At 35.6% G+C, this 576,716-nt stretch overlaps 2 protein-coding genes across 3 annotated transcripts; one reads left to right on the top strand and one right to left on the bottom strand.

Annotated features, from left to right (window-relative positions):
- Window positions 1–164,421: 164,421 nt before the first annotated feature.
- On the top strand, window positions 164,422–498,531 carry RST1 (ARM repeat superfamily protein). Of its 2 annotated transcripts, none has more exons than XM_089823823.1 (25): window positions 164,422–165,356; window positions 167,280–167,561; window positions 169,106–169,183; window positions 178,839–179,112; window positions 179,339–179,592; window positions 182,063–182,237; window positions 182,378–182,565; window positions 182,747–182,847; window positions 225,102–225,177; window positions 263,371–263,502; window positions 263,598–263,679; window positions 269,745–269,817; window positions 310,674–310,842; window positions 329,364–329,494; window positions 329,603–329,694; window positions 350,758–350,855; window positions 351,058–351,276; window positions 376,409–376,486; window positions 409,501–409,683; window positions 474,686–475,573; window positions 475,710–476,018; window positions 496,262–496,960; window positions 497,035–497,185; window positions 497,332–497,450; window positions 498,090–498,531. In XM_089823823.1, exons 1-25 carry the CDS (start codon window positions 164,970–164,972, stop codon window positions 498,438–498,440), a joined length of 5,589 nt encoding a protein of 1,862 aa, XP_089679949.1. In that variant the 5' UTR covers window positions 164,422–164,969; the 3' UTR covers window positions 498,441–498,531. The 2 variants fall into 2 exon arrangements, with proteins under 2 accessions (XP_089679949.1, XP_089679951.1); XM_089823825.1 differs by lacking the exon at window positions 164,422–165,356 and adding an exon at window positions 166,428–166,978.
- On the bottom strand, window positions 201,098–201,632 carry LOC149577433 (uncharacterized). The gene is made up of 2 exons (XM_089823832.1): window positions 201,453–201,632; window positions 201,098–201,348 (listed from the first exon to the last, which is right to left on the bottom strand). Exons 1-2 carry the CDS (start codon window positions 201,570–201,572, stop codon window positions 201,166–201,168), a joined length of 303 nt encoding a protein of 100 aa, XP_089679958.1. The 5' UTR covers window positions 201,573–201,632; the 3' UTR covers window positions 201,098–201,165.
- Window positions 498,532–576,716: the final 78,185 nt, after the last annotated feature.

The following is a 576,716-nucleotide window of genomic DNA, read 5'->3' as shown; positions in this document are numbered from 1 at the left end:
AGTTTGAGTCAAGCCAAATATTTCATCCATCATTGATATGTTTCCAGTTTAATTTGCATAAGGGGGTTAATTATCTTTACTCAACATGCAATTATTTACCATAGGAGTACTAATAGGTTTTGAATCTTCCATACCAAATTTCTCCAACAATACTCTAACATACTTGGAATGTGTAATAAAAATCCTTTGTTTAACTCTGTATTTTGAAATCCAAGAAAATAATTCATCTCAAGTATCCTATACATCTCAAATTATTTTTGCATTTCATCAAAAAAATATTTACTAGAATCATTATCACCACCAAATATGATATCATCAATAAAAAAGCCAACATTCAAGATATTATCATCAATTACTTTCAACAACATACGATTCATTTAAATCAACTTGAAATCTAGCCATAATACCAACAAAATATATAATATTAGGTCTAGTTTGAGTCAAGCCAAATATTTCATCCATCATTGATATGTTTCCAGTTTAATTTGCATAAGGGGATTAAGTATCTTTACTCAATATGCAATTATTTACCATAGGATTACTAATAGGTTTTGAATCTTTCGTACCAAATTTCTCCAACAATTCTCTAACATAATTGGAATGTGTAATAAAAATCCTTTGTTTGATATTGTATTTTGAAATCTAAGAAAATAATTCATCTCAAGTATCCTATACATCTCAAATTCTTTTTGCATTTCATCAGAAAAATATTTACTCAAATCATTATCACCACCAAATATTATATCATCAATAAAAAATTCAACATTCAAGATATTATCATCAATTAATTTCAAATACAAAATACTATACCATTATTGAATCCAAATACCAAACTCTAGGTGCATAAGGGGATTAATTATCTTTACTCAACATGCAATTATTTACCATAGGAGTAGTAATAGGTTTTGAATCTTCCCTACCAAATTTCTCCAACGATTCTCTAACATACTTAGAATGTGTAATAAAAATCCTTTGTTTGACTCTATATTTTGAAATCCAAGAAAATAATTCATCTCAAGTATCCTATACATCTCAAATTCTTTTTGCATTTCATCAGAATAATATTTACTCAAATCATTATCACCACCAAATATGATATCATCAATAAAAAATTCAACATTCAAGATATTATCATCAATTACTTTCAAATACAAAGCACTATACTATTACTAAATCCAAATACCAAACTCTAGGTTCTTTTTTTAATCCATATAAATATTTTTATGGTTAACAAACTATATCTTTTTCATCAATTAGGGAAAACCATTAGGTTGTTCAATGTACATATCTTCCTCTAACTTACCATTTAAAAATGTATACTTAACATCCATTTATTATACCTTAAAATATTTGTGAGATTTGTAATCAAGAAGTAATATAATTTCTTAGATCCTAGAAAAATAGGCAAAAGTCTCATTAAAACCAATACCTTCCTTCTATGAATAACCTTTGCATACCAATCTTTCTTTTCTAAGGCCTACATTACTATCTTCATGTAACTTATTTCTAAATGTCCATTTCTTTGTAACCATATTCTTGTTCCTTGTTTTGGTAACAATAATCTAGGTCTTTTTCTTTCAGTTAGATCAAGCTCCTCTTTTATTGCTTTCATCATTAAATGCTTATTTTATATCTTTATGGTCAAATTTAAATAACCGACATGTTTTCTCTTTATCAATCCTTCCTCTAGTTTGAACACCTCTATTTTTATCATTAATAATATCATCATCAAAATGATTAATATTTACATTTCATGGAGTCTTTAGAGTAGGATTTGTAGAAAAACCTTTGGTATCAATTTATTTCTCACCAGCCACATGTTCAACTTTCTCTTTCAAACCACAATAGTTTTGAATTTGATTCAACATTTCACAATCTATTTTTCTCTTCTTTAGCTATATCATACCTCTAAGATATCTCTATTCTCTACACATTCTCATCTACTCTCACATTTTCAATTTCAACAATCCTCCTCAATCTATAGTTATAATTTTTTTATGTTATGCTCTTTCTAGAATATTTGAGAAATATACCTTTATTACTTCTACGATCAAACTTACCAATTCTCTCATCTCTCTCACTATAAAATTTTCTTCTTAAGATTATAAAATACTTCACTATAGGAATATGACCATGCCAGAATTCATAAGGAGTCTTACTAGTTCCTTGATTTATCTGTACTATATTGAGGGTATAGACTATAGCACTTAGTATTTCTCTCTAGTAGATTTATGGAATATTTCTGTAATGTCCCCTTTCTAGCATTCATAGCATGATGTTTTTGTTAGCCTATTTCCCCATAGTCCCGTAGGCTAACTAGGACATTAAAGGGGCTTAGAGGCCATTTGGCCTAGACAGTTTCAGTTGTAGGTCTTTCTAAGAGGTTTTGAGGCAACTTTGGGCATACTTACTATTTATAGTAAGTCATCTTGGACATGGCCGGACATTCAGTCATAGTGGTATGTCGATGATAATTATTTAAAATTGACAAGAAAACTTATTTATCATTGATAAGATTTGTTATGCATTGATAAAGCCATTTTATAAAGTTAAATTTAAATATTTAACTTTATTAATGCATAGACTATAGTTTGTGGGAAATATTTAAATTAAAAGAGTTCCCTTTATTTTTATAACACATTGGAGACATAAGGTACATAAAGGGAGTTATGTTTTATCCCACATTGAGAAAATGAAGGATTGAGCTCTTGTGAGAACACTATAAAAGAAATGGAAGAGCTTTTTTTTGTATGCTTGGATGAAGATTAATGTTATGTTGCTGGATATCTGATTATCGGGCTTGGAGGATGGAATCCCTCTTTGCTAGCATTCTCTTCGCTGTTGGAAGACACAGTCAAGAGGATCAATGGTGTTCTCACTTCAAAAAACACACTGGGTTTCATTTGGGGCGTTCGCATAAAGAAATTTACAAGGGTTTGAGGTGCAGATATGAAGTTAGTTATTGCTATAGTGCTGCATGAACAGTATTTTTCTACAGTCGGCATGAACAATATTTTGCTACAGTACGGTGTGAACAGTGTTGGTATCAAGTTTACTTGTTTTTTCGACTGATTAGAAGTTTGGAAGGCTACCGACTACATCTGAAAAATACTACGACAACTAATTCCAGGTTTCTTCTGTCAAATTTTGATACTTTGCATAATAATTGTTGAATACAAGTCTGAATAGTTGTTGCAGCCTTTAAGGAAGCTGTAAGTGCACATCTACATTTAAAAATCACCCTTTATCAGCAGATTGAAAGAGTTTCCAGATTTTTCATATATTGTTGAATGTGTGCCAAGTGTTTGTGAAAATGTTACGATGTGTATTATGCATTTTAATGTCACTTCATAGTTGTTCATAAATCTACTCATTGGAAAGCAATTTATTGAGGAAATTAGCTTTATGAGTTTGCATACAAAGTGTTTGACAATATTCCTTAAGTTAAATTTCTACAAGTCAAAGTTCAAATCAGGGGAGGATATTATAGTGGTATCAGAGCTATAAGTCCTGCCATTCTGTAGAGGTCTTATAGAAAATTTGGAACTGGCGGATAGAGGGGAAAGTGTTTGATGAAATGTCAAAACACTAAAATCAGAGCATTTATGTTTAAGCATGTGACAGGGGCCTTATAATTTCCGCAATACCAGAGCAAGACAAAATAGGAGTTCAGACCTGCAAAGCAAACAGTCTAGTTCATCTGTACAGGGGGGTATAGAATCTAGTCATACAGACACAGCGGAGGTATTCTTTGATCAAGACAATATGGGTGACCGAGATGATAGGAATACAAGATTAGGTGGAGGTGGGAATGTCGGTCCAGAGCCTGGAGAGGAAAGATTCTTATAGTAATTAGAGACCTTGGTACAGGGTCAACGAGTAGCAGAACAAAGGGCACAGGAACAGAATCAGAGATTGGATCTTATGATGCAGATGATGGCTCGTCAAATGGGGTTGAATGCTAACATGGGTGGAGGAAATAATCAGAATGGTAACAATTAGAATGGAAATGATCAGGATGGGACACATAATGGAGATGAACAAGTTGGGAACAATTTCGGTCATGCACCCCAGCGAGCTAGGACAGTGAATTCAAGGCCCATGATTCCTACATTTCCTCCTAGAGCTCCAGAGCAGCTCGTACCAGAGCCCTAGATTACTGATATACAGGACCAGTTGAGGAGAGATTGGGAAGCCGGAGGGCCAGATTTTACTGCTACAATTACCTTTAGGGAGTATATGGATGTGCGAATGAAACATATGCCACGTGGACATGACAGGAACCAGAGCTATGAGCTACGAAAGAAAGTAGGGAGACTTGAGTTACCATATTATGATGGCTCAGGAAAGTCTACAGCAAGAGCTTGGGTTCAAAAGCTTGACACATACTTTCAATTGAACCCTATGCCCAAGGAAGAAGCTATTAAGTACGCAACAATTCATCTGGATGGGTTAGCACACGAGTGGTGGCATCATGGTATGGTCACTATGGGACATGCACACATTACCTCATATGTGGAGTTTATAGAGAGGCTGATTGAATGTTTTGATAGGAAGGATCCAGAACTCCATTTCAAGGAGTTAGCTCAGCTTAAACAGTGGGGATCATTGGAAACATACATTTCAGAGTTTCAAAAACTTGCAGTGTTAGTAACAGATGTATCTGAACGGAGGATACTAGTTCTATTTATGGATGGGTTAGCTGATCCGTTGAGAGGGTGGATTAAAGCTCTCAACCCTCCCACTTTGCAGGAAGCCATTAAGAAAGCTCATGACATGGATTCCTCTTCATCTTCAAAAAATAAATTCCAGGCAAAGAGTTTCCCTTCAAGGAAAGATAAGGACAGGAAACCTTTTCATAAAGAGGTTCAGCCAGCTAAGGAGGAAAGTAAGAGGTTGGAAAATGAGACACTTAATGATCTCAGGAAGAAGAAGCTTTGTTTTCATTGCAGGGAGCCTTGGGATTTGTCATATAAGTTTCCATTGAAAGAAAAAGATAAGCAGATGGAGTACTTTTCAGCCGAAGAGTCAGTAGATGGAGATTCAGAGCAGTCATCCGAATCAGATGGAGATGATGATAGTTCTTCACAGGAGGGAGCACACGGTGATAGCACGATAGCTCAGTTGTTAAGTATACAGGAGGTTGTCACTTTCAAAGTTAGGGGAACCTTGGATGGACAGAGAGTTGTGGCACTCATTGATATAGGGGCGACACATAACTTCATTGATGAGAAGTTTGTGACACGCAGAGGGCTACATACAGAGGAGCATAGGGGATTTAAGGTGATGGTTGCCGATGGCTTCAAAATTGAATGACCAAGAAAATCTCCAACTTGCAGCTTCGTTTGGGAGATTATGACATGATAGGAGATTTCTTTGTGGTTAACATTGGTGATTAGGATATGGTGCTTGGGATGAACTGGATGAAGTCTTTGGTAGAGTTTACATTTAACCTTGAGAAAATGGAAATGAGGTTTGAGGCAAATGGTAAGAAGATAGTGCTTAGAGGTTTGTCAGATGGGAGACTTTGAGTGGTGTCACTCAAGCGGATGCAGAGTTTCTTTAGACATGATCAGGTGCAGTGGGCAGCAGAGTTTAGAGTAATGCCTGAGATGACAAAGCAACATAAACAAGAGTATCCACCTGATGTACAAAAAATAATAACCAAACATACTAAGGTGTTTGGTGAGATACCTCCAGGGAGACCCCCGAATAGGGGAATTGAGCATGTTATTGAATTAGAGGAAGGGGCTAAGCCAGTTATCATCACACCTTACCACCATCTGAAGAGATGTAAGGATGAAATAGAAAAGGCAATTAAGGAGTTGATTGACATGGGGCACATATGGCCAAGAAAAAGTCATTTCACTTCTTCAGTAGTATTGGTGAAGAAGAAGGATGGTACAATGAGGATGTGCATTGATTATAGGGAGCTAAACAAGAAGACAATCAAGAACTGATACCCTATCCCGTGCATCGATGAGCTTATTGATGAATTGCATGGTGCATGCTACTTCTCCAAGATTGATTTGAGATCTGGCTACCATCAGATACGGGTTAGAGAGGTGGATGTGGAGAAGACAACTTTTAGATGCCACTATGAACATTTTGAGTTCTTAGTCATGCCCTTTGAGTTGACAAATGCCCCTGCCACTTTCCAGTCCTGTATGAATAGAGTGTTTAGAGATCAGTTGAGGAAGTTTGTGTTGATATTTCTTGATGATATACTGATATACAACCGTACTTGGGAGGAACATTTGAAGCATATTGATACAGTGCTCAGTATTCTAGAGAGGGAGTCATTATATGCCAAAATGAGTAAATGTGAGTTTGGGATGACAGAGTTGCTCTATCTAGGACATATTATTAGTGCAAGAAGTGTTCAGGTTGACCCAGACAAGATTAGGGCCATTCTGGATTGGCCACCACCGAGGAACACTTCACAACTCAAGGGATTTCTCAGGATTTGTGGGTTCTACCACAAATTTGTGAAGGGATTTTCACAGATAGCAGCACCACTTACAGATTTGACACGGAAAGATAGTTTCAAGTGGTCAGAGAGGGCTCAGGATTGTTTTGACAGGTTTAAGGAGCTGATGAGTACATGTCCTCTTTTAGCCATTCCAGATTTCACTAGGCCCTTTGAGCTGCAGTGTGATGCCTCGAGAGAGGGCATAGGAGCTGTTCTCATGCAAGAAAAATATCCCATCGCATATGAGAGTAGAAAATTAGGAGGTGTGGAGAGAACCTACAACATCTACGACAAAGAGATGCTAGCAATCATGCACGCGCTAGCTAAGTTCAGGCAGTACTTAGTGGGAAGCCAGTTCACAGTAAAAATAGATCATAATAGCTTGAAACATTTCCTTGGATAGAAGGACCTTAATGACAGGCAATAGAAATGGGTGAGTAAATTACAAGGCTATGATTTCGACATAGCCTATGTCAAAGGGAAGAAAAATATTGTTGCAGATGCTTTATCTAGAAGGCCTCATTTGCTTACTGTTGGGATAGTCATGGATGATTAGAGAGAGATGATCTTGGCAGAATATGTTAAGGATAGTTGGGCATCTAGCATTATTGAGGGAGCTATTCAAGATAGTCGATACACTGTCGTAAATGATCTGATCATCTACAAGGAAAGGATTTATTTAGTACCCGGGTCTGCTATGAAGCAGAAGATTTTGAGGGCATTTCATGATTCACCAATGGCAGGACATCCCAGATTCTTTAAGACATATCGACAGGTGAGAGAGCGCTTCACTTGGAAAGGACTCAAATCAGAGGTGCATCAATTTGTTAAGGAATGCCCTATGCGTCAGCAGAACAAATAGGAACATTCTTTTCCAGGTGGTTTACTACAGCCCCTACCCATACCAGAGAAGAAGTGGGATAACATTTCCATGGATTTTATCACAGGCCTCCCTAAGGCACAAGGTCGGGATTGTATCTTTGTTGTGGTAGACAGATTGACAAAATTTGCACATTTCTTTGCAATTTCGTCTACATATTCAGTAGCACAAATAGCAAAACTATTTTTTTGAGAGATATTCAGACTACATGGGATACCACGGAGCATAGTCAGTGACAGAGACAACAGATTTATGAGCCACTTTTGGCAGGAGTTGTTCAGGTTATGTGGAACAAAGCTCACTCTGAGTACCAGCTACCACCCCCAAACTGATGGGCAGATAGAGATAGTGAACAAATGGGTTGAGGGGTACCTTCGAAACTACATTGAAGGAGAGCAGAAGGCTTGGGTGAAGTGGCTACATCTAGGGGAGTACTACTATAATACCTCTTTCCATATGTCTATTCAAATGTCCCCTTTGATGGCACTATACGGGTATGATGCTCCTAATTTTTTGGATTTGTTATTTGGGGACAACAGGGTGCCTAAGGCCAAGGATACTTTCCAGGAGTGTTAGGACATTATGCAATCCTTGAAGGAAAATTTGCAAAAAGCACAAAATCAGCAGAAGCAATATGTTGATCAACACAGGGTTGAGAGGTCTTTTGAGGTGGGAGATATGGTGTACCTCATGTTACAGTCGTATAGATAGTCCTCTCTCAAGAAGAGTGGAGCAGAGAAATTGAAACCACGCTACTATGGGTCGTTCAAAGTAATCAGGAGAGTGGGCGAAGTAGCTTATGAGTCAGAATTTCCTGTAGATAGTAAAGTGCATAATGTGTTCCATGTGTCACGCCTTAAGAAGGCATTGGGTCACAATGTGATGCCTTCAGTAGTATTGCCACCTCTTGATGATGAGGGAAAGCTTATCTTGGTTCCCGAGGCCATACTTGACTCCAGGGAGAGGGTGCTTCACAGGAGGACTATCAGGGAGTATCTAGTGAAGTGGAGGAACCTACCTGTTGAGGATACTACTTGGGAAAATGAGCAGATATTGCAGCATCCAGAGCTAAAATTGCTTGAGGACAAGCAATTTTGGGAAGGGCGGACTGTAATGTCCCCTTTCTAGCATTCATAGAATGATGTTGTCTTTAGCCTATTTTCCCACAGCCTGTATGCTAACTAGGACATTAAAGGGGCTTAGAGGCCATTTGGCCTAGACAGTTTCAGTTACAGGTCTTTCTGAGGGGTTCTGAGGCAACTTTGGGCATACTTACTATTTATAGTAAGTCATCTTGGACATGGCCGGACATTCAGTCACAGTGGTATGTCGATGATAATTGTTTAATATCGATAGGAAGACTTATTTATCATTGATAAGATTTGTTATGCATTGATAAAGCCATTTTATAAAGTTAAATTTAAATATTTAACTTTATTAATGCATAGACTATAGTTTGTGGGAAATATTTAAATTAAAAGAGTTCCCTTTATTTTTATAACACATTGGAGACATAAGGTACATAAAGGGAGTTATGTTTTATCCCACATTGAGAAAATGAAGGATTGAGCTCTTGTGAGAACACTATAAAAGAAATGGAAGAGCTTTTTTTTGTATGCTTGGATGAAGATTAATGTTATGTTGTTGGATATCTGATTATCGGGCTTGGAGGACAGAATCCCTCTTTGCTAGCATTCTCTTCGCTGTTGGAAGACACAGTCAGGAGGATCAATGGTGTTTTCACTTCAGGAAATACACTGGGTTTCATTTGGGGCGTTCGCATAAAGAAATTTACAAGGGTTTGAGGTGCAGATCTGAAGTTAGTTATTGCTATAGTGCCGCATGAACAGTATTTTGCTACAGTTGGCAGGAATAGTATTTTGCTACAGTACGGCGTGAACAGTGTTGGTATCAAGTTTACTTGTTTTTTTGGCTGATTAGAAGTTTGGAAGGCTGCCGACTACATCTGCAAAATACTACGGCAACTAATTCCAGGTTTCTTCTGTCAAATTTTGATACTTTGCATAATAATTGTTGAATACAAGTCTGAATAGTTGTTGCAGCCTTTAAGGTAGCTGTAAGTGCACATCTACATTTAAAAATCACCCTTTATCAGCAGATTGAAAGAGTTTCCAGATTTTTCATATATTGTTGAATGTGTGCCAAGTGTTTGTGAAAATGTTATGATGTGTATTATGCATTTTAATGTCACTTCATAGTTGTTCGTAAATCTACTCATTGGAAAGCAATTTATTGAGGAAATCAGCTTTATGAGTTTGCATACAAAGTGTTTGACAATATTCCTTAAGTTAAATTTCTACAAGTCAAAGTTCAAATCAGGGGAGGATATTACAATTTCCTTTAGTTGTCATGTTTATAGTTGCATCTAGAAAAGAAAAATGTTCCTTTTTTTTGCAACATTATTCAAATTTGGAATTTTTAGAGAAAAATTCTACCTCTTTATCCCATGTTCTTCACAAAAAAAATAAAATCCACCAATTGTGAATTCTCCTCCTTTATCCATTTTAAAACATTATAGTTTTTGTTAGATTATATCTCTATCATTACCTTGAATATCTAAAAATTTATGAAAGGCTTATGATTTCTCTCTCAAAAATGTAACCCACATCATCCTTGGATAGTCATTAATGAATAACATAAAGTATATGTTACCATAATAGCTTCTTGTTCTAGTAGAATCACACAAATAAATATGCACCAAATCTATCAAAACATTTGAGTATTTGTCTTATTCTCAAAGGTAGATCTATTCATCTTTCCCAATTGACATTATTTACAATCTTATAATATTAGTAGTGCTATTTTTCATCATTTTATCAAAGTTTATATAGAAATTTTTTTTTATGCCACAACAAACTATCATCAATCTTAGCAATCAAGCATTTACTTTCAAATTTTTTCAAATTAAATATTATATATGTAGTCTATTTACTATATCAAATTAGTTCTCTGCTACTTCCAAGAAATTTGTGCATTCCTTCCATGAATTCCACTCTAGGACCTTTATCAAATAGTTGTCAAACACTTAACAAATTATGTTTTAATCCTTCCACATATATAGAATCATCAATATTAGTCTTACTGGTATACAATAACCTTTCAAATTTTGTGTTTTTTTTTTTTTGGTGTAAATAGGAGTGTTGGAATGTAATAAGACTCTTAGACAACTAAACTAGTCAATTTTAGCCTTAGGAAGTCTAATTTGGTGATTTATTTCTGAAAGTTGCACTTGAGTAACTTTTCGGTCTAGAGGCCTAAAAAGTTGATTTTTAATAATTTAGAGTTATAGGAGTCATTTTGAGTGGTAATGTGACTTTGGTTCCAAGTAGGATAGTTGGGAATTTATTGGTAAAGTTTGGAGTCAAATTACATAACAAAAATACAAAAGTTGCAAAGTCACAACTTTGCAACATTTTGTGCAATTTTACATGAAATGGAGGATGAACTCAAAAATCATTTGGAAAACTGATTCAAAAAAACCAATAACATACATAATCCTCAGAAAACCAAATTGTGAAGGTTGGTTGAGAAAAGAAGAAAAGTTTTGGTTTTGTGTGAATTAATTTGCTTATTTTTGTTGTTGAATTATGTAGATTGTAAGTTGGAACAAGTTTGATGATTGTAGGTGAAAAATAAGTTTTTTATAGTTATTTTCCATTTGGTTTCAGTTCTTTACTTTCTCTAGATTGAGAGAGTCGTAGTTTTGAAGTTAAAATCCTCATAAATCCTTAAAATTAGGGCTTTGACTAAAAAATATGAAAATGGCCACCATTCCATAGTTAGAAAAACTCATGGCTTTATGTAATGTTAGGGCCCTACACATAGTTTATTTTTCCAAAATTTTTTGGTTGTCACAAATGGTTTTCTATTTAAATGGTGATTCTCTAGACTGATCATAGTGGGTGTTGAGTTAGGAAGCAAGCCAAAAATCTATTGCTAGCAACTCACAAGGGAGTTTAAAGTTGAGAACTTTTATTTGGAGAGGTTCTTTGATCTATCTAGGATCTCATCCAAGTTTTTTTAAGTCATCAAGTATCAAGGATTGAAGGGAGAAGAACATTTTTCAAATTTTGTCTAGATTAGGCCTAAAACTAGGAAAGTTTCTCAAATTGGGTTTCATAGGTTGGAAACAAAACCTAGATCCAAATCTTGGATTAATTTAGAGGATTGAAATGGGTGCTCAAAACTGCCATTAGTTCCTAGGGTTTTTCAAAAGCAATCAAACTTATACCTAGTTTAGGCCTAATTTTACTAGCCCTTTCTAGGCCTTTTGTTGCGGGAAGTAACTCTAATCTTTAAGGTTGAAACCCATTATTAGTGGAATGAATTGGTATGTGTAAAGTAATTCTAGATGTATGAGAAGTAAAGTAGAATCCTATTGGTAAAGGTCTTGGTGGATAGGTGAACTGTGGAAAAGGATCATTGGGTTTGATCCGAGTAGAAATTAGTTTGGGGAAGAATTTAGGACTCTCTTCAACTACTCGAGGAAGGTAAAGGAAGGTCCAAGAAGCATATTTGGAAGGCTCTAAATCCCTAATTGATGTTGGGTTGGGAATCCTCTAGTGGTGATAAGTGATAAAGCAATAAATCCATAAAGGCCTCTGCATCAATTTGGTATCAAAGCAGGTAGTTGAAGTGAAACTCTAGTGTATGTCAAACACTAAAGAATTAGTTTTCCCTAGGGAATCATAGGTTGGCACAATTCCTCCCAAAGAATTTGATGCTAAATTTGTGAAGCAACTAGTTCAAGATATGTTAGAAGCACAAAAAGAAGAAGTTAAGGTAGAAAAGAATAAGGAAAAGGGAAAACTAACAGAATGGGGAAATATGATTGACAAAGAGGAGGAGGAAGAAGAAAAGTCATCAGTACAAGTCATTATGTCACTTGAATTGGATAAATAACAAAAGGTATTCTTGTATGCTTTTAACACAATCAATAAGGATCATTTTGATAGCCAACTCATCTTTCATGATAGTCTCAATGGGGAGGAGTTGTTAGACTAGATTGATGCATTGAACAATCATTTTGACCATAAAGAGGTATCTGAAGATAAAAATGTGAGTGTGGCCAAAGAAAGGATAAAAGGATCATCCTTAGTATGGTGGAATGTTATGGAGGAGAAGAGAGTGAATGTTGGGAAGAAGAAAATCACTTATTGGAAAGGATGCAAATTTGACAACCGAATTTCTTGTTGATGACTATGAGGTAAAATTGTATAAGATGTTATAAAAATTCAAGAAAAGGTATTTAGATATCAATTATTACACACAGGAATTTCACAAACTCAGTTTGACTTCAAAGACAAAAGAAGGTGGATCAAAGAAATTGCCTAGGTATCTCAATGTGTTCAGACAAAATATCTAAGACAAAATCAGTATCTTGGCACATGACATAGTGCACAAATGTTTCCAACTAGCCTTGAGAGTAGAGGATAAACTCAAGAGAAGAGGTGAGAAAAATTAGAGATGTAGAGGTAACAAAGGATATAGAGAAAGAAGTTCTTTTTGGTAGGAATCAATCTTTTGGAAAAAGTGGAGATATTTCCTTAGAAAAAGGTAATATGGAAAGTAATGGAAGAGGAACCTCTGATAGGAAGGTTATAGAGGAAGGGGCAACTTCATAGGTAGATTTAGAGAGAAGAACAAAAATACCACAATGTTTACTAGAAAGTGTTACCTTATTGGGCATGTTGGCCATACTATGGACAAATGTTTAGAGAAGTGTTCCAGTTCACATATGGGAGAAAGAAGGACTTAGTTGGTGCAAGAGGATGACCCTAGTTGCGTTAACTCACTTGTTGGAAAAGAAGGACAAGTTCTTGTTGGAGAAAATTTCATGATAAGAAGGACTGTGTTAAAGATTCCCCAACACAAGGAGCCACCCTGAAGGAAGACCCTATTTAGAACAACATGTAAGTCACTTGGCAATGTATGTAAAGTTATTGAGGATTCAAGTTCTATTGAAAATAATGTGTCTTTGGAAATGGTAGAGAAATTACAATTGAAATGACTACCTCATGTTAACCCCTATAAGGTGTCTTGGTTAAATAAGGGACATGTCTTAGTTGATGAACAAGCCTATATAAAGTTTGCGATAGGTAAATATAAGGATAAATTACTTTGTGGTATACTTCCTATGGAATCATACCACTTTTTATTAGGATACTCATATAAATATTATGTCAAAGATATACATGATGGGGAAAAGAATTCTTATAAGATCACTAAGGTGGGTAAAAGGTTTCAAATGGATTCCTTACTTGATCAAAGTGAAGACAAGTTAGTAGGGTCTAGTGTGATGATGTTGTATGGGATAGAATTCCTAAAAGTCTTAAACATAGAAGGAAAACAAGGATATGCCATCATGGTCAAACCTAAGGAAGAATTCACAATTAATTAAATGCATGAGGTTCCTATAGAAGTACAATATTTTATAGATTAGTATAAGGATATAGTGGTTAAGAAAATACCATATTCCCTACCAACTATGAGAGATGTAAGTCATCAAATTGATTTGATTCCAAGATCCACCCTACCTAATGAGGCTACCTATAAGATGTTGCCTACACCGAATGAGGTGATAACTACAAGTGCAAATGCTCTTAGATAAGGGCCTAACAAGGAAAAGTTTAAGCTTATGTGTAGTCCCAATAATGTTAGTGTGAAAGAAAGATGGTAAGTAGATGATGTTCACTGATTCAAGGGCCATAAATAAAATCACTATAGGATACAGATTTCATATGCCTAGGATTAAGAATTTAATGGAATATCTAGGAGGTACATGTGTTCACACAATTGTCTCGAACATTGAAGACTGACTGGTAAACTTAGTTACGAAGATGTTATAATTCATGTCAATGCATAAGAAGGATCTAAGACTAGTAAGGAGAACTGATTAGCAAGGTACATTAATCTTAAACGTTTGACTCTAGATCACAAGGGTGATTGACAAAATATGAAGTACAAGCCCAAGAGAAGTGATGACAAAGAAGATCCACTTAGATGAAAGTATGTTAAGGGAAGATACAATGTGCAAAATGATGTTAAGAAGAAATGAAACCTATTCAATTGGTCACCATACAAGAGGGTTTGGCTGAGTCACCAAGGATAGCATGAAGCAAGATACCCATGACTACCACATTATGAAGTGGGTAGAAGTTCACTCATTGTTGCACTTAATGGTGATGGGTTAAAAAATTAAGGAATAGTTGAGAGAATTCAAATTTGAATTCTTTCTAACAAGAGTAAGTCATTTAGGACACAAGTCACATGTGACTCCTATAAAAAAAACACATCTAACAAGAGAGGTGCACCACTGCAATGAGAGGTTAAGCTAGAAGAAAGGGTGACAATTTAAAATTTGAATTTGTTGACTAGGGTTTCAAAGACAAGAAAGAGGAGAAGTATACAACTAGATAGAGTAAAAAGAGAAAAGGTTAGATTATTAAGTGATTAGCTAGAGAGCCAAGAGATCCAAGATAAGTGTAATCTCATAGTGACAGAAGGAGTGTGCATGGAGAGTCCTAACCCAACATGTAGAATTAACTAAATTTACAACCTTCCACCCATGCTTAGAGTTACACATAGAAGCTATACATTGATCTAATGCTAGGTTAGTTTGCCTCTTTAGTCCTTACTTCCTCAAGGAATTTTGCAGGCTTTCTCTTAGCCTATTTGGATTCCTTTTATGACCTAACCTCTAGATTATTTCTACCCTATCCTCTAACTACTTACTACCTAGTTACACCAATGGTTTTAGTTCCTTCTTTCTCCAATTGTCTCTTCAAGCTAACTTGTTGGCTTCCTTCCTTAGTATTTCTTGGAAATTTTTCTCAACCTTATGGATTGAGGGATCTTACAAGTGATTTAGACTTCCCTTAGACTTCTAGACATCAATTTCACAAGCTATGTTCAAGTTCTTTACTCCTACTCCAAAATTGCCACAAACAAGGCTACTAGGATTAGCCCTCCAACTTGAATTTTTGGGTTTTAACGTTACTTTTCTCTGAATGAGGTGGAAAAAAAATTTAGATTAGAGTACCCTTTTTGAGACCCTAATGGACTTTGAGGGTCTTAGGTTTTCAAATTATTTGTACACTAGAAAGCAACTTTTAAGCCTATATTTAAGGGTTTCCTAATATGAACAATATGACTAACTAGGCTCTAACCATTCCCTTATCAAAACTTGTCATAAAGCCTTCTCCTTTGGAATATACTAACATTACTCACCCATCCTCATTCTAAAACACATGGTTTGAAGTATTCCTCACATTCAAACCCCAAATCCTTCCTTTCTCTGATGAGATCGCCTAACCAAGTATCAAATACCTACCTAGGGCATCACATTTAAAATGCTTGCCACAATTTCTAGGGCCCAAAAACTTATGTACTTTATGTACACTTTCTCTACTCCCATGTCCAGTAATCCATTAAAAACTCATGGCAGGAACTCATGGGGAGAGCCAAAACTGGACCAACACATAGGGTATCTACAAATGAATTTTAAAACCTATTCAAATTGTAAGAATTTGCCTTAGGGTAGAATTCACCCAAGACCAAGGAACTCAAACACAAGCACAATTGTAGATTAGAGAGAGTATGATCAGAATGACAATAATGTCTATATATAAAGGCCTTTGGAGAGCTTCTAGAATGCATAAAAGTCAACAACATGATAAGTCATACAACCAGGCACATGTCCACCAGATATGGGTTATCCTCCATTAAGCACAGAAGTAAGTGTGATGATGTGAGGATAAGCCTACAATGGTGTAGCATGCAAATTAATGTTGTAGACAACATGTGCTAAAATAGGAGTGTGAATAAATATGTTGTCTACATGACAACTCAGTGAATGATGCAAACTCCAGTGTTGTAGACACCATGTGTTGAATTAGAGTTGCATACTTCTGTGTTGTAAAAATGACAACTCATGAGAGTACACAAACTCCTAAGTGTCTCACCTAAATAAATAATAAAATAATGATTTAACCTAAGTAAACTTAAGTAAGGTGTAAATAGTAAATATTTATTTACACCAACATCACCCCTTAAGGGAAACTTAGGGGAATGCACTTAAGCTCATAAAATCTAGGATGAAATGCATGATGGGTCCTAGCTACTACACTAGTACATTCAGGCTCATTTTTTGACCATTATTGGTCAAAATTTTGACCTAAGTTGGTCAAAATTTGGACCAATCAATTGGTCAAAAATTTTATTGTCAAAATTTCAACCAACTTACTAGTTAGTCAAAATTTTGACCAATACGTTGGTAAAAAACTTTCAAAATTGGTGGCACAATTTCTATCAAGCATTGGTCAAAAATTCAACCAATGCTGGTAGAAAATTGCACAACATTGGTCAAAATTTTGACCAATGCTTGGTGGAAAACTGCCAAGCAATGGTCAAAATTTTGACCAAAGCTTGGTAGAAAATTGCCCAGCATTAGTCAAAATTTTGACCAATGCTTGGTCAGTTTTTTTTTGAGGCATTCCATAAAATAGTTCACATGCCTTGCCTATGGTTTGACATTTTGCATGCATCCTGCACTCTCTCATCTGGCTAATGGATTATAGAGAGTGATCTAAAATGATGATGCTAAAAAATACACACAATCAAATTCAAAACGAACTTGCATTACAAATGGATCATGGAAATCTGATATTGTAATGCAAGTTCATTTTGTATTTGATTGTGTGTGTTTTTTAGCATCATTGTTTCATATCATTCTCTATAATCCATCAACCGGATGAGAGAGTGCAGGATGCATGTGAAGTGTTTTATGGAATGCCTCAAAGAAATGTCATAAACTATATATAGAATTCACTCTGATTATAGTCATAAACTATATTGAGAAAATCAAAATAAATAGAATAAATGCATCATGTGAATTATGAATAGGAAAGGAAATGAATTTGTTTAGATACTATCAAATTTCATAGCCTAAGTAAGGATTCATAAAAGAAATCCTTACTTGACTTAGGAGCACTATGCCAGGCGTACGTTTGAATTATGGCTATTTCTATGGTGGAAAAAAACAAAAAAGCTAGATCAATCTAAACTTGAAACAAATCTTATATACAAATTTGAAATTTAGCATTAGCTTTGGGGGGGAAATATCTCAAAATTGATCATAAAATAAACCTTGATAAGACCCCCAAAAAAGTCTATGCATTAATATTTAAAAATTAAATTCCTAAACAATGAGACTATTTTAATATGACATAGAAGAAATGTTTAACTTTAAGTGCAAAATTCCTCCAATGACATTGCTAAATGGAATGGACAGTTAACAACTATTTAACAAGAAAGGGTTTATGTTAAAATAGTGCACAATGAAACACAACAAAACATGATTTACAAATATACTACTCACATTTTGCATTGTTATAGTGCTCGCACTCCTTGTCATCACCAGCCTCATTGATCTTGTGTGAAATGATGAATGAGGAAAAATGCAATGTAAATATGAACCCATACCCCAAACTGGTCATACAGAGCTTAAACCTAAAACAAGGCAATACAAAGATCAAGCTTTGTATTTCTCTTTAAAGGTGTAGATATCAAAATCCTAGTAATGTCAACACTGGAGCTGAGGATGGAGAATGTAGCTATAACATCATGAAAAGTAAGGGCATTCCATCTAGTGGTCTAAAGTACACAAGAATACAGTAAATTTATGTGAATTTTTTTTTTGATGTACTTCAATATAACAGATGAACCACTTTCTTTTCATAGATAAAGGCACCTCAGAAAATTTTATTTAGAGGGTAAAAGAAGCTGTGAAAACAAAGTATGACTCATCCCAAAAAGTGAATAGCTCATTACATCAATGAGAAAAGTTTCTTCATGAGGTAACCTACAAAATATGATTAAGGTGTTAGACTCACTTTGACGATGTCAAAATAAATCTTCTAGAGAAACCATTGAATGGAGAATTCAAATGAGGAAGTCCCTTCTTGCAGAGAAACTAACTCAAGAGAAGAATAGGTATATATGTTGTAGTCTTATAGATAATAGAACAATAGACATCTATTTTGTTTTGACATTTTAACAGAATTGAGAAAATAATGATACAAGAACATGAATCTCAACAGATCTCAGTAAGCTAGTAGTGCCATGCCTAACTAATACCACATGGCATGATGCAATTAAAAGCTAATATGCACTTCAAATCTAATCCAGACGACATAAGCTACAGCAAAAAAATTATCACATTAAAAAACTTATGATATATGTAAGTTAGTTGTTTATTAAATGCTTCATTTGTTTTTATTACCATAGATATGTTTCTTTTATGCTTTACGTATTTCATTAGCCTAGATATTCTATTTTATGCAAATATTTTATTTTCCCTTACAAAGAAATTCACATACATGTCAAAATGAATGTGTGTGTGTAATTGTAAGGATGAAAATTAAATACTTTTGCATCTCCATTTTGGCCTCAATTTGATTGTGTGTCTCTGCTTAGTGTAAATGTGAGTGTATATGCTTGCAAAATAGAAGCATAGATAAGTCATGTGAACTGTTTGATAGGATGTCGAAATGTAATGTGGTAATTAAAAGCCATGGTTGCTAGATATGCACAAAATAGATATATTGAGAGAATATATTTGTTTAAGTTGCAACTGCCCTGATAGACATGCATGCAAAATGTGGAACATTGGTGAGGAATTTGAATTGTTTTATTGACTGCCTCCATGAAATGTCATCTAATGGCAAGCCAATATTGTAGGATATGCATATTGATTTGTTGAACATATCTACACACACACACACACACACACACACACACACACACACACACACACACACACACACACACACACACACACACACACACACACACACACACACACACACACACACACACACATGTATGCACATATGCGTGTGCATATTTATATCAGAGAAAATGAGTTAAATATATGTGCTTTGCCAACATCTCTTGTCTGTGCCAAAATGGAATCTTTGAAATGGGTTATAGACATCTCTTAAAGCATAAATGATAGAGAACTATTGTTGGATGTTGTTTCCATTAGCTTGGTAGACATGCATGCAAAATGTGGAATCATAGTCTACCTCTGCATAGCATAGCATGGTATAGTTAGTACTATTACTACTACTGACTGACCTAGCCTCCTGCTGCTCCTGCTAGCAACTAAAGTATTGCATGTAAGCCACTTCTACTACATAGTGTATACAAGACCCTTCCTTTTCCTTTTCCCTTTCTTCCTTCTCCACTGAAAAAGATCGTTGCAGAAACATAGATCACAAGGGTGCAACAAAAAACAAAATATATATCCACTCTTGAATCATAAATGAATGAATGAAGGAAAAAACTAGGTGGCGGCATAAGTTATAACACAATCAATCAAAATTTAATGACTTTTAATTCCTGTTCCATTCCCCCAACTCAAAAAAAGCTTCCATTGTGTAGCCCCCTAGTTTCTCTTTATCATTGATTTGTGTGTATGTAAAAAGGAGAGATAGAAGAGCCTGTAGTCAGAACAACACATCAAATCCATGTACAACAACGAACTGCACTATTTAGTGCCTAGTCATTCATCAAATCCCACCTAGCTTTATACATCAAAACCTCACAAACTAGGAAAACAAAAACCATAATCAGTGTCAGTAGATATACTAAATGAATATATGAATGCTATGGGAATATTGTACAGTTGGGGTAGGGGGTTGCAATTGTGCTACAACTTAGTGCTAACATGAAGTCAATACCAAAAAGATTGGTACCACAAATTATGCTGCTCAAATGTGACAAGGGTTACAGTTTTCTTAGGGTGTAATTGATGGTGTTTTTGCACAGATTTTTAATGGTTTCAAGCAATTTCATTTTAAAATAAAATCAAGTAATCAGTTTGAAACTTTAATACAATACTGATTAACAGAAAAGTCTACCACTTGTAGAACTTGTAGAGTGCAAGTACCCAAGTATCCATACACAAGTACTAGGTACAAGTACCCCAAGTATGAAGTACTCATAGGAGAGTATCATATCTAAGGACCTTGATTAAGATTTTTGATTTTGTTTTCACATCAGCTTGTTGTTTATCAAGCTTAATTGAATATGTAATCAGTTTGAAACATTGATACGATACTAATTAACAGTAAACTTTATCACTTATAGAACTCATAGAGTGCAAGGTGGTCTACAAGTGTCATTTTAAAACATTAAATGTTCATCCCATTTTCATGAATGCATGTTTGCCCATATTGACAATCCAAACAATTTCCTAGGGATCTACAAGGTAAAATTTAAGGAAAGATAGCATATTTCCACTATGAACTCTGACAAGCACAACAATATAAGAAAAATTGAATACCTCTTCTTGGCACTCCTCCATGATAGCTTTTCTAGCTTCTACTTCTAGCTCACAGGCCTTCCTCCATCTAGTTATGTCTTCCTCTACCACTGTAATATCCTTCATGAGACTTTCAACCTTTCAAGATGACAAAGTGGATCAATTAATCATTTGTTCATAACGAAACCTATCCCTACAAACTTCATAAATAAAAATCTGCTAATTACCACCATATAAATTGAAGATTAAAATGAAAACATTGATATTTTTTCATTTCTTTTAAAACTAGCATATGAATACATAGAGAATCCAAAAGTGTTATTACATTTCCTATTAGTGCAATTTCCCTCTCTTCAAGTTCTTTAACACGTAACTTAATTTTTGCTAGATCTTGAGCTTAGCTTGCTAAAAGTTCTCTTAAATGGTCGACTTCTTCTCTGAAATATGATAAGGACATCTTACATGTCCTTTAGACAATCAAGGGACATCTTAGACGTCACCGAATATCTCAAGGATGAACAAACTATTATATGAAATTGATAGATTTAGTGCGATTATACTACTATAATTATTGTTGCTACCACTACCGTCATGACTAATTTAGTTGTTGTTCTATTGCTACCATAATATATTTATCGCTGATGCTATGATGCTATCATTTTATGCTACTATTATTGTGCTATCATGTTATACAACTCTTATGATGCTGCAATGATATATTTAACAATCTTTTTTTGATGTTAATGAACATTTTTCTTTCTAGACATTAAGGACATTGATCTGTCCCTAGGAAAATCAAGGGAGATCTTAGACATCATTGGCCATCTCTAGGATGAAGTGATAATGATATATTTAGTGTTGCTAAACTACAAACAATTTTTTTCAATATTATAAACAAAAAAATTTCAAACATTATAAACAACTCGTTTTGCTATTAGGGACATCTCGTTGTCTCCAAAACAATCAAGGGACATCTCAGACATCAATGGCTCTTGGGGATGAACAAACTGTCCACTACTACCCCACTATACCCACAATTCCATTGGGGATGGGTATAGAGGTTTGAAAGCCAGGGACATGTCCAAATGGAACATACACAAAATAGTTCAAAATTTTCAGCTATGACCCCCTTTTATTCCAAAAATGCGTACTTCATCTCTCTTCTAAAGGCTCTTCTAAGAGATTAGAAAATTTTCAAGCATAGGAACTTAAAAGACCCAAATTAATGAAGTGTTGAAGTGGGAGTGGATTTTGTCTTAGCAAGAGTGCCTATCAACCTAAAATCAGAGAGAGAGATGGTGAATATTACTTAGTTATAATAACTAAGACTGTTACAAGAAAGCAAGCTCATAGCCTCAAAATTTAAAATGTGGCAATAGACTTTTTACCTAATAATTATAATAACTAAAAGATATACAAACAAATTGATAGTGTGCCATTTGAGTAGATTTCCAACATTCCTCTAGTAAGAGGCATGTGATAAAGTTGTGCACTACCAAGAAAAGGTCTTGTCTACAAAAATATTTGCATTTGAGGGGATATATTTGATTTGTTCACATAAGTAAGAAATTATTCACATGTACATTACAAAATTAATGAGTCCATACAAATTTGAAAAAAGAATAATTTGAAGGCCATGACTCATATTTTTTCTAAGAATAGAGTCCATTAAATGAACAAACCTTTGGCTTTTCCAGCCCTCGCCTGAATATGCATCAATAAGGGTTTGCTCTAGTTTCAATTTGATGAAGAGATATTTGATCCTTTGATTTAAACATAACACTATTTAAGACTTGAATACAAGGAAAAACACTATTTAAGAAGAGTTTGTGAGACTTATGGTGTTGGAAATCTTAGTAGAATAAAACACGCACATCTCTACTAAATTGTGATATTGCTATTAGGATTCAACAATGTAGTTTTTAAGTCAAACTCATTGACTCAATAATCCCTACTTATCTCTGTTAAACTTGTAGCAATAATCCAAAGGAATCATACTATAATGAGTAAATGAAAACTCCTTGAGCGTAATCTGTAAAAGTTACTAATTTATTGAAAACTCAAAATTTCTCAATGTTTTGCACCTGTAGCTTGTCCTTAATGGCAGTGGCTCCAATAAGAGTCAAATTTCTTTCAATTTCTTTAGCTAACTATTCCTGACTTTGACTTTGTTCATCAGAATTAATAATATCCTATTTTTCTTTGATCCATCTCTTCTGTACATGTTAAAAATGATTACGATTAAATGAAACAAAAATAGATCTCAATGAATGAATTCACATTTTCATCTCTATTACTTGAATTCAGCGTACAAGAATATGCCAACAGAAAACAAGACCTACATCTAAATGCACTTGCCTCCTAATCCAAGTAGGATTCTTCATTAAGTTTTGAATATGCCAAAGCCAGCATTCTAAGGCCTGCTTCTCCATACTCCTTCAAATTCTCTAGTGTTTTGTATCTCCACTCCTCTACTTTTGAAGTAAGTCTCTTGAAAATGACATTATTAGCACCTTTGCATTAAAGTAAAATCTCACCATGTGGATCATGGACAATCACAGACATACACTTCCTGAAACCCAATTGAGAAAAATAAGTATATGCTATTAATCTTTGAGTAAATTTCACTCAAAACCTGCTACATGTATATTGTAAACAAATGAACTATGACACATAATTGATATCAATAAACTGTGTTACCTTGTACTACTAAAACCAATTGTGTTTAGCACCTCATATTCAATTTCACGAGCACAAGATGTTTCACAAACATGTGGCTCAATAGCGTGGGTGTTGCCAATGACACATTTGATATCAGGCAATTTTTTATAGTGTTGTAACCAAACTTACAATATTAGTGATGCATAAATATTTCTTAAGAAACCATTTGACATAAGGAAAAATGGAGTAAACCTAAAAAAGATTTCCACAAAAATTCATATAGACAATATTTCATACAAAATATTCAATCTATATTAAAGCTCAAGTGTACTCCCAACGAATCACCTACCTAAAGTGCGCGCATATATAAACCAGCTTTCTCACACAATTGTGCTATACGAGGATGGTCATAGTGACTGAAAATTCCATTTGCCAAGACAACATTAGCAACATTAGAGAAAGTGACCAAATTAATCTCAAGAACTTGCAAGGAAAATAAAATTAGAAAAGACAAAACCATAGTAATTTCTACAATCAACAATTTATAAATAGTTATATTTTCATTCTTTCCAGACTTTGCACATTAGTGTACTTTTAAACTAGGTTTAAAATCTAGTTGATTCATGATCATATTAACAACTTGCCTTAGTTTGAAGATGTGCATGTTCTGGAAAATTAGGCTTCAAAACATCCAACAAAAATGATGTTGCTTCATGGATCATATTATGCTGCATATAGATTTAAATTGGAAACAAAAGTATAGTAAGTTACAAAGAAGTTTCCTTATGGTCTCCACAGTTTACCAAACCTTTTAAACATTTTTGATCTATCTTGTAAGATACTATCACTTTCCACTCTATTTACCAGTTTCATACATAACAACAATACAAGTCCACTTTAGCTCAAACTACAATAGCATTAATTTCATACCTCATGGATATTCCAAAGAGCACCATGCCAAAAATTTTGATGAACCCAATGAGCCCAATGCTCCATTCCAACCTATATACACAAAAATGAACTTAACATAAATCATGTCAAAGCCAACCACTATCGTGGGAAGAGATTTTTGGATTCATATTAGATAATCTTGTTGGAAAATGCGGTCTTGTTTGAAACAAAGATTAAGTGGTGGAATTCTTGTATTTGTATTTAATACAAACTAAGGTATATAGGACTAGGAATGACAAAACTAGTCTTTGTTTGAAGCCTTGAAAGCATTTTGCCTAATTTTCCATATTTGGCCTAATTGAGGGCTACTGTCCCTAAAGCCTTAATTTGACCCAAGTTTGCTAAGAGCCCTAGAAAGGGGGTAAGAGCTTAGAGAAGTGGAGTCCACTTGGAGAGATAGAGGTCAGTATTGCGTAAAGGCTAGTAACCTTGCTTGGCATCTTATAGTGGGTTGGGTGTTACTAGGCACTTAAGAAGATTTTGGTGGATTAAGGCTATAGACTTTGAATCAATTGAGGTGAGATATGAGCACATATTTTGGGCAGCTTACAAGTTACACTACCTCAACTTGGTGATGCAAGCAATTGGCATCCAAATAAAGTGGGTGAAAGAAATAGTGTACATTATTCAAGCACATCATTCTTTTCTTTGGAGCATTATGATTTTAGGATATGCAGATGATGAATTGATTAGGCTTTAGACCCTTCCGAATAAAAGTGGTAGAAAAGATGACTTATTGGGATGAGAAGATGAGAGGCAGATGGATTTGGGTTTTGTGATTCCTTGGTATGTTAGTTTTAGCTTCACTTGGTTTCAAGAATACTATAATATTCTCTACTTAACAAGGCCAACCACGTGAAGGTGGAAATTCATCTGGCCTCACTCCCTCCCCCTAACATCAATCTAAATTCCCCATTAACATCTAATTACATACTTCATTCATTTCATTCATCCATTTATGAACTATAGCATTCAATCAATACAATCACATAACATTCATTAATATGATATAGCGAGCCCAATGCTCCATTCCAACCTGTATACACAAAAATGAACTTAGTAGAAATCATGTCAAAGCCAACCACTATTGTGGGAAGAGATTTTAGGATTCATATTAGATAATCTTGTTGGAAAATGGGGTCATATTTGAATCAAAGGTTAAGTGGTGGAATTCTTGTATTTGTATTTAATAAAAACTAAGGTATATAGGACTAGGAATGGCAAAACTAGTCTTTGTTTGAAGCCTTGAAAGCATTTTCCCTAATTTTCCATATTTGGCCTAATTGAGGGCTATTGTCCCTAAAGCCTTAATTTGACCCAAGTTTTCTAAGAGCCCTAGAAAGGGGGTAAGAGCTTAGAGAAGTGGAGTCCACTTGGAGAGATAGAGGTCAGCATTGGACAAAGGCTAGTAACCTTGCTTGGCATCTTGCAGTGGGTTGGGTGCTACTAGGCACTTAAGAAGATTTTGGTGGATTAAGGCTGTAGACTCTGCATAAGTTGAGGTGAGATATAAGCACATATTTTGGGTAGCTTACAAGTTACACTACCTCAACTTGGTGATGCAAGCAATTGGCATCCAAATAAAGTGGGTGAAATAAATAGTGTGCATATTCAAGCACATCATTCTTTTCTTTGGAGCGTTATGATTTTAGGATATGCAGATGATGAATTGATCAGGCTTTAGACCCTTCCAAATAAAAGTGGCAAAAATGATGACTTATTGGGATGAGAAGATGAGAGGTAGATGGATTTGGGTTTTGTGATTCCTTGGTATGTTAGTTTGAGCTTCACTTGGTTTCAAGAATACTATAATATTCTCTACTTAACAAGGCCAACCACATGAAAGTGGAAACTCATCTGGCTTCACCCCCCTCCCCCTAACATCAATCTAAATTCCCCATTAACATCTAATTACATACTTCATTCATTTCATTCATCCATTTATGAACTATAACATTCAATCAATACAATCACATAACATTCATTAATATGATATAAAATTCATTAATAGGCAGTAGTAATCAAGACTTTATATTATATTATTAGAAGATTTTACAAAAGTTTTTCCCTATTCAGCTGTAGGCACCAAGGGAAAAGGGACCGGAGTCTCGTATACATTACATATGCCCTTTATAAGGGTCTTTAAGAAGACATACCTCCTTTTATACAAGGGGAGGATTTCTAATAGAAGAACCTCCAAAAAAAATACAAGGTTGGATCAAAATCCATCTCAGCTATATTCTCTTCCCAACATATTGGGGATTACAAATAACAATGACTGAGAGGGTTACAAATATTAATGTTGGAGGAAATTGGAGTGAAAAAATTTTGAGATCTCTGGTCTGGTTAAAGAAATGGTGGACACTGGAGGTAAATGTTACAATCCTTGAATAAACTGCAATAAAAAAACAATATTCCATGGCAATGAAAAGAAGGGGGGTAAGGGGTTAATAGGTCTTACCCCCCTAAAAAAAATTTGACAAGTCACCTATTCTCAAAATAGGAATCTGTAAAACTATTTAGCACCTTATACTTCCCATAGAAAAGGACAAACAAATTAGCTTCAAGAAAGGCTATAAAGTAGTGGTTTCCCGCCGCAACATAGATTCCAGTGGCCAAAGAAATGTAGAATATTTTGGTGCATTGGTTCACACAAAGGTAAATAGGCCTAATCAATAATAACTAAAATTGAGAACTTCATGAGAAATAATCTATTTGATGTTAATTTTGAACAATGATAACAATGTGCATGACATTTCACTACATCCATCTACTCCCAGCATAGATCCTACTCATGATTATGAAGGCTAATAGGCACATCGTGACTATCTTCAGCATAAAGGCCACATCATCTACCATATTTTGTTCAGTCCCAACCTCAACATGCTCAACACTAACATCATGCTCGACTCCATTACCATGATGTTCTCCATACTCAAAAATTATCACATGAAGGTTACACCAATTGCAATTTAAGATGCCAAATTTTATTAATAATTACATAATTGATTTTCAATAAAAATTGAATATGTACCTCTATCACTGTGATGCACATCAGGGTCTTCATCATGTGTAGGATATGTGCCTTCATAATCATGAGTAGGATATGCCAGGAGATTTGCATATTGGGCATGCCTTGAACAAGATACTGAAAGATTTTATCAACATATATATGCTACTTGAAGGGTATAAGGTGCACTATGTGCCTGGTTGGGATTGCCATGGGCTACCCATTGAGCTCAAAGTTTTGCAGTCCATAGACCAAGAGGCAAAGAAAGAGCTCGCACCATTGAAACTAAGAAAGAAAGTTGCTCAATTTTCCAAGAAAACTATTTGTTTATATATGTTTAAACACATATATAACATGTGTGTTTATATTCAAGAAAATGCAATTGGCAGGTATAAAGCTAAATCACACAACCTTTGCTAGCATTATTGATGCCTGTGCCAAAACAAGAGCTTTGGAATAAGCTATGGACATGCATTAAATCATAAAGAATTTTTGTTAGATGTTGTAGTCACAATTGCCATGGTAAACATGTTTAAAAATGGAAGCATAGACAAGGCATGTGAATTTTTTGACAGAATTCACAAACAAAGTGTGGTCATGGTATAACACTATTAGTTTTTTGTGTTGTTAAACTCCTTTACCCAACCCTTAGTTTTTTTTTTTGGGTGCTTAAAATGGATAGTATAGATATAAGAATTGTAGAGATTAAGCCCTAAAAACCATGAAACATATTAGGTGACCCAAGGATGGTGCCTTGGAGGACACACAATAAAACAGTTTAATTGCCTAATGTTATCACCTTGTTATCAAATTTGATCAATATAAAAAAAAGTCTATCGAGACTCAACAAAATTTATCTTAATTACTTGATGTCAATGATTGAGAATTTCAAATTATTCATAAATGAAAAAAAATTGTTTCTCTGATGTTCAGATCATAATCCAAAAATCAAGTTGATGTTTTTCAAGTAAACATTTAACATCAAGCATCTATGACCTCCTCACTTCTATCAATCATTGGTATTGATTTTTTTCTAATGTCACATTCTAGAACACTTATGAAATTCATCTCTACAGCTAATTATAGGCTATCATAACTTTTTTTTTTGATGAATAGTCCTTTTCAATTAATAAAATTTACTAAGATTACAATTCACAAAAAAGGGTCAGGGGATACAAGATCACCCCGCGAATGAGTTCAATCGGCCGAAGCCGGAGTAAACAGCATGGCCGCATCCAGCAACTATAAACTATTCATGAAAAAAACATTTAAAACAACCTCATGCTGCCAAGGCAGTACCAGAAGAGGGAGGAGGATCATCTTTATCAGGAAATCCCCATGCATCAGTGGGATTGTGAGGCGGGCTAGGAACAGTCCAGCCGTCAGCAGCATCTGCAGGATCTGGGGTAGTTGCAGTCTCTGCATCCTTCTTGTTTGGCCGCGAAGGAGAAATAGCCAAGGCCAGCCGGGAAAACTTGCCAGAGTGTGCCTGTCTAGGGGGAGGAGTCGGAGACCAGCCAAAAGCCCACCCAGGGGGGGAGTCGGGGACCAGCCAGAACCACTACGTGGTGGGGAAGCAGAGCGATGCCTCCAACCGCCATGACCATTGCTGGGAGAGTGGTGGCGGGGACCCTAGGAGCACAGCGTGTGTGAATGGCAACTAGAGGACTAGCATTTGGAATGGTGACCGCGAGACGAGGAGGCATCAGCCGAGGCATCTGGAAGCACTCTGGCAATGGTACAAGGAGCATTGCCCCAGTGGTTTAACAATTCCTGTAAGTGGGCAACCTCCAGGGCAACTTTATTAGCTTGCACCTGTATCTGCATAATGAAATTGTTACAAATGCATGCCTTACTGTACATTGCAATGTTAACATCCAAAAAACTATGAGTGAATAAAACTACATTCCTATCTTTCCATAGAGAAAACAAAATTTCCATCCTGAAGGTATGCCAAATCTAGGAAAACTTTCAAGGAAATCTGGGGGAATCACCCAGCAGGATCATGTGCCATGAAAAAGGTTCGGGCCTAAAAGGCTTGAAAAAATCATGGATCTAGTGCCAATAATTCTGAGCACGCTTGCAAAACCAAAAAATATGCAAAAAGGACTCAGGTTGGCCATAGAAGGGGCATCTGGGATCAGGAACCCCAATGTGCTTGAGCCGAGGCCCCAGGGGAAGACCTTGGAAAGCAAGGTACCAAGCAAAGTGAGCAATCTTAGGTTCTATAATGGCACTCCAAATGGTGTTGAACCGTTTTCTCCATTGAGAAAGAGAAGAAAGCAAATGCTACCATTGATTAAGCGTGTCCACCATCGGAAGGTGGGGCGAAAGCCATTTGTATCCCATATTGGGCTTATAATTGGTAAATGGAGTGGTAGGAAACCACTTCCAATCATACCACCAAGGTCGAACAGACTGAATCCCCACTTTATGAAGTAAGCGCACAGGGATGGAAGACAATAGAAGCTCATAAGTCTGGCGATCGGCATGTACAAGGCGGTATTGAACTTGCATATCCTCCCAAGACCTAAAATTCATGGTGACTCTTGAAAAAATGTCCTTGGTAGTGTGAATGCCATGTTTATAGAAACGCAAAGCACTAGCACCTTGAGTCTTGGCAAGAGGAATACCCTGGAAGGAAAACAAGGGAGACCACCAAATGTTCTGTTGATTTAAGGACAGCCCATTTCGAAACTCATCACCAGCCCAATGAAGCCAAGGTTTAATAGCTTCCCAAGCTTTCTAGATGCTCTTTATAACGAAAGAGCCCTGTATGACCACTGGTTCACGCATAGTGAGAAGGGTCTGAAAACCAATTCCCTTCCATGCTGGTCTGTTAGCAGGGAAGCCGGAAGAGATGCAATGCCTGACAAGAATTTTCCAGGCTTCATCTCAAGAAATAGCTCTAATAATCCATTTAGCACAGAGGGCAAGGCCCTGCTTTTGAGTGGAAAGCAGGCCAAGACCCCCAGATTCCCTTGGGAGACAATAGAAATCCCAAGCAACTCTGTGAAAACCATGATGGTCAGAACCAGAGGCCCAAAGAAACTCTTTGAGAAAACATTCTAATTTGAGATATGAAGCTTTGGAGGGAGCCCAACAAGAAGAATAAAACACATGGGTGGTAGCCAAAATCTTAGAACAAATCTAGAATTTACCAGCCAGAGAAAGCGGCTTAGTGATCCAATAATCAAGCTTTTTGGTAATCTTTGTAAGCACAACATTCCAAAGTTCCACAGGGGAAGCCTGGAAAGCAAAGGGAATGCCAAGAAAGTGAAAAATTTCTCCATGAGTAACCCATTTCCACTAGAATTGGCTGAGCCAAGGTGGAGCTGGCAAAAAAGACTATCGATAACAGAGCATTTTATGCCATTGAATGGCAAAGCCAGAGGCTTGACAAAAAGTGTCAAGACAATTTAAAGAATTTTTTATGTTTTCTTCATCTTCAAGAAGAGTAAGAAAAGAATCATCAGAAAAATGACCATTGACTAACTGGGAGGAATAATCAGGCAAGGAAATGCCACGGACCAGCCCTGAAGACACAGAGTGAGCAAGTAAATAACCAAAACCTTCAGCAGAAAGGATATAAAGCACTAGAGCTAACAGACAACCTTTTCTGATGGAATGAAAAAGTCCAAAAGCTTTAGATTGTGAACTATTGATGGTGATGTAAGAATTAGCATCACCAAAGAGCATCTCCACAGACTGAAGGAAATTGGGGCCAAAACCCAGAGCCTGAAGCATAGCCAAAATGAAAGGCCATTCAATGCGATCATAGGCTTTAGCAAAATCTATCTTTAAAAAGATAGCCTGCTACTTGGACTTATGGGCCCATTCCATACCTTCCCAGACAAAAATGATGTTGTCAAGAATATACCTGGATTTGATGAAGCCAGTTTGTTCAAGCCGCACAATTAGAGGAAGCATATGGCAGATTTTGAGAGAGAGCGCCTTAGCAATGATCTTATAAGACACATTCAGGAGGGTGATGGGCCTCCAGTTGTAGATGTCCTCAAGATCACCAGCTTTAGGTATGAATTTAATATTTCCTTTATTTATGATCGCTCCTAAGCTTTTAGAATGGTATGCTTCAAGATAGACTTTGTGCAGATCAGGACCAATTTGCTCCCAAAGATGTTTGTAAAATTCACAGGGAAATCCATCACACCCAGGGGATTTGTCATCCGCCATGGAGTACACTGCCTCTTTAAGGTCTTAAAGGGAAAGAAGTTGCTCACAGAAAGCATGTTGCTCAACCGCGAGGCAGTTTGGAGTAACAGTAATACACTTTCTGAGAGCCTCCTCCTGAACAACCGAATGGCCCTGCGAAGCAAAAACGTTCTCATAGTGAAGAACAAAAGCTTGTAGGATGTCTGGCAGATTGGAAAGAACATCAGTTCCCTGTTTTATTGGATGTTGGCGACAAAGCCTCAAAGGAGTTCTTCCAGGCTCATACCAATATTGGCTATCATAACTTTGAAATACAAAGAAATTTATTTTTTGCACAGAAGCATATTGGGACATTCACAACATGATAACTGCTTAAATAGAAATATCATATTAATTTAACACCACAAATTAAATCGAATATGATTACAGGTATCAATATAAGAAATAAAAAGTTGAACTTACTCCTTAATCCTATGTATCCTCAAAAATCTATAGACAATAAGATTAATGTAAGAGAGATACAAAGATATCATTCCTACCCTACACAGTTCAATGATCTGACAAACACCCCTTTAAATTCCCACTAATCAGTGGTTCCCAGCCGCACATCATGTTGCTTATGAAAATCAAATGTTCCACAACTATGTATAGTCTCTCTAAATATACATCTACCTAGGTGGAGAATAGGCCACCAAAGATGCTTAAACTTGAGTCTCAAGTTTCTGCTCTAATTTTTTGGCTTTGAAGTACATCCAATTTTGAGTGCTATAAAGCACATCCAATGTCAAATCTATTTCCAATGCTGAAACACTAGTCAACTAGTTCTCATCTAGATCACCCCACATAAAATCAAGGGAAGCAGGCCAAGTATGGACTTGAAGATATTGAGGCTCACTATTCACAACCTCCTCACATCTAGATTCTACATGACCAGACAACATTGGATTGGCTTCATATGTAGAGACACTTCTTGAATTGTTGAGGCAAAAAATTGGAATTCTTACGAGAAGTCTATTGAGAAATTATACCCAATCCATATAATAGGAGGAATTTGAAACAATCAAGGACTTTAGGACCAAAAGAGAAAAACATATTTTTAAAAAAACCAAAAATATCAATTGATCCTCACTTTCAAATAACTTTCTATAGAATAAAACCCAAGAATTCCAAAATAACATCCAAAGATTATATGCTTTGCAAGATTCAAACTCTGAACATCCCAAAAACTATCAAACTATCTTGGAAACATATGAATCTTTTGAGATGACAAATTTTTTGTGGGGTGGCACATTCTAGTTCAACACTCTACCTATACATAGATGAACATTGGCCAATTATAATTATATGTAACCAAAACTAAATATGTTACACATTCACAAAGACAACAAGATAATGGTGCTTATATTTTCCATGAACATGAATTATAGGTATAGGTATATAGAGGAGAGCATATGAATGATTCAGATCTACATATGTATACATATACAGGTATATATACTTATGGGAGATAGTTTGTATATATATATATATATATATATATATATATATATATATATATACATATATGGAAACATACATTCAAACATATATATCTACATATATACATACATACATACATACATACATATATATATATATATATACATATATGGAAACATACATTCAAACATATATATCTACATATATACATACATACATACATACATACATATATATATATATATATATATATATATATATATATATATATATATATATATATATATATATATATATATATATATATATATATATATATGAGATTAACTTGCACCAATGATTAATAGTGATTAACTTGCACCACAGACTGACGATCTTCATCTTTGTTGTGGGCTATGGACTGGGTAATTCTTCATTTGGAGAGAAGTTTTTTGTCATGGCAATAGCGCATAAAATATCTCAAGGTAAAACTAATATAAGCTGCTTGAGCTCAAAGTTCTGTAGTCCATAAACCAAGAGGCAAGAAAAAGCTCACACCATTGAAACCAAGAAAGAAAGATGCTCAATTTGCCAAGAAAATTTTTTATGCTCAAAGGAAATCATTTAGGAGATACAAAATATGGTGAGAGTGGGAAAATCCCTATCCGACACTTGCTCCAGAGTATGAAGCTGCACAAATTGAAGTATTTGGGCAAATGTTTTTTTAGGGAAAATTTAGACCAACATGGTAAATTTTGATGGCACTCAAAGCACCAAGGAGGTCTATCACACCCATGAGAAGAAGACCTTGCAAAAGAAATTAAGGGTCTTGCCATCCATTAGAAAATCTTGATCATGAAACCAAATGGAGAAGATGTCAAGGGAGAAACACAAGCTTCACACAAAAGCACATGAAAAAACAAGATCCAAGACACACACACACACAACCTAGAGCTCCCAAATGTTGCAACATATATTAAATGGAAAGCATCTACAAAAGAAACCCTCAAGAAAAAAACCACACAGCTGGCAAAATATGCTCAGGATTGAAGTAGAGACTTTGAGTAGCATAACAACTATAAGGAATTCAGTCTTAACATGAAACTTAGTAAATTAGTTGCAAATTTATCCAGCTAACTATCCAGGAGAATGAGAGAAAATTGAAAATTAACTCTAATTTGTAATAGTAGGCTAAGCATCTGAGAGAACTAAAGAGAGACTTGCAATTTAATTTAAGTTATAGTATTTAGCATTCCAACTAATAGATTGTATTTGTGAAGATATACTAGTAATATGATCCAAGGTATCTAATGTTTCAAATATTTTTTTATAAAACTTGACTGAACACTTTGATTTAAGCTTGACCTATCATCTCTAGTGGGCATTTTTTCAATGGGATTTCAAGTGGTGGAGTAGTGGCAGATGAAGATCCAGATCTACAAGTAATTATCTTGCAGTCAGTGGCTTGGGTATCAATCCCAATGAATATAATCAACATTCTTACATTCATCAATCTCTCATCATTTTGATGCATCCTGTAGTCAAATATAGAGATCAAAACTATTCCCAGTACTATAACAATAGAAATTCAATGTCTATACTTAAACACATAAACACATAATACTTATCTCTTTTGAGTTTATGCAATGATTGCCATATATAGAATCATAAAATTTTTATCATATACAGAGCTTCCAACACAAACATGCATAAAAATCCTAATATTCAAGAAAGTATCTCTCACTACTCACCAACACTAGCAACAATCAAGCAAGTGGCTCTGTCAACCATGTCTTGTTGCCATTCCAAAATAGCAATGCCAGAAATAATATATGTGAGTACTTTTTCCAACTACAAGCTCCTTTCAAACACAAAAAACAATATATGTGTTTTTATTAGTACATTTGACCTCATTTTTTGACCAAATTTTTTGACCATCTATTAAAATGTTTTAGATTGGTCAGAATATGGAAGGAAAAATATCTTCTTTTTTTTAAATCCATGCCCGTGTTGGTCAAAATTTGCCAATTTTTTTATGGTGTTGCACTCAATTCCATGGACAATTCCTAGAAACACTATTGTTGCAGTCAATGGTCAGCTTCTTTATGTAGTGGTCCAGGTAAAATGAAAAAAGTTTTCTATTTCATTGTTTCATTTTCACAAAGCACACGAAGGAGCTGGAGGATGCGATTTTGTTGTTGTTGAATTTTAGCATCTGTCAAAGTAATTATGTAACTCACATATACATACCTACGTATATATATGTATGCATATATGTATATGCATACATATATACACACAGATATGTATACAGATCAATTGAGTATATTTGATACCTCTGATTATAGTAGGCTTTTTAAAGACACTTTCTATACTATCAATCTGCATATGTATACATATATAGGTATATATACTTATGGGAGATAATTTGTATATATATATATAGACATACATACATATATAAATATATGGAAATATACATATATATATATATATATATATATATATATATATATATATATATATATATATATATATATATATATATATATATATATATATATATATATATATATACATACATATCTATATATATATATACACATAGATATATATATATACATACATATATGTATGTATATATATATATATGTATATATGTATGTATTATATATAATTGATTGGGTTTCTAATCTTGACTTGGTCAACATTGTTGATTTAAGGTTGCTTCTTCTAGCCTTGCACTTTCTTTGCAGATTTTTCTTAAACACAACTCTACATACATCCCTAGTTTCAAGCGATTTGGCAATGCATCTATTTGCTGCAAAAAACAATACTTGTTTCTTGTTTTAGTTTCTAATAGGTCTTGCTCAACTCTTTCATTTGGAGAGAAAATTTTTGTCATGGCAGTAGCGCATAAAACATCTCAAGGTATATATATATGCATTCATACATATATACATACATACATATGTAGATATGTACATATAAGTATATATGTTTAAACACATATATAACATGTGTGTTTATATTCAAGAAAATGCAATTGGCAGGTATAAAGCTAAGTCACACAACTTTGCCAACACTATTGCTGCCTGTGCCAAAATAAGAGCTTTGGATGGTGTGGATGCTATCGATATGCCCATGATACTTAGTTTGGATTTTTTAATTATGCAGATTGTATTTGTTGAAAATAATCTAGTTTGTCATTTCTAGGATACTTCTCTTGCTAAACCTTTAATTGTTCTTGATGTGCTCACCTTGGAGAATTTTTTAAATCTTTGAGTTGTAATTTGGGGACTCTAATGGCAGGAATAATTCTTTAGAGTTTTCAAAATATATACCAAACCTAAGCCATTGGTAGTAAACAAACCCTCATCAATTTTGCAAATTGCTTCTTAGAGTTCAATTAAAGTGCTTCTCTCATCCATAAAGAAAGTTCACTCCATAAAGCCCAACACAACTCATTGAACCAATAAATCCTGAGTCAGTACCATCTTTCCCTAAACAAGAAGGCTTAAAGTGAGTCTAACAATGAACCTATAGAAATCTCACATCAATCCAAACCTGTCTACATTTTTTTGATAATAACAAACTAGATGTCAATGGAAGCTTTGATACCATTGACATTTTTCAAAATACCATTGAAAATTTAAGGAACCCAACCTAGAATAGAATATTGTACCACAAATTCTTAGCTTGTGTAATCTTAGGGTGGGAAGCAAAGGATTTATCATTTACCTTGAGACATTCTCTGGCCATGTTTGAAGAACTTACACTAAAACAGGGTGGCTACCAAATTTTAGATGCATAATAGGGCCATAGATCGATGAAAGTGAGTGTAGAATCTGATGAATTGGCCTACTTTTATCTTTGAGAAGATGAAGGTTTCCAATCATAGGAATAGCTCTAGGGCTAGGGGGGAGATGGCTCCTATAATTTCCAAGGCTTTTCAGTAGAATTGTGGTACATCAATTTTTACAATTGCTACTTTATGCTCATTCTCTCCCTTAGAGAATGAAAAAACACCCATGCAAACCTATTTTAGCATTTCCTCATCATCTTATATTTCAAGAATGGGTCTTAGGCTTTCAAGAAACTTAATTGTCTTGTAAATGGCTCCTGCCGTGAAATTTAACATTAGAAACATGACATTTAAAAGGAGGGAAATTGACCTTTTTGGTGATGCTAGCAGTAAATTTGTGGATTGGTGGTTGCATTTCATTGAAAAAGATTTCATCTGAGTACAACACTTTAGCATCTACAAGATGGGGTAATGCCCAAATTGCCTACTATTGCAGATATTCATAGGGAGATTCCAAATGCTTCACAAACTCAGGGGTTACTTCACATTCAATCAAAATGAATATCTTTTTCTTTCTTAGATATCTTAATATGGGAGCAACATGAGTTTGAATTTGGGGTTGATCTATAGCCAATAGTGGCATGTTGTGATGGTTAAGTTGTTGAGTTGTTATGCTTGCCATCAAGGTTCAAATCTAATGGGGATGAGGTCCCCCGTTTGTGGCCTCACTGATTCATAGCTCCAGATCAAAATGTTTACCCCTCTTTAAAAGTTAAAAGTTGGGGTTGATCTATTCTACTAAGATGATCAACCAAATTAGGTACAATTTATTTGTTGATATCTTCATTTTTAAAGTTTTACAGTTTTGGGAGCTAAATCAAAGTTGTAAATTGTCTTTCTAGGTCACAATTGAAAATTTCATATATAGTTGATAGCAAATGAAGATGCAATTCAGCCACCCTATTGTAAACTTCTCAATGATTGAAATGAGTTCATAGATCAAATTCTACCTCATTTTATTCTTCCATGAATCAAGAACTTCTATTTGAAATATGAAATTCTTGCACATGGTTATCTATCCTCGTACTCATCATATTTGCTGAATGATGCTTGGAGATTTTTAATTTCTATAGCTCATCATGGTGTGATCAGATTAGATCTAAAAAATCACTCATCTAATTAAAAAATAAAAATAGAGGATAAGATTGAAAAAATCACTTATCCCTACACATGCCCAAGATTTACCCACCATTCAAAATATAGTCTAGATACTTAGCCTCTGCAGTATTGCAAAAAAAAAAGGATAGTAGAATAATGACTATGTTACCAAAGAGGAGATATTCTTACAACATCATCTCATTGCAAATCATCACTGTTGCCTTCCTCCTTTTCCTACAGAGAGAATAAGATACCATGAAAGACATCCTAGTGAAGAGGACACCCAAATAAGAAAGTACAGACACAAGATAGTTTATTTGGAGTCTAATGAATCTACTATGGCTTCTATAGAATGGATCCATGCCAAAAATGTTCAGTGAGTTTAGGAGCTCCTTTATATTCTCATGATGGTCAATACCCACATTGCTCATCTAAGATTTACCCACTTAAAGATTGAGGGGTTTTAATTCTAAATTTAGGGCAAAGGAATACAATGGCATTGACAAACATGGAAATTGTTATGAAGATAATGGTAGAAACAAAGGCTATGATAATTATAGCAAGATTTACAAGCATTTTGGCTCTCCTAAAATCAAGTGTGGGGATGCCCAGTTGGACACTGTCATCTTTGTATTCATGGCTGCTTGGAAAAAGTGTAATTATTGACAACATTTTGTTATTTCACTACAGAATACATCACTAAGCATTAGTCACAAATCATTTCTTGCAAGTATCATTACCATGTGCAGAAAGTGGGATTGAACAAAATGTTGTTTTCCCATCTGAAATTTGTGAGATTTAAAGTTCTAAAATAGCTTTAGCTCCTATGCTCCAAATGGAATGCCTATATAGCTCTCACACTCCAAATGGAATGCCTATACAACTCCCACACATGTTTCGTGAAACATAAAAATAAACCCTAACCTGCCCCCTTTTTTTAAGATGTTAAGCTTGTGTTGGTCACAATTTCAACCAACACGGGCATGGATTTTTAAAAAAAGATATTTTTCCTTCCATATTATGACCAATCTAAAATATTTTAATAGATGGTCAAAAAAATTGGTCTAAAAATGAGGTCAAATGTACTAGTGATGGGCCATGTTAGGTACCCATGTACATAATGAAATGCAATCTCTCATAAAGCAGAGAAAGAGGGAAAACCTCATGGGAAAAACCCTCCCCCAAAAAGAGAGATGAAAAACACATGATGAATGGATGGATGGAGTAATCAAGAACCCCCTGCCCCCCCATTACGATATACATCCAGTATATACAATAGAGAAATGTGAGAAGAACATTATCCCAAAAGAGGAAAAGGTCCGCCCCACAAGAAAGAAGAAGAGAGACAAGGTAGTCTCCCCCCCCAAATGAAGAGTGTCGATCAGTGATAGTCACCCCAATGTAGAAGCTGATCTAAGACTGCAAAATAGTTTTCCTCCCCTTTGGAAGAAAAAATACCATAGGTACAAGTGAGATGCTTCTACTGTGTGGTGAAATAACCCCAATGATCACTGATGTCTCTGAAACCTATTCAGCTATCCTTGTGAAGGATGCATGTAGAACCTGTCCCAAAGAATGTATTGTCTCCTCAACTAATAAAGAGACCTCTTGCAACTGTTGTACATAATTATCTACAATCACATCAACCTATGTAGATCAATCACGTAGAGAATGGACATAAGGGTTAGAGTGAGCCCTCACAACAACTGTAGGAGGATCTTCTCCATCAAAGAGAAGATGTACATCATCAATGATATCCCCCAAATCCACTATTATGACTCCACAAAAAAACTTGAAATATTTTCTATTTAGTCATCCTCTGTTGCTGGAGTTGGAAGACTGGGTGTACCCTACTATGCTAGGCCTATCATTGTGGCAATATATTCATGTGGACTATACTAATGCCATGACCTCTCACTGTAACTATCAATAGAACCCCACATGTTTGAATCTATTAAAGTACTATCACTAGCGTCACTATCAATTTCCACACTATATGATTTGTAGAGAGGATTAGAGGATAAGCTGGGTGAACTTTCCTCAAAGTGTGCATCCTTCTCTACAAAGATCTCATGTGTCTCAAGATCCATGAGTTTGTATGCCTTCTCCCCATCTTCATATCTAATGAAATTACAAGGCCTAGGTGGTGGTACCTTGCATCCCCTGGAAGATATGTTTTCCCATATAGGACAACCAAAGACTTTGAAGTGTGTCACAATTGGTTTTCTACTGCACTATGCCTCAAAAGGAGTCTTGCCATCTAAGTCTAGATGAGGAGACCTGTTAAGTATGTGATTGGCACTACTAATTGCTTCAACTTCAAGTGATGGATCTAGAGACTTGGCTTGTATCATGCAACTTGCCATGGACTTAAGAGTTCTAATCCTAAATGCTGCAACATTTGTCTTGTGTAGAAAGAATGTTGGTGGATTCTGAAGACCAATTCCCTCAAGTTTGCAAATTTTTTTAAGTCTTTTGTTCAAATATCTACTTTCATTGGCCATCCTTAGAACTTTGATGGCTTTCCTTGATTTTTGTTCAATATGAGTCTTGAAATCTAGAACTTTTTCCAACACTTCATTCTTGTTATGTAGAAAGTAGACCCAAGTGTATCTTGAAAAGTCATCAACCAAAGTAAGTATGTAGCGAACCTTGCTAACTGATGTCACTGCAAAAGGACCTGCTAGTACCATGTGAACCATCTAAAGAACAATTGGTGCCCTTGAAGACTTCCCTTTATGCAACTTCTCCTCTAAATGCATATCCACTGAACATGTTGAAAAATCACCTTTGGAAAAGTTGATTGTAGTTAGATCTTTGACCATTTTGTTTGAGAAAAGTTGTTGAAGATAGAGGAAGGCAAGATGACAAAACCACTCATGCCATAATTGGATTTGTGAATTTGATTGAGTCAAAAAGGCATGAGAAGGATACTTGGGCACAAAGTGGGAGGAAGAATACAACTTTTTGTCATGATTAACTTTCCCCACTACAACCATTAAATCATCTTTTAGACTATGCATCTTCACTGAGTCAGGAAGGAACTCAACTTTATGACCACCTCCAAGGTGAGTGATTTGGTAAATTGAAAGGAGATTAGAACTTAGGTTTGGAACATAGAGAATATCTTTGAACTCTCCATTTTCCATCTCCACATTTCCTTTCCCTTCAACTTCCATTTTTGTATCATCTCCCACAAAGATGTGTAGTACCTTTGATTGCTTCCTTGAAGAAAAATCTCTCTTTGAAGAACCCATATGATATGAGACACCAGAGCCAAAAATCCATTCCATTGAAGAATTTGAATTTTCCATGAGTGCTTGTCCTTTGCCCTTTGAATTTGAAGAAGATCCTTTCTCCTTGTAAGCATTAGGCAATGGAACATTATGTTTCTTCATGATGGTTGTCAACTCATCAATCTTCTTATGATAACACTCATGTTCTCCATGAACCAATTTCTTGCAATAATCACACTTTTTGTTGTCCTCATTATTGTCTCCCTTCTTATTTGGAGACTTGACTTGTTGATTTGATTGTGGTGTTGCCTTTTTTGCATCCTCTGGTTTGTTCTTCCACTTCTTATTCTTGCCCTTTCCTTTATTTGAAGATTGACCAACTGAATGTTGGAAACCCTCATTATTGACCACCAATGCCTTAGACTTAGGTGAATTGAGAATCCCCATTGATTTCAACTTCTTTTTTTCTTTATCCAATAGATCGGCATAATCATCAAAAGAGACTTTCTAATAGGTAGACCCTAATGTAGTCTTGGAGGTGTTATAAGTAGAAACAAATGAGGAGTACTTAGATGGAAGCTTGTTATGAATGAGATAGATCAATCTGTCATCTTTGATAGGACTTCCATGATAAGTAAGCTTTGTCCTTAGTTCATTCACCTTAATGATGAAATCCTGTATAGAATCAAATGCCTTAGGATCTAAGGAGACAAGCTCATTTTCAATTTTGAAAACATCCTCTTTAGACATTTTACCATATAGGTTTTGGATAGCTTCCTTAGATGTACGAGACTTCTGAATATGATACATGATCTTGTCATCAACCCCCAAACAACTATCACCTAGGGCTTTTCTATCCATTACTTACCAATTAGTGATTTCACTGGCAAATACTTGATCACCTGTTGGTTTAGGAAGGGTACCATCTACATATTGAGAAACTCCTTTCTGCATTAAATGACACCACATTTTAATGGACCATGTAGCATAGTTATGTGGAGTTAATTTTGGAAATTTAAAATTTCTCATGATGCAAAAAATGAAAGAAAACTATAGAAAAAGAGGAAGACAACACCAAGAATACCCCCCCTTCTCACTAAATCAAGAACCCCCCCAAAAAAAGATGCTTTGGGCACTTTATATGTAGTGTGATTACAGTGGCCTTAGTGGACTTCTAATTTTTCCTTTTACAACCTCCTTATGGAGTTCAAAACTAGAACATTACAATGTATCTCAGACATAAAACATTTCAGAAGATATATCAAAGTATTACAATGTAGAAAAGGACCTAATTCTAAAAGTGACACTTTTGTCCACACAACCCTATAATCTGATTGCAGATCTAGAAAATAGAAAAAAAATAATGCACTTTCAAAAAAATGAAACCTATTTTCATGCATAGATGAGCTCATACGTAGCATTTGAAGTTGCAAAATGTAGGATTAGACAGGTACAATCACCACAAGATGTAATTTCTGACAAATCCTTGCACCAAAACTAGAAAAAGAGCTACACCATTGAAATGTTTAGAAATTCTACCCAATTTCAAAAAAAATTGCACCTAATTTGGAGTCTAGATGACTTAGATATGGCCTCCCAAAGTTGGACTGCAAAATCAAAAATCAATCTGGAGAGGGGTTGCATCAATAAAAGATGGGGTTAAATTTGACGGTCATACGACCGTCACAGTAGTTCAAATTTGAATTGGGCTGATAATTAGACAACTATCAAATTTAGGCCAATAGATTAATGATGTCATCAATTTTTAGCCCTTTGATGACATCACCATGATGTCATGATGATGTCACCTTGTACGAATGGTGCTGACTAGGATGACGTGTTTAGATGCACTAGTGTACCGATGCTAATTAGGCATAACATGGCATACAGAGGTCCATATAGTCTACTGAGTAGATGTAGGTACAGATCTGACTAGGACTGTACGATGTGTCCTACATGGAGGACAGCTAGCAATCTATAGGGATGCTGGGTCAGATTGATGTGGATGTACCTAATTCTATAGGGGGCTAACTATATGGGTATGGATTGGGCCATGTGTCCCAAGGTATTTCACCACGTGGTGGGTCTGTATTTCATCGTGGTCCATGCACAGTGATGTGTGGCATGCTCTACGAAAGGTGCATTCGTCGGAGACGAAAAATGAAAAATGGTGGTCAGAAGATATTTGCAGTAGTTGACAAAGATTTAATAGTCCCACATTGGATGTGAGGGGATATTTTTAATAGTGTAAAAGACTGAACTTGCAACCCTTGAACAAAAGGTAACCAAGAGATTGAAAACTCGGCTAGTGGGAGGTGGGGCCGGTGTGAGTTGAATGCACCAGATTTGTTTAGTCCGGTGCTAGATTTAATTGCAATCATCAAAAGTGTATGTAGATTTTCCCACTGAATAAATAATAAAGAATATGCATGCGATTAAACAAAATATTCTTCCCAAATTACAAGATCGGGGTATGACTGCCTGGTTCTGCAAAAAAAAATTCTCTACTAGCCCAACTGGGCAAATTTTTTTCTTTCAAAAATAATAATTCAAAAAAATATAGAGATTAAATTAATTCAAATATGAAACAATTGAAATATTTAGATCAAATAGATCATACCCATTTGCAAATTGATGCCTCCTGGTATCAGTTTGTAAAACAAAATGCCTCACGATCAACTTTAGCCTACTCAAGGAAAATTTATACTTGATATTCATCGAATCGAGATTTCAGATGTAATGGAAAGGTTAGATTTGGCTCTAGATGCTCCCAATTTCTGTAGATTCTCTAGATTTGAGTTAAGGTGTTGAAGCATGAATGGTCTCAAATGGCTATGTGAAGAGAATCTCCTCGAGCTCTGATACCATGTAAGAATTCACCTAACACTAAGGAACTCAAACACAAGCACAATTGTAGACTAGAGAGAGTATGATCAAAATGATGATATATTCATTCATTATTCCATTTCAAAGTACCTTAGGAGTGCCTATATATAAAGGCCTCTGGAGAGCTTCTAGAATGCATAGAAGTCAACAACATGATAATTCATACAACCAGGCACGTCCACCAGATATGGGTTATCCTCCATTAAGCACGAGAGTAAGTGCGATGATGTGAGGATAAGCCTACAATGATGTAGCATGCAAATTAATGTTGTAGACAACATGTGCTAAAATAGGAGTGCGAATAACTATGTTGTCTACATGACAACTCAGTAAATGATACAAACTCCAATGTTGTAGACACCATGTGCTGAATTAGAGTTTATTTCATAGTTTTATAAGTCCTCAAATAGGTTTTAGGTAGTTTGAGTAACCATTAACCACTTTCTTTCATTTTGCAACTTTTTTGCCAAAAAGTTGTCAAACAACTTTTCCAAAAATTGCACAACTTTTGGCAACTTTTTGCATCTTTGAGAAACTTTGCATTTCTTCCCTTGGGAGCTTCCAAACCTATCTAATTTGATCCATTAAAGATTTCTAAGAATGATTTAGCCTCAAAGACATCAATTTGTAAGATTTATGCCATTTTTTCCCTCTTGAAAACTTTTGCACATTTGTTGCATCATTGACATCTTCTCCCTTTCTTTCTCCAATCCATACAATAGGATAAAAAAATTAAGGAGGAAAATATGGTTCACAAACCATACCTTTCTCATACTTTCATGGTTCTAGACTTATGCCCTCTAACACAAGCTACACTCACAAACACACCAAAATCTCTTAGGAGGAAACTTCACCTAGGAACAACTACAAAAAAAGAGATTACATTGAAAAGGTCCACCCCTGACTTGGCTAGAGTTGGTACATGCCAAAAATCTAATCCAACTAGAAAGAAAAATGAGGGCTTTGACTAGGTGCCCCTGCACAATACATTTTATAAATGAAACCATAGAGAACACAAGGACAAATGCAACATATTAGTCGGTGTAATAATTCAACTTCACATAGAGAAAAACCAAAACATGTCTAACTCTTAGGCCTTCTAGGTTGTGGCCTTATAAAAAATAAGAATTTCTCAATCTCAGAGCCTCATCTTGCACATTCTAACTTCTACACTATGAATATGCTACTTTTGTACATCTAACCAAGCTTCCTTTATAGCCAGCTAAGACACAAGTTGGCTAGTCAAATAATAATTATAATTTAGGAGCATAATTGGAAGAGTAAACAAAAAAACCCACACAAATGGTCATATAAGCCACACACACTTGAAGGTAGGTCTACATGTGTTAGGAGTTGGCTCCTAACTGTCAAAGATACCATGTAAGAAATTGAAACCATACTAATTGGATCAATATGTTACGCGAGGTGGAAACAACAAGAAAATAGGACTACAAAGTTTAGCACAAAACTCAAGAAATTTACAACATAAGAATTTGTACACTTAAGACAAGGATCTAGGATAGGTCCTCCACATGATGACAACTATCCATAACATGAAAATAAAAGTAGCAATGACTACTTTGTGAACAATAGACTGATATAGAAAATTGTAAATATTTTTGGTTGATGCAAGATTTCTCAAAGATCCAAGATGCTCCTACATCACAAAGTATGAAGAAAAGTGGTAGAGAGAAGTCACAACTAAGGAATTAGAAAATGTGTTGAGGAGAAGCTAATGAGCCAAACAACACAAGTGTGATCATGTGCAAGAGAAAGCACATCCAAGTGCACAAGTGATAATGTCTAAAGTTACAGATCCAAGAGAATGTAGATCATAGTTCCAGACAGGTCGAAATAGCTGAGGAAGGGTATATTTTCAAGCTAAGTGTAGTAGCTACTTTGGTAAATCATTCCATGTCATTTATCAATCTCTATAATAGTAAATCTCATCAATCATGGACCCTAATTGGTTCTTTGTATTAAATCCCCTAACAGGGTGACACATTAACTTGTGTTTAGAAGTCCTTTAACCAAGCTTCTCCTAACTAGGAAAGACTTTCATAGGTCTCATCCAAATCCCTTAATAGGGTGGTGTTGTGGTTTCACAACACATGCCTCATTTTTCCTAGAAATGGGGACCCCCTACTTTATTTTTGGCTTTTTGGATCCCTAGTCTGGGGTCCAAGTCTTTTTCTAGTTTTTTTTTAAACCTAATCTAGGTCCTAGTTTGAAAACCCAATCTTCGAAAGTCAAGTTTCTAAGCGACAAAGTTTTTTTTTTGCAAAATAAAAAGGTGCACCAGTGCACCTAAATAGATGTGCTAGTGTGCCAAAGTAAGAAGAAAAGGACATTCACCTTTTTTGATGTCTAGATGCGTATCTACACACTTGCACAACACCATGAGGTGCACCTTATCACCCACAGACCAACATTAAACACATCAGCACACCTCCTTCTCTATGAAATCCTAAGTAACAAAAAACTAAAAAAACTAAAAAACATAACAAAATCACAAATCTTAGGTGCACATCAGGGCACCTAATTAGGTGCACTATTGTGCACCTTAATTTGTTTCATCCTTTGCGCTAAGTATGATATAGGGTGCACATCAGCGCACCCCATGAGGTGCACCAAGTGCTCATTTTTTCTATATTCTAGGGTCAAATTGGATTTATTTGGGTGTTTTAAACAGTTAGGGTTTTCTTGTGTTTTGTGTCATCATTATGGTTTTTCTTAATTAAGCATTTTCATCTCTTCAGACTAATCTTTGCTTCTTTTTGTAGGTAAAAAAGGCATCCTTAACTTGTCGAGGTCATAACTTTTGACCTAGAGCTCGAAAATCAAAACCGTTTACATCATTGGAAAGAAGAACTAAAGATCTAATTTCAATCCCTAAAATAGGAGCCTTTGGCTACCTAGTTTTAGGGACTGATGAAAGTTTCAACTTGAAATTTTGAGTAGAAGACCTCTAAAAAGCCATATAAAAATGCCTAGAAAATCTTGTGAAAAAGTTTCAAACATTTGATCATTTTGGATAATTTGGATCATGTGGTCTCTCATCGGGAAGGATAGGGTAGTTGGAGAGAAGAAAAGATCAAAGATACAGAGGTTGGACACATGAACCAGAACATGTTCCCCATCTTATGCAATGACAAGATTCAACACAGGTGCCTCAAAATTTCAAGTAGAAGAAGCAGAAGGAGTTCAAATGTATGCAAGTTTTATGGCTATAAAGAGGGTATGAATCATCAAAGGAATCTAAGTGTACTTTTTTAAAGGTTCAAAAATATTTTTGAAGAAGTTTCTATTAATGAAGACATCCAGTAGGCCTTCAAGACAGAAGAAGCTTTTCTAGAACTCGATGCCAAGCTCGGGGATTTTGCTGAAACCTATATAGAGGTAGATAATTACAGGAAAAAGGTCAAAGATAAATGTAATGCCTTGGCTTTATAATATGTGGTTAAGGTCACTAAGATTATTGAGAAATTCAAGGGCAAACACTTAGACATAGCTCTGGTATGAAGGGGAACAAAACCCAGAAGCCAAAATTTCATTTTTGGCACTAAGTAAAATTTTGCATTTTTGGACCTTCGAGGTGCATAGGTGTGTAGGAGCACATTTTGTGCAGGTGTGCATTTTCAGTAGGTGTTCATTTTTAGCAAGTGCACATTTTCATGTAGGTGCACTTTTCTAGAGGTGCGCCAACAATTAACTACCGATTTCAAAAATAGATCTTTCCATGCATCGAAAATGCATTCTGACAGTAGTTTAACTTTGACGGATGCCCAGTGAAGGATGAGCTTCTATTTTTCATACTTCCAAACACTTCTACATCAATTGAAGGCTTTCTCATTCTTTTTTCTCTCATAAATTCTTTTTTTTTTACATGTAAAGGCTCATGCATCCAATTAATGAATATAAAATGGATGGAGTCCTACTAAGCACTAGTTAGATAGTTAGTTTGTATATAATTAGTTTGTTTTATTAATTTTAAAAGCATATTATTTCAGAGAGATCTCTCACTCTCAACACAACTTGAGGAGATGATTTCTTATAAATACCATATTGTAATATGTAATGAAGGTCACCGTTATTTTGCAATAAAATTATGCTTTTGGTGTTCGCATTTGGAGTGTAGTAATTCTTGCCTGAATGTGTCATATTTTTTTGAATTTTGTTCATGGAAATGTGATTCAGTCAAAGGTTTATTTCTTTGTTTCTGTTTGTGTGATCTTTTAGTTTTGGTGTTTGCTATGGTATTAACGAATTCCATTAATGTAACTAGCTTGAGAAGAAATCATCGAATTGTGCTTGCATAATTCTCTGTCTCGCATGAGTGCACTTTTTGTGGCCTTGTGATTTGATGAAGAGTGAAATATCATATGATTACTAACTTTCTCACCGATGATTACATCAATGGAATTGAGGAAGTGTTGCTACTACTTTCATTTGTTACCTATCGATCTCTTCGAAAGCTTAACTCACAGACATGTTCTTTTTTGTAGCTTATGTCCATTAGGATTTCAATTTCACATTATTTATTTTAAATTTCATGTTATTTTCTTTAAAGTTTTTTTTAGTTGCTTTATTAACCCCCCTGTTAGAATAGGATTTCATACTAGTTGCACTGTTAGACTGCATTCATAAAAAACATAAAATCACAAAAACATTGTTCTTTTAGTGTTATCTTTGAAACAGTGTGCAGATTCTTCATTTCATTCGAAATCAAAATGAACCATCAAAGGCCTCCTCATGAACATTCACATTTATCTTCAAGTAAGTAGATTCCAATAGGTCACATGATTGCCTAGAACCTTGGAGTTGATTCACAAAATCAACTTTTCAAGAGAGCAAGAATTCCTACTGTTAAGCATCATGCAAAACAATAACTCAACAGTAAGCATCTACAAAATCTTTATCATCTTCAGATAATCCCTTAAATACTTCCATCCCTTTAATTTGCAACTATATCTTTTGTATGGCCAACGCTCTCCTACTCAAAGCATCTGCTACCTTGTTCGTAGCACCCTTCTTATGATTAATGGTGAAAGCGTATGATTTTAGATATTCTATGCATTTAAGGTGTTTTTCACTCAACTTATCCCACTTGTTAAGGAAACTATGGGCATGGTTGTTAGTGTACACTATTAATTCTTTAGGCAAGAGATAGTGCCTCCATTTCTTTAGAGCTTGAACCATTGCATACAAATCCAAGTCATAATTTGAATACTTTTGCTTGGCTTTATTCAACTTCTTAGAAAAGAAGGCCATGGGGTAATCTTCTTGGCTTAACATAACCCTTATTGCCAACTTACAAGCATCACACTCTAGTATAAACATTTTTGTTAAAATTGAGAAATCTTAGGGAAGGAAACTCTACTACCTTTTTCTTTAACTATTCAAAACCCTCATCATCTTTCCTAGTCCATGGAAACTGATATTTTATGCCACCGTTAATGATATTCAAAATAGGAACATAAATGTGACTAAAACTCCTTATAAACTTCCTATAGATGGAGGCTAACCCATGGAAACTCATGACATCTTCCATTATCCTAGAAGTAAGCCAACTAATTATAGGCTCTACCTTAGCAAGATCCATTTTTAAATACCCTTGAGACAGTAAAACACCAAGATAAACTTATTTAGTTTTAAGGAAATCACTCCTCTCCAAGTTGATCATTAGGTTCTCTTAGTGAAACTTCTTTAAAACAATGTCCAAATGCTTCAAATGCTCTTCTTTTGTCCTACTAAAAATTAGCATGTCATCAAGATAAAAAATTATAAATTTCCTAATAAATTAAACCAAGATCTCATTCATTAGCCTCATAAAAGTACTAGGTGCATTTGTGAGACCAAAAGGCATGATCAATCATTCATACAATCCCTCATTGTTCTTAAAAATTAATTTCCATTCATCCCCTTATTTAACCCTTATTTGATGATGTCCTAATTATAAATCCACTTTGGAGAAGTAACATGATGCTGGTCCAAACATAGCTCAATATACTTGGGGAGGGGGGTGTGGTGGTGAATCAATATACTCACTAGACTCAAATTTTTACCTTATGTCACACTTCACACTAGTCTATAGGTTTTTGCCAGCTATAACTTAACCAATCAAGATTAAGTAAAAAAAAAGAGCATGAACATAGAAACACATATATAATATTTATCTCATGGAAAACCAACTAGGGAAAAAACCATGGTGTGTGAGTTGATCCTCAAAAAGATTGTACAATCCTAAAGTGTGCCCAGTCAAGAGCTTATCTTTGTTAAAATATTTACAAAGATACTATTAGGTGCCACCTGTTGAATTGTCATTTTACATGATGCTTAATGGTAGGAATCCTTTTGAGCTCCTCTCTTGAAAAGCTAATTCGAGGATCAACTCCAAGGTTTCGGGCGATCTTACGACCTACTAGAATCTGCTCAGTTTAAGATAAATGTGAATGTTCATGAGGAGGCCTTTTCTAGTTCGATCCAATCTTAGATCAAATGAAAAATCTGCTTGTTGTTTCAAAATTAACCACAAAAAAAAGATATATTTTTGGTATTTTCTATTTTTAAATGAATGCAATCTAACAATGCAACTAAAATGAATTGCTAAATTAACAAGGGGTTAATAAAGAAAATAACATGAAATTGAAATCCTAATGGACACAAGCTATAGGAAACAACATGTTTGTGAGTTAAGCTTTCAAAGAAATCGATATGTAACCAATGAAAATAGGAGCAACACTTCCTCAATTCCACTGATGCAATCATTGGTGAGAAACTTAGTAATTGCATGATATTTTACCGAGGTAGATACATTAGCAAAATTCGTCAAAATCGTAGCAAACACCAAAACTAATCAATCGCACAACCAAAAATAAAGCAATAAACCTTTGGCTCAATCACAATTCCATGAACAAAATTCACAAAAATATGACACATTTAGGCAAGAATGACTACAATTCAAATGCGAGCACAAAAAGAATAATTTTATTGCAAAATAATGGTGGCCTTGAATACATATTACAATGGAGTATTTATAAGAAATCATCTCCTCAATTTGTGTTGAGAGTGAGAGATATCTTCATGCAATAATATGGTTTTAATTTAATAAAACAAACTAATTATAAACAAACTGACAATCTAACTGATGCTAAGCAAGACTCCATCCATTTTATATTCATTAATTGGATGCATGAGTCTTTACAAGTCAAAAAAAAAAGAAATTATGAGAGAAGAAAGAATGAGAAAGCTCCAAGTCGAAGTGAAAGTGTCTAAGAGTGCTAAAAATGGAAGTTGATCCATCATAGGGTGTCTGTAGGAGTTAAACTATTGTCAAAATACGTTTTCGATGCATGGAAAGATCTATTTTTGAAATTGGTAGTTAATGATCTGTGAAACTTTATCAAAAATGTGCATCTGTAGAGTTACGGACCTATGGAGTTGTGCACCTCAAAATGGTCCAAAATCCCAAAATTTTATTTAGTGTCAAAATTGAAATTTGTGCATCTGGGTTTCGTTCTTCTTCGTTCCAAAGCTATGTTTGGATGTTTTCCTTTGAATTTCTCTATAATTTGAATAATTTTAGTCACATCCAGTCAATCCAAAGCCTCATATTTGTCCTTGACCTTTTTTCTAAAATTGCCTACCTCAATTTAGGTTTCAACAAAATCCTCGAGTTTGGTATCCAATTCTAACAAAGCTTCTTTAATTCTGAAGGCTTGTTGGATGTCTTTGTCATCAACAACTTCCACAAAAATCCTCCTAAAATTGTCTACCATTGTCTCTTCAGGTAATAACTTTTCTCATTCCTCATCTTCAAAAATATCCAAGCATGCATCGCTATAGTGTCTCTTTGCTTCCAAAATTGGCTCTTGGGCTTGGTCCTTGAGCCGATGAATCTCCTCATGTAATGTTTCCATTACTTTATTGCTATTGGCTATTTTCTCTATCCAATCATCAATCATATCCAACTCTTCCCCTATATATACATCAATCAAAATATGGTACCTTTGCCCCTTTATGTCTTGCAAAGTTTGTAAATCCTTACTCTCGGCCCTTACTTCATCCATAATGTTGAAGTCTTGCTTCAAAATTGCTACAATTTTATTCACTTTCTCCTATGTAGGATGCAGTAACCTCAAATTTCCTATAATAATCAAAATACATTTCTCCTCAAAACTTTCCCACCACTGCTAATAGGCTTTCAAAAATGAATCCATATGCATAGCTCCCCCTTCTCTAAGAAAAATATTCAATGTTTCCTTAGGGTGCTCAGGATCAACAGGACCAACCACTTCGGCTAAATATCCCTTCAAAATCTTGATCTGCCTTTGAAGTATTCAAAGTTCAACCTCTTCTTGCTCCATACTCTTGAGGATTTCTTTGACTCCCATTGTGACCATCAATCAGGTTGTATCCCATGTAGGTCTCCCAAGCATGGTCTCCTTCAATTGATAATCTTGGGGACCAAGGCTTTCTACATTTGTGTCCTTAGGAGGAATGACCACTTTCACGAATAACTCCTGGTTCTGTGTATTGGTGACAAATGCCAATGGTCTTGCCTCATGTGATAGGGACTCAAGTTTATTCAAAATCTCTACTATCTCAAAAATGTCTTCCTTCAATTCCTCATTATTTCCTTTTGGAGCCATCTTGGGATGTGCTCGATTGAAGACCTTCTTCTCGAGGATGAAGGGGTGTGTTCTACTACCTCATTCCCCTTATTACTCCTCCTCAGAGTTGTTTCCCTCTATGAGGGTTCTTCTTCTACGGTCTCAATCTTAGTTGACCCTACAACTTGCACCTCAGTTTCTTGGGAAGGTGGTTGAGAATATTCCACCATTTGTCCCTCCTTTGACACTTCAATTATTATTTTTTGTTGAGCTTCCTCACTTATGATGGTTCCTTCTGAATCTATTCCTATTCTGAACTAAACCCTTATCTACCACCATGACTTGTGGTGGAGATGGGGGAGTAAGATCAGGACCCTATGAATTTGGTTGCATCTATGTCTAGTCTTCCTATTGAAGTTCACCTGTAGGGGTATCCCTGATCTTATCCCCAACTAGTTAAGTACCGATGGGCATAAAATCAAAATCTAATATTTCAAAAATGTCATCACCTTCTTCACTCTGCTCATCCACTCATTATTGCACTTCATCTTTCAAAGAAGAGACTTCCAAGGGTCCTACTGGGGTGGATGGAAATATGCCTGTGGTACTTTTTCTCCCTTCTTGCTTAGTGGCTTTGGCTAGCCAGGTTCTTTTCTGCAAGGGTAGCTGCTCTTCTTCATTAGTCTCCTCTTCTTCTTCCTCTTCACCTTCTGGAATGGTCTCAGGAACAGACAAAAAAGGCACCATTCTCCTAGTTACCCTTTTCCTTTTCTTCATTCATATTTTGATCCTCTTTTGTTTTGTGGAGGCAAAAGAGGATGTTGGCTCTTCTTGTGAAGGAGGAATGGAAACTTGTTGACTCTCTCCCTCTTCTAATTAGATAGGCACAAAGGGAGGTAATTGAGGGTCATCTTGGACTTGGGAAGCACTAGTATCCTTAGACCCTTGTACACTCTCTTCTTGTTGTTGGGGAGATACTTGCACTTCATCATGTTCTATTTGAATCCTTTGAGGGGAGGTCCTCTTCCTTTTATTCTTTCCCTTCCTCTCTAGAGGATGATAGTATCCAACTAGGTGATCAAGTTGGTATACTATCTCTAGCCTGATGGGAGACTGGGTTGCAAAGGTAGGAATTTTAACTTTCCTCCCTCTACCTTTCTCAAGGCAGGCTTGAGCGTGGAAGATCATAGTGTTAGGAATTGGATCAAGTTGAAAAGGTTTTTTGATCCAATCCTTCATCATTCTAACGACATGCCTTGCCTAATGATTAATATCATCACCCTCCTCCTTGTCAACCTTGGCATTCATGATGGGCCTCTCTCCTATTTTGTTCGAGTTGAACAGGGAGTGTAGGAGCTCCCATGAATCATGTTGCCTTATTTCCTCTGGGATGTCCAACTTGAGAGCCTTCTCTACTAGATACAAAGTCATTCTAGAATAGTCCCTTATGTGGACATCATAGTCATTTGTGGCATTCATCCAATAATCTTCTATGGCATCTTCATGATGGAACTCCTCGCCGAAAAAACTCTCCACTCTCCCAATATTATCAAAATAGAGCCTAGGGGAATTGTACTCCTTGAGGGGATAATTCTCCCATTCCCACTCAAAGGATGGAATATCTTGCTTCCATTTGACCTAATATGGTCCAATGATTAGGAGCCATGCCCAATAGGGTCTCCTTTTTCTTTTCACCCTCTCATATGTAGATTCAATTTGCCGAGCAATTTCCACTAACACTAATTTTTTGCTTGGGGGAGCTTCTTGGGGTTGACAGTGGCACCAGCTACTCGCAAATATGTGAATGTCTTGAATTAGATGAAGTAGGTCCTGAGAGCTATTATCTATGCTTTTTCCTTATTGGATAACCTCTTTGCATAATCTCCTTCAATGAATCGAATGACCACAAAGATGAATGCGTCATTCATGATTCTATATTCCTTGCTTTGTGTTGAGCGCTTCTTCCTTACCAATTGAGGGTAGACAATGTAAGGCCAAGCATTAGGATCTTGCATACTGCCTCTCTTGTACAAACCAAGGTAGTTTTTCACCCTTTTTGTAAGTAGATATATCATGTAATAAGTCATATGGAACTTCTTCTTCTCCTTAGCTGCTCCCAATTGCTCACACAAGTTCTCACTTAGTGTGGTGGCCTAGTCTAGTGGCATCCTTGCCATCTTGATCATCTCAATGAAGTTCACCATGAAAGCACTGAGGTGGCCAACTACTAGTAAACCCATGACTCTGCTCAAAAGGATGATGGAATATCAAATGTTGTCTTTCATGTATTCCCTAGTCATGTTCACTTTTCCTGTGACCCTGCCCAAAGAAGTTTTATCAATGAGATATGAGGACTGGATAATTTCTGTCACCTCTTTTTGGTGTTCCCTTTACCATCTCTCTGCCGCTTCATAGGAGAGTCTGATGAATTGATCCACCCTTGGGAGATGGAAGACCCTTTCAATGTTATCGAGTTGTAGGTCCAGTACCACTTCTCTAGTTACACTTTTGACCACTCTCTCTTTAGGAACAAAATGTTGCAAAAATGTCATGATCAATTCTATTGATTGCATTGATATGAGATGTGAAGCTATGCTTACCAACCCAAAATGGATCAAGGTGGATACCAGAGCTAACCTTTCAGTAGGTTTATTGTAGATTCTAAGGAACTCTCCCAAGTTTGTATGCCCCAAATCAGTATCTTTGTTCTTTGCATGATCATCATGGAACCTCGATTTTGATGGTACGCCTTGGAACTTGAATACAATGGGCTTTGGTGCCATTTTCTCTCTAGATGTGGATGCCATAATATCTACACGACATGAGAAAAAAATAATTATTAGTTTGAAATAATGAAAACTTAGAAAAAAATACAAAAGCATTAAATTTCCTTAATTAATTATTGAAAAAAATAAATAAATAAGGTGCATTTTACTAAGGCATGGATGTGTGTGTACAAGATGAGGGTGTGCGAGCATGATGCACACATGGTAGACAGCACGATGCATGGACGCACACATGGGCGTGTGGCACTTTGTGGTGCAATGGCACAAAACACACAATGTTTTGTGTTTGGCACTGTGCGAAATGCACAATTATGGGCACATGTGCATGAAGGAGTTTAGGCGTGTGTGCGTAGGGTAAAGTCTATGGTGTAAAGCACATGACATGAGTGCAATACCAAGTGTGGGCATGAGCATGGTGCAGAGCGCGCGTAAGCACAACACCAAGCTTGTTCAACAAACTACGCTCACCTCTTTTGTTGATCTACTTCGGTTAGGAAGGTGAGCGGAAAGAATACCAAAAAAATTGCAAGGTGGGGGCTTTATAGCCATGCCCACTAATGTGGGGCACAACACGTGCCTAGCACAAGCACACAGGTGTGCGTCGTGCACCACGTGGGTGGGGCGCAGTGCAAGCCTAGCGTAGGTGCATGGGTTTGCGAGTATATTTTTATTTTTATTATTTTTATTTTTTTTTGACCTTTTTGATTTTATAACTTTTTGGTTTTTTTATTTTTGACCTTTTTGATTTTTTAACTTTTTGGTTTTTTTATTTTTATGATTTTTAAATTTTGACTCTCTAACATTCCTTTGGATCCTCGAATTGTGAGTTCGAGGACTTGAAAAAAGTAGGGGGTCTCCATTCCCTGAGGGAATGGGGCATGTGTTGTGAAACCACAATAAATAACCCTAAAAAAAGGAAGAAATGACTAAGGCATTTCTTCATTAACAAACATCCTTTCAATGTGTGTCAAACACCAACCAAACTTTGGACACCTCGAGCATATTTTGGATGACTTTACAATCAAGACTCCAAAATTCAAAACCTTCAAGATCAATGTCTGATTCATGTGTTCCTCCCTTTGACATCTTAGGATGCAATCTATCAAAGTTTTCTAACAACTCAGAAACAATCTTCCACTCATCCTAACTCATTTGTTAAGATACTTTATGAAGGCTATTCGTTGATCATTTGCTTGACCAGATGAGAGAATCAATTTGAGGGCTCTTAGCGGGCTGCCACATTCTTTTAACTTTCTAGAAAATTTGAATAATCACTCCATGTAGTTCATAATGTTGCTTTTTTGATGAAGCAATGTTTTGGATACAAGATACTTTGTTTTGAAAACATATCTTTTGCCATTTTAGATCTTTAGAATCCTTCAGTCTTAACACCATACTTTTCTTTTCTTTTCTTTTTTCTTTTTTTTTTTTCTCTTTTGTATCCTAACTATGCTTAGGCTGTGGAGCCAGGACATCAATGTTGTTTCTTGGATTTGATCTTTAGTGAACATCCCTTGCATTTCTCTTTTAGAACTCTTAGAAATTCTCATGCCAAACAATGATCTTAGCAACCTTTTGAGAAGACCCCTCCTATTTGAACCAATTGAAGTTTGAATTGTCCTTTACTGTGTTTGACCCTAATTCAACAACACCTAAGATGGTCAATTTTTAAGTTTGCAAAGTGATGAGAGCTTGTTGGTTCAGAACCCCAAACTTAGGACTCAAATTCTCCCTATTTCTATAGGCAACATCCATCATTCAGTTTGTATAAAACACACAGTTGTCCAGATATTTTGACAAAGAAATACCTCTCCCTAAAATCACCAAAGAGTGGTTAGTGAAATATCTCAAGATAAAATCTCAAGTGTACCTTACCCCCTGGGACTAACACAACTTTGAAAGTAAACATGTGACTAAAAGAAAACACACAACTAAAAGCCAACACACTTGCAAAAATAAAAATCTAAACTACATGTAGAAATAAAATCTAATTAATCTTGTGTTTCTTCTAGGCTTCAAAAATTAGTTTCAAAAATTGCCCATTTATGGGCAAGGGAAGAAATTCCCCTTGTAAGGAACTAAGCCTAAAAGTGTTTACTCTGATTGTAAGGAACTGAGCTTAAAAGTGTTTACTTTGAGAATTTTTGTTACCTGATGAGGACTCGTCCACAAGCATTGAAACTTGGTATGACTGCCCAGCTTTTCTTTCACCTTATCCCATAATAAAACAAGGTCAGAAATCCTAAATGATTTTATGGTGGCTCTCTTGTTGAACCATATTTTCACAACAGCTTGATGTTTAGCCATGTGTTCCAATGCAACTATCCATTTCTCATCCATCTCTAAAAGATTCATCAATCTAATTTGTACTTTGTCAACATCTTCAGCGTACCCACTCATGAACTTCAGAATGGGAATCCTAAGATTAAGCAAGAACATTGGTTCTTGTCCATAAACAAGCAAGTATGGAGATGTCCCCAAAGTATTTTTGACTCTTACTCTATCTATCCATAGGGCATAGTTGAGTTGCATATGCCAATCCCTAGGATTCTCCTTGAACAATTATCTTATTACTGTGATCAAGTTCTTATTTGTAGATTCTGCTACTCCATTTCTTTGCGGGTAATAATTTGAGGAGAACTTGATGATGACTTTATTTTCAAATGGCCATTGGGTCAAGAATGTGGATGCAAAAGTAGACCTATTATCACATACAAGGGCAAAAGGCATTTTGAATCTGGTAACAATGTGTTCTTCCAAAAAGTCTGTTACCACCTTAGCAGTGCAATTTATGAATGTTTCTACTTCTATCCATGGTGTATAGTAATTTGTAGCTATGAGAATAAATGTGTGTCTAGTTAAATATGGTGGATTAACCAGACTGATGAAATCTAGTCTCCACTTTGTGAAGGGGTGCACCTTGTACACTGGTTGTAATGGCATCGTCGGGTTCCTTTCTCTATTGGCACTAGTTTGATAGATATGGCAAGAACACACATGTTTGAAAATGTCTTTGAATGTTGAGGGCCAAAAATAACCTGATCTTAAAATCATGTGAGTCATTTCTTTTGTTGAACCATGTCTTGTACCATACTTGTCATGAAAATGTTCTAAGACTTCCTTTTCTTCTTCACGTCCTAAGCATTTCAAATAAATCCCTTCATAGTTCCTCTTATATAACTTGTTGTCATGTAGCATGTAGGATTGACACTTCATTTTAAGTCCCCTATGTTGTGAACTATTCATCCAACTTGGACATTGGTCCTGTAGAAGATAATAAACAATGTCTTGATACCAAACATCTAACACGTCACCTTGGCCAATATCAACTTGAGATACAATCATTTTATTCTGACGATCCTCATTTGTTTCACTATCAAACTTGAATTCCTTTTCACTTTTGTCCTAGTTATTAGCTATCATCTTTGATAACCCTTGACCTCTTACTAATTTCATGGGTTGAATTTCCAAATCAAATTCTTGAAGTATGGCCATCCATTTACCTCTCCTTTCACTGAGTTCATTCTACATCAAAAGTGTCTTTACTATTGGATTAGGTACAATAGCATACACCTTACTTCTTAGTATGTAATGATAGAACTTCTTCATAGCCTTGATTAATGCAAAGGATTTTTTATCGAGGTTTGAGTACTTCAACTTGGCATTCTTCAAAGGGAAACTCATAAAAGTGCTTGGTCTTTCATCTTCCCTTTCCTTTTTCTATGTCTGGATTCCAGCACAAGAATGTTCTGAAGTAAAGGAATATATCTTAAAAGGTAACTCGTAATCAGGACTTACTAAAACCAGAGCCATAGAAATGACCACTTTGATATCTTCAAGAAATTCCTTAATCTCGAGAACCCATTCCATCTTAGCCCCCTTTTTGAGTAAATCATTAAGGGGACAAACTATTTCTGCAAATCCACTTATGAATTTCTACATGAAATTGATCTTCCCGAAGAAAGACTTTAGTTCTTTTTTACTATGGGGAGGTGACAACTTTAGAATAGCTTCAATTTTATTAGGATCGATGGAGATCCTTGATTTAGAAATGATATGACCTAGGAGCTTTCCTTTAGTAACCCCAAGCAAACATTTCGTGGGATTGAGGGATATGCCATACCTATGACATCTATTGAATACCCACCTTACATTAGTAATGTGAGTGCTTCAATCTTTTGAAAAGATGGTTAAATCATCCATGTAGATGACTATAAACTTATTTACTAATCCCTTAAAAGCTTCATCCATGGCTCACTGAAATGTAGCCCCTGCGTTAATCAATCTGAAAGGCATTCCCCTGCAGGAAAAAGTTCCTCATTTAGTTGTGAAAGATGTCTTTAGTCGATCTCCTTCATCCACCATCACTTGATTATATCTTGAATATCCATCTAAGAAAGACATCATTTTTGAACCATTTACAATTTGTAGAACCTCATCGAGTGAGGGTAGATGATAATTGTCTTTTTGAGATGCCAGGTTCAAGTTATGAAAATTGACACAAAGGTGAATCTCTCCAATCTTCTTCCACACGGGAACCAAATTAGCCACCCATGTAGAATGGTAGATGGGGAATATGATCTTGGCATCTAGTAACTTCTTAACTTCTTTCATTATTAGTGGTTCAATGATAGGATTAATAGGCCTTTGTCTTTGCCGAAAAGGCTTGGCATCTGGTTTCAATGGGATGTCATGAGTTATAATCTCAAGGTCATATGTCTTTAATTCTTCATAGCTCCAAGCGATAACATCTTTATACTCAGTAAGTAAGTTGAGCATTTCTTCCCTTTCTTGTGTATTGCATGCTTTCCCTATTTCGAGCATCCTTGGATCTTCTTTAGTTCCTAAGTTGTATTCATCACACTCCTCTATCCCCTTTTCTTGGATCGTTCTTTTATTAAGTGTTGATTCATCATGATAAAAAATGCATTCTAACTCAACCATCCCCTTCGGGATAGTGTTAGTCTTTAAATTTAGGATCCCATTTTTATCTTCAAGTTCATCATCCTTAGGCTTATCATCCGGATTATCATTAATTTCTTGCACTTTAAAGTGACCATTGCACATGATAAATTCAAGTATGTGTCAATCGTCCTGAAAGACTTGAAAGTTTGTAATATTGTCCAAAATAGATGGGGCAGCAACCAACTCTACTGAAAATCTTTTCAACTTCATTCTTTCAACTAGTTCTAATGCACTTGCTGAAATATTGAGAGCATCTACCACCATGTTCTTCCTCCTTGGAATGGACCTTATGTTTAAAGCTTTAAAATCATCCAGTAAATCCCATACTCTTTTCCCATAAGAAAGTAACCTTTTGTCGTTGCAAGAGTATAATGATTTTACTTTCCAAATAACCAACTAAGAATCTCCTTTGATTATGAGAATTGTGACTCCTTTCTCGAGTGCAAAGAGAAGTCCTTGGATCAACGCTTCATATTTTGAAATGTTATTTACGCATTTGAACTGTAATCAATATGCTACGTAAAAAGACTTACCTTTTGGGCTAACCAATTCTATATCCACACCAGCCCCTAATTTGCATCTAGAACTGTCAAAGTGAAGTGTCCAAATTGGATCTTCTCGCTTTCTAAGATGGTGTTTGTTCATTCTTAACTTCTCTTTCACCTAAGAGTTAAAAGATTGTTTCTTGAGAACCCATTGAAACTTTTCATGGGGTGGACTTGATGATTCCCCTTTGTAACATGTTGATAGAGGAAACATATATTTTTCTTGTTTGTCTTGAATTTCTTCTATCAATTCCTTAATTTCATCTATTTTGGGTTTAGGATGAATGAAAACCAAAGTCCACCCTTGGCCTTTCACATATTATCTTCTTCTCTAAATCTTGATCATTCTTGGGGGAGGAGAAGACAAACCTCCACCATCTAAAGAGGTATCACTATATGATAAATTTAGATATTTGATTTCTTCTTCGACTTGCTCTACCGACTCAGTTGAGTTTACATGACCTTGATCTCCCACGGGTCCCTTTTCTGGAATGTGGTTATCCATGCCTTGCATCATATGTGTTAGCACCTTTACGACCACTTCTTGGCATGATGAGCATTCAAATTCAGAGTTGCTAACTTTGTGTAATCGTAAAAATCCTAGGAGTAAGATACTAGGATCAACTTCTTCTCCCAAGCATTGCAAATTAGTCACTAGGTTGTCTATGAATTGTGTCATGATCTCACCCTTTAGGATTGATATATTGAGTTCTTTATCTTGATTGCTTGATGTTTTGGTGAAAATCATATCAAATTCCATCACCTTTTATGAGCCTAAATCAGACTGGAAAAATGCCACCTCATTCAGAGCATTGTATTCTGTGACCATCATTTTCAATTTGGGTTCAGCATCTATCTTGATTTGATTGTTCAATCCCTTCCATGGTAACCATAACTGAGTGAAATCCATAGAAAAACATCCTCTTAGGCATTTCATCCATTCTCTACTCAAGAGCAACCCATACATCTTTGGAATGTCCACCACATGTATATCAATGACATCTTGAATCTAGGGATTGACTATCAACTATATTCAAACATCTTTTAACACGCTAATGACTTTCACCTCTATTTTTTCAACCTGTATCACTATCCAATTGGAAGGTTGAGGAGTTACCCCTAACCTTTGCACTATTGATAATGGCATGACATTACATGAGGCTCCTGAATCAATCAAGCAATTGTGGAGATTCTTTCCATATATCCTAATGCTGAGCAAAAATGGGGGTACATTAACCTTGTCTTTAAACATAGTAAGCATCACTTCTGTAGCATTAACTTGTTGAGATATTGTCTTTTGATGGACTGTATTCGTATTATGGGGTACCTTTGTATGATCCAGAGTCTTCATGAGCACTTCTCGCTATTGTGGACAATTTTGCAACATGTCAAACATGGACATATTTTCTTTGGTTTGTTTTGTCTTTGACAAAACTATACTTTTCAGTAGACCAAGCAAGATTTTTCAATATCATTGGTACATTCGCTTGATTTTGATTTTTTTGTCCTCCATATGGTGGTCTAATTGGTACCAGATTGTTACTCACTATCAGATTGGGAGGAGTTGGTTGTAAAGCCGGACGAATTCCATCCATCAAAGGTTCCTTTCTTTTTCTCAGATTATATGTATTTCGATTGTCATTGCAAAAATCAAACACCTCATCATGTTGAAGGTCGGGTTTTTGAATGAATGGAAAAGAGAACTATTTACTAGTTGGTTGTTCTACCTACACATTCTATGTAGAATTGTAGGATTCTAGTAGCATAGCATTAAATTGTGCAAGAGGCACATTGTTAGTTGCTTGCGAGCTTTGATTCATCTCTTGATTCCCATTATAATATGAGCCATCATTGTTAAGTGCATTTTGACTATCGTCATACTGATTAACATCTGCATACTAAACATTGTTATTGTTGTTGTCAACAAGAATGCTTCCATTATTCGACCAAGTGTTCCATTATGAGTTATATCATTGGAAGCTATTATTATGATCAGGAGGATTGAAATTATTTCATTATTGTTGTTGTTTCCATTGAAGTTCCTATTATAATTTTGGCCATAACTGTTGTTGTAAGGACTAGTGTTGTTTCTTTGGAAGTTGTTATGTCCTTGTGACAACCTTAGACGAGTTAGTTCATTATTCATTTGGGACATAGTCTTTTTCAACTGACCAAATTTGGAAACAAAGCCATTGTCTACTTCAGCAGGTGTTGCTACCTTTTGCTCAAAGAAGGTTACTTTTGGAGGTTCAAACCTTCGACATGTTAGAGCGCAATTTTGCAGAGTGGGTGCCTATTGTAATGGAATTGGGTTCATAGGTATGAACTGACTAGGCATTGTGGGTACTCTAGCAGGGCATGTTGGCATCGTTGTGATAGCTGGAGCTGGAAGCATTAATCCTCCTCTGTTAGGATTAGCTTTCTTAGTGAAGGTAATTGCCTCTGTGAAGACTTTATCCAATGTGTCAATATTTGCTATAGGAAGTCTTCTCGGGAAAATAGGAGTAAGATGATCCATAGCATTCAGATAAATCTAAATAGCAGCTTCAACTAGTATAGTATATGGTGTTTCCAGCTTGTGATATTCCATATGAAAGCAATGGTTGAAGCGAGAAATTATCTCAACTGGGTCTCTTTTGATTGATATGAATTGTTGATGTATCACAGCTGGGTTGATGAATGTTTTGAATTATTCTAGGAACAATTTTTCGAAAGTATCCCAATCTCCAATACATATGGGTAGCAAATTAACATACCAATTAAAGGCAATCTCCCCCAAAGAGTAGGAGAATTGAAGAACCACGTCCTCATTAGCAACTTTCTTGCGGTTGCAAATTTCTTTGAATACTTTGATGTGACCTTCGGCAGTTCATGTCTCACCATAGATGAATCTTGGGCAAAACTTCTTAGGATTCTTAAGGAGGTCATGGAGTGCACCTCTCAAGTTTATTGGTGAGTCTACAACATTTGTGAAAAAGGCTATCGAAGGATTTGGCGGACCTAAAGGTGGTTGTTGAGGTGTAGCTATTGGAATATGTGGTGGTCCACCAAGTGGTTGGAGTGGAGGTGGAGTTCAAGAAGATGATGAAAGTGGTTGAATTCACGGTATTCCCTTGTCACTACGTGGTTTGCAGAAGTGGGTAAGCTCAAGAAACTCATGTGCACTTGGCAAAGACCTCAATGCTCGCTAAAATGGGGATTTTGGATCAGAACCCTCCAGTTTGCATCAATTTTGGAAAAAATGCACCTTTGCAGAAGTACACTTTCTCACCTCACTAAATTTTGTGCACCACGGAGTCTTGCACACCTACAAACTTGCATAGCTTTGGATCTGCGGACCTGCGTACCTATGGACCTGCGAAGCTGTGCACCTGCACACTTATGCTCTTGAATTTCTCAAAACTCAAAAAAAAAAAATTGAACTTGTGTGAAGTGTAGATTTTTGCAAAAAAGTGCAGAATTTTGAAACTTTGGCAAATTTTCATTCCTTTTCTTAGAATCAAAAGTACGCCCTCCTTCTAGCATGACTTCTTCGAGCTATAATTTTGCACGATGCTTAACAACAAGAATCCTTTTGAACTCCTCTCTTGAAAAGCTAATCCGAAGATCAACTCCAAGGTTCTGGACAATCTTGCGACCTATTGGAATTTGCTCAGTTGAAGATAAATGTGAACGTCCATGAGGAGACCTTTGCTAGTTCAAACCAATCTCGGATCAAATGACCAATCTACTTGTTGTTTCAAAATTAATGACAAAAAAAGGATATGTTTTTGGTATTTTATGTTTTTCAATGAATGCAATCTAACAATGCAACTAAAATGAATTACTAAATTAACAAGGGGTTAATAAAGGAAATAACAAGAACTTTAAAGAAAATAACATGAAATTGAAATCCTAACAGATATAAGCTACAGAAAACAACATGTTTGTGAGTTAAGCTTTCAAAGAAATTGGTAGGTAACTAATGAAAGTAGGAGTAGCGCTTCCTCAATTCCACTAATCCAATCATCAATGAGAAACTTAGTAATCATATGATATCTCACTCTTCATCAAATCACAAGGCCACAAAAAGTGTGCTCATGCAAGATAGAGAGTTATGCAATCACAATTCGATGATTTCTTCTTGAGCTAGATATGTCAATGGAATTCGTCAAAATCGTAGCAAACACTATAACTAATCAATCGCACAACTACAAACAAAGCAATAAACCTTGGGCTCAATCACAATTCCATGAACAAAATTCACAAAAATATGACACATTTAGGCAAGAATGACTATACTACAAATGCAAGTACCAAAAGCATAATTTTATTGCAAAATAATGGTGGCCCCGAATACATATTACGATGGAGTATTTATAAGAAATCATCTCCTCAATTTGTGTTGAGAGTGAGAGATATCTTCATGCAATAATATGCTTTTAATTTAATAAAATGAACTAATTATAAAGAAACTAACAATCTAACTGGTGCTAAGCAGGACTCCATCCATTTTATATTCATTAATTGGATGCATGAGTCTTTACATGTCAAAAACAAAGAAATTAGGAGAGAAGAAAGAATGAGAAAGCTCTGAGTCGAAGTGAAAATATCTAAGAGTGCCAAAAATGGAAGTTGATCCTTCATAAGGCATTTGTAGGAGTTAAATTGCTGTCAGAATACATTTTTGATGCATGGAAAGCTCTATTTTTGAAACTGGCAATTAACAGTCGGCAGAACTTTCCAAAAATGCGCACCTCAAAATGGTCCAAAGTCTAGAAATTTTACTAAGTGAAAAAATTGAAATTCTAGCATCTAGGTTTTGTTCTTCTTCATCCCAAACCTATGTTTGGATGTTTTCCCTTGAATTTCTCTATAATCTTAGTAATTTTAGCCACATCTGGTAAATCCAAAGCCTGGTATTTGTCCTTGACCTTTTGTCTGTAATTGTCTAGCTCAATTTGGGTGTTAGCAAAATCCCTGAGTTTGGTATCCAATTCTAAGAAAGCTTCTTCAATTTTGAAGGCTTGTCGGATGTCTTCGTCATCAACAGCTTCCACAAAAATCTTCCTAAAATTATCTACCATTGTCTCTATAGCTAATAACTTTTCTCGTTCCTCATCTTCAAAAATATCAAAGCATGCATTGCTATAGTGTCTCTCTGCTTCCAAAATTTGCTCTTGGGCTTGGTCCTTGAGGGGATGAATCTCCTCATGTGATGTTTTCATTACTTTATTGCTATTTGCTATTTTCTCTATCCAATCATCAATCATATCCAACTCTTCCCCTATATATACATCAATCAAAATCTGGTACCTTTGCCCCTTTATGGCTTGCAGAGTTTGTAAATCCTTACTTCATCTATAATGCTGAAGTCCTACTTCAAAATCGTTATGATTTTAATCACGTTTTCCTGCAGAGCATGTAGTAACTTCAAATTTCTCATGATAATCAAAATACCTTTCTCCTCAAAACTTTCCTACCACTACTGATAGGATTTCAAAAATGGATCCATATGCATAGCTCCCCATTCTCTAAGAACGGTATTCAATGTGTCCTCAGGGTGCTTAGGATCAAGAGGACCAACCACTTCGGCCAAATATCCCTTTAGAATCTTGATCTACCTTCAAAGTGTTTGAAGTTCAACCTCTTCCTACTCCATGCTCTTGAGGATTTCTTTGACTCCCATGGTGACTATCAATTAGGTTGTATCTCGTGTAGGTCTCCTAAGCATGGTCTCTTTCAATTGATAATCTTAGGGACCAAGGCTTTCTTCATTTTTGTCCTCAGGAGGAACGACCACTTGCGCAAACAACTCCTAGTTTTGTACACTAGCGACAAATGCCAATAGTCTTGCCTCATGTGATAGGGACTCAAGTTTATTCAAAATCTCTACAATCTTAAAAATGTCTTCCTTTGAAGCACATAATTGAGGTCTAGTACTCCTCATTATTTCCTTTTGGAGCCATCTTGGGATGTGCTTAGCTAAAGACCTTCTTCTCAAGGATGAAGGGGTGTGTTCTACTACCTCTTTTCCCTTATCACTCCTCCTCAGAGTTGTTTCCCTCTATGAGGTTTCTTCTTTTGCGATCTCAATCTTAGTGAACCCTGCAGCTTGCATCTTAGTTTCTTGGGAAGGTGGTTGAGAATATTGCACCATTTATCCCTCCTTTGACACTTCATTAGTTGTTGTTTGTTCAGGTTCCTCCACCTGTGATGGTTCTTTTTGAATCTATTCCTCTTCTAAACTTTGGGGTGGAGGAGTAACCGAGCCCTTATCTACCACCATGACTTGTGGTGGAGATGGGGGATTAAGATCAAGACCTTGTGAATCTAGCGACATCTGCATCTAGTCTTCTTGTTGAGGTTCACCTGTAGGGGTATCCCTAATCTTATCCCCAACTAGTTTTGTACTGATGGGCATAAAATCAAAATCTAACATTTTGAAAATGTCATCACCTTCTTCACTTTTCTCATCCACTCATTGTTGTACTTCATCTTCTGAAGAAGAGACTTCCAATGGTCCTGTTGGGGTGGATGGCAATACGCTCATGGTACTTCTTCTCCTTTCTTTCTTGGTGGCTTTGGCTACCTGGGTTCTTTTCTGCAAATGTAGCTACTCTTCTTCATTAGTCTCCTCTTCTTCTTCCTCTTCACCTTCTAGAATGGTCTCAGGAAGAGATGGAAAAGGCACCATTCTCCTAGTTACACTTTGCCTTTTCTTCATTCAGATTTTGATCCTCTTTTGTTTTGTGGAGGAAAAAGGGGATGCTAGCTCTTCTTGTGAAGGAAGAATGGAAACTTTCTGAATCTCTCCCTCTTCTAATTGGATAGGCACAAAGGGAGGCAATTGAGGGTCATCTTGGACTTGGGAAGCACCAGTATCCTCAGACCCTTGTACATTATCTTCCTATTGCTGGGGAGGTACTTGCACTTCACCCTATTCTATTTGAATCCTTTGAGGGGAGGTCCTCTTCCTTTTGTTCTTTCCCTTCCTCTTTGGAGGATGATATTATCCAATTGAGTGATCAAGTTGGTATACTGTCTCTAGCTTGATGGGAGACTAGGTGGCAAAGGTAGGAATTCTAACTTTCCTCCCTCTACCTTTCTCAGGGCAAGCTTGAGCATGGAAGATCATGGTGTCAAGAATTGGATCAAGTTGAAAAGGCTTCTTGATCTAATCCTTCATCATTCTAATGGCATGCCTTGCCCAATGATTAATATCATCACCCTCTTTCCTATCAACTTCGGCATTCATGATGGGCCTCTCTCCTATTTTGTCTGAGTTGAATAGCGGGTGTAGCAACTTCTGTGAATCTTGTTGCCTTATTTCCTCTAGGATGCCTAGCTTGAGAGCCTTCTCTACTAGATACAAATTCATTCTATAGTAGTCCCTTATGCAAACGTTGTAGTCATTTGTGATATTCATCCAATGATCTTCTATGGTATCTTCATGATGGAACTACTTGTAAGCCAAACTCTCCACTCTCCTGATATTATCAAAATAGAGCCTAAGGGAATTGTACTTCTTGAGGGGATAATTCTCCCATTTGTACTCAAAGGAAAAAATATCTTGCATTGATACAGGATTAGAAACTTCACTTACCAACCTAGAATGGATCAAGGTAGATACCAAAGCTGACCTTTCAGTAGGTTTATTGCAAATTCTAAGGAACTCTCCCAAGTCCATATGCACCAAATCAGTATCTTTGATCTCTGCATGATCATCATGGAACCTTGATTTTGATGGTATGCCTAGGAACTTGAATACATTAGGCTTTGGTGCCATTTTCTCTCTGGATGTGGATGCCATAATATTTGCACAACACAAGAAAAAAATGTTTATTAGTTTGAAATAATGAAAACTTAGAAAAAAAAGAAAAACCATTAAATTTCTTTAATTAATTATTGATGAAAAAAAAAATGAAAATAAGTTGTGTTTTACAGAGGTGTGGATGTGTGTGCACAAGATGAGGGCACGTGAGTTTGATGCACATGTGGTAGGTGTTGCGATGCAGAATGCACTAAGTGTGGGTGCATGTGTGCGAAGGAGTTTGGGCGTGTGTGTGCAAGGTAAAGTTTATGGCACAAAGCATTGTACCATGCTTGCATAGTGCCAAGTGTGGGTGCGATTGCAATGCCAAGCGCATGCATGAGCACAAAGTGTGCATGTGAGCACAGTGCACAACACACGAGCATGTTCAACAAACTGGCACTCACCTCTTTTGTTGATCTTCTTCGATTAGGAAGGTGGGCAGAAAGAATACAAAAAAAATTGGAGGGTGGGGGTTTTATAGCCGTGCCCACTCATGTTGGGTGTAGCACATGCCTAGCGCAAGTGTGTAGGTGCGCGTCACGCACCACGTGGGTGGGGTACAACATGCGCAGTTGTACGAGTATATTTTTATTTATTTATTATTTTAATTTTTTTTTTTTAAAATCTATTTTTTGGTTTTTTATGATTTTTATGATTTCTAAATTTTGACTCTCTAACATTCCTTCGAATCCTCAAATTGTGAGTTTGTGGACTCGAAAAAAGTAGGGGGCCCCCATTCCCTGAGGGAATGGGGCATGTGTTGTGGAACCACAACACTTAAAATACATGTTCAAATTTTTGCTAACAATTTTTATGTTGCTTATTTTGATTACATTTTGTGGGATGGATTGTTGTTTAAGGGTCATTTGTTATGAATTCCACATGGATCTATGAGGGAAAAAATAATCAAGGAAAAACACTAGGGGAGTCTTAAAGGAAATTTTGGCTTTGACAAGACCTTAGAAAAAGTGGCTAGGTATTATTATTGGCCTAAGTTGCAAAATGATGTCAGACAATTAGCAGAGAAATGTGTAGCATGCTAAAGAGTCAAAGGTAATTCTTCCAATGCAGGTTTATATCAACCCTTATCCATACCAACTCGGCCTTGAGAATGCCTAAGTATAGAATTTGTTTCAAGGTTACCAACAATAATTAGAGGATATGACAATGTGTATGTAGTAGTGGATAGATTTAGCAAGATGGCACATTTCATACCATGCAATAGTACCAATGATGTCTCTTACATATTTGGATTCTTCTTTAAGGATATAGTAAGAATATATGGACTCCTAGTCAATTTAGTGAATGACATGGATAACAAATTTGTGGGACATTTTTTGAAAACTCTTTGGAAAAAGTTAGGAACAGTTTTGTCATTTTCCTTTGCCTATCATCCACAGTCTGATGGTTAAACATAAGTTTTTAATATGTCACTTGGGAATTCTCTGAGGAGCTTAACCAAATATCATGGGAAAGCTTGGGATTTGATAATAGGACAAAAAGAGTATGCCTATAATGACTTAGTCAATAGGAGTATTGGGAAGAGTACCTTTGAAATTGTTTATGGCAATGATGCAAGAGGTGTCCTAGAACTTAGATATTTATGTGTTATAAATAAAAGAAGTGCTTTTGGGAATAATTTTATAGAGATTGTGAAGGACATCCATGAGTAAGTTAGGAATACCTTTCAATGTAGTGCAAATGAATATAAACTTTATGCAGATAAAATTAGAAGAGAATTGAAATTCAAGGTGGGATATTTAGTCATAGCATATCTAAATAAGGAAAGGTTTCCTAAGGGATAACCCACTAAAAAATCATGAAAAAAGATTGGAACCCTAAATATAGTACTCAAAGTTGGAGATAATGTATATGAGGTAGGACTACCTCCTGACTTGGGAATATCACCCATCTTCAATGTGGAGGATGTGTATGCCTACAAGGGTATGGTAGTTGATGTTGGACAAGCAGATTGACATAATGTCATACAACTAGATTGTGTCACTAATCTACCACCTAGTCAACTTATGCAACTAGAATGCATCCTAGATAATAAAGTGCTTAAAAGGACTGTAAGCAACTTGGAAGGCCAAAGTTGATATCCTAAAATAGTGTAAGACCATCCAAGAATTAGCAAGTCAAGAGACTTCAGTTCTTTTTGTACCCTAGGAGTATTGTGTAGGAAAACCTTTTCAATTTTCTGGTTTTTTGTGTAAATAAGAGTGTTGTCATGTAATAAGACTCCTATGTAAAGAAAAACCTATTAGTTTGAGCCTTAGGAAGTCCAATTTGGTGATCTATTGCTCAAAGTTACACTTGAGAAAATTTTAGGTCTAGAGGCCTAAAAAGTTGATTTTTGACAATTTAGAGTTAGAGGACTCATTTTGAGTGGGAAATTTACTTGGATGTCAAATGGGATGGTTTGGAGTACATTGGAAAATTTTGGAGTTAGATTACATAGAAAAATGCAAGAGTAGCAAAAGTTGCAAAGTTATAGCTTTGCATCTTTGCAACATTTTGTGCAATTTTGCAAGAAATTAAGGATGAACTCAAAAATAAATAGAAAAAAAAATTCAACCAAAAAAAGAGCATTCAAAATCATTTGAAAATCCAATTGTAAAGGTTGGTTGATAAAAGAAGAAAACTTTTGGTTTTGTGGAAATTAATTTTCTTATTTTTGTCATTGAATTGTATAGGTTTTAGTTGTGAGTGCATAGTAAATTGTAAGTTGGAGAAAGTTTGATAATACTAGGTTGAAAAGGGATGTTTTACAATTCTTTTTAATTTGGTTTCAGTTCTTTACATTTTTTGGATTGAGAGAGTTGCATTTTTCAAGTTAAAACCCTCATAGACCCTTAAAATCAGAATTTTGACTGCAAAATGTGAAAATGCCCAATGTTTCAAGGTTACAAAATATCATGGCTTCATGGAATTTTAGGGCCTTGTACATAGTTTCTTTTTTGTTTTTGTTTTTGTTTCTATTGTACCCTCTTAAAATTGATACACTTTTATTTTTAAGATGCTTTAGCACTCATTACATTATGACTTCTTTGACCATGATGGACCTATGCATAGCACTTTGTCTTCGCTATTTCCTCATGCCTTCTTCCTAGGATCTTCTACCCTCTACTTGAGCTTTATAAGGTTCCCATGTCTCGTCCTCTAGGACCAAGTCAACCTAGATTAGTGAAGATTGACCTCAAGTTAGGTCAACCACATCAACCTTGACCCTAGGGGTTATGGGGCCTAGTGCCCAAAAAGCCTTAGGGGTTTAATTAGTTAAGTTAACTCTCACTCTTGATTCAGCATGTATTATTTTCCTGCCCGAAAACTAGTATAAAAGGAGGCTTCATTTTCACATCAAGAATTTTACAACACATTCACAAGGTAATCGAGATAGCAAGGCAAGAAGTTCAAGCAACCAAATTTTCTTCAAATCTTCAAGGATCCTTTGTGAGCATATCTTCTTCAAGATCTAGCATTATTGTTGGCCATCAAGGGAGGAGATCTACATTGAGGATTTCATCACCTTCTTTGTTGATGTAAATTTATATCCATGGATCCATGATGTGGTTCCATCAAGGGAGGGGATCTAAATTGAGTATTTCATCATCTTCTTTGTCAATGTACATTTATATCCATGGCTCCATGATGTTGTTGTGGTAGATCCATTGTAATTATAGAGATGTCTGACATCCTTTTTAGTGAATTCAACATCTATAATGTACAACAAGGAAAACTATTTATTGACAAGGTTTTTACAAGCAAGGTGAATACTTAAAATTATTTTGTTTCCTTTACATATATTTACATTTCAATTTCAAGGTTGATTCCTTAATCTAGGGCTTGATCAAGGCAAGACAAACCAAGTTTTTATGTGTGTAGGAGTAGGATAGTGGAATTACAATTATGGATATGGAAATAAATCCCTAAGAGATTTCTAGAGAAGTTAGTTTGACTTTATTATAGTACATATAGTACATAGTGACCTTGCAAAAACCTAACCGACCAAGTTACAACTAGGTCAACCTAGACCTTGTTACTTTTCTAGAAAATCTATTTCTGAGTTTAGTTTGATTTGTCATTTTATTCAGGAACCCACAGTCAAATATTTGGTAATAGGCCCAAATATGCACTTTTTGGAGCTAAAATACATTGTCTAATATGCATTTCAAGGTGATCATTTTATACTTTATTTTATTTCATATCTTTATCTTAGATTTATATTTTAATTGGGCTAATTGTGTACACTTAGCACCAAGATTTACATCATTCAATAAATTAGTTCAATTATTCATACACATTATCACACATGGTCTTAGAGTTAATTTCCTTATATTGTATTTCTTCCTACAATTTTTGTTAAGTATTAGCATCATTTCTCTCATGGGCCTTGCTAATTTAACTTGGGTTTAAAAGGAATCATACTTCGGACATTCCCTCTTTCTCTCACTTACACAATTCAATATTTTAGTAGAGTGAAGTGGAATCCTAGGACCTATTTTACCCTCTTCCATTTAACCTCTAAAAAACCTCAAACATTTTGGTATTTAAATGGTGATGCCCTAGGTTGGTCATTGCAAATGGTGAGCTAGGAAGTAGGCCAAAAAATTTTTGCTAGAAACTCACAAGGGAGAGTAAAGTTGATAAATTTGATTTGGAGAGGTACTTTAATCGATATAGGATCTCATCCAAGTTATTAGAAGTCATAAAGCATCAAGGATTGAAGGGAGCAGAGCATTTTGCAAACTATGCCTAGAATAGGCCTAGAGCTAGAAAAGTTACTCAACTTGGATTTGATAGCTTTAAAATAAAATAAAAATAAAAATATTGGATACTATTTAGAGGATCCAAATGGGTACTCAAAACTACCATTGATTCCTAGGGTTTTTTAGAAGCAATGAAAGTTACACCTGATTTAGCCAAAACATAGGTCTAATTCTACTAGCCCTTTCTAGGCCTTATGTTGTAGGAAGTAAATCTATTCTTTAAGGTTGAAACCCATTGCTATTGGAATGAATTGGTACATGTAAAAGGAATTCTAGAGACATGAGAAGTGAAATAGATTATTGTTAATAGAGGGCTGGGTGGATAGGTGAATTGTGGAAAAGGATCATTGGGTTTGATCCTAGGAGCAATTGGTTTGGGGAAGAAGTTATGACTATCTTCAACTACCTTGTGAAGGTAAAGGTGGGTCCAATAAGGGTCTTTGGAAGGCTCTAAGTCCCTGATTTATATTGGGTTGGGAACCCTCTAGTGGTCATAAGTGATAAAGGACAAAATCCATAAAGGACTCTACAACACTTACTATCAAGTGTAATAGATATTTTCCCTTAATTAAACAAGGACTATTTGATGCAAGCAAGGGACAAATAACTAGGGCCAAAGGTTCACCCAGCTATCCAAACCACCTTGCAAGAGTTAACACAATGGAAGCAAACAAAAGGAACAGTAACCAAAGGAGGAAGAAGAGTGAAATACTTTCATTGATTCATGAAGACATCTTCATACATGCCTAATTGTAAGGCCTTCTGGGTTACAGCCAAATATAAATACATTCACATTCAAAGATCCAACAACAAATTCACACTTTTAGTTCTACTCTCCAAAATACCTCTTCCCAAAAATTCCCCCAAAACTTACCTAACTCTAAGCCTAAACACTCTATATATACTTGCTAAAATAGCTTACAAATTATTCTAGAACATTACATCAGAGGAAGGCTGACCTAATAATGGTCTAGACACATCCCAAAAAGATCTTAACATAAATGTCATGATTGAAATAAATCCTACAAGTTGGCTCATAGAAATCACATCCAAATACTAGCACTCGACATACAATGGGTAACTCAGCACATGAAGAGTCACTTGGCATACACTAGGTAACTCGATACATGAAGGGTCACTCGACATACACTGGGTAACTCGGCACATGAAGGGTAACTTGGCACACATTGGATCTTGGCACACGCTGGATAAATTTGCACACACTGGACAACTCAACACACACTAGAAAGTGGCACTTGACAGTAACTGGAAACTCGGCAACAACTAGCAGAATGAACAAAAAGGTGTAGGATTACAAGGAAACCCAAGATTCTCCTACATGCAAGGCAAGAGTATCCCCAGAGGAGATGTCCTAGCCCCTAGCTATACAACCACACAATGAAAACACAGCAACAAGAAACAATAATGCAAGATCTGATACCAAATTACAATAATATATTCATAAAATATAATTGATTACATGCAATGTGTCGGGCTGTAAGGCCTTCCTGGTTACAACCAAATACAAAGCAAGTAATATTTCACAAGATCCCTCAAGACCCAATTGAAACACTAGCTAGTCCAGATCCACACTTTGGTAGAAACCCCCAAGGAAGATCTCATCTTGTGCTCGCAAGCCCACCAAGCAATCCCCTTTTTTTCCAAGCTGCAGCTACTAGCTCTTCTCCAAATTTGCTCTTCCAAGCTCCTCCGCTTCTCCATGATGGATTAATCAATGACTAAAGACTTCCCCACAACCCTACTTATACCAATCCAAGTCCTTTTAATAAAGGCTTTAAGTTGGACCTTAATCTTTCTTTTGTCTTCCATGATCTCTTCTAATTGCTTGGTATAGTGATGTCTTTCGATAGTCTAGAAGTAGTCTCTTCCTAATCATGATTGAATACACTAGCTTTGAATGCAATTTTGACCTTCAATAATTCATTGCTAATATTATTCATCTCATAGACATAAATTCTTCCATCCAAATATTCTCTTTAAATATATCTTATACTTCTCAATTCCTCGATAGCTAGAAATTTCTCATCATATCACATGTGCAAAGAATTGTCACATATGATTAAACACACCAAATCATTTACACTTTGTATAAAATATGAAACATTTTTTCTTTCACTCCTATTAATGTCTTCATACCTCATTTTCAGACCTTACAACTGATCTTGCTTAATATACTTTTCACCTTCATAAATAGTTTCTAGTTTTTTCCATACCTCATGTGATGTCCTTAATACATAATTGTATGAATACTTCATATTTAATAAAGCACTAATTAGTTCTTTCCTTTCTAACATATTCTCATTTAATTTATTCTCTTAATTGATAGTAGATTTTATTATGTCATTCATAATGGCATAAGGCTTCTTACTAAGCTCCTAATATTCATCTCCCATGCATATCAGATAAGTAGTCATATGATCCTTCCAAATGAGGTTGATTCTTCCATCAAAATTTCAACTATATTTTCTTACACTTTCCATATTGAATCTCCTTTAAGTGATCAAGATTCTTAAAAATGACTTAGCTCTAATAGAAAGTTTTATCCCAGAAGATGACAAGTACAATCAAGAGAGGTGTTAATTATTTGTGTGCATATAGTTAAAACATTAAACCAATAATACCAATCTTTCATCTAAATGAAAAATAGTATAGTAATATCTATAGAACATAATACATAATATGAGATTGTTCTCAAGGAAACCATGTTAAGGAAAAAATTATGGTAATCAAACCCACAAGATGAATGTACTCTTCTAAAAGTATTTCCTGGTTAAGATCAAATAGAGAATAAAGGATGAAATTGTAACCACAAGTTTACAACCAAATCTATAGGATCATTTCTAAGATCTCGCTACTCATAATAAATCATATAAATGGCCCTTAATCAGGTTCATCTATAATATTTGATCACAGTAGAGTGGAAAAATCATCCATTACAATCAATATAACAAACAACATCTCTAATTTCAATAGAATTCTAATAAAGTTCAAATTTCTACCTCAAATGTATAATACTAACATCTCTTACTTAATCCATCACATATGCTCTAATACCCTCATACTTACACCCACACAATGAAAGAATGACCTACCATTTATGTACATTACTTCTTGACTAGGTAGAGGAGTTAACATGGTACAATAAAATATATAATCGTCATAATCAATACATAATGAAATCAAAATCAAGTTGATAAATATTTAGATAGGACCCAAATCATTGATCAATTACATGCAATAGCATTTCCAAATAGTCACAAAGAATCACATGTTACTCCCTCAAGATGGCTAACACCCAAATAAGGAAACACCAACATGCCACTAAACTAACAAATATGTTATCTTAAATAAGCGTAGACAAAAAAAATGATCATCACATGATCCATGACCACCAAAAAAGGAATATGAATAGCATTTAGAACCTTAACATCACCTCTAACTCAAATTCTAAACTCTTCTCTTTATTGGTCAATAACAACACTAAAATACCAAACTGCCATGCTAAAAGATATATTATTGTACTTAGAATCATGAATAATACTAGCTAAGGACACAATGATAAGTCCCAATATAGATACCAACATTTCAACGTAGGAAACAAACAATATGATCCATACTGAAGAAAATAATCATCTAATTAACACAAGAACACTAAAACACTAGCGACCAAAAAATCAAACATAGCTCTCTCAAATAATCATGTGAAACTTTGCAAGTTGACTAGAATCAACTACAAGCATATCAAAAACTCCAACATGAATCACGTCATAAGATATTCATAAATTTTCTAAACATCACATTTCATCCGTATTGAACAAAAAAATTGACTATCTGCAACAGCAAAAGTATATTAACATCAATGATAAAAAAAATTAATGTTAACACACATATGAATCTCTAACATGCTCAATACACTTCCAATAATCTTCCCAATTAGATATCCAATAGATGATTCCAGTATAAATGATCTCATCAAAAGGAGGTCTAAGAACAACCTAAAAATATATCTTGAAAGTACATTTCAAGATTACTAGAAATACACATGTATGAGGGTAGTAACAATCACAAAGTGAAGTAATTCACAAATTTGGAACATGATATTTTATAATCATAAAAGAGGGGTTACATAATAATAATATATCGATGAATTGTTGGTCAACAACCAAACAAGTTCTTCCTATATTAGAGGCATGCATATCATATAGCAAGTAACCAAAATTGGTGGAAATAATACAACAAAACCATCTCAAAACATTATGGAAATAGCCTTAAGATCACATTAATAATAATTACTCTTTATTGACACTGTGGTCTTATTTCATTTAATGCAAGGTTCCAAAGAACAAGATGCTAATTACACATTTTTCTCTACAAGTTGGGGACACAAGTCATTAACTCAAATGATTTATTACAATTAAAATTTTCACTTATCATTACCAATGCATGCCTATTTTTATAACCATTTTGATGTCTAGCAATCAATGTGCCATAAAAATGAATTTCAATGCAAGGAATATTATGCTAGCACATACAAAACATAAATCATTCCATTTACTTTCAAATTAATGTGATAATCACTAAAATATAATGTACACACTCCACTAGAGATCAAAAAATATGAAATTAAGGACATGAATGGAAACAAAAACTCTACCAAGGAAGGTCACACAAGAAAAAAATCACTCTAGGGAAAGCTAGCATCTAAATTAATCAACAACAATACAAATATATTATCTGTCATTCTCTACCAAATGAAACACAACTACAATTACCAAGTCATCCATACAATTAGATCATGCAAGGGTAAGAAAATAATAAAAACCAAGAGAAACACATTGAGCATATAGTATTAAGTTCTCTAAAGAGGTTATTACATAGATGCATCATATCCATACCTCACAAATGAAAATATATAGGATATATTATTCCTCCAGTAGATGATACTTGGGTAAGTTCTTCTAGGACACTTAAGAAATTGTTAGAAATGTTTAGAATAACTAACAAGGGGGTGACTCAGTTACTCAAGGTCAATAAGTACCATTTGAACTATCAAACATATAACATTCACTATTCTTATGTTGTTGTAACTCGATCTCTACTATATATTGATCAACAAAATTGCAAGTAGTTCACTATCCTGTTATAACAGACTCTTTGAATGTAAACATGTTAATTTAAAACATCATGCAACATGCAACATAAGTTTGACTCTAGTATTTTACGTAGAAACCCAATTTGGGAAAAACCACCAGCAACATGTTACCACTTTTTCATTCTTTTGAAGTGAGCTTTGTTAAGAGCTAATCTTGTTAAAGGTTACAATACACACTATTAAATGTGACCTGGTTAGAGGATTTAATCACCCTGTTTGGAGTGGCCTTATTAGAGGACTTTGATCATTCCATTTATTATGTCACCTTGCTAAAGGATTTACATAGACTATTAAGTCCTTCAAATGACTTTTAGGTCAACCTATGTTAAGAGGATTTCAATATAAATTATTCACAATTATCAAAAAGAAAATAGTAGGGTTTTGATCTATATTTTTATAGGTCACTTTTGCATGTTCAGATTATTGTTTAGTTCATGTGTTAATTCACTAATGAGTTCCCCATTTTCATCTATGTTCTTGATTTTCTTGGCAAACCTTCAAGTAGTCAATCTTCTCATTTAAAACTTAAACCTTCTTCTCAAATTCACTTATCAACTTCAGCAGCATCTGCATAAGCATTTCCTTTTTCTTGCTTCCCATTCACTATGTTTTGTAACTCTATACCTTCTTAAATAGGCAATTCTTTCTTTTTCATTTTCCATGATCACCATAGATCTTAGGGTTTACGATCTTGTTCATCAAGTTCATTGTATCTGTTCATCTTCCTTCTGTTCTAGAAACTTCTCATCCAAAAAATTTGATCTTAGGTATTATTACTAATACTCACCTGGAATTAAAAGATCCAACTCATCAATCTTATCTTCAATGCAGTTTCCATATCCCAAGAAATCAACTAAGTCGGTTGGAAATCATGATTCCTCAAATATATTCAAAACACTATTACTTGGAAATTACTAAGTTCTAACACTCAGTCATTGTAAGACTTTTTTCTCAGCATCAACTAACTTGCTTGGTTGAAATTGAGGCTCGAAAATACTAGATTTTCTTGGCTTACACTAGAACTCAGTTGACACTAGCATCACTCGACATACCTTAATCTTTTGCACTATTTCTTGGTTAAGCTTTACATCTATGATATAAACAATCACTTTATCTTATCAAAGGCATACCTCTCTCTCTCTCTCTCTCTCTCTCTCTCTCTCTCTCTCTCTCTCTCTCTCTCTCTCTCTCTCTCTCTCTCTCTTTGTAGTACATCTCTCCCTATTTAGTATATCTCTCCCTTTTAGTACATCTTTCTCTTTTAGTATATCTCTCCCTCTTTGACAATAATGCCAAAGACACTTAGCTTTCTTGAGTTCAATCACTTCATAAATCTGAAGTATGTAGGCATTTGCATATCTAACTAATTTCTATCATGTGTCTATGAGTGATCTGTTATGTTGTTATTGATTGTCTACCTTTGGCATCTCCCAAAGTAGAATTTTTTGCTTCTAATTAGCACATTTGATGTAATACACCTTTTCTCCTTAAGTTTATTTGGTTAGTGGAATCACCCCTAATTTACCTCTAAGATATTCATGAGAATCTTTAGGTAAGGATAGAGTGAATATGTCAGCAATTTGTTCTTTGGTGTTCACATATTCTAAATTCACTTCTTTGTCTTGAACTAGTTCCCTCAAGTACTAATACTTGATAGCAATGTGCTTTGTTTTTGTGTGCATCCCTAAATTTTTTGAAATTTCAATAGCACTTGTGTTATCACAATAGATAACCACTGCATCTATAATTTCTTCTTTTATTCCCTTTAGTAATTGCATGATCCACATAATGTTTTAGCAATTCACTACAACTCCCACATACTCGGCTTCAGCTTTTGATTGGGAAATATAATTTTGTTTCTTGCTTGTCCATGACACCAATCTCTTTCATAGAAAGAATGCACCTCCACTAGTGCTTTTTTTGTCATAAATATTTCCTGCCCAATTAGAGTCAGTGAATACCTTTAGTTCAAATCTACCACTTCTCTTGTAATAAAATCCATAATCTTTTGTACGTTCATATATCTCAATATCCTTTTCACTACCATCGTGTGATTCTCTTTAGGATTTTATAAAAATACAATAACTATCCCAACAACTAATGCAATATTAGGTCTATTGTGAACAATATATTACAATTATCCAATCATGGATCTATATAGTGTCTAGTTCACATCAACAAATTCATCATTCTTAGATAACTTATATCCTATCAACATAGGTGTGCTCACCGGTCTTGATTCTTCCATCCCAAAAGTCTTTAGTATCTCCTTGATGTATTTGGACTAAGTAATGAAAATACCAAACTTCATTTGACATAGTTGCAATCTCACAAAGAATTTGATTTCACCAAACATAGACATTTCAAATTTCTTTTTCATTTCATTGGCAAATGATTTTCATAATGCTTCTCTTCCTCCAAATATAATGTCATCAACAAAAAAAGTAGATAGCAATACTTCATTGTTCTTATCATTCTTCAAATATAGATTACTGTTATCATTTTTCCTCTCAAAACCAATCTTCACCAAATAATTATGCAGTCTTTCATACCATGCTCTTGGGGCTTGTTTCAATCCATTAAGAGCTTTGTTCAGTTTACATACCATATTCTTCTTGTTTGGATCTATAGATCCTTCAAGTTGTTCTATGTACACTTTGTCCTTAAGTATACCATTAAGAAATGTAGAACTAACATCCATTTGATATACCTTGAAATTCTTGTAGGTTGACTATGCAAGTAGAGTTCTAAATCCTTCAAGTCTTGCCATAGGATAAAAAGTTTCTCCATAGTCAACTCCTTGAGCATATACTTTGCATACCAGTCTTGCTTTGTTCCTTGTAAATTTTCATTGAATTTGTTCCTAAAAACCCATTTTTTTCCAATAATTTGTTTTCTTTTGGTCTTGGTACTAAGGTCCAAGTATTGTTCTCAATCTGTTCAATTTCCTCATTCATTGCCTGAATCTAGTCTTCATTGTCTAGAGCATCCTTCATTGATTTAGGCTCAAATTCACAAAGTAAACATGTATCATATTTTATTCTTTTTATTGTCATAACACTTGATTTAGAATCACCAATGATTTGTTTAGGTTTATGATGTCTTCTTACAAAATTGGCCAACATAGGTGGTTTCCTTCTCTGTTCTTCAACAAGTTAATCTTGAAAAATAATCTCAAGCTCATTTCCTCTTTCTTATTTAGGTTCTGGTCTAGAATTTGTATGCTTGTTATTGTAACTTTGATGTTCAACATTTCATATCTATGGCTTAGCATCTTCAATTTGTTGCCTGACATCCACTATATGCAGCTAAGTAATTTGTTGTTGCACTTCATCATTTCCTGTCTGATGGGAAACTGTAGCTTGGTTTGCTTGTTCATTTGGAGTGTTGGGAGAGCCATCATCCACATAGATGAATGTACTATAATCTTCAAGTTCTTAATTACATGTAAGGTCACTTCTTTGTACAAATTCATCAACTTTCACATTTGCACTTTCCACAACTTTGTTAGTGTTAGATTTAAAACACTTATAAGCTTTACTCTTAGTGGAATATCCTAGGAATATACCTTCATCACTCTTTGCATCGAGTTTTATGTTCTTGTAATATTTTAATATATAGCATTTACTTCCAAATATTTTTAAATAATTCACATTATAAGCATATCCATACCATTGTTCAAAAGGTGTAGCATTTGTACCTTTCTTGACTTGTACTCTATTCAGGGTATAGACAATAGTGCTAATAGCTTCTCTCCAATAATTTTTTGATACATTTTTCTCCATCATCAATGTTCTTCAGTAGTCCATTATTGGTCTATTTCTCCTTTCATATATCCCATTTTGAGGAGGGGTCCTTGGTACTGACATCTATCCTTGGTACTGGCATCTATCTTTTGATTCCTCTGTCATTGTAGGATATATTAAACTCATTGGAAATGAATTCACCACCTTTTTAGATCTCAAACACTTCAGACTCTTCCCTATTTCTTTTTCAACTCTAACTAAATACCACTTAAATAACTGAAAATTATCATATTTAGCTTTGAGAAACATCACAGTCATCATTTTAGAATAATCATCAACAAATAGAATGAAATATGTATCTCCACAATAGATTTGAACATCACTAGGTCCACATAAGTCAATATGAACCAATTCCAAAATATCACTTGATGTATGCATTTTGCTCTTGAACTAGACTTGGTCATTTTTCCCAATTGACATTGTTTACACTTAGCATTGTCAAGCTTCTTTAGTTCTAGAAATCCTCTTACTTTCTTCATTTTACTAATGTTCACCAAGTTGTCAAGGTTCACATGACATAACCTCTTGTGCCATAACCAAACCTGTTCTTGTTGTGCAAACAAACATGTTGTGCCATAACCAAACATGTTCTTGTTGTGCAAACAAACATGTCTCATTAGATAAATTTAGGTAGAACAAGTTACCTCTTGTTTGATAGCCACTTCCAATTAGCTTTCCATCAACAACATATATCTTGGCCTTTCTGTGATGGAATTCAACTTTGTAACTTGATTTTTTTAGCTATGAAACACTCAACATATTATAGTTAATTCCTTCAACCCAGTAAACATTATCAAATTTGATCTTGTTAGTCAATTGAATTGAACCTTTCCCTTTTACAACACATGAAATATCATTACCAAATTTAATAGATCCACCTTTGTATGATCCAATATCATCTAATTTATCTCTATCACCAATCATATGATTGGAGCATCCACTATCATTTATCCTTCTATCACTTTTGTTTACATATGAAATTAATGTAGTTTTCTCATCTTCGTCAATATCTTCTTTCATAGCAACATAGACAACTTCATCATCATTACTTTTAGATTCATTGTCACTTTATTCTTCAGTAATATAACAAGATTTCATACCTTTTTCATCCTTGTTTTCCTTGTAGTCTCAGTCATCTCTTCTTCCTTTGTAGTTGCTTTCCTTTATTTCATCATTATCTTCTCTTTCATGACACCTAGCAGCAATATAACCAACCTTGTTGCATGAAGAAGGAATAATAGGTATTTTACCTTTGCATTTACCTCTGCCTCTTCCAAATATTTTTGCAATAAGGGCTTCAAGCTCATCAAGCTCATCATCGAAATTGTCACTATCACCATTCACATATTTTCCTTTCTTTTTGTTAATAATTGGTTCTGACTTAAAAGCATATTCAATAGTAGTAGGTGTGTAGTTATCAGAGTTATACATCTCAAAAGTAGTAATTCTATCAATTACAACTTCAAAAGTCAAAGTGTTATCTGAAGTACATATCAGTTCTCATATTGTAGGGACTCTAATGACATATATAGGAATTAGAGTCCTCAATACCTTGCTTATCATTATTTCATCTTTGATTTCTCCATTTGTACCATGAATAAAATTGAAAACTTCTTTAACTCTTGTACAGTATTGTACGAGGTTCTCACCTTCCATCATTCTCATGTCATCAAATTTACCCCTTAGGCTCTCTGATTTGGCTCTCAAGACATTGTCATCACCTCCATCTATGGTCTTTGGTTTGTCCCACATTTTCTTTTTGCTATCACATTCTTTTATATCATCAACTTGGCATGGCTTAGGACTAAGGCAATCTCTAGCAATGCTTGATTGTGTTCTTGATTTTGCTTCAATTGATCAGTTGTCAGAGGAGTAGTTGTTATCTTCACATACTCATTGTCCATAAAGTTTATAGAAGAATCACCTATACTGGATATATCCAACCTCATCAAAGTTTTTCATGCAAGAAATTTCTGCTTGTATAGCTCTGGTACCTCTCTTTTGTGAGTCATGATCTTTAGCTTTAAGTACCTTCAAACTTCTGTCTATAAGAACTGGGGCTTTGATACCAATTGTTAGAAATATTTAGAATAACTGGCAGGGTGAATTAGTTACTCAAGGTCCATAAGTACCATTTGAACAATCAAACATATAACATTAATTATTCTTCTTATCCTCATGTAACTCAATCTCTATTGTATACTAATAAACAAAATTACAAGTAGTTCATCATCCTATTATAATAGACTTGTTGAATGTGAGCATGTAAATGTAAAACATCATAAATCATTCAACACAAGTTTTACATTAGGATTTTATGTGGAAACCCAATTTGGGAAAAACCACAGCAACATGTCACCACTTTTTCACTCTTTTAAAGTGAGCTATGTTAGGAGCCAACTCTGTTAAAGGTTACAATACACACTGTTAAATGTGACCTAGTTAGAGGATTTCATCACCTTGTTTGGAGTGGCCTTGTTAGAGGACATTGATAATTCCATTTAGAATGTCACCTTGCTAAAGGATTTACATAGACTATTAAGTCCTTCAAATATTCTTAGGTCAACCTCTGTTAAGAGGATTTCAATATAAATTATTCACAATTATGAGAAAGAAAATAGTAAGATTTTGATCTGTATGTTAACAACTCACTTTTATAGGTTCAGATCATTGTTTGGTTCATGTGTGGATTCACTAATAAGTTCTCCATTGTCATCTTTGTTATTGATTTTCTTGGCAACCCTTCAATCAGTGAATCTTCTCCTTTGAAACTTAAGCCTTATGTTCAGATTCACTTATCAACTTCAGTAGCATCTGCGTAAGAAAGTCCTTTATCTTGCTTCACACTCACCATGTTTCTTTTAACTCTATACCTCCTTAAATAGGTAATTCTTGTTTTGCCATTTTCCATGATCATCGTAGATCTTAGGATTTACGATCTTGTTCATCGAGTTCATTGTATATGTTCATCTTCCTTCTTTTCTAGAAACTTCTCATCCAAAAAATTTGATATTTGGTATTATACCTAATACTCACCTTGAATTAAAAGATCCAACTCATAAATCTTATCTTCAACATGATTTCCATATCCACATAAATCAACTTAGTTGGTTGGAATTCAAGATTCCTCAAATATATTCAAAATATTATTACTCAGCAATCACTATGTTTTGACACTTGGTCATCACTCAATTACTTGATCATTGTAAGACTCTTTTCTCAGTATCAACTAACTTGCTCGAACAAAACTAAGGCTCGGTCAACACTAGATTTTCTTAACTTGCACTAGAACTTAGTTGACACTAGCATCACTCAACATACCTTAATCTTTTATTCTATTGGTCAGTTAAGCTTTACATCTATGATATAAACAAACACTTTGACTTATCAAAGTCTAGCTAATCAAATGTCCATTGTAGCTTCCTTTTCATAACTCAACCTTTCCTCTAGGTGATATTGTTATGAGTAACTTCTCAAATCCTCTTCATAAATTAAAATAGATATGGCATTTAGATCAGATAGCAAGATGTCTTATAAGTAGATTTGGCATCAATGACAAAACAACAATTGTTCCAATTGTAGTTTCTAACATACCACACATTGGCACCCATGCAATAGCCTCCCACTAGCTCACAACACTACACACATGTTCTCACATGTACCACTATATAGGAAGCATATGCCAAGAGATCATAATGTATGAACATGGGCTTTGATATCAAATTTTATGCCCTACTAAGGAGACCTTAGAAAAAGGGTTAAATATGCACTTAATAATTTTTGTTTGAAACATAGGATAAACACCATATAGTGTATGTATGACAAAACTATAATTATAAGAAAGATACAACATGAAAGAGAATATGTGACAATAATCACATGATAAAATGTGTTAAGACTTCACAAATACTTCCAAATTTTCTAATATAACCAAACTCACATAATCAAAATGGAAAATTTACATTTAAGAGACTACCCAACAAGGATTGAAACAATGTCCATGGATTATCAGACACTAAGTTGAAAAGAACTCATGAGAAAAAGAGAGGAGACTAATTCATCCCATAATTCCCCCTAACTTATGTTCCTTTTTATAACCAACATAAATGTTCCTAACATGATTATACATATATGTTAATTTCTAATTAATCATAAGCATAAACAATAAGACAATAAGTGGTCCTCAAATGATCATGCACAAGTTATAAACTTAATATTATAATAAAGGGTCCAAAGATGAATCCAATTACTCATCAAGAATGGAAAGACACATTGAATTCACCACATAAGAGTCATGCTATCAAGAACATGTTTATTCCAATAAATTTGACTAAGCTTAAAATTTTGTTGAAAGTCTCAAATTGCAAATTATTTATCACAACTCGTAGGAATCTTAAACCACTCTCAAACATCCTAAAATCATTAAATAACATGTAACTTAAAGTATAATAAATAAATAAATATGTAGTTTATACTTGAATATTACATTTTATGTATTTCTTTGAGGCTAAAATCAAAGAGTGAATAAGTGGAAGATATCTTGGGGGGAAAGGGTATCCAGATATGTAATTCATTTTTGATAGATCCTTACGAAGCACCCATAGTTTTATATGCACTAAACCAAATGTTCTACTTTATGAGGCACATGTGCAAATTTATGAATCAAATGTAGTTGAAACTATATGCACTAATTTATGGTTCATATGCTCTAAAATATGAATCATATGCACTAAAATATGATTCATTTGTGTTAAAATATTATTCATATTTGTTAATATGCATATCAAAGTCCAAATTAAGTTTTAATGAAAAATTTGAAGGTTAATAGGGTTTTTAGAAATGGTTGGGCATAAACACAAACATAAATCAGAGTATAAGATTAAGGAAATACATTGCGACCTCTCTTCTCAAAATATCTATCTTTGGAAGAGTTTTCCATCTATACAAAAATTAGCAATGAAAAAGTGAAATTCCACCCTAGTATGTAGAAAACTCAGGCCTACCATACAATGCTCATGAAGAGAGTAACCCCCTCAAAAACAAAAGGAAAGTACATAATTAAGGATTTGTAATACACACACCACAAAAATGCATAATCTTCTAAGAAGGTGCTATGCAATGCAATACACATAGATATATAATACACAAATACACGAAGAACACACAAAATGTGGACCAATGTCTAAAGTACATACTAGGAAACACTAATGGTATACTAGGGTCGCTAATTAGTACTAAAAAGGGATTTTTATAGTGACTTAAGAGTATAAGTGTTATCACATTTCATGTATGGTGACACAACTAGCTCTGAACAATCCTTCTCTCAACAAGGAAGATCTACCGAGTCATAATAACATTTGAAGATGACAATGATATTTATGCCATATAAAAATCCATATATGAAAATGTAATATGTCCTTTAAACATCCTCAAATGATGGAAAGGAAAAGAAAAAACATATCAACATCCTAAAATGATGACAAGGTAGTCACATTGGTTCTTATTATTATGTTTTGATTCCAATTATTCGTTTAATTATCACTTATGAGGAACTCAACCAAGGGATACCCTAGAACCCCTTTGTATCCTAGACTACCTTGAAGATCTATTCAACTCCACTACTCAAACATGATAGAATCTCATCTCATTACAAGAATAAGGCACAAAGAACAAACAATAAAAGAAGGAAAACATGGGAAAACCCACAAAACCCCAAAAAATAAAATGAGACTCAGTTGATCTCAAACCAAGAGTGTAGGCATGTTGAGGTTGCAAAATTACACACTCAATGTTCTTACATTTTTTTCTAAAGACCATCATCATGTATTGAATATGTCATCTCAAATCAAGCATTGACTAAAATCTACATGAAGGAAAAGTATAGTTACAAATCCTCACAAAACACTCAATTGGGCACTTTGCCAAGTGTATAAAATTTTCCATGAATCTAAAAGTAAAAACTTAAAATCATCAGATGGTTGAAAATGTAGAGGACAATGTAATATAATGTTTTAAATGTGTTGAACATGCCAAATGAAAAATTTAGGCAATCAATAATATGAGGCGAAAATAAAATGCCAAATAAAATCACAAAATTAAAACCTATTTTCCCTTAGGCACCCAACAATTTTAGGTTGAATAGGCATTGAGAGGTGGGGAAGGAGGGATGGGGGTGAATTAATGTAGCAACAAAGCTTATAACTAAACTTAAGAACTTCTTAAATAACCTACATGCAAAACTAAAGATTGTATCGTCTACAAATGGACACACTTTCCTTTTAAGAACTTTTAGCACACATCCTTTACTAACTTCCTCGACCATGGATGGATCTCTATTCAATTTTCTTTTTCTCCTATTTTGTACCATATCTTCCAGTTTCATCTATGTATCCTTTTGGGCCTTCTTGGGGCCTATTTTCTCCATTTTCTAGGTCTAGGTTGACCTAGGTCAACCTAGTCCTTTTTGAGGCCAATTTCCTCCATCTTTTGGGCCAAGGTTGACCCAGGTCAATCTAGTCTAGGACTATGTCGACCCAAGTCAACCTTGTCCCTAATGATTGTGATTTGTGGGGCCTAAAAGGTATTGGGTTTACCAATTGATTTAGTTCGCTCCCCATTTGACCTATATTTAACTCTCTACTTAATAGTCAACATGCAATTAACTCTCCACTTAACAGTTGGTCGATAGTTAACTCTCTTCTTAATAGTCAGTTTGCAGTTAAATCTCTATTTAAAAGTAAACCTTAAGTTGGCCTTTAATTGTTTTCTCACTAGAAAACTAGTATTAAAGGAGTCTTGGGGGCTTCATTATTATATCTTTTCTCAATACATCTCATCTCATCAAATCATCAAGCTTTCAAGGCAAGGAGTTTAAGCATTTGAGCAGGCAAGCAAGTTTTCTTCAAGTATTCAAGGATTCTTTGTGGGAATTTCATCTTTAGCATCTAACTTATTGTTGACCATCAAGGGAGGAAATCTACATTGAAGAATTAATTATCTTATACATTGAAGCATATTTACATCCATGATGTGGTTATGGTAGATCCATTACGATTATGGAGATATCTTGCATCCTTCATACAAAATTCAAGATCTACAATGCACTGAAACTAGACAAGGTCCTTATTGACAATAAGTTTTGTAAACAAGGTGAATATATGCATTTATATTGTTTCATTTACATAAATTTACATTTACATTTCAAGGTTGATTCCTCAATCTAAGGCTTTACTAATGCAAGCCCTCCCCCAACAAAATCCCAAAACCAAGTTTTTATGTGGGTAGGAACAAGATAGCAAAATTCCACATGCACATCTAGAAATAACTCCTTGAAACATTTCTTGAGAAGTTGCTTTTGTTTTGTTAAAATTCCATCAAACTTCATTAACTTGCAAGAATATGATCTATTTCAGGTCGACCTAATCTTTTCTGCTTTCTTGACAAACAATTTCTGGGTTTTGTTCATTTCATTGATTCATTTAGGAATCCACAATTAGATATTCAAAAATTAGCTCGGATCCATGATGTTTTGAGCTAAAATACATCTTCCTTTACTTATTTTAAGTTGAGTCTTTTATATTTCATTTCCTTTCATAGCTTTATCTTAGATCTATATGTATATTGGGTTGAGTATATACACATAGCATCTAGATTTACATTATTCAATTAATTAGTTCAATTTTGCATACAAACTATCACACATGGTACAAAGTTTATTTCCTTATACCGCATTCCTTTCTATGATTTTAATTGACTATTGGTGTTCCTTCCTTCATTTGGGTAGTGCTAATCTAATTTGGATCCAAAAAGGAATAATATTTGGAAATTCCCTTTATCCCAATACGCATATCCTATCTATTTGAATGGTTGAGTGACATAAAGTTGAGGTCTAAATCTCATTAAAGTGTTTCTATTTTTTCCGTAAACATTTTCGTGAACTTGGCCTCCTTACCCTCTTTCTTGGAGTTAGATCTTTCTTTCTCGATCTCTCTTATTTGACATCAGCTTTACCTAAACATTTTCACGAACCCATCTTCTTTCCCTCTTTCTTGGAGTTAGATCTCTCTTATTTCCCTCTTTTCATTAAGTGGATTGGGTTTTTACCTTATTTTGGGTGAACCCGACATCCTTTCCTCTATTTTATTTCGGAGTTATATTTGGCTATTTTATTAAGATGTATTGTTTTTGGTCTTCTTTTGCATTGCATGTTTAGGTATAGTTTATATGCATTTCACTCATGTTGAAAAAGTTGTTTAAATCATTTTTCAACCATTCCTTTATCCCCTTTTCCATAAAAAAAATCCTCTTTTAAAATGTGTTTCTCCTAAAAGTAATCAGTTTAGAGTATGAGATGTTGCCTTCTCCTCTATTACATCACCTTATAAGGAATCATTAGAGAAAGATTATGATTTTAACCTCTCTCTTAGTGTTCTTTCTCTTTGTTAGGGAGATTTGAGGTTTGATGTTAAAATTTCTCCTAATATAGATCTTATCTATGAGGAAACTTTTACTAAGGGTGATTTTATACCTTCTTTCAATTCCTTTCCTTTCTCTTCCATGATATGCTTTCTTTATAGAGATATTCTTATCTATGGTGATTCTCCTATTTGGGACGAACCCTTGGATGATGACATGGACTACTCTCTTCCTCATGAAAGAGCCTTACTTCCAAACAATGATATCATAGATGAAACCTCTTCTATCTCATTGCCACATGACATAGTTGATATTTCTCCTTCTCCTAAAACATACCTTTCTCATAGAGATATTTTAGTGCAAGAAGAGAACATTATAAATACTATCATCAATGTGACCTTACCTTCATTCAATGGTCATAATAGATATGAATCATTAATGGATTTATAGAATCACTATTCTAAAGATTCTTTAGGAAAAGAGGATATTGACAATCACCTTAATAATTTATCTTCTAGTGATGTTTCCGTGGAGAAGAAATCTCTTAATCAAGTTAAAGTTTCTCAACCTACTCTAACTCTCAAGAGTTACCCTTCATCAAATAAAGCTCTTATCACCCTTAAGGGTTATCCTCCCATAACTCTTCAATGGTAATATAGCGATTCTAAGGATTATGATATGGTGTCTCACACCTATCATACAACAAATATTCCTCAACCTACTACTTCTCTTCCACATTCTCAACCTATTCTTCCCCTTCCACCTCATCTTTCTAAAAATCTTGGGTTGGATTATGATTTGGTATCATAGTTACATAATGCCCTTGCTAATATTTCTCTTTGGGAACTTCTTCAAACATATCCTACATGTCATGAAGCCCTGAAAAAAAAATTATACACTCTTCCAACTCTATCTACTAATCAAGATAACATCAATGCCTTTTTACAAGGCATAAATGTGTTGAAAACAATTATTCAATTGTATATTGTCTTTGATGTTACACAAAATGTCAAGTCTTTACTGAGCTGTTAGTGATAGTTGAGCTCACTCAGGCATCAAAGATAGTTTCCTATACATGTGGAGCATTTAGTTATAACCAAGTTCAAAGACAATATTAACTGAGCTCAGTCAGTTAATAAAGTAGAGTCTAAATTGACTGAGTTCAATCGGTTAACAAAGGAAAGTCAACATGAAGTCAATATTGACCCAGTTGGGTTAGTTAACATTAGAACTCTTGTTCTAACCGAGTTGGCTCAATTAACAAAGGGATCCTCTGTGTTGACTGAGTACTCAATTTTGTATTAGCTAGTTGTCAGCATATTAAGTCTGATAAATTTATTGGTCAATACAAGCTAACTTAAGGGATGAAAAATGTTTGATTAAAAGAGTATTCAAGCCAACTTGACAAGGTGAATCATATATATGAAAGGTCAAGTTGAGGTTTGAAATGTGGAATTGAAGAAGATGAATTAAGGAAATGAATTTGAAGGATATCTGTAAAGGGTAGAGTATCCGAGTTGACCAAGCTGCAAAGAACATTATGATCAAGGAGGATCAAGTAATTAAGCCATAACTAAGATCTAAATCAACAAAGTCAATTGCATTAGCAATCAGGTCAAGTCATTGTTACTCTCTAATAATTGTAGTAGTGAATCAAATCTCCTAACAGAGTTAGCCTAACAGTTATTTAGCAAATCCTCTAAAAAGGTGGCATTTCTAGGGTGAAGTGTCTAAAGACCTCTAACAAGGCCACTCCAAAAAGGTGAATTAAATCCTCTAATAGGGTCACACCTAATAATGTGTATTGTAACCTTTAATAGGGTTGGCTCCTAATAGGACTCGCTTCAAAAGAGTGAAAATTAGTAAATAGTTGCAATTGGTGGTTTTCCCAAATTGGATTTCCATGTTAAATCTCAGTGTCTCTTGTCTTCATGTTATTTCCTTATGTTTTTGCAAATAAGTAAATATGTTGATGATTGACATTGCCTCTACTCTCAATTATGTTAAATTTGATGAAGTCAGAGATTATCCTATTGCTCATGAAATGTGGACCAAGCTAAAAGATATCTATGGAGGAGATGACAATGCGAGGAGAGCTAATGCATAAAGTCTAAGAGGTCAATTTGATCATATGAAGATGAGAAAAGATGAAAACATTGCACAATATAGTGAAAGAATCAAAGCAAGTGTGAGTGCAATTACAGCCTCAGGAGGGAAAATAGATGATGTTACAGTGGTCAGCAAGGTGCTTAGAACTCTTCTTCCTATTTATGCAATTATAGTTTCATCTATTTAAGAAATGAGATGTGATCCCAAAAATGATATAACTTTGGATGCACTAGTGGGAAATTTGACAGCCTTTGAGTTAGATAACTTTGATAACAATGTTCCTAACTATGGTAGCATTGAGTTTGCATTTCAAGTCTAAACTATCACTCAAGAAAAAAGGTGAAAAATCTAAAAGAAAAAAGTTTGATAGTGAAGATTAAGACAATTATGATGAAGACCTTGAATTCATTGAAGCCTTGCTTGCAAGAAGATTCTCCAAAGGCAAAGGAAAAGTAAAATGTCCCTAATCTATTTTTCCTGTGAAGAAGTTGGTCGCATTGCTACAAGGTGTCCAAACAAAGAAGTAAAAGAAGAAAAGAAGCATGACAATTACAAAGGCAATAAAGATTTCAAAAACTACAAAGAATACAAGGATAAAAGTAAGAAATCCTATTAAATGGCTAAAGACTCTGATAGTAATGATAAAGATGAAATGATTTCATTTTCTATTAAAGATGAATCAGATGATGAAAATGATAAGATGGCCCTCATTTATCATATGAGCAAGAATGGCACATGGATTATTGATAGTGGTTGTTCTCACGACATGATTGGTTATTACTTAAAATTTGAGCACTTGGAACACTATGATGGTGGGAGTGTCAAATTTGGAAATGATGAACCTTGTTATGTAAAGGAAAAGGTTGCATTACATTGACTAGTGAATGCAGATGTGACAATGCTTACTAGGTTGAAGGAATTAAACACAATCTACTGGCACAATTGAACAACATTAGATTCAAGGTAGAATTCATGAATGGAAAGGCCAAGTTGTTGGATGGGAAAGGAAACCTAGTTGGAACTGGCAATCAGATAAAAAGTAATTTTTTTACCTAGACATCACTAAAACTACATGTTTGTTAGCTCAAATAGAGGAACCTGAATCACAAACTATGGGAACAGAGTCTCAGTCAAAAGAAGCCAAGTTGCAGATAGAGGATATATTGAAGAAATTTGGAATGGAGGATTCTAGACCAGTTGGAACACCTATGTCTACTAGACATAAGCTTTCCAAAAATGATGATTCTAAAAAGGTAGATCAGACTACATATAGATCAATGGTTGGAAAACTTCAATATGTGGTACAAAAAAGACCTGATATTGCACTAGTATTTGGTATGGTGGCAAGATTTTTTTCCAATCCAAAGAAAAATTATATAATGGAAATAAAAAGAGTATCTAAAAGGTACTAAAGATTATGGTTTGTGGTATAAGAAAGGAGGCAACTTTGAATTGAAAGCCTTCAATAGTGTTGATTGGGCAAGAAGTATTGATGATAGGAAAAGCACTAGTGGTGGAGCATTCTTTCTTGGAAAGAGGCTAGTGTCTTGGACAAGAAAGAAATATAATTGCATCTCTCAGTCTACAAAAGAAGAAGAATATGTTGCAACAACAATTAATTGTTCCGACATCATTTGGTTCAAACAATTTTTGTTAGGTATGAAGGAAGAAATCAAGGATCTAATAGCTATCCTATATGATAACATCAGTGCAATTAACATATTCAAGAACCTAGTGATGCATACCAAGACAAATTACATTGCAATAAAGTATCATTTTCTGAGAGAATTAGTGCAAGACAAAGAAGTTAGATTGGAATGTGTGAATACAAAGAAACAAATTGTAGACATATTCACCAAGACATTACCTAAGGATGCATTTTTGTATCTAAGAGGTAAGCTAAGGGTCATTCCCCTATGCAAAGCTCACTAAACAAAGTTTATTGATGCATCAACCAAGCTTTTTAAAGATTAGTCAAGTTGATGGAGTATTGTCATAGCAGATTGCATATGAATTAGTACATTAGGTACATGGAAAATACATTGATTGTTTTCCTTGGCATGAGATATCAAAGAGGGAGAGTTTGTTGTTATATCAAAGAAAATTTGTATCAACAGGTTCATTTTGCATACGAAGAGATCAGTAAGTTAGAGGGAGAGATTTCAGTCAAAGAAAACGATTCAAGAGGAAGAGATTAATTTCAGAGGGAGTTCTCACTGATAGAAGGAGTTCTCATGGATATGAATCAGAATAAAACTAAGGATATTATCCTTGCTTCTATTTTTCCCTAAAATTTCTTAATATTATGACATATTGTGTTGTCATCAATTCTGAAGAGGGAGATTGTTGAAAATAATTATTCAATTGTATGTTGTCTTTGATGTTACACAAAATGTCAAGTCTTTACCGAGTAATTAGTGATAGCTGAGCTCACCCAAGCATCAAAGCAAGTTTTGTGTATATGCTAAGCGTTCAGTTATAACCAAGTTTAGAGATAGTATTAACCAACCTTAGTGAATTAATGAAGTAGAGTCTGAATTGACCAAGTTCAGTCAATTAACAAAGGAAAGTCAACATGAAGTTAGTTTTGACCCAATTGGGTTAGTTAAAATTAGAACTCATGTTCTAACTGAGTTGGGTTGATTAAAAAAGGGATCCTTTGTGTTGACCGAGTACTCAATTTTGTATTAGCTAACTATTAGCATATTAAGTTTGATAAATTTATTTGTCAATACAAAACAACTTAAGGGGTGAAAATTGTTTGATTAAAAGAGTATTCAATCTGACTTGACAAGGTGAATCATATGTATGAAAGGTCAAGTTGATGATTGAAATGTGGAATTGAAGAAGATGAATTAAGGAGCAAATTTGAAGGATATCGATAAAGGGTAGAGTATCTAAGTTGACAAAGTTGCAAAGAACATTCTGATCAAGGAGGATCAAGTAATCAAGCCAAAACTAAGATCTAAATCAGCAAATTCAATTGCATCAGCACTCAATTCAAGTCATTGTTACTCTCTAATAATTGTAGCAGTGAATCAAATCTCCTAACAAAGTTAGCCTAACAACTATTCAAAAAATCCTCTAACAAGGTGGCATTTCTACATTGAAGTGTTTGAAGACCTCTAACAAGGCCACTCCTAACAGGGTGAATTAAATCCTCTAACAGGGTCACACCTAACAGTGTGTTTTGTAAACTTTAATAGGTCTGGCTCCTAATAGGGCTCACTTAAGAAGAGTGAAAAATAGTAACTAGTTGCAATTTGATGGTTTTCCCAAATTGTGTATCCACGTTAAATCTTGGTGTCTCTTGTGTCCATGTTATTTCCTTATGTTTCTGAAACTAAGTTAATAAAGGCTAATCACATTAATATCTTAAGATCTAATTATCTATGTGCTAACCAAGTGACAGTAATATATTCAGTGTTAACTGAGTTACATTGGAATATTAAGTGTTAACTGAGTTACAACAGGATTTGGTTTTATATTGTGTTGACATCTTAAAAGGGACTTAGATTTTTTTTTGTAGTAACTAATTCACCCCTCCCCTCTTAGTTACTCCTTTCCATTGCCAACAGAATGTTACATTGATCCCACATCAAATTATTTTAACTCATGATGATTTACCTCCTAAAGAGATTCAATATCATTATGATGTTCTTATGGTAGTTGCCCTATTCAATGGTAACCTCATTTGTATAACCTTAGTTGATAATGGATCTGGGATTAATATTAGTATTATGGATATTCTCAAAAAAATTAAAATTGATCTTTCACATATTAAACATGATAGTAATCCTATTTGTAGCTTTGATAGTGTTTGTAAGAAAACTTTAGGCGCTATCACTTTACCTATCAAAGTAGGTCTAGTTATTTTGGATACTCATATTAATGTTATGCCTGGACCTCTTATTTATAATTTTATTTTGGGTAGACATCGGTTACATGCTACACATGTTGTTCCTTCAACTCTCCATCAAAAAGTCAAGTTTTTCTATAATAATGCGATGTACACTCTTCATCTAGATACTAAACCAAATAGTTGTCTAAATGTTGAGGAATAACAAAATCTAGAAGCTAATGATGATCCTCCTTCTACAAGTATTCTTTAAGAGGATGATTGGGGTACATTATAGTTTAATCCAACTTTCATTGGTGAGTATGGAGTTAATGATCTTTCATTCATGAAACCTAAAACAACTCCTCTTTCTAATAACTTTTTTACTACTTCCCCTCATATCAAATATCTCAAAACTAATGATATAGATTCTTTTTTTCATAGATTCATTAATACTCACTTTGGTAAAAAAAACAACACAAAAATCATATGCCCTTAGGTAATGGGGGGCATAAGCATTCTTTTAACACCATTGTCAACCATACACTAGGATGTGCTCAATAAATTGTTGAATCTCATTCTTTTTCTATGTCCTCTTACATATCTTCTCCTATTAATCAAAAAATAATTTTACTTAAACTCCTTTCCACTAAGGTGATTACTAGGCCTAAATGTCGAAAGAAATATAGTAAAAGACTCATGAATCTTTTGTTTTACATGTATCACCATTACCATGATTACTCTACTAATGATTGAAAATATTTACACTACAAGATACAACAACTCATTAATAATGAGGTTATTCACATATCTCCTTATAATGAGTTCTCTTTTACTTCTAATTTATTTAACTAACATTTAAGTCCCTATTATGTTTCTCCACGCCATGTAACATTGTTGGTCATCTTCTTGGGGGCTCATTTCCATACATGGTTTTATTTGTGAGTAGCATAATAATTGTTATGTTGCCTTTTTTCTCTTCTCTTGTTCCTATACTTTGGGGGACACATAATCATATCTATCTTTCTTAGTTTCTCATGGATCCACTATTTCTTTTTATTGAGTGTTATTTCTTTATCATGTGACATGCATTCTTGCATTATTTGAAATTGAATTTTCATGGTAGATAGATCATTTAACTTGGAGCTTCATAATAGTGCATTCTCTTTTTCAAAGATTTCCTTTTTCACCTCTTGCATGGTGTCTCACTTCATTCTACTCTTCCATGAACTTATAGGAGTTGTGACTTCTATGGTTTGGACTAGGTGTTGCATGTGGATACTATCTTGATGTTGAAATTTCTCTATCCTCCTTGTTCACTTCCTTAAAATGGTAAAATAAGAAACTATTTTTCTATCTTAAGGGGGGGGGGGGGGGGTAGATAGTCCCCTTATTTTTTTATTTTTTATTTTTTCAAAGACATCATATAGAATATACTAACATGAAACAACTTTCTAGGGCCATCTACTCTCTCTTTTAACATGTCTTGTATTGGTTGACTACAATGCCACATACACTGGATAGACTATTTAATCTATCCTAGCACATACACAAACCATTTTCTTGATATACGAGTACTATATCATGAGAGATTAAAGCTTTTGCAAGGTGAAAATTTGTGGGATTGACTATCAGGCACACAAACCCGCTAGACCATTCAATCCTCCCCTTTTCATTTTTTTATGAGATTGACTACCGGGAACACAAACCCATTAGACTATTTGATCTTACCCCTTTTTTATTTTCATGGGATTGACTATCAAGAACAAAAACCCATTAGACCATTCAATTCTATCCCCTTTTGTGTGACTCACAATAAGGAACACAAACCTCATTGGTCAAATTCGTCACACCCCCTTCTCTCACTTTCTTTCTTTTTAGTAACATCTCTCTTATAATTATTTTGGGATATGATGAAGACACAAGTTCCTTAGGAGAAAATATGGATTCTAAGTATGGCTTAGAGTACTTTAGCCTTTCTAGCTTGGTATGATTTTTGGGTTATCTTTAAATCTATGCATTTTTATTAGCTCGATGATTTCTTTGTCTCCTAAGTTGTGATAAGATCATATTTTTCTTTTGATATACTTTACCATGATTTTGAGGAAACTCATACTCTTGCTAAAGTTGAGGCTAAATATCCTATCTTAAAATGGACACACTTAGCTTTTAAGCAGATTTTGTTGGAGTTATGCTTTTCATGGTTAGGGATGTGTTGGAGACACATTGTAGAACCTTTCCTCATGATTTCATAGAGATTGGATGGATTGAGTTGAAATTTGAGTTGTTTTACCTTACTACTAGAACTGTGTTTTTTTGGTTTATGGGTGCCTATTGTAAGAGGTGTAACTAATTATCCTTAATGAATGAGAGCCTATACACTTCAAGGATTGAAGAGGGTCTATATTACTTCCTTTTATAAAGAGTTCAAGTCATAATTCATTATAGGTTGGTAGATATGGCAATTCTCCCATAGTATCGATTTCTGATAAACTGCGCAATGAGTTTATGTGCATAACTTTTGGGATGGATGTGCACTTTTCCTTGGGTAATCAGAATTTTCACAATTAAGGGGTTGTAGAGAACCTAAATTACTACCTATGGTTTAAAGAAAGAGTTCTAATTCAATAGGAGCTAGGAGATATCATGATTTTATTCAGATATCAATTTTGGGCATTTAATTTCTATTAGAGGCCAACTTATGGCATTTAATTTATGTATGGGCATTTAATTGGTGTTATAGGATGACTTGTGGCTTAGTTTTGTATAAGTAGGGGCCTTTTGGATTCTTTATTGATTCATTTAGAGGAGGAGTGAATGTGGGAGCAGCTGAAGAGTGAGTTTTCCTAAGTCTGAGGACAGAAAGCAAATTTGAGGCAATTTACAGTAGGATTGTGATGAAGTTGTGAGTGTGTGAATAGAGTGCTGAATGTGAGGTATTTTATACTTGGATCTTAGAGAAGAGCTAGGGCTATCGCTAGAAAATAAGGAGTTTTCTTGGTGGGCTTTCCAACACAAGTTTAGATTTCCTTGGTGTTTTCTTCTAGATTGTTGTTATGTTACAGATCTAGACTAGCTAAGATTAGTGTTGTAAGTTGGATCTTGCAAAACTAATATTGTAATTGCTTTTGTATTTTTCCCTAACCCAAAAGGCTTTAAAACTAGGCATATTTCATGAAATTAGTTATCTTTTATGACTAAATTATTGTAATGGTTATATTGTTGGGGGCTAGGATATCTCCTTTAGGGATACACCTGCCTTGCACTGCATCAGATGGTATTAGAGTGAAGGTTTTCTTGAGTGTGTAGATAGATCCTTGAATTCAAGGCAATTTACACTAGGACTTGGGTGGAGAAGTAGATCTGATTTGATCTTTGATATAATGGTGGATCTTCTTTTTGGAGTCCTAGATCTCTTAGCTGTGAGGTGGTAGACCGTGGTTCTGACCTGCAATTATAGAGGGCTTGCAGATGGGTCAATGGATGCGAAGATGAAAGTTTGATCTAGTAGAGGCATGATCATAGAGAGTTTTTGGATTGTAGATCTCTGGTCCTGGACTTGTGATGTGGTTCTTGATTGTTCATGTGAGGTGGCAAGTTGTGATCTGACTTCCAAAAAATTTGAGGTGGTCACAAGGAGCGTGGGAAGGATTTATTGTAGAGGGTTTATGAAGATCTTGGGAGATGGCTCCAAGAGGATTAGACCCTGAGATGATTGCAAATCTCCATGATGTTGTGGAGAGGAATTTTTCTAAGATGTCTACTTAGTTTGAAGCTAGTTTGGCTGATCGAACTAAGAACATGGTTTCTCAGTTTGAAACTAGTTTAGTTGATCAAGTTAAGGATAGGATGAGGAAGGCATTCTATATATATTTGTGGAGTTGGATTCTATTGATCTGGAAGAGATTTCTTTGGCTGGTTAAGAGATTTTTTTGTGAAAGAAGATGGCATAGCAAGGTTGAGGTGGAAGAGGTTGGTTTTGTTGATCAGTTTATGGAGTTTGATATAGAACCTGTAGAGCAGCTGGAGATTGTTGCTTAGGATATTCCTAACCTTGTTGATGTTGTGATAGAAATTGGTTTTCATGATCAATTGGTTGGATCTAACATGGAAATTGTAGAGCGCTTGGTCATGGATGATCTAGTTGCTATTGGTGATGAGTTGTGTGTTGTAGAGCATCTTGTTGTGAGCAATGAGGTTGTTGTTGGTGATGAGTTGTGTTTTGCAGAGCATCTTGTTGCGAGAAATGAGGTTGTTGGTGTTGGGAGTTTGGCATGTGTTGATGGATATTTACATGCTACTACTAATATGGAGTTTGTTGCTACTGGTGTGGATTCACTAGTTGCTAAGGTGGATGAGGGTTTGCTGATGAAGCATTATGTTCAGTTTGTTCTTGGGTGTGAGCATGTTGATTAGGTTGCTAATATGTATTTGATTCTAATGTTTCAGTGGATGAAGGATAGATTGTGGATTTTAGATTTTTTTTGTTGACTTTGATGAAGTGGAAACTTTTGGTAAAGATGAAGTTGGTTCCAGATCTTTCTTTGAACATCAAAGTATGGGACATACTTTTCTATTTACTTGGGGAGTCTGATGCAGGAGCATCAAGATTGGATTTTGGTGGAGTTATGATTTTCATGGTTAGGGATGTGTTGGAGACTCATTGGAGAATCTTTCCTCATGATTACATAGAGATTGGATGGATTGAGTTGAAATTTGAACTATTTTTACCTTACTGTTGGAACTGTGTTTTTCTAGTTTTTGGGTGCCTATTGTGAGAGGTGTAAGTAATTATCCTTAAGGAATGAGAGGCTCTTCACTTCAAGGATTAAAGAGGTGCTAGATTACTTCCTTTTTTCAAGAGTACATGTCCTAATTCATTATAGGTTGGGAGATATGGAAATTCTCTCAGAGTATCATTTTTGATAGACTGCATGACAAGTTTCTGTGCATGACTTTCGGGATGGATGCACACTTTTCCTTGGGGAATAAGCCTTTGTTCACTACCTATAGTTTGAAGTGCAAGTTCTAATTCAATAGGAGCTAGGAGATATTTTGATTTTACTCGAATATCGATTTTGGGTATTTATTTTTTGTTGGAGGCCAACTTATGGCATTTAATTTATGTATGGGCATTTAATTTTTGTTCTAGGCTGACTTGTGGATTAGTTGGGTATAAGTAGGGGGTCTTTTGGAGTCTTTATTGATTCATTTGGAGGAGGAGTGAATGTGGGAGCAGTTTAAGGGCAAGTTTTCCTAAGTCTGTGGATAGAACACCGAATGTGAGGTAGTTTACAGTAGGATTGTGATGAAGTTGTGAGTGTGTGGACAAAGCACTGAATGTGAGGCAATTTACTCTTGGATCTTGGAGAAGAACTAGGGCTACGATTGGAAAACAAGGAGGTTTCTTAGTGGGCTTGCAAGCACAAGTTTATATTTCCTTGGTTGTTTCTTCCAGATTATTGTTATGTTATAGATCTAGACTAGCTAGGATTAGTGTTGTGAGTTGGATCTTGAGGAATCTTGCAAAATTGATATTGTAATTGATTTTGTATTTGGCCCTAACCTGGAAGGCCTTACAGCCAGGCATATTGCATATAATCAGTTATGTTTTATCACTAAATTATTGCAATGTAGTATCAGATCTTGTATTGCTACTTCTTGTTGTTGTGTTTTCGATGCGTGGTTATATTTTTGGGGGCTAGGATGTCTCCTTTGGGGATACACCTACCTTGCACTGCATCAGATCTCTATACAATGTTCTTTTTCTCCTATTTTGCACCATATCTTCTATATCATATGTGCATCCTTTTGGGCCTTCTTGTGGCCTATATTCTCCATTCTCTAGGTCTAGGTTGACCTACGTCAACTCGGTCTAGGACAAGGAAGCCTAGGTTGACCTGGTTCTTTATGAGGCCATTTTCCTTCATCTTTTGGGTCAAGATTGACCCAGGTCAACCTAGTCTAGGACTATGTCAACCCAAGTTAACCTTATTCCTGATGATAATGAGTTTAGAGGCCCAAAAGGTATCGAGTTTACCAATTTATTCATTATACTCCCTAGTCGGCCTATAGTTAAGTCTCTAATTAACATTTAGCCTGTGGTTAACTCTCCACTTAATAGTCAGCCTGTAGTTAACTCTCTTCTTAATTGTCGGCCTACAATTAACTCTATGTTTAAGATTCAACCTTAAGTTGACCTCTAACTATTTTCCCACCAGAAAAATAGTATAAAAGGAGGGTTGAGGGATTCATTTTCATATGTCATTCTTAAGACATGTCATCTGATCAAATCATAAATCACTCAAGGCAAGAGTTCAAGCATTCAAGCGAGTAAATTTTCTTCAAGTATTTAAGGATTCTTTGTGGGTATTTCCTCTTCAAGATCTAGCTTATTGTTGGATATCAAGGGAGGAGATCTACATTGAAGCATTCATTATCTTCTACATTTATACATATTTACATCCATGGCGCCATTATGTGGTTATGGTAGATTCATTTGCGATTGTGGAGATATATTACATCCTTCATACTGAATTCAAGACCTACAACACAGTACAACAAGGAAAAATCCTTATTGACAAGCATTTTTACAAGCAAGGTGAATATTTACATTTATGTGTGTAGGAAAAGGATAGAAGAATTCCACATGTACATCTGGAAATAACTCAGAAGATTTATGAAGAAGTTGATTCAATTTTTTGGCACTGTCATTAGACTACGTCACCTTATGGGAAGATGTCCTTCTTTAGGTCAACCTAGTCCTTTTTGTTTTCTCGATGAATAATTTATGGGTTTTGTTCCTTTTGTCAATTCTTTCACGAATTTGCAATCAGATATCCAAATATAGGCTCAGATCCAGACTTTCAAATCTAATATACATCAACCTTTACATATTTCCAGGTAAGCCTTTTATATTTAATTTCCTTTCATATCTTTATCTTAGATATATATCTATATTGGGCTGATTGTGTACACATAGCATCTAGATATATATCTATATTGGGTTGATTGTGTACACATAACCTCTAGATTTATATTATTCACTCAATTAGTTCAATTTTTCATATACACTATCGCACACAAGCAAAGTTTATTTCCTTATATCTTATTCCTTTCTATGATTCAAATTGATTATTGGCATTCCTTCCTTCATTTCAGTCTTGCTAATCTTAGATATAAATATCTATATTGGGCTGATTGTGTACACATAGCATCTAGATATATATCTATATTGGGTTGATTGTGTACACATAACATCTAGATTTATATTAGTCACTCAATTAGTTCAATTTTGCATATACACTATCACACACAAGAAAAGTTTATTTCCTTATATCTTATTCCTTTAAATGATTCAAATTGATTATTGGCATTCCTTCCTTCATTTGGGTCTTGCCAATCTAATTTGTATCAAAAAAGGAAACATATTTGGAAATCTCCTTTATACCCACACACATATCCTATCTATTTGAATGGCTTAGTGGTGTAGAGTGGAGGTATGCATCTCATTAAGTGTTTCCATTTTTCCCCTAAACAAAGATAATTTAGAGTAGTACAACATCCAATATCCACATAGTTTGACTCAAAACACCAATATTTTGGTATTGTGGAAACCCTAGTTAGAGGGAAAAAAAACACGGTGGGGATGGAACCCATAATATCTCCCTGAGTTCAATGAAATATGGTCTATTAGGACCATTTATAATCACCTTGTTAAAGACATGCCCTATTAGGAGAATCTTAGCCCTGTTAGGAACTAGAAAATTCCCAATAAAGATTACTTTGCTAAGAGATTTACAACACAAGTATGGCCATGTTAAGGGATTTGGTTGGTTAAGTATGACCTTGCTAAGGGAATTGGTCTACTGCAATTGTTAAGATACAACAAGTAAAGTGATTTGACAAATAACACCCCTATTTTTCTCAAAATGACTCCAATTAGGATCACACTTCCTCTTCACATTCAAAATGACTATTATCATGAATTACACTCTTCAATTCTCAATATGTCACCACCACACAAAATAATTCTCCATTTTCTTCTACTACTTGTCACACCCCTTTTATGCAATTTTTTTGTTTATATATTCCTCTTAATTATGGTTTTCCACCACCTTGAAAATTCATAATAAATTCAAATTTCCCTCCTCACAAGTACTCTAAACAAGTTTTATTCAATCTTCAATTAGCACTGACATAAGGATCTAATCATACAATGATTTGATAATAAAGTCAAAATATATTACATTTCCCTAAATTCATGCACCTCTTCTTAAATCTTAGAATAGCTTGAACAAAACAAGTGATACCAAACTTTCTATGTCACCATTTACTTTCAATATTGATCATCCAAGATTAAACTTCATATCACCGATTAATAATCTAAAAATTATTCTCCATTGTTCTTTATTGCTTCCTCTATCAATCATCAAAATCTAATAAACTCCTTTATCAATTTCCTATAAGTATATGGTTATAGTATATACTCATAAATATCAATAATATTTAACATCTTCAATCACACAACCTTATTATATCAAAGTAGGGTACACTATTCAATTAGATTCTTTATTCTTTCTCTTATGCCTACATTATAATTCTTCTACCTCCGTTCACTAAAATAAGCATAACTTATATCATTATTAAAAATAGGATATAAAATTATAGAGTTAGAATACAAGACATGTCTAATCATCATTACTTTGATTTCACACCATAATTTACAAACGTATGTAAATATCATGTTATATCATGACTTTTTGTCCTAAGGACTTAGTCACTTATCTTGATCATTATCCTTTCATTTGGCCTTGTTGTAATCTCACACATGTTGTTTAACCTTATTATGCAACCTTCTATCAAGAAAAGACAACACTAGGCCATGCTAAAGTCTCATTATTTTCATCAAATTCCAAGAAACAATACATTTCTAGTATAAAACCTCATTATTAAGCTCACACAAAATTTTGAATAATTTAACAACTCAAAACACCCATTTTCTCAACATGAAAACATATATAGATTCATTACAACTTAACCAAATAAGGAAATGAAGTAAGGACATATTATAATACTAGTTATCATCCCACTTAACTAATGGAGGTAAGTTCAAGAATTTATGTTGGCAAGTAAGATGTTTTGTCATTGGTGTCAACACATATTTTTATTCAGTTTGGCTAGTGGTGTAATATGTTCATAGTTTCAATTAGTATTGGTTGTTGACAATGAGAAGTCACACATAGAAGGGGATGTTTTAGAGAGTTTATATTTGGTCTGTGAAAATTTTTAGGGCTAGAAGTGATTATTTAGATATGTTACAAGGTCAGAGATTGTGACTGGCTATTTCATTATCTACTAGTATTGATAGAGTCACAAATATTTGTTTGTTGTGTACTTCTAAATTAATATTTTTGGTTGCATGGTTGGTAATATTTTTGGGACATTTTGATGTGTGTTCAATTAAAAGTGTTCATAATGTAGAGGGCCTAGAAGGCATTTTCAAGTTTATTAGTTGAAGGTGATAATATTCTTGATGTTTGGCATGAGTTATAATGATAGATATAATGATGCAGATGGGTGATATGTTGGTGTGTTATCAATAACACCTATAGATGTTATGGGATTGTGTTATGATTCTTGGCAATCTACATTAATCATGGTGATTGAATTTGGAATATTTCTTAATTATAGGTGGTTTCTTTTATGTTATTGGCCTACATAAATGTAAAACATTTTATGATTGACCGTTAAAATATTATGTGCACAAGTTACAAACTCAAGGTTATTCATAAGGATTTTTTATACGTTTTGGTAGTTGAACATGTTTAAATGCATATCCTTCAAGAATGAACTTGAAGTGTAAAATTAGGGTTGGGAAAGACCCTAAATATTTTTCAAGGTTGATGAATTATATTAAGAATTTATGGAAATATTTTAAGTTATGATGATTAGATGAAGATGAATCAATAGTTGTAGAAGTGTTGGTGATTAGAGTGTTTTTCTAAAGGTGACTAAGAAGGATTGATCATATATTTGTATTCAACTTTATTGGAATTTACCTATACATGTGTTAAATTTCATTGTTTAGTTTACAATATTACTTTGATCATTGTAGTTATATTGTAAAGTAGTCAACCTTCTATAGGGTTTTAGCCCTCTTGCAATTGATTAACAAGCTCTAGGCAATGTGATTGAATGAAAATGTATTTTCCATCATAATAAGTTATACTTCTAACAAGGTATATTCTATAAAGTGGTTTTTCCCTTAGCAAGGTTTCCTTGCTAAAAATCCTTAATGTTATGTATTATGAACATGTTTATGATTTTTTATGCATGGCTAAATCATTTGGATAAAAAAAAAATAGTTTTATGTTTGGAGCAACTTATTTAGCTCCCCCTTTAATTTCTTGTTGTCTTATTTCCCATAGTTGGTATCAAATCTTGGTCCCTCGAAGGAAGCTTAACAACTTGAAGGTGACCAAAGATCAAAATTATAAGAAATACAGTCCAAGGTTTGATGGATCCAACTACACCTTTGGTAAGAGTCACATGATAGTTATTTAAGGATCATTCAATACTAATAGGTCTTTTAGTATTACGACACTTTTACACCAATCAATTTTTGGCATAACTGATTTGGTAATGAAATTATTAGTAATTGTGATGATATTTTTGGCATATCTATTGAAGATATTTTTTTAGATATGTTATATGATGAGTTGACGATGAATTGGTACATATTTGATAACAAGTGAATTGGTTATTTGGTTGTCATTGATGTCAACTATTTGACTAAGTGTTTTTAGTATGCTACCAAATATAAATTGAGTAAAATATGAGTTACAATATGAATTAGGTATTGCTTGTTAGTGTAGTTTTTTATTTTTCCTATTTTGCTAGGGTTTTCCTACACTTTTAATAATCTCGCTTAGGTTAATAAAGCATGTCTTATTAGGTGAATGGTTGTGAGGTGTCACCTTCCTACATGTGAGCATCCATTAGCTATCTTGGGAAGATACTTTGCTATCTTTAGTCTGATAGATGGTTGCTCCTCATTGGTTGGTGTTGCCACCTCCTCCCTCTTCCTAGCCTATATAAGCATACTACCTGGCTTGTATTTGCATCGCTTAGTTTTTGCATCCTCTTAATGTTATTTTGCTTCCGGCATTTGCATTACTCTCTTGGAGCCTAACTCTATGTTGCTATTTTGATTTTGTATCATTTGCATTCATAGTTTAGATATTTATTCTTTGCACTAGTTTTCTGGGTTATTAATCTTTTCAGATTCTAACATGGTATCAGAGCTTTTCTATGTGTAAGAGTAGATTTTAGTTTCCTTATTTGGGAGATTCGGGGGGGGGGCTAATAAACTTTATTGTAGTTTTTTGGAAAATGAAGTATGCTCTTCTCTTGCATCTTTGGATGATCTTGAGAATCAGAAAAGTTTTGACAAAAATGATTTTTCTCTGGGGTTTCAATCTCAAATCTGACAACCAACTTGCATATTTGGAGTTTTCAATCAGTATTGCAGGTTCCAGCATGCCATTGATGGACTTAGAAAGCTGATCCAGTATTTGCATGTCATATTTTGGTTGATGGGGTCGTTTCTTAATTTTTGGAGCCATTTTTTACTGTTAAAAGCGTTTGATTTACACTACAGCAACATCTTCTGTACATCAGCAAGAAAAACGTTTTCTGGGTTTTGTTCGCAGCACCAAAAAACCATCTAGGTGTCTTTTAGTTTTTGCATGCAAGCTGTATATTTTGCAAAATTGAGCCTGAAAAGTTACAGCCATACCCCTCTCCATTGGTAGTTGCAGATTTGAACGCAGTTTTCAAATGTCTCGTTCTTGCTCATATGGACTCTAATTTTGATGATTCTTGTTATGAACTTGGCTATTTTTTTGTTCTCTATCCACTAGTGGAGTTTTTATTTTATTTTCATGCATGAATTCTTCATAAATTGCAGATAATCGACCGTGACTGTGCACAGTTCTCATTTTGGAAACTTTAGAGGATCATAACTTTCTCATACGACCTTGTATCAGGGCGATTCTTTTTTTTAAAGTGCATAATTTTTCGAGTAGATCGTAGTGGTGCTATTTGTTTCCTTGATTATTGTGCCCAAGTTTCACTTTTAGCATATGCTCTTCATGAGGGTTTGTAATGCATTGAAATCAAGAACACTAAGTATTTCTTTCTAGTGGTAGTTGTAAACGCACTAAAATAAAGTGCCAAATCATATTTATTTTGGGGGGGGGGGGAGGTTTGATTGAGTAAAAAGGGGGGGCTTTGTCATGGCTGGATTCTCTTTTTTTGGCATTTCTTCATCATGGATCAAACAAATATGCCCATCCTAACTCCATACAATCACTTTGAGTGGAAATCACGCATGACAATTCACTTAAGGAAAGCTGGATTAAATAGGATAACTATGGGACTTGAAACTGAACCTGCTAAAGATGAGGACAACCCTAAGTGGTTTAACAAATGTGATGAGGCATATGGAACATTGTGTTTGTCTGTTTCTCCTGACTTGCTATTTCACATTGAGTCTTTGGATACACCAAATGAAGTATAGACAAAGCTAGAAACACTATTTGGCACACAAGATTCAATGATGGGTCATATGTTGGAAAATGAATTAATTAGTTTAAGTCCAAGCAATTTCAGCACAATCTAATATTTTTTCACCAAATTGAAATCACTAAGGCTGTAGTTAAAACAATGTGGAATTGAAAAGAAAGATGAACAACTGATTCTTAGTATTCTCTCTAAGCTAAGTTCAGAATATTCTGTGTTTGTCTCTACCTTCTATGCTACTAAAGGTGCACTTGGTACTCAATTCACCATGCCATCTCTAGATGATTTTGCTGTCAATCTCACTCGAGAACAGGACAAGCTAATCCAAATGGGCACTCTTAAGTCCTCTAAGTCACATGCCTTAGCAGCCAACCAAGGCACAAAAGAACAAAAAGGACAAAGTAGTAACAACAATAGTAAGGATGAGAAACAAAATAATAGTGAGGAAAAGAAGGATCAGATACCAATTGCTTCAAAAGCAACTATTGATACCTCATCCTCTAAGGGTGATAAGCCTAAGAAAGAAAAAGGTTAAATGTGCCTATTGTAAAAGACCCGGTCATGGTGAACATAAATGTTTGAAGAAACAAATTGATCACTTGACATACATTCTTGAGAAGAATAATATTAGTGTTCCTGAGTCTATCAAACAAAGTTCTAATGAAGAGTCTAACAAGGCAAAAGAAAAAAAACAAAGGGAAAGGAAAGGGCAAGGCTCTTGTTGCAGTTGCTTCCTCACCATCCACTTGGGTTCTTGATTTGGGTGCTTCGCACCACATGGCTTCATCTAAGGAAGAACTTGCATCTTTGGAGCCATGTATTATGCCTTCTATTTTGATGGGTGATGACACACTTATTGAGGTGTGTGGGAGAGGGTCTGTTGATGTGGGGGATGGCACATTCCATGATGTTCTTTGTGTACCTTCATTATCAACCAATCTTCTATCAATATACCAAATCACTCACATAGGTTCGAGCAAGCGGGTTGAGTTCACTCCTGATTCAGTAGAGATACGTGAGTTGCATAGTGATTCTATAGTTGCAGTTGGGAGAGTAGATCATCAGTCACGACTCTATCTGTTTTCTCACCTTGTTCTTGATCCTCCTTCATCAGTTTTTCTCACTCTCTCTAATGATGTGAGTACATTATGGCATGAGCAGTTTGGCCATCTTAACTTCCACTATTTGCATCAGCTCAACCAGCAGAGCATGGTCACAGGGTTGCCTTCGGTTCAATTCTCAGGAGGTGTTTGCCAAGGTTGCATTCTTGGTAAGCATCCTAAGGAAAAGTTTTAAAAAAGTAAGGCATGGAGAGCTTCACGGATACTAGAGTTAGTTCACAGTGATTTGGTTGGTCCATTTCAACATCCTTCTTTCAGCAGGGCCCAATATGTCCTCACATTCATTGATGACCTTTCTTGATATACATGGGCATACTTTCTCAAACAGAAGTCAGAGGTATTTGATCATTTTCAATACTTCAAAAATTTTGTAGAAAAGCAATCTGGGAAAGCCATCAAGGTTTTGTGCACAGACAATGGTGGTGAGTATGTCAACCATCGGTTTGAAAGATTTTGCACTTCAGAGGGGATTGATTTACAACATTCAGTTCCATACAATCCTCAACAAAATGGTGTTGCATAACAAAAAAATAGATCCTTGAAGGAAATGGCAAACTGTATGATTCACTCTAGATCTCTTGCACCATAGTATTGGGCAGAAGCCATTAACTATGCTTGTTATATCCAGAATCATGTTCCTCACTGAGCCTTCAAGGGAGTTACTCCTTTTGAAGCTTGGAGTAGTCAAAAACCATCAGTTAAGCACTTTCAAGTTTTTGGCTCCCCTGCATGGGCCCACATTCCTACAGAGAAATGTAAGGCCTTGGATCCGCAAAGTAGACCTTGCATATTTGTAGGTTATCCTGATGGTGTGAAGGGTTATCGATTGCTCCACCCTACTACACATGAGTTATTCATTGAGAGGAGTGTTCAATTTGAGGAAGGATCTTCAAGCTCGCTTTCTGTCACTTCTCCAACTCCTTCTACCTTGACATTAGAGTCACTTGGAATACATGACAGATCTTCTGATGAGTCAGATTCACCTAGACAGTCTTCTACCTCTACTTCTGATGCAGAAAGTGATTCAGAGAACTCACCTCCTTCCTCTCCTAGTCATCATTCTGAGGTTAATGATTCCCCTCGAGATTCTCCATCTTCCTGTCCACTTTGGGCTAGACAAACCTTGCAGTCTGTAGGTGATTGGGTTGGGGATCCATCAGACACCAGGCGAACTCGTTCACAATTCCAGGATGCTCCACATGTCTTCATTGCTACTGCCTCAAATCCACAGTCCTTTCATGAGGCTTATGGTATTTCTGAGTGGGATACAGCTATGCAGGAAGAGTATAGTTCCTTGATGAGGAACCACACTTGGGATCTTGTCCCTCTTCCTAAAGGAAGAAAACTTGTTCGATGTAAGTGGATCTATCAAACAAAATTTGTAGCAAATGGGTCAGTTGATAAACACAAGGCTCGCTTGGTTGCCAAAGCATTCTCCCAGGTTCCTGGGATTGACTACTCTAAGACTTTTACGCCAGTTGCTTGAATTCCATTCAAATTGTTCTTGCCATTGCTACAGCTAATCGTTGGGAAGTACATCAGATGGATGTGAAGAGTGCTTTTCTTCATGGTGACCTTCATGAGGAGATCTACATGGAGCAGCCACAGGGCTTCCTTAAAGATTCTTCACTTGTGTGATGTCTTCAAAAGTCTCTCTATGGCCTCAAATAGGCTCCTTGGACCTGGTATGCCAAGATGGACTCCTTCCTTCTATCAGTTGGGTTCATTTGGTGCCATTCTGATCCTAATGTCTACATTTTGCAACAAGGTGATTCACTTCTATTTTTGGTTTTGTATGTTGATGACTTGCTGATCACAAGAAGTTCTTCACCCACCATTAAGGTTGTCAAAGTGGCCCTTCAAGACAGTTTTTTGATGACTGACTTGGGCTTGTTGCATTACTTTCTCAGGATTGAGATCCTTCAGTCTCCTTCTGGGATCACCATCACACAGTCCAAGTATGCTCTAGATTTACTCTTGAGGTTTCATATGGCTAACTATAAGCCTACTCCAACTCCCTTCCTTTCTAGAGTCAAACTTGAGGCTCAATGTTCTTCTCCACTTGTTGATGGCACTTTGTACCGCCAACTTGTTGGGAGTCTCATTTATCTGACTCATATGAGACCTGACATCTCCTATGATGTAGGCATGGTCTCTCGATTCATGCAGGAGCCCCATGAGCTGTACTGGAAAGTAGCTAAGTGGATCCTTCACTACATTCAGGGTTCCCATAGGTGTGGGATTCACTACGCAGCAGGTATTGAGCTTGATTTGGTGGGCTACACAAATTCAGATTGGGCAGGTGATTCTGAGGATTGCAAGTCTACTTTAGGGTATAGCTTCTCACTTGGGTCAGGTCATGTTTGTTGGTCGAGCAAAAAGCAATCTGCTATTGCTCTATCTTCTGCTGAGGCTGAGTATCAAGGGGCTGTAAATGCTACCACTAAGGCCATTTAGCTTCAACATCTTCTCACTGAGTTTGGTATCCAGATTAGATGGCCATCAGTCATATTTTGTGACAACCAGAGTGTCATTCAGATCTCACAGAATCTGGTTCATCATTAGCGGACCAAACACATAGAGGTCCACATGCACTACATCCGAGAGCTCATCCATGGTCATGTCATTGACCTTCGCTATTGTCTGACTTCCGAGCAAGTTGCTGATATCTTCACCAAACCCTTCACTGAGAGCAAGTTCCTTCATTTGCGAGCTTTGTTGGGGGTGCAAGATGCTTCATCTTTTGGGGGGGCCTCTTCCTCTCACTCGGAGTCCTGACCTTTTTTTGGGGGGTCTCTTTTCTCTCTCTTTTGGGAAATCTTATGTACATGGGTAACTCATCAGGCTTGACTTGTCGGGACCCATTTCTACATCCACCTAAGCTTCGCTTATGGGGGGGTGTTAGTGTAGTTTTTTATTTTTCCTATTTTGCTAGGTTTTTCCTACACTTTTAATAATCTCGCTTAGGTTAATAAAGCATGTCTTATTAGGTGAATGGTTGTGAGGTGTCACCTTCCTACATGTGAGCATCCATTAGCTACCTTGGGAAGATACTTTGCTATCTTTAGTCCGATAGATGGTTGCTCCTCATTGGTTGGTGTTGCCACCTCCTCCCTCTTCCTAGCCTATATAAGCATACTACCTGGCTTGTATTTGCATCGCTTAGTTTTTGCAGCCTCTTAATGCTATTTTGCTTCCAGCATTTCCATTACTCTCTTGGAGACTAACTCTATGTTGCTATTTTGATTTTGTATCATTTGCATTCATAGTTTAGATATTTATTCTTTGCACTAATTTTCTGGGTTATTAATCTTTTCAGATTATAACATTGCTATCCTACAAGAAGGTTACATTATGTGTCATGATGCTATATTTATGATAACACCTATCAATGTAAATATTTGAGTCACTTATGGCTGGTGTGATCAAATTAGGTAATTACTAAAACAATCAGTGATAAACAATCAATTCATTTGAATGTTAATTCAAATCAGTGATATATTTGTTGGATCGATCATATAATATAATTGGTGATGATATCTAGAAGTTGAGGTTAATAAAACAACTTATATTATACACATGTAAACACAATTTAGCGATCTAGAAGTGATACAAACAAGAATACGTGAATTGGTAAATTGGACAAATAGGTAAATTGGTTAAACAAGTAAATAGGACAAACATGTAAGCACGTAAATAGATGAACTAGTGAAGGATGACCATGTAAACTTGTAAACTAGCAAAGGATTAACAAGTGAACTTGAATAATTGATGAGATTTGTGAAGTAGACATGAAATTGAAATTGTTGTTAGGTCAATGATGATATTTAAGATGTAGGAAAGTCTTTTAATGATTTGTGTAAAAGAATTGACTTCACATTGATAGAGGTATGCATTCAAAGAGGATCATTCAAGAAGTTTCTTTTAGGTCAAAATGGCTTATGAGATGGATCAATTTCCAAGGTGAATTTCAATTGATTCAGTCATAGTAAAATAATTAATGGATGGATACATGTGTTTCACCGTATCAAATTTAATTTGGATAATTGGCGTTAGATTTTGTTAAGGCAGTGGAAGAAATTCTACTTAAAGGTAAAACAATAAAATAGAAATCAAGATTTGTGAACTTGTCAATTAAATGATTCAAACTAAAAAGTTGTAAATTTACAGAAAATGGAACCTTCTAATGAGTAAGTCATGGTTTCACCTAATTCTCCCTAAATTGACATCTTCTAATAATAAAGGTATAGAAAAATCAAAATGGTCCCTTCTCCGATTTGATTATCTCAAAATGAATTTTGATGGTGTCTCAAGAAACAATCTTGAGCTATCTACTGTGGGATTTGTAATATAGGATGAATGTAATGATCTTCCTTGGGGTAGCTCTATTAAAATATTAGACCAAATTAATAACAATGTTGGATATGTAGTAGTGTAACATAGTTTAAAATGTTACTGAGATAAACATTTGTTTGCAATGGACATTGAAGGTGACTTTAAATATGGTGAAAACTATCACTATGAAAAGCCCCCAACTAGAAATCTAAAATGTGGATGGATGACATTCAAGAATTGTTGTGTGGAATGAATATCTCTATTAGACACATTTTCTCTAAGAGAAATACAATTGTTGGGTGTCTCATTAATTGTTCCATTTATCAAGACATTCACATGATCATATTAAGTTATACCAAAGGTTGGGGCAACTCTCACAAAGAGATCCTTATCTAGGACAAAGTTGATAGGGGGATTCAACTTGATAAGAAAATATTGAAACAAATGCAAATATCTCTCATGTTTACTATGTAAGTATCAAAGTTTTTTTTATCTTATGTGGTTGAGCAATATTGCATCCATCTGGAGACCTTTTTTGGATCCATACAATGCAGCAAATGTCTTAAATTGATTGTATGATCTCTTTTTTCTATGAGTACAAAGGAAACTAGCCTAGGTAGCAAGTTTTCTTTTTTTTTTAAAGTAAGATATTAGATCCACATGATCTAGAGAAAAAACTAGATCAATAACAAAGAGCAATTTTATGTATCTACACTTTATCTCTTGAAGTATTATGATTTAAACTTTTCTTGAAAAAATGAAACACTTAACCCAAGATTGTTTGTCAGGGGCATCCATGCTCCTAAAAATCCATGTTAGGAGTGTCATCACTCCCAAGGAAGGGTTTTCCCCTTTGTTACATTCGATAAATAATTTATAGTGATTTGTTCTTTTGTAGTTCCATCCTTCAATATTAGATTAACCAAGGATTTCCTTCCTCTCTTTTCCTTGATGATTTTCCATAACTTGGTTTTCTTTACTAGGATAATTCACACAATTCCTAAGAAAATATTCATTACTTACCTTCTCCTCTTTTACATAGTGCTTTGTATCTCCAAATAAAATTTATGTTTAGCCTCTTATGCTTCATCAAATTTAACTTATAGAAATTATTTCTTGATCACAATTTCTTCATTTTCCTCTTCTTGTGGTGAAAAATACCTATTAGATCATGATTTCTTCTAATTTCAGAGGGATTGATGTCTCTTCAATTACACAGTCCCTTATTATTTCTATAGTTTATTGCTCTTCTTCATTTGGTTTGGGCAATTCTTTCTAAGTTTTGAGTCCTTAATGTGGCTTTTATTGCTTGTGTCACTAATTTTAATTTCAAGGATTAAGGACTCCCCTCTTTTCTCTTTTTTAACTAATGGGTTCACTATTGCTAGATGTATTTTTTACTTCTTTCTAGAAAACCTTAGAATCCTTCAATAGTTGATATGAAGCTTCTTGTTTGATGTGGGAGCATCTTGGCTATCTTGCATCAATAAAAAAGATTTCCTTTTATTGTACATGCTTACTATTTGAAGAATGGTCATTGTAGTTCATGTTTTCTCTTTCTGTGTAGTTGGCTCTCTAATGTGGGCCTATCATGGATCCTATACCTAAGCTCACAAAATCTAATTCCATCCTTTGTGGGAGTTATCCTTCTCTTTGTTTGAGGCATGTTAGTTTCTTGGTAGCTCAAGTAATGGGTAGGTTTGGGTTTGGTAAGGTTTTGTCTGGCATCATGACATTCCATGCACTTAGGAACCTCTTCTTGGATCATGTGTGGACCTATATATTTCGCTAAAAAAAATTATTTGCTTATTTGTAAGGTCATTGGATTCTCATTTGGGGTAATACCTATAATTTGTAATAAGTTGCCTGATAGGCCAACTTGTGGTCTTTCTCACTATACAATTAAATATATAGGATTAAGAGGAAGTTAGATAGAAGGAAATTGCTAAGATTTGGATATTTAAGCCTAAGCTCTCAAGCTCACAAATTGTAATTGTAATGCATATGGTTACAAGTAGGTAGGCCTTATGCCTAGCATGTTGAATGAAGATTGTCCTATCATTTCTACATTAATATCTCTATAATTTCTTGTGGTTTCTCTTGTTGGTTGGCTTCCATGTGTAACTCTTAGGGAGGGCAGCCAGGAGGTGAATTATATCCCTTATTTTCCTTGCATTAGGTGGTATCAGAGTGAAGGTTTTTTTCTTGGTGAAGTTTAGGATCATGTAGAAACTTGGGGAAGATTGGTTGTAGGGTGACAGATTTAGTTTCTAGCTTATAACTTATAGAAGGTTATGATTCTTGCAAGAAATATTGTAAAGATGGTTTGAGGTAGAGGAAATTTAGACAATGTTATTATGTAAATGTTGAGATAGATTATAGCTAGACTTGAAGGTGTTGAAATAGCCTAGAGTAGAGGAGTGCATCTTGAAGCTGTTGGTGATGAAGAAGAAGCATTAGCACCCAATCTTGAACCTAGAATGGAAAAAGATGAAGAGAGACTTCAGAGAGCTTTGAATAGAGAAAATTAAATACCTACTTTTGAACTTTCTACTTATAGTGGAAGACCTGATATTGATCCTTTGTTGGATTGGATATTTGAGATTGAAAAGTATTTTGACTATGAAAGTATTTCTTGATGATGAGAAGGTAAGGAAGGAAGCTACCAATTTGAAAGGACGTGCATCTCTTTGGTGGGAACAGTTGCAAACTAATAGAAAAGAAGGAGAAAAGAAAAGATCAAGACTTGGGTAAAGATGGTTGGTAAGTTCAAAAATAAATTCCTTCCTACTGATTATCAAGTTAATTTTTTGAGAAGAGTGCAAAATTTGAGATAGAAAGATATGATTGTGAAATATTATACTAAATAATTCTATAAGTTGGACATTAGACATGTACATATTGACAATGAAGTTGAGAAAGTTGCTAAATATTTGAATGGTTTGAGGACTTCTACACAAGATGAAATTGGTTTTATAAAGATGGAAAGTGTGGAAGAAGGTTATTTGTATGCCTTGAAGGCTGAAGAACAGTTGGCAAATAAACAAGAGCATAGATAGAGAGTGAGAGGTGGAATATTTCAGCGAAGTAGAGGAGGATCTTATGGAGAAAGTAGCAAATCTGGTAGCATATTTAACAACATTGTCAAATCTAGATGGAAAGAAGACAATGGAAGAAGTAACTACACTAGAGGTAATTATACTGGTTTATCATCTTAAATTGGAATCACTCCTATTTAATGAAGGTTTAGCACCTATTTAATGCAAGATCTCTAGTCTCCTTTCACTTCTCCTTCTTTCTTCCCTTTTTTATTGTTTCTCCTAGGTGGAATCGGGGTAAAACCTAATAGGTCCTCTTTAAAATATCCTAATTTCATGGCATTAAGCTCAAGGTAGGATATATCCTCCTAGGTCTTTCCTTATCCTCATTTAACTAGTTGAAATCTATTGTCCACATCAAAATGGCTATATTTTAGACTCAATGCCTGATTTTTGGGATCTGAGACATATTTTGGGATTTCAAAAGGATCCTAGAGGTTATGGGCCCAGGTTGTCAAAGATGCAGTGCACCCCTAACCAATTAGGGATGCACTATGTCCTTGATGGGCCAATCAAGGATGTAGTATGTCCTAGATTGAGCTATATTTTGGGTCCTTTATTTGGGTCTTGTGTTTGGATAGCCTTGGGGTGTTAATTTCAAAGCAGGTTAGCCTATGAGAGTTAGTCTATTTCAAACCCTATATAAGTCCTTCCATTTCCTCCATTTGGCATATATCTCTCACACACATCCAAGCATTCTACTTCAAGCACTCTAACTCTCAAGTATTCAATCATTCGAATCTTCAAGTCTATAAGAATCTCTCAAGCATTCCTCCATTGGAGATCAAGATTTTGAGCATTCAATTATGGGAACCACCTTCAAGATCTCCTTCAATTCTTTCAAGATCCTTTGTTTCATCTTCTACATCTATTCATCTTCATCTTCTTGATCTAAATCAACTGATGAAGCAAGCACATTGCATTTGATTCAAGAGATCCTACTATTATAAGGTTGACTCATACATTTTATTTACATTTCTTACTATTTCAATAATTTCAATTCAAGGTTAAATCCTAAACTGGGGTCTAACTAAGGAAAACCCCCCCATCAACAACAAAAACCCTTCTTTATTAGAGGTTGTGAATATTAGATTGATGAACAAATTGCAAATCTAAGTACCATTTTTGGCTTTCTTCATAACTATGAAATAAGAATCAACAACAGACTCATTTCTTCAAAGATGACCAGGTCACACTTGATGCTTCAATGGTGACTGGGTCACCCTTGATTGCTCTAGTTTGGCCCTGACATATCATCAAAAAAATTATGGGTTTTGTCTACCTTAAAGCCCTAATCTGATGATTCTCATCAATTTTGACCAATATAGAAAGAATAAATCAAGCTTTAAGAGGTGTTTCTTCTACTTTCCTTATTCTTTTAGCATATTTACTTATATTTAGCTCTAGCTTACTATCTCATCTATAGTTTTCATTAATTTGGTTATCTTTTTCCCTCTTCTTTCTAGACCTAGTTCACATTAGTGCTTCTTTCCTATTTGGGTTAGCACTAATCTCCCTGTATCTAATTCTTTTGAATTAGGAGTGAAAGGAATTATCTCCTTGATTTCCCCTCTCTTTGTATATGTATGTGTGGTTATGTGATGAACTTAGGTTTTATGCCCTTGATTCACATTTCCAACCTCAAATTAATTGGTGAACCCGATTGTCAACATTTTCAATTCTGATTTGCTATTAAATTATTTGTTAAAAGTTAGATCTTTGTATTATATTTTTATTTATCTTTGCATTATTTATATCTTTCTTAGATTATATTGTGTGATTTTTAATTTAGTTCATTATATCATAAGGTCAGATTTCTTTTGTATCTTCTTGCCTTGTTTGGTGTATGAGCTTTACTATTTTCAGTCCTACTTATAGTATTCCTCTTAGGATAAATTGTAGACTCATGGCTCTTTTTGATCTAGATTCCTCTTCTCCTTTCCATAGGAACCTTACAACCCTATGGTTTCTCATGATCCTAATCCTTCTATGGAGAATGACTCTTCCCACTCATCTCATGATGAGGATGAGGCTTTAAGGGTTCCTCCTGAACAAGTTGATAAACTTGATATTGAGATTGATAAAGTGCACAATTGGTTTCTTCAAGAGAATTAAAATAATGATAATATCATTGTTTTTTATGCTCTTAATAAAGTGATCCATGATGATGAACATGGTGTTAATATTTTGTGTGGTCTTACTCACCCTATCCATACTCATCGTAGGCCTTTAACTTAAGTTGCCTCTGAAATAGGAATGACTTTGCTTGTTTCTACCTTGAACCTATCTGGCCTATTTTAGCACCTGTCTCTAGCATTTCTACTCATGTTGCTCCTATTCTGACTACCTATGTTATGTCATCTAATCCTCTTAGTAGTCTTCCTATTCCTTCTTTGTCTATGAGTGTTCTACCTATTTCAATACCCACTTCACAACCTTAATATAATATTGTTCCTTTCACTTATCCTAATCCTCTTACTGTGGTTCCTAGTGTTCCACTTATAGTTTCTTCTATTCCAGCTAATTCATGCACCCTTCTTAGTGTATTTAATATTTCTATGCCACCCATTTCTGGTACAGGAGCACCCTAACCATATCCATGGAATTTTGAGTAAAAATTACCATTTTTTTGAGTCTTGATGGATTAGGGAATTAGTTGTTTCAATTCATATTTTTAGATTAAGGTCATGTTGACCAAGTTCTTGTTTTAAGCAATATGGGTCAAAGTGAGTCAAAAGTGGTAAAATGCCATGCAAGGTCATAAATAGAGTATAATGAAGTGTTAAAATGTCATGTTGAGATGTTGGACCTATTTGGGGTGTCTAGAAAGCATGAGAAACCATAAATCGCAAAAATGTGGAAAAAATGTAAAAATTGTCAAAAAGTTGTTGTTAGCAATTTATTGCAAAATTACAAGTTTTAGGAGACGGGGAGTCATCCATCTTGGAAAAACTCTTAGAGGAGGTGAAAGGTCAATTTTGTGTATAAAACAATGCAATCTCATGTGGACAAATAGAGAGGAGAGGTGGAGAAGAAAAGTGCAGAGCATGATGTATAAATGTGTATAATAAATCTATCATTTCTTGTGAGATTCTATTGATATATTGTCATTTGATTATAGTACTTGTTCTTCTCTAATATCTCATTGTTTGGTGACTCTTAAACTCCCTTGTATATGATAACGAAGTTGAGTATCAATATTAATGCAACATATATACCTAATATCATAGGTTATTGATATAGTTCTCTATATTCTCTGGTTGAATAACAAACTAATTATAGTTTTGGGTTAAGTGATCACAATTACTGCATACCTTCATTATATAAAGATTGAGAAGACTTAAAGGTTCCCTTGGGTGTTCTAGTTTGCCACCTTATAAAGTTGAGCCCCTCTCTTTGTTTCTTGTAATGGAGATACCCAAGAATCAACAACTACTTGCTATTGCAATGAAAACACAGTGAATCAACAATTTAGGAAAGTGGCAAAAGTTTGTGTATGATCTACACAAATGGTAGGAAGGTTTCCTACATTCTTAGGATGTTAAAGAACCATTTTGAAGAGCGGAATTTATAAGATATTGGATTTAGTGAGGAAGTTGTCATATGCAGTAGGAAACCCTCATAATAGCAAGGGTTTGGTGGGTCTGCCATCTACTCAATGACTAGGAGCCCGAAAGTTAGTAGTTGGAGATTTTTTTGATAAGGTAATGGTATTTTCAAAGTTATTTGTTCAAGTTCTTGAGGATTTTTAGAAGTTATAGTTGAGTATGCTCTTTAGGCCTATTAGCCTAGAATAGCGCCTATGGGTTATATGCCTCATTGAATAGTTGGAAATCTATGATTTTGGAATCTAATAGAATTCTAGTAAAGGGTGTTAAAATCTACCTTTAGTTTTGAGAGATGTTTAGAAGAGTTTCATTTCTTAGCTAAATTTCAAGGTAGGACTACAAGGGAGAGTCTCATAGGGAGAGTTTTTATTGGTTTTTTGAAGCCCACCAAGGTGTCTAGAACAAGGTTAAAGTTGTTGATGAAGCCATCATTTTTGGAAAATAACATGATGAGTAATCACTATTTTGTAGTTGTGTCACCAAGGAAAAGAAAACCTTGGGTGAAGATGAAATTTATTGGTTCATATGGAGCCAAGGTACCTCAAATAAAGAAGCCACCAAATATTGGCACAATGCTGATCATTCTTTTAGTCCAACGTAGAGTTGAAGAATTGAATATCACAATTAGGCCTCCTAGAAAGATAGCAGAGTTTGGTATCATTTGGAAGAATATGAAGATGTAGAAGGCAAAGGATAATGATTGCACAAGGTAATGCCTTATGCTTTAGGATTTGATTGATTCTAATGCCCTATGTTGATAGCCATGATAATGGGAATAAATTTGTAACACCTCCTAATTAAAATATTCAAATTTATATTAATCCTTAACCTTAACATACTACTAATACTATTGTTCATCCTCCTTGTTCTTCTCCAATTGTAAATGTTTCTTATGATACCTTACAATGAGAGAATGATAATATTGTTCATGTTGTGGAATGTGTAGTTCCACCTCCTCCTCCACCTAATAAAGAAATTCCCTCCACATCTAGTGCTCAACCTAAGCCTAAACCTAATCGTAAGCATACTAGACCCCTTGTTATCTCATTTAGCAATATTGATATGTTTAAGGCTCTTGATGGTCCTCTTTACATTACTACTCAAATTTCTAAATATCCTTCTTATGGGTGTCTTGTTGATCCTACTTCCATGGTTAATGTTATTGTTACTAAAATTTTGCACATGTGTAAAATTTTAAGTATACATGCAGTGAAAATACAAAAATGCTTTTCATTTCATTCAAGAAATAGAAATGTCTTTTATATATTGATGCTCTCAAACAATGAAATGAAATGATATATTGAACAGGAAAAATTCTCACACAAGCCATGAGCATAGCTCACTGTATTAAATTTCTTTCATAACGAAATACATGAACGGATACATATGAATGAAAGAAATAAAGAGTAGAGATAACCAGTCATTGCCTGTTGCTTTGACTAGTTATGCACCCTCTATCTAGCGAACTCATACAGCTCCAAGCTCCGTGATCTCAAGCAACTACAAAAAACATGAAAACAACTGATGTTGGATCCCGAAGGATCTAAGCAATGATTTCCTATTTCTATAACATATACTCTACCTGTTGATTCATTTCATTACAAGAGTAAACAAACCGAAAGAAAGAAATAAAGGTTATTTGTGAGTGTCACGAGCCTGTGCTCAAACCTCACAGAATAGTATGCTGCAGGATTTCAATGAATAAATAATGATTAAACATCATAGATTGCAAGAATGTACTTGCTACAAGAAAGCATGAGAGAAAAGTAACGAAAAATATTTCAATCAATGCTAAGAAGCAAGGAGTTTTTATTGCAAAGCTAAACATGCCACTGGAAAGTATGTTGACAAAATCTCAGAAGGCAGACACAGGATGAACAAGGTTATGTTGTAACAAATTATCATGTGACTGGAATTCTTTTTTAAAGAAATCCCAACAGCAACTAAGTTATAGCCCAAGTGAATATTCTTGCATCTGATGGGGTTCAGAAAAGTTTTGAGGGTACAATGGTTAGTGAAAACTATATAAAGGATTTTGTTGTCTTGAAGATGGATGCCTCTGATACGCTTTTACAGTCAGTCAAGGTTGGGAAACTATATACAGAGATCACATATTGATTGATGGAGTTCTCAGTGAATTGAACCGGGTTTTTGTTAAAAATGAAAAACATAATTGCAAAATTTTTTTCAAATTGATCACTTGCTGCATTTACAAAAATGCCTCAATTGGCTTATGGCATGGTAATATGAAGCTTTTAGTGGAGGATGAATAAAAAAATATCATCCGGTGGAACCATAAAAAGATGTTATTTGATTGTGGATATAACTTTAAACTGAGCAACCTGCAAAAGGGTTTGAAACATAATGAAGCTGCTGATTCATTCTACACAAGAAGGTTAGCAATAATGTTTTCTCAAAGTTAAAATCATGCTCTACACTTGAAGATAAGATGGCATGTGCCATCAAATAAACATCTCCAGCAAATGTTCTAGTAACCACGTCACAGAGTTGTCATTGTTTGTATCCTCAAAGACTACATACAGTAAATATCATCGTGGCAGTTAAACAAACTAGTAAGATTCAGCAATAGCAACATGTATTTCAAATTCATTGATGACAATAAAGATTGGCTAAAAGGTTACAAGAGAAATTATCAGGTTTTGTTAAAAATGAAATGTAATTGCCAGAACTTGTTTTTAACAAAACCCATATGCAAAAATGTAGATTGGAATGTATCATACAGCAAATCAATATCAGCAAGCTGGCATTCACCTCTGACTATTGCAGATTTTTTGATTTAAAATGTTTATTGTTGGGTTATGCAATGATTAACGAAGGAAATGGATCCTGACTACAAAGTTGTCACACAAGAGGGTCTTCATTATCTGAAGCAGCAAGTCATGTATATGGGAACATCGAAGTAGAAACTATTCAAGTCACCAGAGCTTGTTTCCAACTTATAACAGCAGCAAATCAATATCAGCAAATACCCACAATTAAAAAACAAAAAAGAAATCGAGCTCTATCTCAGCAATAAAAAAAATCAAAGCTCGAGGTCAACATGGCGGAAAAATGAGAGATTTTCAACAGTATTTTCTATTACAACATCCAAATACAAATAGGAGCCCATGCAATAAGATTCAACAGAGATAAAATGTCCATAGTCAACAGACAAAGATTTTACATCTTCATTTCCAGCTAGGGAAATACCAAAAACAAAAACCTTAATCTGTCAAAGCAAGGAGAAGATCAGCTACATTAGAGAAACTACATTTTCAGCAGTTACAAATTTCATTATCATTCATGACAATATTAGATTCAGCAAATCTAAATTCTTACCTCTGCGGGTACAATGGAAGGTGCACAGTCATGGGAAAATGAAAATAATTCAAAGACCAAGCAATAAGCAGGGAAAAAATCCAGATAAAATGACCTCTTCAGACTTGAAACCCTCATCCTGTAGCTTCCAGAACTTCAAAACAAACAAGATAAAATGAACTCATTTTAGGGTAATCAAAATATTCATACCCTCTTTCAAAATGAATTTCCATTTGGAGTCCGTGATTTTTTTTCATGGGATTTTACATCCTTTTAAAAAAATTTGTATTTGCGATGAGTGAGGTTGCAAGTTTTATTAATGTCTTAGAGGCTTTGTAAAGTTAATAATGTTACTTGTTATTTTGCATAGTTATAATAAAGAAAATAGTATTTAAATAATTAATTCTAATCATTTAATATTATTTTATTCAAAATGCAAGAACATTATTTTAAATCATTTCTTTTGCATAATTATTACTGTAAAAGAGAAATATTTTAATGACGTAATTATAAGTCATTAGATATTTTTCTATGTTTAATGCAAAAGATGAGTCATTTTATATTCATGTCATGGTCTTTAAGATTGAAAATAGTTAGGAAACATATGCATGGAATATAGGAGGTCAGATTTTGACTTTGCTAAGTCAGTTTGGGGGTCTTTATGACCAGTTTGAGCATTTTGTGGACAATGGAAGGTGAGTCATAGTGTTCTTTATGACTAAGTGGAGCTTTTTGAGCGAAAGATCATTATTTTAGAAGTTTCCAGTGCCTCTTTTCCAGGCTATCTTTCTGCATGCAACCCAAACAATTGGGCATTGTACTTAATGAGTTTTCTAACTCATTGATAAGGGAGTTCTGATTTTATGACTGAGTTGGAAGACATCTTGGGAGTCTTGAGCTTTGTTCTAGAGTCTGTAATTCAACATTTTGAAGAAATAATGCTAGTGACAGCAGTGTGATTATGCCCTATGAAGTAAATTGTCAAGTTCTTTTTCCTTTCTACAAATTTTGTGTGTGTTTTAAATGATTTGATAAGTTAACCTGTGAATGTTTACATTATTCCTTGATTTCTGTCTCATTCCAGCACCTTTTTGTGGAAAAGTAAGTCTGCTTGCAAGTTATGATATGTGTTTATAGGTGAAATTAGTCAAAGTGAGATAGTAATTTATCCTCTTTTTGTAGTTTTAGTTTTGAAACCTTATCATAAATCACTTGTGCAAGCCTTTACAGGAAAATGTGCTTCATTTGTATTTCATATAACTATAATCCTCTTTGTTACATGTGTGTTGCATCTTCATAGTAACTTTTGGTGTATCACCTCTTTTCTTAGTTTAAGTTTTAGGTTTTAGGTTTATTTTCTGCACTTTCTTACCTTTTCCCTCTAAGTTTTCATTAAGTTTTAGAGTGTTTCACTGAAAGATATAATAGGAGCCGGCCTAGAATCCAGAGGTTTCATTTCATTATCCAATCTCACGTAATGAAATGACTCCCATGTTAAGTAAGGATTACTGAACATTGCCAGTTCAGTAGGGTGCAAATCTTGAAACTTAACAGTTATTACTAAGGAACACTTATATGCCAAGAAAAATCATCATTAGTTTGATGACTCATGTGATACTTGGATTCAAACTTGTAATGGTTTCTTGTATCCTCCTCAAGGCTCTATTTCTTTTCATGTTGAGATCTTTGGTAAAGTGGTGAATAGTACCTTTTTTTGTCATTCCTACTTCTCACAAGTTCCAAGTGAAGCTTGGTTTACCTTGGTTGACTTTCATGTAGGCCATTTCTTCCCCTATTCATCAATGTATTAAATTTCCTTATGATGGTGAGATTAAGACAATCAATCCTTCTCGACCTCAACATTGTGCTACTCTTGATTTATTTTGGTATTATATTCCTACTACACCTCTTACTCATTTAGATTATATTTTTCTAACTTACCAAGCTCATAAATGTTGAAAGATTACTGGGTTGAGTATTCCTAGGAATATATATCATAGTATTTTTCCTACACCTTCTATGCCTATTTCTTCTAGTTCTTCTATTTCTACTTGTCAACCACCTCTTGCATCTATTGATCCTCCTAATGTGGCTCCTTCTTCTAGTATGGTTCCTTCTTCTAGTGGGGATCCTCCTTCCAGTGTGGTGTCTCTTTCCATTGTGGTTCCTCCTCCTAGTATGGTTCCTCCTTCTAGTTCTCAACCTTCTTTTGTTCCTCATGTTAATCTTGGTAAGGAACCTATGGATGTTTATTCATATTTTCAATGAATTTATAGAAAAACTAATTATTATCAACAATCTCATGAACATCGAAAGAATCACCAAGCTCATGCTAAAGCTCGTATGAATGCTTCTAATCAACCCATGTATGTAGAAGTTAATTGTACTAATGAGATGGACATAATAAATTTTTTTTTATTCTATTGCTATTAATCTAGATGAAGAGGATACTTTAGATGATGATGAACATGAGATTATTGATCTTCATGTTAATTAACCTAACATGCTTTCTATGCAGCTTACATTTACATTTACTACTCAACATAATGATTCTCATGAGGGTTCTTCTTTAGATTTAGCTATTGTTCCTACTATGTTGGATATGGCTCCTACTACAATTTGTCCACCTTCTCTTATTACTACTAACTGAGATAGGGAGGATGGAAACATGCTTAAAGAAAGTGCTCTAGGATAGTGGACTTTTTTGTATTTTCATGTTGTTATGTGCTTCCCCTGTATGATGTTTTCTTAATGTTTGTTTAGATTTATCTAAACTACCCTTATTGCTTTGAATGAATAAGGTGATAAAGGAATAAAAATATCATATCAATCTTCTATTTGTATCTCATTTATTCTATATGTTGTTATATTTTATGTTGTTCATACATGTATCCTTGTGTTCTCTATTTGGATTTGCAACCTAATAGCACCAAATCATTTTAGTGTCCTTGGTGGTAGTCCAAAAAGACTCTTCTTTGTAACTCTTATGTGTCTTTCTTCCATTCTGTTGCAGTTCTACTTCCTTTGGGGATGATAATATGTTATATTCAATATTTAATATTTGCATGTTATCATATGATCACACTGACCCCAAAAATAGTAGATCTCTTTGTCCTCTTCATATGTTATTGTTGGAAATTTTGCTAGGTTAGATATTTTGATGGCAACAAATAAGTCATGTGAAGTCTGTTAACAGATCACAAGAATGAAGTTTTGGAATGCATACTTAGAAAATTGTCTAAGTGTTATGCAGTTCACCTATCAGACCAATAAGTGTCTTGATTAGTGAGGTTCACAGAAATCATATTGGCATGTGCACACTTGAGGATGGATAATATAGAGTATGAGGACACTACATCTAAGAGCATAGACTTGTACAGTCAATACGAACAAAGTTATGATGAATTTACTAGCTACAACAGTATACAAGTAGAATAAAGCATGATAAGGAAATGGGTATTTTGGGTTAAGGATTTATTTTGTTTACAAAATAATTACTTAACTAATTAGGGACAACATCCTAGATATTAACCCGAAGTTAGAAAAAAGTTAATTTTTCATTTTGATAAATGTTCAAAGGCATGAAGGTCGACAAAGAAAATATTTGTTAATTAGAAAGGTATAAAGGAAGATTGCTAAATGTGTAAGTTATGTGATATTGATGTAATATTTTGAGATGCGAATTCTAATTTATGATCAAAGGAATGTGAATTATGATAAAAAAATTAAGAGAAGCAAAGACAATATTAGATATTGAAGATATCAGCAATAGTACAAAGGGTTTTTTTTGTATCTGTCCCTTTGTATTGAAGAACTTTATTGTATATTGCTTGTTTAGGTAGTAGGCTCATCCTACATAAATTTTTAATTGTATATAACAACTTATAATAGGGTTGAGCCTTCTAATAAGGGTTGAGACACTATGTAGATGTAATAGACTCCTAACAAGGTCAATATCTTTAACCGGATACTTTTAACTTCTAACAGGGTTGATGCTTCTAAGAAGGACCAAGACACTATACAGATGCAATAGACTCCTAACGGGGTCAATATCTTTACCCAGATACTTTTGATTAGTGGATCATTTCGTGGGTACCATCCCTACTAGGGCTTTCCCTTGGCCAGGGTTTTCCTAATTAGAAAAATATGGTGTTATGAGTAATCATATTGCATGATTATGTTTACTAATCAACATAGTTAGTTTACTTTCTTATGCAAGCTATAAAGTTATTTAAGATATCCAATATTGAGAAAAAGCTTATGAAATATCGATCCCCCCCTCTCAATATTATCTATTTATAACAATTGGTATTAGAGCACAGTTACTTAAAGAAGGCTTAACAACTTGAGTAAGATCCTTATGGATATGGAATAGTTATAGAAGAACCTAGAAGAAGCTCTTGAGCATATTGATATTCTTACTAAAGAAAGAGATACTCTAAAGGAAAGATATGAAGATGTTAAAGACTACATTGGAAAATTGAAAGATAAGATAGATCATCTTAAGTTCAAGAAAGAGCCTAAAGATTAGATCAAGGATAGTGGTGAAGTTTCAAGATTGAAGAAAGAAAATGAGATCTTGCTGAAATTGATCTTGAAGGATGATACCAATAAAGTTGAATCATATTTGAAGTTAGAGAATGCAGATTTAAGATCCAACCTTACCAAAGTGGCATCTGAGCTTCAGTCTACCAAGTTGCAGTATGTAGAACTTGAGAAGTAAAACACTATTGTGAGAGGAGAGTTAATTCAATCTAAGCAACAACTTGATAAATTATATTCTAGCAGTGAGAAGCTTGAAGAAAAAATATTTATACATAGACCTTCTTATGATAAGACTGGTCTTGGATATTTTATTGGAGAAAATTTAGCCAAGAAGTTTGTAGCAAGAAAGGAACCAAAATTTGAAAATCATCAATTTATGCAAGAAACAGTTAATCTGAACAAGATTCAGTCAAATCAATCTAATAATGTACCTAATGAGATTGAGCAAGATAAACAAGTTGAACAAGTTGAATCTCCTAAAGAAGTGAGATGTGAATTTAAAGGTAGATGTTATGCATGCAATGAAATTGGTGATATGTAAATGGACTATACAGGTAAGTCATTTAAACCTGTTACTAATTTTTGTTGTTACAATTGTCATGGTTTTGGTCATGGAGCAGTTAATTGTAAGTAGACTAAATTCAATAATAATAATAGCAATAGTAGAATGTTTAGAGGTACTAACCCTGTAGGAAGAAGATCTAATGAAGAAAATAGTGGAAAGAGAAGGAACATTGTGTGTTATAAGTGCAATAACTTTGGACATATTGCCAAAGATTGTAGAGCACCTGTTAACCAGCTTGGACCTAGATTTGGAAATAATGCACCGGTATGCCAGTTGTGTACCAATTTTGGTTACATATCAAGATTCTGTAGAATGGACATGAGGAATCCAAACTTCAAAAGAAACATGAACAAGAATACCTGAAGTAATGACAACAACAATGACAGGTAGAAAGACAACATGAAAGAACATGTAGAAGAATTTAAAGTATTTTTCAAAGCAAAGATCCATCAAGTTCACATGTGGTGTTGGAAGAATAGTCGAGTGTGTTAAGATTATGTGTGTTGCATACATTGCATAATCTAGTTTATATTGTATTATTTTATTTTATTGGTAGTTTTATATCTAGGAGCACCTAGATGGACATGCAACATGGAAAGATTCCTATAGGATATACTTATGATTTGTATTATAACATTGTGATAATATATGTTGTAATTATTTAATATTAGAGAAAAAGAATTAAATACTTAATATTAATTTTGAAATTAATGGGTTAGGTAGCACATGTTTTATGTAATACCACTTGGTGGTTTTATGGGACTTGCTACTATATAAGCAACCACAAGGGTAGTTGTAGATACAAGACAGAAGGGCAAAAAGGAAAAAAGGAAAAGTCAAGCAAGACAAGGCTTGACAGGTTAACCAAGGGAGCATTTGTGAAGGTTGGAAGCATGGCATGAGATGTGTGGATTCATGCTTTTTCACATGGATTTATTAGTTGTGGCTATGGCTTTGAAGGCTTCCATAGTTGTATTGCAATGGTGTTTTGCTAAATAATACATGGTGATAGATTCTTTTGGAGGTTGGGTTTTTCTCTTAATGAGGGTTTCCTAGGTTATATCTTGTATCATATTTTTGTAGATGTGTTGTCTATTCTCCTACATGTGGATTTTAATTTCATATTTATTTTAGATCTATTATGAGTTATGTGGAAACGATAATATTTTTGTTGTAATTTACCTTACAAGTGGTATCGAAGCTATGGTTTATTGTTGTAACCTTAGATTGAATTCATAGGAATGGATGAGAGAATGAGAGAAAGGGCATGACATGTGGATTTCATAGGTTGTTTATTACAAATCTAATGGTTTTAGATTTGTTGTTATGATAGGATGTTGATAGATTTGGTGTTGAAAACAAATTGATACAAGTATGAGAATATGTTTCAATCATTGTTTTGTCACTGATGTCAAACCTGCTACTTGCTGGTAAGACAATTGCTTAGATGATTTGAGTATTATCATTTGTTTGATTGATGAAGAAGATTTGATCAAATGAGGTAAAAATAGCACCTAGAGAAAAGGTTGAGCTATGATAGGAAAATGAGTACAAGGATCAATTAAGACAATGATGTTATAGTGAATTAATTATCTACTTAAAATTTGCAAAGGATGGATGCACTGATTAAGTTCAAAAGAACAAGTAAAAAGAATTAAGTCTTCCAAGCTTAACAATCTGCATAGTAGGTGTTGAGCAATGTTAGTGCAAGCCGATTAGAAAATTAGTTAGACTTGAGTAAAGTTTAGTTTGTGTCGAGTGATTTGATAGTGGATTTTGAGCAACAGAGTTTATGTTGAGCATCAGAAGCAAGTTAATGTCGAGTGTCAGCATTATGAGAAAGATCGTGAATTCAATGAGTCTAAGTTGACAAGTTTGATTTCTTGGATTGTGTGAACCATGTGGAAGATAAGCTTGATGAGTTGGTGGCACAGAATTCAAGATAAATTGTTTTGAGGCAAATTCAAAAAGAATTGAAGGAGAAGTTTCTAGAAGGGAATGAAATGAAATATGGGTGGATTCATTAAATCCTACCTAACCCAAAAATGGATGATAGAGAATGAACAACAAAATATCTTAATTTTCTATTTATAGAGATGGTTGGTCAGAAGCAAAGGTTGTCATGTGTGAGAACTTAAGAAAGACAAGGATTCTAAGGTATTGCTTCATTTTGTGACCAAAGAGAAGAGACTGCTATTGGAAAGCAAAGCAAGAAGGCTTAAGGGTATGGATGCTTGAAGGGTGAACAAGCTATTAGAGCTAAAGTGTGTGAAAGCCAAGTATAATGGAGGATTGAAACATAGATCTATAATCTGCAAGTGTGTTGTAATTTGTTATCAGATTAAGCCTTACTAGTACTTTCTTATCATTATACCAGTCTGGGGTAAATCCTTTAGATTAAAGTTGACATAGCACTCATTTATAAATCCTTTAACCAGGTGACATTCTAAGTGAATGATCTAAAGTCCTCTAACAAGGCTCACTCCTATCAAAGTGATTGAAATCCTCTAACTAGGTCACATTTAATAGTGTGCAATGTAACCTTTAACAAGGTTGGCCTTTCACAGTGCATCACTTCAGAAGAGTGAGAATGAGTAGCATGTTACTGGTGATTTTTTTCAAATTGAGTTTCCACGTAAAATGATTGTGTCAAATGTGTTATTGAATCTATTATGTTTCATGCTTACATTTCTGCAAAGTTGATTTGATAGTAATCTACAAGTTTAAGTAATTGTATGATCTAATGGATGCATGTATGGTGAATATATTTTATAGATATGGATTCACTAAGTTGTGAAAAGTTTTATTTGTACGTTTGGACCTTGGATAACTAATTCGCCCCCCTCTTAGTTATTCTAAAGAATTCCAATATTTGGGGCATGAGAAATTTGTGGTCAAAAGGATTTTTTCTATGTTTCACTTAAATGAGGGTTTTAGGGGGCAACTTGCAACAAATGACCTCCTAGGCAAAACTCGACCTCACCATTGGGTCTAGGTTGCCTTTTCCATAAATTTTGATATATAATATGCCCTAATTTGGTCATGTCGATAGAAAATGCAAAGGTTTTTTAGTTTCAATCCATGACGACCATCAAATTTAATCTTGTCAAAATTTTTGTCAAAAAAAATCATTGTGAAAATGGTAAAAAGACTACTATGGTAAAATAACCATAACATTTTCTCAAGATATCATATTTTGCATTTCTTATAGTCATTGGAGAGATAATTGAAAGCACTACAACTTGTTGTAGGTTTGATTCTATGAGTTTGACATTTTGTTAGGTTTTAAGAGCCCAAAATTTAGATGTTATTAATTTTGAGCATAGATTTGAGCATAACTTGGGCATACAGAGTCAGATTTTGGACTTCAAATAGTCAACGAAAAGCTCTTGGAGAGCTCTACACATTGGTTCAGATTTGGTGCAAGATTGACATGATTTGTTTGGAGATGTATAGATTTACATTTTTTATGATATATATTGGCTATGGTATCATTGTGAGTTTATGGCATTATATGTTTTGGATATTTGAGATTTGATGTCATTGTATACTCATCTTATATTTCAGATTGGTCTGATGATGATATGGTTATCAATGTTTAGTTTGGATATTATTGATGACTTGTTAGATCTACAAGTTGTGCAGTATTGTAAGTGGTCTATACTTACAGGTTGCATTTATGGCTTGGATATGGGTTGGCTTTTCCCATTGATATATCATTATTGATGCATATTCAAATTGGTGGCTTGGATTTGGGTTGTCTATGCCCTTAGTCACATGATTTGCTGATTTATCTTCATATAGATGGGATGAGATATTGTTACTAGATACAATCATGGTGGAGAATTATGGTTGACTATTTTATGTTCACAGGTTGGAAACTTTGAGAGTTAGTTTCTTAGTTCATGGATGTGATCATGGTGCCATGGATTTTGGCATGACATGATTGGATATATAGGTACATCCATGAAATTCATTGGTTTGGATTCCTAATTTGGTTATGGTGGTATATCTTCTTTGGTTTGAGGATCATGGCTATTTGGTTTCTTTTGAGGAGCTCATGATGTGCACTTTGAGTTCTTTGATGGTTTGATGCCTTTTTGATTCTCGTGGTTAGATGATTGGTTTTTCATCATGATGTCATGGGTAGCTTGGATACATGGTTTAGTGGGATCTTGTGATAGTGATGAGGTGGTAGTGCATGATTGGGTCCTGGTTTGGTTTATATATTCTTAGTCTGGAGATACTGGTTTCACTTAATACTATCATTTTGGTTATGTGTGTAGACTTGGAGGATCTTCATGTAAGAGATAGATGTTATGATTCTATGGGTGATTCAGTACCATGATTAAGTGGGAGTTGTTGGCATTGATATATTTATTGACTATATGCAGATGTTGGGGGATGTCCTAGATATTGTTGCTGCAGAAGTATCTTTGACATTTGCATGTTGCACTTGGTTCTTCATGGTGTGTGGAGATGGTTGCATCTAGAGGACACATGGAGTTCTTGGTATAGGTGTGGTTAATACTTTCATTTAACATATTATCCTTGGTGTTAGGATGGTTTCTTTATTATGTCATGGTATACTCTTGATACTTGTTTAGAGTTTTGACATGTTATGGTGTGCTTATATGGAGCATGTTATCTATTTTGTTGAGATGGTTTAGATCATGTTGTCATTTTTTATGTTCTTGAGGCCATGGTTGGAACGTTGACATTGATCTTGGTTTAGATTCTTTGTATTGAGTACATTGATCATTTGTTAGATACTTCATGATATTGCTATGTTGGATTTGAAGTTGGCATGGACTGATTGGTTATAGGTGCTCATGGATACTTAAAGACAGTGGTGATGTTGATTTCTCTTGGATTAGAGAAGTATTTGTTAGGACAGTTGATAGTTTTAGTAGGAAGTCTGAGGGGCATTCACCTTATATGAATTGAGAGGAGATTGTTCTTAATTGAGTCTTGGTTGGAGACTTGGATATCTTGATAAACAATCTCATTCGTCACTCTTGTTCTACTCAACAGTTTACTACTTGAGAGGTATAGCCCAATGCTTCTCTCAAGTGTATTATGTTTATGCTTGTCTTTCATTGATATGGATCTTGAGATTTGGTACATGAGTTAGTTCTAGAGGGTTCATTTGAGAGATGGTTTATCATTGTTTATCTCTGTGTGCATATGTTGTTATGTTGGTTGAGATTGGGAGATGACTTATATTGGGCATATTCCTTGGATTGTGAATGGTTACTCCTTGGTTTAGGAATTGTTTATGAGTTTGATCTTCTTATGAGAGGCTTACATACATGATTAGTTATATGAAATGGTTTGGGTGTTCTCGTGGCTGCTTGATTGGGGTTTTATGGAGGAGATCATGCTTGCATATTTTACATCTAGAGTTGTATGTAAAACAATATGATATAGGTTATGATTGACATGTTTTCTCTTTAGTCTCGATTATCTTCCTAAATGTTTGGTTTGACTTACATTGGATTTGAGATTGGTTGGAGATTGTGATCACTATTTTATGCTCATGTATGTCATCTAAGAGATAACATGGTTTATCATTTATCTCTTTTCATTATTAGTTGTGGAGAACTTGGGAGAGCATTGGAGACTTGTTATTAGAGTTGTTCTTGCAACTAATTGGTATATGTATTGTGGATGTCCTTGATACTACATGGATTCACTTCTTTGAGATGTTGTGAGTGAATTGGTTACAGATTTGATATCATCTTTTGCAGTGGGAGATTCTTGGTGTATATGTGGTAGGTATTTCTCTTGAGGCTTGTGATTGTAGATTATAGATTGGATATGTTGATTATGTGAGATTCACTTGGTATACCTTTTGAGGTATGTATAGTTGGATGAGTTTGGCACTTGTTCAAGTATTTGAGCTTGACATTTCATTTGGTACAAGATTTTATGATTCTTATGTGACAAGTTGGATGGCTTTCTCATTGGATGACTTCTATGTATGTTTGATGATAGTGGAATAATAGGAGGTGGGATCATTCATGTTTGAGAAGTTGGGTACTTTGATTTTGCGGTGGGTACCATGATAGAGAAAATGGTGTAATTTGATCCATGATGGTGGATGTGCTCGAAGGGATTGTTTCCTTGTTCCTTTATGTGGCTACAGGTTGACTTTATGCTATGTATACAACAAGTGAGAGATTGTTGAGATTATGTGTATTGCAAACATTGGATAATATTGTTTATATTGTATTATTAAGTTTAATTAAGTAGTGTTATATCTAGGAGCACCTAGATAGGTGTGCAACATGGAAAGATTCCCATGGGATATACCTGATGAGTTGTATTGTAATATTGTGATAATATTTGATGTAATTATTTAATATTGGGGGAAAATAATTAAATGCCCAAATATTAAATGTGGGATCAATAGGTTAGGTAGCACATAGTTTATGTAATACCACTTGGTGGTTTTGTGGAACTTGCTACTATATAAGAAGCCACAAGGGTAGTTTTAGATATAGGATAGAAGGACAAAAAGGAAAAAAGGAAAGTCAAGCAAGACAAGGCTTGAGGGTTAGCCAAGGGAACATTTGTGAATGTTGGAAGCATGGCATGGGATGTGTGGGTTCATGCTTGTTTGAATGGATTGCTTGGTAGTGGCTATGGCTTTGAAGGCTTTCATGGTTGTATTGAAATGGTATTTTGTTGAATAATACATGGCAATGGATGTTTTTGGAGATTGGGTTTTTCCCTCAATGAGGGTTTTCTAGGGTATATCTTGTATCACATTTTTTTGGGTATGTTGTCTATTCTCCTGCATGTGGATTTTAATTCCTTATTTGTTTTAGATCTATTATGGGTCATCTTGAAATGGTAATATTTTTGTTGCATGTTTCCTTACAAAGTGAAGCACTTGAAGGCATATTGAAGTTAGTTGTAGTGATTGATATATCATACTTAAATTGAGCATTTCATAAAGAATTAGCATTAGAAAGGTAAAAGAAGTGTCAAAGGAAGAATTAAGGTATGTGCGGTTAATATGAGGTAGAACATGATTAGTTGAAGCTATGGTTAAGTGTGTAGAATATTTGGAGTTTGTATGTAAGTGCACGAAAGAAAACAAGTCTCGTGGTAATTAGAAACAACTTTTGTTGATTGTGTAACTCCGCAATTAATGTAAAATTGAATTGGATATGATTTAAGGGTAAAAATCAAGTTATTGAATAACATTCAATCATCCAAGATTTAAAGGAGATATTTGGAGAAAATTTAAGGTGAATTCAAAGTGTTTTGAAAAAGTGAATTGAAGCAAGCCCTAGTTTCACAAAATCAAGGTATTTATCATTTGCACAATCATAATTTGAGTTTTTAAATTAAAGAAATGGAAAATACTATAGTATGTGATGTGAGTGAGAGACCTAAGTACAAGTTTAAGAAGCACCCATATATTCTATAACGATGATCCCCTAGGAGCATTTTCACAAGTACCACATAATGTTTTATATGTCAAGGATGTTAGGGCATACATTCACATTAAATTTGAAAGCATTGGTGATAGTGATATCCACAAAGTCTAGATTTAGTGTACAACAATGATCTATCAGTAAAGAAAGGGTTTGAGCACTTGAATGAGTTAAACATTATTAGGCACATGTATTACACTGAGTTTGATAACCATGAATGGACCAAAATTATACTAAGCAAAATTCATGAGGACATGCTTTTGGTTGGTGACATACCAGTAATGATAGATAATGAATTAATCCATAAGATTATTGGATTAAGTAATGAGGATAGCAATCCAGCAAATGAGATAAATGTGAAGAAGCTAGTTAAGACAAACTTGAAAATGAAGTATGATGAGAGAAAAATGAGACTGGACATGATAGTTGAGACTAAAGTGAGATTGATAAGTAAGATCATTGGTTACAAAATTAAGTATAGTTCTAGATTGAACTCAATACCTATTGATTTATCCATGAAACCTACCTAATGAAAGTAAAGGAGGAGAAAGTGAATATGTGTGAATCCTGAGACAACAATTATTGGACAATATTGACTGAACTAAGAAAACCAAGAACGTAATATTCAGATCTATATCCTTGATAACACATTTGTTTTTTTGAGTAATGAAAAGATTTCACAAAATGCTTGTTCATGAATGGGATACTAGCAGTTGTATAACGAGCATGATCATCTTTTACTATATAAAGTAATTAGAGGATAAAATAATAGAGGACATTTCTAGAATGGTGAAGAATTTCCAAGCAATAATGAAGCAAAGATATAAAATCCCTCCATATTTGGTAAAGAAGTATAAACAAGGCCTCTATTTCATGGTTGAAACTAATGTGATATGCATGGAAGAAAAGGAACCAAGGGTCAAATTCATTGATCCTATGAGATATGAGATGACAGAATAGTTAATAGAGGGTTATGAAAAGATAATCCTTAAGTCAGATAAAATTATGGATATGAGGTAAAAGTAAAGGAAGTTCACATTGAACTTCATAGAAAAGGCATTAAGAAGAGAGTAGATAAGAAGATTGAGACCATATTGAATGAAACAGGGATGAGTAGAGAAGAGTACAAGGAATTTGTGGGAATTACTCTAGAAATGAAAGCAAGCGAAAAATCTAAAATTTTAATGACAAAAACTTTAGCAATGGATATTGGAAAAACATAAGGAGTCATAGTAGTTAGACCTTCAGTGAGTGAACCTTATGTTGCATTTTCACAAGTTGTACCACTAGCTCAAAAGAAAAAGGATAAAGAAGATGTGAGCATTATCATAGAGCAAATAGTTACCCCACCCAACACTAGAAGGTCTGTGACATTAATTGAAGTAAAATAGGAGCAAATAGAATCTCTTACACACAAGACAACTAAGAAAATGGCAAGTGGGTTTGGGAAGAAGAGTAAAACTATCCATGGCACACAAAGAAGAAAGACTTTAGTAGTTGAGTTTGAATCCAAAGAATCAAATGAGAAGGAAATATAGGTAAAATAAGTAGAAAAAGTGAAGATAGAAGTGAAGGTACGTACTGGAACGAAGCCTTGGAAGCTTAAAGTAGAGACACTCAAGAACACAATCATTAACAATGGTAATTTTATTTAGCTAAACAACTTTTATAATTTATATGGTAATATGGACATATTATAGTGAGACACATGATTTTGTCAAATAAGAGATTTGAAGACATACATAAACAAATACCTAAATATATATATGATAGATTAATAAATAGAAAAAGGAGAGTAGTTGATGAGGATAGGAAAATAAGAGAAAATCAAATTAAAAAATTATGTGAAGTTAGGAATGATGAACAACTTGAGAACATCATGAAATATTGAGCCCTTATTGAGGCATAAAAGAAGAACAATTTTAATAATGGGAGGAAACTATGGAGATAATAATGAGGAAACCAAAAAGGAAATTGTGAAATAAATTGCCTTAGTACCCAACCAAGAAGAAGAAATCAAGGGCTTAGGGGGAGAAATCCCTATAGTCATAGCACAAACAAAGAAAAAGGATAAAATGACACCATCTACAACACTAGCATCTGTGGCAGAAGTTTTTAAAGACACAGTTATGAGAGAGGCTACTCTGCATGTAACTATGGTTACTAATACCATGCAAGTGGACAGTACAAGAATTATCTTAGATACAAAAAAGGATCCATTCAAGGATTATGGACCATCCATTGTTGAAAATTTTCTAGGTTATACTGTTCTAAGGACGAGGAAGATGAAAGGAGGAAGAAAGAAGAGGAAGAAGAAGAGGTTAGAAGAAAGAAAGAATAGAGAAGAAGAAAATAAAATAAAAAGAGGAGAAGAGGAAAAAAGAATAAGAGAAGAGAAGAGGAATATATTAAGAGAGAAGAGTGGAAGAGGAAAAGAGGAAAGAAGAAGAGAAGAAGAGAAAAATGGTGCAAGAGCACCTAGGGGTAAGGTAAAACCTTGACTCAAATTTTGGTTTGTAAATGGTCTAACCAAACATTTAGTGAATAAGGACTAAATTTAAATTCCCAAGTTAAGTTTTAGATGTGTGGTTAGGTGAGATTCTAGGTTGAGTCAAGTTGTAAGCAATTAGGTGTTGTTAAGCTTAAAAATTGCTCAAAGTTGCTTTATAAGACAAAACTTGAAAAAATGTCTTAAATGGGGAAAGAAGTGTTCAGAGGAGGTCCTTATATTTCCTAGTTTCATTTTATTGAGGTGGAAACCAAACTGGTCAAGTTTGGAGGCTCAGATTGCAAAACTGCAAAAGTTGTCAAAATTGCTCATTGACAACTTTGTAAATTTTGTACAGTTTGAAAAAAGGGGCAACATGAGTATTTATGGATAAAAAAAAGGATAAATTGGTTAAGATATCCAATATGAACACCTTCCAACTCATTTCCAAGGGTTAGACATGCATTTTTACAGACATCACATGTGTGGAGGAGAGTTTTGTAGTTAGAAATCGTAGTTTGAAGGACAAACAAAAAAAAACTTGATTGAATAGCTTATTGTTTTGATTGGAGTAGTGACTTGAGATCATGTATTAACTCTTTGCATTCTTTTTCTAATCTTAAGCATTCATTTTATAAGGTTTACAAAATTAGTTAGCTTTTGCTCTCCTACTATCCAATTTTGAGCAACCAACTTTCAAATGGCTATAGCTCGAGTTTCCATGGTCAAATCACTATGGACTTTAGTAATTAAGTCATATCCCCTATATATTATGTAAATAATGATTTTGGGATTTGTGGAAGTTAGGTAGATATTTTTACAAGTGAGCCCTAGGCAAGCAAGAAAGGCTTGGAAGGGTGTAATGAAAGCTTGTAATTGAATTTTGGTGAGAATAGAGGATTGGAACATGAAAAAATTGCATAGGAAATGATGGAGTATGATACTATGGGTCCATAACCCAAAGGAGAAGGTTGGATATAGAGTTTGGAACAATTGGAGAGAGTTTTATTGTCATTGCCTTTGAAACCCTTAAAATAAGGGTTTTTTGGAACTGTTTGTACGGACACCATGGAGGTCTAAGACCTGGAAATCATTCAAGCTTAGGTCATTGTTAAAAAAAAGTATAGAAGGAATCAATGGCCCTTGTTAAGGAATTTTTGGATTTATTGCAAGTTCCTTGTTTCTAGGAGGGCTAATAGGTGCTCTTGGGGCTACAAGGGCAAACAAGGCAAATTGGAGTTGTGGGTAAGATAGATCTAACCAAAAGATGTAGAATGAAGTGAAAAGCATCAAGAACCATAGAAATATGGCATAAACTTGATTTTGACCCTTTGAATGCATTTGGTGGATTTTTGGCTCACTAGGCCCAAAGATGCATAGTTAGAGTTATGGAGTGAGAAGGAGTGAAACCAAGTTGAGTGGTGAGTTTCTTGGAGAGAGGGGATTGGAAGAGTGTGCTCTAGGTTAGGGTTGGAATATTAATCCTAAGTAGGCTAGGAGTAGCCTTGGTAAAGCAAAAAAGCTCTAAGTGAAGAAGCTCCCCATCAAAGTGGTATCAAAGCCATAACATTGTGGCTTGTGGTGGTATGTTGTATTCTACTAAATCAAGTGGATCTTCAAAGATGGTTATCAATGCAAAATTGGTTAAGGAGGTAGATGAGTAGAAGAATCTCATGGAGGAGAAAACTATGTTTCTTGATGAGGCCATAAAAGATATGAAAGATAAGTTGAAAGAGATTTTAGATGCAACCCAAGCAAAAGAAGATGAAGACATCAATAAGGGTAAAGAGAAGGTGAACTTGGAGGATGAAATACCTAAACTTGATCCTCCATTTGGTGAACAAGAACCTTTCCTCAAAAACCTCAAGTCATTTGGAGGAAAGAGTCTTGAGAATTTTTTATTGTTTCATGGGAAGATGGATTCAAATGTGGTCCTAGAATGGATTGAGAGTATTGAGAATTACTTTGAATGTGAAGGGACAAAAAAGGTTCAAGAAGTGAGATTTGCAAAGTCAAGATTGAAAGGACAGGCACAGACTTGGTGGAAGTTTGTGCAAGAGGAAAAAAAGATTGAAGGGAAGAAATCGATAGCCAATTGGAAGGCTATGGTATCAAAGATAAAGGAGACCTATTTGCCAAAAAAATATGAGATTCAGATTCATAAGCAGAGGCATAATCTCAAGCAGAAGGATCTTGATGTAGCTATCTACACTGAAGAATTCCAAAAACTTTCTCTAAGGTCAAGGGTACAAGAGGCAGAGAGCATCAAGGTGTCAAGGTACTTAAAATGGCCTCAAGTGGTCTATTCAGGATGAAATGAGCTTGTTCATTCTCACCACATTGCAAAGTTATTTCCAAATGGCTAGGAAGGTGGAAGACAAGTTGAGGAAGAAAGATTACTCAAGTTCTAATGGCAGAGATAGAGGTAGATATTTTAAAGGTAATTCTAGAGGAGGTTCTAGTGGTAGAACCAATGATCAAAGAGGCTATGGGGACTCCAAGTGGACTAAAAAATCTAGTGAGACCAGCGAAAGGGGAGGCTTTGGTAGAAGCAGAAGTAGATATGGGAATAGTAGCAGAGGTTCACACTTCAAATAACATGAAATGTTACAACTGTGGTAAGTTGGGGCATCCTACCTACAAATGTCCAAAGAAGGCATCAACATCTTATGGAGAGAAGAAAATAACTTATGTCAAAGAGGAAGATAGTCAAAAATAGGGGAATTGGACTTGATATAGACAAGGGTGAGAACCTCATGTTGAGGAGAGTCTTCATTAAGGAGCTAGCAAAGGAGGAACCTAAGTAGAGAAGAGCACTTTTCAAAACTACATGCAAGATACTAGGTAAGGTATGCAAAGTGATCATAGAATCAGGATCTACTGATAATGTATTGTCAGAGGAGGTAGTACAAAAGCTTGGCCTAACAAAGATCCCCCATGTGTGTCCTTATAGGGTGACTTGGTTGAACAAGGGGCATAATATATTGGTGAATGAACAAGTATGGGTAGACATCTACTGTTAGGAAGGCCTTGGTAGTATGACACGGAGGTAGTACATAATGGGAAGGAAAATAAATACTCTTTCAAGAAGGATGGAGTCACCTATAGGATACAATCAATAGTGAAAGAAGATAAGGTAGAGAAGGCTACTAGTAAGACATTTTTGATGAGTGGGAAAGAATTCCTCAAAGACTTGAAGGAAGGTAAAAAGGAGTAGGGTATGCCATCATGATCAAGTCCAAGGAGGAGAAGTCATATTTATAAGCACCTATACCTACAAAAGTTCAAGAACTACTAGATCAGTTCAAGGATATAATTTGTGATGGAGCACCACCAAAATTACCTCCAAAGAGAGCCATAAGTCATCAAGTTGACTTCATACCAGGAGTAGCATTGCTAAACTTTATGTAGGAGGTTGTTGAAAGTCTAAGAAGTCAAGTTGTAGAGCATAGGACCAAGAGGATTCAAGGACATGTATGGTATGGATATAATATTTTCAGAGGCTTGTAAGGTATTTACTAACTTTGAAAATCATTTCCATGGTGACTTTTCTCAATATACCTTGCAAAATGGGTTATTGTTTAAGGGTCAACAATTGTGTATCCCAAGGGGATCTATGAGGGAAAATCTCATACAAAGAGAAGCACAATGGAAGAATGAGTGGGCATTTTGGCCTTAACAAGACCCTAGACCTTGTGGAAAGGTTTTACTATTGGCCCAAGATGTAAAGGGATCTAAGCAGGTATGTGGAACAATGTGTTCTATGTCAAAAGGAAAAGGGCACTTCCTCCAATGCAGGACTCTACCAACCTCTACCTATTCCTAATAGGCATTGGGAATGCATCAACATGGATTTCATAGTGGGACTACCAAGGACTGGGACAGGGTTAGATAATGTGTTTGTGGTGGTAGATAGGTTCAACAAGATGAGCCATTTCATCCCATGTAAAACAACACATGATGCAAGCAATATAACCAATCTTTGCTTTAAGGAGGTGGTCAGAAAACATGGTTTACAAAGGCGCATAGTTGCTGACAGAGATGTCAAATTTATGGGGCATCTTTGGAAAACCCTATGGAAGAGGTTGTGTACAAAGAAATTGTATTACTAGATTTAGTAGTATTTCTGACCTTTCCATCACGATATCCTCCAATAGTAAATAATTTTCATATATTAGATATTCCAACCATTGTTGGTGGTAGTCTCACCCATTTCAATAAAATATGTTTTGTTATGTATAAGGCAATGTAATGAATAAATAATTCTTGTATAGTTGTAAGGGACCGATAATTGGCACTCTTAGGCTGGGTTCCATGGAGAGGGCTTCCTTCAAAATAGAGAGGGTGGCCACTAAGAATTTTTAGGAATATTTAATGGTAAGCGGTCCCATAAATTTATAAAAAAAATTCAGCTTAAAAAATTTAGCTCCTAAATTTAAGTAAGGTCCATGAGTTTTAAAGTGAAAATAGCATGAGATTTTAAATTTATTAATTAGCTTTGATTGAAAAATAAAGGAATTGTTGACATGTGGCAATAAATTCCCTAAGCTTGTAGGGTTATTTCCAACCCCACCCCATTTCCACCTGCTTAAATTGAGCAGGTTATAAAGTTAGAGCTCCTATTTTGTAGGAAAAGGTTTTGGAGCCCTATCCCCCCCCCCCCCCCCCCCCACAAAAAAAAAAATCATGGGGTCACCCACTCCACAAAAATAGAGCCCATGCCCCCTTCATGGGATGCCTGCCTTAACCAATCATCAAGTGCTTTACATTGGTAGTTGGTATCAAGAACTAGATAGCACTGTATAGTAATATATGCATTATAGGGAATGAAAAGTTATATCTTTCTATAAGTTTATTGTGTTATTTGTTCTATTAGAATTGCTATATTCTTTATAGTATATTTCTATTTCTATTTGCTTTGAGTAATGAACACATACCCCAAAAGGAGAAAACATTTTGACATTGCTTCCTAATCAAATATTAAGAACTAAAGGAAGGCCAACATGCAGGATGACAAAATAATGGACCGCATTTTTGGCCAAGTACTAGTGATTGACATTAAAATTGAGGACAATAGGGAAGTGACCATAGAAGGTTGGTTAATGAAGAACTTAGTGCATGCATGGAAAGTTTTATTTAATCAATACGTACGACGAGAGGCTAGGAAGAGAGTGATCCTTGCAAGCATGCTACTTGCAAAACTCACAATGCAAATGATAATCTATGATTTTTTGGAAAGCCCTCTACGATTGTTGGCTGATAATTTGATTGACTAACAAAAATAACATGAGAAGAAGAAACAACAACAATGCCAACAAAATATACTACAATGGTATGAGGAAAAGAACCATAGGAAGGAGGAAGAGTGTGACAAAAACAAATGCCATACCTTCAACAATTCCACTTATTAGTCCCCTTCTACTAAACAAAGAGAAAGAAGACATACCAGAGAGAAGAAGAAGCATTGGTGAGAAGACCTCTTCAAATTAAAACCGTTTTGTAAATTTTGAAGTTTTTTATGGAAGTCTTGGTTTGGGACTTAGCCAATTTTCCCATATGTTGCCATTAATTCCAAAGGGGGAGATTGTTGGTGATTTGGCTAGGTTAGATATTTGATCTTGTCATTTATGGAAACATATTAGTCATTTGAATTCAACATATTACAAGGATGAAGTTTTGGAATGCATACTTAAAAAATTGTCCAAGTGTTATGTAGTTCACCTATCATAACAGTTAGAGTCTTAATCAACGCGGTTCACATAAACCATATTGGTGTGTGCACACTTAAGGATGAATAGTATAGAGTATGAGGACTCTACATCTGAGAGTGTAGACTTGTATGGTCAGTACACACAAGGTTATGATGAATTTACCAGTTACAATAGTGTACAAGCATAACAAAGCATGATAAGGAAATGGGTGGTTTGGGTTAAGGAATTATTATTTTTACAAAATAATTACGTAACTAATTAGGAATGACATCCTAGATGTTAACCCTAAGTCAACAAGAAGCTAATTTTGCATTTTGATAAATGTTTAAAGGCATGAAGGTCAACAAAGCATATATTTGTTAATTAGCAAGGTGTAAAGGAAGATTGTTAAATACAGATTAAAATGTGTAGTTATGCAATATTGATGTAATGTTTTAAAATGCAATGATCAAAGGAATGTGAAGTCTGATAAAGTTTTAAAGAGTAGAAAAAGCAATATCAGATATTGAAGATATTAGCAGCAGTACAAAGGTTTTATTTTTGTATCTATCTCTTTGTATTGAAGAACTTTATTGTATCTTTCTTTTTTGGGTAGTGCGCTCATCTTGCACACATTTTTAATTGTATATAAAAACTTCTAGCAAGGTTGAGGCTTCTAATAATTCCTAAGTCCTCTAACAAGGACTGAGACACTATACAGACCTAATAGACTCCTAACAAGGTCAATATCTTAAACCATATACTTTTGATTAGTGGATCATTTTGTGGGTGCCATCCCCATCAAGGTTTCCCTAGTTTACAAAATATGGTGTTATGAGTCATCTTATTACATTGTTATGTTTATTTTTCAACATAGTTAATTTGCTTTCTTATGCAAGTTATAAAGTTATTGGAGATATCCAATTTTAGTTAAAAGTTTTTGAAATACTGATTCACAATCCCCCACCCAATACTTCCTATTTCTAACAGCTATGTGCTCATTTCCCTTGATTTGTCTTCTCCTTGGGCAATTTCATGGTGGAAATGTCTCTTAGTGGATGTGTGTATACTTTGTTAAAGACATTTCTTCTGTTAAAGTGTTAGTAATGACTTTAGCATGGGGGCATACACTCTGCTCATTTTGCATTCCAATCATGGGGTAGTAAAAACATATTTTGAGTATGGATTGGGGTACTTTAGCCCTGGATGCTTAGAATGCTTCCTAAATTATCCTCAATTCTATGCATTGCTACTTCATCCCTTTTTCTTTGCACACATCTTGTGAATTCCTTTGCGGATTATGCACAAATTTAAAGAATGGATTCTTTATGCACACCTTCAATACAGGGAGTAAAGATCCTTAACAATGAGTCTCTCTTTCCTTTACATATACATATGCTAAATCTTGTCTATGGATGATGCATAACAATTTGTTAAGTCCCATGCATGGGTAATGCAGTCTTATTGGACCATGTCGTGATGATACAAAGAATGTTGATCTACGGATAGGCACTATGATGGGTTGACTAGTGGGTTACCACCCTGTTAGACCATTCAACTCCATCCTTTGCAACAACTATTTTAGTGATTCATAGTAGGGTGGGCAATCTACTAGTTGAGACAATCACTCTTCCCTTCTCTCTCTTTACTTCTCTTTAGTTAGTAATTTCTCTCTTATTATGATTTGGGAGTTAGAAAAAACTCAATCACTTGCGGGTTTTATGGATTTTGTGTCTCCTTTATTACAATGATAGTATCTTATGCTTTGTGTTACAAAGAGTTTGGATTGAGTTCATATTCTCATTAAACTAAGGGCTAAATGTATCACCTTAAATTAGAAGCACTCCAATTTAATGAAGGTTTAGAATCTATTTAATTCAAGATCACCAATCTCCTCGCACCTCTCCATCTTTCTTCTCTTTTTAGTCCTTTCTCCTAACTGGAATTGGGATAAAACCTAATAGTTCCCTTTTAAAACCTCATATTTTCATGGCATGAAGCTTGAGGTAGGATCTATCCTCCTAGGTCTTCCCATCCCCTCATCTAACTACTTGGAATCTACTCTCTACACTAAAATGACTATATCTCAAACATTGTGCTTGATTTCTAGGATCTAGGACTTGTTTTGGAATCCAGAATGTTTTGGGCCCTAATTGTAAGGGACACATGTTAGAAAGTAAAGTCTTCCAAGGTAACTGGGAGGGGGGTGAATTAGCTATCTGATCAATAGAATGTTTATTAACCTTATTAATTTTGAAACATGTGATCAATATAAACAACGATAAGAAGATAATTATACACAATAACATTGGATATGTTAACTGGGGAAACCCTTGATGAGAGGGAAAACCCCAGGTGGAGTGGTACCTAAAAAATGATACTAATATATAGAAATTCCTTGTAAGATGATGGAATTTTTTAGGAGCCAATGAAATACATTCAATGTGTATCAATCCTTGTTACAAGACTTTGAATCCCTATGAGGAGATTCCAACCCTATTAAGAGTTGTGCCAACCCTGTTAGGAGTTGTAGAAGGTAGAAGGACCCACTGTCTAAATAGCTATAGGGGTAAGACCACTGAACTCACTATCCAATTGGTCTCTATATTATCCCTTGCAAAATAATATCAAATACAATTGATCTTAGCAACTCATACTCCATCTCTTTCCTCTTACCATGCCTCTTCTACACCAAATACTTCTTAGATCTCAATACCATATATACAAACTTGTATCACAAATCCCTTTGATCACTTACTCTCATTATACTTTGTATATCATTCAACAAAATCACATACACATTATCATTACAACCAGGAAACAAATAAGAAAACAAACTTTTATTTATACTAAGTCCTCAAAATAATATATTGAGTTGGCCTTGAGGTTTTTCCAATTTACAATTATAATAAGACCTCATTAAGATAAAACAATACATGTTACATTACATCTTTCCATAATTACATAACATTGTCAGCTCACATATGCAACCTCAAACTTTGTGCATTCACTGACATCATGATGATGATGTCTTCTACCTCTATCTAACTTTGCTCAACTAGATTATATCCCTATTAGGAGATATAATCCAATTACCAGAAACCACTTCTTAGGAAATTTGTATGTGAACTATCCTCTGTAAATTTTGAATTTAATTGTTACTAGTTTTGGACTTTCGACATGTGAACTCAATCACATCATCAAGACACTCTATAGAACATGTCCCCAACTATGCTTGACCTCATCTTTACTTTGTGAACCGTACAGTCTCAATCAATGTCTGCTACTTTACCAGTCTTTAGTATGTTGACATCAATGATAAATATGGCCATGAATGCAACATGTTATCACTAAAACAATCTCTTAAGTACTCAAAAAATACTAGGATACTCCCCCATGGGAATATCATCAACATTCATACTAACAATCTCGCCCTTTGGTATTGATGACAACATAAATGAAAAAAATCTAAGTTCCAAGAATACCAAATACAACTCAATTGCTGCTGCTGCTCTCATATTTTCAATCCTCTTCATTAATCAAATCAATCTCTCATAGAAACATATCTCCACCATCGATAGACTTACCCCATTGACATCAATGACAAAGTCATCATAATGTCAATTTGCTGCAAAGATATCTTCATCAAGCTCAAGTGTCCAAAAACATTATTCAATACCAACTACTAAGAGTCCTTCATGACTTGGCTCAAATGAAGATACTCTCCCATAGAGGAAGCCTTGACATCTAGTCCAAATAAATAATAGTTCTTTGTACCACTAGATTGATGCAATCTTTGCATCATCTACTCTAAATTAGGAAGGAGCGTAACCCCAAGCATACCTCTCAAATAATCAAATGTATCTTTAGGTAAAGGTTTTGTAAATATATATGCAATCTTCTATTTTTTGCTTACATATTCCAGTGTGATTTCTTTCTTTGTAACTTTCTCTCTCAAAACATGATACTTAATAGATATGTGCTTTTTCTTAGAATGTAACCTAATATTTTTAGACATACTCACTGTACTTGTGTTATCACAATGTATGATAGTGGGTTTTGAAAACTCAACTCCAATATCCTTCATCTATTTCATCCACGTAATCTTATTGCAATTATTTATTGCTGCTACATATTTTGCTTTTGTTGTGCTATGTGAGATACAATCTTATTTCTTACTTAGCCAAGAAACCAATCTTCCTTCTTAGAAAAATACCTCTTCACTTGTACTCTTTATTTCATCCATACTTCTTGCCCAATCTATATCAGTATATGAATACAAAGTAAAGTCATTTGATATGTCATACAACAGTCCAAAATTAGGTGTACCCTTCAAATATTTGAAAATTCTTTTGACTGTTGTATAATGTGCTTCTTTAGGATCAGCTTGAAATCTTGTAACAATGCCAACTACATTAGCTATATATGGTCTTGTGCGAGTCAAATATTGTAGACCTCCAATCATAGATCTATACTTCTTTTGCTCAACTGTAGGTGTCTCATTTTTGCTAGAAACTTGTGACCAGTTACCATATGTGTAGCAACAAGCTTACAACTTTCTAAACCAAATGTTTTCAACAAGTCTTTTAAATACTTAGTTTGAGAAATGAAAATACCTTCATCATTCTACACAATTTGCAAACCCACAAAATATTTTATTTCACCAATAATGCACATCTCAAACTCCTTCATTTCATTAGAAAACTTATCACTTGCTTTATCATCACCTTTAAAGATTATATCATCCACAAATATCACAATAATCAATAAACAATACTCAATATCTTTTAGGTACAGGTTATTATCTACAATACCTTTAGAAAATCCCAATTTTTCCAAATGCTTGTCCAACCTTGCATACCAGGTTCTAGGTGCTTGCTTTAAACCATACAATGCTTTCTTCAACTTGCATACAATATCTCTTTGTTTTGTCAAAAGAAATCCTTCAGGTTGCTCAATGTAGAATTCTTTGTCAAGTTCTCTATTCAGAATTGTTCACTTTGAATTTTTTATTATCTATATAAGCCAAGAACATTCTTACTTCTTCAATTCTAGTAATAGGTGCAAATGTATCCTCATAATATATACCTTCTTGATGTGAATATCCTTTGCATACCAGTCTTGCTTTGTTTCTTACAACTTCACCTTGTCTATTAATCTTGTTTCTAAAAACTCATTTAGTTCTAATAATATTCTTATCTTTAGGTCTTGGAACAAGTTCCGAAGCATTATTCTTCTCAATCTACTCCAATTCTTCCTTCATTTCTTGAATCTAATGCTCATCCTTCCAGGCTTCATCATCACTTTTAGGTTCAACTTAAAAATCAAACACAACTCTTTATGTACCTTCATTTTTTGTAGAGCTCTTAAACTAGTGTGCAAAGAACATTAAAAATTACCTGACATTCAAAAACTAAGTAAATTAACACTACTTATGATAAGAAGAAGGAAACGCCATTGAGGAAAGTAAACCAAGAATAGTAAGCTCCCCAAGTGTGACCTTGATGATATCAATGTGTTGGAGCATGGATGGATGTGTGCTCAAGTGTGCTGCAAACCTTTAATGGGTAAGAGTCTTTGAATGGATGAAATATGGTGTATGGGGTGAGTGAGGATTCTTGCATGGCAATGGTGTGGTTTAGTGGTTTGTTTTCCAAAGGGACATTATAAGTTTGCATGGAAGTTTGAATTATTTATGAGAGGGGAAGGATTCAATTTATAGGCTAATGGGTCATGAGATGGAGGGTCAGGATGTGAGGATGGAGAAAGGGAGAGGAAGGGCTAGGATACAAGGAGGGGGAAGCACATGGATTGTGCTTCTTTAAAGCTCTATCCTTGTGACAAGTTTCACAAGGGGATTGGAGGGTCAAAGTGGAGGGTCAAAAGGATTAATGAGAGAGAAGAAGTATGGAAGAGGGGTGTAAGAGGAATTTAAGGGTATTTATGGCACGTAAGATCCATTAATCCTTTTGGATAGGAATGTGAGAGGATAGGGGAGACTTTTGACTCTGGCTTGGGTTAGAAAGTCTTAACCCATGCTCAAAATTGTGTACATGTTTAGGAGGGGGATTAGGCTTGGTTTAGGATGGGATTAGGGGGTAAGTGGGTTTGGGTTTAAGGAGGTATGATAATTAGCTATCTAAGTGGGGTCAATATGGGTGAATGGGTTGGATTAGGGTAATGATAGGGTTTAGGGATGGTTAGGGGTTTATGAATGATTTATTAAATGCTATATTTAATAAAGGGAGGATGTGATTAAATTAAATCGATTTATTTATTTATTTATTTTATTATAGGAATATGGATTTAATTGATAAATTGATTTTGGGTTATCATTCAATTTTATCAATTAGACTATGCTTAATTAAATCAATGATGATTAATTAATCAAAAATAAAATATTTAATCAATAAAGTCCTAGAAGATGATTAAATAAGATCATTTAGTGGTGTAATCAGATTTAGGTGGCTACAGTTTCTTGTCATAACTCCTCTATCTTTGATTCCAATAATATGTTCAATTGGTTATTCTTTGTCAAACACTTGTTTGGTGTTATTGTCTCAACTCTTGCTTACGCTTTAGGTTTAGTTCTTTGCCAAACTCTTGTTTGGTGTTATTGTTTCAACTCTTGCTTATGCTCTAGGTATAGTTCTTGGTTCCTCTTTCTATTCCACAACTTGAATATCATTTTGTAAATCATTGTTAGTTTCTTAAAATGATTCAACATTTTATTGATTAGTCTTAGGATTAGCTTCTTCATAAGAATTGTAATCAAGTATTCTTTATTTAACTCCAAAATTTTCATCCACTTTAACATTTATGCTCTCAATAATAGTCTTAATCCTCTGATTAAAACATCTATAAGGTTTTCTTTTTAATGAATAACCAAGGAAAATACCTTCATCGCTTATTGAATAAAACTGACTAATATCATCATCTCTCTTAATGTAACACGTACTTACAAATAATCTAAAATACTTCACTAATGGTGCATGTCCAAACCATAATTCATTAGGAGTCTTGTTTGTACCTTTTCTAATATGTACTTTGTTCATTGTATATAATGCTATATTTATTGCTTCTCTCTAGGATGTCTTTGATACATCATTTTCAAACATCATAACTCTTATTTCTTCTATTACATACATGTTTCTTCTCTCAACTATACCATTCTGCTAAGGTGTTTTAGGGGCTAAAAGTTGTCTCTTAATACCATTCACTTCACAAAAGGTGTTAAACTCATTTGAAGTAAATTCTCCACCTCTATCAAATCTTAGACATTTAATATTCAATCCAAATTCATTCTCAACTCTATCCTTGAATAACTTAAACTTCTCAAATGCTTCAAACTTTTCTTTAAGGAATGCTACCCACATCGTTCTAGTAAAATTATTAACAAGAATCATGAAATATCTTTCACCATAGAATCCTCTTGTCTTTGTAGGATCAATCAAATATGTATGAACAATCTCCAACTTTGTTGTTGTAGTGAACTTCTTGCTAGGGAAAGAACTTTTCTTTTATTTAGCCATAACACATTCCTTGCATACAACGTAAGTAGGAGTCACAATTTTAGGCAAATCTCTTGCTGCAAATATAGTGCTTGCTTTCACAGTATTATCAAAGTTTATTTGACAAAGCCTTCTATTCCATAACCAACCGTTGTCAACCTTGGCAAATAAGCATGTCATCTCGGTAGGATTCAACTGAAAAATATTACCTGTGAATTTTGTACTAGAACTAATCATTTTACCATCCTTATTCTTGATAATATATATATTTTCTATGAACTGCAATTGATATCCCTTGTCAACTAGTTGTCCAACACTCAAAAGATTATGTTTCAATCCATCAATAAAATAAACATCATCAATGTTAGTCTTTCCATCAAGATTAATGGATCCTATTCCCTTTATGTGACAAGCTGCATTTTTTTCAACTCTGACAATTCCTCCATCATAACTATTGAACTCAACAAATTTATTCATATCACTAGTCATATAATGTGAACAACCACTATATAAGATCTAATCAATTTTATTCTCAACTTGGAACACTAATGTTCTTTCTTCTCTAACTTCTTTTTCATGACTTTCTTCTTTTATAGCAACAAATCCTAACTCATCATCACTTTCGCTCAAAAAAATTTCATCCAGTTCATTATCTTCATTTGCATATAAACATTCTCTAGGATTTTTAGACTTGAAATTCTTTCTGTACTTCTTTACTCTTTTATGGCATTTAGAAGAATAATGACCAAATTCATCACAAGTCCAACATTTAGATATTTTCTTACCATCCAGTTCTCTTATTATGAGTAGGGAAATTCCTTCTTGAATCTTTATGTTTTTTTCAAATCTCAATCTACTACTGCTAGCATAGTCTCCATTAGTACCTGCACTCCTAGATAGAGTAAGTCAAACACTTAGTGCACTAAAGATAGTCTCCACTCTAGGAAAATCTCCAAACTATTTGAAACTTATTTTTTTTGCTTCCGATCTTCGAAGAAGAGTCTCTCTAGAGAACTTCTTAGTGTAAGGTATCACTTTCTCAATCATCTGCATTGTCTGCTTGAATGGTGGTGTCAAAATTTTCAAGATTTTCCATATGATCTCATTTTCTTCTTTACTTCCTTCGCAAGCCTTGATTCTTGCAACAATTTATGATATTGTTCCAATATAACTTATGATAGATTCATCTTCCATCATTTTGGCTTCTTGAAATAAACACATCCAATTATGTAGTCTAGTCCTTTTAGCATGTTTATCACCTTCAAAAGTAGATTCCAAAGCTTTCCAAATTTCACAAGATAACATCAAAGATTTTACTTGTTTGTATTCAATTTTAGGATTGAGCTAACAAAAGTTCTTCTCTGGTAGGCATGTTTCATATGAACAAATCTCTTTCAGCTTCACTACATTCTTCAAGCTTGTTTTCTTCAACTGTAGCCTTGACATTCTTAGTGATCATCAAATATCCTAGACCCATGCATAACATATGTGTCTTCATCTTCTCTTTATAGCTATCATAGTTGACTCCACCAAACTTAGTACTTTCTTTTCTAAAATGACCTGCCATTGACCTCCTTAAGTTGTTAAGCTTTTCCTTCAAGGACCTGAGGCGTTGATACTGTAGACACCTAAAAAACCTTTAGAAAATAAAGTATTTTTATTTTCTAAAAAATTCCTGATGACATCATCATTAATTAATTAATTAATTAATTAATTAATTAATTAATTAATTAATTTATTTATTTTTATGCCATTAAATCCCTTTATCTTAATTAAAAATATTTAATTAAGGAATCCCTCCCAAAAATGTTTAAATCTTATTTAAACATTATTTCCTTATTTAATAATTATTTAATTAATAAATTGACCAAAAAACCCAAAATAAATAAATAAATAAAATTTTGTCCAAAACTTGGCCAATTTCCTTAAGACCACTAACCTCTTCCAAAATCTTCTAATCCTTCTTTAATTTTGATTAAAGGCTAATCCCATCATTTCCTACCCCTAATCCCAACTCAACATATTTAATCAAGATTAAATATTAATCCTCATGTTTATTAAAAATGTTTTAATAAATATCTCCTCAACCCAAACCCTTGAAATAAATAAAACTTTATTTATTTCTTAAAAATCTAATTTATCCTCATCCTAAGAAGTTCTAGACTCTTCTAGAAAGTCTTCATCCTCATCCTAGGAAATTCTAGACTATTCTAGAAAGTCTTTATCCTCATCCAAAGTCTAGACTCTTCTAGAAGATTTCTTTAAACCTAATCCTAATCCCCTCCTAACCTTGCCACATTCCCTAAAAATGGGTTAAGACTTACTAACCCAAGCCAAAGTTAACAAATATCTCCTCCTTCACCCACCCTCATTAAATGCCATCCACTTGCCTATCCCTAAGCTAATCCTAAACCATCCTAATCCATCCTCTAATTATTTGCACAAGGCTAAGCAAGCTTAAAACCCTCCTAATCAAGCCCAAGTCGAAATTGCTCTCATCTCCCTCAAAATATCTCAACCATAAAACTTTATGAAGTCCACTAGGCCATAAATGACTCTTCCAAGCCCTTTTATTGCTCTTACAAGCCATTATGAGGGTCTTTATGAAGATTTTATCCCTTGAGCCTCCTTTGTTGACTCATCCTTCCCCTTTCCTCCATCCTCTCACCATGTGACATGTGTCACTCCTTGATTGGCTATAAGGAAGCACAATCCATGTGCTCTCCTCTCATGCAATCTGAGCCCTCCATGAGCTTTTTTCCATCCTTGCATCTTAGCCCTCAATCCCTCAAGCCTCTTGCCTATAAATTGGATCCTTTCCCTTTGCAAAAGAACACAATCCATGAAGTAAAGTTATAATGCTATTTTGAGAGCCAAATCCATACTAAAGCCATCTATCCACACCAAAAATCCACAATCATCCATTGAAGCCTTTGGAAGCATATTGAGCATACATCCTATCCATTTAGATAAAGCCACTCAACAAGAGAGCTCCTTATTGAGAGAGTCCATTAATGGCTCATATTCTCAATTGAGAGCTCATCTTAGTCTATCTTGAAGTTTATGAATTTTTTTTAGTTTGTAGAAGCTTTATTTAAATTTGGTTTCTATTAGCATACTAACATTGCTCATATACAGATACCAATTGTTAGAAAGTTAAGTCCACCAAGATAACTAATGAGTGGGGGGAGGGGCGGGGGGGGGGGGGGGGTGAATCAATTATTTGATCAAATACAACTTTTATTAAACTTATTCATTCTCAAACACATGCTCAATATAAACAACAACCATATGTTAACTAGGGAAACCCTTGATTTGAGGGAAAACCTCAGTGGGAATGGCACCCATAAAATAATGTAATAATACATAAGTTATTTGTAAGAGGACGAAATATGTTAGGAGTCAATGAAATACATTTAGTACATACCAGTCCCTGTTATGAGACTTTGAATCCCTGTGAGGAGATTCCAACCATGTTGGGAGTTGTAGAAGGCAGAAGGACCCACTGTCCAAATAACTTTAGGGGAAAGACCACTGAACTCACTGTCCAACTATTGTATTATCCCTTGCAGAATAATACCAAATACAATTGATCTCAACAAATCATGTTCCTTCTCTGTCCTCTTACTATGTGTCTTCTGCACCAAATACTTCTTATATCTCAATAACAAATCCTCAAACTAACATCACAAATCCCTTAGATTGCTTACTCACATTATACTTTGAATATCATTCGACAATATCACAGACACATTTGCATTACAACCAAGGAAACAAAATTTCCTTTATACTAATTCCTCAAAATAATTTATTTAGTTGGCATTGATGCTTTCCCAATTTACAATTATAATAGGATCTCATTAAGATAAAACAATACACATTATATTACATCTTTCCATAATTACATAACACCATCGACTCATAGTATTTACAAATATTTCACACATGCAACCTTAGACTTCATGCACTCATTGATATAATCATTAGGATGTCTTCTACCTCTATCTAACTTCACTCAACCAGATTCTATTCCTGTTAGGAGATATAACCCAATTACTAGAAACTACTTCTTAGGAACTTTGTCTCTAAACTATATTTTGTAAATCTTGAATAACTATTACTAGTTCTTGACTTTTTGCATGTGCACTTAACCATGTCATCAAGACACTCTATAGAATATGTCTCCAACTATTCTTGACCTCATCTTTACTCTGCAAACCATATGGTCTCAATCACTGTCTGCTACTTTGCCAATCTTCAATATGTTGACATCAATGACAAATATTGCCACGAATGCAACATGTAATCACTAAAACAATCTCTCAAGTGCTCCAACAATGCTAGGATACTTCCCCATAGGAATATCATCAAAATTCATGCTAAAAACATAGTGCACCCCTTATTAATGAAAGACACAATATGCCCTAGTGAGCTAATCAAGGACATAATGCATCCCTGGTTGAGCCCTATTTTGGGTCCTACTTTTTGGGTCTCGTGTTCAGACAGCCTCAAGTTGTTAATTTCTAGGGAGGCTGGCATATTGGAGTAAGTCAAAATTTAAATTCTATATAAGTCCTTCCATTTACTCCATTTGGCATATATCTCACACAAATATCCAAGCATTCTAATTCAAGCACTCTAACTCTCAAATATTCAAGCCTTCAAGTCTACAAAAATCTCATGCATTCCTCTATAAGAGATCAAGGATCTGAGCATTCAATTGTGGGATTCATCTTCAAGATCTCCTTCAATCCTTTCAAGATCCTTCCTTGCATCTTTTACATCTATTCATCTTCAACTTCTTGATCTAAATAAACTATTGAAGTAAGCACATTAATTTGATTCAAGAGATCCTACTATTATAAAGTCAATTCATACATTTGCTTTACATTTCATTCTATTTCAATAATTTCAATTCAAGGTTAAATCCTAAACTGGGGTTTGACCAAGCCAAACCTCTCATCAACAACAAAAATCCTTCTTTATTGTAGGTTGCAACTATCGTATTGAGGAACATGTTGTAGATCCAAGTACCCTTTTCAACCCTCTTTGGAACTGCAAAATTAGAATCACCATCGCACTCATTCCTTCAAGGTTGACCAGGTCATCCCTAATGCTTCAATGGTGATTGGGTCACCCCTGATGCTTCAATGGTGACCAGGTCACATCGAGCTCTAGTTTGGCCCTAACAGATTGTTAAATGATTTCTAGATTTTGTTTGCGGTGTAGTTTAAGGCATATATTTGATGACTCTCATCTATTATGATCAATACAACAAGAATAAATTAGGCTTTAATAGGAGTGTCTTCTACTTTCTTTATTCTTTCAACATATTTACTTATATTTAGCTCTAGCTTACTATCTCATCTAGGGATTTCAAGGATTTGGTTATCGTTTCCCCTATTCTTCCTACACCTAGTTCATGTTAGTGTTCCTTTCTTATTTGTGTTAGCACTAATCTTCCTAGATATAGTTCTTTTGAATTGGGAGTTGATTTTCCCTTTCTGTGTATATGTATATGTGGTTATGTAATAAACTTAGGCTTTATACCCTTGGTTCACATGTCCAACCTCACAACCAGTTACTCTAGGAATAACAATAATGGAAAAAGATAAGATAGGTCTTGGTTTAAGGGTACTTGTTTTAAGTGTGGGGAAGAAAGACATGAAGCTTTTGAATGTAACTTTTTCGGTAAGAAAGTAGATATAGTAGTAGAAATGCTTTGAACTAGGAAGAATCCATTGATGCACCTAATGAAACAGAGAAAGGAGAGAACATGATGATGAGAAGAACTCTATGGAATGACTTGTTGGATAATGAATGTGTTTTGAGAAAATTTCTCTTTAACACCAAATGTAATATTGAAGATAAATGTTGCAAAGTGATTATCAATAGTGGTAATTTTAATTTGGCATATGAAGATTTGGTGTCAAAGTTGAAATTGCAAATATTGGAGCACCCTAACCCTTATCCTATTGCTAAGATCAAGGATGAACATAAGTTACTTGTAAGTGAATATGCCTTGTGAAGTTTAGGATTGGTAACTACTTTGATGAAGTTTTATGTGATATTATGCCTATAAATTATCCTCATATACTTTTGGGAAGACCTTGGAAGTATTATAGAAAATCATCACATGATGGTATATTGAATCAATTTACTATTTGGGCTAATGAAAAGAAACAATTATTACCGACTATGATTAAGATGCCTAAGAGAAATCATTGTATTACTATTGAGAATTTTAAAATATTATTTCTAATAATGTTCTTGATGGATTACCTCCTGTGAGAAGTATAAGTCATTGTATGGATCTGATACCTTGAACTAGTTCTCCTAATGAAGCACCACATAGACGAACACTTGTAGATAATGAAGAATTGAATAGAAAAGTGCAAGAATTGCTTGAGAAAGGTTTGATCAGAGAAAGCTTGAGTCCTCGTGCAATACCTACTATAGTGGCACCTAAGAAGAATGGAGAATGGAGAATGTGCATTATTTCTAGAGCTATAAACAAGATAATAGTGACAAATAAATTTCCTTTGCCTAGGATGGATAATATTATGGATATATCGAGTGGAGAAAATTATTTTACAAAGATTTATTTGAAAAGTGGCAATCATCAAATTAGGATCAAAGAAGGAGATGAATGGAAGACTGCTTTTAAGACTAATGAAGGTTTGTATGTGTGGTTGGTTATACCTTTGATTTAACTAATGCAACTAGTACTTTTACGAGGATGAGAAATGAAGTTTTGAAGAAAATTTTGGGTAAGTTTGTGATTGTATATCTTGATGGCATACTAATCTACAAGAAGACTAAAGAGGAATACCTTGAACATGCGAGAAAAGTTTTGCAAAGGCCGAAAGATGAGAAATTGTTGATAAATTTAAAATAATGTTATTTTATGAAGGCAGAGCTTGTGTATCTTGGTTTTGTGATTTTTGTTGATGGTTTGAAGATGGATGATAAAAAGGAAAAATATATTCTTGATTGGCCTACACTTGAGAATGTCAGGGAAGTTAGATAGTTTCATGGATTGGCAAGTTTTTACAAAAAAATAATAAAAAATTCCAATTCAATTTGTAATGTTATGACAAAGACTATGAGAGGTGATAAAAGAGATTTCAAATGGATACATGGAGTAGATAAAAGCTTTGAAATATTGAAGGAAAAGTTCATAGAATTACTTGTGCTTACTTTAAATAATTAAAAAAAAGTTTTTCAAGTTGACCATGATGCAAATGGTAATGTCGTTCACACTATTTTCAGTCAAGAAGGTAAGCCTATAACTTTCTACAGTGAGAAATTGAATGATGCTAAGAGGAAATATTTTGTCCATGATCAAGATTTCTATGCAATTTTTCGAGCTTTGAAGAAATGGAGACATTATTTGATGCCTAAAGAATTTGTGTTTTAACTAATCATAAAGCTTTATAGTATTTGGGAAGTCATAATAAGTTGAATTAGAGATGTATGAAATGGGTTGAGAACATGTAGAACTTTTCTTTTGTGTTGAAGCACAAGATTGGACAGTCTAATAAGGTAGTAGATGTATAGAGTAGAAGAAGACATTTGTTGAAAAAGATGAGAGTTGACATAATTGGATTTGAGGATTTGAAGAACTTGCATGAATTTAACCCTGATTTTGTAGAACTTTGGAAAGTTTGTAATAATCTGGTGATAGACGAGCAAGATGAATGAGTTTATTATGTTATTATGAATGACATATTATTTAAGGGAATTCAATTATGTATAACTAGAGGATCTATGAGAAAAAAAACACCATTAAAGAGAAAAATAGTGGAGGACTTGCATGATATTTTGGGATTGATAAGATAGTAAAGATGATTTTGAAGAGATACTTTTGGCCACAAATATATAAGTATGTTCAGAAGGTGGTGAAGAGTTGTAGAATATGTCAAGTTGCTAAAGGAAGTAGTTAGAATGTTGAATTGTATACACCTTTGTCTATTCCTTACAGACCTTGGGAAGATATCAATATGGATTTTGTTTTGGGATTACCTTGAACTCAGAGAGGAATGATTCTATCTTTGTAGTGGTTGACAAATTTTCTAAAATGGCACATTTCATACCTTGTAAGAAGATATCAGATGCAGTACACATAGTAGACTTATTTTTTAGAGAGATTATGAGATTATATGGATTACCTAAAACTATTGTTTCAGACAAAAATACCAAGTTTACTAGTTATTTTTGGAGACGCTCTGGAAGAAGTTAAATACTAATCTTAAGTTTAGTTCTACATTTGATCCACAAACTAATGGACAAAAAAAAGTTGTGAACAAAAGTTTGGTTAACCTTTTGAGATGTTTGATTGGAGATAAAACTTTTAATTAGGATTTGATTTTGGCACAAGCTGAGTTTACATATAACAATTCAATGAATCGAAGTACTAAGAGGACTCCTTTCGAGGTTGTAAATGGCATGAGTCCTAGAGGAACTATTGAGTTGAGGAAATTGGATGCTAAAGTGAAGAATATTGTTGAAGCTAAAGAATTTGTGGACTTTATGAAGAATCTGCATGAAGAAGTGAAGAACAATCTACAAGTCAGTAATCAAGGATATAAAGATAAAGTAGATAAGAAGAGGAGACATAAGACTTTTGAAGCTGGAGATGAGGTAATGATACATTTGAAGAATAATATATTTTCAATTGGCTCTTATAGTAAGTTGAAGATGAAGAAGTTTGGGCCTTGTAAAATCTTGAAGCATGACAATGGTAATGCTTTTGAAGTTCAATTACCTGAGGATATGGATATTCCACCTATGTTCAATATTTCATACGTCTTTTGAGTATCATGAATCTAATGAAGAGATAATTGATAAACCTAATCATTCCAAGAATAAGATAGAATGAATTGACAAGATTTTAGATATTAGAATTAGTAAAAGCACCCTAGGAAAGGATTATAAAGAGTACTTGGTTCAGTGGTTGAATAAACCTATTGAAGACAATTCTTTGATATTAGAAGTTGAGTTGGACCTTTATGATATTTCTCAGAGCATTAGGGCTTTCTAATGTGGACATCAATTCTTTATTTACCCTAGGTGTCTGATGCAGGAGCATCTTGGGTACTTTGGCAATCTTGCATCAACCAAAAAGATCTCTTTTTTTGCCCCTATTTGTTGTTTGAAGAATGGTCATTATTTTTTGTGTTTTCTATTTTTGTACAATTAACTCCTTAACGTGGACCTATCATGGATCCTATTCATAAGCTTGCAAAATCTAATTCCATCATGTACGAGAGTTATCCTTCTCTTTGTTTGAGGCATATTGGTTCTGTGGGAGCTTGAGTAACACACACATTTGGTTTTGATGAGATTTTTTTTGGCATTATGACATTTCACACACTTGGAAACCTCTTCTTGGATAGCGTGTGGACCCATATTTGTCCCTACAAAAGTTTATTTACTTGTTTGTACGATCGTAGGATTCTCCATTGGGGCAGGACCTATAATTTGTAATAAGTTGCCCGACAAGCCAACTTGTGGTCTTGCTAGCTATATAATTAGAGATCTAGGATTAGGAAAATTGGAAATAAGTTAGATAGAAGCAAATTACTAAGATTTGGCTTTGTAAGCCCTAGCTCTCAAGCTCACAGATTGTTATTTGAATGTATAAGGCTACAACCGGGTATACCTAATTCCAAGCATGTTGAATGAAGACTATCTCATCATTTTTGTATTGATATCTATATAATTTCTTACGGCTTCTCCTATTGGTTGGATTCTGTGTATAACTCTTAGTGAGGGTAGCTAGGAAGTGAATTCTATCCCCTCCTACCTTACGTCACTGTTTAAGGCCAATACTTCTCTAAATTACTCTTAAGATCTTTTAGGAATATAATCTTGATCAGATATCAAGATATTAGCATTTGCTTGCATTGAGATTTCTTCATTGTTTAATGATTTTTCTTTTGGGTTGTCAACCACAAGTCCTCCTTCCTTTTTCGTGTTTGTCTGATGAATCACACTCTACTTGATTCATTATATTAGAGTTATCAATCATCAATATTCTTTTTAATTTTTCTTTAATTCTAACATTGATTATTTTCTTATTAATCTCATCTATTGATTTAAAATTGCTCTTGGTTTTCAATCAAATGAACTTCCCACTATTTTTTCCTTTTAAGAACTCTAGCTTTTGAAATCAATACACTTTTTAAATATTATCTTGAGATTTTGTTTTTATATCTACATTGACTAATATTGTTGCCTCAACTCCTTGTTTCTTGGTGAAAAAATCTTCTTCTCCACATATAAAAGAGGCCAAAGCATTCCCTATGATTTCTACAGTTTTAAGGTGCCAATATTCTAATGGATGATTTTCTATTTGTAGCAATGAGGGGATTGTTTTGGGTTTATGCTTGCAATGATCAAAATGGGGTTCCCAATTGATACAATAAAAACTAAATCCCCTATAAAATAAATGCTTCTTGCTTAAAATTTGATTAAATCATTGTAGTCAATTAAAACATATGTTTCAAAAGGGTTCTCACACTCACTAGGCCATGGAAGCTTTCCAAATTACAATTTCCTATGATTGACCTCTTAACTCCTCCATCTTGTGAAAAGGATTATGCAATGCTTCCATATTGGATTAAGACTTTTGGTGGGCATGATGAATGCTTTGCCCTCCTTTTTTGTTAATTCTTTCCAATTCCTCCTTTTTGTCCATGCCCTAATATTTTGTTGGGGTCACCTACAATTTGTCAAATTGGGTCTCAGGGTTGTGATTGTTCTCTTTGCATAATTTCTCTTCCTCTATTTTGCCATTCATCTACCATTGTGGACCGACACTCTGCTCACCTTGATGACAAAGACTAAGATATTTTCAGTTGTGAAATGTCAATTCCCCTTTTTACTTTGAAATCATGTTCACAATAGATTTGAAGAGATATCACAATTTTTGTTTTTATAATTAAAAAAGATGAATGAATTACAAATAAGAGAGCAACAAATATGCTCCTAGAGAAGAAAGACAATCACTCTACCAATTCATTAGTAGAAAGCAACAAAATGCTTCCCTTGCAAAATGAAACTAAAACACTACGATGATGCAAAACATATATCACAATTGACCAACACAAAATTCAAATTTCAATTCTACCCTTTCCTCAATTTTTTCTTTTTCAGTTTTTATTCTCTCAATATTTATGACTTCAATACTATCAAGAGTTCAAAATTAGTTTGATTCAATATCTTTAATAATAATTATTAAAAAATTAATTGGAACCGATTGCTAGTTATAAAGATCAGCTTAGTAAAAATGGCTCCTGAAATTGGCTGTGGCCCATAAAAGTTAAATTTCGATTGTTCGTTTCTTCATCGGCGTTGAGAGCAGCGCCAGGCAGCTGAGAAGCCGAACAGTGTTATAGCACCCATCAGTGTTACCTTAGGAAGGGGGAGTGCGGGTTACTCTTTGGGGTCCAGAGTTGGAAAGTGGGCATTATCTCACACAAAGACTTCTGAAGATTGTCTTTCTTAGGAAGAACACGTTAATCCCAATCAGCCAACGGCTTGGCATGACTGGTGCTCTTTACCGCTTTTAGCTCAGTGTTTCTTTTCTCTCATTTCTCCGGCGATGTGCAGTCTTTTGATGACTTAATCTTGTTGTTTCTAGTGGATATGCCGAGGCCTGGATTGCATTTATCTTCAAAATGTCAGTTATTACCCTGTTTTCCTACACACAGCGTAATCGGAACTGTGCGAATGTTCTTATAGCCTGCTCTTGAACAGACAGCGTGAAGAAGAGATTATAAGCGAAGGTAAAAGGGGCAAAATGGGGGAGGGGAGCTCGTACGAGTCGCTGACGGAAAAATTGAAGAGTGGTCAGGCGGGGATACAACGCTTTGCAGTGATTGGAATCGCGGAGAAGGTAAGGAAGGGTGAGCTGGGCGGGGAGGCTATCTTTCTATGCCTCCGCTCTTCAGAGGCGCCAGTGATAGAACAGACAGTGCGCGAACTCATGTGTCTCGTAGAAGAAGAGAAAGACAAGGTGGCGCCTCCTGAGGCTTTCCGCGAGCTTCAGGCGGCGCTCGAGGGCTCGCCTTCTCATTCCGTCGAGACTATCACTAAAGCAATTGGATATCTCTCTCGACTTCTTTTTAAACGAACTTCTCCACATATATCTACTATATTTTCACCTCACAACAATCCCTTCATCAAGGTAACCTATTCTCGAAACCGGAAGGCCGCAAGGCTAAGCCTGATATTTCTGAATCAGGATTTTTTTTTGTTGGAAATACTTCATAATCATAAATATTAATGAAAGGAAAAGGGGAAAAAAAAAATGGTACACCTGAAACATATCTTTTTGAAATCTAAGTTTGTGATAAGCTCCGAAGCCTATGAAACAAAATAGAGCAAATTCTGACATTCATAGTGCCGGGAATCCCAAGCATGAGTGTGACTAAGCGGAACCGTTAAATTTTGGACAAGGAAAATGTCATTTGGGGGCAGTATTCTTATCAATGATTGGTTGAATTCAGTAAAGCCATTTTCTGGAAGAAAACGCACGAAAATATATAATATATATTCCAAAATCTCCTATGCTATCTTGCCTTTGAACAGCTAATCGTTTTATAACTATATTACAGCACATGATTACAAGAATGCAAGAAAATTACAGAAGAAGCATATAAAACTGTATCAATAGAACTTCATCTCCCATCACCTAGGTCGCGTTAACTATTTCAAACGTTTTGGAACTTTCTTTGATAGTTGTGTATTATAAAGAGTTATGTCTACAGTGATTGCCACCTCCAGTATTATCAATTGTCTCCTTCCAGTGGATAGAGAGTTTATTTGCCAACGTGCTGCGGGAAATATGTTGTTTGGATGGTACACTGCTTATTATGAACGGGCTTCTGGGTGATCGAACTCTATGTAGCAAATGAGGCGAAATCAGATCTTCGGAAAACATGACAGAGCAACCACACTAGAGTAAAGTAATCTTAATTTCTTAAAGCAGATGAAGTCCATGCTATGCAACCATTGTGCCAAAGCATGTTATCATCACGCTAAACAATCTTTGTTTGGATGAGAATGATATAATCACTACGATCTCTATGCAAGTCTATTTAACACTTCGAATGGATAATGTTTGCCAAATTGATTCAGAGAGTTCAAGCATATAACAAGTCACAAGATCTGGTTTTAATGGTAATTGCTGCAATAGAACTTTTAGTGTTGGAAAATGCAAAATGGACAATTAAAATATGATGTGTATTTACATCTGGATATAATTTTCATCTACTAACTTTGATGGCTAAAAAGGGTTACAATCGATATTTTAGAAACACTATCCTTGTATAAGGAAAGATGGGATGCAATTGGGTAGGGTATTCAAGAAAAAGGATTTCACAAATTTAAATTTTGTATGATACAGCTAATATGGTCCTTTGATCTACGCAAAACTTGTATTTTATAGCAAACTAAATTTGTTGCACTAAACCTTTGGCAACTAGTTTTTTTTAAAAAGCATGTTCACTTGAGAGGATGTTCACAGCAACTTGTGGTTGACCATTTTGAATAACTTCACTTGAATGGGCTAAGTATATCATTTTATTTGTCGATAATATATGGAGAGAGATAAACAGAAGAAATTAAAATTTGAAACGATGAGAAGTGACAGTGATAGTCAATTAATGTCCAACAAATCTATCAAACAATACAAAGGCATTTGACATTAGAAGTCTTCTATACACAGCTTTTAAAACCATAGCTAAGGACTTGGACATTTCTATTGCTGCAAGAAATGGAGAAAAACAGAAAGTTGAAGGCTTGAAGGTTTATTTTTAACTCTAATCTTTTAAATATGTGAATGTACAGTGTCTCACTAACCTTATTTAGGGGCAAGAGCAAGTGATTTAGATAAAGGAACACATCCTTTTAATCTGAAAGTAAGCTTACAAAATAGGGCAACAGTGGAAGCTGAAGAAGGAAGTGAGCATTATATGAAAATACTCATTATTTCTTTTTAACTTGTTTTTGGATATAAGTTAATTTTGTGTCACTTGTTTTCATACTAAGCATTGGGTCTTTTGCTACATTCTGACATTTTTTTTGTTGAATTCCATCCTGAAAACAGGTCTTTGTGTCCCGGGTTGAAGCTCATGCAGAGCTTTTGCAGCAGGTGATCATATTTGTGGCAGAGGTCACATTCTCAAGCTATGCTGATATTGCCCTTTTTTTAAGGCCTCTGCTGACTTATACCGTAATGCAAATCACAACATCGACTCGTCATACTTTCTTTTTCCAATGCCTTCATTCTCACTTGGCATCATTATCCTGTGCCCATCTATCTCAAGGACTGTCTGTTTTTAGGATTCTGGTAGAGTGTATACAGTATTATCCCCGAGAAAGCACAGAAGTAAGTGATAATAAGTTTCATTGTAGTTATTGTCATCCGATGCTATTTTTTATGCACTTTTTTTTATTTTTAATGTGATGAATTACTAATGAACTTTGGGTTGGATTTTATGTGTTTTGAGCGAAGCTTCATTTTGTTCTGTGTAGAAAAGATTTTCCATATCTAGTGTTTAAAGCAGTGTATTCATCTAAAATAAGGAGATATGCTTAGACATGACACCAACTTTTGATATCTAGGCAACACTGTTGCTACCATTTGAAGCATATCAATAAAAATTTTAAAACATGGAATTGCCATTGATTCAAAAAAAAATGGATTGTTGCTTTTCTATTGATCATTGCAGCTATTAATATATTCCATTAAAAGCGACAAGCTGTATCATCATCTTTGATTATTTGTTTCTAATGTTTTACTTTGGTTGGCAATATTTTACTTATCATCTTAGCTCTCACTTTCAGTTCATTAGGTTTGATCAAATGTGTCCAGACCATATCAACTATAAATTTTGTATCAAGCAAAGTTGGAAATAGAGGAACTGAAATGCAAGATATAGCACTAAGAGGAATCTTGTAGATGCTATTGACATGGTCATCATTATTAGCAGAATCATGAAACAGAGAATTCTGTGAGGAAAAGAGGAAATCCGATAGATATATGAAACAAAACATGCATCTCCTGTATACAACCAGAAATGACAAATGTTCAAACCAATTTTTTGCCTCTGTAAGATGAAGTAAATGAAAAGAATGTTCAAATTTGAAAGAGTAACGATTAGGACATCTTGAATATAATTGAGCAATTTATGAGAGCCATATGTGACTGTTTTTAATAGAAGGAAATTCTCTGGAGCTTTTTTCAGGGACTTAAATACTCAAGAAGCTACTGACGATTGTTTTACATCATAAGATCACAAAATAAGAAAGCTTCATCCATTTACTGTGAAGTATTAATTACTGGAAAAGATGATCTGCTCTTGCTTCAGTTTGGTAGCTTTGATGGATGCTACACCATAATTAATTTCTTGCATGTAATTACAGATTTCAAAGTAAAGAAAACTATCTTATGAGTTACCAAAACCTAAATTCGCTGGGAAACTTATTAAGATGCTTCTTGGAAGAGAATGGGTTCATTTGCTATTCCTTGAGTCCTTTTGCTACGCTATCTTGCTTTTTTAAAATGTACATTCAACTTTAACATCGCTTTTCAAAAGTAGTAATTGTCTTTTGAGTTACCAAAAATGCAAATTGGATATTAAACTCATGAAATTTACTTTTTGGAAGAGAGTGGATTCATTTACTACTCCTTGAGTCCTTCCTATGCTGTCTTGCTTTTATAAAGAGTACATTTAGTATAACACTACAGCATAATTGATTTCTTGCATATACTTATATATTTCAAAGTAAATTATAAACTAGCTTTTGAGTTTCCAAAAAAGCAAATTGACTAGACAACTCATTAGAGATACTAATTATTTTTTTCTCAAAGTAAAGTGTGTACTTATACTCTTACCATTTCTTTAACTTTACTTATTCAATTGTTTATAGGAAATTTGGGTAACTACAGCTTTGGCTGAAGAACTTGTGGATGCACTTAAAATCATCATGAATAAGTCTACTGGAAAGGTATGGCATCCAAGATTGCACTGATTTTTATGCCAATTGCTGTCATAGCCTTGCACAAGAAAATGTTTTTAAAACACTGATACTTAAGACAGTTGTGTTTCATAGTGATAATTAAATGAGTTAGTAGAAGGCACAATGAATTGATATTTTCCAGTTTTCGTTTCAGAAATGACTAAATGAAATAGTTGAGTTGAGTGTAATAACCCCGACAGGTTATTGCTTTCTCCAGCACCAAAAATAACTCTTTATTCTTCAGCTCTGATACCACTGAAATGACCCTAGCTATAAAGGTCACTAAATCCCAACATTGTACTGTGGCAATTCGTCAAATAGTTGGCAAACAGGCTCTGATACCACTGAGATATCCCCGTGCTGTCTTTAGCAATTCGTCAAATACTTATCATATAACCAAATATGTAGGCAAGTATAATGTTTGAGCAATTTCCCAAATGTTTCAGAATAACATCGCCTAACACCTACGGACCTTCCAATTACAAGTACTATATTTTATTTGTAATCCAAAAGAGTAATTGAGTCTGAAAATTACAACTGGACAGCTGGGAGAGGAACCTGGTAAATTCTGGCAATAGGATCAGTCAGGGGAACCTGAAATTAGCTTCCAAGATGAGGGCATTCGTTTTGATGGTAATCTTGCCAACAAATCTCGATCCTATGATTTACATCTTTTCTTTCCACTATTACTCCAGTAGATCTGCACTTTATCCAGCTGCCAAGCATGAATCAGAATGATTGTCGTCTTCCTATTATTACTCCGGGTGCAGGGACAAGCGTAGAACACAGACATTTAGAAAGCCATAAGGTTTTGCCGCTCCAATAGACTTCGCTAGACCTTCACTGCTCCTTGTTACCGCTGGATATCAACAACGAAATTCGCAACCTGTACTATCGAGAGTTAAAACCGTAGATGATAATGCTCGCTGTTTGTACTATCTAAACCGCAGGTTATAATGCTCGTTGTTCCTCCTGTTTCGATCTCCTCTGCGTGCTCCTCTTCAATCTTAGGCGGAAAGTCAGTGCTGGCATTTGCGATCGCTCTACCTTTCGATACTCACCGGCCATGTTTCCTTGAAGTCAATCATCTTGATTGGTAGACAGCTCACGGTAATAGGCATCACCGGCTGTCCAAGGTGAATGAATCTGGCTTGATCAATATACAGAGGTGCTGGATGGTGACCCACGAACTCTTTAACTAATCCTCCATGCTCTTTGAAATGACCTCAATGGTGTTCGGCAGCGCTGCTAGATGGAAAGATAACTCTAGTAATTCACTCTTCTGCCCTGGGTCGATTCACTGCTGCAGAAGATGTCCCTTACTCTTCGAGCTACTTATGAAACTTATCACAATACCAACTCCTCCATTCGGCCCTCAATCCTGATAATGAATATTTTATAATTTTATGACCACAAATGATTGCTCCGATGAAATGACTGGATGTCACCTCCAATCTGCAATAATTCGGATGATATTTCACACCCTCAAAATTGCGTACCAATTGAGAGTTATCGTTCTCAATGGCCAACTGTGACAATTGCAGAAACCCTAGGTTCCACAATGCACCTGTGATGGAATCACAATCTGAAAATCAAAGAGAGATAATCAACTGCTTGATTCGAATGGAGCCCCGGGGTGCCTATTTATTCTTTTCTCTCCACCTCCAGAGACTTCTAGAACATTTTTGATCTTATCCCTCAAGTGACTTTATTAAATATTTTCCAAGTCACTTTATTAAATATAAAGTTATCTTTTAATAACTATTTATTTAATTAAAATAATTAATTAGTCGTCCTTGGACAACCATTAATTAAATTAATTAAATCGAACTGTCACCTAAAAATTGGGGACATGACAGTCCGCCCTTCCTGAAATTGCTTGTCCCCAAGCAATGGCTGAACCATGAACCAATCAATCTGCCTGGATCCCAAATGTAAACCTGTGTATCATCCCAATCCGCATCATACTCCCGTGGAGAAATCATCAATACCAGTAGCTGAGAAACTGTACTCAACATCCAAACAACTGACACTTCTGATGAAATCATCTGAAAACCAACTGTAGATGTCAGTAGAAGAAACCATTCTGCGGAACTCAAGTCAACTGAAACATCAACTCTATCAAAACTCAAGCCCCCGTCAGAATGACACTTGTACCCAACTACACTGTAGATATGACAACAGCTATAGGTACCTGAATTACTGCCATCAAATTCAATCTCTGAAAAACTGCTCCAGGTGTGTTGATGCTGCAGGCTGAGTAACTTGCTACTACCAATTTTATTTTCAAAAGATGGTGCCAATCTATCCCCTAATGGATGATAAGAAACTGGAGCCAATCTACATCTGCGTGAAATAAAATCTTCTACCTCTGTGTCAAAAGAGAAATGATGAGCGTACCCTACCGTATAATGCCGGTAAGAACCTCCAAATTCTGCTGCTAGCTCATCATCACTGAACTGGTAATCAACATATGGCTCCAATCTCTGACTCCGAGTGACTGTAGGTCGGATAGGTCCCTGTGCATTCTGCTCAACAAACCCCTCCTCGAGACCCCTGTGAGGTAGCATAGTAGAAAGGACCCCTATAATCTTCTCAACCAATCTGCAAATAACACTAGTATCATGGATGAGAACACCTTCTGTCACTTTATGCGAGTCCAAATGAACACATGCACTATCCAGCAAATACTCCATGAACGGTTCAGTGCAGTAAAAATTATATGAGGAAACATTAACATACTCTCCTTTACACCACAACTGGTCCTCCTGTAAGGGTGGCGTACTCAACTGTACCACACTATCAACTAACTGAGAAGAATCAATTTGGAAACTAGACTCTACCGGTATCCCGAACTCATTAGAACCAGCTACTACCAAATCCTGAATATGTGTGTCAGCCTCAACAATATGCTCCTTAGTAGTAACTACGGAAGTGTACTTACCATCATCCACCTCAGTAGTCAAATGAACTAGGTCTGGGGCTAGTTTTGTCCGCAAATGCTCCAACTCCACGGTCACCTCCTTCAACTGAAACTGCGACTTCTGTAGATCTCGCTGTGTGTCTTCTAACGCCTCAGTAGTCGCTATGAGCTCTTGGGAAAGCTCACTCACCTCCTCTTCACGATCCAAGAGTGCCTCATATGCTGTACTTCCCCACTCAACCAAGTGATCACGGTCGGCTACCAATCGTAAATAATCTTGCTTCAAAATCCGAACAGCTTCACGCAAGGCATGAATCTCTGCCAAAGAAAAGTAACCATCGCTGGACTCATCTGTCATAGAAGAACCCCAACCAGTAACAGCCAACAACTGACGAGCAGTATCAAAGTGCTCACAAGCGATAGCGATGTCTCACTCACTAACTTTCAACTGGCTAACCACATGATGGCTCTGGCTGAACTGTCTCCAACAAGCTTCTTCTGGAGCTCTTAAAGGAGTATCCTCAATATTAACATCCATATCTCGCGAATCATCTCCAAGGTCCATATCAATATCCAAATTGTCAAAAATTGTAGTACTGCTGTCAAGCTCTTCTGTACCCAAAGAAACTGTCAAAGAAGTTGTGTCTTCAAAACTGTCCATTTCATCCTCCTGGATGTCATTAAGGCCAAAATGATCCTGGGACTTATCCGTACACACTGGCAAATATGAAAAATCTTCAACACCTTTCAGCAAGAATGGTCGTCTACATATATAAACCAAACCTAACACCGGTGTATAAAAACTAATACCAACTTCGGATGTTCTGCTGGCACAAGGAAAGACAACACCGTGTATTCTGCTAATCAAATCCATGATAGCACTCAAACAAACATTGCTACTATTAAGTGTTAAAGATCTCCAGTTAACTGAACCCCAAATGCTGCTGAAACATTCTTGAGTCCATATTCGTAAACAAGGAACAGCTGGTAACTCAAGCAAACTCCTTACCTCAATACCAATTAACTTCACATACCTGTCTGCCATTGTCCTTGTATCCTGGATGTGAATGCAAGATGAACTCGTAACATTATCAGCTACCATATATGATCCTTCTGCTGCAGGAAGCTGAATGTCAGGCATGTAAGATGAAACTAAGCCCAGCTCCATGCCATGCTCATGCCTCTCCCAGTCCTGTAATGCCAAAGTTGCTCGAGTGTCCTCAAGCTCACAAGAAAGCTTGACAACTTCCTCCTCCTTCCTCCTCAAGGCATCTGAATAATCTTTGGTAAGGCTAAGAAGATGGTCACGGTCTGATAGAAGATGTAAATAGTTCAACTTCGTCTTTCCCATTCCTTCACCAATTGCGTGTAAGTCACAGCAAGAAGAATTTGCCTGAACTCCCTTATGTCTTCCTTGTAACTGAATCATCTGGATGTGCTCTTCTATCATCTCCCGCATCCTGTCATGATGAGATAAAGAAGCCACAATACTATCTTTGCTTACCTTCAGCTGGCTGGACAAATCATGTGAAGTACTGCCATTCTCATCCTCATGTGACGAAGCATCTAACTGAGCCTGGTACTCTCTCTCAGTAAAATCATGAATACGCAGGGTTTGCTCATCTCTACCTGGTACCTCACCATCAACATCCTTATCATCATCTGAACTCACTTCACTGTAAACATTGACTGTCGGAACCAAACCACTTTGAGTATCTGAGACATCACCCTTGGGAACCCTGTATACAACTGTCTCAATCGAAGTATCAAGTTGACAGTAACTATCCATCAGCGTAATATCCTTCACCACTTCTTCCTGTGACCGAACTGAAGTCTCTGACTGGTTGCACACTTGTTTCTCGAACTCCTCATTTAGGTTCCTAGTAGCATCTCTCATTGTATCAGTCAACGCTTTGTGAGAAGATTTGTCAAAACGAAATCCAGTTGATTTATTCACCTTAGCTGGGACAGACAGCCTGTCAAGCATATGGTGGTGCTTAACCAACAGTTCAGACATGTTATGTTTGATTTTTCTGAGCTCGTCCTGAATACCTGAATAGTCCTCCTTTCCACAATTCCGACTCTGAATACTCTGTCTATTACTTGTCCGAGATTGTGTCCTTGGAGACTTTGTGCTGTACCTGTCCATCTTGGTTGAAGTAGAGTGCTGATTACTCATGTAATTCGGTTCTCACCCCACAGGATGGCAAGAAAACCGCTCTGATACCACTGTAATAACCCCGACAGGTTATTGCTTTCTCCAGCACCAAAAATAACTCTTTATTCTTCAGCTCTGATACCACTGAAATGACCCTAGCTATAAAGGTCACTAAATCCCAACATTGTACTGTGGCAATTCGTCAAATAGTTGGCAAACAGGCTCTAATACCACTGAGATATCCCCGTGCTGTCTTTAGCAATTCGTCAAATACTTATCATATAACCAAATATGTAGGCAAGTATAATGTTTGAGCAATTTCCCAAATGTTTCAGAATAACATCGCCTAACACCTACGGACCTTCCAATTACAAGTACTATATTTTATTTGTAATCCAAAAGAGTAATTGAGTCTGAAAATTACAACTGGACAGCTGGGAGAGGAACCTGGTAAATTCTGGCAATAGGATCAGTCAGGGGAACCTGAAATTAGCTTCCAAGATGAGGGCATTCGTTTTGATGGTAATCTTGCCAACAAATCTCGATCCTATGATTTACATCTTTTCTTTCTGCTATTACTCCAGTAGATCTGCACTTTATCCAGCTGCCAAGCATGAATCAGAATGATTGTCGTCTTCCTATTATTACTCCGGGTGCAGGGACAAGCGTAGAACACAGACATTTAGAAAGCCATAAGGTTTTGCCGCTCCAATAGACTTCGCTAGACCTTCACTGCTCCTTGTTACCGCTGGATATCAACAACGAAATTCGCAACCTGTACTATCGAGAGTTAAAACCGTAGATGATAATGCTCGCTGTTTGTACTATCTAAACCGCAGGTTATAATGCTCGTTGTTCCTCCTGTTTCGATCTCCTCTGCGTGCTCCTCTTCAATCTTAGGCGGAAAGTCAGTGCTGGCATTTGCGATCGCTCTACCTTTCGATACTCACCGGCCATGTTTCCTTGAAGTCAATCATCTTGATTGGTAGACAGCTCACGGTAATAGGCATCACCGGCTGTCCAAGGTGAATGAATCTGGCTTGATCAATATACAGAGGTGCTGGATGGTGACCCACGAACTCTTTAACTAATCCTCCATGCTCTTTGAAATGACCTCAATGGTGTTCGGCAGCGCTGCTAGATGGAAAGATAACTCTAGTAATTCACTCTTCTGCCCTGGGTCGATTCACTGCTGCAGAAGATGTCCCTTACTCTTCGAGCTACTTATGAAACTTATCACAATACCAACTCCTCCATTCGGCCCTCAATCCTGATAATGAATATTTTATAATTTTATGACCACAAATGATTGCTCCGATGAAATGACTGGATGTCACCTCCAATCTGCAATAATTCGGATGATATTTCACACCCTCAAAATTGCGTACCAATTGAGAGTTATCGTTCTCAATGGCCAATTGTGACAATTGTAGAAACCCTAGGTTCCACAATGCACCTGTGATGGAATCACAATCTGAAAATCAAAGAGAGATAATCAACTGCCTGATTCGAATGGAGCCCCGGGGTGCCTATTTATTCTTTTCTCTCCACCTTCTCCAGAGACTTCTAGAACATTTTTGATCTTATCCCTCAAGTGACTTTATTAAATATTTTCCAAGTCACTTTATTAAATATAAAGTTATCTTTTAATAACTATTTATTTAATTAAAATAATTAATTAGTCGTCCTTGGACAACCATTAATTAAATTAATTAAATCGAACTGTCACCTAAAAATTGGGGACATGACATTGAGACTTTGATTTTATTAACATATTCTGATTTTCTGGACTGCTCAGTGTGTATATTACCATATGATATATGGACAGTAAATTGTTTATATTACCATATGATATATGGACAGTAAATTGTGTAAATTGTGTATATATGGACAAATCCAACTTAGCAATAAAAGAAAAAGACGAGTTAGTTGTAGCCTTTTATCCTAGCTTAAGAAAACAAATGGACAATGGAGATTGCCATTGTGCAAATTTGATTAATTACCAGAAATATCATTTGGAATATGTTTAATTTTCTGCAAATATATTATTCTATAGAAATAAAAAATAAACCTCATTAGTACTATGAAATATTCTCCTAATGTTATTAAAATTTATACAAGAGATATTACAATGAAGGAGGTCAAAATATGGAAACTTCATTGGCTCCCATTAGGCTTTGATAGAAGCATAAAGGGCTTTGCATCATTTTTAGTGAATGGAAGGATGCTACAGATTGGTTGTGGAACAATGTAATTTTGGTGTGCCATAAAGGGGCAATTTTTTTGTAAGTTCTGGATTATGAGAAATAGGTGAAGGATGCATATGCATTGTTGACATCATTTTATAGTGCATTGAGGAAATAGGTTCTCAAAATCTTATCCAAGTCAAAATGAACAAAACATTCCAGAGCAACTAAAGTTTTTTTTGAATTGGTTATTGATATCCAATTTGTCCACATCAAAAGTGTCTTGAGATGACTTGTAAAGATGCGGGAGGTGCTTTCTAGCATAGTTTGAGAAGTCAAAATTAGACCTGACTTGGCAGCCCAAAATGTTGACTTGGACTTAAGACTTGGCATGGACTTAGCATAGAAAATCTCATAACTACACATAAAAAAGAAATTGATGCATTTAGATCATAGATGCACTAGTAGCATAGTACTTGTCGGGTTTTCTTGCTTGGTGAGTTTTTACATTTCATTGGCACCAAAAACTCGCCAATTTTTTGGCAAAATCATGCTGAGTACTTGCTGATTTTTTGTCAAAAACTCGGGGAGTTTTTATTAAGAACTTGGTCGTAGTTTTATAACAATACTTAAAGGCGAAAAATGCCCGAAATTAATTTCATTTTTCATTTCTTCACTTGTATTTTGCTGAGAGGGGGAAGTAGTCTTCCAATCACTTGTATTCCAAACTCTTGCAAACTGATTTCTATTGATTTGAGGTGAATTTGAAGTGGATTTGAGGTGGTTTTTGAAGAGGATGACAATAATGATTTGGAGAGGTGGGCTATGGAGGAAGGGGGTGGATTTGGTTTCACACTGGATGACATTGAGTTGATTGAGTAGTCATTGTTAGTTCCAGGAGAAGCTAGAGGCAAAGCTATATCTATGATGGAGGACAAGCCACAGACTGGGTCACACATACCAAGCGAGAAGGCATAGTCATTTTTGGGACTAGACCCTCTAGTTCTACATCTCACTTAGTTTTTACTAGAGCTAGGAAGTTGAAGATGTAATTGTAACGATGTATTTACTTGTAGTTTTACATACATTATTTACTATTTTGCTTCTAGTCATCAACATTCCTCACGAGAATGCGATTTTGTAAACACTTCGTATTGCTTTTCAAAGTGATTTATTGCAAGTGGGCAATCTTACCTTCTATGTGTGTGATGTATATTTTGTGACACTTGCCAACTTAGCATAAAATACCAAGTATTCTAACCTCTCTTGAACAAGGAAACTTTAAATGCTAAAAAAGGTGACTTTGTGTGATCAAGCAAAGCAACCTCAAGGTTGACATGGCTAACTAGTGATTTTCTGTTGGATATATTGCAGTGAATTGATGTGGTATTGCTGGTTCTCACAAAAGGACTTATGCTATCATTTCTTGGACTTAGTCAACTCTTTCCCTTCAAAGTGGCTAGAACTTGAATACTAACTCAAACTTCAAATAAAAGATATAAAAGGATAAGGGCTTAGGGATCCTAGTCTACTTTCAATAACTAAAGGCAACAATGATAATGGATAACACTTCGGTAAATGGATTTCTTAGACCAAGTTTCACTTGGCCACTAGGAGAAAACTACATACAACTTGATGCAATCTCCAAAGGTAACAAAGGAATTTTTGTATTGTAACATTCATCTTACTACCTAATACTATTGCAATCCAAATGAACATCCACAATTGAACCAGTGCTTAAGTAGGTTCAGCCTAACCACACACTGTAATTTGCAATCAACCAACTACAAATGGTATGAACCAAGGAATTCATCACATATTTCCACATTTCTCCATTAAAATCAATGGACTTCAACTGGAACTTTAAACTGTATAAAGAATTTTAGTTTCAAACATTCAAACTGTATAAAGATTGCAGTAGTTGTCACTTTTGGACTTTAAGGTCCAAATATTTGAAATCCAATTGTGATTTGCAACTCATAAGTGCTTGGATTATAGTACTACATTAGGCAACAAGTGCACAATTAAGTTGATCACTTGGGACTGTATGAGGGTGATCCTCTCTAGAATTTTTAGTGTTGAATGCACTATACTAAATATTTTGTGTAACCATTTCATAGATTTCTTGGCGCTTTTGTATATTTATATTATTTCATTTGGTATACAACTTTAAATTTTAAAGTCTGATAGCTTTCCTTTCCTGCAGTTTCTTACTTTTCTCGGATCATTCTCATTTTGAATGCCTCAATTTATTGAATATCTCACAGGATTGTTGTTAAAATTTAGCCTGTGAGATTGGGAAAACAAAATTTCTTATTGACATAATTGCATCTAAACTAACACTGAAATAAATAGGTTACTCATAACTGTATGCAGGCAAAGGAAGAAAGATTATGTGGCTTAGAGCTCTCAAAGTATCTTGTTTCACTTTGTAATGATCTCAGAAAACGTGGTCTTGGTAGTTCATCTGTACTTGTGCTCTTAAAACATTCATTAGAGGTGCAGATGGATATAGAGCATGAATATTTTTGTGATTTCGATTCTATACTGATTAGCTTGGCACATATGCTGGCTACCATGCAATATGAACACGAGCAACTTCTACTACTCAACTTGGCCATTGCTTCGCTTGAATGGAAACGAGAAAGTGGTAAGTTGTTGCTTCTTGTTAGTAGTTGGTTTTGATACAAACATTTATTAACTACTTGTGTTATTTAAATATTTGATTGGTATGTTCAATTAGTTATTCAGTTGATAATGGGAGATTTATTAAGTAGTCACTGGGAAATATAGTTATGTGCCACTATGTGTCCAGGACTAGCATCCCTAGTTGATTGACATAGATATCCGGTTAATAATTGTCTTACTCCTTCCAGGTTTGCGATTATCTAAAGCAACTGTGGTAGATTTTCCAGTGGAAGTGCTCTTCATTTTTCCTGTCATTCATGTTATGTCATCTCCATCAAAAACTATTAAAAAGACTGCAATAAGTTTGCTACAGGTCTTACAAAGGAAACTACATGAATTACAGCTCACCCCTTCGTTGCTTAATATTTCTGAAAGTGCATTGTCTGCTGGGGAGAAATTTGGAATGTTTGTGCACCGTCTTGTAAAACGTATATGGTCCCAGGTATCACTGAGTTTTGTGCTTTGTCTTTATTATCATATATGTTTTTTTCCTGTTCTATTAGTTTCAGCTTTGAAAGGGTGGATACAGTTCAATTTGCTTGCCTTTAATTGTAAGGATTTTCCGTTCTCTTCATTTCATCTTATCAACCATCTGTTTTCATGTATCTGAGATGAAGCTATGTATGCATAAAGTAAATAAAAAGCTCCAGTATAAGGCATGCACCCAAATGATAATGATGCAATTCTAGATCTGCACATTTAATTGCAGAAGGTTAGTAGTATTTGATAAACAAGCACATAATTAGATTATCCAGGTATGGTCATTTTTCGACCAAGCCCTCATCAGACTCTAAATAAACCTTTAGTATGTGTTGCCTAGAGTGCACAGTGCCCAGACATAACCAAATATTATTTGGTCCTGGTTTAGATCCCAGGCAAGGTCAGGCCTGCTTACAGCTAGGTTACATCTCATGCATCTTCTTTCGGCTGAGATTTAAGTCAGATATACATGGGCAAAATGGACTGTGGGCCTGAGTATGTTCCATGGTGAACTAGGGAACAATCTGAGAAAATTTGAGAGAACCCTGCAATTTAAAAAAAAATGTTAACAAACCTTAATTTTAGCTAACTTTAAAATTAACTTTCATGTCTCTAACAAAACAGGTTGAAAGTACCTGAATGCTGCTACTTTATCTACCTAGTTAAGTGCAATTATTTTGTGGCAAAAAATGCTGAGTTTTTGTATATGCATTCCAAGTTGCGCCTTCTGTAACATAAAGAAGTTGAGTACAAGGAGGTGGCAATGAGGCATTGAGACTATAAAGGAATAATTTAAGATGAATAGCCAGATTTTATGAAGAAATTTGAAGTACAATTACCTTTAGAATATATATGATAACCTAGTATAAGAGAGATATAACAGGAACAAAAGAAAGTATATCAGGCTATGTGAACTTTGAAGATTATGTACTCAATTTATAAGTCATGAACATGCACACAAAAGATAATAGAATTTGGATTCAACAGACATCATTAAAGAATGTGAACATGCACAGAAAGGATAATAAAATTTAGACTCAACAGACATCATTAAAGAATGTATCAGGGGGAAAATGGATGAGGAGCTCAATCAGGGTTCAGAATCTAATCAGGGTTCAGGATCTCATAGTTCTACTCTAGATAAGTGCTTGAGGACCAAGGCTGATTTAAAAAATATGGTGAGAAAACTGCTTGGTATGAAGAAACTAGTAGAATTTTTAGGAGAGTCTGAATATTATAAATTTAGGCCGAGTTGGTTAGATATACCTGAAGGGAACCAGTTTGAATAAGTGCCCAACAATGTTATTCGATGACGAGCAAAGATACAATGTGAAAGGTCAACCAGCTGCCTACTTTTTGAAATAAAAAGCACTCTTTCTATTTTTAACAAAATAATCACGTATCTCTTTAATTGTTATTTTTCAGAATTTTATAATTTTGTTTTAGGGTTTCTTTGAAGTTTTTAGTTATTAGCCAGACAGAAAATTCTGAAAGAGAGGACCAAGTTCAAATGTAGCCCTCTCAATAGAATTGTAACAAATCTTTTTAGATCAATGAAATCAAACTAGCTTTCTTTTCCTTTTTTGCATGCTGATTATTTGATGAAACATTGTTGAATGCTTACTAATAAATTTTATATGAATAAGTAGTGGAAGTAATGCATAGAACTTGCATGTAAGTACAAAATTTTTGTGTCTTTATTTTTGTTTATCATCTAAATTTGCTTGCAATCTTTTAACTATAGTAGGAATGAAAGGGTTAAACTGATCATATGATGGATATATGGGAAATCTAATTAACCTGCAATATCATGATCACTTTAATGATACCTTTCAAGGGAATGAGTTGTGGAAGTAATATATAGAATTTGCTTGGGAAATAAGTAGTTTTATATATTTATTTCTGTTTTTTGTTAACAATCCCTTATAATCTTGCATCTGTAGTGTCAATTTTAAAGTTAAATTGACCATAACAATACAAATTAATTAATTTCTTGGATTATTGTTGTAAGGAATTGAAATTGGAAATGACAAGCAATTGATTTGCTATGAAGCCTGGAATTTCATTAAATGCAAAAGAATAATAATGGTACAATATGCAATAAGAAATCCTTGTTATACAGACAAGGATGAAACCCTCGTATACAATTAGATCATAAATATATTTCCTAATTGTATGACACGAGGCAAAAAGCACCTGACCTGGATAAGCTTAACTATACTAGTGTGAATAGGACCTAAAAATGAGCTAGTTAGGAAAACTAGCTTTTTCAGACCAACAACTCGAGGAATCCAAGTTTGCAGTTCAATTAATATATTAGATCTATAGATGCAACCATATTTGTTATCAGTGTTTTCTGTTCATTTTTCGATGCTGCTTAGATTTTATTATTTATGAATTTTTCTTACTATCTTTGATCTCTGCTTTTACAGGACCAAGGCTTAATAACTTGGAATTGGGATTCTGGTTTAGCAAATATATGGTTGTCCAAGCTACTAGGTAGCAAAGATAAGGCAAAAGTTTGGCTTGAAAATATCCAATTGACATCTGCAAAAGGTGGCGGAGGATCAAAAAGAACAATGAATTCTCAGGAAAAACCCAGCAAAGGTTGATTGACTTGCCATCCAACTTTTTCAGTCGCTATTTTCTATTTGGGTCTCAAGTAAATGATGACTCTGTAATATTTCTTGAGACTGTTGTCATGTGTGGAAAGCGACTGTGAAGTCTCTGATGGCTTTCTTTTGCAGATGTAGTGTTGTTATTATGTATGGTGCTAAGTGGACTAGTTTTGCACCCAACACTTGGGAGCTGCGCTATTGAGGCATTGACCACAATGTGTAGAATTGAACAGTCAATAGGTGTTTCTTATTTGCTGGTTGTGCTCTTCTATTTGAATTTCTCTCGTAAATATGGATGCAAATCACAAGCGCTAGTGGTAAGATTGTTTTCCTCAACTGACTTATATTTGTCATACTTGTTTTACGCTGCATATCTATCAGCTAGGATATCTTGTGTACAGGTATGATATCAGAAAGGCATAAAATTGGCAGAATGAATTTTTAGCCAGGTTACAGTCCGATTCTCAGTTTTTTATTTATATTTTCTGATGTGCACAGTTGGAACTATTAGGGGTGCTTCCAAATCTGGCCTGCTATTCTGTGACTGTACCTCTTATCCTTCAGACAGTTCAGCAAATGCTCTATGAGGATTCACCAATGTATGTGTTTTTAATGATCACTGAGTTTTTATATTGTATGCTTTTTGGACACACTGAATGATCCATTTTTAGCTTTGGTTCATGGTTGCAAGGATTATTCTTTAGGCATATTAGAATTGTTAATTTGTTACTTTTTCTCTTTGTTATTAAAAAATATTATTATTACTGGATCATTTCATTCCCATGTTTAGCAAATAGTGTTAAAGGGGATTCAATATGTGTGGCTTCTTCTTGGCAAAAACCAGTGTGAAAGTGAATTTGTGCAAGTGTCAAAAGTTGGAAATTTATTATATTTTTTTGGGAGGCTACTACAGATTTTTAATAACCAACTTTTTAAAATAAGAAAGTCTACTTTCATCTGGTTGAGACATAGTCGAACCCTCTCCTTGTTGCAGCTTTGTCTCAGGATAAAAAAAACCGATTTGGAGCCTAATTTCCACCATTAATCCGACCTAGACTATACTTATTGCTATGACCTGTGACAGACTTAAGGTCTGCAATGTCACAAAATGACACCTTAGTAAGAACAAAAATGTCACAGTTAAGCTTGAATCCCTACAGCTATAAAAATGTGAATATCCTCCAAAGAGAGAGCATATTGTGGAGAAGGAAAAGTTTACCGACTTTGAGATCGGTTAAAGTCTCAAGGGATGAACTATCCTTTGTGCCACCTTACTTCTACTATTGGTCTCGTGAGCTAGGGGATCAAGACATTAAATGTGATAAGGAGATTTTAATAAACTATACTAGATGGGAATGGATTAGGATAGCTAAATGATTTAAGATGATAAACATAAGTAACTAAAGGAAATCAACAGATAAAAATATTCTGATTACCAAGACCAAAACAGCAGGTTATAGAGATGAAACACTGAACTCTGCAAGCTCACTGCGCTCTAGATGCTAGTGCGGGTCAAGGACGATAGTGCCGATATGAGACAAATGTGCGATAGGTGTCTTGATCATTGGTCCTTTAGACTTTATCCTACACCCTCATGAGCTTGATTGGCACAAACTATTCCATTAACTCCTCCATCAAAACTCTGCAACTGTCAAGACACTTAGCCGGCCATCCCAGGACTCGCCTAGGGCTTGACATTTGAAATAGCAAAACCTATATTTATGGGCCCCAAATTGCATATGTACAACGTATATAGTATATAGTATATACAATGCCCTAACTGATTCCAAAAAGCCATAGCGATCCAACTAGTAGAATTCAAGTTAAAGCCATTTCTAAACTATCTACTTTGTACAGGCCAGTGAACTGGTCTCAGAAGAAAAGATTTTTTTACACCTATCAAAACAAAAGAACTAAAAACCAAAATGTGCTTAAAGTAAGTGTTTGAGATGCCTTATCTAAACCTGCATTCCATTTACTGAAGTAAATCCATTAAGGTGTAGATGACTGAGTTGCATAGTGACTGTGATAAAAGTCGCAGTATAACAATTACTTCATTAACCAAAAATACATACAATAGTACCTCTAACCCTTCAATATGATATAGAATGAACTTATATAGCTCAGGTGCTCGTTTTCCAACTGCTAGAACTATCCTCCAACTGATTCTTGATTGGTTCCTCCAAATGTTGTCAATGTTGTCATGACAACTTCGCAAAGTTGTCATTGACAACTTTTGCAATTTTTGCATTTTGATGATTTTAGCACTCATGACCACTTCCAATGAACCAAGAATGGTCTCAATAACATATTTAGTTACTCTAAGCAGCTTTTCACCCATTTTGGAATCAAAGTCAATGTTTGACCCATTTTGACCTAATCAAGCAACTTTTGCTACTATAAGGTTAACTTGAACTGATGAGAAACCAAAAAAGAGTAGGAAGCAAAGATGGCCTATTAAGGCCATTGCTGGTAGTTGTGGTGTTGTATAGAGAAAAATATGATCATGCAATGAAATAAAAAGGAAAGCAAAGAATCTAGGATGGATTTGACAATTGATAAGGTTAATATTCCACGTGTACTTCTTCGCTAACCTGCAAACATGAAACATAAGGAAATGTTGGGGGTGGCCATTTGGAGATGTGCCTTAGTCAAATCCCTGCATTGGTGTTTCCACCTCTACAACAATTGAGACATGCTAAAGGCAGTGATAAATAATTGTACAGAGATAACAAATAACGATAATGCAAATAAGAATAGATAACAAACACAATTTTCTAACAAAGACACAATAGGAAAGCGTAGACAACTCCCCTTCACCAGAACAAAGACAAGCTCCACAAGATGAAAGTGAGAGCAGTTCATGAGAACCAAGTGTATATTAAAAAATGAGAGCCTCCAAGTATGAGAGACCTATCCAAAATGTGTCTAGAAAGCTTGAAGAGTGAAGAAGGGACCAAATGAAGCTAAAAATCGAGATGATAATGGAGAAATTTGAACTTGGGCATTGATGGGCGATACATTTGGGCATTAAAATTGCAGGGTGGAAATTTGTAATGTGCCAATGATAGTCTACACGCATGCAAATTCACTGATGAGTGCGTACCATGCAAATTTTGGCGTGTACGTTGTTTATGTCTTTTAGACCGCATAGCCGAGATTCTGAATTGGTGATGATAGAGTGGGACGAGTGAGTGCGGATGAGTGATGTGGAATTTTATGTCTTAGGCTAAGGTAGGAGCATTGTGCAATGATGTAGTGCTCTCATTTTGTGAGCATGAATGTTTGATGGATCGGCCTATCACTGGCCCTCGCCGACTAAGGTAGGAGCATTGTGTAATGATGTAGTGCTCCCATTTTTTGTGAGCATGAATGTTTGAGGGATCAACCTATCATTGGCCCTCGCCAGCTAAGGTAGTTAGATAGAGGTGATGAGAAATTGTCATTGATACAAAATTGGATATATATATATATATATATCTATGTATGTATGTATGTATATATGTATGTATGTATGTATATATGTGTATATGTATGTATATATACATATACATATATATATGTTGATATACTTGGATATATATTTGAATCAAACAACAGAGATAAACAATATGCAATATTGCAGGAGTCAATCAAAGAATATTTAATACTGAGTCTAAAGATGATAGTCAATGCTGAAGAATATTCAACAATATGTTTGAAGGACTAAGGTTTACGACAATTACACAATATTCAAAATGATATCAAAGACAACATTTTCAGTGAGTATGGATTCAAATTAGTGACACCATAAATGATAGAGGGACATGGTTATCATCAAATCTATGGTTGTCTTCAGAGTATCAAGGCCAATATTTGACACAACAGTGATAACAATACATATGGCAATAGTGATTAAATGCGTTCAAATTGAAGAAGTAAATTTTATGTAGAAGTGATATGATATGCATCGACAACAAGAATAGAAGATTGCCATGTGTTATGCAGTGACGGTGAAGGAATATGGCAGCAATATCCTCACTCAAAATTATCAAATTCCATCTGAAAGAATCACCGGGAGTGTGCAAAATGGGAAGGTTAAGAATGGAGACATCATCGCTGATAAGAAGAGATTGGTCCCGATGGAGCATATTGCTTCAAAGATATTATCGATGATTGGTTGAGTGCAATACTCAGGATAGGAGTGTGACACACAAGGGCAATCGAGTAATGATAAGATAACAAACAACAATCAATTATTAATGCAGTGGTGACATTAGAAGATATCATTAGGTATGATGGTGAAGATTAATGATAGTGACACTCCTATATATGCCGTGATATTAAAACATCACCGTCAATCTCAAAGATAAAGTGCGACATACTAATGATGAAAATTATTAAAGGCTCCTATTTTAAAAATTATTTAAAATTGAAAAGGTGCTTTTTAATTGTGTTATGAACAAGCAAGGGAAATAATGTTTCATTTTTAAAAAGTTACAACCACTCATAAGATATAAAAAGAAAGTATGTCATTTGAGGAAAGATAAGTCAGTAGAGTGTGTGAGAAGAGTAATACGGAATTAAAAGAATATGTCTATATATATATTCAGATTTTTAGTCAGATTTCTAGTCCGATATATATATATATTTATATATTCATTCTCATATCAAAGATAAAAGTGTGAAGTTTGAAAAAGCGAATAAATACTAAGTAGAAGATTGATTGGCTTCAGACTAGAAAGTAAATTTTGCATCCATCATCAAGTTGAGTAAGCAACTATATAAAGGTGGAATTTAGACTTCTATATTTAGAAGTGAAGTAGGTGCTTTGCGTCAAGGTTGGTGCCTTCAAATATGGGGAGTTGTAACTTCCAGTGAGTTGGTGCTCATAAAATTATAGGTTGGAGCCTCTAGTAGGTTGGTGCCTACAAAACGTTGTAAAAGAAAATAATAATATAAAAACATTTATTTGTCTTGTTTTTCTCCCACGATGGGTTTCCATGTAAAATTGTGTTTTACCATGTTCATAATCATTTATTTCAGCATTTGAAGTTATTGTGTGGATAAATTTTTTAAAATCATTACTATACTGATTCACCGCTGCCCTCAATATATTGTGTGCTCTTCAAGTGGTAAGAGTCGGTTCCTTAAATAAAGTTTAACCGCTTCAAGGTAGACCTAAAGAGCACTAATGACTGAAAGTTTTCAAAATAAGACACCAACTTTTGATGGGGCAAATTATACATTTTGGAGTATAAAGACAGAAGCCTATTTAAATGCTAGTAGATTTGATGTTTGACAATTAGTATTAGATGGTTATACACCTCCAACAACACTGCCAATAGATGTAATCGAAAAGAGGATAAGTGAAAAATAATGCCAAAGGAAAACACATCATTTTATGCAATCTTGCCGACTCAGAGTTCACAAAAGTTATGCATTGTAAATATGCTAAGGAGATATGGGACAAGTTGAAAAATATTTATGAAGGAGCCAAAAATGTGAAGAGAGCTAAACTCCAAACTCATCAAAGGGTATTCGAAAGCCTTAAAATGAAGGATGATGAAGTTATACCCTCTTTTCTTGCTTGTATAAATGATGTAGTTAATTCAATGAAAGCTCTTGGCGAAGAAGTGGAAGAACACCTTGTAGTGAAAAAGATTGTAAGATCATTACTTATGTGATTTGATTCTAAGGTATCTGCAATCGAAGAAAGAAAAGATCTAGACATGCTGACAAAAGATGAATTCCATGGGATTCTTATTGCTTATGAAATGAGAATTGGAGACAATGTGTCGAAAAAGGAAATACCATTCAATGAGTCTAAAAAGGGTAAAAGCAATGTTAGCCCCCATATAGACCCCATTAAAAAACTTCAAACCAGACTCCCCCATGGATATGCCTTGCTTTGATGAATTGTCTATCTCTGATTTTCATGTTAAATATTGATAAGTTAAAAAACAGATCTTGAACCACTTTGAAATAGTTCAAACTAGTTCAACGGCTAAAAACTGGTTCATGACATTCAAAATGGTTCAAAATGGTTCGACAAGCTTATAGCAGGTTCAAACTAGTTCGATGCATTTCAGAAGGGTTCAAGGAGGTTCACATGTACATGCAGGTGCATTTGAGTTCAATATGGTTTGTGGTGATTCAGAACAGATCAGGGTTCAAGCCTAAAGCCCAAGCTCAAAGGTTCAAAATGCAAGTTTATCAGTGCAGAAGCTCAGAGGTTCAGATTTTAGGTTCGACGCTTAAGTTTACTTTGTTGGACCACTTTGAACAAAGTTCAAAATGGTTCAACTGGTTCAAACTGGTTAAATGCAGATCAATATGGTTCAACAGGGTTTAAGGTGGCTCATTCTGGATTAGTTGGTTCAATTGGTACCATTGGGTTTATACAAGCATGAACCAATTTAAAATGTTTCAACTGGTTCAAATGGCTCAATTGGTATAGCAGGTTCAAGCAATCTACCCAGTTCAATGGTTTAAATGGTTGTAACAGTAAGATTGAAATTATTTAAGGTTTACAATTTCATACCTTTAAAATCTGATAGTTTCCAAGCATAAGGGATATGAAATGTTGTTGATATAGTTCACAAAAGATCATATGCATTTAGAGATCAACAGGTGTTTTTAGAAAGGACTTTACTACACTCATTGATTGATACGTTATGGAGCTTCAAGTTTAAATCAATGGACCAATATAGATGGAATTGTATGTTACATTTTTTATTTAGATCAAAATAAGGATTGGGTGAGTGTACTCCAATTACTATGATCAAGATCTCTCAACATCAGCTAATAAAGGTGGTGATAGTAAGAGCAACAAATACTAATCTCAATATTGCCAGCAACAACAAAATTATGCACAACTAGGCTGATGAGTAACTGATTTCTGTGTGGAAAATATTATGAAGCTGTACCTTCTTAGAGAATTATTAAATGTTTATGGAATTAAACCAAATTTTCCTCTTAAGAGTAGCTCTAAATACTGATCTAAATGCAAGTATGGGCACATATAATGTTCATGGCTTTCAATGCAACAAACAGCCACAAATTTGCTGATAACAGAAATCAGTCTCAGTGTGGGTGCCATAACTTGCAATTCCACCACTTGATCGAGCTGATTTTCGGATATGTTTTAGTAATCTTCATTCTCCAGATTCTCACTTAAGCGATTTTTAAAATTATTTTTGGTGTGCAGTTATGGATAACTGATTACGACACTGTCTATGACAGTCACAAATGCTGACAACACTTCATCACCAGCAAAGTGCCATTTGTCCATAATGCAATTACACCTGTCCAAGAGCTCATGTGTATGTCTTTGACATGGAAGATGAGTCTTAAGCTATTCTTAATTCTAATGTTTGTAATGTTAATTCCTTGTAACTTTGACAAGACAAGTGTTCTGATTTTCAGATCAGTCTGATCTGGATGCATGAGTTCCCTTAAGTATTGGTCACTAGAACATATTGTCCCCTCTAGATAGATCGACATCTTCCTTGTGGCTTTTATAAGCCTTCTTATTTACTAGTGTGGTTAGTTAGTTACTAACCATTAGTAACTCTTGGAATGGGCACCAATCTTGAGGAAACAATCATGTTTTGAAGTAGGCCGACCTAGAGAGGGACATGCTCAAATAGGATCATCTATAGGAGTGTAAACATTTGCAGAAGATCCATGACCTTAACATGGTATCAGAGCCTAGTTGCAAATGTGAGAAGGAAAAGAAAATGGAGATTTATCCTGTATATAATCACTAGCAATAGTGATTTGTCATATCACAGGTTTAGTAATATGACTTTGTATCATGTGTTCTTCAATCTGCAATACTAACCTTCCTATATACCTAACTAAAGGTCATAACACTCCAATGGACATGTCTCTTACCTAGGTCGATACATATGCCTCTTCCTTAAATCGTTGACTTACAAGTTTTAGTTATAATTAAATACTAACTAATACATAGTGATTAGATTAGTTTTAATGTCACATAACTGAGTTCCCATAAGATTGGAGATTGGCAACGTCTAGAGAAATTTCATTGAGTAGATAACGGGGGAGTAATCAATAACGATTATTGAAGGCTCTATTCTACTTAAGTCAGCATCGATGTAAGAATACTGTCATAACGGTGACATCTTTATCATATCACAATCCATTAAATACAGCGAAGGAAATAAGGGGAATGCTTGCAGATGGAAATATTTGCTTTGTGGATGTAAAGATTCTATTCTAATATAAGATTTAAATTGAGTTCTGAGAGTGACTCAGCAAGACTCGGGTTAAGATATGAATAATAATAAGAAATATTTTGTTCATAAGTCCATTGGTGACGATTCTCTAAAACATAGTATGATTCTTACTAATGTGAAATGTTGGGAAATTAAGTGAATGTACTTCCACCCGCCACGTCAAATTTGACTTCCTAATTGCTCGCAGACCAATAGAATTAGATTCTTCTGTTCAACAAGTGCTCATTCTTCTCCTTAAATCGGTACAAAACCCGCTGAAAATGCCCCAAGAAAGCATGGTTTTATTATGTGTGTAAGAATTTGCCTAAGGAAAAAATTCACCCAAGAACTAAGAACTCAAACACAAGCACACAATAGACCAAAGAGAGAGAGCATGATCAGAATAACAATGTATTCAATAATTGGTTCATTAGAGTACACTAGGAGTGCCTGAATATAAAGGCCTCAGGAGAGCTTCTAGAATGCATAAAGTTAGCATCATGATATGTCATACAACCAAGCACATGTCCACTAGATATGGGTTATCCTCCATTAAGCACGGAAGTAAGTACGGTGATGAGAGGATAAGCCTACAAGGGTGTGACACGCAAAACAGTGTTGTAGACACCATGTGCTAAAATAGAGTTGCGTACTCCTGTGTTGTCTACATGACAACTCAAAAGGTGTGCAAACTCCTAAGTGTCTCACAAATAAAAATAATAAACTAATGCAAAATAATTAAATAATGCATTAACCTAAGTAAACTTAAGTAAGTGTAATAAGTAAATACTTATTTACACCAACACCCCCCCTTAAGTGCAACTGAGGGGAATGCCCTTAAGCTTACGAACCAGGATGAAGAGCAAAATGAGTCTCGGCTTCTAGGCCATGTTAGGTACCCAAGTACATAATGAAATGCAATCTCCCATAAAGCGGGGAAAGAGGGAAAACCTCATGGGAAAAACCCTCCCCCAAAAAGAGAGATAAATAAGGATGCATTGATGGATGGAGTAATCAAGACCCCCCCCATTATGACATACATCCAATATATACATAAGAGAATGAGAGAAGGAAGAGAGACAAAATAGGGCCCCCCCCCCCCCCAAAAGAAGAATGCCAACAAGTGAAAGCCGCTTCGATGAAGAAGCTGGTCCAAGAATGCAGAATGGTGTTCCTCCCCTTAGGAAGAAACAATGGCAAAGGTACAGTCCTGAAGATGTATGGTGGCCCTGAAACCTGCTCAAGTATTCCTGTGCTGATGTTGAAGTTCACCCCTTCCAACTGTGCTGAAAAGAATGAATGCAGATCTAGCAAGGATGTCTGTTGAACCTGTTCCATTGAACCATCTGTCTCCTCAATTGACAAAGAGCCCTCCACTAATTGCTGTTCATAAGGATCCACAATCACACCAACCTGTTCAGATTGATCATGTTGAGAATGGACATGAGGGTTAGAGTGAGCCCTCGCAACAACTGTAGAAGAATCATCATCAATGAGAAGATTTAAGTCCTCAAGTCTGTCTCCCAAGGCAAGTGAAGCTGGAGCTGGAAGACGAGATGTACCATGTTGTGTTGGACCTTTCACTATGGCAATGTAAGCATGTGGACTCGACTGATGTGACCTCTCACTGCAACTGTCGATAGAACCCCACGTGTCTGAACCTGTTGAAGCACTATCGCTGGTGTCACTATCAGTTTCCACTGTGTATGAAGTGCAAAGAGGAGTAGAGGACAAGCTGGGAGAACTTTCCTCAAAGTGAACATCCTTCTCCACAAAGATCTCATGTGTCTCTAGATCCAGGAGTCTGTAAGCCTTCACAGTGTCTTCATAGCCAATAAAGGTACAAGGCTTGTGATCTCCGGCGCCGCTATTTTTCAAACTTCAGCCCGCGCTGACGAAGAAGAGTTTTTCCAGTAGTTGTTTTGGATCCTGTTTTCCCGGTTCTCGGCCTGCCTCAAACTCCCGCGCTCGGACTATTCAGATTGTCACGTGGACTCGGTGACTCAGCAAGTTACACGTGTACAAACACGTCAACATTTTTGCCACGGAGGATCCGGGACTGCCACGTCACTGGTGGAACCCGACAGTGACACGTCATCGGTACGGATTTGATACGCGCTAGTCCGTATAGTACGGATAGGTGACTCAGCTTGCCACGTCATCCTGGGCATTCATTTTTGCTGACGTCATCTTTTGCTTGTGTTTGCAGTGACGGCCGTTTGACTGTCATTTCCAAGTGTTTTATAACTGTAGTGACGGTCGTTTGACCATCAAATTTAGCATCGCAGTTTTCCTTCTAGACCCCTCTTCAAATTGCTTTTTAGTTTGGCAGCCTGACTTTGCGAGTCCATATCTCGGACATCCGGACTCCGATTCAGGTGCAATTTTTTTTGAAATCAGGTAAAATTTCCTGAATTTTCCAGTAGTGGTGTTGTTTTCTGGTTTTGGTGCATAGATTTTGCAAAAATTGCATTTTTTGGCGATTGTACCTGCATAATCTTGTGTTTTGCAACTTTAGAAGCTCCGTACGGGCACATCTGGTCACTTTTTTAGGTTCTGTTTTTTTTGTCTACTTTCCAGATTTGAAGTCAGATTCTAGTGTTGTGTGGACCAATTTCTCACTTTCATAATTAGGCCTTCTTTGGCATTGTAAAGCTTTCATTCTTTTTTAGAATTGTTGTAAAACTAAGCTACAGTGCTTAAGTGACAGATTTCAGCCTCATAAGGCAGTTGTAAAAGCAAAATCAGAAAGTCCACTTTGTTCATTTTGACAAGTGGCTCATTGTAAATGCACTACTTATAAAGTGCCAAAGCATTTTTTTTTGGGGGGTCTTTTGATTGAGTGAAAAGGGGGGGTGTGTACTGTGTTCTTGTGTCTCTATTTTGTGCTCTTTTCATTTCAGCATCATGGGTTTTAAATGTCCTCTAACTTCATGCAACTATTCTACATGGAAAGATATTGCATGGAGTAGATTAATGGAAAAAGGATATAGTTTGTATGTTGATGGTACAATTACCAAACCTATTGATGCTAAAGAACTCATTGATTGGCAAAGACAAGATCGACAAGCTTTAGGTGTAATTAGGAGTTGTGTACATGGGGATCTTCTCTTTCACATTAAAAATTGTTCAGAATCTAAGGAAGCTTGGGATAAACTTGAACAGTTGTATGGTAAATTAGATGAAGAAAAGGGATTTCGGATTGAGGATGATCTACTTCTCTTGGATCCTAAGAATTATGACACAATTCAGGATTATATCATTAAAGTCAATGAGTATAGGGCACTTCTAAAAGATTGTGGAAATCCCATGAAGGATGACAGTTTGATTCATCACATCCTAAAGAAGCTACCTTCTGAGTACGCTAACTTTGTTTTGAGTTTTAATACTCACAGGTTAACCATGGGATCTGCTTACCAGAAGCCTTCCTTTGATGGATTTGCAGACATGTTGATTGTTGAACAATCTCACTTGGTGGATTTTGGACTTCTCAAGTCATTTAAAACCAAAGCCTTAGTGGCTAGTGATGATCACAAATCTAGTCAAGGGGGAAAAGCAACAACAAGAAAAAGCAGTGGAAGCAGAAAACACAATCTGAGACACAACATGACTCCTCTCAACAAGGCGGTTCTTCTTTCAACAAGAAGGGAAGTAATGAAAAGAAGGACAAACTCTTTTGTGCATATTGCAAAAAGCCAAATCATGACGAGCATCATTGCAAGACAAAAAGAATCGATGAGTTAGAAAATCTACTCAAGAAGAACAAGATTCAAGTGCCAGGTACTTCCAAGGATTCTACTCCTACCTCTTCGAAAGGTAAAGGTCAAGCACTTATGGCAAACACAAGTTCTTCTTCGAAATGGATACTTGACTCAGGTGCCTCTTACCATATGGGTTCTTCAAAGGGAGACTTTTCTTCATTGAAGCAGTCAAAGGTGCCACACATCTTCGTGGGAGATGAGACTAAAATGGAAGTTGAAGGGAAAGGACATGTCGAAATGGAAGATGGGGAATTCAAAGATGTTATCTACGTTCCAAATCTAAGCTCCAATCTCCTATCAGTTTACCAAATTACTCACCTTGGAGATGGCCATAAGGTTGAGTTCCTTCCCGATTCTGTGATGGTGCGAAGTCTCAAAGATGATTCATTGGTAGCAGTGGGGCAAGTCAATGATGACAAGAGGCTTTATTCCTTCTCCCACTTTGTGCCTAAGAGTCCTTCTCAAGCCTTGTTAACTCACTCTACTTCAAACATCAACTTATGGCATGAGCGGTTTGGTCACCTTGACTTCCGCTCTCTTCAACAACTTTGCTCAAAACACATGGTCAAAGGTCTACCTAATATCAGCTTTTCTAAGGGAGAGTGTTCATCTTGTTCAGTGGATATGAATCTCAAGGAGAAGTATGATAAAAAGAAGTCTTCTCGAGCTCCAGTTGTTCTTCAGCTAGTTCACATGGTGTTAGCAAGTCCCTTTGCAGTGACTTCAGTCAGCCAAGGCCGCTACATACTCACATTTGTTGATGTTTTTTCAAGATTCACTTGGGTCTTCTTCCTTCATCATAAAAATGAAGTGGTTCATAAGTTTCAAGACTTCAAGACTCATGCTGAACACAAGTCAAGGAAAGCCATCCAAGTACTAAGGCTGGACAATGAGAACAGATATGTTGACAAAAGACTTAAGAACTTTTGCAGAATTGAGGGGATTGATCTTCAGAACTCACCAGCATTCAGTCCGCACAAGACAGATGTTGCAGCTATGAGGATTAGGACTCTCAAGATCATGGCAAGTTGCATGATTAAGGCCAAGTCTCTCGATCCTACACTTGAAGTTGAAGCCATTAGCAGTGCTACTCACATACTTAACAGGTCTCCTCATCCAGCCTTAGATGGCAAGACTCCTTTTGAGGCATGGTGCGGTAGAAAACCAGTTGATACCATGTAAGAATTTGCCTAAGGGAAAAATTCACCCAAGAACTAAGAACTCAAACACAAGCACACAGTAGACCAAAGAGAGAGAGTATGATCAGAATAACAATGTATTCAATAATTGGTTCATCAGAGTACACTAGGAGCGCCTGAATATAAAGGCCTGAGGAGAGCTTCTAGAATGCATAGAAGTTAGCATCATGATATGTCATACAACCAAGCACATGTCCACCAAATATGGGTTATCCTCCACTAAGCATGGAAGTAAGTGCGGTGATGAGAGGATAAGCCTACAAGGGTGTGCCACGCAAAACAGTGTTGTAGACACCATGTGCTAAAATAGAGTTGCGTACTCCTGTGTTGTCTACATGACAACTCAAAAGGTGTGCAAACTCCTAAGTGTCTCACAAATAAAAATAATAAACTAATGCAAAATAATTAAATAATACATTAACCTAAGTAAACTTAAGTAAGTGTAATAAGTAAATACTTATTTACACCAACAATGTGAAATGTTTGTAGATGTGCGTATAGAATGGAGCAGTGAGAAGGGTTAGAAACCTTCATATAAATGCAAGCAGTTGTTAACTTTGAAACAGTGAGCACTTCATTATTCAATTGCATGGTTCTTCATTCTGGAGCGATGAGTTGGTATTAGTTGAAAGTCATGAGACCTGGATATATTCCCGTTGTGTAAGAATACAATATGCATGCCTCTTAATGAAATTAACGCAGCTAAGATCCGGCTGAATAATGTTTTGCCAACAGAGACGACAACGATCATGTCCAGATATATATATAAAAGGTGATCACAAATGCATCTCAGACTAGGCATGTCAGTAAATTAAAATGATTCGATATGCATGTATACTGGTTGAATGGCTATTCGACTTGTAATAACATTTGGGAAAATTTGAAGTATCAATGTGCATAGTGGGTTTGACTTTTGTCCTACCTGTAGATTGCCTTTATACAAATTTCTTGAAAACGATAATATCTCCATTATCAATATTGGCTGTAGACAGATTTGAGATGATCATCGACAAGTGTAAAACAAAATAAGTAGTTTATTAAGGCACCATATAATTTTCAAAAGTATCATATGGGTCTTACATGAAATGGTGAAAAGTTGTTCAAAAGTAAATAGTATTATGAAAAATATTGAATGCTATATGTCGGGCTAAACTAGCAAAGAGGAGAACCACTTTTGATATGTGAAACGGTGAGACTTGTGGGATTGGTCTTATTTAATCGACACCCATAGCAAAACCAACAAAACATAACTAAATTAAGAGGATGATTGAAGATAAGTGGTAATGCGAATGATTAATTGACGTACTAGGTTGATTGATGAATTCCATTTTGTGATCAGTAGTATATGGAATTGTTTATCAGTTCCTGGTAATTGCTTACGCGTTCTTCTAGAAGGGGAGATGACATCAAGTTAGAAAGTTTTCTTGGCACCCGTCAAGACTCAGAATTAGAGAGAGTCTGATATATATATATTTTAAATCATAGGATATGGAGACATTTGGAGAATTCACAGTGAGTAAGCCGAATGCCGCTCTACTGAAAGGAAACTCCCATTCATAATAAGTATGATCCACTATAAAAGGGAACCTTGGAATAAGAACAAATGATTCTATCATCTTAGACAAACTTGATTGTTTTGTTTGAGAGGGAGTTCATCAATGAAGATAACTCGTGGATAGAACCACTAATGAGATGCACAAGGATAAAGATTACATCATGAGACTACAGATCATTAAGATAAACATTTTACTCGAGGCATTTCTGATCTTCCCTCAAGTCCAAGAGGGAGTGTTAATGATTGTGGACTTAGAAAAGATGCATTCTATATAACTTTATGACTATTCAAATTATTAGTATTGGTTCTCTTAGAAAGGAGGGAATAAAGTGACATCATGCTGTGACACTAAGATCATGGATATTAGCTTGGTATGCCTTCCTGACAAAATGAGAAGCTAAATGATTGGCAATGGTGAATCTTGACTTAGAGGGAGTAGACCATGCGTTATTGATTCCTGAGCAATAAAGAATTTGTAGCAAAGAATCATAAGTATCATCTTATAAGAAGGTTATATGTTAGAGAGAGTACCTAGAAGATCAAGTTGACTTGCCATGATCTAGGTTATACAAACTTAGACCGAGTGTACCATGTCAAGATGGTGTATATTCATAAAGTACAAAAGCTTTCATCAAGGTTATGATGGAAAGATAAGTATCTATTGTACTTGAGCTCTTCTTTTTCCTTATGTCTATAATATCTTTCATTTGTATTTTTTATAAAAAGAGTATATGCCTTGATTTTTTTTGCTGAAGAATGTTCATGTAGGAAAGAATTTTGGATTCAGAGGGAGTCTGGCATCTCATCAAGGCAACCTTGAATAAGGAGCTCGGAAGATTTGATATCCAGTAGGAGTCTGGAAAATCTAAAGTGAGCAACCATTTGATGGGCCTACCTTTATAAACATCATGGTGTGGAAGCATATCTTAGCAAACAGTCTTGCAACATGAGTTTGCAGTAATAGAAAACAATCCTCCAGCATGAATTTGTAGTGATAGCAAATAATCTTATGGTGTTTTAAATCAGTAGAGGACTACTAGCAAATCTTGAATAGATTCAAGATTGTGTTGTGAAAGAGACATTTTGATGTCTATGAATCACAACTTGGATAAAGAGAGAATTTAATTATTCTCTAGACTTTATCCTTAAGTACTGGAAATTAGAAAGTAGGTATTCTTATCAAACCTCTTGAGAGTGATCATCTCAGGTAAGATCCAGATATGATTGAATTGTTTTGTATTCTTACGATAATTTATATTATTGTCAGGATATTGACTGTTATGGGGCTTCACCATTTGTGTTTGTTATTTAAGAGGTGACGATCTTTGAAATAATGAACACTTGTATAAAGACATTATAAGAGGTCACGATCTTTGAGATAATGTTTTGACCATTAGAGAACTACTGGTAGATTTGGATGAATTCAAGATCATGTTGTGATGGAGGCATTTCTATGTCTATGAATCACAACTTGGGTAAAGGAAGAATTTAATTATTCTTCGGATTTTATCCAGTGTGCTGGCATATCTTAATTCAGGATCATGTTGTGTGCCTATGAGTCACAACTTGGATAAAGGAAAAATTTAATTATGCTCCGGATTTTATCCTGTGTAAGGCATTCTAGTAATGGATTGTTGGTAGAATCTAGATCTTGGACGAAATCAAGATCATGTTGTGACAGTGACATTTCTAAAACTCTAGATGTCACAACTTCGGTAAAGGGAGAATTTAATTATTCTCTAGTCTTTATCCTGAGCATTGCATTCTATGCAATACTATTATCACAAGCTTAGGTAATACTTCATATCACAACCCTTGTTAAACACCTTGTGTTACAAGCCTATGTGATTGGATAGTTTGTATTACGAACGATGCTTAATGACTTGATCATAAGCTCCAGTGATAACTCATAATACAAGATTTGTAATATGATGTGTTTTCAGGTATCATTTGTATAATGATACATCATGCTTGAAATTCAAAAAGGTATAGAGTGTATATCTATGCTTAGTCATCTCTATTGATGTTGCTAGATATGTTTCTATCACTTATCTTATCAAGTAAAGAGGGAGTGTTAATTCCTTGTAACTTTGACAAGACAAGTGTTCCGATTTTCAAATCAGTCTGATCTGGATGCATGAGTTCCCTTAAGTATTGGTCACTAGAACATATTGTCCCCTCTAGATAGATCGGCATCTTCCTTGTGGCTTTTATAAGCCTTCTTATTTACTAGTGTGGTTAGTTAGTTACTAACCATTAGTAACTCTTGGAATGGGCACCAATCTTGAGGAAACAATCATGTTTTGAAGTAGGCCGACCTAGAGAGGGACATGTCCATTCAATGAACATGCCCCTTGAGTTAGGTATAAGGGAGGGCTAGATTGTAGATTAGAAGACACACCGAAATCCATAAGTCTGCTCTTCTAGCAATCTGCCCAAATAGGATCATCAATAGAAGTGTAAACATTTGCAGAAGATCCATGACCTTAACATGTAAAACATTAAGTCTGAGAAGAAGATAAAAAGGATAACTTAACATGAATTAGTTATCAAAACTAACAAAGCTCACCAAAGGCAAAATAAGATAAATATGTGATAGAAAGATAGTAAAAAGGTTCTGCTTCTTTTTCAGAGGCTAGTGGGTCATAGGAAAAGGGGAGGTCCTTGTTCAATTTTGCAATAATGTTAGAGGGGAAAATATAAACTTTCTTTTTATTTTCAGGTTGCATTCTCTATATGGATGAGAATAATAGTTTTTAGACTATTATATTTTATCCAAAGTAACAAGAATCGGAATCGGATCGGAATCGGAAAGGCCGAATTGAATCGTGAATCGGCAATGAATTGGCGATGAATCGGCAAATTTGAAAAAACCCTTTAAATTTAAAGATTTTAACAATTTAAAACTTATTTCATGCACCTTTTATTGAATATAACTTAAACACACTATAACATCATCAAATAGAAGTTAAAACTTAACATACATAAACATGGAACATAAAATTCATCACATATGTAACTATGTTATCTAAAATGTAAATTGTAGGCTAGCTGAAGTAAATAGAAATCAAATGATCATAATGATTTAAATCATAGAATGTATGTAAGATGATCCATAAGACATCAAATCATAAATGTATGTAAGAATCTAAGATGAAGATCTATGAAAGTTTGAAACATATGTCTATCAATGATTCAGTATCAATATCTGTAAACAAAATATAAAAACAAGGCTCCAGCTCAAGCCTCAGACTCATAGTCATCATCATCATCTTCAACATCATCCTGAAGCTCGGCTACAGCCTCAACCTCAACCTCTGAGTATCCAGTCTGCCTAGTAGCAAGGCGTCTAATGTAGGTCCTAGAGGACTGCCGAGCCATATCTCCCGCATGTAAGATGGGCTCATGAACGTCGCTAGGGCCTGTGCCTGTGCGTGCACGTGTACGTCTACCAATGCCTGAAGAACGTGCTCTACCTGCCTCAACCTCTATATCCACCTGGTCAACCCACACACGGTCTTCCTCAGTGAAGACTGGATCCACAACCTCTGTGAGCCACTCTGATTCTGGATCAATCCTCCAGAATGATCGGAGAGGAGTCAGTGCCCAAAATCTGTTTGATCCTAAGATGGAGGTTGTAATGAACAAAGACAATATCATTCAACTTCTGCATTGTCAACCTGTTTCTCCTCTTCGAATGGATGTGCTCGAACATGGACCAACTGTGCTCACATCCAGAAGCGCTGCTTGGCTGACTCAGAATACGAATGGCAATTTTTTGAAGTTTTGGGGTTGTGGCCCCAAACATTTGCCACCATCTATCTGCAATAAGGGAAAAATTGAAAATAGAAACAATTAGTCTCATTTACAAATTACAAGTTAACTCTAAAATTACATAATCAACTTTAAGATTAGAATCTAGATTCATGAACATTGAATATATTATTTAATTTTTACCTGGCTGTAGTGTTGTCTGAGCATTTATGGCCATCCTGCCAGAGAAAAGTGGCCCCTCTTTATTGTTGAACTGGTCTAGCTCAACAATCGCAGCAGCGCTATCTTCATCGCTACTCAACCTCTGAATCACTGTGTATAAGCCAGTGAGAACCTCCGCATCCACCTTGAACTCAGGACGGAAACGATATGTCGGATTTAGAAAGTAAGCTGCTGCATGGATGGGTCAATGGAGCTGATTTTGCCATCTCCTATCGATGATGTCCCAAATAGGGCCATACCTCTCCTGCACTCCTGCATATTGGGCTCTGATGGCCTCCTTGGCCCTATCCATGCCCTCATAAATGTAGCCCATAGAGGGCTTCTCCCCATCAGCAGTTCGTAGCAAAGCTACAAGGGGCTCAGTGACCTACATATAAAGTAAAACAAAAAACTTGAGTCAAAACTTAAATATAAAATAATATAACTTAAAGTAAAAGTAAAATACTAAATGTTAAATTGCAATAAATTTACCTGCAGGATTTCTCTAGCGGGTTTCCAAAAACCATCCTCATCAAATATGCAATCCGCTACATCTATCCCTACAGTGGTCGTAGCATAGGAAGAGGAAATCCACTCCCGCCCAACAAACATGCTCCTCAATTCATCCCTTGATGTCAACAAGGACTGCAAGGTGATGAAATTCAAGGCAAACCTCGTGATACCTAGGCGAGCTAACTCCTTGCCTTCTATGTACTTCCTCATTGTGCTAAGGACAAATGAATGATTATAAATGAATTTGCATATGTTTTTTGCCCTTTCCACACATGACTTTTGATTTTAAAGAGGGGTAAACGCTTTGACCTGGAGCTATGAACCAGTGAGGCCACAAACGGGGGACCTCATCCCCATGAGATTTGAACCTTGATGGCAAGGATAACAACATAACAACTTAACCATCACAACATGCCACTATTGGCTTTCCACACATGACTTGACAAACTCAAGTTTGCCAATTTCCTCCAACATGAGGTCAATGCAATGTGCCGCACAAGGGGACCAAAATATGGTGGGGTGCCTCTCCATCTAAAGTTTACCTACAACAATTTTAAGTCAATTAGAAATTCAAATTTCAAAATTCAAATAAATTTATTTTCAAAACTTGAAAAGTTAAAAGTTTACTTGCAACAACATAACTTGCTGCATTATCCGTCACCACCTGGATCACATTTTGTTCTCCCACCTCTGCTATGACTTCCTCAATAGCCTCACATAAGTATGTGACATTTTTTACATGTGCGAAAGCATCAATGGATTTGATGAACATGGTATATCCTACAAGTAACAAAACAACGAATTAGAATATTAAAATTAAATGGATCATCAACAAATTAGCATTCAACAAATCAAAATTTACAATTATGTATGTAGGAAAGTAGAATGATCAATTACCTCCACAGGATACAAGAAAATTGAGGAGTGTTCTATTCCTCCTATTTGTCCAACCATCAGTCATGATGGTGCAACCCTTTGCAATCCACTCCTTTCGGTTCTCCTCGAGCTCAGCCCTCATGTCCTCTACCATCTCATCCAAGAGGTATCCGCTCAACTCAGCCTCAGTTGGGGCTTTAAACCCCGGACTACAAATAGCAACTGCATCTATCATGTTCTGCCAATAAGGAGCCCTGTCACAAATAAAAATTTAGATGTCAAAGACTCAAATTATAAAACAAGTAAATATAATTAAAGTTTTACTTTTACTTTTAATTTTAACTTTAAAGAAAACAACGAAAAAAGAATCAATTACCTGGTTGCAATAAATGGAATGTTGCACAAGTACCAAAATTTGCATATCTCCTTTCTGGCAGCATCATGAATCTCCTTGTTCAAACCCATGCCCTCAAGCGTGGGTTGGGAACCAGGAGTAGTGCGGGGCACAAAGTAACTATCCATTCTGTTTTTTCGCACTCTAGGCTGCAATAGGTTGGTGTGGGACTCTATCTCAGTATGTGACCGACTAGCACTAGCACGAGCAAAAGAACTAGGATAAAAAGGAGGCCTAGAAGAACCCTCTCCAACACAACCTACAGATGCAGAAGCTGATGCAGATGCAGATGTGGATGTGGATGCGGCTACGGATGCGGATGTGGGAACATGGGAGCCAATACCCCTTAACCCTTCAAGTTGCATTTTCCTATTGGCTTTGTCTTTTTCAATTTTTTCTAATGCCATTAAGCAAGTGCGTTTTGCCTTAGGAGTTTGGTGAGTGCAAATTGTAACATCGTGTCCAGGTATAGCAGCAATGTGGTATTTCAATCTATAAATATCCCCAGAAGTTATTTTTTCTTTACAAAAAATACATTTTGTTTGATATTTGGTTCTTCCAGGAAACTCTTCGTTATATTTCCAACATTCATCTTTTCTACCCATTGCGAATTTGCGAAAAATGAAAGCAAAGGCTGCTGCAATAAAAATTTATATGTAAAATATCAAAGTTTGAAGCTAATAAAAGCTACAAAACAACAAACTCTAGTTTGCAACTTAGTAAAAATAAAGAACATTCAAGATCTAAACTAAAAATCTTGAAAACTATAAAAATTTAACAAAAAATGTATAATACACTAACATGCAAAAAAAAAAAGAGCACTTACCTCTTGCAAATGAGTTGAGGAGTGTTGAGATTGGCTCCTTAATGCTCCCAATGCAATTGATGGCCTCCCCAAATGGATTGCTGATCTCTTTTGTGCTCTTTCTTCTTGCCGGTTAGAAACCTATGGCTTTTCTTTTCTCATCTTCTCTCTCACTTTTCCTCTCTTCTACTCATGTTAAACAAATAGAAGGCCCTTTAGGGTTATAACAAAGAGAATAGGTCAAAAACAAAGTAAAAAAACAAGCAATTTTTTTAAATTTTACGAGTCTATACTTTATTGGCCGTGGGCGATTCATGCCGATTTTTTCAGGCGATTCATGCGATTTTTTGGATGAATCTCTTGAATCGCCAATTCAGGCGATTCACCTTATGAAATCGGCAATGGCAATTTCCGACTCCAAAAAAATTGCCATTGCTCAATCTAATCGCTGAATCGCCGATTCAGGCGATTTTATGGCGATTCTCGTTACTCTGATTTTATTAGAGGACATATGCAATATATCATATATCTTTGTGTCTTTGAATATATTCATTTGAAATATTGTTGATCCTGTGTCATTTCGATTATCTCTGATAAACTCCTCCATTCATGAATTTGTGTTAGCGTATGCAAGGAGAACTTTGAGTTTCGTGTATTACACAGTTTGAAATAGATTATTTTAACCTTCCGCCAGCTAGGTTTCACGAGATTTCTGTTTCCAAAATATTTCTTCTTTTGATAGGATATATTGATGTTTGGCTAATAACACTCTTTCTTTATAATAACTGTCAGCTTTCATACCTTCCTTGATTACTACTTTCTTTAGGTCTTTGAGTTCTTGTTCTATATTTCTCTTAAATTTTTTAACCAAACGTTTCTTTATTCCACTTTATAATTTTATGTTGATCCATAAACATTAGTCAATATAAAAGTTAGATTGGAATTAATAATTTTAACTCTCCTTGATACCCAATTATTATGTTTGGCTAGAGGTTTGAAGGAGACTTTCCTAGGATTCCAAATTATCGCTAAGCCTCCTAACACTCCAAAAGACTCTACCCATACTGCCTGCCATACTACTAGTTTTTTCCCAAATTTGTTTGCTTCTCCTGTACTTAGTTTAGTTTCTTGAACTAAAATTATATCTGAGTTAAAAAAGTTTTAGATATCTTTTAATTAATCTTTGTTTGTTAGTTTCATTCCAAGTTGTGAGTTTCATTGGGCATTGGGAAGGAACTTCCCCTTCCCTACATGAAATAATTCAGTCAACTTAGCTTGATTTTCATCATTTCCAGGCTTGCATCTAAGTTCCACAAGTGATTTTCTGCCCCTTCTCATCTGATTTTTGATCACCCTTGCATTTGCCAACCCATCTTTTATTGCAGCCAAGCCAAGTATACATGCTGGACTAGCCTTCTGTGTAGCAATAAGAACATCTTCCTCCAGGATCTCCTCATCTTCCACTTCCTCCCTCAGAGCTTTTTCGATTAGTCTATTGAAGGTTTATGTCTTCTGTATCATTATCCGAGTCTTCTTCATTCCTCACGTCCTCGTTAGTATGTCTTGGTGGTTGGTATTGTTATCTTCTAACCCTGTGTAGTGATGGCCATTTTCTGTTTGAATTCCTGATCCATTCTCCATTATCTTGTCTCCCTCCTTGTAGCTTCTGATTTTGTTATACATAATAGAATTTCTTTGTAGCCGCTCTACTAAGATTTGTTCAGGTAGCTCTAAATTTGCATCTTCCTTCCTTAAAAACATATTTGGATCCTTATCTATCTATTCATCTTCATCTGGAATGGAGGTATTCTTATTTAGATCGCTGTCTTCTACTAGGAATTGGTAGTTCGCAGATGAGTTTTGCCGAGCCTTCAAAAATGATTTCCTGTTTTTCTTTTTTGATCTTTTTGTCCCTTCAACCTTTCCAAGTTCAACGGTTTCAGTCTGCTTTCCAAATGTCCTTGTAGATGTGGCTCTGCATGATCCAAAATCTGTGTTGACCTAAGTTAACTTGTCTGTCCTAGAAGTTTTTTCCCTGTTGTTGGTGAAATTTAGAGTGTAATTTTATTCCTTATCTGAATCTGAAAGTTCCCTTCCTTCTTCCTTATCATACTGTATAAAGTCCTGGTTGGGTTGAAATGAGTTCATCAGAATCTTATCCATCTCTATATCTCTTGGATTTATCATCCCTGTAGTTTCTGCTATTCTTATGTTTGAATTGATTTTCCCAGTTCCTTCATTTTGTAGATCAACGTTGTAATGCTGCACATCTATTTCTGTTTCTGAGTTAATATTGGAGGGATCCATCATTATGTGATCCAAACTTGATTCTGTGGTGTTAGGCTGATTTTCTGATTGCAAGTGATCATTGTGAGTGATTTGTTGAATTGTTAATTGATCACTTATATCATTATGTATTAAAATGATATCCTTAATCAGATTACTCTAATTTCTTATATTCCCTTTGATCTCTTCGATGAACATGTTCTGTTTACATAATTTACATTGATCCAATTTAATAATTTATTGATGGTCTTTTCCAAATTATTGCAATCTTTCTCAAAGCCTGAATCTTTAGCTGAATTAATTATATTAATACCCTCCTCAATTGTGATTGTTAGTTGTCCCCTCTCTTCTTTCTCTGTACTGAAAAATGGAAAATTTGCTCCACGGTTCTGCTCTAATGCTTCCTCCACAATCTCCCCTTCTTCTATTTCCATATTTGGAATGCAAATAATACTGACCATTCTGGGTTTTGGTCCACTTTCCTTGCTTATTTCTAAGATTCCCATAGATTTGATATTCTGTAGAGTCGGTTGCTTCCCTGAATGATCTTCCCAATCCACACAGCGCTTAGTTGCTAGGGGAAATAGCTTAGAAAGGTTTGAAGTTCTGTGAGCGTACGCAATACAATCTAGATTGTAATCATCCCTAGATTTAGAGTCAAAAAGGTCTATGTTGTGGATATGACCACTAAATCTTGTGATATGTAGATTATAAACTGATATATTAGTGATGACTTTGATTGGTTTGAATACCTGAGTATCTGACCTAATTTTTACTAAGATCTCGACTTCATTGGATCTCTTAGAGAAAGACTCAAATCCTTAGAATTTCCCTATTGAGTTGCCATGCATTTTAATATTTGAGTCTGTGCTAATTCAACTCGAAAGGGCTTAATTGCTATCCATGTTGGGAGGCATAACTGCTTAACATTATCTTCACAGAAATTCGGGATTCATTTAATAAAATTAACGCTATATTCTTTGTAAAAACATAAATGTCCATCAACTATTTCATCTCTAATTGCTCTATTTTACATTGAAGAAATAACAAAGAATCATATAGGTTGGGGATACTTACCTGTTATTCGCAAGCCGTTCTAAGCCAATTTGCCGTGTTTGATAACTTTGCTCTAGGGCCATTCTAGAAGGCAAAGAGGCCGTGTGCTTTGTTAAGTTTGTAGCTTCAGTTGGATGGATTCGATCATGAGATACATTGTTGATGGTAAATCATCATTTAGACAAATATTCTTTTATATATAATATTATATATATATTATATTATATATTATATTATATTATATATATAATATATATTATAGACATATATATGGCTATTTATATTATTATTATCTAATGATGATTAACCAAAGAGACATGTCTCCTCTCATATTTATAAATCTTCAAATCTGCATTTGGAACACACCAATAACAATGACAGTGTTATTGCTTTTGTAGAAAACGATCCTAGAGACGTCAACACGCTTTACATTCAAACTAATGGTCTTCATTGTGTGCATTACTAATGATTAAAATGTCTTCATTGGATTTATGATTATTATTTGCCTGCTTATCTTCTTTGCCCTCTATATTAATATTTCCAGTTGAGTATCCATTAGGTTGTGTCGTAGCTTTATCATCCTCAATGGATTTTGCATTCTTTGGTGCTTGAGAGTCTCAGATGTTGTAAGACTTTGTCCATTCCTAGGTAGGGTTTTATGATTCTTATTATTGCTAGTTTGCTTGCCTAATGGAATCTTGTTGGCTTCCGAAACGCTATATGGCTGGTTGAAAGGGGATAGTTTATTAGATGTAGCAATGGGTATTGTCCTTGTTCAATGCTACTTGTTAGTTGTCGTTTTCCATTAGTGAAATAGGATTGATTAACATATTTTGTAACTTGTAATAGCACTTCTAGATATTTTATGTGTTTTCCAAGTTACTATATGAATGAATATATATGTGATATAAAGAGGCATGCCTCTTAAAGAGACATGTCTCTATAATATATTAACTTACATTAGTTATAGTTATAACACAATTAATATACCCTCAATATGTTATAATGATTATATATATATATATATATATATATATATAAGACATATATATATATCACTCTTAATATAAGTTAATTATTCCATATATAATATTTGTCATGTATTATATATCTCATAAAATAATTTACCCAATAGAATTATAACATTAACACTCCCTCTTAATGAAGAAGGATAAAACACATAGATATTACACCATAGGTAATATTTCAAAAATAATACATATAGAAAATCTTTGATCAAAAGATTTCTAGTATATGATATCATATAGTATTAGCCTATTAGAATATCAACATATGATATTCACCAATTACTATTTGATATCATATTAGGTAACATGAGCATTGGCCTATTAGAATATCAATCAAATGATATTCACCAAGTACTCTGAGTAATGGCCTATCAGAACATCAACTAAATGATATTTACCAAGTACTCAATGTGGTAATGGCCTATCAGAATATCAAGGCAAGATATACACCAAGTATCTAAAATATATGTATACAAACAACTTGTAGATAGTTAAATTGATAACATCTAACGCCTAGTTGTTGATTTATAAGATAAAACCTTTCATGATTTATTTCAACATTTACACAAAATGTATATCATGATATAAGTTATTGTAAGGTCGTCACCTTTCAATAACTTCTCCTAATACAAGTGATAATCATTTAGAAGTCATCACTTTTTCATGATGTACACAGGGGACAGACTCATACATGTATGACATCAAAAGTTCACATGAAGTCTCCATGAATACTGTCATGTGGTGTTGTCACAACATTCACCATATAACATATCAAAGAATAAGGTTTCTCCCTCCTAGTTTGATATCAACTTTTCTGACCTCTTAGCACAAGGTTCTCTTCGATGAAGTGTTAGACTTCCTTTGAATCTGTTATCATCCTTCTAACCTTTTGGTAGCAAGTCATGTCATGCTTCCCTAGTTCAATGAGTATCTTGATAGCATAAAGCCTTCCAATCTACATACATGAGACTTTATCCCATGAATCATAGTCCTTTAGCTGTTATAATTTCTGACTAGTGTTGAATCCATCAACAAGGTCTACTCCTTTTGAACCAAGATCATCAAAAGTATGATTGAAGCATTTTTATTTTCTGCTCCCTCTCTTTCACCAAGGTTGCCTTTAATGAACTGTTAGACTCCCTCTCATAATGTCAATCATCAAGGATATTCGCTTGAAGAAACTCACATTATCCAACCTAGTCATCAGATGATTAATGAATCCTAAATCACAGCTTCTTTGGAGCTACTATCATAAGATTGAGTCTGCACAATATTTGGTAGCATGCCTAATGTTCCAATCTTCTTTCCTGCATGAACATTCTTAGGGACAAAGGAAAATATTAAGGCAAATGACTCTTTATAGCAAATATAGAAGTACAAATAAGAGAGGGACTACAATGAGTATATAAGTGTAATATTAAAAGATGAGAAATACTTATCTGCACATGAAGGTCCATAAACATTTGAGAATGAAACATCTCTTCTCTAAATATGGTTCAAGTGTGAATGGAACATTGTTTATTATTTCCTCCTACAATGTAAAATTCCCATCTTTATATTGTTCGAACAATTTAAGCATGACGTGAAATATGACAAACTTCTTACATTCATTCTCATGAGAGTTCATAAATGTGAGGTGCACACACAATGATCAACACTTTAGAATCAATGATCAGCCATGTATTACTGAGCTCTTTTGTTTCAACTTTCAAATTATAGCTTATAATTTAAACATGGCATTTTCGTGCATGTAGTTGTGTCCCACAATTTTGTTTAATGCCAATTATTTCAAATGGCTTCGTTGTATAGGATAGGATCCATTGAAGCTTACCTTTATTTTGAGTTCTTGCTTGGTTTTAATGCTAAGCCTTCATCATGAACCTAAATAAGACTCCATTCAGAGGGATCTTTATAACATTTGTCTCTTGTCAAATCTTCATCATATTCATTATTGCAACTGCATAGTCATTACTTCTGACTCCAGTTGGTTTATGATGTCCCGGATATCTAATGAGTAGCTAGATCATAAAATCAAGTTGTTTAATCCAAGTCCAATTCATTCCAAAATGAAACTCTAAGTTACCGATTCGGATGTGGATTCCGAAGCAGATTCCGGAAGCGGATACGAGATGCGGGGATTTTTTTTTTGGATGTGGATGCGTGAGGAAACGTATATATATATATATATATTATAATATATGCAAAGAAATGCAAGAAATATCAAATATACTTATATATGCAAAGAAATGCAAGAAATGCAAGAAATATACAAAAATAAATCATTTGATAATATGATTGAATCTATGATACTTAACCCTTTATCTAAATTCAAGATATTTCAAAATTCATATGATATATCAATATCAATATGTACTTGTCCAACGTTAGCGTTTAGTCTTAATTTTTAAACAATAAGTTCAAATAGGTCATGTTCAAGATTCCAACAAAATAAAAGCATAGTTAATGATTGAAGTCTAAAGATTCAATCAATCAAAGTCTGGCTTTGAATCATAGGGATTCGCAAGAAAATCCACATTCTCATCATCATCTCCAACTGCTGAAAGATTATTTGAACCAAGCATGGTTCCACTTATGCTAGATGCACCACGTGCCATGTTATCATCATCACTGTCTCCAACCGTAATAAGATCATGAAGTGTTGCATCCAAATTTGCACACTCAGGGGTTACATCCCAAAGCTTTGTTGCCCCTTCCTTGTAATGATCATTCTTACATGACGAAAGACGCAAGTTGGTGTGGACAAAGACCAAGTCCTCAGCTTTCTTAGAGCCCAACTGGTTGCTCTTCACTGAATGGATAAAGGAGTATGTACTCCAATTCCTTTCAGCAGTAGAAGAACTAGCAACCTATATAGTTGTCACAAAACATACAAATGAAAAGCAAATTAATTTTAAAGAATGTGTGAAACACTAAATTCTAAAATGCAAGTGTAAACATAAAAGTTTAAAACAAATTTACAAAAAAAAATAAAAAACTTACTTGTGATAGGACCTTGATTGCAAGAGATTGAAGATGCTTGAAAGGTTGACCATACATGTACCACCATGTGATAGCTCCCATTCTATTTTGGTCCTTTAGTGCAAATGGAGAATGCCTTAACCCCGAAGCAAACAACCCAAATTCTTCCCTCACTTTTTCATGCATTTCTTCCAATGGGAAGAATCTTGTAAGAGCTTTGTGGCACCCCTCAGCAACCTCCTCATTTGCAAATGGTGCAACTCTACCTGGCATACCAACTACCTCCTCACTATAGTACCTAGGAGATAAGGCATATGCAAGAAGGTGCAATGGGGTAGTCATCTTATTCCAGCGATGGTGGATAATTGCTTGTACTTGGGTGCATAAGGCTTCACATTGTGTGGGGTTACTCTCATGTGCTTGTATAGAATGTTTTACCTTCTCAACCATGGTGTCCATGCCATCATACACATCCCCCAAGCAAGGTGTATCTGTATCAGCAAAACGGAGCATAGTCATGATGGGCTTGGTGAAATCCAATACATATGCCACATTAGCCCACAAACTCTCACTCAAGATCAAATCCCTTATCCTTTGTGCTCTTTTTGAATTTAAGATCTTCCATACACACCATTGATTATCGATGACCATTTGGCCCAATGCATCTTTTACCTTGAGGAGTCGTCTCATAACAATTGTATGAGATGCAAAACGGGTCTCAACAACCTAAGCAAGTTAACAATACGTCAATTGACAATATAATTATAAATTTTAATTTTTAACTAAATTACAAAACCATGAAACTTAGTAATTTAAAAAAATTAATTTACCTTCAGCAACTCCAATTTGTAGTATGTTCTAAAAATGGATTGTGATATGTGGTGGTTGGTCACAAACATCTGTATGTCCTCCCTCTCTTTATATATTTTCTTCACCCAATCTACTTCAGAGCCAGTCCTCTGCATGATCAAGTTAAGGGAGTGAACAGTGCATGGGGTCCAAAAAATATGCTCATACCGACTCTCAACTAAAGCACCTGCACCCTTGCAATTTTTGGCATTGTCTGTCACCACCTGTACCACATTCTCACTACCCACCATCTCGATGGCCTCGATAAGAATTCTAGAAATGAATACGGAATCCTTCACTTGCCCCTCACAATCAATAGCCCTCAAAAACATTACCCCTTTGGAGGAAATTGCAATCACATTAATCAGTGGCCGGTTTCTTGTATCCTTCCAACCATCTGACACAATAGTTAGACTTGAAGTTTTCCAAGATTTTCTGATTGGTTGAAGGTCTTTCTCTATTTGTGCCTTCTCTTGTTGCAATAGAGTTATATGCACCTTTTCATACCTTGGGCTTGTGTAGTCAGCTGGTGATTCTTTGATTGCTGCCACCATTTCCTTCCAATATGGCGATCTCACCAAGTTGAAAGGAAGCCCATTCGCATAGAGGCAACGTGCAATAGCTTCATCAGTGCGGTCTCTTGCCTCCATTTTAAATGCGGTGTGAAATGGGCCTCTTTTGCGGGTTGAAATTTGCACTTCTTCCTCATCCTCTTCTAGCACAGGTACTTGCAAGAATGGGTGTTGGGAGGATGCAATTGGTTCAATGGGTGTTTGTAGCTTGCTCTTTGAGGAAGGACCTTGATAGTAGCTTTTTTTTTGATCTATTGATCAATGCATCAACAGCTTCTTGTTCTCTTACAAATGAAAGTATTTCCACACTAGTCATCCCAGTACCATTTTTGCCTTTGCACATTCCAAATCCAGCAGGGCCCATAAAACGAAGCTTCACTCGGGAATATGAGCTATTGAAAGGTTTTCCTTTGTTACTTTGACAATAATTGCACTTCCAATAGTATGAGCCACCTCCTAAAACTTGTGATATTCGTGTTGTATGTCTCCACAAAGGAGAACCTACATCAATTTTGAAATTATCAGTCCCTTCCCCTCCTTGGCCCCCCATTGAACTTTGACTAGCACTACCACTGGTATGCATTCTTGCCTAGTTTTTTGCAACCTATTTTATAAGAAAATAAATAAATTTTAATTAGTTCCTAACAACTATGAACATCAATGATCATGCATACAAGTGGAAAGAAGTGAGAAAAACTACTTAAATAGATACCTAAAGTTGCTTCTACATATCTTTCAAAAAAAAAAAAATTGAAAAAAAACTTAAAAAAAATCTTCAAGAACTTGAAAAAAATCATCAAAAACTCAAAAAAATTCATCTAAATACTCAAGAAAAGGATTGATCACTTACCTTGAATGGAAAAAACTTATGAGAAAGCTATCTCTCCCTCTTCGATCGATCCTCTTCGAAAATGCTAAACTTAGCTTCACAATGAAGGAGTAATTGTAGGTGCAAACAAAGTTCTAAAATGACTCTTGTGAATGCTTTTATATTGACTTCTAGGGTCGTTTTAGGGTTTCATAGTGAAAAAACACTTTAAAAATGCTTTCCATCACATGTCTTAATGCAAGTTTAAGTGAAAAAATATTATTTTTTATTGTTTTTATGGGCTTAGTCGGCGTTGGGCCCGCGGATGTGCTCGGATGCCCTGCGGTGCTGGTCGGAAGCCAGTTGTAGGCAACTAGATGCGCGGGGAAGCTGAGTATCAGCTTCCATGCACATCCGGCTGGCTTCTGGCCAACACCCGCAGTGCATTTGGGCGCATCCGGCATCCGTCTGCCTCGAATGCGGAAGCCACCCCTGATGCCCACGAATCGGTATCTGAGATGAAACTTGTTATTTCATATTCCATCTGATAATAGATGATCTTTAATTTTGCACCCCTTGGCCCAAAGACATCACACAATCTCTAATTTCTTACATTTCTTAAGTGTTACTGTATGTCGAGAGAAACAAGATGTTGTGCCAACATTCATGATATTAACCACAAACCAATATAACAGCTTTCGTCAACAAAGATAATTTTCACAATAGCCATAATAAGTTTGACTTGAGAAAACATAATTATTATCAGTCATGGCTTTTATATAGACTCCATATTCGTGGCACCTGCCCTGAACTTCACTTGGTATTCGTAATCTATATCAGTTGACATCTGTGATTTAATTCTTCTGTATCGAGGTACTAAAAACTGTCTATATGAACCATAAATGCCTTCATGCTATGAAACAAAGTTCGTGGAGTTCAACTTCACAAACACTGATTGCAATCATTTGAAGGTCCTCGAATCTCCCTAAATAAATAATTTTTTCTTGCAATTTTATTTTCATAAGCTTGCGTCAATATTTATATTTAGATTGAATTTATAAGTCCATAGTTGATACACAAGAGTGATTCACAGATTATTACAACAATCATTGGAGATGAAATGATTTGCATATACTGTCCTTTTCATAGTCACAGCATGCCTTTTCTTTCTCCTTAATCATTGTTTCAATGGTAATATTTATTGTCTAGTGTTATCTGATATTACTGTCGATAGATGGTGTCAGACAATAAGGGGTCAGACCAATCAAGATAGTTCCCTTTTAAATGTCATTTGCTCATATATCGCCTTAGGTTTCTTCCAAGTTCACCAATCATTTTCTTTTCCCTATGTCAAACAATGTTAGAACCTCCGATACATATCTAATAGAAAAGACTTGCTCAAACTATGGTTAGCAATTATGTGTACCCCTTTTTTGGCATACAATTGCCTTCTTCATCACATCATTCATCTCAATGCTAACAAATGAAGCCACATCCTTAGAAAATAGAGAAGCTGCAGCATTATACATGGTTGTCTAAAGACTACTCTGATTTAAGACATCTTTCAGCAATGGAGAGCTCTCAATAGGCAAGCTCTTTCAAGATCCTAAATCGTAAGAAATATACCCACATCTAGTGGAGTGAGAAGATAAGGACCAAACTAGAATAAGCAATGTCCATGCAAAAACTGAATCTTCTAATACTTGGTTCTTGGAATGAAGATAGCACTCAACCGTAGTTGCAACATGATGCCTCCTAAGTCACATACAAGTTCTAAGCCGAGTAATAAGTATACGATGTCCTATCCTTCACCAAGATTAATGGAGCTATCCTCGTCTGCTATTACTCTTGTGCACTCAATTTACTTGGCTTAAATTCGTAACTCGGATTTCAACGAGAGCCCATGCCAATATTAATTGAACTTGATAATTCCTATAGTAAAAATTGTCTTCTAAAAGAAAATTTGCAATAGAAATTCCAGACTAGAATCCTCTCCACTTCTTCTCCATCTCATGACGACACAGGAATTATGATCACGACCACAAATTTGGCGGTAATGGTGGCAATCAAATATTGTGAACTTGGGAATTAAATTAGTAGCAAGCCTTGCAACTATGATCAGGCATTCAAAAGTCCCATGAGATCTTAGATGGATTGGCACTTGGTAGTATCCATGCTCTCACTCTCTCGACAAAGTCTAATAGGGTAGTTCCACAAATGACTGCAAAAAAAAAATCTTTTATTATTCTTCATATCCATTTCCTATTTTCAAAGAGAATATGATCCATACATCGTTCAATCTTAGGCCCTGCTCTTTTGATTCGAGATGATATTCCTCTCGTCCCAAATACACTTATTTCCACTTTGCCTAAACAGACCCTCACTCGACTTCAAAAAATTGGGCGAATATTGAATCGATGGAGTGAATGCATGAACCCTTGTCTCTTGATCTAAGCAGAAAATATGGTTTATCTCTTATGCAAAGGTAAGAACATGCACAATAGGGAGGGAGTAGTTTAATGACTCATTACACAGATAGAACCCCTTATGCGACTTCCGAATGACTCCTTATGTGACTAGTGTATTCAAAACAACACACGCACCTTTTGTATTCAGATCTATATGGACTGATTCTTCTTTCTGTGCTCACACCTTACACTAAGTTTGATATTCAAAATATCAACTAGGCTCGTAAACATTGCTCTAATACCATGTTAGTGAAATAGGATCGATTAATATATTTTGTAACTTGTAATAGCACTTCTGGATATTTTGTGTTTTCCAAGTTACTATACGAATGAATATATATGTGATATAAAGAAGCATGCCTCTTAAAGAGACATGTCTCTTTAATATATTAACTTACATTAGTTATAACACTATTAATATACCCTCAATATATTATAATGATTATATATATATATATATATATCACTCTTAATATAAGTTAAATATTCCATATATAATATTTGTCATATATTATATTTCTCATAAATATAATATAATTTATCCGACAGAATTATACCATTAATAATTTGCTATCTCAATAGTTGTCCCTAACTGTTGAAGGTTTAGGGTTTCTGATTTGATTACCGTTTTTTACTTTGTGATGAGCATAAACAAGCTTTCGCTGATCGTGAGGTTGATGGATCTAATGTGGAGCCAAAATCATTGATTCTCCATATTAATTACTCACAAAATTACCCGTTGCATACTTGGTCTTCTTGCAAAGGGTTGTTTGTTTTTCAATGCTAACAACTGATTTTGTTTTTGGATCTTCACATTTCCTAGTTACTCTAGAGGAGGTGGTTTTGGAAGTAAAATTTTTGGAAAGGTCGCTTAGAATCTCAAATTTGTTTGTAGTGGGTAACGCTTGAATCCTGCGAGAGTATTTTGTTCTACTGTAGAAAGATGCTTGATCTCCAATCACATGCGAATTCACCAATTTCGAGAGTAGAGTCATTTTTCAGGGATGTTATGCAAGAATGTAAAAATGACAAATGCTATATTGAATATCAAAGAAATATTGAAAAAGTTTGGGATGGAAAATTATAGTCCAATCAACACTCCCATGATTATAGGATGCAAGCTTAGCAAAAATGATGAATCCCTTGATATAAATCAAGTTGAATACAAATCTATGATGGAAGTTTGTTGTACCTAACAGCTACAAGATCTGACATCTTACAAAGTTGTAGTTGTAACCCATTTTCAAGCTATGCCAAAAGAATCTCATGTTTTATCAGTCAATATTATTTAAATACCTAAAAGATAGATCTTGGTTTATGGTATCGAAGAGGAAAAGACTTATCATGCACAACTTATACAGATGCAGATTTGGGAGGCAATATTGATGATAGGAGAAGTAAATGCAGAGGAGCATTCTTCCTTGGTAATAGTCTAGTATCATGCTTAAGCAAGAAACAAGGATCAATAACTTTATCTTCCGTAGAATCCAAGTACGTTGCAATAGTAGCAAGTTGTACACAAGTACTTTAGATAAAGTGAACTCTAAGAGATATCAAGATAGAATTTGAGCATCCTATTTTCTATCATTTCTGATGATGCAAGTGCAATAACGTATTAAAGAATCGAGTCATGCGCTCCAAAACAAAACATATATCAATCAAATACCACTTCCTAGGAGAACAAGTACTTGAGAAGCAAGTCAAGTTAGAGTATATTAGTACAAAGGAGCAAATAGTGGATATCTTCACAAAACCCCTTCCAAAGGAGACTTTTGAGTACCTAAGGGGGAAATGGGAAGATATCCAAACAACCATTATAAAATGCACTAAGGTGCTACATATTTATAGAGCTCAACACAAGTGGATAGAGCCCATGGTTTCCAAAACCATATCCAATACCAAAGAGGTATGTGGTGTCAACTTGCTAAACCAATGACACGTTGCACATCAAAACTTCCAAAATATCTCAACCATAATGGTCACTATTCCATATGCAACACCTACCTCACACTACTTGTCAATAATTAACTCCACCATAAATATAAACTGCCAAATATTAACTCTCCATGACTCTTCCACCGAACTAGTAACTACCATAATCATTACATAGATTCAACATAGCAACTTATGACACCAACTCCTTAACTTTAGGACTTCTAAAATGGGCTACAGGAAATAAATAATATAAATTACTTGTTTGGACTCAAAGGTTGAGACACCTTTATCTTAGCATTCTCCCACTTCTCGAAGACCTGTCAAGAGTCAAGAACTCTGTCACCTACTTAGGGCCCCAAGGCCCATAGAGAACCAACACATCATCTAAACTTCTCAGTGCTCATTGGCTTTGTCAATGCATTTGCAACATTATCCAAATTACCAACCTTTTCCAAATTCACCTTTCCTTCTTCCACCATATTGCAAACAAAATGATACTATACATCAATGTGCTTTGTTCTGGCTTGTAAAGTAGCATTCTTTGCTAAACATATAGCACTTTGGCTCTTATGACAAATAGTAATTTGTCTTGCATCAAAATCAATATCAGAACACAATCTCTTAAGCCAAATGACCTCTTTAGAAGCATGAGTAGCTTCCATATACCCTGCTTCCGTAGTGGACAAAGCAGCTACAGCCTGCCGCTTAGTTATCCAACTAATTGCACCACCAAACATCGTGAAAACATATCCACTGGTGGATCTTTTGCTGTCAATGTCACTTGACCTATCTGAATCCACTTATCTATGAATGGAAATAAAATGTCAAGATACAATAGGATTACCATGAAAACATAAGCAATACTTAGACGTGCCCCTTAGATGCTAGAATACTCTCTTAATTGCATCCCAATGCACCCTTCCAGGATTAGCCATATATCAACTAAGGACTCCCATTGCTTGGGCAATGTCTGGCTTGTACAAACCATAGCATACATCAAGCTGCCAACAACACTTGCATAAGGTACTCTAGACATGTCCTCCATCTCAGTAGGAGATTTTGGACAATCCTCCATATAAAGCTTCCTTCCTTGTATTACGCGAACAACTCATTGCCTAGAAGTTGTCATGCTGAATTTCTTCAACAGAGTTAACATACTTCCTCTGGCTCATCCAAAGCTTTCTGCTAGCTCTATCTCTAATGATCTCAATTCAAAGAATATATCAGCTACACCTAGATCTTTAATTTCAAATTGTGCTGCTAACTGAGACTTCAGATCTGAAATCATTCTTTTACCATTCCCAATAAACAACATACCATCCACATATAGGACTATGATAAGAATGTGACAATTTTCAGATTTATAGTATACACAATGTTTAGATTTAGATCTTAGAAATCCCAAGGACAAACATAGGTGTCAAACTTTTGATACCACATTCTAGGAGTCTGCTTCAAACCATACAAAGACTTCTTCAACTTACAAACAATATTTTTTGTACCTTTTCCAACGAAATGCATTGGCTGCAACATGTAAATTTCCTCCTCCAAATCATCATGAAGGAATGCTGTCTTCACATCCATTTGCTCAACTTCAAAATCATAATCTGCACAATCGGATGGATGTCAACTTTGCTATAGGAGAGAGTATTTCACCATAATCAATTCCCTCCACCTGTGAATACCTCTTCGCAACCAACTGTGCTTTATACTTCTCAACACTGCCCTCTGGATCCAATTTGCTTCTTAAACACCCATTTACATCCAACAGGTTTACGTCCTTCAGGCAAAGGTACTAGATCCCATGTAGCATTCTTCTTCAATGCTTCGATCTCTTCATTCATGGCTTCCATCCAGGAATCTGCATTATTCATACCCATAGCCTCTCTAACAGTCCTAGGCTCATTAGTGTCAATCAAAGCAAATATACAATTGGAATCCAACAAAGAATATCCAAACCTTTTAGGTGAATAACCATATCCATCAGGTCGCTTCCTATCATGAGTACACCTCAAAGTTTGAGGTTGAGGTTCTTGGTCTTCTTCAAAACTTTTAGAGCTACTTAAGGTCTCCTCATTATCAGGTCCATTAGGAGCTCATAGTTCTTCCTCCTTAGGGGTACAAGGAATATGAACTACTTCTTTTTTCTGTTTCTCTTCCTTCTCTGGTTGCAAATCAACTGTGGAAGGTTTCAACTCACGAAATATCACACTTCTATTGTAGAGCACCTTCTCTGCAACTGGATCCCAAAGCTTGTAACCTTTCACACCGACACCATAGCCAATGAAGATACACTTGATTGCCTTGTTCTCCAATTTTGATCTTTTCTCATTTGTGACATGAGCACATGCCTCACAACCAAAGACTCTGCGATGTCTCAATGAGGGCTTCTTGCCAAACCAAGCCTCCATGGGTGTCTTCTCAACAAGTGCTGAAGTAGGAGATCTGTTAAATAAATAATATGCAGTGGCTACAACTTCAGCCTAGAACTTTTGTACAAGCCCAACACTACTCAACATACTCCTAGCCCTCTCCATCGACATTCTATTAATCTTCTCTGCAACTCCATTTTGTTGTGGAGTGTATGGAGTTGTCTTATGTCTCTAAATTCCATGATCCTTACAGAACTTGTCAAATTCTGCTGAATAGAACTCACCACCATTGTTAGTTCTCAAACACTTAAATTTTCTACCAGTCTAATTTTCAACCAAGGACTTAAATTCCTTAAACCGACTAAAAACTTCAGATTTACTTCTGAGGAAATACACAAATGTCCTACTATAATCATCTACGAATAAGACAAAGTACATAGATCTAGATACCAAAGGAACATTAACTCGACCAAACACATCCAAATGAATATAATCCAAAACCCCAGAAGACTTATGAGAACTAGAATAAACAGAAACACAGTGTTGTTTACCATAAACAAAATGCTCATAGAAGTCAAACTCCATATTACAATCATCAAGGCCTTCAACAAGGCTCTTATTTTTTAGAGCTCTAAGACCGTTCTCACCAATGTGACCATGCCTTTGGAGCTTGTCTTCTCAACTGGGAGCTTCATCTCCAAAGCTTTTGCACCCTTAGGTACTCAGAAAGCACGACCATTAGATGTAGAAACAACATTCTTCTTTTCTTGATCTGATGGTGAGGATGAAGAATCCAAAGCCCTTTTCTTGGACTTCACAAAAGCACTATTGCACTGAATTGTGCATGCATCTAGCCTATACAAGATGTCAATCCTAACAGCCTTAGCAAGCACCATAAAGCCTCTTGTCATCTTGCATCCACTACTCGAGAAAACAACTTGCACACCCGCATCACCAAGCTTGCTGATTGAAAGTAGGTTTTGTGCCCAACCAGGGGTATGTAGTACACTATCAATCCCCTTCACTCTGCCATTAGGGAATCTGATCTTGACTCTACCATGACCAACAATATTCAGGTGTGAATAATCACCTGGAGACACCTTCCCACCATCAAACTCTTCATACTTTGAAAATCAATCTCTGTGAGATATCATGTGGAAAGAAGCACTTGAATCTATCAACCACACATCTTTTGATGCATGTGTTGCCAAGGCTGCGACAAAAGGATCTACATCATTATGAGAGGATTTTTTAGAGTCAAAATCAGAGCAATTCTTTTTCCTTCCTTTTTCTTCTCCTTGCACTCTTTTTGGAGATGACCAGGTTTGCCACAATTCCAACATTTCGCCTTGGACATTTTACCAAGAGATCTGGATCTCCCAAGAGACATGACTTTTCCCTTCTTGTCCTTCTTGCCTTTCTCTAGTATTCTACCATGAGCAACTAGGGCCTCCTTAGCCATCTCAAAAGATTTTCTTCGTATATTGTGCTTCCAATAGCCATAACCAGGTGTTCCCATTAGTTTGGCAAAGAACATAACATAAGCATGCATTTATCTTGATCATCAATCTTATCACCAACAAAATTCATCTCGCCAACTAGCATCTTAAATGCTTTCAAGTGATCCGCAACTGAGCCTTCTTCCTCCATCCTCAGAGAATACAACTTCTTTCTCAGGAACAACTTATTTACCAAGGATTTACCCTGATAAATATTGCCAAGCTTCTTCCAAAGATCAGCTGCAGTCTTCTCTTTGTGGACATTCAGGAGCACTGAATCAGCCAAACAGAGTCTTATCAAACCCTTGGCTTTTCAATCCATCTTATCCCAATCATTTTGTGATGTAGTTTGAGGTTTCGTTGAAGGGACCACATCCCATAGATCTCTATCTACAAGCATGTCCTCCATTTTGAGTTTCCACAACTCAAATTTGCTGTCATTAAATTTATCCATCTCTAGTCTGCTGGATGTGCTTGCCATATCTAATCTACAATAAGATTATGAAAAAACTCCTTTACAAAAATCCCACTAAAACTAGATCAGCACAAAAAACCCGTCTACCCAACAACAATAACAAAGTTGACCAAGTTCTGATACCAATTGAAAGGAAACCAAAGTGTGGAAACGTTTCCAAATGCTAAATCTAATAGGAGAGATGATGCTGAAAAAATCTTACAAACCCTTAAGCTATTGCAAACTAGATAAACACATGTGCAAATAGATTTCAGCAAATAAACTCACAACACAAGATATACGTGGGAAAACCCTTGCGGGAAAAAACCTACCCTTCAAAAGCCACTCGATTGTATTATCAGCAACAACTACAGTTACAATACAATCCTTGAGCCAATGCTCATCAAGAGAAATTACAGCAGTAGAGAGAAATTACAGCAGTAGAGAATTCTAGAGAATATCTGGCACATAAACGTTCCTTAGAAGATATCCAAACAACCATTACAAAATGCACTAAGGGGCTACATATTTATAGAGCTCAACACAAGTGGATAGAGCCCATGGTTTCCAAAACCATCTCCAGTACCAAAGTGGTATGTGTTGTCAACTTGCTAAACCAATGACACATTGCACGTAGAAACTTCCAGAATATCTCAACCATAACGATCACCATTCCATATGCAACACCTACCTCACACCACTTGTCAATAGTTAACTCCACCATAAATATAAACTGCCAAATATTAACTCTCCATGACTCTCCCACCGAATTAGTAACTATCATAATCATTACATAGATTCAACATAGCAACTTATGACTCTAGCTCCTTAACTTTAGGACTTTTGAAATGGTCTACAGGAAATAAATAAAATAAATAACATGTTTGGATTCAAAGGTTGAGACACCTTTTTCCTAACAATTTTACCAACATTCTGACCTGCTTCTCCAAGAGATGCGTCTGTTAACATGGTAAAGGATTATGGTTACAAGAACATGTTTTTGGCATATGCAGCATAAATGCTCATTTCTATGCAGATTGCTAAAGAACTTGATGTACAATTTTTTTTCTGAGAAGAATTCAAGATGAATTCTTTAAGTGAGTTTCTCCATTTTCGTTTTTTGTACTTGCAAATTTAGGTACCTGGCAATATGGAAAAGTAATTACTTTTCCAAGCTTTATTACTAACTTGAAAATTCACCCGTCCAAGAGATTTGTTACAACCTAAATTATGGTTTCTAAGTTATTGTAATGTCGCTTTCTAAGATGACAGACATTTGTTCATGGATTGCCCTACTACTGGAGTTTCCATGGGCCAATAGAGTGTGGAGAGGACTCATATAGGGCATATAGACCTAGACATGAGCTTTTTAGGCTGGTCTGGGCAGTCAACAACAGGTTTCTAAAATTTAGGATGGATCTCTAATTTTAGGGGACTCATTGGGAGTTGTCTAGGAGGCTTCCAGAGACCACTGGGGACATTCTGGAGACATTGGACGCATCTCTTAATTTTTAGGAAGAACTCCCACTTCAGTGACACACTTTGAAGATGCACACAGTAGAGGAGATTCATTAGTACTAAATTTCAGAGTGACAGACTCAATCTCCTACTTTTTAGGAGGCAGTTCCTTGATTGTAGGAGGAGATTCCTACCTTTTAGGAGTTTGTGACATTTTCTAGAGTTGAGGTTCTATGAGATCACCCCCTGGTCTCAATTTCAGGAGATTTGGGTGTGTTACCTATTTTTTAAGAGTGTCCCTAGATTTGAGGGTGAGATTGCTAGTTGGCCCAGGTTGTCTAGCACCAGTCACAGGCATGTGACACTTAGTTTCATGTTTTGGAGGTGTTTGGGTTGCTCTTTGGCTACCTGGGAAATATTTTAATATATTTAAATATTCTCCTAAGTTTGCATTTTAATAATTTAAATAAGGCCAAGTGTTTAGCCATTTTGGAGTAATAAGGAGTTTTCTGGCTCCATCTGGATCGATTTGCCTATGTGTGATAGCTCGTTGGCAAGAGCTCAGTCTCTATTATTTGATTATCACTTAGTGTGACTTATTTGATGCTTGGAGCTATTTGACATTAATAAAGTAATGATTTCTTTCTATTTGGACTACTTTATTGAGGAAAATAATGTTATAGTATAAAGTTCAAATGAGTTCCACTTTAGGGTTATTTTAGGGTTCAAATTGTCTTGGAGAGGGGATATAAGGAGAAGGCAACCTAAACGTGAGTATCTTATATGATTTTGTCAACCCATTTTGGACATCGTTGCTCTGGAAGAGCATTTCTCACCTAGGACGCAAACCCTAGTGCTGAAAGCAGATTTGTTGGGATGTAGCCCTCAACAAGATCAGATTCGAAGTTCTTATGCATATAGTTCGATCAAGGCAGAGGATCAATTTCTAGTATTGCAATCACACTTTGTAGGCAGTGGAATTTTAGGGAAGGCGGCCACTTTGGTTCAGCTTGGTGTTTCCTTATAGAAGCTCACCTGAGGAATTCTGGGGTGTTTATTTGCAATAGATTGAAGTTGTTTTATTGCAGCAGTTTGGGCTTTATCATTTGAACTTGTTTGACTATAGCTGGTTCCCATCTTCGACTAGCGTCAACCTTGTTTGAAGTACATTTGTATTGGTACTATCTAAAATAAATCACTTTGTTGGTATGGTTTTAGAATCATTTCCAGATTAGTATGTATTGCTGCATATGATTTCTATCACTTCTATTTTATCAGTTACTGTTATTTAATCATTGTAATACCTATATTCTGGAAAATGCAAAAAGAAGCAACATTCTTCTGCAACTTCTGTCTAGCTCTATAAGATCAAAGAAAAATCTACTGGAAAATATAATTTATATAATTAAACATTATAGCAGCAGTAGAGCAAATATCCTTTTGGAATATTTCAGTTATGTACATGATTGTCATGTTATGCTTACAAAAACTTATTGTAACTTTAAAATGTTGACTACTCAAGCTTAAAAATAGCCCTCTCCTATGCAATCAGTATTGTCAGTATAATAAGTGTATGTTTAATAGAGGTTGAGCTTTTGCTGTCTTCAACAATTACTTGAAAGATTCAATGATGCAGATTGTGTATCTTGAAACCATTCAAACTGTATTCTTAACTTACATCATTATGTTTTTGTAGTGAAGGGAGAACTTTCTAGAGGATTAGTTAGATCATTATTTATGAATATTGGCACATAATATTTTTAACATAACTTGAGTAATGTGTTGTCAGGGAACTTCGTGCAACAGCTTTGCGTTTACTTTGTAAAACTTGGGAGTCTAGTGATCATGTTTTTGTGCATCTACAGGTAATGAAATAGTGATTTTTTTAGTTCTTTGCAATTCACATCTTTAGTGATCATGTTTTTGTGCATATAAATGTGATGAAATGTCTATTTCTCTACAACTCACATCTATGCAGTGAAACTTGATGTGTTGTAGATGCAAGTACTATTATCTTTTTCCCCCTTCTGAATTTGCACATTTCGTTTAGTTTTATGCTTATTTAGAAGATGTAAATTGATTTTTATTAATCAACATGCTTGAAGATGCTAGCTTAAATCATAATACTTCCCAAACTTCTTTGTTAGGATTAACAAGACAAAAATAACAATTACATTCAAATATAACCATTATCTGAAAATAATAAATCGCACAGAAGAGAGCACAAGATAGAGATCTAACGTGGTTCACCCAATCCTTGGGCCACGTCCACCAACTAACGAGTCCAATATTTTCATTATCCACTGATTACATCCACAATACCTTACAGCTCAATACCGCCACAAGAACCTACAATCTCATCATACATTATGAAATCCCTAACCCTAAGCCATTTTATACAAAATTTTTGCCGCTTACAAAATTAGGGCTAGAATAAGTCGTACGATAGAAAAATAGAAGTTGACACCATTTACAATAACAAAGTCAGTTGAGCCTTCTGGTCGCTGCCCCCAAAAACCCTGCGAGGGCATTGCCCCACGACTCCACCTTGTATTGCAAGGGGCGTTGCCTCTTGACCCCGTCATGGGGGTGTTGTGCCCAAAACCCCATAGTAAATTTTGGGGGGAAAGTGCGCCGAATAAAATGGGGAAAAATTAACCTCCGAGTATGATTAGGCTCCACATCACAACAATCTCCCACTTGGAGACTGATCAAACTCCACAACAATAACCTCACACTTGGAGATTGATCATATTACCACTAAACCTATAGCTCTCACTATAATGTTAAACCACCCGGACTACGCTGTTCTTCTATTCTATTTAGTCTAGAAGACCAACCGAAGCTGAAGAGGAGTTCAACTTCTCCCTTGTTACATATTTGCTTGATTATCGTTTGTATGTATCTTCTCCAACTTTAACTATCTATCATCCAAAACTGATTGAATGAAATGCTACTACAATTGTATGTGTTTGGCCTTTGAATGTATAGTAGAATTCTTCGCAAGATGAATAACACTTTGAGTATTTGTAAACAAATAATTGTCCATCTGAGGGTGCCCCAACTGTTCCATGAAGAATTGAAGCCATATCATCTCCTTGACTGCCTCTGTAGCAACAACATACTTTGCCTTTGTAGTGGATAATGCATTTAACTTCTACAACTGAGAAATCCAACTCACTGCCGTAACACCAAGAGTAAAAACATATCCTGTAATACTCTGCCTGGTATCTAGATCCCTTGCCAAATCCGAGTCAAAATAGCCTTGTAAATCAATAGTAGAGCCCCCAAAATGTAAACATTTATTAGATGTTACTCTCAAATACCTGATAATCCATTTGACTGCATTCCAATGCTCAATCCTAGGATGACTCATATACCTGCTAACTACTCCAACTACATGTGCAATATTTGGCCTAGTACATACCATGACATACATTAAGCTCCCTACAATTGAAGCATAAAGTACTTTGGACATCTTATCCTCCTTTTCTTGTGTCTTTGGACACATCTCCTTAGTCAATTTCAAATGATCGGGCAAAGGTGTGTTGACAGATTTGGCATTCTCCATAGAGAAACATTGCAACATCTTCTCAATATAATCAACTTGAGATAATGTCAGTTTTCTGTTCTTCCTATGTCTACAAATTTTTATACCAAGGATTTGTTTTTCTGCCCCCAAATCTTTTATAGCGAATGAATGTGCTAATTGTTGTTTCAACCCCTTTATGTGATCCGTGTTAGACCCAACTACAAGCATATCATAAACATATAAACATGAAATAATGCACCAAGGGCTCTACTCTAGAACCCTGCAATGGGCATTGCCCCTTGACCCCCGTAGTAAAATCTAGGGGGAAACCACGCAGAATAAAGGTGGGAAAAACTATCCTTTGAGTCTGATTATGCTCAACGTTATCTTTTTCCCCTTTCTAAATTTGCACATTTCATTTAGTTTTATGCTTATTTAGAAGATGTAAATTGGTTTTTATTAATCAACATGCTTGAAGATGCTAGCTTAAATCATAATACTTCCCAATTTTCTTTGTTTTTCATATCTTAGACTGTTCGTGAAGAATTTACATACTAGGAATGGAAGATAAGATTAAGATAAATTTTAATTAAGTCCAAGATAAGATTCTAAGAATGATTATCCAAATGCTTGTGGATGATCTTAAGGATTCTTTAACACAAGGCATTGAGGTGATTTTTGCGAGAGGATCTCCACAATGCAAACCTCTTTTAGAATGGAAAATGGTAGGGGAGGAACTGTTTACAATCACATAAAAAGTAGAGATGCAAGAAGCTATGACCTATTGAATCTAACTAACATTAAAACTAAAGGTGCTTAAGGTCAAGATTTACCTTGGAAACCTTAGAAAGATCAAAATTCACGAACATGGAACTTTTTCTTTTAGCATGCATAAAGTGAATAACTTTATTGATAATAAAGATATCATTTACGGTTTGATGTCCTTGAACAAAGCCCATCCTAATCTAGGAAATGATAAAGAAACAAACTGATTTAATTGCATAGGAATAGCTATGGAAAATTTCTTATGGATTATATGCCAAAGAGATTTGGTTCTGATATCAGAAAAAAATCAAAATGTGACCTTTCTTAGGAAGCAGGGGAAGAAAGCAATCATTAAGAGATTTTAACTTTTGTTTTGATTAATGTAGCTCTTTGCAAGCCTCCAACCTGCCATCTTTGACAAAAACCTTGGAAGATTGAAAAAAACCCTATAGGAATTCTATTTGGACCAATGGTTTTATTGTTTTTTATGATAAAGATTATTTGCTCTGGCTCTTTCATTGAAATAATGCCATTAGGAAATCTGTTATCATGAAGGTGATGTATTTAGAAATAAAGTTCAAATGATGCATATATTAGCAATAAAGAAATCAAAAGGGTGATGAATAGCTGTAAAATTGAATGTGCTAAGTAGTTTCCCCATGGCGATGTTTCCTTGCGCTTTGCATCATGACCTTGTGGCTTCACGACTATGCTTTTCTTCTTTGCTGTTTTCATTGTCTTACTTCTTCGTTGTTAGGTTTTCATGATAATCTTTGGTTTACTGGTTTATTGGTTCACGAGTTAGGATTTCACGATGATGGTACTGGTTAGATTTTGACAATAAAGGATCACAACGAATGTTCTAGTTTTGTTTCCCAACAGTTAGTTTGTTCCTTCTTACTCTATGTGATCTCTCGTTACTTTGTCTCCAGGGTCCATGGTCTTTGGTTTCTGTCAATTAGAAATTGGCTTTATGGTTGTGTTGCCTCCGGGGTTTATGGTGTTTACTTTCTGGTTTCTTGCAACTGGCTCTCTACCTATTTGCTTCATTTTTCTCTGTTTCATGCTTTGGTCAAGGTGGGTGTGTGGTTTTGTTGGTAGTTGCTCTAACTTCTTTGGGCTTGATCTGACATCTAAACTCTCGATTCTTTTGGCTTTGATTGCGTATGTTTGTCGTTCCACCTGCTATGGACAGTGAGGCTTCAAAACTTGTAGATAAGTATTCTTCTGCATTACCTCCCCTCCTTCCCAGTTGTTGTTGCTTATACCTAGATAATATAGAGGAAAAAAATTGATAGTGTTGCGGTGACATATTTGATTGAGCAGATGGGGAAATTTGAAGTTGAGAACTTGGGGCTAAAGCTTTTTGTGCATGATTTATTTGTCAAACTTACTATAGTCATCAATATTGCAGACTTGAGGAACCTTCTGAGCACAAACACAGAGCATGTTACATGCAAAGAAATTTCAGAGTTAAAAGCTATGCAATCTGAAATTGTTTGTATGCAAGAATCCTTCTAGTTAGAAACAACAAAATGGTTAAAGTCTTGGATATTGATTTGTAACGATAGTATACCCTGCATTTGGCTGGCGTGGGGGAACTTGTTCACTCCAAGTTGGTTGAAGAAAGGAGTAGGAGGACGCGTGAGATGAACCTGAATGTCTGTGGGCTCTTCTCTCTCTGTCTACTGACGCCATTACTGCTTGTTACTCTTTCCTCAACAAACAATTTGGTATTTGCGACATCATTCTTGACCATGTATAGATTGAGTACGAATCCTCTTTTTTCTTGTGCTTTCTCTCTACAGCTGATTTCTCCTGTGCTCTCAAAGGGCAGAGGAAACACTTCTAGCTTCCGACCAAAATCTTCTTGGATGAAAATTTGTCAAAAGAACAGGTGGCTGAATGAAAACAATCGAGGGCTCTAGTTACTATCATGAGGTGAGAGGGCAAGTGGGCTGTAACCAAAAATTTGAGAGCGGTCATTAGGGACACGTCCCTCCCTAGATGGGATACTAGGGCTGCGGCCTTTCCTACTGACGCTTTCAGAATCAATTGTTGGAGGTTGAAGGGGAAAAGTAATGCTTTGCAAGTCAATTGCTAGAACACTAATGTGATCTTTTGGTCTTCTTTGGGAGTTCTCCATGATGCTTTGAAATCTATTGATGACTTTATTCTCACAAAAACACATGAAAGTCCCGCCCTTTATCTCCTAGGTATCACGCGATATCATTGGATGTCTTCTTCTAGGCGTGAGATTGGGAGCTTCGATGGGGTCCACATATCTGGTGGGGTTGCTTGTCTTGCCCAAGACCATTATTAGAGCAAGGTTTCAGTTGTTTTGTGGGATGACTCTCCTAGATTCCTTTAGGCCTACATTTGTCGTGCTGCTCCCTATCTCAGAGACATGTACATCGAAGTTTGTTACTTCTCTCCTGCCTCCTTGATGTATGTTGTACATATTGGTACCTATGGTGACCCCTATATCAAACTATATGATAGCATTTCCTAGTTCTCTGTAGTTGGTGACGTTCTTTTTCTCTAGGACTTTAATGCTCAGATTTGTGTTGCTCAGACCTCCCGTCATGATACATCTTTGGATGCTACGTGCATCAAGGACATGGATCCTTTTGCATTGGTACTTTGGAGATCGTTTGATGATGCCTTAGATTCCTTCACGAAGTATGGTTGTCATCTCATTTACATGTGCGTGTCCTCTAATCTAGTGGTTCTGAATGGTCTTCCTTACTTTTCAGACTCCAGTTTATTCACTTTTAGACCTCACTATGGTAGTGCAAGAATGGTGGATTATGTTCTCTAGCCAAATGTTCATACCTTCTATGCACCACTTCTCTGTTATCCCCATCCCCTTGATTGATCGTGCTCTCCTTTGTCTTTCCATCTTATCCACCTCCCCCATGCTCTCGCCCTTGTCTATACCCCCCCTCCCCCTTGCACTATTTTCAATTTTTATGATGGGGATTGTGCCCTTTTTTCCTGCCACCTCAGGCGAAATCTCCCCCTTATCTGCCTTCTTGAGTATGACACTACCAAGTTTAATGTCCTCTTCGCTTCCATTTGAGATGTTGCCTCTCTCTCCTTCCACCATACAACCACCCCCTATTCCCTCTTCCCTAGTCCAGGAACACTTGTCCTATGAACAAATGGTCCAATCAGGATTGCAAATCCCACCATCAGACCTTGTGTTCTGCCTTCATTCAACACTGGTCCTTGTTTGTTGACACAAAAGTTTCCTACTATCATCTCCTCTGCCTAAAAAAGTGTCTCTTCATCTCCCAACATAGAAGGGCCCTTTGTGTTTTTATCATCCATTCTTTTAAGCTCTTCTAGCACACCCTTTTCCCCTGTAATTCGACCCTTATGACTGATCTAATTCATGTCTACTTGGCTGTCCATATCTCTTCACTTTATGACATCCTCAACTAACTATTCATTCAGTCTAACCCCCCTCTAATAGCCACCTCTTCTCCCACATGAACATTAGAGATGTAGTTAGATTGCTTAACAACAATAGGGCTAGTGATGAGGAGGCATCCAGGCAGAGTTCTTCAAAAATAGATTCACCATCATTGGCACCTACCTATCCAACCTTTTCAACCTTGTGGTCCGCACAAGGTTTCCCCCCACCCAGTCACACCACATTATTCATCTGATTCATAAGTCGTGTTCGCCCAGGTCCTTAGGTGCCTCTAAAAAACCTATCAAAGTTTCATGATGACACTAATAAGAGTCTTAAATATACCAATGTCACAAAGTCTCTGAAACAAGCCCGTCCTTGAAATGGAATCAAGCACTTTGAGGAAATCTACAAAGCAGCAATAGACCTTTGAGGAGCGATTCCTAGACTCTTCAATAATAGCCCAAAGAGTTAGAATGTGGTTGGTGGTCTAGTAATCTGACTTGAAAGCAACTTGCCCTTTATCACAAATGTAGCACTGGTTCTACATTCTCAAAAGAATGTTGTTTTTGATTGTAGTGAAGAATTGTGGCATAGAGTTTGGAGAAGATGTGGCCAACCATGATGGTTTTGAGATTGTGATCTTTGGTTGTCTTTCCAACTTCATGAGGAGCACCATCGGTGTTAAATAAGGGTGCCCTTTGTTTCCCACTTTAATTGATATCTACATTGATGAGTTGGAGGGGTTTATGTGTGAGCATGGTCATGTTGAGGATTGTTGCCTGCTTCATTAGGGTTTGGTCTCTATTGTTCTTTATGCCCATGATGTGGTTTTGTAGAGGCAACTTGATGGCCTTGTGACTTTTTGTGATCTTCATCATTTAATTGTTAATTTCGGGAATAAGGTGATGGTCTTCAATTGTCTCAAGACTTCCACTTGCACTTTTTCTTTACAAGGGGCATGGAAATCTACCCAGCTTTAACTTACCTGGGTGTTAAGTTCTCTAACCCTTGTTTTAGGTTGAGACCAACCCTCTTGTTGCTCATCAACAAGGGTTACACTTCTTTGGTCCTCCTGTAGAGACAGTGCTTCTAAAATCACTTCCAGGACACCTCGTCTAAGTTGACATTAATGGACACTTTGATGAGACCTACTGTTCTTTATGGCTTTGGGGTTTGGAGGCCTTCTATATTGGATTCCAATTAGGCTTCAATAGAGCGGGTTTAGGCTCTCCTTTGCCGGTGGATTACTAGACGCAAGCAATCCATTCCTCATTATATTATCCTGGCTGAGTTCGAGACTCACCCCTTTAGGCATGGAGCCATCTTTGAAGTTGTTTGGTTCTTGCATCGCCTACATGTATATGCTGACTCGTAAGGGGCGTCACATATACCCCTACCTCGCTGAGCTCACTACGGCTTATGCTCTTTCTAGATAGGCCTGCTATTGGTTTGTTGGGCCCTCGACCCTCCTTATAAGTACTCTCTTGACACTTGCCACTTTCTTCTCTCATCTAGAAGGAGCTGAACAAGTGTATGAAGATGAATATTTACACGTAGTTTATCCATAGTATTTCAGTTAACCCCCATGGGGGTCTTCGCCCAAAGATGGTGTTCTATGTTGAGCACTATCTATATTGATTCTTGAAGGACAACCAAAGGTAATAAAAGTCGGGAAACTTCCTTTGGGATTATTACTTTCAATATTCTTTAGTGATTGATCAAGTTTGGAGAGAGAGAACTAGGGTTTTATGATCTTTTTTCACCATCACCTCAATGCAAATTGGGATAGTCTGTTTTAGCTCATAGTCATTAGGTTGGTTAGGTTTTTGCAGTAAATTTGGTAGTTCGGTGCTTTAAAAGATTAGTGGGAGGTAAAGAATTTAAGTGGCTAAGTTGCAATCTTAAGTGGGAATGTTAAAAGTCTTTTGGGTCAAGTTGTAGTTGGTTGAATGTAAAATCCAAAGTATATTTAAATTTTGACATGCCAATTAGTACAAAATTCCATATTAAGTCATATTCCATTGTCAAGGGCCTAAAAATCCTTGTAGAAATTGATTTTTGATACTTAAAATTGCCAAAATCTTAAGCAAAATCACCTTTTCTTTATTAAAATACACACAATCCGCACTTATAATGAATTTCTCCACTTTGGATGACAATTGCTTGAAATTTTGCGAAGTGTGGAAATTATCCAAACATGGATTGATTTTCCCCCAATTGGAATCTAGAGAAAAAAAAGAAAATGAAGAGTGAAGAGATAGGGTGAATTTCCCTTTGATTTTGTACTTTAGCCAAATTTTGAAAGGTGAAGTTGGAACTATCTAGACCCATGTCGTTTTCCCCTTGGGAGTAACTTGGAATGTGAATTTTTGCCTAGTGTGGAATTCATCCATCCACACGATTCATTTTTCTATTAAGAATTTCTGGAAATTGATTTTTTTTTTCAGGTATGGAAGACAATTATCTGGACGCGGGTAAAATTCCCCTTTCAGAGCAAACAAAATGAATTTTTTCTAAGTGTGGAAATAGAATACTAGCCTTATGGATCGATTTCCCTACTTGGGATAAGTGGAAATAATGTGTGGATGTCATCCTTTTGATCCATGGATGACAAGTTTGGAAAGATAACACTCACTTAGCCATTTTTTTGAGAGATCCTTACATGGATCGATTTCCCCATGATGGCCTCTTTTTATTAATAAATAATTTAAAGATGGGAAATCAATTAAATAAAAGGGAAGCTTCTAGAAGGTGGGAGGTTTCATTAATTCTACATTGCTTTGTGAGAGGTGTATGTGAGGCCAAATTACCTTTAAAAAGACAATGGCAGCTGCAGAGAAATACAAGAAAGAGCTGGCAGCTTGCTTGAATGATCAAAGTGAAGAAATTAGAAGGCTGGATATTGAAAGAGGAAGAAAAATTCACCATTGGAGGAAGATTTGAAGCTGAAATTAGAGTGTTGGAGGTTCAAGTGTGACGTTTTTTTGAGATTTTGGAAGCCATTAGAGGGCTGAGACATAAGTGTTAGCAGATCCAAGTCTGCAGATTTTCAGAATTGTGCAACTTCCTTGAAAATTAAAATAAAATTTTCATGTGACCAAGACCTCCCAAACTTGTTTGCAAGTTGCTCTCCACTTAGAATTTACCTCTTTCAGGCATTAATGGACTGAAGAAAAGGGATTTGTAGACCCAACTCTGCAGACTCATTAGGCAGGGGTGATTTTTTCAAAAAATCAGAGGAAATAAATTGAAACCTAAAGCAGCACAAACTTGTTTGCTGAGTCTTCATTGGTCATTTGCAACCAATTTCAGTCATTGGGAGGACAAGGTAAGTGAGTTATGAACAAACAGACTACCTCTGAAAATCAATTTTTTATTGTTGAAATCTAGGTTTGTGCTTTGACCATAATCTGATCCTAAATGTATTGCAGACTTTTGGGAATTGTTTTAAGCATCATTTGACCATTTTAATGCCTGAAAACACAAGTTGCAGAGCTAGGGTCCGCAGACTCAAGTAACAGGGACAATTTTGAAATAATTTACTAGTAAGAGTCAAGACACAACTTTACCAATTCAAAGGTTTGATAGTGCTGAGTCTTTGTGGGGTTCTCGGGCATCCAAATTAACAATTTTTCCATTCGAGCTCATTCAAAAAATGCAGGTTGCAGGTATGTCTTCAGACCTAACATAGATAGCGAATGTGATTTTGAAGCTTGATAATGTCATAATTTTAATTCCCAATTCACGCACTAACTCATGGATTTGATAAGGGGCGATATCACAAGTTTTAGGATTCAATTATAGGGCTTATCTTCAGAATTATTCATCTTTTCCTTAGAAATCAGATTCTAATGAAAATTCAAGTTTCTCATTTTTTTGCTAAGTATTGATCAACTATTAATACTTAAGGATTCTTATTTATATGCTCCTGTCTGTCATTACTTTCTTTGGATTAGCTTACTAAGTTAAAGTATCGAATTCATTAATTAGTACAAGGAATGATTGATAAGTAGGAATGGTTCAAAGGGTACAACACTTGGTGAAGGTTTTGCAAATGGGGTAGCAAGCTTTGGGTTTAACCATGGAGGAAACTCTGTAGTTAAACGCACTCAGGCTGGAGTAGTACTGGGATAGGTGACCTCCCGGGAAGTCCCGGTGCTTAACCCCTGTGAGCATCACCTAGATCCAATGAGTGCTAAGTGTTCCATTTATTCTCATGAGAGATGGATTCATGTTGAATCGCTACTCATGAAACATGGGTCAATGAGTTTGACTCAAAATCACATAGTTAAATTCTGATAGCAATATCACAACAAGGAATGATGTAAGGATTTTAAGTTTGAAATTTTCTATTCTTTAAAATCCTTAAATCCTCATTAATTTCGAGCTTTGAATAGGAAAGTGGCAGATCCTAAGGGGATTGCAGCAAGAACAGTGTTGATTAAGAGGCTATCCAAGGGATTCTATCCGGAATCTTTATTGGCATCTCGATGGGGAAAAGTTGCATACACAAACATGGAACACATTGACATGAAGAAACTAAGGAGGAAAACATATGGATATAGGGATTGTTTGCCATCCAAGATTGTAGCTATCACAATAAAGAGTGGACTTTACCTGGGAACAAGATTCCCTTCAGCCATTCAGTGTAATGAACTCATGGTCGAATGTGGAAGTGTAATGCCCCTTTTTTGGAACATTAGGAGATTTGAAAAGTCCACTTCATTAAATATTTAAAAAGTGACTTTTGGAGTTGAGTGCAAATTATTTAAAAGGGTCACATTAATTTAAAAAGGGAAAAAGGTGACAAAAGCAGAAGAGGGTGGAAGAGAGAGAAGTAGAAATTGAATACTCACAACTTGATGCATTAAAAGAAGGAAGGGAGACTCATCTTGGTTAGGCTTGGATATTGATTTGGTTTTGAGATTTCTCTTGGAGAAATTGGGGAAGCTTCAGCTTTTATTTGGGATCTTGTGGACAGAAACCTTTAGGCTCTTCTTGGTGAATCAGATGCAAACCTGGTTCAACTTTGTGGTGGATTTGAGACAGTTCACATTGCGTACATAAATTCTTTCTTAATATTTTCCAATTTGACTGTATTACTATATTTAAGATCAGATTTGTTATTGTATTGCTGGTTTTATAATGCAACAACATTTCTGGTGCTGTTTATTGGACCATTTGCTGGTTTATTTGTTGAATACTTGTAAAACTGTTGCTTGCAATTGTTGTTTAAATATTCTGAGATGCATTTGAGGAACTTTGGGAACAATATCCATTCGGGATATTACAGTGGTCTCAGAGCTGGCTTTCCTACCAGCTTGTGAGGTTTTATCAGAGAAACATTTTTAGAAAGGTTCATGAGAGAAAAAAATCCCAAGGTATTTTAATTGTTCTGGAGAAACAAAGAATTATTTTAGTTCTGAATACTTGGTGTCTGGGTTGAAAACAATTAACGTGCCTTCTAGAGCGAGTATGTATCAGCAAAGAATAATATTTGGACTTCAAATTTTTATTGGGAAAGACTGTTGAAATACAAGTTCAATATATCGGGCTTCTGAAGGTAGATATTAATAAATTTTCGTCCCTATAGTGTTGTGAGAAATACTGGAGGACTATAGCAGAAAAAATTAATTAAATATATTATGATATAAGCTATAGCCAGCCTCATTAAAGTTGTGGGAGGAAATATTGTGACGTGCTTAAGTCTGAACTTAAAAAAAAAAATGTAATTGTTTTGTCATTCCCAATGATTAATATTACAAGTTCTGAGCTATAATCAATGGTAGGCCTGATACATATGTGTAGTATGGTATCTTTACTATTATCCTGGACTAAAGAAATTGAAATATTTTGGGTTCTTTGTTGATTGAAATTGTGGTGAAAATATTAAGTGATGATTTTAATTTCTTGAATAAACATTTCATATATTCGTCGCATGTTTTTGGGGATATTGCAATGCTCAAAGGCCAGGAATTGACACTTCGTTATGTTTATTAAAACCCTCAACTTTATATTAGATTTTAAAGTCAAAAGTGGCAGTCTAATACTATGGCAAAGTATAAATAATTTAATATTCAATTATTAGCTGGGTGCGCGTTGTGGGAATTTTAATAATTTTGGGTGTCTTCTCATTATCAGGAATATCTTGAAATATATTAGCTGATATGTATAAAGCTATTGATAGCTACTGTTTCTAATGTGGAATATTAAATTAAAGTTCCCGTGTGAACCGACATTTGCATTTTAATGTTTCTAAATAACATTGCTGCTACAATTGTAGTGGAGTCAGAATAAAGTTTTGAACTTCAAATTTTAATTCATGACTATTGCAAACACACAGACAGACAATTGTTTACGAGGTTCAAATTGAGTGTGAGGAAGGATTTACAGGAATTATTGTATGGAATTTATTCTGGAGTCCAAATTGACAAGTGTATGGAACTACCAGGGCAGGGAGCTGGCTGGGTGAGTCTATAACCATTGCACATTCCTAACTGGTTCTTTCTGAGAATCATAGTGTTGTGTACTTGGTCAGAAATAAACGTAAGATGCCTGATGTATAGACTATTTAGTGGGATACTATGTTGATACTCCGAGCGCTTGACAGGAGTCTTATAGATACTAGTGAAGACTTAAGAAAACTGAATTCCTCTATTTCAACTCCAGAGAACATAGTTGCTTTGACATTTAGTCTACAGTCTACTAACAACCCTGAAGAATATTGCGAGTATCAGTAGAGATATATCTAGTCACACAAGGGATGCAATTACGAGACATAACTTGTAGCAACTAATTGTTGATTAGAGTCAATACATCAAGGGATGCAATTACGAGACATAACTTGTAGCAACTAATTGTTGATTAGAGTCAATACATTATTTTTTTGGTGGCTTTGGCTTTTTTTTCTTTTTCGCTGTTTGGGTTGCAGTCCTTGAGGAGGTGTGAAATTCCTGACCAAAGCAAGAAAACATAGAGATTTACAGACATCCATAAGGAAATCCTGGATGATTGTCCTTCCTATAGAAGGAAACAAGGATTGCACAATCAAGACAAGAAGTAACCTATTCTTCTGCAATAACTTGTGTTCCTGAACAATGTCATATTCTAGATTTGATTGAAGAGAAGAAAACCAATGGGGTTGTTCTGGAATGCACTGCCTCTTTGTCGGGAATATGGATCAGAACTGTACATAATTTGGAAATCGGAGAACAACTGGGAAGTTGCAAATTGTTGAGAGCAAATTTCTAACTGTTGTATTATTGTTTCATTCTGTTACTTTAAAATGTTAAGTTTTAGCCCAGAAATCAATGGTGATAAACAACAATTAGAGGGAGCAAAAACTGAACCAATAAACACCATAAATATCCTGGGAAAACCCTTTGAGAATGAAGGGAAAAACCCAACCACACAATAGAAATATATCTTTATTGTTAATGAAGTATTTGAGAGTGCAATATCCTTTGCTTGATGCGAATATATAACAATCGGATAGATTTTTCATATTATAACCAAAGGTCTCTTGAGATTCTCATAACTCCTATAATTAATTATAACTCTTCGAATATTCATGCCTCAATGCATGTGAATGACACGTCATTTACATTTAATATTACAAATTAAACTTAAGTGTCCTTTTCAGCTGAAGATGACAATAACGGTAATAATGTCCAGATTTGGAGAGATAAAGATCTCTATCGCAGCTACACACTTTAACAGAAGAAAGGTCTCATATGAAGTGTTTGTCTAAATCCCTGAGGAGCACAAGTTGCAAAACCATGCTAAACTTTGACAAAATCAGTGAGCAAATATTTCAGAGTAATAAGGAAAACAGGGGTGGATGACTTTTCTTCATAGTTAAAAACTATACAAGTCAGATCAATAAAGATTTCTTATTTCTGTGTTGCATTGCGGTTATCTATTGTGCTTTTGTTAGAATATTAAGGCAAATCCTATCGAAATACAATTGCTGAGTCTGAATGGTTAATGTTACTCGTATATTCTTTATTATGATGTCCATAAACATGTTCTTGCAAGTATATTCCTTTTGAGACTGAAATCATATTAACACCTTCATGATAAGTGTTTGACGAAATGCTTCAAAGAGAAATGGTATTGCAGTCAACTATTGCGTTATTAGATTAACAGTCAGGTCAGTCTTTAGTTAATAAAGAAATGGGACAGACTTGGGCATCCTTTTCAGCTCTTGAAAAAACAATGTTGAGAGTTAATTGTTCAGTCAGTGAAAAATCACAGTATTAATAAGAGAATCTTTCACTGATTTTCGGGTAACATTACAAGCTTATAGTGAGGTTATCAGCTTCAAAAAGTTAATCCCTGAACTCCATAGGCGACAATTTATTCAAGGGATAGGACACTAGAGTAGTAGCCAATAGCATACAAACAAAATAGAACAATGAAAAATCTGATTTTCTCAAAGGAATTTGACGACACTTTTAATGGTGAACAACTACGGGACTTGTAGAAAGAACAGGCGATAGGGAATGGATTGTACATCATTGGTTTGCAATTGGAACCTATAAGAGTTAGGGATGGTCTTCTTTCTAAATTGGAGGAATTGGATTCATGTTTATAAAAAATATATCAGTATGATTGGAGGTTAGCGAATTGGGCCTTGTAGCCCTCAATGACTGTCTTAGTCCAACACATGTTAATGGAGCATCCGTGTGAAGATGTGAGACTAACATTTGCTTCTTGTCTCAATGAAATTATCAGAATAACAACTCTTGTTGCACCTTATGCTAAGAGCATCTTGAAGAAGGTTCTACAATTGATAGCGGATAGCTTGCATGTATTAGAGGATGTCAAAAGCGCTACTTTTGGTAAGAAGATTAAAAACTGGGAACTTATGTTTAAATCCACATTATATATTATCACGTTGGATCACAGCTGTGAGAGTATGATTCTACAATTGTTTCAATGTTGCTTAAGAGAATTTTGGAAACATCATCCTAGTATTGTGAGATCTTGCTTAAAAATAATCATGTCATAATATTAGGTGAGGATAATGACATATGTAAGCAATTGCAATCAGATTTGTTAGTCATTTGGAGAAGTGAGCATAGGATCCCTCCTATGGTTTATGAGGTCACAGAGGATTTGATTGATCATAAGATTGATAAGTTCATCATATGACTTAAAATGAGATAATTTCAGTAGGCATACAGGTTGTAGGATCTCAAAAAATGAGCAAGAAGCTTTGTTTCAAATGCCAATGTACTTGGTCAATTGAACACAACTGTGGGGACTACAACGAAGAAGAGGCGGCCCAAGAAATTCAAAATAGTGTTGAAAAGGATAAGAATCCAATAGTGTGGCTCCAACTTAATGATACCCAAGTTTGCAAAGAGATGGAATCAGCTATGGTTAATGGTAAGGAACATACAAGTCTCTTATTTGGTGCCTTGGAGGTTGTTTTTGACAAGCTTTTTGATGTTAATAAGGAAGCATATGAATCCTCCGATGATGCCCAATCATTTAAAAATTGATGACATAATAGAAGATGAAGCCTTGCATATTGAGATGGAGGACAATTCTGAAAATAGTGCAGCAGATAATATAACCTCTTCCAACTAAGGTGTTGTTCAAAATTGTGTACATGAACTAGACCACGACAACGACATTAAATGGGTTGAATTGAATGACCAACCAAATGTTTTCATTCTAGATGAGGAATGGGAGCATATAATTTGGAGGACAAACTTAAAGTCTCAGATGATATGGTTGTCACAGCCTTAGTGCATTTTGATAACACTCATAAAAGTGTTGAAGAAGTCTTCTGGGAAGTTCAAATTGAGGAAAAGGAATAGGGGATAGTAAGTGGGTTTAATAGTGCATACCTACGCATACTTGAAAGGGCATTGGAAAAGATGAAATCGGATCATTCGAAGTTAAAGCTATAATATTTCCACAATCCATTAGATTTCTACTGAATTTCTGGGTATGATCGTCTAAAGATTTTTCCATCAACATTTCGAATCACTCTACGTGATCCATCATTAGGATGCTCTCTTTTCTTTGGCTCTCTTGCGTTCTAATGATGGATCATGTAGAGTGATTGAAAATGTTGATGGAGAAATCTGTACACAATCATGTGCAAAAATTCAGTAGAAATCATTTGACGTTGCTCAAAGATAGAGATATGACCATCAAACATGCAAAAGAAAAAAGAAGGTAGACGAGCTATGTTTTCTATTAAGTATGACACACCCCTCATTGTATTAGGCTCAAAATCCAGTGTTCCACAAGGACACGTCCCCTATGATTTTGGGGTCGTACTCATCCCAGGGATGAAACGAGGATGCAGGGACATATTTTTGCCTTCCCTAGAGCCGTCCTCTTTTTACCAAATTTGAAAATGTCTCCGAAATGACAATTATTTTTCGAAGGAAACTGTGGGACAACTAGTAGTATCGAGGACAACTTTGCCATCTCCCAGCCATCCCTGAAACTTCTAGTCATCCCCTCCAGCCATCCCCACAATTGCTGGCCATCCCCTTTTTTCCAGCCAGTTGGGTAAAGGCAAAACACCCCCAATTTTTTTTTATAAATTTTCTTTTTTTGTTTGTGCAGGCCCCTAGTTGTCTTAAAGACAAAATAAAAATATGCAAACCATATTTTGTCCATTAAAACACTCAAACACTAACTCTTCAACTCATTTTTAGATTTGACATACTTGCTAAGAGCAAGAAAGAAAAAACATAGAGCAACAATAGTGAGGAAAGATTGCATTTAGTATTTACTACTTACTATTTTGGTTGGACTTCTCTTTATTTGATTATGATTTCAGGCATGATACTTGGAGCCTTTAGGCATTTTGATTTTTTCTATCTATGTATGTGATATTGTTATAATTGAAGTACTTGGTAATTGTCATTTGATAATTTTCCATGTATTGATCTTCTAAAATGTCTATGGCGAATGGTTTATCGATATTATGATATGCATAATTCAATTTTGTCTCGATATATAAAAAATACCTTATGTTTTTAATCGCCATCCTTTGAGGTCCTGTCCCCTAAATTTTGGCTTTGACCCGTCTCCGTCCCCTAAAATGTCCCTGTCTCGAACACTCCATGGAGCATAGTGAAAATTAAATTTCTATAATGGCTACTACTACTATTGAAGACGATCTTAGTTCTAAAATCAAGGAGATCATTCAAATTGTAGGAAGGGATCCGTACCCTAGGTGAGAATGAAGGTGGATATGCTATTTCCATTTTTCCCTATCCAAATGAGACACTCTATGCTAAAGAAGGCCTAAAGGACCAGCAGGCAGTCAACCACAAAAATACTGATTTTTTCAGCAGTTATATGCCTTCATAATGTAATGAGGATAAAGATGAATCAAGTGATACTAGTTCAGAAACTTCGTGTGATGGTGATTATTTCATTGATGGAGGTGTAGGTTTGACTAATAACACTTATGGTAAATCAGAAATAGAGTTGTCTTCAATGCATATTGAAGGCTTCTATAGGCCAGCTTGAGATTTGACACCAAGTTCTTATGATACGGAAGGTATCTATTTTGATTGGTGATTTTATATTTATGCCTACTCTAGTTATTAGTGTTTGTCCTATTTGGTCTGTCATTACTTTTTCAGATTTGGCCTAGACTATTGGAGATATTGAGTTGCATGAGTATTTGCGGAGTCATGACTTTGGGTCAGTTTTTGCACATGGATTGGATTTCTTCCCTATACATGGGAATAATGAATCCTACAATATCATTCTTAATGGCATTATATCCTATAGCAATGACATTTGGTGGCTTAATGTGCTGATCTTCATGCCAATTGGGGGTATTTGTGGCGTTGGTGGAGTTATCTACTTGGTTAGTTGGTTGACTTAGGAGGATGGTGGATTGATGGACATCTATTTCTACTCCCAAGACTGGGTTTATAGGCTCGTTTGAGATCCTGGAGTTGACAAGATGTATGCTCTGCATTTTTTGTATTATGACAAGTCGCCTCACTATTTGAAACTAGATACAATTATGTTTAGAGTAACACAATAGATAGATGCAACATTAATTTTCAGGTTGACTTGGGATCTAGGGATCTTATGAATGGATGAATTGCACTTGGACTTCTTGCTTCACAATCTAACAAGATTTTGTCTTGTGTTCCAGATTGGGCTATAGAGCTACTAGTAGATTTATATGGGATCTAGGTATAGTTACAAGATTCATGATTGCTTGACAAACAATCTTGAGGAGGGAGGACTGTAATGTGCCTTTTTTGGGAATTAGGAAATTTCAAAAGTCCACTTCATCAAATATTTAAAATGTGACTTTTGGAGTAGAGCGCAATAATTGAAGATTATTGGTAAAAAATCTAATGGATGAAGAGTCTGTGAGGAGGAAAATGATGTCTAAGATGACAGTGGATTTAATTGGGAAGAGGTGGAGTCTTCCCTATAGTCAACAAGGTTAAGGATGATGGGCACACAATGCTTTAGTTATGAGTGTGAGAAGGACAAGTTAATTGAGCCATCCAATTGGTCACAAAAGGATGTTCTTTCAGATATGGGAATCTTGATGTGAGTGGTAGTGGACAAATCAAGGGCATGGATTGATAAACAAATGAAGAGATTAATAAATATGGCATTACCTTCATCCAACAAAAATGCAAAATGAGGGCTCCTCTTCCAAGGGAAATGAAGGAATTATTAGCATTTCCGTGTCGCACATTTAAGATGTAGGACAAGCTTGAGAGTAAGGGGGATGTGGCATGAACATCGCAAGCATTAGGTGACATGATTATCAATAGAGAAATTGGGAGCCAAAGACACAAGTCTACCACACCTACTCCTATATGTAGTTCTTCATCAACCAGGGAGATAGAGACACAAACTATGGAGAATGATTCAATGCAGGGTGGAGATACAAAGATTCTACCTTAGGACAGTTAGTAGGCAACTTCATACATGCATTCAGTATAGCAAGATACATATATGTTGCCATCCCCACCTAAAATACAATTGGTAATCGATTTGGGTGATGACATGAGATGATATGATCCTAGAACTCAAGAGATGGAAGAAGAGCTCATTTCAGCATTAAAGAGGTTTGATGAAATGAACGATGATATGGATTTATTCGAGATTCTTGAATGGGTAAGAGAAAACATGAAGAAAAGGAGTAGAAGAGGTTCTCTCTATAGATGTCATTGATACATTTTGAGTAGGATTGGCAGAGAAAAGGAACCGAGGCTAGCTAAGAAGGTTCATAGGATTACCAGGGATTAGTCAGGGTCTCACGGTGTGCATTTGGCTATTCCCATCGGTGACAAGAATGAAGATGAGATTATCGCCAACAATTATCATTTATCCTCATTTGATATAGGGTTGACAACTAAGGAGCAAGGAGAAAAAATTTCAAGAATGGAGACACTTTGGATACTCTTTAAGGAATGGTAAAGAATCTAACAAAGGAAAAAGACGAGTTAGAAGTGGAGAATTTGATGATCTAGGAGATCATAAACAAATATGTGAATCCATTAAGGCATGGTGACATTTTGCTTGCTCGATATTTCCCCACTTCTTAGAAATCACATTTTTCTTTTGGTGTGGTGAAGGAATAGGCAAAGGATATCAGTGGTCAAGCTGAGGCTTTTCTTACTAAGATGGTGCAAGCACATAAAGGGATGCCAATACTTAATAGATAAAATGTAGGAACTGGATGAGATATGGAAGTAAGTTTAGCTCATCAAATATAAGATTATTCCTCGTCTCAAGGCATTAAGGACTATCCCCACATTGATCCTGACTCAGGTGGGAGTTATTGATAGAGGGAGTGCATATGACTTTGGTCATTGGTATCTCTCATTGTTATCAAGAGGACTACATATGAGCATGCACACACACAATGTTAAGATATTGATGGTCTATCTTGGGGATGCATTTGAGGGTCCTTGTTGCAATCAAGGAGTTGCTTGATCTTGATATTGATGCCCCTTGTGAGTTAGATTTAGATGAGTTTAAGGCTAGATTGGAATCGATTTATTTTAGAGATACATACTCTCTTGAGAAGAGTCACATGAATGGATTTCTCTCACTCGTGATTCCTATCAGTGATTTACAGTGCACACTTTAGATTGGGATAGTAGATTGGACACTTGCATGGAGAACTTGAAAGTTATGGAGATATGGAAACCTTCCTAGTATTGATATGGAGGAACTTAGAGCAATTTTACTTAAGCTCATTAATTTTGCTAATAGGGAGGAGAGTAAAGAGTGTAATGTTGGATGATGAACTATATGATGACTAAGTGGTTTCCTTACTTCCGATTGATCCTCAAGCCATTGAATTTTCTCATTGGCTCATTTTGTGGTGCTTGATTGCTATTGGCTACTTTTGGTTTCCCTTATTGGGGTTTGTAATAGTTTAATTTGGGCCATCGATTTTAATCAATCTCGGCCATTCATTGTAATTGGGACTCTATAAATCCCCACCCCTCTCATTTGTAAGCGAGGTTGTTCGAGAATTGTTTCTAATATAATGCAAAATTCCCCTACCCTTACCATTTTAAGAGGTCGTTTGAGAATTGTTGCTAATATAATGCCAAATTTGCTATACTTTTCATTGTTATGTGTTGCATGGAAAATTGTTGTGATCATGTTTGCATTATTGCATGGTGATCTACATTCCTCATTTAGATTAGATTTCATTTCAAGTTGTTAGAATAGAATGTGCTTAAAGTAATTTATTTTAGTTGAATGAAAGGAATTGTGGACGTTCACTTGCTTGACTTGAACGAATCCAGGCCACTAGCCTCTTACTGATTGTGAGTGTGCCTTGTGTGGTTAAGTGATGATTGAGCGCATTTAATTTCAATTGGCATTGAATCTTTAGTTTGCATCCATTTGATGAGATTAAAGAGGAGATACTGATTTGAAAACCATTTGTATCTACCATAGAAGCTTGGACTAGGTACGTGGAGTTGCTAACAAGATTACACCTGGTATAGTCCAAGTCCATCAATACTTCCTTCCATTCATAAGTAGAAGTAAATGTAGGAGTAGCAAGAGTTAGAAGTTCAGGTTAAAGTGGAAAAGTTGAATCCAAAAGTATATTTTCGTTGCACATTGCCACATTGTAAAACCAGATCATCAGAATTATGTTGACAAGTCTTGAATGAACTAGCATAAGTTCTCATGGTGATCCAGCAAATCGTTTTATTTTACTGAGCAAGTATTGACGGTTGGAGGAACCTTGAAGTCATCTTGTTATCTTACTTTGCAAGCTTAGCCTAAGGAGTGCCCTTGGAGGATTGAATATTTGATGTTTTGCTCTGAAACATTGGGTGTCCGATTCTGCATGTTGTAGTAGACTAAAACTCATGTCAACAAGTTGCAGCCTTGTTTTCAGACTTTTGAGAACAAAAACTCTCTCGAGGATTAATGTTTGTAGGTGTGCAAGACCATCCAAGTGCATATTGCAGATTTTAGGGGTGGTAGGAGAGCTTTAATATTCTGGATCTAAAGTAGAATTGAAAGGTAAAATAAATGTATTTTTGGTAGGAAGATTGAAAGGAACATATAGCATTCCTTTGCTGGCTGTACCATTTCTAGGGCTGGTTAATTTATCTCAAGGATCCAGTGTAGGGTTTCTAGGAATAAATTCTGGATCAGTATTGTCAGCAGACCCGAGGGCAACAGAAATGCAGATTTTTAGTTTTAAGATGCATAGATTTTCTATCATTACTAATTGTTGGCTGAAGTTCAACTAATTTCAATAGTGTCATTCCTTGCTAATCCTTTATACCAGACATGGCACCCATGCTAGGTATGTAATCATTCCTGATTTAAAAAAAATATCTAGTTGTTATTTGTGGGGTGATTATTTATGAAAAGGTCCAGGAGTTGTAATTTCAACATTTTCTTTCATTATTTCTTGTTTTTGCATTTCTTGCAAAAATATTATACAGAAATCAGAAAACACATAAAAGCACCAAAATTTGGAAAACCAGAAAAAAGATCTCAAGAAATTACAGTTACAGAACAAGGCGGGATATTTTAATGGTACCAGAGCACAAGCTTTTTCTGCCAGCCTGTTGGGTAGTGGATATTGATTGCATAATATAGTTGGAAAGATGTCTGCAATTGAAGTCTATTTGAGTAAATGCAAGAACTTTCTATTTTAATGAAGGACCCATACATTAAAAACTAAGTTGCCTCCTTGGGTGCAGTGCGCAATTTTCTTTTAGGGGGGCTTTGGATGTGTACACACACACACACACACAGAGTATGATACTTCACCATTGATCAAGATATCTAATAGTTCATAAATATTCAAATTGAAATAACTAATAACTTAAGAAGCCATATCATATGCGTCTAAGGTCACAATTCCAATGCAAATGAGAAAATCATTACAATTACAAAACTAAAATTTAGCTCATGATTCAATGTTTATCAATCAAGACTCATTATATAGTAATCCGAACCATAATCAAAAATGTTATTAGGCACATGTTTTAATGTACTATAAGTTGTTTTTCATCCAAAAAAGTGTTTTTTTTTTAATGCTGACCCATGGAGGTGTTTGGAAGCTAATAGAGGCCTTGTGGGTGTGCACATGAAATGCATCCTGGGCATTTGGATGCTTAGTGGATGCGTAACTACGCATCCATTGAGCATCCGGATGCCTAGGATGCGCTTCCTCTGAGCATCCATGGGGCATCCATCTGCGCATCTGCATCAGCACGCCTCCGAATCCAGGCTAGGGTGCAACCAATTGGCAACTAAGGTTAAAGAGTATCTGAAGGCAGTGACTAGACCCTAGCATGAGAAGATCTATCAAAGTGATAACATTTGGATTGTTGTGCATATTTCTCCATGGATTTGGATAGGAAGAGAAAATTTAACAGCTATTGAGGCTAAGACTATGTAAGTAGACTCTAGCATTGAAGTCGATTGTGGTAATGTAATACAAATCAGTCTTAGGTTTTTGGTGCTGCAGTATTATGCCTCTTCATTCTCTAGAAATTACAGTACCTATGCAAACTTTTGGCTCTGCGCTTGTATGAGTCCATGAAGACATGGAAAAGAGCACTGTCCATGTACTAGATGATAGCATGATGGGATATGGCAGTAGGACCATTAGTGTGATTTATGGCAGTAGTTCTATCCCTTCATTTGTAGCAACAATTGCATATGAGGAAAAGATAGAGAAACCCTACAAGTTTGGCATTTAGGGTTTGGAATCATCATAGATCGATGAGACTTCTTCCGTTGTTGATATTCTATTCAAAGAGAGGAATGAGACCTTGATTCTATATCGAGCGCATAGAAGGAATTATTGTAATAATAGATAAGTTGTCTATTATTAGTTAATGGTTATCTTGTAAATATCTTAAGCTTTAGTTTGCTTTCGTTTTTTGCTTTCTCTAGAATAGAATGTTTCTATTCTTTACGGTCATTCTTTTGTATAAATTGACCTCTCGGTCTCTGTTAAATAACAAGCAAGTATTTACCAATTACCTCGTAATATGGTATTAGAGTGAATACTTAAATTTTTTGGGAAAAATTTATAATTTCTTCTGGAAATTATTTGTTTAAATTTTTTGCAAATTTTTTTCAGTTGAATTTCTAAAAAACCCGCCTAGGGTTTTTTGCTTGGAGAAATTCGGATTAGACTAAGCTTGGAGAAATTCAAGCTAGGGTTTGAACTCGCGGTAAAAAAAAAAGCGTGTTCTTTGCAAATCATGGCTCTCCAACTGGACCATCTGCGTTATTTCTCTTGGTCGCCGTTCTGCCTGGTTCGTGGTTTAAATGTGCCAACTTTCGGCCACTACTACCCAAGATTGAACACACAAGCATTTTTATACATCCCAACAAGCTCGCGCAGTCTACAAGGTTTGAAGTCGTGCATTTTTTGGCTGTTTTTTACTGCTGCTTTTTTGTAGCCGGTCTTTAGCTTTTTCACGCGCTTGTTACAGCGAAATGGTGTTTTTTTTGGCTTAGACTCCCTCTTATGCAATCGTCTGTGGTTGAGGGACTCATTCTGAAACAAAAATCGAACATTTTTTTATCAAAATCTGCCATTTTTGCTGCACATTTGACCTTCAATCCGACGGCTAGGGTTTTGCGCAAAACCCTAATTTTTGGGGTCGGAATTTTTTTTTCTTGCAAATTCTTGGTGGGTTTTTCAAGAGCTCAATTGGGTTGTCTGTTTTTTCTGGGTGCCTCGATTTTCGAGGCAGTAGATCTAGAAAACACTAGCTAATTCCTTCTGTGTTTTTCGAGCTGTCTTCTAGGTTACTCCCTGATTCTTCTGAGTCTTATATATTTTTGCCTCGAAGAATGTGCCTTCACAGATTTTCATAGTTTTTCTTTGAAAAATGTGCCATGGCATCTTTGACAAATATTCTGCTCGAGCATAATTCCAAGTTCAATGGTTGCAATTATGGAACCTGGAAGTAGTGCATCATTGCAATTTTTGAATATCGGAACACCGATCAACTTGTTCTGGGTGTTACGCAGCGTCCGACTTCTCTGGGTGCTGATCAAGATACATGGGATTTGAATAATTGAGAGGCAATGATGCTTCTCAAATTATTTGTAGTTGATGATCAGCTTTCTTAGATTCCATCTGGCAAGACAACTGCTGAAATCTGGACACATCTGAAAGGTCTTCATGAGACTTCCGACAAGAGCAGAGCCTTCTTTATGAAAAACACTTTGTTTTCTATTGTCATGGATGAGCGCACTACGCTTCAAGCACACTTGAATCGGATTCAGGAAATCTGTGATCAGCTACTTGCCATCAGTCGCAAGATGGAGGAAGAGGATATTGTGGTAATCACTCTTCGGAGTTTACCAAAATCCTATGAGCATTTTATCGAGACTCTCAAAATTACATCTACTGGTGTTGATTTGAAGTTCACTGATCTCTGCACCATGCTGCTTCAGCAAGATCAGTGGAAACAACAGTTCGGTAGTAGCTCTAGTTCCACCTCCATCGAGCAAGCCTTTGCTACAAAATCCTTTCAGAAGGATAAGGGCAAGTTTCAACAACCATCTCAGTAGAAGTCTTCTGCTCAACATCCGATAGTTCTAGAAAGAAGAACATTCAATGCAACTACTGCCACAAGTATAGTCACATGAAGGTTGAATGTTGGAAACGTTTAGCTGCCCAGTCTAAGCAATTAGGTTCGCAACCCAAAGCGAACAATGCAGAGCACACTGAGCAGGCGAAATTTGCTTTTTACAGCTTTATGGCTAAAAGGCCTGCAGATCATGTGAAGTCACCTGCCTGGTACATTGATTCAGGTGCCTCTTGACATTTCACTCACCGCAGAGACTAGTTTACTGACTACCAGCCTTATTCAGATTCTATTATTTTTGGTGGCGGTGAAGAGTACATGGTTGTTGGTAAAGGCAACATTCAGATTCAGTCTATTGGGAGGAATCTCATATTCCTTGATGTGTACTACATTCTAGGGATGGAACTAAATATACTCTCAGTCAGTCAGTTGCTGCGACATTCTCCACACTTGGTAGTCACCTTCAGTTCACATCAGTGCACCATCACTAATTGGGCGACTAAGTCTACTGTTGCAGTAGGTCTTAAGGATCATGGTCTTTTCAGACTTACTGATTTTGGTGATTCTCAGGACTTAGCTATGGCTGCTCGGCGATCTTCTGGCAGCACACTTTGGCATCAACGATATGGGCACTTAAATGTACATTATCTCTCACAGCTTGCTCAAGATGAGCTTATTCTTGGTTTGCCAGAGATTCAGACTCAACTCCTTGGAGATTGTGACGCATGTCAGGCTGGGAAGCAACATTGCACACCTTTCACTAGTGGTGATTCTTGGCGAGCTTCTCAGGTACTTCAGCTTGTTCATGCTGATATCTATGGCGCTATGGCCACTTCTTCTGTTCTTGGGTCCAGGTATTTTCTGTTGTTTGTAGATGATTTCAGTAGAAAAATGTGGGTGTATATCCTTAAAAAGAAATTAGATGCATTTACTGTATTTCAAAAGTTTAAACCCTTAGTTGAAAAAGAGTCTGAGAAATCTATTATTAGTCTTAGATCAGACAATGGAGGGGAATTTTGTTCTAATGCTTTCTCTAGCTTCTTGGATACACATGGCATCCAACGCCAGTTCACCACACCCCACACGCCACAACAGAACAGTGTAGTTGAACCTCGGAACAGGACAATCATCGAGATGGCTCATTCCATGCTTGAACACAGACATGTTCCGAAGCAGTTTTGGGTAGAAGCAGTTAACACTACAGTTTATCTTTCGAATCGGTCACCCACAGTGGCGGTCAAAGGTAAAACTCCGGAAGCGGCCTGGTCAAGTCGCAAGCCCAGAATCAGTCACCTGAAGATTTTTGGCTCTCTTGCTTTTGTTTGGATCCCTGATGTTTCACGCACCAAGTTGGATGCCAAGAGTTAGAAACTGATGCTTGCTGGATATAGTAGTCTTCACAAAGCCTGTCGCTTGATTGATGTTGAGACATCTTGTCTCATATACAGCCGAGATGTAGTCATTGATGAGCAGCGAGGACCATTCATGCCTATTTCTCTTGTTCTTGATCTAGCAGACTAGTCTATGCAGGCTCATGATTTGGGATTTCGGCTTCCATTAGGTATACCTGATGGGAGGGCTCCAGTAGCTCCAGTTATTCCAGTGATACCTGTACAGACACCTCTAGCTTCTCTTGCAGGATCACCTCGCTTTGTAGATGCTTCACTTGAGTTTGATCCAGCTTCTTCTGATGAGGATCCTGCTGATCAAGCATCTCCTAGTACTACTGTTGGTCATTCTCCTATCCGGCCTAAGTGGTGGGCTAAGACACTTGCTGATCTTTGTGATGATGAGCTCATTGATGGGAGAACTGCTCAGAAAAAGAGCAAAACTACAGATTCTGTTAACTTTGCTCCTATGGCCAACATTCACAGTGTGTTTGAACCTCAAGCATATTTCGAGGCTAAAGGAATTCAAGAGTGGGAACAGGGCATGACAACTGAGTATCAGAGCCTGCTGAAGAACAACACCTGGGTCCTTTCGTATCTTTCACCAGGGAAGAAACCCATTGGTTGCAAATGGGTCTACAAAATCAAATACAAATTAGATGGTACTTTGGATAAGTATAAAGCTCGTTTAGTGGCGAAGGGCTTTTCTCAGCGTCAGGGCATTGATTACGAGGAGACCTTTGCTCCTACTGCAAAGATGAGCACCATTAGATTAGTCCTAGCCATGGCAACATAGTTTGGTTGGAAGGTCCATCAGATGGACGTAAAGAGTGCTTTCCTGAATGATCTCCATGAAGAGGTCTACATGACGCAGCCTCCTAGTTTCAAGGTTGTTGGTAAAGACCATCAGGTTCTCAGATTGGTAAAAGCTCTCTATGGTTTGAAGCAAGCCCCTCGGGCATGGTACATCAAGATTGATAAGTACCTCAGTGATCAAGGCTTCAACAGGCGTTCTTCAGACTCAAATTTGTGCATCAAGACTACTGACAGTGACATCATTCTTCTAGTTATCTATGTAGATGATTTGATCATGACTGGCAGTTCGGCATGTTTGATTCAGGGAATCAAATTGAACTTATGCCAGTCTTTTGATATGACTAACCTTGGGCTCATGCATTATTGCTTAGGTGTTGAAGTTTGGCAATAGTCTTCTGGTATATTCATCTCTGAGTCCAAGTTTGCCCGGGCCCTGTTAAACAAATTCCGAATGCAGGATTGCAAACCTGCATCTACACCTATGGAGAAAGGTGTCAAGTTATTAGCAAAGTCTGATTCTCCTTCCGTTGATGATACTACATACAGGCAACTAATAGGCAACATCATCTACCTCTCTGCTACTAGGCTTGATATCAACTTCGCAGTCAGTTATATTTCACACTTTATGACAGCTCCTAAGGCTGATCATTGGATGGCAACAAAGTGTGTGCTTCGGTATGTGAAGGGCACTTCAGATTATGGACTTCTGTATTGTTGGAGTTCTAATCCTAAACTCAGTGGGTTCACAGATTCAGATTTGGTAGGCTCTGTTGATGATAAAAAGTCAACATCTGGATATGTGTTTAGTTTGGGATCTGGTGCAGTCACATGGACTAGCAAGAAGTAATAGGCAGTTTCTCTCTCTTCTACAGAGGTTGAATATAGAGGGACTGTTAAGGCAGGATGTGAAGCTGTTTGGCTTCGTCGGATGCTTGGGGATATGCAGATTTCACCAGCAGGACCGTTTAATCTGTTTGTTGATAACGAAGGCGTTATCAAGTTAGCACGGAATCTAGTCTTCCATGAACGAACCAAGCATGTGGATGTTCATTGTCATTACATACGACAACTGGTTGAAGACGGGACTATAGATATGTAGTATGTTCCTACCTCAGATCAAACTGCAGACATTCTTACCAATCCTCTTGGTCCTAATAAGTTTGTCAAATTTAGAGGACAACTTGGTGTGTTCGATAGATTAACCATTAAGGGAGTGTAATGACCCTACTCAAATCTGATCCCAAAATGTTGATAAAGGTTCAAGAAGACACTTTGCATACAAGGGTCATATGATTGATATAAAATTTCAGTTTGCTTTATGGCTCTTTTCTTCACTTAGCATCAATAAGAATGCTTGCAAGAAGACTCTGAATTGACTAAACAATGACCTAACATGAATGTGCAACTTATTTTGAAATATTCAATGCATATATGTGACTGAAACTACTTGCAATATGCAGCAACAGCAACTAGTAATTTTGACAAACATTTGGGATGCAACCTGTGATGCACTTATAGACAAGTGGCATTAATACAAACACTTGGTATGCATAATTATAACATTATTTATGCCAAAAAGAGAACCTACAGCCAATTCACATTTTGTCAAACAATTGGCATGCAAACTAATAAGCTGATCATGAATGATAAATACATATTCAATTACACTATATCAGACCAGCAAATTATGTCTCCTTTATTGCACATAAAATGTTAACTACAATGCTAGTATGAAATTGCCAAGACTCTTGGCTTACATCCGCAAGAATAATGCTTAAATCTGTCACAACTTTCACCTACAACCTTACCTTCTAATATGCATCTAAATGATAAGAACAATGCGTGTAATATCCAAAGGAACCTGATTGTAGATGGCTGTAATAATTTTCTCCAATGCTGCCTTTCTGCTTTGCTTTTCCCGATCTGCTTTTTCACCTTCTTTTTTCGGATCTGCTTTTTCGCTTTTCTTTTTCGAACTGCTTTTTGGGATCTGCTTTTTCGCTTTGCTTTTTCGGATCTGCTTTTTGGACTGCTTTTTTGGATTTGCTTTCAAAAATGACGAGTCAGAATGATGTACATAGAGGGACTCCAAATATGCTTCCAGTCTGATCTTCGAAAATGACCAGTTCTACATCAAATTTGTGCATAAATATTGCCCCACTCTTTGCAAAACCCTTCTAACAAATATGATGCAATCTTTTCACCAAAATGACTCCAGAAATGTTCACTTTCAACCCTAGTCTGAAAACTCAATGAAGTTCAACATAAAATGGTTGAATACCACTTCCAATGTGCAACCCTTGAGAAGATCTTTCCCTTCCTTAGTTATGCGATTTGTTGGGAGGTATCATTCCCAAAGACCAATAGACTATCTGAAAGCCTTGGCTTCACAATAGACCATGTTATTGTATTCACGATCTGGTGTCAAGAGAAATGATAAAAACTGGATGATGAGAATGAAGCCCAGGATGCCTATTTATTCTTTTTCTTCACTTTCTCTAGAAACTTCTAGAACATTATTTTTATTTTATTTATTAAGTGACTTTATAAAATATTTTTCAAGTCACTTTATTAAATTAATTAAATATAAAGTTACCTTTTTAATATTTATTTATTTGATAACATTATAGATAATTAACTTGATACCACTTATTTATTTAATTAAAATAATTAATTAGTCATCCTCATAAAATATTCATTATTTTGGACAACTTAATTAATTAAATTAATTAAATCAAATAACTGCCAAAACGGGGACATTATAGGGAGGGTATTACAATAATAGATAAGTCGTCTATTATTAGTGAATGGTTATCTTGTAAATATCTTAAGCTTTAGTTTGCTTTCGTTTTTTGCTTTCTCTAGAATAGAATGTTTCTATTCTTTACGGTCATTCTTTTGTATAAATTGACCTCTCGGTCTCTGTTAAATAACAAGCAAGTATTTACCAATTACCTTGTAATAGGAATTAGTTAGTGCAGTAGTGACTTGTTGGAAATGTAAGAGGAGTAACTAAGAGAGGAGGGGTGAATCAATTACCACAAAAACAAATCCTTGTCCCTTAGATGTCAATACAAACTTCCACTTATCATGCAATACTGGATAGCTTGGTTAACACTAGAATATTACTTTCACCCGGTTAACAAAGCAATCATAAGATTATTAAATTGTTTTATCCTTTAGTAACTTAGTTGCAGAAATGTAAAGCAGAAGCAAATAACATTAACATAGATGACACCAAGATTTAATGTGGAAAACCAATTTGGGAAAACTACCTTGCAACTAGTCATAATAATTTTCACTCTTTTGAAGTGAGCCTTGTTAGGAGCCAACTCTGTTAAAGGTTACAAAACATACGGTTAAGTATGACCTTGTTAGAGGATTTAGATCCCCTGTTAGGAGTGGCCTAGTTAAAGGTCTTCAAACACTTAAATCTTGAAAAGTCACCTTGTTAGAGGATTTACAAAATGACTGTTAAGTCAACTTTGTTAAGAGATTTCATTATTGCTACAATGGTTAGAAAGGAACAATAATTTGACCTGATTTATGAAGCAGCTTTCTTTGCAGATTCAGATCTCTGTTTTGGCTTCACCTCTTGATCCTTCCTGATTATATTGTTTACAGTTTATCTTCCACACTTTCTTGCTTTTCCTTTTGCCTTCGCTTACATATCTATCTTTTTCATATTCACTTCTTTCCACTTGTCTTCTCAACTTGACCTTTCTTATATATCATAAGCTAGGAAAAGTCGGCTTGAATACCCTTTCAAAACATTAATAAACATTCAAATAGTTGGCCTCCATTAATAAAATATTTGACAATTACATTCTATTGTCACTTGGTCAACACTAGAACTGAACACTCGGTTGACATTGTGAGTTCTTCAATGCCCGACCACTCGGTCAATACTGCATGCCTTTGATGCTTGACCACTCGGTCAATATTGCAAGCATAAATCCTTTTATTAACTAACTTCTCGGTTACTACTGGAAAGTCTTCATTACCTGACTACTTGGTTGATACTGAGATATACAAGGTTAATATTGCAAACTCAACATTGCTCGGTTAATATTGACATTTGTGTAAACATCAATGACAATATACAATTAAAGAATTGTTTCTAACAAACTCCCTCTTTGGAATTGATGGTAACACATGTTAACATAAGCTGATAAAAATATGAGCAATTAGATAATATCCTTAGTTTCATTCTGATTCTCATCCATACCAACTCCCTTGGAGATTCAGCTTGGATTTGTCTTTGCTGCTTTCCTAGCTGTGCTCTTCTGTAATATTCTCCCTCTTAGTTGTACATTCCATTATCTAAATATCAAGACTCTCCCTCTATCTCATTGATATTGATCTTTTCACAATATTTCATGTTAACACTAACTTCTCCCTCTTTGACATCAATTGCCAAAGGATATAGACTCTGAAATTATAATGTGCCTTTTGTACAGATTCATATGCAATATGCTTTGGATTACATTGCATTAACTTGATTGATCTTCAATGGATCTTGGTTGACGCTTCACTGTCTTTTGCATTAGGGAGCATCAGATAGGGGAATAACCCCTAGTTTACCTCTTAGATACATAAATGCATCCTTAGGTAAAGCTTTAGTAAATATATCTACTATTTGCTCCTTGGTGTTCACATATTCCAATCTCACCTCTTTGTCTTGAATTAGTTCCCTTTGGAAATGATATTTGATTGCAATGTGTTTTTTCTTTTAGTGCATCATAGGATTTTTGGATATATTAATTGCACTTGTGTTGTTACAATCAATAACCACTGGGTCCTTGATTTCTTCTTTCATTCCTGACATTAATTGCTTGATCCACATTATGTTAGAACAATTAACTGTTGCAACAACATACTCTGATTGTGCTGTGGATTGAGAAATACAATTCTGCCTCTTGCTTGTCTAAGACATTAGCATCTGTCCAAGAAAGAATGCTCCTCCACTAGTCCTTTTTTTGTCATCAATGCTTCCTGCCCAATTTGCATAAGTAAAGGCTCTTAACTCAAGCTTTCCTCCTTTCTTGTACCATAACCCATAATCTTCAGTTCCTTTTAGATATCTCAAAATTTTTGTGACTGCCATTATGTGATTTTCTTTAGGATTAGCATAAAATCTTGAAAAATGCCAATTGCCAATGCAATATTAGGTCTGGCATGAACCACATATTGAAGTTTCCCAATCATTGATCTATAAGTGGTCTGGTTTACCTCTTTTGAATCATCATTTATTGAGAGTTTATGTCTAGTAGACATAGGTGTTCCAACTGGTTTGGAATCTTCCATTCCAAATACTTTCAATGTTTCCTTGATGTATTTTGATTGAGTGATGTATATGTTATCCTTCATTTGATGAACTAGTAGACCCACAAAGAATTTAATCTCCCCAAACATAGACATTACAAATTCTTTCCTCATTTCTTCAGCAAATGATTTGCATAACATCTCATATCCTCCAAATATGATATCATCTACAAATATTTTTGCAACAATATCTTGTCTTATGGTCCTTCTTGGATATACAAATTGCTATTATCATTTGTCTTTTGAAAACCAAGTTTTACTAGATATCCATTTAGTCTTTCATACCATGTTCTAGGAGCTTGTTTTAATCCATATAAGGTTTTATGAAGTTTACATACTATGTTTCTTTGGCTTGGATCAATGAAACCTTCAGGCTGTTCAATGTAGACTTCTTCTTCTGGGACTCCATTCAAGAAAGCTGATTTAACATCAATCTGATATACTTTGAATCTTTTTTGTGCTGCATAAGCTAGAAGTGTTTTGACTCCTTCAAGTCTTGCAACAGGGGCAAATGTTTCCACATAATCAATACCTTCTTCTTGAGCATAATCTTTGCATACAAGTCTTGCCTTGTTTCTTGTTACTTCTCCTTTCTCATTCATCCTATTTTTGAATATCCATTTTGTACCAATGACATTTTTATCCTTGGGTATAGGAACAAGAGACCAAGTTTTATTCTTTTCTATTTGCTCAATCTTTTCATTCATTGCCTCTATCCAATTTTCATTTTCTAAAGCATCTTTTACAGATCTAGGCTCAAATTCACTAAGCAAGCATGTACCTTTTAATTTGTTCCTTGTCAATATATCTTCTATGTCTCCAATTATTTGTTCAGGTGCATGATGCCTTTTGACATATTTTGCAAGCCTTGGATCTTTCTTACTTTATTTTGAATTTGCTTCACTTGGTTCTCCAAGATCTTCATCCTTTTGCTTGGGCACCTCTAGCTGATCTGGTTGTAACTCGGGTTGCATTGCTTGTGACTCGGGTTGCACTGTCTGCGGCTGCAACTCGAGTTGAACTAACTGTGACTTGGGCTGAACTGCTAGAGAATTGCTGGGTGCACTTAGTTGCTGATTGGCTTCAACCTTCTGAGGTAAAGTCTTAGGTTCCTCTTCATAATAGACAAACTTTCTGTAATCTTTAGGTTCTTTGCTGCTCTGTTCTTCACTTCTTTCTGCAAACTCATCAATCTTTACATGCGCACTTTCTATGACTTTGTGAGTTGTAAGATTCAAACATTTGTATGCCTTGCTTTAAATTGAGTACCCTAGGAATATTCCTTCATCACTTTTTGCATCAAGCTTTCCTTTTCGTACATCTTTTAAGATATAACATTTGCTTCTAAATACTCCGAGATAACAAACATTTGGCTTGTAACCATACCATAATTTATAAGGTATTTTGTTTGTACCTTTCTTCAATCGAACTCAGTTCAGTGTATGAACTGCTGTGCTTATTGCTTCTTTCTAGTATTTTGGTGGAACATTCTTCTCTGTCAATAGTGTCCTTGCACATTTTATGATGGATCTGTTTTTTCTTTTTGCTATTCCATTTTGTTCTGGAGTTCTATGTGCTGATACCTGTCTTTTGATTCCTCTTTCATTGCGAAACTCATTGAATTCTTTTGAGATGAATTCTCCTCCTCTATCTGATCTTAGGTCTTTCAGATTCTTCCTTGTTTCCTTCTCAACTCTAGCCAAATACCATTTGAACTTTTGAAAAGGATTAAACTTATCCTTAAAAAACATTATAGTCATCATTCTAGAATAATCATCAACAAACATAATGATCTCTATCTCCACAATAGCTTTCCACACCTATTGGCTCACAAAGATCTTTGTGAACTAGTTCCAAAACTTCTTCAGAATTGTATGACTTACTCTTGAAACTTCTTTTACTCATTTTACCAATTTGACATTGTTTGCACATGCCCACCTTAGGTTTCTTTAGATAAGGTACGCCTCTTACTCTGTTGTTTAGATAAGGTACGCCTCTTACTCTGTTGTTTTTGCTTATGGTGATTAGGTTATCAAAGTTAACATGACACATTCTTTTATGCCATAGCCAACTTTCCTCTATTTGAGCTAATAAACAAGAACTTTCATTGAGATCTAGATAAAACAAATTTCCTTTTGTTTAATTTCCAGTTCCAACTAGTTTTCCTTTTCCATCCAATAGTTTAGCTTTGCCATTGATGAATTCAACTTTGTATTCTATATTGTTCAATTGTGCTACACTGAGTAGATTATGTCTTTATCCTTCAACCCAATAGGCATTCTCACATTTGGTTCCATAAGTTAATGCTATGATTCCTTTTCCCTTTACATAACATAGTTCATTGTTTCTAAATCTAACACTTCCACCATCATAGTGTTCCAAATGTTCAAATTTAGTTTTATCAGCAGTCATGTGATGAGAACAAGCACTATCTATAATCCATGTGTCATTTTTGCTAACATGAGAGATAAGTGCCATCTTTTCATTTTCCTCATCATCAGATTCATTTTTAACAACAATATAAACTACCTCATCTTCGCCATTATCACTATCAAAATCTTTTGCAATGTAACATGATTTCTTACCTTTGCCTTTGTAGTCCTTGTAGCTTTTGAAGTCTTTCTTGCCTTTGAACTTGTTGAGCTTCTTTTCATCTTTATCTTCCTTGTTTGGATACCTTGCAGCAATGTGGCCAACTTCTTCACATGAAAAACATATTAATGAAATCTTTCTTCAGAATTTTCCTTTTCCTCTTGCTGCTCTTTTTGCTAGAAGAGCTGCAATGAATTCAAGATCATCATCTGGATCATCTTCCACTTCACTATCAACTTGTTTTCCTTTTGAGTTTCTTCCTTTTCTACCAAGGGTTAGTTTTGCTTTGAATGCAGATTCAAGATTGTTAGAAGAAGGAGCATAGTTATCAAAGTTATCCAACTCAAAAGCAGTCAAGCTTCCCACAAGAGTATCTAGGGTTAGATCATGTGCTGGATTGGATCTCATCTCTTGAATAGCTGAAACTCTAATTGCATAAATAGGAAGAAGAGTTCTTAGTACCTTGCTGATTACTATTTCATCATCAATTATGCCTCCTGTAGCTCTGATTGCACTTACACTTTCTTTAACCCTTTCATTGTATTGGGTAATGTTCTCACCTTCTTTAATTTTCAATCGATCAAACTTACCTCTTAAACTTTCTGCCTTAGCTCTTTGCACATTTTGATCACCTTCAAAGACTTTCTCCAACTTTTCTCACATGTCAAATGCAATAGGACAATCTTTGACTTCATCAAATTCAGAATAGTTCAAACAAGATGCAATATCAATCATCATAATATTGTGTTCCTTTGCTTCTTTTATTTGGTCTATAGTTATAGGCTTGGGTGGTAGCACTTATTTATTCTCCAATTAGAACACACCAACATCATTGATGCTTGATATACATGGCTTCATAAACTCCTTCCATGCTGAAACGTTTTCTTTGTTAAGCTTAGGGATCTCCCTTTTGTAAGACATCTTGAACTTTAGCTTAGGTCCTTAAAACCTTTTCCTGCAAGCACCAACCTGACTCTAATACCAATTGCTGGAAATGTAAGAGGAGTAATTGAGAGGGGAGGGGTGAATTGGTTACCACAAAAACAAATCCTCGTCCCTTACATGTCGATACAAACTTCCACTTATCATGCAATACTAGATAACTCAGTTAACACTAGAATATTACTCTCATGTGGTTAACAAAGCAATCATAAGATTATTAAACTGTTTTATCCTTTAGTAACTTAGTTGCAGAAATGTATATCATAAGAAAATAACATGAACATAGATGACACCAAGATTTAACATGGAAACCCAATTTGGGTAAAACCACCTCGCAACTAGTCACAATAATTTTCACTTTTCTAAAGTGAGCCTTGTTAGGAGCCAACCTTGTTAAAGGTTACAAAACATACTGTTGTGTATGACCCTGTTAGAGGATTTGGATCACCCTGTTAGGAGTGGCCTTGTTAGAGGTCTTCAAACACTTCAATTTTGAAATGTCACCTTGTTAGAGGATTTACAAAATTACTATTAAGTCAACTCTGTTAAGAGATTTCTTTACTGCTACAATGGCTAGAAAGCAATAGTAATTTGACTTGATTTATGAACCAACTTTCTTTGCAGATTCAGATCTTTCTTCTGGCTTCACCTTTTGATCCTTCTTGATTATGTTGTTTACAATTTATCTTCCACACTTTCTTGCGCTTCCTTTTGCCTTTGTTCACATATCTATCTTTTTCATATTCACTTCTTCCCACTTGTCTTCTCAACTTGACCTTTCTTATTTATCATAAGCTAGGAAAAGTTGGCTTGAATACCCTTTCAAAACATTAGTAAACGTTCAAATAGTTGGCCTCTATTAATGAAATATTTGACAATTACATTCTGTTGTCACTTGGTCAACATTAGAACTGAACACTTGGTTGACACTGTGAGTTCTTCAATGCTTGACCACTCGATCAATACTGCATGCCTTTGATGCCCGACCACTCGGTCAATACTTCAAGCATGAATCCTTTCATTAACCGATTGTTTGGTTACTACTAGAAAGTCTTCATTACTCGACTGCTCGGTTAATATTGAGATATACAAGGTTAATATTGCAGACTCTACATTGCTTGGTTAATACTGACATTTGTGTAAACATCAATGACTTCTTCCATTGTTGATATTCTATTCAAAGATAGGAATGAGACCTTGATTCGATATCAAGCGTATAGAAGGAATGAGTTAGTGCAGTAGTGACCAAGCAGGCAAAGCACTCTGATTTGGGGTATAATTTATAATTCTTTTGGGGTTTGCATAACTCTTTGTTTGTGGTTTTGGTCTCATCTTCAGCGGAGAGATTTTTTACAAGTATACTACATGGATTTTTGAGAGTATTTAATGACCATATCATGCCCTGTACTCTCTAACATTGAAGGCTTCCGAGGCAACGAATAGAATTGTACAGCCGGTCCTAAATCCCTGATTTATGGCAGCATCAATATACCTCTCGATATGCATGGGTTTGCTGCTTGAACTTATGAGAAAATAAATAATATTGCTTCCGTATTTGATGGTGTATAAGAAGTCAGGTTTGAACATAATGTTTTGGATAATGCTTCTTGTGAGAAGACTGAATTTGTTTAACTTGGGACAGCAGCATCAGATCAGATTCAAAGAATGAATGAGAGTGTGCTTGTGAAGGTTAGTGTTCCCCCGTTGTTGGCTCAACAAAGACAAACTCTTTTTTCGGTACATTCATGGTATTCATCACTATATAGCTTATGATATGCAAGAAATGACCAACTCTGGAAATTTAATAGGTTTTGATCATTTTCTAGATGGTTGTACTGATTTGTTTGATTACAGTCATAGTGGACCAGCGACTCAAGAGTTGCCCTTGATGGGTGTTACATGCTACCATAAATCATTTTTTGGGGTGATCACTGACTTCTTAGAGTCTTATGATATAGAAGCTACTTATTTGTTAGTTGGAAGTTTCATCTTCATTTCTGTCATCTTCTAAATCTCTTCAATACTCTATAAAATACATCTTAAAATTAAAAAGCTGCCAAAAGAAAAAAGTAAATGAACTCAAAAAGCCAAGCACGGGTAACTTAATAGATGTTTTCTAATACTTGTTTAAATGCTTTATAGAGGATTACAGAAATCAAGCTCTTCCATTGTATTTTTTTAATGTCTTTTATGTTTTATATTTGCAGAAACTTCTGGATCCTAAAATCCTTTCATCTTCTACATTGGACATGGACCTTGTCATAAGTATGGCAGCTTGTGTTCGAGATGTGTGCAAAAGGGATCCCGACAGGGGTGTTGATCTCATATTGTCAGTACAGGTACCGGGCGAGGATTATACATGTCTAGTCATTACTATTTGTATAAAGTTTCAGTATGGTTGTTTGTTCATCATTTGTTTTGCTCGAGTTTGTAGGCGTGCATTGAGAGCAAAAAAGTAACTGTTCAAGCACTTGGCCTTGAGAGTTTGGCACATCTGTGTGAATGTGATGTTGTAGGTGAGTACTTGAATTTCACAGCAAAGCTACTCAATATCTATCTGGGACTGTATGATTTGAGGTGTTTGGCTCAGATGTTAGTTTATGAACAATTTTTTTAACGGAGAAATAGCCAAACTACTTAATTTGCTCCTGTTTATTTTGGATTTATGCAATTTATCACAATGAAATATATGTGCAGTTCGGTAGCTGAACTTGGCACAACCTTCTTATTAATAACAAAAATAAAACTTTTATCTTATGTAGAAAATTATTTATTGCTTTGGAGTCAAGTCAATTAATGATCTAGACCATAGAGATGGAACAAGAGTCTTGTGCAATAGAAACAAATTTGGAGAAACTTACTTACACATCTAGGTCGACCTTTATGAATAAACCAGAAATTGTTGCATAAATAATAATACTACACAGACCATAAGAAATAGGAAATGAAGTCTTCTACAGTAATCATATAGTGGACAATTGTGATGTCCCATTTTGATAGGTTTGGAAATTAAATATTTATTTAATTTTCTAAAGTTTAAATTATGTCAAAAAGGGATTTTGAACATGAGTTATTTATTATTGCCAGGATGGTTCTAGTTTTTGCTAGCAGGGGCACTGTTCACCCACCCATTCTTCCTTCCTTGATCGAACTACTAATGGTAGGTGAGATCGAGATTCCGTGCCTATATGATGAGATCCAATTTGCAATTCAGTCCCGGAACTCTTCCCTATAAATTGATTTGAAAGTAGATTTTCTTGACCTCCAACTATCCCTTGCTATCAATAACTTCTCTCTCTCTCGATCTCGATATATATGTGTGTGTGTGTGTGTGTATGTGTATAGATGTATATGTTTCCACACACAAAATTTTTGCAGATAGTAGATATCCCCCTATTACCCCAAAATTTTGGTTGTCCTTGGAAATTTGTGTTAAGAGTGGGGTTGCCGTTGCACCAATAGATCGATTTGTCAATGCTTGATACAACCTTTCGACTTATAGTACACAGGAGGCAATTAAGCCTTTGTCACGATTCCCGAGGGGAGCGCTGACCAAATTTCAACAATCTCCCCCTTAGCGTTACTCGAGGGTCTGAGGATTCAAACGTTTGACCAAGCTTTGATACTGCTTGTTAGAGTGGGGTTGCCGTTGCACCAAAAGACCAAACTTCAATGCTCGATGCAACCACTCAACTTATAGTACACAGGAGGTGGTTAAGCCCTTGTCACGAATTCTGAGGGAGCGCTGACTAAATTTGCAACAATTTGTTCCCCATCCTCGAAACTCAGACAAAAGTTAGATGTAATGTCTCGTGTTCGCTCCTTTAAAAATCAGAACAGACTTGTCTATAACTTGTATACAACTGATATGTTTTGTATGTATTATAATGTAATGGATTGCAGATGTACAAAATGGGTCCAGTTATTATATATATTGTACTCTTCCTCATGCTAAGTGTTGTCTTGTTTGATGTTAACCTTTTCTAGAAGGATTCTCAAATATATAATCCTTCCTTAAATCCCTTATCCATATGGTCGTTCTTATGATTCAAGAAATCAACTTGTGAATTTCTCAGATTAGTGTTTTCTTTAGAAATGTCTTTTAGCCACTCATTATAATATGAATAAATTCTCATGATTGTTTATGAGTATCCGAATATTTTTGTTATTCCTTACACGTTTTTTAATACTCTTCGTGAGCATTCCTCTATTGATGTCGACGTGCTGATTGGATTCCTATGAATGGGCATTTTATTGCTCGGTATGTATGCTAGCTTTTGTGCTGACTGTATCGCATCCACATATATCATCCTTATGTGTTAGCTAGTGATGATTTGAAACTCATAGAAGCTCCTATTCGAAGATTTATTACAGAAGTAACTCTAGTCTACCTTGTATACAAGTGATTGGGATTTTTCCTTATCATGCAAGCTATATAAACTGGAATTACAATAATGGGCAGCGACTCAAATAAAAAAAAAAAAAAACCAGAGACGGGAATGTGAAGTCAGCAGTGATTCACATATGCTCCCTTTGATTACACTATTAACATCTTTTCCTTTGACGAGAATCATTTCCAACAGATCGATGTACAACTATAATTATAATTCAACCTCCATATATTTGACTATATATTAACTCCTTCCTTTATGAAAGTCTGCATTGTCCATTCTGAGTGGTCTGCATTCCTACTCTTTTTAACATATTCCTTGCTAAGTTGACACAGCTCTAAAATGATTTTAAATATTATTTCCCATTCTTCTGCCATTCTGAGAATCATTCTCCTTGCCTGAATATCTCCAGAGTATGCGGGTCTGATCGCTTCTTGTCAATATATTCTTTTTTAATTTATTTGTGTAGATGAAATACTGGATGACTTGATATTTTGTGGATGGTCAAGTTGCCAGATGTATCTGTGGTGACTGTATAAATGTCTACATGTTCTCTTGGGAGATGTAATATGAGTTATGAATGCTTGGTTACTCACCAATAATTTTAAGTCCTTTGAGTTTTTGGATTTTTTTCCAACTGCATAGCTTCTTTTATCCTCTGATTTCCATTGAATAAACTCTTCTTCTCCTGTTCCGTGATAGTTTTTCCTATTCACTATGCATACCTATCTTATATCTCTTTCATGGTCTATTGTTGAATGGTCACATCCTTAGAATTTAATAGATATGTTTTAATTAAGTAAGTTTACATCTAAAACTTATCTAGTTATAATATATATTACATTTAATTGTAATTTATCTAATTTCATATTTACTTTTACAGTTATTATTTATATTAATATTCTGCTATGGTTATTTATTATCTGTTTTCATAGATGAGATATTACATTAGATAATATTAACAATGTTTTCTTTCATCATCATAATAATTTGGATAATAATATATTATAGGGTATTATTATTATTATTATTATATAATATAATAATATATAATAATATTTGATTTCTCAAAGTAAAACATTCTTTATCCATTTTATTATTAAATTCTTTTAGAGGAAAATAGGGGACATTACATTAGAAGTTTGTTACACAACTAGCTATGCTTATTAGCGATTTTAGGAGTTAATTGAATTTGATGATTACTAGGTGCAAGGATAGATTGACTTCCCCGTATTGATGTTCTGTTTAGGTGTTGGGAATATAAGGTATTGTGAGGGTAATTGTGTAACATATGCAGTTGTCAGTATTATGCACTCGATCAAGCTCTTCTGAAAGCATTCTATATATATAACATTTTATGCTAAATGGAGATGTAAGTTTAAATTCCTTGTAATGTCCCCTCCTAGGGCCTACCTATTTAACATGATCTTTGTACATTATTATGCATTGTTTAATTAAGTGATAGTTTGTTCGTAATACAATCCATAATTCCTATTTTAACCTCGACCCTTACTTTTTGTCTAATCCTAAAGGAGGATGGGTAATTATTGTCATAGGGCACTTGAAACCATTGCCGCAATTAAGGCTGATGGTTTCATAAACACTCGTCAATACCACCGCTCGGCCCAAGGGTTTCATGAATACTTGTCAATACCACCACTTTAGAGTTGCTTTATTTGGGATGAAATTACTTGCCTCTCCGTACACAAACCAACCTATTCTTTCAAAGGCATTAAATAAGATGATATCAATTTATTAATGTCTAACAAATGACCACATAATGGATCAAAGCGTTTAATGTTCCCTTTTTTTGGGACATTATAATTTTGTGTGCTGGCTTGCTTCGTCTAGGTTTCAGGGGCAGAAAGGTTCTTTACAGAGTTCAGTTTGAGGTTTGGCCTAGGCATTTCCAGCTTTAGACCCATCGGAGCAGTTTTGGCAGGTTGTCTGGACACTTACTATTTTTAGTAAGTAAACAGAGCACAATATTTTTGGTACCTCAGTGTTGGTTTGGAAGCGTCTCGCTGAGAGCTTTCCAACGAGCTATTGCATGTGATTATCTAAGTTCATTTAGTTAGCTATTTTAATGCCTGATGATTATATGGTTTCCTGACGAAGTGACTATTAAAGTCATTTAACTTGTCACTTTATTTTAAAAAGTTACTATGTTCACTTAAGTGATTAAAGGACAAAAAAGGTGCTTTATCCCACATTGCTTAAGAGAGCGTGCATCACATTGGGAAAAGTAATAAAGGTACAACAGACTTCACATGGGAGGATATATGAAGATTATAATATTGAAGACAAATATTAATCTGGGAGTTGGAAACAGTTGCTGGATATTTCTTTTAGGACGCAAACCCTTGAAGAAGCATTTGAAGGTTGGACACAAACCTAGCCTTCTTACAGGTTTAATCTATATTGCCAATTTGACTGTTATTTCTGTTTATAAGATTGGATTACTTGGATTGTTGCATGTTATTGTATTGTTGTTATATAATATAGTAACATATTTTGGCAAATTGTCATGTCAATTCTTGGTGCATATATGTATTTCTGAATATTGGAAGAAATAAATGAACTTTCTGAGTTTTCTTGTATTCAAATCTGCTGGGTATAAATTGATTAAAGTTCTGGAAATTGTTTTAAGTATTGGTTTTCTGTTTGCTTTTGAAAATTGCACATTTATATCAAGGGTCTTTGGTAAAATATCCGGAAAGGGATATTACAAAGGGACTGCCAAGGTTACAACAAGGGACCAGCCCACAACAAGGGCACCAAACGGTGCCCGAGGAAACAAGAAGAAGAAGAGATGAGAAACAAACTATAAACCGAACCGAACAAGCAAGGTGAATGAAAACAATGGGAGCGGGGTGGGGCATAATAGAGAGACCACATATAACGCATATATTCACATATAAAATATAACATATATATATTTCTCAATATTATTATTTATGTTTAATATATATAAATATATTTTATATATATAAATATATATTATTAACCACCTCTACAATCTCTCTCTCTCTCTCTCTCTCTCTCTCTCTCTCTCTCTCTCTCTATATATATATATATATATATATATATATATATATATATATATATATATATATATATATATGTATACGTTAATTTACTATATTTATATTTATTACAATATTATAGTCTCTTGTTCCATTCTTATATATATATATATATATATATATATATATATATATGTGTGTGTGTGTGTGTGTGTGTGTGTGTGTGTGTGTTAATTTATTATATTTATATTTATTATAATATTATAGTCTCTTGTTCCATTCTTATCTATTAATTGTGTTGAAATATATTCTTCTTCTATTCCATGCTTTTTGGAGTTATTTCAATCCTTAGAAATATCCTTGTTATTGAATGGTGGCATCTTATTCAGAAGAGGCACATCTGTTTGCCAATAACTAATTAATCTTTGTTTATATGCTACTCTCTCTCTCTCTCTCTCTCTCTCTCTCTCTCTCTCTCCCTATCTCTGTGTATGTGCTTTTTCTTCTTTTGCTCCCCCCTTCCAAATGAAATTCTCTTATCTCTTTTATATCTCATGTATGCGGGAGTTGTATCTTTTCATTTTATGTCTTTTGATCATTCTTTAAACTTAATTATATTTTAATTTAAGTTTTTTATACTTCAATTTAGATTAATTTATATTCTTTTTATATATTAATATTTTTGTTTATAATTAAGTTCTATTTTAGAAAGGGAATGTACTTTTTACAATTTTGTCCCTTGTAATTTATTTAATTACTTTAATTATTTCATGTTATAATATTTATTTATTAAATTCTCTTTCAGAAAGCAGACATCACAACATTTCAAAACAATGAATTAAGAACCAGTGCCCCAGATAATATAAGATCAAAACCTGCAGATAAAGTTATGTAGCTTTGTTAGAAATCAGTAGAAGGAAATGTGTAGAGTCCCAACATAGTATGTTTTGTCTTCTCTGTATTCTAACTCATTATGTTTGTGTGAGGATGCATGCATTAGTGTGTGCATGTTTGTGTCTTGGTCAATGGTTCTTGTAAAATTTTCTCCTGCAATGTATGTAATCTTATCTGTATGTATTTCGGGAGGGGAATTTTTCCCGTAATTATCTATCTTTGTTTGGAATTGAATGATGAGCTGATACTTTGTCTATTGGTGTATTCCAGACTTTTACACAGCATGGGCATTTATTTCAAAATTTATAGACGACCCTCTGTCCAATCCTGTTGTTTCCCACAGGTATCAAGCACTTCTGAATTTTAGTTTTTGGTTAGATTTCATATTGAAAAGAAAAAAGGGTCTTTTTCTTGCAGCAAACACAATGCTTTCAAAATTTCATTTTCCCTGTCCTTTTCTGCTTTCTCTTTTTTTTCCACTTTTATCTCATCTGGTTGTCAAAAGATCTTACACTACCCCAGTCAAGATGTGTACTCCCTACATAAAGATTTCAAATTTTGCTAGCTGTTATATTATGTATAAAAAAATACTATTAATTATTTTTATTGCTGCTTCTGGATTAGATTGCGTGAACTTTTTTGCATCAACATTTTGGAACACACTTTGGGATCCATTACCAGGATGCTAGAGAGCATAAAGACATTGAAAAATTCACATCCTGGTGATTGCTGCTTCTGGGTTAGATTGTGTGAATGTTTTCAATCTTCTTATGCTTTCTAACATCTTGGTGATGGATTGCCAAGCTTGACTTGATGCCAAAAAATCCATGCAATCTAATCGAAAAGCTGTAATAGAAATTTCATGGATTATGGAAGTATCAAATATATTAACTATTTGTTTTGTAGTATAGTTCCCAAGATTAGTTTGATAATTAAGCTTACCTGTCAATCAAATAATTGTAATTTGTGGTCAATTTTATACCTCTTCTCTTAATAAGTTCTTTAACCTAGTGAAAAAGAAAGGAAATTTGGTATTAAATAACAATATTAATGGGGGATATGGAAAACTGTCATGTTATTGCATGTTATTGATTTTCTAAATGCATTTTAAAGACATGGAATTGGACATACTCGATGACTGCATTATTGAATTGGCTTATGCTGTGATATAAAAATAGTAGATTCTCAGACTTGAATTATTTTATGGTCAGAGAACAAATGGAATTTTGGAGCAGAGTAGATGCACAGTAAACTGATGATGGATGCCATTTTACAAGTTGCTAGATTATAAGTCACTTTCATCATTTTTTTTTTTTAATGGTGTGTCATGGAACACTTACAGTATATGCACAGATATTATACCAAAAATTGTAAAATCTTTCCCCTGTTCAAACATAACAAAAATTGACTCTGTTGTATATGTAATGTCCCCAATTGAGGACCTCAGAGATATAGGATTAAATAATTTCTAATTAAAGATTGAAACTTATTATTAAGCAATGATAATTTATTAGGCATCAAACAATATCAATGCTATTCCAAAAAGCAATCAGTGTCGACACAAGGAGATTATACCAGGAACCAGAGATTAATGAATTACAATTATGATTTGTGCTACGTGGTGATTATGATTATTGACAAGCAGAGTAATAAAAAATACTATCAATGATTGTCAAAGTAGTGTCTTCCATAAAGAACCGCCAAGATATAGCAAGTAGAGTAATTGATTATGCCTCATCTCATCTTTCATAATATATGCGTACATTTGGCAGAAGGTGTTTAGGCAATACGAAGACCATGTTTTCAAAGATATACAATGATATCTGTAGAATGAGAAGCAGTTATCAAAGTCATTGCCATATGAAGACATATTCATATCGATTGAAGGGCACTATAATATTGATCAAGGAGATTGACTTATGAATTAAGGTTGAGGCATTTAGAATACAATTAATGATACCAAACCACCTTGTTATGCATAATTGTCATTCACTGAAGAGGTGCAATTGGTATGGTAAACCAATTTGCATATAATTTTTAAGGGATACGATTTGCTCTGCTTATTATCATTGCATATATTTATTGAAAGATTAGACACAACAAATAATATCCGAAATTATGTATATCAGAGACAGCAACCCAGATCGATTCCGGTGATAAGTCTATATCACTGCATGTGATATCTTAATATATCAGAAATAACAGCATCACGTGTAAATTGCATTTTTTTACTGCAAAGCTGAGACAGCATTATGTATCTTTTACTATCAGTATTAGAATACAAATTCATATTTGTATAAATACACCGCCTTTATCATACTCTGGAATTTATAATATATCAGTTCAGTCATTATTAGAGCACTGTTATTGCATATATTATCTGAGAAATGCATAGTGTTTCCCTTACCTTCCATTACTTCATATATTATCAATTGAACTAGTTAAGAAAGACATGTGGGAGTAACAGTCCCGGTACTATCATCACAACCAAAAAGGGTAATTACAAGTGGTATTGGAGCTAAGGAGCCTGCTAGCCTGTGGGAAAATTTCAGAATTGTAAAAGATGAGGACTATTGTGGAACTAGTGTTAACATCAGGTGGAAAAAAGAGGTGGTGACAAAAAATGCTTCATCAAAGAAGAAGAAACAAGTATGGGAGCAATAAAGAACTCAACAATCGCTTGGATCAGTTCATTAAAGAACTGTTGAAATGGTAGCTTCGGTTAGATGACTATGAATGATAATTATCAATAGATTGATATATTTAAATATACATTGTGTATATTGATAATATTAAATACTTGATCATATATCATTATATTGATCATATTTGTAAAACCAATTATCATCCATAATGATATGATTATCACTAACATTGTTCCAAGTATAATCTGAATTATTGACCTGCATTTGATCGATATTGATTAGCATCATCTATTCCACTTATAAGTATCTATAATTAATTGATAAAGAGAAAAAAACATTGATCATGAATCAGATCTGAATCTGATTAAGACTTGTTATATTGCCGATAACCATTGGGTACGAGATAATGTATATTGTTTGTTTGAAACGGTGTGCATAACACATAACATTTATTAGTCACCGATAATGAAGAGATATAATAATCGGTGGAGAGACATGTCTGTCCACCGATATGTCTTACCAAAACATATATATATATATATATCACCAAGCATATCAAAACATGACAAGTACAAAAATTCACGAGATATATTCAAAAATTTGTGTTCCATAGTCTTGAGATAATTGAAGGATTATCATTATCAGAAATATTCATGTTGTGAAATATCAATCCATCACCATTCTGATTGTAATCTGCAAAGAATCATAAGTCAGTAAGGACATTATTCAAGAGAGAATTTAAAAGATACCTATATTTTAAATTACAATAAATTTAATTAACTTCAACATGGTATCAGAGCCTTGCTAATGAAGATCTGATTAGATTTAAGATTGCAGATTAGCTAGAATATAAATTTGCTCTCAAAAGAGAGATCACATTCCATTCTTCATAATGACATGTGTAATCAAATTCGAGGATTCTCTTGAAGGAGCATCTAGCTTTGTATCATGGAAGTTTAGAGTTATTCTAATATTGAAAGCAAATGAACTAGATTCATTTGTGAAAACAAACACATCTGAACCAGAGAATGATCTTGAGAAAACTCAATGGATCAAGAGCAACAAAAAGGCTATGAAATCGATTGTGGATGCAGTTTGGGACCATATAATTCCAATTATATCAAAATGAGATACTGCATACCACATGTTCAAATTACTTGAAAATACATATGAAATAAACAACACCAATAGAACTCTCACATTGAAAAGACAACTCCATCATGTGAAGATGAATAAGGGAGAAACTGTTACAACATACTTTATGAGGATCACATTAAGAGATCAACTTTCGACAATTGGTCATTAGATTGTCAATAAGGAGTTCAAATTGATGGTTCTAGGTAGATTACCAACAGCATGCTAATCATTTATTTAAGGAATAAGTGCATGGTCAAAACTCTGTAAATTTGATCGGTTAAAACAGATTGCTTACAGGAAGAATCCAAATTGATCACCAAGGGTATCAACCAAAATGCCATTAATGAAGATATTCATGCATTAAACACTAAACTCATTAGAAAGGAAAGAAGAAGAATTTCAAAAGGAAGAAAAATACCTATGGAAAAGGCTCTTCCAAGAAGAGGAAGGACATCTCAAGTACAATGTTTCAGATGTGCTAAGTAATGGCATTATGCCATAAAGTATCCTAATAGGACAAAACAACAAGCCTCCTTTGCTGAAGTTGGAAAAGCTAGCATAGAAAATGATTAAGAGAAACTTGTCTTCTATTGAACCTTATCAAGACAAGCTTTAATTAAAATCAACACTTGGGTGATTGATAATGGGTCCTCACACCATATTACACGATTCAAACAACATTTGGACACTTTGATGGAATATTTTGACGAGGACGTAACTATTGACGACGATTCTAACTACCCAGTAAGAGGAATTGGAACCTGTACCATAAACTTGAAATCAAACATATCTCTTCAAATCATAGGAGTATTATTTGTGGCAGGAATAAAAATAAAACTAATTTCTATTTCTGCACTTGGAGACAAAGGGTATAAAATAACCTTTATAGATGGTAAAGTTCTGGCATGGCCAAAGAATTCCACTATCAAAAAAGCACATACTATAGGAATAAGACATGGATGTCTTTACAAACTTTGCACAAATTCAAATCAAGCTCTAATTCATGAGACTTCTAACTCAAATGAGATTTGGCACAAAAGACTAGGGATTCACTTTTACGACCTATATTCAATAGAAAAAATGGTGATTGGGTTGCCCAAACTAAATCAAACTCACAAAGGAGCATGCAAAGGTTGTGCTCTAGGACAGAATATAAAGGAAACTTTTCAAAATAATGTTAGTAAAACTAAAACTATACTAGTAACTAGTTCATTCTGATTTATGTGGACCCATGTCTGTAACTTCCATGGGAGGATTCTTATGCTATATAATATTTTAAGATGATTTCTTTAGGAAAGCTGGACATACTTTTTTAAATGTAAAGAGTCTGAAGAAATCCTTAAGAGGTTCATAGAATTCAAAGCCCTTGCAGAAAACATGTCTGGGAAGATAATCAAAACATTAAGAATAGATAATGGGAGGGAATACACTTCAGACATTCTTAAAGAGTTATGTGTAAATGCTGGGATTAAGAGGGAGTTTACTATACCTTATAATCCACAGCAAAATTGAGTAGCTGAAAGAAAGAATATGACCAGTGTAGAAGCTGCTAGAACTATGTTGTATGATCAAAACATCTAAACTTCTTTTTGGGCTGAAGCCTCTAGGACAAGTGTCTACATCCAAAATAGATATCCTCATTTACTCCTAGATAATAAAACCCCTGAAGAAGCATTCACTGACATCAAACCTGATATAAGTCATTAAGAATCTTTGAGTGTCCTATCTACATTCATGTGCCTAAAGAAAAGAGGTCTAAATTAGAACCCTCAGGCAAGAAAGGAGTATTTGTGGGCTACAATGAAACAACTAAAGCCTAGAAGATATACTTACCTAGACAAAAATTAATTGAACTTTGCAGAGACGTCATCTTTGAGGAAGACATTGCTTTCAGGAGATCCGAGAACTCTCATAAAATAGAAGGTCAAGGTCCTCCTAAAGACATGGAAGAGGATCATATTCTTGAGGTTCAAAGGGAGTCTCCTGAAGAGATTGTAAATAAAAATTAGACTGCTCCATTAGATGAACCCAAAAATTATCGAAAAAACCATATTGGGCTAGAAAAATAATTCAGGAAGTAGAGGAGTATGCAACACCAAAGGGAACTTTCAGAGAGAACAAGAGACCTCATAGATTCTCTAGTTATGTTGTCTTGATGAGTGAGATCATAAAATTGGAACCATCATATGTTGAAGATCTCAAACATCCAATATGGAAAGTTGCTATGTTAGAAGAGTATCAATCTATTGTATAAAATGATGGGTGGGACATAGTCCCAAGACTGAAAGGGGAATTTGTTGTTTCATCAAAATGGCTCTTTGTAATGTCCCCGTTTTCCAATTAAGTGCAAAGCTGTAACCTGCAACCATTTGTCAGACAATATCAAAAATTGTATGTGAAACATATTAGCAACCTTAGATTTAGGTAAATACTACCAAGCTACCCTTCCTAATCCTTTGGAAGAGATCCTTTCTCCAATCACCTAACCCTTTGGTGAGAACTACGTCTCGACTATGTAATTGTCATAGAAAGAAATTCTCCCTTAGGCCTCTTTGGGATCTCTAATAACACTACTTGGTAGAGATCCCACCTCTACCAAGTCTCTGTCTCTGACATATGCATATTTTTGACCACTACAATATATATTTCCTCTAAGAGATTCTCGATAAATCTCTCTCTGGATTCCAATTAGGAAACTTGACATTCACAAAGAATGCCCTCTAATATTTGTGAGTTCTCTTAAGAGAATCACGACATTCTTATTGAATGCCCTCTACCAAGATCTCGTTGGTCTCTATTGAAATAATAAACTCTTCTCTTATTTATTGACTATTAATTCTTTATTAGTAGTCTCTCTATATAATTTCCATTCCTTGTGATGTAATTATCAAAAGATACATCTCACTATTAAATTTTCAACTCTTTTGTCTTCTCAATATCCTTGCTTAATTCTCTATATCCTCTTATAAAATAACTTTGCAACAGTAGTTTGTCGTGTTCATACAACTACCCAACATTCACTTGATGATTGTGATCTTTCTCATTTACTTTATTTTCTATTGTGGGACTCCTGTGTTGTGTTCTACATTCTCTGTTTATATATTCCCCTCATTTCCATATATGGAAAGGGAGAAAAGAACCATAACACAGACAATACAGTAATGAAAGAAGACAAACTATAATATAGTTTGTCTTCTTTCATTACTGTATTGTCTGTGTTATGGTTCTTTTCTCCCTTTCCATATACGGTAATGCTGCCTTGATTGCCTTTAGTTCTTATTTACTATTTTCTATCATATTGTCATGGAATTTCTTTAATTCCATCCCCCCTTCCTAGTTTCGCCTCATTTCACCACTCATTATCTGTTGCATATAATAGTATTTGACTCCTTACTAACTTCTCTTTATGCTGATGTTTGTCCACACTATTAGGTTTATTAGTAGTGGTATTTTTTGGCTATGCTGATGTTTTATCCATATGGCCTGCTTCCTCCGATCATCATTTAGTTTGAATTGGATTTGTATTTGGTAGTGGCTTGGCATTGATAGCTTCTTGTCTTTACTCACTCTGACGGTAATTCTATCCTTAACGTCAACCAAGAAAGTCTTTGGCATCTTATCCAATCCTTAGCACTTACTATTATCCATGTTCGTTGCTTCTATTTTCCCCTAACCTAATAACCTCCATGTTTGTCCTTCATGGCACTTGGCAGGTTCATATAATTAGTGGGCTAAAGCGGATCAAGCAACCCGCATATAATTCTTTATTATTTCCAGTCTTCTATCTATCATGTCTTTCGTGCCAGCTACTGCCGAAACAATGACCCTTGTCTGATTGCTCCTCATTCACGATGTGCATTTTATGCGGGGTTCTTGTCCTACTTCTCCATTTGTTCGCTTCTTATCTGCAGGTATGATCTGATCTCCGATTGTTCTTCCTCCTTCTCTTATACACATGTATCTCTTATTCTTTTTCCATCCCTGTTGTATGCTTCTCTATGTTTTCGGTTTCAAGAGAAACTCAATTAGATCCTTAACTCTTGTTCGATGGTTTTCCTTCTATATCCTTTCCTATTGTATGTGCGACTAATTTAAAAATCATTCCTCTGCCTTGCTCGATATTATTTTGATTTCTTTTATATTGGATTATTATGCTTTTCCCGTACCTCTCTGATATCTCTCATTTTCCATGAATTCTTCCTCTTATATGATGTATCTAGAATGGTGAGTCTTTTGAAAGAGACGTGACCCATGCTCCTTAACTCTTCTCTGATTATGGTAACTTATTGGCTCTTTACTAATTTAATAGTTATCGTTCCTCTTCTCAACGTTAGAGAGTTGAGTTATTTCAAGCAATATCATATCTACCCGGTCACCATCTTATCATATATGCAATCTAATTGTTTACCAATTGCCTTAATATTTTGTATGTTGATTAAAGATTTTGATATATTAGTCTCAACTTCAGTGTCTCTTCTCTATATGAGATTATATAGGCCAATGATCATAGCTTCACAATATTTTATGACTCCAAAATGGATTGCTTTCCCATCACTTATATTTGATATAAATTGATCATATCTACCATTGCTATTTTATCAATGATTAGGAATCAAGATAACTAAGAATTGATTTTATTTTATTTCTATTGATACTTAAAATATCATCTTATTATTACAAAATACTATAATTAGGGTTTCATATACGGGACATGACACTCTTCAAGATAAAACATGTTGTAGATGGTAGCATTGAGAAACACAAAGCCCGATTTGTTGCCAGAGGTTTCTCTCAGAAAGAGTGTATTGATTATGAAGAGACTTTTGCCCCTCATTGCCCAATAGACTTTAGTCAAAGCAGTAATTGTTGTTGCAGTAACTAAAGGATGGAAGATCTATCAAATGGATGTGGAGACTACATTCCTGAATGACACAATTGAAGAGGAAGTCTATTTAGAGCAAAGTAACGAGACTTGGACCTGACTTTGACTCGACAAGGGCAATTCGACTCGTGACCCAGCTTGGACTTGGTCATGACTCGACAAGCCAGTGTATATTAATAGAAATACCTTACAGAAATTTAAGATATTTGATGAGTTGGTGGGTCAGGGTAAGGGATCATTTTGACTTGAGAAGGGTGGCCCGACCCAGGTGACTCGATCACTCGCAGCGAGTCACGTTACTATGATTTAGAGAAACCTGAAGGTTCTGTCATACACGATGCTGAATCACATGTATGAATATTAAAGAAGGCTTTATATGGACCAAAATAGGTCCGCAAAGCTTGGTATGGATGGATTGATCACTATCTTGTGGACTAGGTTTAGCCAAATCTCTATTTTAAGGTAATTGATGGTGGTATGTTAATTCTTATTGTATATATTGATGACCTGTTAATCACAGGAGAAGATCACCTAATCTTTCAATGTAAAAGGGATCTAGCTTCAAAATTTGACATGAAGGATTTGGGCATTTTACATTATTTCCTTGGATTAAAGTTTGGCAAAAGTGAAATGACATCACTCTTAATCAAGGGAAGTATACTATCGATATTCTAAAGAGGTTTGGAATTTAGATCGATGTCTACATCCATGGAAACTAATTTGCACAAATAGAAGGAAGCAACAACATACTTAGAATTTGCACATCCCACTCTCTACTGACAAATAGTTGAATCTTTGATGTATTTGGTCAACACAAGACCAAGTATATATTATGTAGTGAATGCACTTAACCAGTTTATATGTGAACCAAAGGAGATACATCTCGTTGCTGCAAAACATATTTTGAGACATCGTCAAGGTACAATTGTATATGGTCTTAAAAAATAAAATATAAATCTAGATCTACATGGATACTCTGACTTATATTGGGCTGGAAGTGTAACTAATTGAAAAAGCACATCAGGATTTTACTTCAGTTTAGGATCAGCAATGATCTCATGGATTAACAAGAAACAATCCTTAGTTGCATAAAGTTCTACAAAAGTTGAGTACATTGTAACCTCTATGAGAGCAAGAGAAGCAGTGTGGCTTAGGAAATTGCTTGTGGCTTTATTTGGTGAGCCCTTGAATCCTACTATTATCCACTATGATAATCAGAGTTGCATCAAGCTTTCAGTGAATCCAGCATTCCATGATAGACCAAAACACATTGAGAATCCTTATCACTATGTTAGAGACATGATAGAAAGGAATGTGATTTAGTTGGAGTATATTAGTACAAGTGATCAGACAAGAAACTTTTCCACCAAACCTCTCTCTAGCGTAAAAGTTGAACACTTTCGGAATAAACTTGGTATGGTTGAAAATGTAAGTCAAACTTTAGATTGAGCTTCAATTATTCTTTATTTTGTACTAATATATAAAGATTTTAAATGTGTAAACTCTTTTTTATTGTCTTGAATGCGACTCCATGATTTTATGGGCCCTTGTGAACATTATTGAAAGGTAATGACTTTTCAAATAATGAAGACTTGTATTTGACATTGTAAGATGATGACTTTATAATGATTTGTTTCACTATCATGATAGATATCATGTGACTTGATATTCGTGGACATGCTATGATAACTAATATCTCTTAGACATTTTGATGGATATTATGAGACGTGATATTATTTGATAGATCATAATGATCTTTAAGAGATAATCATTGTGCATAATGTATCCATGGATATACCATGATTTATCATCCATATGTTAGACATCATGAGACTTAATGTTAGTGCACATACCGTAAATGGATATTTGAGTTAGGAAGAATGTCATGTCACTTGATATTCTTAAGTATATCTTATCTCTTGATATCAGGAGTAAGGTGATATCTCTCCTCATGATAAATGAATTTATTGTGATATATACATGGATGGATTTTATGTTCCCTAGCTAAGAGGGAGTGTTGAAATGATAGCTTCGGTCAGATAGCTATGAATGATAATTATAAATACAATGATCTATGATTATATGCATGTGTCTATATCAATATACATTGTGTATATTGTTATATATGCATAGATATTAAATACTAAACTATTTATCATTATATTGATCATGTTTGTAAAACCAATTATCATCCATAATGATTTGATTATCATTAATATTGTTCCAAGTATAATCTGAATTATCGATCTGCATTTGATCGAAATTGATTAGCATTATCTTTGACATTTATAAGTATCAATATTTAATTGATTAAGAGAAAATAGCATTGGTCATGAATCAGATTGGAATCTGATTAAGACTTGTTATATTGCCAATAACCATCGGGTATGAGATAATGTATATTGTTTGTTTGAAATGGTGCACATAACTTATATTAGTCACCGATAATGAAGAGATATAAGAATTGGTGGAGAGACATGTCTCTCCACATGAGAGATATGTCTATCCACCAATATGTCTTACCAAAACATATATATCTCCAAGCAGATCGAAACATGACAAGGACAGGAATTCACAAGTGCAAGCCATTGGTATTTGAATTATCTATTCAGAAATTTGTGTTCCATAGTTTGAGATAATTGAAGCATTATCATATCAGAAATATTCATGTTGTGAAATATCAATGCATCACCATTCTGATTATAATCTGCAAAGAATCATAAGTTGGTAAGGACATTATTTAAGAGATATAAAATTTAAAACATCTCTATATTCTGAAATGCAATAAATGTAATCAACATTAACAAGAACAAAGAAACACCCAAGAAAATTTGGCTCAATTGTTGGGGTTACTAACTGGAACAGTGATGATCATAGCAAAAAAGGATGAAAAAGGCAAAATAATGTATGTTCAAAACATCATACCCCTAAATATAGATCAATGTTCTTTGTTTTCTTGTCCAAAGGTAGAACGGCAAGTGAGCACTGAACCTACATTAGTCAATCTGAAAGATCAATGGCGATATTATTGGATGAAAGCACTACAACATGATATAAGTATAGAAAACTATATGGAGTTACAGGAGAAATATTAACGTAAGGAGTATAAATATAATCAAATTGGCTGAAGGAAACAAAGTGGACACATGTGTAGTGTCCCCTTTTTGGGAGATTAGAAAAATTAAAGTTCAATTTATAAGATATTTAATTTGGCTTATGAGAGCTTAATGCAGATTAATAAAAGGGTTAGTTAAATACTAAAGGGGCATTAATAAGAGACATAATATAAAGAAGGCAAAGAGATAGGGTAGGGGAAGCCGAAGAGTCACGACATTGGACATTAAAAGGAGGAGAGATGGTTTCATTTGGACATGCTTGGATATTGATTTGATTTGAGATTTTGCTTGGAGAAATTACGGAAGCTCCAACTTCTATTCAGGATTTGAGGATGGAAACCCTTAGTTTCTTCTTGGGTGGATTGGATGTAGCCCCATTTCATCATCTGTGGTGGATTCACATCATGATTCATATATGAGATTTAATCACTTTTAATAGTTTCTTTTCAGTGCTGTTGGCACTATGTTTAAGATTGGATTGGATGTTATTCATGTTATTGTATTGCTGGTTTATAATACAATAATGGATTCTGGAGTATTTGAATGAGTATTTGCTGGTTATTATTGCATTAATTCTCTCTTATATTTCTGAATTTTTTTGTTGAATATTGGAAAAGAATACCCGGGTAGGATATTATAGTGTTATTAGAGCATCGAACCTGCCGGCCTATGGTACATATATAAAAAAAGGGAATATCTGAGTTTTATTATCTACAGAATCTTTTGAAGTATTAACGGAACCGGTACAATGAAATAGAGTGTGCAAGATAAATAATAGCCGGTCCATATTTTATTATTTAAATGCTATCACATATCATGCAACAAAAACATATGTGTAGTTTCAGACAAATGATGAATGCCAATAAATCAGAAATCTTTTTCCTTTACACTAACCTAGAAACAAAATGAAATATATAATATTTTAGGTTTTAAAAGGGGAAATTTTCCTTGTAAATACTTAGGAATTCAAATCAATAAAGGAGTTAAAAACTTAAAAGTAATAATTTGTGGCCACCAGTAATAAACAAGGTTCATAAGAAAATGGATAATTGGAAAAGTAAATGGCTTTCTAACGTAGGTAGAACCATGATGATCAAACAAGTTCTAGCGTCAGTTCTCATTTATCAAATGTCCATTTTACCCTTGCCAATGAGCATATGTAAGAAAATTGAATCAGATATTAGGAACTTAAATTGGCAAAGAACATCAAAATAAAATAAAATACCATTGCTAATATCAGAAAACATCTGTAAACCCAAAGAACTAGAGGGTCTAGGCATCAAAAAATTAGTTGCAAAATTTAGCTTTAGGAGCCAAACTATGTTGGAATATGTTGAAGGAACCACATAGGAAATGGACTCATTCTTCTAGACAAATATGTGTTAAATGTAGACCTCGCCAATATCTTTTGATGCAGAAACCATCTCAAAGGATCAAGGATTTGGAATTTCATATTATCGTGTAAAGAAATTATCACCAATAAATTAACTTGGGACATTGGAGATGGAAAATATGCTCAATTTTGGGAAGATTCATGGGGAGGTTATGCCCCTCTAAATTCAGATCAATTGGCCCTTGTATTTAGGACATATTAAAACAAGCTCGGGGAAATGAATTAATACATTATACAGAAAATGATGAAAATTCCCCATCATTAGGATGGAATTGGAGATCAGTGGATGATATCAATTTGACTAATGAAGAAAAAAGGAAATAACATGATTATATCAACAACACTTCTGTCACCTCTTCAAGCTCTATTTGGACCTACCTTCGCATTTTTGCTCATATCTTGGGCTTATGGACTCCATTTTTCGAAAAGAGATATCGCTGGAAAGCTAGTTTTGAGGCCATCATAGTGGTACAATTAGTTTTCGGTTTTGATGCTTTTTTAATGGCTTTTTCCATTGCCAAAGTCAGGGGTACAATTTTGTACTTTTGGAGACATACCTTGAGCATCTGATCTCGGATTTGGGAATTGTTTATATTGTTGGAAAGATCTTTCCGAGGATGCTGGTTGTTTTCCCAGATTCTTCTCTAGGCACATTCTATTCAGTCTTTTGCATTTTTGCATTTTGATGGATATCTTGGTAGTTTCAGGTCCGAGGATCGATTTCATTGCTTCAGATGATTCGTCATGGCTTGTACTATCTATTGTATTTAGTTTTATGTCTCTTCTGGTCTATTTACTATTTAGACATCATTTGTATGCATTCTTGCAAACACATTGTGATAAAGTGCCATACTACATCTATATTTTTCGTTTTAGTAGTTTTGCCTTGTTTTGCCTTCTGATTCAAGTAGTGTCATCTGAGGACACTCGTACAGATTATTGTATTCTTGGGATTCACTCTATCTTGTGCCTTATTGTACATACACTACTCTAATTAAAATCCCATGGGGGGTTGATGTTTTGCTTTTGTTTGCTATCTTCCTTTGTTTAGTGAGCTTCCCTTCTGTGACATTAACCTCATGACGTGTCTGAGATTGATCACCTCAATACACACATATGTACTCTTTTGTACATTTTGATCGTGGTTCCTTGACATGCAGTTCTTTTGACCGACTTTTCCAGTTGCCTTTCACCTCACCCTTGTCTGCGTTAGGGGGAGTTCTTCTGTTGTTTCTTATGCTTCTTTGGTTCGATGGAGTGAGCGATGTATTTAGTATTTGTTTCTATGTACTAGGCGGATGCAATGGCTGGGTACCTATGCATTTCAGTAAGATGGATCATGTACCATATAGACACTTTTCTTTTTGTTCCTACTTTGGTTGCACCCTTCCATGTTTGATTGATCAACTCTTTAGGCTTTGGTGTTTCATGCCATCTGTATCTTCGAGTTTAGTTGTTTGCCTTTGTGTGCCTCTTGATTCGATGCAGATTATAGTCTTCTCTACTTGGTCAGATTCTATTTTAGTGGAGGTTCTTCAGATCAGAAGTTACTTTTGATAGAACTTTGCAGCTTTTACATGCTTCAGTTATGTTCTTCATGATCATCTTTTGTTCCTATCTTTTGGGACATTCCCTAGTTTGGAGGCTTCTTCAGTCCTTCACTAGTTTCTTTCAACATGTTTCTATCTCTTTTTGGAGTAGGGTTTTTCCCATGTGGTTTTCTCTGTTTCCCCTCTTTTCAAAGATTTGGTTGTGCTTGGGTACCTCATTAGGTCTTGTTGCCGGGACCCAATTCTACTTTCTGTAGTAGTTTCTAGGTTTTTAGCTACTCCCTGACTTTATTTTAAGGGGGGGGGGTGTTAGAGTAATTAGATATTTCCTAATTAACTCTAGTTTGCTTAAGCTAAACTTTCGACATCTAATAATTAATTCTTTTATTAATTATTATGATGCAACCTAGGTTAGACCTTTTTAGTGTTTCGATCTCCTTTATAAGGACGATCTCTCTTGGTAATTATTATCTGAATCAGTTTTTGATAATAGTAATTTTTCTATTTTGCTCATCAAAAATGTCTCATCTATGGATCTGGCAATTCCAACCTCCATAGCTTTTGCTTCTCTCTTTCTGTGCCAGGTGTTTGTATGCAGATGATTCTTGGGAGCTGTGGGTTGACCTTTCATCAACTTCAATAGAAACAACATTATTAATCTGTTACTATTAGTAATAGAAATCAAATTCATAATATTTAAATTCATAGTTATTATCATACTGTGGGCGTTATAGCATATCAGTTCAGTTATTATTAGATCACTGATATTGCATATAATATCAAAGAAATATAGTGTTCACCTTATCTTCTATTACTTGCTCTATATATTATCAATTGACATAGCAAGGGAAGACAAATGGGAGTAACAGTCCCGGTATTATCATTATAGCTGAAAAGTGACCTTACAGTAGACACATCTATTCACAAAATATGTAGAGCAGAAGGTAGCAGAGATGGCACAGAGATCTTGGCTAATTGAAACAAATAAAATACATTTATATCTGAAATAGATCATAGGTGATAGTGAGAGCTAAATTATGTAAAGAATGCCCTTGGTTGTTCACTCTTTATCAGATCTGCAAAACAACATTGAGAAAATTGTCAGTAACTCCTTAAAATGACTTTACCAATCTCATCTTTAATCTGGAAGTGGCCTTACGAATTTTGGAGATGAAGAAGTCCTATTCTTGCAAATGCAGGTTCCAGGTTTGATTTAGGAAAATTTCCATACTTTGGCAATTTTTACCATTGCTTCATTAGTGATTTCACCCTTTAAAATCCTTTCTCTTTGCAAAATTCACACCTTGTCTTTCTGGAAACTTAAACCTCTGTTCTATGCATAAATTTAAGATTTTCCCTTCGAAACTTGGCCTTTTCGTCATTCCCACTTGGAATTTCTTTTGGATACTTGGTGATTTCAACTGTAAATGGCTGACAACACAATTTTCAAACTTTTTTCTGGCTTTTGAGAGTGAATTTCATCTCTTAGGTTGTCAACAGTAAATTAATTTTCATCATGAGGGGGTGGACTTTGCTTGGTTTTTGAGTTTTCTTTCAAAGGAAAAATTTTCCACACTTGGAGGAGTGAGACTTTGTAATCACCTGTGGAGTTTCCTTGTTTTATTTTGGGTGTAGATAAGGAATTCTTTCTTTATTTGATCAGACTTGGCATGGGTTTTGAGGGTTTTCTTCATGAGAGGTTGGACTTCATCTGTGTTTGTGGAAATCTCCATGCCTATGACAAATTTTGATGCCTTGCTAAGGTTGAGTGGACTTGTTATTGACTTATTGTAATGTCCCCATTTTTGGCGAGCTCTTGCAGTTGATTGAGTCAATTCATCATAGTGACTCTCGTGAGCTGACTCTGAGATTTGAGGGTCTTGGTTGAGCACTTACTGCTTTCAAAGTCAAATTTGGACAATTGCCATATTTGGCAGTGCAGTTGGTGTCGCTAGCAGTTGGTCATCACTTACATTGGAAGAAGCTATTAATTTGTTGGGTTCATATTTATTAATTAGTTATTAAAGTTGCATTAATATAATGACACTTGATTGTATTTATAATTATAAAATGTTGTGTTGGTGAAGCTTCTTAAGTGGAGTTTCATTTGGAAAACTAAATACCATTTGGGAATTATAAATACGAGCTCATTGCGAAGAAAAAAGCATCCAATTGTCTATTTTCTTTTGTTGTCTTGGTGAGAGTCCCTGAGTTTCGTAAGTTTTCAATTCCTTTGCTGAGGTATAAAGGTCTGAACTCGGTGTTGTGGAGTCTTCCACGTCTGTATTTCCTGTTGCTTTGGAAGAAGGCTTTGGTTAATTATCCGAGGGTTTGAAAGTTGGCATAGTTGAGATATAGTGGGAAACTGGTATATTTGAACTATGAGAATTTAATCGTGACTTTTTTATTGTTTACATTGTGACTGAGGAGTCCATTTTTGGTAGAAAATTTGATAGTGTTTGGCAATTTCTCAATTTGCTGAAAGATCGACCTGCTTGGAGAGTTTTCATTGACTGGAAAATACCTGCATTCTAATTGGGCATTCACTTTGGCAATTATTATGGCTGCCAATATTGTTAATAGCAGCATCTGAGCACTTAGACTTGCTGCATTCTGGAAGGTGAAGGATAGTGTTAGTTTCCAGAGGCCTTTGAACATTTTCTTAGGCTAGCGTTTGTCACAGGGAGACCCTGCGCTAAAGTTATGGCCTTGCATCCATTGCTTGGATGCCCACATTGTTCCTAGCAGGCTAATGCATATACATGGGTGGCTGCAATAAAGTAATAAAGACCCGTGTTAGAGTTTTGAGGTTTGCAGTTGAAGAATTAAGACTTGTGTTCGGAGTTGAAGGTCCTGCAAATGGACATTATAGGCCTCTGACCAGAGTTGAGAGCCTTTGTTTGAATTACTGGAGGACACAATCTGCTCACAGCAACCCATGTAGATGTTGGAGGGACTTGTTAAGAGATATCAGAAGTATCAGGTTTGTTGTTGTACTGTTGTTATTTCAACCTGTTGTCAATGAGATTAAATTCCATTTCATCTCTCTTAAGAGCATATCTGCAAATTCAGGAGACTTGGATAATAATTTGCAAGTTGATGTATAGACAATTGAATTGCTTATATCATTTCAGTATTTTGGCTTCACTGTTGTGGCTTGACCATTCACATGCAGCTATATTGAAGAAGAAATCAAAGCCCTTATAATGGAAGATTGCACAAAATCGTTTCCTAGTTTGCCTTCAGCTGAATTCAGTGTGAAGTTTAATTTGTATAAGTTTTAGAGTTGGAATCGGATCTGGTTGTATACATTAATCTGAAAATTCCTAGACTCCCAAGGTGAGATCCTAAAGAAAACTATCATTTAACAGTTCAGTGGGATTAGTATTGCTTGCCAAATGTTTGACGAAATGTCAAACAACTTTTCAGTATAGAAAATTTGTGTATCTGAGATATAACCAACTGGGCTTATTACAGTTGTATCAGAGCGTTTTCTTGCTAGCCTGCAGGAATTGGGCTCATTTATTAGATTGACTCAGTGATTGGTATTTAGTGACAGAGATGGTGACTGGAGATTCATCTTGGGTCAATAGTATACTTGCAAAGGGCATACTTCACCACCTAGGGTTGGAAAACTTGAGATATAGTTTGGTATTTTGAAACAGTTGAATGTGTTTGTAAATGAGTTGAATCAAAATAACAAATGAATGACCAAACTGATTTCAAATCCAAAATTTGAGTAGAGCATGATGCTTTTTCAAGGGAAAAACATGATGACACTGTAGACACTCTTAGAGGTCAAGAAAAAGCTTCCGATCAAAACTCTAAGTCTGATCTTAATATCAACAGTGCCCCACAGGAGATTACAATTGCACCTGGTGTCAGTGCAAAGTCTGAAAATGTTGTGGATAGAGTAATGGATGATAGTGTTTTTGACAATTGGCTATATCTAGATATGTAAATGTTGTCATTAATGGCAACACATGTTGTACATGCTTGTAGAAAACCTCAAAAATAAAGATACTTAGCTTTTTGGTACTCAGAAAATTGTCTAAGCATGAAAATGGCTTACAGCAGTGTATTGTTGTGTATGCAACTTGTTGCCGATGTCATACAATGACTAGCAAGGTTACATGGAGGAAGAATGAAGTGAGCTGAACATGTGGTTAGCATTGCTTGCAGGAATACTAACTTTGACACTTGTTATTCAAGTTCTAGTGAACGCAGTTATGTGTTTATCAGATAGAAACAGAGAATAGTATTTGAAGTATAACTTGTTTATATGATGTTATTTTTGAGAGAGAGGTTAAATGGAATCAATATACATGTTGATGATGGTGTGTATAACAACGAACATTAGTACGGACGGTATGAAAAAGAGATATTTAATATTTACCAATATAACTAAGTACGAAACAGGGGAATGAAAGCTAAAGGAATTATTTTGTTGCAAAATAATTACTTGATCAATTAGGGACGACATCCTAGATGTTTACTCTAAGTTGGGAAAGTTTATTTTGGTCCTAGCCGACCTAGCAACAATTTGTGAAAATGCATGGTATTTATGCAAATACATCTTGCAAAATTATTGTGAAGCTATGTGCAAAAGTTATGAATGCGAAGTTTTGTATCATATGTAGAAGCAAGTTTTTGATAACCTGATTTTGTGATCCGAGATTGAGTTGAGGTCAGAGACCAGTTGAAAGAAGTTACAACATCTATATTTTTGTACTTGAGGAACTTAAAGGATAGGTTACTTGTTTGGGCAGTGAGCTCTTATTGCATACATTGTACCACAACTCCTAACAGGGATTCAAAGTCTCCTAACAGGAACTCTTATGTATTGTATGTGCTTATAGACTCCTAACAGGGTCCATCCTCTAATAAAGAATATATATATCAGTATATCTTTGTGGGCATCATTCCCACCGGGGTTTTCCCTTGGCCAGGCTTTCCCTAGTTAACAAAATATGGTGTTATGAGTTCTGTTTGTGCATGGTTACTCTTACTGTTTAGCATTACTTGTTTACTTTCTTATGCATGGTTCAAAGTAATAAATAATATCCAATTGGTAACAAAAGTTTGTAGAATACTAATTCACCCCCCCTTTCAGTATTCCTTATTTCTAACAATTGGTATCAGAGCACAGTTACTCAGAAGAGGCTTAACAGCTTGAGTAAGATCCCTATGGATATGGAACAATTGATGAAGAACCTTGAAGAGGCACTTGAACAAATTGATCTCCTTATTGTAAAAAGAGATAATTTGAGAAATAGATATGAAGACTCCAAAGTGTATATTGGACAAATGAAGGACAAGATTGAACATCTCAAATCCAAACCTGAATCTATTGAATCTGAAATTGGTGATGATGAATATTCAAAGTTGAAAATAGAGTACAAGATCTTGAAGCATGAATTGAAGATTACAAATCTAAAGTTGAGTTTGAAGAATGATCCTAGCAAAGTTGAATCTGATTTGAAGACTGAAAATTCAGATCTTAGAGCCAATATAGCAAAGAGGACATTTGAACTTGAAGCATTAAAAGCAAATTATGAAGAACTTCAAAAGTACAACACTATTGTAAAAGGTGAACTAACTCAAAGCAAGGTACAACTTGAAAAGCTTTATTCTAGTAGAGAAAAGCTTAATGAACAAATGTCAATACAAAGACCTACCTATGATAAGACTGGTCTTGGTTACCTATTTAACATGTCTGCAAAGAAAATTGAAAGTGGATCAGATCTGAAAGAAAAAGATAAATCTGATGATAAGATTGAATCCAATCAATCTTCTGATAAATCTAAAGAAGTTGGACAAGACAAGGAAACTGAGAAATTGGATGAACCTAAGCAAATTGAATCTCCTAAAGAAACCAGGTATGAATTTAGAGGTAAGTGTTTTTCATGTAAGGAAATAGGTCATACGAAAAGAGATTGTACAAATAAGTCATTTAATCATGTTATAAATTTTTATTGTCATAATTGTCATGGTATTGGTCATAAAGCAATTGATTGTAAGGAACCTAAATATGATAATGATAAAAGGAATAGTAGAATATTTGGAAATACTAACCCTGTAGAGAGAAGAAGATCTAATGAGAGGACATCAAGAGAAAGAAGACCTTATGAAGAAAGAAAGCAGATCATGTGTTATAAGTGTAATAACTTTGGACACATAGCTCGGAATTGTCAAGCACCTATTGCTCACCAGAATCCTAGAAGACGAACCCAAGTATGTCAGTTATGCAACAACTTTGGACATATAGTGAAGTATTGTAGAATGGATAGAAGGAACAATGGAAGAAACTTCAGAAACATAAGGAACAATAAAAGAAACTTCATAAATGATAGAAGGAATCATGAAAGGAACTTCAGAACTAACAAAGATAATGAAGATCAAAGAAATGTAGTTAGTGAACTTCGAGAAGAACTTGATGAGACATTTGTAAAGCGATTAACTATTGGATTTGAAGAAAAGTTAGATGACGCAGAGAAAAGAAGATTGAAGTCAGTAATCAAGTTTGATTCAACCAAGTTGAATTAAGCTTGTTCACAGCACTAGAATTTGAAACTTCATTTAGAGATCAAACTATGAGTAGTGAGGTTGAGAAAAGATGTATCTAGATGAGTTTAGACTGTAGCTAAGCTCGCTTGCAATTTGGAGCTTATCGGAACAAGTTACGAAGGAAATAAGAGTTATTGTTATAACAAAAAAAGTTTATTCTATGATAGAAGATGAAATCTATGTTTTCATAGCATATTTCATGGAGCGAAGTTTTGTGGAGCATTGTCATGATGAAAGGAAGCTATGGTTAACCTCATAGTTCCGAGAATTGCCTGAATCGCTGATTTGGTGATTCGATTCAGGCCAGGCAATTTTTTTGGAGCTGTGAATCGGCATGGCCGATTTTTTGCCATGAATCGCCTAAATCACCGATTTAGGCGATTCGTGGCAAAAATCACTTGAATTGGCAGCAAAAATTAGTACAATGAATTTCTTTGTGGTCCCTATTATATTAATACTTAGAGCAACCCTCACAGATTTGAAACACCAAATTCATTGCAGGCATGAATTACCAATCTCTAAAACAATGTAATGTCCACATGTGCCAGAGATGGGAGTGTGAAATGTCGAAGATGATTCCCCAACGCAAGGAACAACAACTTCATTGTTGATATAGGTATCCAATCTTCTAACTCTATGTGGTGACTTCGAGCTAGAGACAAGTGTGGGTCATTCCATATGTTCATTGAGACTTCCAACTTTTCCAGCAAATGCTTGGAGACTGTCATATGTAGATGAACATTATATCAAACAAATACGATGCACGTGCCCCTGTATTGAGGATGTACGTGTCTTCATGGAATTTAGCCAATGGAAAAGGAATCTTATATATCCACGGTTACTTCGAGCAATGATATCCTATCAGAGATGTTACTTCGAGCCTGATGTCTTATGGATCTTTATCTTACATACATTCTATGATTTGAATCATTTATGACCATATGATTTCTATTTACTTTAGCTATAGCCTACAATTTACATTTTACATAATTACGTATGTGATGGATTTATCATTTATGTTCCATGTTTATGTATGTTAACTTCTATTTGATGATGTTATAGTGTGTTTAAGTTATATTCAATAAAAGGGTGCATGAAATAAGTTTTAAATTGTTAAAATCTCTAAATTTAAAGGGTTTTTTAAAATTTGCCAATTCATAGCTGATTCATGGGGGATTCATGGCCGATTCACGATTCGATTCGGCCTTGCCGATTCAGATCCGATTCCGATTCTCGTTACTTTGGTTAACCTTGGGTAGCATTTGAAGATTAGATAGAGGATTTAGAGTAGATATTTGATTTCAGAATGAAATTAACAGCTTTTTTGATTTAGCGAAGTATGCAATTAATGCAAGTTCAAGTTGGATAAATAAATAGAGTACGAACTTGATTATTTCCACATTGCGATCATCTTAGAAGCTTAGAGCACCCAGAAGCGATTTGTCAAAGCGATTTCGAGAAAAACCCTACTTCGAAAAAGGTATTTTATTGTTTTTCGTGTAGAATTTTTTCGATAAATTTCTATTTGGTGAAATCATGGATATGACAGTAGTTCACAATGTTGAGAATATTAAGAGACCCAAATTGAAGGTTGTCCTTGTGAAACCCTTGGAAGGAAACCTTAATTCAGCTCTATCAATAACTCTGAACAATGTAGTTTACTTGGAAGACTTAGGAAGTTACTTGTCTAGCAAGTTTGAAATTGTTGGAGGTTAATTTATAAACAAGGATATGGAAATTGTTTTCAACCATGATATGACTGTAAAGCCCGGATTTGAACATCTAAAAGATTTAGATTTATTTAGATATTACTTTTACCGTGAACTTGATAATGAAGGATGGACTCCAATTATATTAAGCAGAATTCATAATGGGAAGTTTTGAATGGGAGACAATGTAGTTGACATTTTTGCCGACCTTATTCATGAGGTTATTGGTCTTAGCAAACAAGGTAGCGTACCCATTGGTGAGAAATTAGTCAAGAAGAAGGTTGAACTCAATACTAAAGCAGTTTATAATGGCAAGGCAATGATGATCAGCACCATTAGACAACGTGATGTGAGATTCTTGAGCAGAATCATTGCATATTCTATTTGTGCAAGTTCTAAGAGTGATGAGTTGTCAGCAGGCTTTATCTATGTAGCCTACAAGATATGTATTGAGAAAGAACAAGTAAATTTGAGTGAGATTTTGAGAGTACAACTCCTTGAGAATCTGGAGAAGATTAAGAGAATTAAGAACGGTGTATTCAGATTTCAGTCACTAATCAATCATATTTTCTTTCATCTACTTAAAAGATTTCCATTTCTATTAGTTACAGAAATCATGAGCAGTGAAAGATGTACTATGGATAAGATAATAAATATATGCAGAGGGCATCCTACAGATAAAATCTTGGATAGTGGCAATTTGATTATGAGAACATTCTAGAATGAAATGCAACAAAGATTCAGAATTGCACCAGCAATTGTTGATAGATTTAAGGATGACATATGCTTTATGGTAGATACAGACCTAAGTTATGTTGAAGCAGTAGAACCAAGGGAACAGTTCTTGAACCCTTAGGTTATGAATAGAGTGATGATGTAGCGATTGGTTACATTGATCTATTGTTGAACTCCGGAAAGGACAAAGCCTCATATAGATTTGGAACATATGGAGAGATAACTCAGTTAACTTACCAAGCATCTTTAGAAAAACATCTCATAAGAAGGTTGAGACTCTGATGAAGAAAGCATTGATTGAGGCTAGTATGATAGAAAGAGAATCACAAGGAGTCAGACAAACAATCTTTGGACTGAAACAAATTGGTGAACAAGGTGTGATGTATGTGCCACCTCTATAAGTTGGTCAAGCATTTGGTGTATCCATTGCAGTGACCCCTACAGAGCAAAGCATCCCACATGCTATTGTATCAGTCAAGCAAACTAATGAACCCAAAAGGAAGTCTTGAAAGGCTAGTAAAAGTTGAGATTCACAAGTCAAAAAGACTTGAGCAATAAGCTACTGGACCTCAGAAAGGAAGAAAACATTGTTGACAAATGCAGATTCCAGTGAGGAAGAAGAAGAAGAACAAGAAGTTAAACAACCTAAAAAGGTTATTGCTTCTAAATAGCCAACGGGTAAAACGAGGCAACCCTGGAAACTAAAGATAGAAAATATTAACACAACTATTGTCAATGAGGGGAACTTTGTGCAAATGAATAAGTTCTATGATTTATACAATGATATTGAGAAAGAACAGATTAATATCTCTACTGTGAGATATATGATTCTTAACAATTTGAAACTTGAAGACATTGAAGGCATTGTGAATCAGAAAGTCTATGTTAGACTTATAGCAAAGAAGGCACCAATTCGTGAAGAAGACATGGAACTTCGGAAATCCATGATAAGAACTATGTGCAAAACTGATGATGAAGAAGAAATCAGGAAATTGATGAACAAGCTAGCATGTAATAACCTCAATAGGTTATAACTTCTTCAGACACCAAAAATCTTTATACTTCAGTTGTTTGACATTTCGTCAAACACTTTGTAAGTAAGCTCTGATACCACTGTAACAACCCTCCTCAAATCTGCTCTCAAAAATGCTGATGAAAGCTCAAGGAATTTCATCAAACAATTCACATGCAAGGGATGTATGACTGATATAGTATTTCAGCTAGCTTCAAATGACTTTTTTTAAATTTACATCAATGAGAATCTTGTGCTAGAAGACTACAATGGACTACACAATGACCTAACATAAGTGTGCTACTAATTTTGACAATATTCAGTGCATATATATGATCTAAGCATGAGAAATGAACACCTACAACCAACTGGCATTTTTACAAACAGTTGGTATGCAAACTAACTAGCTGATAAATAATGATATTAAATTACTTAAATGACACCAGCAACTATTATCTTCTTAATTGCAATGAAAATTACAATGCTCATGAAATATGACCAAGACTTTGGCATTTACATGGATTACAAAATGATAATGCTGGTATAATGCACACTTACAGCTGAAAACTTATAACACCCTAAAAAACAATACTAACAAAAGAACCTGGTTGTAGATGGCTGTAATAATTTCCTTCTATGCTGCCCCTTCTGCTTTGCTTTTTTTGAACTGCTTTTTCGGCCTGCTTTTTTCGGTTCTGCTTTTTCGGACTGCTTTTTCGTACCCGCTTTTTCAGCTTGCTTTTTCGGTTCCGCTTTTTTCGGACTGCTTTTTCGTACCCGCTTTTTCAACCTGCTTTTTCTGTTCCACTTTTTCGGACTGCTACTATGTTGAATCTCAAGACCATATCTTTCAATGGCGTCAAGATTCCCAGCTTGAAGGGATTTCGTCCTCCAAACTATTGAGACATAATCTCCAGAAAATTTTCCAATTTATTTGATATTTCCAAGCGTGCATAAATGAGGGCTATCCTCTTTCTTTTAATCCCTTCCTCGCTCCACGCTTCCGTCTTGCCAATGTGGGATAAAACATGAGTTTTAATATTACTTCTTTTTTTCCTTTTACAAAGTCCATGTATGTGCTCAAAAGGGGAACTCTTGATTTTTTTTTTTATAAAGTGACTTTATGAAACATTATAATATTTAATTTTAAATAGTCACTTTACCGTTGTAACTTCAAACATTAAAATAATATACCAAATAAACTCGGAATCTCACATATAATAGCTCATCAGAAAGAGTCCAACAAAACGCATCTCATCCTGTCACTGAAAATTGAAGGCACTGCATCCCCCTATTGGCTTACTAAGAATAGTAAGTCTTTCCGAAAACCCAACAAACGAACTTCGTTTGGCCTGTAATTAAATTTGACTAGGCCAAATAACCTCAGGATCCCCTTTGAAGTCCTGGTTAACCCACGGGACCGTGGGGTAATAGACTAACAACAACATCATGCTATAAATGCTAAAAAGGGGACATTATAGTCCGCCCTTCCCAAAATTGCTCTTCCCAAGCAATGGTCAAACAACAACCCAATCAATCCACCTGGATCCCAAATGTAGTCATGAACTATACTGCTGTCAGTCAACATAGGCTCCTGCAACAACCTCTGAAAATTAACCAAGAGGAATCCATAATCAAATTGACAATTACAGCTCAACCAAACTCCAAAATCACAACTACCACAGTCAGAAACCCACGAGACACAAACTCTTAGAACATCGGAACCCAAGTAAAGTGGGCAAATCAAGCTGCCAACACAGTAAATACCATCAACGCATTCCAGTAGCCTGTACGGAATGTATAATCCAACTCTGCAACAATGGTGAATGCTCCCGAATGAAACTGTACCAAGTATGGAGAATCCACACACTGTACAACTCCTGCAGTCAACACAACTCTGCAGATCACCGGCCACTGTCTCATAACCATAACTCCCATGCACCGCTGATGAGACATCACAAGATAAACAGCAAGAAATGGAACCCAAACCAAATTTGCCTGCCACCAACTCCTCAACACAAGGATCAAATGCTAACTGATGTAAATACCCTGCAGTATAATGCTGATAAAAAGAACCAACCCCAGTCAACAGCTCACCGTGAACAAGTGATACAACCCACTGTGACTGATCACCAGCTAAGTCAGGAGATGTCATAACCAAAGGAGTAGAATCAATAACAACAACCGCTGAAGCATCACTCCCAAACTCCTGCTCTAATTCATGTATTATCAAGCTATCAACCGCAGAACCTATTGACATGTCATGCCCATCAAAACTCTCATCCTGTGGCATCAAACCATCCCATAACTGATGACAAGCACTAGGAATCAAAGTATATCTCCATATCATCATCTCATCAACATGGTCATCAAAGGTAAATTGATGAGCATACCTCACAGTGTAATGCCGATAGAATGCGCCAATCTTAGTCAGTGGCTCATACTGCAACCCAGATGAAACTAACTGCAATCGATCACTAACCAAGCTGGAACTGACTACTACCTTCGAAGACATCGCCAAGGGAGTAGTATCACTAGCAGGAACCATGCCAACTACCGGCTCACCAACATCACACATGATCTTTGATACAACATCTCTAGTCTCCGTGCCATCAGTACTAGAGGCCACCACCATGTCAGGCATACCACAACAATCTGTTGCAACACCCAACTCAACTGAACCTGACTCTAGTGAGAACGAACCCGATATGCCAATGTTAGTATCAAGGATGGATGCATCCCCGTCTCCACTGTCTCTGACAATCTCGACCATGGACATCCTCGGATCACCAGACACCACAACTTGTGACTGTACAGAATCTGGTAAAGACTGCAGTCGCTCTAACTCCATGGTCACCTTAGCCAAATGAAATTGTGACTCCTCGAAAGCCAATTGTGTGCTCTCAAGAAACTCAGAAGTCATCTTGAGCTGCTGAGTAAGCTCACTCACCTCATCTTCCTTGACCAATAATGCGTCATATGCCATAGTGCCCCACTCCATAAGATAATCTCTGTCGGCTACCAACTGCATATAATTCTGTCTCAAAATCCGGATAGCCTCCCATGAAGAGTGGATCTTTGTCAAAGAAAGATAACTGCCTCCCTGCTCATCACTAGTAGGAGAACCCCATCCATAAATTGCTAACAACTGACGAGCAGCATCGAAATGCTCGCAAGCGATAGAAATGTCTCGCTTGCCAACTCTCAGCTAACTAGACACATGATTGTGCCGACTGGTCGAACTCCTATACTCTATCCCTGGTACACTGTCCAAAGGAGTAACCTCAGAATAGCTATCATCTGTAATACTCAGATCTTGGGACTCTTTTGTAAACTCTGTCATATCTGAGAGATCATCAACCCATTCCAACAAGAATGGTCGACTGGATATATGAACAATGCCCAACACAGGTGTGCAAAAACTAATTCTAGCATCAAACAAGCTGCTAGCATGGATGAGAACTACACCTGGCAAACTACTAATCAAGTCCATGATGGTGCAACAGATACTACTAGTACTACCAAGGAATGATAGATATCTCTGGTCAAAATGATCCCAAGTACTAAGATAAGGATCCCAACATCTAATCCATGAATGGAAACCAGCTGGCAATTCAAGTAAACTTCTCACCTGAGTAATGTGAACAATACCAACTGACTTCACGGACCTGTCTACAATCTCTGAATCCGGAGTCTGAATGCTAAACATACTCATATCATCATCATGTGACCCGACTGTAAAAGAAAACTGAGTCCTTGCTATACACACTAACTCCCAAACTGAACTCACCTCAAGACAAAGCTCGTCCACGTGTCTCTTAGAATCTTGGAGAGCCAATCGAGTACACACCAAGGAATTTCGAGTATCCTCTAGCTCATGAAAAAGCTGGTCAACCTCCTTCTCCTCCTTCTTCACTGCATCTTCCTTGATCTGTTGTAAGTCGTCACAAGAAGAACCTGTTGTGACTCCTTTTTGTCTCTCCTGCAGTTGAATCATCCAAATGTGATTCTCAATCAATCCATGTATCCTGTCATGATGAGATAAAGTCGTGACAATATTCTTGTCCCTTGTCTTTAGCTGGCTTGCCAAACCAAGTAAAGAGCTACTAGCCTCTATCTCATGTGAAGAAGCATCCAACTTTGCCTGATACTCATTTTCTGCAAAGTCCTGAATGCTCACTTTCTGATCAACTGTACTATCCTCAAACATGACGATATCCTCAACTGCTGTAACTTCATCTAGCCCAACTGTACTGGAATCACTATCTGTGTTAATCACACAATTCGGTGTACTTGTGATATCACCTTCTGATATTACTGGCTCAACCTGCACAACATCTGTAACCCCTTCTACCTGTGAAGATGATGCAGATAAACCATTACCTGAAGATGTGCTAATGTGTCCCTGTATCGAATCAGTATGTCTGTTAAACTCCTCATACAAGTGTCTTCCTTTCATAGGGAAGGTACGATCCTTAGGCCTATCAAAACGTTCAATCGGTCTCTCCTTAAACTCCACATATGAGGTAATGTGTGCATGACCCATAGTAACCATACCATGATGCCACCACTTGTGTGCTAACCCATCCAAGTGAATTGCTGCATACTTAATAGCTTCTTCCTCAGGCATAGGGTTCATTTGAAAGTACGTGTCAAGCTTTTGAACCCAAGCTTTTGTTGTAGACTTCCCCGAGCCATCATAATATGGTAACTGAAGTTTCCCTACTTTCTTCTGTAGCTCATAGCTCTGGTTCCTGTCATGTCCACGTGGCATATGCTTCATCCGCACATCTATATACTCCCTAAAGGTGATTGCAGCAGTAAAATCTGGACCTCCGGTTTCCCAATCTCTCCTCAGCTGGTCCTGTATATCAGTGATCTGGGGCTCTGGTACGGGCTGCTCTGGAGCTCTAGGAGGAAATATGGGAATCATGAGCCGCGAACTCACTGTCCTAGTTTGCTGGGGTGCATGATCGAAATTGTTCCCAACTTGTTCGCCTCCATTATGTGCCCCATCCTGATTATTACCATTCTGATTATTTCCTCCACCCACACTAGCATTCAACCGCATTTGACAAGCCATCATCTGCATCATAAGCTCAAATCTCTGACTCTGTTCCTGTGCTCTTTGCTCTGCTGATCGCTGCCCCTGTGCTAAGGTGTCTAATAATTGTAAGAATCTTTCCTTTCCCTGATCTGGACCGGCATTCATTTTGTCAAACATTTTTCTCTTTATCTGGCTAATCCAAATTCCCAATAAGACCTCCACAGGTTGGCAGGAAACCGCTTTGATACCACTGTAATAACCCCAATAGGTTATAACTTCTTCAGACACCAAAAATCTTTATACTTCAATTGTTTGACATTTCGTCAAACACTTTGCAAGTAAGCTCTGATACCACTGTAACAACCCTCCTCAAATCTGCTCTCAAAAATGCTGATGAAAGCTCAAGGAATTTCATCAAACAATTCACATGCAAGGAACGTATGACTGATATAGTATTTCAGCTAGCTTCAAATGACTTTTTTAAAATTTGCATCAATGAGAATCTTGTGCTAGAAGACTACAATGGACTACAATGAGAATCTAGCTCATCCACTCCACTATCTCTTGCCGACCTTATAGGTGATTATAATGATTAATCTAACTTGATCTCATCTTTGACCAATTTTCTGCGCAATCTGAGTCTGTGTACCCATGTAGGTCCAAGTCAACTTTCTCATACTTGAGCCCAAGGTTAAGAGTGCCTTTTAAGTATCTCATAATGTGTTTGACAACAACTAGGTGAATCTCCTTTGGCTCACACATAAACTAACTTAAGGCATTAACAACATAGCAAATATTAGGTCTTGTATTTACCAAGTACATAAGGGACCCAATCATCTATCTGTAAAGAGTAGAATCTATGAAGCATTTTATTTTGGATAGATCTTAGGTTTGTCATTTCTTTGATTACCCTTTTTCTTCTTGAAGTGCTTCTTCTCACCTTTATAGGAATTTGTATTGAGAACATGAAGTTCTTCATCTTCAATTTTTAATCTTCCTCCTTTCTTAAGTTTCCTAGTTTCTTCTTGCAGGCAATCTCCTTTAAGTCTATTAAAGTCTGGAAGATTGTTTTTAGCACTTACTCCTTGTGAGAATGTTTCCCATGAATATGGTAACCCATCTATAGCCATAAGTGTTAGTTCCTTGTCTTCAATTATGGTCCCTATACTTGCAAGTTCGTTTCTTAGGCTAGCCACCCTTAGGAAGTAAGAGTTCATAGATTCTCCCTTTATCTGTATATGATTTAGTTGCCTTTTTAGTGCAAGGGTTCTAGTCACATTGTTAACCTTATATGCATTTGATAATACATTCATCATATGAAATGCTGTTTGATATTTCATTACAATAGGTACTATTTCATTTTTTACTCCATCTAATATGACATGGCTTTCTTGTTTCCTTTACTCCAGATAGTTTTATTAGGTTCAACAACAGGTTGCTTGGATGCTGAATCAAGAAACTGTTTCACATCATTGTCTTGAAGAATCATCATAATTCTGAATTTCCAAGCAACAAAATGTTCTTTCCCATCAAACCTGTCCCTGGGTCTGATTGTGCTTGCCATTGAAGATAGAAAGATGTTGCTAGATATATAAAGTCTGATTGTCAATTTGCAGAGCCTAAGTTCGAGTAACAGAGCTCTGATACCATGTAAAGTTTCTACAAATTTTGATCAATCAATACTGAAATAATGATTTAGGTCTTGCTGAAAATCGATCTCCTTCAATTCTGGGCTAAATGTTATTGTTCAGGAAATCTGAAATGAATTTTGGAAATTATAATTTTATCTCTTATCTAAGTCCTTTGGAGCAGATTGCTAGAAGAACAGACTTTGGTAATTTTGTGTCTTCTATCCACAAATATGTTCCTATTTATACATAGACCAAGGGTCTTGTCTTTCCAAAAGACACGTCCCTTCTAGGTCAGCCCTCCATGAATTAATCCCTTTCTCATAGCAAATCGACGGCCTTTACCAGTTAACTAATAGTTAATTAGAATCAACTACAATAGTTATCTTAAGAGGCATATAAGTATACCTCATAAGACGTCGATCATGTTGCTTGGAGATGTATTTATCGTGAGGCAAATACAAAGAAACTTATATGCATATCGGATCTGTCCGATTGAGAATATCAGAACATTGCTATTATCAAGATATAAGGATTTAACATAGGCCTCCTTATGTTATTTTAGTGTTAAAGGTGCTATTGGGCCTCCCAAATAACAGTAAAAAATCTCATGTTTTTTAGTTGGAGGATTTTCTTTTAAAAATTGGTGCTATAGCCATTAGAGTGGACCAATCATCCCCTATTTGTCCACTTTTACTTTCTACATCCTTGGGAAGGCTTAATTTCTTTTAAAAAAAGGGGGATGCGTGAGAAACACCGTCAAGCAATCCTTGTGTCCCTTCCACCTCCCTTGTACATGCATGCCTAGAAAAAGCTAGGGTCAGATTTACAATCAACATAGCTAAAATCCCCTGCCTTGTGTTGAAAAAATATTTTGGCCTTATACACCAAGCAAACTCATAAGAAAGAAATTAATATTTATTCCACTTGAACATGCTATTACCTACACAAACAGTATAAAGTTTGTATATTGCAATTGCATATTGCTAGTTGTACTTCAAGTTTTATTGTATTGGGAACTTCACTTTTTAGTCTGAAGAGTAATTTTACTGCATCTCTTTTGTTTTCCATCTCATTAAAAAATATGAATTAAAACACTCAGGATATTTAATGGGGAGTATAAGATATGAAGTAATGTTAGCCTACTAGAAAAAAAGGAAAAAAAATTAATGGCCATGGATGTCAATAAATAATACAGTGTTGAAAATTCCACCAAGGAGATATACATAGACAAAGAATACAAACAGCAGGGGACCACTGAAACAAGTTGTCAAGAAATATGTAAAAAGAGCTAAAAAAGGGTAAGAAGAAAGAAATCATATTGATGGCCATGGATGACAATATATAATATAGCATTCCACCAAGGAGAAATACAAAGACAGAGAATACAAACAGCAGGGGCGTACTGAAACGAGTTCTCAAGAAATATGTATAAAGAACTAAGAAAAGAAGAATTTTGAAGAGCAAAGAGAAGAGTGAAGGAATAGTCAACGAGTAACACTGTCTACACTAGAAACGGTGATGTCGTTAATGCCATAATCAATCATTATGAAGATACAAGATCTAACAAGATCTAAAGGAGTGTTGAGGCCCAAGAAGGGTACTCCCACTAGGATCACCTTTAACATCCAAAGCTGAAGTAATCACTATAGTAGTGTAAAATATTGTAATGCACATCTATCCATATGTAATATCCCTTTCCGGATATTCACTAAAACCCTCGATCAAAACTTACAAATTTTAAATCCGAACAATAATCCAGTATTTGGTGCAAATTTCAGAACTTAAACTGATATATAACCAGCAGATATACGAACGAGAAAACCCCCCAAAAAAATGTGTTTATTTCCTCCAATATCCAGACTTATACATAAACCAGCAGATTAATACAAATAACCCAAAATGCATTACTGTATTATACAACAGCAGTACAATAACGTGCAACAATTCAGAATAACCAATCTTACAAACAGAAATAACAGTCAGATTGGCAATATAGATAGAACCTGAAAGAAGGCTAGGTTTGCGTCCAACCTTCAAGGTTTCTTCAAGGGTTTGTGTCCTCAAAGAAATAACCAGCAACTGTTTCCAGCGGCCAGATTAATATTTGTTTTCAATAATATAATCTTCATATATCCTCTCATGTGAAGCTTGTGGTACTTTTTATCACTTTTCCCAATGTGATGCATGCTCTTGTAGGCAATGTGGGATAAAACACCTTTTTTGTCCTTTAGTCACTTAAGTGACATAGTACCTATTTAAAAATAGAGTGACACATTAAATGAACTTTAATAGTCACTTAGTCAAAACCCACATAATCATCAGGCATTAAAATAACTGATCAAACGAACTCGGATAATTACGTGCAATGGCTCGTTGGAAAGCTCTTGGCGAGACACTTCCAAATCAACACTGGAATATCAAGAATACTGAGCTCTGTTTACTTACTAAAAATAGTAAGTATTTGGACAACCTGCCAAAACTGCTCTGATGGGTCTGGAACTGGAAATGTCTAGGCTAAATCTCGAATTGAACCCCGTACAGAACCTTTTCGCCCCTGAAACCTAGGCGAAGTGAGCTGGCCACAAAGAATTATAATGTCCCAGAAAAAGGGGACATTACAAAGCCTCCCTTCTCAAAGATTGCTTGCCCCCAAGCAATCCGCTCAAACCTGCAGAAATCAGATGCTAGGATCCCATACTCGCCTCGAGAATGAGGTTCTACTCCTCAGTCGATGTACCCCAGCATGCATCATCCCAAATCCAGAATGGTGAAACAGTACAAGAGGAATCAATGTGCCAAATAACTGAATGCCAGGATCCCAAGGCTCACCATTAAGGGTCACCAACTGCCATCTGTTGCTGCCTTGTGTACCAAGATACTCATTCAGAGTGAATGTCTCACTCCATGAGTGAGCCTGCGAGTCTCTACTGTCAAGTGAAGATGGGAGCTCAACAATATACCAATATCCACCCCAAAATGATAGCAACCAAACTCTCCAACGAGCTCCCCGATAAAGAGTAATACATAGGGATGCTCCACTTGGATCCCAAGCGAGAACTCGTGCGCTGTCTGAAAACCCACTGATCAATTCCTGTAACATCTGTACCATTGTACCGTTGTACCATTCCTGTAATATCTGTCCTGATGTTAATGATAGATCCGGCCAAACTGACTCCACCCGTATATCACCCTGGTGGAAATGGAGTAATCCAAATCTCTAGAGCTCTGATGTGTCAGAAGGCTGAAACACACAGATCATAATCATGCGACTGTGTAGCAACACTACGTAATCCGCTAGAAGTAAAATACTAGTAACACCTGGATTCCCGACCACCCAATCAACATGATCCTGGGTAAATGAAAGAGCAATTGGTGAATCACCAACATCATGAGTGCTAACACTATCTTCAATACCCTGCTGAAATAAAAATGTAGGTACCTCATGTGGAATGTGTGATCTCTCCACTCAACTGCAAATAACTCATTAACCCTTGAAAGCCAAATAGAATCAGCATAAATACTACCATTATACATCGGCAAACCACTCATAGCTAGAATATACCAACAAGTAAAATCACCAGTCAACAAGTAGCCCATGACTGTCTCATAAGAGCTAGGTGATAAAACTCCGGGTAAGCTAAAAAATCCCTTAGTACATGCAAAGGAAAAATCTGAACTTCCCACTCCACCATAAGTACTCTCAGTCATGTCAAGGTCTTCATAAAAGGAAGGTTCACCATTACTTGAAAACTCTGAATTATCTTCACTTGCTATATCACTAAACATGTCCTCTTATAAAAATGTACAGCTGCTGTCATAAAAATCAGAATTTTCAGTCTTATCAACTTGCTGATTCATAAATTTTTTCTCACCACAGATAGTCTCAAACGGGAAAAACGTGATTGAATCACATTGCTTGCCTTCACATCTACCCACTCTATGAATTCCTTCAATGATTTGCGTGATTTCTTGTGCTCTTGAACCACTGTCATCTTCTCCATCAGTGGCTGTCCCACTTGTTTGATTTTCAGCTCCATGGATGGAATAATGTGTTAAGCTCAATTGTAGACATAACTCATCTACCTCACTCTCCTTGTCCCTTCCAAATTTTATTTCTAGATCCCTGTCCATTAATAGCTGCAAGTACTCAAATTTAATCATTTTCAACATTTCAAAGATAGTATGTAATAGAGAACTTGTGATACTGGAAACGTTCCCATGCTTTTCTTCTATCACAATCTTCCGCATGAGATCTTCAACCAAATTAGAAACTTCATCCATCCTTGTCAACACTTGGACAAGTTTGTCCTCTTTGACCCAAAGCATATCCAATAAGTCCAAGAAAGATAATGGTTTTTGATCATCTCCTTCAAACATGGATGGGTTGTTCTCCAAAGAATTTTCTGATTTCTCATCACTTAGGGGAACAATAGTTTCAGATATATCTTCTAACTCAACGTGTGTTGGATTAACTATCTTGTCCACATTGCAGTCCCTTCGCTCCTCCTCAATATTTGACACAATTTCCAGCTTAGTATCACCATAGAATTTATCCAAGTTAATTTCCATGTCGCCAAATAGAATGCTGGTGTTTTCCTTGTCTGAATATGAAGGGGAGTTGCCATTATTATTGTTTTGAATAGTATCATGCAAAGATTGCTCTTGTTTTTTAGTACTACTATCAAGTTGATTAATGTCCTTATGCAAATTTTTGTAACTATCCTCTGCAAGGAGATCTCGAGCCAATTCAAGGTATTTGTTTCTTCCCATATCTGTCTTGTTTTGCAGTTCCAACTGAAAGTCCACATAATTAATGAAGGGTAAGTCTTTCTGAAGCTTTGACGGGAATTTGATATAATCATCGTGTAGCCTCCTTACTTGGTTTTTAGTATCGAATTGGAAGTCTCGTCCCACTTCCACTGCCATGTAGCTTTTCATGTGCTTGCAATGGACCCAATCTGAATTTTTGCACTCTCTCAACTGCTATTCAACAAATTTCTTCAGCAGAGCATAACAAAATGCTGAAACACATAATCCTGATGAAAAGAGCAATATTCTAACATACAGTATTTCACCTGTATTGTTCCACGCAGCTATGAAGGCGTTACCTAGCAAAACTTCCAAACCCGTGATTACACTTTGGTGGTTTGTTCAACCCACGAGTTGGCCTGACAAGTTGGCCTGTGATGTAAATATATCTGAGGATGGCTATTATAGCCTACTATAAACTATTGACATCCAGGTTTGAGACCAAATTGCTGAAGTCTTTTGATGTGTGGCTAGTGCTTTCAATGTTAATATGCCTGGTGATTTTTGTGGGGCTGTGAAGGCCCGAAATAATGGAAGAACACTTCAATAATGATGATGCCCAGTGAGTTCCCTTCCAGCTCGCATCAAAATGTCGACTCCCGTATGTGATACTTATGACTGCTGTAGACAAATTTCAGGATGTTAGCCAATATAAAAGGTCTGCAAAATATAGCTAACTACCGCGACTGATGATTAAGTAAGAATGCCCAAACTCCTTAAGACCCCTTGCGGCTGTTAATATATGTCTCTTTGCACTTTAAATGAGGAATTGTTACTTGTGCACTATAATACCTTGCCCGAGTTTGTTATGCACTGTGCTTAGAAGTCTATGATAAAATCATATGTATGGTCTGTTTCCTGATGGGGCAATAACAATATACACCACTAACAGATTTACAACAATCACGCACTACTGGAGATAAACAAAGTCATTATATAATATGCAAGTTTCATGCAAATGAAAATTATTGAACTCAGAAATCTGGAATGTGTTATTCCATTCATAAGTTGAATCTCTCTCCCAGTAGATGCGAACTGTGATTACCTCCGGGTTAATGGGCTTGATTGATATTGGTGCCTTGGAAAGGCACCGACTCTCTCCTCGCAACTCGCTATCCTGCGATCTTAATTATATGGTGATATCCTACTCCAGAATGGTTAATTTGCTTCTCTATATCTGCCAGCTTCAGTTGTTACCATGCTCAAACAAGATGTGCCCAATGACCTTGCTTGAGTCCCCCTTCAGACACAGGAACATGTAATAACCACCCCACGTTGGAAACTTTCGCAGGTGGTAAACCTTAAACACATTCACTGCTGATGGAAAATTTGTAAGCAGAGTCTGATACCATAACCTGCTCAGAATAGCATTTGAAATCACATGAAGCTACTATGAAATGCGTCCAGTTTGACCTGATCATACAGTGCCATGGATAGAAATTGGGAAGTTATAAGACTGTTGGAGCCGATACATTGTCTTTAGAACATACTTCACGATTTTGAACCATGACCCACCTCCAAATGATGTGACGTTGATATTCTGGGTGAGACTACCCTTCTATCTGCCGTCCAAATCTTGCTTATATCAGTCGACACGTTGTTACTGTGCGTGAGAAATGACCAGATGCTACTTGTTGTGTGTGGCCTACTCTTATTCTCGAACGCATTGTTCTCACACTCTCGGATGTGAGTATTGGAGCCCTCACGTTGAGACTAGTTGTACGCTGTCTGTATTGCTACTCCAGTTTGCGGAATATGGTGTTGGTCTAGAAATAGAAAAAGGCTGTATTATCCCTTTCCCTTCTCCGACAATGAATATCAGTAACTTCCAGTGCTGCAGATGATGGTCTAATATGACGCAGAGTTATAATTTGCCCAAGCCTCGCGGATTAACGTGCATAGTTATATAATGGTGAGCAGCAATCTCCTATAGAAAAAACACGATATGACTTGCGACCATTGCTCTATGGTTTTAACCCAGTCGTGGAAGCACATAACCCAGTTCGCAGTTCCTCTTTGCTGTCGGATGTGGTCCTGGGGAGATTATATGAAAAGCGTTAATGTCTGTAGCAAGCCGTGTCTCATGCCATAAGACCATGACTTCAACTTTTTCGTATCCTTTCCGACATGTAATGACAAAATCCTTCCCAAGAAGGTATTCAATCGGACGATTAAACACAATGCAATCTCCAGCAAACACTGTCTCAGCCGTATGAGTTCACTGCGACCTCAATCAGGTATAACCAACTGCGTAGAGGTAATGTTCATTGCGCGCAACTAACTCAAACTGATTTGTAAATAACTACGGCACAGTAGTGTCCAAAAAAAATGGCGTTCATGAAGTAATACAAAACCAGTGGCTCTTTTGGATTTCCTTCTTAATTAATTCGCCCAATACCATTGTCCACTGAATATATCAAACACACAAAATATATAAAAAAACTGCCCGCTATGCACAGAGCTGTTAAAATGGTTTCTCTAGATTAATTTCGATGAGCAAGAAATAAAATCTTCAGAAACGTTGCCAAATCTTTCTCCGATGCATCACACGTTTCATTCTTAGACGGCCAAACTGCTATTAGAATATTTCATATGCAGCAAATTGTAATTTGTGAACTATATTTCTTCCACAGTCCTGCTTCTAGCTTTCTAGAAATCTCTCCAAACTGTTAAAAATACAACTGTTATTGAACCTAACAGGCTGGCAAGACCTTTGGCTCTGATACCACTGTAATATCCCTTTTCGGATATTCACTAAAACCCTCAATCAAAACTTACAAATTTTAAATCTGAACAGTAATCCAGTATTTGATGCAAATTTCAGAACTTAAACTGATATATAACCAGCAGATATACAAACGAGAAAACCCCAAAAAAAAATGTGTTTATTTCCTCCAATATCCAGACTTAAACCAGCAGATTAATACAAATAACCCAAAATGCATTACTGTATTATACAACAGCAATACAATAACGTGCAACAATTCAGAATAACCAATCTTACAAACAGAAATAACAGTCAGATTGGCAATATAGATAGAACCTGAAAGAAGGCTAGGTTTGTGTCCAACCTTCAAGGTTTCTTCAAGGGTTTGCGTCCTCAAAGAAATAACCAGCAACTGTTTCCAGCTCCCAGATTAATATTTGTTTTCAATAATATAATCTTCATATATCCTCTCATGTGAAGCTTGTGGTACCTTTTATCACTTTTCCCAATGTGATGCACGCTCTTGTAGGCAATGTGGGATAAAACACCTTTTTTGTCCTTTAGTCACTTAAGTGACGTAGTACCTTTTTAAAAATAAAGTGACACATTAAATGAATTTTAATAGTCACTTAGTCAAAACCCACATAATCATCAGGCATTAAAATAACTGATCAAATGAACTCGGATAAGCATGTGCAATGGCTCGTTGGAAAGCTCTTGGCGAGACGCTTCCAAATCAACACTGGAATATCAAGAATACTGAGCTCTGTTTACTTACTAAAAATAGTAAGTATTTGGACAACCTGCCAAAACTGCTCCGATGGGTCTGGAACTGGAAATGTCTAGGCCAAATCTCGAACTGAACCCCGTATAGAACCTTTTCGCCCCTAAAGCCTAGGTGAAGTGAGCTGGCCACAAAGAATTATAATGTCCCAGAAAAAGGGGACATTACATCTTATGAGTAGAGAGGTGGTTGGAGAGGAGAAGATTGTTGATAAGAGGAAGCTAGGTTGCCTTGTTAGGAAGAAATAGGACCATGATGTTGGGATAAATGTTAATTATGGCGAGTTATAATCTACAATGTAAAAGTAACTTATGAAGTAAGTTGTAGCTGCTAATGTAAGATTTCAATTCAATAACAAATACAAGAATATACATACAATTTTTGTCATAAAATTCTCATAAACTTTTTTCTTTCCTTCTTAAGCACAGGTTAATGCCAATCATTTCATCTAAATGTTAGTATTTTATGGTCTAAGAATTGGCCATACTGCTCAATTATCTAGCTTAAAGTGCATCTTATGATGTAGGGATAAGCTAGTAAGCATTAACTAGGTTTTTGGAATGCTATATTTCAGAACCTGTATGTTACAATCTACAATGTAAAAGTAACTTATGCTGTAAGTTTTAGCTGCTAATGTAACATCTCAATTCAATAACAAATACAAGAATATATGTATAGTTTTTGTCATAAAATTCTCATAGACTTTGTGCATTCCTTCTTTGAGAACAAGTTAATGCCAATCATTTCATCTCAATGTTAGTATTTGTATGGTCTAGAGTTAGCCATACCACTAAATAATCTAGCTCAAAGTGCATCTTATGATGTAGAGATGCTTTTCTGGTAAGCATTGGACTCATTTTGAGCATTGACTAGGTTTTTGGAATGCTATATTTCGGAATCTGTATAGCGAGAATGATTGACAACTTTTGGAATGCCTATTTCAACATGAACTTTAGGAATGGTGTTAACAATTTATGCATATTGGTTTTCTATTTACTTGTCTATTAATTTATTCCAAAGGGAAATGACTAAAGCTATCATGTATTGCAATCAAACTAGTGTCGTAATGTTTGTGCTAGCATTGCCTTGTTTGAATATCATTTTATTATAACCATATTGATATTGAATATGGTAAAAGTAAAATAATTTAATGAATTATGTAACATCAAGCCTATATGAATCCTTTTTTGTTAATTTTGGGATCAAACAATACACTTGAACACCTAGAGACCTTCAAAGGCATCAAGATAAATTTCAACCTCTGCATAAATCGTCTTAGGCATGTTTATCTTGGCGATATGCCATTACAAAAGATAACATCTCATTTTTATTGATTATTTTGCTTCACTTTTTGAATCACAACTTGCAATTCATAAATTACAGCTTTGATATAGTTGTTGTATATCAAAGTATTTAGTGGTGAATGCATACAAGAATATTGGGTAGGATCTCACATTTATTTTGTATATGTGCAGTTTGTGTCTTCTGCTCCGTTGGGGGTCTGTGGATGCAGCAGCTCATCCAGAAGTGTCAAAAAGGGTGTTTGAACTTTTATGGGAGGTTTCAACTTTAAAATGCATGGAATCTTCAGATTTATGGGTGAAGGCACGGATGGCAGCGATTCATTCATTGACCTTCTATGAGGTTTGGGGCTTTGTATATTTTTGTTCTTATGGAGACTCAATTGCAAGGCATCTTCTGGAATTGCTCGAGTCTGATTTTTTTTTGACAATATAAGTCTTTTTTAGTTGGGATATTTTTCTTGTCTAGATTATTTGAGTTTAAATAAAAAACAGAGAAAAGTATAATGCAAATAAATAATCATCCAAAAGGAGTTCCAGTAGGATTTCTTTCTAGCTCACAAAAATTTTCAATATGTAACAACTGATAATTTGACAGATTGTCCAAAATGATGGTTTCCAATTTCTGATCTTTCTAGAATCTAAATAAAGAATATTTCCTAGTACAATAAGATTCAACATTCATAATAGTTGGTAGGAAATTGACAAGTTTGCCTTTTATGCTTAAGTGTTGCAACTTCCTCAAAATTGATATTTTATGGATTCTCTATTCCTTTTACTTGAAATTAGTAGAGTTCTTGGAGGTGATGACTTAGTGAGTCATGATCTAGGTAGCATTGGCCAAATCATAGGGACACAGACTCAGACTTGACCAAGGCTGGGATGTGACTTGTTGAGTCATAGTGAGTCACGAGTAACTGCGTGACTCGTTGAGTCTTGATGACAGGGCTCGGCTGACATAGTTTGTAAAAAAAACATAAAATTAGAATGTTTTAAGTTATTGTTTTTCTTCAATTTCTTTCTAGAAACCCTAATAAGCATTTCATTTGATTGTATTGACAAGAAGTTTGAAATTAGAAGAAATATAAGAATCCATAGAAGTGCAACTAGAAGGCAGGAAGAGCTAAAAATACTCCACAAATCACATTGGGACTGTGTCATACTTGTACTTACTGCATAAAAGAGTCCATAGCAGCAGTTGCAAAGAGCTCTCATCTCATTTCAAAGAGGTAAATGCTAAATTTTATGGATTTTTTTTTTCTATTTTCTAAAACCAATCTTTTTTTGGGTGACAAACCTTATTTTTTTGTATTAGTTTATAAAACACAATGCCCAAATGGTGGTTTTGTTGAAAAATTGTTTTTTAGTAGTACCCTCGATGTTTTAAAAACATTTGTGTACCCTAATGCCTACTTCTAATTCGACAACTAAACCTAAACCTAAGAAAGTGGATCAAAGGGACATGGTTTGACAATATACCAAAGCATTTCTTGGTAGAACAAGATTGCAAGTGAAATGTACACTTTGTAAAGAAATTATTATGGTGACATCAATAGTTTTAAATACCATATTGCCAGGATACATGGACATGACACTCAACAAATTAGCACCTCTCAAGGTTGTTCATGCATGTTAGCTAAATGTTCATCATTTGTAGAATTATATGAAACAAAACATAGGCACAGGTACAAGCTAGTTAATACTGGTTTTAGTTCTACATTGGTAGGTTGTGTTGGAGAGGGTTCTTCCATGCCTCCATTTTGTCGTAGTGCTAGTGCTTCTACTTTTTATCCTAGTGGAATTGTTAGATTTGCTACTAGAGTTTGAAAATTTTGGAAGGATAACTTTTATGTGTCATGCTCTACTCCTATTTCACAACTCTTGCTCGAGAGCATGCCTTGGAACAATGAGGTCCATGATGTTGCAAATTTTTTGTTTGCAAGTTTTGGTACTTTTGCAACATTCCATTTGTTGTAGCTAGGTAATTCTTTTTCATTTTTTTTTATATTGAAAATTTATAGTTTGAACTTAAGTTTTTTTAATGAATTGTTCTAATTTTATCATGCACTTATTTAATCTATTTGTGATAGATCTCCTTACTGGCAAGGCATGATAGATGGATGCATTACCATTTTTGTGGCGGGGTTTAAAACCCCTATTGATGTTAAGTGGTCCAATTTTGTTAGAAATAGCTGAAGATATAAAATTTGAATTAGAGGACCAATGAGTGTCTTGGAACAAAAAGAGTTGCACTATCATGACAAATGGTTGGACCGATAAGACACTCCTAAATTTTCTTGTTTCCTATAGAGGTGATTGGTCATTCTTCTTTAAATGCATTGAATATTTTGAACTTGATTTATTGATTAAAATTTGAATTTTGTAATTCATGATTTATTGATTGATCATTATTTTGCTTTACTTTTAGGATATACCTTTGTTTCTTAGGTCCGTTGATGCTAACTCACATGTGAAAAATTCCACATACTTATGTGAGGTTATTTAGGATGCCATACATGAGGTGGGAAAAGAATGAAGTGTTGATGGACAGTGCAACTAGTTATGTTGTTGCAAGTAGATTTTTGATGGAGATGCAACCAAATTTTTTTTGGTCTCCATGTGCAGCTCATTGCCTTGACCCCATTTTGGATTATATTGGTAAGCTTGAATGGGTCAAAACATGTGTTGTTAAGGCTAGAAACATTTGCAAATCTATCAACAATCATGCATTGAGCCTAAGCATAATGAGGTAATATATAGAGCAAAAGGAGTTGGCTCGTCTTGGTATTGCAAGATTTGCTAAAATTTTTATGACATTAAAATACTTGATGCAATCAAGGGCAGCTTTAAGGTGCATGTTTGTTAGTGACGAGTGGAATTGCTCATGCTATGCTACAACCATTGGGATGGATGTGGGAGATCACATTTTTGATGAGGCAGGTGTTGGACCTGTTGTGTAGAGATATAAAGTTAATCTTTTATAAATTCTAAAATCTTTATTATGTTTTTGTATTACAGTTTAATATTTAGTATTTACTTTTAATTTATATGCATGTTTTTCTTTCGTTTGCAAATTTGCAATTTTTCTTATTTTCATGCACAATTAAATATCACTATTTCAAATATTTGCAGATCACTAAGCCCCTGGTAGTTTGCCTATGAGTTGTTTGGGAGAAGTCAGATTGGCTACATCTATGGGGGCATGGATAGGGCCAGTGAGGCCATCAAATCTTTATATGGAGGACATGAGCATGCATATTTGACCATTTCGATGATAATTGATAAGAGATGACATCTCCAACTTCATAGGCCCATCTATAGGGTCGCTTATTACCTTAATTTGGCATTAGCCATGATTTCAATGTAGATGAGGAAGTTCTTGGTGGGCTCTATTCAGTGGTACAACAAATGTCTTTTGGTGATAGAACTACATTGCATGAGATAGAGGCATTTGATAATGCAACATGGGAGTTGTTCGGTATCAAATTTGCAAAGTTTCTCGCACAACATGTCTGCCAGGTAAATACATTTTTAAGTGCATACTTTGATTTTATAATTTAGTCTTAAAGTTGGAAATGAGACTAATTGTTTGTTCTTCTTTTTCCTTATTTATGATAGAATGGTGGAAAATGTTTAGGCCTAAAGCTCCAATCCTTTAGAGATTTACCATCCACATATTAAGCTAGGCATGCAATGCTTCGGGTTATAAATGCAATAGGAGTATGTTTGAGCACATTCACTTGAAAAGTTGGAATAAATTGTTAGCAAAGAGGTTGAATAATCTAGTATTTGTTCATTACAACCTTCACCTTAGATTGAAACAAACTTTGGACTACTACTATAGCTTGATCATGCTAGATAAGGTCAATTTAGAATTCGAGTCGGTCACTAAGTCTACTGATCCTATCTTTACTGATGAGGACCTCGAGTGGATTAACCAAGCGGATAAAGAGGTTGAGACTATAACCATGGCAAAGGAGGATGGAGCATGATTGGACACAAGCATAGCTAATGTTAGTTAAAGTGGTGTTTAACATGTACAAACTATGGCTGTTCACTCGTCCAGGACCTACCTTAGATGCCTTTGTAGGAGGGATGTAGGCTCGTTTGAGGCTGAGGCTGAGCTAAAGCCATAAACTTGTTTATGTTTTCACAATTATTTGGAACAGGTTATGTCATGGATTTCATAGTCCGCGAGTTTTATATACATTTGACAATATTTATAATTTTTTAATTAATATATCTAAGTTTAGTATTTCTTCAACTACGATTTGCATTTGCACTAATGTGATGGATGTATGTTTATGTATGCAGTCAAATTAGCTTCTATTTGATGATGTTATTGTGTCCTTAAGATTTATTCAATAATAGGTGCATCAAACAATTTTTAAATCCTTAGAAATTTGTAAATTTCTTTGGTTTTTTCACTTTGCTGAGTTTTTTTGCCAAGTCACATGTCACAAGTCAAGTCTGATCCATATCTGAGCCTAGGATCTTTGGAAATTAGAAGTGACATTTTTTGGAAAATTATTAAAGTTATTATAAATAAGAGATAGTCAGAAAGCAAGAGAAATGGGTAAATTTGTCTTTTGGGTAATGAAGAGTTATTATAGAGTATTTATATTGTAATTAAAACCTAATTTCTAGCTTTGCTATAGGGATGAGTACATGTTCTAGGGTTTTGGTTTGTTAATACACCTTTTTCTTTCCTTAGCTATGGTATGCCTATAAGATGTGTGTTTGTGTAAATAAATTTAAATGTATACAAAATTGCAATACATTTGATGTATCATATAATGGTATTATATATAATAATAATGGCATTGAAACTTCATCATTGATAAATGATATTATTATATTGATAAAGATTGTTGTCTAAGTTGTTAATTTTAGTCTTCACTCTCAACCCTCTCGTTGCAATCAAGTTTCATATTTGACAAGAGATTGCAATAAGTACCAGGGGCAAGAAGTAGTGACCGCAATGGGGTTGAGGGTAATGCATTCCATTCAAGTGACATTAAACACATTTTGGTTTATATAACACTTTTAAGTAATGATTTTTTTCTTTTTTGGTTTGGGGTGTATTGGGGTCACCTAGGATTCGCCCATGGTCCTTCTTAGGCACCCTAGGTACACTATAGGTCTTGCAAGGTATGATGAATGTTATGTCTCCTTCTCGGACTTGGTCAATTGTTATGATCATTAGCTTATTCCTTGGTTCATGTAGGCTAATTGCTAGGGATTAGAGACTTCGACATTATGGGAGAACCTAATATTAGTTTCTGTTGGCTTTTGAAAGAAGTGTAGAGATTAGTTGATGTTCTAGTTTTTTGTGGCACTCTTTATAGCATTGTTGGAGCTTTTTGGTTCTTTGCCAATCTTGGAGGATATATGCAACAACTTGTAATTTAAGTTATCGCATATGTGCACAAAACAACAATGCCAACTTTCACATGCTAAAGTGAACTTAACTAATTATTAATTAAAAAAAATAATGAATAGATACATTAGTTAGTGAATGTGTAGATTATGAAAAGCATTATGACTACCTAATTATCTTATAACCAATCAAACCTCAATTCAATAGGAAACTCAAAAGGGTATTAATAAATTGCTCAACACAGCTAAGCCTGAAAGTGTGTGATCATCTAATCATGGAAACTTGCTTCTTATCTCACATGCGATAGAAATGTCCAACTATGACTAGTTCCATTCCTTGGGATAATCTACTTGCTTCTTAGTCCACAAGGGATAGATTCGTCTGACTATGAATAATTCCATTCCTTGGGGTGGTCTATATAGTTCAAGGGAGTTAGTGAAGTAGATCTCCCTAACTTATTTCCAAACTTGCTTTGATCAATTTTTGTTATTTGGTAATCCATATTATTAATTATGTCCATTATATATGTGTTACATGCCAACTATATATCATACTATATTAACATGTAAAGATAATATTATTGCATATATATTACATATACACATTAAACATAAATATATCTATGCAATAATCTATATTGTATATGATAATTATAATTCTTGAAATGGAGAGGTAGGAGTCCGCAACTTGTATGTGTGTCAGGCACCTCATCTGCCTCGGGCCTCTTGCATGCATTGCTGGCCTTCTTTGTAGGCCTTGAGTGCTTGGTGTCTTTTTGATGATTTATTGTTTTCATGTTTTTTTGCACTCATTAGTTTTTGTGGGTTATTCTTGTGGTTAAATCTTTGTGTTTTTCGTACCCTATTGTGCTTTGTTTTATGACAGCCTTGCCTAATTCACCCGTTTGCAAGTTTCTAGATGGATGGCGTTGGTATTTTTTACATTCCAATTTTTGACCTAATTTGAAATATAGCCGTTGAGGTTCGCACGAAGTCAGTTGGCAGTTTAATTTGTTATAATCTGGCGAAATGGTAATATAGTCAGTTGATATGATTTCAAGTGAAGATAACATGTTAGTTGATTGTTAATCATGAATTCATGGAATTAAGAAGATGGTTAATTGTTGTGATTATTTAAATAATTTATTATGATTATATAATTTAACAGTGGAGAGTTTCTTTGTAGGGAGCATGTTAGTGGGGTGGAAGCATTGTCAGAAAAGAATTAGGCAGGAGCATCACCATCATTGAGTAAATGGATTGAGAACCTAGCGACTTGGAACAGGATACATCTGTGGGACCCACATGAGCTATTTAAATAAATAAATTGAGAAAATAATTGGGTTAAAAATATAAAATGTATCTTAAGAATTTTATTTATCTTTCATCATATTATTATAGAAAATATTTAAATACATGCATTTAAATATAAAAATGATTTGGCATCATTATAATTTAATAATTTAATAAAGTGATGTTTACATATATGTATAAACATAAGATTATAATAATGTTCGGAGCATAATAACATTTGAATTATTATAATTTTCGAATTATAATCTTCCAACTCTCTTTCCATGCTTTTTATTTTAATATTCTTACTTTTTAACTTTTGGCTTGTTAAATTGAAATTAATGATTGGAATTCGAATTTATGAAGGAATTGAAAAGCCTTCTTGATAACTGAAGGTAGCCGAAGAGCCAAGCCAACCATTTAATAGAGTCTCTTTGATCGATTTGTAATAACTCTTTCCTCTCTGCATTTCCGTGACCCATTCTATTCATCTGATATTGCATTTAAGCAAAGTTAGGAGTTTCTGAGACTAATAACGACCTCATAAGCTTGCCCTTCCGTTTCTCCTCACCTTAATGTCATTATCCATCCGACAACAAGTACTGAGTAAAGGAAATCGAGGAAGTTCATCATTTCCGGCTGCAGGAGGAAGAAAGATCTTGAGTCGGGTCACGTGAGTTATGCTAAGTCCATAACATAGATTGTTTACTCTGTCTTCCTTTCTATCCGCATTGTTACATCAAGATTGTGATAAGTTTTTGTGCCTCTTCCATATTGATGATATTACTGCAGTCGGAATTGAATAGGGGTTTGAATACAATATGTTAAACATAGTTTCTTTAGACGAAACCATCATAAGGAATTGATATCATGTCTCCTGATTTACTACCAAATAACCATGAGATTATCTCAGATATGGATGTGTAAGTTGGAAAAACAATAATGAAATCCAGGAGTCTATAACCTTGTCTGTATTATCATTGTTTCTTTTACACAATTTGCAGAGATGTAAACAATGTCATGTTGCTCAAACACCGATGAATTCACCGGCAAAGAAGCCTTGAAAGGTGAAGAGGTGTAAAATAAAAAGAATGATCGTAATCTTTATGGCCACAGTTGTGATAAGCATCCCAATCAACGAACTCTATGCATAGAGTAGTTTGCAGCAAGTTTAGCATTTAATATAATGATATCTAGTTTGATATCTTGTTGAATTTACAAATTAAATTTCTTTAATTCAGCCTTGTGCATGGCAAGAGAAGCCAAGAAAAACATAGTAGGGATTCATAATCATTATGCTAAAGGATATTAGAATTAAACAATCAATTTTGGAATCTTTAAAAAACATAATCTTGTAATCATAGATTGTGAAATACCGGATGCATGTAATCCTCTTGTATAATTAACATAATCAGTTGTTTTGAGGATTCTGAACACCTGAGACTCATTCGATTGTGTAACCGAGGAAATGGGTGATGAGGTGAGAGAGAGGAATCTGCAATAACATGAAGCAGTAGTTAGTTGTGACATATCAATGTCTATCATTTTAATATGAATTATTTAATAGCTCATGCATGATTCCGTTCAATGTAGTCTCCTGCTGCCAAGTCGTATGGTGTGTTACATACTAGGATGCCTAGTGGATGGCAAGATGATCCTTGCCAATTCCGGGTAGGGGTGGCCTTTCTCGTTAGAGATCATGTGGGGATAAAGTTGTGGTCTGAGGTTGGGTGGTTAAGCCCTTGACAATGTTTCACCTCTCCATAAGTTGTCAGACGTGCGTCGAACAAAGATAATCTATGCATCCAATTGTTTATATCGGAACATGTAACTTGTATGATTAATATGCAAGAAGGTAAGAATAATAGAGTTATATCATCGTTACACCTAGATGCAAGAGATAGATTTATGGATTGTTTTCATTTATATGAATATCGAATATAAGTATATTTTCTAATCTTGAATTACTGTCACAGTTAAGTAATTGGAAGGAAAGGAATCTAAAACCCTAATTGATTGAGTGATGAATGGAACCCTAAATCTTACAGTCGTATTGGGAGCCCTAATTGAATCCGTGGTATTAAAAGCCCTAATTAAATTTGTGGTATCGAAAGCCCTATTTGAATCAATGTTATTGGAAGCCCTAAAAGATTTCAATGGTAATCGATGCCCTAATGATTACAGTGGTAAGTGATGCCCTAATTTTTTATAGTGGTATTTAATGATAATCGTCATTTGATTTTGATTTAACAATATTGGATAGAAGTCGTTTCGTGATATTGTTATAGAGGTATTTGTGGACTAACCCGGGTGGTTGCAGAAGCACCCCTAGTTTTGATTTCGACCTTAGTTTCCATGGTATGCGGATTTCAATTTCTGTAGTAATTTCATTTGATGGTATTTAACCGTCTTCCTATGAAAATGAAATTATAATTGTATGTTAGTTGATAATTAAGACCCAGGAAAATGGGATGTTACAATATTATTAAGGGGAAGGATGATGGAGAGATTATTGCAGAAAAGAGATGTTCTGGGATCTATAAAGGGTGAGACCCTTTGACTTGCGCTCATCTCAAACCCTCGTGCAAATCTGTTGTTGTAGATAATTTAGTTAGTGTTCCCTGCCTCAACCTGTTCTAATGGCGAGTTTTGCTCAAGGCATAGAGTGGGGACATAAGGTGAATTTGGAAGATCTGTTGTTGATAGAGATGGACCTAGTAATAGAGGCCTTACCAAATATGACAACCTCAAATGAGGATTTGTAGGTAAGTCGTTTCCCCATGATTTGAAGACCCTTTCCGTTCCACCCAATGAAGCTATGGTTAATAAAGCAATTTGGTCTAAACTATCTCGACTTAGAAACATCGCTATGTTCTTTGTGTGAATTGACCAAGATGCTTTGCTCGCTTGAATTGTTTTTGATGAGTGGGTTAATGTTTGGGATAAAAAGCTGGGTATCCATGTGAATTTTTGCAGATAATAAATATTTTCTTGAAATCACATAATATGTAGGAAATCATATTGAGGAAAAGATTTTAGAATGTGGGTAAGTCTTTGTTTAGGGCTTTCGTATGGTCACCTAAAGGAAATTTTGGAGAAGTCTTAGTGAAAGCCTCCCTTAAGAATTTGCATCTTGAATTTTGGTCTTTTTTGCACCAAATTCTTTAGTTGTTTTGTTTTGTTCTAAAAGTGTAAGAGTCTAAGGTCACCCTTCCACAACTTAATGCAAGAATTCTTATTGCTCTTAACTCTAATGTAATTTTCCTGGAGGTTATTTCTCTCAATTTGGAAAATGAGTCTTTTTCATGGGAAATTGGACTGTTGGGCAATCTTGGGGCCTATTTTCATTGTCAATTCAATGGGCATTCTAGGAGGGAATGTGCTTTGAAGAGCTCTTAGAATGCTAATTTTGTTGTTTCTTCGAACAAAAACTTAAAAGTTAACCCGAAATAAGTTTCCCCTCCTATACAGGGTCTAGAGGAGATTATGGTGGTAACTGCTAATGGACTTGGTTTAGGTCTTATTGGTCAATTGGAAGAGAATGTTTCTCCTTCCCGTGCTTTTGAATTTGTTACCGTAGCTAGTCCCCTCTTTGGAGAGGATTTTGATGTTATTCCTGCAAATAATGGTATTCCCACTTTCAGTAGTGCTCCTCCCTCTTCCCTTATTGGGGTCGAGTTAGTTGTGCATAGCATTGCCAATAATGCTCAACAACTTGCTCTTTCTACCATTGCTGAAAGGGTCAAGTATATTAAGAATCCTAAGCAACCTTTGGGTGAGAAGAAGTGCACCTTAGATGGGAGTATGTCTTCGATGATGGAAATTTCCTCGAACAAGTCTGGGTAGTTATTAGAAGTTGTAAACAAGCATGCTAAAAAGAAAAGGGAAGCTTTAGATAGACACTTATTATCTAACAGTAGTGGTAGCAAGCAAAAAAAATGGTGATATTCCTAATTGTTTTAATAGATTGTATAATAGTGGTAACCCCACCCCCCGTCCCTTGTCCAAATAATCCTAATGATAAACATCCATAGTTGGAATGTGAGTAGATTGGAAATGCCTGAAAGTAAATATGTTGTTAGGAGATGGTGTAATAGCTTAAAGCACATAGATTTGATGTTTGTAAGAAATTAAAGTGGTGTGATTGTTGATGAAATAGCATCAGTCAGAGTATATCTGATTTGATGGATATATGTTGATATCCTTAAATATGTCATTCCAAGAATATCATATTGAGATGATATTTCTCAATATGCTTGAGAGCATAATGTGTTCTATAACAATCCTCCCTAGTTAAAAGGGAGTGTTAATGTTGTAGCTTTAGTCGGACTGAATTGATCTAGAGTTAACCCCCCTATGGTTATTGTTTAAACCATAGTTGGTATAATCGACAATTTTCAACTAATCGTCGAGCTTTTGTAGGTGGTGAGTTTTTGCTAGAGAAAATCGCGACTTGGCTCTAGGAAAAATCGTTGAGTTTTTGGTGATTACTGGCAATTTAATCACTATGATTTTTTTAGCCCGACTCGGTTGCATGAACATGGACTTCACAATCACACCCACACCGAGTGCAGGGCTCCTCTTCGAGACCTAGACACCCTATCTTTTCTGCTAGAAGTACTGGGAAGAGGAATATGTGATTGTATTGATCATTGATGTATTTACTATTTAGTATTTACTTCTAGTTTTATAGAAACTATTTACTATTTTGCTTCCCACCATCAACATTCCACATGAGAATGCCACTTTGTACCCACTATGCATTTATATATCTCTAAACTCTGCCTGTTTCTTTTGTGTTCTCTTTAATTAACTCATTACACACATCTTCTCATTGAATTTTGCAAAAAGAACGCATTTTTAACTAAAGTTAAGCAGTTTTTAAGGTTACTGATTTTTTTTGAAAAACTGGACGATTTTTTCCCAAATTTAGACATATATATATATATGTTGTTAATAATGTCTAATGGAAATTAACTTACCATAACCAATATTGGTTAACATAGAGACATGTCTCTTCTACTCCTATATATACGTATTCAGATCTGCAGTTGGAAAACATATACCAAAAATATTAGGCAGTGCCTTTACAGAAAGGGAATAGGCAATTAAGGGATCAATTAGCATTATGGGAATATATACTATATACAAAAACTAACTCAGCAGGATGAGACAATTACAAGATATCTGGAAGACAGATGTAGAATCCACTTCAATAAAATGGCAAATTCGATATAGAAGTGGGTGATTGAATAGAAGGAGATTCAACATAGAGAGACATTCATTGCATATTTTCCAAATATGATAACACTAAGAACCAGTACTTAGGAATTAGAACAAAATCACTAATTGAAATATAGCAGCCACCGTTCTGAGCATTATTGGAATCTCAAGGAAATTAGACCTTGGGCATGTAGAATGCCCAACTCTAACGACATGCTAATATATAATATTAGGAGTATGCAATGGTGGCACTTATGAGACAATCAAGGACATAGAGACTCACAAAGTACAACAAGAAGGACTCCATCGATGGACAGTGTCAAATTGTGATTTGTACCTTCCAATGTTACTTGTAAGTATATAGGTTCAGTAGAGATCATTACTGGAGAAAAGCCAATAACTTTCACGAGAGATTAAAACAGGGACATAGCATTCACAATAACCTAAATAAATAGCGATAGCAATATGTGAATCCCATATAGTCAGCGGAGGAATTATTGTTGAAGGCTAAGTTTAATTGAATCACAGTTAATAGTTCTCATCCGAAAGCTTCTTGAATACCACTGCCACTCATGTACATATCAGAGGTTGTTGGGAGTGATCAATGAGTCAATACCTATTATTACAACATTTAAATTTGAATGTCCATGATTGGACTTTAGCAAAACAATTAAGTGACAAATTATGTGATTCCAAATCTCAGACGAACAACAAAACCCCATTAACAATCATCAACAGAAGAATTGGAGTAGTTTCCACTATATTTGTTCCATATGGGTATGTTGTTTATTCAACATTGCATGCTTCAGGCTTATTTTCTGAGTCAATAAGAGAAGGTATTCTTTGAAGGGTACTGGTTTGTGAGCATGGTTAATAACAAAACATTTCCAGACCCGTCTAAGTCTTCATTACCCAATATTCATTCCGATAGAAAATATATTCAAGGGTTTTTTCCATTATTAATGTATATCCTTTGAGTGGCTCATTCCTCACACATTATATGCTGGACAGACAAACTGATTCTACACAGGAAGTCTTCAAACCATTTGAAACAAATCCTTACAAGAAGTTTTATTATTACGAACAATAGACATTATAGTTTCATGAACACACTCAGTCATACATACAGAAGCATTAGTGATAATTTATATCAGAATACAAGATTCATGAAATTGGCTCTTTGCTTTCTTAAGCCACCAGGTGTCGACAACTGTATGATCACTGCTATTTACAACAATGACCGCTAATGAATATGAAAATAGTCTTCAAGAAAACCAAAGATCTTCAGTTATATCTTCGTGCTCGATAACACAGATGTATATATATCTGAAAACACTATGTGATGGATATAATGGAGTCATTCCAGTTCTCCTTCAACAACAATGAATTCATTAAACCACCATACACATGAAACTAGAACTTCAGATGTTATATCTATGAGTATTACAGAGGTTTTGTTACAATCTTTCACTACCCAGATTATCTTCTAACCTGTATATCATATTATAGGCAAGCCAATATTCTCTGCCATGTGGTTGATCGCTGGCAGTTTTCGGGATTGATTTCTAGTAAAGAATATATTGAACAGGTGGACAAAACAAATAAGTAAGATCCTTACCAGTGATGAGATTGTTTTTCTGGGACATGCACGCATTAGGCCAATTTGGTAAATAATTATTGGGTTTGAGGAGAAGATACTCAAAGAAAGGATATTAATGTTTTCAATCTGTGTGGATTCTTTTATCTTCCTTTCATATGGAGAACAAGTCTACAGACTGCTGACAAATTGTCTGAAAAATGGAAGACTCTAAGTTATTCCAATGTCGGGTCACTGAAATGGTGGCGCGGTTTTCACCTGTACAAACGATAAAGGATAATGATAGTAAATTGGATGGACTATTGCATTGGTCCATTAAAATATTTTCAATTGATAGAGATAAATATTAAACTAATGATGAAATAGGTGGCTTCAAATAACTTGTGGTCTCTAGTTGATAGCTATTTTGGAATGCAAGAAAATATTTGTAAATAGTCATCATAAAACACGTTATGAAGAGCACACATATAAACTGATGGGGGAGTGGGGGTGAATCGGTGTATTAATAATTTTGTCATTTAAAAACTTTTATCCAAATAATTAACTTCAAATGTCGAAATGAATAATTATGCAGATGAACACAATAACACACAATTTACGTGGAAACCCAATGTGGGAAAAAACCATGACAAATAAATGCTGTTATATAAACTTTGTTCTTTTCCAATGTATTGTAGGCTTCAACCTACTAGAGGCTGCAAAGTCTATGTTTATGAGCACTGACTCACTAGAAGCTCCAACTCCCACACTTTGCAGTCTCCGACCTATAGGAAACTCCAACTCCCTCTGCTTGTCTTTGTGAGCACCGACCCACTACACACAAACTTCTCTTCCACCTTGATAATGTTGCTCTTACAATTGATGATGGATGCTTCTATTTCACAAATTCTTCATTATATGAATATATGCATTCTTCTCCTTTGACGTCAGTTATAAATAAGTTATATATATAACTTTTTATTCTTCTTATAGTTTCTAATGCACTCTATGATATATATATATATATATATAAAAAAAAAATTAGAGGAAAATCTAATTAAATATATATTTTATTTTATTCCAATTCCACTTCATTTGCTCTTACTTCACTTATATATATATATATAAAAGTTAGATTAAAAATCTAATTATATATTTTCTTTGTTTTCAACTTCACTTCTTTTATTTCACCATTGACTTCTCCCCTTTTTATTATACTTTATTTTTAATCTGCTCACTTCTGGTTCTCTGACATCTTCTTATCTACTTCTCACATTTCTCACAACTTCTAGTCTTTATTTTTATCTTATACTCACCTCTTACTCACATTTACAAATGAATCAAGTCATACTTATATCTTGTATATCATAAGGTGTGACTTTTCAATGAATAGGTATAACACTTCCTTTATATCCCATGGCTCTTCATAAATAACTTTAGGAATAATAATAACAATGAACCCTTTTGTTTTGTTTTTACTTTAACAAGACATTTTAATTTGCCAATTAATATCTTATCACTGCCTGTAGTTGCACATCCGCCCAGCCTGATTATCAGGCTTCAAATTAATCCACCGCAAGCTTTACATAGCCGAATTTATTTTCCCTCTGAATGTGATCGCTCATCCTTCATAATAAATACTTTATATTAATTGCCTTTGTCTGATGGTTATTGTTATTTCATAACCTTGGTTGTATTAACATGTGGTTGAATATCAATGGCTTCTCTGTGTTCAGAATATGCATTTGATAACTTGGGCACATTAACATCGATGGCTTCCCTGTATTTAGCATATTTACTGACTACCTCTGTTTGTAGCTGCTTATTTTTCTTGAGAATCGATTATGCTATAATCACTATATGTTAGCTGTTCAATCTTTACGCTTGTTGCAGTTTATATTCTTATATATTTTTGCTATTATAATACCTGAAAAGTTCGATGGGCATTTATATGATTACTTCTTATGCCAAGCTGTAATAACCCCAGCTGGTTATAACTTGCACAATCAGCAAATTTCTTTTGCAACTCCATAATTTGGCATTTAATCAGACAGTTGGCAATCATCCTCCAATAGTTCAAGATTAATTAAGTAATTAATACTGAAATTAATAGGGCATTGACATATTGACCTTCCAATTATCATTTAGAAATCAGCAATGAATTCTATACAAAATAAATTTAGTTTTTCATACACCACTGCTGCAAAAATATTGAAGCAATTACAAATTAATAAACCTGTTAGCTTCCAGCATTTGGTCTAATTGCAGTAGTCCCACAGTCCTTGCTTTGCATGCCAAACCATCAATCCTTATACAGTCAGAATGCAGGGAGTAGTCTCACATACAAACTCACTGTCAACAGAGGCATGAATACCTGTTATGGCTGAACACTAAGAGCAGCATTATACCACCAAAAATCAGAGTTGCGTTTGCAGTAAATAGACACCAGTCTTCCACCTATATCCCGTGCCTCAGCAATGGAAATGGAGTGATCACAACCTTTAGCAATAGACTTCTCCTTAGCCACAAGAAAATACAGTAGGAGAGATGGCCAATTGTATACCTCAGCACAATTGCCAATGCAACTCGGAATAAAATCTTAGATTTGAATCTACAATACTTCAGCTGTAGATCCAATGGAAGAACTCAAAATTCAGACCCTTATACTTCAGCAAGGGCACAAAAATCAGACCTGAGAAAAAGCCACAAAGGCAACAAAAACAAATAAATATTCAAGCATGCTTTTATCAACAAATGGGCTTGTATTTATAAACCCCAGATGCTTTTTTTGTTGCCAATATGTAACTTCACTTAAGAAGCTTCACCACACAACATTAATTAGAAGTTTTCATAAGATTCTTTCACTTGACTTAACTAATTAATAAATGGCTCTTTCCAATGATAACTCAACCTTAACTTAAATAAAATTATAACATTATAATAAGCCATTTAATAATTTAATAATAATTTGGCCACTAAAAAATAATGACTCCCAAAATACTTATCATTTAAATATGCCGTTTGAAATAGGAGTTGTACTTATTATTTCTCCATGTGACCAAATGCACTTTCCAAAAATAGAAAGAGTCCATCTCAATCAACACCCCACTTATCACAAATAGTAAGTACACAAAACTAAGCCCAATTGAAGTCCAATCTGAGCTAAACGAAGACCAACCTATAGCTTACTGAATTGTGGACAAGACAAGACCGTCCCAAGTCAAGGAACTTCCTTAGAAGACCCTCTATCCACAATAATTAGCCTACGAGGATCACAATAATAGGCTAATCCCTGAAACTCCAATGCTTGCTCATCAAATCACTCGTTTTGGGCTTTGGGTAGAGTGATTCCACTTAGGAATCACCTTGGTTTCATGGAATTTGGATTTCAAGGTTTCGAATAAAAATGAAAATATTTGAAGTCTTTTGATGGAAAGTGTTTCGAAATTGTGTTGCTGATTGTATGCAGAGATTTAAGGGTATTTTGTGGAGTGTTTATTTCATAATTCTTTTCTGGCTACACCCCTCCAGAAAGAGGCGGTACCACTGAGTTTGATTGAGAGCTTTCAGACAAAGGGGTAAATTTAACAAGGGCCTTTTGCCTTATTTGTGTCCTTTCTGGGCAATCTTTTGGGCATTAAATATTCAGCTTTTTTCGCTGGCATTAATTTTTGATGGATCCGAAATTCTTGATGGAGGCTGTATAAAGGAGTGAAACATCGCATCAGGCTAAATGGAGCGTATCACTGGGTTTCTTTCTAGGTTCTCCCTCTCTAATGTTGGCATAAAATCAGGAGAGGCACTTGCAGTTGTTTACTATAGTGAGTCAAGGCTTAAATTGATTGTTTGGGAATTCAAAAGGCTGCTGCTCCTGTTCTTCCAGTGTTACACATCATAGGTTTATGAATTTCTATTAGCCTCTTAGCTCAGCATTTTTTCTGGTTGGTGATTGTTTTGGGAGCAGCTGAGCAAGTTTGAATGGATTATTGATGTTTATTATGAGCAGACCCTGCGGGTTGAGAAGAGTTAAACAGCCCTCCATGACTGAGTTCCAGTCATATCAGATTTATGTGTCATCTGATTAGTTCTTTTTTAATGAACGTGTTATGATTTTGATGTTTAACACGTGTGTTGAGCATCAATCTTGTATTGCAAATTTCCAAATTTCGTGGACAACAGTTGAACCAAACATTGCGAAAATAACAGAAATTTATCCAGAGAAGAAAGCTTTGCATGTTCATCACTATATTCTTATTGCAGTTTCATGAGAAAGTTTCTGATGTTAAAACTCATGCAAGTAAGGACTGCCTTCAAATTTGAATATTAAGTTGATGCGATATGCAACAAGTGGTCAAATTTGAAAGTTATTGAGTTTTAGATGTCAGGGGACAATGTTTTCCATATGTGGAGATCAGAAAGGAAGAACTAGCATCCAGTGCTGATTGTGGAATTAGTGGCATTTTGTTATTTGCTAAGGAATCAATATCTAACAAAAATGTACTGCCAAAACTCTGAAAACATTTGGACAAAGATATTAAAAGTGATGAATATAGTTCTAAAATTCAATTCAGCGAGTATGTGTAATGTTAACCAGTTAACCAGCCACAAGTACATAGTGGTTCTCATCTCTTTAGCAGGAAGATGAATATAGACATTTTTTTGTTTCAAAAAAATGAAAGTTTTGTACCGATTGTTAATTTTATTGATCAAGGATCACAGGATATTGTCTTGTGATTGTAGGTATGCTATCACCTCGCTTACATATGTTTCAACCATCATTGTGGGAACCGGAAATAATGAAGGTGAATAAAATGACAAACAAAGTTACTCATTTTGAAAAACTTGTCTCTATCTCAATGATACTACCATATCAGTTCTAGTGAAATTAAGTCTTTTTGAAAAACTTGTTGGTCATGTCAATGGTACTACCATCTCAGTCCTCGGAAAGTACTTATGCACAGCAGACCTTGAACAAATCAGAGAAAAACAACAAAACAAACTGCATAAATCAAAGGAGGAATGTGTTTGTTTGACATTACTGAAAATAGCGATTCTCAGATTAAAATAGGAATTTTATAACATACACTAAGTGATACTTGTTTGGATATGGTCCTGTATGGAAGACATTGGGAAAATCTATATCAGTACCAAGTCCTTTTAGATTGAGGCAGGCATGAGATCAGAATTCAAAACTATAGATATGAAACCTGAGGTATTGATTTTCAAACTAGGGAGAGAACTGATAGATTTGATTTCCAGTTTTTATTATTTTCTTATTGCTGTGTTCTGTTGAGGAATTTTGTAAACTAATGTTAGCTAAACCCAGATGTGGTTTCACTTTTTTAATCCAAGCAAGGAGTGCATCTTACTAATTGTATGCCAGCTGTTCTCAGGTTGAATATTTTCAGCCAAAAATGTCTGAATTTCCTGGGAAGCATGTAGATTTGCTTATTTCTGAGCATTCTTCAAAAGTGCAAAATGCTACAGAGGGACTGGTGATCAAATTCTTAATGCATGAGTATAGGTTAGTACTTTGTTTAGTTAGACTAGTTTCTATACACCAAATCTACCTGATTATTGTTTGAGTATATTGGACAAAAATGAGTATGGAATCTGATTGGGTGAAATTCAGCACTCGGCGTAAAGTATTGAGACAGGAGAGAGTTGGGATGAATAAGGTTGAGAAGTTGTTGCATGCTCTTCCCAATGTTACATTTTCTCCAGGTAGCTAAAACTGCTCCTTGAGTATATTCTTTTTGATCATTTAGAGAATATGCCTGACTGATATTTTTGGTTTGAAGTATTGATTAGTAATATCTCATTTGAAAGGCGTTGGGCTTATTGTCTTTCTTTTGAGGAAGTACTTCAAATTTTTAAGTGCTAAAATTGAATATAATGCATTGCTTTCTGTTGATAAAGTACTTGATTTTCATTTTACGGTTTATTTTCTTAATAACCATTTCCAGCTAAGTTTGATTAAATTTGAATCAAGTCCAGAAATATTTCGAAAATTGCACATAGCTTATCTGACCTTATAAAAATGCCATTTGTTTTGGCCTTTAGATGTGTGTTCGGTTGATGTATATACTTCCTTTTTTAATAAAATAAGATTCAGTTGCAATTAATAAATTTTTGTAGCCAAAGCTTATCAGATATCTACACGTCCATCACATTAGGTTCCTACCTGCATGGTGTATTGGAATGTGTCTTTTGTAATTGAGCAGATGGGATTGGATGGTTTTAGGAAACTGTTAAAACATATTTTGATATTTTGATATTAAAATTGATAATAAAAAACATTTTTAATGTGAGTGAATGGAATTTTTACTTGTATACTGAGGATGACATGGTTTAAAGGTTGAAATGAGAAAGACATTTGGTGGAGAAGAAAATAATGTATGGCAGCTCCTTATATACCACAATGAAACTCAGTATTCATTCTATCTTTACCTGGTTTATCATCATAATCTATTGTCAAAATATGTTGATCCTATGTAATTTTTGTACTTTAGTCCCTTTCCTTCTTCCACAGAATTAAGCCATTTTACATCTTTCTTCTTGTCTTTTGGCTTTATATCTACATTGAGTTCAATGTCCATTTCTTGGCTTACTGTAATGTCCCCCACTTAGCTAGTTTGGAGGTATGTTGTCATTAGCCCATTCTTGTATGGTCCCGAGGGCTAACCAGGACTTCAAAAGGGATCCTGAGGTTATTTGGCCTAGTGAAATTTAATTACAAGCCAAACGGAGTTCGTTTGTTGGGTTGTCAGGAAGACTTACTATTTTTAGTAAGCCAATAGGGGGATGCAGTGCCTTCAATTTTCAGTGACAGGATGAGATGCGTTTTGTTGGGCTCTTTCTAATGAGCTATTATATGTGAGATTTCGAGTTTATTTGGTATATTATTTTAATGTTTGAAGTTACAACGGTAAAGTGACTTTGAATTAAATATTATAATGTTTCATAAAGTCACTTTATAAAAATCAAGAGTCCCCCTTTTGAGTACATACATGGACTTTGTAAAAAGAAGAAAAGAAGTAATATTAAAAGTCATGTATTATCCCACATTGGCAAGATGGAAGCGTGGAGCAAGTGAGGAAGGGATTAAAAGAAAGAGGATAGCTCTCATTTATTCATGCTTGGAAATATCAAAGAAATTGGAGAATTTTCTGGAGATTATATCTCAATAGTTTGAAGAAAGAAATCCCTTCAAGCTGGAAATCTTGACGCCATTGAAAGATATGGTCTTGAGATTCAACATAGTAGCAATCCGAAAAAGCAAATACGAAAAAGCAGTTCGAAAAAGCGGAACCGAAAAAGCAGACTGAAAAAGCGGGCATGAAAAAGCAACCCGAAAAAGTAGAGCCGAAAAAGCAGGCCGAAAAAGCAGTTCGAAAAAAGCAAAGCAGAAGGGGCAGCATTGAAGGAAATTATTACAGCAATTTACAACCAGGTTCTTTTGTTCGTATTGCTTTTTAGGGTGTTATAAGCTTTCAGCTGTAAGTGTGCATTATACCAGCGTTATCATTTTGTAATCCATGTAAATGCCAAAGTCTTGGCCATATTTCATGCGCATTGTAATTTTCATTGCAATTAAAAAGATAATAGTTGCTGGTGTCATTTAAGCAATTTAATATCATTATTTATCAGCTAGTTAGTTTGCATACCAACTGTTTGTAAAAATGCCAGTTGGCTGTAGCTGTTCATTTCTCATGCTTAGATCATATATATGCACTGAATATTGTCAAAATTAGTAGCACATTCATGTTAGGCCATTGTGTAGTCCATTTGGAGTCTTCTAGCACAAGATTCTCATTGATGCAAATTGGAAAGGAGTCATTTAAAGCCAGCTGAAATACTATATCAGTCATACGTCCCTTGCATGTGAATTGTTTGATGAAATTCCTTGAGCTTTCATCAGCATTTTTTGAGAGCAGACTTGAGGAGGGCCATTACAGTGGTATTAGAGGTATAAGTCCTGCCATCCTGTGGAGGTCTTACAGGGAATTTGGAACAGCCAGATAGAGGGGAAAGTGTTTGACGAAATGTCAAAACGCTAAAATCAGAGCATTTATGTTTGAGCATGCGATAGGGGCCTTATAATTTCCGCAATACTAGAGCAAGACAAAATAGGATTTCAGACCTGCAGAGCAAATAGTCTAGTTCATCCGTGCAGGTGGACATAGAATCCAGTCATACAGACACAGAGGAGATATTCTTTGATCAAGGCAGCAATATGAGAGACAGGAATGTTTGGGATCCTGGAGAGGAAAGATTCTTACAGTTATTAGAGACCTTGGCATAGGGACAGCGATTAGCAGAACAAAGGGCACAGGAACAAAATGAGAGAATGGAGCTTATGATGCAGATGATGGCTCGTCAAATGGGGTTGAATGCTAACATGGGTGGAGGAAATAACCAGAATGGTAATAATCAAAATGGTAACAATCAGAATGGGAACAATCAGGATGGGACACATAATGGAGGTGAACAAGTTGGGAACAATTTCAGTCATGCACCCCAGCAAGCTAGGACAGTGAGTTCAAGGCCCATGATTCCCACATTTCCTCCTAGAGCCCCAGAGTAGCCCGTACCAGAGCCCCAGATCATTGATATACAGGGCTAGTTGAGAAGAGATTGGGAAGCCGGAGGTCCAGATTTTACTGCTGCAATTACCTTTAGGGAGTATATGGATGTGCGGATGAAACATATGCCATGTGGACATGATAGGAACCAGAGCTATGAGCTACGGAAGAAAGTAGGGAAACTTCAGTTACCATATTATGATGGCTCGGGGAAGTCTACAGCAAGAGCTTGATACATACTTTCAATTGAACCCTATGCCTGAGGAAGAAGCTATTAAGTATGCAACAATTCATCGGGATGGGTTAGCTGATCCGTTGAGAGGGTGGATTAAAGTTCTCAACCCTCCCACTTTCTAGGAAGCCATTAAGAAAGCTCGTGACATGGATTCCTCTTCAGCTTCTAAAAATAAATTCTAGGCAAAGAGTTTCCCTTCGAGGAAAGATAAGGACAGTAAACCTTTTCGTAGAGAGGGTCAGCCACCTAAGGAGAAAAGTAAGAGGTTGGACAATGAGACACTTAATGATCTCAGGAAGAAGAAGCTTTGTTTTCATTGCAGGGAGCCTTGGGATTTGTCACATAAGTGTCCATTGAAAGCAAAAGCCAAGCAGATGGAGTACTTTTCAGCCGAAGAGTTAGTGGATGGAGATCCAGAGCAGTCATCAGAATCAGATGGAGATGATAATTCTTCACGAGGAAGCACACAATGGTAGCACGATAGCTCAGTTGTCTAGTATACAGGAGGCCGTCACTTTTAGAGTTAAGGGAACTTTGGATGGACAAAGATTTGTGGCACTCATTGATACAGGGGCAACACATAACTTCATTGATGAAAAGTTTGTGACACGTAGAGGGCTACATACAGAAGAGCATAGGGGATTTAAGGTGATGGTTGCCGACGGCTTCAAAATCGACTGTACGAAGAAAATCTCCAACTTGCAGCTTCGTTTGGGAGATTATGACATGGTGGGAGATTTCTTTGTTGTCAACATTGGTGATCAGGATATGGTGCTTGGGATGAATTGGATGAAATCTCTGGAAGTGTTTACATTTAACCTCCAGAAAATGGAAATGAGGTTTGAGGCAAATGGTAAGAAGATAGTACTCAGAGGTTTGTCAGATGGGAGACTACGAGTGGTGTCACTCAAGCGGATGCAGAGTTTCTTCAGACACGACCAGGTGCAGTGGACAACAGAGTTCAGAGGAATGCCTGAGGTGACAGAGCAACATAAACAGGAGTATCCCCCTGATGTACAAAAAATAATAACCAAACATACTAAGGTGTTTGGTGAGATACCTCCAGGGAGACCCCCGGATAGGGGAATTGAGCATATTATTGAGTTAGAGGAAGGGGCTAAGCCAGTCATCATCACACCCTACCGCCATCCAAAGAGATATAAAGATGAAATAGAAAAGGCAATCAAGGATTGATTGACATGGGGCACTTACGACCAAGCAAGAGTCCTTTTGCTTCTTCAATAGTATTGGTGAAGAAGAAGGATGGTACAATGAGGATGTGCATTGATTATAGGGAACTAAACAAGAAGACAATCAAGAACCGATACCCTATTCCGCACATTTATGAGCTTATTGATGAATTGCACGGTGCCTGCTACTTCTCTAAGATTGATTTGAGATCCGGCTACCACCAAATACGGGTTAGAGAGGTGGATGTGGAGAAGACAGCTTTTAGATGCCACTATGGACATTTTGAGTTCTTAGTCATGCCCTTTGGGTTGACTAATGCCCTCGCCACTTTCTAGTCCTTTATGAATAGAGTATTCAAAGATCAGTTGAGGAAGTGTGTGTTGATTTTTTTTGATGATATACTGATATACAGCCGTACTTGGGAGGAACATTTGAAGCATATTGATGCAGTGCTCAGCATTTTAGAGAGGGAGTCATTATATGCCAAGATGGGTAAATGCGAGTTCGGGATGACAGAGTTGCTCTATCTAGGGCATATTGTTAGTGCAGGAAGTGTTCGGGTTGACCCAAACAAGATCAGGGCCATTCTGGATTGGCCACCGCCGAGGAACACTTCGCAACTCAAGGGATTTCTTGGGCTTTGCGGGTTCTACCGCAGATTTGTGAAGGGATTTTCACAGATAGCAGCACCACTTACAGATTTGACACGGAGAGACAGTTTCAAGTGGTTAGAGAAGGCTCAGGATTGTTTTGATAGGTTCAAGGAGCTGATGAGTACATGCCCTACTCTCTGTGTGGATTATTTTTTCTTGGATCTGGGAAGTTCAAGTGTAAATTTGAATGATCGTTTATTGGTTGAGACTAACTAAACTATAATTTTATTTATGTAAATATCTTGAGCAATCTTCAATTCAGTTCTGAATTCTTATAGATACATAAATAAGACTTGGACTGAAAATAATGATTTTAACTTGATAAGAGCAAATCTTCCTTTTGATGTCTTTGTACTGATTTGATTCAATTCTGTATAGATTATGCAGATTTGAGTTTAGACTGAGACTATATTGCCTTTGTTATTGATATCTCTCAGTATTCACAAATGCATATTATATATATATATATATATATATAGAGAGAGAGAGAGAGAGAGAGAGAGAGAGAGAGAGAGAGAGAGATGGATGTTTATGTAGAGGTATGAACCTACACAACCATACCTCAATACATAATGATATATCCTTAAGAAGCACTGATTCAAGTGCTATTGGTTCACTTTAATAATATAAGCATCAACCTTAACTAAGATTGACATCCAATCATGGTATCGGGATATATTAAGAGCCCAATACTATGTAAACATATCAGATTCAATCCTTAAGTGAAAAATATAATTGTTCTAAGTTTATGATGATATGACTATATATGTGTGTGTGTGTGTGTAAATATATGTTTGTATATGAATGTATAAGTAAGAGATGCACACACACACACACACACACACACACATGGATAATCAGACTTTAATATACTGATTCATCATCAGACATATAAATCACATATATTATTTTTGCTTCAATTTCCATGAAGTTAATATTCTTAACACTCCCTCTTTAGGAAGGAGGGAATTGAAGAAAATATAAGACAAGATTATACACCACTTAAAATGTGGTCAATCAAATTATGGTGTCTGGCAAAATCCGGCCCAAAGAACCATAACAATAGATTTTCATGGTGTCGGGCAAAATCCGGTGTGAAGAACCATGATGGTTATCACTGTGTCTCGTAAAATCCAGCCTAAAGAACAATGATAACACACTAACACTTTTGGTGTTAGAAGATAGATCAACTATAAATAAGGTTGTCTCCTTACAATAGTGACCTTATACATAAGAAAGGTCATCTCCTTTCATAACACAAGTTTGCAAACATCTAATTTTATTCATGAATATATACAACTTACACATGTATTTACAAATTTATCATACCATATTTATCTCTGAAGTAGTCTATTTTCAACCATGCAAGAGGCTTAGTGAAAATGTCAACATTTTGCTCATTGGTGCTGATATAAATCCGCTTGATAACATTTATGTCGACCATGTCTCGAATTTAGTGATAAGGTGTCTCAATGTGCCTTTGTCGATTGTGGAAAATTGGATTACCAAAAAGTTTGATGCAACTTTGGTTATCACAATGAATCACTATGAGATCTAGTTGTTTTCTAAAAAGTCCAAAGAATAGCTTTCTCATCCATATTGCTTCGTGAGCTCCAATGGAGGCTGCCATATATTCAGCTTTGGTAACTCAAGGCCACTGTAGGTTGTTTTCTATTGAGCCATGATCTCATTGCTGACCCAAGACGGAAACAACATTCTGTAGTACTTGTTGGTAATCAAAATCACTGGTTAGAAACCTAGGAGCCTTGCCTGCTTGATGCTGGGTATCTAATTGATTTTGGCCAACTTGACAGGATTGATTTAATCCTCTGCGCTTTTGGTTCCGTTGGACCAAGGCCTGTTTACCTAAATCTTGGATGGCAAAACTCAATTCCAAGATGATTTATAGTAGATTACAACAATCAAATAAACTCCTCAATTGGCAAGCATCAAGGAAACGTTCTGGATTATTTATCTTCAAACTTCAATTACTTTATTTAAGATGTTATATGTTGCTGAAACAAAAATGGACAAATTACTAAATGAAATCAGATTGCCAAAGGAAAAGAATAGAGAAATGCCAGCATTGGGTTCAAAATTTATGAGCAATTTTATGATCAATGCTGAATTCTAATTGGGCGATAGAGTCAATCATACATTTCTTACATACAACCTTACAGTATTGTTAGCATGATAGTTATTAATAACTTAGTTAATTTGATGCCACAAATTGTCACAACTTAATGTATTCAGATCAGTCTATTATGATTTAACCATCACACGGGCATAATAGATACAAATAATAAGAACAAGATGATATCCTACACTATTTGTATTGATCAAATCTGAATAGCAGCGAACAATTTAATGTACTTATCAAATTAATAAATTAAAAATAAATAAACAACTCAACTATAAAGGACGAGTTATGTATGATTCAACTCTAAGACAAATAATTTTTTTTATTGATTTATTGCTGGACAAATCGTGATGAAGACATTCAAAATCTTGATGCTCAATCCAACACAACTGAATCCATACAATTTCTAGGAACAATATTCAAAAAATTGAACTCCCCTTTGCTTTGTTGAAATCTCCAACCTCTCTCTCAGACAGAAAGATTCCAACAATACTAATAGAAAGTTTATAGATTTCAAAAGAAGCAGTTTCAATGTGTTTGTTTGAACTTTACATCTCATACATATAGATAACCAAGAGGTGTAAGTTAATTTTCCAATCATCACAGCTCTTGGTAACTTATAACCACTGCCAATTAATATAAGATTTAAATTAATATGATAGCATTTAATTGCTATATATCAAATAAAACAAATGCAGTATTAGTTGTGATCCCTGCCGAATATCATAAGGCAATGTATGACTATTGTTGAGTCTGCCCAGGCGTATGTTGTCCCCTCCATTGTCTGCGTGTAACACTTTGCAAAGTCCCTTCTCTGTAATAGTGAAACATCCCTCCTCTATACGCCAGTCAAGATCCTTCCATTGAACATTGATCCGTGAGCCATAGAGATTGACTTCCAGCACCCGAACGCATACCAGTAGGCCCATGAAATCCGTTGATGCTAATAGCACAGGCTTGATGCAAAAGCCCGTTAATATTGTGAGGTCTTTTGTTCTCCATGCTAAGACCCATCACCCGCCCTCGACTCATGACACGCAAACCTACAAACAAAAAGGAAAGACCAATGAGTCGTGTGAAATATTTACTAAACCTCTCAATATTCGATGGGGCTTCCCTGCCCATGGTTTCTCCTGCAATGATTTCATCGTTGTTGTGTATTTCGAACAGGGTTTCCTATTACCGCCTTCGCTGGGAAATAACACTGACTCCTTGATATATGCACTGGAACTTTGTTGCAGCTTGATTCAGTTGTTGTCTAGTAGTCACGCTGACACCATCTGGGCTACACATCCGACTTGCAACTGCTGGTAGATTTTAATTGCAACCGACCTATCTTCATTACGGAGGATAAATCTTCCAAGATTGGAGACACTAATTGAAACATTGACCTCCACCATGAAGTGCAAATGCAATGCAACTTTATAGCCGGCAATGAGTGTCGTCTTATGTTCCAACGTGATCCTTCACAAACCATGGATACCCGCCATTTGCAAGAACATCTCGTGCAGTCTATATCCATGAATCTCGATCGTGCATTTGTTGATAATATTTAATCTCCCAATCGTAGATCACAGGAACTTCGCTCCACTTATCCTCATGTAGAGATTAATGTTTTTGCAGATGGCAGTTCTGAGACTACGTTGCACACCATTCTGAGCAAATATGAATCATATGTCTCCGCAAGAAAGGCCATTTCTGACTTCAAAAATTCACAATGGAGAATGCAATATTCTGTAACGAATTTCCTTCACACAGGTCGTATCCTTCATCACATAGGTTTGAACCCGTAGGTTACTCCAAAAGCCTCAAGTTTGTTGCAAAGGATGTTAGCAATCTTTCTCGCGCATAAAAGGCATGGTTATTGGTTGTATGTATAGTGATTCAGTCAAATAGATTCTTATATAAACAAATGCACTATGCAATGAACTTTACATCATTTTCTGCATGTTGTCATCTAACTCTTTATCTGAGTCATCAATATCTAGTTTGAAAGAATTTGCCAGGTCCATAAGATCTTTTCTCTGTTTCCCACAATGCACATGGTAATTGAGATCGGTAGCAGAAGTAAGCATTCTTCCACAATGACTATTATTTTTCAATGGTTCAACCAAACCAGTTAAGCTTTTACAGTCTCTCAAAAGAAGCATTGCATCCTCCTTGCCCTTCTAACAAATAATAGACTTTGGAGGAGAACCCATTTGTTTCATGTCTTCCTCCACACTTGATGAATCAAATTTGCACAATACATGACTGTTATACGCTGATATCAAACATTCTGTTTTGTGAGATGAACCATAGTTTGAATCATAATTAACTTGGATATCAACATTTGATAAAGCTGCATCAGCATTAACCTTAACACAACATAGAGGTGGTAGATTCCAGAGAGGCAGAGGTAGATCTTATGGAGAAAGTGGTAGATTTGACAGTTCTATGTAGGATAAAGGCAAATCTGAATGGAAGAATGATGACAAAGGGCAAGACCGAATTGAAAAGTGGTAATTCTTATCGAGGAGGCAATAATTCTTACCGAGGGAGAGGTAATTTCTATTCTAGAGGTGGATTTCATGGTAATTGTTTTAGATGTGGTAAAGAGGGACATAGATCTTTTGAATGTAGATCCTCTGAAACTAGGCAAGGTAACAAAAATGCTGTGATTCAAGAAGATGATGAGGGTTCACCAAGTGGACTTGAGGTTGGAGAAAACCTGATGGTGAGAAGAACCTTATGTATTAAGGGAAGTGATGAAGAACCTGTTTTAAGGAGAAGTCTTTTCAAGACCAGATGTAAGATGGTTGGAAAATGCTGCAAGGTGATTATTGACAGTGGAAGTTCTACAAATTTGGCATCAGAAGAGCTGGTTACCAAGTTGTAGTTGCAGAGGTTGAAACATCACAAACCTTATCATGTTTCATGGATCAAAGATGAGCATAAGATATTGGTAAGTGAGCAATGCCTTGTGAAGTTCAAAATTGGACATTACTTTGATGAAGTTTTGTGTGATATTATGTCCATGGATTGTTGTCATATTTTGTTGGGTAGACCTTGGCAATATGATAGATATGCTGTACATGATGGAAGATTGAATCAATATACTCTTTGGGTAAATGGGAAGAAACAAACATTGTTGCTTTTGATTAAAAGTCCAGATGAGGTTAATTGTACTGCTGTAAAAATTTGCATGGTTAATGGGAAACAATTTGAAAAAGAAATGAAAAAGAATCAAGTTTGTTTTGCCATAGTTCCTAGAGGACCGAGTGTTGGTAGTAATAACCGAGTAGCAGAAGTTATTAATGACCGAGTGACAGCAGATAGTAATAGTCGAGTGCTAGTAGAAATTACCGAATTGCTAAATGAGTATAAAGAAATTATTGCTGATGATATTCTTGATGGTTTACCTCGAGTAAGAAGTATAAGTCATTGTATGGATTTGATCCTTGGAGCTAGTTTGCCAAACAAAGCACCATATAGATTGACACCTGTAGAGAATGAAGAACTTAACAAACAAGTGCATGAGTTGTTGCAGAAAGGTTTGATTAGAGAAAGCTTGAGTCCATGTGCTGTACCTGCTGTATTAGCACCTAAAAAGAATGGAGAATGGAGAATGTGTATTGATTCCAGAGCTATTAACAAAATCACAGTGAAATATAGGCTTCCTATGCCAAGGATGGATGACATAATGGATTGTTTGAGTGGAGCAAAGTATTTTACCAAGATTGATTTGAAGAGTGGCTATCATCAGATCAGAATTAGAGAAGGTGATGAATGGAAGACTGCTTTCAAAACAAAAGATGGTTTGTATGAATGGTTAGTTATGCCTTTTGGTTTGACTAATGCACGTAGTACTTTCATGAGGTTGATGAATGAAGTTCTGAAAAGATGCTTGGGTAAGTTTGTGATTGTTTATTTGGATGATATTCTGATATTCAACAAGACTACGGAAGAACATCTTGAGCATATTAGACAAGTATTGCAGAGGTTGAAAGAGGAAAAGTTGTTGGTTAATTGAAAAAGTGTTCTTTTATGCAAGAGGAGATTGTGTATTTGAGTTTTGTGATTTCAGCTGATAGATTGAAGATGGATCCTGAGAACGTTAAAGCAATTTTGGAATGGCCTACACCTGAGAATGTGGGTGAGGTAAGATCATTTCGTGGTTTGGCTAGTTTTTACGGAAAGTTTATAAATAATTTCAGTGCTATTTGTAAGCTATGACTGAAACAATGAGGGGAGATAAAAAGGAATTCAAGTGGACACATGGAGCTAATAAGAGTTTTGAGACTTTGAAACAAAAGGTTGCTGAATTACCTGTATTGGCTTTGTTTGATTTCAACAAAGTATTTCAAGTTGAATGTGATGCAAGTGGTAATGCAATAGGAGTTGTATTAAGTCAAGAAGGTAAATCTGTTGCTTTCTTTAGTGAAAAGTTGAATGATGCTAAAAGGAAATATTCTGTGTATGATCAAGAGTTTTATGCTATTGTTCAAGCCTTGAAGAAGTGGAGACATTATTTGATTCCTAAAGAGTTTGTGTTGTATATTGATCATAAAGCTTTACAATACTTGGGAAGTCAACATAAATTGAATCGAAGACATATGAAGTCGGTTGAGTACTTGCAGAGTTTTACATTTGTGATCAAACATAAAAGTGGAGTTACTAATAGAGTTGCTGATGCATTCAGTAGAAGACGTTCTTTGTTGACTGAAATCAAGGTTAAAGCTCTTGGTTTTGATGGAATGAAAAAATTGTATGGTGCTGATACTGATTTTTTCTGAGGCATGGAGAGAGTGCAAAGCACCAAATTTGACAAACCACATAAGTAAGTATGATGAATATTTCATTCAAGAAGGTATTTTGTTCAAAGGTATTCAGTTGTGTTTTTCTAGAAGTCTTATGAGGTTGAATCTGATTAAGGAAAAGCATAGTGGTGGATTAGCTAGACATTTTGGAATTGATAAGACATTAAGCTTGCTGAAAGAGAAGTATTATTGGCCACAAATGTATAAGGATGCTTAGACATTTGTAAAGAGTTGTGGAGTTTGTCAAGTTGCAAAGGGAGTGAGTCAAAATACTGGTTTGTATACATCTATTACTGTTCTTGAGAAACCTTGGACTGACATCAGTATGGATTTTGTTCTTGGATTGCCTAAGATAGTGAAGGGGTATGATTTTATATTCGTTGTAGTGGACAGATTTTCTAAGATGACTCATTTCATACCATGTAAGAAGACATCAGATGCTAAGCATGTTGCTGAACTTTTCTTTAAAGAGATTGTGAGATTGCATGGATTATCAATAAGTATTATTTCAGACAGAGACAATAAGTTTGTTGGTTATTTTTAGAAGACTTTGTGCAAGAATATGGGTACTGAGCTAAAGTTTAGTTCTACATTCCATCCACAAACAGATGGATAGACAGAGGTTGTGAATAGAAGTTTGGGAAATTTGTTGAGATCTTTAGTTGGGAATAAGCCAAGTAATTGGGAGATGGTATTGGCATAAGTTGAATTTGCATATAATAATTCTGTGAATAGGAGTACAGGGAAGACACCTTTTGAGATTGTTACCAGAATGCATCCTAGAGGTATATTAGATTTGAGAGATGTTGTTGGTGAAGAAAAGAAAAGCACTGCAGGAGAAGAATTTGCTGATTTTATGGAGTCTTTGCATAAGGAAGTGAAGTTGAGGTTGGAACAAAGTAATCAGAAGTATAAGGAGAATGCTGATCAGTCTAGAAGATACCATGATTTTCAAGTTGGTGATGAGGTGATGGTTCATCTAAAGAAAGGAAGATTCCCAGTTGGAACATACAGTAAGCTGAAGATGAAGAAATTTGGACCTTGTAAGATCTTGAAGAAGTTTGACAGTGGTAATGCTTATGAAGTTGAGTTACTTGATGATATGGATATATCTTCTATATTCAATATTGCTGATTTGGTTAAGTATCACGAGTCAGATGATGAAGTTGTTGTATTAGAAGATTATCCTAAGAAGCAGATTGAAGAAGTTGAACAAATATTGGATCAAAGAGTTGGCAGGAGCACAAGAGGAAAAGATTACTATGAATATTTGGTAAAGTGGAAGAACAGGCCTATTAAAGACGCTTCATGGATTTCTCAATCTAAGTTGGATTCTGCTTAGATTGTGACGTCTCAATGATTCAGGAGAATCATTTCTTTCAACCCCGGTTGTCTGATGCAGGAGCATCTTGGGTCGCCTTGTTATGTTGCTCATTTTTGTTCATTCTGCATGTGGATGCCGAGTTATTGTAGCTCTAGTGTATGCCGAGTGACTCTTCATTCGCCAAGTTACCCAGTGTACGCCAAGTGACTGTTCATTCGTGAAGTTACCCAATATATGCCAAGTGATTCTTCATTCGCCAAGTTACCTAGTGTACGCCAAGTGACTCTTCGTTTGTCGAGTTACCCAGTATACGCCAAGTGACTCTTCGTTCTTCGAGTTACCCAATGTACGCCAAGTGACTCTTCGTTTGCCGAGTTACCCAGTGTACACCAAGTGACTCTTCATTCGCCGAGTTACCCAGTGTACACCAAGTGACTCTTCATTCACCAAGTTACCCAGTGTACACCAAGTGACTCTTCATTTGCCGAGTTACCTAGTGTATGCCAAGTGACTTTTGATTCGCCGAGTTACCTAGTGTATGCCGAGTGTCAGTATTTGGATGTGATCTCTGTGAGCCGACTTGCGGGATTTATTTTGTTCATGACATTCATGTTAAGATATTTTCTTGGGATGCGTCTAGACTGTTGTTGGGTCGACCTTCCTCTTATGTAATGTTCTAGAATAATCTGTAAGCCATTTTGGCAAGTATATATAGAGTGTTTAGGTTTAGAGTTAGGTAAGTTTTTGGGAATAAGATTAGAGAGCAGAACTGAAATTGCGAATTTGCAGTTGGATCTTTGAATGTGAATGTATTTGTAATTGGCCGTAACCCAGAAGGCCTTATAGCTGGGCATGTATGAAGATATTTTGATTAATCAATAAAAGTATTTCACTTTTCTTCCTCCTTTGGTTGATGTTTTTTGTGTTTGCTTCTGTTTTGTTAACTCTTGCAGGGTGGTTTGGATATCTAGGTGAGCCTTTGGCCCTAGTTATTCATCCTTTTGCCTGCGTCAATATAGATTCTTATCTTTTATAACAAAACCTTTAGGTTATTCTATATATACTAATTCATTAATGATACCATTTAGGAATCCGGTGTTGACATCTATTTGATGTATCTTCAATCCTTTGGATGCTACAATTGCAATAATTGCTCGTACAAAAGTGTATCGAGCAATTGTAGCAAAAGTTTCTTCATAATCAATACCTACCTTTTGGGAAAAACCTCGAGCTATAAATCTTGGGAAATACCGAATACATTAGATAATACCAAACAAGAATGGAGAGTTGAACACAAATAACCTCCTATTAATATTTTCCAAAAGATGGTGCTGCGATTTGCTAGATCTAAGTGAAGTATTACATGCAACAACGGAATAGGGCAAGGGTTGAATCCCACCGAAATTGCACGAGCCAAATAGGGAAGATCTTCCACTTTCGAAATGGTGAAGAAATCCAAAACTCCAACAGAAATTCGCAATACAAAGAAATAATTCAAAATGCATACCTAACAACTACTTACATGCCGTGCTTAAATACCTGTCGGAAAAATCTTCCGAGGGTGTACAAAGTTAGCCGACGACCACACCTACCTACGGAAATAATTAAATTAAAAATTGGATATGAGATATATTAAATCAATTGGCCCATTAACAGGGTTTAATTAAATATATTTATTTTATGACGGGGATATTACATATTGCCTTTGTTATTGATATGTCTCAGTATTCACAAATACATATCATATATATATGTATTGAGATATGTTTACGTAGAGGTATGACCCTTCGTAAGCGTACCTCAATACATAATGACATATCCTTAAGAAGCACTGGATCAAGTGCTTTTGGTTCACTTTAATAATATAAGCATCAGCTTAACTAGGCCCGACGTCCGACCATGGTATTGAGATATATTAAGAGCTTGATACTATGTAAACAGATCAGATTCAGTCCTCAAGTGAACAATATAATTAATCAACATCCTAAGTTTATGATGATATGACAATTTCTCATATATATATGTTTGTATATGAATGTATAAGTAAGATACACACACACACACACACACACACATGGATAATCAGATTTTAATATACTGATTCATCATCAGACATATAAATCACTTATTATTTTTGCTTCAATTTCCATGAAGCTAATATTCTTAACATCAAGCACCATCTATAATTGTAATTCTTGTTTAGTAACAAATTACATATATTAGTGTTTGGTGCCTATCTCTTTTGGCAAAGATTCTGTATATCTGGCGTTCAATTATTATCTTAATTCGCATCTGGGTTTTGGTGACGTCAAAAGCACACAGTTACATCTTCCGTCTTTGGCAATTCACCCCTCATCATACGACCTCTTACCGTACGACTTGCAAGCCATGTACATGATGTTTATTTCTTTGTGAACTAATTCTAACACCATTCCTATGCACCGTATTGGAAGACATATTAGCAAGGGGTTGGCGAACTTTAAACATTTACACATGTCACTCACTGTATGACATATCTAGACCTATACGACCCATACGACAACATACATCTAGTCACCATATGAAGGTGAGGCTCCAACCTTCCACTGTACAGTGACCATTTGCCTAATTACATTGTACATTAGGTGACATATCAAACATTGTACAACAACACACTCCACTATACAGCAACAACACCCTATTCCCACATTGTACGATCATTCACTTTTCCACTCTATATAGACAGTACAATAGATCCAATCAATGGGAATAAAGCATATCAGATTTGGATTGCCCTCATTATGCATTATCGGGTCTAGAACATTACATGATGCCACATGATTTGTTAATGATTGATACCAATACCTTGTTCTTTGGTTCCCTAATCATTTGCTATTAGGGAGTATAGACTCAATAAGTTATGAAAGATCTAGAACTTTGTCATCATCAACCTATACCAGGATTGACTAAATGTAGTCCTTGATTGGTTGTAATCTGAATTAGAAAGCCATATCCTATGAGAATTTTCTCATAGATGAATTTTGTTGTACTCACAAATGTGTTGTCAAACAATGCCCTTGCCTTGGCCTTCTTTGTTAGGTACTCCATCACAACAACTATATATCTACATTAGTCTAGTGGGTTGACCTTTAGTAATGGTGGATCTCCATTCTCCATCTCTTTGGGAACTCTTAATGTTGTGAAGGAAATGGCATATAATAGTGCTTGAGAATGGCAAGTGTCACATCTTACTTCCTATGCATTCTTAGGCATCTTTATGTACTATAGGCCACTAAATCCTAGGTAGTAGAACATTTTTAGGCAATGGTGTCTTGCTTCATGTGTCTTCTTGTGAGCCTCATGCTCATCCTTTAGTATGCTTGGTATGTATCCTGTATAATTCATTGTCTAAGAACTTAGGCCGCATTTTTGTATAGTTATCCATTTATTAATTGGAAAGCTTTTAAAAGCTTTTCACTGGAGGGCTAGCTTTCTTCTTTGTCGTGGTGGCATTTCTTTTGGGAACATGTTTATGGACAAGTACTCTTCACTATTCTTGTTCCAAGGACAATATAGCAACTTTAAATAGGTGAGTGTCAGGGAAATCCTCATGTATTCTCTTTGGAGGTTCGCTTTACTTTATCCTTAAAAGTTGATTGTTTGTTACATGAATTTCCTCTTATCTGACAATGGTTTTGATTGTGAATTGTTGGAATAACAACCATCTACTCACTTCGCCTTCAATAGTTGGTTTGTTTACTAGAGACTTAAGGGCTTGACGGTCTGCATAGAATGTAAATTGTGTATGAATTTCTGCATTGGGTACACCATTTTGAGTGCTTCCCTCTCAATTGAGCTGCAATTCTTTTCTGCCTTTGATTCAAACCAACTTGCAGCAAAAATGGGATGTTATAATCCGCGGGGTCCAACTTGCACAAGTGTTGCTCCAATCGCATAATTTGATGTGCCAACATGTATATGTAATTCTTGACTTGAATTCTGGGTACGTGAAGATTGGTGAACTGCTCATTATTTGTCTTTAGTTCAATCAAAGCCTTCTCCTAGTCTTCAATCCATATAAATGGTTGGCCTTTCTCATTAAAAAATTCTTAATAAATCTCCAATAATAACGAACTCGCCAAAAATGACTTAACTCGTGTAACATTCTCCGATTCTTCCATCTAGATAACTTCCCTTTTCTTGTTGGGATCTATCTTTAGTCTAGCCTTGCAAACAATGTGTAATGTCCCATATATGGGACATTAGAGATTAATCAAATAATTGGGTCAACGCTAATGTTTGTTTTTGATATTGAGTGGCATATTCTCATTAGTCCCTATTTGCTATTGTGAATCTTTTATGAGCACCTAATGGCTATGTGGGCTTTGAATTGACTTTTGTTGAAATATTAGTGGCGCTATAATTAAATATCAGTGCCAAAGGTTTGGATTTAATATTTGTTTAAATTGCGGGGTCATATTTATTTGAGTAATTCACATAGCTTTCTATAGATAGTATTGACATGTCTATCTGTGGCATCACACAATTATAACACAACTATGGGTGTCACTTTGTTGGAAAATTAATATGACTGTCGTAGGTGAAATATTGATGTGAAGCTACTATAAGGTGAATGAAATGTGATTTGGAGAAAATAAGACTTGTCATCTAGTATACTATCATTGGGTGCATGTAACAACATTAAGATTGGTGCTTGTGTAGTAAAGGCATTGCGGAAAATACTATTTCCAATAGGCTCTTCCTATTACCTGGTGTTGAGTGCACATTTTTAATGTCGGGCAATTCCTTCCTTACATGCTCTGGGACTTGTAACGCTCCTACCTGCCATCGTTGCAAGAATATATGGGATGGCATTGCTGTGGGGGGTAGGTTGGAAAATGATAGATTCTTAAAAACATGTTTTCTTGGCAGTCATGCTATTATATAGTTACTAATAAGGGGGTTCCTAAAGGGAAGATAATGCAATTTGATAATGCATGGTTTGTCAAAAGCAGTAGTCATCCTAATTGTGATGTGCTGCAGTTTGTAAATTATTTTTCACACTTACCTCACTTGTCTCCATTTTACACATTTGTGCTTGACGGTTGCCCTATGCAAATAATCATAAAATTTCTTGGTATTGCAGCAACGAGAATAGCTGAATACATGGTTAGAACACAAATACTATTCAGGTTTGCTTCATTGGATTATAGATTTACAGCCTCTGGTTGTATCAGAGTGGAACAGCGGACACAGACTGGGGACAAGAAGCTTAAATGGAAGCTGCTCAAGGATTGCAGCAGCTTGACTATCAGGGAGGAATGCCATGTTCTGGGAGAAAGCATGTCGAGTGCAATATTGTTGGCCTTGGTATTCTGAATTTGCACGAAGAAAGGCTTTCCATTTTTATTATAAAATTACCTTTTTATGATTTGATGCATGACACATCTGCAGATTTGCGTGAAGAGGATAGGAAGTTAAGGAAACTTGGTAATTGTTCAGAATTTCTATTGGAGCCAATCCATGCATTGCGCATTGATTGCATTGTAATATATGCACGTCAATTTATTCTCAGCCCACAGGTGTTTCTTGGCATGCAGTGGCTTCAGTTAATCGGCAGTTATACCTTGGATCATCATAGGATACAGCTGGAGTTCTTATAGGATGGGGAGGAGGTAGTGTTGAAGGTCTATCAGATGGAGAGCTTAGAGTAATTTCAGCACACTGGACGGAGGCTAATTTCCCAACTGCATCTTTATTTAAGGATGAATATATTGCTACCCACTTGTTTGAGAAATCAGAAAATGAAAATATAAATTAGCACAGCAATTTTTCAGTTTGTTAATAATCCGTTATTTGAAGTTGACAAGGATGTGACCTTTTGATAATCCACTCATTGAATTGGATGATGGAGCACCTCTTGATGTCAAGAGTGAGTTGTGGGATTCAAACTACAGATTTGACAAAGTAGAGCAGTATAAGCTTGGTGGGTATGAGTTAAATGGTTGTGAGCATCAACCTTTGCTCAAAGAAGGTGATATTTAATCAGCTTGATGGCATTGTGGGGAGTGCATATTATTTCTCCTACAACTTCGAAGTTCATGAGTTTGAAATGCTTATGATAAGAAGTGAAATGATTGAGGGTTCTCCAAATTGGCCTCAAAATCCAGGATTCTTGATGATAACTGAGCTGCATTTTGAGTTCGGTTCTTCCAAATTGTGCTATAGAGCTATGAATAGATTTATTTGGGATCTTGGTATTGGTAAACATGTTCATGATTGCTTGAGGACAAGCAATCTTTAAGGAGGGAGGACTGTAATGTTCCCTATATGGAACATTAGAGACATAATATATATTTATTATTAAAAACTTAATAAGTAACAAAATTAATATAATATTACCATTTTCAAAAGGTTAATATGTTAATATATAATATTAAGATATATTATCTATATTAATAAAGTTAATAGATTAATATACAATAATAATTTTGTTATATTTTTTAGTGTTAAAACTTAATATATCAATGTTCACATGGTAAAAGATAGTTAATATTAATTTCTAATAAAGTTAGTATGTAATATAGTATTAATACATAATGTCATGATACAATGATAACATTATAAAAGAATAATACATAATAACTGAAAAAATTATAACTATTAGTTTTATTAATCATGACATTGTAAATGATTGAAATTATTTACATAATTTTTTATTCATCTATCCCAACGCTTCACAACCCCAAGGTGCAAGCATCAAAGTTGCAAGGATTAATGGTGAAATTTGTTGCCATTGCAAGAAAAGATATTAAAATTAGTTGCAGATTTGACCAACATCATCCCAGACAAACCCGCAGGAAGATTTTTGAGCCTCATTCACACCCCTTGCCGAACTGAACCTGAATTTGGAGATGGGGAAGATTGGACCTGAACTGGTGAGTCCAAGAGGGAACAGTCAATATAGCAAATAAGAAATTTAATAATGGCCTTGTTGATAAAATGAAATACATTGTGTTAAGATCTAAAGAGGATAGAGACAGAGTTCTGCTAAACCTTCATGACAAGTTGTGAAAGATGGCTAATCTTCTGTTTTTGGTAATTTAGTTTCGAGGTTATTTTGATTTCCTCATGATTGTGTTTGTATATTTTATGTTCAAGCTGGCTTTTCTCATGATTATATTTGTATATCTTATGTTTAAGCTGGCTTACATGCATTGCTAAGCTATATTTTTGTCTCTGTAATGAAACCAAACATGATCTGGCAGATTTAATCCAGACCTTTGTTAAGGTTTCTTTTTCTTGCTCTCAGCTGAATATTAGCTGCAGGCATTGCTGTATTTAGTTTAAATTTAAGAACCAAGGAAAATGGCTCTGCACATAAACATAAATTTATTTATTCCTTAATCGAGTTGCTCATTTGGTCTAGTGACTTTTATAACTATATACATTGTTTTATTGTTAACTCATTATGTCCAGCAATGCATATGTTTTTGGCATCTATGAGTGGATGATCATTAAGCTGAAATGCAAACTTTATTCATCTGTCTATGATAAACTGGAGGCAGTAGTGCTGCCACAATTCCAATCTTACTGCATGGCATTGACTGGGAACATAGCAATCATAATAGAAGGATCAAATGGTGAAAGTGTGATTTCTCAGCATAGGTGGGCAGGACAGAACCATGGGGTGGCAAAGTATCAATTAGAAAATATTTTCTGCTTTCTTTTGCGAACCAAAATGAAGATACTAATGTGCTGCTCATTTTGACCTGCCTGAGTGCAAATAAATTAGATTGACAAGCAATGGTATATAGATTTTATTTTTTATAATATTTCTTGGACATATTTAAGCTCAAGTTCCAATAATCTGTTTTGTAGATGGAAAGAAATCTGTTGCAGACATTCCAGGTGCAGCTTTACTCTGTTTAAAATTTTCTCCTCCTCCAAGAGCATTGACAAAGAAAGTCTATTTGAAGGTTAGATAACTATACATTAAGTTCATGTGTTTTATTTAGATTTTAAATGCATTTGGGGTAGCGTTGTTTAAGGTGCATGCATGAAACAAAGGAGTCAAGATTAGCTTGTGAATGCAGATGGTGAGACTCAGAGAATATTTGTTTCCATGATGAGCTTCCTTTAATTGCCACACATTGAGTGATGAATGTCAAAATATTGCAGGATTTGCAGAAGTGGCAGGCAAAGTATAAAGATGTTTTAAAAGAGAATGCTGAAGGCATCAAATTAACAAGAAACGTATTTCTTGCTTTGCTATCTTTACAGTCATGGCTCTCTTTCATGCGCTGCTGGCTAAGAGCAAAGATTATGGTTTTTGAAGAAGAAGTTGTGAGTGATGCACTTGATCAGATCACATTAAAGGCTGCAAAGAGTATATTGCAGGTTGTTTTCTATCTCCTTGTATCCATTAACTTGAGCTCTTTGAAGTTTCTTTTCCTTACCTGCAGTCTAAGTTACAGCAGTTGTGGAATTTCATCCATGATATTCAAATTTTGGCAAATTTTTACTTTGGCCAAACTTCCCAACTTTATGATATTTAATATCGTACTGCTATTTAATATAATATCGTTTTATATTAAATATTAGTTAAACTATTTAGCAATGTAAAACTATTTTGACAATAATATTGCTCACTCAATGTCAAAATGCAGCTCGTTTAGAACATTAGACTTGATCACAGCTTGCCTAGGGGCATATGAGATGCTTATGCTGCTGCCACCTCTTTTCTTGGTGAACTTTGACTGATTTTGTGAGTTGGAATGAATTTGATGCCTTCTAGAAAAGCCGTTCAGTAAAAAATACTGTGTTTATTAGACCTGCAAATTTCTGGGAAAGACTACCAGTTGATTATGAAGTTTCTAGTGGAGTTTTGGTGAGCTTAGAGGGTTTGAGCATGTTCTAGCTTTTGCTTCAGTTTGGGGGTTTTTGTATGCTTTTGGGAAGTGATTATAGATTATAGAACCTTATTACATAATATTGGAGCTGAATTGAGATTTCACATGACGAAGGTCAATTTGAAGATAACAAATAGTTGTTTTAGAGATATTTTTTTGCATGAATTCAAATCATTATTCCCTGATTCGAAAGTCTCCTACGTGTGTTATAATTTTGATTGTTGTTAAACTTTTGGTTAATGAGTGGGAATATCTATTGTTTAGGAAGTTATAAAAATATGCATAGCCACTTAGAGAGGAATAAATTTTAGTACTAATTGCACCTATCTTCAAACTTCCTACTGCTCCTAGAATAATGCTTTCGGGTTGTATTTTTTGGAGATTGAATTGTATGGAACATATATAAAAAATACTCAGTATACGTACTTTGAAAGTTTGTGTGATTGTTATTTGTCATTGAAAATTTTACCTTTGCAGATTTTGAAGGTTGTTTTCATGAGAGGCTATTTATCTCAAAGTTGGGTTGATTGATAAGATTTGATTCACTTCTTTGCTTGTAATATACCCCTAAGATATTTTCTTGAAACTTTTGCCTCGGAAATTTAAACCAAATATTTGCATTCAATTGATTTCAAAATATCCAGCACATTGTACAGAAATTTATTAAACGTCAAAACTGAAAGCAGAGAATCTGATTTGAGATTTGAATACTGGGTTAAATTCCTAAATAGAGTACAAAAAAATCCAATTGTAGCCACATAACTTACAGTCAAATTGGATAACCAGAAATATGAAGCACAAAGTGATGCACTGGAGTGACATCCCCAACAAACAATGGGTTTCCGTTCACTACCTCCGAGCTCTAGGCTTTCTATACTCAATTTTGCTAAAAGCATGAAGCTTCCAAATTCTCCTAGAGAACAATTATCATGTAAATGCAATTGAATTTATATCAGATTTAAATTTAGTTAGATGGCTATTAAATCAGAACCCTGTAACTACTAATCTCTGTTTTACTGGCTGCAGATTTTGATCAAAATATAATAGTCTTGATATATTTCAATTGAATGTGAATTTGATTCAATATCAATAAATACTGAATATTCAAGTCTGATTGTCGAACTCTAGACAAGGCAGAATAGTTGTTGATTTCTATGTTCTTTTTCCTGATCAGGTTTGGTTAGAAATATGCGATGAGGACATATATTGGGTGAATGTGTCTCCTCAAAGAGGAGACATGTCCACACAATATATGTCTATTCATTTGCAACGATTTTTATAACAAATTGTCTGATTACCAACCAGTGTTATTTAATAGTTTGGTTAACAAACTTCTATAATGGTTGCCAATCTGCAAAATGATAATCAGACTTAATTTTGTGCATAGCCCAATCATGATCACGACTCAATCACTATCTAAGGTCAACATTAACGAGAAACAATGAATCTGCTGAAGTAGATTGCAGATATACTTAAACATCATGATCAGAAATATTGAATGATAATAATTTGTATTCTATTATTTAATATATGCATCAATATATATTAGAGTATAAGTATATAAACAGATTATTGCCAATCTTTATCTGGACGAAGCTATTCATTAACACTCCCTCTTAGCTAGGGAAGATAAAGAATCTAACCAAGCATATATATATATATATATATATATAGGCTCACTGCTCATCTATTGTGAAAGAGAGATATCACCTAACTCGTGATATTTGAGGATATATATGCTCAAGAATATCAAGTCACATGACATTCTTCTTATATATATATATATATATCCATGTTTTGGTATGTGCATTGACATCACGTCTCATCATGTCTATCACAACAAATCATGGCATGTCCATGGATATTATGTCACATAATATCCACCATGATTATCTCATAAAGAACATAATGATCTGCAACTAATATCAAGTCTCATGATATCTACCAAAATGTCCAAGAGATACTAATTATCATTACATGTCCATGAATATCAAGTTACATGAAATTCATCATGATAGAAAACTAATTATTGTAAAGTCATGTTACAATTCTAGATACGAGTGTATGTTATTTGAAAGATCGTGACCTTTCAATAATGTACATGTGGTGGTCCATAAAGTCATGGAGTCACACACGACAATAAAAGATTTTACACGGAGTCACCACGGATTCTCTTGCATGGTTTTGTCATGGCGTCACATACATGACATCCACCATGAACCATATGAGAGGGCGGATCCACTATGGCTCAATGTATATGGTGAAAATTAAAAACATGACATCCACCATGAACCATATGAGAGGGCGGTTCCACTATGGCTCAATGAATATGGTGGAAATAAAAAGCAATGGCTTTCACCTCAAACTTCTCTCTCAAAGGAAAGAATATGCAAGTATACAAAAATAGACCACTGATGCTGAAGTTCCTTTTCAGCTTAGGCTTTATTGTCCAACATATCAAGCTTGCCTCAAAAGTCCACAAAACTTCTCTTTAACATGAGGCTTGTCGAGGATGTCAACCGTCTTTTCCTCATTGATAATGTACCTCAGCTGAAAATTTGAGAAATCATCTCGACATGGTCTATCAATATCATTGGATGTCAAAAGATGTAGATCCTTAAGTGGATCCCTTTGTCACGGAGGCATGCCTTGTTCATATGCTCCAATCATGGAAAATATTTTGTTCCAAGAGACTCATCATCAGGCACATGATTTATTAGTTTAATAATCACAACATTTTTCACCCATACATAAATGTACTTGTCTAATTCCATAGTAACGTGAGTGAATGCAATAAATTGTGGATTTATCCCTAGATTTGGCCACTTTAGGCATTCATGCTAATTTGGCTTCTGTCTAAAGCTTCAAGTACATTTGTCAACCTCCTAACCTTCTCATCCAAGGTTGCTTGTAATGTCAGAGTCCCTTTGAATGCTAGTTTCCTCTTCTTCAAAAATGTTTCAGCCATCAACTTAGTCCCATGACTATGGGCATTTAAGTATCCATCTATCCTCGAAGATCAATTTAATCGGGTTTTCTAGCTGCTCACTCTTATCTGTTGATGTGAGTTTTGTATCACTTACATAACATATTAGCAATTGAACATTTAATACGGAGTATCAAACATACAATTCCTCTGTTGAAAAGTTATTGCTCATGGGTATGAGAATAACTTCAATGTTCCTTACACTTGTGGATACTCGCTCAGTTTATCGATGTGATTTGCTGGTGATTTGTCAGAAAATTTAAAATATCCTTCTTTCAAAAAATCAAATTCATTATTATTTATCCTTCTTTCAAAAAATCAAATTCATTATTATTAAAATTTTATCCAAATACTCAGCATCTAGTTTTCTGATCGAGTTCAAGTACCTTGCTAGCCGAAGAACTCACAAAGTTTATATTCGCTATAGAAAACCCTTGAATTGAGTAGTTAGTGTTACAGGTGAAGCTTTACCCACTTGGTTGTCGTGGAGCCCGAAGTGCAGGGGAATCTAAGCGATTTCCGTTTGTTGGCCAAAATTTGATTGAGAGATCCTACTGGAGAAGTGGTAGGCTCTTGAATTTCCAATTTGCGGTTTTGGGAACCAACAGGTTGTACGACCAAGGCAATAGGGTGTGCTACTTTATACCTTGCAGTGTGTGCAGTCTTACCTTGTGCCCAAACTTTTTCTGACACTTGAGATCTATCACCTTAGTACAAGTTTGCTGATCTGTAGGGACTTAGTTTTCTAGTCCTATCAACAAAATTCTTGTTCGTACTAGCCATAGTATGAACGCCTTATTCCATACTAGTAGTGGTACGTCCCTCCTGCGTACTAGACATAGCACGAACGCTTTCCTCCATACCAGTGGTGGTACATCCCTCTTCCTGCGACTTACCTGTACGAGCCTCTTCCATACTCCTAACTTCATTACTCCTAATCTTAGCTTGGTGAATCTAAGTATACTTAGGTACCCCGCTTGGCAATGGTCCTTCCATTGTTGGTAGGAAAGTAATAGCTCAAGGCATGCCCTTCAAGTGGCTCAGATAGATTTCTTCCTCATGGGACTCTGAAGATGTGTTTGTACTAGTCTCATCCTCCTCTGAAATATCATCTCCAATCTCCTCTTAACTTGAGCTCTCCATTGATGCTACTTGTACTGCTACCTGTCTTGGTTTCTTTTTCCGTGGTTCTCCCCCATCCAACTCTGCTCCGAAAGTGTCCATGTGAATCCAATATGTCACGGCTGGTTTGTAAGGTTTCACTTTGTTTGCTGAAACCAAAGCCTGTCTATGTTCAGGGATTGCCTGAGTATGAACTGCTTCTAGGAGTAAGGCTATCGAATGATGTGGCATGTAGAATACCTTATGCTTCAGCTCTATGAATTCTTGTAATCTCTTTGAGAGAAACTGTGCCCAGTTGTACACCTGTCCCCTATTCAATCAATCAATTATAGGTAACATCCATAGAGCAATATCTGATGTGTGACTTCCGGCTTTAAGTTTTCTTTTAACAAAGTCGATAATGCATCGCCATTTTTCATTAGCTGTGAAATTTTCTTTAGGTCCCAACTATCCTTTTTGCTCAGAATGCCCTCCAATTCTCGCTTCGTGAGATCATTCATGCACATTAACCTCAAGCACTTCTTTTTCCCCTTCATTGTCATTACGGTATTTGTCAATTCCTGAGCTCGGTTGGGAATTCCAAAAACCTTATTTATTTCTTCAACCGAGTAGGAGATTGTTAGAGTTAAATGCAAATGCTGGATTACAGATTTATGAGCTTTGTTATCATAGCCAGCCACTATGGTGCGTAATATAGATTCAATATCCTTCAAATCGAAGATGGGCATAGAAATTATTTTGTCTACCTCTAATTTATGCAGCATCTCTTTCAGAGAGTGATTGTCCTCTGTATTCTCCCACTGGGTATGACATTCACTTCCCATTACACTTTTGAAAGCGACATTTGTAGTAGTAGTCTTTTCTGAAGTTTTGCCTTTGTTAGTGGACATCTTCTTCAACAACTTCCTAGTTCGCAGGATTGGATTTTTCATCTTGGAATCAATGATTTTCCCTCTATTGGGGTTCCTAATGCTTATCTTTACCATATTATGATGTGTCAATTTGGAGGAGTTTTGAAATTTTTTTGGGCAACTGTTTCTTTTTTCCATGTGTTGTCTGATTGTTGCATTGTATGGCTCCTTCTGGAGGTGGTGCCCAAACTTTTTTTTTAACTTGTTGCCATTCACCAAACTGTGCGTAAAGCCTTCCTGGCATATGACTATAGAAGTCTGTATGACTACAACAGTCAGCACGGGAGGAATCTGTACAGATGGAGAATTCTGTGAGGTTAGAGTAGTCTGTACGGCTAGAGAACTTTGCACATGTAGAGGAGACTGTATGATTGGAGAATTTGTAGGAGGTTGTATGGCTGGAGATGCCCGTATGTTGTGATTATGACTTTCCTTGATCCATACGATGATGCCTTGCCCTTCCTGCTTCCATACACATGATTCTTATCATACGGCTGAAATCTGTACGTGTACGTTGTGTCCATGGCTGCCTTTATGGATGCATACGATGCCTTCTCCTTTCTTCTGTCTATAAGCTTGTATTTGAATTACTGAAGTCCATACGCTGACTGAATCATATGTATGATTTTGTGCCCGATCTTTGCTGTACGCTTGTACTCTGCCCTCGTACCCTTTGGCTCGTGTTCCTCCTTGTCTCCTAATTACTTGTCTTGTGATTACTCCACTCTCTGTAATTTACTCCAATTGTATTTCGTACGCTATTTATTGGACTACTTTTGTTTTGGCTGGCAATATTAAGGATGGAGAATTTCCTTATAGGTACAACACTTTTACTTTTTATTTTTATAATTTCCCCCTTAGTCCTCCTTTTATTGTTGCTAAGTCTTGGTTTATTTCTTTTTCCTCACTTTCGTCTTTTACATTTATGGATTAAATAGAAATTTCCTCCATCCTGTCTTTGTAAGGCTTTAGTTTAGACCCGTTGACTAGGTCTTTCAGAGGGTTATTATCTAGAGTGGACAACTTTATAGCTCCATTTTCTCTTACCTCCATTACCTTGTATGGCTCCAGCTATCGAACTTTAAACTTACCTGGTTTTATTTCATTCTTGCCATTACACTTGAGTACCTGTTGGCCCTTTCTAAAATTCATCCCTTTCAAGTGCTTATCATGTCAAAATTTCCATCTCCCTTGTGCCACCTTAGGCGCCAATTGAGCTAGTGTCCTTTCATCTAGCTTGATTAAAGAATTGAGTCTTTGCCTAAAATTATCCACATCTACTAGTCTGTGTTCAACTGCCACTCTTAAGCTCCGTACTATGTATACCATTGGCATTATAGCTTCTTGGCTTACATTAAGTGAAAGGGGGTTTGTCCAGTCCTGGCCTTTCTTTCCAATCTCGAACTACTAGAAACCTTTCTTTCCAATCTCCCTTTCAACTTCACTAGTCTTGTATAAAACTGTTACCAATATTTTGTTTGTGGCTTCTCGTTAACCATTTGACCTTGGATATTATGGACTGGAAAAAGAATGGAAAATTTTGCACTCACTTGTCATTGTTCTAATTGCCTTATTAACAAAGTGCACTCCTTTGTCACTTGTCAATTGCAGTAGTATACCAAACCTTGTTACTATTTGCTCATAGAGAAATTTGGCAATACTAAGAGCTGTATTGTCCACAAGTGCTCATGCCTTTGCCCATTTTGTAAGATATTTCGTTGCCAATACTATGTAATTGCATCTATGGTTACTGCTAGCTGGCAAGGGTCCTACAAAGTCCAACCGCCATCTTTTGAATAGATCTTGTGGCTGTGATGGAAACAATGGCATGAAATCTCTTTATAGGGGTTTGCCTGCCCTCTGACATATATCACAGCTTAGGACCTATTCTCGAGCATTTGCATGCAGTGTGGGCCACCAGAGTCTAGCCAACAACACTTTTCGAGCTATTGCATCAGGCCCCATATGGCCTCCTGCCAACCCTTCATGAGATTCTCTCAAAACTCTTGGAATCTCTTCCGCCATGACGCATCTCCTTAACACTTCGTTCGGCCCTATCTTATACAACAATCCATTGATCAGTTGGAATGTCCTACTTTTTAGTGCAATTTTCCTCCTATCTGCCACTGTCATCTCCTTTGGGAAGATAGTAGTTGTTAGCAACTACCCAATCCTTTCGTACCATTGAGGTAGTATGACAATTTGAAATAAATGGGCATTTGAAAAATCCTTGTTCACTCCACTTCCAAGGGCTACTCCTAACTTGATTCTTGATAACTGACCAACAATTACATGACTTTTCCTCATGCGGACTATGATTTTAGAAGTGAATTCTTGGAGAAGGATTAGCCACCTAGACACTTTCCCTTGAATCACAGGCTTGTTAACCATATACACAAGTGCTTGATGATCAACAAAAAATGGAAAGGGAGTAGCTAATAAGTAATGTCTAAATTTTAGAACTCCATAGACCATACCTAATGTTTCCCTTTTAGTGGTGTTGTAATTTTGCTCTTCTTTTGATAGTAGCCTACTTGCAAAGTACACTGGATGGACCAGTTCTTCCTTTCCTGTTTGTGCTAGTGTGACACTTATTGCATAATTGGAAGCATTCACATGGACGTGGAATTCCTTGTTCCAGAAAGGGTATATGAGAATAGGAGCACCCATGAGTCTCTTTTTCAACTCCTTGAAAGCCTCCTCCTGTTCTTTCTTCCAACAAAACTGTTCTCCTTTTCTAGTTAATTTTTCTAGAGGTAGAGACACTTCAACAAAGCTTTTTATAAATCTCCTATAGTACCCTACATGTCCTAGAAAGGACTTGATACTAGTCACATCCGATGGAGCATCCATGCCTAGAATGACCCTAATCTTGTTGGGATCTCTTTTCAACTCGTCCTTGCATACTATATGGTCTTGCAGAACCATGAACCTGCATTTCTTGTGATTCAAGGCCAGCCTTGTACACCTACATCTATACATGCATTCACCAATTACTTTGAGGTGGTGCTCCTTCCCACTGTAGATTGACCAGTCATCTAGGAAGGCTTTGAAATTCCCTTCAAGCATATCGTCGAAGATATGTAGTATGATCATCTGAAAGGTGGCTGGTGCATTGTACATCCCAAACAACATCTTGTTATAAGTATACACCCCATCTTTGACTAGAAATGTGGTTTTGAGCTTATCCTCCTCAACAATGCTGATTTGGTTATATCCTAAAAACCCGTCCATGAAAGTGTATATTTCATAGCTGGCCACCTCTTCTAGGATACTATTAGTAAAAGGGATTGGGAAGGGGTCTTTTATAGTTACTACATTCAAGCATTTTAAATCCACACATCCAAATTTGGTTCCTGCCCTTCAGTGATAGAACTATAGGAGTTACCCACTCATTGGCTTGCACCTTGAATATTATTCCTATCTCAAGCATTTTCGTGATTTCTTCCTAACTCTTGGCTGCATAGTTCTTGTCTATTTGATACGTCCCTTTGCACACAGGTCTTGCTCTTGGTATCAGTGGTATCCGATGGACACAGGAAGATCTTAAAAGCTGCTGCCTTCAACATTGGGTTCCACTCATCCCCTATGAGAATTTCCTTGGAATGGTCCTTCTCCCCTAGGTTTATTGTTTGCAACTTTGCCTCCTCGTATTCCACTTTCCTCTCCTTGCTAAATATATGTGCTGGTTTATTATTGAGGGTGGTCGTACCCTCCCTGTACTTGTTATAACCTTCTATGTACTTTTGTCTCGATTCGAATTCTTGGATTTGCAACATAAGACATTTTGGGTGGAATACTTCGTAGTTTCGAATTTGCCAGTGAAACAGGCCGTTGAGGGAGCTTGTTTCATCTTCTGAGCACTCCCCAAGCCGGAGCACTGCTTCATCTAGTTCCACTCTTTCGCCTTCTTTCTCTTCCTCTGGATCGGATGCCAGATCCTGACTTGCAGACTGATTGCTTAGATCAATTGTGTATTTTCAGGCATCTACTTCTATAAAAATAGTATTCCTCTTCCAATTATGGGTGCCCTTTGCTGTGACTAGCCATCCTCTCCCAAATGACGCATCATACCCTTTCTTTTCCACAGTAATCACATCAAAGTCCAAGAGGACCTGCTATGTACCAATCACTACCTTTTGCCCCATTAGAGTTCCTATTGGTTTAATTTCATGCTGGTTTACACCCACTAGTTGGAACATGGGTGGCAAGAGTGTAGGTTTTCCTAGAGCCTTCCTGCTTGCACTTTTGCTTTCTTCTTCTCCTTGGGTGGTACTCCTCTGATACTTGCTCCTTGTCTTATTGCTACCTATAGCTAAGGTAGTGTTTCTAATAGATCCACAATTTTCATAGGAATGGTGGTCTCTAGTACTTGTTTTATAATGTTTGGTATAGGTCAACTGGGTGGATGTTTGAACGTGCTTGCTTTCCTTTCCTCTCCCATGTTACCTAAAATGTTCTATCTGGCTTCTTTAAATCTTTCTTTATCAGTAGTTGCATCTAGATATGTAAGTTTCCTGGTTTGCATTCTCGTGATGACCAATACTTCTCTTTTTGGTTCTCCAATGTCCAACATGTTCACCCCTTTTGTTGGGGCAGTTGGCATCCTCATGATTACCCGATCCACACCATTTACATAGCATCCCTCCATTTTGTCCTCCACCAATCTGGGAGTCTCAAATGCCCCTATTCATTGCATCACTTACATTGAATCATGGATCTTCCTTTGGAATCGTAGTAGATAGCTCTCCTGGTTGTATTATTATTGTTGTTGTTATTGCTGTCTCGCATATTCTTTCTATACCCTCTAGGTGAGGTTTCTGTTTTTGTGTTTTGTGGAGGGGTGAAAGGTGGTGTGGGTTGCTATCCTTAGGTAAAGAATACTTGTGCATTCCATGCTTTTAGATTGTAGGGACAACCGTTAATTGTGTGGCCCAACACTTGACAAATGTCAGAAGGCTTTGCACGGGCATGTCCCTTTTGTGTGTCCTTCCTTTTTGCAATCCATGTACCACAGTTCCCTCCCCACTCTTTTCTCCTCCTTACTTCCTATTACTTCCTTCATTAGCCTCATCATGTCTTTCCTCAAGGATTGAATGGTCTAGGTTCATCTCCGCTCTCTTCTGAACTTTATCTCCTGCTTCCATGTCTCTTGGCTTTGGAGGTTTTGTTCTCACTCTCTATATCTATTGCGTGGGTGTAAGCATCGACAAAGGATGGTGGTGGTACTATTCTTGTTTTAATTCTTAAGGATGGGTTTAACCCATCAGTGAACCACCTCATTTTCAACCCATCGACCGGTTTGTTGTCCAACTTATCAATTCCTTGAGTCTCTTGCTATATGCTCTGACAGATTCATTTTTCGCTTGCTGCGTATTATAAATTTCTTTGACTAACTCATCATCGTCGTGTAGAAGTCTAAATTCCTCCTCAATGGTGGTATGGAGATCCTTTCATGTCGCTTTCTTCGGAGCCTCCAGTTCTGTATACTAGTCAATAGCTATAGCTCTTAGCTTGGTAGGGAACGCTTTAAGTCATTCATCAACGTTGTTCTCTCCATTGGCTTGCCATAAAGTTATACATGTTTTACAATGACGTACAGGGTCCTTTGATCCTTCCCCAGTAAATCTAGGGAGCTTTTGTTTGTGTAATGCCATTCTCCTACTTCTCTTCCCTCTCGTCGGGATGCCCCCTCTTGTCGGGCTAGATTCTTGGGTTCTTGGTCCAATAATATCTCCTTTGCCTTGCGATTCTCCTTCGGTGCGACTAGAGCTTTGTTCTCATTGATGCTCTCTTCGTGAAGGGGTTTCAGGATTCTTCCACCCTTCCTTCCTGGTGCTTCTAAAATAGTGAAGTTGTCTATACCTTCTATTGTGTTTTTAATCAACATTTCTTACTTTGATTTGTACTTCAGGAATGATTCACTGGTTTCCTTAAGTGGCGACGTCTTTCCTCTAGTTGGTGGAGATGCAAAGTTCGCACGACGATTTCCCCCTCAGTTTCTTCTTTTGACACTCGCCTGGGATATTTATTTGGAAGTAGGGTCATGGATTATTTTATTGTTTGGTTATCTTCCTTGAATTGTCACGCTCCTACACTTCCGTTGTTCTTCTATCGGCGAACTATAGGAGCACTTGTTGTCTTCTCCGATCATTTTCTGTTTCAGCTCTTTCTACCTCCACGCATACCAAATATGTTGTTGATAGCCGAGGAATTTATCCAAGTAGATCATACACTGCTGGTGGTACTGAAATCCTGTCCCGTACCATGCTCTCTGGAACCGCTCTCTCTCGGGCTTCCCTTTGCACATATTGGTCGAGTGCAACTTCCTAGGCCACCACCAGATCTCGTGTCACATGATCTTCTCTTGTTATTTCCTCCTTTTCTGCATCATTGTTTGTTACTTGTATATGTGGTAGGAAAGGTCTTCCCATTACTCCATCAAGCCTAGTTGACAACCTCCACATTCGGACTTAGGTAATGGCACCAAAATGTAGAATGGTGACACAGATTATATAACATAAATCAATTGTACGAACATAACATTCATTACTAGTGCTTGAATACCAAAATGACAAGGAAATGTTATTATTTTATTGATCATCAAAAACATGAGTACATCATACATATCCCAGATATCTTATAGAATGGTCGGTTGGCTGGGAAAACCAACAAACGCATCCCCTCGCTTCCTAACTACCCTAACCCACCAAAGCTTAACTAATTGTAATTACAACATTTCTTTATTATGTACTACGATATCTCCAAAAAACAATGGGTTTCCACCCTCAAACTTGCTGAAAGCCTAAATTAGTTAAATTCTCGAAGAGAACAACAATCAAAACATAAAGCAAGCATAAAGAAAATGAACCTTTAAAAGTTCTTATCTAACACATCCCGGTGACTCTTTGTTGTTCGCCTCTCTGTCTCTTGGAAATCGTTGTCTGTGTCACTTTATTAACCCACTTTAAATGAAAACAACTTTATTAATTATCCACTAAGCTCCATTATGTCATTCTAATAATTTATTAAATAATCAAACTAAGTTGTCATTATTTTGATATAGTTTGACAACTTATAATTTAATTATTCAGTTGACTCTGCATATCCCAAAAAGGGGACATTACACTGCTCTATGTTGCTTTGGGTGGATTTTTTTATCTCATACATAATTGGCCTCAGTTATTAGCTTCTCTCCTGGACCTAGGAATTCTTGGTTCAATTCTCTCAAAAGTCTTGTCCTTGTCAATTTTTGTCAAAAGGCTGCTGCATAGAATGAATTTTGTTCGGAATTCTTTGGAACGAACCCTAGCAGAATTCAGTTGACTTTTGAGTGACTTTAGATTCCAACACAGTAACTCGAATATAATTTTGGAGAATTTGGTCGAAAACACCTTTTTGTTTACTTTTTAATTTTTTTTTGTAATGCCAAATTAGACTCAAACCATGATTAGACTCAAACTACTAATCATATTTAATTCGAATTAAATGCTACTTGAGAAGAATCAGGATGTATAAAAGTGTCACACATTTATTATGGAATCTATGTAATACATCATAATATAGGCTAGCATGTATAGAAAACTATGGATTGAACAAAGTCTAAAGAGATGCTTACTGGGGTTAAATCTGGATCCAAATCCTGCTTTCTTGGCTTCATCCAGTCTGATTCAAAGCTGCTTTCTTTGATTCATCGATTATGACAATTAATGTGTAAAGCTTACAATATAGCACAATCACAACATTGGCCTTAAATGGGCCTATAGCATTACTTTTTGTGCTTGTAATTTGCAACGGCAAAATGATGATGATTTGGTTATTGGTTTTTGATTATATTTGACTGTGATGGCTGATTATTGATGTTGATGTTATTGTTTTTGAACTGAAACATTGATATGGTGGTGTATTTTAACATGTTGCTTTAAAATTAGCATAGTGGTGTATGAACTTATTTACTGCTGCATATTTGTATATATTATATAAACACATATTCTTATACAGACGAGCCCAAAATGAATCCAAACCCAACCCCAAAATATTTGAATGAATTTCAAACTCAAATCACAAACCCAAATCCGTACCAAAATCTGATTTTTTAAATTGAATCCAAACCCAACCCCCCAAAAATTTGAATGAATTTCAAACCCAAATCATGAACACAAATCCGTACTAGAATCTGATTTTATATTTTATATTGGTTAGAGGTCTTCTAACTAGGCTACATCAAAAGTTGAGATTCAAATTTTAAACCCTGGATTGAAATACATCATTGTTTTTTTAAAGAAATTCCTCTATAATTGTCAATTCGGATTTCCTCTAAAATTAAGTTTCATTTTCATTCACAAATGCATAAATGAGATATAAACCATCTCTTTTGGCCTTTTAGGGTCGGGAGGATCAAATAGACCAAAGTAGGCAAAAAATAAAATAAAATTTAAATAGTAAAATAAAATTGTTTGAGACCAAATTGAGCACAGGTTCGGCTGCTAGGCAGCAACATCCTCAAAATTCTTTCCAATCTGTTTGGGTTCCTCGAACGGAATTTGCAGTGAATTTGTGGCTTTGTAGGCGAATTTGGGGAGAATTGAACTAGACTTTGAGGATTGCCGAAGAGGATTTGGTAACTTAGGTACACACACATGTATATCATAGAATCGATCATCATTCCTATATCGGATTGAAGCTATTGTTTGTTCAACACTCCCTCTTAGCTAGGAAAGATAAAGTTTTAACCAAGTATAGATCACAACAATAGGCTAATCTATAGTGAGAAGAGATATCACCTTAGTCGTAATATCAAAAGATATGATATGCTCAAGAATATCAATTCAGATGACGTTCTTCATTAAATAATCAAATTATGGTATGTGCATTGACATCAAGTCTCGTGATGTCTACCATAACAAATCATGGTATATCCATGGATGCATTATCCACCTTGATTATCTCATAAGAATCATATCTTCAACTGATATCAAGTCTCATGATATCTATCAAAGTGTCCAAGAGATAGTAACTACCATGACATGTCTACAGATATCATGTCACATGATATCCATCTTGATATTGAGACTAATCATTGTAAATTCATCACCTTACATTGTCAAATACAAGTGTTCATTATCTAAAAGATCATCACCTTTCAATAATGTACATAGGTGCCTGATAAAGTCATGCAATCACACACATGACAATAATAGGTTTTACACTGTCACCATGGACTCTCTCATGTGTTGTTGTCAAGGTGTCCCACACAAGACATCCGCCATGAACCATATTAGAGGATGGATCCATCATAACTACTCCTAGAGGGTGGAACAAGGGTTTCACCTTAAGCTTCTCTCTCACAGAGAATAATCCAATAAATTGCATTTAAAGAAATCACTAATGCTAAGACTCCCTCTTAGCAAGGGCATTTTCTCTCACTACTACAAGCTGGTCTCAAAATGCACAAATTTTACTTTGCTATGAGATTTGGTGAGAATATCAATCATTCATTCTTCAGTGATAATGTACGTTGTCTAGAAACCATCTCCATGGCCTTCTCCCTCTGAATCACTATGACCAAAGTCATCAAAGATCCACTTGGCAGATCTAGCAACTCTCTTTGTTCTGATCACAACATTATTAATAGGAGTAGTTTCTCGTACACAAATGCACTTGTCTGATTTCATGGTAACATGAGCAAATGTAATAAGCTATGTATTTATCCTCAGGCTTGGCAACACCAACATTTATGATAGTGTGGCTTCTATCTGAAGCTCCAAGTACATGCATCAACCTCTTGACATTCTTGTCCAAGGTTGCCTTAGGCCTTTTCTAATGTGATATCAACCTGTTAACTTCTTTGTCCAAGGTTTCCTCTGACAGATTCTCTGACTCCCTTTGAATCTGATGTCGATTTTCAATTCAGTTTCATAACTTCAAGTATCAAGTTTTCTTTCCCTTTAGTCAGTTAGTGCGATTTCTTATGCTTCTTGATTCACTTTGAAGATATTCCAAATAGTTGATAAAACTAAACTATCTCAAAGGGAAATCTTAATCATAGAAGCATACAAAAATGTTATAGCACGAGTTAATGAACATTATTCAAGGGTATGAAATACTTATCTCTTATGTTGGTACATCATATAGCTAGTCTTGAGATAGGTCACAAGACTATAGTAAGGTTCTTTTCTTTGCTACGTTTCTATTTCAAAGAAAAGCACCAAGAATGTCATAACCATGTATTGTATATCTGCAATCTGATCCTCCTCGATTGCTATCTCTTGGTCACTAGAGAAGTCATCTCGACATGATCATCTCCCTTTGAACCAACATAATCCTCGATAGTCAATTAAAGGAGATCCTATAGCTGGTCCCTCTCTCACGGAAGCATATCTTGCTCCAAGAATGCAATTAGGTCTGACTGATGAATCATCATTATCATTATCAATGTCCAACTATAACCTCAAAGATTGTGTCCAAAAACATCATTTTAGGTGACAATCCTCTAATTCACCAACTTCCATAGATTATCCTGCTACTAAAGCTACCTTGCATTTTGTTGTTGACTTTGCTCCTTTCTTGGATCTTGCCAAAATTACTGGTAGGGCCCATGAAAGCTAAATTGTCGACATCGTTAGCTTTATTATTCCTAGTATGCTTAGACACTCAATTGTCTAGACTGATATAGCAACATTCTCAGGAGTAAACACATCATCTGTCAAAAGTCCAATTACACGTTTTAAATATATCTGAAGATTCCTCCGATGAGGCGTTGCTTGACTGGATTGCCCCTTTGTCATTAGTAGCCCCTTTTTTGCTTAGTACAATTTGCAATTTAGAAGTCCTTGATCCAAAAGCATATGGTATATAGTTATACTTAATTCTTCCATGTTGTGTTTCTGTTATAAACTCCCATGCTATTCTACAATTAATAATGGATTGCGTCTCTAATGATGGTGCCAAAATCAACAATTTCCACAAAACTATTGAAGACTCAATAGAGGTAATTGATACTGGCCTTTCAAAGGCTCGCTTATCCCAACTTGGGTGATTTGTCCATCCATAACTCAAATACTATTTTGACGCCTTGTCTGCAAGAAACTTTACCAAGTTTGTCTTTACCACTTTAGCCTTTTACTAGTGTAACCCTGGTGTACACACCCGGGTCAAAAACCCGACGCATCTGGTGCACGTAAGCACCTGGTGCGGGTGTGTCACGCACCTGAGTACCCCCGCCGGCTGATTTTGCAGCGCTGCACCTTGGCCACACCGGCTGAGCACCCGGGTTGGACGTGAGACCCAGGTGCATGGTGGGTGCTCCAGTGTGGGAGTGCTCCTAGGGTAAATGGCCGAAAAGGTTAGAAAAATAAATATTTTTGCATTTATTTTTAGATTTGTTTTTTAACGTATGCTAACCCTGATTGGGTGTGGGTCTCATGTGGTCTATTTGAAGGTTTAATAAGACCAATAGACCTCATTTTCATTTCACCATTTCATTTCATTATTTTGGAGCAGCAAGGAGCTAAGTGAGTAAAAGAGTTTGGAGGAGTTTGTGAGAGCTTAGTGGGTGATTTTGCAAGGGATTGCAAGATCAAGAGGAGCAAAAAGATTTGATTTGGCAAGTGTCTCTTCAAGTTCAAGGTAGGTTTTTTTAATTTTACAACTTTTTATTTATTTTAGAAATCAATTTATAATTTTTAAATTTAGTATTTAGATTTACTTTCAAGTTTCAACTTTAAATTTTTTAATGTTTCATTCTTGAATCTTGTTGATAGTTCTATGATTTTTATTATCTATATTAATTTTTCATTGTTCTTATAATAAAAATTAAAAAATATGCTGAAATGTATTTAGTATTTAGTTATTTTTACTTGGACTGAAATATATCATGATCATTTTTATAATTTTAAATTTTATTTTCATTTTGTGAAATGTAGTTTTATAAATGGCATCATGATCGAGCCAAAGTGGAGAAGACATAGAAATTAATGAGGCAAGTGCATCTGATTATGACTCTGAGCACGAGGGAAGTGATCATGGGGCTAATGTAGATGAACAATTTGAGGAAGAGCCTCCTTATGTTGCACTAGGGGTGCCTTCTATTGATTGCCCTTAAAAGATTTTGGCAAAGTATGCTAGGGGTCCTTATGATCCAAAGTCCCCTCTAAAACAGTTTGTTGTAAAAATTACATGTCCTACACCTTCAGGTGGTGGTACATGTAAATGGAAGTATAATATATGTGGCACAGAATGGTTTGGCAATATTACAAGAGTTAATTCACACCACCTTTTTTGGACTCGTTATGGCATAAACCCATGTATATTCTTGTCAAATCCCGAGAATGTGAAATGTAGGATTGAGGTGAACAAACTATGGGGCATTCCTGATGATATTGATGTTCAAGTGCCTAGATCTTTGGGTGCTAGACAATAGGTAGAGGGTATACAACAGTTACAGAGGCAACAAGATACATCTGTTCGTACCTTGGATTAGAGAGCAGGGACTATGTCACCTACACCATCCTTTTCGTCACCTACACACAGTTCAGTAGGGGATAGTAGTAGTTGGAAATAGAAAGCAACTACAAGTCGTAGTGGTAGTAACCCCATTGCTCATTTATTTAACATGCACGCAAGGGAATGGTTAGATGATGTTTTTGGTGATTTCTTCTTTTCCAATGACATCCCTACACATGTGGCTTAATCTCCCTATTTTGTGAGGACGATGTCCATGGCAGTGAATAAGGTAGAGCCATCATATGTGCCACTAGGTGACTACAATTTGAGGAACATAGTGTTAGATAGAGCCTATGACAAGGTTAGGATCTTGATGGAGCAAATGAAAGCATGTTGGATGGATTCAGGCTGCAACATTATCATGGATGGGTGGATGGTCATTAGTCATCGTCCAGTCATCAACATTATGGTTACATGCACTGAGGGCCCATGCTTTTTGAGGCCAGTTGATTGTTCAAGGCATCATAAAGATGCTAATTTTCAGTTTCAAGTGCTTAGAGATGCCATTGAGGAGGTTGGGCCACAAAATGTGGTCCAAGTTGTGACAGATGCAACATGTGTTCAAAGCGGCAAGGAGGCTTGTTTTTGGCAGCCTATAGGCATATTTGGTGGACTCCATGTGTGCATGCCATGAATAATGCACTCAAAGACATGGGGAAAATAGAGTGGATTAGAAAGGTGGTTAATGATGGGAGAGGGGTGTAGATGTTTATCTACAATCACCATACATCACATGCACTTTTTAGGAGCTTCACAAAGAAGCAATTTCTGAAACCAATTGAGACCAGGTATACATCATATTATATTCTCTTGGAGAGAATGATTGAGTTGCAAGAGCCATTGCAACTCATGGTTATGACACAAGAATGAAATCAATGGTCTGAGTCCAGAACAGAGTAGGGGAAGAGGGTAAAGGAGGCAGTGAAGAGTGATTAGTTTTGGAGTGACACAAAATACATAGTCTCCATCATTACTCTAGTGTTTCAAGTGATTAGATATGGAGATGCAGATTCACCTAGCCTTGGAGAGGTTTATGAGTGCATTGATTCCATGCTTGGGTAGATGAGGGCTGCTGTGCGTGAGAGAGGCCCCACTATAGCATTCTATATGGAGCACATTGAGCCTAATATTCACCGCAGGTGGGAGAAGTTGAACTCTCCTTTGCACATGGCTACCTATGCATTGAACCCAAAGTGGTACATACCTAGGCCTGGTAGAGTCACACCACTTTAGCATGATGAGGTTAAGAATGGGTTCTTTCGATGCATTGCCAAGATGTATGATACTAAGACTGCTAGTGAGATTCGCACTGAGTGGTCCAAATTCGCTAGTCTTTCAGGTAATCCTTAAATCTTGATTCAGTGCTCTAAACTCTTTATAGTTATAAATTCTTTTAATTGTTACTTATAACTTTATTTAAGTTATATTAATATTATGTTGTAAACTTGTAACTTGTAGGATACTCGGATATTGCAAAGGTGGATCTCAAAACTATGACACAAAAGAATCCCATTTGTGGTGGAAATGTCATGGGTCACAGAAGTCAAAGATCACCTCACTAGCCATCCGATTGCTTTCTCATGTTTGTAATTCGAAATTCCACCCCTTTATAATCTTAACTTTAAGAGTTTTACTTTACTGATTTTAATTTATGATTCATTGATTCAATGATTTACCATTTATTATTTGTTACAAATTGTATGAATGTTTGTTTATAAGTTATAACTTTCAACTTTGTTATCTTAGGTGTCTAGCTCCTCAGCTGCAGAGAGGAACTGGTCCACCTATAGCTTCATTTACTCTGTTAAGAAGAGTAGACTTACCTCTAAGAGAGCGGAGAAGTTTGTTGTTGTACGTGGTTTCTTGTGGCTCAAAGATCGCAAGACACGCAAATACAAGGAGAGCCCTGCAACACAATGGGATGCGGAGCCAAAGGATCTAGCTCAGATTGATGAGGATGACGATGTAGCAGAAGCCAATGTAGGGCTAGTTGGTGTTCCTTTAGTGGATTTGGATCTTACCCGTGAGGAGTCTAGTAGTTCCAGTGATGAGGACTTAGGTATAGGGGATGATTAGAGAGCACTTGGGATGATTCCATTCTCATTATTGACATTTTGTCATTTTTTTGATTGCATTCCCTTTGATATGGCTATGATACATTATTTCATTTCACTGTTTCATGCTACTCGGCTCATTGTCATCATGAGCATCTTTATGATATATGATATTCATATTTGAACAATGAATTTTGAATCTTGCATCTTGAACTAAGTTAATTTGTTAAATGGTCATTGGTAATGGTTATGAAGTTTTAATTTTAAGTTTGAACTTATGATTTGTGAATCGCATTTCAATGATATTTGGCATGTTATATAATATAATATATATTGAAGTATCATTTCATAATTAGCATTTTCATTCATATATATTATTATATATACTATGCAACCCCCTTCCTCCTCCTCCCCCCATCACACCCCCCCTCTGCGCCCTTGCTGCCGCACCCCCGTTGTCCCTCCACTGTCCCTAAATCGAGGCCCTTTTTTTTCCCACACTTGAAACTCGACCCAATGTCCCCCTCGCACTGCCGCACCCCCGTGCTAGTGTAACACTGCCTTTTATCATCAATTGCTTCAATATTTGAGAAAGCTTTCACAAACTATTTCTAACTGCACACCCATAACTAGTCATCTTCTTCAACACATCCAACGTAATAAATAAAATCAAACAAACTTGAGGCCTCCATAATATCCATGATGATATTGCTGAGACTCAGGCAGGTTGGAATAAATTCTGAAAGCTTTTGTGTGCAACAATTTTGAAAACTTCTATACAGGCACCGTTACTTTTAAATACATTTTCCATACTGATGTAACCTAACAGGTCAACACAGCCATATTCTGATGGATACCAAACTGTAGCATGTGATATGCACAGCATAGGGAATACATGGAATCTCATGCTATTAGCATTAACGTAAATCCTTTATGCCTTTGGCTATACAAAATATGTACCGATAACAATTTTCATAGACCACAATTTCCACCAGTCAATAGCCATAAAATATATCTTGTATCTTCTTTGTCTACGATTAATGTTTTGATAGTGATCTTCAAGAATGATTTGGAGTGACAACTCAATGTGTAATATCTGAAAAATTGCATATGAATCGATATGTTATATCCACATATGGACCTGAAGGGATGCGATGTTAATATGTGTTTAACAAAGAGAGAGCATTCGTCAAATGTCTTTATATTAATATCGTTCCACTGGGAATTGAAGGCGAGACCACATGGCTTGTCATATTAAGTGCAGCTCCCTAACATACGGGAATGAGACATGCGATTGAATTCACTCCTTTTTATATTCCCCAAATTTGAGGGTCAAGCCATATACACCTGTCAATGGTGATTTCTTTCTCAATAAGATGTGTGAACCGTTTATGCAATCTCCTGACATTGTTCTTGGTGGCAATATTATTTCCTTGAATGATCATGACAAATAAATGTTACAGTGTCCAGAATTCATTCAATGATGAATTCCAGTTTCCCAACTGCATCCAATAGATGAAGCTGGTGAAAATTAATACTCGCTCAAATATTATCAATGTCTATTAGAAAAATGGTTACTCTTGATAAATATTTATCAAAGCACAATGGTCATGCTTCTGTTGAATACAAGCATCTTGTAGTTACAAACTCCTCATGGATTAAGTTACACTCCATTTATTCACAATATTGAACACATCCCAAATTGGTCAAATGTCGACACCTAAACTTCTGTATTATAATGCTTGTGTTCAGAATGTATAGTAACTGTTGTCATCTGATCAGCATTTAGACAATATGTATGCATCTGATATGATCAGCAGTATCAGATATTACTATTGGCATTTTGAATGATACAATCCATTTGGTAAATACAAGCAGTGCTGGTGACTATTTTGATTACATCTGCAGAAGGAAAGAGAGCAGAATGATCTCTATGCATGCATGGCTTCAATGTGGTGCTCTTAGATGTTGACTGATTGTGGAAATTGAGAGAACCTATATTCTAGATAATCTGCACTCTCAAATCTAATCGGATCTTCCTTATCAAGGCTTCAGTACCATTTTAATATGATTAGATATATTGCAGATTTGAACTGTATATGTTCTTTTAATTTTTTGACTCTTTAATGATATGTTTATGTCTGTCAATTTTTCTTGCAGGTTGTAATCAGAATATGGATAATTCTATTCTCATCAAATGTAGTAATGATGCCTTAACAATATTGAGAAATACTGCTTATTGTTTTCACTAATCTGAATCTGATTTTAGATGCTTGATCTCCAAGAGGCTTATACTAATTAATTTCAGTGTCCCTCTTTGAAGGTTGGATCTGCAATATATACATATGGAAGAGGTATGTCCAATGAGTGGACATGTCTCCACGAGGCACACCCATTCATTTGTGCCCTTTCATTAAAAATTAGACATCCGATCACTGATCGGGTTTATGCATTGATTATGCCTCGAGCAACCAATGACCGATATAGACAATGTAATCAAGTTCGGTGTGATTGAAATCTCTGCACAAACAAATATCTGATCTGAATGTAATCACCAATAATCATTGCTCAATCTGTATTATGTATGGAACAAGAAATGATAATAATCTGCAAGTAATATTCTCCTGGAACTTATGATGTTTCAATTAGGTACATGGATGATAATCGATTTCCAAATATTAGATCCAATGATGATATGTTGATAAACAATTAAATCTGTATGTATATATATCAGTATAAACAGTGTATATTGATATATATACACAGACATATGTATATCATAGAATTGATCATCATTCCTATATCTGATTGAAGCTATCATTTGTTCAACATAGACTTTAGGGTTGCCAGGGAAGAATTTGGTAACTTTGTTAGTAGGTAATTAGGGAAGAAGAGTCGCCCTTCCTATTAGAGGAGGGACTATGGTTCTGCACACTGCACCTAATCAGTTTATCCTTGACAGAGTTAAGGGAAACTGGAGGTTAAATGCATAGTTTAAACTGATCATATTCTAATGTCCCCACTTTTAGTAGGTTCCTGTAGTTGGCCAGGTCAGTTCACCATTGTGACCCTTGTGAGCTGACAGTGGGATTTGAGGGTCTCAATTGTGTGTTTATAGGCTTTTCAACAGCCTATGGTGTGTTTGGCTCCATTTGAGGGACTTACAATTTATAGTAAGTCTATCTGTTGGTTCTGATGAGCTCAGTTGAGTTAGAGGAGTTGGGGGATGCTCTCAGTTTTTATTTTAGGCTTCCGGTTTGAGCTCCAAGAATCTTGGAAGGAGCATCTATTTATAGTAAGTCACCCCGTCATGTTCATTCATCATCTTTCATCATTAGGATCACTTTGGTTTTGTCAGATTTCAATTTTGATGCTTCTTTAGTTGTTTTCGCAAGATAGGTAAATTATTATTTTTGTTCATCTATATATGTTGAAGTTGTTATTTTTGTTGGTTGTTCACCTTAGTATCATAGCTCATTGGAACTGATACGAAAAGTTTTAAATCATGGGAACAATAAACAGTGGTCTTACGTGTTAGAATATTAAGTTATGGTGGAAAAGGTCATTTTCGGAGCTAAAAGCAATTAATAAATTGGATTATAATGACACTTTATTATATTTTATTGTTGTGTGTGGGAAGTTTCTTAAGTGAAGTTCATTTGGGAAACTTTGTGCCATTTGGAGATTATAAATATGAGCCCATTCGATGAGTAAGGCATCCGATTGAATACTATTTTTCTCTTTTTGTCTTTGTGACACTTCCGAAGTTTTGAAATTTTGTGCGCTTGCTAAAGTATAAGGGTTTGGGATCTACAGTTGAAGTATTGTAGATTCAATTCTTAGTTTTCATTCTGAGGATTGCATTTGCAATTGTGCTGAGGTATACAATTACCTTTTTTTCCTACTGTATTAATTGTTGCTAAGGAAAAATTTAATTTTTCTTGCTGCTGGAGATTGTTTTGAAATTTGTGAAGGCATTTGTTAGAATTATTATATGAAATTGTGTGCTAGTTAATTTAGAGTTGGTTGGGCACCGTTTATATCTGTTATCGGGCATTATTTTTATCTGCACTTTGGGAGCAACATATCTGGAGTTGCATTTATTTGTTGGAGAATTCTTTTGCTACTACTAGTGTTCATTTTAGAGGGTCTGCAAAGCATGTCTATATGTAACTTCATGGACTGTAACTTCTAATTTTTCCGGGTATTGTTGATTTAGATAATGGGGGATATTTTATCAACTGGGTTGTTGATATTTTGTGAAAATACTCACTATCTAAATTGGAATTAAAATTTGAAATTTTCTGTTGTATATTCCCTATGTGATTTCCAAATATTTGAGTTTAAATTATTATTGCAATATCTTCTATTTTGCTGCTATATTGTTGTATCAAAAACTGCAAAACATCAAAAATGAAAAAAAAGAATCAATTCTTCATCATAAATTGTTTGAGAGCCAACAAAGCTCATTACAGTGGTATCAGAGCTTGCTTGCAAAGTGTTTGATGAAATGTCAAACAACAAAATTATAAAAGAATTTGGTGTTTGATGACATCATAACCAGTTGGGGTTATTATACATATGGACCTTGTCAGCTTAGTACAATTTTCTTTGCATGGTATTATTTTTAATGTTTTATAATGATCAACCGGATTTAACTACATTTTTTAGTTACATAGTCTGATTTTTCATTGTTGACACTGATTTTATGGTGTTAAATACATTTTCCTTTGCATAAAGTATTTTTTCTGGTCTTCAAAATGTTAAGCCCATATGAACAGTCTGATTTGTAAATTTTCTATATATTCTATAGGTTGCTTTGTATTGTTAGTGCTGGATAAGAGTATTAAGAAACTAAGAGATTCAATTTTTCTTGAGGAACATTTGCATCTTGTCAAAATTTCTGGAATTGATGATAACTAGATTGAGTGTCATTGAATTCACTTGTTAGTACATTAGTCAGCATGTCTGTTTATTTCTTCAAGCAATCTTAACAAATAGTTTTCATAGTATGTCTAAACAGTAAATTTCTAACTTCAACAGGACATACAGAGCATAGCAGAAGAGGTTGTGCCAAGCGCAGGAGAAAACTTGGCACTTGCCATTGGTGCATTGTGCATGGTAATTGACTTTCCCTTCTGTTTAGAAGTATACTGCAAAGTTTAGGTGTTTCATAAATTATGCACAAAAAATCATTATTTTGAGCCTCAAAATACAGAATTTGCTGTAAGATATATATATATATATATATATTTTCAAATAACATTTTTCTATTCAAGATTTAGGTGCAGTTATCATGTATTCAACCAGTGTTTGCTTTTGGTTTTAATCCATTAGGGCATTCTGACAGAACTTCGGCCTCATTTCCTTTGAGAAATTGGCAAACAATGTCTTATTTAATGCAATATGATTTCTCCTTTATGTCCTATGAAAGTCATATTTAGAAACATGTTCAATGGTTTCAGACTCTTTTCAAAAATCCAAGTGCACTTCTTTCTCTTATAGGAAGTCCAGGGGGTTGGTGATGACATCATTTTGCATCTCAATCTGTCATTATTTGGTTGTTTATTGAATGCACTGCCATTGCAATATAATCGTCTTCCATTTATGTTTATGTTCAATGTTTGCACATTTTGATACGGCTATACTAGCCTAGCGCTATAGTGATTTTGCAGTAGAAATTTTGGCTCCATGTGTGACTTCTCTTTAAAAATCACACTGAAATATCTACTGTTTTGTAATTATTGCTTATTTTGCATTTGAAATTAGTCCTTACAATTTACATGATTTTTGTTACTAATTATATATTTTCTAGATAAAAAGAGTTGTGTAGGTAGTGTTTGTCAGCCATCATTAATCACTTTACTCCTCTTGTTCCCTCAGAACTAGGCCATGGATCAGCTCATCATAGACTTCTTTCTATCCATGCCCACTTCTGGGGGTAGTAAACAACCTCTTTTGCCCATCTTTGGACACACCAGATCGGTCAGACCTCGACAAGGGTTCCTTAGACAGTAGCACCCTACCCCCATTGCTAAACAGAGGTAGAGGTGGAGCCGGGCCCAGACCTTTTGTACGGGAGTTCTTTGTACCGAGAAAGGACTGATGGTCCTTCTCTCTTTCTTTTGGTTGTTTTCCTTTTTGTAGTGCTTTTTTTCCCGTACATAGTTGGGTGTTCCCGCTGGTTAGTTTTCTTCATTGCACTGTTGTATCTTTTAGTCCTATAGAACCTTGTTGGTCTCTGGTTGGACATTAATATCATTATTTTATCTTATCTACTGTGGTGTTATTCTATTTGATTCTTAAATGGTGCTCCCCGTTAAGCTGCATACACGTGCTCTCCAAAAATGGGGAAAAGAAGTGGAAGACATTGCTCCTAAAAACTAAGGCCTTTCCCATTTTTGCTTCTATGTTCACTTTCCAATTGTGGTGGCCTAAGTTGAGGCAAAGAATCACAATGCTACCAATTTGCCACCTGTTGTTCAATGTATCTTCATGCAATTCATAATGGCACTTAAATAATTGTTGACCATTGTATTTCTATAATGACCGCCCCTAATTTTTTTGCTTTGAGACAAATGTGAAAGGGTATAACTTGATGCTAAGGATTACCTTCAAATGACATGTATGTAGCTCAAAGTCCCATGTACAAATACTCTCAAAGATAAACTAATTGGTTGAGTGTGCGATGTTCGCTGCAACTCAATCAATACAATTATATGAAAATCACAAACACAATGCTTTTAGAGATCAATAGCTTGATGAGTAGGGGATGTCTGCTCCAACTCATTTACTAAAATATCATCAAATAGAGAATGATTGTGCAACTATCTAATTGAACAGGGGCTTGTCGCCATCGTTGCATTGAAGGATGTTTATAATACATAGTAAACTTTCAGATACAATGCAAAGATCAAATTTGAGATGCTCAGATGGTGAAATATGATTACGAACATATATCTAACATAACCAGTTGCTGGTTCATGAAAATGATGAACATGTAGCATAAAATCAGTAATAAATATCACACAAAACCCTGGATGTCCAACTCAACCTCAATTTGAAATAGCATGAAGAAATCACTCTATAGTATACTCACAGTGCCACCTAATGGCAGATTATTGCATTCAACTTTGATCAGCCAGCTGTGCAAAGGCTCATGCCAACAATGATGTGGTACAACTAGCCCAAGAAGTATGGCCAGCAAAACTGTCATGTCCCCTTTTTAGTGACAAAACTTTTACCGGGGATTTGCCTATCATCGACTCTCGTAGGCAAATGATTTTGGAGAGAGAGTCATTCTGTTGACAGATGATTACATTTTTGCTCCCAGAAAATTATTATCCAGTAAGTGGGGCCTACTTGTTTTAATGTCGAACTGAGATTGTAGTTTAACGTTATAAAGTTATTTATTTAATTTTATAAAGTTAATTAATAATAAAATACATTATAATAAGTTATTATAATAAGTTGTTCTGGAAGCTTCCAGCGACTTCTCAAAAAGTAAATAAATAGAGGGCAGGAGGCACCCATTTGAAGCAAGTGATTTTGTGGATTCTACTATTTATCATATTGGAGCAATTTGTGGTCTTCGGTCTGCAAATTTCCATTAGGTCTTTGGGAACGAAAACTCCCTTGGATCTGCATAACTGAGGAAGTGAGATATCTTCCGAAGGGTTGCTCATTGGGGATGGTATTCTGCCATTTCATGAAGGATCATTTCTGAAAGATGGATTTGTAGATTTTAGTTCCTTGCAAGGGTTTGGAGGTCATCTTCTTTTTACAGTATCTACTGGCCGAGTTTAGGAGAAGAAATTGTGCTTTTTCGAATGAGGTTTGGATCAAGACCAAATGCATATTTGTTCATAACTCTTCACAGAGAAAGAGTCTGAATTTTTGCTTGGGACGAGTTATATAATACCCCAAGGCGTCTCAGATTTATCAAAGGAAGGCAACTGATACTCAGCCGATTATTTACTGGACAGAGCTGTATAGGGCACAGATTATAAAGCATTATTTCCATATCGCAGACTGTCCAGAATTATTTTTATTATTTACGAAGGCTATTGATACTGAGCGATTCATCATATAACATCTGGGAACTGTTCGGCGGGTTGAGAAATTTTAATTAAAAACGTGCCAGTGCCGTACAGGTACGACTGTACTGTAGTAGACAGAATCATTCAGCAATTTTACTCCAGTAGGGTTGCAAACAGTCAGGACAAAAAAAGGTGCCATCTAAAAATTCATGCATTGCATATTTCTTGATTTTCTTTAAAAATTAGGTGCAGATCTGTAGGTGCTTAGACACTAATATCTTGAAATATTTGCTATTGCCCTTAGAAGGTTGTACGAATCAATTTCTGAATGCAAATAACAATTATTTTTCTAAATATTGTTGATATTCACTGCTCTTGTTTTCATCCCTACACTTGGTGAATTGTTCAAACATTATACCTTCACGCATAAATGGTTGCATGATAAGTGTTTGACGAAATTCCAAAGTCAGTTTGGATAAACCTTATAGTAAGGGGGTCATTTTAGTGGTATTAGAGCAGTGTTCTTGCCATCCCGTTGGGTAGGACATCTTATGCAATCATATTCCAAATATTATATTCGCAGGAGAACAATACTTAAGGGCAAAAATATGGGTGAAAGACAATCACAGAGTCTACTGAGATTTCCCAGAGTTGATGATGATGAAACCAGAGACTTTTACAGAATCATGACTACTGGACCACAAGAAATAGCTCAGTCACTACAAGCTTTGACTACCATAATGGAGAGAGTTGTTCAGCCCAAGATTCAGGAACAAGGTAGAGGTACACCTGATCATGATAATAGAAGTGTGGCAGGCTCACAGGGTGCTCCTAGGCGCAGATTATGGACACCAAATAGGCCTACTCATCCCACCTTCCTAAGGGAGGAGGCTCAGGAGATAGGAGAAGATGATTTGCCGGATGATTTCCAGGATGATCTCAGAGCTGCTACTACAGAATGGCAGGTATTACCCCCGCATGTGCGTGAACTATTGAACTTTGATCGCTATCTAAACCAAAGGAGAGAGCATATGAGGAGCAGCTGTCAGAATAGGAGGTCTAGAGGAGGTCATGATAGTGAGTTGCAGCGAGCTGTTAGCAAACTCACTTTACCATTTTTCGATGGTAGTGGTCAGATGACAGCACAGGCTTGGGTTCATAAGTTGGATACATTCCTGGCATTGAGGCCTATGTCAGAGATAGATGCCATCAGATATGCCACTTTGCATTTGGAGGGAGCAACCCATGATTGGTGGTCACATGGGATGGTTACGTTGCAACACAACCAGGTGACATCTTACCAGGACTTTGTGGACAGATTGGTTGAATGTTTTGATAAAAAAGATCCAGAGATTTATTTTCGCGACCTCACTCAGTTAAGACAGTCAGGCAATTTGGAGGTTTATATTAGTGAATTTCAGAGGTTGTCAGTTATGGTACAGGATGTGTCTAAGAGACAGTTGGTTATCCTATTCAGAGAAGGATTGTCCGAACCCCTTAAGGGGTGGATTAAGGCATTTGATCCACCAACACTTCAGGGGGCCATGAGGAAAGCGCGGATTATGGAGCTAACAGCATCTTCTAGTAGGTTCACTACCAAGAGTACTACTTCTTTCACAGACAATAAGAAGTTTGATAAGAATAAAGGGAAGAGTATTGAAACCAAAGGAAAATCACCCTTGGATGCAAAAGCATTAAACGATTTGCGCAGAAAGAAACTATGCTTCTATTGCAAAGGCCCATATGACAGGGGCCATGATTGTCCTCTGAGACCTAAAGGAAAGGCCAACAGAGTTATGTGGGCATATTACGAAGGGTCAGATTCCGACAGTGCAACAAATGAGGATGATCACAGTAGTTCAGAACCTGAAGGAGAAACAGGAAATTCAGAACAAAAGGAAGAAATTGAGTTACATTTACAGCAGGGGCGTTTGTCTAGTATTCAACAGGAGGGATCTTTTAGGTTACGTGGTGTTCTAGCAGGACAGAAGGTGATCACATTGGTTGATACAGGTGCCACACACAATTTCATTGATGCACGATTGGTTGAGCGCCGTGGAATCAAGACAGAGGAGTTTGAGGGTCTCCGAGTACAGGTTGCCGATGGATACACTCTTAAGTGCAATAGAATGGTCAGAGACATGCCTTTACGTCTGAATAATTATGAGTTTAAAGCAGATTACCATGTGGTCAATATGGGCGACTTGGATATCGTTTTGGGTATGGCATGGTTACGTTTATTGGGTGAAGTCACTTTCCGTCTCAAGGACATGGAGATCAAGTTTGAGGTAGATGGGAAGCAACATGTGTTGAGAGCTATCAGGAATAGTGATATCTGAACTATTTCTCTAAGAAGATTGGAAAGGTTGGTGAGGCATAACGATATTGAATGGGCAACCGTGTGTACTCGCATGCCTACAAAGGAGGAACAACAAAAGACGAAATATCATCCAGACATCCAGATATTGAGGGAAAAGTATAGTAAGGTATTCAACGATATTCCACCTGGAACACCACCTGATAGAGGGATTGAGCGCATCATCGAATTAGAAGAAGGTGCTAAACTAGTTATGATCACTCCATACAGACATCCAAAGAGGCTCAAAGATGAAATAGAAAAAACCATCAAGGAGCTTCTCGCAATGGGACACATTAGACCTAGTAAGTCTCCTTTTGCTTCTTCAGTAGTTTTGGTAAAAAAGAAAGATGGTTCTCTACGGATGTGCATTGATTACAGAATGTTGAATAAGAAGACCATTAAGAATAGATATCCTATTCCACAGATTGATGAGCTGATAGATGAACTACATGGGGCATGCTACTTCAGTAAGATAGACTTGAGATCGGGTTACCACCAGATCAGAGTCAGAGAACAAGAGATAGAGAAGACTGCCTTCAGATGTCATTATGGACACTTTGAGTTTATATTGATGCCATTCGGGTTGACCAATGCACCAGCTACTTTCCAGTCCACCATGAATAAGGTCTTCCATCATCAGCTGAGGAAATTTGTGTTGGTTTTCTTTGATGATATCTTGGTATACAGTCGGACATGGCGTGAGCATATGGAGCATTTAGAGACAGTATTAAATACCTTGCAGGTAGAGTCCTTGTATGCCAAAGAGTCCAAATGTGATTTGGGCATGACCGAGTTATTATACTTAGGTCATATTATCAGTAGAGGAGTACGGATGGATCCTGATAAGACTCGTGCTATTGTGGAGTAGCCTATTCCTGAGAACCTGACCCAACTGAGAGGATTCTTTGGTTTATGTGGCTTCTATTGCAAATTTGTTTGTGGATATTCGCGACATGCGGCTCCTATGACAGATTTGCTCAAAAAAGGAGCTTTTGTTTGGACAGCAAAAGCACAGGCTTGTTTTGATAGATTTAAGGAGATCATGACTTCATGCCCGGTACTAGCATTGCCCGATTTCTCGAAACCATTTGAACTTCAGTGTGATGCCTCAGGAGATGGTATTGGGGCTGTTTTGATGCAGGACAAACACCCTATTGCATATGAGCAGGAAACCCCGTGGGCTAGAGAAATCATTCAGCATTTATGACAAGGAGATGTTAGCTATCATGCACGCATTAGCTAAGTTCAGGCAGTATTTAGTAGGTGGTAAGTTTTGTATAAAAACTGATCACAATAGTTTGAGACATTTTCTTGGGCAGAGAGATCTCAATGATAGACAACAAAAATGGGTGAGTAAGCTGCAGGCATACGACTTCGATATATCATACGTTAAAGGCACTCAGAATGTTGTAGCAGATGCCTTGTCACGCAGGCCACATCTTAATGCAATGATTGAGATCTCTGAGGATTGGAAGCATTTGATTCTTGCAGAATATGTTAGAGACTCTTGGGCATCTGGGATAGTTGATGGGACAATTGTTGACACTAGGTATTCACTTGTGGATGACTTGATCATTTACAAGAGCAGGATCTTTTTAGTCCCAGGATCGAAGGTGAAACGGTCTATTATGCGAGCTCTTCATGATTCACCCATAGCTGGTCATCCAGGGTACTTTAAAACATATAGACAGGTGTGGGAACGGTTTACATGGAAAGGACTCAAGAAGGATGTATTGCAGTAATTTCGTGAGTGTTCTGTATGTCAACAGAATAAACAGGAGCACACCTTCCTAGCAGGACTCCTACAACCACTACCCATCCCGAGATAGAAGTGGGAATGCATATCCATGGATTTCATTACAGGGTTGCCCAAGGCTCAGGGACGCGATTGCATTTATGTGGTGGTGGATAGACTAACGAAATATGCTCACTTCTTTCCCATCACCACGACTTATACAGCAGTACAGGTAGCTGAGGTATTCTTCAGAGAGGTTCTCAGGTTACATGGGATACCCCGTAGTATTGTCAGTGACAGGGACAGTAGATTCTTGAGTCATTTTTGGAAGGAGGTGTTTCGATTATGCGGCACTGAACTCACACCCAGTACTAGTTATCACCTGCAGACTGATGGACAGACGGAGATAGTAAACAAGTGGGTGGAAGGCTACTTGAGGAACTACGTGGCTGATCAGCAGAAGGCTTGGGTAAGATGGATTTATTTGTGTGAATATTGTTACAATACCACTTTTCACATGTCAATTCAGATGACACTTTTTCGAGCATTATATGGGTATGATGCACCGAGCTTCATTGATTTACTGATGGGGGATGTCTGGGTTCCATGTGTCGGGAATTTGATTCAAGAGAGTAAAGACATTATTAGCACTCTTCGGGATAACATTGCTCGGGCACAGAATCAATATAAGCAGTATGCAGATCAGAAGAGAATTGAGAGAAGCTTTGAGGTTGGTGACATGGTTTACCTCATGCTTCAGCCCTTTCGGCAATCTACTCTTAAAAGAAGTGGGTCAGAAAAGCTTAAGCCTAGATATTATGGGCCTTTCAGGATCACCAGACGAATAGGGGAATTGGCTTATGAGATTGAGCTTCCAGCAAATAGTAAAGTGTATAATGTGTTCCATGTGTCGCGCCTCAAAAAGGCGCTGGGACAGAATGTGGAACCTTCTACAGTATTACCTCCTTTGGATGATGAAGGGAAATTGATCTTAGTGCCGGAATTCATTTTGGAAAGCAGGGAAAAATAGCTCCACAGAAGGGTAATCAGAGAATATTTGGTTAAATGGAAAGATCTACTAGTTGAAGATGCCACTTGGGAAAATGAAACAATTTTGCAGCATCCAGCTTTGAGATTGCTTGAGGACAAGCAATTTCAGGAAGGGCGGACTGTCATGTCCCCTTTTTAGTGACAAAACTTTTACCGGGGATTTGCCTATCATCGACTCTCGTAGGCAAATGATTTTGGAGAGAGAGTCATTCTGTTGACAGATGATTACATTTTTGCTCCCAGAAAATTATTATCCAGTAAGTGGGGCCTACTTGTTTTAATGTCGAACTGAGATTGTAGTTTAACTTTATAAAGTTATTTATTTAATTTTATAAAGTTAATTAATAATAAAATACATTATAATAAGTTATTATAATAAGTTGTTCTGGAAGCTTCCAGCGACTTCTCAAAAAGTAAATAAATAGAGGGCAGGAGGCACCCATTTGAAGCAAGTGATTTTGTGGATTCTACTATTTATCATATTGGAGCAATTTGTGGTCTTTGGTCTGCAAATTTCCATTAGGTCTTTGGGAACGAAAACTCCCTTGGATCTGCATAACTGAGGAAGTGAGATATCTTCCGAAGGGTTGCTCAATGGAGATGGTATTCTGCAATTTCATGAAGGATCATTTCTGAAAGATGGGTTTGTAGATTTTAGTTCCTTGCAAGGGTTTGGAGGTCATCTTCTTTTTACAGTATCTACTGGCCGAGTTTAGGAGAAGAAATTGTGCTTTTTCGAATGAGGTTTGGATCAGGACCAAATGTATATTTGTTCATAACTCTTCACAGAGCAAGAGTTTGAATTTTTGCTTGGGACGAGTTATATAATACCCCAAGGCGTCTCAGATTTATCAAAGGAAGGCAACCAATACACAGCCAATTTTTTACTGGACAGAGCCGTACCTGACAGAGCCGTACAGGGCAACGATTATAAAGCATTATTTCCATATCGCAGACTGTCCAGAATTATTTTTATTATTTTCGGAGGCTATTAATACTGAGCGATTCATCATATAACATCTGGGAACTGTTCGGCGGGTTGAGAAATTTTAATTAAAAATGTTCCAGTGGCGTACAGGTACGACAATATTGTAGAAGACAGAATCATTCAGCAATTTTACTCCAGCAGGGTTGCAAACAGTCAGGACAAAAAATGGTGCCATCTAAAAATTCATGCATTGCATATTTCTTGACTTTCTTTAAAAATTAGGTGCAGGTCTGTAGGTGCTTAGACACTAATATCTTGAAATATTTGCTATTGCCCTTAGAAGGTTGTACAAATCAATTTCTGAATGTAAATAACAATTATTTTTCTAAATATTGTTGATATTCACTGCTCTTGTTTTCATCCCTACACTTGGTGAATTGTTCAAACATTATACCTTCACGCATAAATGGTTGCATGATAAGTGTTTGACGAAATTCCAAAGTCAGTTTGGATAAACCTTATATCAAGGGGGTCATTTAAAAAACCGGACACAAATAGCAACTATAACTTATAACTATCTCCTTTAATCTATCAATGTGAATAGTCTTGTGATTTGATACATTAGACTAAAGAAGAATGAATAGCCATCCATCGGTGAAGCGCAACAATGATCTTTGTATGATATCATCAAGTCAATTTATTAGATTGTCTTTCTCAAGAATGCGAGAAATGATGTCCGCAAGGGATTCTGTCCTCACAAACCAAGAAGAAGAAGCAGCGACTCCTTCACAATTTGAAGTAAAACAATATCCAAATCCTTTTCACAAAAATATCAAATCAGCTTTTAAGCCTTATTTATATCCCAAGGGGGCCAATCCTCTTCATGGGTAACTTAAATTAAGTTATATTTTTATTCAATGTCCTTCCCTCTCACTTTTATATAAGAGGCCCTTTATATTTAACGCATAGTTACGGGACTCGGACTTGCCTCAGACTCGGAAAGGTCAAAATCCGACTCGGACTTGGACTCGGCGACCGGACTCGGCAAGGACTCGAAAAATTGAAAAACCTATGAAATTCAAAGATTTTTAAGGATTTTAAGATTGGTTCATGTATCTTTTAGTCAATTAACATCAAATACATAGTAATTGAGATAAATAGAAGCTACTTAATACACATACACAATTTTACATAGATCACGTAAGTATAAAAGCGAATTTCTGAAGGAAAAAAACTGAATAACACAATATAAAGTTATAAACTATAAAGTAATAAACATATTGTCCCTCCAATGTCAAAGACTCAAATGTCTACAATATTCATGGATTACAAATTCCATGGTATCGAATTCATAAGTTCAAAACATATATCATAATCAAAATAACAACTAGAAGACTAAGGCTAATAGTAGTTTATGTCCTCCTACGAGTGCACCTAAGATAAGTCATGTAAGACTCTAGAGCCATCCTCTCTCCCTGTGTCTCTGGCGGAGCCTGAACCTCATCCTCATCCTCATCCTCATCCTCGCCCACATAATCCTCGTCATTAGACTAGGATCCATCACTCCTAGTCTCAGGGTCCTGCACTCTATCTCCTCGCACTGTAGCCTCCTCAACTGCCATCGCTACTGCCTCAGCCTCCCTATCCACCTGATCTACCCACTCCACATCTTCATCACTGAAGATAGGATTAACCATCTTTGTGTTCCACTCTGCATGAGGATCAACATTCTCTAATACAGTTGGTGATGTATCGGTGCCAAGGATTTGTCTATGGCGAAGGCGAAGGTTGTAGTGAACAAAGACAAGATCATTTAATTTTTTCACTGCCAACCTATTGCACTTCTTTGAGTGTATGTGCTCAAATAGGCTCCAATTACGTTCGCATCCTGATGTACTAGATGGTTGGCTCAAGATGCAAATCGCAATCCTTTGTAAATTTGGCACCTTTGTGCCAAACATCTTCCACCATGCATATGAAACAAGAAAATTTTGAATCATATCAATAACTTTGAATTTATCAAATTAAAATGGTAATACCGTAATAGAATTACTATTAGAAATTAGGAATCTAGGATGTAGAATCAAAGATTTTTAGTATTTACTAGGCATCAATTCTATCCTACTTTTCTTAGACAACTCTCGTGCAAATAAGTCCCCTTGAGCTTTCTTAAACAGCTCAATCTCACGGACTATATCTGTTCCAATTGCTGATTTAGGTGACATTCTCTCTATAACATCATAGAGGCCGCTCTGCACCTCATCATCAGCCTTGAAATGTGGGCTGAATTGGTATGCTAGAATAAGTAAGTAGGCTGCTGCATGTATAGGCTTGTGGAGTAGATTGTACCAACGTCTATCAATGACATCCCATATAGGCCCATACCTATCTCGATTCCTTGCAAAAAAAAGAGTGAATGGCCTCCTTCACCCTATCCATGCCCTCTGAGGGCTTCTCTCCATCAGCAGTTCGTAGGAGAACAACAAGCAGCTTTACAAACTGCAATTATTATGAAAGTTGGAAAAGAAATAATCAGCTTTAAGTTTTTCTTTAAAAAATGAACAATAATTTATAACATAATTTCATAAACAAAATAAAGTTGAAATGAGGACAAAAAGGAAAATTACCGTCACAATATCAACAATCGGTGTCCAAAAAGAAGCCTCATCAAAAACATAATCAGCTGCAGCAATCCCTGCAGTGGTCTTTGCATATGATGATGCAATCCACTCCTCACTAAAAAACATGCGTCTCAAACCTCCCTTTGAATCAAGCAAAGATTTCAATGTGAGAAAATTGGTTGCAAATCTAGTGACCCCTAGACGAGACAACTCCTTTTGCCCATTGTGTTTCCTCATGAGGTTGAGGACCCATGTATGATTATATATGAATTTGCATACACTCCTTCCTTGCTCTATAATTGTTTTTATCCAAGGTATTTTAGTAAGATCCTCTAACATGAGGTCAATACAGTGAGCAGTGCAAGGGGTCCAAAATAAGTGAGGGTGCCTCTCCATAAGAAGCTTTCCTGCAGCAACATAATTTGCTGCATTATCTGTAACTATCTGCACCACATTCTCCTCACCCACGTCCTTTATCACTTCATCCATTACCCCACAAAGATATTCAGCATTCTTCGTTTTTCTTGAGGCATCAATTGATTAAAAAAAAATTGTGACACCTGAAGAAAAAGAAACAAATTAGTTTAATTATTAATGATGAATCATGAATCATAATTTGTAAATTCATAATTTATAAACTTAATCACTTAAGTACAAGTTCTACTTCTAAATTTATAATGTCTAAGACTCTAAGTACAATTACAGTTTACCTGATGAGGAGACAAGAAAGTTGAGGAGTGTTCTACTCCTTCTATCAGTTCAACCATCAGTCATGATGGTGCAACCCTTCCTCTTCCACACCTTATGCTGCTCCTTGATTTCAACTTCTACATCGGCCACCCTTTGGTTCAAAATAGGGCCTCCTAGCTCTTCAGCACTAGGGCTTTGAACCCCGGACCACAAACAACAACATCATCGATTCCAATTTGCCAATAAGGGGACCTAAAACAAATAGAATAAAATTTAAAGTTAAACAAATTAGTATATTATAAATAAATTTGAAAACAAAATACAAATTAAAACAAACAAAATAAGCATATTATTGTCTCTTGAAAGTTGAAAGTTGAAAGTTTGAAAACAAGAGAAGACATAAATTCAATTTTAAATAAATAAGTACCTTGCTGCATTGAATGAAATGTTGTTGTAGATGAAGAAGTCTCCAAGTGCCAATTTTGCATAATCATGTTTATCCTTGTTCCAATCCGTGCCCTCAAGCGATGGTTGTGCACCTGGAGCTATGCGTGGAGCAAACATGGAATCAAGTGTCGATCTTTGCTTACGAATGCGAGGCCCAATGGTCCCACTCGTAGAAGTAGTGGGATTCGTAGGTGGAGCAGGGGATAATGGAGAGCGAAAACTAGAAGATCCTTGTTGGGCTCCGGCTAGTTGTGCCATTTCTTCATGTTGCTTCTTTTTCAATTCTCTTTTCTCCATTTTTTCCTCTAGAAGAGCTTGCATGTCTCGCATAACATCTTGGGGTACATCTTTGCAATTTTTAGCATCACGTCTAGGTATATGTGCTAGGTGATACTTCAATCTATTTATTACTCACCCGTTATACACTACACCACAATGCCAACATGTAACAACTCCCTTTTTGTGCCCCGAGATGGCATGTTTCCAAGCCCTATCCCTTGCTATTGCACTTGGGTCTGCATTAGGGTTAAACAGAGGCCTAGTTCCACTTTCCTCACCCTGAGACATAATGTCAAAATTCAATGTGTTTGCTACTAGCTTGCTACAATATGAATGTAAACAAAATTAGAAGTAAAAAATAGTAGATAGTAGTAGACTAGTAGTAGAGAGTAGAAACCAAACAAATTTAAACAAAATGAGAAGTAAAAATACTAAAAAATACGAATGTAAAAGTTTAAAACATAGTACAAAACAAGTTAAACAACACAAAGAAATGCAACTTGTAGCTTACCTCTTCAAATTTGCACAAACAATGGAAATGCAAGTTTGTAAAAACCTCCTCCAAATGCTCTCATAAGCTCCTTTCAATGCTTTAATGCAAGCTACAAAGATGCACAAACCATTAGCAATCAATACGGGAGGGCCAACCGGTTTGCTGATTTCTCTCTCAAAACCCCAATATTCTTCTCTAACTCTTCCCTCTCTCTTGTGAGCACAAGAAAATGGTGGAATGACCTTTTTAGGTCAATAACATGTTATAAGAACCAAAAAAGTCAACATAAAACAAAACATTTTTTATTTTTTTGCCTTTTTCCTTCTTTGCTGTCGGCGAGTCTGGCAAATCCTTGGACTTGGCGAGTTGGTGTGGACTCTGCCAGGACTCGGCCGAGTCCGAGTCCAGAGGCAGATTGCCTCGAAAATTAGGACTCTGCCTCGGACTCGCAGAGTCTTGGTCTGACTCGGCGAGTCCCGTAACAATGATTTAACGCTTTATTTTAAATATTCATCTATATTGTAGTCCCTTAAAATATCTATCAAAAATAACGATAAAGTTAAATATTTAGTTAAACTTTATAAAACAATAACTTTTAATGATTTAGTTTGATATCTCTAGACTATATCGAATCTTAGGATAAACATCCATACCACCCCAACATATATTTCTAGAAAGGGCAACTTATACTATTATTGCTCATGACTGGCTTAATGAAAACAATAAATGTTGGAGAAAGTGCCTAAAAGAGCTCCAAAAACAGCAATGCTTCTTAAGCCCATTTGAACATGAAAATGCATCTAACACCTATAGTCTTCCTTAACCCCATGCATTACCCTACATGAATCTTGTGAATAGACTAATGGTCTTTGTGCCAAATTGACTTGGGATTGGGACATTGCAATTGCTAAATACAAATCACACAAATTGTATGGCCATGATAAAGAGCAGAGAGTAGGGGATGTAAAATGTGCTCCATATCTCAACGTTATGTGGAAACTTGCCTAATAGTTTTTGATGGGCACAATCAGATACCATGACAATATCAGATTTGAAGCTTGAACTCTAAGAAAATTGTAGATTTGAAAAATTGCACACACATGGAAAATCATATAAGAACCACAACCAACCACTCACATCATGCTAAGACTTAAAGATATCATAGTTACCAGTACACTAGTGTTATTTAGAAAAATAACAAAATACAAACTCTATGTTCATGTATGCACCTGCATGTTTTATAGTGATGCTATCATGGCAGGAGTTTTGCCAATGGAGATGGTCTTGGCTACGCAACCTAAGTAAACACAATGGAAATCAACAACTTAGATCATCAATAACTCTACACCGAACTAGAAACATGTAAACATCTTAACATTATTACAGATTCAAGAACTTACAATCATCTATCCAACCACCTATCGGTTTACATTTGAGGCATACATGCCTGTTTACAAACACAAATCTAGATCCATCCTCGATGCTAACCTCCAAGAGGTTATTTTTCTTAAAGTTTCCTAACTAAGAGGCAAATGCTACAAAATATACAACGTTTGCAAGCCACAAGTTGGCCAAGAAAATCACATTCACCAATGATGAAGAAAACGTATTACAAGAAATAAGTGAAGACCCAAATATGGAAGAAATCCATCATAATGATGTGAAATGTAGTGCGCACTCATAGCTATGTTGGCCACAATGTCAAGAACATCACACAATGAGCCAAATAGGATCGAACATTAGGGAAATGGATCACAAGATTGGAAAGCTCCAATTAGCCATGAAACATGAAGAACAAATAGGTCTAAGCAAGAATCCATTAGATATCAACTGTGAATAAAGGTATCTTGATGTGAACCTAGACATAGATTCCACATGATGTCTAGCAGATGAGCAACCATGGAGGATTGCCACTAAAATCATACAAAATTACTATTAGGAACAAGCTAAGAATAAACTGAAATGAAATGTTTCTGGTAGATGCAAGATTGTCATGAAACCCAAGATGCCCCTACATCAGACACTCAAAGTTATTGAAAATTGAGCCTCTCACTTTGATGTTGCAAGAAGAAATTCACAACGGAGCACCACTAGGCTTCATTTCGACCTTTGGTTTCCCTATCCAAATGGTCAAGAATATTAACCTACTAATAAAACATCTCTACCCTTTCCAATCTGATTCCCTTATCATTTGCACTGAAAATAACTTTTACCCCTTGTCATCTTCCTCTTCTCATAACTGATCATTCTCTTCCATTAGTCCATCAGCAACCACGATGTGAATAACTTCTCACTTCACCACCTTGATCCTTCATCTACACTTCCTCTTTTATCATCATGACATTTGCCTATAATTTTGTCTTCATCTTTACCCTTGGTATGCCCATCATCCTACTTAAATACTTGTTCCTGCCAAAGGAATATCACTTCTTTTTCCATACTTGCACTAGGACAAATGCAATAACAACTTTGTTTGCAAAAGCAACTTGATTAGTATCAATAACATTCATGAAATTCTTGTCTTGTCTCTGACACCCCGTACCTTCTAACTAGAACATCTCAATATGCAACTTTCTTGTAATAATTTGATTATTATCACAAATAAAAACTCTTTCAATCTGATGAACAACAATTTTATCGACATCAATATCCTCACCATTAGTAGTTCACTCTTTAACTTGTCCAACGTGGTCATTAGATTCCATGAACTGAAATAAGAAACCCATCCTCAACCTCAACAACAACTTTATCATCAACCATACTAACTTGTCTTCAAGAATTTCTTTGACACTTGATGATGTCAAAAGTCACAAGTGTGCTTACCATTTCAAGTTTTATCTCCTTTACTGCTGCAACCCTTGCTTGTCTCTTCCTCATTTGAATGCTTTTTGGATAGGCCATGCAATCCACTTCTTAATTGGTAAGTGACACTTCTCCATCTCCAACCTCTTTTTTTCCATGATTACTGAACTCTTATAAAAAAAAATCCTCCCAACAATTATATCTCTCTAGCATTGAGACCAATCAATGCATTTTTGTTTTTGTGCCTCATCTTATTTTTGACGTCTTCCATCATTTTCTCTAACCCTTTAGGGTTTATCTTCCTCTGCGACATCTCTCTCTTCCCTTAGTGCAACGATCTGGGGTTAGCGATCTAGCTGCAAGTATTCGATTGGTTCTCACTTGGCGATTTGTTGATAATACTTGCAACTTGCCTCTGTTCGGGGATCGATTCACCCACGAGATGCCTCATTTGAAGGTAGCATTTTCCGTTGCACCAAAAGCTTAAACTATTAATGCTCGATACAAATGGTGAGACATACCCGGATCCACGACACAAATCTCCAAGGAGGTGCTGACCACCAAGTCAACACTCAACAATCTGTCCCTCAACGCTGACTGAGCCTTTAGGTCCAATTGAAGGGAGACTCAAACCTGTAAACCAAGGGCTGTGCTACTAATTGAAGGTAGCATTTGCTGTTGCACCAAAAGCTCGAACTGTTAACGCTCAACGCAAATGCTGAGACTTACTTGGATCCATGGCACAAATCTCCAAGGAAGTGCTGACCACCAAGTCAACACTCAACATTATCCACCTATGCCATCCTAGATCCACACTCTGTTACTCGACAACAAATTCATCTAGGTTTTAGCAAGCTTAGGAACATGGATACATCACCAGAGGAACACAACCTTGTTGTGATGCCAAATTGATGTAGTCATGGCAAGAGTTTCCACAATGGAGATGGTCCCGAGTCTTGACCATGCAGCTCAAGTTGAAACAGCAAAAATAAAAAACTTAGACCATCAATAACTCAACAATGAACTAGAAACATGCAAAATATCTTCGCATTCTCATAGATTGCAGAATTTGCAATCACTTGCTCAACAACATGCCAGTTTACATTCAAGGCACAAATGCTTGATTACAAACAAAAATTTAGATCCATCCTCAATGCTAATCTCCAAGAGGTTTTCCTCCTTGTTGGTTCCCAAAACCGCAGATTGGAAATCCAAGAGCCTGCCACTTCTCCTATAGGACTTCTCAATCAGTTCTGGCCAACGAATGGGAATACTTCTTGATTTCCCTGCACTTTAGGCTCCGCTACACCTAGGCGGGTAGACCTTCTCCTCGAACTTGATTACTTGGTTCAGAGCTTTTCTAAAGCGAATTTAAATTTTGAGAGTTCTCTGACTGGCAAAAATCCTCAAACTCAATCAAAATGAAACTGGATGTTGGATAATAGTTGTATGTTTTGTATAAGGTTTTAAAAATGTATTTGATGCTTGTAGAAGGAATATATAGATTTTTTGACTTCAATAATAGAAAGACTAGTGCCTCTGCTCATCTAGGTGATAGAGTCAACTTCAGTGAATTATCATGTACAACTTCATAATGTTTTACACACTTTACTGCCAACAATCAAATAATCAAGATGTGACAGATCAATTATTACGCAATCTTTAAATTAGTGCAGATTGAATTTTAACTCCTCTAGGAGACAAACTGGACACAGATACGGAAACAGTTAAATATTTCACAGTATCTATGATGATCGAATTTAAATGCTAAATCACCTTGTCCACTTATTCGATATTTAATTTGTATACAGAATTTCAAAAAATAATTACAAAGGACGACTCGTCTGCGGTTTAAAATTTAAACTTTAAATCTCCACGACTTTAATAATAAACAAAAAACATTTTATTTTATTATTAAAATAAAATAATGGAATTTATATTACAAAATCATAATGAGCCCCTTATTCCTCCATACAATAAATAAATAAAAAATACTTCTTCAAAATGTATATAAAATGTTCTAATCTTTCTTATGAATTTTCAAGTAAAAGAAACTCCTATTTATAAGAGGGAAAAAGGATGAAAGGTTGCCTCTAAGAAACATACCGCTCCATAATAAATAACTGCTTGATAATTATATTAGCGCAGGCTTTTAAACTTAGTTTATAATATAATTCTAAATTTGTTTCGAGTCTGGAAACCCAAATGTTTAATTTTCGAGCACTCTTTTATTATCGAGTGAGCATAATCGGATTCCTCGTGTTTTATAACAGATGTAGACATCACTCGTACACCGTGGAATAGTTTCAAAGTCACATATACTCCATCAAAGTATTATCAGGACAGTGCCATCTGCGAATTATTGCCGTGTAACATTGTTGTAATTCATTTTGCAATCAACTTCATACTTTATCTTCAATTTGGGGCTCTTTATTTCCTCATCCTCAGCGATAAATTTATTGGACACTTGTATAGTCTCCAAACAAATATCATTAGAACTATAATCGGCAATTAAATGTTCTTCTTTCAGTTCAATACTAGCCATATTTAATCATGACCATGAGTGAGGTATCAGGCATCTTCAATTTAATATTGTTCCTTGCCAAAATAAGATCGCACTCTACCGATCATTCAACACAGGACTAAAACTATTGCTTACTCTATCATTGGGCTTCAAAGAAGATCACATATGCATCAAATGTTGGTTTGGTTCAATCTGTCAGGCACTGAACTTTTACTGACGTGGATGAGAGCCAAATGAAATCTTTTGGAAAATTGTATTTTCGATATTTGAGACTCATGTTTCTATCTGGAATGAGGTTTCATACCATGTCGTCAGTGCTCATTCTTCATGTTTTGTTCTCAGCATATTTTTTATTGCTGGCCGAGTACTCCACTGTCGATGCTTTGCATTCAGAATTTTATTGCTATTGACACATGCTCCATTTGATAACTTTGAAGGCGTTTATTTTTATTTTTATTTAATACAGTTCTTTGTCCCGCATATACGGATTTTGTATCACCTTTTACCGTTGTTATGTGACTTGCATTTCAAGGTTCTTACACATGTATTTAAATTTGTTAAGAAACCAATTTGAACTTGAAATGCTGCATTTTGGCCTCCTCGATTGTTTGCAGGTTCACGTGATGTCATCAGTTGCTATTTTATTCTACAAACTCACACATACACACATATGTATAAATCTGCAAGGATATTTATATTATGGGCTCTGTTTAAATTCTGTGAAACCTCATTAATGGACAAGCTGAAAAGTATGCTTAACTCATCATCCAGATCAAATCTCTTACTAGCAAAATGATCTTCCAGGTTTTAGTTTAGTCAGCATTGTAATGATAAAAAGATGAAATATGATATAAAGATGGGTAAAAAAGGGATCTAAATGGAGTCTTTAATTCTGGAAATTTGGGCTCCATCACTCTTGAAAGGTACCTAAGAAACAAATGCTACAATATATACAATGTTCACAAGCAACAAATCAATTAAGAAAGATCATATTCTCCAATGATGAAGAAAATGTATTACGACAAATACGTCAGGACCCAAATCTAAAAGAAATTGATTATAAGAATATAAAATGAAGCACAACCATAGAAATGTGGCCACGAGTTGAGGAACATCTCATGATGAGCTAAATAGGATCGTACATCTGGGAAATGGATTGCAAGATTGGAATGGTCCAACTAGCCCTGAAACATGAAGAATAAATAGCTCTGAGCAAGAAGCCGACAAATCTCAACTGCAAAGAAATGGATCTTAAATGTGAACCCAAACATAGATTCCACATGATATTTAGAACATGCCATTAGGTCTACAAGGCCACATGAGCTGACAAACAAACATGGAGAAATGTCAGTAAAATCATAGACACTGACTAATAGGAACTAACCAAGATCAAACTCTAAGGAAATCTTTTTGGTTGATGCAAGATTGCAATGAAATACAAGATGCTCTTACACCAAGTAATATGTTAGGAATAACACTACATCGTAGGAAAAGAGTGAAATTCAAATGCACAAATTAAAAATGAGTACACTAGGTACCCTTTATTACATTCATTCACAATTGGAGTTCTTGGCATTCATAATCTACAATTATAGTACAAATGACCTCTCAAAATAATCACTAAATTGGTCATCTAACACTTGTTGTGGAATAAATGCACCCACTATTTGTGGCCATGATGCTCATGTGCAATTCATAAGTTTGATGTACTATTGCACCATGATCTTATTTCTTGTGGTACAAATCCACTAAATAGAACATTATTTTCCAAATAGGGGAGCTCTCACAATACAAGGGAAGGATAATGGCTAGAAAATAACTTCATTATGACTTACGACCAACCTTCAAAAGAGGCACACATGTTGACATTATTTGATGTGTGAGGGGATGTTGTAATAACCCTGGGTGGTTACAGCTCAGACAATCACCCAATGCCTTACAAATCAATGGATTTGATATTTTTTCAAACACTTGGCAAGCATTTTCCAATACCAGCTAGTGCTACTGAATATATAAGAAAATTTCTCTACACTAAATTGATTAACAAACTATGTATTTCCAGGTAGAGATCTTTTATATTTAGCTCTAACTCATTACAAAATCTACTAGCTAAATTATGATATTGATTTTATTGTTCAACTGTAATGAGCTTTGCTGACTCTCAAACAATCTGTGTTGAAGAATTGATTTCTTTTTTTTGTTTTTGAGGTTTCGCAATTTTTGATATTACAATATAGCAACAAAATAGAAGATATTGCAATAATAAGTTCCACTTAAAGATTTGGATATTACATAGGGGATATACGGCTGAAAATTCCAGATTTTAATATCAATTTAGATATTACGTATTTTTACAAAATACCAACAACCTAGTTGATAAAGTATCCCTTATTACCTAAATCAACAATACCCAGAAAAATTTGAAGTTACAATCCATGAACTTAAATGTCTTGAAACCCTGTGTCATGAAAACTAGCAGCAACAAAATATTTTTTCAACAAATAAATGCAACTACAGATGTGAAAAACGCCTCTCCCAAAGTGTAGATAGAAAATAACGCCTAGTAGCAAATATAAATGGGTGCTCATGCCAACTCCAAATTAAGCAGCACACAATTTGATATAACAATTGTTGTGAATCCCTTCACAACTTCCAGAACAACCTCCAACAACAAGAAAAAATTAAACTTCTCCTTAGCAACAATTAATATAATAGGAGAAATGACAAATTGTATACCTCAACACAACTTGCCAAGCAATCTCGGAATAATTCTCATAGCTGAATCTACAATACTTTAGCTGTAGATCCCAAGCCCCTATACTTTAGCGAGGGCACTGAATTTGAGAACTTCAAGAAAACATCACAAAGATGATAGAGCAAAATAAGATAATCAAGTGATCGAATGTTTGTCTTATCAAATGGGCTCATATTTATAATCTCCTAATGGAACAAGTTTCCCAAAAGAACTCCACTTAAGAAGTTTCCTGTACCCAACATTAAAATATAATAAAGTGACATTATAATATATTTTATTAATTGCTTCTAGCTCTCAAAAATGACCTTTTCCACCATAACATAATATTCTAATACACAAGCTCACTGTTTCTTGTGCCCATGATTTAAAACATATCAACCTGATTTTAATGAGCTATAACACTGAGGTCACCAACATACAATAGCAAAAAATATAACAAACTCAGCATACTTAAATGAATAATAATAATAATTCACCTGACTTGCGGAAACAATTGAAGAAGCATTAGAATCAAAATCTGACAACACTAGAGTGATCCCGATGAAGAAAGATGATGAATGAACTTGATGGGGTGACTTACTATAAATAGATGCTCCCTTCAAGATTCTTGGAGGCCAAACAAAAAGTTCAAAATAAAAACTAAGAGCATCACTCAAATCCTCCAAGTCAATTGAGCTTATTGGAACCAACAATTTGACTTACTATAAATAGTAAGTCCCTCAAATAGAGCCAAAACACACCATAGGCTGCTGGAAAGCCTATAACTCCACAACTGAGACCCTCAAATCCTACTGTTAGTTCACGAGGGTTGCGATGGTGAATTGAGCAAGCCAACTATAGGAACCTCCTAAAAATGGGGGCATTACAGTTCTCCCTCCCTAAGATTGCTTCTCCCCAAGCAATCCCAAAGTGAAATGAACATCATAGTCCACCTAGATCCCAAAGGTAGAACTGCGTACTATCCCTACTGTGTAGAAGAGACTTTTGGAGCATCAACACCCAAATAATTGATATCAATGACATAATCATCTGGAAACTTACTATAGGTGCTAATGGCAGTAGCAACTCATTAGAACTCAATCCAATTGAAATACCAACTCTGTCAACATTTGAGTGCCTATCAAACTGACACACACACCCAATTGCATTGTGGAGAGGATGATGACCATAAGTACTTGAATTACTATCACCAACTCCAACCTTTGATAAACCGTCTTGGGTGTGTGGATATGGCAAGTGGTCTTACTTGTAGTTGCCGATCCCATTTGCAATAGATGGTGCTAACCCATCCCATAATTGATGGTATCAAATTGGAGCCAACCCACACCGACGCGAAACCCAATCGTCTACTTGTGGGTCAAGAGAAAAGTGATGAGCACTCCTAATAGTGTGATGCCAATAAAAACTCTTAATCTTTGTCAAGTGCTCATCAATATCAAATTGGGAATCAGAAGACGATTCCAATCTTTGACTCCGAACTACCAGTTGGGTAGGATCTTGGGCAACTCTCTCAGCAAACCCAATGATAAGATCCTTGTGGGGAAGCATTATAGACAAAGTCTCTACAATCTTTTCCACCAACCTCTGAATAGCACGAGAGCTTTGGATGAGAGTACCCTTAGACAATCTATATGAATCCACCTGTACATCTGAACTCTCCAAAAGTTACTCCGTGGAAGACTCTGTGTAGTAGAAATTATATGTGGAAGTATCAACCTGCTCCCTTGTGACCTACAACTAATTCCTCAAAAAACGTGGCACTGCCAGCTGCATGAGATGAAGAAATAGATTCACTTCCAGCAGAAGGAAGCAAATCACAATGAGAGCTTATCTCTACTGATGCTCTCACTTCCTCCATACCTAGTGCACCCATATCTTGGACAGATGTGAATGCCACATCATCACATCCCTAATCCCCAACTGTGGAAGTAGACTCACCACCAACTACAACAATATGCAATTGATACCACTATAATGAGCTTTGTTGGTTCTCAAGCAATTTGTGTTGAAGAATTGATTTTTTTTTTGTTTTTGATGTTTTGCAAATTTTGACACAACAATATAGCAACAAAATAGAAGATATTGCAATGATAATTTTAATTCAATTATTTGGATATTTCATAGGGAATATACAATTGAAAATTCCAGATTTTAATATCAATTTAGATGCTGAGTATTTTTTACAAAATAACAACCCAGTTGATAAAATATCCCCTACTATTTAAATCAACTAGACTAAAAAAAAAATAGAAGTTACAATCCATGGACTTACAAGACATGTTTTGAAACCTTTTGAAATGAAGACTACTAGCAACGAAATAATTCTTCAACAAACAAATACAACTATATATATGGAAAATGCTGCTCCAAAAGTTCAAATAGAAAATAATGCCTAGCAGCAAACATAGATGGGTGCTCAAGCCAACTCCAAATTAACCAGCACACAATTTGATATATAAATAATTCTCTTGAATCCCATCACAAATTCTAGAAGAACCTCAAGCACAATTTGCCAAGTAGTCTCCAAATAATTCTTAGAATCGAATCTACAATACTTTAGCAAGGGCACAACAAATGAGAACTTCAGGAAAACGTCACAAAGACGATAAATCAAAATAAGATAATCAAATGATTGAATTCTTGTCTCATCAAATGGGCTCATATTTATAATCTCTAAATGACACAAGTTTCCCAAATGAACTCCACTTAAGAAGCTTCCTCCATAGAACTGTTACTAAAATTTTGCACACTTTTAAAATTTTAGTATGAAGGCAAAAATGCATAACTGTTATTCATTGTGTGCCAAGAGAAGATAAATGTCCTTGTAATATTCATTTTTTGAATATACAACCGATATGTACAATCTGATATTTACATAGAATGAAATGAATATAAAATGTTGGAAATGAAAATCTCACACAAGCCGTGAGTCTGACTACTGCTTCTATACATATTGAAAATAAGAAAAAACATAGCACAAGGAAGTAGAGTCAGAGGTAACCAGTCATTGCCTTTCAGCCTTTGACTGGTTATGTGATCTTTGTTGCCGCTCCTGGTCTAGCTCTCTATTTGATAGCTCCGTGATGTTCGTTCTCCTGCATGGGAAAAATGGGGTTAGATCTTAAAAGATCTAAGCAATGACTGGTTATTACCAACTATGTACCCACACATGCTATATATTTCCTATTCTGAATACATATAAAAACAATAGAATGAATTCTAAGTGCTTTAATCCAAAAAAAATCAGAAAATATAATGTTAAAAGGGACATATTATTCCTGATATGAAACCTTTCATTATAATCAAGCGTAAGCATGTTGATCTCAAAAATAGTGCTCTAAATGTTCAGATGCAAATCACAGAAAGATAGTTTATGAGTGTCACGAGCCCGTGCTCGAACCTCATAAAGTGTTCTTTCAAATATTATGGAATGAGATAATTCAGCATTCAGGGGGTTGTTTCAGAATATGATAAGATTTTATATAACTTGCTGCAGGAAGGTTTAATGTGGAAAACATAAAAGGCTTTACTTCTGAGTAAAGGTGGTTATCAAGGACCTGCAAAGAAAGAGATATACCTTTGGGTCTTATGATTATAAAAAAAAGGAGAATATTGTCAATGCTTTGTCCACAAGTGCAGAGGAAAGATACTAAATATGGATCCACGGTATGATTGATATTGTGAAAAGCAAACAGATACTTACAGCTTGATGCATTCCCATATGAAGTGAAATGTGGAGTAAATCTGATTGACAGGAAAACTTACAAAGATATTAAGCAAGAGTCAGCTGAAAATGCGCGATCATAAGGATTTACATGGAGGACTCTACTCGAGAATGGAGATTCTATAGTTGAAGACAGTGGGTATCCTAAAACAAAACTGCAAAAGGAACTTACCAGTATATTGGAAAAGAATTCAGCATCAAGGAATAACAATTTTTATAACATTCATGATATAGATTAAAGAAGTTATCTGTGCTACTATCATGACTCTGCATATAAAAGGTGGCATGAACCCTTATGCTGGAAATATGGAAAGCATTGTATTGGCAGCCTTGCATGCACACCATCTGTACAATGAGCATAGGAAAGGGAAATTTCATATATAAAAAAATAATAATAATAAGAAAGCCCGAATCTATGGAAAAGAGCAAAAGCTTGTGAGGAGAGCAATCAGCAAGAGCAAGATGAGATAGAAAATACCTGAGATTCATTCTATTCCCTTCGAACACCACATTTCCAAACAAACAACAGAAAATACTTCTCATGGCATCAGCAAAAAAAAAAGGCAACAGTAAAACCCTTCAAAAAAGCTCCAGCAAATATAACGATGGCTATCAATGAGAAATACATCATGAAATTACATAGAGGAAACCCCACTCGGGTTTTGGATAGAGAGTAATATGGAATAACTTTCACAGAAAAAAAAACCCATATGTCAACATTTCGAATTGAAGTGTATAGGAACAACATACCTCTCAAAATTCAGTAATGGCGGCCATGATCAGGAGACCCAGCAAAACATGCACAAAAAACCCCATAAAATGCATGGAAAAGGTGGCATTTTTTCTTCCAACTCAAAGCTTTCAGTTAAAGCTTCCTTCAATGCCTCCAAAAGAAACACATGGCAGCCGTAGTGCAGAGAGTGATCCACATTTTGAACCAAAGAAATAGAGGAAAAAGCGGGAAAAAACGTGCCCAGGAAATAAAGATAAAACTCCAGCAAGTTCTATCCTTTCAGCTCCAAACTCTCCTTCCATGGCGGCTAAAGATAAAGCTCCAGCAAAGACAGCAGAGGTCATGGGATAAATCTTCATGAAAGTGCCCAAAAAATTTTCAGTCCTGAGCTCATACAATTGCCAAAGAGCCCTTTTTTCTCTCACAATTCGGTGGCCCAGCAAGAAGATGAATGATCTAATCAACAAGTAGTCAAAAATACAGAGAAAAAGGATGAAAAAGCGCATAGGAGGGCTCTGGTTTTCCTCTCAAACCCTCGTTTTCTTCATAGTGGCAGCTCTCTTCATTTCACAAGTGCAAGAAGACCAAATGAAAGGTATAACATGCTTTTAGGGTTTGAAATACCCTATATCCAATGTTCATGTCCAGGAAGGGGCTCTTGCCTTGTGTTTAAATTTCCCAATATTGCAAGCTTTGACGCCCATGTTATGGGTTTGTGATGTTAAAAAAAAGAAGCAAATACAACTTTTCTTACCCTTATCTCAACACTCAGTGTTTTTAATTATTGCAAAGTATTTGTCTTTTTTTAATTTTTTAAAAAGGTTTCAAATTAAATATTTTTCCTTGCAATAGTATTTTATTGTAATATAATTTATTTTTGTTATTTTAATAAATATCAATTATTCGAATAGAATATTAAGTGATTAGTTATTATCACTTAATATTTTATATAAAATAATTATTATTTATTAAAATAAAAAAGAATAAATTATATTATAATAAATTATCATTTAATAAATATTAAATGCTTTATATTTTATTTTCGAAATATAAATCATTTAATAAATATTATTTTGCAAAGAAATAAATCATGGTTACCAGGAGACCCGTCTCCCCCCTAAAAGTCGCATCTCAGAGACTTTTCGCATCTCCGGAGACCTCAAAAAAGGTTGTGATTGAAGTCTCCAGAAGTCTCCTCGTCTCCTAATCCAAAAAGTGAAGTCTCTCCGAAGTCTCCAGGTAAAATATAAATGTAAAATACCATATTAAATAATTTTATATATTTTAGCCCTCATTTTAATGTTTTTAATACAAAAATTAAGACCACTGACAATTTAAATGATTAAATCATTTAAAATATTTTATTTAATAAATTAATAACTTTAAAAACATTAGAAACACTTTAAAAAAATTATTTTTATTCAACAATTTAAATGATTAAATCATTTAAAATATTTTTGGAGAGATGATTTTTTGGAGAGTATGATAGCTGAAGACCTTGAGCAGGATGATCACAACCTTGTGGAGTAGATGATAGTACCATCGACATACTAATACTAGATATATTTCTGTTTTTTGTTTATTGTACAAAGTGTTCATTTTTGTTTGCATATCAGCAATTCAGCATCAAACTATACTTTTTTCAATTTAAAATTTGAATATGTAATGATAATCTCAGCAATTATCAATCTGATATGATGGTGATCATATGCAATATTCGAAAAACAAATATGTCTATAAGATACAATATTGTGATCATGTGAGTTTTGAAATCTTTGACTCTATGAGTCTATTTTAATTTTTAATGTGACATTACTATTATTATTTACTTTAGTCTTACAGTATTACTATTTTCAAATTTTGTATTAGACTCTTTAAACTATTAAAAAAAAATTTAAAAAAAAAATTGCCTCCAAGTACCCCCGTCTCCTATTTGAAAAATTGACGTACCGGTACCAGTACCAGTACCAGTACCAGAGTCCTCGAAGTCTCCCCGTCTCCCGTGACCTTGAAATAAATATTTAATTTTCTTTTAAAAGGTTAAAAGATAGATATTTTGCAAAACATTATGACTAAGTGTTGAGTCATAAAGGTGAGGATTTTTTCTTTAAAGAGGAGTTATTGCATTTTGGAGACTTTTTGGGAGTCTGCTTGGAGATAATGAATGCATTTATGAGGGGCAGTTATGATGATATTATCAGATCATGCCTTTTGGGCCATTTTGTACACCTTTTGAAGTTTTTTAGAAGACTCAAGTTTGGCCTTAAGGTCTTAATCCGACCCAACATTTATGGCTTTCAAAATGCAGTTGGATGGAGAGTGCATAAGTATGAGTCGAAGGCTCATTTTGTGAGAGGTTCTTTTTCTTCTCTACTTTGCTGTTTTTGTAAGTTTTTAGACTACTTGACAGGAGTAGAGACCTTTTTGTAACCCATTATTCAAAGAGATATACGGATTTGCAGCACTTTTGGACAAGAATTTCAGCTTGTGCCTTCTCTTTTTCTATGTTTGTGTGTCATGTCGATGCCTTCTACAGGATTGTTTCAGTCTTTTGCAGGTTGAAAGTTGTGTTATAGAGCAGTTTTGGATTGTGAGTAATTTATCCTCCTTTTAGAAACTGTTATTTTAGCCCTTCTTTTTAGTTATTAATGCAAGGATTCTGATTATTGAGTTGTGGAAAGGAGCTTCCTTTTTACTGTTTCTATTATGTGTTGGTTATCTATTAGATCTTAGAGATACTTTTTGGTGCATCACCCTTAGGGTTTAGATTTTTTTTTTTGTTATCCTTCTACCCTTTTTCCTCCATCAAAAAGATCAGTTTCAGGTAGTATAGAGTGATTTACCAGATAGGGAGCCGGCCTAGAACCTGAAGATTCATTCTAGCCATAGTTTACCCACAACCTTGGAATGTTTCCATGTTACTCAAAAAAGTTAAGTTTTCTGCAAACTTAATAGGGTGCAATTTTGGTAGATAACAAGAACATTAAAATATAATAATGTGCTATTATAATATAATTTATTAATTGCTTTTGGCTCCCAACAATGACCTTTTCAACCATAACATAATATTATGATACACAAGGCCACTATTTCTTGTTCCCACGATTAAAACTTTTCAACTCGGTTCCAATGAGCTATAATACTGAGGTGACCAACATACAACACCAAGAAAAATAGCAACCTCAACATAGTTGGATAATAATAATAATTCATTCGTCTTGCGAAAACAATTGAATAAGCATCAGAAACAAAATTTGACAACACCAAAATGATGCTGATGAAGAAAAACAATGAATGAACCTAGCAGGGTGATTTATCATAAATAGACACTCCCTCCAAGATTCTTGGAGCCCAAACCAGAATCCCAGAATAAAAATTGAGAGCATCACACAACTCTTCTAAGTGAACTGAGCTTATTGGAACCAACAGTTTGACTTACTATAAATAGTAAGTCCCTCAAACAGAGCCAAAACACACTACAGGCTGCTGGAAATCCTATAACTCCACAAATGAGACCCTCAAATCCTATTGTTAGCTCTTGAGAATCATGATGGCGAATTGACCAAGCCAACTACAGGAACCTGCTAAAAATGGGGACATTACATGAGCAAGGAATAATTTCCTCTACCATTTATTGTGTTTGCATAATCATAGTTTGCACATTACAATTTACTAATTTATAATAGTTAAACATAAAACTTGATAGAAATGCAATCACAGGTGTGAATGGAGTTTGAACTGCCCCAACTTGAGCTCCAACTTCCACGTGATTCTCCACAATTCCAATAGGCATCCACGCAAGGGTAGAATATATATAAGCTGCCAATGAAATTGAATGCAGCCCCTAGACTGTGCTACACTGGCCTTCTAACAACAATGTGGCCTCTTAAGGTTTAAATGCAAGCCAATATTTGTTAATGGTGGCCTCCCCAAATATGTTCACAGGTAAATGCAAGCTTGTACGATTGATCGTTGGCCCTCCAACTTGAATCGAAGGCTGCTGAAATTGAACATAGGCTTCCCTAGTATCACTGCAGGTCTGCAAATTAGATTCGGCCTTCCAAAGACAGACAAACGCTGCTCAGAATCACTGAATGGAAGCCTCCATATACAATTGAACCCCTAGAAGTAATCGTCCAGCCAAATGCAGTATAGTATCAATGCCTGATAGATAGAGTTGACATTGAAAATAAAGATCCAGTTACCAGATAGCAATGATAAAGTCACATCAATTTGAAGTGGTAAATAGTACCCAAAAATTTACAGCAAACACCAATTTAGCTCTGAATTAAACTCACCAATACAACAGACAATAACACCGCTCACTTAGATATATAATCTCAAATTCTCCAACCCCAATCAGCTTCCCAGACACATTATATAATAGTAGGGAAAATTCCACAATTCAACTTAAACAATTCATCAAAATATAGTCGACTATACCTCGGCAATGGAAAGCACCAACGAGCTTCAAACCCTTATACTTCAGCAAGGGCACATAAACCAACAACTTCAAAAATACTTACTAGACCACAAAAGCAAATAGGTAATTGGATGCGTTTCTCATTAAATGGGTCTCATATTTATAATCTCCAAATGGCACAAGTTTTCTAAACGTAACTCCACTTAAGAGGCTTCCTCAACACAACATCATTTCATAACATTTAAATATAATAAGTGGCATATAATAATGTAGACATAATAATTTATTCAATAAATATGAAACAGTACAGTAAATAGCTCCATCCACTACAACCAATAACCAACTGCTAATCCACCATCTGCACTGCCAAATATGGCAACTGCCCGAAAGTGACTTAAAATAGTAAGTCCACAACTGAGATCCCCAAATCATTGTGTCAGGTCACGAGGATCGCTATAATGAACTGACTCAATCAAAAGTAGAACTCACCAAAATGGGGATATTATAGATGTTTCTGCTAGGGTTCTAGGAGTTCTATATGAATTGAAACTCCAATCTTCATTTCATAACTTGACATAGCACAATTTGTAAGCATGAAGTGCTATTGCACCATGATGTGATTGCTTGTGGTATAAGACCACAAAATGAAAAATTCAAATTCAAAGAGGGAACCTCCCATAATAAAGGGGAAGGATAATGGCCAGAGAATAACTTTATTTTGATTGATAATCAATCTTCCAAAGATGTGCACATATTGACATAACCTGATGTGAGAGGGGATGTTTGGGCTAGGTTTCGAGGAATTCTAAATCAATTGAAACAGCAACCTTACTTTCCAAGAGGACAAAAGAGGTATTGAACAAAAGTGACACTTAACATTTTCCTTTGCTATATGAATTAAAAATTTATATTAGATTAAACATAGTTAACCTAGGATTCACTGTTTAAATGCAAATAAAGGCTAATCTTCTTGAACTAATATACCCGATAGGCTCTATGTGATGCTGATTGACAATTCAAACATTCTTATCACACATATTGTTTAGCCTTCAGTTTCACAAGATCTTTACCCCAATATTTGCATCAATGACATTATTTTTTATTTTTCATTTTCAGATTGGTATTCAGAGGCTCAAGAGACAGTCTAAAATCAAGTCATTCATCTCTTTTTCCATCACCAAAATGACAATTTTGACAGGAAATCCTGCTCAGCGAATTCCCTTTTATGTTTTTCAACATTATTAGTCATCATATCTACCCCTACCACAACTCAAATCAGGATTAACTATCCTGGATCATCTTGTCTACATCCATGTCTCTGTATTTTTTCTTCACAAAATTGGAAATGCTTATAGCACCTAGAAAACCTTCAGAAAACTTGGATTAGGCTCACACAAAGAAGAGGGCCAAAGCAATGCAACCAAATAAAAGGGACAATGGAAACAAAGATAGGAAAAAATAAGAAAGATGAATATAGCTGTCATCTTTTAAAGAGATTTGACAAGATCCACTATTGCTTGTACTTGCATTATTACACTGAAGAAAAGTGACACTGCATATTTTTATTGTAAAGAGTGTTTGCACATTCTCCCACTAATTCAATCTAAATGTCATCTCCAAATTAAATAGAGATTTGGCTAATCCCTGCAGTGGATAGATAGTTGACAAAACTACTGCTTTCTTTTCAGCTATGTTGTAAGTAGTTGGAGTCTTCATTTGGATTCTTTACAAAGGCCTTCTGGATTGAAACTTTTTTGTTTGATCTGTTGGTCATTGCATTTATCTCTAATTGGGATTCAAACTCCACAAATAAATGCCTTAACCTTAGAGAGGTAGCTAGTTTCAGCTCTTCACTAGCACAATTGCTTCTACCTTGTTGTTTGTTCTTCTTGGTAAATAGATCAAAGATGCTTATCAAAAATCGTTTCACAATCACAAAGAAGCTACACAATTTACACAATACTAGGGTTCTCCTTTGAAGCTGCACCAGAATTTAGCTTGATCTGATCCTTGGGCGGGGAAATAAATAAAGCGATATGAGACAAGGATCATGATCTCTTGAGTCACTACCGTGTGTGTTTCATAATATTATTTAGATTGTATTATATGTTTTTCTAATTTTACATCATTTTCGAAATCCTGCTTGGTCTATTTATGACTAATTTCTAGCTGTAGGAGAATCTATGCAACGAGATGGTTCTTGATTCAGAAGGTACTATAGTTTTGAGCCATGGACTGAATACTTATATTTGATGTACATTTGCATGAGATTATGCTTCTATGCACTTCCCATAGGATATAAATGGTTAGTCTCAAGAGATAAACTCAGATTTGTCATATGGCGTAGGTTATGCTTTGCCTTCATCATAAAAAATTCTGATTAGCATGATTTCTGTTTCAAGTCCTTGAACTTAACTGCATTTCATTATGTCTTTTATAATCTTCTCATTTTTTTTGTTCACTAGAATTGTTACTAAAATTATATCTCACCGTGTAAGGTTTTTCATACTATCATTTCTTAAACATCTTTCAGGTTTTGCCTCCATCCGTGCATAATGTGGCTCCTGATGCATCAGAGTTTCTGCTACATTGGTTGGATCAAGATGCTTATGAGTACAGGCAGTGGACTTCTGCAATTTCTCTAGGACTTTTGTCTACTTGTTTGCATATTACTGATTGGGAGAATAGGTACGAGATCATTTTCAGCCTTTTGAAGGTAAGGCCTGTTACATGTAAGAAGTGGTATCTTTGACATGTTGAACAGGAGTGCAACCCAAGTCATTTGAATATTTGAATATTTTTCCTTGTTAACTTTTTAATGTTGTAATGACAAAAGAGATATATTTTCTTTAACGCAATTTCTCATAAACTGCTGTCTACTTGTTAAAACACTACTGATTGGAAGAATAGGTATGAGCCTGTTTGCAGCTTTTTAATGATAAGGCCTTTTGCATGTGAGAAGTGCAATGAGTGCAACTGAACTTATTTGAAAAAAAAAAGTTAGTTATTTTTGCCTTCTTATTTGACACATCATTTTATATTTATTGTCTTAAATAACAGTATTCTCAGTTTTAAAGGGCAAAAATTAGCAGTTTTATTCTGAAGTTTAGTTTTTCAAGATGCTATCAGACTAGTATGTCATGTCTCCCTTTTTGCTAAGGTGTACAACATGGTCCCTTTGTCTATTTTCCATAGTTACACCACCTTGGGGGATGCCGTAACGGGGGATAGAGGGGCCTTAATTTGGGGACAGTGGGGGGATGGTGGCGGGGGATAGGAGGAGGTGTGTATACCATGTACATGGTACTTTAAATGCTAGTTATAAAAGGATGTATTGCAATATATGATATAAAGATGTAAAAGATTAAATACTTGAACATTGGATTGAATTGGAACATCGAACATTGAACATAAACAGTCAAATCAGAAAATAGTCAACATTGGGATGTGCCCCATCCTCTTGGAGGTGGCAGAATCTGGTGGCGCCATTGGGGATGGGGGGACGGAGTCCCCAAGTCCTTGGTGCGTCCAAGTCTTCGAGACGTGGGGCAAAAAGTGGGGGGGGGGGGGGGGGGGGGACGCGTCCCTATGTTACTATGCTATTTTTTAATTTTCTGTAGGTTAATAGGTTTGGTAGTACAATTATTTTCATAATGATTAAGATTGTGTAGTGTCCCCTTTTCGTGAGTGTTATCTTTCAAATGATTAGCCTATTTCCTAATCCTTATAGGCTAATGGAGTTTTTCAAAGGGTCCAATTAGCATAGATGAAGGTCAATTCCCACTCCAAAGGTCAGGGATGTTTAGGATTGCTCTTTGCTTGAGTTATATCGGTGCATTTACTGTTTATAGTAAGTGTCTATTTTGGGTAAGTCAGAGTTGCTATCTTTAGCAAGGCACTTGGACAGTTTGGTAGTAGTGTGGAGTTATGGTGACATTGGCAGAGCTCTTAGTTTGGGACTTACTATTTATAGTAACTCAAATTATGATTAGAGCTATTTTTGGTAGGGGCACTCCAACTTATGGTATGCATAGTGATTGACTTATTCATTAGCTGGCTCAATTTGATACACTTACTATTTATAGTAAGTCATCTATTAGGCATTTCGATATTTGTCAATGCACCTAGATCGACCTTAGTTGCAGTATTGACCCTTGGCATCTTTGTTGATTAGATATTCAAGAATTTAGTAATTATAGTGAGTCAAGGATTGATAGAGTTGGACCCTTACTATTTTTATTAAGGCAGTTGGATGCAAAGTGGGAACCATGGTTGACCTTTAGGTTCAGACAAGTGGGAGATAATGAGTTATTCATGAGATATTAAAATTTATAAAGTGACTTTTAGGTGGGAGCCATTCTATAATATTAAAAGTTACACCTTTATCACATTTTAACCTATGGTTGACAACATAAAGCAATTATAAAGATTATTTATGGTCATTTTAATGACAGGGACCAAATGACTAAATGGCTTTTAAATAGATCTTTTTAAAGGAGGTTGATTATTTATATGTTTTCCTAAGTCAATGTGAGCACATGCAAGAAAAAGGAATTGCATTTAATAAATAAAAAGAAAAAGCAAATATTTAAAAGCTAAGTGATATTTAAGTTATGAGAAATGTATTTGTGAATTCTCTTGGAGAATTATAAAAACCCAATAGAGGAAGGAAATGCCATTCTTTTATACTTCTGCATTTTCTTTTATTGATTTGGTTGAGAGTTGGGGACAAGGGTTTGAGTTTCAGCCTCAGACAATTTGTCATTTTCTTCTAAGTTTCAGCATTTTGAGGTGAGTAAATGTCCATTGAGATGTGCCAAGAATTGGCTTCATCGAGAGGCCAAGATTGATATACTTGGTTGCAGAATATAGAGTGTTAAAATGATTAGATTTATTAACAGATCTGAACTGTACGTATGTTCTTTCAATTTTGACTCTTACAAGATATTCCTATTTACTGATATTGTTCTTGCAGATTGTAATCAGAATAAGGTAATTATTACTTTCAATGATTATACAAATCTGAGCTAAGAATGAAGACTTCTTATTATTGTGAATGCAACACTGAATATGAATAATAATAATCAAACTCTTAGAAGGCTTGCACTATTCGATTTCTGTACATCCTCCTTAGTCCATTCTGATTGGATAATAACTATTTGGAGACATGTCAATGAATAGATTGTTCACCCTCCTGGATAATAGGAACTAATGCATAAATACAGAACAAGGTATTGAATTCAGGAATTGTAGAGAACTCAGAAGCAACTTATGTATTCACTAATTATCGAATGCAAGATTACATTTGCAATGCATAACCTGCCCTTTCACATGAAGAGGATTCATACATATGGTACTTGAGGGGGTGCAAGGCGAACCATCTCACCCACATAACTTCCCTTGGTTATGCCAAACTGCCTAACTACCCAATTTCTCAATAACATTACCCCCCCAAATAAGAAAGTTGTCTCCAGACGACAGGGTACAAAATGTGCGGAACAGAAACACAAAATAGGGATGTGTTTTACACTCATACATCAAAGAAAATAATTATGATAAAGGAGAGGTGGCATCCCTGGAACTATGCTTTAGGGTTCAGCCTCATCCGAAGCTGGTACACCTACTGTGTGTGGACATGCAAGTCCACTCGTAGCTTTGAGTTCCCCTCCATAGCCCATTCCAACTTAACTGCAACATCTTTTACTTCAGCCTCCTTTTGCTGACATGATACTCGGGCCTCAGCTAACCGTGCCTCTGTGACAAACTTTTCCAGCTTGAGCTCAGCCAAGTGTGTCTCTACCTCAACCTTATCTTGTGTGCATACATCCAATGGAGCCATCAATGCCTCCCGTTCCTTTTACCATCGTCTCAGTCTTGACTACCATGGAAACTCTCTCCATGTACTTGATAGAAGGCCGAATGCCTTAGACTTAGGACAAAAACCAAAAAATAACATTTAAAAAATGGAGATTTTATATTTTTTATATTTAAATTATATATTTTTTAATTTTATCCTAAGTCTAAGGCATTTGGCCTTCTAGGGTCCTTGTGTCTGTGATGGTAGATCTTCAATTTTGAACCATTAACTATCTCTCATCCATTGAGAGTCGACAAATGATCAACCCATTATCACCAACTTCACTTATTTTATATGGTCCCAACCCTTTCAATTTGAACTTACTAGGTTTAATTTCGTTGCGGTGTTGTACTTGAGCACTAACTATCCCAATTGAAACCTCGTCTGCTTCAAATGTTTATCGTGCCATGCTTTATTGTGCCACTTTTGTTGCCCAATGCACCATTAGTCTTTGCTCATCCAATTTGTTCAATCTATATAAACTTTTGCAAAGGCTTTCCATATCAGCAAGTCTATTCTCAAATGCTATCTAGAGGCTCGAGACCATAAACTCTTATCGTGCCATGCTTTATTGTGCCACTTTTGTTGCCCAATGCACCATTAGTCTTTGCTCATCCAATTTGTTCAATCTATATAAACTTTTGCAAAGGCTTTCCATATCAGCAGGTCTATTCTCAAATGCTATCTAGAGGCTCGAGACCATAAACTCTGCTGGTACCATGTCTTCTTGCCCGAACATTTATTGGAATGACATCTATCCGGTTGTTGCCTTGTACATTGTGTGGTAAGCCCATAATGGTGACGACAACTTCTCCTCCCAGTCGACCTGTTTTACCCTGCACGATTTGTAAATTATGGATACAAGGATCTTATTTGTTGCCTCTGCCTGATCATTAGCTCTCGGGTAGTAGAGACTTGAGAGGGAGTGAAAGCTATTAAACTCGGTTGTAAGTAGTAGAATTACATGATTGACAAAGAGACCTCCCCTATCACTAGTCAACTAGAGAGGGATGTAATCCTATGTGATGATTTGCTCATAAATAAATTTTGTCGTACTTATGGTTGAGTTGTCTGGTAATGCTCGTGCTTACACCCATTTAGTGAAACACTCCATTGCTACCACCACATACCGACATCATTTGAGTCTTTCTTATGATGAGTGGTCCAACGAAGTCCAAGCCCCATCATTCAAACAATTCTTGGGCTCGTGTGGGTTTAAGCAACATAAAATCTTGTTTTAGGGGTTTGCCTATTTGTTCGTGAGTGTCATAGCTGATTACCCATTCCCTGGCATCATTGTATAGTGTAGGCCACCATAGTTCCGTGAGGACGACTTTCCATGCCATCATGTCTGGTCTCATATGTCCCCCTATCGGACCTTCATGTGCTTCCTGCAAGACATTGTGTACTTCCTCTTCCATTACGCACCTTCACAGTAGTTGGTCTGGGCCCATTTTGTATAGGAGTCCATTGATCACTTGGAATGTTTTACTTTTTCTTTGCAGCTTCGCAGCACAACCTTATGTCACTCTCCTAGTGGCATCTCCCTTGGAATCAATGAAGTTGACAGATATTCCCCAATACTTTTATACTACTTCGGAAGGATGGCAATATGAAATAGATGTTCATTAGGAAAGTCATCATTGATACCTTCTGGTGGCTCTCTTGACTTGGTTTGAGAAAGTTGGTTCGCGATAACATGTCTCTTCTCGGTTCTTACAACAATGGTGAAAGTGAACTACTATAGTAGTTGTAACCATCTGCTTAGGCTGCCTTGTATAATAGGTTTGTTCACCAAGTACATCAATGTTGGGTAGTCCACGTAAAATGTGAACTTTGTGGTGAACAAATAGTGTCTGAGCTTTTGTACTGCTTATACCATTCCTAGGGCTTCTCGCTCCGTCGTGCTATAGTTCTTCTCAACACTAGACAACAACCTACCTACAAAATAGATAGGATGGTCCAAGCCGTGATCGCCTATTTGTGCAAGAGTTTAATGTCCCCTTTTTGGGACATTGGAAATAATAAAGGCATATTATGTATAATATTAAAATCGACTTGGAGAGCGTGGACTCAAAATATAAAAGGTCAATTTAATATTATGAAGTGGGAAAAAAGGACAACGAGAGATAAGACAAAAAAACTAGTATGTAAGTCAAAGAGTCACAATTGTGAGGATAAAAGAAGAGACTCTTTCATTTGGGGATGCTTGATTTATGATTCAGTTTCAGTTTTCTCTAGTGCGAGAGTTATTAAGAAAGCTTCAATTTTCAGCTATTATGAGGACGTAGCCCTTCGTGTTGGCAGATAGTGGACGCAAACCCATTGCCCATGGAGATGCCACATCAAGTGTCTCACATGTGTTTACATGCTCTTTTCTTTAAGTTTTCCAATCTGACTATAAAGCTGTATTTAGGAATGGATTTTTTATGTTGGTTATTGTATTGTTGTTGTATAATGCAATAACATGTTTTAAGGAGATTGTATGAGAGTTTACTAGCTTAATACTGTTGGTTTGTAACACATTTTATATGCTTGAATCTTGAATACAATTATGAGAAAGAACAAGTTAATATCTTATTGTAAATCTACTAGTTTTCTATTATGTTTCATAATACATCTGCTTGTATTCAAGTGCTGAATATTTGTTTGAGGAAACAACCAGATAAATATCAGTCGGGTTATTTCCTATGGTTTACATTGCTGGTTTATTTATGATACAGTTCATATGTTTATGATCTAAAAGTTATTCTGAGAAAAAATTGAGCAAAAATCCGGTTTGGGATATTTCAGTGGTATCAGAGCTGGTCCTCCTACCAGCCTGTGAAGTTATATCAGAACCGTGTTTTTTGCTAGCCTATGTTGTTATTGGAAATTGATAGTAAATCCTTATCAGAATTTATCAGAGGCAAATTCTTCAGATACTCAATATTATCAGACATTGAAGTATAAGTGTTATTGACCCTTGGCAATAATGGAAAGAAAATATTATTATTTGTAAAGATGGAAAAGATATATATTATTTTTCTTAAGGTGGGTCCCGATTTATATGAAAGGAATTTTAGCCCCAAAAGATTCAAGTTAAAGTATTGTGGTTGCGGAAATACATTGCAATGCTATAGTCAAATTTGGGCATTCAATCGAGACATATTCTGGTTGGGAAAGGAGTATTTCTAAGGAGAAAATATTCATTATACTTGTTGTCCTAAAGATACTGTCTTTTGCATCAATTGAACTAGAATTTATTTTGAGTCTTAATTGACAGGAGAGTTGGAGAATCCATCCTCTGTATTGTTCAAGCTTCTCACAATGTCAGAATTTTTAAAATAGGTGTAACGCAGATATGCAAGCAGAAGACCACAATATAGTGTTACCGAGGATTCAGAAGCAATCAGTTGGCATCATTCTCAGTAGATAGTAAAATTCCGCATGGGAGTTCCTACAGATCAGAACTTGTGGAACAGTGATGAGGATGAGGCTCGAGCACAACATCACCACAAAGATAGTGAGCGACTCACAATGAAATAACAGGGTCCTCTCATGACAGTAGTGAGGATTTCATCTCTTCAACCAACAGCAACCGCTTGAAGCTCATGAAGGATGTCATCTAATTTTAAGACCCAAAATAAAGTATTTTTCATCATGCAAGTTTGGAGGTTCTTGATTTATGTTAAACGACACATAGAAAATATAAAAGAAGTACGATAATTATATTTTGGGCAACTACATGTTTTCGAGAATGAGGGATTTATTTAAATGTGAAAGATTTAATATTCCATTGGAAATTTATCAATCCCCATCGAGCAAGTTGCTATTCGATTAATGAATGTGTGCCTTAAATATTTTCCATAAGAAGGCCCTCTAATGAAGTGATTTCATCCATAATTGGAAATACGTGGCAGTATCAAATTATTGACTGCAGACACTTGAGTGGGATGTGAGCGTAAGGTAACGTGTGGGTTCCTGGCGGAAAACATTACTCACCAGATTCAACTATCATTTCAATTCAAGAAGATAGGTGTTGAGCTTCAGTAAAACCAAAAAAAAAATGCAAAGAGAATCATTGAGCAATCTAGGTGCATCGTAACTATCATTGAAATGAGTGTGTGAAGAAGGGATCGTAGGTTATGTTTTGGGAATACAAACAACAGGTCTATGATTGGTAGAAGGGAATTGCTTGCCATTACAATTTGTTGTTCCATAGTACAAAACTCAAGCCCAACAAAATAACGCTTGATCTTTGCCATGGTAGCTGCATTGGTGGAAGCTGATATCGAAACAAAGGAGTATGCGCGGCATTCATTAATCAAAATTATTTCGTCGACAAAATCTGGCATCACCAAATAATTAATTGGAGGTTGTAGACAAGTTTGGCGTTGTCTATTGTATTACTAAGTATGGAGGTTGCTTAAAGCGATCAAATCGTATCAAGTCCATGTTTTGGAAGGCATCTTCATCTTTCATTACAACGAAATTACAAAGATTTTGTAGTTTTCAAATCTTAAACTTCTTGAGACTTTTGAGATAAAGGAAACTTCTTGGGAGCCAACACACATTCAGAACTAGATTGGAATATCTCATTGGAACCGTCTATCAATTGTCGTAACTAATATTGGCTCTAGGAATCTGTATGGCAGGATTTGTAAGGAACTTTGTAGTTTCAGGGAAGCTTTGAGAAATTATATTAACGTTGTGAGTAATATGTCCAAAGAAAATATTAATCTTGTGGGATTGTTTATACATAATTGCCTTATGCTACAAGAGGGGACATTTCATTTTGGAAGGTTAATCTTCCAAGACAAATGCCTAGGAGAATAGATTTATCCATTTACCAAATTTTGGAGAATTGAAACAATTAACGGATCTTGTGAAGACCTGGTTTCTGTGCGAAGACCTAATTGGACATTACTATCTCAGTCTTGGGTTAATTATTTCCCATCAATAACAATCTTGTGTCCAAATTAAGTAATTCCATCTTCTAGCATTCATACTATGAGTTCTTGTTCTGATTTTTATAGAGTCAGCTGAAGTAAAGATTCCAGTTGCATTGGACTATTTGAAAACTATAGTTGGTGGAAACAGCTTGGTGAAAAAACTGGATAGCTTATACAACCTGTTGAGCAGTCCAAAACAATGAATTCTTAGTTTAAATGACATCAAAGGACATATCAAAATGGGCCCAAGTATAATCAGTTTGATTTTGGCCTTGCAGCAGGGCAATCTGTGTTAGTTTTGAAGTGGAATGTGTAGTGGAAGAAAATATGATATGTTACGTCTATCAAACTTGCAGAATTTCCAGTTGTGACAGAACTATGGCTTGTTTATACTAGGAACTGGCATAATTTCTCATTGAATCACTGAGTTCAAATCCTTTATCAAAGCTTAAGGTTCACAGATTCTTACTGGAGTAATCCGCAGTATGTTGAGTTAAATGTGACAAAGATTATATGGTTGATCTCATGAATTTCTTGCAAAGTAAGAACCAACGAATCCACTCCAAATCTTTATAAGAGCAATATGATATAGTTGGGACATCTTTCGAAGAAGGATATCTAGTTACAGGGATCAGGAAAGGTACTATGAAGCTACAAGAGTAGTCAACTCAGAATTTTGATATAAGAGTAGAGCTACTTGACATTTAGAGAGAATATAAAAAACTTCCTAATTGAGTTCGGAATGACTTATTGTTCAATGATTAATTGGAGCTTCATCTAGAGCAACAAATAAAGATAGATATGGCAAAAAGAAAGTACTTTGATTTGGTTCAGGATCTCCTTGAAAAAGACCAATACAAAAATTTGTATGAAGAATTTCTAGCCGGCCAAAATCATTTAATAAAGGATCTTGAAAACAAAGAACAGTCAACCACCATTGATTTGCAGCCTTCTTGTGATCATGCAAAAGTTGTTACACAGTGCAAGTTTCTTCGTTGGTGAATTGGAGGTTAGCTTTGATAGGCAAATTAACGAGATAGGTTGCGCACGAGGTAATAGCAGGTTGGGATCCTTGTATGATGAGCCCTTATATGCAAATGATAACATGGCAACACTTTGGACTTTGCATAGAAATCAAGAGAACAAGGGAAAGAATACCTATGACTTTAAGAGAGGTGATGAACCATATATTTCCAATGTTGATGACATGAAATTGGAGGAACAAATTGAGACGACACTTCAAGAAGATGGACCACGTCAACATGAAAACAATGAAATGCATACCTTAAAGAACCAACTAAAGGTTAGTGAAGACATGGTTGTGGCCTCTTTGGTACGTTATGACAACACTCACAAAAAGGTTGAAGATCTCTACAAAAAGGCTCAAAAGGGAGTGGAAGGAGATTGGCTTGTTGCTGACTTGCAGGTGATCATAACAGTTCTTGAGACTATGAAATCAGATTATTTATGTTTGCTTTTTAACAGGGATTACACTCTTACGCATTGGTTGATACTCAATTTTCCCTTCAGGAAGCAGAAAATTAGATTCGGAGCATAAATCATTTTAGAGAACATGAGGATAAAAAGAGACAGGAATTTTTCCTAGAGTTAATTGATGAACTTGATAGCATTCAACAGATGTATGATTTGGATAGTTGCCGCAAGTGACCAAGTTCCAAAACTTTAGATCACATTCAGCCTATAGACAACCCTTTGTTTGAGGTAGTTGCTGTTTGGCTTTCTGATAACCCACTTTTTGAGGTATAGGAGAGAGTTCCTCTTGATTTCAAGGAAGAGGATGACTTTGACTTCAGAGATTCGAATCAAGCTATAGTTTTTAACAACGAACCTTGGTCACAGAATTGGTGTGGTGAAGTGACTACTGCTGCCCCTTATTTGTACAATCGGTACATGGTTCCGAATTATAACTTATATATGGGTTGGATGGGTTTCTTATTTCAGTAGTTAAACAGGTCTTGGTGGAGGATTGAGGAGAGTTATGTGTGGATCATAGGGAATGCTTTTTCAGCTTCATTCTTTCTCATGATCCGTATGTATTTAGGGACTCTTCAGAGTGATGATGGCAATATTATCTTTTATGCACCCTTGGTGTTGATTTCAGCTTTTGGGCAGCTCATTTCCTACATCATCTATTTAGGACGGGTCGTCACTGCCTACTGGGATATGCATAACTTCTAGAGACATTTTTATCTCATTATATCAGCTGGTTATGCCATCAGTGTTTGGGATGCAAGTATTGGTCATATGTATCTATGGCTTGTTGAGAGTTACGTCACAGGTCTACTTAGTTTGAGATTAGATACAATGACATTCAAAGTTTTACAAACCTCAAATGCAGTGACATTAATTGGATTAACATGGGACCTAGGGATCTGCTTGATGGATGGATTGTAGTTTGACACCTTGCTTCGTAGTATGTCCGGATTTGTTTTCGGATTGGGCTACAGGGCTACTTGTAGACTCATGGGATTTTGGTACTGATTGCTTGAGGACAAGTAATTTTAAGGGGGGGAGATTTGTAATGTCCCCTTTTGGGACATTGGAAATATTAAAGGCATATTATGTATAATATTCAAATTGACATGGAGAACATGGACTCAAAATATAAAAGGTCAATTTAATATTATAAAGTGGGCAAAAAGGACAAGGAGAAATAAGACGAAAAAGCTAGGAGGGAAGTTGAAGAGTCACAATTGTGAGGATGAAAAGAGAAGAGACTCTTTCATTTGGGGATGCTTGATTTATGATTTAGTTTCAGTTTTCTCTCTTGTGAGAGTAATTCAAAAAGCTTAAGCTTTCAACTAGTATGAGGACGTAGCCCTTCATGCTGGCAGACAGTGGTCACAAACCCATTGTCCTTAGAGATGCCACATGAGGTGGGTCGCATGAGCTTATAGGTTATTTTCTTAAGTTTTCCAATATGATTGTAAAGCTGCATTTAGCATTGGACTTTTAATGCTGGTTATTCTATTGCTATTGTATATGCAATCATAGTTTGCAGACTCGGACTCGGAGAGTACTCGGCAAGCCCAAAATTTTCAACTTGGAAAAAACTCGGCATATACTCAACAAAAACTTGTGGAAAACTCGGCAACTCAGAAAGTACTAAAATTTAAAATCTCTTAAAGAAACATATATTTTTTTGTAGAATACAATTATAAAATGTATTAAATTAGTAATTGACATTTTAATAGAAAATGTACAGTTTTATAGTACTAAAATGATGTGAAAAATGCATCTAATCCAATTTTTTTTCCTTGCATCAACATTTTTACCTACGTTTTTTTAACATCTATATATACGCGAGAGTTAAACTTGAGAGTACTCGCCCAACAAAAAAAACTTGAGAGTACTCGGCAACTCTGGGAGTACTTAGAGAGTTTGCAGACTATGAATGCAATAACATGTTTTATGGAGATTGTATGAGAGTTTATTGGTTTAATACTATTGGTTTGTAACACATTTTATATGCTTGAATCTTGAATACTATTATGAGAAAGAATGGGTTAATATCTTATGGTAAATCTACTAGTTTTCTATTGTGTTTCATAGTACATTTTCCTATATTCAAGTGCTGAATATTAGTTTGAGGAAACAACTAGATAAATATCAGTTGGGTTATTTCATATTGTTTACATTGCTGGTTTATTTATGATACGGTTTCATAGTTTTATGATCTAAATGTTATTTTGAGCAAAAATCGAGCAAATAGCCAGTTTGGGATATTTCAATGAGTTGCACCTATTGTGAACTTGGACGCGTCCACAGGCACGTGAAATTCTTTATCCCAATCAAGTCTTCAACTCTTTAAAAGAAGTCTCCTGCTACGTACCCCAAACATAGGCTTCCCCTTTTCTTGTCAATCTTTAGAAAGGGAACGACACTTGGGCGAAATTCTTTAGAAAACATTTGTAATAGCCAATATGCCCAAGGAAGGATTTAACTCCGCTACATTTTTTAGAGTCTCCATTTCAACTATCACACATACCTTGTCTGGATCAGTCTTTAGTCCCGTCTTATACACAATGTGCCCGTCGCTACTTTCCCATACACTCCCCTAGTGTCGCTAAGTGTGTGTCTTGCCAGCTAAAAATAGACCAATCATCCAAAAATGCTCAAAACGCCCCCACGGACATTTTGTCAAAGATATGGAGAATTATTCTTTGGAAGGTTGCTAGCGCGTTGCACAATCGGAAGGGTATCAGGTTATGTGTGTAGACTCTATCTTCTACCACGAATTTAGTTTTTAATGTCTTCGTTTCCAATCAAAATCTGGTTATAACTAGAAAACCCATCAATAAATGAATACATATCGTGCTCGACCACCTCTTCCTAATGCAAGAGCATCCTGGGTTGCATGGCTATCCTGCATGTTTACCGAGTTACTTAGTTTCTGCCGAGTTGCAATGTCTTGCATTGTTGAGTTTCGCAGTTGGTGCCGAGTTCGCAGTGGTTGCCGAGTTCGCAATGGTTGTCGAGTTCCTAGTGGTTGCCGAGTTTGTAGTGGTTTCCGAGTTCTCCATGTCTGTCGAGTTCATAGTTGGTGCTAAGTAATCTTTTGGTTGACAAGCTTTCTTTGGTTGTTGAGTTATTCTTGGGTTGTCGAGTTCCTTTGGTTACCGAGAGTTGTCGAGTCTCTTTGGTCATCGACTGTTGCTGAGTTCACCAAGTTGCAACATTTTGTTGGATTCTTCATTTGCCGAGTTTTCTATGTGCGGGTTCCTATTGAAGCCGACCTTTGCATTTAATTTAGTGATAGGTATCTTCCGTGAGCCGACTTGTGGCTTATTGTAGCATTTAATATGAGAGTTTTTTTTGTTCTATATTGCAACAGGCCGACTTGTAGCCGTGCATGTAATTAAGAGTCTTTGGTAGAGTTTTAGAGACAAATTTTAGAAGGTAGAAGCATAGTAGGAGCAGAAGCAAGCTAAGATGCGAAGTTTGTTGATTGAAGTTCTTGTTTGATTGAAATGTTGCCCAGAAGGCCTTACAGTTGGGCATGAATTTGATTATTTGATGAATATATGAAAGCATTGTTCCTCTATCTCTCGAGATTGTTGTTATTTGGTGTTTGTTTCCTCTATGTTTACTCTCGTGGGTAGTTGAATAGGTGGGTGTACCTTTGGCCCTGGTTATCTCAACCCTCCCTTTTGTCACTTCCAATATTGTATCTGTGAATTGAATCTAAAATGGAACTTTTATAGTGATCGCATTTAAGCATCGGAAATCAACACAGATTCAAATATGGGTCATGTCCTTTTTCAATGATATTACAAGGGCAAAATCCATTCACTTGTCTAGACCTTGAAAATGATCTCTAGCTCAAGCATGCGTTGGTTCTCTTCATGAAACTTGGCCACAAAATTTTTATTTATTCTGTATGGTTTTTTTTGCACATGTACGGATCTTAGTACCAGAGGTATTTGATGTACCATCTTTGGGGTATGCCCTTTAGATCCTTATAAGTCCAAGCACACACATCTTTATATATTCTGTCAAGATTTTAAGTGTTGTCGCTTTTAGTATAGGATCCCAATCATCACCGACCAATATGTTGCACGGGTTTCCCGCATGACTGACACTAGTAACCCGTACGGATGGTTCCTCGTACTTGATTGTCCTTCCAACATCAAAATTGTGAGAAAGACTTTCATTCACTCAGGCTTCACCTTTTTTATATTCTCTGAACTCTGGCAGAATGACATCCTTCTCAACATCTTGGTTAAACTCCTCCACCCCCAGCATATAGCTATGAAATAGTTGATAGTTCTCCATCTGCCAATGAAATAGTCCATTCATGGAACTTACATCATCCTCTGAGCATTCTTCTAGATTTAATACACCCTCTTTGTTGGGCTCCTTTTGATTTCTTCCTTTGTCTATCTGTCCATGCTCCATCTAAGTTGGACTCCAAAGACAAAGCAATCTCCTCTCTCACCATTTTTGTACAAAGGTCGATAACGAACTTCTGTCCCCCACTTTCCATCGGCAACACATTCTTCTTCCAATTGTGGTTTTCCTTTGCTGACATTAGCCATCCCTTGCCGAGAATGGCATCATACCCCTTCTTCAGTGGAATTACGACGAAGTCCAGTACAAATGGTTGTGTCGCTATGGTTACTTATTGAGCCACGAGTGTCTTGAGGGGTTTTATTCCCTATTGATCTGCATCAAGTAGGTTGAAGGTGGGTGGCCACAAGGTCAACTTCCCAAGCTTTTTCCATGTCTTCTCGAGCAAGACGTGTACTCTTCACCCTTCATCAACTATTATGTCCGTTAGAATAATTCCTAGAATCCCCATTTTAACCACTATTGGGTCTTGGAGATTGTTTAGTGCCAGTAGAATGGGGTCCATTGTGGACCCTCCTAGAACATAGGTCTGTTGTGCAAGACTTGTTTGGGGAGTGGTGCAGCTATTCAATAGTGTCATCCTTAGTTGAGGCATAGTCTGGAGAAGGTTGTGGATTCTAACTGGTACCTTTGTTTGTAAAATCTGCTAGAATATGTTGTTTTTGGCCTTTGTCCATCCGGAGGTACTTGCAACCATGTGTATTGTTCTTTTCCCTTCATGGCCTTCTCAATTTCTTCTTTTGTTTTGCATACCCTTTGCTTCTTTGTATGGGGATCCGGGTACACAACTTGTTTCGCTTGATTTTGGGTGACCATAAGTACCTTCTTTTTGTCAATATTGAGCAAATTTGTGCCCGACTTCAGACAGTTGGTGTCTTCATGGTCTCGAGGAGGACACCATTGAAACAATTTTTGAGGTGTTTTGCTATTTGTACAATCTCTGGTAATGTGGCCCATTGGCTAAATGCTTGACATTGAATCAGAATTCGAATCTTTGAATCATGCTGTGTTCGGCTTCTATTCTCATTACCTCTACCTCCTCGACGACTATTACGGTATTTGCCACACGATGCATCGTTGGTTTGTTGGGTCAGGTTGGTCATCTCGAAGGTAGACAGTTGCTCCTGGGTAAAGAGCATTTGCTGATTGCAGATCTTCATGTTGTATGGGCTTTCGTTAGTGGAATGGCCCATCACCTCACAGATGTCACGTATTAACTTTTTCGGGCAACTTTATGTACCTATTTTCTTCACACTTTTTGCACCACATCTCCCCTTCGTCACTGTGGGCTACACTCCCCTTCATCGTTTTGAACTCCTTCAACATTCTTTCCATGTCCTTTTGGAGCGCCTGGACCTTTTTATTTGGTTTGTCCTCACTCTCACTACTACTCCCCTCTCCAAATGATTCATCACTTCCCGACGAAGACTTGCTCTGTTTTTTCTTTTTCTTTGATGTTTTCCCCTCACTCTATGTTCATGGCTCGGTCATAGGCATTAGTGTACGATGTTGGTAGTACTAGCTTCGTTTTCCTTTCTAGGGAGAGCATTCAATCGTTCGACGAACCATCTCTTCTTTAGTTCGTCTGCCAGCTGAGTGGCCAATCTCCCAAGTAAGTCTCCTTACCCTACTTTGAATTATAGATCTCTGCTACTACTTCGTTGTCCTCTCGAAGTAGTCTGAACTCTGGCTGGAACTCCTTTCTGGGATCATCCTATGAAGTTATTTTACTTTTATCCATGTCCGAGTAACAATCCATGACAATGCCTCACAGAGTAGCTGGAAATTGTTGTACCCATTCATCCTTGTCCGTGACTACATTCACCATCCAGATTGTTTCACATGTGCGACAATGTCTGACGGGATCTTCCTTTCCGTCTCCAATGAATTCTGGTAGTTTTTGTTTCTGGAAAGTGATTCTTTTCATCAGTTAATGTGGATTGGTTGATTGTGTACCAATTGATTGGATTTCCAAATTGATAGGATTAGATCCCAATAGGTTTCTTTGACCACCGTGTTTTTTTGTCCCTCTGACACTTGTCCTTACCTTGATGTCTTGAACTTGCCTCGCGTCTTCTCCCCCTTTGTCTCGGGTTTCCTCCCTTTGCGGTGTGTGAGAAGCTTATGAATTGTTGTCACATCTCTTAAATCAAGTTCAGCCTCTGTCGTGTCTCTTCGAGCAATTATTTGTTGCGTCTTACTCACTGGTGTTTCGACGAATCGTGGCATTCGCCTTTGGTGGTTCTTGCGCCTCCCGCGACACCCCCTTGGTCACCCTCTCTGACGTCTCTGAGGTCCCCTTTGGACAACACTTCAACTGGTTGTCCCTCTGCAAATTGGGTTAACTTCCATCTTTGTTCAGCTTGTTGTGCGAGAATTAGAGTTTCGTGTGTTGCCTGCAGATTATCCATTTTCTCCTTTCTATTTCTACTTCTATTTAGTAATTTGGGCATAATTTAAACAATCGTCATAAGTAGTAAACATAATACTTTTTATTCATTTATATGTCTGTACACATGGGTCAATTCTGCGACCATTACAAATTTACAAGTGTTCTTTTTATTTGCCACTCCCAAGGCTTAAAGCTCACGAGTTGGTGCTCCATCGGGTTTCATCACGATCCTCCTCCTGGCAGTTGTTTCCACCAAAGTTCCTCAAGATCTGTTGGTGGCATTACTCCCTCTTCGTTTCCTCCTTTTGCCTTGCATATGCGAGAAATGTTTGCAATAACAGACGAGGAAACTGATGCAAGAGCCTGTTTGCCACAGGCCTCATGTTCAAGCCGTCCTAGATGGTGTCCGTAGAAACTTCTGCACACATGACCTCTGTCCATACGAAAGTTTCAATAGCTTCTCGAAACAGAATGAGGAAGTTCTTCGGTAAAGCATTGTTTGCCTTCAAAAAGCTCTGTGTCTCCATCATCATTTGTTCTAACATTCTTAGGAACAGGTATTCCCATTTATCTGTCGAGTTCCATTTGCTGCGTTGTTCCTGGATTCAAGTGACAACGACCCCAAATGTTTATCCTCTAGGGTAACAAAATCTAATTAATCATAAATACAAAACAAGGTATTGAATATAGGAATTGTAGAGAACTCAGAAGCAACTTATGTATTCATTAATCATCGAATGCAAGATTACATTTACAATGCACAACTTGCCCTTTGACATGAAGATGATTCATACATACAATACTTGAGGGGGGTGAGGCGAACTGTCGCACCCACATAACTTCAATACCTTGTTTATGCATAAATACAAAACAAGGTATTGAATATAGGAATTGTAGAGAACTCAGAAGCAACTTATGTATTCATTAATCATCGAATGCAAGATTACATTTACAATGCACAACTTGCCCTTTGACATGAAGATGATTCATACATACAATACTTGAGGGGGGTGAGGCGAACTGTCGCACCCACATAACTTCCCTCAGTTATGCCAAACTACCTAACTACCAATAACATAGACATGTCTCCTCTTGAGACATGTCTATTCATGGAGACATAACTTCCCTCAATGGAGACATGTTCATTCATTGATGTGTCTCTCCATGACCAATGATTAGTTTCCTCAATTACACCAATCCAAATTGATGTAAACACAATGTAATTATGGTGATTTGTTATTGGTAATTTAAGCAAACATAATCAGACTTGGATCTGTAGAATATTGAAACCATTTTCTCATTAATCAATTTACCATTGATGCATATAAATGGCAGTAGAAGTCGATCAAATAAAGATCAGTTAAATCAGTTTTTTACTTAAATTTAATATTCAGATTTATCGTGGGTGATCAATCAAGATAATGGTTTGATATAAGTGTGTATATACATACATCAATAGACATAATGTATATTGTTGTATTTGTATGCATATAATCTTCAGATCTTTGTATTGAAGTTATCATGTATAATTATTTGAACATTGCTATCATTTCAACAGAGAGGAAGCTAAATTATTTTTCAGAATTGTTTGCAGAAAACTTTGGGACTGAATTAATACAGATCAATGCTGACTATGGGACCTGCATTTGGGATTAATGGCAGCTGCTGAGTTCTTTTGAGGCCACAACATTCATAGTGAAGGTTATGTTAGGGTGTAAGGAGGCACGTTTTGAGTAGAGGCTGCCTCTAATTTGTATTTGCAATCTTAGGTGTCCAGAATTGCATGAAGTTAAGAGGGCTGTGTTTCAGATAAATATATTCAGCATCTTGCATTTGGAAGCTTGCTTCTTTGTTTATATTCAATAAATTCATTGATGCATATCTTGGAGATTGCAAACATTTGCAAATAAATTTTTCCTTGTGCATAGCTTGAGTAAATTATTTTCCAATCCATGCTTCTTATTTCCTATATTGTCAAAAAATCCAAAAAAAGCATAAAACATTGGGGTTCTTACAGATTACACTTCTTGTAATTATTGCCAACTCTATTTATTATTTCTAGCCCACCTACATGGGTATAATAAGTCATTTGTATCTCTTAGTGTTATTGTCTAAGTTATCACATTCGCTAGCTGAAGGCAAAATTTGAGATTCGGGTGTCAAAAAATCTGGTATGATGTAAATTCATTGTAAAGTCGATCATACGCTGAGAAATTTGCCAAAAGTCTCCTTGAGGGACCTAGGGTAACTTACAAACAAATTTTAAACACTTTTGAAATGCATGCAAGAACCTAAGACGAATTTGGGGAAGAATATAAACAACATTGAATATTCTTATTCCCAAAAGAAAAAATTTGTCCACCATTTGCTTAGAGTGAGTTGTTGTATAGAGTTTAAACAATGTCAATCAAAAGCTTGTACATAGAACTTTGACCCGACTTTTCTCAATAACTAAGATTTAATTGTTGAGAATCTTTACGTGCTCAAATGTATGCTTAATATACATTGACTGCGAATTTAAATGCACATAAACTTTGTTTACTTGGTTCAAAAATGTCCTAGTGTGTTTATTAATTTGAAAAGTCTGAAAATTTGACTATTATTTTTTAGTGTTACTTAAACTTATTTGATAATTTCGTAAATAGGTCATCTGTTGACTTGATGGCCCCTATTCTTTATCTCTTGACATTCTTCATATGTCTATTGTTATGTAAGTTAGTCAAGTTTTCAGAAATAGTAGTCCAATCTTGATGGACTTTACATAGAAATTTCAGGGGTGGTCAAAGTTTATATGCGAGTAATTTGCGGTTGAAGGGAAACGTTAGTGCGCTTGCCTACATTCAACCAATGTAAAGGAGAATCTAATTATCAATACAAAATGTCATGGACGTTGTTTTTTACAAACTTGCTAAATTATGTAAAAAGGATGCAATTGATAGTTTTTCTTCATATTGAATTGTTGAGGGTATTAGCTCTGAGAAAAGCAGAGCACTGCACATAGATGCCTACTATGGTTATGTGGGCTTCATCCAGAAGTTGGTTGAATTATTCAAAGAAGATATTGAGGCAAGGAATGGATTTTAAAGGTGATTAATAATGGGAGAAACACTGCCCTTCATGATGCAGCAATCAATATATGTGGTGGTGTATTTCGCTATTTTGCTTTAATATTAGCATAGTGGTGTATGAACTTATTTGTTGCTGCATATATATACATGTATAAAAATAATTAAAAAATATATATATTCTTGTACGAATGAACCTAGAACAAATCCGAATCCAATCCCCATAAATATGGATGAATTTTGAACCCCAATCTCGAATCTACATCTGTACCAGAATCCAAACTGGCAACTTAGGTTATTTTACTTAGTTTTGGGAGGGAAAAAGCAGCGTAACTCAAGAACGCGCTAAAACAAATCCCAATGTGCTCAGGTTGGGGATCTCCCAAGAATGGGGACTTGGCATTCCCAAGTCCTCCCACCTCCACCATCTTGTAACCATCGCATGCCTAGGATGCTCAAATGTGCCCAAGATGTATGGGTGACTTCCAAGAGTCCCTCAATCACTCTAGGGACGTTTGGGCATCTCTCGTCACTAGTCAACGTCAAACATGAGAAAAAGTTAAAATTTAATAATTTTTTAAAGTTGTCCTTTCCTCAATAGGTTTCTATTCGAACCTTAAAAAGTAGTGGGACCATTTTGGCCACTCTAAGCTTACATAAGCTTCTCTAAACTTTTTTTTTTCCTCATATTTGGATTTCAACTTGTTATCTACAATCGAGAGAGAAGAGTGAAAAGGAGTACAAGAAGTGATTACGAGTAAAAGAGGCAGCATTGTTGTTTCTTTTTCATTGTTTCTTGTTGAAAGTATTTTCATTTTTCTTGTTTGAAATTTCTTGATTTTTCAATTTTGAAACTTGTTTTTTGTTATTTGAATTCCAAAATTAGGGCCTAGGCGGAAACTAGTTGGTGATTTATTTTAAATTTTTTAATTACTAATTATGTTAAAACTAATTCCTTAGTAATTAATCATTAATTTTTTTAATTACTAATTAGTTTGAAAATGTTTCATTTTGTGAAATGTAATGTCAAAATAACCTCTCACAGTTGTGATATCAATGGAGATTGGATGGAAATTCATTATGAGGGTGCAAGTCTATCAGAGAATGAAGCTAAGCTTCAGGCAAGTGACCATGGGGCGATCCAAACGCCCAATCTAGTTATGTGTCTAGTGGTGGACCAGCTTCAATATATTGTCCCTCTTAGATTTTGAGAGAGTTTGCTGGGGGTCGTTATGATTAGACACCTCCTCTCAAATAATTTGCAATAAGAGTAACAACACTAATGGAAATGCAATATTTATATCACTGACTAGTTTGGGAGCATCACTAGAGTTAATTGAGACTCTCTCTCTTTTGGACACGATATGGTATTTTTGATTGTAGTGCAAGTCCAGTGTCTACTACTTTGTGTACTAGGCAATATGTTCAAGCAATTCAATAGTCACATGGGCAGCAACATACTTCTACTCATGTCATGTATCAGAGAGTGGGAACAATGTCAGAGTTAGCTTTAGGACCTTCATCCATTAAGAGTTAAATAGGGGAGGGAGACAGTTATCTCATAACTGATTTGTTTAATGTGTAGGTGAAAGGATGAAATAGAGGATTCCATTTGCAGGTTCTTTGCCAATGGCATACTATTGCATGTAACTCGATCTCCTTATTATATCATTCACTCATCCAACATCATGGTTACATGCATAGAGAGCCCATACTTTCTAATGATAGTTGATTGTTTAGGACATCACAAAGATGTTGATTTTTAGTTTCACATCCTTAGGGAAGCTATTGGGGAGGTTGGGCCAAACAATGTGGTCCAAGTAGTGATAGATGCAACACATGTATACAATGTTGCAAGGAAGTTTGTTGAGGTAGGGTATATACATATTTGGTGGACTCCATGTTTTGTGCATGTCATAAACAATGCACTCAAGGATATGGGGAAGATTGACAAGAGTGGTCAATTATGCAAGAGATGTGCAGACTGTTATCTATAATCACCCTGCTTCACATGCACTCTTCAGGAACTTTACAAAGGAGTTCTTGAAACCAGTTGTAACTAGATATGCATCGTATTACATTCTATTGGGTAGAATGCTTGAGTTGCAAGAGCCAATGCAACTCATTGTTGTGACACAAGAATGAAATCAATGCAATAAGGCCAAGACAACATGGGAAGAGGGTGAAGAAGATAGTGAAGAGTTTAATAGATTTCAGAGTGATGCAAAATACATAGTTGTCATCAGTACTTTGGTTTTCTAGGTGATCAGATATGGTGATGGGGATGCACCTAACCTTAGAGAGGTGTATGAGTGCATCGATTCCATGGTTGACCAAATGAGTGATGTTTTACAAGAGGACCCCACTTTAGCATTCCATAATGAGCATATTCAGCTAATCATTTATTGTAGGTGGGACAAGCTAGACACTCCTTTGCACATGGCTTCTTATGCATTGAATCCTAAAGGGTAAATGGCTGGGCCTAGAAGAGTTACACCACTTTAGGATGATGAGGTAAAGGAAGGGTTCTTTAGGTGCATTGCTAAGATTTATGATGTTGGTGTTATGGTAATTATTTGAACATCTTTTGAGCTTAGCATAGAGTGCACTAGTTTGGTCGAGTTGATGACAAGATCAAATCTAGTTAGAGTCAGAAGGATATTCACAATCTTTGTATCCTAGAGATGTAAAAGTAAGTTAGACTCATAAGTTTAAGCTCATTGCATTTCATTTCAAAAGTTGGGGGTAAAATTATTTTCACTGCATATTGCGAAGCCATATTATTCACGAATCAAGTGGACAAGTTCAAGTGGACTAGTATATCACATTATTATCACTTGGTGAGTGTCCACTACTAAAAGGAACCTTGAAGTCGCCTCAATGATCTTTCTTTGCAATCTTTAGCATACATGGTATCTTTATTCAAGAAAGAATTTGATAATTCAGTGTTTCATCTTGCATGTTGTAGTAGCATAAAACTCACATTAACACTTCCCTAAAGAGATGTGTCTCTTAAAGAAAATCGTCAACAAAGTGTTGTGTCTTCTCTTGAATTGTATTACTTTATCTGAACATAAATCACATCACTTACTGATCTTGGCTTTTGGTAAATGTAAGAAACGTGTATTATTTTGATAAACTACACCTCTTTATCATTCCTTGCTTAATGTTGTAATCATGCTCTTCCAAAGTTGATTCTCGTTGGCAATCGTAAAAATCCACTAGCATAGTACAATAATATTGTTGTGTTTGACAAACACATCATGAATTGGTGCTCATTAAAAGGAATTTGATTATTGTTTAGTTTGATGATAGGTTATGAAAGATCTATCAGTGAAGGGAAATTACTATTAGAGGATCTTTGCTATAGAGATGATTGTTGTCTGCTTTATATTATATTTGCACTTTTCATCGCTGCATACATTATATAGTATTGCGGCTTATTGAATCACACGGGGTACTTATTGAATCATTGTATTATTTATTGTGATCAATGATCACTGCCATAAATACATTGTCACTTTGTGCATACTAGTATTGCCATGTTTGAATGAGGTCAATCATATCAAGTGTTTTCTTTTGTGCAAAACAGATCATCAACTTATGATTACTCGATCATGGTTTGGAGATTCATTTTGTTTTGTTTTGCATTCATGAATTTATGACATAAATGATTTGTTTAATATGACATTGGGCCATCAAAGAAAGCATTCTAACATAAAATATAACTTAAAGCATTTCTTATAGTTGTATCTTGCAAGTCCCTTAGACCCTCGTTGTGGACTCCTATTGGACATTAATAAATTTATCTTATCTTATACTTAATGTTATATTTTATGTATATATTATGTTGAAGTGTATAAGACTGATTTGAAGACAGATGGCGAGTTAAATGTTATAGTCCATGCATATTCTGGGGCCATACATTAAAAAAGAGCCTTCAAATTTTGAGACCTATATAAAAAATTGGGTTTGGTCAAGTTTGAGCATTGGAATTTGCTCAGGCTCAGTGAGTCTTGCCTAGACTCTGTTGAGTCCAAATCCAAGTCCTCTAGAATCACCAAGGGTCACCTTGCTTGCTACTTGCCAAGTCTAAGCGAATTTCAGAAAGATGGTTTTGAGTGATTAGAAAGAATGTATAATTGAGTTTATTAAGATTTTGGTGAACTTTCAGGTAATTCTACCACCAGAAAAATTATGTAAAATAAAAGAATTATATTTTGTTTCATTTCATATTAAGGTCTTTTACAATAAAATAAAATTTATAATGATAATAACTTGAAAATTGCGTCATGAATATTTGTTCAAGCTAGTTTGATTGTCACAATTGTAGAAACTAAAGTTGTTTTGCCATAAAAATTCAAGTAATCAAGAAATGCATTGCGAATATCATGGTAATGTGTGGAAACATCACTAAGAGATGAGTTGTACACATAATACAGGCTTTTACTTTTTCAGCTTAAACACTTGTAACAATACATTTTTTTGTGTTTATTTTCAATTGCTAAACATAAATGGATTAAGTTGTCAAACACTTTGCAAATTCAAACCCATGAGCACGGTGACCCAACATAGGCACAAGGCCTGCAAATAGAATCTCCCAGCAACGGTTTGAACCTTGGTGGAAGCCTCGCCAATTTTTTACACCCTATGGTGAGTACTTTAATTCATAGAGTAAGTAGGAATATAAATACTAACACGGTCAACATAGTAATTCAGATATAACAAATAATTATTGTAGAAAGATATGGCTTTATTCTCAAATGCAATGTTTTTACAATCATAATGTGAATTGTTTCTTGAGCCCAACATAAAACAATGTCGGGTAGTTGGTTAATATTGCTAGCTGTCAACAACTGACACAACCTTTCATGAACAACTAATTACATTGTCAAATACTAACAAGAAAAAACAAAGTATTATTTGTGATATTGCTCTTAGGATTTAATTGTGTAGTTTTTGAGTCAAACTCATTAATCTGTGATATGAGTGAGAGTGAGTGAGATGCATGAAGATCACTCACTCTTCAAAGTATTATTTCTCTATTAGTGGCAGATATGTCGTCTACAACAACCCCCCGCCCCAAAAAAACTAGTGGCATCTTCTAGATGATAGAAAACAAAATGGGGCATACAGAAAAGAAACTAAGGAGAGGGACAAGGGGGTGCCCTTGGAGCCAAAGAGGCTGATGTGGCTTACTGTTGCTTAAGGATGAAAAAAAAAACCTTTGACCGCTGTTGTAAATGAGTCAATCACAATAATATTCTTGATGCTTCTGGATTTTGATTGCGTGTCCATTTTTTGAGTCAACGTTTCGGGTCACACTCAATGAACCATCATCAATTCAACCAAGAGAGAGCACAAAGGAGATGAAAAAAGTGTAGGTTGCAAAATAAGACCAATTTAAAGACAAAAGGTTGGGGGGTGGGGGTGGGGGTGGGCGGTGAGTACAAAAAGCAAAGAGGAAATAAAAATAAATTTAAAAAAAAAGATAAATACTAAAAAATATAAAAATAACAAAAAAGACCATCTAAAATGTTCCAAAAAGCCTAAACAAGAGCAAATTAAAAATTAGGACCACAAGTGGAATGAGAAAGAAATAAAATGAAGAAAAAAATAAATAAAACAAAATAAACAATTAAGTAAATGAAAGAATGGAAAAAATGAAGAAAATTTGGAAGGGCTAAATGAAAATGCAAAAACGACAAGCAATATACAAGAACAAAAGATAATAGAAATAAGAGCAACAACAACCAAAATAGAGAATAGAGGAGTACAAGGCAAAATAATGAACCCAAAATATACAAATTACAAAACAAAAAGACTAAACCAAACCAAAAAGTAAAAAAAGCAAAAATAATAAAATAAACAAATAGACAATGAAAAAAGTCAAGGTGTAGGAAAAGGTAAAATGAGAAATAAAATCTAATAAATAAAGAAATAAAAATGTGACAATAAAACAAAGACAAGAAGAAGGCGAAAAAGTATAAAGAACAAAAAAGAAAAAAAAAAGAAAAAGTCAATAATTAACACCAAACAAAAATAAGTTAAGGTAAAAATAAAGCAAGCAATTATCTTAATAAAAAGCCTATAAATACATATATCAAATCTGCGAACATTGAGAACAAATAAATTTTAGATGAAATGGGTGACTGAACAAACCTGCGATCATCATATGGAAAAATTGATCGAACAATTGAATTGTGGCGAAACTAAAAACCAAAGGGAAGTCAGGTTTTACAACATGTTCTGAGGAAGGAAAAATTGCTTCATTTTCAAAAGAAACAAAGCCATCCTTTGTATCAATAAATCTGACTTCATTAAAACAAATGTTTGAGCAAGTGAATAAAGTCTGGCAGCGAACCAATCAATTTTCAGGAAAGCGAACAGGCACAATTCTAATATAATCCAATACCCTCAGTCTGCTAGAGAATCAAGACAGGTCAACCTGATTTGGCAGCACTCACAAATTTACAAATCATTAAAACACTCGGGATCACTGCTATCAACCATCTTTGCACCAACCACACAAATTTTCTTTATAAAATTGTTTGCCATTATTTTCTATAATAGACCTTCTGATTTCTTTTGCCTCGGATTTTGAGAAACATGCTGTGAATTAATGTTGCAAGATATACATTAGCATTGGTCTTCCTCTCTTCGAGACAGTGCCTCTTGGAAAACCAGTAATACATATCAATTCCATAACAAATCAGATATTCACAGATATAGGCAGAGGAGTGATCAACAAAAGAATTATATAAATCAGTCACCATTATGAATAATTGCTAAGAAGGAATGTAGTAACACATAATTATTATAAATATTAAGATTTCTAATACTGCAATGATGAAGAATGCGAATACTGGGAAAAATGCGAACAAAACAACCAAATCAGTGAATCACAAACTCAGTCCGTACTTCAACAAAACTAAATATGCAAGCTCGAGCATCCTGCAGAAGTCTAACAGGTTCAAACCCCTTCAACGTGTCCAGAATTTGATTCAACAGCCAAGGGAAAGACTTCAAACCAAGCCCAAAACAGTTCAGCTAGCGGATTGGAAGCTATGACGGAGGATCAATGGAAGTAACAGGAAACTTCTTCTCAAAGAGGAAATACTCAAAGGTAGTTTGGGGAAGATCATTAAAAATCCAAGCAACACAACATTCACAAGGGCAAAAGAAAATTATGTATTCAAAGCACAAGGAAAAGTTATCCCCTCAAGAAAACCCTACTTTTATTAACCTCAAAAAAGATCAGATAGAAGGACAATGGATTACAGTAATCAATAGAAGAAACTGCAAGAAGAACCCTAAAATCCCTAGAAACCCTGATCCTAGCCTTCTACAATCAGATCTTATCTCAGAAACTAACAAGCTTCCTTTAGGAGGATATGGCCAAGGGAATCCTGAAGAAAAAGTAAACAGGTATCCCATGCAACCCCAACAAACAATCAAACCTAAACCTTTAAGAAAATAGAAAACTTAAATGTCTACATCTCTGCACAGTCGAGTTGATCATCCACTTGTAAACCAGACTGACAATAGGAATTATATTCACAGTCTAAATCCTAAGCCCAACCATACATATAGAAATTCTCTTGCTGGACCTAGGGCAACATCCAGAAAAGTCGAAAAATAAATTAGGTATTTTGCCAACCAAGAAGCATCCACTAGAGCAATCACATCTTCTAGACTCCCAAATAGCACCAAAGTAAGCACCCTAATAATCAGTGATAAGTGCAGTGAGAATTATCGAATGGAATGCCAGGATTTGGGAGTGTTTGCTTACTGGAATGGCCCAGAAGCTAAAAACTCCAATTTGATAAGATGGTTAGAGGACTTCTGCGGGGAACAAGTAAGTATTTCCTAGGCTTTTAATCATTTGCTTTACATTCATTGTAAAAACAAAAATATTACATATGATTTTCTTATAGGTTCTCATTGCTTTTATAAAGGATTCTCTGTGAAATTCATTAAATGGGAACTGGACTTCAATGAATCTTTGGCTAGAAAGCATCATGCACCCACTTTGATAGTGTTTAAATTTCTTCCAACAGAGCTAATTCATATAGAAATTTTAAGACGTTTGGGTAATGAATTAGGTGAACTCATTGGAATTGAAACAAGTTACAATAATTCTACTGATGTTAAACTCATAATAAATTCAGAAATATGGAAGCTTGATTCTAATCCTTTAAAAATCATAACCAATAGACCAATCTACAACTTAACTTACATTAGATATGAAGGGCACATCAAAATAGACCCTATCAGAGGTATAAATTCTAAACACATAAAAAGAATCTTGAACCTCAAGGAAACCTTTCAAATGATTGACATAAGGAATAGGATTTTATCAAGGGAGAATTTTCCAATAGAACTGGATAAGCTAAACATAGAAGCAACAAGAATGGAAGGATGTAGTAACAAAATCCCTAGTAAGATTGGTGAAAGTGGTGACAAAGGAGAAGAAATAGAGGAAGGGGAAATCTTAGTAGTGTATATGCTATATTAGTATGTTAGAAACACTAAATTAAGAAATCAAAAGCATTTACAAACTAAAATACCATAACATAAATGAGAGACTAAAGAGGAAACCCCAATTGGAAATGTGAGCCAAATGAATGGACTCTCTCAATAAGATTTAGCTCTTTGCTTGGTAGATGAGTCTAAGGATTGAGATGTATGCTCAAGCTTCAAACTAGCTTCAATGGAGATTTTTGGGATTTTTGGTGTGGATGTATGAGATTGGTATAAAACTTGGTCTTAAAATGGATTTATAACTTTAGTTCAAAAGTTGTGATGAAATGACTTGGGAGGGGATTCAATTTATAGGCTAAGGGCTTGACGGATGGAGGGTTAAGATGGAAGGAAAGGAAAAAGCTTAAGGAGGGCTAGGATGCACTCAAAGGAGAGCACATGGATTGTGCTTGTTTAGCACCAATCAGGGAGTGACACATGTCACAAGGTGAGTGGATGGAGGAAAGGGGAAGGATGAGTCAACAAAAGAGGCTCAAGGGATAATATCTTCATAAAGACCCTTCATAATGGCTTGTAAGAGCAATGAATGGGCTTGTAAGAGTCTTTATGGCCTTTGTAAGAGCATTGAAGGCTTGGTGGTTGAGATATTTTGGAGGGAGTTGAGATTGTTGACTTTCCTTAGCTTAGGAAAGTCTTAAGCTTACTTAGGGAATGTGACAACATTAGGGGGTGGATTAGGCTTGGGTTTAGGATTAGAGTAGGGATGTTAGAGATTTGCAAGCGGATGGCATTCATGAGGGTGGTTGAGTTAGTGGCTAAGCTTGGTTAGTATGGGTGGACGGGGTGGATTAGGCTAAAAAGGGGGTTTAGGATAGTTTAGGGGTTATTAGATTTGAGGGCTTTATTTATCAAATAGATTTATTTAATAAATGAGGATTTTGGAATTAGATAGAAGAATAGGATTAAATTGATAAATAATAGGTTATTTGATTTATCAATTAGGACTATAGATGATTAATTAAATTAATCAGCTAGGGGATGACAAAAGGATTAATTAAATGAGAATTTAATTAATGATGCCTTTAGAGATAACTAAATAGGATTACCAAAGCGGTGTAATCAAATTTAGGTGTCTACATTTTGCCCCTCTTTGACATAGTGTTGAGACAACACTATTTCAAAGAAGTTCGAATGAAGAAGACATGAAGAAGATGTTTTAACAACAAGGTTGCGCCAGTCTTGAATAAGAAGAGGAGAGACTAGACATAGAGATGCCCCCTCAAGAAGGCGGCGGGGAGAGAAAATGAGGCTCAACGGCTTCTTGAAAAATCCAAGAATTCGGGATGGGAGGATGAAGAGTGGCTTAAGAAAAGAGGCTAAATTAGCTCAAACTCTCACTACGGGAGAATGATAAAGGGGAAAATCAGAGGCACAAGAGTAAATAAGCTTAAGACTTTAAGGAGTGGGGGGAGGATGAAGGAGCGGAGTGCTATAAAAGGAATCCAGGATAGGGAGATGGATGAGGGGATTATAAAGCTGATGCAACAGGATTTCAAACAGTCAGATTGGCGGAAGATGGGTTTCGGAGATCCCTAGGACTAGGATTGTGGATCTCGAAATATGAGGCTTGGTGGATTGATTGGATTGGTGGATCCCTAAGACTAGGATTGTGGATCCCTAAAGCTAAAAGTGAAGATGGATTCAAAGAGATACTGGTGCATAAGCTGGGGTAGGAGAGACAGATGTTGGATATGGATGGGGGATAATGGAGATGAAGGGAGTCCATTGAAGCTTTTTGAGCGGGGGGATACTTCAAAGAGAAGTACCACCATGTAGTTGAGCACTAGATTTGCTATAGGACTGTTGGTTAATTGCCAAGGTTACCAAGAACATCAAGGCCTTTTCACCAACTGTCCAGAGGACTGACGAACTGACTCAAAACAAACACGCAAGGATTGCCCCAGCATCACACATGAATCTCGGAAGAATCAGAGTGGAACCGACACTAGGTAATCCACAAGAAGAAAAGAAAAACAAACAAAAGACCTGATCAAGACCTTATGCTCAGATTGCCCCATTCGTAGCATACCATGATATGGAAGATCGTGGCAACCTTGAGGAGGGAACAAAAAGATTGCTTGGAAAAGATACTTCAAGACCCAAAAGGGAAGATCCCAAATCAAAAGAAAGCGAAAATCCAAAAGAGAACCATTTGCCAATGAGATGGGTGGGATGAGGTACTAACGGACCAAGATTAGACATGAGGAAAGCTATATCCTGCAAGGATCTATCGGAGAGCACCTTAGCGGATGGATCTGGATGAGTGATGCATCTGGCAAGCTGAACTAAGAAGGATAACACTTTGGTGATAGGAGGTCTAGCTAAAGGATACATTGGAATAGTTAACCAAGGGTTGTGCGATGTGTGCAAGATGCTGATCAAGGAGGAACTGACACGAATGCTGGATAGATACAATGGTACTAAGCTAAAGAGGATGTACAAGTCGACAGACCAAGATATGTTACAAATGTACAAGGTTGTTCATGTTTTGGTTTTGTGAGATGGAAATATTTGTGAAGGGTGGGATGTTTGTAATAGTTGATAGGCGGATAGGTAGATGGTTTGCGAAAAGCTTAAGTGAAAATGGGATTCTTTGTGTGCATGTGATAGGATACAAGCTTTGGTATATAATACAAGATGGAATATGGTACAAGCTTTGGACAAGATTCGGATATACAAGAGATGATACAAGATTTACAAGGTATAATACAAGCTAAGGTACAAGATTTACAAGCTGTACAGGAGGTATTGACAAGCTCCATTAGATTTGGGATATTTGGTTGGAACACCAAAGGAACAAGCAGGTGTGTTATGGGATGGTGGGTGGATGGATGAAGGATAGGATAGTGATAGATAATGGATTAGTCTTAGTACACAGGGCACCTGAATTACCAGGTTTTAACCAAGGTACCTATCCAAGGCGCTTGAATTGCCAAGTTTTCACCATTGGACGCTTATTTCTCTTTACTATTTTTTTGTATTTTTCAAAAGCTAGGTATACCAAGAATTTTCAAGCATAGAACTTCTTGAGATGAATGATGTTAGTAGGATCATTCAAGAGTTCTCCTTCTGGTGTAGATAGCTGATAGGCTCCGGAGCCAAAGGATGCAGTGACAACATAAGGACCAAGCTTGGCCTTTCGCTTGTTGGGGCCTTGATCTAGTTGGAACTATCACACCTCTCTCATCTGATGGACATATATGGATAATAACAGCTACAGACTATTTCACTAAGTGGGTGGAAGCAGTCCCCCTAGTCTCAGCTACAGGAGTTCAGGATGCGGAGGGAAGTGCATAATTCCTCCATGTTGAGATTTTCAAAGTTACCTCCGTGGTCGGTGAAGATGGTGGATGGGATGCCGAAGCGGCAAACAATGTGGTACAAGATGAACTTGGAGACCTGAACTCCTGTAGCTGAGACTAGGGGGACTGCTTCCACCCACTTAGTGAAATAGTCTGTAGCTGTTATTATCCATATATGTCCATCAGATGAGAGAGGTGTGATAGTTCCAACTAGATCAAGGCCCCAACAAGCGAAAGGCCAAGGTGGTGCAATAGGCTATAGATCCTGTGCTGGAGCGTGCACAAGATTTGCATGCTGCTGACATGGGAGACATTTTCTAACAAAGTCACATGAGTCTTCTTCAATGGTAGGCCAATAGTAGCCTGTTCTAAGGATTTGTTGCGCTAGGACAATACCACTCGTGTGAGCACCGCAAAGTCCGGAGTGTACTTTTAACACCATCACGGCCTCGTTTTGGTCTAAACATTGAGAGAGACTATCGTGATAACCCCGGCGATATAGGGTATTGGCTATGATAACATAGCGGGATGATTTTCGGATGAGGTTCTGGCGTTGGGTACGTGTGAGGTGAGGGGATATGATACCATTGTTAAGGTAAGCATGAATCTCATGGTACCAACGGGATTGGGGACCAACCAAGATACAAATACAGTTTGAATCCTCATTCACATAGGCGGGTGTGAGGAGCTGCTCAACTAAAAACTCATACTGTGTAGTTGCTTGGGGAATTTCCAAGAGCAAGCCTATAGTAGCCATAGCATCTGCTGCTTTGTTCTGTATTCGAGGCACTTGTGTAAACTGAAGCCTTGTAAAATGCTGGGTTAGCTGATCAACTAGCTCTTTGTAAGGTAATAGCTTTTCATCTTTGGTTTGATATTCATTTAGGGCTTGCTTGATGATGAGCTGAGAATCACCAAAGATTTGTAAGTCAGCAATGTTCCATTCTGCAACTATCTTTAATCCTGCTATGAGAGCCTCATATTCAGCTATATTGTTGGTGCTAGGGAATTGTAGCTTGAAGGCTTTTGGAATGTAATCTCCTTGAGGTGTGACCAACAATATTCCTGCCCCTGATCCATGAGATGTGTATGAGCCATCAAAATAAAGTTTCCATGGGGGCTGTTCTTCAATTAGACAGATATGCTCATCTGGAAATTCTGTGATCAAAGGATATGCATCTATTAGAGGTGCATCAGCTAGGTGATCTGCTATAACTCGCCCTTTGATTGCCTTTCTGTCCACATACTGGATGTCAAATTCGCTAAGGAGCATAACCTATTTGGCCAAACGGCCTGTAAGCGCTGTTCTGGAGAGCATATACTTGAGAGGGTCGATCTTGGAGACTAGTTGGATGGTATGACTTAGCATGTAGTGGCGAAGCTTTTGAGTTGAGAAAACAACTGCCAAACAAGCTTTTTCCATAGGAGTATAATTGAGTTCATAACCAACTAGGGTTCTACTGATGTAGTAGATGGCTCTTTCTCTGCCATAGTCATCAAGTTGTGCTAGAAGTGCCTCTAGTGTAGTAGGCGTTGCTGATATGTACACGATCAAGGGACGACTAGGAACTGGTGGAACCAAGATAGGGGGATTGGTGAGATACTGCTTGAGCTTATCGAAGCTGCGCTGACATAAAGGATCCCACTTGAAGTTCTCATCCTTCTTTAGTAAATGTGAAAATGGTGTACACTTATTTGCAAGCTGGGAGATGAAGCGCCGGACGGATTGAAGCTTTCCCTGAAGAGAGCGAAGCTGTCGCAGTGTCTGGGGAGGAGGCATGTCTAAGATAGCCTTGACCTTCTTGGGGTCGATATCTATACCTCGTTTAGAAACTATAACGCCTAGAAGCTTGCCAGATGTGACCCCAAAGACACATTTCTTGGGATTCAGCCTGAGATGATATTTGGCTAACCTATCAAAGACTTTCTCCAGGTCAGCAAGATGATCCATGAAGGTATGAGACTTGACCAAGATATCATCCACATAATCCTCCAAAATGCTATGGATGAGATCATGAAAAATGGCTGTCATAGCTCTTTGATAGGTAGCCCCAACATTCTTTAGGCCAAAAGGCATCATGTTGTAGCAAAGGGTTCCCCAACGGGTAGTGAATGCTGTCTTATGCTGATCCTCTTCTGCAATCTTGATTTGATTATACCCAGAAAATCCATTCACGAGGGACAGAATTTCATGTCCAGCTGTAAGGTCTACAATCATATCTATGTTGGGCAAGGGAAAATCATCTTTTGGACAAGCTTTGTTAAGATCTCTGAAATCAGTGCAGATTCTGATGTCACCAGAAGGTTTAGTGACGGGGACCATGTTGGAGATCCACTCTGAGTAGTCGATAGGTCGGATAACCTTAGTAGCTAACGTTCTTTCTAATTCAGCTTTGACCAGTAATGCCACCTTGGGGTGCATTTTTCTAAGCTTTTGTCTGACGGGTTTGATCTTTGGATCGACTGCAAGATGATGAACTACAAGCTTTGGATCAAGCCCTGACATGTCCTAATATGACCATGCAAATCGGCCAATGTTCTCTCTTAAGACCTCAAAGAGGAGATCAGCTTGGTCTTGTGATAGGGATGCAGCAATATGAACAAGTCTGGGGATCTCTGAAGAACCGATGTTGACTTCTCTAGTATCCTCAATTAGAATAGAAGACACCTTTGGTCGATTCTCTTGAGGAGGTAATGCTAAATCCTCATGTTCTGCTTGTGGCTTTGGATGTTCTTGTCGAGGGGTTCTCTTCACTGCCTTAGCTAGTCTCAGATTCACCTTAGTTCCAGTTTTGGGTGTATCGGAACTAGGTTGGGAATTTTCTCCAAAATACCCTTTGGGATCTAGCTTGTGGATATAGGCAGAATCTGGCTTTGTTTGCTTATGAGGAGTTTCAGCTCCCATGAATCTTAAAATCGCTTCCTCTGATGTGAACTCATCAATGTGTATGACGCTTGGTTGGTCCCAATCTATGAGTTGTGGATGGGCGAGTGGTAGGTCAATGAGGTGGATGGATAGTTCTTGGAGAACAGAGTCTCCGAGGGAGATTTGGTCTGGGATATCGTCGTAGGCTCTCTTTTCAACTTCCTCAAGAATGTCTTCGATTTCGACAAGGTCGCGGTGAATGTTCGAAAAAGCGTGACCATCCGTATTGGTGCCCCCAGTTGTGGGTATGCCAAAGCCAAGACCTGACTTCGATTCCCACTTGTGTGCGTCAATGGGGCACTGTATGCCTCTTTCTTCTAGTCCTAGACCACCACCTTGATAGGTCCATTTGTCAGTGATGAGCTTATGTTCTTGGGGATACTTCTAGTTGAAGTGATCAAGGCGTGCTTGATTTCTTTGAGGTGCATCCTTATGTAACCAATTGTTGATATCTGGAGTGAGCTCCTCATGAAGAGGGATTTTCGAGGATACAAAGGTTGTTGGGCCAAACTGTTTGTATCGAGGAGGTGGAATCTCCTTAGCTTTGTGATATGTCGGTCGTCCATGGGCATGTGGATCAAGTGGGAGTGCCCTGACAGCAAATACATCTAATAGACTATACTCTCCACAGCCTTTGTTATTGATCTTCACGGTCGACAGGGTGGAGGCGATGATGGTTTCTGGGTCATTACAAGTGTGGGATGAGCTGGCGATGGATGTGCCGATATCAATTCCAGGGCAATGGTTTGTATATGAAGCTTCAACCGCATTGCAGTAAGCAAAGGGTTCTGGGTCGGCATGGATGGTTACCTCAGTGCCTTGATGCAGAAATTTGACGCACTCATGGTAAGTGGATGGAACGGCTTTGATGGCATGAATCCATGGACAACCGAAGAGGATGTTAAATGGTAGGTTTAGATCAATAACATGGCAGAGTGTCTCTTGGATGACTGGCCCAACCTTGATTGGCAACAAAATAGTTCCTTCTGTGGTTCTTTCCAAGTTGTCATAAGCTTTGATGGTGATAACCTCATTGATGATATCTGCCTCAGTATACCCAGCTTGTTTTATGAATTTTAGGGTGCAGATGTTCAAGGCTGATCCATTATCTATCATTACTCTTTTCACAGCAAAATTGGATACCATGATGGCTATGCGGAGCGGAAGGGTGTGATCTGGCTCGACCACGGGTATGTCGGTGGGTTTGAATGATAGGGCACATGAGGAGGATAGGTGTCCAACGAGATTACGAAAATCAGTAGCGTTGATATCTGAAGGGACACGAGATTCTAAGAGAGCACTATCAAGGATGTTTTTGTACACAGGACTGGTGCGAAGAAGGTCTAAAATGGAGATTTGGGCTGGCATGTTCCCAAGGTGTTCCAAGATATTGTACTGGCTTTTTGATGGAGCTGATGGTGCTGGTGAAACTGGTGGGCCTGTGATGTTAAATTGCGCTCTTCGAGTGGTGACTGCACACTCATTGTTTGGTCCTTGGATATTGATAACATTGACAGAAGGCTCTTTCTTGGATATACAACCTATGAGGCTACCATAGTCTATGTAGGATGAAGTGTGGTCATTGTTCTTCCCATACTGTTGGTTTGGCTGGCGGTTGTTGGTGTTGTTGTTGTTGGCTTGGATAGGTGTTTTTCCAGGATTTTAATTGTTATGAACAAGAAAAGCATTTTGATATATCTGTAAGCCTGCATTGGGAGAGGTTTGGGCACCAACAGTGATTTCTTTCCGATCAATGAGGTCCTGCACATAATCTTTCAGTTTCATGCATCTGAGGGTAGTGTGACCTTTTACCCTATGAAATTTGCACTACTCATTGTCTTTGTACCATGCAGCTTTGGATTGGCTTGGGTCAATTTGCTAGGTAGGAGGAAATTTGATGAGGTTTTCCTTGACTAATTTCTCAAAAATGACATCCAATGGCTCACCAAGGGGTGTATAATTTCTAGGTGCAGGTTGGAATCTAGGCTTTTGTCCTGTAGCTACATTGATGGCATTAGCTTGATTGCTAGACCTTGAAAGTTGGGTCTTGGATTGTGGTTTTGATAGCTTTGGTTATTCTGCTGTTGGTAGTTGATAGCTTGCTGATTGTTTGGTTGATATGGTGGGTTGGACTGGTTTTGAGAAGGACCAACAATATTCACATGTCTGGTGTCAGTGACGCCATCTGTTGCAACATGTTTGTTTTTGTTCCAATACCTAGACTTGTCATTGGAATGTGATTGATTTTGGTTGGCTTCCTTGTAAATCTTGACCACACCATCTTTAATGAGTCCTTGCTCAAGGATCATTCCTTTCTTTTTGATATCTTTGTAGGTCTGCAAACAGTTCATGGTCATGTGGTGAGCCAAGCTAGGATGGGCATTATCAATAAACATTTTCACCAAATGGCGCTCTGGCAAGGTGCAAGATATGTGGGTGGTAAGGGTTTGCCTTCTTTGCAGATATTCGGGAAGGCTTTCTCCACCTTTTTGCTTAGTGTGGACAAGATCAACTACTGATAGCTCTGTTTCAACAAGATGGGCATATTGAGCTACAAATGCCTCAGACAATTCAACAAAATTTTTAATTGTGCCATATGGTATTCTATAAAACCATTCAAGCGCTGGTCCAGCCAAGCTTTTGGGAAAGAGGCGCAAGAGGAAGACCTAATCTTATGCCACTTCTTGGCAGTGCATATAAAATTCTTTGATATGTGTGACAGGGTCTCCTTTTCCTCTAAATTTGTCAAATTTGGGTGTCTCAAAATGCTTGGGAAATGGTGTCATGGTAATGGCTCTATCAAATGGGTAAGGACACACATTTTCAAATTTGAAGGTTTTTGGATCATTTCCCTCTTGGATGTTCTTCAAAGCTGTCTTCATGGCTTCCCATTCTGAATTAACGGGTGATGGCTGGGGTGCCCCCAATGTAGGAGTGCCCTGAGGTAGATATGTGCTAGATGGGGCAATGGAATATGGATGGCTTTGAGGTATGGGCTGGTAGGGATTGTACATGGCTTGGGCAACTGAATGGTGGATGATGGGTTGCTAAGGTGGAGGTAGCACATATTGCTGCATATGTTGCGAGGCTTGCTGCTGATATTGGATTTGAGGTTGGGATTGAGGAACATAAGCTGGTTGTGGGATAAATGGATTGCTTTGTGGAGGTAAGGTATAAGATGGGTGTGAAGCTTGGGGAAAGGATCGGGGAGCTTGTGGAACTTGGCTTTGGATTTGAGGAGTTTGACCAATATATGTGGGCTGCGCCCCCATTTGGGAAGGTGTCTGCATGGCAAAAGAGGCCAAGTAATTGGTGGTTGGTGGTGGTGGATTTCCTCCTAGAAGTGGCATAGAAAAATAGTTGGTAATAGGAGGTAATGGATTGGTTGGTGGTGGGAATTGAAAGCTTGGGAATGGAACTGATGGGGTTTGATAGCTTGGTTGCTGGATTTGAAAGCTTGGTAAAGTGGTGGCAGGAGCTTGGGTCACTTGAGAGCTTGGCAAAACATTTGCAGTAGCTTGTGGGGTTTGATAGCTTTCTGAAGTGAGGGTAGTAGCTTGTGGATTTGTGGCTGATGGCACTGAGCTCCAAGGACCTAGTGGAAATGATGGAATTGTGTTCTGAGCTGAGGTAAACAAGCTAGGGGTGATGAAGGGTTGATTACTTGGCCCCATGGGTGGCATCCTTGTTGTATATTGCTGAAGTTGGCCAAAGATGCTAGCACTGATTTGGGAGATGGGTGGATTTGGAAGGCTGGGTTGGAGAGCAGCAACAACAATAGTGAAGGGAGTGAATGGTGAGGTGTTTTGGGCGAAGGGGGTTTGGGATGGAGTGGTATGGACCAATGGTGGAGTGGTGGTGGCTGGATTGGCTTGTGGAAGGGAGATTTCAACTTGAGTGGAGGCTGGTATGTTTGGGTCTGTTGGATCATATGGGGTTGGTTGAGGCTCTTCTTTTGGCACATATTGAGGATAATTCAAATCATAAGAGCCTATGGGTGGTGGGAGTTGTCCAAACAATGGGTGAGATCGCTCTGATAAGGGGGGAGGTCTTCCAAAGTCGAATGCTCCAATGTTGTCCCTTTGAAAGTTAGCCATGATTGTTTCCTTGTTTTTGTCTATAATGGCGTTCACCAATACTGCATTTCCTGGTTGGTTCATGAAGGCTTCAATGTCAGTAGGTGATGGTATGGTGTTCTCTAGGCTGAAGGATGGTTGACTGCTCAAGGGGAGTGATGCTGTTTGATCCAAATGATAGGGCTCCATTGTTTCCTTCTTCTTGGCTAAGCGAGTGACAGGTGGCATGAAAATGCAGAATGTTTCCTAGGGATGAGATGCAACAATGCTGATGGATGCAAAAGAGGAAGGCTTTTCTATGCAAATGATTTCCTAGGTTGAGGCAAAGCTATATGACAAAACCTAAGGAGGATTGGGTTGGGGATGCTAACTTGAAAAATATGTTGCCAAAGTACAAAAGGTCTGCTTTCCTATGTGCAAGCTTGGTGGTGATTGTGTCAACTTAAGGATAGACTAATGATCCTTTAGGAAGAACACGAGATTGACCACTTGTGGATCCCAACCTTTAGCTTAAGGTGATGAGGGATAACAAGCGACAAAGCTAGATTACCCTAGACAGAGCTCTGTCAAAGGGATAACCTTGGTGAGGCTGGTGGATTTGGAAGATGTTAGGAATGACAAACTTTTGGCAAAAGTGACAACAATTTTGAAGGCTTGGATGTGAAGTTTTGGATTGTTAGCTAGATGGTTTGGTTCTAAATGAGATGGATGAGCTAAAATGCTTAAGGGGAAGACTAAAGATGGCTGGCTTTCCTACAAAGATGACTCTAAAGTGAAGCTCATGCAAGAAGATGTGGAGAAACAAGGGGGTCTAATCATAGAAGTCATGCCTAGTTGGTAAGGCATAAGCATTGTTAACTCCTGGATGTTGGTTAAATTGGATGGTACGATCTAACCAGGCATCTTGAAGGGCTTCGTCAGCAGCTTTGTCCTCTGCTTTGTGGAGTTTGGCAATTCGAGGGCTTGGTGTTAGTTCCTTTCTCTTGGCTGAAAGTTCTTGGTATGCCTGAGATGGTTTGAGTTTGACTTTGTGAAACTTCTGTTTGGGTTCTGGTTGCTCTGACATGAATTCTTGAATCTGCTTGGCTTTGAGAGATCTCGGTTGTTTTCTTTTCAACTTGTTCAACTTTTGGAATAGGCAGTGACTACGCTAAGTGTGCCTCAAGCTAGGATTGACCAAGTTTGGCAAACATTCATTCAACAAATAAAAAAAAATCAAGGAATAGATAGGAACAACTAGATAGAAGTTTTTGATTCTCAGAATGTGATACTTGCGCCAAGGAGTGTGTATGTTCAACAAATGTTTCGATCAGTCACTTCAAACACATTAACACTCTAGATGGTTGTTTACAAGGCTGATAGTTGGTTTAGCTAGGGAGTCCTCGATATACCCAAGGTACGTGAGACCCAAATCCGTAGATGAAACCAAAAAGATGTCACACAGTCGAGAGGAGCGGTAACCCACTTCTCCTTTTTCACTTCTCAAGGGTATAAAGTTCCTTGAGGCTTAGCCTGAGTGACAAAATCTTGATTCCAAGAGAGGTGTCTTTGGATTCACCTCCTGATCTTTATACTCCGTCGGAACACTGGAGTTGAGGTCGTCCCAAGGGGTGATGAAATCCCCAAGCAGGCCTTCTAAAAAGAGAAACAAGGTTTTGGATCCTAATCTTATGCACCCAAGATGGCCTCGAAAGACGATAAGAGGAGAGAAGACTTGGATGACCTTGGGCTAAAAAACACGCTTGTTCTTTTACCAACTGACTCTTATGTGTGTTGATCTAGACTTTGCAAGCACTCATGTTTAAGAGACAATGTTCAATTCCAACTTTGAAATGCGCTAACAAAGCAAAATCGATCGAAGAATGCGAACAAGAAGAGTTAGGGTCAACAAGAAAGTAAACTCGCGCGCTCGGAGGCCCTCCACGTCAAGTATCGATTAATTTTCTTTAAGACATTCAAGAGTTGATGTGATTTTTTTTTAAGCCCAAAAAGAAAGATGTGTAAAACTTGTTTTCAAGCGCGCGCCCGGAGGCCCTCCATGTCAATAGTTGTTCAATTTTAAAATCCAAACTTGAAGTGTGATCAATTTAATCTAGATTTTTGGACATTGAAAAAATCTTATAAGTTGAAGACAAACCCTCAAAAAGCGAATTAAGTAGAATCTGATTATGGAACACTTAACACTCTCTTAGGTGGACCCATCCCCATAGATGGCGCTGAGATTGCAACCAATGGTTAAATTGATGGGTGATTAAAGAGGGTGAGTCCAATGAAGAAACTACTAAATTTGATTTTTGTTGATTTTTTTTAACTTAACAAATTTCTTAAGTGTTCAAAAATTAATTTTGCCCAAGTTGCATGCAAAAGAGAGATTTGTTTGTTCTTTTTAATGCACCAAAAATTGAAGTGTGAGATATTGCAATGGTTAGTTGATTTTTTGCATTCAAGATTAGATTTGTTGTTTTAATCATGCATTCAAGGAAAATTGATTTTTATCCATGGCATTCAAGAGTGTGTTTTGAACAATATACATTCAAAGAAAGATGTGTTTAACCATTCAAATTCATTCCACGAAAAACTTTAAAAACATGATTAAGTTTCTTGCTCCAACCTGCAATAAGACAAAAAAGCAAATTGATTAGTCACCCAAAATCTTCCAAAATGAAAGCTTAACTATGGGAAAAAATTTTTAAAAACTTTTTTTGTTGTTTTTCCTAGGCGTGAAATTGCTTAGAATGGTCTAAACAGGCAGAGACGACATTTCATCAGGCAGAGACGCCAAAATTCGGAGACGCTGATCTGCGGAGATGTCGAAACTCGCAGACGCCGAAACTCACAGACGATAGTCTGATGAAGAAGGCAGCTGGCGGCGTCGGAGACAACAGTTGACGAATTGCGGCGGCGAAGACGACAGTTTGATTGCTGGCGGTAGCGGAGACGACAGTTTGACTGCTGGCGGCAGCGGAAGACGACAGTGTGTTTTGAAGAAGAAAATCGGCCAGGTGGAGATGATGGTTAGAGGCGGAGACGCTGAAACTCGGAGATGCTGATCTGCGCAGATGACAGGATTCACTTCGGAGACGACAGTTTAGGATTCGGAGGCGATAGTCGTCCAGTCGGAGACACCGATCTGCGGAGACGACACTACGCGGAACTGGGTTTAAAACACGCGGATTTTCTTCAGAAAAATTTTGGAATTTGATTTTTGAAGTTTTGTTTTTTTCTCCCCAATGCTTTCTTTAACTTGCAAGAACAAGATTAAACCTTACAACTCACTCAAACAACAAGAAACATTAGATTGTTAGCAAAAAACAATATATAGATAGAAATAGATGATTAAATGATCCATAGTGGGGTCCCACCGGGCGTGCCAAAATGTATATGCTATATTAGTATGTTAGAAACACTAAATTAAGAAATCAAAAGCATTTACAAACTAAAATACTATAACATAAATGAGAGACTAAAGAGGAAACCCCAATTGGAAATGTGAGCCAAATGAATGGACTCTCCCAATAGGATTTAGCTCTTTGCTTGGTAGATGAGTCTAAGGATTGGGATGTATGCTCAAGTGCTCAAAAGTTGCTGCAATAGATGTTGGGTAATGGCAAATTGGTAGCTTTGTGAGCTCTCAATTTGGCATTATAAGGGTATAGTTGATGGCTTTTGGTTCTCAAACTAGCATTATAACTTTGGCTTAAAGGTTGTGATGAAATGGCTTGGGAGGGGATTCAATTTATAGGCCAAGGGCTTGAGGGATGGAGGGTTAAGATGTAAGGAAAGGAAAAAGCTTAAGGAGGGCTAGGATGCACTCAAAGGGGAGCACATGAATTGTGCTTGTTTAGCACCAATCAGGGAGTGACACATGTCACAAGGTGAGTGGATGGAGGAAAGGAGAAGGATGAGTCAAGAAAGGAGGCTCAAGGGATAATATCTTCATAAAGACCCTTCATAATAGCTTGTAAGAGCAATGAATGGGCTTGTAAGAGTCTTTATGGCCTTTGTAAGAGCATTGAAGGCTTAGTGGTTGAGATATTTTGGAGGGAGTTGAGATTGTTGACTTTCCTTGGCTTAGGAAAGTCTTAAGCTTAGTTAGGGAATGTGACAACATTAGGGGGTGGATTAGGCTTGGGTTCAGGATTAGATTAGGGATGTTAGAGATTTGCAAGTGGATGGCATTCATGAGGGTGGGCGAGTTAGTGGCTAAGCTTGGTTAGTATGGGTGGATGGGGTGGATTAGGCTAAAAAGGGGGTTTAGGATAGTTTAGGGGTTATTAGATTTGAGGGCTTTATTTATCAAATAGATTTATTTAATAAATGAGGATTTTGGAATTAGATAGAAGAATAGGATTAAATTGATAAATAATAGGTTATTTGATTTATCAATTAGGACTATAGATGATTAATTAAATTAATCAGCGAGGGGATGACAAAAGGATTAATTAAATGGGAATTTAATTAATGATGCCTTTAGAGATAACTAAATAGGATTACCAAAGCGGTGTAATCAAATTTAGGTGTCTACAAGTAGATAGTATGGACAATACAAACATAGCACAAATTCAAGAACAACAAAATAATAGAAATCCAGCTGATGATGGAAATGACCACCCAGAATAGAATGGTATAAACTCAGTGGAAAATCTCTATAGTGAAGAAAACATAACCAGATCACAACAATCCAAACACTGTCTTCATCAAAATCTCTATATGGAAGATATAAAAAGGAACTCGACCACCTACAATAGGTTGACCCATGAAATCATGCTAATTCAAAATGACATCAGTGATCAACAGATCTTATGGGATGGAGGTCACAAGGGACACTTGTAACTAACCAGTCCTACTGAGATAACAAAACATAGAATAGAAGAGAACAAGAGGTTGGCAAGTAGCATAATCTGCCATATAGAGGCCATGATGGATCGGAATTTAATCACAAAAGAGAAACAAATCGAGCACTAACTACAAAGAAGAGAACAACGGAGTTGATAGAAATCAAACAAGTCACAACAGAAATTCAGGATGAAATCAAACACCCGACAGAATTACCTCAGACTGAGATCATGTGTGGGCTAGAGATACAATCAAGCACAATGGAAATGGACACGAATATCAACAGAGCACAAGATATCAGTATCTCTGTAGAGGAAGCAACAGAGGATCACATTATTGGCAATGAAATGGATTCTGAGAGCAACCTCAATGAGAAAATTATTTTAGACCTCCCCAACCTCAGTGTGTTGGACGACCATCAAAGAATACCAGTAAAGAAAAGTCTTCAGGAAAGCAAGACACCTCAAGGTAAGAGGAAAAGAGCAAAGGAAATAAAACATAAACTCTACAAACTTTCGTAGACCCTAGCAGGAAAAGAAAGCCTGTTTGAAGACAAAAAATGGAAACAACTCCTCAAACAAGGGATAACTCTATTCGACAATGCAGGACTTAGATTCCAATAGAAATTGGAACTATTATTAGCAACCGAAATGGGAAAGCCAACAATGACATTCTGGCTATGTCGGTAGAAGATTTCCCTCAGCAAAATGGTTGTTGGATCTAGATAAGGAAGAAAATAGAGGAGAGTAAAAGGAAAACCTGGATCCTATTTCTAACATAGACAGATTTTAATAGTAAAATCAGTGAACTAATCATGAAGGAATTAAGGGAAGAAGATGAAGGAAAAGCTTAGAATCCGATTCGGGATACGAATCCGATTCGGGCACGTGAAACGGATCCGTGGATTCGTGATTTTTTTTTTTCCCGATTAGGATTCGTGGAGGATTCGTGAATATATATATATATATATATATATTACTGATCTTGCCCAAGCCCCAACTAGTAACAGATATATATATATATTTATTTATTTCTCTCATTTATTAGTATATATAATGCATAAAAAGGTCATTTTAGCACTAGAAAGCAAAAAAATATATTTAAAAAAGTCATATTATATAACTTAGACTCACTTAAACTTGTCGATCCTTGAGGATTCACACTGGATCCTTGAGGATTCGTGCTTGGATTCATGCAGATCTGGGCAGGATCCTTGTTTTACACAGTGGATTCGTCAGGATTTGTGGGCCATGAATCCGGACGAATCCACTGTGTAAAACAAGGATCCTGCCCGGATCTGCACGAATCCAGGCACGAATCCGGATCCGGATCGGACCCGAATCCGGATCCGGCCTCTAGGGCACGAATCCGGTAACTAAGAGGAAAAGCAAATGAATCTATGTTGAAAATAGTATACAAAATGCAAATAGCAACCTAGACAACCTAGGAATAGCAGCAAACATGGAAGGCATTGACAAACCAAAATGTGGTAGAAAAGGCAGAAAATGAGGGAGGAAAACATTGGGAGAATTAAGAACTGCCATAGGAAAGCTGATAATTAGAAAAATATTAAGGACACTTTGAAAGTTGGGAAGGGGAAGAACCTTCCTACAGAATCATGAAGGTAACTTCATGGAAAATGCCACTAACAAAAAGCGCATGCTCAAGCACAATCTAACTTTATTCGAATTAGAAATAACCTTAATACAAGAAACTAAATTAAACAAGGAAGATGGAGGAAAAGAAATTAAAAAATTAGGATACTGAAAAAGTGAAATGGTGGAGTTAGCAGGGGCATCACGAGGATTAGGGGTCATTTGGGATCCAAGGAAAATAATCTTTACCCTCGTAGCATCGAATAACAATTGGATGGGAGGTAAAATTACTAGTTTTAGAAGTGACATTTAGTTCATCATTATAAATGTCTATCTAACAACACCTACAACAGATTAAAAAACAGTTCAGAAGGAGATAAGTGACTTTTCGGAGGCACGACCAACTGATCATTCCTTCTTGGGAGGAGATTTTCTATGCCCTGATATCTAGAGGAAATATTCGTAGGAATATAGACAGTGGACACAGGCTATGGAAGATTTTAGAGATTGATTCGCAAAGGACACATTAATTGATATCCCCACCTCTAACAGAGTATACACTTGGAACAACAGGAGGAAATGCTTTTGTCAAATAGCTGAAAGGTTAGATAGATTTGTATATAAAGGAGAATTAAGCGCTTTTGACTTCACATTTACACCATCTATTCTACCTTATGCCAGGTCAGATCACTTTCTGGTCTGATTAGAAATAGGAGAGCAAAAGAAAATCCCCCTAGAAATCTGTTCAAATGGGAAAAAGTGTGGTTCTTAGATGAAAATTTCTGCCAAAATATAAGACAATGGTGGCAAGAGGAGGAATTTGAGGGTTCCAAAATTTGTAGTTCCGTAGATAAATTAAAAGCAATAAAAGAAAAAATAATTAAATAGAATAAGGAATACTTAAACAACATATTCAAAGAAAAATTAGACACCGAAGAAGAAATAAAAAAGTTTAATTAAGATGTACTTAAATACGGAATGGATAATGATAAATTTAACAAAGAAAAAGAATTACTAGCAAAACAAGAACTTATCCTAGCTAAAGAAGAGATCTTTTGGAAACAAAAATTGCAAGGAATATGGGGCAGGAATTAGAAAATGCAAGTCAGATAGCTGAAACCTTCGTCAAATGTTATTCTGATATTCTTAATAATTATGAGTATTCAGATCTATCAATACAAAACAAAATGTTAAGTTTTATTCGTAAACTATTAATAACAGCATAACAAATACCTTAATATGAGATTCACTTTAGAAGAAATCAAAGCAACACTTTTTTCGCTCAACCTAGACAAATCCCCTGGACTAGGTGGCTTTCAAGCTTTCTTCTTTCAGAAATGTTGGGGCATCTGAGGTAACGATTTATGGGAAGCAATGGAAGCAACAAGAAACTCAAGTTCGTTATTAACATAAGTTAACAATACCTTCCTAGCACTAATACCTAAGAAAGATAAACACGAAGAACTTAGAGACTTTAGGCCAATAGCACTATGCAACACTATGTACAAAATACTTTCAAAAGCATTTGCAAACTGAATAAAAGACGTATTAGGAAAGCTAATTTCAGAAGAACAAACTAGTTTTGTACCTAACAGATCTATCTATGATGGTATAGTCATTATCCAAGAATTAATCCACTCAGCTCAAATTCATAAATATTAAAGATCCATGCATGATTATGAAATTAGACATCCACAAAGCATATGACAAAGTGGATTGGATGTTTTTATGAAAAATCATGGAAGCATTTGGCTTTTCAAAACAATGGACCAATCTAAGTTTCAATTGTATATCCTCCCCTAAAATCTCACTGTTATAAATGGAACGCCTGAACGATTCTTCAACATAAGAGGGATAAGAGAACGAGATCCAATTTTGCCTTCATTCATAATTGTGGCAGAAGCCTTCAACAAAGCCATAAAAAAGGCTCAAATAAAAGATATAATCAAAGGAATCACAGTTACAGAAGCGGTACCTAAGATTAACCTACCAACAATTTGCAGATGACACTATTCTACCAGGGGAAAGTACCCCGGAAGAAGCTTATAATTTTAAAGAAATAATAAATACATGCATGAATGCTTTAGGTCAAAAAGTAAATGCAGACAAATCAGAGATCTTTTTCCTTAACATTCATGCTAATGTAGAAAGAACCATATGTAACATAATGGCTATGTTACCAGATTCGTTCTAATAGCCCCGGATCCGGATTAGGGTCCGATTCGGGGCCGGATCCGCGTATGGATCCATGAGGATCCAGGCAGGATCCGTAATCCTGCCTGTGGATCCGTTAGAATCCGTGGCTTGTGGATCATGACGGATCCACAGGCAGGATTACGGATCCTACCCAAGTCTTCGAGGATCCACACCAATCTGCGGCATGGCCCAAATAAAAAAGCAAAAAAGTGGGCCCAACTTAATTTTTTAATGTTTTTTTTTCCTAAAGGCCCTAAACCTTAAAAATGACCCTCTAAATCACAATGCAAGTTCATTTACTCTCTATTTTGCTCTCCCATTTTGCTCTCTCATACTTGCTAGTTTGAAGTAGAGTGCTTGGATTTGAAGGAGATCGGTTGTGGAGCTCCAAATACCTTGCAAGAAGTGTTTAAGGTATGCATTTCAATCATATTCTTGAGTTCTTTCATAGATTATTGATTTATTTTTAATTTTTCAAATTTTCAAGGTTTTGTGTAAGTGTGAAGCATGGTTTTCTTTCATTTTTTTTTCTAGATTGCAAGAATAGAACAATGAGTAGTCAAGGCTTAGTGGGTGGCGGTGGGGCTGTATCACCAAGCTTCAAAATTGATAAGGGGTCTCCTTTATGGAGACACGCAACAAGAGTTGTACAATGTCCTGGGGGTGGGGCATACATATGGAAATGTAATTATTGCAACATACAACATAGAAGCTCCTATTCCCGAGTGAATCTACATTTTTTGGGCCCTGCGGGTGAAGGAATTAGCATGTGTTAGGGTAGTGATAAGAAGGGATTACCAGCTGCACAAATAGCAGCGTTAGCAAAAAAACAAGAGGATGCTGATAGAGAAGTTGCAAAAGCAAAACGTTGTGCTTCCAAAAGAACAAATACACCAACACCATCATCTGATCAAACAAACACAAGAACACATCCTTTTTTGCCTATGCCAACTACAAATGATGAAGATGAAGACCCATCATCACTCACCCGCAAGAGAGGCCCACTAGATAGGGCATTCCAAAATGAAAAGAGAGACATTGCTGATCACAAAATTGGACATTGTTTAATTGCAAATGGTGTCATGTCCCCATTTTGGAGGCAATTTGATTTAATTAATTTAATTAATTAGGTTATCCAAAATAATGAATATTTTATGAGGATGAGTAATTAATTATTTTAATTAAATAAATAAGTGGTATTAAGTTAATTATTTATAAAGTTATTAAATAAATAAATATTAAAAGGTAACTTTATATTTAATTAATTTAATAAAGTGACTTGAATTATAAAATATTTTAAAAAGCCACTTAATAGATAAAATAAAATAATGTTCTAGAAGCTTCTGGAGAAAGTGGAAAAAAAAAGAATAAATAGGCACCCCGGGCTTCATTCTTTTCATCCAGTTGTTTATTTCTCTCTTGACATCAAATTGTGATTCAGTCACATAGTCTATTCTGGAGCCAAGTGGTTTCAGATAGTCAATTGATCTTTGGGAACGAAAACTCCCTTGGATTAGCATAACTGAGAAAGTGAAATATTTTTTGAAGGGTTGCACATTTGGAGGTGATACTTCAGTCACTTCAGCTAGGGCATCATTGGGCCTAAGGCCATTTTCAGCATTTCAGCATTTCAGAAGGCAATTTTAGCAGGGCCGAAATTATTGGAGGTCATTTCTAGCAGGTCTGAAATTATAGGAAGCCATTTTAAAGCAGAACCGAAAAAGCAGTCCGAACAAAGCAAGCCAAAAAAGCAGAACCGAAAAAGCAGGTCGAAAAAGCAGTTCGAAAAGCGGATCCGAAAAAGCAGTTCAAAAAAGCGGATCTGAAAAAAGCACTTCACTATTTTACATTGTACTTGTCTTTTTTTGCCATTTGGCATTATTGGTATCAAAGGAAGGCTAGGATTTTGCAATTGAAAGAGCATTGTAATTTTTAGACTATCTATATTGCAAACCTAGAGTTTGATGATCAGCTTATTAGTTTGCATGCCAATTGTTTGACAAAATGTCAATTGGCTATAAGTTCTCTTTTTGGCATAAATAATGTTATAATTTTGTATACTAAGTGTTTATATTAATGCCACTTGGTTGTAAGTGCATTAATGCCATCCTAGGTTGCATCCAAAGTATTTGTCATAATTACTAATTGCTGTAGCTGCATATTGCAAGTAGTTTAAGTCACATATTTGTATTGAATATTGTCAAAATTAGTTGCACATTCATGTTAGGTCATTGTTTAGACAATCTGGAGTCTTTTTGTAAGCATTCTCTTTGATGCAAATCGAAACAAGAGTTATTGCAGCAATTTGAAAAGTTATATCAGTCATATGGCCCCTTGTATGCAAAGTGTTTGACAAAAATTTTTGAGCCTTCAATCAGCATTTTAAGGTTGGAATTGAGCAGGACCATTATAGTGGTATCAGAGTTTGCTTGCAAAGTGTTTAACGAAATGTCAAAGAATTGAAGTATAAAGATTTTTGGTGTTTGAAGGAGTTATAATCTGTTGGGGTTATTACAAATGGTGTTTCATTTAATTTTGTGAGATCACCTTATTTTAGGGAGATGGTGGAAGCAATAAATGATGCACCCCATGGTTACAAACCGCCTGGTTATGAGAAGTTGTGCACTACCATATTACATGATGAGAGGAAACATGTAGAGGCTCAACTTCAACCAATAAGAGACTTTTGGGTTCAATCGGGTGTGTCTATTATTTTGGATGGGTGGAAAGATTGTAGAAACCATCCATTGAACAAGGTTATTGTTGTATGCCCTAAGAGGGCAATGTTCTTGAAGGCAGTTGATTGTGAAGGGCAAGTGAAAGATGCAAAATTTATTTCACGCATTCTCATTGATGCCATAGAGTCAGTGGGTCCTGATAATGTTGTCCAAGTGGTCACAGACAATGCAAAAGTTTACAGAGCTGCAGGGATAATTGTAGAGTCTAGATATGATCATATCTTTTGGACACCATGTACCGTCCACTCTCTCAATTTAGTGATGAAAGCAATTGGCACTGAAATAGATTGGGTGAAAAGGATATATGAGGAAGCTGAAGAGATTCAAATGTTTGTGAGACAAATCGCCACTTGTCACAAGCAATTTTTAGGAGTTTCTTAGACTTGGAGTTATTGAAGGTAAATTTGTATATTTAATATATAATTGAATATTATTGGATTCCATAATTATTAATTTTTGTTGTTGTTTACATTAACATGTTTTAATTTTTAAATGTACCACTAACTTGAGTTTAACATGTTTTTAGGTTGCTGAAACCTGCTTTGCCTCTCACACAATCGTCTTGAGACGACTTGTGAAGGTAAAAGAAGCATTGAAACATATGGTCATTAGCCCCCAATGGGGCATTTGGAAGAATTCCACTACAGCAAGGGCCATAAATGTGAGAAGAATGATACTAGATGAGGATTAGTGGGGTCTTGTGAGTTATATGTTGGAAATCACTGATCCAATAATGGCAATGCTTTGCTTCACAGACAGTGATGAGCCATGCCTTGGGGATATTTATGATTCCATAGATAGTATGCTGGAAAAAATTAAAATGTTAAGTTTTATGCTCTTTTACAACACTTTTATTTGAGAGATATCTAGATTCTAAAGTTTATATTGACATATTCACTAATTATAATTATTATTCATATTTCATATCCTATGTCATATAGAGGAGGGAGAATGATCCTATGGACACCCTTTACAAGAAGGTCGAAAAAATTGTTCATCATCAATGGAACAAGATGACCACACCTTTGCACCTCCTTGCATATGCTCTATCTCCAAGGTACTGTAGTTGTTATCAAATGCTTGTGCTTATTTTATCCAACGTTTGTGCTATTGATATTTGATAGTGTTCAATTGTCTTTTGTTATCCCCAGGTACTATAGCGCAGAGGTACTTTACCTTCTAGGTAGAGTACCACCATTTAGAGATGCAGAGGTTGCAGATGGGTATAAGAGGGCACTAGCTAAGATATTCCAAGATCCAGAGATTGGGGCAATTGTGAGGAGTGAATTTGCTGCCTTCAACTAAGGCAAGGATTTCCACCCTATTGCCATAGTAGACCGAAGTAGGATGGGTGCCATCAAATGGTGGTACCTTCCTTCACGTACCTCCAACCTCTTGCCGTAAAGGTCCTATCCCAAGTAAGTTTGTAAAATTAAGCTTAAGGTTAACACTCTCAATTCCTTGAATTTATTATTTAATTTATTTATGTTGATTGTTGTATTGATAATTTTTAATTTCTCTTTAGGTTACCAACTCTTCTTCAGTTGAGTGGAATTGGAGTACTTACTCCTTTATCCACTTAGTCAAACACAACTGGTTGGCTCCAAAAAAATCAGAAGACCTTGTGTTCATTCACAGCAATTTGCACTTGTTGTCACTGAAGGATCCTAAGTACAAGAAGGGGCCCGAAAAGCTTTGGGATGTAGCATCCGAGACTCCTGATTTAGATATGACCATCCGGGATCTTGCTAGATCCACTTTGATTGATGTGGATGATGATGAGGAGGATTATGAGTTAACAATCCCCTCTACTAGTACTATTGGTGGTTTGGGTTCCTCTACTGGTACAAATGCAACACTTGAAGCTCATCAGTACCCCTCTGATGTGGATTTTCTTGAAAATCCATTTGATGATTAAATCAAAAACTTTAGTCTTGACTCTTGACTCTTTTATGAGTAAATCATATTACAAACTTTAAGTTTAATGATCTATATTTTGAATGTTAAAAACTTTCGCTTTCAGTAATTCAATGTGAATGTGTTGATTTACTTTATAATCATGAAAATAGATTAATTATCAATGTCATTGATCAAGTATACTAGATTCATAGATGCATACTATGAAATGATTTAGTTTTAGAATTATGTATATTTCTCTTATTTTTTAGTATATATATATATATATATATATATATTCACAAATCCTCCACGAATCATAATTGGGGAAAAAAATACTGAATCCAAGGATCCGATTAATGTGCCCGAATTGGATTTGTGTCACGAATCGGCAACTAAGCATAATGGGGTTCAAAATTGGCTCATTCCCCTTCACGTATCTTAGAATTCAATTGGAAAAAGATGCTAGAAAAAACAAAACATGGAAACTGATATTAGAAAAACTAGACAAAAAGCTCAAAAGTTGGAAAGGAAATTGGCCAACTAAAAATGGTAGATCAACAATGATCAAACTTGTTCTATCTACCATCCCCACATACCAAATGACATGTTTCCCTCTTCCAGAAGGGATTAAAAAACAGCTGGATACAAAATTAAGGAAGTTCTTTTGGCAAGGCACATTAGATAATTAAAACAAGCCTTGATTAATTGGGATCAAATTTGTAGACCTAAACAACATGGAGGCTTAGGCATCAAGAATTTAAGCTGGCAGAATGAAGCGTTAGGAGCCAAACAAGTACGGAGAATGTACCAAGATCATCATAGCAAATGGGTGCAAATCTTATATCACAAAAACTTGAACAACTTTGATCCTTTATCCTTGTTTCGTACTAGGAATCACCCTAGAGATTCAAAATTTTGGAATTTTATGATGCAATTTCATCCCCTAATCACCAACAACCTTACCTTGGATATAGGCTAAGGTCAGGAGGCCCTTTTTTGGGAATGCTCTTGGGATGGACTTCCATCCCCAGATAGTATTAACTTACCTATCAACATAAAGAATACATTAACTAACCTATGGGGATAACATGTTAGCGACTATAAAGAGATGGACATTAAAGATAGGTTTGCAGGATGGAAATGGAAATCCACGAAGGATATAAATTTTCCAAGAGGAGATAAGGAAATCTTTGAGCAATATCTTTGTAATAGACAAGTAAATCACAAAGAAAGGGGGATACATTGATATGGGGAGCAGCCAAACATGTAAAATATAGTGTGAAAAGGGGATACAAACTAATCATCAAATCACAAAGATGGGAAAAGATTGAAATCCCCCTTAACCTTTGTTGGGATGCAACATGTCTCCCAAAAGATGGAATCTTTCTCTGGGCAGCAATGCAAAAAGGAATTTGGACATTAGATAGGTTTTGAGGGACCTACAAGGTGGCCTCTATGCGAATCTGAATCCGAAGTAGCAGAACATCTATTGTTTCAATGCCCTTTCACAAACAACTGTAGGAAGTGGTTATGCAATAAGCTAAACTTGTATACAACATTTCCAGAAAATTTGGAAGACTTTCTAGAAAGATGGCCTCAACATGATAGTTCGAAAGTCTACAGTAAACTTTGGAAAGTAACCCCTTCTATACTTCTATGGGAAGTATGGAAAAGAAAGAAAAAGGACCTTAAAAAAAAATGGATCTAAATCCCTTCCTAAGAAAAGTAGAGGCTAGTATCATAGAGGTGGTGAATAATAATATAAGAAACACATACAAAGAAGAGGGATCCTTCACAAATTGGGATGTGGAGATGAGAAACGCTTAATATGACTTAATCAATCCATCAATGACATATACAAAGGCAAATAAATAGGTAAGAGAAAACAATAAATGGGAACCTCCCCTAGCTCGCTGGGTAAAACTAAAATTTTATGGAGCTTCTAGGGGCAAATTAGGTGTAACTAGTTTAGTGTGCATTCTACAAACAGAGTTAGGATCATGGATATATAAACAGGCCAAACCTCTAGGGAGGGTATCCAACAACTTGGCTGAAATAGAAGCATTAATAAAAGGTTTGAAATTGAGTTTGGAGGCAAGTATTAATAAACTAGTCGTTGAAGGAGATTCTCAAATCATTTTTAATGCATTAAGGAAACGAAGTACGCCCAATTGGGTTCTACACTCCAAATTAGAGGAAGCTCTTCAGCTATTAGATAAGTTCCATGAAACAAGGAGTACTCATTTATAGAGAAGGAAACAAAGAAGAAGATTCTTTGGCAAATTCAGGAGCAGATAGCGAAGACCTAATACTAATAAATAGAGAATTCTCCCTTTAAAATCAATAAACTACCTAGCAAATAAGTAATATCATTATTTAAAGAAAGTTAACAATGTTAGGAAACTCAAATAATGCATGTTAAAGATCAAAAGTGTTAAAAATGTTAGAAATTTAAACAAAGCTAATTACAATAATCAATAAGGAAACACTAATATCAAATTATTATAATAAACTTCTCCAAATCAAATTAAATAGAATCTTGAATTATAAGCTAACTTTAAGGAGTCAAACCATCACTGGAGGTCAATCAAAATATAATTTCTAGGAGCCAGTCATTTTAGGAAATAACAATTTTTCTCTAAGAACTAAGGACAACGATCCTAAGACTCCTAAGCTAAATCTCTGTAATTGGATTTTGAATACTAACTACTAGTCATGAGCTTGAAAGTGTATCTGAAGCTACAGGGATACATAGATGATTTCAGTAATTAATAATAAGAAGATAAACCAAAACTTCTAAGCACGACTTGGGAAGAGGCTACAAGTGAAAATCAGTAACATCTTAAGGGATGTACTCCAATGTAACTCGGGTGTGTGCACTCGCCCTAAAACCCCTTGAACTGGGCACCTGTACATCCTGGGTGCGGGTACGTTGTGCACCCGAGTACTGCAACTGCGACCAAAATGCCTCGAGCAGGATGCGAGGACGCAGTGTGCATCCTAGGTGTGGGGGTGCACGCTCGAGTGTGGTCAACAACTATCTAGAAAAGTAAAAAAAGATGAAGTTTTTTTATTTTGTTTTTATTTTGTTTTTTATTCATATTTGTTTTTATTTTGTTTTTTATTCATATTTGAACAATGAATTTTGAATCTTTCATCTTTGCCATTTGATAAATTGATAGTCAACAGTTGACTTACATGGTACTATGTATGATTTATACTTTTCATTTATCATTATCATTATTATGTTTAAAAGTTCTAGTATTTTACTAAATTTGATGGTCATTGGTAATGGTTATGAAGTTTCAAGTTTCAAGTTTGAACTTATGGTTTGTGAATCGCATTTCAATTTTCTATATTCAACTATATTTGATATGTTATATTGAAGTATCATTTCATAATTAGCATTTTTAGCCATATATGTATACTATGCAACCTACCCCACTCTCCCCCCCCTGGACCCCTACCATCCACAAATTGAGGCCCTTTTTTTCACGCACCTGAACCTAGTCTCAACATCCCCTTGCACCGCCGCACCCCATGCCGGTGTAACACTGATGTATTCAACTTTGCGAAAAGATTTTTGTAAATCCAAATAAAGGATCCTATTAAATGTATAAAACAACATTGTAAAGGAAGGTATGCCTTCCTAAGCCTTTTTAAATCTTCACAAGCTAAGGAAAGAAACAAATGTAAAGGGATTCTTAAAACTCTTTTAAAATGTAAGGGAGGGTATGCCCTCTGAAAGATCTTTGTAAGGAATGAAAGGCAAATGTATTAAGAAGTAGATAGGACACTAAATGTCTCGAGCAATATTGGGGGTTTTCTTCCCCATTCTTTTGCCCCTAGTGCCTGCACTATGAATAGGGATACTTTTTTTTTCGTTTGTTAAATTAATATATAGGGCATTTAACCTTTTACCGATAAGAAAAGCCTATAAATATATAAAATAGGGGTGATTAAAAAGGTTAACAAAAATAAAATAAAAGAATCAAAAAATGAACAAATAATAGAATGGATTGAATAAATATAAATGGAAGTAATATATAAATAAATAAATATAAGGTAGTAAATAAGTATAAAAAACGAGAAAGAATTAATCTGCAAGAAAGCAATAACTAAGTGAATAAGAGTAAAATGAACAAATAATAGAATGGATTGAATAAATATAAAAGGAAGCAATATATAAAGAAATAAACATAAGGTAGTAAATAAGTATAAAAAATAAGAAAGAATAAAGCTACAAGAAAGCAATAACCAAGTGAATAGGAGTATAAATAGCAAGAAATAACTAAGTAAATAAGAGTATAAATAACCAAGTGAATACATATTTATACTGTTATTCACTTAGTTATTGCTTTCTTGTAGATTTATTCTTCCTCATTTTTTATACTTATTTACTACCTTATATTTATTTATTTTTATATTGCTTGTTTTTATATTTATTTATTCCATTCTGTTATTTGTTCATTTTTTCATTCTTTTCTTTCATTTATGTTAACCTTTTTAAGTGCCTGCATTTTATATATTTATAGGCTTTCTACTACGATTATTGCTCGCTTTATTTTTTCCTTAACTTATTTTTGTTTGGTGTTAATTATTGACAATTTGTTTATTTTTTATTTTTTGTTCTTTATACTTTTTCTTCTTCTTCTTGTCTTTGTTTTATTGTCACGTCTTTATTTCTCTATTTATTAGTTTTTATTTCTCATTTTACTTTTTCCTACACCTTGGTGTTTTTAATTGTCTATTTATTATTTTTTGCTTTATTTGCTTTTTAGTTTGGTTTAGTCTTTTAGTTTTGTAATTTGTATATTATGGGTTCATTATTTTGCCATGTACTCCTCTTTTCTCTATTTTGGTTGTTGTTGTGTTTTTGCATTTTCATTTAGCCCTTCCAATTTCTCTTTAGTTTTTTCATTCTTTTATTTACTTAATTACTTATTTGGTTTTATTTATTCTTTTCTTGATTTTATTTTTTATCTTTCCACTTGTTGTCTTATTGATTTGTTCTTGTTTAGGCCTTTTAGACCTTTTTAGTTGATCTTTTTCTTTATTTTTATATTTTTAATATTCATCTTTTTTAAATTTATTTTTATTTCCTCCTCTTTGTTTTTTGTGCTCGCTCCTCTCCCCCGCCCCAACCCCCCCCCCCCCCCCCCTTCTTGTGCCCTTTTAATTTGTTCTTATTTTGCAACCTACACTGTTTTCATCTCCTTGGTCTCTCTTGCTATCCCTGATGATGGTTCACTGAGTGTGACTTGAAGGGTTGGCTCAAAAAATGGACACAATCAAAATCCAAAAGCATCAAATATACTATTATGGATTGTGGAAACCTACTAGCTATGAATCACAATAATGTTAATTGGACAGTATCATTCACATAAGATGTAAGATATATAAAAACAAAGTAGAACACACAATTTACATGGAAATCCTTATGGGAGAAAGGCACAACAAAATATTGCTCATATAAACTTGTCTTACAAACTTCGTAGGCACCAACCCACAAGACTAGTTTCCTCTTAAGTGATTAATAGGCACCAACCCATTGGATACACAAATCTCCCCTGTTTGTGGGCAGCAACGTACTAGAGGTACCGACTTAGTGGGAACACTAAAATTTCTTAAAGAAGACACCAACATCTCCAATATGAAGCAACAATCGCCACCTCGACAAGTTCTTGTCCTCATGAGAATAACTCACCCTCAGAAACTGCCTTGAATAATTTCATATGGCATTCATCTCTTCGAATCTACATGTATATGTAGATATTTCTTCTTATGCTCATACTTGCTTCTACACCTCTTCTTTTTAATCTTTACTACTTCCACTTTTGTTTTTTGCTCTCAACTTTGGTTGTAAATCCTTCAGAATCCTTTTCACAATTCCTCTACAAAATCTTCATGATCTACTTACTAATTTTTAAGAATCTGCTCCAATATTTGTTTTAGTCTTCTACATAAATCTCTTTGTGTGTATGTATGAAATATCTTTTTGTACAGGATCTTCATGTGATGAATGATCTATCTTTATATCTCAGACACTTCTTCTTTTGTTCTCTACTTATGTATCAATTTTTACATACCTCGCTAACTCTTCTTTTTTCTCTGCATAATTATTGATCTTCATATATCTCACTCACTCTTCTTTCTCTATTATGTGATATCTCTTTCATTACTTTGTCATTCTCCACACTTCTATCTTGAGTAATAGGTCTTCCTTTTATTCTTCACACATTGCAAACATTATCCCCAACTATCTTCTCTCCAACTTCTGTATTGTATCTTCATGCCTTTATATGAAGGGAGACATCACTTAGATTGAAGACGATCCTTTTCAAAGGACATGACTTATTATTGCCACTCCTTAATGCTGATCACTGCTTGTCAGCTACTAATTACTGCTCTTTAAAACATTAAAATGCTGCTCATTATTTTCTTTAGTACTCATTGTCTTCTTTTCAGTCATTGCCTCTTTGCATCCTATTCGTCAATTATTTCCTTGTTAGTCTTTTAAGTCGGATGATTTTGTCTTTTAGTGGGGGCACTAGAATAAGGAGGTTGGCCCCTGCAATTATTTTAAGGCACAAAGTGGGATGTCAAGCATGATAGATCAACCCTCATAAAACAGAGTTAAATTTTTTTATTTTATTTATATTTCAAACATGAACATGGGGTGGTAATCTGAGAATGCACACATAACATCATTAAATATAATTTGCATTTTCCACAGCAACACTCATCTATCTTGCTTGGACTTTGATATTCATTCTTCATGTCCTTTTTAGTGATTTCCTTGGGCTTGGGCTTGACATCAAAGACAAATACTATGACACTACTTGACATAAATGACAACTACACTATTTCCAACATGTATAATGTATTGAATTGGACACCATGAAATGCCTCAAATTTTCTCTTAGCCCTAGGGGCCGTTTCTACCATGAAACACTAGGATGGTATGGTCATTAATAACTTCCAGTAATTGCTTGTTGTGCATGACCATTAGACCAATCTATACTTTGCCTGTATTAGAGTAGTAAGTCCAAGGCACTTGACACTTTGTTTCAAAAATTGCAACCTCCCTGATTAAATCCTTGCCACATGTATACTATGAGCACTTGTTTTTAATTAAGGTAAAAGCAGGTTTTGAGGGGTCCTGAACCCCTAACAAGTATATTTTAAAGGGGTTCTAGAACCCCACAAAGATGCAGTGCTGCCACAGAAGTTTGAATTACCATCTATTAGCCCAAAACTAACAATCTGCAGCCTAGAAGGAGAAGGCAAACAAAGCACTGGCTGCCCCTAAAAAACCAGCAACTGAGGTCAAAGCCTTACATTATAGATCCAAACTATATAGAATAGAGATCCATGGGGTTTTGAGGCTCCCGAAACCATTACACCGGGTTTTTACATGGTTCCCAAAACCACCAATACAAAACATGGAAGTCCACCAAAGTGTTTGAAAAGAGATCTAGAGACCGCCAAGGGACGACAAAATCCCAAAACCAGCCAGCAACCAGCCACCAGAATGGTCCATTGAAAATTATTAGCATCCACTTGGTCAAGGAGAAAACAAACAAACAACGGATGAAGGGGAAACCCCTTACCAACACACAAGCATGGGTAATAACTTGGAGTATGATGCCAACAAGGGTTTTGATAGGATCCCCAAACCAGCAAAGCCTTCCAATAGTCCAAATGATAGGCAGCTCCATAAGCACAAAATGAGTGTTTTCACGGGCTCCTTCAACCCCAACGTAAATAGCCAAACAAAAAAGCTTGCAGAAGAGCCAACGGAGAAACACCAAGGAAACAAAGTGGGAGAAGACAAAGCTCCCAAAACATAAGATCCGATAGATAAAATCAAAGGTTCCCATAGCCAAAAAGTTGGGTTTTGACTTTGTTGTGAGGTTTTCATACCATCGCCCCAAAATTTTGGGGACCCCCCTTTTTTTAATCACCTCGGCAAATTTTTGGATTGCCCAAAATTTTTGAGTTTTGAAAATTTGACGCCTTGGCACCTTCAGGACAAATGTGGATATACTTAGCTTATTTTCACCCGGCTCCGCTTGATTTTCTAAAGCAACCAATTTCATCCTTAGGTCGAACAAAATTTTAAAGAGCAATATTTGGCAGGATAAAATTGTAAATTTGCTTAGATGTTTTCTTTTGAAAATTTGGATATAAATGCGTAAATTAAAAAAATCTTTCAAAAGAAAATTTTTTGCTAGACTTAAGTTTTGGAAAATCTCAAATTTTTCTTTGGTGAAAATTTTAATTTTGTTGAAATGGGGCTAAATTGCAAAAAAAACGATTTTTGGTTCTAGATGCAATTTTATTTTATTTTTATTGGCATAGCAAAATCGATTTAGAGAGAAGTTGCAAAAAATTGGCTCTAATTGGATTAATTTGCCTTGAAAACTTTTTAGTTTTTAATGAATTTGGTAATTTAATATTGAAAAAATGGCTTTCGGTTAGCCAAAATCCAAATTTAATGACGTATTAATTACTAAACCCTCATTAAATGGAAATATTTAACACCCTCAAGGAATTATTTAATTTCTTTTTGCAATTTGGAGTTAATTGGCAAATTTAAAATGCAATTTTCCCAAGCGGGCAAACACTAAGAAAGACAAAGAGGATATGATGCCCAAAACTCCCTTCTCGAAAATGAAGAGAATAACCGACACCAATATCAGTACAGTGGACATGATACGGATGAGGGAAAGACTGAAGGAAGGACAATCCCCCTTGGCAAAGAGGATATCAATGAGACAGATTTTGGATCGAGATTCGATGAGCTGAGAAAGGTTGCCATTAGGAAGAAGCATTTGGGCACCCTTTCCTCTCTCAATGGTTTTATTGGATTTGAGAAAGAATATGAGAAGGATCACGAAAGGATACTACAAGCAGCAAGTGGCGTGGCGAAGTCAGCGGAACTTAGGGCGAAGCACACACCTTGTCCTCCTATGGAAGAAGTTAATGAAAGGCTAGCTAAGTTCATTGCCTTAGCTAAGAAGATGAAAGAAAAGGGAAGATTTATATTAGAAGATCATTTGATGTAAGCCCAAGTGGCAAATTTCCCCTTTCTTCTAGAAAAGGACAAGTGTATTTTTGATTGGCTACCATTTTGGTGCCTTTTGATTGGTTGCCACTTTTTGCACTTTTTTCATTGGTCCATTGATGAGGTGGCAGCTTCTCATTGGCCGATGGGGTGGCAACCCTAATTAGGGTTTTGAGGATCCAATCTAGATCGTTGATCTTGTTTTGATCTCCACCGTCCGTTGTATTTTTGGCCCCTATAAAAGGCCATTTGCTTTCATTTGTAAAGGGGTTTGGAGAAATTGTTGCGAAGATAATACCAAAATTGCTCTCTTTTTCATTGTTGCGATTTACATGTTGATTAAGAACATTGGGTATTATGCATGTTTTCTACTCCCACTTAGTTAGATTTCCTTTCAAGTTGTTAAAGTTGGTTTCATTTCAAGTTGCTAAGTAGGAGTGAAGTAGATGGATAGTTGAATGGTAGCATTGGTAAATGTTTGATAGGGATCAATACTAGACCACTAGCATCCGAGCAGCTGGTTGGGAAGCTTTGTGTGGTAAGCTAGTTTATTATTCCTTTGAATCATTGCACCTGTGGAAGTGAGGCCACTGGTCAGCTCTCATTACCTTCGATCCTTGTCCATTTGCTAACCTTCCATTTGTAGGAGTAGGAGTAGAATAGTGAGTAGCTGGGTAGTCGAAGCTTAGAGAAGCAAGTTAGAGGAGTAGGTCAAGCATTAGAATACATCCATTCACCTTCCACCATCATCACTTTACATCAACATCATATAGCTTTCACAAACCCATCACCATCACCATCATTCCACCAAAGTCCAAGTCATCCTTGAATGAATAGTGTAAGGCCGCCTACGTGATTACCAGCAAATCACATCGATAAAATTGAGCGAGTATCCAACGGTGTAAGGAACATTGGAGTTATACTCATGTCTCATGAGCATTAACTTTTCAAGAGAGGAGTTGCATGTTTGATATCCCATATCGAATATTCAAATCCTAATATGTTATGTAAGTGATACAAAACTCGCGTCAACAAACTGGAGGCTCACAATCTAAGGGAATAAGTCATCACACTCTCTCCAACTACACATCCTCCAACCTCTAGCATAAATCCTTTCTACCGCAATAAGGAGGTTGCTCACCTCAATAAGAACACCGGAGACAAAGACATTTAGGAAGAAAAGCCAGGCACCATTCCAATCTTGCCACCAATAACAAGGAAAAGGAAGAGCCCTCACAAATCTTTCCAACCTCAAACACCCTCTTGTCCCAAACCTTCTCTAAACAACAATGGGAGAGAAAGACATTCATGGAACTTCTTCCATCCTATTCGAAATTGTCATTTTACACCACTATGGAAGAAGCTCCCACATCTACAGGGAAGGAAGAAGAGAGAAAAGACTTGAAATTGAAACCCCAATCAAAATTGCAAAACACATCTCCACCTCAATAGGAGTTATTTGAGAGAAGGACAAGGGGAAAAAAACCAAGCCAATCTTGAAACCACCAAGATCACACAAGCAAAATAGAGGCTTTAAAAAATCATACACGAAAGAATTGTTCTCTTAAAAGAAACAGCCATAAGCATGAAAGAGTAACCATAAGGGAATCTCACCCACAAGACTTGCAAAATGGGCATGAGGAGAGAGAGCCTAGCATAACAAGAGCCCACCAAGGATCCAAAATCCTCCGAACTGCAATGGTAAAACCAACAATGTAGATGCAAGGGCTCAAGGACCCAATCCTATTGCACAAGCCCACTTCACAAGAGACACCCATCCGAGGACAAACTGGAGTGGAAACCAACCTGGCAGATCACTTAATAGAAAACACCGCAAGAACAGTGCATCCAACAAAACAAACACCCTAAACAACACCCATAATGTTGCCATCGAGCCCAGGCCTACGACCAAAAGCGGAGGAGGTCAAGCAAAAAGCTCCACCACAAGTCTGCTCCATGTTGGGCCAAAAACATTAAGCCCATAGGGGAAGACCAACCACCCCCATACAAAAAATGCAAGGGTCGATGGAGCCAAAGGAAACACCCACCATGGTAGCAAGCAAAAACCAAACCCAAGGAAAAGGGACATGTCCCCACATAGAGGCAAACTACATTGTCCATGTCAAAGGAACACACATCCACAAATAAAGCATCAAATGTTGCCACACAACAAGCAGTTCCCTCAACAGCAAGAAGTCTACACCCTTTCAACAATGTTAGAGTTGCCTCCATTATCAGCAATTACTTTGGCGTTAGGCGGAAAGGAGCACTGCTTAGAAGGAAGGAGACTAGACTGAGCATACGCAATCAAAGAAACCAACCAAATGCCCCGCCCACCAAGAATTGGTCGTAATATACACCAAAGGGGACACCAAAAAAAATGTGGAACGAAGGAATACAATATCCAAACAGACAAAACACCACATCTATAACCAGTCAAGACAGAAGCACCGAATTGTCATTAGTGCCATCACCATCTTCATCTTCTGCATCGGCAGGATCCTCCCTTGTGGATCCTTTGCTACTGTTACAAACCCTAGGAGTTAAAAGCCTTCTTCCACTCACTCTCCCACCCATGGTCCCTATTGTTTGATCAGACTCCTATTGATGTGTACATAGAAAAGAATCCATAGCTGTGTCAATTGAAGTCTCAAATTGCAGTGTAAGCAGTTCTTTCTAGTTTCCTCATTTCATCTTATCAATAGCATTATTTGACATACTATGAGGACTTGTTACTTCTGCAAATTTACACTATTTGCATTTGTAGCCATTGCAGAAAGTTATATAGATAAATTGTCAAAATGGTTTGGAAGCAGCATTTGTAGAAGCCAAATCCTAATTTATGCATCAAGAATTTCTTGCACCAGCTCAGCTGCAAAGTTTTGTCAGAGCATGGCTTTGCACCAAGGAGAACTCTACACATTTATATATTCTTCACCTAACAAGATCTTCACAAACCTCTGCAGATGACTCTTTATATCGAAATGAAATCACATAAAAAAATATTTCAAAATATTTTCTCCCATAAACCAGTGTACCACAGGGATGTGTCCTTGAGGTTCTGGGTGATGTCCCAAACAATCTAGGGAATCAACGAGTTAGAGGAGTTATGCTTTTTAGAGGAGTTGTTATGCTTATTCCATTTGGTGAATGAAAATGAATAACGTAACTGTTAATGTATAGTGTTGGGCAGATCTCCTGTGACTGAAAATTATAATCAGATACCGACCAAGCACATCTGAGATGAAATTCAATGCACTTATGTATTGCAGATCGATCACCTTGAATATATATATATAGATATAAAGCAGTCACAATTAGTTATTATTAACTAACTAATCAGATCTTGTATGAGATCAAATTAGTTAGTTAATACTAACTAATTCTCTAAACAAATCGTGACTCTTGAATGGAAAGATCATGACCGATCTTGAGAGGCATCTATTGAAGACAATATATATGTGCATCATTTGTTGTGGTATTGACATCAAAATCAATATATGTTCATTACCTACAGCAGATCGATATCTAACATTATCACTTATTCTCACAAGTTATTCAAGTTCTATTTGCAATAGCAGGTCAAAATTATGTGTGTTCTTACAGGCCAAGATTTATCATCAGAGATTGGCACTGTCTCTGATCGGATTCATCACTGTAGATTGAGACTAAAGATTTGAAGTTTATATTCTCAGCAGATTGTGCTTCTACATACAGTCTGATATAAGTTTAATTCAATTACAGTAACTTTGTAAGGAAAAATATTAGAAGCTCCTAAAAACCAAGAAGTAAGAAAGATGCCATTACAAATGTGGCATACTGGATTTTCTTTTTTCTAAATTTCAGCAGCTTTTACTTTGTCTAAAATACTCAAATAATGACTCCCCTCCATCCCCTTGCATCCCCAAATTTAAGAAATCCTTTGCCCTCCTTGAGATCTTCCCTATGTATCTGGATCTCCCTGTCCCAGAAACTGGGAGAACTCTGAAAGCTAGCCCCATTTTTTAATACTTAGTGTTAATGACAGTACTCAATACATATATAATTATGTCAAAACTATTTGACAATTTGCATAGTAGTATTTCTTCTCATTTGCAGTATTTGTGTAGTTTATATCAGTTTAAAATTCAAATTCTTTATATGATTCTTCTTGGTATTGCCTTTGTTTTTATCTATATTCTGCCCTGTCTTTTCCTGCAGCAGGCCTCTATAGTTTAAAAATTTGGCTTTTAAATAGAATACAATCGCTGACCTTTTGCAAAAAACTATACAGTATGTTTGATTTGTTGGTAAATGTCAAAATAACTGGTTGTAATATTTACAAATGACTCTTTGAAGGCTAACTTTCTTGCCTTATCATTTTTTATTCTCCTTTCCCCCACCATTATGCTTTTTGTTCACTGATTAATGGTTGCAGGTTGCAGAAAGAAGTGATAGACCCCTAGTAGTAGGTGGATGTGGTGTAGGTCTGGGTTTTGCATGTCAAGGCCTCCAACATAACGATTCTGTAACTGCTAGCAAACAGGAGGAAGAATTACTTGGAATTGTCGTCAAGAGCCTCACCCAATTGCTCTGCCAGATTTGTCCATCTGCTATGAAGTCCCTGCAGAGCCTTTATGAATTTGATCTATTCAAAACAGCTAACAGCAGTTACAGATCAAATCTAGTGGATTACACAGAAAAACAATGGGATAATTCAGAGGAGAATGTTTGGGGTATTGCAGGTCTTGTCATTGGCCTAGGTATCTCTGTTGCTGCCATCCAAAAACATGGAAGTCCATCTATGGTAATTGAGATTACTAATATTCTTATGACTTGGATTCCCTCATTACACTCAGGGCAGCGACAGGATTTTCTGTCAGAATCTTTTTCATATAATGATGTGTCTGCCGTATCCTTGGCCATGGGTTCATGTTTAGCTTTATCTATTGCTGTAAGTGTTTGTCACAAGTTGGAACTGATGGATGAGGAACTCGATTCTTTAGTGGATGGATTCAGAATATTGATTTCTGAATCTGCTTCTCAAAAGGAACGTGGATATTTATATCAAAATTTGTTAATGGCAAGCTGCATAGGATCAGGCAACCTTCTGTCTTGTACTTTAAAAGAATCTGCACATCCAATGCAATTGGAGAATATCAAACATTTACTGGAAACAATAAGAAGAACATACGTTGAACAAAATCCTCCAGTTGTTCACTTTGGTGGGATGATGGGTTTAGTCAATGCCCTGGGTGCTGGGGCTGGGCTTATTGATCCTTTCAATAAGGTGGTGACAGATTTGCAGCCAAGAGCGACTCAAAAGGTACATATGTTTTGAGTGGCATCAATAATGCTCAATTAATAGAGTAATACAGTATTAATGCAATTAAGCATGTTCAGTTTGCATATTGATTTGTTCATTTTTTTAAAAATTAACTTCTTTCTCTTTATGGGAACAGGAAACATCATTTGTAAGAGGACCAATACTCTCCAATCCTCATTGTGAAGCATTTTCACTGTCACTAATACAAGAGATCCTTCATGTTGTACGGGAGTCAAATGACTCTCAGTTAAGACATTCAGCATGTTGGTCTCTTTCATTTTTGAGGAATGCCTACTTCAGTTCAGATCATTCTCTTCATCAAGAAATAAATGTAGCACACACTGATTCGAGTAGCAATTCTTCATCCATTTCATCTCAAAGCTTTCCAGAGGACAGTACTGTATGGCGCTTGTGTTCTGTACTGTTAGACTATACAACTTCAGAGGTATGGTCTGGAAAATAGTATGCTGTGCAACTGTAAGCATTAAACATGAGAAGTTCTTTTAGATTCCTCCAACTTTTGTGAATAATTTTATATGTTATTCCTTCTAATCTCATACCTTTTTATTAAGTACACCAGACTGGATTACATGTATGTAAGATTGAAATGGATTATTTACTGTAGGAAAAGTACAAAAACTAAGACATTAATTTGTGCTCTGATAGTTACCAGTATCATTGCGCATGCAAGAAGCCAAACTATTTTAATGCTACATTCTTCATTGACTTGAAAGGAAAATTATGAATAAAGAATTAGCCCTCTTGCTGATCGCTTATTTGGTTCCAGTACCCAATTCAAGGTTCTTGTAATCATCTATAGCCATACTTCTGTTCATGAGTTTTTGGTTTAAACTAATAGAGTGATTGATAGTTGAAATCTAAGTTGCTGGTTCGGATGCGGGTTCGACATTCAAGTTCAAAATTCACTCTAAATTTTTTTGGGCTGGGTTCGTCCGTACAAGATTTTTTTGTATTGAAAAAGTTTAAACAACAACCCAGATAACTGTCAATATGAAAAACAACCAACCCTCAATAGTAAATACTATACAAAAATGGAGGGAGGTGCTAAAACTAGCAGAGGACTGTACATATTGTTTCTAAGATGAACATCCAAAACAGTATAGGATTCAAAAAGTTCCTCAATAACAGGAAAACACTAGAGAACTATAATTTCTGATAGTCATGTTCTGGCTGATCAGTAGTATCAACAGGTGCTGATGTAGATCCAAAACATGTATTTGTCTCCATATCAGAGTCCAGATGACATTTCTCCATGAGACTGCTGAGCTCCTCAATTTCTGATTGTGTAAGGAAACTTTGGTATCTCTCAATATACTGTGCAGCTTTGACTTCATCTTTGTAGATCTGCAGATCTCCATCATGCATGAGCTTCATGAATCTGGACTTTGGAATCTCCAAGCAGAAAGAAACCTGTGACATGATGTAAAAATGTATGAGTTTAAGATTAAAATCAGTAAGGCACGTTCTCATGTTTTGAAATGTCTCCTTGTTCCTTTCCTTCCAAAGAAACCATAGTACTTCACCAGTAAAAGCAAACCAAAATCTGTTAAGAGATGAGTCAAAAGATCTCACATAGCCAGCCAAAATTTCACACCAAGAAAACCAAGTACTGTTTTTCCAATCAATAGGATAACCAAAAAAGATGGCCCAAACTTTAGTTGCATAAATACACTAAAAACAGCATGTTCAAAACTCTCGGGTTTATTACACAAATTGTAGGTCTAGGCTCAACATTAATGGATGACAGTACTGACCCAACAGCAAGCTTTTTAATCAACAACAACCATCTAAAATGAATAACCTTAGGTTCACAGGGACCCTTCCAAACATAATCAAAGAAAAAATGCCAGCTTGAGAAAGGACAGTCTAGATCCCAACAATTGACTATACGTTGTAACACAAAGTGATCTACTTTAAACATATCATAAATCTGTTTAATGGAAGTGTTGCTAATAACAGTGCCATCATTCCATTTTATATTCTTGATAAAAGTATTACTATCCATGAACTTTACAACTTTTTCCTTGCATATCACTTTGGACAAAAGAGTATAGCTCTTCCTTTGAGATTTGGGGATGTCAAACTTCCTGGATATCTCATCCTCTGACCTAATTCTGTTATTAACCATTAAGTTGTTGATCAGAGAAATACCTTTCTCATTCCATTTTTTAGCAGAGCAGCTTTGAGTAAGAGCAAGAGGCCTATTATTCAAATACAGTCCCCACCAGATTGATTTGTCAGTAACAATATAATTAAGGAGGTTACCCAGTGACATTCCTACGGGAGATTAGCTCCCTCATTTGTGACCATGCCGACCACAGGGAGGTAAACACTTTAGAGCCAAACATCTTCATCTTAAAGTCTCCCATGATAATATCCTAAAATGGAATGTTAGCCCAGTGTTTACCTTTTTTAATAACAGACCTTTCAACATTGTTTCTCACAAGAACCTTCCAAGGTTCATTCCCCCAAAATGCTTTGAAAATCCATTTAGCTGCAAGACCAATACCTTGAATTCTAATATCTTTAATCCCCAGTCCCCCTAGTTGTTTGGGAAGGCAACACCACTCCCACTTAACACAATGTCTTTTCTTGGATCCCAAGTCATCTGACCATAAAAAGTCTCTGAGAAAGATGTGATGGGAAGAAAGGACCTTCTGCACAACCTAAACTCTCCCAGCCAATGAAATGGAGTGAGTGTGGCATCTAATATGCTTTCTATTAATCTTGCTGAACATCCACTTCCACATATCAGCAAATGAAGGTTCTAGGGAAAATGGAATACCCAAATATCTAGTAATAGTGTTAGGTCTAGTCCAATTCCATCCCATCTTAGACAACCAATTAGGAGGCATCTCCTTCCAACCCATAACATATGACTTATGGGGGGGCACTTTGGCTCCAGAAACAATGCAAAAAAAATTAAGCCTGTTAAGAGCCACAAAAAAGTTATCTTCATATGGTTCCAAAAGAAGAGCAGTGTCATCCGCAAACTAAGCATTGATAAATTCTTTTGCATTAGGGAGGGTGATGCCCTTAACATGATGCCCTAAAGAAGCATCCCTTAGAATGTAAAAGAGAGCATCAACAACAATCACAAATAAGGAGGGTGCAATAGGACATCCTTGTTTGATAGACCTTAGAAGGATAATAGGGTCTGAAAATTCCCCATTCACTTCAATAATAGTGGATGAATCTTGAAACAAAATTTCAATCCATTTGCAAAAATAATAGGGAAAGCCAAAAGCTTTCAACATTCCAATAACAAAAGGTCACTCAACTCTATCATAAGCCTTCTCAAAATCAAAGAGGATCATAGCCACATTCTGCCCACTAGCCTTAGCCCAATTCATAGCTTCCCAACTAGTGATAAGGTTCTCCAAGATATATCTTCCTTTTATTAAACCAGTTTGAGTGACTGAAACAATGTTTTTAGTAATTTCTGTAATTCTCCTTGCCAACAACTTAGCAATGATTTTATATGATAGATTAAGTAGGGTGATGGGTCTCCAATTCTTGACTAAGGATCTATCCCCAGCTTTAGGAAGCAACTTAATGACCCCTCTATTTACATTATTGCGTAGAGAACCATTTTCAAAGGCATCATTATAAAATAGCAAAAGCTCTTCCCCAATCCAATCTAAATTGTCTTTATAGAATTCAATAGGCAGTCCATCCATTCCTAGAGATTTGTCATTAGCCATAGCTTTGATAGCCTTTTAAATCTCTTCTAAAGAGATTTTTCTACTTAGCTTATCACTTTCACTATCAAATTCCGAAGAGAACAATTCAGAGTAAAAATTGAAAAAAGCTTCCTTAATAACTTTTGGATCATTAGTTTTACCACCCTCCACTTGAATATCCTCAATCTTCTTTGCCTTTTGTTTTTTCCTAATGTTGTTAAAAAAATACTTCGACCCGATATCTCCATCTCTAAGCCAATTCATTCTTTCCCAAATCCTTTGCCCTTTGATCTTATATCTATGAAGAAAACCTAATTGATGCTTAATGAAAACCAAATCCTTCAGCAGCAATGTGTCATTTGGACTATTTTGAAGGGCAAATTCAGCTAAATTTGATTTGATTTGAAGATCATTCTCTTCTTCATATCTATCTTTGGCTACTTTTTTCCCAATGATCTGATAAGTTTTTTTCCAAGCTTCCACCAGCTGGCACCATTACTTAATTGGTCTTACATATTGATTACATAATTTAGATAAAAATGTCACCATTCTAATAGCCTCTTTATTATCAGGGTCTTTTAAAAAAGAGGTATTTAACTTAAATACTTTGCCTTTATTATTCAATCTATTAACATTTTCATCCTTATGCATGTGCTGGTATCTTTGTCCATGGAAGTACTAACATTTATGAGCATCAACATTGTTCTTGTCTTCAAGAGCATCAAGACCACAATCATCAATGCTTACAAAACTCATAAATTCAGACCTCACTGTAGGTTGTAGGTGCTCAAGAAAGAGTCTTCGAAGGGCTGCTTTGTACCCTTGAGCAACTTCAAGATCTCTACATGGGGCAACTGTAGTGGTACTCCCCTTGAGGACCAATCAGCTATAGAACCTAGGGTTCAATGCAAAGGCAAGTAGATGCAAAAGGGTAGTCATTTTGTTCCATCTCTCTACCATGATTACTTGTAGCTCCTTGAAGAACATTTCATCAGTATCTTGCTCTTTCTCATTTATGATATTTCTAATTTCTTCAATCATGGATTCAATGTCATCATATACCTCACCCAAGCAAGGCCTATCCATGTCAATGTATTGGATCATGCTCAATATAGGCTCCGCAATCTTCAAAAGGTACTCGGCATGATCCCACCAAGATTCAACTAGTATCAATCCCCTTGTGGTAACTGCCTTGGCACTATTAGATTGCCTCCATATGCTCCAATTAGCACTAGTTACCATTCTAGTCAGTGCGGCTTTTATCCTTAACAAGGCATCTTAACACAATAGTGTTGGAGGCAAAGCGTGTCTCAGCAACCTATTTTAAAATCAAAACATTAATAGATATAGAAAGTTTACCAAAGCGACTAGATTTCTAAAACTTGTTTAAATTTTAAACAATTCAACTTACCTTTAAGAGCTCCAACTTCGAGAATTGTCTGAATATGGCTTGCGTTATATGGTGGTTTGTGACAAACATTTAGATCTCTTATGCCTTTTCATACCTTTTTTTTATGCACTCAATCTTAGTGCCAATTTTTTGCAGCATTAGATTAAGTGAGTGCAAAGTACAAGGTGTCCAAAATATGTATTTGTACCGCTGCTCAACCAATAAGTCGGCAACCCTACAATCTTTAGCATTGTCAGTTATTACTTGAACAACATTCTAAGGGTCAACTTGTTCGATAGCTTGGATGAGAATGTTTGCAATGAAAGGACGATCGTTTACCTCTCCTTCACAGCTTTTTTAGAAACATTGCACCTTTTGTAGACATTGCAATAACATTCACCAAAGGATGGTTCTTTGCATCTTTCCATCCATCTGATACTATTGTCATGCCTGTTTTGACCCATGAATCCTTGATGGGCAACATGGCATTCTCTACACAAGCCATCTCATCATCTAATAAAGTGGTGCATATTTTCTCATAACCAAGGCTAGTGAACCCAGTTGGAGCCTCATTAACTGCCAATACAATGAGTGAACAACATTAAATGACATTCCATTTGCATAAACACATCTGACTATGGCTTGATGAGCAATTTCTCTAGCTTCATTTTGGAATGATGATTCCAAGGGTCCCACTGCTCTCTTACTTACAATTTGTTGTTGAGGAGGATGCAAGAATGGATGGCCCTCTGCAGGTGGCTCACTAGGAGTGGTAGTTGAAGACATAGATGATGTTTTTCCTTTATTTAGAAGCTTACCACTTTCCAACGGGTGTGAAGGATTTTCCCTCCTAGCAGCTTCCTTTGCTTGCTTTTGTTCTTGAATGTATTTGTTTATGATGTGATTTGGAAGGAAAATTTTTGGTGGCACTCCGTTTACACTTGGCTTCCTTGTACAAAATTTCATGCCTTTTTGAGGAATAAAGCACAAATGTGCTTTTACTCTAAGAGATACTAAATTTCTCTTTGCAGTGGGCTATGAATCCACACATAACCTCCACCTGGCATTGGTCAAATCATTTGCACATATTTCCAGAGTGGGGAACATCTGTCGATTTTCAAGTGGGGGTTATTGGCTATAGAAGCACTTGTAACCATGATAGAATCTACAAACAAACAAAACAAGTTACAACAATGAGAAAAGATTTGAGAAAATAAAAACCAAAACAAACAAACTTTCAGACTTCTTTCAATCATACACAACAAATCAAAATGCATCTTTAATCAATAATCATGAATTAAATTTTAATCTGTTTTTGTTGTGATTATGAAATATTAAATACTAATAGTCTAATAGAAATAATTTAAAAAACTATCAGAAATACATTAAAAAAAAAAGAATTTAAAAACTATTAAACAATTAACAAAGATACGTCAAATACACTGGTGTTTGAATGCTAGCAAAGAGGAATGGTGTTTGAATGCAATCATTGTGCAAGACACAATACTCCTATTGATGTTTGAATGCTGGTGGTGTTTGAACATCGTCCCCAAAAATGAGAGATAGAATCAGAGCCTCCTGCAATCAAAGCCTCCCACAAGCAGAGAGACACAATCGTTCCAACCTCTACTCATAGAAAGAGAACTACAATCACTATAGCCAAAACGAACCCCAATGGAGTCACACATGCCAAGACGAAGCCCAGAGGTTATAACAATTAAAACAAAGCCAAAATGGCAGCCGCATAAATGATATAAGTTATAACTATTAAAACAAAGACTTTTAGGTTGAAACAAGGCAAAAAAAGCACTTTATCAAAACGTTTAGAAGTCAACATTATTTTGGCGTTTTCCAAATTCGCTTTGAAGTCGACGACATTCCTCCAAGGTCCGTTTTTTGTTTTATAATTCTGTCGAAATTCCTCTAAAGTTGACCAGGGTTCGAAAATTTGAATCCACAGGGAATTTGTCAGTTAAATCTCAAATTTGTAATGATTTCAAACCACATATGAATTTGCAGAAACCAAATGTCAAATTTTAGGGATTTGGAGTGAATACGGTAACTTAGTTTGAAACCCTTATTACAATAAGCACCATTGATAATAGATCACAGTTTTCTAGGTGAGTCCTTATATACTTTTAACTTTGTTCCCATTTCCACTTATATAGATTCTTCGTGTGCTATATGTTATGGACCTAAGTTGCCAGTACAAGCACGGGTGTGGGTACAAGAACCTGGCACTTGGATATTGACAAGAAAAATTTGGCCCTTGGGTACTTGGATTTGGGTATGTGTGTATATACATATAAATATGTATATATTGTATACACACAAACACAAACACACAACATTTAATGAAATATACATAATTGTAAAACTTAATATTTGATAGTATGACACATTATCATTAATTGATGCCAAATGCCAAAGATAAATATTAATGCCAATTGATGGTTCAAAATATCCATATTAAGTCATGTGCCATATCATATATGTCTAGGTTTACAATTCAAGTGCAAATCATTACCATTACAAAATTAAGAATAAAAAATAGTAACTGTCTTTTATCTTTATCAATCATGTAAACGATTAAGGAAAAAAAGAAATCACCCATTGCATTTGCAGATGTTGCAAGTTGAATATAATTGGAACCAAAAACAGTGCCACTTACTCTAGTTGCATCATGTGTAGGTATCACATTATCACCACCCATAGTTACTCCAACAAGATCTTCAATAAATGCATTGAAGTTGGTACACTCAAGACTTACATCCCAGTGCTTCGTTGACCCATCCTTGTATTGGGAATTCTTTATGGGATTGAAGATGCAAATTGGAATGAACACGAACCAAGTCTTTCTCTGTTTTTCCAGCTAGCCGATTACTTCACTGAGTGGATAATGGAGTATATATCCCAATTTTGTTCAGTAGAACTTGCAACCTGTTGAAACTAAAGAGAAAGGCAATAAAATTTATAAATTAAAAATGCACAATATTTTAAACAATGTTAAGTACTAAATTCTCCTTTACAAATTGTTAAAAAAAAGAACTTGTGATAGAATTGTGATTGCAAGAGGTTGGGGGAATATTAAATCTTGACCATGGTGGTACAACCATGTAGTAGCATCCATTTTGGATTGGTTATTAATAATACAAGGAGCATGAGTTTTTCTTGAGGCGAACAAGATAGATTCTCTCCTAACTATTTCCTACACTTTCAGATTTGAGAATAGTCTATTAAATGCCTACATGCACTTAGTAGAAACTTCAGAGTCTCTTTATGGTGGTGTTCTCCCTATCAAAGAATGTACTTTAGAGCTATAGTACATGGAAGATAGGGCATATGCAAGGAGTTGCAATGGCCTTATTTTCTCTATCCTCGTGTCCATGCCATCATCGACACTATTGTCTTGCATTTTGTCACCCCAAAATGTAGGTAATGGTACAAAAATTTTCAATTTAGTTTTGCGTATCTCTGAGTTTAGCTCATTATTTAATTGGTTAGTATTGATCAATCAATCGACCCCAATTGATATAATGATTCCTCTTACTGAAGGTTTTCGCCAAGTCTTTTTAGTTTTTCTATTTATTGAGCCTATGCTTGATTTTTTAAGCCTTCAATCTCCTTTTTCTAGTTTTTGAGAATGTGTTTGTTGCTTCTGGTCTTTTGGTTTTGCTTAAGTCATTGCTTTTGGTTTTCCCTTTGATTCAGTCTATCTTAGGGCTTAATTAGAGTTGGCAATCAAAAGATATGACCATTTTAGTGCCCAAAAAGTCGACTCTGTAGGTGCAATTCCACAAATTAAAATATAATGTTATATTTTGAAGTTGACATTCACTTTTTGAAAATATAACATAAATTATGTTTTAAAGTTTCTTATCATTTTAATTTTTCACTTAAAGTAACTATAGGGCACTTTATGTTAAATTTTTAAGTTGAGTTGCTTTTTAATTTTTCAATTAAGTCACTATATTAACTATATAGCTTGATTTAATTTTTGAATTTCAATTCAAACATCTTAGTAAATATTACTTTTCGAATGATATTTGCACAACGTATATTTATCTATATAGTGTAAATATTACTTGACCAATTTAAGTAATATTTCTTCAAAAATTAAATTTACATGTGCTTAATTCATCATTTAAGTTGTGTATAGCACGTCTACAAGCGCATTTACATGAAAATATTTAATTACCTCTAGAGACCATGACTCTGAATAAAAAGGCAATTTGAAAACACAGAAAACATGTGTTTTAGAATATGCAATGACTTCCCAAGAGTGAGACACGCATATTTAAGTGTTTTCAAAACATGTAGTGACCCCTCAAAAGTGCGATTCTGCACTAAAGTTCATTTGTGAACATATTTTAAAACATGTAATGCATTCCCAAAAGTGTGATTTGCATTAAGTCTTTTATTACATGTTTTTAAAACATGCATATACACTCCAAAAGTGTGATTTGAATAAGGAGACTCTATTACATGTTTTTAAAACATGCAATCTCTTCCCAAAAGTGCAATTTGCCTTAAAATAAATGCATGTCTTCGTAGAACCCAATTTTGAAGATTGAAGAGAAAACTCCATGCATTTGCTCCTCAAGAACATGTTTTTGGTTGAAATTTCCAAATCCATCCATTCCAAATCAAGGAAATCTTCTATATAGGGTCGCTTTTGCATTTGAATGCATTCCCATGCATTTGGCATCCTAATCCATGAAGAAATTGTTGCATTTTATGAAGATTTTAAGCAATGTTTTAACCTTAAAAATGTTCATTTGAGGTAATTTTTTATCACGTTTTGGATCCAAGAAGAATTGTTTGGGCCTTTGATCCATGTTGCATGTTAAGATCACGTTTTTTGCCCTCAAATGACAAAAGCAACTCATCCCTATCTATTCCAAGAACACATTTTTTCTTAAAAATGTCCAAGAAAACGTTTTGGGGAAAAAATGATTTTTTTTTTGATGGATTTTGAGTATGTTTCCATTTTCTTCACTACTCATTTCAAATTCATCATTGCAAGGTTGAAGAGGTCAAAGTTTGTTTTGAAAATTCTTCAAAGTTGGAGCTTCTTTCTCCTTCATTTTTGGCGCATTGATCTTCAAGTAGACATTTTCCATTTTGCTAATTAATTCACGCCTTTCTTTTTATTCTGATGCATGTTTTAACTTGATGTTACATGCTTGTTGATATAGATGTCGTGAAAAGTGCATTTTTTCTTTAAAAATGATGAAAACTCTCATTTTCATACTTTCGGATTTTTCCCAAACTCAAGATAAATTCGAGTTTGCACTTTAGAGAAACTTACCTCTTGGCATGTTTGAGTCTAAAACCAAAAGTATGTGTTTCTTTTGTGCTTGTTTTCGTTGTTTGTTTGTTTTCTTTCTCATTTTTCTTCATTTGGAAGAAATTGCAAGTTCTTTCCCAAGAACTTGAGCATGTTTCACTTCACTCCATCTTCAACCTCTTCGTGCAAGTGCATCATTTCATTCCATATCCTCCATTCCATGTCAAGGCACATTGCATCCATTCCTTTCATATGCAAATACACTTCAAGAAAAATTACATGTAATTCCACTTTCCATGTCATGACACATTGCATCTCATTCTCCACATGCAATTACATGTAATCTCACCCTGCATCTACATTTACATGCAATCTCATCCTTCATTTGCATTTACAGGCATTTTCATCCTTCGAACCTAATCGCATGTCACATTTACATGTCATCCACCTTATGTGTAATGACATCCAGGGAATCCATTTTTGAGTAAATGCCACACTTTTAAAGTCAAAAGTTATCATTTGCATGCATTCCCATGCACCTAGCCTTCATTCCTCAAGGCATCTTTATAAGAACTCATCCTTTTCCAATACATAGTTACATGCCGTCCATCTTCCTGAGTCCCATTTTAGCCCTTTGCATGTCCTTTCCATATCACATCCAATTCATTGCATATTTTCCATCAGTATCCAATCAATACTCCAAATATACCGTTCCTTAGAGATCCATTTTGCCAATATTCTCATGGAATTAGAATCTATATTTTTCAATGATGTATTCAATCCCATTGAAACTTTTATGTTGCAACAAGTCAAGATATGCCATAATTTCTATAAAGAATGAAGATATCCAGTAAAGAAGGTGTGCTTCAAATCAAAGAAGTGGTAATTCATTTGGTCTCCATTTTTCTAGTGGTTGTCTAAGAACTTGAGTTTGTGTGGGAATGCGTCAAGCACTTTGTTTCAAAAAAAGAAAAGTTAAAGGTGCTGATGGAAAGTTATTCCAAGTTTACATCCGGACATTGTCAAGAAGGTTTTCAAAGTGTCAAAGATTTCAGAATGCGTCAAGCTACAACGGAGAATTCTCGACAACTTAAGCAAGAAAAGCTTGATCATATCAAGTTTTCAAATGACAACAAACAATTCATCAAAGAGAGTCAGAGGCTATCAAAAGATGCAACACCATGGTTATCAAGGTGAATTTAATGGCACAAAATACAGGAACTCCCGATCTTGTGATCATCTGGGATAGCATCACCAAGTACAAGGCCCTTTAGAACAATCCCTAGGATTGTTTCATTTCTCTTCCTACTTTCTTCTTCTTATTTCATGTGTGTAATTGAAGAGGGTGTATTACATGAAAATGTGTAATTATATGTAATATGATTTACATGTGTAATGACATGTAATCCAATAATTTCTCTTATTAGTTAGACCGGGTCAAAGTTGGTTGAGTTGCTTCCCCTTTTTCCTCCATCATTTTCTCAACTCCTTTGCCTATATAAGCAATGCCCCCTCATTGTAAAAATCATCTTTTGTTGTATACAAGAAAGCTTTACCACATTTGTGCAAGCATAACTTTGATTGTGTAGTAGAATTTGGGAGAAAAGTGAATAAAAAGAAGCAATTGGATTCAAAGCTTTGACTGGAAGCAATTGTGATAGAGAAAATTAGAAGCTTTGACTATAATTTGTGCCTATTGTCTTTGCTTCATGTATTTATTGTGTGTTCAATAATAAGAGCATAGTGAGTTGAGAAGCAATTGGAGCCGAAGCTTTGGCTGGGAGTGGTTGTGGTGATAAATAGACTAGAAGCTTTGACTGTAGCTTGTACTACCATCTCAAATTCGTGAAAAATAGTTAGCATTTCCCTACTTCTAAAAGTCTTTGTGCTCCAATGGTAGAGGCTTTTCTTATAGAATAGATTAAAACAAGGCCTAGAGCCAAACTGGTATGCTTTCAACTAGCCTTTGAGTTAGTGTTAGTTTATCGGTATCATTGTTTCTAGCTACTAGATAGAAGTATAGTTAGAGATTTCATCTTGCCCATTACTCGTTCTGTGGGTAAGTGGATTCTTTCCTTAAAGTTAAGAGGAAAGAAGATTGGTAACATCTCTCACAAATCTCTCAACTTCTTGCTTAACTTGGGTTTATCCAAAAAACAGTGAGAAGGGGGTGCCTTCCCTTTAATGTAAGAGAGACTTTGTCTCACATGCTATGGCTGGTCTACTTATTTTATGACTAGATTTTCACAAAACTATCAGTTGCAAAATGTTCACCCAACAAACACCCCCAAACATGGTGCATTTATATCAGCATACCTGAGCATAGTAATGAAAGGCTTTGTGAAATCTAATACAAATTTCACAAGAGCCCACCAATTGTCATCTAAGGTCAATGACTTGACCTTTTGGGCCCTCTCAAAATTTGATTGCTTTTAAACACACCATTAGTTTCTAATAACTGTAGGACCCAATGCCTCTCACACCTTCAAAAGTCATCTCATTACAAATTTTATGTGATGAAAATTGGGTCGCAATCTACGATCATGTTAATAACACATTAAAAATGTATATAAAAACAAAAAAAACAAACAAACAAATAAATAAATAAATAAATAAATAAATATATATATATATATATATATATATAAGTATTAAACATGGGATGAATAAAGATCAAGTAAGAACTAAATTATATTTACCTTCAACAAGGTACCGAGAGATGAGAGGTACTTGGATACTCTTGAGACTGGCAACATACTGTTATAGCTAATTTTTTAAATTGGGAGACGAGGGTTTTTGTAGATGCCAATTTTTTAAGTATAATTTAATAATTTTCAGAAATATCGTGATATAGAACTTTGAATAACTTGATAAAATTTAATATTGACTTAAAAGTTTAAGTACACAAATGTCAAATGATATTGTGTTAATAAGGTCAGTCAAAGAGTTCAAAACTCACTTGTATTTCATATTAGATTACCATTACATATTGAAATTCCAAACTATTGATAGTTTGATGCTTATCCACTTGCAAAAGGATATGTGATGCCTAGTTATGAGAAATTTATATTATTCTTCTCAGGGTAAGAAATGCTTGCATGGATGTGTCCCTATAAGTTACTTGATAAGGCTGGACATACTTATTGGGTTACACTTTTCTCAATAATTGAATCTATGTTACACAAAGATCTCTTATTACCATTGTTACCTTGGGACATGTTCCTAACCTGAAACCCCTCATCCCTATATCGAGGGTGTTTCTGGGATGAAGCCATGGCTAGAGGACATCCCCACCCCATCTTCGATTTTCAAAAAAATGATAGGGGTTGTCCCAAAGACTTAGGGACGCCAGCAAAATTGGGGAGATGGCTAGGGATGTCTTGGAAGTCCTTGAGACGTATAGGCATCCCCAATGAGATAGGTTGCATCTATGCTTGAAAAACACATTTTTCTTTTATAAAACTTTCTTTTTTAACTTTAAAGTGGACCCCTTCTAAGTTTGCCCTATTATGCATATTATTGTTTGGTAGTTAATTCCTGCTATTTGGGGTCCTCTGATTGGTATTTAAGAGCATTACATTAAGAATCATGAAATTGAGAATGTGTTTCAGTCATGCTACATGTAATGTCCCCATTTTTTGTGAGCATCATAGTTCAAGGGATAAGCCTATTTCCTAACCCTCGTAGGCTAATCAGTTGGATATGTTGGCTAAATGTTTTTTAAGTCACTATGATCTTAACTTGCAAAACTGTTACATAAGGCAACATCTCATGAGATTTTTCTCCTCTCAACAATATGGGAGGCTTCCTTCTTACCATAGGTGGCTTCAATAGGAACTTAACTGAAATTCTGAAAAGGGTGGTTTTCTTAATCTATTACTCTTTTTTGAGGAATGATTTAAAACTTGAAAAAAAGTGCCTATTGCTACGATAATATCAATGGCTCGAGAGTTGACGTAGGAGCAACACCAAAGACACCAATATATTATTGGTGGAGTAGTTGCAGAATCCCAAAGTCTCCTGCACTTACCCTGAATGAAGATTCAATAATCTGAACAAACAGTAAGGCACAAAATCTCTTACTGAATATTCAATAACTGTTAATAAAATTACTTATAACTGAAGCACTATGTTCTTTCTGTTCTAAGTATTTGTAGCCATTATCAACTACAACAATTCGTTCTTCTCCAGCACAAAGTTTTCAAAAGCTCAAATTGAATGCTCAAGATATCATGAAAGAAAAATTATTAGGTGAATCAAAAATAATTTGATTTATGCAACATAAGAATACATGAAACAACCTCAAGCTTCACAACACAAAGTTTGAGAAAACTTGTCCTTTTTTATCCACTTTAGAAATTTTGTATCATGAAACATGAAGTTTTCAATTTACAAGAAATTCTAGCACAATCTCTTTTCTCTACCAAAGATAAAATTTACAATGAAAACACTCCTTTATATAGGTCAGGAGTGGAGCAAAAGATGGAGAAAGAAGGGGAAACCCTTGGCCATCTTTGACTTATTCACATCCTACTTTGACTCATTCAAAATGACAAGGCCTAATGCACTTGTAATCTGATTACATGCAGCTTCTATATAGGTGAAAGTTCCCCTTTAATAACAACTTGTCTTTCTTTGACATGTAAATTGTCAGTGTAACTACACCTACCTATAAAGAACGAAATGACTAAGTGTTCACAAGTAGGAATTGTCCTCAAACAATATTAATGAAAGCCTTGAACTTGTGAAGAGACTCATGTATAGCTGCAGGGTTTGGTGCACACATGTGTTGCATAATGATAATTCTTTTGAGAATTGTGCTTGCACCCTTAGAAACAACTTTGTTCTACTCTCCAATGCTGCCTTGAAGACAATTCAATAGAACCTTATAGCTTGTCAATTTATCAATTCAGCTGAAATCAAAGTTATTCACCTCAAGCTCTAGGTGAATTACTTTCGCACACTCAATCATAACAATGTCATTTGCAATCAGCTTGCCAATCTTAGCTACTACCTTGCATGTCAGCTCTTCAAAACTACTATTGATCATGTGCTCTTGTTCTTCGCACATACCCAAAGCCACCTGCACCTTTGTCACCAGTTCCTTGATACCTCATTGCTTGTTGACCATTAAATCTAAGTACTCGAAGTACATATCCTAAGAGGAAACAACTCCATACTCATGCAACACTTCTAGATCAACATCTGGCATCTTCATCCAGATGCTCAACTCCTTGTCCAACACCTTCAATTGTTGGTTGAACATTGCAAGGAGCTTGTTCAACTTGGTAACGGTTTCCCTAGTGTGCCTGAGTACTCTAAATGCATCTCTAATCACTTGTGTGCCTTGTGACTCCAATTGGCTGTCCCAATCATCTATGGCCTTGGCCTTGTGACCAATCTTCTCTGCATACTTGATTGACTCCTCTCGAAGAGAAAAAGAGATGAGATCAACTTGTTTTAAAGATATGGTCATCTTTTTAATTATCTCAAGTAGATAGGCCTTTTCCTCCTCGTATTAGTTTTTCTTCGCTTGCAACTAATCATTTTTCTTGGAGAGCAATGTCACGACATGATTTGCATCTTGTTGATAACCCAGCCATGTGTGCTTACTAAGTTCAATTTTTGTGAACTTGTAATAAGAGGCCTAAAGCTCTTGTGATGGTTTCTCCACCAAAGGCTCGGAAATCTCATCATACTTGACTTCATTTTGATCAATGGTCATCCTTGAAACTATCTTTTCCTTTTTTCTCTTGGGAGGCTTTGCCTTCTTGAGTTTTCTTAAAATCAAACTTCTTTGGAGTAGCTTCTTGCTTTTTCCTCTTCTGACTAATGGTACTAAGCCATGGATGGAGTCTATGCAACTGTTGTGATTGTGGATGGAGTCTTTGTTTGAATAGCCACTAGTGCTTGATTACTCTATGAAGCCTTAGTCATGAAATGCTCAAATTATGCCACAAAGGTATGTAGGAGTGTCATGACAAACAGGGGGAAGAAGTATATGCATTAAATACATTCTCCAAGTTGTTAAAAAGATCTTCTAAAGTGAATGCTGGTGAAACTGAGGAAATGGGCATTAGATATTTGTCCATTAGGGATCTACTATAGGAAAATGCATTGTAGAAAAGGAATCTACATCCGTATCAAGTGGAGATAGAAGAGCCTTATCAAACACTAGGGCAGACTTTGGAATTGTAGGCATCGCAAATGTGTCTATGGCATGAAATACCTCAAGAACAGGAGATTTGGATTCTCTTAGGCTCTATTGTGATGACTGTCACAGGTGCTTTGATCAGGGCATTTCTCCCTTTGATAGTGAGCTTCAAGATTATTCTGTTCATTGAGGCAGAAGCACCATCCTTCCCTTTCTCCTTGATTTGTGATTTTAGTCCAATTGGACCAGCAAGATCAATGTTTTCCTAGCTCGATTTTGATACACCTTAAACCTCTTTCCTTTAGCCATATGTTTGTGTTGGCTAAGATAGGCTGAAATCTAGCCTAGATAAATATACTTTCTTTTATTGACCAAGAAGGGGTTAGAACGGGCAGGTTCTCAACACAACGTCTGCAGTACTTAAGATCCAAGATATCATCATCATCCTCGACACCATTAGGAATCCAAGTCAAGTTGAACTGCACAATCTGCTTTAGAATCAGTCTACAATATTCCATCCGCCTAATTGCAACCTCAGAGCGCATGTCAACCCAAATATCCTCTAGGCGATGAATTTGTACAAAGATCGTCTTTATCTTATCATTAATGCCTTTGTAATCAAAGTGTCTTCTAGACATGAATGTTTTGAGGTTGATAACTTGAAGTTATGCCTCCATGCACTTAGCCTTAGGAATGGTAGTCGAGGTGTTTCCTCCAATTTGAAGTGGGTTTTGTGAAGAAATCCCCACCCCAAGCTATGTAAAGTAGATATGTATACTTGGACAGCCATGAGATGCCTTGCAAGTTCCATTAGGATGATCCTGTGAGTGGGGTAGCCAAGAAGCATGTGCAACTCACCTTTGAAATTTCCAACTCTCAAGTAGGTGAAATTAGGAAACTGAAAGACCAATCAAACAGATTCATTCACTTTCCACCAAGCTTCATTTGACACGCTTCTTTGGGAGGTCTATATCAAACAAGCACTTGAAATATCTGAAAAAAGTGTCTTGGACCCTATTGTAGTGAACTTGGCTTGGTCTCAAGGTTATCTAGTCCCAATAACCCCATACTGGTACCAATGGCTTGTCACCCTTGGTTGAGAGACCAAAGAAAGATCCCAAGGAAGCAACAATGTAGACTAGGTATGAGTTCATGTAGAAGCTGAGAGTATTAGTGACTTGAGAAAGTTGCTCACAAAGTGTATCATTAATCAACTCGCCCCAGAAGATCTTTTGCTTGGATCTCTTGATCAAGGATGTGAACTTGTACATCCATGGTTCAAAAACATTGGAATCCGTAAGGCCCACATGATATAACAACTCCTCAACAACTATATAGTAAGTCTTTAAATAACTACACTAGCGAACGATACTGAATCTCAAAAATGTCACCAAGTTGTTCAAGTGCCTTGCTAAAGATAGAAACCCTGGCTTTCCCAAAAAAGACACTATAAATAATAAGATGTACCAATCTAGCTCAAACTAAAGGCAATCTTGAACATCTTTGTTCACTGGAGTGGGAAAACAACCTCTAGCTTGACCAACTAAGACCCCTATTCTGTTGTCCTCAATTTTGAATTCACAAAATTGGACAACCTTCCACAAATTTCCCATGAATTTGTAGGTGATAGTTTTGGTGTTCTAAATGATGTTTTATAGAGGCAAACAATTATACCTTAAAATGTCCTAAGTATCATGTCTTTCATATATTGTTTTGAAGGTTTTTGTCAAGAATTTCATTGTGATTTGTGCTATAATGGGTTTTTCTCCCCTGAATGCAAGCGCTCAATTTTTGGTAACCTTCGAATCTTTATTGATTAATTACTAAGGCCCACTATTGTGTATGTTTTTGAACCATGGATGTACAAGTTCATATCTTACTTGACTATATGATGATGATGCCCATGTTGATTGTCTTGATATGTACATTGGATTCCCTAAGGCCCACTATTGGGTATGTAATATGTTACTATGTTGAATGTTCAATGATTCTAGTTCATGTTGCAATTTTGCTATGTTTTGGTAGTTTAATTTGGTATGTTCTATTGAAACATCATTTCATAACTAGCATTTCAAGTTCTATATGTATACTAAACAACATTCCTCCCCGCCCCATCCTCCCCTTGCCGCCATCCCCTTGCCGTCCCGAAAATGAGGCCCATTTTTCCCATGTCCCAGAAACTCATCCACCGTCCCGCTGTCCTGGCCTACCATAGTACTAGTGTAACATTGGTATTAAGTTCAAGGCCAGGAATCCCAACATTCACTTTGTGAAATGAGCAATCAGAAGAGGCAGAACCAACATTGGTGGATTTACAAGATAATTCAGAAAAGATAGGATTAATAGTAGCTTCCTAACTGAAACCTTAAAAATCCATGGATCTAAGGATGAAGCATTTACCCTGTTAGGATACAAAAATGGCCATTCAGAATCTGGAAGAAAATCCGCAAACTGAGCATCCATCTGATGGGTCAACAAAGACACGGCAAGGGTATGGGTACAAACAATAAACACCTACTTTCAATTAAACTCAATGACACAAGAGGAACCCCTACAATATTGCAGTGCTCCATTTGGATGGAGTAGCCCATGGATGATGATTACATCCTATATAGAATTCATTGATAGATTGAATGGAGGGTTTGATAACAAAGATATAGAATTACACTTTAAAGAAACAACCCAAGTCAAGCAGAGTGGGTCAATTGAGAAATATCTGGAGTTCCAAAGAGTTTATGACCCTAGCTCTTTGCAAGAAGCAATAAAGAAAGTAAGGGGCATGAACCCAAGCACTATCAACTTCTTCTTTGCTCATGATTGGATCAAATTCTTAAAAACAAAAAAACCATTTTATTCAGAAACACCCTAGGGTTGTTACTCGTGGAGAAACTTGTCTGATGCATGTTATGTTTGGCATTTAATCATTTACGTTGACCATCAGGCTATGAGTTACAAAGCCTTGGTACGGATTATAAAAGGTTATGTTTTCAGCATGAGTCACTTCTTTTTCGGTTATTTAGTTGGCATTTTTCACCCATTTTATGTGTAGGCTAAAGCTAAATAGATAAAGAATTGGCATTTCAATCCTGAAGATTCATTTGCAGACCTGTCTCATGTCTATGAGGATTTCCGTTCTTAGTGGTGCTGCAAGTATATTTGTTGTCAAAGGACATTCAGGCTATCAACTAAGTGGTCATATATTCCTTGTACAAGATAGATCCATTCAATTGACAAATCCTTAGTAGAGATGGTACACTTATCTAAAAATAGGACCTAAGGCTTGTTCTATGTCCTTTGTATCATGAATGTTATTATGAAATTGCTTTGCTGATATTTGATCCCACCATTCAGACCAAAGAGAGAAAACTATCTCATGGCACAGTCTGCATTACTGAAGTTTATTTTCTTGTGAGGTTGAGGATCAAATATCTAGTTTTGGTCCCAAGTTTTGGTATTTATGATTGTCAGTTTGCTATTAAAATTCTTACCACATGTCTTGGGAATTCCTCCTTCTGGCATGGGACTATGTAGATTCCATTCTTCATGTGCACGGGCAGTGTAATAAACTTCAGTGTATTTTATTTTATGAAAGCATTGCCATGTCTTATATTTTGTTTGATGTTATTTAAAAGCTATAATTAAAGATCTAAATGGTGTGGTTCATTTCAATGTCCATTGGTTGTTTCAAGAAATTAAACTTCATAACTGTGTACTGGTTTCTATGGAGACCTTTGAAGAAACTATTATTCTGGAGATAACATTAAATTGGTCTTTTGTTGGTTTAGAACATAAGTTTCTGGAATATGTTGTGAATGAATTTAAAAATTCATTCCATTTGTATTTAGTACATTCAGAAAGCTATGTATACTACCAATGATTGAATATGTTGTTGCTGATAAGTGGCATGAACTTTATTGTAGATTGTGCCATCAGATGGAAATTGGTTTTTCATTAATTCTCATTGAATTTGCAGGCTGCATATGTTTTCCTAATGTATTCAATGCCCATCTTCTTTTGAATTCTTTGGAGTTTTATCCTTATAAAATAGCTGGGGACGAGCTTAGTTCCTTAAATAGTACAAATAAGGAGATAAATGCTGACTTTTTAAAATTTTGTTTTAATTGTTGTGTTACTTTCAATGTGTTGACAGGCTGGTTCTATTAAACCTGCTAATACAATTGTGTCAGTCCTGAGATGCTTGGAGAAAGCTCCTCAGCTACCATCACTAGACTGGGGTGGTCTTATTAGGTGTCTCATGCGATACAAGGATCAGATTTCTGCCAACCAGTTATCTCTTATTCCTGACAAGCAGTCATTGCACACATCAGAAGTGCGAGAAGAATGTGTTCAGTTTTCATTTGTACATGCAGATCATATTTCTTCTTTGTTGAACTTCCTTAATGAGCTTTGTGAGATCTCAAGGTTTAAATTGCTCGAGCATTCTTTGCAATGTGTCTTGTTACTACATACGGTAGACATGATAAGAATTTTCTCCCAAACTAGAATGCAGAAGTTTTTCAGTGGCATTATGGACTTCTTCAGTAGGCAGTCATATTTGGAAGTCCTAGATCACGACACAGAGATTGACAATAGATTAACAAGTTCTTTGAAAATAACCTTCTGGAAGAGCCTTAATAAATGTCTAACAGATCTTTCCCCTCCACAATTAGAGATTTATTCACAGTCGATAAAGAACTGCATGCAAAGCTTGTTTCAGTTGTTGCCTTCAGTGCCATCAAATTTATTTGACACAAGAAACATTGTTCTTTTAAATGCTGAAGAGGAGTGGTCACAGGCTATTAAGTGCTTTATGGTTGCTCCAAAGGAATGGCGTGTAGATATCCTCCAGGTATGTCATTTCTTAATGGAATTTGACATAGATGGAGTGATGCACATTCATTTATGGCTTTTGATTGTATGCAGATTGAAGTCAAGGATTCTGAAGAGAGAGAAAAATATACAGTTGCAATGAAGAAAGTAATTTTTGCTAAAGCCAGGCTTGTTGCCAATAATGTCATGTCACACTTGGAACTAGGAAAAGTTAGATCTTATCTTTTGAATGAGAAATCAGATGGTCAGTACACATTTTTGGATGGAAATCTTTAGTTCTGTATTAGTTATTGGAATAGCTTATTCTATGCAGTAATTTTTTGTTGGTTCTTACTAGTATTCAACAGGAAATGTCATGATTCTTTTTTTCTTTTGAAAATTAAATTTCAGACAACTGGAGGCTTCTAATGGAGGTTTCCATGGCATTGCGCCATACAACAAATGATGTCAAAAGGAAGTGGCTTCTTGATACAATAGAAACAAGCTGTGTTTCCAAATATCCTTCCACAGTGAGCATGGCAGCCCTCTATAGTCAAGAAACATTAATTGTCTTCCTCTCTATTCATTTATTGCCTAGAATTTTTCTTGGTTATTTAGTATAGTATTTTACAAATTGTTATGAAAGCATAGATAGACAGGTTGTTTTCAAAGTTTATACATGCTTCTTGATTGAGATGACATGAACACTTTGATGGCATGAACATTTGAATTGAGAAACGAAAAAGCAACGGTGACCTGCTTGCATAGCACTTGTCTCATTTGACAATGATATTTAATATTTGATTTCAAGCTAGGAATATGACTATTCCTTCATTTATAATTGAAAAGTATGGTACGAGTTAATTGCTGTTGCTTCTGGATTAGACTCTTGAATTTTTTATTAGCGTTTCAGGTTACACTTTGTGATCCTTCATTTTTGGTATCTATGCTTTCTATTATCCTCGTGATGGATCAGGAAGTGTGATCCAAAATGTTGATTTAAGAACTCGCACGTGGTCTAATCTAGAAGCAATGGCAATTATATTATAGATTGTGGAAATATGATATCTTTAATGATAGGAATTTATCATCATTATATTTCTGTGTTTTAGAGATTTTTTATAACACTCGATGGCATGACAGATGGTTGGCTTTGTTGGATTGATCAGGCATTGAGATTCGTTGGTCTACTTACCAGCAGCTGGTGCCCTTTTGCTTCATGTCTTACTCTGGATCCAAAGTCGGTGTTGCAAGACCTTCCATTCACTTGTTCTTCATTGTTTTCGGATGGCAGTTGGAGTCCCATTCTTGGCATTGTTATAAACAAATGGTTAAGTTTAATAGAGCGACTCCAAAACTTGCAATCATCTTTGGATGTAACTGCTGTAGAATCCATAGAGAAAGATGAAAAGCAGGTTTCTAGCATCCTTCTGGAAATTTCAAAACAAACATGCATTGCCCTTAAAGATCAGTTGCCATTTGAAATTCAGTTTAAGATTGCCAATATTACTATATCTTAATTGCTATGGTATTCAAAACTCTTAACAAATACATATGTACAAATCTTGATTCAATTTCATGGCAGATTAATTAATCAATATTGTTTCAAAAGGTCTCAGAAGCTAACCAAAAGAGACGTGATAGTATGAATGATATGGCTCACCAACCTTAAAGAGCGTGTTACCTGATATGTCCACATTAATTTGCATCCGCTTTATTGTAGCTGGTTAAATGCATTCTCTTTCATGGAACTAAAATTAATAGTGTTATGTATAGTAAACCAATAATGCTAGTGGTTAAATCTGCCTGGTGCCTTCAGATTGAAACTCATGCATGTGCTTGCGTCCATTGTAGTGTACTGAAATATACTTTTAGTAAACATGTCTTCCATCTCAGTTTATGCATGCAAGGTAAACAAAGCTGGAACACAATAGGTAGTGAGCATGTGTGTTTCACTGAAAAGATACGTTTGAATGAAGTTAGGTTTTTCAAAGTTTAACAAAGAGTAATCTTCATTCAGATTGCCACTGGAATTTTAAAATGATCCTTTGTGTCCGCAGTTCTATTCTTGGCAAGTTTTAGTCGGGATTATTATGTTTAGAAGATTCTGTGTGAATTTAACTGCCACCAACCTATAACTGATCTATAAATTTGAATTATCAGTATCACACATCAAATAAAATTATATATTCTCTCAATACAATAACCAGTGCAACTAAAAAGATACGTTTGAATGAAGTTTGGTTTTTCAAATTTTAACAAATAGTAATCTTTATTCACACTGCCACTGGAATTTTAAAATGATCCTTTCTGTCTGCAGTTCTATTCTTGGCAAGTTTTAATCGGGATTATTATGTTTAGAAGATTCTGTGTGAATTTAACTGCCACCAACATATAACTGATCTCTTATAAATTTGAATTATCAGTATCACACATCAAATAAAACTATATATTCTCTCAATACAATAATCAGTGCAACTAAGTTGGTCTTATGGTGGAGAATTTGCACTCTTGAAAGAGAGCTCTCAAATTCAAATTTTGCAAGGGATAAGATATGTACACCTTATTTGTATAACAGTAGGTGCAACCTGCATGGGGTATGGATATTCCATGTGAGTTATCTATAGATCTTAAAATAGATTGCATCATCATGGGCTATAAAAGAGATCTATTTCCATTCGCACAATGTTATTTAACCAATTTGATATAATTTAATTCCAGAGCTAATATAATATCTAGTGTGTGACACATAAGTGGTTCTCATACACGATAAATTTGCGATGGGTGACCTCCTAAAGGTCCTATTGTTTTAATTGTAACAACATTTGATTGTTTCAATTGAACAATTTGTATTTTCATGAAAGAATTCGTACCTACAGGGAAGAGTGAATAAAAATTGACTTAAATATGTTGTTAAAATAAAATACAAAAGATTAATTTTATATTATTTACAAAGATGCCAATTTTTCATTTGAATAGAGCTTTTGGCATCTATATAGTAATTGGATATACTAGATGTAAATATTTTTAAAAATCTGTTGAACTCACTAATTTACAATTAAATATATAAGATTTTAAAGTATGTATTCTTAAATAAATGAAGCAATTTTGTAATTAATAAAAGTTGATTTCTTATTATTTTCTTCCATGTCATTGAATTATAGTGACCATGATGTACAATAATGAGTACTAGTTCTATCTTGCTCTCAACCTTCTTATTTTGAAAATTATTTACCATAAATATATTGGTTGAATTTTTTTTGCAATGTGGATGAGGACCTGGCAAGCTCATTCTAAGCTTTGATTACTTTGTGACTAGTGTGAATCCATTCCTTTGGCCTCAACATTCGTGTAAACGATAATCGACATTAAGTGTTTGAATTCAAGTTACTCTAATGTGATGGGAGGTGGATGCCCATGATCATTAAAGTTTCATCTTTTAGTAGGTAGGTGTAAAACCATTTTTTTCCAACTAAAAACATTCACAAAGCTTGTGCAAAAATGAGAGCTTTGGAAAAAGGCATAGAAATCCATCACAATGCAAATAATAAGAAAATTTTGGATGGATTTTTTGGTTGCAACCACATGATAGACATGTATCCAAAATGTGTACTAATAGACAAAGCATGTTCTATTTGACAAAATGTCATGGTTACATAATACAAAGATGTGTGTTGATTGGTTGGGATGAATCTAGCTTCTTGTTTTGACTACCAATTATCATCCTAATATCACTAAAATCTAAAAACATATCACAAGTATGTTTGAGTTTGTTACATACACTTTGCCCATTGGGCTTATTGACACCAGTGGACATAGTATAAATACCATCAAGCCAAGACCACTTCCCAAGTTATATTAGATAAGATTTGTGGGACCCATTAAGGACATGGGAAGAAAGGGTATTTAGCATTATGGATTTTGTGTAGCATATCACACAAATAGACAAAACAAATTAAGATACAAGAAAATTTACAATTCCAACTCAAATGGAAGAGTTGAACCATAGTTCATGTGCACGTGTGAAACTTTTAATTTCTTCAAAATGTCTCATGAAACAATTGCATCTTAAGAACAATGTCATTTTAATAGGAATGTTTTGATAAAGAAGTGAAGCCATTATCTTCCTAATTTACACATGCATCATTCAACCACATGATAAACCAAAGAAAATTCTATGTATATCGTCATCCATTATTAAGCTAACAATTCAAAATACACTACGTATAAACATACATAAATTTACATTAGCAAGATTAGCAAGATGAAGCTAATAATTCAATATGTGTATGTTGCAAATTTTTTTTCCCTTACATGTCTTACTAACCATTTAGTCAAATGGTGCGTGTAATATGTGTATGTTGCAAATCTTTTTTTTCCCTTACATGTCTTACTAACCATTTAGTCAAATGGTGCGTGTAATATGTGTATGTTGCAAATCTTTTTTTTCCCTTACATGTCTTACTAACCATTTAGTCAAATGGTGTACAAACAAAATGAAGTTGTCATTGAATTCTAATAATTTTTTAATTGTCAATGGGGGAAATTAATTTAATTGCAAAAATCAAGGGGAATCTATGAGAGGTGAGATAAATGGTTTATGCAATATTGATTTGACAAAAATAGAGCTTTCTCTTTAAGCATGTAATAGACCTTAGACTATTTATATTAATACAAAGGTCTTTTTAGTCGTAATTTAAAGGAAATCTATTTTCCTTTGCAAAAACAATATGCCCCCGTTATGGAAGGATTCGAACATATAAGAACTCTTATGGCTTAATAGATAATGTAACACAATAATTGAACACGACCGTAGATGAAAAGGTTTCATCATTTTTTTAGATATCATTATGAAGATATGTATTCTTAAAGACCATTATGGTACAAACAAAAATAACAACAATCTTTTATGTCACTAAGTTCCTAAAATTCTATATAAAAGTTGCCCCATAATAAGAGGTCAAAACAATGAACTAGCTGATAGTTTATCTACAAGAGGTTGGAAGCTTTGATGGCAATTATAAAGTACAAGAGTTTATAATGTTTCTTTTTTAATGCCCTCATATGTTAGGCACATTAATCCAATATGACACAGAGCACCTAATATATGATATTATCAACCAATTAAACAATGTTATTAAGATAATATCTATGAAGCTTCATGAGTTTACATGAGATTATATCACCTTTTTTTTATAAATTCTTTGGTGCATCACTTGGAGGAAAAACATCAACCAAACCTTGTGGGTTTCAAGCGTATGCAACATGGTAATTTAATATATTTATTGCTAACAAATCCATGCTTGAGAAAATAAATGGGGCCAACCAATGCTTCACGAGGGCCCTAATACATTTCATGGGATTTCTTAGGTGTTGCATGAACTATAGGAACAAGAGAACATTAGAGATGTTTGAATTTATATTGAGCTACTAATCTACACTAATAATAACTAAACTTATGTAGGCCATTCAATCAAAACAAGATTAGTCACTACTATTCTCTTTACTAAGCCTACATTATACAATTGTAAGATGCTCCATGTAACACCTTATAAAATATTAAGTACCATCTTATGGGGCATAACACCTTTTAGCATAAGGGCACAAGAAAGAAAAAGACCAATATTTGATCCTAAAATAGTATTCGGGAATTTGTAAACCTTTTTTTAAAAATATTGAAGGGGTCTAACTTATTCTAAAAAATAATATTTTGAAGATCTTAAAGCCTAAAGATAACTTCGGCACTATCCCTTGGCTACCTAAACTTTTAATTGACACATTAATGATTGATGTCTTATTTCAGTCTTAAATAAGTAAATGATGAAGGATCTAAATCATTATTATTTGAAATTACAAACTACACATAAGTGGACAATGTGATAGTACATAGGAATCTTAGAGTTCTATTAATAAAGATTCTTCTTTACTAGTTAACAATTAGCATTATATAATCTTAATAAAATAAAATAAAATTAGAATTGAACTTTGTTGATTCTTGAAAGGTACGAGAGAACACCAATTAGTTTCAAATGTCTAGATTATATAAATATTAAATTAAAACTTAGTCAAAATTGATTGACTTGAACTCCTAAATTATATTATTGTGATTGTCTTTTCTTGGAATTGGACTAGTCGACTAAAACTAATTATTTAAATTTATTCTAAGTCATTGTGGAATGAAAATCTCAATTAAAATCATTCTTACTCTAAACTATTGATGATATAAGATATTGTTATAAAATGTGACTTAGCATATTAATCTTTCCTTAGTTGTATTTAATTTAGAATATCACTTTGGAATTTGTAGATGTAATTTGTCCTCAAATACATGTCTGAGGACATTTCATTTCTTTATTTTCCTTAGGGAATATTAGTTTATCCTCCTTAAGAGGATGTTGACACATTGCACACACACATTATGAATGATGATATTTATAGATTTGTGAGTTACTTTGTAACTCCTCTCCTTGTCTCTATTCAAAAGATGATTCTCTTCTCATTTATTCTTAATGATGTTATTGCAATAACCCCCTCTCTCTATGTTTTCTCCTTCATTCATAAAACACAAGGTTTTTCTTTTATTTTCTCCTCCCAAAAGATCTTGTATCTCCTCTTCACACTTTGGGTAATTGATCCCAAGTTTTTATTTATTTTGGTATCATTATTTCAATCAAAGTACTTGATTTATTTTTCATATTGTGTTCTTGATTTCTTATTCTTTGAGCCTTTCTTGGCTTCCTATGTTATCCACTCTTGATAGTCAACACCATCCTTAGCTTTGGTTTATTTCCTTCTCTTTTCTTTATTGCTCCCCTCATTCCCTCCTTCCTTGTCTTCTCTCTCCTCCCTTCACATACATTTCTTTTTTTTCTTTTTTTTATCATGTGTTTTCTAATTTTACTATTATATTCTCTCTCTCTCTCTCTCTCTCTCTCACACACACACACACACACAATTTTTTATGATTGTAATTTCTTTTTATTTGTCTGGTTTTAGAATTTTTCTTTTGTTATTTACTTATTTATTTTTTGATTTTTTTGTTTTTATTTTTTAAAATTTTCTTTCTTTTACTCCCCTATTTTTTTTTGCTTGCTTGTTTTGTTTATGAGCTCTCCCTATTATTTTTTTATTTTTTTATTTTTTGTTTTAGTTTTAGTTTTATTTTTGTTTACTTAGTTTTATTTTTTCTATGTGTGCTTGCGAGTGTGTGTATTTTCATTTATGTATGTAATTACCCAAAAATGGTCATCCGAACTATTAGCCCCCTTTCTATCAATTTTGTATAATTTATTAATCACTCATTCTTGATCAAATCTTTAAAAAATAATTTATTCAATTTTATCATATAGTTTGACCCTATGTTCCCTAGGGATGTGTCCTCGACCAAAATACCAAGACAAGGACGTCCCGGGGATGGGGGGATGGGTTGGGGATGTCCCCCAACCATCCCTCAAAAATGAAAATTACCAGGGGATGTCTCCAAAACTCGAGGATGTCTAGGTAAAAAGACGGGGATAGCTTGTCATCTTCAATAAAGCAAGGGGACACCTAGATGTCCCCCAACCGTATCGAGTACGGTTGGCCATCCCTAATTGTTTGTATGCAAAAAATATTAAAAAATAATTTTAAGGCTCCCAACTAGGTAACCCAAGTGGGCCCCACCCCTCCAAATGCCATAAAAGGTTTAAAGACACCACATTTTAGTTTTTTCATTTGTTTGATTGTCATTTGGTGTTGCAAGTGGCTGGAGTTTTCATTTTGCAAGAAGAGGAGGTGATATTTTTGCTTCCAAGAGCTTAACCAAGGGTTTGAGCTTCCATTTTGTGCATCAAGTATGGAAAATGGAACTCTTTATGCTTGCATCTATCATTTAAAAAAATAGATTTGCAGCTTCCAAAGTCTAATTTTTTTAAAAAAAATCATTGTTTCAACTCATATTTCTATTGCATACTTAAATCTCAAAACAAAGCATAATGAGAAGCAGTGGGAGTACTAGTAGTAGTGGTGATGAGGAGGAAAATGTGGTTGGGCCCGATGTTGCTAGTAGTGGAACTAGGAAAAGAGCCAATCCTAAATCTGATTTGTTTAAATGCCCTTCCACCATTATGAAGAATTTTGCAAAAGGCCCTTTCAATAGGAAAAAAATTCTTCTCCAATATGTCACACCCAGGCCAAAAGATAAAAATAATTCAAGAGGGACTAGGATGTGGGATTGCCATGTTTGTCTTGATGATTTTAGGGGCAACTACAAAAGGGTGAAGTTACACTTTTTAGGTGTTACATGTCATGGAATCAAACCTTGTCCTAACTTGACTGATGAACAAAAATTAGAATGCCAAAGGTTGCACTTAGAGGCTAAAATGGAGGGGCACAATTTGATAGTGACATCACCATCTATTCCTTCACAATCATCTAGGCATATGTCATCCACCATTGGTACTAATGGTAGCCCTACTAAGTCTAGAGGGAAGAGAAAGATGAGTAGTAGCGAGAAGGGCTTAGTGGAAAGTGTGTTTAATGCACAGGAAAAGGAAAAGTGTGAGGCATCCATTGGTAGATTCTTTGTTGCTAATGGTATCCCATATCATGCATCTTATTCCACTTATTTTCAATAAATGATGAAAGACCTATTAAGCATGAATCCCTCATTTGTACCCCTTAGTGAGCATAAGCTACGAACCACCATCCTAGATGAAGAGTACTCAAATGTTGCTTTGTATTTGAGGATATGAAACACACTTGGGTTAGGACAGGTTGCTCTATTGTGATAGAGGGGTGGATCGATGTTAGACATCGACCACTCATCAATATCATTGTCACATTCCCTGTTGGCTCTTATTTTTGAAAGCCATAGATTGCTCACGAAGGAAGAAGGATGTAGAATTCTAGTTCACCATTTTGAGAGATGTCAGAGAGGAGGTTGAGTCATCTAGTGTTGTACACGTTATCACATATTCTACACCTATGTGCAAATCATTTGGATGATAGAGCATGCTTATAGGGACATCTTTTGGACCCCTTGTTGTGTTCATTCCTTGAACAATGCATTGAAGGACATAGGGAAGATTGAATGGGTGAAACAAGTGGTACTAGCAGCTAGAGAAGTGCAAATGTTTATTTTCAACTACCTCACTTCACTTTCTCTATTCAAGTCCTTCTCTAAGAAGGAGTTCCTCAAACCAGTTGAGACAATGTATGTCAATTTTAATTATAATTTACTTTTAGTTTGTTTTAACTTTAAGTTATTTAAAAAAATTATTTATAAGTATTACAAACTTACATGTGATGTTGTTAATCATTAATGTTTAACTTTATTAATATTTTTATTTATAATTGTTGCTATAGGTATTGCACATATTTCATCTTGATGGAGAGGATGATTGGAGTGTATGAGGCTCTTCAATTGATTTTGTTGAATCTAGAGTGTGGAGGACAACCTAATTCTAAGTCCTTTGAAGGAAAAATAGTGAAGCAAAGGATCCTTGATGAGAGTTGGTGGTCCACAATGAGGTAAGTTGCTAATTTTAAAATTTAATGTTAGTCTTTTGCTTGCTGATTTTCTTACTAACAGTCTTAAAATTCTTAAAATTCTAATTATAATTTTAATTTTTGTTTGCATCTTGCAGATATATTTTCTCTATCATAGTACCCATTGTATATGTCATTAGATATGTTGATACTAACGCTCCTAGTTTGGGAGAGATCTATGAGACTAACGCTCATAGTTTGGGAGAGATCTATGAGACTGTTGACAACATGTTGGGGAGAATGAAGAGAACTGTTGCAGCAAAGGATCCTACATTAGGGTTTTATGAGGAGCATATTATTCCTATTGTGATGCAAAGGTGGAGCATGATGAATACACCACTTCATATGAAAGCCTTTTCTCTAAATCCCAAATGGTATGCATAGTTGGGTGGAAGGGGCCTCCTATGTGATGATCCTAAGGTATTGGATGGCTTCACAAGAGCAATTGATAAGATGTGTTTAGCTCAAGATGCCTCTACTCTTTGTGCATAGTTCCTTGACTTTACCAGCCTTCATGTACCAAACTTGGGTAAGCCAAAAGAAAGGTTGGATATAGTTGTTTTAGCATAGAGAGATCCTATTGGATGGTGAAACTAGCATGGGAGAGATACACCTAAGTTAAAAATAATTGCCACTCACCTCATTGCATAGGTTGCTAATTCCTCAACTACAGAGAGGAATTGGTCCACATATTCATATATCCACTCCATTAAGAGGAATGAACTTACCTCTAAAAGAGTGGAGAAGCTAGTGACAGTGCATTATGCTCTTCAACTTGTGGATCATCAAACTCCAGCGTATAGATAGACACTAGCTTTGTGGTGGGATGTTGATCCTAAGGATGTGGCCCAAATAAATGAGGATGACACAACACTAGGATTGGTTGGGGCTCCATTAGATGAGACTACACTTCCTATGGAGGATAATTTGTGAGGTAGACTCTAATTTTTATGCCATGGTGGTAGAGGCATAATAGGAGCATCAATTTGCTTCATTTTTCTATCTTTTGTGTTTCTATGTTGAACATGGACATGATTATGATGCATTAATACTTATTACTTTATGGAAACCCTCTAGCCTTTGGGCATATAGCTTTAGGCATATTTAGATTTTTATTTTCAGATTTAAATTGTTTATCATTATGACATTATGATATTGATATGCATTTTAAAAATTAGGTATTGAAATCAGATATTACTTCCTAGATGGCATTCAAATGTTGTATGTTATGGATCTATAATGTTTAAATGACATGCTTTGTGCTTAATTTCATATGAATGATATGTATATTTACAAATATCAATGTATATTTTAAAATTTCCCTATATATATAGCCGTCCCCATTTGTCATCCTCCTGCCAACCCCAAAATCACCAAAAAAAATTGTCATCCTAGAAACTTGTCCCCGTATCAGAAACTCAAGGGAACATAGGTTTGACCACTATATCCTAAGTCATTATTTAATTAAAAGGGACTTGTCCCCCTCTAATTAAATAAAAGACTTCAGTCCTTACTTATCGTAAGTTATGCACACATAAAACATTATTCCTACTTTAAAAATTAAATAAAAACCTTTTTGTCTCACATGCACAAAAGTCAACTCTCAATTGTGATCGATGGAAATGCTTGTACACATGGATTACTCAACTTTAATTCTTCACCCTTGATTAGACCTCTCTAGCCCTATGATCTCTATCAATTGTTTTTTCTTTAAAAGGGAGAGCTCTCTCCTCATCTCAGAAGACTCATGCTTTGCCAACGTTATGTTGTAGGATTCTTAGGTACTCTTTGGAAGCTTTGAAGATATTATGGCATCACCTCTCATTTGCATTCCATATCATTTTAATAACATGCTTGCAATAGTATAGCTTCTTTTATGCTTTAGATTTAGCTCATCCATCTTAATAGGAAGATTGTAACATTCTCATTCTCATTAGTTAGTTTGTATTTTTTGTATTCCATTTAGCTTAGTTTTTTTTTCATTGTGTTTCATGTAAATTCTTGGACACTAGCATTCTTTCTCTTGTCTTTGAATCTCCCATTTCATGTTGCACCTTGTAAGGGATTGCATACATAAGCTCATTTGAGAGCCACAACACCTCTTTTGCACCTCTTGCACATCATGACTAGGGAGCTCTAAGTCATCATTTGAGACTCTCAATCCATGAGATTCCTTAGATAGAAGGGCTTTGAGAAGTGTACATTTTTGTGTATACATTTTTTGCACCCACCATGGGGCAGGACAACCTCGTTTAGCTTTTGTTGCTATATTTTTGTCATTTTTTAGCTTGTTGTTTTAGGTTATATTGTTTGTAGACAAGAATATACTATGATACTTTTCCACTATCGTACAATACATTCTTCTACTACTATGTGATACTTTTTTAGTATCATACAACACTATCTTCTACAAATGTTTGATACTCAACTAGTTAAAATATCACACGCCTTTATACATTTTGTGATGTAAGAGCATCTAGTGGTGTAATGGCAATCCTGTATCACCCAAAAATATGCTTAGTTTTAGTTTCTTTTTAATGTGTTCTCATTTTTGGATACCCATTTGGGTTAAATAAAGATTCTAACTCTCATAGTTCCACTATTGATTTTTTGGGTTAGAGTTTTTGAGCACCTTGGGATACGTACCAATGTAGAAAATAGGTTATTTTGTAAATGAGCCATAATTATGATGAGTTAGAGAGTATAAGTTGGAGGGATAATTAAAATTGTAATTTAAAGCACTCCAAAAAAAGAATCAGGTCAAAAGGCTTTGTGGTTAAAAGTTATTGCAGTTTTAAGTTGCTTGGAGACCCCTTAAGAGCACTTCAAAGTCAGATTTGAGGCACTAAATAGCCTCCTACAAGCTCAAAAAATGGGGGAGGGGGGTTATAGAGGACTTGAAGAGCTTTCTGGAAATGTAAACGGTTCGTCAATCAAAGTCTCCAATCAAAAGTTATGCCTCTCAGAAGTTGGACTACCATTTTTGGATTCTTCTAAGTTTACACTGACTTATGATGTGTTTTCTAGAACTTTCTGTTTTGGCAGTGGATGCCAAATGGCATATTTTAAAATATATTCCTAACCCTAAACCTAATTTGGGTTACTTAAGGACATTTCTGGCATTGTAAAGGCACTATCTTTCCCAATTTGCAAGCATAAAAGAAGCTATACTATTGCAAGCATGTTATTAAAATGATATGGAATGCAAATCAGAGGTGATGCCATAAGATCTTCAAAGCTTCCAAAGGGTACCTAAGAATCCTACAACATAATGTTGGTAAAGCACGAGTCTTGTGAGATGAGGAGAGGGCTCTCCCTTTTAAAGAAAAAAACAATTGATAGAGATCATAGGGCTAGAGAGGTCTAATCAAGGATGAAGAATGAAAGTTGAGTAATCCATGTGCACAAGCATTTCCATCAATCACAATTAAGAGTTGACTTTTGTGCATGTGAGATGAAAAGGTTTTTATTTAATTTTTAAAGTAGGAATAATGTTTTATGTGTGCATAACTTAGGATAAGTGGGGACTGAAGTCTTTTGTAGTGCTAGTTAAGGGAAAGATAGTAATGGCAATCCACTAAGTAGACCACCTCATGTGGATGCCTAACACCTGCCACCGGGGCCAAGGGGGCCAAAGTTCCACTCTTGGGCTTAGTATGGAATTGGCTTGGATTAACTTATTATCATTCGAATTTCTTTGAAATTTATATATATTTACATGCATGTACTGATGCTTATTTTGTGGTTGCAGGGTTCATAAGCCCAATGAAGAAGTATAGTCATTGCGCATTGTTAATTTAGGATCTAATCAAGGTTATGTATGATATGTCTTCGTCGTGTTTGCTTCGTGCCTTCATCTGTCTGCATCGTGTCTACTTCGTGTTTTCATGATCTGTCTACATCGTGTTTGCTTCGTGTTTTCATTCATTAAGATGTATATTTCATAAAAAATTTAGGACTTTTGTATGCAAATATGTTTGTATCTATGAAGGAGTTGTATATGAATAATTTTTCTTGAGGACAAGAAAATTCGAGAGGGGAGGACTGTGATGTCTCCATTTTGGCAAGTAATTTAAATAATAATAGATACTTTATATAAAGTAATATTAATAAATAATATTAAAATAATAATATTATGCTATAAGTAATATTATAATAATTATATTATGTATGTTGTATTATAATAGTAATACGAATGAAATAATAAATAATGATAAAGATATGTTTAATATAGCAATACTATATTAGTAAAGTATTATAATATAATATAATATATATCGTTATTAAAATAATATATATGATATACTTATTAATATAGTTATATTAATTAATCAAAAACTTATTAATATAAATATATAATTAATATAATATAACTATATTATTATTATTGATATAATGAAAGGACATGACTCTTATAATAAAATTATATATATATATTGAATCAACTATGGAGAAGAATCATCAAATAGGAAGATTATCAAGTTTTACAGATGAAAATGGAAAATATATAAATGTCCCAAAAAGGGGACATTACAACATGTATATCTTTATATTTCCTTCTAAACATGTATATTTAGAGATCTTTTTAAAGGTTCTTATTACATCTTAGCACAATAGAAAAATTGATCCATTTGCATACATATTCTAGAATCCAAATAATAAAACAATAAAACTCACTCAACCCATGCTAAGTGACTTACCTCAAGATCCTCCACAAAAATAATGCAAACCTGGAAAAAGGGGCAGAGTTCATAAGAAATTTTACAAAAACATATCATAGCAGATATTTTTAAGAAGAAACTAGACATAACCCAGTAAATTGGGTATAGTTGCTGATTTGCTAGGTTGATTACAAATTCCTATAGAATTGTCATTAGATTAGGTACAATAAAATGAACAATCAACTATTCCCATCTAGCAGGATTAAATACAGTTTTCCAAGGTGATAAAATTGCATATGCAAATGCATCACTTCAATGCTAGACATGAAGTGCATTCCCCAATTTATAACGAATGGTTGGATATAAAGGCCCCATATGTTGGCCCAACAATGGAAGACAAGGATGTAACCATGCATGTATTGTCATGCTCTCCCTATGAGGATCCCAAGTATCCGTCAATGTTGTTAATTTTAATTTGGGCATTCACTATATGATCCAGAATGTTATGAAGTATTGAAGCTGGTAGTAACTTTTCCCATGTTTCTAAAAAATGTAGCATAGGTTCAGGATCCCTTGGCTCCCAAGAATTTGTAGCAGCTATTCTCACTGCTAGAAGAATAACTTTAGTGAAGAGTTGAGTGTAAGGATTTGAAGAAGCAAGTTTTGCTTCTGTGTAAATGCCATAATCACGAGGCTCATTCCCTTATAGAAGCCTCTACCACAATGACATTACCTCTAAACCATGCAAAGGATGTTGAAGTGGTTCCCAACCTTGAAACACTCTTATAAGCATTTGATACTTAATATCATCATAGGGAGACTGTGCCAATACTTGAAACACTCTTATAATCATTTGATATTTGGACTATAAATTCTCAAAGACACTTGCAATTTGGGACTCCAATGTCATAGTACCTACTGCAAAACTTTCCTAGATTCTATCTAGTGGTTCCCATAATATTCTCAATGTTGTCTAGATGGTTTTCTATCATGTAGTTTATTTCTAAAGCCACTCCTTCTCCTTCACTCTTGTGCCTTAAATTTTGATTATCAAACTTTTGAATATCTGCTTCTACCTTATCTAAAATCAACTTCATATTGTGTTGCAACTCTAACATAGGTGTTTGATCATTGATAGCTTTCATTTCAACATTTAAATTTTCAAGATTGTTCAATACCCTCACTTGCGAACCCCTCATGTCAAGAAATTTCTGTATTGTTTCAACTCCATGTTCTTGCTTTTGAGCTAACAGTTCCTCAGGTGCATTTTCTTGTAAAACATTAATTATGTTGAACAATTGTAAACTCTTAGAAAGTGCATTGCTATTTTCATGTATGTATCTATATATAATAATGAATAATAATAATGTTTTCATGTATGCCAAAATAATAACTAACATTACCATTGGATTGTTTACTAATGAAGTAATCAACACAATTAATCAGCAACTAGACCAATTTAACTAGTGTTTCCAATGTCATAGTACCTACCGCAAAACTCTCCTAGATTCCATCCATTGGCTCCCGTAATATCCTCTATGTTGTCTAGCTATTGTTTCTATCGTCCAACCTCTTTCTAAAGTTGCTCCTTCTCTTTCTCTTTCTAAATCTGTTCCTTCTCCTTCGCTGTAATACCTTAAATTTTGATTATCAAACTTCTAAATATCTACCTCTACCTCATCAAAATCAACTTTATAGTCTATTGTAACTCTGGCATAGGTGTTTGATCATCAATAGCTTTCATTTCAGCATTCAAGTTTTCAAGATTGGTCAACACCCTCACTTGCGGGCCTCTCATATCAAGCAATTTGTATATTGTTTCAACAACATTTTCTTGTAAAATATTAATTTTGTTGAACAATTGTAAACTCTTAGGAAGTGCATTGTTATTTTCATATAGGTATGTATGTATGTATGCGTATATCTATATATATATATATATATATATATATATATATATATATGTATGTATGTATGTATGTATGTATGTATGTATGTATGTATACATATGTATGTATATATATATATACATACATATGTATGTATATATATATATATGTATATATATATATATATATATATATATATATATATATATATATATATATGTACACAAACATATTTGTTTCTATGTATGCATATATACTGAGAGATCTTGTGGATTGTGGATTATGGATTATAAACAAAAAAGAAAAGAAAACATGACATTAATCATTCTCCATTTGTTTTGATTGATTATGGAGATCTTCTCATAAAAGATGGTGGAGAGCTCTGAATGAAGGTGGATAGCTCTTAACATTTTTGGAGTTCAGCAGAGACCTAGGATTTTGTTGTCATTCCCTTGTGATCACTGCATTTCATTGCCATGTTGTGCCCTTGTGATCTATGTACTCTTGTTCATATATATGTATGTATGTATGTATGTATGCAATACATTTGTATGTATGTATATAAATAGAGAGATATTAACACAAAAAATAAATTAAAAAAATCATTCAAAAGGTAGCATGGCCGTAAATGCAATCACAATGCCTATTGGTAAGTAGATTCCTCTTTTTATCTCTCATTTTTCATGTGTTTATTTCACTTGAACTATTATTTATTAGGGGGCATTTTTTAATATTGGATTCATTTTATGTAGGAGGCGATGAGGACATTCCTGAATGTACCCGTGTGATGAATTTCTTGTGAGCAATGAAGATGGATTTCCCTTGAGAGTAGCAGGAGGCAATGAGGACATTCCAGATACTTTAAAAATTGATCTCATGACATTCTAGGAAACTTACCATGCTTATACACATATGGATGTTTAGGTAATCAACATTACATTTAATAAAATGAATATGTGCTTTTAAACAAGCTTTTTTCACATTGATTAAACATAACTATATAAGGAGTGAGTTAGGACATATATAGGTTAACCTTACATTAACTGTAAACTAGAAAGCACAAGTTGCACTGGGGTATTACAACATTGTAATTATAGAAAGTTGCTTGATTTTCCTGAGTGGTGTATGATGGTGAAGAGCTATATTAGGTGAGTAACATTCACCAGTGGTTATAGGAATATAGCTACATCAAAACAATTAAAAACCAACACCACATATTCGTTAGAGTAAGTAGTTCAAGGGTCTTGATGCCACAGATATGGGTATGTAGGAAACTTAGTAGGTAGAGTATGCCTCTAGTGTATAGACATTGTGGACATAGTTAGGTAGCAGTTAACTATTTTAAGACATTATATGTTAACTCACGAGGCTCATTCGCTTGTAGAAGCCTCTGCCACAATGACATTACCTCTAAACCATGCAAAGGATGTATGTATGTATGCATGTGTATGTATGTATGTATTTATGTATGTGTGTATATATATGTATGTATGTTTGTATGTGCAACAAAGGTCAAACTCACTTGTTTGCCTCACATACTTGGAATACAAAAATAGTCCTATATTCAAAAAATGGAACATCTCCTATTTGATATAATACCCTCAACTAGGTTATGCCTGACTAAGTTATGTATATACATCACAAACAAGATTAAGTAAATGGCTCTTGAATTTTAATTCAACGTTAATTATCCTAAAGTGCTTTTTTATTTCACCAAGACTATTGTTGATTTTTTAGCATGAGTTTGGTTTTATGAAGACTTTTGTAACAACATTATTACAAGAGTGAGAATCATCGCTACTACCTGCATTTTCATTTTTAGTAACAACTTATAAGTAACAAGTAGTTAGACACGAAACCTTGACAAATTCATTGTTTTCTTTTAGATATATTCTAATCCACCATGAACCAACAGAAGTTAACTTTGAATAACTTAAGAAATAGTACCACCAAAAAATGAGTGGCCCATACACTTTTCAAATAGAATTTCTTATTGCATGATGCATTTAAGGTAAAAAAAAAGTTTCAAGTGAAGTACATTGTTAATATTAATCAAACAACCTTATTATTTTCAAAATGGCAAGCCCAAAAATATTGTTTGGCCAATTTACAAATAGAAATACATTTTTAGATATAGAAAAAAAATCTTGCAATTACCAAATTCTAATATATAACCCACCATACTAGATTATGAGTCAATGGAAAACTAAAATATAAAACCTTTTACTTCTTAGTAAAATGTTCGCAGAAAGAGAAAATAAATCTCATAACATGTACATACTAAATTGTACAAAATAATATCTCAAGGAGCTTGCAAGCTCGTGCAAAAATTCTATAACTTCAGTCACAACTTTTATGCCTTTGTCACTATGCTTCATTGGTCTAGTTGCTGATTAGTTGGGTTGATTACAAATTCCTGTAGAAATGTCATCAGATTAGGTATGATAAAATGAACAATTAGTTGTTCCCAACTAGTATAACTTTCTTATTACTGTCTTTCTCATGCTTTTTACCTATCACCCTCAACATCTCTACCTTGATTAGTTCTTTCTCCCATTGTCTCAGCCCTTCTAGGCTCTATATCATCGTGACTTTTTGCAAAGGTATGATGCTTACCAGTTCTACAATTAGAAAAATTCTTTTCCATATCTCTATTCTTGTATATTCTCTTTGCATCATATATAATATCACTCTGTTCGGTACCTCCATAAATCTCATTCCCCTGATTAGAACCTTTCATATACTTTCTATTACATTTCTTTGAATTCGTTCTAGTATGTCCATAGTTTTTTATTTTCACTATCATGGTCATGATCATATCTTATCCTTTTCCCCCTTTTTTCTAGTATCTTCTCAAATGATTCATTGTCTGAATCTCTTTCCTTAGGGGCTTCAGTCACATATTTTTTGCCTATGTCACTATAATTCATTGCTCTAGTTGTTGATTAGCTAGGTAGATTATACATTCCTATAGAACTATCATCAGATCAGGTATGATAAAATAAAAAATTAGTTGTTTCGAGCTAGCAAGATCAAATATAGTTTTCTAAGGTGGTAAAATTGCATATGTAGATGCATCATTTGAATATCAGGCATGAAGTGTATTACCTAATTTATAATGAATGGTTCAATATAAAGGCTCCATACCATGGCCCAACAATGGAAGCCAAAGATGTAATCATGCATTTATTGACACACTCTTCTTGTGAGGATCCCAAGCATCTACTATGGTTGTTAAGATATCACTATATGATCAAGAATATTATGAAAAATCCTCCCATGTCTCTAGAAAAGATAGCATAGGTTTAGGGTCCCTTGGCTCCCAAGAATTTGTAGCAGTTGTTCTCATTGTTGGAAGAATAACTTTAGTGAAGAGTTGAGTGTAAGGAGTTGAAGAAGCAAGTTCTACTTCTATGTAATATGTATTGTTGGAATGCTTTAGAATAACTGAGAGGGGGTGAATCAGTTATCCAAGGTTCAGATGTATAAATAATTTTTTTCATAGCTTAGAGAACCCATAAAACATTTATCATCATGCATGCATCCATAAGATTATGCAATCACTTAAAACTTGTAGGTTGCTGTCAAATCAACTTGCAAAAATGTAAGCATAAAATGTAACATATTCATTAACACACTTGACATAATGATTTACATGGAAACCTAATTTGGGAAAAACCACCAGTAACATGCTACTCTTTTTCACTCTTCTAAAGTGATGCCTATGAAAGACCAACCCTATTAAAGGTTACAATACACATTGTTAAATGTGACTCTGTTAAAGGATTTCAATCACCCTGTTAGGAGTGAGCCTTGTTAGAGGTCTTTAGACCATTCACTTAGAATGTTACATTGTTAAAGGAGTTAAAAATTATTGTTAGGTCAAACTTAATCCAAAGGATTTACCCTAGACTGATACAATTGTTAGAGATTAATAGTAAGGCTTGATCTGATAAAAACTTACAACTTCATTTGTAGATTATAGATCAATGTTAAGTCCTTCATTCTGGTTGGCCTTCATACATTGCAGCTTTGATAGCTTGTTCCCCCCTTCAAGCATTTATACCCTTAAGCCTTCTTACTTAACGTGCTAATGCAGTCTCTTCTCTTAGCTCACTTGATGAAGCAAAACACTTGATTCCTTGTATCCCTTAGGTTCTTGCACATGAATCTTTTTGCTTTTGACTAGTCATTCATATAAATAGAAAAGTAAGATCTTTTCGCACTCATTTTCCATCATCCAATTTAGGGTTAGGATGGATTAGCTAGGATAGAATGAATCTATCCCACATTTCATATCTCTTCTAGAAACTTCTCCTTGAATCCTCTTTGAATTCACCTAAAATAGTTTACCTTGAATTCTATACCACCAACTCATCAATCTTATCTTCCGCCTAGTTCACACATTCCAAGAAAATAAACTTGTTAGCTCAGATCCATCAAATTCACGATCTTTAAAATAATTCAGCATCTCAACATTATCTAGCTTCTAATGTTTGACACATACTGTGTTTCTCGACATCCTCTGTAAAATCACTCGACATGAACTAAAGTTTACTAGTGCTTAACATCAACCAAATTTTACTCAACATCCATTTTTCTACTTGGCATACACTAGAATGAACTTTTAATCAGCTCCCATTGATTTTTTGCTTAGCTTGAATTGTCTTTGCTCGACACCTACTATCCACTCGGTGAAGCTTGGTAGACAAACTTTGTGTAACTTGTTCTTCTAAAATTTATTAGTGTAACCAACCTTTGCAATCTTAAGTAGATTATCAATACATCATGTTATCACTATCTTAATTGATTCTTGTACTCCCTTACATAATCATAACTCAACCTTTCCTCTAGGTGCTATTGTTGCATCTTTTAATCAAATCCTCTTCATCAATCAAATAAGTGATAGTACTTGAAACATATAAGTAGTTGTATTACATGCAAGTAATAGGTTTGACATTAGTGACAAAACAATGATTGAAGCATATTGATCATACTTGTTTCAATCTCTTCTCAACAATCTCCCTCTTTGATAGTCTTCTTTAATCTAATCTCAACAATCTCCCTCTTTTACATTGATGACAAACCAAACTGATCGACCAAACTGACTAGGTTAAAATAGAAAGACAATACCAAAAAGAAAATAGTTCCTTGTATTGAAATCTCTTCCTCTATTAGCAACTTCCATCTTCTGAGTAGGTTACAAAATTCTTCCTTATAACTCCCTCTGAATTTCTTCCTGCTACATCTCCCTTTTGCCAGGTAGATGTTAGGATTTATCCTTCTTTATTCTTTTGATCAATAATTATCTCCCTCTTTCTTGCATTTTATTATCTTTGATCAACAATATCATCAATTATCTCCCTCAGCTTAATTATCTCCCTATGTTGGCTTGATCAACAATTATCTCCCTCTTTGACAACAATGCCAAAGACTTGTAATCTTAATCATGTTGATAGAAGCTCTTTAGTTTCTCCCTCTATCACCTTACTTGTGATTGATTTTGAAGTTTTAGCTCTTTGGTTACATTAGGCAACTCCTAGATCCTTTGCATCAATTTGTAGTATTTAAAAGTAGCTTGTTTGATGCAGGACACTCCTTTTGTTGTTTAGATAGCTTTTGATAGAGGTATCACCCCTAGTTTACCTCTTAGATACTTATTAGCGTCCTTAGGTAATGATGTTGTGAAGATATTAGTAATTTATTCCTTAGTGTTGACATATTCCATCTTCACCTCTTTATCTTGAACTAACTCTCTCAAGTAATGATACTTGATTACAATGTGCTTTGTTTTTGTGTGCATCATAAGATTCTTTGATATATTGATAGCACTTGTATTATCACAATAAAATATTGTTGGTTCTATGATCTCTTCCTTCTTACTTTTGGGTAGGTATTTGGTCCCTACAATGTTTGTACAATTTATAGTAGTAGTAATATATTCAACTTTAGTAGTAGATTATGAGGTGCAATTTTATTTCTTGCTAGTCCATGTAACTAGCCTTTTGCCTAAGAAAAATTCTCCTCCACTAGTGCTCTTTCTATCATCAATGTTTCTAGCCCAATCAACATCAATGTAGGCTCTTAATTCAAATTTTTCATTTTTCTTATAGTATAGACCAAACTCTTTTGTTCCTTTCAAATATCTCATTATTCTCTTCACAACCACCAAGTGGTTCTCCCTGAGATTAAAAGAGAGTCTTGCAACTATCCGTACAGATAATGCAATGTCAAGTATACTCTATACCACATATTGTAATTTTTCAATCATAGACCTATACAATGTTTGATTCACTTTAGCTAAATCATCATTCTTTGACAACTTGTGTCCTATCACCATAGGTGTACTTACTAGTTTGGAATCCTCCAATCCAAAAGTTTTTAGTATCTCCTTGACACACTTTGACTAAGTGATGTATATACCATATTTCATCTGATATACTTGCAAACTCACAAAGAATTTGATTTCTCCAAACATAGAAATTTCAAATTCTTGCTTTATTTCATTTGCAAATGCCTTACATAAAGAATCTTGTCCTCCAAATATGACATCATCAACAAAAAATTTAGATAACAAAATACATTTTCCTTTCTCTATCTTTATGTATAGATTGTTGTTATCATCAGTCCATTCAAATCCAATCTTAACAAGATACTTATGAAGTCTCACATACATGCTCTCAGTGCTTTTTTTAAACCATATAGAGCTTTGTGTAATTTACATACCATGTTCATATTGTTAACATCTTCAAAACCTTTTGGCTATTCTATGAAAACTTCTTTTTCTAATATGCTATTTAGAAATGGAGATTTAACATTCATTTGATAAACTTTGAAACCTTTGTATGTAGAATAAACAAGTAAAGTTCTTACTCCTTCCAATCTAGCAATAGGGGAAAATGTCTCTCCATAGTCAATTCCTTCTCCTTGTGCATATCCTTTATAGACTAATCTTTCCTTATTCCTTGTTACTTCACCATTTTTATCTAGCTTGTTTCTGAATACTCACTTCGTGCCAATCACATATTGTCTTTTGGTCTAGGAACTAGAGTCCATGTCTTGTTTTTCTCAATTTGTTCAATCCCTTCTTCCATGGCCTTACTTCAGTCTACATCCTCCAATGCATCTCTTACTGATTTCTATTCTTTCATGCTCAACAAACATGCATCATTTCTTAATTTGTTTCTTGTAATTTTTCTAACATCTTTATCTCCAATAATTTGTGTAGTAGGATGACATCTCTTGACATATTTAGGCAATATTGGTTTAACTCTTGTTTCTTCATTTGATCTTTCATTTTTTGAATCATTGTGTGCATCTCTGTCAGGTAACTTAGCATTTCCACTAATCTCAGAATCATAATGTGCTTCAACTTCATTCTATAACTCAACATCTGAGAGTAACTTGGTTCTTGAATGCAACTTGGCATTCATAGTCCATGACTCGATAGTCACTAAAACTTTTTGTTGGCTTGTAGCTTGATTTTTTGCATCTTCTTCAGTAGGCATACCTTCATAAGAGTATACAAATGATTTTTATTCTTCTAGTTCTTTCATAGGTTTAGCCTCATGTACTTCTATATATTCATCAAAGTCCACATTTGCACTTTCCACAACTTTGTTAGTGTTAGTGTTTAAACACTTATGAGCTTTACTTTTTGTGGAATAGCCTAGGAATATACCTTTTTCACTTTTTGCATCAAGTTTACCATTCCTAAAATATTTAAGAATGTAATATTTTCTTTCAAATACCTTAAAGTATTTTACATTGGGTGAGTATCCATACCATAATTCAAAAGGTGTTGAATGGGTACCTTTCTTGACTTGTACACAATTCAAGGTATAGACAATTGTACTTATAGCTTCTCTTAAGTATTTCAAAGCAACATTTTTCTCTATCATGAGTGTTCTAGCACAGTCCATTATAGATTTGTTCCTTCTTTCAACAATTCCATTTTGTGGAAGGGTTCTAGGAGTAGATGTCTATCTTTTGATTCCTTTGTCATTGTAGAACATTTCAAACTCATTTAACATAAATTCTCCTCCTTTTTTAGATCTTTAACACTTTAGACTTTTACCTATTTCCTTCTCAACTCTTGCTAAGTACCACTCAAACATTTGGAAGACATCAAATTTCTATCTCAAAAATATAACTGTCATCATTCTAGAATAATCATCAATAAGTAACATAATGTACTTATCTCCTTTGTAGCTTTACACATCCATTGGTCCACATAAGTTAGTATGAAAAATCTCCAATATTCCTTTAGAGGTATGAGTTTTACTCTTAAAACTTGATTTTGTCATTTTGCCTAATAGACATTGTTTGCACATTATATTATCATACTTCTTCAACTTTGGCAAACCTCTAACTTTTCTCATGTTACTAATACTAACTAGGTTATCAAATTTGACATGACATAACCTTTTGTGCCACATCCATATATCATTAGATTTTACAAATAGACAAGTAGCATGCTTTAAATCAAGATAGAATAGATTACTTCTAGTCTGATCACCTTTTCCAATTAGTCTTCCATTTGTGGCATATATCTTAGCAACTTTGTTTTCAAATTCAAACTTACATCCCAAATTATTCAATTGTGACACACTCAAGAGATTATAGTTGAGTCCTTCAACATAGTAAGCATTGTCACATAAAATCTTATCTATGATTTTGATAGAACCTTTTCTTTTTATCAAACATGGTGCATGATTACCAAATCTTACACTATTTCCATCATAAAAATTTAGGGTAATGAACTTACTTTTGTCTCCAGTCATGTGATGTGAGCACCCACTGTCAATGATCCATCTATCATTCTTGTTTACACAAGTCACAAGTATAGTTGCCTCATCTTCATCAGATTCATCTTTCACTCCAACATACACCACTTCATCATCTTGTTCATCATATTCATATTTTCCTTCCTCTTTAACAATTTAGCATGACATTTTTCCTTTGTCTTTGTAGTCCTTGTTGTCTTCATCTCTTCTTTGTACTTGTCAACAACTTTGTAGTTCTTCTCTAGACATCTAGTATGACCAACCTCATTGCAATTGAAATAAATGATAAGTGGTTTACCTTTGAACTTACCTTTACCTTTGTTGAATTTTATTTCTAGTAGTGCTTCAAGCTATTCTAAGTCCTCCTCATCTATATCACTATCACTGGATACATACTTTATCCTTTTCCTCCTCTTCTTCTCATCAGGTTCCTTTAATGACACTTTATCTTTGAAAGAAGATTCAATATTTTTAGGTTTGTAATTATCAAAGTTAGACAGCTCAAAAGTAATGAGTCTACCTATTAGACCTTCAAGTGATAGATGATTTCTTGGTATACATCTTAGTTTTTGAATTGCAAAAAATCTAATAGCATATATAGGCAGTAGTGTTCTCAAAAATTTTCTTAATACAATATCATAATCTAATTTACTATTAGCTATTGTTATTGCATTAACAACCTCTTTTTATCCTTGCAACATATTCAGCAATATTTTCACCTTCTTCTATTCTCATATCATCAAACTTACCTCTAAGACTTTCAGCTTTGGCTCTTAAAACATTGGTGTCTCCTTCATAGATGGTGGCTAAGGCATCCCACATTTTCTTTGCATTGTCAAAATTTTTGATATCATCAAATTCAGCATAACTTAGGGCAGAGGCAATCTCCAACATTGCCTAGTTATGTTCTTTCTTCTTTTTCATATCCTCGGCAGTTGGGGCACCAACAAGATCAACATGCTCAATAGTAATGGTAGATTATGCATGATCTCCTAGTCCTCCAAGGTGTAGCTTCATCAAACTTTTTCATGTAGGAAAGTTATCTTTGTTAAGATTGGGTACTTCTCTTTTTGATATCTTGATCTTTGTGCATCTAGTACCTTCAAACTAGTCCTCTTAAGCAGATGGCTTTGATACCAATTGTTGGAATACTTTAGTATAAATTAGGGGGGGAGGGGGGGGAGGTGAATTAGTTATCCAAGGTCTAGATGTATAAATAAAAATTTTCACAACTTAGTGAACCCATAAAACTTTTATCATCAATGCATCCATAAGATTATGCAATTACTTAAAACTTGTAGGTTATTGTCAAATAAACTTGTAGAAATGTAAACATGAAACATACCAGATTCATAAATACACTTGACACAATGATTTATGTGAAAACCCAATTTGGGAAAAACCACCAGTAACATGCTACTCTTTTTCACTCTTCTAAAGTGATTCCCTATGAAAGGCCAACCCTGTTCAAGGTTACAATACACACTATTAAATGCGATCCTATTAAAGGATTTCAATCACCCTGTAAGGAGTGAGCCTTGTTAGAGGACTTTAGACCATTCACTTAGAATGACACCTTGTTAAAGGATTTACAAATGACTGTTAGGTCAACCTTAATCCAAAGGATTTACCTTAGACTAATACAATTGTTAGAGAGTAACAATAAGGCTTGATCTAATAACAACTTACAACTTCATTTGTAGATTACAGATCATTATTTAGTCCTCCATTCTACTTGTTCTCCATACATTGCAGCTCTAATAGCTTGTTCCATATTCAAGCATTCATACCCTTAAGCTTTCTTGCTTAACATGTCAATGCAATCTCTTCTCTTAGGTCTCTTGATGAAGCAAAATCCTTAACTCCTTTTCTTCCTTAGGTTCTTACACATGACTCTTTTTGCTTCTAACCAGTCATTCCTATAAATGGAAAATTAAGATCTTTTTCCCACTCATTTTCCATCGTCCAATTTAGGGTTAGGATGGATTAGGTAGGATACAATGAATCTATCCCACATTCCATATCTCTTCTAGAAACTTCTCCTTGAATTCTCTTTGAATTTTTCTAAAAATGATTTACCTTGAATTTTGTGCCACCAACTCATCAATCTTGTCTTCCACCTAGTTCAACATTCCAAGAAAACAAACTTGTCAACTCAGATCCATTGAATTCACAATTTTTAAAATAATGCAATTGCTTGGCATTATCTAGCTTTTGTTGCTCAGCACATATTGCATTGCTCAACATCCTCTATAAAATCACTCAGCATGAAGTAAAGTTTACTAGTGCTTGACATCAACTAAAGTTTACTTGACATCCACTATTCTGCTTGACATACACTAGAATGAACTTTTACTCACCTCTTACTAATTCTCTGCTTGACTTGCACTATCTTTTCTCGACATCTACTATCCACTCAGTGAAGCTTGGTAGACAAACTTTGTGTAACTTGTTCTTCTAATTTTTTTTAGTTTAACCAGCCTTTGTAACCTTAAGTAGATTATCAATACATCATGTTATCACTGTCTTAACTTATTCTTGTACTGCTTTACATAATCGTGACTCAACCTTTCCTCTAGGTGCTATTGTTATATCTTTTGATCAAATCCTCTTCATCAATCAAATATGTGATAGTACTTGAATCATATAAGTATTTTTCTTACCAGCAAGTAGTAGGTTTGGCATCAATTACAAAACAATGATTGAAGCATATTGATCATACTTGTATCAATCTGTTCTCAACAATCTGCCTCTTTGATAATCTTCTTTAATTTGATCTCAACATGTGTATTTGTGTGTGTACAGACTAGAAAATATCCAATAACTTTAAATTTTTCAATTGTAATAGAAAAAAATGGAATGTGTGACATTGGAGAGAGTGCTTTGCTAACAAATCTATTTCTAAAATTCAACTTTGGTTATGAACATTATCAGGAGACTGCAACACTCTTAACCCTATAACTAGTTTTCCTATTATTTTTATCTTTTGGGAGAGACTAGATGATTCTTGTGACTGTCAAATTCGACCCATTGTGGGGAGGATTGAAGGCTAATAGAAAAAAGTTTTCTATGTCAAGCTTTCCTACTTAGTATGATCCTCTTAGCCACAAAAACTGTCATTTTGATACTCCCCTTGACACTTCTAGAGTTGTGAATAGTGTGTCTCTCACTATGAACCAAGAAGAAAATGAACTATCATTTGGAGCACTTCTTTACATTTAGAGAAGAACAAGCTAGGTTAGAAAAAGAGAGGCTTGAGGAAGCTAGACGTATAAACTCTAGGGAGGTATGCCACCTACATGAAGAGACTAATGTTCATGACAACCACGCCCAAGGATTTGGAGATACTCACACACATAACTTTTAGAAGTGACATACCAACACTACTTATAATAGTCCTTTTGTAAATTACTTACACTTTGGTCTTAATGGAAATTTTAATACTCCTTCGAGAACTCCTAGATCACATGTTGAGGGGTATACATTACTACCTAGATGATTAGAAAATTCTCATCATGGAAGAGAACTATATAATTAAATTAATAGTGAGGACCCCATAAAGTTTCAACAAGATGAATATCTCCAAAAACTTATGCTCAAAGTTTTAGAAAAAAAATGGAGATTAATACTTTGCATAAATGACCAATAGAGGTTAAACAATACTACATGATTTTGACATGAAATGAATTATACAAAATAAAGAGCCAACCAAAAAATGAACTTATAAAGAAGGAGGTTTAAGAATTTTGAAACCAACTCGCACTTATACAAATAGAAAAGAAGAAGCCTAACACCTCATTTGTCAAAGCTCTATGTTCTCTTCCTTTCAATAAGATTCTTTACATGATATCATTTCCTATAGATATAGATGTTCCCAAGTATGGGAATTACTATGGTAATGGTGATCCACATGATCATGTGAGACACTTCTATGCTCTTAACACATATTTCATGCATTAGGATACATATCTTATGAGGTTGTTTCCTAGGAGTTTGAAGGGATAATCCATGGAATGGTTTACTAGGTTATCACCTCCTCTTAAGACCTTTGATGAGATTACACAAAGATTCATCCAACACTACTCGTACAACATAAAACACCCAATTACCATGTTGGATTTATGCAATATCAAATAAGGACAAGGTGAACCTTTTGTCACATAAGTAAAAAGATGGAGAGCACTGCAATCTATACACCCTTGTCAAATCCCAAAAAGTGGAAATATTGATATCTTTGGCAATACTCTTGTACTAGAATTTTACTATGACCATAGAAAGAAATTAATCACCACATTCAATAACATGGTTGAAAGTGCTTATTGTATCGAAGATGTTGCTATCAAGAAGGGGGATATTTTCCTAAAAAAGGACAAGAATGGCAAAGGGATTTAGAAAGGATAAACATAAACCATGGAACAAGAATAAGTATGTTGCCAATGATGGTGTTGTGGATGTTCCTAAGACAAAGGAACCCATCTTTCATTTAACCATTGCTATATATTTTGCTAAAAAAAGAGACAACATGAAGGTCTAATGCTAGCAATAAATCAAAATCTTTTGACAAGTTTGAAATACCTTCTATACCTAGGCATACCTACTTTAATGCCTCACTTGGAGATCCTTCAAACAAGGATTCAATACAAGTCAAGATTTTTTTTTCAAGTATGGATGTACATGAGAACAACTTACGAGGATCATAAAGACTGCAACAAAAGACTTAACAACCAATCAATCTCTGAATGCCACTACCAACTGACACACTCAAACTAAAGGAAGAAAACCAAGAATGACAAAAGAATGTAAACTCTCTAATTTGTTGAAGCCTAGTAATTCAAGAAATCCCAAAGGGTACTCAAAACACTAAATTGCGTTCTCTAAAAAATGGCAAACATGCCTCCTATTATCCATGCAAGAAATTACAATAGATAGTTTTGCAAGAGGAAGTAACCCTTTGTGCAAGGAAGTAAACCATGTCACACAAGAAACTACCCTCTCACAAAAAGAACTCGTTTGCCCAACAGCCCAAAACCACTACACTAATGCCGAGGTTCATTCAAGGAAGTACCAAGAGCCACGTAAAGAAATGCAAGACTTGGCATGAGGAAACACCAAGTCTCACATAGGAGAGTGTACAATCTCATGCAAGATACAATACAATCTTAGCATGACGAAACACCAAGTCTCATGCATGAGAGTGCACAATCTCATGCAGGAGAGAGTACAATCTTGCTTGAGGATTAGCAAAAACAAAAAAGGAAAAAACAAGATGAGAAGATAAGGAAAAAAATTCCTCCACATCGAGGACAACTAGATCCACAAATTGCGGCTTAGACACTCAAAAAATATAACTGCAAGATATAAATTGCATCTAACCATCTAAACCATAGCAATAAAGGAAATGTACTGAAAATAACATCGCAATGAATGGACATAACAAAACTCATGTACAGTTCCTCCCAACAACAATAGAATCATGAGACCTCAAAGGTCCTAGTCATCCCCCATAAATAACATCCCAAGCTACCAACTAGATAGTTGGAGTTATCTTATGAGGGTGTCACTACTAAAGCGTAATAACATCATAAGAACAAGAACATCTAATCATGCTACAATAATATAAGAAATAGATATTCCAAACTAGATAAATCACATCATCTAAACATATAATAAACATCATAATATAGGAATACATCAAATAAACTAACATCATCTAAATATGATATCCAAGAATTCCATTGAAAGAATAAATAACAAGGAAGCATACTCCAAAATCTTGAATATACCAAGTGAACATCAAGCATTGGTCTCACTGAAGGAATAGACCATCTCTATACATCGGTCCCGAGTAGTGGTATAGGTAGCTATGCCTCCCAACCACATGAAACCCATAGGTCCACTCCCATTATGTTGATGGATATAATGATCTAACCATAATCACACATAAAACAATGTCCATGGCTAACACTCATGCCAAATAGTAAGATGACTAAAACCAAGATCATGAGACAATGCAAGTACTATAGGTCCTAGTTGGACACATAATCGATGACTATGTAGGGGCTCACTGTATGGAGTGTATCTTGGCATTGGAAAGCCAAGCTCAGTACTATGTGGATCCAACTCCCCAACATAAGTCTCTCACACTCTATGTCCTTTTCAATTTTCTTAGTTTTATTATTCAATATTTTATTTAGTTATTACTTGTTAGAACTTCTTCATGCAAACCCATTGGGAAATGGTCACCAGACTATGAGATAGAAGCCACCTCCATAGTGCTACCCTACCCTACCCATGCTCATCCAATGATGAGTACCCATAGGCATGCATATTCCCAACCCAACCCCAAAGTACAAATGGGAGATTGGGCCTCGCAAGTCACCTGACAAATGTATGTGCACATACTCGCATGTGGCACACCACCATCAAAAAGATCATAACACAAGGATTGAAAGAGAAAAAAAGAAAAAGTAACACTCAACTAAATGCAAGATCGGGAGGATGGATGCAACACACATCGCAATGCAACATAAAAGTGTAACAATGGTCTTAATGACATCTTATGGATAATCCAAGTCCATGACCAACATCATGCCAAGAAAATAAGAGAAAATTGGATGATACACAAATAAAAGTAAAAACACACTTGGTCTTTGGGCACAGAAGCCATGAATATCCAATAAAAATCAAGTTCGGGTACCATATAAAAAAATTGCCAGCATAGCAGTGTGAAACTCCAAACCCTCATCCCAAAAACTAGAAAAATGTTTGTACCCAGCCAATCAGGTAGAACCAACAATTAGAAATGGAGGAGAAAACTAGTTCTTAGCCTCATAACAAACAAATACCAAAAATAAAAGTTCAAACAAAGTTGAAACACAAAAATGGTAGAGCTCTACTTGGCAGCGAAAAGGGCTAAACCAAGAATTAGGTAGATAAAATAAATATCTCATGGAAGCTACCAAAAGTCATGACAAACAAAAGTCTCCTCGAGCTAGATCCAATGAGACCGATCTCACAATGATCCCATGCCCATAGATTTCACAATCAATAGAAACACAATCCTCAAGAAGAGGATTTTGGAAAAAGCTCTCAAATTTGTAATTTCCAAAAGTGAGAAGTGAGGAATTAATTTCCCCTTTGGATACTTATTCACTTTTTGAGTGAATAATTGATTAGGGTAAATAACTAGGAAACCTAGTTAGATCCCGAATCAACCCAAATAAAATAAGCTATTCCAAGTAATTGGAAATCATCTATGAAAAAGATGCTAGAAATTAAAATCAATTAAAATAAAGTTCGAAAACCCAAAATCACAGAAATTTCCCTAACAATTTTTGCAATAATATGAACCTCTAAATTCACAGACATGTTCATAGGTCTGATCACATAATGTAAAAGAGTTTGGATTTATCAAATCACCAAAAGGTTCAAATTATATACTTAAATAAGATGTATCAACCATATAGGGATGACATTGGTAAACATGAATGGTTGAATCACTAACTCTATGTGCCACTACTAGGGATATAAATCTTGCACACTCAAAACACATGATTAAGTGCAATTGCATACAATAACACAGTCAAAGCAATAAATACATTAAATAAGTTAATTTAACCATTTATTTAATTATACCTAAATAATCCATTTACATCACTCACATTCACATAAAGAATAACAAAGAAGGAATGAACTAAATTACCATAACATTAAATCCACATATAACATAATTAGAGATACATAGAAATATTAGATAAGTAGAAATCATCATAAAATATATTGTCATCTCAAAATGGCATCATCATGCAAATATGATCAACTGAACAACATAGTAATCTAACATCTATGATACTAAAATCAAAGGATAATATCTGACCCTTAGTTCATCTCAAATGTAAAAATAACATGAGTACAAGTATCTATTGAATCAAATAAACAAGCTATAGACTAAAAATATGAGAGGCACTACATCCTCCCCCACTAGTCATAGGCTTACTCCTAGAAGCCTACAAAAAGATAGGGGTAAAAATCTCTCAACTGTGTAGCATCTTCCCAAGTAGTAGAGGTCTCATCACTTGGGTCCCACTGGACCCTTACTCTATGTCCCGACCTCTCAAGGTCAGTCTCTAATATTGAAGGATACATATGGCCTCCAAAGAAAGCTTCCCATCCTCCACCTACAAGTCATCCCAATCAAGAACATGGGTCACATTAGGAATATATTGTCTCAAAATAGAAACATGGAAACAATCATGGATGCACATAGGCTAGGTGTCAATGCTAGTTGATAAGAAATAGGACCAATCCTCTTGAGGATCTCAAATGGTTTGACAAAATGTAGCACCAAATTAGAGCCTTTCCCATAATAGATGGGGCTCTTCCTCAGATGCACTCTCAAAAACACCTTGTCACCAGCTAGAAAAGTGATAATCCAACCTATGGGCATCTACATACTTCTTTGGCTTGTCCTAAGTAGTAACCAAATGCTCTCTAATATGAAAAACATGCTACTCCATATCTTGAAGCATCTCTAGACCCAAAAGTACTTAGTTCTCCAAACAATCGCAACTCAAAGGGGTATGACATGATCTATCGTATAAGGCTTGAAAAGGTGACATGCCAAGAGAACTATGATATCCATTTTTATATGAAAACTCAACAAGGTATAAATAATCCTACCACTTCACTTGCCTATCCATAACATACATGCAAAGTATATCCTCTAAAACTTGGTTCACTCTCTTAGTCTGACCATCAGTCTCTAGGTGATAAGACAAACTAAAATTGAGCTACATGCCCAAAGCATGCTAGAGAGATGCCAATAGTGCTGAAGTAAACACTAGATATCTATCTAAAATAATCTTATGAGGGATCACATGAAAATGAACAATATCTTCCAAGAAAACATGTGCTATAGAAGAAGATGTGTAGGATGTTCTCATGGGTGAAAATGTGCTACCTTGGACAACTTGTACATTATCACCATAATACAATAATGTCACCATGATGACATAGGAAACCCAGTGATAAAATCAATAGATATTGTATGCCACTTCCACTTTGCAATGGTATGTGGTTGAAAAAGACCCATCGAATATTAATGCTCTTCCTTCACTCTTTGGCACTCAAGACATTGAGCAAAAGAATCAACAACATCATGCCTCATCCTTGCCCAAAAGTACAACTATTTAACAAAGCATCTATGCAAACCATAAAATCACCTATTGGATTAAACACTACAAGGACTAGTGCACTAGTCAAACACTCCTTAAAAGAATTAAAAGCTACCTTACACTAGTCTAACCAAAAATACTTCATCGCTTTCAACTACAAGGAAGTGATGGGATGAGCCACATGTGAGAAATCCTTCATGAAGCGAGAGTGATAACTTGCCAATCCCATGAAACTATGAACCTTAGAAATATTAGTGGGTACCGACCAATCCATGATAGCTTGGATTTTCTCCAGATCCATTGCAATACCATCACCAGTGATGATATGCCCCAAATACTTCACCTCTGACTAGAAGAATCCACATTTACCCAAGTTGCCATACAACTGATGATCTCAAGCACTACAATACCTAGCATAAATGGACCTAATGTTCCTCAATAGATTTCAAATAGATCAATATTTCATCCAAAAATACAATGACACACTAATCAAGGTACATGAAAAATACTCTATTCATCAAACTCATGAACATCGATGGTGCATTAGTTAACCCAAATGGTACAACTGTGAAATCATAATGCCCATATCATGTACAAAAAGTTGTCTGATAAATGTTGACCTTTTGAATACAAAGTTGATAGTATCCTAACATAAGATCAATCTTTGAGAACACTTGCGTTCCCTTCATCTGATCAAACAAGTCATCTATCCTTTGTAAAGGGTACATGTTCTTCACTGTTACCTTATTCAACTGCCAGTAGTCAATGCATAAACATAATGATCTATCTTTCTTCTTCACAAAGATGATTGGTGCACCCCATGTAGATACACTAGGATGAATATGGCCCTTGGAAAACAATTCCTCCAACTGCAATCTGAGCTCACTCAACTCCTAAGTAGTCATGTGATAAGGAGCTAATCAAATCAGCTCCGCTCCTTGTATGAGATCAATCCAAAAATTAGTGTCACGCTGAGGTAGAAAACTTGGTATCTCATCAGGAAACACATCTACATACTCATGAAGGAGTGGGTCATTATTAAGTTTCAATGTATATCTCTTAGCCTCCTCAAGATCACTGACAAAAATAGAAAACATCTAATAACAATTCCACACACTCTACTTCAGCTGATTACCTAAGATCATCCAAAGTGAGACTAGTCTTTGGACCCTAACAGCTCAACCTACCCACTTGTGTCATCAACACACTATACTAACTTACAAGAGATATCTATATTTTCCTAATGGGTGACTAACCAATCCATTCCCAACACAATGTCATATGATCCTAGAGGTAGGATATGAAGATCCACTGTGGTGGTGAAGGTACCAAAGTTCAATCTACAACCACTAACCAAAGAGTCCACAACCCCCTTGGATCTTATGGCTAACTCAACTTGCCAACTATCGACCTTACATGCTGCCACTCGCCTGCATTGCTGAACAAGAGATGGTGAAATAAAAGAATCTAAAGCACTTGAGTCAAATAATATTGAAAATTAAATACCATGCAATGTACCTATAGCCTCAACTATGGTACCTTGATGCTTAGCTTGATGGTTATCAACTATCACAAAAACTCGATGGCTTCTACCTGCATCTCTCACAATAGGTTCTGATCTGGGTCGACCTCTACTAGGTCCTAAAGATGGTTTAATAGTACATCTAAATGCTTTATGGCTAGGCTATCCACAAGAATAATAGTTTCCCACAAAGCTGGAAGTAGTTCCACAACCACCCTCAACAACACTAGAATATGATGCACTTCACTTGCTAGAGTTTTGTTGACCACTTTGAAAAGGGAGATCCTACTAGGACCTCTATCCATGGCTCTTTTCATCCTCTTTCTTCCCTAAGGTACTTGAAGACTATCCACCCTTGGTCTAAAACCATTTCTATCAATTTCCATGATGATGGCCACCCTGAGAGGGTGTTAACTGTATTTGGCCCTTACCTGAGGACTGAGTAAACTATGCATCCTACCTTGAAGGTCATGTAGTATGGCTCTATGGGCCTAATTTACTACTAAACCCCTAGCCACATTTCTCTCAAGAATTCTATCCTTCTCCATGGAAAGTGCAAGCATCCTCAACTAGTGAACACATACATCTCTAATGATAGAGTCCCAAAGGCCTCTAACAAAGGGTTGGGTGAGGAGTTCTTCATCATGACAGTAACTGAAATACTACCTCAATCTAAGAAACCACTTCTCATAATAATCCACCATCATATTCCCTTGCTTAAGCTCATGAAATTTATCATTACAGGCCTCACAGTACTATGAAGATAGGAATTTCTCCCTAAGCCTATCCTCAAGTTAGATCCATCACATTGATATGGAGCTTCTTGCTCTCCATATCCACTATATTGATCCATGCTCTTGCAACTATATGATAGCACAAAAAACTTTCATGTTTCTCCCATAGGGTAGTAAGGAAAAGAAACATCCCATATCCAATAACTAGGTCTCAGCCTTGAGCCCTATCCCTTGGCCATCAAATAGTGGTGGTTTAAACCTTTAAGTTCCCACATCATTTCCACCTAGGTGAATTCATCATCATCTTGACCATGATCCCTCCATTGGTGCCCTCTACTGCCAGGTGGCATATGAGAACATTCATGATTGTGGTCATGTTCCTCTTCTCTATGCTTAGACCTATGGGAATCTCCATGATGATATTCTTCTTCTTGACCATTGTCACATTGGTTTTCCTCTACACGAGGTCCCAACCATGCTATGATATCCTATAACAAAGGCATCAGTGTTGCAATGCCACCATTTTCATTGTTACCTTGTTCTCCCCCACCAACTTGACATTCTTCCTCTTGGTGCTCTTCTTCATTAACAATTCATCAGTTGCTACCCCAACAACCAAGTCTACATGTAGGAGGAATCACTAAGGAAGCAACAAGATAGGGTGAGAATGATACATCACAAGCATAGAGTCATAAGCATGAACTACAACAAGATATCAAAATAAAAAAAATTATGTAACAATACACATATTAAAAATAATAACATAGTGGAAGAATAACAGATAGATCCCAATGTTGCAACATGGGCTCTGATACCAAATGTAATACTCTGCCTAGAGATCCTTCAAACAAGGATTCAATACAAGCCATGATATATTTTTTTCAATTATGTATGTACATGAAAACAACATATGAGGATCATAAAGATTGCAATGGAAGACAACCAACAATCCTATCAGCCAACAAATCTCCAAATGCCGCTACCAACTAACACACTCAAATTGAGGAACAAAAAATAAGGATGAAAAAAGAACGTAAAATCTTCAATCTATCAGAGCCTAGTAATTCAAGCAATCCCAAAGGGTACTTGAAACACCAAATTATGTTCTCCAAGAAAAAAATGGAGATGCCCCCTATTTTCATCATAAGAAATCACAATAGAATGTTTCGTGTGAGGAAGTACAACATGCCACATTAGAAACTACCCTCTTTTGTGAAGAACTTATTGGCCCAACAACCCAAAACTAGTGCATTGATGCCAAGGTTCATGCGAGGAAGTACTAGGAGCCATGCAAATAAATGCAAGCTTGGGTGCAAGGAAACACCAAATCTCATGTAGGAGAGTGTACAATCTCTTACAAGAGAGAGTACTATCTCATGCAAGGATTTGCAATAGAAAAAAGGAAAAAAGAAGACAAAAAGATAAGGAAAAAATTCCTCCACATTAGGGAGTATTGGATTCATAAATCAAGGCTTAGACACTTGAACAATATAACTACAAGAAAAAAACTACAACTAACCATCTAAACCATAGCAGTAAAGGAAATGTATTGAAAGAAACATCATAATGAATGAACATAAAAAAATTCATGTGCAGTCCCTCCCAACCATAATAGCATCATGAGACTCAAAGGTCCTAGCCATCCCCCACACGTAACATCCCAAACTACCAACTAGATAGTCAGAGTTGTCTTATGAGGGTGTCAATACTAAAGCATAATAACATCATAAGGACAAGAACATCTAATCATACTATAACAATATAAGTAGTAGATATTCCAACTAGATAAATCACATCATCTAAACATATGTTAAACATCATAATACATGAATGCATTAAATAAACTAACATCATCTAAACATGATATCTAAGAATTTCAATGAAAGCATAAATCACAAGGAAGCATACTCCAAAATCTTGAATATACCAAGTAAACATCAAGCACCGATCTCATTGGAGCAATAGATCATCTGTGTACATCGATTTGTAGTTGTGGTATAGGTAGCTACGGTCCCTAGTAGTGGTATAGGTAGCTATGCCTCCCAACCACATGAAACCCATAGGTCCACTCCCACCATGTTGATGGAGACAATGGTCCAACCACAACTACACATAAAACAATGTCCATGGGTAACACTCAGCCAGACAATAAGATGACTAAAATGAAGATCATGAGACAATTCAAGTACTATAGGTCCTAGTTAGACTCTCAATGGATGACTATGTACTGGCTCGTTGCATGGAGAGTTGCTTGGCACCAAAAAGCCCAAGCTCGGTACTGTGCAAACTCAACTTCTCAACAGAGGGCTCTCACACTCAGTGTCATTTTAAATTATCTTTATTTTATTACCCACTATTTTATTTCCCCTTCTTCACTCTTTGGCACTCAAGAAATCGAGCAAAAAAATCAACAACATCGTGCCTCATCCTTGCCCAAAAGTACAACTATTTAAGATTAGCATTAATATTCTTGATGCTAGGATGTGCGGAATATAGTGCATTATGCACTTCCAACAAAGCCAAGATATGAAGATCACTCAAAATTGGTACATAAATACACCCCATGTGTTATAGTAGTTCATCAGACTCAACAAAATAACCTAAAAACCTCCCTTCAAGAGTATGTCTAGACTTGATCTTTGCCCTCACCTCCTGATACCATGTGTCACTAGGAAAAGCCTCCAAGATATAACTTTACAAATATACTCCCAATGACAGAACTAATATCTCATGTTACCTCCTACTCAAGGCATTCATGATAATATCTTATTTCCCTTTAGTGTAGCTAACATATAAGTCATTGTCACATAGGAACTCCATCCAGTGATGTTGTAGTACATTTAGGTTTGGCTAAGTAAAAGTATATTGCAAGCTTCTACAATTACTATGCCACTCAAACTTGTGTCCCAAAAGGAAATACCTCCAATGAACAAGAGCATGCACCATGACTACAAGTTTCAACTCATGAGTGGGTTAGTTAAGCTCATGGTCCTTGAGTTTTCTAGACTCATACACAATTACTAACTATCTTGCATCAAAATTGTACCCACACCTTCCAACAAAACATTTGTACAAACCATAAAATCACCTATAGGATTAGGTACTGCAATGACTAGTGCATTGGTCAAACACTCCTTAAGAGAATTAAAAGTTGCCTTACACTAGTTTGACCAAACATACTTCTTCCCTTAACACTACAAGGAAGTGATGGGATAAGCCACATGCGAGAAATCCTTCATGAAGCAAGAGTTATAACTTGCCAATCCCATGAAACTACGAACCTTAGAAATATTAGTGGGTACCAACCAATCCATGATAACTTGGATTTTCTCTTGATCCATTGCAATACCATCACTAGTGATGATATGCCCGAAATACTTCACCTTTGACTGGAAGAATCCACATTTACCCAAGTTGCCATATAACTAATGATCTCAAGCATTGCAATACCTAGCATAAATGGACCTCATGTTCCCTAATAGACTTTTAATAGATCAATATGTCATCCAACAATATAATGACACACTAATCAAGGTACATTCAAAATACTCTATTCATCAAACTCATGAACATCGATGGTGCATTAATTAACCCAAAGGGTACAATTGTGAAATCATAATGCCCATATCATGTACAAAAGGTTGTCTAATAAATGTCAGCCTTTTGAATATAAAGCTGATAGTATCCTAACTTAAGATCAATATTTGATAGCACTTGTGTTCCCTTCATCTGATCAAACAAGTCATCTATCCTTTGTAAAGGGTACTGGTTCTCCATCGTTAGCTTATTCAACTGCCAGTAGTCAATGCATAAACATAATGATCCATCTTTCTTCTTCACAAACATGATTGGTGCACCTTATGGGGTTACACCAGGATGAATATGGCCCTTGGCCAACAATTCCTCCAACTACAATCTGAGCTCACTCAACTCCTAAGTATTCATGCGATAAGGAGCTCATCAAATCAACTCTGCTCCTTGTATGAGATCAATCTAAAAATTAGTGTTAGCCTGAGGTGGAATACCTGGTATGTCATTTGGAAACACATTTGCATACTCATGAAGGAGTGGGTGATCATGAAGTGTCAACTTATTGCTCTCAACCTCCTCAAGATCATTGAAAAAAATAAAAAACATCTAACAATCCTTCCACACACTCTACTTTAGCTAATTAGCTAAGATCATCCAAAGTGAGACTAGTTTTTGGACTCCTAATAGCTCCACCTGCTCACTTGTGTCATCAACACACTATACTAACTTACAAGAGATATCTATATTTTCCTAATGGGCAACTAACCAATCCATTCCCAACACAATGTCATACGATCCTAGAGCTAGGATATGAAGATCCACTGTGGTTGTGATGATACCAAAGTTCAATCTACAACCATTTACCAAAGATTCCACAACCACCTTGGATCCTATGGCTAACTCAACTTGCCACCTATCAACCTGACGTGCTACCACTAGCCCACATTGTTGAACAAGATATGGTGAAATAAAAGTATCTAAATCACTTGACTCAAATAATACTAAAAATGAAATACCATGCAACATACCTGTAGCCTCAACTATGGTACCTTGATGCTCAACTTGGTGGTTATCAACTATCATAAAGACTCGATGGCTTCTACTAGCATCTCCCACAATAGGTTCTATTCTAGGTGGACCTCTACTAGGTTTTGAAGATGTTTTGATAGAACATCCAAATGCTTTATGGATAGGCTATCCACAAGAATAATAGTTTCCCACAAAGCTAGAAGTAGTTCCATGACCACCCTCAGCAACACTAGAATATGATGCACTTCGCTTGCTAGAGTTTTGTTGACTACTCTGAGTAGGGAGATCCTACTAAGACCTCTATCCATGGCTCTTGTCATCCTCTTTCTTCCCTAAGGTACTTGAAGACTATCCGACCTTGGTCTAAAACCCTTTCTATCAATTTCCATGATGATGGACACCCTGAGAGGGTGTTAATTGTGTTTGGCCCTTTTGTGAAGACTGATTAAACTATGCATCCTACCTTGAAGGTCATGCACTATTGCTCTATGGGCCTAATTTACCACTGAACCCCTAGTCACATTTCTCTCAAGAATTTTATCCTTCTCCATGGAAAATGCAAGAATCCTCAACTAGTGAACACATACATCTCTAATGATAGAGTCCCTAAGGCCTCTAACAAAGTGTTGGTTGAGGTGTTCTTCATCATGGCAGTAACTGAAATACTACCTCAATCCAAGAAACCACTTCTCATACTAATTTGCCATCATATTCCCTTTCTTAAGTTTATGAAATTCATCATTACAAGCCTTATGGTACTATGGAGATAGGAATTTCTCCCCAAACCTCTCCTCAAAGATCTCTCAAGTGAGATCCACCACATTGATACGAAGCTTCTCACTCTCCATATCCACCATATCGATCCATGGTGTTGCAATTGTATGATAGCACAACATGCCTTCATGTTTCTCCCATAGGGTAATAAGGAAAAGAAACATCCCATATCTAGTAACCAGGTCTCAGCTTTGAGCCCTATCCCTTGTTCTTCAAATAATGGTGGTTTAGACCTTTAAGTTCCCGCATCATTTCCACTTGGGTGAATTCATCATCATCCTAACCATGATCCCTCCATCGGTGCCCTCTACCACCAGGTGGCATATGAGAAAATTCATGATCGTGGTCATGTTCCTCTTGTCTATGCTTAGACCTATGGGAATCTCCATGATGATATTCTTCTTCCTGACCATTGTCACATTAGTTTTCCTCTACAAAAGGTCCCAACCATGCCATAATATCCTATAGCAAAGGCATCAGTGCCATAATCCCACCATTATCATTTTTAGTTTGTTCTCCCCCACCAACTTGACATTCTTCCTCTTGGTGCTCTTCTTCATTAACAATTCGTCAATTGCTACCCCAAAAGCCAAGTCTACAAGCAAGAGGAGTCACTAAGGAAGCAACAAGATAGGGTGTGAATGATACATCACAAGCATAGAGTCATAAGCATGAACCACAATGAGATATCAAAATAAAAAACATTATGTTACAATACACATACTGAAAACAATAACATAGTGGAAGTATAACACATAGATCCCAATGTTGCAACATGGGATCTGATGCCAAATTTAATGCCTTGCCTAGAGATCATTGGAACAAAGATTCAATACTAGCCAAGATATTTTTTTCAATTATGTATGTACATGAAAACAACATATGAGGATCATTAAGATTGCAATGGAAGACAACCAACAATCCTATCAACCAACAAATGTCCAAAAACCACTACTAACTAACACACTCAAACTAAAGGACAAATAGTAAGGACGAAAAAGAACATAAAATCTTCAATCTATCAAAGCCTAGTAATTCAAGCAATCCCAAAGGGTACTTGAAACACCAAATTGTGTTGTCCAAAAAAAATGGAGATGCCCCCTATTTTCAGCATGAGAAACCACAATAGAAAGTTTCACATGAGGTAGTACAACATGCCACAGTAGAAACTATCCTCTTTTGTGAAGAACTTATCGGCCCAACAACCCAAAAATATTGCACTAATGCCGAGGTTCAAGTGAGGAAGTACTAGGATTCATGCAAAGAAATGCAAGCTTGGGTGCAACGAAACACCAAATCTTGTGTACGAGAGTGTACAATCTCATACAAGAGAGAGTACTATCTCATGCAAGGATTTGCAATAGGAAAAATGAAAAAAGAAGACAAGAAGATAAGGAAAAAATTCCTCCACACCGACGAGTACCAAATCCACAAATCAAGGCTTAGACTCTTGAACAATATAACCGCAAGACAAAAACTGCATCTAACCATCTAAACCATAGCAATAAAGGAAATGTATTGAAAGAAACATCATAATGAGTGAACATAACAACACTCATGTGTGGTCCCTCCCAACCATAATACCATCATGAGAGCTCAAAGGTCCTAGCCATCCCCCACATGTAACATCCTAAATTGTCAACTAGATAGTCAGAGTTGTCTTATAAGGGTGTCACTAGTAAAGCATAATAACATCATAAGAACAAGAACATCTAATTATGCTACAACAATATAAGTAGTAGATATTCCTACTAGATAAATCACATCATCTAAACATATGCTAAACATCATAATATAGGAATGCATTAAATAAACTAACATCATCTAAACATGATATCCAAGCATTCCAATGAAAGCATAAATCACAAGGAAGCATACTCCAAAATCCTGAATATACCAAGTGAACATCAAGCACTAGTCTCACTGGAGAAATAGACCATCTTTGTACACCAGTCTGTAGTAGTGGTATAGGTGGCTATGGTCCCTAGTAGTGGTATAGGTAGCTATGCCTCCCAACCACATGAAACCCATAGGTCCACTCCCGCCATGTTAATGGAGATAATGGTCCAACCATAACCACACATAAAACAATGTCCATGGCTAACACTCATGCCAGACAATAAGATGACTAAAACCAAGATCATGAGATAGTGCAAGTACTCCAAGTCCTAGTTAGACACTCAATGGATGACTATGTACTGGCTCATTGCATGGAGAGTTGCTTGGCAGCAAAATACCCAAGCTCGATACTATGCCCACCTAACTTCCCAATAGAAGGATCTCACACTCAGTGTCATTTTTAATTATCTTTATTTTAGTACCCACTATTTTATTTCATCATCACTTATTATAAATTCTTCACATCAACCCATTTGGCAATGGTCACCAGGCTCTGAGATAGAAGTCTCATCCATTGTGCTACCCTACCTTACCCATGCTAATCCAACAATGAGTGCCCATAGGCATGCATATTCCCAACCCAACATCAAATGATCATAACTCCACTAAACTACAAATGGGAGATTGGGCCTCATAAGTCACTTGACAAATGTATGTGCACATACTCATGTGTGGCACATTATGATCAAAAAGATCATAACACAAGGACTGGATGAGAACACAAGAAAAAATAACACTCAACTAAATGCAAGCTTGGGAGGATAGATATGGTACATATCCCAATGCAACATAAAAGTGTAACAATGGTCTGACTACATCATACAGATAATCCAAGTCCGTGACCAACATCATGCCAAGAAAATCTAAGAAAATTTGGCAACACACAAATTGAGGTAAAGACATTGAAACTCAAAAACTTTGAAATTAAAACCCATTTGGCCTTTGGGCACAAAGCCACAAAAATCTAGTAAAAATTTGGTTCAAACACTGTATGAAAAAATGACCAGCATAACGATGTGAAATTCAAAACCCTCATCTTGAAAATTGGAAAGATGTTCATACCCAACCAACTGGGTAGAACTAACAATAAAAAATGGAGGGGAACACTAGTTCTCAACCTCCCAACAAACAACTACTAGAAATGAAAGCATAAACAAAGTTGATACACACCTATGGGAGAGCTCTACCTGGCAGCCAAAATGGCTAAAATGAGAATTGACCAGATAAAATAAATTTCCTAAGGAAGTTTCTGAAAGTTGCGACAAACCAAGGTCTCCCTGAGATGGATCTAATAAGACTGATCTTGTGAATATCCCACACTTGTAGCTCTCACAATGAACAAAAATGCAATCATCCAAAAGAAGATTTCAGAAAAAGCTTTCAAATTTATAATTTCCAAACATGAGAAGTGAGGAATTAGTTTCCTCTTTGGATACTTATTCACTTTTGGAGTGAATAATCGATTATGGTAAACAACCAATAAACCTAGTTAGATCTCGAATCAACCCAAAAAAAAAAAGGCTATTCCATATAATTGGAATTCATCTATAGCAAAGCTACCATAAATTAAAATCAATTAAAATAAAACCCAAAAACCCAAAATCACAAAAATTTCCCTAACAATTTTTGTGACAATACAAACCTCTAAATATATAGACACGTTCACAGGTCTAATCATATAATACAAATGATTCTAGATTTATCAAATCATTGAAAGGTTCAAATGAAACACTTAAATAAGATACATCGACCATATAGGGATGACATTGGTAAACATGAATGGCTAAATCACTAACTCCATGTGCCACTACCAAGGATATAAATCCTATACACTTAAAACACATGATCAAGTGCAATTTCATACAATAACATAGTCAAAACAATAAATGTATTAAAAAACTTAATTTAACCATTTATTTAATTAGACCTAAATAATCCATTTACATCACTCATGTTTGCATAAAGCATAACCGAGAAAGAATTAAGTAAATTACCATAACATTAAATCCACATATGACATAATCAGAGATACATCCAAATACTGGATACCTAGAAATCATCATAAAACATATTGTCATCTCAAAATGACATCATCATGCAAATATGATGAACTGAACAACATAGTAATCTAACATCTATGATACTAAACTCAATGTATAACATCCAACCCTTAGGTCATCTCAAATGTAAAAATAACATGAGTACAAGTATCTCTCAAATCAAAACAAATAAGCTATAGACAACAAAGATGAGAGGCACTACACCTACACTCCAATGGTTAATTCTTACAATGTGGTTTTGAAGACCTTTCTTGCCAACAAACTCATTACACTACCTAACAACTCACAACCCTATGACCCACCTGTTAAACTGATTGGTGGAAAGATGACCAAATCTACAATTATCATAGAAATAAGGGTCACAAGACTGATAATTATTTCAAACTTAAATATATCATACAAGATCATATTGAGGAGGGAAAAGTTGTCACTAATGGCTCAGTTAAGAATTTTGACCACAAGGATTTTAAGAAACTATTTCTTGAGTATGAATAAGGAGATAAATCCAATGCTAACAAGAAGGGAAATGATGCAAAGATTAGTTACACATATGCAAACACATATAATGTTATCAACATGTTGGAGTCTATTGAGAATGTCTACAAGATGGGTTCCAAATTTGATGAGGAGCCTAATTATGACACTGATGATGAAAAGTGTAAAGTAGTCTTGAGAATGTGCAATCCCTCTTAACACTTTGATGACACTAGACCTAGGGTTTCACTCAGGGTGTAAAATTCCTCTTCTTCTCATGGTGAGATGTTAAATGTTGTTACTAGGGGGCAGCCTAAGGTTGTCCTTAAGGTGGCTAATGGTCCTACACAAACTTCCTCTTCTAAGAAATATGCTACTTCAACTATGTCCACTAATGACTTTGTGAGTTAGTTATGATGAACCACTACATAGATATTCATCTTTAAGTTGTTAGAGTTATCTCCTTTGCATAAGGAGATCCTAGAAAAAGCCTTGCACATAGCTAGTGTTCCCAAAAACATTGATGCAGAAAAGTTCCAAGCTATGGTAAACCACATTACCTCACTTTTTTTTTGAAGATGACAATGCATTGAGTCATCCTCATAATATTTTCCTATACATCAAGATCCAAATTCATTGTACTTGAGCCAGAGGAGTATTGATAGATGATGGTGCATGGTTAAACATTGTTTCTTTTAATGTGGTTTAGTAGTTGGGATTATCTGAATTTTCCATTGATCCTAGGCACAAAAAATATGATAAAGGCTTATGATGAGCTTGAATAATCTTCTAAAGTTCTTTTTGTGTTTCTTATTCAATTTGGTTTTATAGAGAAGAATGTGGTGTTCCAAGTAGTAGATATTCTACTTGCTTATAACCTTTGTTTGGGGAGACCATGGATCCAAAAGATGTAAGCTATACCATCAACATATAACCAATGCATAAAATTTCCCTTTAATGATGTTGAGATTGTAATTCCAGGGGAAAACTTTATGTCTATCAACATACTTAATTTTGCTAAAATATTTGTACCACATAAAAAACTTGCTACTGATATTAGTCCCACAAGTGCTAAATGCAAGAAGAAATTGATGATGATGAGTATTGGTGTTGGGGAATAATTTGGACTCTATTGTTGTGCTTCCAATATCTACCCACTCTTATGTAAAACCATTAGCTAACATGAAACCCACTCTTCAGATATGAATATCTATTACACGTTTGTTTAGTCTTTGGTTCCCTTGAAAGATGAACAAGAAGATCAAGCTATGAGAGATTGGACATATAGGGAAGAAGGTTTGATTAATTAATTCATACTTGCTACCCCTATTTCCCCCAAGAAATATGGAAAAAGTTACCAATTCCTTAAGAAGATGGGTTATCCCAAACATGAACCTTTGAGTAACAACAAGCATGCCCTTATTGAGCCCATGAATCACACAAAAGGTTGCAAAAGAAAAGATACAATGGGTCTAGGATATGATGAAGAACTTTCCACAAATGATGATTCTAAGATGAGGTTCAATGCATGACTCCTATTATTCTAGAGAATTTTGTTGCATCAACATCTATTCTTTGGGGAAAATAATTGATGCCTACTGATAATATTGTTGAAGCATCTAATTCTAGACAACCTAAATTTGATAAGTCCTATACTAAGGATCTTAATAGAGATAGATTTAGAAGAAATATTGCTCATCTTGTGGTACACAATCAAAATACTAAATTGAATGAGTATGAGTGGGATTCTCTTTTTGATCCATCTTGTGAAGTGGGAGTTGATGTTTTACACACTTATGCTAACCAAACCAATGTAGTTAACAAGTCTCTTGTAGGGTCTAACAAGTTAGGCTCCCAACTTGCTTTAGTAGATTAATCTTGATTTGGATTCCTTTAGACATTTTCTTATTGACTCTACCTTTCTTGTCATTGGAGACAATTTCTTCCAAATTAATAACCTTGAAGCATCCTCCTTGTTGTCACTTATACACCCTAATCTCATAAGTCTATACAAAATTAAAGCCCTGATCTCCCCTAATTCTAAAATGACTATGAGATTGCTTGATATCTAAATTTTGTTGTACCATTAGTCTCTTCCACTAGTGAACCAATGATAAATATGATTAAGTAAAAAATCAAGTACCTTAGTCATAAGTTAAAGAGAAAAATGAAAAAGAGAAGCTCAGATGGCAATAGCCACTTTGTGGTGGTGTTTGAGCCCAAAAAATAGTAAAAATAAAGACATATAGGAGGGTGAAAACCTCTTTGAGGCACCCTAAAGATAAGGTACTTGGTAGTCTACCTAGTTATTTCCAAGATAGGTCATTAGTTTTTATTGAAACTATACAATCCATAAGGCTTGGTACTATAGAATCTCCCAAAATCATACAACTAGCCCAATCACTCTCATCTGAAGTGAAAGAAAAATTCACTCAGGTTTACAAGAGAAGAATGTTAACTTTTCTTGGACATATGTTGAAATGCCTAGGATTGATACAAATCCAAATATGAACCATCATTCTATAGCTTCTAACATCAAGATCATTAAACAAAAATTAAGGAAGATGCATCCACATGTGGTCCTACGTATGAAGGATGAGTTAGAAAAGCTCCTGAGTGTAAAATTAATTATAGATATTGACTATGCTAAATGGATATCCAATATTGTCCCTATTTCTAAACATGAAAAATCTATTTGAGTATGCACTGATTTCCAAGACCTTAACAAAAATTTCTCAAAGGACGACTTTACACTCTTGAATATTAACATGATAGTAGATATGACTATAAGTTATGAAATGTACTCCCTTATGGACAATTTCTCATGTTATAATCAGATAAAAATAGCTTTGACGGATCAAGGGAAAATAAATTTTACATGTGCTTGGGGAACCTTTTGTTGGACTTCATGCCTTTTGGTCTTAAAAATGTAGGTGCTACTTATCAAATGGCTATGACTACAATTTTCCATGACATGATGCACAAGAACATTGAAGACTACATTGATGATACCCTTGCTAAATCCAAACAAAGACATACACACCTAGCTAACTTGAGTTTTATATTGGACCACATGGAACATTTCCAAGTTAGGATTAACCCCAAGAAATGTTCTTTTGGTGTTACGTCTAGAAAACTCATAGGCTACATCATATCGACTAAAGGCATAGAAGTTGATCCTAAAAAAGTGCAAGCAATAATGTACATGCCACCTCCTAGGAATATTAGTAAACTAAGAAGTCTACAAGGATGTTTTAAGTCTATTAAGAGGTTCATCTCTCAATGGGATGATAGGTCCTATCCATTTAGCAAGAACTTACATAAGGGATATAATTGTGTATGGAATAAGGAATGTGAGAAGAGTCTAACTTAGATCAAATACTACTTGGATTAGCCACCTATCCTCATGCCTCCTATTCCTAAAAATCCCTTGATGTCATACATCTCAAATATGGAAAAGAGCAATCTATCTACTATATTAGCTAAACATTGGTTGCTAATGAGATCAACAAAAACAACATTGAAAAAACTTGTCGTGTTGTAGTATTTGCATCACAAAAGATCCTTCACTACTTTCTTGTGCATACTATACACCTAGTTGCTAAGACTAATCCTCTAAAGTACCTTTTAAGTAAAGTTTCAGTTACAAAAAGACTAGCTAAATGGATGATGATTCTCTCTAAATTTGACATTTAGTATGTTGAACATGAATCTATTAAAGGGCAAACCATTGCTGATCAATTCGCTAAATTTCTACTCCAAGGAAATGATCCCATTTAGATAGATTTCATGGATTCATCTATCATGTATGTCACAAAAAGAACCTAGAAAATATTCTTTGATGGGTCTCCCATACAAAATGGGGCTAGTGTTGGCATCTTGTTCATTACACCTCATGAATATACAAATTCTAATTCATACAAGTTTCTATTTCCTTTCACCAATAATATAGTTGAATATGAAGCCCTTGCTAATGGTTTCAAGCTAGATATTGAATGGAGAATTAACGAGTTGCACATTTATGGAGATTCCCATCTTGTTACAAATCAGATCAATAATGATTATCAAACCAAAGATGAATAATTGGTACCATACAAGAAATTGATTAATGCCCTAAGGAAATATTTCACTTTTATCACATTCTAACAAAATCCTAGTGCTAAGAACAAGTTTGTAGATGCTATGACTACCTTGGAATATATTTTAGAGTTACAAGAACATGAGTCTCACTTTGAGTTGTTGATAGAAGAACTATGCTATCCCACTTATGATTCCCCTGATAACAGAGTCATTTTCAATGTTGTTGGTCATGATTTCTTTTATTACACCTTCATTTATTCTTATCTCCAAGATCAAATTATTCTAGAGAACCTTACTTGCAATGAAAAATGAAAACTCATCCATAATGCCTCCCACTATACCCTTGTCTTTGGAGAATTTTATAGAAAGGGCCTAGACCAAATGCTTCTTAGGTTTTTAGAAATGGATGAGTCAAAAAAGAACTAGCCAAAGTCCATAATGGTATTTTTGGATCTCACTCTAATGGTCTTGTGCTTTCTTGGAAGCTACTTAGGGATGATTATTATTGGCCTACCATGCAAGCAGATACCATATACTATGTCAAATCTTGTAAGAAATGTTAGCTACATGGAAACCTAATTCATGCTCCTAGATGTGAGTTGATTCCATCTGACTTTTTAAGAAGTGGGCCTTTGATATAGTTGGCAAGATCCCCCATAGTTCTTTGAGTGGACACAAGTTTATCATTACATCTACAAAGTATTTTACAAAATGGGTTAAGGTTGTCTCTCTTTCTACTACTACTACTAGGAAGCATGTTGATCTATTTATTCTTAATCACATCATTTTTTGGAATGGCATTCCCTCCTCCATAGTTACTAATAATAGGGGGAAATTCCAAAACAAGGACCTTAGGGAACACTATAAGAAGTTCAAAATAAAAACAAAATTGGTTCTATATTTATTATCCCCAAGGGAATGGGCAAGCTGAAGCATCAAATAAGACATTGTTGAATTTTTTTTATAGAATTGTACACAAGTGAGGGAGAGATTGATATTTACAAATAAATTCCTCATTATGAGCTTATCAAACTAGCATACACACTCCCATTGGAGCTACTCATTTGCTCTAGTTTATGGTTCTAAAGTTGTTTTTCTACTCGAGGTTAAGATTTCATCCTTAAGATTCTCCTTGAAAGGATCGATTATTAATGAAGACTATACGGCTATGTGTATAAATGAACTTGAAATGATGGATGAGCATCATAATACTAATTTTGATCACACGAGAGCTTATAAAAAATGCACATCTACAATCTATAATAAGAAAGTTCATCCTAGAGAGTTTCAAGTAAGAGATATTGTCCTTAGAGAGAACCCAAAGAATCAACAACATAGGGAACAAAAGGGGAATTTTGAACCTAACTTGGTGGGTCCCTATATTGTTACTACTACATTTGGATTGGTGTGTATTAGTTATCTACACTAGAAGGAGAAAAAATCCCTGATCTTATTGATATTCTCCATTTGAATTTTTTTTATGCCTAGAGCTCTCATTTCTCAACTTTGTACATATCTCATGATCCCGAAAGAATGTTCTAAAAACTATAAAAAGTCCTAAAAAATTGATCATCTTAGTGAAACCTAGCAATAGGTTCTTTGATGTATCACCAAAAAAAATCAAGTATCTTAAAACCACACAAAAATAATAAAAAGGCCTAAATTTTTTTTTGTCAAGTGGTGAAAACCTTGGAATAGCACTACGTTAGACCCTTGCACCTATGTCTATCAATATTTCTTTGTACTCATTAATCTATTTTCTTCATTTTTATTTTCTTTCTTAGCTTGGAACTGACTCTTGTCTAGGTCTAGGGGGCACAAACTGCTTAGCTTCAGGGTCTCCTTGTGCATTGGTGTTTCTTTAACAACTTGATAAATAATGTTTTTCAACACTTCACTTTGACATTGATTATTTTTCAACATTTTTTAGATACTTTAGCTATAGTCTAGGATGTTGCAATATTTCTTGCTAGTTGACTTGATTCTTAGGAGAGAGTCATGCAACTTCCACACACATACTTAAACACTGAAATTAATTAAGACTTGGTTACCTTATTTCTCTTTATGTGTTGTCTATGATGGTTTCTTTAATAAGTGTTCTCTCCCTAATAGTATCTCAAAGATGTCATGATCTAGAGGATTGGGGGAATGGGGCATGTTTTCTTGTTTTTTTTCTTGTGGGTATACTTTTTTCACCTTAAGTTTCATGAGAATTCATGCTTTTCCTATCTAAAATTTGGATGTACAATATATCATCCTTATCTATTTCTTTCACAAGACTGCACTTGAGGGTTATCCTAGTGCTTATGCATTGATATAGGTGTAATCTTTCTATATTAATCTTAGAGAATCTAACCGCACTAGTAATCTTGACCTAAATGTCTTTTATGCATAGGTTGGGTTCCCATATTCCAATATGATATAGGTCACATTCATATCCCCATAGTTATACTAGTGACAATTGTATGATCTTCTAATGTCCCTAATAAAGCTCAATGATGAAAAACTATGGCTTACTTATGTGTCCCTTGAAATTGCACCATTTCATAATAGATGTCATTCTAAGGTTCATCCTAGTTTATCTTTTTCATTTTACATATTGAGAAAGATTTCTTTTTACCCTTTATGTACATGTTAACTAACTACATTCACCTCCTTGATTTCCTCTTAATCACATCTCTCACTCCTTGTTAGTCTTATCAACTTAACACTTCTTAATTCATGTCATCACTATGGGCTAATCTCATTATCATGTCTAATTCATCCAAGTGTTAATTTCTCAAATCACAAATTTATATCATAACATGAGAGGTAAGCATATGAGAGAGATACATCCACACACATATGAGCATATAGACATAAACATTAGCATAAATATAAACATGAGCATACATATCAACATTAAATGGAAAATAAATATGAGTATTAAAATAGAAACATCCATCACATGAGAAAGAAAGAGACAAGTACATAATGAATAATCAAATCCATTATCTCATATATATCATGATGAATAAGTATATATACAATGTGAGATAAAAATTTGGACAATATCTCTCAACATATACATCGAATGGCACGAGGATATAAAAAAGCTAGACCTAGACCTAGGACTAACTCCCTCCCTCCTATGTAGGATGTGGCTATGGAGGTGGTGTAAGTGTCCTATATGATAGTTGTACCACTCCCTCTAACCTCTCATATCTCTTGAATTATTTAGGCAATCCCTATTCTAGAGGCACAAATCTATAGGAAGAGTAGTAATAAGCCACCCTCTCTCTATGGTGCTCTAACTATCACCTGGTTGTACCATTTTCTCACCTCAGCTCCTCGTTGTGATCCCTCTCATATATCAATTTCTAGTCCTCCATGGTGATGATCATTTTTGATTTCTATAGCTCTATCTCTAGCACCCTAATCCACTAGTCGCATGGGTCCTCTCCCCCTCCATCCACTATAGGTGGTTCTTGTCTCTTCTGATGTCTCTACTGATGTTTCTCCACCTGAGGTTGTCTAACAAGCTTCTCTACCTCTACTAACTCTTCCTCCTCCTCATCCTCTACCCTTTGAGCCTTTCTCTATAATCTCATCTATCTACTAGATAGACCCCAAGAGTAGCTAGCTCTCTCTCCCCCTCTCCCACTTGTCCCTACATCTCATTTGTCTCACCTATCTCCTCCTTCATCACCTCCCTGACCATCATTGCCTAGGAATGTGTTTGGTACCATAAATCAAGGAAATGGTCATCTCCTCATCTCCCATGCATAATATGGAGACATTCTTGCATCTTTATGTGTCAAGAGGTAGTCCCAACCCTACCTCTATAATCCTTATGTCTCTTGGAGACACACCATGTAGTCCAACATGGGAAGCCAACCCATGTCCTCATCATCCTATACCCACACATAGGTAGTAGTCTTTGCCTAGACTCTCTACCTATGGTCAAAATTCCTCCACACATAGATGATAATGAACCACTCCACTAGCCTTTTATGTTGACCCATTAGCAGTTAGCTCCAAAACATGTATCTAAACTCATCTTGATCCTACTGCCACCCCTCACAACCCAAATAGGGCCTCCACTCAAATCCAACTAGCTCATCAAATACCTAGTGATAGTAGTTCAAATCCTTACTATGATTTTTTTCTATGAAACGACAATAGCTATAAATGTAGGTATATCTCCTCTCCCTTGGTTGAACCCTTGGCTAGATCACTACAATGTGATCCCATGCCCACACCTGTGCTAGAATCACTTTGCATGCCCATGTCTTTTGCTCCCTATATAAAATCTAATGCAAATCATGGTAAATTTATTCTAAGATGGTGGGATCCCATGCCATCTATTGTGGCCTTCCCACTAAATCCATTGTCAATATGCCCCATCACCAAGGGAAGACCCTTTGGCTCCTATCTATTACCAAGGCTTGCACTATAAGGGAGCATACTATGCACTCCATTAGATACTAATATCTATAATCCATTATCAATTACTCTCATCCAATGTGTCTATCCAAGATGATAACATCATAAAATAATACTCTTAGTGTAGCTCTACCCTCATCTAGGATTTGGTTGTAATATACTGTGACACATAAGCTTGAATCAACACTCACATTTAGAGAGACTAAGTAAAATACAACCAATAGACATTATCATGAGACTCACCATGTCTCCATGAGATGGTACTCAAAGGATGAGATACACATTATCTAGTGAGATACTAGCCTCACTAGTGGGTAAGTGAAAGGTATTATGCTACTATGCCACCACTCTGCTAGTGTTGTAAGAAGGTCATGATTTGCCTAGATATGAGGCATCCATAGCAACCACCCAAACCCCATGGTCTCTAGTCTTACCCTATTAGTATCATCTACCCATGGGAAAAGTCTCAACCTAACCACCACAAGAACCCCAATATTAATAGTTTAAAACATCTCTTGCATATTCAAAATACGTAAAAAAAATGCTAGTATTTTTTAGATATGCATCAAAGTGACACTAAACACATCACAAATCAATTGATTAAGCAAGAAAATAACACACAACCATGATGAACAACACAAAAATATCATAAAACTCTTGAAGTTGCTACACAAGTATCATGTGATACTTTTCCCTAGACTCGTGTGATACAATCTTATCATGTGATACTTCACACGCTATTGTGTGATAAATAGGTCAGGTCCATATGATACTTTAAATATAATGTGTGTGCGATACAATGTCTATGCTAGAAATATAGTATGATAGTTTGCATAAACATGGTGTGATACTTATTAAAGTATCCCACAAATTTTTTTGACTCCTATTTAACCCTAGAAAAATATGTTAAAATGCTTATAAAAACACTTCAAATGCTCAACATATCAAAAATTTATCAGTGGTCTATACTATGGAGGCCAGTTGCACTTAGATTAGTCTATGTGGTTTGAAATTCCTTACTAGGCTATCATAGTCTCTCTATAAAGCTCTAAACTCTAAAAAATCAATTAAGAAAAATGATTTGAAAATGATACCTTGGACCCCTTTTATACCTTTTGACTTAGTTTTGACCTATTTTTTTGAACTCCTTAGATTTGTGCAAAAATTGCACCTCTGCCTAATTTTGACATCCTATTTCTCTTTGTGGGATCAAAATAAAAATATGACTTCATCTTGATGGTCAAAATCCTATTTTAAAATTATCCCCTCTTCTACACAGTTGGCTAACCTTTTGAGGCCTAATCTTCAAATCTCATTGGGGCATCATCAGTTTTTCATTCCTTCATCATTTCTATCATCTTCCACTCCTCTTAATCACTCCATTTCATTTCATTTATCCTTTCTTATTTATTTGACCTAAATTTTATGCTTTATCTTTCTTGGTCAAACTTAGTCAAGTTGGGGTATATTTTCATTGCTTGATGGTCACTCTTTGGTCTTAATCACTTATCACTCATCATGAAAATTTCTTTATCTTGATTTGATCTAGATCCATCTCATTTATGTATCTTCTTTATCTCATTTTGATTTTGATCCCAAGGGGGAAGAAATATTCTATCATCTTTGTAAATTGCTTTACTATGGTTATCTTATTTTCCTCAAGAGCATATGCTTGACCTTTCCATTTTCTCTTGATCTATTTCCTTACTTTTCTTGACATATTAGTACAATAATCTCTCTCTCTCTCTCTCTCTCTCTCTCTCTCTCTCTCTCTCTCTCTCTCTCTCTCTCTCTCTCTCTCTCTCCCCCCCCCCCTCCTTCCCCCTCCCTCCCTCCCTCCCTCCATCCCTCCCTCCCTCCCTCCTATTGTTCAATATTGTCACTAACAGACTATGCATTCAAGATCTTCTATTTTTTCTGCACTTTGTTCTTTAGAGTTAGTTTCTACTATCTTCTTGGCTTCTTAATTCTTTAATGTAATGTGTGTTTAATTTGATGAAAGATAAACCCCACACTTCCCAAGAATCACCTACATGCAAACACCTGACATGGAAAGAGAGAAGAAAAAGCTATGGAGGCTGAAATTCTCAGATCCATGGATGAGACATTCTTGATGAGAAAAAAGATGAATTTCTATTATCGAAAGTGAATGAATAAATTACAAAGAGAGACCATTCTTATAAAGGAGATCAAAACCCTAATAGGTGCCTAACTTAGGTTGCATGATAATAATTAATAAAAGAATTAATTATTATATGCCCAAAGTTTAGCTTAAGTAAACTAGAGATAATAAGACTTAATAATTAAATCAATATAATTTAATTAATAAGTAAATATTTTACTACTCTAACAATTTGTTCCCATATTGATCACACATTACTCAAAGAGGGGAAAATTTAATCACCCAAAAATGGTTATCTTGACTATTAGCCCCCTTTCTAGCAATTTCACATAATTTATTAATCACTCATTCTTGATCAAATCTTCAAAAAACAATTTATTCAATATTATTCTATAATTTGACCACTATATCCTAAGTCATTATTTAATTAAAAGGAACTTTTCCTACTTTAATTAAATAAAAGACCCCATTCCCCACTTATCCTAATTTGTGCATGCATAAAGCATTATTCTCACTTTATAAATAAAAGAAAATCTACTTTCTCTGACATTGGGCACAAAAGTCAACTCTCTATTGTGATTGGTGGAAATGCTAGTGCACATGGATCATTCAACTTTCATTATCCATCCTTGATTAGACCTTTCATGCCCTATGATCTACATCATCCATTTTTCTTTAAAAGGGAGAGCTCTCTCCTATTCTCACACCACTCATGCTTTACTAACATTATGCTATAGGAATCTTAGGTACTCATTGGAAGCTTTGAAGATCTTATGACATCACCTCTCATTTGCATTCCATATTAGTTTAATAACATGTTTGCATTAGTATAGCTTCTTTTATGCTTTAGATTTAGCTTATCCAACTTAATAGGAAGATTGTAACACTTTCATTCTCATTAGTTAGTTTGTATTTCATGCATTCCATTTAGCTTAGTTTCATTTTGGATTTCATTTTATGTTGGTTCTTAGACACTAGCATTTTTTAATTGTCTTCTATTCTCCCATTTCATATTGCACCTTTCAAGGGGTTGCATATCTGAGCTCATTCGAGAGCTAGAATACCTCTTATGCACCTCTTGCATGTCATGACTAGGGGTCTCTAAGTCACCATTTGAGACTATCAATCCATGAAATTCCTTGCATAGAAGGGATTAGAGAAGTGTATATTTTTGTGTATACATTGTAGATTGTTATTTTTTTCTTTTTGTTTGGTTTTAATCTTTATATTCTATTCTAGTGTTTCCTTTTGTGTGTTTAGTTTCTTTGTTAGTGTCTTTGCGTTTATTTTTTATTTTTTCCTTTTGGTCCTCTTTTACTTGTTATTTTTTCTCTCTTCTGGTTCATGACTTGTTTCCTACTATTATTTTTTCCTTATTTCTTCTCATTCTTTCCTTCCTGTTTTGTGTTCCCCCTCTCTTACCTCCTTCTTTCATCTCTTGAGTTGGCTCTAGTTTGCTACTTTATTTTCTAATTTTGTGCTCTCTCTCTCTCTCTCTCATTTGAATGATAGGTCATGGAGTGCAATTCAAAATGCTGATTATAAAAATAACTACACAATCAAATCCTAAGAATAATCCTAAGGATTATGAGATTGAATTTTTTAAGGATTTGTGTTGTATTATAGATCCTAAGAATAATCATAACATTGTTAATACACAAATGGATAATGATAACCTCTTTAAATTTTATGAGTTTTCTACATCAAGGTACTATTTTCTTACTAATATTGATTGTAATGTATTGCATGAAAGACTTGGTCATTTGAGTTTTGATTATATTTATTTGACACAAAAAGAAAATATGGTTAATGGATTTCCTAACATTGTTCTATCCAAAATTATATGCATTGGTTACATGAGTGATAAGATGCATATGGAGTATTTCCCTCATGGTCAATCATGGAGGGAAAATCATAAATTTCACCTCATTCATAGGGACCTTTTGGGACCCATGGAGAATAGCTCCATCCAAGGATTAAGGTACTCACATATATTTGTTGATGATTTTCCTTGAATAACTTGGATCCATTGTTTTCATAGTAAGGATCAACTTCTTGATGTTTTTATTGAATTTCATATGTTTGTTTAAAGGAAATCTAGTTTTGAGATTAAAATTCATATAATTGACAATGAAAAATAATAATTTAAGAAATATTGTAAATAGTGATTTGAACTTTTGGTATTATGCATGAGCTTACCATTCAATATACACCTCAACAAGATGGTGCAACATAAAGGAAGAATAGAACCATTTTTGAAATGGCTAGATGTTTATTTAATGATATGGATTATAAGTTTTAGGCTAAAGATATGGCTTTTGATACATATCTCATCAATAGGGATCCTACTAAATCTCTAAATAATATGACTCCACAAGAGGCTTGGTTTGGTAGGAAGCCCAACCTTAAGTATCTAAGGCTTTTTTGTTCAATTGCTTATGGTCATGAACCTAGAAAAAAAGAGTCACAAATTAGATTGTAAATGTTCTCATTACATATTTGTTGGTTCTAAAGAACATTAATTTTTTTTATAGAGTTTAAACTCCCTTTACTATCAAGGTTAACATTACAAGAGATATTTGTATTGAAGAAAAGGGAGTACATGATTTTTCTAATCTATAGGATTTTGAATTTAGTGGAAGTGAGGTTGTGATTGTGGAGAACCAACCTCCTTATCTAAACCCTACTGCTAATGAATCTTTTTTTATTGCTTATAGTGATTTTGAAGATGATAATAATTATTTTACTCCTTGTGACTCTTCTTCTAGTGATTATTCAATTAATTCTAAGAAAAAACTTAAATGATTTAGGAATTTGTTCAAGAAATTGATGATTATTTAGCTAGAATGGATGAACTTAAACATATAAGAGTTAATTATTGAAATTATTCTTTAATGTCTACTATTATGAATGATAATTATCCTACTACCTTTTAGAAAGGTAAAAATAAGGCTCATTGGTAAAAAGAAATACATGAAGAATATGATACTTTTTTGGCTAATAAATCTTGGGAGTTAGTTACTTTCCTTCAAGGTAAAAATTTAGTTTCATGAATATGGTTATATAGAACTAATCTAATTTTTAATAATGAAATTAGTAACTTTAAAGTTAAATTAGCTTTTAGATATTTCTCTCAAATTGAAGGCTTAAACTATAATGAGACCCTTTTTCCTATTGTTGAAATGCCTACTTTTAAACTTGTTCTTGCTTTAGCTTCTAAAATGAACTAGCCTATTCACCAAATGTATGTTAAATCTAAATTTTTTAATGGTGATTTGTATGAAAAAAATTATGTTTGTAAACATCCTAATTTTTCTAAAAAAGTTAATGAAAATTAGTTTGCAAGTAAAAAAGGCACATTTATTGATTCAAATAATCTCCTCAAGAATGATAGTTTAAAATTAATGCGTTCTTTATTTCTCAAAGTTTTAATAGAAGTAAAATGACCCTAATTTTTATGTTAAATGTACTGAAGATGAGATAATTATTATTTTATATGAGTACGATTTGATTCTTTCTTTTGGTTCAAAGAGGTTATTTTATTATATTAAGTTTCAACTTAATATCAAAAGTTTCAAATGACAAATTTTAGGCTTTTTATAATATTTTTTAGGAATGTCAATTTTGAAAACCCTAAATGGTTTTTTCCTATCTCAAAGTAAATATGCAAGATCTTCTAGACAAGTTTAAAATTAATGATGCTACTCATTTTTAATTCTATGTGAATTAAGCACTAAGCTTATGATTGGTATGAAACTTTATTTTTGGATGTCACTCAAAATAGATAACTAGTAGGAAGTTTGGATAATTTAACACTTACTACACCACACATTGTTTATAGTGTTGCTTTAGTTTAAAGATTTATGTCTAAACCTCAACAAACTCACTTTGAAGTTGCTAAAAGAATTTTATAATATACTAAAAGAACTATTAATATTGGTTTATTTTATGATGCAACTTCTAATTTTTCTTTAAAAGGATTTATTGAGTCAGATCTAGATGAATATCACAATGATGGGAAATCTACTTGTGGATATTATTCCTTTGTTGGTTCAAGTTCAATTCTAGGAGTAAAAATCAACATCCTAGTACTTAGTTCTAAAAAAGATGAATAAAAAGGATTTACTAATGCCTCTAAAAAAGTTCTATGACTTAGAAGATTGCTTGCATATTTGAGGCTTCCTCAACAAGATCTCACACCATTGTATTGTGATAACCAAAGTGTCATTGTCTTGGCTAAGAATCATATCTTTCATCCCAAGACAAAACACATTGCTCTCCAAAACCACTTTATGATGGAAAAAAATTACAAGAAAGTGTCACTTACATATCCTAATGGGGAAGATAAAGTTGTTGATATTTTTACAAAGCCCCTTTTTAAAGACAAATTTCAAATTTATTGTAAAAAATTGGGTTTGCAACCCATTGATGTAAACTACTCAAATAAAGATTAAGAGGGGTCTTAGAATATTAATCTTTCCTTGGTTGTATTTAATTTTAGATATTCCTTTAGAATCCTTACATGTGATTTTTCCTCTGGTACATGTGTGGGGACATGCCATTTCTTAAATTTCCTTTATTAAGGAATATTAGTTTATCCTTATTAAGAGGATGTCAACACATTTCACAAAAATTATGAATGGGTGACATTCATAGATTTGTGAGTTACTCAATAATTCCTCTCCCCATCTCTATTTATATGTATTTTTGTGTGTGCATAATTGTGTGTGTGTATTCACACAAATAAGAATAATTTGGATATGCAAGTATGCAATGATCAAATGCATACAAGTTCATAACGATTCAACTTGTGTTGTACATCTCCTAATAAAGTATGAAAGGACTGTTGTTTTCTCACCAATATAAAATTTTCAAATTCTAGATTCACAAATTTAATAGAAAATTAATACATGCATATACACTTCAAATTATCAAGATGCACATTATGATGACTATTCAAAATGAGACAACAATTATTTTATTCAAATTTTGTAAGGATGGTTTTTGTGATAATATTATGCTACCCCTAGTTGTGTTATTATTTGGCAAGTATGGGGGGGCTAGAGTGGATGCAGTTTGATTGTACAATGAAAATGTGTTTGTCAATACACCAAATCTTTTGGGAAATATGATTATCTAAGAATTTTTGTATTTTGATATTGTATCTATATTTGTTTGTTTAATGAATTTGGATATACTAAATTCTTCATAGGTAAAGTCTTTATAATAGTTAAAGTCTTTATGGATTTTCTTTGACAATGAACTAGTATACTAAGTGTTTATTTTTTAATTGAGTTTACTATTTTTATTACTTTGGTGATATGCATATTTTTGCAATAATTATTTTACTGAAATGCTGATTATGTGTGTCTTTGTGTATAAATGCATACTTCTTCAATTGAGTTTTTTAGAAATGAATTTGTATTACTAAATATTCATTATTGTTTGTGTTTTAGTTATCATATTTATATAATTATGCATACATTTGATTGAGTTATTTTACTTCTCCTATTCATGCATTTTTATTTTTTCTACCATCATTTATTTGAATGCATTTCATTTCAATTCAAATACTATTTTATTGAGAGGCAATACATGTATATGTGTATGTGCATGTGCATATATGATGCTTGAGCATCCTGTTAGAAATATAGATGGAGTAATTGAGAGGGGGGAGTGAATTAGTTACCACAAAAATATTTTTATAGATCCTTTAGATGTCTAACAAAACTAATTATTATTGTCACTTAGTAAACATACTGAAAATGCTATAACTCAAAAAATGCAAAGTATATTTTACTTTAACAGATCTAACATCAATAGTAAAAAATTTCAAACATGAGAGAAAAAGAATGAACACAAGAGACACCAAATTTAACATGGAAACCCAATATGGGAAAAACCACCAATGTAACTAGTTACTATTTTTCACTCTTCTAAAGTGAGCCTTGTTAGGAGACAACCTAGTTAAAGGTTACAAAAAACACTGTTAGGTGTGACCTTTTTAGAAGATTTAATCAACTTGTTAGGAGTGGCCTTGCAAGAGGTCTTTAAAACAATTCAATGGAATTGTCACCTAGTTAGAGGATTTATAACTGGCTATTAAATCAACTCTATCAAGAGATTTTGGATCACTACTACAATGGTAAGAAAGTAACAATGAAATGACCTGATTGAGATGCAACTAAATTTCTAATTACCGATCTCTTTTCTACGTCATACTAGATCCCTCCTGATCAAATATTACTTTGTTGCTCCACAAGGATATTTAACCATCCTTCAAATTTGCTCACACTTTCCTTCTCAATCACTCAATACACTTGCATACTCTCACACACACTAGAATCTCAACTTGATCTTTCATTTATATCATATAGATTATCAAGTCAGCTCAATACAAATTATAATGACCAATAATCATCACCATAGTCGGCTGGAATCAATACTTGAAATAATTAAACTTCATATCCCAAATTAGCAATATCCTTGATAGCTGACCCAGCTCGGTAAACACTGGTCTTGACACAATTTCCTGTGTTAACCAACAGATGCTTGGTTAACACTATGAACTTTGCACAAACCCATTGGCAAATGAGTTAACTCAGTTAATGCTTACTCTGACCAACTTCCTTTGTTAGCCATGAGAACTTGGTTAACACTACTTTCTATCATAATTCTTTTGATGCCTGAGTGAGCTCGATAAGCACTGTCTGCGAAGAGTAATCTCCAAGAATGCTCGGCAGATAAGAAAAACTATCTTGCTAACCAAGTGAGCTCAGTAAGCACAGACTGATAACTAATATGACATTTGTGTAACATCAAAGACAACATACAATTAGACAATTGTATCAAACAATCTCCCTCTTTGGCATTGATGGCAACACAATATGTCATAGCACAATGAAATTTGAGAACAAGACTTTTTCTAATAGAAAGTTTCTCCCTCTTATATTTTTATACCAAAAGCTTCTCTTTTATGCAGTAATATCCCTCTATGAAGGTATTACATAGCTTCTTTCTCAAAAAAAATTTTAGAAAGGTATGATAGTATACTTCTCCCTCTTTGACAAAACATGCCAAAGACAAAACATACCAAATGAGTATCAATGTACCTTGAGTACTGATTCATATGCAATATTCTCTTAACTATGCTGCATCAACTAATAGATCTTCAACTTGGTTCCTATTGATGCATCACTAAAAATTTATTTTGTGAGCTTCAGATAGGGGAATGACCCCTAACTTCTTAGATACAAGAATGCATCCTTAGGTAATAGCTTGGTAAATATGTCTGCAATCTATTCTTTTGTATGGACATATTCTAATTTGATTTCTTTGTCTTGCACCAATTCTCCAACAAAACGATATTTTATAGCAATATGCTAGGTTTTGGAATGCATCACTGGATTCTTTAATATGTTAATTGCACTTGTATTATCACAAAACATGACAACTAGTTCTTTGATCTCAACCTTCATGCCTTCCAAAAACTATTTAAACCAAACAATATTAGAAAAATTCATTGCTACTATAATAAATTTTTCTTTTGCTGTAGATTGGGATGTGCAATTTTTCTTTTTACTTGTCCAAGATACCAACCTTTTACCAAGAAAGAATGCTTCACCATTTGTTCTTTTTCTGTCATCAATATTTCCCATCCAATCAACATCAATAAACACTTTTAGGTCTAGATTTCCTCCAAATTTATACCATAAACCATAGTCTTTAGTAACTTTCAAATCTCTCAAGATTATTTTGATTGCCATCATATGATTTTCTCTGGGTTTGCTGAGAATCTTGCCACTATACCAATTGCAAGAGCAATATCAAGTCTTGTATGAACTACATACTATAGTTTTCTAATCATTGATCTATATAAAGTTTGATCTATGTCTTTTGAATCATCATATTTGTTAAGCTTTAGTCTAGTACACATGGGGGTTCCAACTAGTTTTGAATCTTCCATACCAAACTTCTTAAGTATCTCCTTGATATACTTAGATTGAGTGATGTAGATACCATTCTTTCTTTGTTTTATTTGAAGTCCAACAAAGAACTTAATCTCACCAAACATAGATATTGCAAATTCTTTGTTCATTTGTTCTAAAAATTCTTTGTATACATCATCATTCCCTGTGAATAAAATATCATCCATAAATATTTATGCCAATACAATCATGTTATCTAGTCCTTCCTTGATGTACAAACTACTATTATCATTAGTTCTCTGGAAACCAATTTGTATAAGATAGTTGTGTAACCTCTCATACTATGCTATAGGAGCTTGTTTTAGACCATATAAATCTTTATGCAGCTTGCAAACCATGTCCCTTTTGTCTAGATCAACAAAACCTTCTAGTTGTTCAATGTAGACTTCTTCGTCAAGAATACCATTGAGAAATGTAGATTTAACATCCATCTGATATACTTTAAATCCTTTATGTGTTACATATGCAAGTAAGGTATTGGAACCTTCTAGTCTTGCAATAGGAAAAAAAGTTTCACCATAATCAATGCCTTCTTCTTGAGAGTAACTTTTACATACCAATCTAGCTTTGTTTCTTGATACCTTACCATATTCATTAAACTTATTCCTGAATACCCATTTTGTTCTAATCACATTTTTATCTTTAGTCCTAGGTACAAGAGTCTAGGTTTTGTTCTTCTCTATTTTTTCAATTTCTTCATTCATTTCCTCAATCCAACTTTCATTTTCTAATGCATCTTTAACATTTCTAGGTTCAAAATCAGCAAGTAAACATGTACCTTTTAGCTTACTTCTTTTCATAGTACCTTCTGATTTATCTCTAATAATCCAATCTAGTGCATGATGCCTCCTGACATACTTGGCTAATACAAGTTCCTTGCATTTTGAATGAATTGCATTGTTATCCTCTTGAACTTCAACTTTTGGCTTTGGTTTCTTAGATTCAGTAGGCATTGGCTTGGTAGCTTCAGAATGTGACTCAGGTCCTTGTGACTTAGTTTGAACTTAATGCAACTTGGTGATTAAGGAAGACTTGGGAGTAGAAGTCTCCTTATTAATAGATGTGTCTAGTAATGTATCAAGTTCAATGTAAATAAATCTCCTATAATCTTCTGGTTTCTTTTTGCTTTCTTCTTTAGTCCTTTCTGCAAATTCATCAATTCTCACATGTGCAGTTTCTATGATTTTATGAGTAGACAAATTCAAACATCTATATGCCTTACTTTTGCAAGAATATCCTAAGAATATAGCTTCATCACCTTTAACATCAAATTTTTCTTTTCTAGATTCTTTCAAGATATAAAATTTACTTCCAAATACTTTCAAGTAGCTTACATTGGGTTTGTAGCCATACCATAATTCATAGGGAGTTTTATGTGAGTCCTTCTTCAACTGTACTTAGTTTAAGGTATGAACTATAGTGCTGATGGCTTCCTTCTAGTATTTGATAGCAACATTCTTTTCAATCATTAGAGTCCTTGCACAATCCATAATGGATCTATTCCTTCTTTTAGCTATTCCATTATGCTCGGGAGTTCTAGGGGCTGATACATATCTTTTGATTCCTCTTTCAATGAAAAAGTTGTTGAATTCATTCGAGATGAATTCACCACCTCTATCTAATCTTAAAAATTTCAATCTTTTCCCTGTTTCTTTCTCTACTCTTGCCAAATACCATTTAAATTTCTCAAATGCTTCTAACTTCTCTCTTAAATACATAGCAATCATCATTCTAGAGTAGTCATCAACAAAAAGATTAAAGAATTCTTCTCCACTATAGTTTTCTATTTCAATAGGTCCACACAAATTAGTATGCACAATTTCTAAGATATCTTCAGATTGATAGTTTTTTCTTTTAAAACTAGTCTTTCCCATTTTACCAATTTGATAGTTCTTGCATAGTCCAACATTTGGTTTCTTCAAACTAGGAATGGCTCTTACTTTCCTAAATTTTCTTATTTTTATCATGTTATCAAAATTTACATGACATAACCTTTTTTGCCATGACCAAATTTCTTCAACTTGAGCAATAAAACATGAGGAATCACCAAAATCAAGATAAAATAGGTTACCTTTTGTTTGTTTACCTGAAACAATAAGTTTTTCTTTGTCATCTAGTAGTCTTGCCTTGCCATGCATGAATTCTATCTTAAATCCAATGTTGATTAGATGTACCACACTCAAAAAATTATTTTTTAGTCCTTCAACCCAATAGGCATTGTCACATACAAGTTCTTTGGTTAATAAGATTTGACCTTTCCCTTTTATAAAACAAAGTTCATTATTTCCAAACCTTACACTACCACCATCATAGTCTTCAAAGTGTTCAAAATTTATTTTTATCACCAATCATATGATGTGAACATCCACTATCTATGATCTATGTATCATTTTTTCTCACATGAGAGATAAGTGCCATCTTATCTTCTTCATCATCAGATTCATCTTTTACAGCAATGTAAACTATTTCATCTTCACTGTTATCAGAATCTTTAGCCATAAAACAAGTCTTCTTACCTTTTTCTTTGAATGATTTGTGATTTATGAAATCTCTTTTATCTTTGTACTTGTGATTCTTCTTATCCTTGCTTTCTTTTTTGGGCACTTGGTAGCAATATGACCAATTTCTTCACATGAAAAATAGATTAGGAGAACTTTACCTTTGTATTTTTCTCTGCCTCTAGAATATTTCCTTGGAAGTAAAGCTTCAACAACTTCAAGATCACTATCAAAGCTTTCCTCTTATTCTTCTTCACTTTTTGACTGAATTTTTATTATTTTCTTGCCTATTTCCTTAAGTGAAAGGTTGGCCTCAAATGCAATTCAAAATTCTTGGAAGCTGAAACATAATTGTCAAAGTTATCTAGGTCAAAAGCTATCAATCTTCCTACTAAGGTATCTAAAGTTATCTTATGATTTGTTTCACACCTCCTTTCTTGAATAGTAGATACTCTAATTGCATAGATAAGAAGCAATGTTTTGAGGACTTTGCTTACAATAGTTTCTTCCTTGATATCTCCTCTAGAAGTTCTAATTGCACTAACATTGGCTTTGATTATTTCCACCTATTTGGCAATATTTTCTTCTTCTCTCATTCTCATTTGATCGAATTGTCCTCTAAGACTTTCTACTTTGGCTCTCTTCACATTTTCATCACCACCATAGATGTCCTTTATCTTATTCCACATTTCAAAAGTAGTTTTGTAGTCCTTAACATCATCAAATTCCTCATAGCTAAGAGCAGACACAATATCTATCATCATGGTGTTATGGTTCTTTTTCTCAACAATATCTCCAATAGATAATGTACCAGTAGTTGTGTATTCTTCATTAAGGTATTTAGAGCTTGAATCACCAATAGAAGCTAGATGAAGTCTCATAAGTCCCTACCATGTTGAAAAGTTGTCTCTATTAAGCTTTGGAATTTCTCTCTTGTAAGACATCCCGATCTTTAGCTTAGGTCCTTGAAACCTTTCTTGTAAGCACCAAAAGCTCTAATACCAATTGTTGGAAATATAGATGGAGTAAATGAGAAGGTTGGGGGGGGGGGGGGGGTGGTGAATTAGTTACCACAAAAATATTTTTACAAATCCTTTAGATTTTTGACAGAACTGATTATTGCTATCACTCAGTAAACATACTGAAAATGCCATAACTCAGTCAATACAGAGTATGTTTTACTTTAACAGATCTAACATCAATAGTAATAATTTGCAAACATGAGAGAAAAAGAATGAACACAAGAGACACTTGATTTAATGTGGAAACCCAATATGGGAAAAACCACCAATGAAACTAGTTACTATTTTTCACTCTTCTAAAGTCAGCCCTATTAGGAGCCAACCTAGTTAAAGGTTACAAAACACACTGTTATGTGTGACCTTGTTAGAGGATTTAATCACCCTATTTGGAGTGGTCTTGCAAGAGGTTTTTAAAATAATTCAATGGAACCATCACTTGGTTAGAGGATTTATAACTGGCTATTAACCCAACTCTGTCAAGAGATTTTGGATCACTACTAAAATGGTAAGAAAGTAACAATGAAATGACTTGATTGAGATGCAACTAAATTTCTGATTACAAATCTCTATTCTGCTTCATACTAGATCCCTCCTGATCGAATATTACTTTGCTGCTCCACAGGGATATCTGACCATCCTTCAAATTTTCTCACACTTTCCTTCTCAATCACTCAATACACTTGCATACTCTCACACACACTAGAATCTCAACTTGATCTTTCATTTATACCATTTGGATTATCAAGTTAGCTCAATAAAAATTATAGTGACCAATAATCCCTAAAATATGATGATATGATTGATGTTGTTTTGAGTGAGGAAACCTATAAGAAAACCTCAGGTGGATGGACATTAGGAAGTGCTTTGAATGCACAAAGTAGGGACAAAACGACTGAGAGAGGAAGTAACTCTGGAAATCATGGAAAATCAAGAAGAAAGTCAAAGGGGAAGAGGTCTTAATTGAGAGGACCGAACGACTATGGGTACTATGGGAAACCAGGTCATAAAAAGAAAGATTACTAGAATTGAAAAAAAAATGAAGGAGATAAATTAGATGGAGACAAGGAGGCAAATGTGGTAAGTAACAAATCCGAAGAGGATGCTTTGCTTCTATCTTTAGAAAGTGTTGATGATTCATGGGTTTTAGATTCTGGTGCTTCATTTCATGCTACACCTCATAGAGATTATTTCATTGATTATGTCCAAGGGGATTTTGGGCTTATTTATTTGGGGGCTAATGAACCCTATCAAATTTTTGGAAAGGAAAAAATTAAGATTAAGTTACAAAATGGGAATCATTGGCTACTACACGAGGTAAGACATGTTCCAAGGATGAGTAGGAATTTAATTTTAGTAGGGCAACTCGGTGATGAGGGTTGTGTAGTTACTTTTAATGATAAAAATTGGAAGGTTTCAAAAGGTTCCCTTGTAGTAAAAAAAGGTGTGAAAGTAGGTACCTTATATCTTTGTATAGGTCAAATTGTTCCTTCTACTTTGATTGTGTCAAAGAAAAATGAATGTTTAGGAACAATTGCTGCAGTTGAGCAGGGAGAACAAATAGCTACTGTAGATTCTGATATAGCGTTGTGGCACAATAGACTTGGGCACATGAGTGAGAAAGGTATGAAATTACTTCATTCAAAGAAAATTTTACGAGGTCTAAAATGTGTTAATATGGATTTTTGTGAAAGTTGTACATATGAAAAATAAAAGAGAGTGAGTTTTGTAAAGACTGGGAAGGGGAAAAAAAAGGAGAAGTTAGAGCTTGTGCATATAGATGTATGGAGACTGGCTCAGGTATCTTCCCTTGGAGGCTCTCATTATTATGTTACATTTATTAATGATGCAACAAGAAAGGTATGGGTTTATTTCCTTAGACATAAATATGATGTATTTCAAACTTTTAAGAAATGGAAATGCTTGGTTGAAAATGAGATTGGTAAGAAATTAAGATGTCTCAGATTTGATAATGGTGGTGGGTATTGTAGTCATGAATTTGAAGATTATTGCTCCACTAATGGTATTCGTAGACAAAAAATTATTCCAATGACTCCATAGGAAAATGGAGTGTTTGAACATATGAACAAGACTATAATGCAGCATGCAAGGAGCATGATGTTTCATGTTGGGTTGCCCTTACACATGTGGGTGGAGGCTGTCAATACTGCTACATATTTTATTAATAGAGGTCCCTTTACTCCTTTGGGCTGTGGTACTCCAGAGAAAGCATGGACTGGTAAGAAGGTGAGTTATTCTTTTCTCAAAACCTTCAGTTGCGAAGCATTTTCTCACATATATTCTGAAAATAGAACCAAGCTAGAAGCTAAATCAAAGAAATGTGTATTTGTTGGATATGGCATTAATGAATTTGGTTATATGCTTTGGGATTTTGAAAATTAAAAAATTGTAAGAAGCAGAGATGTCATATTCAATGAGAAAGTGTTGTACAAAGATCTATTGCAACAACATAAGAAGAAAGAAGATGATTATGTAGTGTTGGATGATACTCCACAAGCTAATTGATGCTGGTGAACCTAAAAGTTATGATGAAGCTATGTAGTTGGATACTAAGATTCAGTGGGAGTCTGCAATGAAAGACAAAATAGACTCTTTGCTGAAGAACAAGACATGGGATTTGTGCAAGTTGCTTGCAGGTAAAAAGGCTTTACATAATAAGTGGGTTTACAGGTTGAAAGAAGAGGAAGGAGGTATGAAAAGATTTAAAGCTAGGTTAGTTGTGAAAGGATTTGCATAGAAAAAGAGAATTGATTTTGATGAGATATTTTCTCTTGTTGTTAAAATGACTTCTATCAATACTGTTTTAAGTCTTGTGGCTATTGAAGATTTGCATTTAGAGCAACTAGATGTTAAAACAACCTTCCTTCATGGTGATTTGGATGAAGAGATATATATGGCTCAGCCATAGGGAATTGCAATCAAAGGTTAGGAGAACTTAGTGTGTAAATTGAAGAAAAGTTTATATGGCTTGAAGCAAGCACCTCAGCGATAGTATCTAAAATTTGATAGTTTTATGCATAAGAATGGTTACAATAGGTGTCATTTAGATTATTGTGTTTATTTTAAGAGGTTGGATGATGATAGCTACATTATTTTATGTTTATATGTTGATGATATGCTTGTAGCTAGGTCTAACATGGATCATATTAAGGGGCTAAAATGCCAGTTAGCACGTGCATTTTCTATGAAGGATTTGGGGGTAGAAAAAAAAAATCCTTGGTATGAAGATTTATAGAGATAGGAAGAATAGAACATTGATACTATCTTAGGCTGATTATGTTGAGAAGGTGTTACAACTTTTCTCTATGGAGAATGCTAAAGCTGTCAGCACACCTTTACCTGGTCATTTGAAGTTGACTAAGGAGATGTGTCCCAAGACACATGAAGAGGAGGGTAAGATTTCCAAGGTAGCCTATGCTTCAGTTTTAGAAAATTTTATGTATGCTATGGTATGTACTAGGCCAGATATTGCACATGCAGTAGGAGTCATTAGTAGGTATATGAGTCATCTAGGAATTGAGCATTGGAATGTAGTCAAATGGATTCTCAGATATTTGAAAGGCACATCTAATAAGTGTTTACACTTTGGGGGCTCTACTACTAATTTACAGGGCTATGTTGACTCAAATTTGGTAGGGGATATTGATACCAGGAAAAGTACTATAGGTTATATCTTTACTGCTAGTGGGGCAGCTGTGATTTGGGTTTCTAGGTTACAGAAGATTAATGCTCTATCCACTATAGAGGCAGAGTATGTTGTTGCTACAGAGGCCACCAAAGAGATGATATGGCTTAAAATCTTCTTGGAAGAATTGGGACATCTTTAGAAAGATAATTATTTGTTCATAGATAGTTAGAGTGCCATTCATCTCACAAAGAATTCAGCTCTGCATTCTAAGACCAAACACATACAGTTGCAGTACCATTTCATTTGGTAAGTTTTGGAGGATGGACAGTTAAAGATAGAGAAGATACATACAAATGAAAATCCAATAGATATGTTAACAAAGGTAGTAACAAGGGAGAAGCTAAACTCCTCTTCAACTTCGATTGGTCTTCTAAAGTGAACATGAATACAAGAACAACAGAGTCTAGGGTGGTTTGATCTAGTGGGAGCCCCATGTAGTAGTGGTATTGCTATAGGATCAATCTCTAAGTTGGAGATTGTTGTTTCGTGTGGAGCTTGATTAGTCCCCAAGTGGGAGATTGTTAGATTGTGGTGACTGATGAAGAAAGTACTGTGCATACTTCATAAATTCTTTGGGGTTCGATCATGACTGACATTGTGGCCAACATATGGCTGACATGTTGTAACCCTTAAATGACATAAAATACTTGTATAAAAGGGCTTAGGGTTAAGTATTTTTTATTTTTAAGTTATGATGCAAAATTGGTTCTTGTGGCGATATTGAGCTATAAGGGATTATATATTGTAATTAGGTTGTAATCACTGGATTGTAATAAGATCGGACTTGCTATTTGGTGGATGTAGCCTAGGGATTGGCTGAACCACATTAAATCTTGGTGCCTTGTGTTCTTTTGTGTGTGATCTATTATTTTTTTTTTATTGGTTATATTTGGATGTAATTGTTATTTTCTATCCATGGTTTAATCCTAACAACATGATCATAGTGTTATAGATTGAGAGCTATGATTTTCAAAAAGTAGTTATAGCTCCAAATTGGAGAAACAATTTAAAATTATGGTCTTTAAAAATGGGATACCTAAAAATATAATTTGTAATTATTTTAGACTAGCCTTATGTAATAAATATGAAAATAATGATTATTTGGGGGTTGGTTGACCTCAGGGTTCAGGGTTAAATGTTTAGAACCTTCTGGGGTGGTGCAAAAATGCCTATATAAGGAAGGATTGTATAGTTGTCTAGGAAAAAAATTGGTCGTAGATTGTCGCTCTATGACGAAGAATATTGTAAAGAAAGTGCCAATGTGGCTCTCCATATTGTAAATCTAAAATCTATTATTATAAGCTTTTGGATATAATAAGAAACCCATATTTTTTCTTGCAAAAATTCTAGTGTTCTTATATTTTGTTTTGTGTGTTTGGTATTAAGGGATCACCCTTCATCAAGTGGTATCAGAGTAGGAGCTCTTGAGTGTGTAGACATATCATTGATTGTGAGATGTTTTATACCAAGATAGTGGATTGGGCTGAGTATGTAGATAGATCACTAATTTTGAGACAATTTGTACTAGGGTTTTAGTGAAAGCACAAAAATGCTTCCACAGAGGGAAGTGGAATGTGGGAAAAGAGTTGGAGGTGTGACACTTGAGGGGTTTAAAGCCCTCCACAGACAAACACAAGCTTTGCAAGGCCAAATGTGTAGATGGATGAATCTTTTTGTAAGAGATGAAAGTGAAGATGAAGAAAAGAAGTAGGAAATTTAAATCAAGAAGGAGAAGATGAACTGTTGAACTAGAGGAAGAAATTAAAGGCCTTTAAGAGCCATTTCCAAGATTAGGAATACCTAAGATTAAGGCTCCCACATTTTTTGGGAAATCTTAACTGAATAGAATTGGTCAACTGGATCAGTGAATTGGAAGAATATTTTGAGTATGAAGATATTGAGAATCTTGATAGGGTCAAATTTCTGAAAGACATACTAAAGGGTCATGCAAAAATTTTGTGGTAGGAGATCCAATTGGAGAGAAAGAGAAGAAGAAAGTAGAGGATCACAAGGTGGGATTGAATGTTGCATAAATTGAAGTGATAATGAATTCCCATTGATTATGAGATTGGTCTACTAAATAAAAAATAGGATTTAAGCAAGTGGGAAGATCTTTTCAGGAGTATATGGAAGAGTTCTACCAAGTCCTCATCAAACCAAGCCATGCAAAAGTTGACAAGGATAACTTTGTTTTCTACCTTAATGGGTTGACACCAAGCATTTAATAGGAATTGAGTTTGGTCTAAATGAATGATATTGAAGTAAGAGTAGAGGAAAATCTAAACAAGAAAATTGAGAAAAAGGGAAAGTGAAAGAGATTGTGTTGGAAGATCTAGTGGAGAGTCAATGATGGTCAAAATGAAGATCAAAAGAAGAAGGATGAGGGTAGTAGTAGAAATAAGAACCAGAGGGGAAATAATTTCAATCATTCATGATCAAAATAGTAGAGATTGCAGAGGAAGAGGGAGAGGAAAAGGATCAAGAAGAGGAATGTAGAACATGTTTTCATTGCATAGAAGAAGGTCATAGAGAATTTTAATTCCCTAAAGCTGGGCCATAGTGCCACATGCAGATGAAGATGCCAAATCATCACATTCTAAAAATGGTGAAAGAGGAACAATCACACTTAACAGAAGAGTCATGTAGAGTGGTGAGAATGAACTAGATCAAAGGAGGACATTGTTTTGCACTTGGTACAAGTGTGAAATAAGTATTTTGATGTGATAATGGTGGAAGCACTGATAATTTCATGTTAGAAGAGATGATTATGAAGTTAAATATCAAGAGGTAGAAACACTTGCATCCATATTGGAAAACTTGGGTATAGCATGACCACAAGGTCATGGTCAGTGAATAGTTGATTAAGTGTGCTCCCCTTAATTCCATAAACACGTACTAGAAACAAAGAAACAAAAACAAATGTGAGAACAAAATATGGACTTCTTATTATGACGACAAATGCAAAATTACAAAATTCACAAGTACAATATGCTAACCAACATGTGCGCCTTCATTGCAGTAATCTACAAGAGTAAGCTACGAACTACCATCCATATCTATTCTAGATAATATTTGAGTCTTCCTTAAATAGGCAATTTTATGCCACTTGGGAAGGTTCTAGACATTCAAACTTAATATCTAGGGTTGATAGACCCTAGCAATACAAATAGAATCGGCCAAATACATTTTTGACATTTATTTTAGATATTTTGGGTAGCTCAACTTTGGAAGGCAATAAATCTCAAGCCATTGCTTTGATTGTCTATTATAACCACTTTTTAGAAATACCAGCTACTAATCTATAGACTCAAAACAACACAAGTGCCCTTCCATCAAGTTTTTAGACCTCATCTAATGCGTCTAAGGTCTTCAAAATTGAGCTCAAAGATTTTTCTCCAAAATTTTCCACCAAAAATTTGTAATAAATTCTTTGATACTTAAGCTAGAGAAATGAGATTTTTATGGTAGGCTTATAATTCTAAAATGAAACTTCATGTAGAAAATTAGAACATTCTGAGCTTGTATGAAAAACTTACTAAAAATAGCAAGTTCCCCCTATCTGCTAGTCCTTATTAAAATAGTAAACAATGATTTTTTTTTGGGTGATGCAAGATTGCTCTTACACCAAGGATACTCCTACATCAAACACCCAAGGTAATTTGAGAAGTGACTCCATCACATCTTAGGTGTTCAGAGGAAAACCAAGATGGTTAACCTCCTCCCTTGCTAGCCATGATGAATCCTCTACTGGTCTCCCTTTCTATTTGACCAAGTATTCCTCATAAGTTCTATTCCTTGTAGATTTTCCAACACAACTATCCAATATCTCCGCAATCTCCTTTGTAGTCGATCTAGCTACTAGAATACTCCATTGTGCTTCTACAACTTCATCTCAATCACCTCCTTCACAATACTCTATCAAATCTGAAATATTGAATACTAGTGAAATATTCAATTCAGTAGGCAACTCCACTTCATAAGAATTTCCAGAATCATGCCTTTTCACTATCTTGTATGGTCCAAACTTTTTCATCTTTAGGTTATTATATGTACCCACTAGAAAATGTTCCTTTCTCAAATGAACCATAACTTCATCTCCAATCTAAAATTCCTTATACCTCCTTTTCACATCTACCTTAGCCTTGTACTATGTATTCATCTTTATGATGTACTTTCTCACCTCCTCATGGACATTCTTCAAATGTTCAACAAATTCTTCTGGTTTGGCACTACTTATCTCTCCTTTATCCAACATTCATAATTCAAAAGAATTTCTAGGACTACTCCCATATACAATATGGAATGATGATTTACCATTTCTCTTATTGACAAAATTATTATATACAAATTTTTCCTATGATAAAATTAGATCCCATCCTTTTGGCTTGTCTCCAACCAAACATCTTAGTAAATTTCCCAAACTCCTATTCATGACTTCTATTTGTCCATCAGTCTATGGATGATGTAATGAACTAAACTTCAAATATATCTTCAACTTCTTCCATAATGTATGCCAAAAACACCCAACAAATTTGGTATCTTGATATGAAACTATACTCTTTGGAAAACCATGTAGTCTAACCACTTCTCTAAAAAACAACTCTGCCACATGAACATCATCACTAGTCTTCTTACAAGGAATAAAATGTGCCATCTTTGAAAAATTGTCAACCATCACAAAAATAGAATCATACCCTCATTGAGTCCTTAGTAATCCAAGAATAAAATCCATGTTAACATCCTCCAATGACTTCTCTAGTATAGATAATGGTTGATACAACCCTATATTTTTGTTTACTCCCTTTTCCATCTAACATACTCTACAACTCTATACAATCTTCTTCACATCTTTGTACAACTATGGCTGGTATTAATTCTCAGCAACCAAACGTATAGTTTTATCTCTGCCAAAATCTCCAACCAATCCTCCACTATGCTTCTCCTTGATGAGATTCTCTCTCATTGAACTTATAGGAATACACAACTAGCTTTCTTTGAAAAACATACTATCCTAGATCACAAAATCCAACCACTTTGTCATGTCAAGTGTAACAAGTTATTTACAAGCCTTTCACACTTCACCAAAATTAGGATCATTTGGATGCAAAGTACTGAGTTCCTTGAACCCAACCACCTTTATTTGTATTTCTATCAGAAAAAGTTGTCTTCTACTAAGAGCATCTACAACTCTGTTAGACTTCCCACTCCTATGTTTCAAAACAAATTTATAACTCTGTAAAATATCAACCCACTTCAAATGCTTTTGGTTGACTATTCAAATATTACAAAGCTTGATGATTAGTATACAAAACAAACTCCTTAGGAAGAAGATATTGTCTCCACTTATTCAATGCTTGAATGATAGCATAAAATTCCTAATCATAAACCAAATATTTTCTTTTTGCATCATTCAATTTCTCCCTTAAATAAGCAATAGGTCTACCTTCTTGGCTCAAAATAGCTCCTATTGCAGTACCACTAGCATCACAATCTACTTGGAACATCTTGTCAAAATCAAGAAGTATTAAAATAGGCTACTTAGTAACTTTTTGTTTAACTAGATTAAAACTCTTATCAGCTCCTATAGTCCACTTAAATTCTTTCCTATCCCCTCTCATTATTTCAGTCAAGGGTCCACAAATACTACTAAAACCTCTTATGAACTTTCTATAAAAACTAGCCAATCCATGAAAAGATCTTGCCTCTATCGTATGCCTTGGAGTAGGCCATTCGAGGATAGCCTTCACTTTCTCTAGGTCCATTTTCAAACTTTCTACCGACACTACAAATCCCAAGTACACTAACTCCTTCTTTACAAAATTGCACTTCTTTAGGTTTATAACCACCTTTGGAATATGAATCAAATTCTCCTCCAATGTCTTACTAAAGATCAAAATATCATCTAGGTAAACATTGACAAACTTTCCAAAAAAAAATTTAGTACCTCAATCATTAGCCTCATGAAAGTGCTCAGTGCATTGGTTAGTTAAGAAGGCATGACTAGCCACTCATACAATCCTTCCCTTATCTTGAAAGAAGTCTTCCAATCATCACCTTCTTTGATAGGAATCTGATGGTACTCACTCTTCATGATCTATCTTTGTGAAATACTTAGCCCCACTCAAACAATCCATAATATTATCCATCCTTGGCAATGGACATCTATACTTGATTGTGATCTTGTTCATAGCATGAGAATCTATGCACATATTTCATCCTCCATTCTTCTTTGGTTCTAATAGCAATGGTACAACACATGGACTCAAACTCTCTCAAATCAACCCCTTCTACAACAACTCATGAACTTGTCTATTCAATTCTTCACTTTCTACTGTGTCATTCTGTGCACTGCCTTGTTTGGCAAACTGGCTCCTAGAACCAAATCCATCTGGTGACTAATCTTCCTCATGGGGACAATCCAGCAGGTACATTATCTAATAAAATATTAGAAAACTTTCCCAACATGTCTACAACTTCTGTAGGTACCTCTTCTACTTCTTCTTTACTATCTTTTGGAATTAAAACAAAACATTTATTCGCACACTTCATACTTTTGAGAAACTCTTTTCCATCAACAAAACATATTCTGGCAGCACTAAATACCTTTTCTTCTTTTTCATTCAATGACTTTAGCTTATTTTTCACTCCATCCTTGGTTAGAGTGTAGGTATTTGCTCGCCCATCATGTACAACATGCTTGTCAAACTGCCATGATCCACCTAGCATCATATGACATATGTCCATAGGTATGATATCACAAAGTATGATATCTTTGTAGCTTCCAATCTTGAACTTCACTGAGTACTACTCATTGATCATAACCTTATGGTCATCTTGCAGTCAGGCAACATGATATGGATGTGGGTGTTTCTACCTCTTTAGCTTCAAATTTATGACCATCATTTCTAACACCAAATTATTAGTACTTCTACCATCAATGATCATAATGGGAGCCAATTACAACCTATTTAATGCCATATTTTAATCCATTTTATGCACTTTTATACTTACTTCCCTATTCCATTTCCATCCTATTTTGTTCCATTTTTCCATTTTATGTTGCATATGATTTAATATATATAAGTAGTATTATGGAAAATTCATTATTTATTGCTTTTTACTAATCTTTATTATCACAATATGATCATGTGTGCTATAGTCTTCTTGTCACTTCAAAATCTTCTTGTCACCTACATATATTATTGACACTTGTTCAAAATTTTGAATCATCATCTCCTATCTATTCATTTTGTAGGAGTTGAGAATCCAACTCTGATAATGCACCAAGATCACCTGTAGTGCAAATAGCTTGCTAAAGAGAAACCTAGGGAGCAAAGAGCTTGAAGCAAATACCGCACAAGAATATTTCACAATAGGAAATTAGAATTGCTATGTGAAAATGGAAATTGGAATGAATTTACAATGAGAGAGAGACCGAATAAAAAGGCCTCATGGAAGCTTGTAGAACAAGCTAGAATGTGGTAGGAGATAAGGTTGACAACTTAGCACACATCCACAAAAGGTGGAAAAGATAAGTATGCTAAAGGGAACAAACTCCTGTGTTGTCAACAACTAACCTCAACTACATGCATTAACCTAAGTAAGCTTAAGCAATAGAATAAATAATTAATAATTAATTAATTATTTACTCTAACACATTTCATGTGTCTATTGCATCTCTATGCAATAAAAGTATTAAATATGATCTAAAGCATTGAGATAAGGGAAGCTGCAACACTTTCCAGGCTAGTATAACTTTGCTGATTTTGATACTCATAATTATCTTATAAAATGATAAATTTTGATTTTACATTGTACAATTCCCATTATGAGGAAATCTGTGGATAGTGGTTTGGAGCATAATCTCCTATCTTTTCTCCTTGATAATTTACAAT

The sequence above is a fragment of the Cupressus sempervirens genome, chromosome 1, assembly GCF_028749045.1.
Source record: "Cupressus sempervirens isolate cs-2001-9-10 chromosome 1, ASM2874904v1, whole genome shotgun sequence".
NCBI lineage: Eukaryota > Viridiplantae > Streptophyta > Pinopsida > Cupressales > Cupressaceae > Cupressus > Cupressus sempervirens.
This window is presented reverse-complemented; position numbering and strand designations above follow the sequence as displayed.

What these genes read in the sequence shown, in the direction of transcription:
- RST1 (XM_089823823.1), top strand. Translation starts at nt 164,970, where the DNA reads ATGGGGGAGGGGAGCTCGTACGAGTCGCTGACGGAAAAATTGAAGAGT. An exon ending in CTGCAAAGAGTATATTGCAG is followed by an intron (nt 351,277 to 376,408) that starts GTTGTTTTCTAT and finishes TAACTTCAACAG; the next exon opens with GACATACAGAGCATAGCAGA. An exon ending in TAGACTATACAACTTCAGAG is followed by an intron (nt 476,019 to 496,261) that starts GTATGGTCTGGA and finishes ATGTGTTGACAG; the next exon opens with GCTGGTTCTATTAAACCTGC.
- LOC149577433 (XM_089823832.1), bottom strand. Translation starts at nt 201,572, where the DNA reads ATGTTTGTTGGGCGGGAGTGGATTTCCTCTTCCTATGCTACGACCACT. An exon ending in CCGCTAGAGAAATCCTGCAG is followed by an intron (nt 201,349 to 201,452) that starts GTAAATTTATTG and finishes CTTTATATGTAG; the next exon opens with GTCACTGAGCCCCTTGTAGC.